This window comes from Pelmatolapia mariae, linkage group LG20, assembly GCF_036321145.2.
Source record: "Pelmatolapia mariae isolate MD_Pm_ZW linkage group LG20, Pm_UMD_F_2, whole genome shotgun sequence".
In the NCBI taxonomy this organism is placed as follows: domain Eukaryota; kingdom Metazoa; phylum Chordata; class Actinopteri; order Cichliformes; family Cichlidae; genus Pelmatolapia; species Pelmatolapia mariae.
Window position 1 is genome coordinate 32,931,726 of NC_086244.1, and position 576,716 is coordinate 33,508,441.

The window sequence follows — 576,716 nt, forward strand, 5'->3', positions numbered from 1 at the left end:
ATTTAAATGCAAGTCATTAAAATGAAAAATGGAATGCTTCAATTTTCATGTTTGCACGTGAGAGAAAATGGGCCTTATTCACTTATATTTGCATATAAATGTTCTCACTCTGCACGCAAAACACATATGCAAAATTCCCATTGGATTCATAAAATCTGCACAGTAGCCTGTTTAGTGCTTAACCACCATCCCATCATTTTCATTTCCTCTGAGATGCTCACTGTGACTCAAATTTATTTAAAAATATTAACGTTGAAAAAAAGACCCCAAATACTGGTAATGTTTTCCACGACAGAGCCAAAAAATTAACTTGTGTGGACATCCAGTAATAACAGTCACTTGGAATAATTTTTTTAAAGCCTTTTAATTTTGTTTTGTTTTCTTTATAGTACGTGCACTTTTTTTTTCATGATTTGTTTAAATCATGTATGGTGTCTTTCCCCATTGTAGCCTCTCAACATCTCCTGTGATTGGCTCCACGCACAGCTGAATCACAGTCTTACATGTGTAGGATGTCATGACTGCTGTTAGAAGCCCACTAGAGTTAATGCTGTACTTGTCAGCGCTCAAAAAGTAGTGAAAATAATCCCCAGTTAAACACGCCCACTAGGAAGAGTCATCTTGTCTCGTGCTGCAGGGAGCAAGGAAACATGCATGCGCAAAAATGTCATTTATATACTACTAACTTCTTTTTTTTAACCCTCTGACTTTCAAACAAAAGTACTTGTTTTGCAACCACGCAGGTTCTCCTTGCACAGGCATCTCGATATCATCTTTACTTTTGAGAAGGATGTTATATCCATCATTGATAGTAATACAGCTGGATCACACAGTCTTACATGAGTAGGTTGTCACAACTGCTGTTAGAAGCCCACTGCAGCTAACCTGCGGTTAAATATACACCCACTAGTAAGCATCATGTGCTGCAGGGGACAGGGAAATGCCCACACAAAAAAAAAGTGCTAGTTATATACCACTAAAATCGTGTTGTTTTTACCCACAGATTTTCAAACAAATATACTTCTATAGCCTCACAAAGGATCTCTTCTTGCAGGCCTTTAGAATGAACCCATATTTAAGGCATCTCAGATGACGGCATCTTTGATAGTTAAAAACTAGCAGTCAACACAGAATGAAAGCTTTCATCCATTAATTCTCCGGGGATGCTACAGGAGTGCAAAGTCAGTCCTTGCTCATGCACGTTGTTTCATTAGGATTTTATTAGTAGACATTTTCCCCATTCACAGAATCTAACAAGCTGTCCACAGTATGGATACAACCCCTTACAGACCCCTCCCCCCCTCCCGACTTCAAAATAAAACATCTGGTTGTCACCAAAAACCGTTTAAATACTATAAAAATAAAATCAATTGCACAAATATGCCATTTTGCTTGCGATTACTTCTGTGCAACACTTTTACACATATATTACATCGACAACCACATGACACAATCCAAGAGAAATAAAATTCAACAGAAAACATTTTCCTTAATAGAAAGAACCAACAATCAAAGCAACATAAAATCCTAGAATTAGTTAAATAACGTGTATTAGTTGTATAACTGGTAGAGCTTGATGAGCACTGATGAACGTGACGGTTACATGTGTTTAATAGTTTTCGCCAGTTAGTAGTTTACAGTAAAAAATTACCAAGAATATTGTGTCTGTTTGGATTCATGTACAGCTGCAGAATTTGGTGAGTGCTTGACTTTAGCCTTCTGTGATGGCGCACCGGGAGTAGTGTTTGTGCAAAAAGCTTTTTAATAACACAAAACAAAAAAGTGGGGTTTTATTTTTTAGGTTGTTTTTAAATGAATGTAAAGTTCTGGATTGTACTGGTGAATTTAACCCAACATGTCCTAAATATGTTACAGATACTGTACTGGCAAGTAAATCAGACAGATGTAACAGCCACAGTCAAAGGTTCAGTGTTCAGCTGGTGAATGTTTGCTTCAAACCCCGATTAGGCGCTCTGCTCCTTCCTAAGCAAAACACAGGCATTAAGAAACGATTTTGCTACACAAGAGAGAAAAAAAAAAATCAAGTCATTCATAAAACACCATAAATAACACACAAGTTAAAAATGGAAAACAGACAAGTTCAGGCACTAAGCATGACACGGTAATCCATTTAAAAAAAAAAAAAAAAAAAAAATACAAATAAAAGTCAAATTAAAGATGTGACAACACAGCTACCTGTAGTGACAAGTAGTACAAATAGGTTTTAGATTATCTGGAATGTATTAAACTAAGGCTGCAAAGTCAATATATAAAAAGGTACATCTCACTACTCAAAAGTGAAGGTGTGTGTGTGCGTGCGTTCAATGTGTCGCTGCGGGTGGGGGGGGGACGTTAAGCTGCGGTACAATAACAGACACGTGCAAAAGTTGCATAGGGTTGGTGCTGCAAGCTAAATATTCATGTGAAAATGTGATTTTAATACAGAAACAAAACGAAATGTGATTAAAAATTAGATGGGTGCCATAACGTACTGGGAAGGGTTCGACTTCAGCAGAACGCATCTGTCAAACAAAATTAGTACTAACTTAACGATGTTAAGTTAGTACGCATATGTGAGAGTTGTAACCTGTTTGTTCTACATTTCTCACTCGATCAAAACCGCAGGGTGACTTGAGCTATGCCTAAGTGTTTTAATCAAAAGTATTACAATGTTTAAAAACTTTAACCTTTTAATAAAACCTCAGCATAGCAACAGAAGCCTAAAAATTAAAAAAAAGAAAGATTGTGATTTCATCCCAGCATTCATTTACCAACATGTCTGTATCCTAGAATCTGAAGGGAAATGTGAGTCCTGCTCAGTGACAATGCATTGAAATGAATAATGAATGGATTAAATGTAGAGTCACACTGTTGTTGATCTCAACACAAATCAAAGGGAAACTGCACAACACAGTGGGCATCATCTCAAGTTACCAATTTCTGGGACCCTGTTGGGACACTACCAACAATCCAAAAAGTCTACAGTCTTTTTTTGTGTGCCAACATTCATTAGAGAAGTTCCGGCTTCCCCCCCCTCTTCACTTTAAGAAATAGTGTTTCTGCTCAGCACATAAGTGTAAGAAGCAGCCTGCACAGACACAAAAGACTACAATCATCACTGTATCGTTTCTGGTTGTTTTGTTGTCCTATTATATGAGTCGACGCCAAGTTAATCTGCGGTCCGTTAACTTATCTGTAGTCGCCATTTTTCTCCAGTTTTTCCCGTTCATGTCTGCTTATGTCACTTTGTCCATGAATCCATCCACCCAATCCTACCATAGAACACAATTATCTAGAGCTGCATTTGATACTCTGATTACACCGACAAGTTTCTTCTATGACGATAGTGAGATTTATAACAATCCAATTCCTTTAGGCTCATATTTTCTAATTCATATCCGCACAGAAAAAACACCCTCTCCTGTTAATATGGCTTTTAGGTGCTTGTACGCATTTATACACTGGTTCACACAATAGATGAGCACATACCATCCCTGTAATATTTACTTCTAGCCTTTTTGGACTCATCTTTAGTTCACTTGTTAAAAGAACGAAAAAACAAAAAACGACTGAACAACAGTTTCATTCACAAGCAGCTGCAGATCAACACCCTTATCCTCTAAAGTCACATGTTAAACTGGGAAAATGCAACCAATATGTACTGCTAAGCCGTCTTATAACCTGCCAGGGGTAAGTGCAAACTTCAAACGTCAGCATCTTAAAAACTTAAAAGCAAGATGCAGAAATCAGACGATGGAATACTTGCACCTGTGTGAAACCAAATCGCGCATCAGCCGGGTTATGCATGTTGCTAAAAGGTAAAAGCAGGGTATTCAGCTATTTCCATGAATATCTGAACTATTTGTTGCTTTTGTTTTCCTGATTCCAATTCTGTTTTTGTTGTCAGGGAAATGTATGCTTTATAGTAGTGATCTTTACTCATTTTAATATTTTTAATCAAACTTTACAAAATTATTGGAGACTATCAGCAGATATTAATCATTTTCAGGATAAGACACATGGACAGTAATGAAGTCTTAATAGCATTTGATTTGTTTTGACCAACATAATGATCACTCATAATTTGCTGCTCAAAGAGTAGTATAGAACTAATGTATTCTGAGTGTTTAAATCTTTAAAATTTTGCAGAATATTTAAAAAAAAAATAAAAGAAAAAGAGAGAGAAAAGAAAAAACAAAACATCCTCGAAGTCCATCTTCAATTCAAAGAGCATCAGTGTTCGTCTGCATCCATGTATCCATCGTTGTGATTGTAAGGTCTTGGTCATCATTTTTACTTTACTCATTTATGACACGTGAATGTTTTTAAAATGCTGCCATCAAGAGTCTTGGCGGGCAGATCCTCGGAGCACAGAGTTCAATAGCAAAGATGTTAAACATTCAGAACGGACCTGTGAGGTTTTTGAGTTGTTACCAACTCTCTGCCAGAGGGATTGGCCTGGAATTAAATGGCCATTGTGCTCTAAAGGGTGCTTCAGCAGGGAAACAGGAGATGTTTGTCGATGATGGAGAGTAAGACTTGGAGATAATATAACAACTTCTCTTAAGTGTGTGTGTGTGTGTGTGTGTGTAACCTACAAAACCCCAAAACAACCAGTTTTACTGAAGACTCGGCAGTCAACAACGTTCAGCTTCTTTGTATGCATTTCCAATCTGAGTTGGTGTGCCTTGATGATGATTTGTATCATTTTATCTCCAGTTAATGACAGGGGGGTAACTGTAGGTTACAGATATGGTGGAGGAGGAGGAGGAGGAGGAGGAGGAGGAGGAGGAGGAGGAGGAGGAAGGCAAGTAGGTTTTCAGTAGATATCGGGCAAGTCTTGGTAGTTCCTATTGAAGTATCCACCAGTGTAGATCCAATCCTGGGAGCCTGTGTATGGATTGGTGCCCATCTGGAACCACCTAAAAGATCAACACAGGTTACACTTCTGTAGGGATTTACTATGGCTTTGGTCTTAAGTGTGTTACCAGTTTCTTGATATAACTTTTACAATTAACCTCCAAGAATTCTGTGTATTATTTTCCACCTGCATTTCCCTGTCAATCTGTAATCTTAACAGCTGCCCTTCCTTTCTGCGTCTTCAGCCTGCAGCTCTTTTAATCCATTATTCAGTTCAAAACGTTCTTCATAAACTTCAGTTTTCATACGGTATAAACAAATAAATCTGATCAATGATTAGTGAGCTTTAAATATACAGACTTCGCTTCACTGTATCCGTTTCCAGCCTTTGTAATAAACTAAGCGGATGTTGGTAGCTTCAATTTTAATAAACAGAATGAGAGTGGAACTCTATCAGTCAAAAAAGGAAGTAAGTGCATTTGACAAAATGTCCATTATGTAAATAATATTTTCTTAACACTTGCAGTAAGCTACATTCCATGTTGTGGCCGTGGGCGAGGGTAGGAATGTAGATTAACCTTTATGTTAACAGATTCTCCTTTAGGGCTCAGCTCTACTCTTAACAACTAACCAGAACAGTTTCTGCACCACTGCAACAATCCCCCTGCTATTCTCATGTACACTGGACATCTAACAGCATCATGAAAACTTCATTACTTTTGGTATATTTTGAAGCTGTTGTAAAGGTTACCACAGAAAAATTTATTAAAGTGGATGCATGTGTTAGTGTGCGTGTCTCACCTAGTAGACCACTCCTCATCTCTCTTGGCTCTCTCTTTTCTGGCAGCTCTCTGTTTCTCCTCCAGTCTTTCCTTTTCTTTACTGGCCTCATCTTCACAAGAACAAAGAGTCAAACGGTTTCAGATTGTAATAAAACAAGTAAAAGACTTGTGCTTATTTACCCCTTTAATTTCATTTGTTTCCATTTTTCTTTAGGCACCTGTGGCACTCACTCACTTTGGATTGGCACAATACCATCAACATCCAGCAGGTGGAAGCATTGACTTATTATTGCCAATCCTTTGCTTTGAGCAGCAGAAGTAAAACATTTGTGGTTTCTTTTCTTTATTGGTTCTGTTTTGTTTTTTTGTTGTTGTTGTGTTTTGTTTTACTTTCAAAGAGTGATCATTCTAAATGTTGTCTTAAACATCCACATAGTGATAGCTTACTGGTTTTCTTTTTAAACAACAGTTCTGGGAAACAAGTTATTGAATGTCAGCCAGAGACACATTCAAATTTCAGATCAGATAAAAACTAATTACCCATGTTGCCGTTCTCCATTGCTCTGATGTCAGGCCTGAAGCGACAGTCTGTGTGGGGCAGGATGGCCTCCATGCCGGGCTCCAGCTCATTCAGACACATCGCAAAGTTTGTGAAGTTGTACATCTGGGAAACAGAGAAAGAATAAAAGATGTCAAGAATGTGTGTGTTTGCGTGTGTGCGTTCTGGGCCACCAATATGGATGTGTAACTTTATTTTTGATACCACAGAAGAGTGTGCTGGTCTAGAGTCTATCCTCCATAACAGAGTGCTTCCTGGTACAACAGACACAGTCTCTTGGACTTCGGGCATGTCATCTGCGTCATCGTTCTCAGCGCCCTCAAGTTCATCCTGTGAATGATACAACTCACTGTAACTACTGGACCAATTGATAGCATCAGCAGAGACTGAACGCTGCAGGCACAAACAGTTACCAGCGAGATCAAAGCTTCTGTCAGTATCTGTTTATTTCCAAACCTGCAGTTTGGAGCATTTGCACACAACTACAAATAAATGAGCAGACTAAAAGGGGGAGAGCTGAAAAACCTCTGCACTGATCTACACAAGCTTGTTGGTTTACCTAGATACGACCACACAGATTGCTGTGGACAATAACAGGAAATCAAGACAGAAGAAGAAAAGGAAATATGACTTAGATGAATTTAAAAAAAAAAGAAAGAAAGAAAGAAAGAAAGAAAGAAAGAAAGAAAGAAAGAAAGAAAGAAAGAAAGAAAAGCCCACAGACCGGCACTACACTGTTGTTTTTTTTATGATTTCTTATTGCAGATGTAAAATATTAGTTGCACAGGTTTCTTACATTTTTCTGCTTTTTGTTGTCTCCTTTCTTCTCAGACTTCTTGTGTGCTTCATAGGCCTGAGGGTCGACACTCCACATGCATTCAGTCCATTTCCCATAGATGACAGCAAGCTTCTTTTTACTGGATAGAAACGGAAGATGAAAACGACAGTAAGAAAATGTGGCGGGAAAAGGAGCAAAAGGGCAAGACACAAAAAGTTGGAGATGCAAGTGGAGAGAAGAAATTGTTAGAAAAGGCAAAAAAAAAAAAAAGGAATGTAAAAAAGAAAATGGTCAATAATAGGAGAAGAAAAGTACAATGGAAAATGAGATTGAAAAAAATGAAAATGCATTAGCATGTCTTTTTAAACGTTTGAAGACAGAAAGACTCACACTGTAGGTGACAAACCAGTTAGAGTAAACACAAACCTCTTGTCTTGGATGTATCCCTCCACTTTGTGTAGCTCTTTGCCAAACATCCCACAGGGCTTGAAATTCAACACACATTTGTCTCCAGTACTGCAGGAAAAATGAGACGAGCCAATTAACATCTCTTCACTGGCAGGGCTCATTATAGTGAATTAAACAGACAAAGCAACATTATTTGACAATGTTATAAAGTGGTGGATTTATCATGCAATTATACATTCATATAAATCACTTTGCATGACTATTTGTATAAAAGAGGTTCACGTTCAAACCCTGCTGTTTTGACAACAGTTAGTCAGTGCAAGTAAGGTTCACAGTTACTAGCATGAATCTGTTCAACTGTGTGAATAAGACACAGCACGCTTAGAAATAAGAACAATAAAAGCTTTGCACTGCTTTCCTGGAAAAATAAATGTTGAAGGAGACGTTGTTTGCCTGTGAAGCCACACAGAGCATAAGCAGGCTGGTGTCTAGTATTAGACTAAACAAGGAAGGTGCACGGCAGGAATGGAGAACTGTGGGTAAACATTTGTTAGCCTTACAGTGTTTCATCTGAACTTGACTGCAATCATTTCCTCACTCTAGTTATAGGGAAGCATTGTGATCAATACAGGTTAAACACTTCTTAATATCTAGTTCTATCATGCAAGCATCATTTAAATACCTGTGGTTGACTATTTCTACTGTGCCATACTGTTCTATCCACAGTTTTCCCAGTATGACATTGTGTACACAGCAGTTAGGGTTGCTCCATGTGTATGCCTCCCTGTGCCTGGATGAAAATTGCAGGGGGGAAAAAGGAAGAAGAAAGGGGAAAATAAGAATGAAGGACAAAGTTTTAAGAGGGAAAGGTGAAAAAAAAGACAACACAATGAGAAATCAGTTTTAGATTAAAATAAATGAATAAATAATTTAAACGAAAAGATTTTAAGTGACCAACTTGAGTAGCTCTAGTGTGATAGTCCCTTTAGGCTCTGCCTCAACGCTCTTGCCCCAGAATTTAAGTTTAGGGTAGATGGAGCCGTGGAACACGAAATCCCCAGCCAGGCTCTCTGCATGAAATGCACTCACTGGAGGATGATGGGATACCTGCTCAGACACTATTCGGAAACCCTGGTCCTCTCTGCAAGAAGCAGGGGTGAAAAGAGAGAGTGAAAGCTAACTGGTAAAACAAAGTGACCTCACAAAAAACGAGAAAGAAAAAAAGCAAGAAAAAAAAAAAAAAAGCAAGTGTACCTGATAAGTTCGTAGGTCTCTCCCAGCAAAGGATTAAAGGGCTTTCCAGTTCTGTCCCACTGCGACGCAACTGCTGACACAGCAAAAGCAGCTACTGCCTAAACAGAAACAATTACAGACCAAGTTAGCATGTGCGTATGTGTCCAAGTCATCTCTTCAGTATGTCTGTTAGTATGAGGAGAAGGAAAAAACAAAACACTATGTCCAGATTATTTGCATTTCATTTATGATATTCGATTAGATAATTTTTTTGGTGGCTCTACTACAACCATTCAAAGCAATGGACAAGAGAGGTGAAGACAGAGTGTCATTGTGTGGAGCTAGGGTGGAGTGGGTGGAGAAGAGTGTCAGGGGTGATAGCAGAGAAACATGGTAGATGACACAGGAAGTGTGTGTCCACGTCTCTCCCTACCCGCATGCGTTCTATGGAGTCGGACATTGAGGAGGTTCTGTTGATGAGGTAAGTGTGTTCCATATATTCCGTGATTCTCTGCAGGAAGCTCAGCGGCTCGTTGAAGGCAATGGGCATCGTTATCTTGGACAGTTCCTGTTTAACATTAAGATAAAAGCTGAATATACTCTATTATATCACAAAAACTGTAATTATTGTGCCACAGCAGCCAAAGCACTAAACACTAGTTAAACCACAGGTTAACTAGAATAACTCGTAAAATACAATATGACTAAACACAGTAGTGCATATAAAGGGGGGAAAAATGGGAAAAAAAAATACACTAAACTATAATGGAAAAAAGATAAATAGAAAAAAGCTCAATGTCTACCTAACATATACTACTGAACCTCTAAAACGTTTTTAAAATTGTGGTTTTAACAAGTAATTTTATGTAATACATTTTTCTTGTTTCAGTTTATCTGTGTGCAAATTAAAAACTGTAAATACTGCCCAATATGACTATGAAAACCTCTCTATGAAAGCCTTTCACGTACAGAAGAGAAGCTCTTAAATCGCGTCTGATAACCAGCGTGCCCTTACCAGCCCAATACATTTCTTCAGGATACTCCACACACTGATATTGTTTCTGGAAAACATGGGTGCAGGGAGAGATGTCCTGAAATGAAGAAGAAAAGAAATATCCAAGGTTGCAGATAAGAGATTGCGTGTTCAGGTTTGTTATCAGGGCAGAAGATAAAGAAATTCTGCACGGAGATAAGAACAAGTAAGTGCAAAGCCAATTCATCTCACCTCTGTTCACAGGAACTAAAGCCAGTCACCTAACTATCCTAAAATTCCTACTTGGTAATTTTCCACTGACATCTTAAAATTTATAAAAGGAAATTAACTCAAGTAAACACACCACACCTTCACATATAGGTCACTCAAGTCAGCCCCACACTGTGAACAACAACAACAACAAATCTCCCCCTTTTTTTTTCCCCTCGTTATTTTTAAGTTTAAAAATACGTCACCTTTAAACTGCTGCACCCAAAGAATTAGGACGCACCACCTTTTTTCAGAAATTGCAGCATTGTGTGCCTTTCTGTGTATGCGTTTTGTATGAAACTGAGCCATTACAAATTGTGACCCTGCCCAAAAATGTTCCACTTAACTCAATTGTTTTTGACCAAGAGCGTACTTATCCACAAATAAACAAGTACACACACAGCAGATGGAATGCGGGTGAGGAATGCAGGAGTACCTGTGTTTCTTGATGCCATTTTCTTGTGGGACTGATCCATTGTTCTTCTGGTTGCTGCTGTCAATCCCTTGTGCATCTTTGAAACTGGCCTCCGACAGCCCCTCGCACGACTCGTCCGATTCCAGGCCTGTGGGAGAAAAAGAAATGTGGCATTCAAAGCAAACCGACGTCACAGATATTCGCACCATATCGTCTTCTTTACACTTGTTGTAAACTAAGAAACCTGGGACAACAACAGTAAACTTGTTTGTGAGGTAATAACAATCCACGTCTCAATTCAAACTTTTCACATAAGGAAGCCTGGCCACGACAACATAGGGCCACATTTAACACAAATACCTTTCGGCATTATTGCTCAACATGCAGGAGAGCATATTATAAGGAGAGTCATATTCTCCATCATAATCTCAAAAAGGACAGATTGTGAATATCTTGCATCTCGTCAGTGGATTTAACAAAAAGGCAGACGTTCATGGCGTGGGAATGAGAATGGGCTGGAATAATCTGCAACGTAGTACTGTAGGGTGGAGTTGTGGGCAATTCAAGGTGGTGCATTAACAAAAGCTTAAAATACACTAATGACTATCATTACTCAGAAAACACACCTAATCAGGTGTCAGGTACAAAGGTGCATTGTTAGTATCGTCACATAAGTCACAATAAAATATTTTATTTTAGTATTGAGACGTCTCAGCATTTAAAAAAGATGGAAGGAGGAACAAAGTCTGTCTAAATTAAATGATCAGACACAAACCCAGCTAGCATGTTCTACGTTTCTGAAATCTGGTTAGTTTCAAGCATATTATTAGATTCCCCAATCAAAGACAGAGCCTGCAGCTTGTATTAGTAAATATTTGCAGACGTAATAATGGTGACAGGCAAGTTCCACGTCCTGAGAAACAAAATGTATTGCACAGTATGAAACTGACTCATTAAATACAGGATGTGCATCACAAAATTATTTGTCACACATTAGTGTTGACTCATAGCCAGGGTTGTGAAACTTTAAATATTCGATAATCTATTTTCATGTATTATATAAGCTGCACTTCAACCATGTCTTTCAAGCTTCTGTAGGTGCTATGAAGGTGTGCCTCGGGCAAATCATCAAGCACATTAGTAATATTTTTAAAAATTCATAGTTACAACAAAATATTTGAGGCTAAATTAAGAAGAGAAAAAGATGCTAAAGCCAAGCCAGATGATACCTGATGCTACCACATAAATAATAGATCAGCCCTGTTCTGCATCTGTCTCAAATTACTAAGATGATCATAACAATGACACAAAGACAGGTGCAGGCACACACACAGCCCTTTTATTTATACCTGAATGGAAATGACTTGCTAAAGTGACGACGGCCTTATAGCAATGGCTCTACGTCAACATGGGGTAATCAAACAACAAAACAGTGATTCTAATATTTATTAACAGAGAACACCACCCTGCCTGCCCTCTTATCATCCTTGCACAGAACGAGCTGTTAAATAAGTGGCTGCACTGCTAATTTATCTACAACAATAAAGTGTTTGCATGCTTTTGTTTCTCAGAGTTAATATTATAATCATATTTCAGCATTCAATGCTGAACCTACACATGCTGACTTCATTAATCCTGAGATTTTATATTGTTTTGATGTCTCCTAAACTTGAGGTAGATCTGCCTAGAGTAAACAGTTCAAAGTTCATCTCTCATGAGTTTCCAGGTATCCGCTTCCAAATACCCAGAATGCTTGCTCACAAACCCCAGGCGAGTCACCACGGCTGTACTTTGTAATTGTAAATGGGTATTGCTTGATATTAGACCCTCACCTGGACTGTAACATTAGGCTGCACAAAATCCTGAGAGTGCTGACTTCAAGGACTATTAACTGCTACTCACCAAAAAAATAACGTGAAAATACTTTTAAAAAGAGTTAAGTCTAGCTGGCTTCCTCAAATAGGTTATCAAATAAAAATGTTACATTGCTGATTTGGGGCAGTCATTACTATCCCACTGACACCAACTTTGGCAGTTTGTACCAGATGAAATTTCTTTGTGAATATAATACAGACACACAAGTATGAACCACACACCCTCCAGGCTGTTGTTGATATCACTAATCATAGCCGTAAGACAGCCAACCTCTGAATTATTCAACTAATCATCAGACTAAGGCAGGTTAAGTTCCACTGAACAGCATTGTGCTTCGACAACAAAAATGGACCATCTAATTAGGAGTGGCAGTCTCTTGCAGAAAAAAAACCATGTAGCAATTTCCAGAGGAAGACTAAGACCTAAGAAAAATAATGATTACATATATACATCAGGTCTAATAAATACCAAAATGCTTAATGAAATATTTCTCTTCCTCTAGAAAACCTTTTTAAGTTTTTAAACTACCAAACTACAAAATTACAATACAGTCCTGAAATACACAAAGCATGCATTTTTCCCCTTTCTTAATAAAAGATAAACTAGAGGGAAACACATCAATAAGTATGTACATTAAACACCCACCTGTGACGGCATCGAAGAACTCATCGTCATTGCTCATCTTCTAGAGTCAAAGCTGACCAGTTGCTTAGGACAGATGTTGAACTTCTAGCACATGTTCCTTTTGGTGGCTGCTCTGAAAAGTTCCTCTGGAGGGAGACCTGTCAATCTAGGTCTCGCTTGAGTGTCAAGACAACAACAGAGCAATGTTTGTCTGATATCGAGACAATGTCCCAAATACAGCTTCACACAGATTTTCAGCAGATGGTCTGTCCTCGGAGGAATGACACCAGCAGATGTCAATTTGAGCAAATCAGCTGCTTAGTTAGCAGACAAACAGCTGATGCACTTCCAGACTTCAATTTATGTGGCTCTTTTGACCAAGGCAAATTAATATTCTGTAGAGAGAAAAAAAAAAAAACAGAAGAAACAAATATATTACTAACGATCAATATAAAAAGGTTATAACTATTGTTTACTTGCTATGTTTGTTCCCTCTACTTTTTTAAGTCAAAAGTGGAAAAATAAAGTCAACACATTAAAGTTCAGACCTCCAAAAATGTGTTATTTTTTGTTTGTTTTTTCTTAAAATGGGTATAATCCTTTATTCTCATTTTAATTCATTGTAAATGCCTTTATACAACAAGCACCTTGCACAAAGCCCCCCAAAACAAAGTTGAAACATTTTTGAAACCAAATTACTTGCACAAATTTTATACAAATTTTATGTATAAAGGCCTTAAGGATGTAAACATACTGCTGGGATCATAATGTTCTTAGGTTGCAATAATCCTGCAATTTAAGGTAATTTATAACTGAAATTGCCGTAGCCTCCACTCCCTCCAAGGGATTTCTATTTTCTTTGGAGTTGAAACAATTTGGGAGAATATAAACCATCATATGCTTTGTCTTCAAACACATGCACACAAGCCCTAGAGCAACAATTCAATGGCAAATCAGAGACCTTTGTGAGCTACAGAACGCTGTGCACAATGTCATTGCATCCTTCATGCTCCGAGTACTAATGTACTAAGAATAATCAAAATTTTAACAAATTTTCTTCCATTTCTGGAACGATAACCTTCAAAAATAAAAACAACATGCAGAGAAGATTGCATTAAGTGGACTATCTTGATGCTCTTTACAGTAGATCTAACCATCTGTTCCATCCCCTCGAAGTCTGCTTGTTCTGTCACAGTCACAGTTTTGTCTATCATGGCTTGTTGCATGAAAACAGAGATGTTTCTAGTTCAGTAGTTACACAATTGGGACACCACTGTCACAGGCATTCTGGGTCTTTGTTACCCTCTGCTTGGTACATTAGCTTCACCCAGTTTAAAAGCAAGACCCAGAATAACCTGTAACTCCCCACGTCAAAATTACCAGCCCAGAGTTTTGAAACACATTTTAACATGGACTTCAACTTTCAAGGAAGTAAAAGGAGTTGTTTAATTAGTAACTTAACCTTTAAGAAATACAATTCGTAATAACCTGAAACTCCAGTTTATTCATCTCACAGAACACAAAAGTAATGCCAACGGGTCAATGAGTGTGTCAATTAGTTAGCAAAAACCCAACCTGCACTTAAAAAGGAATTTGTTCACTGTGCTGACCATATTTAAAAACCATTTAACATGTAAAAACTCACACAATATGTAAAAAGATTTTTGTTACCATTACACAGAATATTTTCATCTGGACACTTAAAAAAAAAAAAAAAAAAAAATATCAGCTTAGTTTTACAACAACTACCACCATGTGCCTGTTCTTACCATTATTATAAGATAACATACATCATTTTATTATGACACACCCGACATGTCAAATGTTGACTCACACACGCGTGCGCGCGCGCGCGCACACACACACACACGCACACACACACACACACACACACACACACACACACACACACACACACACAGAGTAGCTCAGGAATAGGTAAACAAGGGCCCATTTATCCATTTTATCTTATCACCAATGGCTCTAAACATTAGAACTAGAATACCAGACAGATATATGAAAATTAAATTGGCCCCTTTGATTTATAAGGATGATAGAAGAATGAGGCCATATGTGAAACGCATGTGTGTTAACAACAATATGACAGATGTAATCTAGATGGCACCCTCCATTAGCAGGGTTACACATATATGCTAATTTCCCTCGGGATTAATAAAGTATATTGATTGATTGATTGATTGATATTTACTTACAACTATTACTCAAATTATATGCAATCTTAATATTTACACACCCAAAGCTAGCCAAATACTAATAAATACCAATAAATACACCTAAACAGTAAAACTAAACTCTATTATAGCCACTACATGCTTATTGGGAATGTCGCACAATTAATATAGAATAGAATAGAATTCAACTTTATTGTCATTGCACATGTCACAAGTACAAGGCAACGAAATGCTCATATAATATTATTATATGAGCAAGACACACATCCTGAGGGAAGGGGAACAGGCAAGGGTGAATTTGTGTAAGACATACACATCTCATTCCACTGTATTCTGTGCGTTTTTTGTTTTTGTTTTTATTTAATCTATTTTCCAATAAATTACACTGACACTTTTATCTACTACTGCCACAGAAAAATAACTTTTGTAGATGCCTATTGTAGGACAAGCAGTCACATGCTAGAATAAATTTTTGACTAATGAAGGCATGGCCCCATCCATCTAATGGAAAACTCCCCAATTTTTCCATTATTACCATTCTTATGGTCATAACCCCACTGATCAAGTTTTATCAGTGTTCCACCATTTAACAGCTTTTAAAATTAGCAAAGTGCCATTTGCATTTACAATTTTCTGATTTATTTTAACAGCAGTATTTCCATCAGGAGTCAAACCAAATTACCAAATGTTATCCACTGTGTTTACAGCAGCCTTTGTGAAGCATAATAATAAAATTGTTTCAGATGAAGCTATTTTGGGATATGCAAAAAAGTTGATACCTGCAGGTTACACTTAAGAAAAAAAAGCATCTCTAAACACACAAAAAATGAATATTAATTACATTAACATAATTGTATATTAAACAGTAAACCTAAATTCCCTTCTACCCACTTGCTGCTTATTGGGATCCTCCTGCAAGTAATATTAGCATGAGAGCACAGATTAATGTCTAAATAATACAGTAATGCAGTGTGACAGACCTCATCTCCAGAATTATAAAATCTTTACATACCTGCAGTGTAAAGAAAATCCTAAAAGAAATATCCAGTCTCATACAGCTGACTGATTTAGAAGATAAAAATACCAAATTCAGTCTTGTTCCCACTCTTCTGTCCTTCTACACACTCTCCTGGCCTATTTCTACACTGTGGATGGGTTTTACCTTTGCCAGAGAAAGGAAACGCCTTCAGCGCACACATGAACTTTGGCCTCTGCGTCCACAATTGATAAGGTGGACAGAATGGATGATAAACTATTATTCAAATATTCTACCAGTTAACCCAGTGTCCAACTCAGCATTTTTCTAACTTGTGAAAGGCTGGTTTAAATAAGATCTAGATTTTTTTAAATTAATAAATAAAATGTCTCTCATTTTCCTATATTCAGTATTAGAAAGGATTTATACCAACATTTTTTTAAAAACAACAAACAAACAAAGAAAAAAAGAAAAAGAAATTCCACTATAAAAAGGGAGTTGACTGTATCAGCTGATCATATCAGTCAGGAGATCTACAGGACAAACGTGATATTTCCTGTGGCCTTGCAAATCACAAACTAGGGAACTCCCAAACCTTTAAATAGTTCTGCAGGACATTTTGGAATCCCAACCGGAGGAAATCTGACTAATGCACTTGTCTACCAGGGTTTGTATCGAAAATATGATGGAAGAAAACACCACTGTCTCTAACTCACTTTTTAAAGATTGAGTCATGGTATGATCATCCTTATCATTCATATTTCAGTGCATTCATAGTCAGTGGTCTGTGAAAGCTATGTGAACATAATGTTACAGCAAATATTACCTTAAACCACTTCTTAATTGAAAGTTCAACACGTTCTCTATATAACATTCAGAGTCTAGTGATAATTTTAATATGGAATTAAATGCAGAAATATTACTCCATATTAAAACTATAGAGTCATATCAGGTTACAGTTGAGGTTTTTTTTTTGTTTTTTTAAACATTTTGGAAAGCCAGCATTCACAGGTCATAACTAAAACTGCAGATTCTGAACAAAGCTGTCAGTTAAAAGGCATGTTGCACATTGTCGTCACATCACCAAATGAATTCCCCCCCCCCCCCAAATACCTGACCACTGAACCTTATATATAGCTATAGTATACAGCAACAGAATGACAGACAAAACACGTTTTCCCAACCTTAACATCCATGAACAGAGCAAATATGACTGAAAATAAAATTTGCATATGACATTAAATGTTTTGTGCAATAGACAGGCCACTTCACAGTTTGTAATTCAACAGTGCTACAATCTCTGTCACCAGAATCAATATCCTTCACTGAAAGCTTTCTAAAATAAGGTAATATCAGAAATGGGTATCCGTCACATTTTCCTAGCTCCACTAAGGCACACAGAGAAGACAGGAAGATGACGAGTGTGTGCTTTAGTGATGGTGGCTGCTTTAGTAACTGCATTACTGACTTGATGAAATAAGCTGACCTAGTTCTCACTCAGAAAAAAAAAAAAAAAGTGGACTTACAGGTCCTACAATCATTCTTTTGTTCAGGAAACCTCAAAAGTTAATTATGACATTCAACTTTGACAGTGCAGATCTTGCTTAACTCAAATGAAATTCATTACTACAACGTAGAGCTGGGCGATAGAACGATAGCGATATGTATTGCGAAATAACTTTTTCTCGATAGAAAAATTAAACTACTGCAATAGGCCTCATCTCTCTTGTCCTCTTTAAAAAAAAAAAAAAAAAAGAACAGCCAATCCAAATTAAGTAGCGCAGAGCCGAAGCAATCACAGCCGCAGCGTCACGTCACGTGACTTGTTACATACAGCACAAGTGCCAAGGCGCACATGTGTATTTGTTTTTGCAGCCGGGCTGCCCAGGTAATGAAGGAAATGAGTTTGCCGACTAGAGAAAAATCAACCGAGAGCGTGAGCGAAGGTTGCCGAAGAAAAAACCAATGATGGTTCCAATGCCAGAGAGCTTGTCGAACGGAAGGGCCATACAAGTTCCGTAGTGTGAAGGTATTTCGGCTATTTCAAGTCTGCATGCTCAATCTCTGACTGAAAGCGCTAATTCGTCATTCGGCTTTTGTCAGACTAAAGTAACTGTTAAAACTGTTTGAAAAGCTAAGCTTTACAACAAGGAGAGATTGAGAATTTCCTTTTAGTTCTCAGTTTATTTGATATTGACAAAAGTTAGTCAATTTTCTGTTGAACTTATTATGGGAAATAAATATTTTAATTAAAACAAGCTGCTAATTATTTCACATTTTACTTGTGAGCAACGGCACATTTAAATCTTACAAATATAGTTATTTGGCTTATATCGTGATATATATCGTTATCGCCTGAAATGAAAAAAACATATCGTGATATGAAAAAATCTTATATCGCCCAGCTCTACTACAACGAATCATTAACTTTGCAAGAATTTAGCCAGCATTTCCTGATATAGCAGGCTGTCTTGGTTCTATGGAGTATATAACTCTATAACTGTGTGGACCTTTTAGTTTTCAGCCGGCAATTGATCAAATTGTATTGAAGCCAGTTTAAACCTAATCTAATTACATAATGCTTCCAGCCCTGAGCCACAATCAAGTCTCAGTTGCAAGTCTCGCAACTAGACTACTCTTATTTTGTATTTAAAAGCAACAGGCGGTATCATGTTTCCAACAGTTTACAAAGTCCCTGCAGTCAAGACAACACTGACTCGAACTCTAAGCTCATTTCTCAAACTGCTCTTTGTTCACAACCCATTAAAAAGCAGACCCATTTTATAAGGTTGGTTAAACCTATTCAGATCATAAGAAAATTTATTTTGATAGAGATGCAGCACTTGAGAAAAAGTATGACTACTGCACTCAGGCTGTAGCTGGTCTTTGTAAGATGTCCAACTAACAAATGTTTCCTCAGGATTCCTTCTCAGCATCAGCAACAATAGATGAAAGTGAAAATAAATTCTTCAAAATCACTGACAAGCCACCGTTTTTATCTGTACACACTAAAACTTGAATTTCAGTTTAAATCCATGTTTAGAAGTTTTGTTTTGCTTTTTGATAGTCTTGCATTTTTAAAAGAGCTTAGTTTTCATTCCAGAATTGTGCAGATAAATTAAACAGATTCTCACACACACACACCCACAGACAGCGAGAGAAAAAGAGAGGTATCCCATTGGCTGCAGCAAGCTCTCAGATCATATCACTCGCTGTCTCACACGCCTGTGAGCCATTACGTAACCATGACAGACATGGCACCATATGAGCACCACAACCACTCTCCTCCGTACTTTGATAATAGCTCACCAAATGTAGCCACAAAATAAGTCAGCAGATGAAAAAAATATACACAGAACAGAGAGATAAAGCTTTGGAACAGAGATAACTTTACCCCATTCCTCATTCATGTAACTAATTTTAAATACAGACCCACAGACTAAGCTTTTTTCCAGAAATATCAGGAGAAAGTAAAATAAAACTGTTATGAAACTTTCTAAATCAATAATTAAATAAAGTTGGTTAATCACCTGCTGCTTACAAAATTAGATATAGCAGTCCCCCTATCAAAGCTTGAGCTAAACCTAAAATAAAACCTTATATCATGAACTAATCCATTTCTTTTTGGATAAAATGATTTATAAATACATAGTGACAGCACCAATAAGATCTTCTCTTTTGAAGACAAAGACAGACATTTTAAAATACTTCACAGGGAACGTGCACAGTTTATCCCTAGATTTTCTAATTTTAATAAAACATGAGACACTAAAGCAATTGTTACAAGACAAGTGATTGTGTCAGTGTCAAATCGCACTCCTAGTCCTTCATTAATTACAGATTGTAAAATTTGTCACCAAATGTTGTACAAACTTACTGATGCCAAAATTCCATTCATAAGCCAAGTAATGTCTGTCTCTGCTGTCCACCGCAGACAAAAACATCCAAAGCCAAAAGGCGCATAGAGAGAGTCAAGAGACTGGCAGAGGTAGAGCCAAGGTGAAAGAAATTAAAGGACAAGGTTGCCATGCAACATACTGATACAGCATACGCGCACCTCTATATTTCTCTTTACACACACCTACCTCAACAGGGGACACACCTCTACAGATTGAAACACATACCACATACCAAGTCAGTTTCACATACAAACACGCCACTGATGGCAGAAACTGTATAGCAGACAACCAAAAAAAGCTAACGTTAGAGAAAAGTGGCACCTGAGGTAGTGCTGTACTTCTGGTGATATGGCACAAGACTTTCTTTGCTGATTAAATAGAACTGGTAAGGTAAGCTGCCACCATTTCTGTCTAGTTGTTGAATCTGGGACTTTAAGAAAAACACAAATGGTTTTCAGATACAAATATCTACAAAGGTAGGCCTGAAAATATTTGTTGCCTAGCTCCCACATTAACGTTATCATTTTATTATTTGCAGATAGAGGTACTTTACACTGTTCCCTTACTTCCAAATGGGTTGCCACAGCACATGGAACCGCATGTTTGATTTGGTGCAAATTGCCCTTCCTAAGGTTACTCTGCCATTTATCCAGACTTGGGACCAGCACTTTAAGTACAGTAACTTTTGTTTCCCTGGGACTAGATTTCTGTCCATCGGATATCTGCTAATAGTTATGTGGCTAACATTCTCACTGGCCAGGAGCCCCCACCCCAATTTTTCCTCATAGTGATTTATGGTGTTAGGATAGCCCACAAGGACAGCAAGTCCACACTGAAACTAAGAAAGCTTCTGTGCTTTGGTTCTGTTTGTGCATATATAGAGACAAGACTTCACCGTGGCAACTGTTCTGTAACCCAAATGTGGCCCACTGTTAAGAGACCTGTTCTACCACAGCCAGAAGGGATATCTAATGCAGGACTGTGTGAACTAAATGTTAGCTATTGTTGTTAATATTAGTTCCTCACATATAAGAATGTTCAGTTCTGGACTTTTTCTTGTTACTAGTCTCTGTGACACAGAGGCTTATTTCTATGAACCTGCGGTCCAGGACAAAATTATACTCTGTGCTGATGTCATTTCATGTCACTTTGATAGTTCCCAGAACTTTTCGGTCAAATAATGCCAAATGCATATTATAAGGCCACACGGATAACCACTGCAATTCACTGTCATTCATCTGATACACTTTATATAGACATCTAAATACTCAAATGTCACACTACTATTTGTGTCATGTGATTAAGTTTTCCTAGCAAAGGTTCAAGGTTAAGATGAAGGAAATGGGTTTCATCTACCATTCTGAGAGAAGGAGAAAGGATGTGAATGTGGCCTGAGAGACAACAGTGGGAACAAGAATCACAGACAGGCCACTGTGTTAGAGGGAGTTCAACAGAGATCAGCATTTTGCTGTGTGTGCTGTCTGTGCACTAATGAGTGCAGAAAAGAGGGGGAGGTGGACAGAATCGCTATGGAGATCTGAGTGTTAATAGGCATTTGTGCTCTGTAGATGTAGTTGCAAGTAAACTAAAGCCAAAGCAGCAACACAAGGAACTGAACTCTGAAAGCACTCAGAAAGTAGTGCACTACTGAAAAACAGCAAGTTACTCGGGAGGAATGAACCTAACTCGGTCTTGTTGAACGTGGTGACCCCAACCACTCTGCCTGCTCATTCCTAACTTTCTCTTCATTGTTTTGTGCTGGAGGTAGGACACATCAAGTCCTATAGAACTCTACTGGAAAATGTTTCTTTTTTGCATCTAAACATTTTGCCATTGAGCTCATAGTCACTCATTTTGGGTCATACTGAATTTATATTTTGCTAGAAAATGGGTACAATGATTTATTGAAATAGGTGCAAATACATATGAACATATAGTGTAAGGCAAAAACAAAAAAAAAAAGTGTTTGCACTATTCTAACAAAGTTTATCAGCCTAAACTCTCGCACTGAAGCCTTCTTGTAATTTCTGTCAGTAGTCTCCAGGAACAGTTCTTTAGGCTTCTTGAAAAACATTCAAAGATCTTCTTTGGCAAACAATGGGTGGATCAACTCAAAGGCCAGATGCATTTCCCTGGTCCTGTATCAGGTCTCTGCACACCATGCAGAGATATGCCAAGTTTTCAGCCAATAGCTCTTTGAGAATTAACTTGTAAAATTATATTTTTGCACCAACATCTGTCAAACTGTCATCTTTGACATTTTTTGCACATTCAACTAAAGAAATGAGAGCAAATTATGTGTTTTTGCAACAAGCTGCTGGTAACAAAGCACCTAAAGATAGCAATGTATATGTGAATTGTAAGTTTTCTGCTATGTGTAGACACAACACAGAACAGGCAAGCATTTGGTTAATGGTGACTTTAAGATTTAATTTATCCAAACTCACCATTATGTGGGTGGTCACTATTTTTCCTCTGGTCCATATTGGTTAACAAGAAAATGCCATCTCATCAGGGATTCAAACCTCTCACACCCCAAGTTCGAAGCAGTAGTTTATGATGGTTCATGATGTTTTAGTTTCTTATCTTTTCAGAAACATGTCTGTATACAGGAAAGGCTGTTATGTGATTGTCTTAAGCCCAAGCATCTTACAAAACACAAATGTTTGTACTGTAAGCCAGTACTAGACTGATGTAGAGCAAAAGTTATTTGAGCAAGAGTCTAACTGGGTGAAATGACCAAAATTAGTTTATTTTGTGTTCCGTGCTTCCTGTTTTCATCACAACCTTCATCTGTAATAAGAAAGATAGATTCTTCCAAAGAGCTGGCAAATGGAAGTAGAGCACAAGACCAACAGACGGTCTAACTGACAATCATTCACAAATGACTTTTTATTATAGTATACTGCAACTATGAAATCAAATTCAGTCTACTTCAATCACAAGACTAAACTTACGGAGTACATCCACTGACTGGAGCACTTTAGAAAAACTAAGTGCTAACATTAAAACCATTAATCCATTTACAGAGAGGAAATTGCAATAAACCACACCCAACCAGCCTCAAACATACACTTTTACATCTGATGCAATAATAATTAAAATGTGTGACGAAAGCTAAACTCTCCTATGAGAATCAAGTACAAATATTTTTTCCATGTTGGTCAGATATTTTTTATCCTTTTGTATTTCTTCCTCTTTACTGTAATGTAAAACATGTTTACAGATTATTTAAATGATAGAGTGAAAAATCTTGCCCTATAATAACAAAAGCTCCCAGTGAAACATCTGAAATACACTGAGGACTCATGTAACCTCTAGATTGCATAAGTCATTCAGCCTTAGAAGTGAGGAAGTAGGGGATGAAAAAAAATGTCCCAAACAAGCACACAAAAACTGTGGAGTACATTTGAAAATTTAAAGAAATTAGCGTACATATACCAGGGATACAGAGATGTAATTTGGTGCTCTATGTATATGAGTTTATGTGACAACGCATTTAACATCATGTTACGCTGTAATGGAACAAGTTACTTAATGACCCATTAGAGAAAGTAATGCTGCATTATTTTTAAGAAAAGTAATGAATAATATGTAATGTATTATTTTATTTAATTTCTTTCCCCACTCTTTTTTTTCGAGTAACACCCCTAACACTGATGAGGTAAGTTTCTAAAGACTAAAGGTAGCTCCAAACAAATGTTTCATTGAATTTGTTGCACTTGAGAGCTAAGCTCAATCATATGTGTAGGACAGCGCTAGTCTATCCTGTCTGTCTTTCAAATATAAGGGAGGAGCTTGTTCTCTTTATTCTACTCCTGCTTGAAGTCAAGTAAACCCCACTGGGAATAAGACACTGTTTCATTCTGGGCAGGATGCTGAACGCATAGTTTCACACACACTCTCACACACACACCACCACTGAACAGTGTGAGTCAGCGCGAATCAGCGCATACCAGTGATACCTGCTAGGAAGAAGAACCTGCTAGGAGTTTTTACCTTCACAGTGTATACAGAAACAAAGCCTGCTCAGCATCTTGCCTGGAAACTCCCTTGAACTGTCCACCCATTAACACAAACAGTGGCACTCCTGAGTTTAGATAAAACATGTGCACAAAAGCATGTTTTGTGATCAGCACTGTTTGCACTCGAGTTGTTATTTGACAGGTTCAGTTGACCTTTCTCTGCGTTCTGGCATTTTGGTAAAAAGGTATGTGGAGCCACATTTCCAATGGATTTTAGAAACAACCAGTCAATTGCACATTACCAGAATACACTTTAATTGCATTTTATAGGGCACCTACAGTTATAAATTACCAAAGAAAAAATACACCAGTCTTGTTTTGCTTTAGAGAAACTTCTGAACCATCTTTAATTTACTATCACACTGCTTTTGTTGTTTTCTTCACTGTCAGTAAACAAATATGAGAAACATAAAAGAGAAAACAAGACGCAAACCTACACTGAAAGTCAAGTCTTTACCTCATAGCTCAAATAGTGTTGTTAAGGAAGACATTCTGTTTCAGCAACATCTGTCACTGAACATCACGGATTTACTATGAATCTTTTGAGGAAATCGTGCAGTTTCATGTACCTGATGAAACTGTACGAATGACAGAATATCACAATACAATGTGATACATAAACAACATCATCTATTTTTAACGTTCAATTAGAAATTTAAAGAAAGAGACACAAAGCTGCACTAAAAATTTTATGGGTCTTCACCCATGCTCCACTTAAATGCATTTATTCAAATTCAGCTTAGTAGCAGCAACTTAGTAGTTGCTAACAGACAGACAAATCACACTGAAAACATGCCTACACCAAGACTCCTCCCTGCTCTCCAAATATGACTACTGAATTTGCATTTGCTCACCGTCCCATTGCTGCAACATTCCTTTCAGCAGTGTTGAAACCTAACTTTTGGGACATGCTTTGCAACATCTTCTTCCTGTTCCCTTAAATTTAGCCACAGAACTCAACTACAAGAGCATTAGGCAGGCATAATCTCCACTAGAGCCATTGCCCTATTTTGCTCATTTAAAAAGATCCACCAAAATTCAATGGGTCTTTCCTCTGCCCACGCACAACTGCTCCATCAAGATTCACGAAGGTCAGGCTCATAATCGTTTGTGCAATCCTGCTGAAAGACAAATTGTACTCATACATACTTTTTCTAATGTGAGAGGCAGGAAAAAAATACAAAAGCAAAACATAAACAAAACACAGATATTCCACAACTGAACGCTCATAAGCATTTATTCCATGAACACCTTAACTAGGCAACTGCTGTCTCAACAAGGACAACTGCTCGTCTAGCTCTCAAGTGGAACTACATTACTCTAAGGTAGTTTACTAGCACAGTGTAAACCTCCCCTTCCAAATGGAGTCTATTGCCATGGACACCATAGTGGGGTTAATTAAGGTACCTTAGGGAGGAAAACCCATAACTAAATGACAACAACTGCAACTCCAGAGAGGACAGACTAGTATCTCATGTAAAGATAAAAACAAAATGTGTCTACCTTCAAACTCCTGTGGATAAAGCAACAATTTTTTTAAAAAGGGAAGTTCTCTTTAATCTGAACCATACAAAAGATGATTAGCCACAATAAAGTACAGAACACAGAGCATCCTTTCAGTGCAATGTTCTGCTGGGAAACTTTCCATCCCGGCTTTTATACTTTGACAAATAAATAATTAAACTGACTCCCATGGAGCAGCACTCACTCTCCAGGCAGGACAATGCATACTGTAACACCACAAAAACTGCCAAGGAATGGTTCAAGGTACATGTACCTTGAACCATTGAAAAGTGTTGGCTGGGCCTCCAAAGTCCCAAGATCAACATATAGCAGCTATGGGAGTCCAAAAAACATAATGCACAGGATCCAAAAGATCCACTCCCATTGTACCATCCATGCAAAAATAAAAACAAAAAAAAAAACAATAACAAAACAAACAAACAAAAACACAACACCACCAACAAAAACAAAACCTCTCATTTTTTTAATGAACTATTAAAAAGGGGAACTCATTGTTCATCATCTGCTTAGATGATGTTATTTTAGTTCAAAGTTTTCAGTTCAACTTTATCAAATTGTGGTAGTCAAAACATTTGTGAATTGCCTGACAGCTATTACTGACATATCTACAAAAGATCTATATCAAATGAACAAACAATGCTAAGCAGATTGACCGTCAGTAACACAGTATCACTTCCTTACATTAAGTTCCTTAGTGACAGTGGAAATATGCAGTAGTACTACTATGAATACCACTGAGCAATATGTCTGTCAGGGAGAGTAGACAAACAGATGACTGTGTCAGAGCAAACCTTGTGTCAATGACCTAAAGTACACCAGCTTTAAAAGACAAACCTTTGTTTAATCTCTTGCGAGTCAGATGCGGATGGAATCGGGAAGAAGTCAGCCTGGCGGGGAGATATTCCCAATGTTTGCTGAGGCAGTGAAACGTGATAGGAAATGACTTTAATCTGCACCTTTACATAAACTCTGCTGCTGCTGCAGGTGAAGAAAATGTGACGGTTTTGATCTGAATAGATGTTTTCCTCTGAAGGACTCCCTCACACTCAACCATCAAGAGCTTTTTACCAGCAGTCATAACACGGAACTTGATTGTTCTGCTTGCACTGACAATACATTAAAAATACTCAAATAATAATTATATTCTAAATCAATTAACAATTAAACCTTCACTGACAACTTAAAAAACACCCAGCTCTGACAACCCATCTAATAAATGCTACTGTAAACTCTATGCTTGCTAACATAATAGCATACACTTTAACTTGCCAAATTTAACATGTGACGAACTATACAATATTTCTAAATGAGAACAATGTTTTTAAATCATTGTTCCCACACAACAAACTGACAGTGCCGAGGCTGGCCGGAGCTTTTTGACAGCTAGCGTTTTACCATTAGCGGGCGGGCTAAAGAAAAATAAGGTGGCTAACTAGCATAGTTAGCCACCTTTTTGAATACAGAGGGCAAAGCAAAATTTAGGGCACTGAAAAGAAAACATAAGACCATAGAAAGACCAACGGAATATCCGTCATCCTACCTGAGTGGCGTGAGCAGGCTGAATATATCTGCAAGTCCAGAAAGATGAACAAGAATTTACTGTGTAGCCTCAGCTTGACACAGAAGCGGAAGTAGCTGGCAAATGGGGGCGTCGTTAGATAGACGACAGACACAGTCTGCAGCCAATGAGATGTAACTCAGGAAACGTTTAACCAATGACAATGCGCACTAAAAAGCAGATTTTTAAAACATATATGCCCCCTTTTCCTTTTTTTTTTTTTTTTTAAAAGCTGAGCATCTGCAGCTTATTCTCCATTATTATAAATTACAGAACATAGGTCTAAATCGAGAATATGTCTAAATCGACCAAACACACACACACACACACACACACACACATATATTCCGTTCCAAATAGTGTGTGTGTGTGTGTGTGTGTGTGTGTGTGTGTGTGTGTGTGTGTGTGTGTGTGTGTGTGTGTGTGCGCGCGTGTAAAAACCACACCTCAGAAGTCTGAGATATAAGAAATGCTGTCTAACATCTCTAGTATCATTACCAAGAATAACACATTGAGAATAGCTGGAATTAAAAGTCCCCTTCATGGTGGTTCGTGGATGTTTTGTGATAAGAGACAGTGTTGATGCTCAAAATGAGGACATATTCAACTTGTTGCATTCTGTTACCCTAATCAGCCAGTGATTTGTAATGTTTGATTATAATTCTATTTCTGAAAACATCTGAGGTTTCTCTACCAAAGGTCAGGTTTGCACAGCTGCTTACTAACACTGTGTTCCACAGCTACTTTAGCAGAACAGGGTTTTCAATATCTGATGTTCATTTCACGTCTATATGGCTTCAACTTAGTCAGAGATTGTATCATCTGTCATCAGTAATAGAGCTTATCTATTTGATATAGCAGGCAGCCTGCTTAGAGGAGAACTGGGCCATGAGCAACAACGAGGCACATGATAAAACATTCACAATTTAGTACCCGTGTTGGCTTGTATTTGATTGTCTGATAAAGCTTTTACAATATCCTCTCATAACATTTACTGAAGGCTCACAGGTCATAGGCCCACACTGTTTCACAGATGACACAAAACCAGGCCATTGCACTAATGATGCACTGTTGCATCAAGAGTATTTCTAAAAGAATCTGTAGTGCCATTATATCTTAATGTTGGATGGAGAAAAGTTTAATTGTCAGTAGTAATTTGTTCTTTCGGAACAAACAATCAGTGTGTTTCTTTTCCCAGAGTTGCATAATGATGGTGTGATGAGAAGAAAAGAGGGGGGGAGGGGGGCAGAGAATAGGATGAGAGACTGCAGGAGATGAGGAGGAGGGGAACAGGCAGAGAGAACAGTGGACTAGAAGGAGAAAATGGTTTCTATTCAGGCACACAGCGGGACAAAGAGTTCAGCTTGTGCACAACTGCACGCACACAAAGACACAATCATGTACTGCAGATACAGCTGCTCACCCCGCTATGTATAATTCACAAAACATTATCAAAGCATTATGTTGAACCTAAAGAAGCTACGTGACTGTTTAGCGAGTCTTAATTTTAATACTTAAAATATCTGAAAAGAACAAACCAGAAAAAGAAACATTCTCTGCTTTAATTTGCATCAGCAGCTGGTTTTAACATTTGACTTTATCTGCTCCACAACATTAATGATTTGAATAGTTTGCTTCCTGTTTGCTGCGATGAATTGCCTCTAAATTCACCTGTGGTCAAGCAAATGCTTTGATCTTTATCATACAATTATACAAACAGTTTTGTTTTTCTTCCTGGTGTACTCGCTAAGTTTCTCTACTCACCACTAGATGGAGGTAAAAGATAAAGTTTTTCCCTGAGTTGTTCACTCCTCAGTAGCCCACAGAAACCAAACCTTTGAAACTAATTGTACAGAGTACTGTGAAAAGGTCTTAAGCCCTTACTACATATTTTGCTTTCAAGAAGCCAGACTTTAGATTATTTTTTTCAAGTGGCCCTTAGCAGTCGTTCTCCAGGCTTTCTGAACGTCTCTCAAAGATTTTCTTTGGACATTGGCTGCTTTTTCACACATTTTCAGTCCAGTTCTTGTGCCTGATCCTTTTCAGATGATTTTTCTTTATTTTCACCCACTTAATACTGACCAATTCAGCAATAAAAAGCGCCTCCAAGGATGGATCAGCCTTGCGTCTATAGACAGCTTAGCAAAAAGCAAGTTTAAATTGTATCTTTCAGCACTTTGTTAATAGCAGCTAAAAATTACCAGTATGAAAGGCATAAAATGTAGTTGCTGTGGACAAAAGAAGGACAAAGAAAAAAGTTTAAAGCTTAAAGAAAACTATCTACAGCAGATGAGCAGTATCTACAAGTAATGTCCTCGAGAAACTGGGGGGGGGATCCGACAAAGACCTGAGACAATATTTGTGATATGCATATGGCCTTTCAGCTGATTTATCTATTATTTGCCAAACCCTCATCAGAAACTGTCTCAGTGCGAGAGCAGACATCAACATTGTTGAAGCACTGTGGGACTGACAGAGAATGGAACGACAGGCAGAACTTGGAACGCCCTTCAAGCCTGGAGAACTGTTCCTGAAGGCTGCTTCAGGAAATTATGAGAAAGCTTGTTCGAGAGAGAGAATTAAGGTGGTCGTACCAAATATAGACTGGTTAGAAATGCACAAACTCCTTTTGTTCGCATATATAGTGTTTTTCTGTGTATTTTTTATACCTATTTCAATCCTTTTCACAATATAAATAGAAAGAAATAGAAATAAAAAAGACATTTACTCAGTACTGTGTATGTTCTCCTTGTGCTGATTTGCAGAAAAATATCATTCATGAAATAACATCCCTGTCATAGTCCGTGGTCCTGGGTCTGTGGAATGCGTGCTGCTTGGGTAGCCACACCCCCGGACTGGGCCATCACCGACACACCTGCTCTCCATCGCGGTGATTACCTGCAGAGCTTCTTTACCTGGCGCTGACGGATGCTCCACGCCAGTCCGTAATCACCTCACAGTGGTAACTAGACTTCCGCGAAAGCGTTACATCAACATCTAGTTGGAGCTGTATTTAACCCGCCTGCCTGTGTCTAGGTTTCAATCCGGCGTTCGGCGTCTGCCACCTGCCTGTCCTCCTGCTCAACTGGCTCACCCAGTGCATCATCTGGCCCTTTCACCATCTCCACGGACTCCCTGCTCACGGGCTGCCGCACCTCCCTTCCGAGCTCCCACGGTCTCGCTCTATCGTAAGCCCACTACTCTAACGCAGTCTTAATGTGTTTTCCGCTTCCCGGCTTCCTAGTAATCCTCTCCCCTTTCTGTTGCAGCCTCCCGCGGTCCCGATTCCGGCTTCCTTGTGTCATTGTTTCCCCGGGTTATTAGTTCCTCGTTTTGCTCTCTAAGTTTCCCCCGGGTCGCCTTTCGTTAGTATAATAAAGTGTCTTTTCTGTTACCGCTGGGTCTGCGCCTGGATCCTTTTTGTGCACGCGCGCTGTGGCGCCTGACAGTACGGACTGGCCAGAATGGATCCAGCGGACCCAATACGTTCGGCTATTAATAAGCAGGGTGCCATGCTCGGCCGACACGATCAGTTACTCCAGTCGCTTCGGGATCAATATGAAGAGCTTAACGCGACACAGGGAGAGCTGCGCGCTAAACAACCCGACCCGGCATACCGTTGTGTTACGTCTCCGCCACCGGAACCCTTCCACGGCGAATTGGACCTGTGTGGGGGGTTCCTTTTTCAGTGCACCCTTTTCTTCAGCCGCTCGCCACTCTCCTTCCCCACAGACGCGGCCAAGATTTCCCACTTTGTGGGACTGCTGAGGGGAAGAGCGTTGGCGTGGGCTGAAGCCTATTTATCTACCAACCCGTTACAGAGTTGCGACTTCGATGACTTCCTCGGAGAATTTAAAGCAACTTTTTCTCCGCCGGTTTCCGAGGATGATGCCGCCCAGAAGCTACTGGCGCTCCGCCAGGGCCGGCGTAGTGTCGCGGAGTATTTAGTGGAATTTCGCACCGTGGCAGCCGCTGTCGGCTGGCCCGATTCGGCCCTAAGGGGAATCTTTCTACGTTCCCTGAACGATCAGATGAAAGATCAGCTCGCGTTTCACGAGGCAGCTGAATCATTCGAGGATCTGGTGTCGCTCGCCCGTAGAATAGATAAGCGTCTGCGGGAGAGAGAGGCCGAACGGCGGCCCAAGCCACCGAGACCCGTGTTGCACCCTGAGCTTCGTGTGTCACAACCCCTGTCCCCATTTCGTTCCCCAGCCGCGTGCGCTCGCTCACCGTCACCTCCTCCGCCGGAGCCGATGCAGATCGGGCGCTCTCGGCTCTCGCCAGAGGAGAGGGAACGCCGTTTTCGGGCCGGGGACTGCTTATACTGTGGGAAGCCGGGACACCGCATCGCCAGCTGCCCGTCCGCCCAAACGGACCAGCCCACCGGTAGGTTCGGGGATACGGGTGGGCAGCACATTAAATGCCATTAGACCCCGATTGGTTTTGTCCGTTTCCATAGTAACCACCAAAAGGACTGTTACATGCAGCGCATTAGTGGATTCTGGGGCGGAGCAGAATCTTATTGATGAGAAGCTGGCTAAGGAGCTGGAATTACCACTCACTCAGTTGGAACCTCCCCTTCCTGCGACAGCTCTGAATAAACAAGTGTTTGCTTATATCACCCATCAGACTGCACCTGTGAAATTAGTCACTTCCGGGAATCATAACGAGTCGCTGTCATTCCTTACCTTCCCGTCTCCCGACACCCCACTCGTGTTAGGTTTCCCGTGGCTGCAGAGACATAATCCCCACATTGATTGGGCAGGGAGCAAGATCGCCAGTTGGAGTTTGTTCTGCCTAGCTAATTGCCTGGGATCAGCGGTTCCCGCTCCACCTGCTAACCTGACCCCACCTGTTTCACAAGCACCTGACCTTTCTTCTATCCCACCCGAGTACCATGACCTACAGGAAGTGTTTAACAAAGACAAGGCTTGCTCTCTGCCCCCTCACCGCCCCTATGACTGCGCCATTGACCTGTTACCTGGAGCCCCGCTCCCCTCCAGCAGGTTATACAACCTGTCTCGCCCCGAGAGGGAGTCTATGGAGGACTATATCCAAAAGTCACTCGCGGCCGGTATTATTCGACCCTCTTCTTCCCCAGTAGCTGCAGGCTTCTTCTTTGTGGGGAAAAAGGACGGTTCGTTGCGGCCATGCATAGATTACCGGGGTTTAAATGACATCACGGTAAAGAACAAATACCCTCTTCCGCTGATTAACTCTGTTTTTGTATCTCTCCAGGAAGCCACCGTTTTCACAAAACTAGATCTACGTAACGCATACCATCTGGTCCGGATAAGGGAGGGGGACGAGTGGAAGACCGCTTTTAACACACCACTGGGCCACTTTGAGTATTTAGTTATGCCATTCGGCTTAACGAATGCCCCTGCGGTTTTTCAAACTCTGGTGAACGATGTGCTTCGAGACTTCCTGAACGTGTTTGTTTTTATATACTTGGATGACATCCTCATTTTTTCCAGGACCATGGAGGAGCATCGCGTTCATGTCCGGAGCGTCCTGCAACGGTTACTAGAGAACAGACTATTTGTCAAAGCTGAGAAATGCGAGTTCCATGCCTCATCGGTTTCCTTTCTGGGCTATATCTTAGCAGGGGGACAGGTGAAGACGGACCCAGCCAAGATTACAGCAGTTCTGGAGTGGCCAGCCCCGGATTCGCGGAAGGAGCTTCAACGCTTTCTTGGGTTCGCAAACTTCTACCGACGTTTTATCCGAAACTATAGTCAAGTCGCCGCGCCTCTCACTCGCCTCACTTCTTCTAAGTTACCCTTCACCTGGCCTCCGGAGGCCCACACAGCGTTCACTAAGTTAAAAGAACTGTTTACTACGGCACCCATTCTGCTCCACCCCGACACCACCAAACAGTTCATCGTTGAGGTGGACGCGTCCGACACTGGCGTCGGAGCTGTTCTCTCTCAGCGGTCTGGGCCTCAAGGTAAGCTCCAGCCGTGCGCCTACTTCTCTCGCCGGCTCACTCCTACTGAAAGAAATTATGACGTAGGCGATAGGGAGCTCTTGGCCATAAAACTGGCTTTGGAGGAGTGGCGCCACTGGCTGGAGGGAGCCGAGCAACCTTTTCTCATATGGACGGACCACAAAAATCTGATTTATCTCAAGACTGCTAAAAGATTAAACTCCCGACAAGCTCGCTGGTCTCTGTTTTTTACCCGCTTTAACTTCACTCTCTCGTATCGCCCAGGTTCACGGAATATCAAGCCAGATGCGCTCTCCCGTCAGTACTCCCCAGACACGGAAACATCGTCACCTACCACCATTCTCCCCCCCACCTGTGTGGTGGGCGCTCTCGCCTGGGATGTTGAGGAGGTTATCCGCCAGGCCCTCCCGGGAGACCCTGACCCAGGTACCGGACCGCCCGGACGGCGTTTCATCCCCGCTGCCGCCCGTGGAGCGGTAATTCATTGGATCCACACCGCACGCTTTTCATGTCACCCTGGCGTGAGTAGAACCATCGATCTTCTCAGACAGAATTTCTGGTGGAAAACTTTACGAAAAGACGTGAGGGAGTACGTGTCTGCCTGCCCCGTTTGCGCCCGCAATAAATTATCCACTAAACACCCAGCAGGCCTGCTCCACCCGCTCAGCACACCTCACCGGCCTTGGTCTCATATTTCCTTAGACTTCGTTACTGGTCTTCCTCGTTCCTCGGGAAAGAGCGTCATCCTCACCATCATAGACCGATTCTCTAAGGCCGCTCACTTCGTTCCGCTAGCAAAACTGCCTTCCGCTTCTGACACAGCCCAAGCCCTGATTGAGAACGTCTTCCGGCTCCATGGCATTCCCCTTGACATAGTCTCAGACAGAGGTCCACAGTTTACATCACAAGTGTGGAGAACCTTTTGTTCCATTCTGGGCGCGAAAGTTAGTCTAAGCTCGGGTTTCCATCCGCAGTCCAACGGCCAGACTGAGCGGCTTAACCAGGAGCTTGAGGCTGCACTACGATGCGTAGCATCCCACAACCCCACCTCCTGGGCCACTTACTTACCCTGGGTGGAATACGCACATAACTCACTCACCTCATCTGCCACTGGTTTGTCCCCGTTCGAAGCTTCCCTTGGTTATCAGCCTCCACTTTTCCCTGAAAATGAACTCGATCTCGCAGTCCCCTCCGCACAGCATCATCTCCGGCGCTGCCGGCGGGTCTGGCTCAGGGTCCGCCAAGCTCTCCTGCGGACTAAGGACCAGTACACCCGCCATGCCAACCGCCGCCGTACCTCCGCCCCCACATATCAGCCGGGGCAGATGGTCTGGCTGGCTGCCAAGAATGTTCCGCTGCGTGTGTCTTCCCGGAAACTGGCTCCCCGCTTCATCGGCCCGTATGAAGTTGAAGCTGTTGTTAACCCAGCGGCGGTTCGGCTCAAGCTCCCTGCTTCCTGGCGCGTCCATCCCACGTTCCACGTTTCCCAGGTCAAACCTGTCCGCCGCAGCCCGTTGTGCCCTCCGCCTGAGCCTCCTCCTCCCGCCCAGCTTATCGACGGTCACCCGGCCTATGCGGTCCGGCGGATCGTGGATGGGCGCCGGCGTGGGCGGGGGTGGCAGTACCTGGTGGACTGGGAGGGGTGCGGTCCTGAGGACCGCCTCTGGGTTCCTCGGTCCTTCATTCTGGATCCGTCCCTCGTTGCTGACTTCCACGCTTCTCTCCGCAGGCCGCAGTCCGATCGGTCACCAGGAGGTGACCCTTGAGGGGGGGGTGCTGTCATAGTCCGTGGTCCTGGGTCTGTGGAATGCGTGCTGCTTGGGTAGCCACACCCCCGGACTGGGCCATCACCGACACACCTGCTCTCCATCGCGGTGATTACCTGCAGAGCTTCTTTACCTGGCGCTGACGGATGCTCCACGCCAGTCCGTAATCACCTCACAGTGGTAACTAGACTTCCGCGAAAGCGTTACATCAACATCTAGTTGGAGCTGTATTTAACCCGCCTGCCTGTGTCTAGGTTTCAATCCGGCGTTCGGCGTCTGCCACCTGCCTGTCCTCCTGCTCAACTGGCTCACCCAGTGCATCATCTGGCCCTTTCACCATCTCCACGGACTCCCTGCTCACGGGCTGCCGCACCTCCCTTCCGAGCTCCCACGGTCTCGCTCTATCGTAAGCCCACTACTCTAACGCAGTCTTAATGTGTTTTCCGCTTCCCGGCTTCCTAGTAATCCTCTCCCCTTTCTGTTGCAGCCTCCCGCGGTCCCGATTCCGGCTTCCTTGTGTCATTGTTTCCCCGGGTTATTAGTTCCTCGTTTTGCTCTCTAAGTTTCCCCCGGGTCGCCTTTCGTTAGTATAATAAAGTGTCTTTTCTGTTACCGCTGGGTCTGCGCCTGGATCCTTTTTGTGCACGCGCGCTGTGGCGCCTGACAATCCCTTTATGATTATGGAAACTGAGTGTTTTGGACAAAGTGATTCCAGCAATAAGGGAATTTTGATCCTCCTTTAACGACAAGATAAATGGTCTTTGAATGAGGTCTGGAACCAAAACTGTTGAATACTAATTCAAGAAGGAGGCCTTTGGCTGTTGCTCTTCATATGGCTTTGAACAATGTACAGGACTATTTATGTGGCACACTTATGAGAAGCTTCAGGCAGATCCAGCAGTGTCAACAGAAGGTCTGGAAGTTGATATCGTCATATATAGGCCACCTACTGTACCCTGCAGGGAGGTAAGTTGAGCACAAACTTGTTATTCCAGCTAAAGCAGGTCACATGAGACTCATTTTACTTGCAGGAGACAAATTTCCACTACAATTTTCAAAGGGGGATTTACCACAATTGGTGAAGGCTGACAACGTCATTGCAGAAGCAGTAGCTTCTGTAAGGAAGGGAAAACCCAGGTTAGCTTGGTCCACTATGGCAGCACTGTGATAAAGCAAGTGTAACTGATTATAAAAACACAGTGATCACTACACAAAGAGTGCACCTACATTTAAAGCATGGAATAAAGAAATTCATGATATAAGAAAATCATGGTAGAGAATATCTGTCCTGTACTAATGTCAGCAGGCAGAATGTAGCAGTGACATTGCTGATGCAGCTCTAGTTCACACACACTCACTGCTTTCCAATTACTGAACTGAAGATAACGTGCAAGGACAGCAATTTTCTGCTGATGCCTTTTTTTTTGTCTCAGCAAAGCAGACCGGCACTCAGACTGGACGTCAGTGTGAGGCACATCGGGGTGTTTTTCACTCACAATTAGTAAAATATGCTCATTGTTAAGGAGCACTTGCTGGTTGGTCTGCGTGGGTTACCTCCCACCAGAATCACATAACGGATTGGATGGCAGAGGGGTGATGTGAAGTCTTGTGGCGCAAATGTCATGCCATTTACCTCATTTATGCTCTCCTTTCTAATGGCTGAAAGCTAATAATGAAGCAAAACTTAGATATCATTCCTAAAAAAAACATGTCTGGTGCAAACCTACATGTCATACATGAGAAAGAACTGAATATTAGCTCAACAATTAACACCAATGATGCTCTTGGATTCACACATATTCATGTGACGTTTAATTCTTGGCAATATCTAAGCATGATTGCAGGGAACTCTTAAAACATAGTAATATATTCCTTTATATTACTGCATTTTGATTTTATTATGCAAACTCAGCAGATTTGTAAAAGAATCTTGTACCCCACTGTGTTCTTCCTGAATGTAAATGTATTTGGCTAATGATGTAACATAACTGTCACCAATAAAGTTCTGTGTTCCCACAAAATGCTGTGGCCCAAGTAGCCCAGGAGCACAGTGAGTTGCTTTGACCTTGAAACCACACTCTGGGAGCACTGAAGAGTAAAAACTGTCACAAAGCTTGAAAAATCTGCCGGAGAAAAATCGCAATACTTCAACAAACTAAAGGCAGAAAAGACTTTAAACGGTGCAGCTTCAATTATTTGTCTTTATGCTATGTAAAAGACATCTCTGCAACATTCAAAGTGCTAATCACAAATTATTTTACTGGTAAGCAAATGACAGAGCAGCTTGTTGAAACTGCCGTATTGAACTGCTGTGAGTAAAAGGTGCAGTAAAATGAGGTATCGAAAACATTTGGGAAATAATGTGTCGAGATGTTCTTGTAACAAAGAGCCTGCTGAAAACAATAAAAGCCAATTGCATTATTACAGTGGGGTTTTAATACTGCAGAAATCTGCATTTCTCTTCATTATCTGGCTAAACACTGGTTATTAGAAGAAGGGGCCGAGGAATGGGGCGACTTGATGGGCACTGTGAGGGCCAACGTGGGTGCTGTTTGTGGTCTGCTTAATATTCAATGAACATGGTATACCACCAACAATGGATGGTCGGTTCATTAATGATTCAAAGAACCATTCAGCTGCTCCAAATTGCAATTTTGATGTTAAACCGGATCCTTAATAAGGGTATATAATTGCAATGCACGGAAAATAGCCTGGTATGAAATGGACTTCAATATTACATGTCACATATTTACATAATAAAATTCACGATGGCTAAATTTGGTTTAGCTGGCTCAGTTTAAGGGCTCTGGTAAAGAGCCATTCATAGCAAACCTTCTCACATGCCTGAACTAGAAAAGGATAGGTCTGGTAATGTGTGTGTGTGTAGACAGCAAACTAATTGACAGATGCATTGTGTCAGGCATACAGCGTTGTACTTGTATTGTATATGGAGATCATTGTGACACTAAATGAAAGATCGTCACATGTTTGTTGTAAAAAAAAAAATGCATCTAATCGAGAGAATGTTTTAAATAGGTTTCATATTGTTGTTATCTTGTTTCTTTCCTTTCTTTCCTTTAATGCTCTTGACTCCTCTCTTATCTTTTCTGTCAGCTTGACTCAGCAGAACACGCTGCTAACCATATTCTTATTCTTGCCTTATTATTGCCAGAACAAACAGGAAATAAACCAACATTGTTTCTACTGTTTTCCAGCTGATTATAGGCAAAATTTCTGCAATGAATGAGTGCTCTAAATGGATTAACTGGGAGTGTAAAATATTATTTAATATTTCTATTTCTGTGTTTTCCAAGGGAATACATTATTAGACCTTTAAAGCAGATATTTGGTGTTGTTGTGGTGTGAGGGAAGATAATAGAGTATATTAGGTTGTAATTCTGCGGCTGCCACTGCAGGATCATTAGCAATGAATGATTTAAAGACTGCATGATTTCAGATGCAGTCTGCTAGTAGCAGTATCTTCATACTGATTAAAGACCGCTGCCAGAGGATTTAACAAAGAAAGTGATAAACAAGCGAACATAGTAGAATGCTCAAGCAGAAAACTCGGATTGGATTTAGGATAGAGGTAGTGGATTGATCAGCTGAACCAAAAGTGATTTTTCTAGCACCTTTTACGCTACCCATCATATGTAAATGACAGTGCTTTCATTTAATTGGTTATATTATTTCATTCAGAGAGGTTTGGTGTGGTCTCACTCACTGGATGCTCCTTTAAGGTGTGAGGTTTCATTGCAATGTGTTTCAAACATCCTCTCGGGGTGCAAAAACAGTAAAAATGTTGCATGCATGTTTGTTTTGCACAGTGAGATTTTTAATTTATCTGGCTGAATCCAAATGCGTCAGAAATACAGATGTGTGTATCGTGATAGTTGTGATCGTTCACACATGACAGATCACACACAGAGTGAAACGTGGCAGCAGCTGCTTGTCATGGACTGAGAACGTAATTGCTCCATAATGTGTTTAAGTTTAGAAAGTCCTACAATAGTGCTATTTTTGTAGCCGCGTGTTTACATGAATTATACAGATGTAAACACAGCACAGCCCACTGCTTCAGCACATAGCAAACGGCCATTCACCAGCCCTGATCCCTGAGTGGGAAAATCTATTCTCATGGCTTCGATTCTGTGTTTGTTGTCCTCAAGTTTCTGCTCATAAAACATTCACAGAGTTTGAGTCTGACAGTATGGACTGAATCAATATGGTTTGTATTGTCTCTGTGATGAGACTTTAGTCAGATGACGGTCACAAGCACCCGCAGGACGGGCAAAAAAGGAGCCTTGGAGAATAAATGTTATTAGAAATGCTGCTAAATGTCATAATGTGCTCTAACTGTTTGGAAGAGTGTTTACACACATTTGTTGAGCCCACTGAGATTGCACCATGCGATGGTTATTACTGGAAATCTCCGACTGTGTGCATACAGGGCAGGAGATCTGGCACTGCTTTGCAGCTTTATTGAAACAAAAATGCAGTTTATGGCTGACGATGACACGGCCCTCCAGTCAGTTATCAAAAATAATGCACAAACACATTTAAAAAATCAACTTTATGGTTTCTACTTACACTGTATATGCTAATAAACATGCTGCACAAGCAAATACGGCTTATTAAAAAAAAGACATTTTGGTGTCCAGCTTTAGACCAAGATTTTGGTGGACTAATATCTAACACGTTACTTGAAAAACCTCCCACGGGTATCCAGTTTGGTTAAGATCTGATGATTGTGTGAGCTGTAGCACAGGCTCCACTCATTTCAAACTGTTTGGTGAGCCTCCTGATGACCTCTGAATGAGACCCTACCTATCAGGAAATGTTTCACTATGGGATAAATGTTATCACTTAATTTTCCGCCTATCTGTAAGTAGTTTATCTTGAATGGTGATGGGTCTCGTGGGTTTTTCGGCCATGCCTTAAAACCCATACAATCTCTTTAACACAACAAAACAGAGAATTGCCTGACTCAGCGCTCCGTAACATTTAACTGCATGTGCTAATTACAGGATATCAATAGCCGCTTAAGGTTTAATGATTAGTTGTGATAGAATAATGGTGGGACTGTGAAAAGGGATCTCCAAAGGTTACAAATTTAAAGCTGTCGGAGGCAATAAATAATGGGGAACAGTGGGACAGTATGCAGGATAATAACAGCCTACAGTCTGAGAAGTAAAAGATAAACAGGTGACAGAAAGGAGGGGAACAGAAGGGATACTATAAATTGCATGCTTTATTTAAAACAAAAGAAATATTGTTCTTTGACACTATTTTTCATGTGATGTTTGCAACAAACCTATCTACCTAAACTTTAAGAAGAAGAAGAAAGATTTGCTTGAGTGTGATGTCAGAGGAATCTTTTGTTTGTTTGTTTGCTTAGAAGGAGACAGATAATCTGAGCCCTACAGTGTACTCTACATTAATGCACACATCTGGGGTCAGGTGATGCTCTCACCTCCCACAATGCAGCTGTATGCTGTTGTGACCTTTCTTCTATGATTTGCGCACATGTTAAATATCTGTTACTTTGGAAGGAAAGGTTTCTGGTCTGGCTGCTACACACACACACATACACACACACGGCTGCTTTACTGACCTGTATGAAAATATTTTAAGCTGACTTAAGTGTGCATAAATGGGTCCTGTCCTCCGAGCCCTGGAGTCTCTACACAATATTTTATTTATTTATTTATTTATTTATTGCTGTGTCTTACTGTTTTTCTGATATCTTGCATTGGTGGCGGCAGAGAGCTGCAGAAACGAGACTATCTCTCTCCTCCAGAGCTACATCCCGTTATATGAGAGGAGAGAGAGAGAGGTGACCATAGGCACCGCACTGCCTCCTGTTCTCACCCACAATTCCTCTGAGCAGGAACCGGCTAATTTGTGTCATCGAGGCAGAGAGAGGGAGATCCCGAGGACAGGAGTGGAGGATCCAGCAGAACAAAGCGGAATAATTGGTGCATTTGCGGCACACAGAACTGGAAAACTGGATTGTATTTATCTTTTCTCGAGCTTTTAGACTCTACTTCCCGCTTCGTCCTGTTGCGTTGCAAGCCTCATTGTGGCCGGAGTGATCTCCTCCTTTTGTGTGGCTCTGCAGTTGTTTATTCGCACTCCCAACTTCTGCCTCCTGTTTCTGCAAATAGGAGGTTTCGTTTCTATTTTTTCTCGTATCAGCCTAAACGGAATGAATGACAAAAACAAAGGAGGTTGATGTCCACAACTCTCCGACTCACCTCGTCTTCGCCTCGCCCAAGGAACGAAGACTCCATCTCCGGCAGAAGATGGAAAGCGGAGGCGGGACGGAGTGCTCGGATAGCGGCCAGGCGCAGCACGCGGTGCCCGGTCAGCAGCCCGAGTCTGCGGACCTTTCTGCCGTGCTGTCCGCTCACACTCCAGGCGAGAAGAAGAAGATCAACCGGGCCCCATCTCCGGCGAGACCGAAGGATGTACCCGGGTGGTCGCTCACGAAGATCCGCGGAGGGATTGGGACCCCGACCCTGAGTGTCAAGCCGGGAGCCATTCATCTGGGTAGCCGCATATCCAGGCGCAGCCCCGTGGGAAGTCTTGCTGGGAAGGACGGCAAAGGGGAGAAGAGTGGTGGCGGAAAACCCGCCGGCAAATCCTCCCTCTCTGGTGGCTTGTCCTCCAAGGGCTCGGCGTCCAAGGCCATCAAAAGCACCGTAGCGCGGAGGAAGGTGTCGGACGCCAGCATAGGATCCGATGATTTATCCAAGGATTCTGGATGCGCCCCGGGGAAGCTCTCCCCAACCGACAGCAGCTCCGAGCTGTCGGACTGCGCCTCCGAGGAAAACAAGCTGTCCACGGACGCTGTGAGCAGCGACGCCGAGTCGAGGAGTAGCAGGGGCGGCGGGCCGGAGTTAGAGAAGCCGCTCAGGGATGGCGCGTTGGCGGACAGAACCAGCCAACAAGCTGCTGCTGCTGCTGCTAAGACCACCTGCTCCTCCGGAGAGAAGGACCGGCTCTCCGCCGGTATCGAGACGGGAGAAGGGAGCATATCCCCGGGCGAGGAGCGATCGGTCACCTCATTTGATAGCCGGGTGCCCGCCAGCACATCTCTGGCTTTCTCAGACCTCACAGAGGAGTTTATGGACAGCATGCACGAGGAGTTTGTCAGGGAAATAGAAGAGCTGAGATCTGAGAATGATTACCTCAAAGTAAGTTCAGCATATGTCAGCTGGTGTTTTTGAAGTTGCTTAACCTACATAGTGCTTCACAGGGTTTTAACCTTTTTTTCAAGCAGTGACACCAGATTTTGCATGGGTTCCCATGAAAAACACTCCTGACGTTGGTCACATGCATACACCTGGCCTATTTAGCAATTTGACGTCAATATCATTTTTTATTCCTTAAACAAATCATCTTCCTGTCATACTGTTTTATTCCAAAGTCTGCCTCTTAATGTCACTCTGACCTGCTTCTCACTGTGTAGAGATTCCTTTGGATGCCTCCCAAGAGTACTCACTACAAGGATGTTGATGTTATAGAGAGTCTGTCTGCACCCCTGGCCACGCATGAGCACAACATGCTGCTTCCTGGTCACAGAATAGGTTTCTGATAGAAAATCTGCAGTTGCAGAACTGCGAAATACTGTAAATGGTTAACAATGGTGTGCTGTGGATTGAGATTTTGCACTTGGTGTTCATCACTTGTGCTTTGCATGCTGGCACAGTGGAGGTAAGGTTCATTCTGCTGCTGTATTCTGCTTTGCTCCTAAAGGCATTGTTAATAGCATTGTATTAACACAGAGGTAGAGCGCTGTGTGATTGCCTAAAGATTCTCAACACCTAAAATGTGGAAGTAAATATGGAAATCCTGCAAGTTCTGAATTTTGAGTGGTGTTTTCCATAAAACTGCAAAGCTCATATATTAAAAAAGAGACAAAAATCCTCTACTGGCAGCATCGGTATCAAATTCCTGTTGTCTGTCAAACACTAAAGCATCACTCTTGAAAACAATAACTAAACAATTGTTGCATTATCCCAAAGTACCTCAGCTCACAGGAGGATTTGATTTCATCAGTGTTTTTGATAGAATAGGCATCTCACAGCTCCCACAGTACATCTGCAGGCAGTGAAATGTAATATATACATCGAGCTGCTGGTCAAGCCTGCCTCCAGAGTGATTGATTAAGGCAAGGATCAACTAGGGAGCATATCCCCTAGCACTACCTGGCAGTGACCAGACAAGCCAGTGATTGTCAGACATTGATTGCCTGTGGTAATTGATTAGCAGCGCTTGTCTCTAAGCAAAAAGCACCACCCCGTCTTTCCCCAGGAGTTTCTTTAACTGTTGGGGGTGTTTTGATCTTTGGTTTAGTTTCTGGTTGCCCACTCTTGGTCCCCAAAATACTCCTTTCTTTCGTCATTAACCCACGTCATCCTAGCTGGTGCATATTTGGTGCAGTGTGTGGCTGCTGACGGAATATGGGGCATCATATCACATTGGACCACGGCAAAGCCCCACGGGAGGGTTGGCAGTGAAGTAAGTCTGGCTGTGTGTGTTGTTGCAGCTGCGAGGAACACCTGGTTAGTGATCAGACGATCAAAACAACATGCTGCAGAAGCATCAGGCTCTCAGACTTATCATAAATCCTTCCTCTAATGCTCAGTCTCCAGTTCCTTCTCTTTGTTTTCCGCCGCTTCAAAATTCATCTTTTTTCCCCTCCTTCATGCTTTATATCTCCAGCCTGCCAGTCTTCCACTGCCATCCTATGAATATGCAGACTCTTTCTGGGTGCCAAGCTGTTTCCCGTTCAGTTGGTAATCACCGTAGGAGATCAAAACAGTTGGCAGCTGTTTGAATGTCATTAGTGGTGACTTTATACCTTACTGTTTGTGTTTCTGTTGAAGCTACAAAAGAATATCCGATTAGATGTTTCACGTACCGCGCACGCAGCATTACTGACACCTGTACTTACATTCCTGCTTTCCTACACCATGAACATACACCGCCAGGTTGTAGGTGCCATGCTGACAAACAGTTTGACAAATTGTTGAACGCAGTTTAGTCACCGCACGCCTTGTCAAAGGGGGAACTTACGCTCAGCATAGTTGAATCATCATTCAAGTCCACATGCTGTATTTCGACACAATAAACCAGGAGTAGGGACGTGCTGCTATTCATGTTACGCCTAACCTGACACGGTTTCACAAAGAAAGACGAGATTTTATGGATTTAATTTTTAGGAATGTCCGTCCTGTGACTGCAATTTAAGCAAACAGATGTGCATCTGTGCAGCTTGTGCAGATGGCTGTTTTCACTTACCGATTAGGAGTAATTTAAATTGTAAAAGACGACTTTGGTAGTAGAGTTAAATAGTTGAAAACATAGTGGTAATAAATGCAATGGTGCCTTCAATGAGTCATTTGATCATTTGTTATGATGCTGAAGGCTTAATCTGAAAATAATAATAACAATAAACATACAGGATCTATGTAAATATAGCAAATGTGATAGAAATGCACAAAATAACAGCTTGTATGCTTCTTGTTCTGCTACCTAATTGCCTAAATGAACATAAAAACCATGCAGATCCACTATGTTTATGTTTTGTGTTTATATTTAATTTAAGTTTAATTCCTCAGACACAAGGTGTTGTATAATCAGGCCCATCGTATCACCCCAAAAGAACACTTTGCTCTGAGACTGGTTCCTCTGGGATTTAAAAGTAGAATGGGAGGCAGAGCCTTTAGTTTTCATTCCCCTCTTCTGTGAAACCAGCTTCCAGTTTGGATTTGGGAGACAGATACTATTTCTACTTTGAAGGTTAATCTCAAAACTTCCCGTTTTGGTAAAGCTTATAGTTTTGGCTCTGTCAGGTGACCCTGAATCCTCCCTTTTTAAAGCTGCACTTGTCCTAGACTGCTGGAGACTTCCTGTTATTAACCAAGTGTTTCATCTTCACTCCTCTTTTTTCTTTTCACTCACTCTGTGTTTTTACACCGCTCCACATTTAATCATTAGTTATCATTTATTTCTGGCTCTCTTCCGCCGTGTTTCTTTTATCCTGTCTTCGCCCTCTTACCCCAGCTCTATGTGGCAGATGGCCGCCCCTCCCTGATCCCAGTTCTGGGAGGTTTCTTCCTGTTAAAAGGGAGTTTTCCCTCCCCACTGTTGCCAAGTGCTTTCTTATAAGACGTTGTTTGATTGTTTGGGTTTTCTCTGTATTATTGTAGGCTTCTTTATAGAATAGAATACACATATGAATGTAAGAATATGAGAGTCAGATGAAAACCTGGCAATGCCACTCTCACGTACAAATAAAGCTGTGACAAAATACTGAAAGCAATTAGCTAAATCACCTCGTTCAGTCACAGATGACAACGAAATATGGTGGGTTTCAGATTTGCAGAGCCAGGTAGGGAGGACTGTTATCACAGCAGATGTGTGCACACACTCATTTCTGACATTAACCACTCTGGCTCACTAACACGACAGCTGATTGGTTGATTTCTTCTCCTGACTCGCTCACATGACAGAGACCTTCTTCCCTGTTCTTCTTTAGTTAGCTGTGAAAAGCAGGTCAGTGGACCATCTCTCTCCCTCAGTCTCAGTCTCTCACCACATTAACTTATGATTCCCTGGTTTCGTGTCCTCACTTCCTCACTCTCTGCTGTCATGTTTTATCTCCCTCTCCATCTAGATAGTTTTCACGCTCTGTTTTTTTTTCCGTATCTGATTTTTCTTTTCCCGTTTCCCATTTACATTCCCTTTTATTGCTTTGCTGTCCTTTCATTCTTTTTCCTCTGTTTCAGAATTTGGGTTTTGTTCTTGTGTCTGCTCTTTCCCTTTGATTCTTTTTCACGTTATTAACTTTCATCCTCCTTTCTTTTTACTTCATTCCATTTCTCTCGTTCTCTCTGTTCTCTATCACAGATGTGTAGCAGTGGCCAGCGGTGTGCCACTCACAGAAACATTACTAAATCCATCCATTTTACTTTACCTGCTCACATGGTTATGATTCATACTTGTACAGTTTAGTGCGTACGTAGTGGAGACGCAGGCACACACTGCTCACTGTTCGTTTTGCTTTTCATGTTGTGCACATAGTAAACATACAGACACAAAAAAATACACATGCACACACACCCGCACAGCTTGTTGTTGCTGCACTTGGAGCTCTGCAGAAGCTGACCCACATTCTCTACTGTAGTAAGTCATGACAGCACTACTATTACTACAGCCGCTCATACTCATTTTGCTCATTATGCTAACACATCACCCACACAAACACGCTCATACTTACAGGCAGGGATTTTTGCCAGCACACGTTCATTTAACAGTTTTGTAAGCACATCGTCGTGCTTTGCCGTAAAACAGAGTGACCTAGACTTTTCTTTTTTTTATGGGGTGTGATACTTGATTTCATTGGAAACACACACAGAGCTGCACCTTAAATATGATTCAGAAGTGTGATGCAATTCATGCTGTCAGGCTGAAATTAATAATTCATCTGCATGTGACTAAAACGGGGGTAGATAAAAACACTGGTTTAAATGAAACATTTATACTGGTCTGTAGTATTTGTGAGTTGTATTTTAGTGCAGTCCCACACTATCCAAATACTCTGCTTAGATTTTGAATTTTCTCAATGCAAAGATGCCACATCCTGGAGTTTGCTCCAAGGTGTGCTAATAGCTATACCCCGACCTTTGGCCTCCTTAGCACTACCTTCTGGGTGAGGCAAAAAAAGAACAGTACAGTTCCATGTCATATTATGTTACTCGGTCCTTAACATGCAGTTCTCTATTTTGCATGGCCCCTTTTATCTGATGTAAGAAAATATTACACAGCAGCTCATTTTAAGAGGACACTGATTGTTATGCAATTATGAGGGTGATAAAGAAGAAGATGTAGTCATACATTCAATTCAATTTTTCAATTCAATTCAATTCAATTTTATTTATATAGCGCCAAATCACAACAAAAGTCACCTCAAGGCGCTTTATATTGTAGAGTAGATACAGAGAAAAGCCCAACAATCATATGACCCCCTATGAGCAAGCACTTTGGCGACAGTGGGAAGGAAAAACTCCCTTTTAACAGGAAGAAACCTCCGGCAGAACCAGGCTCAGGGAGGGGCGGCCATCTGCTGCGACCGGTTGGGGTGAGAGAAGGAAAACAGGATAAAGACACGCTGTGGAAGAGAGACAGAGATTAATAACAGATATGATTCAATGCAGAGAGGTCTATTAACACATAGTGAGTGAGAAAGGTGACTGGAAAGGAAAAACTCAATGCATTATGGGAATCCCCGGCAGCCTACGTCTATCGCAGCATAACTAAGGGAGGATTCAGGGTCACCTGGTCCAGCCCTAACTATATGCTTTAGCAAAAAGGAAAGTTTTAAGCCTAATCTTGAAAGTAGAGATAGTGTCTGTCTCCCGAATCCAAACTGGAAGCTGGTTCCACAGAAGAGGGGCCTGAAAACTGAAGGCTCTCCCTCCCATTCTACTTTTAAATACCCTAGGAACAACAAGTAGGCCTGCAGTGCGAGAGCGAAGTGCTCTAATAGGGTGATATGGTACTACAAGGTCATTAAGATAAGATGGGGCCTGATTATTTAAGACCTTGTAAGTGAGGAGCAGGATTTTGAATTCAATTCTGGATTTAACAGGAAGCCAATGAAGGAAAGCCAAAACAGGAGAAATATGCTGTGGCATATACATGGCAGCAAGAGGTGATTGATGGACTACATTACGATCTTGGAAAGTTTAATGGAGTGATTTTCTGATGACAATGATGATTGCCTTGCATTTATGACAAAAACCCTGTGTGTGCATATAATGCTGTCAGCTCTTTACAGCCACTTAGAGCCTGATGTTCAGTCAGAAGTCTTTACACCTTCTCCACAGGTTGACATTGGAGGAGTACTTAGCTATGTGTAAAAATAACAGACGCACTTATATACTCTCTCATTTTCACTGTCCCAAGGATGAGATGGAGGAATTGAGATCTGAGATGCTGGAGATGAGGGACATGTACATGGAGGAAGACGTTTACCAGTTGCAGGAACTGCGGCAACAGCTGGAGCAGGTATGTGGTTACAAAGACAGACTGGTTTAATGAGCCTGACTTATCGCAGATCTTGCAAAAATGACCTCGTGAAGAAAGAATTCCACTTATTTTACATCTGAAAAGCAACTTTGGGCTCCAAAAATAAATGCAACAAATGCCCTTTCCTGCCGTTTTATGTTTAATGCATTTCTTCTACATGCACATGACTGCTGCAAGGAACAGTGCAGTGAAGCAAAGTGCTAGACATGGATTAGACAGCTGATGCATAACATGATCTGCTGACATTGCCCCTGTTCCTCAGGCAAACAAGACCTGCCGCATCCTGCAGTACCGGCTGAGGAAGGCAGAACGACGCTCTATCCGCGTGGCCCAAACAGGACAAGTGGATGGAGAACTGATACGAACACTGGAGCAGGATGTAAAAGTAAGTGTTCTGAGCTGGAGGTTAAAAGATGTGCGGACTCAAATGAAGTTGGTCTCAAAATAGAGTCAAGTGGAACATCGTTAGCTGTCTTGTCTTTAATCCCAGCATCTACTCTAAGGTACTCAATAATAAAAACCCAGCTGTCAGGTTTAATTAGCTAACGAGTTAATTAAACTTCTTCTACCATCTTTGATCTTTAGAAGTAAAATATACAGAGGTTCAGGCATTACACGCTTGACCTCTGGGCAACCACTTTTAGTCAGTCTTGGAGAATCCAGCTTGCTGCGATTTGCCGTAGACTTGGCATCTTCAAAGAAATTGTTTCAAAGGCTACAAGATCATAAGTTCACTGCACATGGTTGCATAATTTTTGCTATGCAACGGTCTTCAATCACTGTTTTTGTGACATAAGAGAAGATAGGTTTGGATACAGTAATGCTTTCTGATGATGTGTCTGTATATGGAGGTTCCTTTGACCCAGTTTTTGGTCACACTCTGAAAGTCACAAAACTGCATCGAGTTGGAGCTTTTGTTTTTGAAGAATTTCCTTCCTTTTGCTATAAAAGGACTATTTGTAATAACCCACTTATACAGGCAATTCATTTGATCAGTCAGGAAACCCCCACCAATGATAAAATTGATACATTTTAGACACAATAAATGTGTCTATGTGCACAATCTGTTTTGGTAGGGCCTTGCAGTAGCTGTACAGGAACACGGTGAGTTTAGGGCAAAGCCTTTGTGTGTGTGTTTTGTCACACTGACCCTGGACTACCGTTACTCTGTGTGAAATTTATAGCATTCCTCCAACATTTTCCACGTGAAGGACGACACAATGAGGGCTTTTTATCCTCTAAGAGAGAGGGAGCGTGCGAGAGAGTGAGACCGTGGAATCACTCTCGAAGGGCTTCCCGCCCGCTGCTGCTGTCTGTCTCTTAGCTGCTGTCTCACCATCTGGTTGTTTTGGAAGGAAGGAGGGAAGTGAGGACGGACAGAGGGAGGGATGAGTGTACATCCTGTGACTAAAAGGGAAGAGGGTGATTGGTCAGTGTTTGAAAATTCAAATTGGCCAATGAGAAAACAACTCAAAGGCAGAAGGGAGTCCCTGTTTGAATTTAGTGGCCAGTTGTCATGTTTAGAAAATGAGAGGGGAGTGATGGCAGGGATGGTGCATGGAAAGACTAAAGCTTGAGGGAAAAAATGAGCTAAGTCTGCATCTGTTGATTGCATCAGCAAAGGGGAATCATTAACACAGAAAGCTGAAAAAAATCACACTGCTGGGAGACAAGTCTGCCCTCTCTGTGTCTCTCTCTCACAACACATGGCTGATTGTGCCTTGTTGCCGACAGGGCCAAGGACTCAGATGCCAGGTCAAGTTACAACATACTGTTCTGCATGTGTGTTCGTGTGTGTGTGTGTGTGTGAGTGTGTGTGTTTGCATGCATTAAGCCCTTGCTAAGCTTCTCTTTCTCTAGTGTGTATCAGCCACTCCTCTGTTTATTCTGGTAGCTTCATTATTCGTATTTTAAAAACACACACTCTACCTACTCCTATGACTCCACTGTGATTCAGCTGTACTGGGAAACTTTAATCTTCACTTTGCTTTAATAGGAGTTAAAAAAAATTGACGTTGTTTAAAGGTTTTCAGTGTTGCAGATTTAAAAGCTCTGAATTTCTGACTCAGAACATAAAAGTTTAATTATAGAAACAAGCGAAATTGTTTGGAGACTCTCCAACTTTGCCATTAACTAAGTCATAGAAACCAAAATCATCCAACTGTCTGTAATGTGCCATTTGTTGTACAACTAAATGTTAGCACTGTTGCATTTTTGTGCACATTTTAGTAACCCTAAAGTTATGACATCAGATGTGTGAAAATAATCAAAGGACATTTTTCAATAGGAAAATGTTCATAGGTTTGAGTGGAATATTGTCTCAAAAATAAATGCACAGTTAATTAAGCAGTAAGATGCACAAAACATCCCCCAGTATATACCCACAGTAAAAGTAAAAGTACGGCACAATGTACCGTTTTAAAATGAAGCAGTTTTCTGTATTAATTTTTTAAGGATTTTTTCCCATATTTTTTAACCACACTGAATTTGACCATTTACTCTGTTTAAAAATCAATAATTTACTGGCATAAAATTACTTGGATATTTTCCTTTTTTAAGTGAAATCTTTTTTAGTACCCTTATAATGGTTCATCATAAGGGGATGCATCATAAAGTTTTACACAAAGTCTACCAGTGTAGCAATGGTATGCTGGCGTCAGTGTTCTTATCCTTTAATAGGCATGAAGTCCAGAAGGCCAGACTCAAAAAAGCCCAGTGTTTTCATTTGTACACAGAAGTGCATTAAGTAGTAGCTCTATACTGCCCCTTTCATAGTGCAATGTAACATAAAGCTATCAGTTTAGATTGAGTGGCTGTTGCTCCATAAGATCAGCTAGTGATCCAAGTGGGTGGTAAGTCCGTGAGGCTTTGCAAGACGGTCATAAAATAACTATTAAACATTCACTGATTCACCTTTTTAAATTACTCAACTAAAATCAAACCATACAAGAAAAAAGGTCCACTTTGGTTTTCACTCCTTATATGTAAGTTTCGTTTTGACAGTGGGTTGAAAATACATGTTTCTTTGCATTTACAGTAGGCCTCACAAAAGCTTGGTGCAATGCCAAACAGATATCAAGCATGACAGTCATACTGATTATCTTAAACAAAAGTAAACATGAGTGAAAATCTCAGTGCTTCTTCTTCTTACTCCAGAGAAATGTGCAAACCTATTGTATAAAACGTTTTATTGAGCTACGGTTCTTGTGGTTGACGCGCCCCAGTGTTTTTGCACTTCATGGTCCAACTTGACCTTGATTTGCCGAGCAGCTCTGCCCTGAGCTGCTTTGCAAAAGTAATTGGCTTAACTACTGTTGATGCATTAGATTCGATGACTCACTCGCATGCAAGTGGAAACAAATCAGCAAAAGTACTCCTACAATTTTGGTCACACATTTGGATCCCTCCTCTCTGCCTTTCCTTACTCTGCCTCTTTCAGCCTATTCTCAAGGCCTTTAGTTGTCCTTTAGGGAGTGCACGTGGGCTGAAAGTCAGATGGAAAAAAGACAGAATGACAAGTGAAAGAAATGGTGAACTAGAAAGAGCGTGTCTTCACGCTTATGTGTTTGTCATGTGAATACTTTCTGACACAAACATGTCCTTATGTACATCATGTGCTCTAATTTGTGCCCATTTAGAAATCTTGCGGGTGTCTGCTTGCATGTGACTGCCTGTGTTTATATGTGTGTTTGTAAGGGTTCAGTGGGTCTACAGCCATCAGACTCTATGAGAATTCCTGACATCATTTCCTGTCCTACTCACTCACTACTCTCATTCCCACAGGCAACAGGCATCTGGACACACACAGAGGAAATAGTTGTTAGGATTCTCATGATGTTAGCTCATTGGTACTTCACATTTCCAGAAAAAAGTCAGTTATTCACTTGTCTTAAGGGTGTGACTGTATCTGACTGTATCTCAAGTAGATTGTTTTTAAGATGATTTCCACCTGAGAACAAGTAATATTTTAAAAGGATATAGTTTTAAAAGGTAAAACTTTTAAGGTGAACTTACCTTTTTCAGAAGATGAGTGGATTCCCTTTGTGAGAGAGATTTACAAGGTGTTTAGCATAGCTTAGCATTGGGCCTGGAAAGTGCGGACCTTGAACGCTTCATTTAAGTTGCCCAAATAAGGAGACACCCCTGCCCTCTGCAGCAGTGAGTGTAAATCCGGACAGCTTTACGGTGGTTTGTGCAATGGTACCTGTGTGCAGTCTGTGCTCCTGGTAATGTCAACACGATATATAAAGTAGACCATAATAATTTGACAAATATTTATGAATTCTTTTTCTCATTTTTCTCTGTTTTGTCATTTAGTTCAGTTCATTTTTTCCATTATAATACTTCCTTTTAACCATCTCTGTACCACACAGTAGATGTGTGTGTGTGTGCGTGTTAGGGGGAGGGTGCTTCCTGTAGATGTTCTAATATATGCTTTGTCACTTGGTCAAGAGTCATCCTGCCTCTCACTCATTCATGCATGAACATTATACAGACTTCCAGCTGAGAGGAACCATATTTTTCAAAAATATACTCAACTAACCACAAGCTATAACCTCAATGCATCTTGAAAAGTTAAGGATTAGACAAGATGTCGTCACTCTGAAAGCCTTACACTAGTTCTCACAAAAAAACAGCCATCCAAACACACACATGCTCACTATCATCAAAAGCAGCAGCGTACATTTATCTTATATCTTATGTGCACTGTGTGTGTGTGCTTGAGATAAAAATTTCTAAAGTGGGATTTGTTTGGTTTTTTTTAAACTTTTTTTTTACTGTTTAATAATACTGTGTGAGTTCCAGTAAAAATGTTCCTCTTGTGTTGCTCTCTCTCACATACACACGCACACAAACACACACTGTAGGAAGTTGCTGTTTCCATGCGTGTGTCACGCTTTACATTTCAGGAAGTGAACAGTAATATGCTTATGTAGAATTATTTCTGGATGTTACAGAGTCCAGCAGAAGTGCTTATAGCAACAGGCCGTGCCCTGTGAAGAACTACGGCAGCTTCAGTCCTACCCCTACTGAGCAGATACCTGTTTGTATGCTTGCATTAATGAAAACATGGTTAAAAATGATTGCTGGTGATACTGGAGGCGAGATCACACATTCCCAGCATGCCAGCGACTGTGAGAATTCACCACATTTCACCACCTCTCTCCCTCCTTGTGTGTGCCTCTCTCTCACCCTCTTTTCTAAGATAGATGGATCACAGCCTGCACAGCTGTCACAACACTGTCTGTTTCTCTTCTTCTTTCACACATAATGGTTTATATATAGACACGAAGCAGACTACTTGTGACGTAACACCCTCTAAGTGGGTACTGAAGGGCCAGAATGTTGGACGACTGTGGAAAAGGTCAGCATCGTTAACAGTAAACATCAAGACCAGGGCTACCTCTGTGTCACCCACCGTCTCCATCAAAATCAGGCAGTTCACTTGAGCAGACTTAAATAAAATGTGTTCTCCTCACCTTTACCTTGAATTATATTTGAAGTTTAATAAAAACAAATGATAGAGTCATATGGGATGTTTTCTTTCCTCCGTACTGTGATAAGTTATCATTATCATGGTTGTGTTTTGAGGGCTGTAAATGATGACAGGACTCATGCAAAATGATGCACTGATGCAACATTAGGCTTTTCGAAGCAATAGTGAAGATATCCACTTTGGATCACTGAAGGCCTAGAAATATAAATAACTCTGTCCTTTTAGATTGTTAGAGAACTGAAATAGTTTTTGTCTTCCGGTCTGTAATTCAATTCAAATTCATATTCAAATTTCAAATTAATGACCTCATATTATCTTTAAACACTGGGACTGACTGAAGACTGGTCATTCCCTAGACAGCATGCCATCATGTTTACATTTATTAATAGCCGCTGTTTCCTGTTCTCACAGGATCAAATGTATGTTTATCCAGCTATGTCAAAAAAGCCAGCAATTTCCATTGAATATACTGCAGTTATTTGCGTGGCTTTTTATTGTATCATATTATGTGTCAAATAAAAAATCCGACTGTTTAATTACTGCATGCAAACATTCAAAATGGGTTACCTGAAATGAAATTACAAGCAAGCAGCGGTGTTTTAGATAGCTTTTCAAAAACACTCCTTGTTTGTATGTGCTGCTACAAGCTTATTCAGCATTACTCTCCTCCAAGATAAACTGATGGGTTCAGCTTAACAGTAGGCAGTCAATAATTCTACATAGAACCACTCTTTGTAAGCATATTTCAGAGCTCATTAAAAAAAACAATGCGCTCAACGCCAAGGCTGAGTGTTACAGGATTTACAGTTTCACTAGAGTCATCGCTCCCCGACATGAATCCGCAGCGATTTCTAAATTGTTAAATGGAAGGCTGAACCGCTGCAGAGTGCTGATGTAAATAAAACTACAGACTGAACAATTGTTACTGTCATATTTTTACATTAGCAGAAATGGTTATGTTCCTATTTGATTTGACAGCAGAATGGCTATAGCGCTGCAGTGGAGGCAGACAAAGCAGAGTGAAGTGGCATTCAGAAATGGAACTGTGGATTCCACACGTGTTCAGCACTTAAAATTTCAATGTTGGAAAACAATGGACAAAGCCAAAGTGGTTTAGTAACTGTGAGTGATTTCAAAGACCATCAGGACTGACTGAACCTGTCGGTCGCTATCTGAACCACGATATTAGCACGAGTCTAATTTTAATTTCTGTATGCTGTGAGGTAGAACAGCTGTAGATCAGAGGTCAGTACTCAGTCATGTTTTCTTGGAAATTAGGTGGTGTAACACTTAAAGAATTCCTGAGCTACGTGTGCGGTGTAGCAGAGTACATTATCATCCATTCAGTTCAGGTGATTTCTTACTAGCTAGCATAAAATCAAGAATGAGCTTGCCTAGGGACCCTTTTCCGTTAAGCTCTGGAATTTTAGTTAGAGTAGGTTTCAAGAAAATGTTTGGTGATAGGCTCATTGTATAGCTTGTAGCAATGTTAGAAAAGTTTTCTTTCAGCTGTTGAGCAATTCAAATATAGCATGCCAACCTGCTAGCACGTAAACTAAGGATTTTAGTGGAAGAAACAGGTGAAGACATTTTGCTTAAGCTGTTATTTCTCATTGTCATTGCCAATAATGGCCTCTTTCACTTACATTAATGTCTTGTTCCAGTTCTGGTTAACAGATACCAAATGCAAGCGCACCACTTTAAACCAACTCCAGATCTTTTAGTTGTTTAATTGATCAGGTAAAAATTAAAGCACTTGCCAGACAAGTGCCCAGTTAATTTTGTACGTCTAAACCAGGGGACTGGACATAGAAATTGCTGTAATTCCTAAACAGTTAATGCAATGCTTTAGCTAAGTCCCTGAATTAAAGCTAAAAGACTGCATTTCAGTCACATCTTATTTGTTTGATTTAAACGCAGTGCTGGTGTACAGAGACAAAATTACAAAAAAGAAAACCTCACACAATAAGAGATATGCGGTAGAGCACAGCAGGAAGCAGGACCCAGGACAGGCATGGGCTGTGATGCATCAGATTATCATAACCTGCACAATTCTCAGATGAGTGAAAAGTGGTGCAACCACACACAACACACAAACTTTACATTACTGAGCTGGCATGTAAAAGATCCTTTTGTTATCTGCACTGGGCATTTGCATTATCTCAAGCAGTTCTGGGCTGCAGTGCATGAGTTAAAAAAAGAAACATATTGAGTAAAAGAGTTTGTTCATGAGTTGAGGTAAAGACATAAATTATATTTTCTTTATCTGTAAATATATTTTTACAAGATTTCTGTAAATTATTAACTGACATATAATTTGTCATAATACCTTTTCTCACCCTTAACCAACACAGATAAGTACAGTATGCACATGCTCAACTTCTGCCTTAACATAAACCCACAGTTAACCTGCGTATGTCTAAATTAGACTGATCTAATTTTTTTAAACCGCTCTTTCAAGAAATGAGTGCCAAATATTTTTTTTTGTATGCTTTGTACCTCAGGATAAGAACAAGTGCATGCAAATACACACACGGCCACGTAAACACACACAAGCGGCTGCACGTAAAACCCCTCTGATAAGATCTACAGGGATAGAGTCGTTGTTAAAGAGAGATGTCCGTTATGGAAAGAAAGCAGCTGTGTGTGTGTTTGTGGAGAAACAAGACTCCAGTTGTTAAGCGCAATCAAACGCAAATAATCGCACAGTGTGCATGAAAAAAAGAGTGATTGGGTGACTAACTGCCACTTGTAGAATGATGTGACTGTTTCCCCCCTGCGGCCTGATTTTCATCCTTTTCTGTAGGTTTAATGCTTTTCTTCCACACCTCCCTGTCACACACTCGCTCCTTCATTCTCTAACACATGCACACATGTATACACACACACACACACACACGCGCAGACACACATCTTCTCAGTCAGCTGACACCCTGACTGAATTCTAATTACATCCTATGGCTCTGTTGCTGGGTAAAGACCACAGCTTCAATGGTGTTAAATTCCTTCACGTTTCCCTTTAACATAGAAGAACAGTGCAGCATTTACTGGGAGTCAAAAGGCTGACGAAGGAGTGTTAATGAAGGGGACAATATAGAAGTGAGGGTAGGAGGAGGAGGAGGAACAAAGGAAGGGGGAGATGGATAAGCCATAAATCTGCATAGGGGGACAGCAAATAAAAGTTATGTTTTATTGATGAATTTCTTTTCCACATGTAACAAAATACTAGAGAACATTCATTCAACACATGCTAAGAACTCTTTTGTCCTGTAATACGTAATTTTCTGCCTGGGGGGGGAGCAACCACATGTCATTTGCAACCACATGTCATTTGCTTTGTATTAACCCTCAGAGCAAAATGCTTTTTTTCCCCCACCATACCTCTCAGAGCTTGTCTGCCATTCAGTCGTTGTGGGAGGGACTTTTTGCTAATTAGTTTAATTGAACTCCTGTTTATTTAGTTTGCTTCACCTTTGCGATGAACTCTTTCATGATTACATGAAACCTTTTTTTTTTCCAGTCATGTCTCAAAGGAATCCTAAAACAGCTTAAATCTAAAGAACTTTGTGGGGTGTGTGTGCATAGTGAAAAACTTTGGGGCTTTGTGTTTTTTAGGGCCCGAGCACCGAGAGTGCGAAGGCCCTATTGTATCTGCTCTGTTTCTTATTATTATTATTATTATTATTATTATTATTATTATTATTATTCAGGCAAAACAAGGGCCTTTTTGAGGGCCTAAACATGCTCAAAAACTCATGAAATTTTGCACACATGCCAGGTCTGGTGAAAAATTTTGTATTTTAATGGTTTTACATATGAGCACTGAGAAATGGCTCTAGAGCGCCACCTATGCCTTGTTAAATGCAGCCCTACGAACACATCGTAGGAGCTACATGTATGAAATTTGGCACACATGTGTATCATGCCAAGACGAACAAAAAAGTCAGTGGGACCATTGACGCAAACCCAACAGGAAGTCCGCCATTTGCAAGTGAAGGTGACATTTTGGCTCTAATTTTGCAATTTCCATGCCTCGAACTTTTTCGAACTCCTCCTTGGGATTTGGTCGTATAAGCTTCATATTTGGTCAGTGTCAACTACACACCTGGGCCATGTTAAATTGCGGAGCTTTTGAGTTTTTGCGATACTGTGAGGCCGTGGCGCCACGGCGAATTTCGATGACTCGCCATGAAAATCTTATTGTCTCTCATTCTGTCATACATGGTCCGACGTGGACCAAAGAGCACACATATGATAAGGCTCCACCCCTGAACATATTTCAACTGCCATATTTGACACCAGGGACAGCGCCACCTAGTGGGAACAGGAAATGTCATGTTTTACACTTTGGTGTACAGTATTGTGATGAGTGACATTTGCAGCCTCAAATTTCTCCAGGAAAGCCTTAAGGAGTTGGTCTTGGCTTACAGTGAAAACTGTGAGTTTTCGCGAAAGGGTGTGACCCCAGCAGCATGGCGAACATTGATGCCTCGCCATAAAGAAACAAATTAGTATAACTCAATGAAAACCAATCTGATCCGTACCAGACTTTACAGGCATGATGTCAGACCCCCCCTGAACAGATTGATGTGCCCATTGTCAGGAATACGAGGAGCGCCACCTAGTGGCAAAAGAAAATGTCATGGCTTTCATTTTGTTGCACTGATTTTCACAGGTTCATCGTGGCCACCTGAAAAGCGGTGAATATCACCATCAGTCCCTCGTGATGCTTCAGTGAGAAAATTGTGACTTTAAACTGAACGGCGCACCCTGGTGGTAACCCAGTTCACCATGACCATTGAAGTGGCTTTTGAGGGGCTTGGAAAGTGTGAAAAGTCTTAAAATTTGGGGCACACCTCCAATGTGATGAGGGCTTTGTTGTTTTGTGATCACTTTCCTTGAATAGTGCAAAATGGCTCCAGAGCGCCCCCTACAAAATTTCAAAACAACAGCCCCTGCTCTGTGTTTTATCTATGAGTCTGAAACCTGGTGAGCTTATGGTAGATGTCAAGATGTACAAAAAAGTCTCTTGGAGCAATATCCCAAATCCAACAGGAAGTCAGCCATTTTTAAATGAATGTGTAATTTTGGGGACATTTTCACCTCTTTTCAGGCACCGTTCTTTGACGAACTCCTCCAAGGGATTTCATCACATTGGCGCGATCTCCTATCTGTGGAATCTAAAGACCTTTGTGATGTTAAATTGCGAAGCTTTTTACGTTCAGGGAAACGGGGTGGTCATGGCGGCACGTGGAGTTTCAATCCCTCGCCAAAAAGCTGTATTCTGCTGTCACTCCAAAACAAAATGTCCAATCTCTCCCAAAGATGGCAGGTGTAATGAGACTCGAGCTCGGAAATGTTTATTATGCCATTTGTCAGTAATGGTTAGAGCGCCACCTAGTGGGATGACTATAATAATAGTTGAATGACATAAAATTTAAGCTGGTGGATAAATGCATGAATTCCATCAATGTGACATCAGATCTGAAGCGCTGGTTTTTAGATGTTGGGCTTGGCTCGACATGCTGGGGTGCGAGGGCCCTCATATCGCTGCTTGCAGCTTTAATTAGGGCCCGAGCACAAAAGTGCGAAGGCCCTATTGTATCTGCTCCGTTTCTTATTATTATTAGGGCCCGAGCACAAAAGTGCGAAGGCCCTATTGTATCTGCTCCGTTTCTTATTAGGGCCCGAGCACAAAAGTGCGAAGGCCCTATTGTATCTGCTCCGTTTCTTATTATTATTATTATTATTATTATTATTACGGCAAATGAATCGGCCTTTTGAGGGCCTAAACATGCTCAAAAACTCATGAAATTTTGCACACGCGTCAGGCCTGGTGAAAATTTACGTATTTCAATGTCCGTAGACATGTCCAGTGAAAATTGGCTCAGTAGCGCCACCTAGAAAAATGAAAAACGCGAGCCCCCGAGATGGGTATGACTTGCATGTATGAAAGTTGGCACACATATCTAAGGTCAGGAGACGCACAAAAAAGTCTATTATGGCCATGTCCTAAACCCAACAGGAAGTCCGCCATTTGGAAGTGAACGTGACATTTTGACCCTAATTTTGCCATTTCCATGCCTCGAACTTTTGCGAACTCCTCCTTGGGATTTGGTTGTATAAGCTTCATCTTTGGTCAGTGTCAACTACACACCTGGGCCATGTTAAATTGCGGAGCTTTTGAGTTTTCACGATACTGTGAGGCCGTGGCGCCACGGCGAATTTCGATGACTCGCCATGAAAATCTTATTGCCTCTCATTCTGTCATACATTGTCTGATCTGGACCAAAGAGCACACATATGATAAGGCTCCATCCCTGAACATATTTCAACTGCCATATTTGACACCAAGGAGAGCGCCACCTAGTGGGAACAGGAAATGTCATGTTTTACACTTTGGGGTACAGTATTGTGATGGGTGAGATTTGCAGCCTCAAATTTCTCCTAGAAAGCCTTAAGGAGTTGGTCTTGGGTTATGGTGAAAACTGTGACTTTTTGCGAAAGGGTGTGACCCCAGCAGCATGGCGAACTTTGATGTCTCGCCATGAAGAAACAAATTAGTATAACTCAATGAAATCCAGTCTGATCAGAACCAGACATTACAAGGATGATGTCAGACCCACCCTGAACAGATTGATGTGCCCATTGTCAGGACTACGTAGAGCGCCACCTAGTGGCAACAGGAAATGTCATGTCTTTCACTTTGTTGTACTGATTTTCACAGGCTCATCGTGGCCACTTCAAAAGCGGTGAATATCACCATCAGCCCCTCTTGATGCTTCAGCGAGAAAATTGTGACTTTAAACTGAACGGCGCACCCTGGTGGCAAAGCGGTTCACCATGAAAAATGAAGTGGCTTTTGAGGGGCTTGGAAAGTTTAAGAAGTCTTGAAATTTGGCACACACCTCCAATGTGATGAACCCTTTCTTGTTATTTTACCATTTTCATTGAATAGCGCAAAATGGCTCCACAGCGCCCCCTACAAAATTTCAAAACAACAGCCCCTGATCTGTGTTTTATGTATGAGTCTGAAACCTGGTAAGCTTATAGGAGATGTCAAGATGTACAAAAAAGTCTCTTGGAGCAATATCCCAAATCCAACAGGAAGTCAGCCATTTTAAAATTAATGTGTAATTTTGGCAACATTTTCCCCTCTTTTCAGGCCTCATTCTTTGACGAACTCCTCTAAGGAATTTCATCAGATTGACCCGATCTCAAGCACGTGTTATCTAAAGACCTTTGTGATGTTAAATTGCGAAGCTTTTTACGTTCAGGGAAACGGGGTGGTCATGGCGGCAGGTGGAGTTTCAATCACTCGCCAAAAAGCAGTAATCTGCTGTCACTCAAAAACACAATGTTCAATCTCTCCCAAAGGTCACAGGCGTGATGAGACTCGAGCTCGGAAATGTTTATTATGCCATTTGTCAGTAATAGTTAGAGCGCCACCTAGTGGGACGACTACAATAATGGTTGAATGAGATGAAATGTTAGCTGGTGGTTAAATGCATGAATTCCATCAATGTGACATCAGATCTGACGCACTGGTTTTAGGTGTTGGGCGTGGCTCGACACGATGGGGTGCGAGGGCCCTCGTATCGCTGCTTGCAGCTTTAATTATTAGGGCCCGAGCACTGAGAGTGCGAAGGCCCTATTGTATCTGCTCCGTTTCTTATTATTATTAGGGCCCGAGCACCGAGAGTGCGAAGGCCCTATTGTATCTGCTCTGTTTCTTATTATTATTATTATTATTATTATTATTATTACGGCAAATGAATCGGCCTTTTGAGGGCCTAAACATGCTCAAAAACTCATGAAATTTTGCACACGCGTCAGGTCTGGTGAAAATTTACGTATTTTAATGTCCTCAGAAATATCAAGGGAAAATTGGCTCAGTAGCGCCACCTAGAAAAATGAAAAACGCGAGCCCCTGATGTGGGTATGACCTACATGTATGAAACTCGGAACACATATCTAACGTTCGGAGACGCACAAAAAAGTCTGTTATGGCCATGTCCTAAACCCAACAGGAAGCCCGCCATTTCGATGTGAATGTGACATTTTGACCCTAATTTTGCCATTTCCATGCCTCGAACTTTTGCGAACTCCTCCTTGGGATTTGGTCGTATAAGCTTCATATTTGGTCAGTGTCAACTACACACCTGGGCCATGTTAAATTGCGGAGCTTTTGAGTTTTCGCGATACGGTGAGGCCGTGGCGCCATGGCGAATTTTGGTGACTCGCCATGAAAATCTTATTGCCTCTCATTCCGTCATACATGGTCTGACGTGGACCAAAGAGCACACATATGATAAGGCTCCACCCCTGAACATATTTCAACTGCCATATTTGACATCAGTGACAGTGCCACCTAGTGGGAACAGGAAATGTCATGTTTTACACTTTGGTGTACAGTATTGTAATGGGTGACAGTTGCAGCCTCAAATTTCTCCAGGAAAGCCTTAAGGAGATGGACTTGGGTTACAGTGAAAACTGAGTTTTCGCGAAAGGGTGTGACCCCAGCAGCATGGCGAACATTGATGTCTCGCCATGAAGAAACAAATTAGTATAACTCAATGAAATCCAATCTGATCCATACCAGACTTTACAGGCATGATGTCAGACCCGCCCTGAACAGATTGATGTGCCCATTGTCAGGAATACGCAGAGCGCCACCTAGAGGGAACAGGAAATGTCATGTCTTTCCTCTTGTTGTACTGATTTTCACAGGTACATCGTGGCCACCTCAAAAGTGGTGAATATCACAATCAGTCCCTCATGATGCTTCAGTGAGAAAATTGTGACTTTAAACTGAATGGCGCACCCTGGTGGCAACGCTGTTCACCATGACAATTGAAGTGGCTTTTGAGGGGCTTGGAAAGTTTGGAAAGTCTTCAAATTTGGCGCACACCTCCAATGTGATGAGGGCTATCATGTTATGTGATTAATTTCATTGAATAGAGCAAAATGGCTCCACAGCGCCCCCTACAAAATTTCAAAACAACAGCCCCTGCTCTGTGTTTCATCTATGAGTCTGAAATCTGGTGAGCTTATAGGAGATATCAAGATGTACAAAAAAGTCTCCTGGAGCAATATCCCAAATCCAACAGGAAGTCAGCCATTTTAAAATTAATGTGTAATTTTGGCGACATTTTCCCCTCTTTTCAGGCCTCATACTTTGACGAACTCCTCCAAGGGATTTCATCAGATTGGTTCAATCTCCAGTGGGTGGAATCTAAAGACCTTTGTGATGTTAAATTGCGAAGCTTTTTACGTTCAGGGAAACGGGGTGGTCATGGCGGCACGTGGCGTTTCAATCACTCGCCAAAAAGCAGTAATCTGCTGCCACTCAAAAATACAATGTCCAATCTCTCCCAAAGGTCACAGTTATGATGAGATTCGAGCACAAAAATATTTGTTATGCCATTTGTCAGTAATGGTTAGAGCGCCACCTAGTGGGATGACTATAATCATGACTGAATGAGATGAAATTTTAGCTGGTGGTTAAATGCATGAATTCCATCAATGTGACATGAGATCGGACGTGCTGGTTGTAGGTGTTGGGCGTGGCTCGACATGCCGGGGTGCGAGGGCCCTCATAACGCTGCTTGCAGCTTTAATTATATATTGTTTTTGCTCTAGCTCAGGGATGTCAAGTTCTGGTAGCTCATGGCTCAGACTGTCCTTTAAGTATTTTTCTTTCTTTCTTTTTTGTCTTTTTTTTTTTTTTTTTTTTACTGTGGGCTCATTTTACAAAACAGAGATTTCTGTGATAGACAAAACACATTTAATGTTTATCTATTACTTAATTACATTGACGAAGTATGAAGGGCCATGGGAGAGGTTTGCATGGGTAGGAAAAGTTGTAAAACTTCTGAAAATAAAGTTAAAAGTCCAAGATTTTTGCCCTCCTTCACATTTTCCAAAGAAAGGGCAATTCTGGTCCCAGGCCTTATGTTTGACACCCCTACTCTAACTAATCAACTAATCAACTCTAAGTCTAACGGTCAAAAGTTGCCTACCGCGGTATGGGTGTACAAATACAAGGACATGTTATATAGAAATATAGACATAGGCAATACTTTTGTTAACTCCCTTGAATTAAAGAGTTTGCATTTCAGTCACATCCTGATTGACTGTTGCAGCATTCATAATGATGATGTATGGAAGCAAAACTAGAAAAACTGTGTCAGTGTACAAATATTCCTGGATCCAGCTGTACAGTACATTACAGTTTACTAAATGTTCAATAGCTAACTTTTGTCTAAAATAAGTCTCTTCATATAATAATAAGATGAGAGATGCCTGAATAAAGTTCAGAAATAAACTTAAAATAAAGACTTAGAATGAGTTGAATACCACTGGAACTGTTAGAAACTACACACACACACACACACACACTAAAGCATGAATTGGAGCATGGTGGAGCTGCGAGAGCATTTGGATAGAGTGAGAGTGGGTAGTACAGAGGGGCATTGTGCATCCTGGCACCGATTCAAACTCATCCACAAAGACACAGACGTACAAAAACACACATTCAGACGTACAATTACAAACTGTGTTCAAGAGAGTTGTTTCAAACAAGCAGCGAGACGCACTGTACCAGTGATGCTCAAACAGACACCTGATACACACACACACACACACACACACACACACACACACACACACACACACACACACACTTACAAAGTGCACAAGCAGACAGTCCGTTACATGCAATTATAAACTCTAACAGGAGTATTGTTAAAATCACATAAATCCACTCTGACTAATAGTGGTTCCACTGGTGTTGCAGCTTCTATTCAGATATGCAGTATTTACACTACAAACAAAAAAACACCTCTATTTTTTAAAACTCACCTGCCTGTCTCACAGCTGAATATTAAATACAACGAGTTCATTGATAACAAATCATTGAAGCCTGCACCAGTTAACTGCTAAAATGAAAAGTGGTCAGTATAAACTGTTAAACCATTGGAGACAAAAACCCTCATCCCACTAGATTAAATCAGTATGGAGGTTAATGGGGTTTAAGTGCATTTTTGAACTACTGAGTGATGATTGAACAGATTTTTCCCCCGAAACACTAGATGAAGTCTTTTACTTAGTTCCCAATGGGAACCATTAAAGTTTAATTTGATCAAATGTAATGCAGCCTCTTAAAATAAAAGCCCTCATATTTAGCTTGAATTGAGCAAAAAGCAATCAGTTTGAAGGTGAAATTGATATTTATTAAAGCAAATGACCCCTTTTCTCTGCACAAGCTCATTTTTTCTGTGTTTGTCTTCTTTAATAACCAGCGATGACTGATTGAATGCGATACAGCGATCTGTCCAGTGGAATAGTTTTTGCTCTTTTGTCGGGGCTTCGGCTCATTAACCTCTGGTAATTTTCACTGCTAGACAATTGACAAACCTCTATACTGAAAGCCATAATTGGGATTTGACTACCTTTTATTTTTTGCAATTCTTCACAGTGTTTTGTGCGATATCATACTTTGTACAGACATTTTTTATGAAAAAATGCTAAAAAGTCTTGATTCGAGTGTTTGTGTGTTACTGCTGCTGACATATATCACTGGGCCCCTATGCAAACTCTTAGCTGGCTGTGTAAAGACTATGACGTAAATACTGAATACAGTGTTTCAGGATGATGTCGGTGTGTAATTTCGTGTATTGTTTCCCCAAAACACATTGAAGAACCAGTTTGACTTCATCGGTGTTGAAGATCAGGGCACTCTTTGTTGCAGCAAAACGCTGCTTAATTCAGCTTCATGCCATGCAGGTTCGCAAACTAGACAAATTTCCGTTTATTTAACTTGCCTCATTTTGGAAGTTGTTCTGATTTTTAATACTGTAACAGCATAATAGCTGTACTAAAACCGCAATGCAGTTGTCACATGGGATTTTAAATTTTTTTCCCCCAGCTGCTGGTGTCGACTTTGGTGTCACTCTCTGACATTAGAAACTTTTAATGAATAACTGCCCTCAGGGCTTTGGTGGTGGGGGAGGCGGTCCGGGGTGGGGGGCACAATCAGACTTTCATAAGATCATTTTATGTATAAAAGATCAGTCCCTGCTAGGCTGCTATTAATTATCTTTTCTGGTATTATTATTGAAAAAAAAGTCCCCTCATCATTGTCACCAAGTAGTGCCTGTATAAACTTCCCCCTGATGTACAATATACTCTTAAGTCTCAGCCTAAATAACAAGTATTTAACTGGTTCTTTTTTTTCTCTAGCACTATTTTAATAACATTTCTGATATTTGCATAGCCCAGATGTTCTATTTTACCTGAACAGAGATTAATAACATAAAAAGTAACCTCCCTCAACCTTGGTGAACTTACAATCTGAGATAACAACACTCTGGGCTTCCTTTTGGAGAAAAATATGCATTTACACACACATTGCTTGAAACTATACTCTTACCCTAGATGTCTGAATTAAATGGATATGACTAAGGTTTGCTACAGCTGAGAATATTTTAAGTACACACCACAGTATGGTTATGTCTGTAACTTTAGTTCCTTGTTAGGTGTTTCCTAGGATCATGGATCATGCCCTAATAACTTGAACAACACATTATTCATGTTATGTGGATATTGTCATTAAACTGAAATGATCCGATGAAGATGATAAGGTCTTGAAGGAGTCTACGAATGGGTCATTTTAGCATTTTAGCTAGGCAGCATAATGTTGTCATAATATCTGATAAAGCGAACAACCTGCAGGGTCCTAATATGTGTCTGTGTGCCCAAATACCTGATTGTGTAAAAAGAAAATCTGAGGCAAATGGACTTTCATGTATGATATTTAGGTATCATTGTGACGACTGATGCACTGAGCTAAACTTCCCAACCTCTACCCCTCCATCTTCACCCTCGCAGGTGGCAAAGGACGTGTCCATCCGTCTCCACTGCCAGCTGGACAGCGTGGAGAAGAAGAGGAGTCGTCTTGAGCAGGAGAATGAGGAGCTGAGGGTTCGCCTGCAGGATCTGGAGGTCGCTAAACAGGTCCTGCAGCAGGAGATTGACAAGGTAGGATCAAAACTTTGCATCTGAGTCAGGAGAGGCCAAGCTGGGTAGTTGGTCGACTGAACAGGGCTGTTAGATAGCATTAGTTTTGCACTACTACTACTAAACTGTCAGCATATCAATGTTACTACTAATTATAGCTTTGCTGGTATGTGTTTGTCTAGGCTGGAGCATTTCAAACAGTAATCACCATATAGCTCTTGTCTTTCCAGCAGAAGCCATGTACTGAGAAACCATTTAAAAAAGGTTTGCCTGTTGAAGTAGATTACAAGGCTACAAGTTAAGATGTGTGTTTGTTTAAGTTCAGACTTGACTAGAAATTTCATTTAAACACTGAGGTTCAGGCAGATCCCTATTTAGCCTGTCGTGGATTTTGGACCTTTGAAGAAAACTGTTTACTGTGCTCAGTTTGTCTTGAAGCCTCCAGAGAGTCTGTTCTTTTCTGCTGTTCACTTCCTTTCTGCCACTCGGCTGCAACTCAAGGGACTTTTTTGTTATACTAAGTGTAGCCAATAAAAACTGCAATGAAAAGGAAGAATAGAAACTGATGTCAGGACTCGGTGAAGTGAAAATAAACATAACAGAGTTGATGTTGCTGCCTTTTTTTTTAATGGGAAAAAAGTACGAGTAAGTGTATTTTGCACATAGATTTGGTCTGAGAGAAGCGTAATGTGAGTGAAAAGCAGAAAATGAGGCTACAGTTCTGCGTCCAATTCCTCCCTCTTTCTGCTTATTGTCTCTTTTGCCAATGTCTAATGGTCTGATGGTCACGGCCTTGGCTCAGGACCAGGTCCCTGATGTGGGTCGGGTTGGGATGGATGGCTGGGTTCCTGGCAGGGGATCTGGGTCTGTCTGCTCTGGTCTGGCTGGACTGTGTGTTCCCTTGGTACAATTGGCCGTTTGCTGTTTGTGGATTGAAGGAAGATGACTGGGTTTCATCACCCTTCACCTGGCTGTCTTTCAGATGAAGTGTACTGGTGCATCCACTACAGATGATATACACATACATACATTCTGAATAGCTGCTTCTTGTCTATTATATACATTTCCCCTTGTTTTTCTCAGCTCCTGGAGGTATCTTGTACTACTACTACAAGTTTGCAACATTGCACTATTTACCAGCCTCTATTGAACTACCATTAAATACTACTATTAAACTGAAATGTGTGTAGCACTATGAGATTTCATGCCACTGTACAGATGTCAAAAAAATCTTAGTTGAACTCCTCTAAAAAAAAAAAAAAAAAAAAGGTTCAGTGCAACTCTGCCAGGTGAGGCTTCCACAAGTGGGGGGTGTTTAAAAATAGATGAACAGTTCTCAGTGAATTTCAAATAGCTTGCTTGCCATCCCCATCCCTAACATCCACAGTGTTGGAGATGCAACACCTGAATGTCTCAGTGATTTGATTTATATTTCCAGCCCTCACCAATGGTTTGATTTAAAGACTGGGCTTCCTTTGCATGAGTCTGTGGAATTGATTTTTATATTGTAGCGGTTTTAATTGGTAAAACTATTATTGGTTTGTTTAAAATCCTGCAAATATGAGATTTTGTTTGGAATCTCATATTGCAGTTCGTGTTTTTCTTTACTGTAAATTTTGAAGGCTTCTCCTTCAAAACACAGCAGCTCTCGAGTCATCTGAATAATGTAATGAGTCACAATGAAAAAATTCACAACCCTTTGTTTTCAGTTGTCAAAATGTCAGTTTTCTACAAAGCTTAATTGTTGGCCATTAGAAATGGATACAACAGGATCCTAATCTTGCTGCTATGAAATGTCTTTTTAAAAAAACAAAACAAAAATAAACCTTCCCTAGGAGTTATAATTGCCATACTCTGCTTTCTTTTCTTATGCACAGGCTTTAATGTTTTACTTTTTACAATCAAAAGATCCTGATAGTTCCTGTTCTTTGGAAGAAAGCTTTCATCCATCTAAAGCAAAATAGCCCATTGGCTATTGTATTATGTCACCAAACATGCACTAAAGCAGAGCTACAAAGTCTCACCAAGTGGAAAGTACCATGGTTATTTCTCACCTAGCACAGCAGGCTGTTGACTGACTGGATGCCTGATGTGCTATGAACTAACATGGTTTCATAAGCTGTGTTTTGGGACTGCTGTGCAGAGTCATGCTAACCCTTCAGTGAAGGGAGTTCTTCACATAGCTGATGTGATTCAGAGAGCTGTATTTGTGTGCATGTTCATCCACAAAGGAATGTCTCACTATTCTGTGTTTCACCTTTGACTGCACAGTACAAACACAAGAATTCAAGTACATCCCAGAAAAGAGAGAGATAAGAGCGGCCGCCTTTCAGAGAGTGATAAAATATATATAGATATGCACAAAAAAAATAATACGGTAAAGATAAACACACTGGACCGAAAGGGATTTAACCACACAGACAGGAGTGCATGCAGTCAGTAAAGGCCTTGGTATTTCACAGCTGTAAATGAAGTTTGTGAATTATTGATTGTGTGGTGACTGCAGCCCACGGTCTGCACTGATATCGATATTCTTTAAAAAGAAGAGGTGTGCGGTGCACTGGCTAGACCTTTACTGTGCTGCTGCTGCTGCTGCTGCTGCTGCTGCAGGCCATCAATACCAAACTGGAAACTGGAGGATTAGTTTCTGTAGAGTAACAGTTTTAATGATTTAGCTACAAAAACAGAAGTAATGTCAATTAGAAACAGACAAACATGTAATCTGATTGTTACATCTCGTTTGAATTGTCAGTATTCTTTTTTAGTTTTTGCTTTATATGTATCATGTGTTGCTATAAATGGTAAAAACTATACATTAGAGGTTGGACTTATAGGTAGGTTTCTGTATGTGCATGTTTTTGTATTATATTAATATAATAAGAACACATTTTTAGCAATCATTGTCAATATGTTTATAGGCTGCTATCATTTTTTAGTTTGCCAGTTGCAGAGCGGAAAACGTAATGACAGAAAAAAGCACCGCTGTTGCATGTTAGCTTTATATTATCATTGCCAAATCTTCTCTTATATGCTACTCTTTGGCAGTTGTGTGTTAACCTTAGGTGCATTCACATTGTTTATTAGTTGCAGTATTTAACTTATATGTTTGTAACATATTAGTTTCACTGACTGCAAATGATGCCTCTTTTATGACATACTTAATACTTAATCACAGCAGGTTTGGACGGTGCACTAGTGTTATTATGTTAGCCTTCTCCATTTGGTCACTTGAAGGTCAAGATCTGCCATATTTTAGAAAACTATGTCAATTTTGATATAGGGAACGATGTCATTTATGCATTGATATAGACTTCATAATTTATTTTATTTATAAAGAGTGACAAATTTCTCAAACCCTTTGGTCCAAACCTCCAAATGTCAATTTGGGTTGAAAAGGCCACATCATAATATTTCCATCATTTTCATAATTACATACCGAAAAGCCTTGTCTTGATTCAATCTGTGCATTTTTGTGGACAAATTAAATCGTTCAGTTGATTTTTCTTGAATTTGTCTCCTATCTTATGTATTTTTAAAAAATGGTTCATGTAAAAGTTAAGTAAGAATTATAATAGTTGCTAGAGTCTGACCGATGTAGGAGTTTTAAGACTGATACTGATACCAATAGTTTGTGATTTAAAACTCTGATATTACATGAGCCAATATTTTTTTTTATCCAGATAAAACAAAAACATAAACAGATTTCCCCCAAATCTGTTACGCATAGTTTATTATTATTATTTATTTACTATGTTCTGCCCAAATTTGCTCAGCTCAGATGATTGTTGTGTTGGCGGCGTTCCCAATAGGGAAGTTTGCAGAGTGCTCTCTGGTGTAAAAATCAAGACTGAAATGAAACCTCACAGTATAAAGTGCCTTGAGACAACTGTTGTTATGATTTGGTGCCATATAAATAAACATGAAGTAAACCGAATTGAAAAAATCCTTTGAAGGGTCGGGTCCAGAAGGGCGTCCAGTGTAAAAACTGCATCCATTGCAAATATAGGAATAGCTGATAGTTAATTATCAGCTGTTATAAATATCAATACTAATAGATCGGAAAATAGATAATATATGTTGATATTATTTACCTGGCGATAAATCAGTTGCCTCTCTTGTACGGATATATACGCACTGTTAGACAAACACGCATAAAACACAATTTATTTAGTCAAACAAGCAGAAGGGCAATGTTTTCTCTCATTCATTTTCTCCACCCTTGTTTTCCTTTACCCTCATCCCTCTCTCACAGCCCAGCTCTCCCTTCCCCTCCTCCATTGCACCTCTGCTCTCCTCCTGCATCTCCCCATTTGTTATCACCTTCTATTCTTCCTGCCTCCCTCCCTCCCTCCTCTCCTGCTGCTCCCATAGAGACACAGAGGAATGCTGATGCGGGGATTTCTTTTTCCATCTCTCTCCTCTCTCCCTTAAAATCTCTCCTCTGTCCATCTCCTCCTGCTCCTCCTACTCAAGCCAGTCCGCCCCCTCTCCCTCCTTCATACCAAAGCCCTCACTCCCTCGCTCACTCATACCTCGCCATTTTTGTCTCGTTTCCTCCCCTCCTCTGCTGCTGCCATCTTCCCTTCCCTCTCCAAAACCCATCGATCCACTCCAGCTGCTTGACCTTTGACAGAGGCAAGGTCGGATCTGATGAAGGGAGGAGTGGGTTAGAGTTATCGGATATTAGAGAAAGATTGATTGAAGGAATGGAAGAAAGAAAAAAATCATGGTTAAGAAGACAATAAAGCTGAGGTTGCAAGAGACTCTGTCTTTTGAATACAGGCCAGCCTGTCATTCAACCAGAGACCTTTCATTTTACTTTCCTTCACGCTTTATTTACGTCTTCTTTGTAACAATCAACAGAACAAGCAGCTCTTGTTTCTGGTTAATACCACTTATGCTGTCTGGATGTTGTCGTTCAGTGAGCCGCTGTATTCACTGTAAATAGGTACTATCATTATAATAACACCATTTTACCGAATTTTAGTGAGTTTCTGTTTCGCTTAGTGAAGGGCAAAGGTGAGACGGATGAGAAGAAATAAAAGGACACTGACCTTGTAATGCCTTGTAATGCAGCAGATCAACTTCTGATACTGCCTGGAAGTATTTTGCAGTAACAGCATATCTGTCTGTTGGTTTAGGCCAAGGTATAAATCTAAAGTTTTGCCACCCTGGATAGTACTCAATTCTTTATTGGCTCTTTTTTTGTTAAGTAATGTATCCATGTTGAAGTGCTGCTGTGCTCCTAGCACCAATCCAGAGCTGTCTTTGTTCACAGAGTGCAATACAAGCTGACCAAAAAAACACAGAAGCTCTCTTTCCAGTCATGGCCACGCTGCCCCAAGCTGCTTAAACACAAAGGAGCAACATAAAGCTGAAGGTGAAAGATGAAGAGGTAGACAGACGGGAGGGAGGTGAAGCTGGGGGATACAAAGCAACATAGTTGGTTTGTTGGTTGGTTGGCTGAACCTGTATGTTGGAAGAAAAGAAGAAGACATAAAACAAAGAAATTATGGAAAGGAGGATAAAAAGAAGAAATTAGGGCAAAAAATACTGACAGAAAGAGGAAAAAGGAGATGATGAGGAGGGGGAATATACCGTGTGGGTGGGGTCTTGTAAGGAGGGCTGGCAGTGGAGGAGATAACAGCCTTAATTGGAAAAAAAATCCTCAGTGACTGGAGGGTGAAGAGAAAAATGTGGCATGTCATTTCTCTTTCTGGTGCTTGTTTTTATTCATTGTGCATTTCTCTCTCTCTTTCTTTCTCTAATTGTTTCTTCCTCAGATTTACCCGCACACACCATTACCTCTCTGCATGGGTTTAAATCCCACGTTTCCCTTGAAGGTCGTTCAGTAGGGATCATACTCCCTTTCTGTGAGAGTGTGTGTGTGTGTGTCTGCATATGTGCATATGAGGGTTCAGAACCTGTCAGTTGATGATGGTAAGGGGACTTCTGTGTATATGGGGACAACACATTTATATAGTTGATATGTTTTCTGTCTGGCTTTATTAAATATAACTAAATATAGTAACAGGTAAGAATGTAATTGAATTTTGAAGGAGAAGCAGAGTGGTAAGTACTTCTAATCACAGCCTGTTTGTCTCAGTCCTGTAGGGCTGTTTCCTTTTTGTTACTTTTAAATGCCCCTCTCCACTCACTCTCTCTAATTCCCCACTTACTGCTGAAGGAAACTGTTCCCTGTTATTCCTGTCTTTCAGGAAGTGCTGCCTATTGTTTACAGTGAGTTGAGGGATGTGGGGCAGGGGTAGCCAGAGACTTTGGAGTGTGCTTTTGTGCCTGTATGTGAGTCGGCATGTTACTGGGGATGTATTTGTGTCAATAGCAGCCTAATATCCTAAATTTTAGTTTTTTGCTTCAAGATAACCTGAAACACTTGTGGAAACAGTGAAGCACCCAGCAGCACTATATTAATAACACATGTTAGTCATTTTTTAAAATGTATTTATTTACTTTTCCATACCAAACAAGTCACGACACTCCATGTCAGGCCAACAATGAAAGCTGTGTGTTGTCTTCAGGGACACAAGTGTTGTTAAATGGGTCAGAGCATCAAAGTGGTCCACATTTGAACTTATCTGGGTCAGAGTGATTGATTAAGGTGAAGATGGGCTTAGTAGAACTGAGAGAGAAATCAGTCACATAACCCCACTTCACACCTGAAACAGGGTAGTGTGTGTGTGTATGTATGTGTGTGTACATGTTTAGACGTCATTGTGAAGACAGAAAACTGGCATACTCCTATATTTATGGGGACCAACAGTCACCTATGGAGACAAAGTGCCTGTCCCCATTAGTTTGAAGGCATTTTTGAGGCTCAAAATGTGGTTTTAGTGTCAGGTTTACAATTAGGTTATGGTTATGGTTAGGTTAAAGGTCAGGGTTAGGCATTCATTTTTGATGGTCAGGGTTAGGGTAAGCGGCTAGGGAAAGCATTATGTCAATGAGATGTCCTCACTAAGATATGAAGACAATGAGATGAAGAAAAGTTTTGGTGAACACTTTCAAAAAAGAGTAAAATGATAGGCGATGACAGTCTTTCTGTGAGTGAGGAAACCTGGTTACAGTGTGTCAGGATGCTGCACGGCGTAACTGAGTTAGAGCATAACACACGACTAGAGCGACATAAAGAAAAGCAGAGAGACTGAAAGTAAAAGGGAAGAGAGAGGAAGAGAATCAAAGTTCAGAGGAGTGACAGGTGAGAGAATGAGGAATGGAAAGAGATAAAGGGAACAAAAGAGGGAATGGATTTAGATTGTGAATGGCAGATAAGACTGCTGTTTAAAAATGCGAACAAAAGCGAGTGATATGTTGAGAGAAGAAGAGAGGAAAAGTGGGACAGGGGAGACAACATAAAACATATTAAAAAAACATATAAAAAACAGAATCACTGCAGTCCAGGCACACGGATTCAGGTGGTGTCAAACCCGTATATGAAATAATCTTCCACCATTCCAACTTTTCCTTGCACTTTCCATTATGGCAAGTGGTGCTAATGTACGGCAGTATTGCATAATTTTTATAACACTGGAATACTGTACTGGACAAAAATGTGCTTTGTGAGGGCGTAAAGACAGCTTTTGTGCCACATGTTAAGAAATATCCTCAAGATGTTGATGTGTATAAGATTGGGTTGGATGAAATTAACATCAGGCTGATGGATACTCAGAAAACACAACGCCTCTGGCCGTCACAGCTATTGGTGGGAAGAAGGCATAAAAAATGGATAAAAAGAGAAAGGAAGAGGAGACGAGGAAAGACAGGAGGGGGAATTTTGCCAGAAGGGTTTCTAGGTCGATGGGAACTTCACTGGTACCAGTGGGACAGACAGAAGTCACACGCACAAATACACACAAAAACACATACACAGAGAAAGAGAGTGATACATTTGTACTCATTCACATACACACACACATATACGTGTACTAGAATATAGAAAAATAGGAGAGCTGAATGTTCTCTGGGAACTCAAAGCCCTTATAGGCACACACACACACACACAGAGAGAGAGAGAGAGAGAGAGAAAGAACGAGAGAGCAGTACAAGGGCGAACAAAGAGTAATGGCCTGAATCACCGCTTCTCCCTGTATATCACACAGACAACTACAGCTGGGCACTGCATACTGACTGAGGGATGAACACTTACACTGTGTTGTTTAAAGTTACTGGCAGAATTATAGTAGTGCTAAAGGACTTCGCTAATTACATAGTGCAGATAGGGTTTTTGCTCAACTAGCAAGTATTATTATTATTATTATTATTAAAGCAACTTCTGTGTAAAACAGTGTGTTTCAGCATGCAGATTGCACTGTAAGTAAGAGACATACCCAGTAAACTGCAACCAAGTGCATATGTGTGTATTTGTTTATGCAAAAAGGTGTTACTCATGGTGGTGAATAATGTGACTGTAGGTCTCTTAAAAGAATTAGCTATCATAACCAGGAACCAGCACTTGCTTTGAAATGTTTGAAAAATCTCCCATTGTTTAAAATCCAAATGCTGCACGGCCTGTCATCATTCCCCCACCATCATCCAATCAATTTCAGATGAACTTTTTTGACAGTATCTCACTCGCTCGGGGGGAGATCAGAGCTAACATGACTTCTCTTCGCTTTGACGCTTTTATAAACCGATGATTAGCATTGTGTTCATCTCCGCCTGCGTGCTCCACCCCTTCTTTAGTGCCAATATTTGTGTTGCATTTTTCAACAGTGGAGCATCTTTTAGGGGCCCGTAGGGGGTGCAGAGGTAATTTCATGCCTCAGTAGATGTAACATGAGTCTGTCTGAAGATACCCCTGCGCACTGAAGGGCAGAGAGCTGGTCGAGTCACGGATTGAGACGCTGGGAGATGACTGGGGAGCAATAACACTGTAAACACTCAAGAGGGAAGGGGAAGAACAGAGGACTGGAGGGCAGAAAGAAGGAGGGAGAGAGGGTGGATAAATGTCAGGACAAAAGAGGGAGGGGATGAATTTGTAGCTCCCGTTCACTGAGAGAAACCCCACAGGGGGCTCAAGCTGGAGGAGAACACCACAAACAGGCCAGTAATGCTTAAATCGCATTTACATAGTTTTAGAATCCTAGATGATGTCTTCATAGTTCTCGTTTTGTTCAAAAATTTCACTTTGAGTCGGTTATTTAACTTAAATTAATAGATGGTCAGAGTAGTTGTCCAGATCGGCTGGCTCAGTGGAAGGATGTGCTGATAGCCTGGCAGCTGTTCTCCGCTCAGCAGTGAGAGAAGAAACAAAGAACGGGAAAAAGGAGTCAGGAAAAGGCTGTTTTCTGACCTGCATTTCAGGATCGGCTGAGTGCCTTTAAAAGCTGTTGTAAAATACCCGATAAGTGCTCACCTTTGACTTCAGGACACCTTTTTTCGAGTGCTAATGCATCACCAGAAAATGACCGCTGCATCACCTCATTCAGATGTATTCTGTACCTCTTCAAAATGTTACCAAAAGTTACAAAAGCAAAAAAAAAAAAGTTTTGCAAAATGATCAAACCTTTTGGAACCACAAAGACGAGCGAAATCGACATCCGTGAAAAATAACCAATATTGATGGTAGTATTTGACTCACGCTGCTGGTTTATAGTCAGTAAGGACACGAGCAACTACAGCTCAAATGTTAGAAAATGTCAAATATAATTATTATTACATTTTTCAGCAGAAGGTAAGTAGTTGAATGTTTCCCTGAGAGCAGCAGATGGTCACATTATTAAGAACAACAACTCTGTAAATATCAGAAGGTTAAATATCACTGTCACTAGCATAGAACAGCACTGTTCATCTACTCAAACATTGTCACAGTAGAACCTATATTATTATATATGCACATATTGATACTGGGCCTATGCTAACTGTGCTTTGCAAGTTCAAACAAATGCAGGAAACCCCAAAGTATCAAATGAAACACCTTTAAAGCCAATGTAGCTGTGCTGTCTCTCATGCTTGGATATCATTTATGTTCTGTGTCATTTAAATCTAGTTTTCTTTGCTTTTTCCTAACCCTCTAAAGTCTAAGCCATGTGTGCTAACCCTGAGCCTAATCCCACACCCACTTTGGGATAGCAGCACCAAATTGTGCTTTGCAATGTCAAACAAACAATACCCGAATCCCAAATATCGACTGAGAGGATCTAAAATATAACACTAAATGTGATCCTTGTCATAAAACACCTAAACAGCTTATGTGTTATTCGGAGTAAGATATATACACAAGACAGACAACATAAGCACGGATATTTTGCTGGATTTAGTCTGTTTTTGTAGTGTAGGACTGTCAATAAATCCATATAACTGCACTGTTAGGATTACAAACCGGAACATAGTTTGGAGTCTGCACTTTCGACACACAGTGAAGCCGAGACTCAGCAAGGCCGCGTCTTGCTGCTTTGTCGTCTTAAATTGGTCACGTAATTTGGACTCCAAAGGGTTAGATTATGTCCAACATTTGGATATTTTCAGAAAGAATTCATGTTTTTTTTACATATAAAAGTGGCCAAATTCCTGCTTAAATAGTAAGAAACAGTTCAGGAATTCACCTTACATTTGTCTGTATGACATGTGGTTTATTATTTGGCCCCTATAACTGAAGAACAGTATGTAATAGTTAATGCGCTCATCTGTATGTATACAAAGGAAAAGCCAAATGAAATGAGGTGGGAGGTGAGACTGGAAGAATGAATAGGAAATAGCCTGCAGACAGCACACCGTACACAGACAGGACAAAGAATAGAGCAGGTGGATGATGGAGGGGAGGAGGGATGCTGCCTGTCTCGAACCCATTAAAAGGTTTCAAGCTGCTAAAGGCTGACTGGAGTGCAGATTATCTCACCTGTAGGGACGAACTGGGGTTTGCTGAAGAGGCTCCGCTCTGGTCTCTGGGGAGGACCATTGTATCTGGAAATGCAACACATTCGCACCAACACACGCACACAAAGCAGGGTTTACTTGCTGTGTGTGCATTCTGTTGCGGTTATATTTGTGTAGTGTTAGTGTGATGATTTATTGATTGTCTCATATAGGGGCTATATAGATCCAACGTTTCCCCCTGTGATTTCATTGTGCACTCTACTTTCCCATAAGTGCGAGTGTTTCCAACCACCTTTTTTAAATTTATGTAGAAGTCTACTTTTGTGAGTGTTAGCCGTCTAAATGTGCGTCGCATTAGACTGATGCCGAGCAGCTCTCGGCTCATGAATTACACATAAATTATGTGTCCTGATGTCAGTGGTAATTTGCTCAGCAGTGCGTTATGCTGCTACCGAACGACGACTCTGCCATCTGAGTACAGTTATAGGATGACTAAAGAAGCTGAAGGCGTGTGTATGCATGAATCTATATCTGGTAGAGTTGTGAGTTTGGGATTTTGCTTCTAATTAAATGCCAAGTGTTGATTATTTTCACCTAACGGGACCGTTTTCACACATTTGGTGTGTAAGATGTGTTGACACGTTGCATGCGGAAAAGTACAGGTTGCTGAAGGCTCTTTAGCTTCCTATTGTGCACAATGATCGCTATCACACCATCATAGTTACTGGGAAACACAGGAAGGGACAAACAGTGTAATATAAAATGAGTGAAAGTGCACAGACAAGCTGTTCAAGGCCAACGTGATGCCACTCTCACAACCGCTGTCTAAACTGTCTTAGTTTAGCATATTGACAACCGGTGTACCATATACCCACCTCAGTGTGTAGATCTAATCTTTCACTGGCACAAAAGCAAAAATAGATAGTGGGATGTTTGCATGATTTACACCAATCCAGAATTTCTTTCCAAGGTTTTTCAGTCAGGAGTAAATCGGTTCACTTGGCAGGAAGTCAAAAGGTCTGGAGCTATAGGAGCAATATAAACTTTACCTGCTTTCGCTGGCAATGTGATTGCTTTTATTGATGCTTTGGGTTTTTTTGTGTGCATGTGAAAATGTTACAAAGTTGCCACATCCTAAAAGGCCGGATTATTTTTCACATTGCGTGTTTCTTCAATTTTTTTCTGTCAGGAAATGGATTAGACACAAAACCCGATTTCTCTGTGACATTTCAGAATTTTTCCAGCGTCACAGGAATAAAAACCTCTTTGAATGGCTGTTAATCTGCTCCACAGACTGTCCTGCAGCTTCAGCCTCTCTGTGGTTTTGCTGCTGGGATCTTAGTGTTCAGTAGATAAACTGGCTGGAGGTAGGCTAACTTGTGCGGAGCCGAATCGATAAAGGCATTTAAATTTTTAAAAGGATAGAGTGTCTTAAAATTTAATGGCATCGCCCTGTGCTAAGTGAAAGGCTGTGGTTTCTGATGAGCTCCTCTGTGGAAGAACAACCAAAACACCCGATACGCTAGATTTCTTGTTCGGTAGTGCTGCGGTATGATCATAGCTGAAGTCCAGTCGATATCCAGTCATAGTGAGGTTATTAATAATTACACTGTCTGACTCACAGAATGATTTTTAAAGCCCCTGTTTAAAAATAAATAAAAGCAGATTGTGGTGATTTGCAAATAACTCAAATACCTCATTTAATTCAAAATATTACAGACAACAGAATCTTAATATTAAAACTGAGGAGTGTGTAATACTGTATGGGATTACTTCATCACTTTGTAAGGATTTGATGACTGAGCAGACCAGTCGCTGTAGCTTTGAAACCCAAAAAACTCAATTAGGGCTGCCACGATTAGTCGACTACTCACGATTACGTCGACTATTAAAATCGTCGACGACTAATTTAATCCTCGACGCGTCGTTTGAAGCTTTGTAAGACCCCGAAAGATGCAGGAATAAGTAGTAGGATTTAAGAGTGTAATAATGGACTGAAACAGAAGATGGCAGCACTGCATGTCCAGGGATGCCAGCTGCCGTTAAACCCCAAAGAAGAAGAAGCAGTGTCGGGTTTCATAGCTGTGTCCAAATTTAGCGGACGCATCCTTCGGAGGCCGCATTTGTAGGCCAATTACGTTGCGATGCGGCGAAGCCTGTCCAAATTCGAAGACTCCCCCAAACGCGGCCGAAAAATGCGTCCTTCATTTCCCCAGATTTGGGGTGTATCCGTCGTGGCCCAACCTATCTCAGAATTCATAGCGCGGCCCTGCCAATTCCAGTTTTCAACAATGGCGGCAGCTACTTAGTTTTAATATTACTCTTATTATTCGTTCTGGGTCACAATATAAACATTTAACATATTTTCAGGCAAGAATGTAGCTCTGTAAACTTCAAATATCTGCTCGGTTTATCAAGACATCACATATTTGCAAAAGTGCTCCGACGTTTTCGGAGACGTCTGTTACCCACCAGCTCGATAGCTAGAAGGTTCAAGGCTCACTAGAGCCGGCGAGAACAGCGAACTCCGGGGACACATCATTTTCAACCCCCCCGGGGTCTTTCGCTACTCAGGTTAAACATGATATTTAAGTTACTCAGATAATTTAAAAATGTTGTTGTTTGGCTTTTTTCAATGTTTTTTTTGTTCCTCAGTAAACTGGTTTGGCTGAGATAAAAGTTTTTACACAGCTGAATAAACGTCAAAGAGAGAACTGATTAAACAGAAGTGTGAAATGGAAGAGAATTTACTCCAGTGTCCTGTTATATTTTACATAGAAAGAACAGGCGGCCGAGTTTATTAAACTCCACCGAAACAATCTGCAAATTTAATTAAAAGTTTAATAAACTATCATCTTGTCTTTATTTTTAGTTAGCACATACCTTAAACACTTCAAGCTGTAAGCTAATAATAGTTATATAAGAGCAGATGCATGCTGGTGCAATAAGCTGTACGTTTTACGTCCAATGGATGCATGATCTGATTAGTCGACTAATTGCAAAAATAATCGGTGAGTAGTCGACTATCAAAATAATCGTTTGTGGCAGCCCTACACTCAATACTGGATTTTTAAGGCTGATACAGATTTGAAAAAAAAAAAGAAAAGATGATTGCTGTTTATTGAAAAACGTAATGGGAAATTTTCCTAAATGCAACTGAGATCAAGAACAAGAAGTCAAGAAAATGTATATTTGTATTTACTTTTAGGGGGCATTTTTCACCTTTATCACAGTGGCAGTAGTTAAAAGTAGGAATGAAAAGAAGGGGGCTGCTGCTGTGTGCCATACGGTCGTCTGCTTGATCAGTGAACTAAACTGCCCATATATTTCACTTTTGTCATCCGTCTCTGCTGGTCTTTTAATGCACGGGTGACCTGTCCAGGGTATACCTCAGCGTTCACCCATTGCCAGCTGAAGACTGCAGCCACTCTAAGCTAGACAAGCAGCTTGGAAAATGGAGAAATTGAATGTTTTGTATTAGCAGATGGCCCTCCAAGGGCCATGAATGAACAAAGACGGAACAAAAGCTCCAGTTTAAACCTTTTCGGCAGAAATCCACAGGCTTCTCAGTCCTACCCCCAGCGTCTGATTGACAGCTGGGGAATGCGGCGCAGAAACAAATGACAGACACGCAATAACCAAAACAAACATGGATTATGTAAAAATGTAGTAAAATAAGTCTGAGGTTTTCTTAGCTGCAAGGACTTGGCTCAAGATACAGTGTTTAAAGTGTTTATTGCCTGGGGCTGAGAGGTCCGTATAGTATCTATTGGATGATGAATGTGGAGGTTTGGTGCTGATGCATATAAATGGGAGCTCTGCTGGGTATTGACGTCGTTCAGCCGTGGCTGCGCGAAACCACAGCGAGGAGATTAACATGGCTGCACACATGCAGGTAGGGTTACAAGGGTGTGCGTCTCTTTTGTTCCTAAGATCCATCCATTCCCCCCCAAAACCTCCTCTCTATGCCCTTTCTTTCTCCCTCTTCTTCTCTTGCTGTTGTTTCCCTCCCTCTTTCTCCTCCCTTTCTTTCCACGTCTCCCCCCTTCTCTACATCGCCCTCTTCCTGCTTCCCGGGTGACATCATCACGGCGCTGCCAGGCCTTGTTGTGATGTGGAAGTGGAGACGTGGAAAATGAATAGCTGGCACCTCCCGCTGATGATAGTCTGGCTGCACCGCGGTTACTATCGCGACATAGCCTGTGTCATGTGTGTTGCTATGGTTACCCTGCTACCGTGATGTCCCACAGCAGCTGTAAGCCTTGCAGGGATAGCTCTGTACTCGGATTTGTGATTGTTTGCCATCAGAAATGCAGGACGATTATAAGACCAGAATTTTCTTTAATATAAAATGATTAGTTAGAGAGAATAAAAGGTTTTTCCATTTAAATTGATGATGTTTGTTTAATGTGTTTTTAACGAAGTGGTTCGTTAAAAACAAATGGTCTTCCCACAGTCAATAGACTTATGTATTATTACTCAACTGCACAGTTCTGCAGAGCGAAGCATCCGTCTACTCATGACGCGAGGGCCTTGAAAGTGACATCCAGCAAGATGTAAACAGTTTTAGCATCTCCAAGTTAGTTAGCTTCATTTGACTGGTGGATGTAGATGGGAGAAAAAACATGTTCGTGAAATTTTCACATGAAGGTCACACGTTGTGCATTTTATCTATTTATTTATTTAATTTGTTTATTTATTTTGAGTCACCTGGTCATGATTTCTAGACTGAGGAATTGCTGAGTTTTCCTAAATATATTTCTGCCATGGAAAGTGAAGTTTGAAGTTCCCTGATTATATTCAGAGAAGGCAGACAATCAGTATCTCCAGTACTGCTTAATGCACACCAAAATCGTCTTTGATCCGACTTTGATCTTAGGTGATCTAGACCAGTGAAAGAAGTTTAACTACACCATTAAAATCCATGAGATATCTCAATATAAGAAAAAGAAGTGCAATTTCAACCATACACATCAGTTCTTTTTTTTAAATTTCGCTCAGTGTTTGACTCCCATAGTGAAACACCTCACTCTGTTATCAAAGAGCCAGGGATTATGTTAAGTAACCCAAAGTTTTTCTACAAGATAAAGAAGTAAAAGAAATATGTAAGCACGAATCTTTAGGCTTAAAATTACAGAAAGAGTTGTAATAGCTCATTCCATAGGCTGTCCTGTCAATAAAAAACGTTAATTCACTGAAAATGTTTTTAGTTTTTGGTTTTTTGTTTTTTCCTGTAGACCCATTGTAAAAAAAAAAAAAAAGAAAGAAAAAGAAAGAAAGAAAAAGAAAAAAAAGAAAGAAATGTGAAAATACAGTAAAAAGTCCAAAGCTGTCCATGGGCCAGGTTTTAGTCTTTTGCTGACCCAATCCTGGAACCCGGGCCTTATGTTTGACACTCCTGATCTAGATGAATTGACTTTGATTTTTTTTAAACAAGCAGACTTTTTAATATTTTCCATAAGAGCTGTTTTTTGTTAAATATTCGTGATCCATCAAAACTGTGGGATCACAGCTGTGGAGGAATATTCATGGGCTGTTTGACTTTTCCTTGAACTCTCTGATTGGTGATAACAGCTGTGGGATACAGTTAAAAACAACTCAAAGAAAATTGTTTTCAGTAGTAGTTAAAGAATCAAATAGTAGTTTTTCATTTTTTTGTTAACTTTGTGGTTAAAATGTTTTCTGTATATCTGTATTTCCAACATGTGTCATCAGGTTGTTGGAACATCACAGCATTTCTTCCCCAGTTCTCTGCTCATTATTGGCCGCTCCCTGCAGTGACATCTTGATAAAGAAACTTGAGCTGCCGCCTCGGGGCTGCTATAAAGCGATGAGTTACATGATCTAAAAAGGATCTTCTAACATGTCTCTTCGTAGTATCTCAGTGTCAGGATTTCATAGTAAGGCTGTGTTGCATAATTCACAGTCACACACACTTGCTCATTTAGATCAGTGCTGATGTCTCGTGTTTTGACGGTTGGTACGCTCCTCACTCACTCTCCTCTTTACTACTTTGTTTTTTAAACCTTCATTTCTACTCTTCTGCTTTTTCTCCTTCCTGACATTTCCACCTTTAAATTAAAAACATAAATAACTGGGGTTAAAGTTCAAAGTACTTGAGATCCATGGCGTGCATGGACTCAGTCTCACTTTGACCATAAGTAGAAAGCTCATGTAGTTTTTCTGCTGTCTGCATTGATTTGAGACGTCTTTACTACTTAGTTTTTCCAGCCACAAATTATGCGGTCTGTTCATATCATGAAGGTCCTCATGAGCAGAAACATTTTTATCTGTCAGCTTGCCAAGTTTGGCTTAAAAAGTGAGAATAAATCTGAACCTGCTGTGTTTGTTGGTGTGAGTGTGTCTTACCCGGGAGTGGATCGATGCTGATTATATTCAAAGACATTTATCACCATCTAAAACCTCCTTGAGTGCCTCACTGACTGCAGCAGGAGTAATTTGAATATTATAACCTCTTTCTCCAAACAGGCTGCAGCATAATATTGTTTCTTTGTGACAATTAAATCGCCTCCCAAGCAATTCCTCAAACCGCATATGAATTCTGAAATGAATGTTTGTAATATTTGCCTTCCTTAAAGCAGAAGCACACAGCTTTGCTTAATGCTGTTTTTGTCACAAGTGCATTTTGTTCTTGTGTGGTGTGTAAAGCCAGTAAAAGTCAAATAATATAGCATCCAAACAGAAAACTAGAGAAACTTAACATATTCATAGTTTTCACTTGACAGCTCCTTGGGGCAAAACAAGTCTTTCATGGCTGCCTGCGAATGATTTTTATCAGGTTTGTGTAGCTCAATAATAAAACCAATGTTTCAGATCAAAGAGACTTTATCAACAGATAGTTTGCTCACATATAACAGATATGGATCTGCTAATGCACAAGTCCATTAGCTGTTCAACTCAATCAGTTCCTGTTTGTTCCTATGTTAACCCATCTCCATAAGGATTAATAAAAGTTTTCGTCTAATTGAAGGCGCTTAAAAAAACCTAATATGTGAACAATGAGTTGAGACTAACAGTTTGCATTCTACCCTGTGCTTTTGTCATGCATTAAAAATAAGTAATGGCTTAATGTAAGAAAAAGATGAGGCAGTATTATTGTTCTGCAATACTATCTTTCTCATGTTTATTTCACTGTGAAAGGTTGTGACTAATTCACTTGTAGCATGGCGGAAAGCCTTACCCAATCACCCAAGTGCACAGACAATGTCTAATAGGGCAGAATGGAGCGGTGGGTATCTGGAGCTCGCCTGAGCAGAGAAGAGGAACTCTAATGTAATCACACACTGACTGACTGCCCGAAAGAGAAAGAGAAATAGAGGGATTATTATGTGATGACCCCACTGGTGGTATAGGGGCTGATTGTGCAACAGCAAGAAGGGAAAAGTGGCTCCAAGGGTTGCTGTGTTAAAAACTATGACAGAGATGGGAGGGGAGGGGAGAAAGAGGTGAGGAAAAAGAGGTCAATAAAAGGAAAAGATGAAAAGAAGAAAGAAATGACTGTAGCTGCATGACCTGACTTAGCAGAGCAGGCATACGTGGCTGTGTAAGCATGTATAAGCATCCAATATGTGCTGTGTGAGTAGCGTGCGTCAGATTTAATTTCCAGCAGCGATATTTCGTTCCTGCATTCTCACTGATTCTGTACACCAGACTTCACGTTACGTCTGTTAGCAAAGTGAAAGAGCCGGACTAAAGTATTACATGTACAAGCTTGTCACCCTGATATCGAATACATATCAGGAAATAGATTTTACCTTCTTTTCTTCTGTGCTTTCTTTCTTTCTTTCTTTTTTACAAAAAGGGCAGTCTGAAGCTTGTGTCTGCTCTGACATTCAGCACCAGCAAACGTTTGTGGGTTTCTTAAATGTTAGTGTGAAAGTGTGGGGGGAAAAAGAAAGAGTTCTTTGTGTGCACCGCCATGTGACATCCATGCTAGAAGCAGAACTATTAGAAGTGTTTGTTTTAGCGAGCGCAGATTTAGATCTAAACCAAGCGTTTTACCAAAAGATGCTCCTGGTGTCTTCAACCGTGAAAAAAATGACCGAGGCAAAGGTGATCCAGAGAATTGGTATTTGTAAGCAGCCATTGGACAGTTTTATTGCATTTTAGTTTCCAGGTTACCAGGTGGGAATGGAAAGTTTGAATAAGTTATTTGTGAAATGTTGCACAACACCAGCTGGTATGTGACAGAGGCTACGAGCTGTCATCAGAGTTTTAAAATAACAGTATATTAATGAAGCTATTAGCACCTTCTTAATTCCTTGCCAAAAATACTCAGTGATGATCTGTTGCTTTCTCAGAGTTAAGTTACTTTTGGCGGAGGGTGGGTGGGAGGGTTTCTCCAGGTTCAAATCCACCATCTGGCTGGGGGCCTTTCTGTGAGGAGTTTGCATGTTCTATCCAGGTACCGCAGCTTCCTCATACATTTGTGGGGTTGGGTTAATTGGAGATTCTAAGTTGGCGTCCATCTCTATGTGTTGGCCCTGCGATGGACAGGCTACCTGGTTAACCCTGCCTTTCACTCTTTGCCAGCTGTGATAGGCTGATGACTGGGAGTTACTTTTGTCATTTTTTGATCTGATTTGAAGCAAAATGAATGAGGATGTGGAAAGCACATAAAGTACTGCTAAAAAGACTTTGGCATGAATCTGGATGTCAACAGAGAAAATAAAGGAAAATTTTAAAATATGAAGACAAGGCGGGCATGAAATGAAGTCAGGAGGCGTGTGGGAACACAAATAGGTGGAGTTTGGAGAAGAAAGTCAAGAAAATAGAAATGTGGTGATGGAAATGTATATAAGGTGGTGTATAGGAAATAAGAGAGAGGTGTTTGAGGAGTGTAGGAGAGACATATTCAGTGGAGTAGGTGACTGTGTAATCCTACAGTAAAGGAGATTTATCTTCGTGCCTTTGTATGATGGCAGAGGACACCAGTGGACCATTAAAGAGTGCATGGTTTCATCAGGTGATCATGATCACATGACCACACTGTGGGTTTTAGCCTTCAGAGCACTTTAATAACAAGTAAGGAGGCTCTGATTTTTTATGTTAGAGCAGTTAATTACATGATTGCTGGTTTTTATCATCACGTCCATTAAAAAACAAAATGTACTTGCACAGAGTATTGTGTTTAGGACACTGTAGGTTATAAAATTGACACTTTCAAAGGCTGGCATGAATTTGGTCATTTATTTTGCAGCAAGAAAGCAGGGGAGCTTAATGTTTAGACTGTTATTAGATCAATAACCAGTACAGTATGCAATTAAAGGTTATCAAATGCAGAAAATGTAAACAGAAAGGCATAAACTGAATATGCTGACTGAGATAGTTATGTTAGGAGAAAAATACAGAATTTCTTTGAAACATAAGCAAAAAACCTGGACCAACATATCTAAATCCTTTCAACAAGGAATAAAGAAATAGTGCGACTCAGGTTTGCTCCCTGGCACTGTTCTCTAAGATTTGTGGGATTGACTTCAAAAACATTTCAGACGATCCCTCCTTGAAGCTGTGCAGGTTTGCCAGGAAGTGAAATTGTCTGACGTAGCTTTAAATATGAAAGGGATCCTTTGAAAGTGTCCTCTTGCCAAGGTCAGTTTACTGCAGGTTTGTCCTCTCCTACAGAACAGAGCATATGCCGTCCAGAATGGCTGGATTCAGCTGCGTTTCGCTGATTGTCTCATGTCATCGGGGTTAGCTATTAGCCCACATATTGCAGGGAATTATGAGATGCTGCAGTGCACAAGGCCAGACCATCACTGTTTAAATGGCTAATATTCACTCTGTTATGCCTCATTAACCTGAACCCTGAAGCTTGCTGCGGAGAATCACTTTCTGTCTCAAAGGCAGTCTTGTTATATGAGCGTCCAGGCTGAGGAGGCTGTTATTGTTAAAATGTGCGAAACTAACTAAAACCTGTTGAGGAGTCATCCGCTTATTTATTATTTCAGACTTATTATAAATGGTCTAATGGTCTGCTTCCAAATTAGGCTCTGGGTGCTCTCATAAATAGATTTCTTCATAATTAGTGGGGAAAAATTGCCCACAGCAAAACTACAAGCCTGGACTTAAACCCTGTGTGATTATAATTAGACAGAAAGTGGATTATTAAACTCCCACTGCTGAAGGTTTCTAACAGTGTAATGTTCATGTGAGGATGCTGCTGGGCACAACAGAGAGGAGACAAATCCGTGTTGCCACTGTGAGACACTTCCTGTGAAAGACCTGCAATCTGTGGGAGAATGAGGCAACACCAGAGATTGGGAGCTGACCTGCCCCTGACCCCGAAAGCCAATTTACAGCCGACCCAGGAAACAAGTCAGTCATGTAGCTGCTTTGATACAAGCACACCGTTTAGATTCAGCTGTGTAGAGGCGGGCATATCTAAGGGCTGTAGTTAAGACAAAACATAGGTGAGTGTACCAATTGTTTTTCCTGGCTTACTGTATATAATGTGAATCAGCATGACATTGCTTCAAATGCTTGTATGTTGAGAAGACTTGGACACATTGACTGTGTCAGTACTGTGGTTTGAGCCATTTGTAGCAGAAATATAACATGTGGGGAGAAAAGCCTGTAAAACCCTTTTCAGGGCTGAAGTAACCAAACTTCTCATTAATAATAAATTAATAAAGTCATTCATTAGGATAAAGACTTGTTCTTCTTGGCACCAAATAACAATCCAGGGGCATTACAAAGATGACTGTTGAGTGTCAAGACACAGAGTCTGAGACCTAAGGTGCTGTGCAATGCTAAATGTAAAATGCTGTAGGGTAAACAGTCCAGTATAGATGACAAACATACCCACACCATGCCATAAGATCTTAGGCCACTGGATTTCTATTTCATGCTCTTTTGTCTTTATTCTTTATTATAGACTGGTTCTCATACTGTGCTAGTCTACCTGAGCACTCCCAGCACTTTATTAACCTAATGAAAGTTGGATGCGGTTAATCAGCGACGCTGGTGTCAGGATTTCCAAGCATTTGCTAAAATGCTTGGAAACTCCTCGAGTTATCTTTGGGTACTTTGAACAATCCGGTGATTGCCTCTGTAGTTTGCAGGAGGTTCAGTAAGGCACGTTCGTGTTGTTCTGTCAAACAGAGGTCAAAAATGCCTTTCTTCCCAGCTGGTCTCCGTGTAGATTTGATCGAAGCGGTGAAGCAGAACTAAGTGGTTCAGTGCGGATGTGTATATGTGTGCATGCGCGTTTTCCTCTCCTGGGTGTGCATCTGCCAGAGGCTCCACCAGCTTAATTTATTACAGCCAGACAGAGAAAAGCACAGCGGCCCTTAAATGTAACATGTGGGTGGAAGACTTTGGTATTAGGAACCATCCATTTATATGAGATTGGATGGATTTTTGTGGTTCAGCGAAAGATTGAAAGATCCTTTTGTCTTCATCGGGTCATTACTGTTAAACTTTGGGATCAGAAATAGAAATATTGTTATCTGCCATCATTGCTAGAGATTTGTACTTTTGTGTAGCAATTCTTTTATTTTTTTTTTATTTATATTTGCTTGTTTTAACTGACTTAATTTTTCTTTTTGAATTCGGTCCAGGGGTGCAAGATGCAAAATGGCATAAACACTCAGCAGCTTTGTTTTTCCATAGGAATATAACCAGAATACAACCAGTTGGCAATCAGCTTTCAACAATCAACATTTAACCCCTGTGTGAAATAAAGAAGTATTCTGAAAGATATTTTTAAAATATTGTGATTGTAAGGTATAATGTAGTGTAGTGACGATCTGATAAACTCCAAGTCTGCCCTTTCTGTTCTCTCTGTCCTTCTCGTCGCCTTTCCCTGCCTTCATTTTCCTTTCTTCTCTGCCTCTCCTTGTAATTTATGACGCACTAAAGTTTATTGTCCCGTGGGCAAAATCTGCTTTGGAGACAGTAACAGCCACGCAATAAAAACATAACAGCTCCACATTGATGCCCTCTGTGTTCATTAGCGTTGCTCATCTCCTGTCGAGGGTGACCGTCGCATCCCAAGCCCTTGTAGCAGGTCATCAGGGTCGATAAACTGTGCTAAAAACTTGTTCTCTAACTCACAGCTAACGACTGAATGCCCGTGTTTGTTTGGGTGTGGTTGCGTGCATCTGTGCGAGTTACATTAGCCACAATAATCAGGCCACAGGAGCCGGTAACTGGGTTGAATAAGCTCACACTGTGCCATGTGGAGAAGATTTGTTTTTCCTATTAGCTGCTAATGTTTGTGATGTAATTATAAATGCCACATCAGTCATTGTTAATAATGCACACAGGAATAATTCAGGCTTTATTTCTGCGATTTGTATTACTCCTGAAAGACTGAAGAAGCTGAGTAAAGTGAGTGGGAAGAGTGAGAAGAGCCAGCCCTGCTCCCAGCATGTGAGTCTACATCCACTCCAGAACACTGGAAGGCTGGAAGATGTATGCAGTGGTAATAATGAGGAATTACATTTTTCCCCTAATGCACGAAAGCATGAAAGAAGAAGAAGATCTAACTTTAAAAGTAGCTTCCTGGATACCAAATATGCACGGTATGAACACATGCAGTTTTTTTTCCTCGCATAAGCAGTTATTACTGGTGGACAAGACAAGGTCACAACATTTCTTTCTCCTCAGAAAGTGAGGCTAAGGCTCCAATCAGCCTGTCATATCCTGTTTGATTTCCTGTCACAGCAACTGATTGCCTGGATTTGCGGGACCCTGATGGAAGGAGAGATAAGAAAAAAAGCTGAGGGGAGCGAACGGCGAGGCTAAGAGACGAGTGGTGTGTTTAATGTCTGTCGACAAACACAGGAAATCTCTGACAGTTAAGGGAAGATACGTTTCAGCTGGTATGAGAGCACGCCTCAAGTGTTTTGCAGCTTCATTATGCGTGAGCTCAGTTATCAGGATGTTAGTTAAATCTAATGAAATCAACAGTTTAACCCAGACAAACACCGGGGACAGGTTATTTAAGGCTTATGGTACAGATATCTTTTTGAATGTCAAATGAAATTATAACCGTAGGAGTGGTCAATGTTAGAAGGCATTAAATCCTAATTTGCTCTGCTCTGATCTGGTTTTGCACTTGTTTCCCGTTCTGTGCTGGAGTGCAGCTCACTGGCATTGAAATGAAAACAGAAGGTATTGCTCTATTTATTATTTATGAATAAAAGTCTTTGAATTTTGAATAGTCTTGATGAAATTAAACCAGGTATCTCGAAATCTGGACAGATTGAGTTTTTCCCTGTTTTACAATAACTCAGAAAGCCTGTGTATAATCTCAGCACTGTCCTCTTTTGGTAATCGCGCTGATACCACATTTATGCCTGCGGATGGTGCCTGTGTTTGGTCTTTGTCGTTGTGTTTGAACTGTCAGACACACCTAAAAGGTCACCAGAACCCCGACATGTCCATCAGAGTCAGGCTTTGTTCTGCTGTCAGTGAGATCAAACAGCCAGTTATTATTCAAAGCACAAAGGGCTTCACTTAGTCTGCTTTTATGAACCTCACAATGGCTTCCTATGGCCTTCTCCTATGGGACGGACACACTGTTAAATAGAATTATTTTTAATTTTTCTTTCATATGCATAATGCGTACACTTTGCGTGTTTAAAAATTCACATGACAGTTAAAATAGAAAAATCAACAGAGAGATGTGACGTTATTACTGCAATTTTCATTTAATACTTGCGCTCTCTTTTATCTTTACATCGAACATAAAGGGAGTATCGCTTCCACAGACTGATGGAGTTCATGCTGCCAATTACTGGACACACAGTCAGCCTGTCAGACACGCTTCACTTCACTCTGCACTCTTGCACATACACATGCAGTACACTCAGACCGTTAGCTAGCACACCCCGTGTGTCTGTGTGTGTGTGTGTGTGTGTCAGGTGTGAAACTGCAAATGACAAGATATACTGATTAATTAAACATGTGAAACCCACTTATCAGGAAGCTACTGACCATATGCATGAGTGCAAACCACTCATGAATGTGTGTCATATATATATTTGTAGTTAATTTATAGTTAATGCCCCTCCTTTAAATGTATTTGCTTAAAATGTTTGTGGAGATGCCCAAACCTTGTAGAGTAACAGTGTATATGTCTATGAAGAAATAGAAATGTCACCAATGCTGATGAATCTTATCTTATTTGCAGATGGGCTAATATCATTTGACAAGTCTATAGGGGCCTTTATAACAGAGCGTCTGTACTAGTAACACTGTGCTTGCTACTATTGATATCCCACTCAGCTTCCCAGGATCCTTTGTATCACCCTTGTGCCCAAAATACAAGTAGTGCAACATGTGTACTTCTAAACCAGAGCTCACAAATTGCAAGATAATCATCCTGCAGTAATGATCCTTTAACACTAGAAGTCCCAGGCTTTTCTAACCCTCTGTCAGCCAAGTGGAAGCTAACTTGGCTAGTCTGTTAGCATCAATTCATATGTAAATTGGGTTGTTACCTGAGAATTGTGGAGGGGAGTGGGGGTGTGTGAATGATTGCGGATTTCTAACTGCAAACTGCCTCTTTGTTTGTGTGTGGGGAGGGGGAACTGCTAAAAGCTGTGAACTTCATTTTGTGTTCGTCTTGATGCATTCTCAGTCATCCAGGAAAATAAATCTCCAAAAGATTTATTGATAAAAACAGTACAAAAAAACCAAAAAATATTTCTACAAAAACAACCATTTGTACACATATTTACAGATAATAATAAAAAGTGAGTGAGTACATTTCAATCACTCACAATCCTGGCACTGCCATGGTATCTGTAGTCTGCATTTACCACATGTGTATCTGTAGCAGTGAACACATCGCACAGTGGCATGATTGTTCTTGCATTTGTGTTTGACCTGACACGTGGCTCTTTTTCCAGGGCTAGGTGTGGAGGGTTGTGTCCGAAGCAACTGTTCTTTTCTTGCCTTCTTCCCAGCCATATGAGAGTTAGCCAACTCTTTTGCAAGCTGCACCAGGAAGTCCACCCATCTTTCCTGCGTCCCGGTGCATGCTTGATACAGCACATGTGCATTCAGTGCTGCCATGTCAATCATGTTATAGGACCGTGTACTCCCGCACCATCTGGTCCATCACATCCACGCCACACTTTGTGGTGTTGTAAAGGGTGACAGTGTTTGGCTTCCTTTTGGTGGTGTTATCAGTCTGAACCACGCTGTGCATGCTGCTAAGAATATAGACTGTCTTCTTCCGTTTGGCCGCATACGCCGTCAGCGTGGCAGCAGAGGTTGAAAACACCTAAGAAATAAGATAAATTGTTATTTCCATAGCACTTTTACACACAATGAAACACATAAACATAGAACCACAAAAGACCTGCAGCCTACCTGAGTGGTGAATTCATTGCGATTTGTGTATCTAGCGGATTGAGGAATTTCCTGGCGAATCTTGTTGACTGTGCCGAGGATGGTGGTTTTCCGTCTAAGAAGTTTTTGCGCAAGTGAAAGTGATGTGAAGAAATTGTCCGTGGTAACATTTCTGCCCTTGTCTAGGAATGGTTCCATCAGCCTCATCACTACATTTTCAGACAGTCTCTCCCCACTGGGACGATTGGGGTCCTTGCCAAGATATGTGAGGACATTGCAAATGTACTTGGATTTTAGGTCGCAGGCCACCCAAAACTTGATCCCAAACTTGTCAGGTTTACTTGCAATATACTGCAGGAAACAGCACCGAGTCTTTGATCTTGATCTTGATCAAAGATCTTGATCTTGCGGGGGGTTACTAGGGTTCCATCACTACGTGACTGCTGGTCAGCAAACCTGGGAAACCCACAGATCATTGGAACTATGCCGCGTAACCACTTCCAAGACATCATGCAACACCTACGCTTTGATGACAGGTCCACCCGCAGTGATCGAGCAAAGACTGATAAGTTCGCTGCAGTTTCCAGTGTGTGGGGATCATTTGTCACCAACTGCATCACGTGCTACCAGCCTGGTCTACATATCACCGTTGATGAACAGCTCTTCCCATCAAAGACTCGGTGCTGTTTCCTGCAGTATATTGCAAGTAAACCTGACAGGTTTGGGATCAAGTTTTGGGTGGCCTGCGACCTAAAATCCAAGTACATTTGCAATGTCCTCCTATATCTTGGCAAGGACCCCAATCGTCCCAGTGGGGAGAGACTGTCTGAAAATGTAGTGATGAGGCTGATGGAACCATTCCTAGACAAGGGCAGAAATGTTACCACGGACAATTTCTTCACATCGCTTTCACTTGCGCAAAAACTTCTTAGACGGAAAACCACCATCCTCGGCACAGTCAACAAGATTCGCCGGGAAATTCCTCAATCCGCTAGATACACAAATCGCAATGAATTCACCACTCAGGTAGGCTGCAGGTCTTTTGTGGTTCTATGTTTATGTGTTTCATTGTGTGTAAAAGTGCTATGGAAATAACAATTTATCTTATTTCTTAGGTATTTTCAGACACTGCTGCCACGCTGATGGCGTATGCGGCCAAACGGAAGAAGACAGTCTATATTCTTAGCAGCATGCACAGCGTGGTTCAGACTGATAACACCACCAAAAGGAAGCCAAACACTGTCACCCTTTACAACACCACAAAGTGTGGCATGGATGTGATGGACCAGATGGTGCGGGAGTACACGGTCCGCAGAGGAACACGGCGCTGGCCAGTTGCCGTGTTCTATAACATGATTGACATGGCAGCACTGAATGCACATGTGCTGTATCAAGCATGCAACGGGACGCAGGAAAGACGGGTGGACTTCCTGGTGGAGTTTGCAAGAGAGTTGGCTAACTCTCATATGGCTGGGAAGAAGGCAAGAAAAGAACAGTTGCTTCGGACACAACCCTCCACACCTAGCCCTGGAAAAAGAGCCACGTGTCAGGTCAAACACAAATGCAAGAATAATCATGCCACTGTGCGATGTGTTCACTGCTACAGATACACATGTGGTAAATGCAGACTACAGATACCATGGCAGTGCCAGGATTGTGAGTGATTGCTGAAAATGTTGAAATGTACTCACTCACTTTTTATTGTTATTTGTAAATATGTGTACAAATGGTTGTTTTTTTATTTTTGTTTTTTTGTACTGTTTTATCAGTAAATCTCAGCAACAAAGGAAATACACCCATGTGTGTTGATTTCTCCCTAAGGCAAACTGAAACACAAGTTTCCTTGTGGCTCAGGAAACTAACCACTCCAAGTGGTTCAGCATGGCCCCACCTTATTTACATAACAAAAGCAGCTGTTCACAGGTGATTAAGGATATTAGCTAAAAGCCTACCAGCCATTTGACTCGACGGTGGGTTTTATAGGTAGAAAAGCCAAATGGCTCTTCTCTGGGACTTCTAGTGTTAAAGATTCAGGACATTTACCCTTGAAAAACACACACAGTAATGTTTATCCCTGAGTTTCTTTCTTTGTTGCTTTCTTCCCACCGCAATCTGACTTTCTGTCTGATGCTAATCTCGGTGATAAGGTGCACGTGGTTAACTTTGGGCTTTTCCTCCATTCCCTGTCGAAAACATAAACTGTGAGGCAGAGGGCCTGGCTGCAGGAGAGCAGAGAGGTGTTAACTGTAGATGATGCTCTCTATTTATAGGCTCTAACTGGGTGCTGTTTTATGCTTTGCTGGGACATCCTCTGTCACGCACACCAGATGGAGACCCGGTATGTATGTGAAAGAGCTTGAGTGTGTATGTGTGTGTGTGTGTGTGTGTGTGTGTGTGTTTGTTTTCTCATTCACATATGGTTTCTCTCTGTGACTCTGAGGTAACACTTGCTGTCAGATCAGGTGCCTGCCACAGAGAAAAAGGGGGAGGAAAGATGATGTTTAATGCTTGTTTAACCAGACCAGATGGCAAACGAACACACAAGGACTGAAACCAACTGAAAGCCTGCGTTTACAACAACTTCCTCTTAGCTTAACACCTCCTAGGACAGCAACCTCCTTGTGACTTGCAACCACTGTTTTCCCTAGTGTGACTGTACCATAAAAGACAGGTGTTCAAGTTCAAGTAGCAAATAACAATTAAAACAGTTCCATCAGGACACGTCTTTTACGTTTTACACAAAGTATTGTTTTTTATAAAGCGTCGGGCATGATCAATAGCAGCCAAAGATGACTTATTAAAGAAAGAAAATGTTCCTGTGTAAATAAAACTGCAAAGACAACTTAAGAGCCACCTGCAATCACAGAGCGACTGCACAGCATGACTCTTAAAACATAAAAAAGCATCAAACTTGATGACTCATTTGCTTGCAATCATCTACTAAACATAAGAGTTACTAGGCAAGTCATCATTAAGAGTCACAAAACCCAGAATCATGTTTGCAGGCTGGATAATATGTTGCACCGAGTAGACTGGAAAAAGGTTTTTCCATGCTGCTCCCTGTGCTAAACAATAAATCAGGGTTATGACAGTTTCACATTGGCCTGCATTTGGACAGCCATTTTTAAAAATTATGTCCAAATATATGCAGAGAAATATTGTCGGTGGAGCTTTTTTCTCTGCAATGAGAACGCAAGGACAAATTGGAAGAGAAAAAATGATTGCGAGGAAAAAGAAGTGTGGCAGGGAAACACAGCCTGCAATGAGACACTCGTAATTTTGTCTTATTTCCTTTAATGCAATTATTATGACTGCAGAATTATAGTGTCATATTATTCTTATTATACCAGTAAATCTTTTCGTCGTTGCCTCTGCTTCTCTCTGTGCCACCGCTGACAGTCCGTCATCATGTCACGTTTTATATTCTTACATGACACACATAGGGAATGTGCTGTTAATGGTGTTTATGTAGATATATATGGTTTCTTTGTCTGCCCTTATTAGCGAAGAGCTTACTAAATGACAACAAATAAACAGGAGAATAAGAGGGGCAGTTGTAATTGGTCATCAGTCATGGTTTGCGTTTGAAGAGGTGAAGCTGTCAAAAGCCTTTTAAGTGTCTGGGCTTCCTGTACTTTATTGTTTCTGATTTGTTTTGAAACACCTTCTTTCCTTTCCTCCTCCTTCTTTCCTTCTTCTCTTCTTCGACCCGCTTATCATTCATCCTGCCCTCCGTCCCCTTCACCCCTCCCACATTTCCTTCTCCCGCTTCCGTCCTCCTCTTCGTCTCTCTGTCTTTTCACTAATGTGTTGCCAACAGGGTGCCTTAGCGACAGGCTGCAAAAGCCATCGCCAAGGCAACATATTATGGTCTGCGGTTGCTGAAGCGTTTGTCGGGAGGCGGGGGGATGTAAATGGATGCTGCATCCTTAGCTCCCTGGATTTGCTTCTCAGAGGAGAGGAGGTCAGACGATCAAATATTAAGAGTCTGATGTCTGTGATGCACCTGTCTGGATGTCTTACTTAATTCTGACATCACCATGGAGGGTTTCTACTAAAAGCACAAAATAAGCAGACACAAATACAATTCAGTATCAGTGGTATCAGTGCACTGGGGCAAACTGCTTATAGTGGGCACACACAAAACCTTATATTGTGTACAGGACTGTAGTGACGTTATATATTAAATAGTTATAAACTATCATTCTAGATTGCAGTGGCACATCAGCTGCCAGTTTTTACTACAATATATCAGGATAATCTGGACGTTTACACCGTGGCTGCTTTGTGTTCTTGTAGATGTAGCAGTGTCTTAAGATTTTGATTAAATATCATCCAGAAAATGTCAAAAAGGCAAAATAAGAGCACAATAGGAAATAGAAAACTAGTCCCTGAGGGGCATATTGATTGGCACACAGTTTAACTGAATAATATTGGTTGCATCGATTGATAATAAATGGAATAAGGAAACTTTTAAGGCGTTAGGACCCTGTGGACACATGAAGAGAAGGAAGGAAGGAGGTGAGAGAGGTATTTGGCATTAAGGGTTGATGTCTACTACACGCACGCACGCATACACACACACACATACACACACACACACACCAGTCCTCCTCTTAGGCTGTGCTTGCAGACGTTGCTTTGTTCAGCTTCCAGCTCTACCAGGCACACTCATAAAAACACACAGATCCCTTCACTCGCACACATAGTGGGCTGGACTTTATATTATGCACACCCATGTTGCAGCTTAACACACACACACGCACTGTCAAGGCACAATGTGCACACTGTACACATATGAATAATTCAGATCAATACCACTTGAAGGCTGTTCATTTGCGCAAGGTCACCTACTAACACACTGCCTTAATAAGCAGAGTGTCTGGAGACACACTCGTGCACGCACATCGGCAGATATACACTATCAGCTTTTCTGTAATGGAAGTGGCTGAAAGTCAGCAGTGGTTTTAGTAACAAAGACCTACAAATCCTCCTTGCTCTGCCCCTCCTTCTCCATCCTCATCTTCCTTAATTCTTGATCCTTTGTTTGCCTGTTTCAGAGTGTGTGCGTGTCTGTCTGTGAAGAGCCAAAGTAAACTGAAGAGAAGGAGGCTGGTTTTCTCTTCTGTACAGTCTGGTGTTGCAGAGTATCATATCCAAGCTCTATCTGTCTTGCAGCTCTTTGTTGCTCTGCTAATGCTATGCTAATGCAATGCTAATAGACCATTCACTCTATTGGCTTAAGCTTCAATGATACGCACAGGCGGATGTGAGCTGAATCACTCTTGTGTTACATCATGTCAGCCTTAATTTGCACAGCGAAACGCCACAACAGACACTGTGGGAACATTTTGAGACGCAACACAACTGCTTCTTTTAAGTAACAGTATTCAAAAGCAACAGCACATGAATGAACGAGACTCTCAGCTCTTGCAGCTGGGCAGCCTTCGCATGGTGCTCCAGCAGCTGGAGGAGAGTGTGTCAGCTCAGCTTCAGGTGATTTCCCAGAAAACACTGACTAATTCGCAGCAGGGTTTGGATCATTTTAATTGCACGGAGGAAAATTGCACAGAGGAAATTTCCATCAGACCTGCTGTAATTAATTAATGCTAATGTTTGACAAAACAATTCATCAGCAGAGGCGATGGAAAGGTGTGTGCATCCAGTTGTGGTTAAGCTATGTTGTGACATACTGAAAGATTAGGTCTTTTTTTCTGTGTATGTGTGTGTGTGTGTGTGAGTGAGGAGAAGATGTTAGGAATAAACTGTTTTCTACCAACACACACTAGTGTCGGTGCCAGTTCTGATGCCAAATCAGCTTCGGTCCCTTTTGAGAGCCAACCCACATTTCTTATTAGCAAGATTTGGGGTCATTTCTGTGGGAAGAAAAATTGTGGCTAGCAGAATGTGTTGGCTGAATCCACCAGGAATCTGAATTTTTTTCAGAAGCCATTCCCACAGCCGCTGATGGCCAGTTTCAGGTTTATCATGCTGGTGCCAGATTTATTTATTTTTTTGGGTGGAAATATATGGAACAGGTTCTTGATGGGGAACTGGCCCCACCGGTGGGAATGGCCACGTGCCCAAGCATTCACAGAACCCTTGTTTCACAGGAGAGGATTAAATCCAGGTAAACACATCTGTAAATACAGGTGCTCATATGTTTAGGCATTAAAAAAACAAACATGAGTGAGGATTTACAAGCAACCATGGATTCCCATTGTTTAACAGTACCCTGGAAATTTAAATTATATTCTGCCTTTGATCCTAGTTGTAGTATTTAGCAAAATTCCCTAATAAGAGGTTTAATGTGCTCATATAGATTAACATACACTGACCAGATACGTTATTAGCTACATAACACCGCGGTCAGAAGGAGCTTCGCTGTGATATCTAGCTTTTATTTTTCCACTGCATGTTTAGCAGACAACACACAGGGAGAAATACAAAAAAATGTTATTTGTACCATTTTGTCTCACTCAGTCTGCCCGGGTCACGACCCTATCACCCAGACATCCCAAAGCACCAGACAGAAACAGTTAGATTAATAGTTTTCAGTCAGCCTGTCTGTTCCTCCTCCACATCTCCCTGTATCTCTATGAAGATGATGCAGTCGTCTGCTTTGCCTTCTTCACCGTGATGGCACCAGGCTGTTCATTCACATACAGCCCTCATTCATCAGCTTCTCTTCTGTTCAGTTTTTTTTCTTCCTCTTGCCTTCCCTGCTGTACTTTGAAAGCAGGACATAACTGGGTGCGAGCAGAGATAGCATGCAGTGAGTATGTGTGCGTGCTAGAGAAAGGCACCTTTGTTTTACACTCCGCCATAAAGTCCACACTGACGTCAACTAATTGCTGGATTTCTGAACTGGAGCTGTTTGGTGTTTCAAACGTTCCTTAAGTGAGTTTTTCCCAGGAATCCTTTTCTGATTAAAGCCGAGTTGCTACGTCACGCAACAAAAATTACATTTCGAAAATGAACGACTTCGTTGTTTGCGTTAATTGGATCCTTGCGTTTCTGCTGTTCATGCGCCAGTCCGATAGTTTTGGAAAGTTCAGTCATCCCTAACCACACTGGCTTTCCACTTTTTCATTCCTCCTCTTCACTGTTGGTTTTTTTTTCCTGTGTGATTGTGTGAAATTTACCTCCCAGTTTAAGGCAGCGGAGGCTACATCACACTGTTTATATGAAAAATTGATGTTTTTTTATTCAACAGTTGCATTCATAAGAACTCAAACCAGTCATTTTTGCTATTTCAATACAGTCAGGAATGCGTCACCATTAGCTTTCAGCTGTTAAAAATGAATATTTCATTATAGCAAACATTACTAACAGAGTTTGTTGACTGCGCAGGGCTCTGCTGCATTTCATTTTACCATGCAAAGAGTAGAAGAGCAAGAAATGAAGCAAGAAATGAGCAAGTGTGACGAAATGAACGAACAAATGTGTTTGTTTTTCTTCACGCACTCCCATCGCTCTCTGATGTGTTGCCTAACCATGATGTTTCCAGCATCAAATTTAATGTGCCCAGATCTTGAAATTTCTACTCAAGGCCAGAGTCGCTCTGACAGGTTTTATCACTTCACTTACAAATCATCTTTACTTTGAAGCCGGATGCAGCATTTTCAAAACCCTGCATCTTTATTTTTCTTCCCGATTCAGGCTGCAGTTTTTGCCGCCCCCCAATTGCTCACTGGAGCTGTAAAATCTGTGTGCAGGATTTTTATGGTAGATCTTCCTATTTTAGAGAGGTGTGGAAAGGTCCCGCTCAATCGAGCCTTTACTGAACCCCACCGATTTGACGCTGAGGCTGACCTCAAGGTTTCTCAAGGCATCTTTTCTTTGCATCTGCTGAGGCCTCAAGGCCAGTCAGGCTTCTTTTATTTAATCTTGGCGATGATACGGGACCTCACTGTGTTCGCTTATCTAAAAGAAGAGTAAAGATGTAAAGGAGTGTTCAACAAACAAATCTCTGTTGGAGGATACATTTAGAGCTGCCTGTCGATACTTCTGGTCAAGAAGTCTGTTCATCTTCATTCTTTTCAGTACCAAGATATGTGACAGCAAATGTTCCTGAATTCTTTCTCTGGATCTTATTAAAATATTATCCCTATACTAGTGAAAACCACAAGAAAATTCATACCACTGTGTGTGGCATTTGTGTATGGACAGCAAAGGAAGAATTTCATTGAACAGAGAAATGCTATTTCTTCTGTACACATGACAATAAACACTTTGAATATTTGAATCTTGATTCTAAAAATATTGTCTGCACCGTTTACATCTTATTGAAAAAGTGAGAAAAATGGAAACTCAAACTAAAACCATCGAATTCCAATTGAATTGTTTATAATATCATATACTGTAAAACCACCAGTGTGATTGAAACGTATAAGCAAATTTAGAAAATGGAAATTTAGAAAAGTTGGCTTTATGCTTGAAGCGCTCACAGCAAATGGGCTTATTATTTCCTAATTCAGGACTAACAGGGTGTTGTAATGTTTTCATGAAATGTGTGTTAAGAGGGTGTGAGAGATACTGCAAAGTATGGAGAAACAGTGTGAGCGTGTAGTAATGAGCTGAGCGGGCTGGGGATTGGGAAAACGTTGGTGTTGCTTTCGTATTATCTGTTCTGCTCCGCTGTGCTCGGAGCGGCTTTGCTCTGTCTGCACGCAGTCGGGAAGAGCTGCTTAACGCTGCTTGTGCATCCTAGGAATTAAGCAAAGGGATTTTTCAACTATAAATATGATGTTGAGATGTGTTCACAACATCACAAGCACACAGTTGTGTTTTGATGTTGACATTGTTGGATTGTTTCAGTGGGTAAATAGCGAGATTTGAGCAAGATGTGTTAATTTAGCCTGTTTTAGAATGCAGGGCAGTTTATGTCCCCAAAACAGAGTGATAAAAAAACAAGATTAATTGCCTTTCAAACCTCATTAATGAACCAATTTAATGATTTGTAGCAGCAAGCGCTGATGATTTGTTGTGTTTTGTTAGCACTAGGAGGGATGGTGCTTTCTAATTATCTCCTCCTCTCCCACTTGTCACTCTTCCATTTCTCTGCACCACCATCCATTCTTATCTTGCACGCACACACAGACACACACCCGGGTTATGCAACTCGTTATGTGCTGTGTTGTGGCCAGTCTTTGTTCCGGGTGTGCGGTAGTGATGTCCTGTTCTTTAATGCAGAGACGGCTCCTCTGCCTGAAACAAAGAGAGAGAGAGAGTCTGGTGCTTCATCCACTTCAAATAAATCAATTTTCTTTCCAGAAACCTGCGCACTCCCCTTGGCACCCACAAACACACACTTTCACTCAATATTCGAGCAATCTGATCTAAGTTCTACCTTCAGAGTAAATTATTTGCTGCAGTGCATCAGTGACTGAAAGACTCTTCTTTTTCTTCAGACAACAATATTTTTAAAAGTGACATAAAAGTTTTGTGATTTAAAATCTGACTTTGCAGCGTTTTGGTGCAGACCTTCTTCAGAATTATGCATAATTATTTATATGTATGCTGTCCATGTCCAGGAAATCATTGCTTTGTTTGTGTATCCTGTATCATTATAATAATAACTAACATTGCAACTGACCAGGGATGTTATCTAAGCATTCAGTTAGCATTAAATGCTAACCATTTGTTCCAGGAGAGAGTTTTATATAAATAGAGGATTTATTTTTGAATTTTTTCTCCACACATTGCAAAGCTATCACATCACAGCCACGTGATTGGTCAGTGCAATGTTGATCCTGGACCAACGTTATTACGGTAATGCAGAAACAACACTACACAGGGATATTAGGCAAACCTTTGCTTTGCCGTGTCTACTCAAAAAACAAAATTAAAGGATACCCCTGCATCAAAACTGTTGTGAACTAATCTATGAAATCAGCAAATAGCTTGAAAATGTCACCGTTGAAAAATGTTGGACAGTTGAACGGTGAGTTTTTAGCCAAGGTTAAGAGTTTGATCCCCACAGATGCCGTGTGTGCAGCCAGCGTACACCTTTAAATCCGTCCATCCGTGTATAGAGGCAGAGAGTGGGACCAGCAAAAGGCCCTCAGTTTGTGGGTGTAAAGACAAAGCTAGACTCCCGTCCTTACACTCCATTTCTTTCTAGAAGTCCTTTCCTCTCTGCTGTGTCACGCCCAGGGTTTCATGCCCGGTTGGTTTAAGTGAGTCTGTACACTGAAAGCAAATCTGATTTCTTTGCAGTCTCCTCTCTCTCCCCCTCGTTCTCCAGGAGCAGTGTCATGTATTGTCAGTTAACCTGTGTGACGGGCCGTAACCTGACTCGCTGTTAAAACCATTTCCACTCAGAAAGCATGTCAGTTTCTTTCTCTCCAGTCTCTCAAGCTCTCAGCAACAGTAACATCACAATAAAGTAGATTTTATTTCATTCTTATTCGCTCACATTTTTACATTTTTTGCCCTTTACAGGTGTTGTAATTGCCACATCATGAATTGCAGCATTGCTTTGTTTAGGTTTTGCCGTTCCTCATTAGCTGCCAAACATTTTAAACATTTCTCATGGCCCTCTTCCAGACTTCCCAAACTTTCCTTCGGGTGTTTGTCTCACTGCGTTTGATCCCACCCTGCTCTGCAGTACCATACGCCATGGCTGGATGAGCTGTAGATGGGATTGGATTGGAAGGAGAAAAGTTTACACTGCTGTGACTCTTCATCCATGACAGAGGAATGACAACATTTCTCTCTTTCACGTTCCCTTTTTTCTTCCTCTGCCATTGTTGTTGCTTTCTGTCTCTTTGTCACTGGCCATCTCTTCCTCTTTCCCTCTCTGTCCTGATCTGTTCCCCTTCATCCTGAGGTTTACTCAGGCAATAGTGTTTGACTTTGAAAATCCATCTATTTGCTCCTCTTTCTGACACTCTTTGGATATGTCATCATTTCCCCCTCACATTTTTTTATCTGTCTCCATCGCCCCTTTCATCAGCATTTCTGCTGCAGAGGATCAACAGTGGGGTCACTGTAAAATAAATCCTGACACAACCTTTGCTGCTGCTGAAAAAGCAGAGCCAGCAGTCAGACGCTATTAAATATGTTATCAGATAATATGGAAGTTGACTTGTCACCGTATCTGCAGCGTAACCGTAGACCCACAGGCTGAGAAACATGAGAACCAGGCTCAGGCACAGAGTGTGTGCTTTTACATAAAATAATAATGAACATTTCAAAGCATGCTTATGTGAAAATGAGGGTGTGCACATCAAATACACCAGGGTGCCAGGAACAGGAATAGAAATATGTTAAGTTGTCTTTTATTTTGAAGGGTAAAGACTGATCATTATATTTGAGGTAGTTAATGTTAATGTCATTGCATAAATGATCAGCAGAAACATATATATTTACTATATTTAAAAGGACAGCTGCCGTCACCATCCTTTTATTCCAGCTTCAGACAGTGAAGTTCTCATTTTAGCTGTTAAACTGATAGTTTGGTCAGCTCTATGCCTGTTGATGCAAATTGCAGCGAGAAGAACTTCTGACATATCGGTTTATCAGTTTCTGCAATCCAGCCTGTCTGGGCAGTTGTCAGCTTTTACTGCTAGTTTGCTAGTTTTTTTGTTTTCCGTTGTGTAGAGAGTCAGAGGATCACACAGATGACTGACAGTCTGTTGGATTATTGCAAATGTGCAACAGTTTCCTAACATATCAGTTCGTATTCTTTAGAGCTTGTCGTGCTCCTGCCCAGCTCGCCAAAGAATCCACAGGTAAAGCAGGTTTAAACAAGTCAGGCACAGATATGCAGACAGGAAATGTACTCAAGTAAATAATAAAATATACCAGAATTCTCTCTCCTCGTATTGTACAGGCTGGCTGGCCTGCAGTTACTCTGTGACACTGTATCATATATATTAGGCTGTTCCACAAAGTCACTACCTAATGGGACAACTGAATGGACCAGATGTATTGCAATACAGCTATACTTTCCCTGCTGCTGTAATCAATGATGTGTCTCTAAAGGTCTCTAACATCAAAATGTCATTTTGCCTCCCATGTGGGGACAGCAGCCCCTTTTATTTGTCTGGTATAAGAGAAATCCATATCAGAACTCAGCTAGAAGCCAGCTTTAAGTGGCCGTTTACAGAACTGCACTTTTTGGCCCTTTTCCTCATTGGCCTCACTTTTTAACTCGGGAGATTGCTGCTCATCTTTCCTCAGAAAAGGTTTTAGGAACTATTCATTTACTGCATTTTCAACTCCAATGACAATTTGTCAGACAGAGCAGCGTTTGCTGTTGCTGGAAATTCGCAGAACGCAGTGATTGCTGCCCAGCTGAAAACCTGATCCATAAGTTCTGACATCTGTTCAACCTCCACCCAGAATCAATGGTTCCATTATCAGGCAGGCCTATCGATCAGTGAGTTCAGAGCTTTTAACCACTGTTTGCACTCGATAAACTGGTTATAAAATGGGTTGGGAAAGTAATAGGACATGGAAAGATGAAAAATTAAAAATCAGGAAATAGCCCAACGAATGATGAGTCGATCATTCGGAAGAAATGAAAGAGCAGAATGGATAAAAAAACAGAAAGAAGTGATGGATGGATAAGTCAGACAGATAGATAAATGTCCTTCAGTCTGATGCTTCGCTGCAATACACCTGGTTATAAGATGAAATATTTTGAAATTTCCTCTGTACTTGATAGTGTCCTCGGAGCATTTTAATAATTCACTTAAAGCCTGGTCATTTGGGGAAAATTAAAAACACATTGTAGATCTAAAAAATGACCCAAGCAGTAGCATTTGTTTATATATTTATGTCGTCCTTTATCACCTTTTTGTTCTATTCATCCCTCCGTTTCTTTCTTTTGTTGTCGGCAGTTCTCATTGCAGAGTAGCTTGTTTCCATGGAAACGGAGTGAGCCAGATGAGCTTGGCTGCTTGCACTGCAGCGTCTGTCCTGTGTGTGCATGTGTATGTGTGATGATTGGTATTGGCTGTAAAGAGAGGGAAGGATGATGATTTATGATAGTCTGATTCACTGGGAAGATACTTGGACGAACAGTGGATGATGTGTGTGTGTGTCTTTATTCTAGCACTTGTACCTCCACCTCACAGCTGTAATTCCACGCTCTTATCAGTGTTGATTCAAATCTCCACAGAAATGATACACATCACCACTGCAGTGACATCCAAAGCTTAGCCCAAGAGGGAGAGGAAGTGTGTCATATGAAAGAGTGTGTTTGGAATTTCATATTTCTGTGTGTGTGTGTGTGTGTGTGTGTGTGTGTGTGTGTGTGTGTGTGTGTGTGTGTGTGTGTGTGTGTGTGTGTGTGTGTGTGTGTGTGTGTGTGTGTGTGGCTTATAAGGCTCTGGAATGAGGTTCATACTTCTCTGATGTAGTTTCAGTGGCAGATTAAGGCTCAGATTTGCTCCTGTACATACAATATTGTATTGTTTTTACGAAATAAGATAACAAGAAAAGAGCAGCTCAAACAAAGATGGTCTGGATATTTTACCACTTACAGGTACACATCAAGCACAGACGGATAAGAAAAGCATTTAATGACTCTGGTGTGCCCAGTCATGATGAATTTTTAAAAATAGGTTTTGAGTATTTTAAATATATTTGCCTAATTCTAATTCTAATGCAGGTCTAAATCTGCCTAAAGAGCAGATTTGTATCCAATGTATCCAATGTCTCATCATCCATTACCTTCTGTACTTTTGAAGACACAACATCAATGTTTGCGCTGACACCACTTTTTTAAAAAACAGGAATGACTAATGTCCTTATCCGGTCCACACTGGAAGTCTGATTTTGCTCTTTATGTGTGTAAAAAGGGCTTTTTCTCTGTTGTTGCCTTTCACACTTTAAGTCCTTGACATTTATACATTGTGACTGCTCTTGTAGTAGTAGAGAAAACCCAATTTGTTCTACGCATGCGTCTTTTTGTGGCAGCAATCTCAGTCCTACCTTTAAGCCTCAATAAACGCTGAATGGGCTTTAAAAGAAAGGAAAAAAAATCATTTGAAAGGAAAACTACACTGCACTATGCTGTAAATGGAATTTTTAATGTCTCTAACTTTGATGTTTTGACATCTGAAGGGATTAATTTTGTACAACTTAAACAAACACAACAGAACATGGTAATTAGTGAACCTAAAAGATGCTCGCAGTCCAACGTGGTCACCTTTGGTCAAAGCCAGGGTAGCTGTTTTTCCGGTATTTATGTTTAATTTAAGGATTTAAGTCTCCAGACTGCGGCTTCATGCAGTTACACTGACTTAAATCTGTTATTTAGTGATATTAAAGTGCAAAAGGACCCAAAAATGATGTCCCATTTGCTGCACAAAACAATCCTAATCTGTTTTTGTCTTGATGCTGACAGTTGAGATTACCACTTTTTTGATGGCCCTAAGTCCCTGCTCTCTCCTCTTCATTTCAGACTGAATCCGTTCTTCATGTTATCGAAACAGTTCACAGTCGATATGGTGTCAAGACTTACTAATGAGGCTCTGTGTGTGTCTTTGTTTCAGAACTCCCAGAAGAAACGAGGAGCACGACCCAACAACAAACCTGACAAAAAGCTCGCCGCACAGGTAAGAACCAAGCACGCACGCACGCACGCACGCACACGTCTGTGTGTTCCTCCAGAAGGTTTAACAAATCAATAAGAGACACAATGTGTTGCAGCTTATAGCAGGAGAGCGAGTGGCATTGATATGAATGACGAACGTGAGAAGTTACGTCTGTAGGTTTCAGAGACGGAGGGAAACCTTTACAGAACTATATCACTCTGTGCGAACACAGAGTATAACTCCTCCAAAAGCATCTGCAAGGCTGTGATATAATACAGCTTTCTTTAATAGTTAAACATTCACTCAGGATATTCCTATTTCTTACAGCGAAGCTCCATTCCTGCCTGTCCAGACATCCACAGCTAACAATAACAGCTAAAGATATGAAATATAGATATTAAACTGTATCATATTGTGGTGTAGCTTTTAGTGTCAGCATCGCCGCATGCAACTGTCACCTCTCTGGGAATGTAATCACATGTGCTGCAGGTGGGCTATGACTGTTATTAGCCCTGGTCGAGCAGGAAAAACAGAACAGCGCTGATATAATTATGAAAAGCTGCCCTCCATGAACGTTCCCACACATAAATTATACCCTGCACTAGAGTATGATATTGTAAAGTGTAGCATGCATATGGAACATGCTATGAGGAATTGTTATGGTCTCATTTTTATGATGACTAATTTTTATGGCTGAAGTTTGTGGTTAATAATTGAAAACAGGCAAACAAATAAATTTGAATGCGGATATTTTAGTCACCACTAGAAAAACCCTAACACCTCCTCCGTATGTCTTATTATTTATTTCAGTCCAAACCTTCACTTGTGTTTTAAGCTTCAGAATAGACACTGAATGTGTCAAGTTAGGAAACTTCTCATCCTTTCTGTGTTTTGGCCTCACAACTCATGACTTTGTTGTTTGTGCGTCTCTGCTTATTTTGAGCGAGTTCCTCTGGGGATCACACTCTTAGCTATCCAAACGGGCTGCTTGCAGTTTGAAGCAGACAGATCAGCAGTTCCCTTCTTCCTTCTCATCTTTACTCTTCTCCATCTTGTCCTGCAGGTGTTTGTACTTCCTGTAATCCTTACCTACTCAGTTCTTGTTTGCTTGGGGAATACAGCTCAAGTCTCAAGATTACACTTTCAGTCTCTCCTTCCTTTTGATTCTGTAGCTTTTTCCTCCACTGTTTTTGAGTCGATCCCCTCATTAATCTTCTGAGTCATTAGAAGAGTTTAAACACCGCCCAAAGACTGTGAAAAAAGGGACTAAAGAAGTAAGCGGTGTAGGAGCTCAGGTTTTACACAAGAACAAAGTACACAGATGCAGAATAAAAACTCAGCAGGCTAACAAATCACCACAGAAGGTGTTTGCAGTGAAGGTAATTATCTACACCACCATCTCTCTGGCTGCTAACACAAGCCGGGCCCGGGCTCCCATTTCAAGCCACATACCATAAATGGCTGTAAATTCGCCGGCCCTCGTCGAGCTTAATGTGGTTGGAATCGCTCCACAGGCCGTAAAACAAATACAACCATGGAGCTGCGTCTGAGGAATGGCTGCACGGGGTCACCTCAGGTCGACAAGGCTTAGTACTGAGTTTAGGATAACAGCACAGAGAGATGTCTTTTGACTTTTTTTATTTCTAGGAAAATTGAATCAGGTTATTATACAGCACTTGTGGTTTTATATAGTTATTTTGAGAGACTATAAAGACCTTGAAAAAGGCACCATAATGTTTCACCGTTAGCCAGCATGGCCTTAATGTTGCACTGTTTTGTTTAGTTTTTTCTTTTTTACCAGCAAGCTGACAGAAATACAGAGCCCAAGGTATTAAACTTATGAACATCAGAATATAAATCAGTCCTCAGATGATTCACCTTAACCTCTAATGCCGTCCAGGTCTCAGTCTGGATGGATCTAAAGGTTGCACTCTGTTCATGAAGTGATCTGACCGGTTCTCTTGTTGTGTGTCTGAGTGTGTCTGCAGCTTTGACTTTGTGTGTGTCACTTCGTTCAGCTCTGTATAACCTCTGTCAAAGCTAGACTGTCTGTCATCGTTACTCACTGAACCTTATCTACTCTTTTTTTCTCTCGTTTACTTGTCTTCATTCACTTTTCCATTAAAATTTTTGCATAAATTATACTAATGGAGCATTATTTAATTATCTTTTTGTTATCATTTATTTATTGCAACACATATAACACAGCTTAATAACAGCTAATTATATTTTTCTGACTTTCTAATCATATGATGGACTGCCGTTGCATTTTTACAATTACACTGAAAGGCCTGAGGGGAACTCTCAATTATATCTTAGACCCAAGCAACTGGTGCTTTTATTGAATGTATGTGATTTAATTATTTTCATCATTTGGTCATATGCACTTTTGAATCTGAATTAATTTTTATCTTTAATGCAGATGATTCGATACTCAAATAACGACACAGCCCTCTGACATTTCCATAACGCGCTTGTGTGCATTTTGGTGTCTTTGTGATGCAGCACTTTTTATAGCATCGTCACCTTTGTGCTCTCTTTTCGTCTTGTCCCGTCGCTGCAGGAGGACAGTTCAGACCTGAAATGTCAACTCCACTTTGCCAAAGAGGAATCAGCCCTGATGTGCAAGAAGCTGACCAAACTGGTGAAGGACAGCGAGGCCATGAAGGAGGAGCTGGCCAAGTACAGGTCGCTCTACGGAGACATCAACGCCTCCCTCACTGTGGAGGAGGTGAGGAAACGATGGGGCTCCTGAAAATACTTGACAATTTGCTAAAGAGACATTTGAGCCAGTTTGCATTATCTAAAATGAAAGCATGAAGAATTAGGAGGTGAAATACTTTTCTCTGCTCATCTGTAAGGTTGCCGACTCCCCCCACACCCGTGAGGCAGAAATCAGAGTCCACCTAAAGCTGGTCGAGGAGGAGGCTAACCTACTGAGTCGACGCATTGTGGAGCTGGAGGTGGAAAACAGGGGGCTACGGGCTGAGATGGACGACATGAAGGGCCCGCAAGGTGGTTTGTCTCATCGTTTAATTATTCTGTGGTCCATTTTTCATCTGATCTTCCACCCGCTTGGAGGTGGAGATTATCTAAACTCAACAGGAAGCATTTTGCATTTAGAAATCTTACACAGGAAGTGGCTAGATTAGGAAAAAGACATATGCTGGTATGCTGGCTCCTTTCAGTAAATAATGACCTTATATATACTTGTGTCTGTCACGTATTGCATAACATTAGCTGAGGCATGCCAAGCCAGATCCATGAGCTGATGTTAGCTGATCTCAGTGCTGGCCCACTTCAGTTGTAAACTTTGTAGATATCCAAGCCTCTTTGCAACCCACCTGCACTTTAGCTGCTCCTTGTGAAGGTGTATCTGACCCAATCAACATCATGGGTTTTTTTTGCCTTTTACCTGCTCTGTTTTGTACTCTGGGCTCTCCGTGCTGCTCTCCCTGCCTCAGGCTTTTAATGTATGTGCACAGAAGGGCAGGAAGGTATGCTTTCCCTTAGGCTTTCAAGGGCAGACAGAGCCATACTGCTCATATAAAATACTGCAGATGGATATAACGTTTTCTTTGCTGAAGTTGAAAAACTGGATACTAAAGTGATTAAATTCCTGACTGAACTAAGGCAAATTTTTGTAAAAGCCAACCCAGTGATCTAAAAGCTCAGGCTTTACTGTATATTAGGTCCTTAACTTGTTTATTTTCATTTTTTCTTTTCGTTTTATATTGTTAAATTGCTTTTGAGACTGTTTTGTAAATTCACCGATTTTGCTGCTGGGATGATAAGATTGATATGTCCTTGTTAGCTGTGTAGTAAAGATGAGGCTAGAGTCAGTAGCCAGTTAGCATACAGTGCAAAGACTCAAGGAAGATACGAAAAGTATGTTCTTTTGTTTTAATTTTTACCCTTGTTTGTTTTAGCATCTAACTTTTTTTGCTTTTCCCCTTAGATGGTCCTCAAGAACTCAGTGGTGTTGGCGGCAGTCTTGGGGCAGGGCTCGGCCTCACAGGAGGGGCCATGGTGCTTGGTGGCGGGGCTTCATCTGAAAACGTCATGGAGCTCCAGAGACACCTGCAGTTTGTGGAGGAAGAGGCAGAGCTGCTGAGGAGGTCTCTCATTGAGATGGAGGAACAAAATAAACTTCTGATGAACGAGATAAACCGCTATAAATCTGAGCTCCCACCTCCTGCATCCGCGCTGTCGTCCAACTCATTAATGTCACTGACAGACGGGATGCTCAACGACAGTCCGGTGCACACGTTACAGGAAGGGTCGGTGCTTATCAGCACTGACACCCCGACTCAGGAGGAGGAGCTCCGACTGGCGACGCTTCAGATTGGAGAACTAAGCGGGAAGGTGAAGAAGCTTCAGTATGAGAATCGCGTGCTTCTGTCCAACCTACAGCGCTGTGATCTGGCTTCCTATCACTCTCCCGCCTCTTCATCCTCCTCCTCTTCATTAAGACTGGCCCTGGAGACGGATGCAGAGGCTGGAGACTCAGCTGAGTGCCTCCCCAGCAGGTAATTTCATATTTTCTCTTTTCCTGTTCGCTTTTCAACATTTTTGGGTGGAACTGAGTGGAATTCAAAAATGATCAAGAGAAAGTCACCATCAAAAACCAGATTTATCCTAATACAGCCATCAGACTGGGCCTCAGTCTGATAACAAGACTTAGGCCCAATCCCAGCCTCCACACTTACAGATTCACAGATTTTGAGTCACGTTTTCTTTCAATTGTGAGGGCTTAAGGGTGTCCCACTGTGAAAATAACATGCAAAAAAGCTCTAAAGTTAACATTTTGAGTCTTTTATTTAATTTCAGTAAATCTGCATTTCTGCAAATTTTACCTAAATGGAATTACACAAATTTCATAACACTGTGGCGAAACACGGGGTTCCTGATCGTAATTATAGACGAGCAGACATAATGATAAGGAAACCATCACAGGAGCAGCCATGTTGTTCAAGTAGAACTGGTCCATTAACTAAAGAATGTAAACGAAGAAAGTCTCACGCCTTCAATTATAAGAAACATGTTGTGGCGTTGTCAAGGTAACATCATTGCAATATGTCTCAAAATGCTCTATTAATACTATTTGCAGGCTCATGAACGCACACACTGTGGCACTGCTGCTGCACACACAGGCGACGTCATTCAAACCTGTGAGGGTTTCGTGTTTTGGGTGTTGGGTGAACATTGGAACTGGACTTAAGAGACTTTATGAGCCAGTGCTGCACAATGTTTTGAGTTAAATGGTAGCTGATCTGAGCATTTGGCAAACAGTGATAACACAAGCATGCTAATATTTAGCAGGTGTACCACGTTCTCCAATCCAGCTACAGTCATGTGAAAAAGAATGTTTTTCATATGAGTACATAGAGTCCAGTGAAAAACTATATAAGCTGCTATCATTCAGCAGCTTATACAAGCAGCTTTAATAGGAGTAACTTGAAGTCATCATTTTCTGTATGACTTCACCAGTCTCTCTTATCATTGTGGAGAAATTTTGGCCCACTCTTCTTTATGACGTTGCTTCAGTTCATTGGGGTTTGCAGGTTTATTGCGCAGCTCTCCTAAGCTTTTTAACCAGGTTCATGTCTCTACTTTGATTGGACCATTGCAACACTTTAATTTGCTGCTGTTTTGGGGATTCCTGTCTGGTTGCATGAGTCGGTTTGGGCTGGGCTTTAGCTGACAGACTGACGGCCTCATATTAAGGCCCAACAGCCAAATCAAAACAGTGTTAATAAAGGAATCAGAACAAAATTACAGGGATTGAAAGGGAAGCATTTATCCTGTGGGGAACATCAATATGTGTTGAAATATTTTGCAAAAACTGCTAAATATATGCACCACATGTCAGCTATTAACACCAAAATCTTTTTGTTTTTCCATCAGTCCACCCCAGCGCAAAGAGCCAGTAGGGGGTGAGAATGACGCCCTTGAGATTAAGGAACAGAAAAAGAAGATTGAGGACAATGCTGACGCCACAACATCGCTGCCTGTGTGCCTGGGGCAGAAGGACCATGATGCCTTGCTAGCCATGAGGGACCAGGCTCGCTTGGTTTCTACAGCTATACAGCTCCTGACCTCCCCCGAGTCTAACTGCCTCTCTTCATCCCCATCCATCTTTCACAAGGTCTGCAACAGTGAGGCAGCAGAGCCGTGTGATCTGGAGAAACCGCAGCCTCACAGCCAGGTACGTGTCCTCTGTTTTGTCTCTTGTTGTTCTTCAGATTAAAAGACACAGCTTCTCAATAACTTCATGAGCATTTTAAATAGTGGCAAAGTGGATCTTTTTGCATTTCTTTGGTTCAGATGAAAGGGTTACTGCAAGAGTGTGAAACACTAGCCTAGGAGACAAATGTCTGCTTCATTCTCTCTGGAATTTTTTTGCTACTGGTTGTGCAGCCACCTGCAGATTAAGCCCTGCAGCTTATCATTTATCAACTCTAGCCTGTCCCTCACACAGCCAGTAATGACTGTGGGATAAGTTCAGTTATTTCTGCGTCCTCAGATCTCAGGGCTGTCTGATCTGGCCGACCGTCCTCTCGTTGGTGCTCTGACCAGCAGGCTTCAGGCCCTGCACAGCCAGCTTCAGTCCTTTGTGGAGAAAGTAGACAGCCTGGGTAGGACCCCAGTGGGTGGCAGGGACCTTGAGTTGGAAGGGGAGTCACCCTGCACCTCCACCTCCTGCCCTGGAGATGGCCAGGATCCACAGAACAGGGCAGAGGAGAAGGTAAAAGAAAAGGAACACTCCCCTTTTCTCACTCATCGTCACGCTTTTCTTTTATTCCGTATGTTTTTGTTTTTTCAAGCTTTTCTGTCTTTTTTCTGTTCTAGTTTATTTCTCTGTTCTTTCAGTGCCTACTGTTAGTTTGGCTGACCAGCACTCCCAGTTCCATTTCAACATGCTGCTTTAGTTTCTCCTCACGGTGAAGAATGAGCTTTACACGGCACGCTCAAATCATCCCAAACGTTAAAATAAAATTTCATTTTTTCTCTCTTATCATTTTAAATTAACTTCAGTAATTCAAGCCCTACAGATAAGGGGAAAAACAAAGATGTCTTGACTTTGATGAAATCAGATTTGAGCTGCCAGTGTAAGCCTCTCCACGTGATGTTACCCGTGTCCTCTGCATGCCGTGGAGTCGTCTCCTAACCTGTATTTAGCTGCTGCTTTAGGCCTCAAATGGAGCCTGTTTGATGCATGCATATAGTGACATTATTAAGCTTATATAAAGTTCTGTTTAATCAATATATACCAAATACACAGAGAGAAGCCAGAAGCTGACTACAGAATAATCATCTCTTAACAGAAAATTTAAAAAACCCCAAAAATAGAATAATTGTGTGTGTTCTGTGTGTTTTAGTTGCTCTTCAGTTTATGACTTTATTTATATTAGTTTCTATTTACTGCACAGCGATCCATTTTTGTCGCAAACACAAAATGTGGAGAACGAAAAACTCTATTGAAATGATTAGGGACGATGTGAGAATCCAAGTTGTCCAAACTGATTTGTCGAAAGCAGCAGAAAGCCAAAGTGAAGCCGCTCTAAGAAGATTTCCAATCATGCTTCATTTGAAACGCTCCACTCGGAAGTTCTTGGCACACAGTCAATTGTCACACACTGAGGATTTACTCTCAGCACCAAATGTATTTTCAACTATCAGATGGCCCATAAAAAGTCCAATATGGGATCCACGATTTTTTTAAAAAGTGCCCTGGAATCAGTCGAGGCTTTGGCTTTACTCGGCTGACTTGTCCTTTCATAATGTGATGAGTCGTTTTTATTTTCCCGCCATCAACTGTTGGGAATACATTTTAAAATTACATAAAATCTGATGAGACTCAAACAGTAATGTTGGGGTGGGAGGGTGGGTCAGGGGTAAATTCTGCCACTGCATTACCATTTTTTTTCCCCATTTGTTTAAAATTCAAGTCTTTCGTAACTTATTAACAGACAAAATATGGAGACCTCTGGAATGTTTTGTTGTGCCTTCATGGAGAGAAATTTGTATCGACTCTGATCTGATCGAGGTGTTGCTTGGAAGCCGCTGTGATGAAATTCTACGTAGTTTTAAGTGAAACTAGTAAAAATGCAATGTTTAGACTCCATTAGAGGCCAATTCTGAGTTCCAACCCCCCTCCGATCTCCCTTTTCCTCCCTCTCTCCTCTCCCCTCTTTCTCTCTGCACGGGCACCATATCCGATCGATTTCTGCACTTGACCTCACCCTTCCCCACCTTTCCTCAAACCTTCTTTTTGCCACTGCTCCACACATCCTCACATAACTTCCTCACCCCTCCTCTTCCTCGCACCCCTCACATCCCTTTCTTCCAACTCCTCCTTTCACATCTTGCATCAAAACCCGTTTCTCCTCCTCCTCACCTTGTTGCCCCTCCGCTCTGACCTTTCATCCTAACTGCCTTACTCCTTCTCTTCTCCTCCCATTCGTCTTTTTCTCCCCTCTCTCCTTCTCCGTTTCCTGCTCTCCCTCCCATTGCTGTTTTTACCCCCCGTCTCTCCATCCTTCACGCTCTTCTGCGTCCCGTTACGTTCCCTCTGTCGTGCCCCCTCAGCCGTTCATTCTACCCTCCATCCTCCTCTTCTTTCTCTTCTCCACTCTTTCCTTCTCTTCTCTGACCAAGCTCTTTTTCCTCTACATCCTCTTCTTTGTCTTGTGAGGCCCATAAGTCATTATTTGTTCTGTTTTTTTGTTTAGTTTTTTATGTAATGTTGTCACATTGATAGGAGCCATTTTGGTTGTATTGTTTTTTCTTATTGTTGTATTTGTTTGTCCTGCTTTCTGTCATTTCCTCTGTTTTGCTTGTTTTTGTTTGTTTGTTTGTTTGTTTGTTTTTTTTGCCCCACAATTCCTCCTCCCCCATCTCTCCCCCCCCCCCTCTCTCTCTCTCTCCTCTATGATTCTTTTCTGTTTGTTTTCTTTTTCTTCATTAACTTGCCCATGCATGCATGCAGCAGCCTGATTTTAGGGACCAGTCGGAGCCAGAAGCGAATGATGAAACCGAGGAGAACAGCCAATCAGACAGCAATGAGTTGCAAAATCAGGAAACCAGCCAGCTGCAACATGAGGAGAAGGAGACAGATGGTGCAAAGGTGAGAGGCTCAAAAGCACAATCCGTGACATTGTGACATGCACAAAGATGCACACGAGGCCTGAAATTTCAGAGCTGGTCCATCTCGCGGCTGACAGCTAACACAGTTACTTAGAGCCTAGAACCAGTGCTTTAATATCAGATTTCTTACTCTCTTTTAACACTGAGTATTAATATTTATTTATCACTGAATATGTTTGATATGTGATTGGATTTTCCACATGCGTGGGTGTACGAGGACATACTGTAGCCTGAGGTTACTGGTGCCTTACATTTGTAGCAACCTCAGGCTAACAACACAGTGTTGTAAACAAACAGTGACTTCACTGTCAGCCGGGGTACTGACAGGAAGACCTTTGTCTGGTTGACTTTTTGGTGGTGTGTTTCCGTGGTAAGCAGGGCTGTGTGTGTCTGCCTCTTTATCTAAGGGGGGACTAAAATAGAATGACGGAAAAATATTGAATGCCAAATAGTAAAGACAGAGTGGAGCAGTGACAAAGCAAGGCGAGAAGCCAGCATTCAGCAGAATCATGCAGTACAGTGCAAAAGTCTCGAGCCACCCCATCGTTTCTTGAGGTCTTTTTTTGCTGCTTTCACAAAAAAAGTGTCTTATGGAGTGATTCATCCAAATGTAAACATTTTAGTTCAAACTGACATCAGTATCTATAAATGAGACGGAGAGATATTACACTGACTGTCTACAGCCATCTGTAAAACACAGTAGGGGCGCTGTCATGGTTTGGTGCAGCATTTTAATCAGTGGTGTTGTCATAAGATTGTCAACACGGAAAAGTACCACCAGATTTTATCCGCCACGCAATATCATCTGGAAAGTGGCTGATTAGCAAAAGCTTCATTTTTCCACATGACAATGACCCCAAACACACTGAGAATGAAGTAAAAGTATATCAGCAGGATACCTGATCATACAATAGACCTCAGTGTTATTGAAGCATGCAAGATCATTTTGACAGAGAACAAAAAGCAGCCAACATCCAAAGAAGAGCTTTAAGAACTACGCTGAAGAGAAAGGTGATCATACCAAATACTGGCTTTCAAGCTCATTAGAATTGCACAAATATATAATAAATTACAGCATATTTCCATGTCTGTCTGCACATGTTTCAGTAAATCACTGCTCCCATTTCCAAATATAAAATATAAAACATGACCGATGGTTCAGGACTTTTGTACTGTACTGCATGCTGTACAATAATAAATGGCACTGTTTATATTGTACAGGCAGTGGAGCTGGGTTTGTTGTCTTTATACTAAGCTAAGCTAACCAAAAATAGTTTCACTGTTTGTGCATAGCATAAAGATTAGACAGCTGGATGAAGCAGTAAGAATGGCTCTGACCAAAAAATATATTTAAAAAATCACCTATTAGCATTCAGGAATTAGCCTTTTTTTCACCTGAATACTCTGACTTTTAACTCAGTTACATTTATATAGCACCAGTTCACAACAAAAGTCACCTCAAGGCTGTTAATACTATGGGGGAAATACCCTACTGTATTAGAGAGAAAACCCCATCAATTAGATGGTCTCCTATGAGCAAGCACTTGGCAACAGTGGGAAGGAAGATTTACCTGGTTTATTGCCATCACACATGAGGTCACACCATCAGGGGACTTAAGTCAGTGTATAGGCACAGCTGCTGGTGATCAAGAATTGTAAAACCCTAATAACATGCTGCTTTTATATTATGGTTTTCAGCCGATTAAACAAGACACATCATCCAGTTATTATGAGAGTGGAACTGATCCCACAAATAAAGAGAGGCTCTTAAAAGGCTAATAAATACTTGGAAAACGCTTTTTAGCATTGCATTCCAATTAAAATCACCATATTTAAAAGAATAAAAGTGTGATGAGTTTCTGAAATTATTCCCAGACCTCGATACAAGATTTGCTCTGCTATTATCAGCCTCTGATGCTGTAGCGCATTTTCCGTGGGTAGCTGCCACCTTTTCAGAGTGAGTGAGTGAGTCACTGTTGGAACAGAGTTTCTGAGTAGTTTTTCTAGCTGAAGGTGAAGGCCGGGTGGTGCCCCTGATGGAGGGTGATGGAGGGCGGAAGCTGAGCCCAGTGGAGGGTGAAACAGGACATTAAGGGTACAGAGGCAGGTCGATGGATCGCACTCACTCAGCAGCCAAATGAGGCATGGGGAGAGCACGAGATCAAGCCTGTGTGTGTGTGTGTGTGTGTAGGCTTACAGCAGCTCGCCACAGTTGATGTGTGATTTAAAGGCTGCTGTATCACAAACCTACCGTAATATGGATGAGGATGCTCACTCTTGGCTGTTTCTTACTTTTTTCCATTTGCTTTCTTGACCACTTACCTCCCATTACGGTGTCCATTTATCTTATTCATCATCCTTCTCTTTGATTGCTTACTTTCATCTGTTATCCTACCAACATGTTTCCCTTTCAACTGTGATTGCCATTCCTTTGTTTGTTTGTTTTTCCCCTGCCTCCTTTAATGCCTTTAATGTCCCGTCTTCCATGCAGCTCAGTGATCTTCAGGTTCGGCTCTCAGAAGCGGAGGAGTCGGTTCGAGGAACTCAGGAGGATCTGGAAAAAGAGAGGCAGGGTCATAAAGAAATTGCTGTTAAACTCACACAGGTCAGTTTGCACCCTTGAATACAGTTGATTGTCTCAGTGATCTGTTCTGACTGGATCCAAAGATTTAACAAATTATATACTATATATTACTGTAGATAAGTAAACATCGTTTAGGTTTTGAGATAATGAATGGGCATTTGGTGACTGCTGGGGCTACTGTGTGTTTACTGTTGTTTCTCTTAGCTCCAGGAGGAGCATCAAAAAGCCATGCTCCGACGAGACTTCCAGCTGCAGAGTCTGGGTCTCCAGGCGCGGCTTCAGAAGAAGTTGTGGAGCCAGGAGAGGACTCTGCTGGTCCAGGAGTCGCAGCACCTCAAACAGGCCCTTTTACTGCTCAGCCTCAAACTACGCTGCTTCCTCAAACAGTGGAGGCTTGGCTGCAAGAAAGACACAGAGTGGAAGGACGTCCTGGAGGTACGAGGGAGTGAAAACTGCAATCTGTGGAAGCCGGTCCATAGTTCAGTTTGCCGTTGTTTTGAGCAGGAACATTGATTTATATGAAGCTTGTCTGTGTGTAACTTCTACTTTTTCTTTAAAATTTCCAAGCTTCAAGATTTAGCTTCAGGTTTCCTCTAAAATACTGGAATATGTGATCTCAGGTGCTGCTGTTCTGTGATTGGTTCTTTAGATAAACAGCCTGAAAGATCTCTACCTGCTACTGGAAGAGGAGAACCTGCCGAGCCCTACCCACCAGACTGACAAGAGAGCTCCTGCAGACGAACAGCCACTCAGCCCGACTATAAAGGTGGGACAAGTGAAACTCGTGCACACGCGCACACTCACACACGCTTACGTGGATTACTTGTGTTTCCCTTGCAGTCGAGCGCTGTGAGCAGCACTTTGGCAGACCTAAAGGTCGCGCTGCAGGACCTAAGCGGGGAGTTGCGACAAGAGAGACAAGGCTCACAGGAACTCACTCAACAGTTCGCAAAGGCCAAGGCATCATGGGAAGTGGAGAGGACCGAACTAAAGAGCCTCATAACACAGGTAAGGAGGAAGAAGTGCTGCTACTCTAAAGAAGTTTCCAAACTGATCATTTGGACACTAAACAAAAACGTGTTAATGAGGTCCAGTAATACAGAAAATGCATTGTAACGGTTCAATTTTCCTGTCCTGTAAACAGCTGGTTTAATTTCTACTGCTTGGAGTGCAAATTAGACAGATGTTTGAGTTTAACAGTCATGAGCTACTCATGCTCAGACTGTTGAGTAGAGCGAAAAGAATACTGAACAAGGAAAAAAGTAGTGGAAGTATTAGGTGTAGGTGAAATGCCCCCAGGTCAAAATGAACTACTTCTAAATCTGAGTGATTTCTGTCACAAGCATTTTGTATAACCATACAGTTATTGTACACCAGCTGGGCCACGCGTTGCTTTGAAGCGGCCGATAGTCTTTTTGACAAGTGGTTTTTAAAATTAATGGCATCCTAAGGGTTCAATTTCATCTTCTCCATCTGTCGCATGTTTTGTGTTTGTCCATTTGTGCTTTTTATCCCCCACTCCACCCCACTCCCCCCCTCCTGCGCCTTTCTGTCTTGTCTACAGGCAGTAAGTAATGGTTTTAATGTCTCCTCCCCCTTCTCCTCTCTCATTGTCTCTCCGTCTATCTCATAACAGCAGTCGAGGCGGTAATATTGTTAATTAACAGCCTCTGAGATAGAACGTTGGCTGTGTGTTACCGCCCAGTAATTGAGACGGAAAGAGAAGGAAGAGAGATAAATGAGAGGAGACGGAGAGGCCTCTTAATGTTAAGCAATTAAATGGTGAATGGTCCGTGCTTATATAGTGACTTTTAACCTTAGCTAGGTTCTACAAAGCACTTTACACACGGACACATCTGTCATGCTCTGGCCCACAGAGGACAATTATTATTATTTTGGTCCTGATCTAAGTTTGCAAAAACATATTTTCTATGTCCCGATGCATGTGGTAATTGCTACCCAGTTATAAGTTAAATTGTAAACAGTCATTAAGTTACAAATACAGTTTTGAAATAAAGTCCATCACACATGCAGTTTTCTGTTAGAACCTATAAAAGCACACGGTGATTTCAAAGGCATCTACAGAAAAGCACCAAACTCCACATTTGACCTGAAATGAGATTAAAATAATGCTTGATTTGGTCCCCGTCTATAAAGAAACAAAAGAATCCACACTAAGACCAATGGAGGCATCAATCATTGTCATGATGAGAGAGATTCAGGTCTCGCGCTGGTGTCCAAGTCCTCTGATTGGCAGCTGGAGATGAGAACACTGTGACGTGTTTGCAGGTTGCTTCCCAAGAACGAATTTACTGACACACGATTGCTGCCTTAATCAAAGATTGACTCCACCTGGCTGTGATTCATTACGGGTGAGGCAATTTTATTGCATTGCCCAAGTATGCGCACACTTAAGAGTCATTTATTGCATCTGAACATTTTCCACCTTATCACAAATGTTCTCAGAATGACAAACGAACATCTGTGCTACACATTTACACCCTTATTCCCCTTCCTGCCCTTTACAAACAAAGTATGTGTTACCCTGGCTGAGATGCCACAGCTGGAACCAATCTCTCCTCAGCCAGCAACGCACACTGTAAAGTATGCCATCAATTTGCCTTGCATGTGTGTGAGTGTGAGTGTGTGTGCGCACATTCAGCAACCAGTCGACCACATCAGTGCCAAGGCTTCCTGGCAACACGCAGTGAATCCTCCAGCTGTTGCTTCATTGGACGAGTCAAGTCAATTTCAAACTCCGTCCTATCTGTCAAACAGCTTGACTGCGAATTAGCTTCGCCATTCAGCGTCAATACACAAACACTGTCAGCGAGGTAGAAAGCATATGCAGAACCCCCAAAGCATGCAGGACAACGCCGTCTCGTTTTGTTTTTTTCTTAATCACTCATCCGTACTGACTGACTGTAGGGCACGTTATGAACGCCTGCGATCTCCGTGATGACAGAGTGCACAGCAGGAAGCTCTGATCGCTCGTTCATCAAATCTGTTGAGTTCCCTTGCTCTTGAAGCAAAGATGACAAACGACACTTTAATGTGCCACTCAAAAGCAGGTGCAACTCATAAGTAAAAGAAAAACTGTTTTGTTTTCTTAAAATAAGACATCCAGCCGTCCCCTTAGTTGATCTGTCTAAAACAAGTCAGTGTAGCTCCTCCTACTTTAAAGCCCCACCCCCAAGGCAGATTTCTTTTTTGCAGTCAGAAGGTTTGAAGAGCACATTCTCACAGACATCACGTAGAGCCAAGAAAAGAAAAAAACTGTCTGAAATATAACTGAGAGCAGTCTGAAGCCTGAGCTTTTGGCTTTTAGGCATTACTTATTCTTATTACAGAATCTGACATCAGTATATGTAATTACGGCCATATTTATATGAGCTTAGAATTCGGTAGAAAAGCATAATAGGTTCAAAGGTCTGGTTCGATTCAAGCAACAAGAGCTGTTTGGTGGAGAGGCTTCTTTGCTTTGTTTCCATGAGTGATGTCAAACAGTCCACAGAGACATCAGTTAGTTTAACAGCTGATGGATGGTACAGAATAAAGGTAATTATTAACAGATAACTTTGCTGTTTAGTAAATATGGAAATAGCACATATATATACAGTGAGGCCATTGTTGTATTTCTGAAAATATTTGTTTCTATGAGCAGTTACACATGTTCAGACTGAATATTAAGTGAAAAAAAAAACTGAATAAAACTGCTCAAAGGCCGCATGATGAATGTGTGAAATGTGAAGGTAAACAATCTTATACCAAAAACGATTCTTTACGCATGATCTGAAGTATTTTGGGGGGTTCTGGTTAATAAACCACGATGTAGTGATTTACACATTTGCCTACCAAGCAGAACATATGTGGTTTGATCCTGGGAGGAGGCACTGATCCCTCTGGGGTTGCATCTGGTCTAAAAAATAAATAAATGAAATCTTCTAAATCAAACATGCAGAGCTACCGGCTGTGTGGACCCCTCGTGAATAAAGGAGTGGCTGAGAGCAGCTCTCTCATTCTCTGATTATTAAACCAACTCTGCTCTTTCATTATTAAAGTTTTAGTTGAATAAATTGAATTTGCTAACTTGTGGTTAACGAGTCATGAACCAGATGGCTCTGATGCACCAGTAAATGCCAGTCATCCTGTAAAATAGCCTCCCCCTCACCGCCTCAGTAGTAAACCTCGTTAAGACGTGGGGCTCGTTAGGTTGTCTTCATCATTAACAAGAAATACTACTTTGCATTGGAGACATGGAGTTGGGCTTAGCATGTGCGATGGCCTGACAGTTCCATTAGCACCATAAACGGATGAATCGAAGGAGGATTGATAGGTCCGGAGATGTGTGGGTGGGTGCGTTTTGTGTGTGCGCCTGTATGTCAAACTGATGGGACCGGCAGTGTGGCTGTGTGGTGAGCTATGAGGCTCAGACAGAGAAAAAGAAGAAGCGGGAGTGCTCATAAAAATTTCAAGCTATCCCACCTACAGGCTCCGTGACAGAAGGCCAGATTTATGGAGAGTGAAAAAAGGGGTGGTAGAGCTCAAAATAGAGGGCGAGAAAGCTGTGGAGAGAGGGCGAAGAGGTGAGGCAGACGGGGAGTGGGGTGAGAAAGCTTTAGAGAGGAGGAGAGAATGAATAGCGGGGAGGAATTCTGACAGAAGCGATGGCAACGGAGAAATAGAGGTGGATTAAACATGGAGACACGCTGGAACTTCCCAATTGCAAATCTCAGTGTGGTCAAAATGAGTCACAGTTTGAATCTTGACAAAGACCATTAACTGTGTGTGTTACAAAGTTTGAACTCGGGGAAGCAGCAGACTATCATCATTTTCAGTGTTTGAAGCTTACTAGAACTAGCTTCTAAAAAAACAGTTACTTATTCTAATGGTCCACGAACCACAACTTTATCGATATATAACAAGAAGGTGTCAAAACTCATCGTTGGTGAATCACTGACAGGGTCACGGGTGCCCAGAGCTCACAGATGCATGTGGGGAGCAAAGGCTGGCCCATGTGGTCCCATCCAACAGTTGAGCCACTGTGGCTCAAATCGCCAAAAAAAAAGGTTTTGATAGAAAGCTGTCAAAATACACAGTGCATCACAGTTAGTTGTTTATGGGTCTGCATGACCACAGGCCAGTCAAGGTGACCTCTTTTTACCGCCGAAAGCACCAACAATGGGCGGAACCGGACCACGGCACCATGGAATAAGGCGATCTGGTCTGATCAAGCAAATTTTCTTTTACATCAAGTAGCTGCTTTGCAACACTTGCCTGGTGAACATCTGGCACCATGATGCACTATGGGAAGAAGGCAAGCTATCAGAAAATCCCAGTGTAGTTGAGATGGAGTGTTGAACGGATCTGGAGTGTATTGTTACTGAGAAAAGGAGTAGTCACCATTGCCATTTTACTATTTCCCTGAACTTTGAGGAAAATCAATATATTTTGGTGCTTACTATGTCTCCCTCTGACTTTCCAGCTCGAGACCAAAGCCAGCAAATCAGCAACAGCCATGTCCTCCACTGACGCACTGGACCCTCCAGACCTAAAGGTGGCACTGAAGAGGGAACGCGAAGAACATCAGCATCTGCTGGCTGAATCCTACGCAGCAGTGATGGACCTAACTAAACAGGTAATGCCTGAGAAAATTGTTGAGTGATGGTTCCGCAATAAAGGACTACAAGAAAAATAGTAGTTATTGGATGTAACCTCGGCTATATGACTATGATTAGCCTCCTGACAGACTTCATCATTGGCTCTGATTCAGTCCCTGATTGCTTTGGCTCAACCACTCCTTCTTTCACTTGTATCTCTTCCTTGCAGTGAGATTGAGAGATCCAGCCCTACGAAATGCAAACATTCTTATTTAGATAAATAAATATGGATAATTATTAGTAGTGTTATTACATCATTTAATTTTCCATTTAATATTCCTTTTTTTTTCTTTCTTACTAACTGGTGTACAGATCAGTGTTATTTGTTATTTCCTCTGAAATTTACTTAGTTGCTTTATTGCTTTATCTGCACAGTAATACACAAATGCACAGCACAGCTGCTGTGAATGTGTGCATGTTAAATATAATCTATACAACTACTTTCGTATGCAAAGTCGGTGATCAAGATAGGTTGCAAAGTAAAAGGCAAGATAATAATAATAGAAGGAGACTTTCACATAATTTCAACATCACATCCAGTTTGTTTCCTCATCCACCTCCTCTCGCCTTTCTCTTTTAACCTACCTGCGGACCAATCAGCTCCAGATCGGCGAGAGGAACTGGGGCAGAGAGAAGCTGGAGCTGCTGGAGAGATTCAGCCAGGAGAGAGCTCAGTGGGAGCAGCGACTGAGAGAGGCCACTGCGCAGCAGGGGAAGGTATGATGGGTGGGCTTGTGTTAGGGAGAGAAATGTCAAAGCTTATCTTGTGATGATAAAATCTAAAAGGACGAAGGTGCGTGTCAGAGATAAGGAGTACACTGATGAAGGTTTGATTATTGGCTATTTGTTATTCCGACTTCTCAAAGAACTTCAGTTTTTCTTGCAAGCTTTGCAGCAGCTTAAATGTCTTGTCAGCTCTATTTTTGGTCTCAATGTTTTAAAAAGATGTCTTTCGGAAACTAAGTCCACTCATTTATGCTAAGCAGGTCACGTTTACCGCCAAGGCTTAAAGTTTAGATGACTACATTTGCCATCTTTGGGGTTGTTATTTTTATCTCAGACAAGTTTGGTTGATTCCGACTTTAACCACACAGCTGGTAATGTCATGATGTGAGTAAGGAGAACCCTCGCTTGTGTGACTGCCTTGCTGTGGTTGAGCTGAGCTCACCGGGAAAACATAGTCAGTCATATCTGCTGATTATACACCAGCGCAGTCACTGCCAAGCTCCTGCAGCATGTCTGGGAAAGGATGATGAGGGATTGCATCAGTGGTCATTAAAGGTCTTTTCTTCAAACACACAGGCAGAAATTAAAATCCAGACACACAGACAGGAGCCTATCATCTGTGTTTAGCTTTTTTTGTTTTGCTTTTTTGTTTTTTAGATGTTTAGACTGGTGTGTCCACTCTTTCTTGCTCTCTTTGCTTTCTAACATCCTGGTATTCATTCCTCCTCTACAGCGAGTGATCCTATTTTATTTGAAACATGGCGTTTTGGAAAGGACACAACTTGTCTTTTTGTTATATTCACTCTGCTCCCTGCCTTTGTCTAAATCTCCTCAGTGTGTGTGCACATTTGTGTGTCTGTGTCTGTGTCGCACTCTGTCAAACGCAGACCTCACATGCTTGTGTTACAGTGTCAGAGCTTTCACAGATTTCTGACATTTGGTTTCAGTGCCCCCTTTAGGCCAGTTTCTGTAAAGATTACTAGGATTCTTTTTAACATTACATGAGAATTAAGTCCTCTTAGAATCACATATTATTTATATATTTAGAAATAATATTATTTTTTCACTGCCTTGCAGCTGAAAGTGAAAATCCACCGGTACATCTGTACAACACATCACCTGCAGAAGTCCTTTTTTCCTTCCTCCCACTGTCTCTCATTTTTATCTTACCCATGGTGAATTAGCTCCTGAGTGTGAGATCACTCCTCAAGTGTGAAACACACTGACTCAGCATTACCTTCTGTGTGTGTGTGTATGTGTGTTTGGATACAGTTTGCTACAGACATATTATACCAGACAAGGTCTCGGCTTTCTCCTGTCAGAATAACCTATTGATGTCTTTTGGGGTGTGAAAAAAAAACTATAAATAAAGAATGTTACAGGAATAATTTGTGTAGATGATGCAGGTTATTTAAATGCTAATAAGCTCTTAAAAAGCAGATCCAGCGAGTTCCTTTTCACTGACAGCCTGGATCTCCTTTCTTCTTAAAGTCGAAGCCACCGAGCGGTGAATCGTCTCCGGACTCAGTCGTTGCTAACGGAACAGGGTCACCAAGGTAACAATAATAGATCAATTTCAGCTAGATCATCAATTTTAGCCCATTACTCTAGTAATTAAAAAAATATATATCAGTGTGTTATCTTGATAGCTAAGCATAAGTTCTCTTTTCTCATCAGCTCATTGGTGAAAAGGATCAAGTCCACGTCAGAGCTGGAGTGCTCGGAGGTCAACGGAACAGCCAATCAGGGGGAGAAAATACAGCTTGCTGCCCCGCCTTTCATTCCCTCTGATCTGGGCGACAACACCAGAAAAAATTGGACCTGCCTAACCAATGAGGTTAACAGCTTATTTATACAGAGCTATGGAGCCATGGAGCTTATAGTATATTATTTATATTTACCTAATTAGCTGTATATATTGTAATGTTTTAGCCAAGTAAGTAGAAAGTTGTCTTATTATTCTCTTGTCTCTTGTTTCAGACCCCTAAGATCGTTGACACCTGTAAAACATGGGATGGTCCCAGCGGCTCCTGCAGTCGAGTAGGATCACAGCTGGACTTGGAGCCTGTGCAGAGGAGCTACACTGCTCCAGACCGCACCGGCATCCGGATCTACTACAGCCCTCCCGCCGTGAGACGCACTGATCACTGGAGAAGGAACCAGGAGGCCGAAGAGCCAGAGCACACTCAGAATGGGAGCTTCTTGCTGGAGGTGAATGGCTCAGATGCCGGCGTAGCTGCAGTGGAAACCCTGGACATTCAGCGTCAACCTGCATCCTCCTTTTCGTCCTCCTATGAGCAGTGGCTAAGCTCCCTGTCCAACCAGCACAGGGAGCTGTTGGAGAGCAGAAGCAGCTGTATTGCCAGATCGATGCCCAGCGTCATCAGTAACACGGTTAGCGGCTCGGCTAACAACGTGGTTGATGGGATGTCGCCCTCTTCTCCTTATCACACCCTGGAGATCGGAGAGATTTCAGCCAATTTAAGTGACGACATGAAGGAAATGACCAACTGTGTTCGACAGGCCATTCGCTCTTCATCTTTGGAGAGAAAATCTGGCAAGGAACCTGGGAGTCAGGTAATGCTTTTTATTAAGGTTCTCAGTTAGTTATTAAAAGGAAAACAAGTTTGTTTTTTGATCCCAATAGGGGTTCACTTTTTTGCTTGTTATCAATAAATATTTATTTTCTCCACACAGGCAGTCGCTGTGTCCACCAGGTCCACACAGACTGCAACCCAATACGTCAGCATTGGTCTTCAAACCGAGAACCTTCCCAGCAGCAGAGGCACCGGGTTACATTCCAAAGTCTGGTCTCCTCGTCCCTCTTCAGGAGCCACTTCCTCTTTGGCATCCGCAAGAACTCGGCAGATATCCACATCACTCGATAAAGTTCACAGCCGCATCGAGAGGCCGTGCTGCTCGCCCAAATACGGATCACCAAAACTACAACGCAGAGTGTCTTCTGGTAAATTTGTTTTATGATTATTAATGTCCATCCATCCATCCATCTTCTTATCCGGGTCGCAGGGGCAGCAGCCCAGACCTCCCTCTACCCAGCCACCTCCTCCAGCTTGTCCAGGGGAACACCAAGGCGTTCCCAGGCCAGCCGAGAGATATAATCTCTACAGCATGTCTTGGGTCTGCACTGGATCCTCCTCCCGGTGGGACATGCCCGGAACACCTCACCCAGGAGGCGCCCAGGAGGCATCCTTATCAGATGCCCGAACCATCTCAACTGGCTCCTTTGGATGTGAAGGAGCAGCGGCTCTACTCTGAGCCCCTCTCGAATGGCCGAACTTCCCACCCTATCTCTAAGGGAGACGCCAGCCACCCTTCGGAGGAAGCCCATTTCCGCTTCTTGTATCCACAATCTGATGATGATGATTATTTATGTATACTTTTCAAGTTTTGAGATGACTAACTAGGGGTGGGCGATATAAACGATATACGATAGAAACTATATAAATTTGGCCAACGATAGAGATTTTGACTATACCGCTCTATCGCGATAGCGCATGTTGATGATGTCATCAAGCTGCGCCTGTTTTGGTCGAAAGCATCGCAGCGGCTACAACCACTATCATCTGCAAATTATGCCGGGCAACAGTCATAGCAAAGAGATGAAGCACTTTTGAAATATGGGGAAAGCCAAACACTGCGCTTCCTCCACTTCCGTAACATTGATTCATTAATGTTGAATTCTCTCGCAGCCGCTCTATTCCCATATTGTTGCAGTATATTAATAACTAACCTTGTATTGTGGATGAATAATCTCAGTTGTTCTCCTGACTGAAGTTTGGCCCGTGTATAGTATCTTGTTATGCCATTGCATTTGTCCATACAGAATCCCTCACGTTAACTTTTATCGAGTGGAAAAAAAAGTTGGCGTTCATCCTCCAGCTTCACTGTGCTAATGTTGTGCTAACATAGCTGTGTCGCTAGCAATCACGTAGCACAACATTATATACCAGCTAGCCCAACTTCAGTAACCCTGCAAACGCCACTGCTGTTTAGTTTTCTGTCTTCATTTATGTTGGAAGTGGTAGCAGAGCTGTACGTTTTAAAATCTCTCAGTCAGAACATGGTATGTCATGTTTAGATGGAAACTAGCGAGCTAACTTCCTGTTAACTTGTAACTCCGTTAAATTTAATAAATTCTGTTTTCATGGATGCCTGTATGTTAAACTTAATTGTTACACTTGGTAAAGCAGCAACGCTGATGATTTTATTAAAGATGAAAGAATTTAGACCGTTTTTAACTCTCAGTATTCATTTGACTTTGGGACCTGAAAGGGACGGAGTTTTGGACCCGGATTACTCCAGGAAGCTCCTCACTACGGCAGCCGTAATGCTCTGACAATCCATCAAGCAGTGCGGCTTACCAAAGTTGTACTAAAACATTTTTAACAGATTTCTGCACGCCCAAATCGGTTCGAGGTCAGTAAGCACAACCAGAATTCATACATAAGGCACACTCTCGATTTTTGAGAAAATTAAAGGATTTTAAGTGTGCCTTATAGTGTGGAAAATACGTTATACAGAAGAAAAGAATATATCGCGATATATATCGTTACCGCACGTGCTTCAAATTATATCGCGATATGGATTTTAGGCCATATCGCCCAGCCCTATGACTAACATTGTTGCCTTGTTTTTAGGCTCTACCTCCAGACTGGATGGGGCTTCCTCCTCCAGAGACCGCAGCCTATGGAGCCTCCAGCAGAGATCCATTGGTGGTGGTGGTGGTGGAGGCTCAGCCTGGGCTCGCTCCACCACCACCCGGGACAGCCCCGTCCTGAGCGGCCTCACTGATGGCCTCTCCAGCCTATTCAGTGTCGTGGAACACACTGGGAGCACAGAGTCCCTGTGGAGGGGTGACGTAGGTAAGCGCTTAACAAACCTACACATACATCAACTCTGTGATGGTCAGAAGTATTAAGTGCCAATAAAAACTGTCACTTTTAAAAAAGGACACAGGGTTATGTAGTCTTGTTACCTTTTAGTTTTACTGTAAAACCAAATTAATACAGTTTTGTGAACAGATTGAGATGTCAGAGAAAGCAGGAGTACCAGCTGGTTGCTAAGCTGCATCAAAAGATATTTTATGTCTTTCACAGTAGAAAAAGCACAAATGAGAAATAGTAAGAGTAAACTCTGCTAACATGAGTGCAGTTTTTAATTTTTTTTTAAATTTTTTGCAGCTTTTCCTCTTCACTTGTTACTTCATACATTATCTCAGGGAAATTTACACGGAAAGACTTTACAACATAACAATAGAGAGAAAGGCTCCAGTTGCCATTAAGCAAATACTTGGCGACAGTGGCAAAGAAAAACTCCCTTTTAACAGGAAGAAGCTTCTCGCAGAACTAGGCTCAAGGAGGGGAGCCATATATTTTAAAAGGCTGATATTTGAATCATAAGTACGTAACACTCAGTCCATAAAAACATCTGTTAAGTTATAACTTAACTCCCTCAAAGCCGCTATTCAGAGAAGGCGTGTATTTGCTAACAGCAAATGTTTTAAAGAGCAGCTTCTTCCCAGAACTTTCCCAGCTAACATTTCCACACATAGCTAAAATAGACACACATATTTATGGCTTTATCTTATAGAATTCAAAGTGAGCACATGAGCACTCTGTAGCTTGTTAAAAAGTAACTCAGCAAACATCTACTGGAGGAAAGAGGCAAGATAGACAATAGTCACCTGTAATAATATTAAACAGAAATGTTAAAAAAAAAACAAAAAAAAAAACAGTATGCAAGGAAAACCTCAAGTGTGAAACATGAACCTTCTATGTCTAGGAAGAGATTTTAACATTTGCATAAATATATTACTAGAAAGGAAAAGGAGTGCACAAACTTTTGTTGTGAGTAGTAATTCCTGCTCATCACATCTTGAAAATGTTTTTAATATCAAGCACGCTTCTAGCTATCAGCTGATCCTGTTTAGTGCCATACTGATTGTTGATCTAACTTTGCAGCAGGACCAAGCCAGACTGCCAGCCCAGCTCGGCACCTTCCTGCCGCAGGAAAACCCTCGGGGGCGGTGGTGTGTGGATCAGACCCCAGTTCTCAGCGGTACGGTGGCGTGGTCCAGGAGTTCTTCAGGAATGTCTGCAGCAGCCGTGGCCCTGGAGGAGCCCCCCTGTCTGGGGAAAGCGCCCAAAGAGAATCTCTCGGCAACCTTGGAAGTTTGGGTGCCTTGGCGGGTTTCAGCAGCGTTGATGAGCCCAAGCCAGAGTGCGTGTCAATGGCTGTTGGGGGACTTGGCACGCTGGCTGGGTTGGGTGGAGGCAACGACAGCGTGACCAGAATCGTTAATAAGAGGTTTATGAGACAGACAGCTGGGGAGGAGATGATCAGCATCATGGGAGGAGGCAAGGAAACCATGAGCAACGCCGTTGCTGCTGGATCAGGGACAGAGGTGAAGTCCATGTAGGATACCTTGATGTTGCTTGATTTAGACCAATAATAAAAGCTCAAAGTTTCAATGCTGTTTTTTTCTTCTTCGTTTTAATTTCCAAACCCCAATATTTTTTTCGGAAACATGCAATCGACACAAGGCTAAATTTGCCTCGGTACAGTTTTAACACTTTAGCTTCATTAAAAACTGTGCACAGTATGCAATAGGAAAAACATTCATACCTCCATGTTTGGCGAAATAACACTTCCATTTCCAATCTTTCCATTTCCCAGGATGCACCCTGCGACTGCGCTGCCCAGTCTGCCTGCTTTGCCAGACCATCAAGAGCATCCACTCGTCACTGCAAGCACCGTCCACAAGAGCCTTTGCCTACAACAGAGGAGAAGGCGGACACCAACAACGAGTGACAACACTACTGCCACACGCATACGTACAGAAAGCAAACAACGATTCTTCACAGATGCTACTGCCATGAAAACACTCACTGTTGTCACATCACACACCCCTAAAACCTGCCATGTAGGCACACTGCCAAACGTAACACACACACTGATAGCACACTGCATAGACTGCTGAAAAAAACCTACTGCCACATGCGCATAAAAGAAATCACACAAACACACCGAGCAATGCATCAGTTGACTGTACCATTCTAATGCCAAGGACGGGGACTAAAACTCCTAATCAGATCTAAACAATACAAACTACCAGCAGAGCAGAAAAGACACATGCTTTCATACATAACAGAACTAACAATGACCTAAAGAGACGCTACAAAATAAAACAAAGATGTCAGGACTGGAACTACTAAACACCCCATCAGATTTGCACAATGACAGGTACTACAACAGAATGGAAGATCCAACTTGATGACATCAACCTGCCACCGTGCTGTTGAGCAAGCAGCCATTAAGATATAAAAACAATCAAGGTTAAGAAAATATGGAATGAAAGTGCGGATATTTCTGTAGGAGACATACAACCATAGACAAGATATTCTTCACAGAGATATTCTGCATAACTGAAACCATCAGTCTCCGAGATGCAATCTGGTTAAGAGCTGTGATTTCTCCAGAGATGGTACCTGCAGAGACAGTTACTCACCGAACCTTGTCATAAACACATGAAATTATCCCGCTTAGATTGATTAGCACAGTAACATTCCAGCGAGTGTCTCCAACATGGATCTAAAAAAAATTCTGCATCTGTTTTAAGTCGAGGACTCGTTTACAGCGTTTCATTCCTAAAGGAAGAACTTAAAGACTGTTGGGCTGCATATCTCAGCATGACCGCACTTATTGCTAAAAACATCTTGCTATAAGTGATCTCAGAGACGACCTCCTACTATTTTTTGTTTCTTAGCAAACCTAAGCAACAAAAATACTCTTAGGCTTGGTTTCCAAAAGAACTTTGGCCACAAATACGAAGAGATTTTCTGGCATTGTAGCCATAATTTAAACCTCATAGATTAGCGTAGGTTATTCTCCACAGTCCAGTTGGGAAATTATCATTTGGTTTGACTCTTTTTCCGCAGGCAAAAAAAGTGCCTGTTTCTTATTATCGAGATCTACCTTCACTGATGTCAAGATTCCTCCTTTAACCTTTCAGTGATGGTGTGATGAAGACATGGTGTCCAGTCCTACAGCACACTTTCCCAACACATTTCAGTTGGTTACACTAACTGGGGACCATTCCAAAGTCTAAGAGCATGGCATCAGATAGAAATACACCAATTACAATTGGTCTTTTTCCACCTGTATTCAGAGCTAAAAGCCACAGACGGAGGCAAAACCATCACATTAAATGCATTCCATTTTCTTAGCAAAACAAATCCAATCCATCCATATACTAACTGCTGGGTTTTGGAAGGAACCTTTCGATAAATCTTTAAAAACGTGATATTGAAGCAGCTTCAACAGCAGACTAAAGAATCAGTGAAACAGTGTAGCTGGGCTCAAACTGCTCACCGTCTTTTCTGCATTCCGTTTTTTTATTTGAGGTCATGCTAGATGTGTGTGGCTGTCATGTTTTCTGGTTTATTAGTTCATAAATCCATTTCTGGTGAAGGGCAGATGTTTTAAAATACCCTTAACCTCCTTTGCTCTCTCACACACGCCTGCATTGCATTGTAAGGCTGCACTGGTGACGCAGTGTAGAAACCTATACACGTTTTTTAAAAATGTAGCATAAATGCAGTTTTGTAAACAACAAACTATCAGCAGCACTGACATTTTTTACTCATCATGAAATAATTTCAAAGATTGGTTTTATTTATTTAGTATTAGATTTTTTAAATTTAAAGATATATTATTAATTTATACATATATCACCTTTTTCCCCCTAACTGACAGTTACAACAATGTAAAATATATTTCTGAAGGATGTATTCGCATCCTTCATTCGCAACAGAAATATCAAGGAGTGATACTTTTTAGTGGATTGAACATTAGAAAATAATGTAATTTAATCATAAACATATTTGGCAGGGTTTTGAATAACATTTTGGTTTTTTGGCTTTTATTTCTTTTTTCAATCAATAAACAGATATTCAAAGTGCCTGTCAGATCACTTATTAATAGTCAGCTCACACCAAAACTGGACTCTGTTAAAGAAAACTGCAAACCCAGCAGGCCTTTTTTTTTTTTTAATGAATAGGGTTGTTTTTATGCATGTAATTACAATGCATAAAGTACTTAAACAGATGTAAGAGCAGAACTTTTATGTCAAGGGTTATCTGCACTGTATGGAGAGTAAATTATTTTTGTTTAGTTATGTTTATTTTTATGGATGTTTTACTGAAATTTTGCCGGTTTCTAGTCTTTCTGTCATGGTGCTACTCAGTGTAAAGTCTGCTCTGGACTTGCTGCCCTTTGACAAGGCAGTCCACTCGGTTTTCTATCCATCTATTCTAACGCGTCTCTTTCACTTCATGTTTGAGCAGCAGACCAGCGTTTCTCGGCTTCTAATGACTCAGCAGTTTAAAATAGGGCATTACACAAACAGTGCGTGTATTTAAATAACACACCGAAGAAAACCCACAGTCTAAATGTTGCTGTCTCCTCTCCAACCCTCACAACTGGTACAAACCCAACTGCATGAAAGCAGGCGCTGCTTCAAAAGCTACGGACCCAATTACCACAAGGCTAGACTGATTTTTTTTTCCTTTTTAACCACAGCATTACACAACATGCAGTCCTACCCAAGCAGTCTGATTGGATAAACCACCGAAAACTAATAACCCCGTGCATCCAAGTGCACTGAAAAGTCAAGCCTTTTCGACATTCCGTGACATTTCCATAATTTAAGGCTTTGCAGGAAGGATGCACTGATAGTGGAAATGTGTGCCAACAGCAATTTTTAGCATAAACGTCTGGCCAACTGCCGATGCTGACTCTTCATTATAAAAGAATAACTGAAGTGCTGTAGACCTACTCTCCCTCACGCTGTCATTTTACGTCTATGAAGCACATACAGGAAATGAACTGAATCCTAAAACATATTCTTAATAAGAGAAAAGCAAAAGAAAGGGAGCAAGGCCTAAAAAGGAAAGATACTGGTGCTGTTGATCAGAAACATGACCAAGAATGATAAATGAATACTGGAAAGACTTGTGACATATTTAAAAAATAAATAAATAAAAAATAGATACCACAGGCTCCGAATGGCAAGAAAGTGAGGTTCGTGCAACTGTCTATCGAAATCCTGTGTTACATTTTTTTCCAGTCATGAGGTTAAATATGCTTAAAACTGGCTTTGACACATTTGTGACTAAGTTAGCAGTCAAGTGACTAGCTATTGTACCCGCTAACTACACTCATGACTGTGTAGACATATTAGTAATGATGAGCATTGATAAAACTGCTGCGCTTCTTTTCCATTCAGTGAGCTCCTCATACGAGAGGTCTGTGTATCCATTAAAAAGGCAGAAGCTCTTACACTGTGGAGAATCTAACAGGAGCAGACTAAGTCGGAAATTAATCTCCGTGGCATGTCTGAAACGGCCACAAACCAGTCATTAAGTCATCCCACAGTCTCCCCCACTAAACACTAGAATGAATAGGCTCAAACCACAAAGGAACTATTATCCTGCATTAATATGAGACTTTGCCACTATATCTTTTTTTAGACATACTCCACAGCTACAAAATCAATCACGGTCTTGGATCGGTTCTCAAAACCTTTTCCACTGAATTTCAGATTCCAGAACGTAAAAAGGTGAAAGTGCCATGGATGGCGTAAGCAGGCCGGAAGACTTTGTTCTTTACTGAAATAACGCTAAAGCTTTTATTTTGAAACTCCTGATGACACACGTGAAACAAAATTTCTAGATGGAAAGTTTACCGGGATCTGTTCTACCTCTGACACGTGTCATTAAACAGTTTGATTCGGGTTTCTTCAACATATTGATCATCATTGGACATTTTAGCCTTATAGTCTCATTGTCTTATACGCTCACTGTCCACAAGAAGGTAACTTTAGTGCCTTTCCTCTACAAAGATGTCTCGGTTCAATTAAGGCTTATTTTTCTGCAAATGTCTGGCTCCACCTAAGTACATTCTGTATGATGACGCCACACATAGTTACACCTGGACTTTAGGTTAATCGTCTTAATTTCTCATCTTGTGCATTCATGTCCGGCAGTTTCTAAATGACACACAGCCTTAGGAGGGGTTTTTGTGTGCAGACCTACAGCTGAATGATAATGTGGACCAATTTACATTTTAGTTCAATGTGGGGGTTTTTTCAAGGTAACATGACGGACAGGATGACGTCCTGGCACATCTTCAAAGCACGTGCATATAACTGCCACGTTGCTGCATTCGCCAAACAACAGGGAATACTGGAGTTTTATGTTTTTCACAAAAATGCAAACAAATTAATTGGTTTGTGTTAATTTAAACCATGATAATAACTTATTGTATTTTCATACTTTTGCTATTGTATTTGATTTTTATTAGAACAAATACAAGATGCAGGATGTCAGAGCTGGACATGAACATTAGATGACATTTACTACGAACTGGTTTTCTAGGAGCAGAACTGTTCACCGCAAAATGAAATGAATATATTTTACCTCTGGCCTGCCTAGATTATTTTATTGTAACTTATTGTAAGATTTGGAGAAATGTCTTCTGCCTTATGTTAAATATGATAACAATAAATTTTCTTCTCTTGTGGTGCTTAAAGAGACAAATTATGATTGGAAAAACTTGTCATAAATGCATAAATGTCTCTTTTTATTAATCATTCGTGGGATACTCAAATAAATAAATAACTTCCGGCAGGAACTACTTGGAGCTATTTCCTCTGGTTCCACTGGCCAGACATGAATTTCATTTTGAGGTCAACTGTCCCATGAAAAAATGAAACGTCTCCAGTTTCTCTGACTCTGACCTCCTCAGTCAGTTGTTTCTGCCTCTCCAGCCTTCTCACCTGTCAATCAGGTGTTCTTTATGCTCCACCCCCTCAGGTTATAAGCATAAGAGGCATTTCAGCCACTACAGAACAGATTTGCAGGTCACACATCACCAGCCATTGACAGATGACTTCTTACAGGTTGCATGATGCAAACTGCAAGTCTTATTGTTCCCTGTGTGTCTGTAAGCCTATCGAAGCGACGTGTTTGTTTTTTCCCCAGCTTTTTTAATCTGTTTCCATTTAATCTGTACCATCTGTTCTTATGATCATTACATGCTGGGAATCTATACGTGAATATTTAGCTGTTCATATTGTTGGCTAAACTATTACCTAGAGACTGCCTGTATATTCGCTTTATATAGTCTATACTCTTGTCTTTTTTTAATACTGCTTGATTCTTAAATAAAAGGGGAATGCTATGAAAGCAAAATAAAATGAGTACACAGTAAGAAAACACGTCCCTTGTATTGCAACTTGAAAAGAAAGGTCTGTACTCTGTCCTTGTCCTTACTTCTTTTTCTTTTCTTTTTTTTTGAGAAAAGCTGAATATCAACAGCTGATCTGAGCCAGGTCACTGTGGACGTATGTAGCTCTCTCCCTTTATAGGCCGCACTTGAGCATTTCTTCTGTACATAGAAGCATTTTCAAGCTGGTGGAGAATAAAATGTGGCGGCAAACATTAATAGGAAGATGAGAAAATTTGATCCAAGTTGATTTTTAAAGGGGTTGGTGATTTTTTTTTTTTTGTTTTATCCAACCAGTGTAGCTTGTAAAACATGACATTAAAACTGCCTCCTGTTTGTCACGGACTTCACAAATAAATGTTTGTTGAATTTTAAAGCACCTGTTCTCTTGTCCTGTGTACATATTTTTTTTTATACACATTTTGACTTCTGCAGAGTTTCACTGACACAGACTCAGTTGCCGGTAGTCAAGCGAGACAGAAGTAGTTTCATATCAAGTGGATCTTTCCATCTCAGTTTGTTTAAGTTTAGGCAAATTAAACCAAGTTAAGGTCAGATCATGCAATGAGGCACCAGTGTCAAAGACATCAAGATGCCTGCATTGCATCTTGCCTGCATCAAGACTTATAAGATGTCTTATAAATGCTCACTGCTGCAGCTTTTGTCAATTCTACACCAGGAAACTAATGTCTATAGGTAAGGTCCATTTATTTTAGTGGTTTGTTTTTAATGAACTGCGCTCCTGATTTACTTGAATCACTGAACCTGATATAAGAATTGTACTTGTTTATTGCAGTTCTAGGAGTAAGAATTCAAATTGAAAAATTAAAAAAATCTAATTAAAAGATTTTCAAAACAAATATTTTAAGAATTTACAGAAGCAGAAAGGGTAATGTGAAACTTTGAACCCCTCACAGTATCTTGAGTTTAGCACATAAATGACACTATATTGTTGTTATTGTGTATTTTTCCAAATAGCACAACACTGGCTTTGCCTCAATGTTATCAAGTGCTATTTCATCTGACCACACTGGCCATAAATGTCCAGATACATGCATACATATACATACACTCACTGGCCACTTCATTAGTTATATCTTGCTGGTACTGATTTGAACCCCTTCTGATTACTAAGGGGGAAAATCCTCCATACCATTACACCACCACCAACAAGCCAAATCATTGATACAAGGCTCATTCATACATTTTAATTCATTTTATGTTGTTTATCCCAAATTATGATCCTACTTATCCAAATGTTGCAGCAGAACTGGAGATCATGTTTTCCTGTCTTCCATTGTCCACTTTTTGGGGGATCCCATGCACACTGTAGCCTCAGTTTCTTGTTCTTAGCCGACAGAAGTAATGCCCAGTGTGGTCATTTGCTGCTGCAGCCCATCTGCTTCAATGTTCTTATCATGCCTTCAGAGCTTTTCTACATGCCTTGGTTGTAAGTGGTTGTTTGAGTTACTGTTGCGTTCTTCTCAACACTATCAGGAAGTCTGATCATTGTATGACACAAACTGGGCTTTTTTTACCCAGGTTATATAAACAAAACTGAATTGCAGAGGTGTACCTAATGAAGTGGCTGGTGAGTGTAGAAAAAATGTTGAAAAAATAAAATGATCTTACTGACATGCTTAAATTCATAAGTAACTATCATCTCTGGTAGGGAATGCAGAAGAGCTTTAGCAGTGCTCCATCTGATTAGGTGGACTGGACAGATGGTGTTTTGTTGAGACTCAGCTTTTGGAAAATGCACACAATAAGAAAGCTTGAATTATACAGGAAAATAATTAAGCAGCAGTTAACTTCCTGTTCCCTGTAAAAACAGCCAAAATTGCAGACTAAACAACATAGCATTTGATCTAGTTTTTTGTGAAGCTATAAGAGTTTTATTCCTTTGTCTTTAAACCCCCATGTGGCTCTGAATGACAATAACACTGTGTAGGTTGGAAGGAAATAAGAACGAATGAAATGTGAAAGTGATCAGAAGGATAGGAAGAAGAAAAGATCTCCAAGGAAAGGAAGAGAACAACAAAGAGTAAAAAGCTCCTCAACAATGTGTGAAACAATCTAATCCAACAGAGTCTTGTTTGTACGACTAAAGCAGAGGAAAGTGATCGAAGATGGACTCTCAGGCTGCCTGCAGCTTTGCAAAAGAAGATCGTGAGTGGGAGTAAGGAAGAAAGAGTGTTTCCTGTAGGATCTCTGTGAGGCTCTATATAGGAACAATTATGCTTTGAGTGCACTAATAACATCAGCGCACTTTCATGCTCACAAGAATAATGTTAACGTGCACATTTAGCAGGCAGGTGTTCCATGTATTACAGTTTAGCGTGGTGACACATCAAATCCCCTTTAGTTTGGTCACTTCTAGATTGCATTAACTGGAGGGAGACGGTGGTAGTGATGCTTGACTGTGATTGGGGGATTGGTAGTCTCTATCAGACCAGCACTGCATGTTCAGTCCACCACCAGCATTTTGGTTCTTCATCAGGTTTTCCTCAGACTCCCTCCCCAGGGGCAGTCGGGTGCACAGAGATATTTATGTAGTGGCCAAAAGGTGTTACTACAACTTCTGCCTTCACAACTTCGATCCACACTAGCTTATTTATACCAATGCACAATCACTGAAAAAAAGACTCATTTTATGCACATACTGACAAGATACCATGAATTATTATTATTATGATCAGCTTGCAGAAGAGCACATAAAACAGAGTGAGGGTTAAATGGCTATGTCAGCAAGAAAGAGATTCTCCCTCGCAGTTTCTCAGTGAAGGATTCAAACGTGGGCCCAAAAATGGAAAGTTGAACTTAAACCGCATCTTTATTGCTGGGAACACTCTTTAAAGAAATAAACATCACAAAACGAACCAAAATCACAAATACGAAACTAAACACTAAACTGGACACTGGAATTTAAAACTAGGAGACTCGAGGGAACAAAAGCAGGAACTAGGCACTAGAATATTACCAGGACACAAAGGGAGAAAAAGAGCATGGAGAGGATACAACAAGACACCGAGCATGAGAAGACTAAGACACTAAATATAAGAGGTGAACAGGGTAAAGAGGAAACAGCTGGGAGACATGACTGACACCAATTATGCAGACAAGACAGAGGAGAGCGAAACAGAATACACTGACATGAGACCTGGACCTTCAAAGTAAAACAGGAAATACAACTGGCACAGGGGCAAGAGTGATATGGGGAGCACAGAAACCAAAACACTAGTAGACATGAACCATGATGAAACCACAGATTATTATTATTAATAATAATAATAATAATAATAATAATAATAATAATAATAATAATAATAATAATGACAGAAGCAGATTCAGGGAGGGACAGCCATCTGGCGCGACCAGTTGGGGTTATAACTTATTGTTGGCCAAAGTGATAAATTATATTCTATTTTCCAAGATAACATTCTGATTTGGAATAGGAGCTGTGGGTCTTTGCTTCTTCCTCTTCTCTTCATACTTTTGAGATATCCCACCACTAGCTCACCCTCTCCTCTTGCTTTGTTTTTGGATTTGCACAGACTTTGTGCAATTTTGTATTTAGGGCCAAATTTCCACTTGGAGGAAATGTTTGATTGTCTCTTACCGTGCAAGAAGGATCACATTTGCAACATGTGAAATGTGCACAAATACATGAAATAACATATAATTACATACGAACACACTGTTATCAAAGTCTCTTTAAAAAGTACCCCTTATCGCACCACGAAAAGAAAAACTGGATTTCTGAGAATGTAAAATTTAAAACACTTAATAAAACCTAACATAAATAAAACCCTCTCTGCATCTTCATACACACACATGTAGTTTTTAATTTCCAGTTTATGTCATTTTTAATATGATAGGGCAAACGTTCCTTCCTTCTTCTGACACCATGCAGTCCTAGGACCATGTGTCAGAAAAGGTTGCCCCACCTTCAAATCATGCTTGATAGTGACTCAAACATCATATTGGACTGAAGTTTTACACTTTTCCAAACACCCTGATTGGTTGGCATCATTTCAGTTTACGTGTACTGGGCATGAGGGTTAAAAATAAACTTTCTGTTGCCTTGGGGCAACGCTGTGCTGTAGAGGGTTAATGCATAAATCCATATTGCACTTTATTACTTCTGTTCCTGTGTACCATCATTTAAGATCCTTGATCTGCCTTGGTGTACCTTTCAGTCTGATTTACTACCTCTTCCTCCATCTACACGTCCTCGAAGAGCAAAAACAAAGTAGAGAACAAGCACCAGCGGTCCTGGGGAAACAGGAAGTGACCTCTTTATAGCAAAGTTCAAGAACAAAGGAACAACTTCCTGTTTTGACCAAACATATGAAAGAAGGAATGGTAGTGTGGGGTAGTGATTTTTTTCAGTGGATAATTTATTTTTAGTTCCAATATCTAGATTACATTCTGTTTTCTTTCATTCAAACAAATTATTTAATTCTGTTAATGATTTAAACTGTAATGTTATGGTCTCTTTTTACTTTCTTTTCTTAACACAGACACTCTTATACACAGGATGTGCATGATATTATTAAAGGGAAATTCTTCTTAGGTTTGCATGCCAACTAATCGATATTAAGTTTTCTTCTGGTATAAAACATTATATAATGTTAGCAGGTTTTTTTGCCCTGGTTTGCAGGGTCCCTGATGATCCCTTGTATGTGGATGCTTCCAGCTTTCATTTGATGAGAATAACTCCAAACTGTCTATTATATGTTTGTATGAACACCAAGTACTTACAGACAGGTCTATTAAGATTGTTAATGTTTACTCCATACAGCCACAATTTAAAGGGAAGTAATAATCAAGACTAAAGTTTAGACTTCCAAGTGTTGTCTGCAAGTGTTGAATTCAATTTTATAGCTGCCCAAAAAGGTGTAAAAAAACAAAAGTCAAACTTATTAAGTTATAAAAAGGGCAACTGAGCATAATTTGTGAAGGTAAAAACACCCACAAACAAGCAGAAACTGAAATCCTGGTAGAGCATTAAACTAATCATTCAATGGTATCCATGGGTCCCACATTTCAGCCAGGCAAGAGTGCAAGAAATTTGCATCTGAGTATTAGAGACGTTTCCTCGGTCTCTCCAAACCTGAGTAAATGGAGTAATTGTGCAAAAGTTGCTGTAATTCTTGAACTGTTGATGCTTTATTTTGTTAATTACAGTCTGCGCAACAATCATGTCTCAACTGCTCTAAAATCTGCTGTGGTGTTGTTCAAAGACAAAATTCTAATACTGTTGTTATGCAATATTCATGGATCCAAATCTACATTTGAAGGTTGTCTGAACATGAGGGATCACTCTAAGAATACATTTCTAATTCTAAACCACAGCTACAATTTGTGAAACTGCAAAAATAATAGGGGATAAACCAATTAAATAATATTTCAGCAAGTATAGATTTACCCATTTCACAACTTAGTACATCAGTTGATTCTGTGGATTATCCTTAAAACGCAATTCAACTGAGCTCAAAATCCCCATGCAAGAGTCAAAATAAGGTTTAGCTTTAACTTCAGGGCTGTTTGATTTCTTGTTAATCAGACCAGCTCAGGCTGTGGGATTACAATAGGCCAAAACATCTAAGTTTGCCACATGTTTTTCTCTGACTTTGAAAAGTTAAACCTAGCAGTAGAGGGCTGGCTCAAACTAATGAACGGATTTAACGAACATTTGGGAGCACTGTAGAACCTGGATGTGCTGAGATTAATGATATAGATTCCTGTGTCTGTGTGTGTAAAACAAAATAGAAAAACAGAAAATAGGTCAGCGTTAGAGGAAGCCTATGAGTTATATATCTTATACAAGAGCAGTCACAGAGGGGATGCAATAATGCCAGCGTAATATAATAATATTTTTTTTATCCAAAACTGTAAGCTGTAAGTGCCTGTACTGTAAGTACAAATGCAAAATAAAGTTATAGAAACATGCAAACTCCTCTTATAAAGGCACCTACCAAATACTAGACCCAAACCCAGGACCATCATGCTGTGAGGCAACAGTGCTGACCACTGGACTGGACCACTGTGCTGTTTGATTTTACATTCACTTTCAGTTCCGTTCAAGACGGTGGATGCTTACACTTCTACATAATCTGCATTCACAAAAAGCTCAACGGAAGGTCAAACACAGGGAGACCCATGTCACCCATACCACATAGTTCACTTATTATGAATTAAACTTACATTAATTGTCTCTCACGCTGCATGATTAAAGCATGTGGAGGATGCAGGCATCAATTCCACTACTACTCCTGTGCTAAGCAAGAGGTACAGGGATTGAGTTAATCCCCCAACATGTTGTGACATTATAACACAATGATGATCTGAAGACAAGTAAACCCTAAATAATTTCAGTTCAAGTGTTAGCTCATAGGTCATAGCTCACTTATGATAAAATAAAGTTAAATTAATTGTCACTCAGCTGTCAGGTCCTGTCATTCTTGGCTGTGACAGCACCTGACAAGTCAGCCATTTTAACTGCTCAATGGAAGGTTGAGCATCAAAAGTGTCAACGTGCAACATGCCTGGGGCCCTGTTCTCGATTCATAGCCTTTGGTTATGGGCCACCCATCTGGAGCCACCCCACTTCTCCTGCTGGGATGGGTGCGCAGATGTGTGGGCTCAGGTCTTCGGTACTCTTGGGGACAGCCTGATCTTCCTGGTCCCAGTTAAGATACCACGGTTTATACAATTTTTATTTACTATAACATAATGATAGAGGACTATAACAGCAGAATGTTTTTGTTTCGCAAAGAACAATGCGCATGGAGGATGCGGGTATCGATCCCGCTACCTCTCGCATGCTAAGCGAGCGCTCTACCATTTGAGCTAATCCCCCTTCGCGCCAACGACACAGGTTACGTTCAAGTGTGTGTATGCACATAAGTAAAGCCATTACTTCAATCACAGGGAATCTGTTTGTAAAATTGCATATTTGAAAGTTAAAGAGTAGCCTTAGTCCTCTGGGATCCACAGCTGTTACAGATGACCTCAAAGATATTGCTGAATAACTTTTAAATGTTGCTCGGTATGATTACAAATTTATATAATTATTTAACCGGCCCACCATGCTGCACCATTATACCATTCACTTCCAACAGAGTGGGTGTACATGCTTACACTTCTGTATAATGTGCATTTACAACAAGATCAATAGATCATTGAATTTGCTGACATAGCCACTCCTAAAAAAATTGGCAGCTGTCTTGAATGTTTTCTGATGGATTTCATATTGTTTGTAAATGAACTTATGACACTCCTTAGACTGATGGACGGCAACAATTTCTTTTCTTTATTGCTGGCCGTTGCTGTTGTCTCTCCTTCGCAATTTGTTAACACACACCTGAATGCTGCAGACTAGCAAAGTACCAAAACTTCTGTGTTTGCAAAGGTGCTCACACTTGCTGGTGATCAGGTAGTCGAGTGTATTTTATTAACAGCACGTTGCTCCTACTTATCCTCTTAATTCCTATGGTAGCATTGAGAGTGAACTTAATTTTCCACACAGTGCTTCTGCATTTTGTTAAGTAAATAATGGCACAGTGCAATATGTCATGTGATTCTGTTCATCTGAGGTCATATTTACCTGATTTTAAGACCTGCTGAAGACCAGATAACATACTAGTAATTGTTTTATGTCCTGATATGTAAAACCATAGGATTGAAACGGGGTGCACCTTCTTTTTCACATGACTACATTTACAGTAAAAGAGCTACCTGTATTCCAAGCAGTGACCGTAGAAAACATTTTTTATACAATCATCGATTTCATTCAGTTAGCAAATTGTGCAGTCAAAGTCTAAATGTCAAGCCAACAAATCTAGCAGTACAATCAGTCGGTGCTGGTATCTCTGAGTCTCGAGAATAAGAATAAATTCATCCTTCAAAGCGTAGCTCATAACTTGATTTTTACCATTCATGTAACACGTTTGGTTTAGGGATGAGCTTTCACTTTCTGGTCCTATTGATGCCATATAAATGAAAACACATTAACACACACACAAACAGGAACAGATGCACAAACACAGGATACAGTCAACGAGTCTCCACTAATTAAAACTGAACATAGGCTCGTCACTTGCCCAAACGTACACACACACACACACACACACACACACACACCTACTCTAAGAGGAAGGGAGTGACTTCCCTTTGAGTCATTATTACTTTAAATAAAAATATAAACACATGACCTCATAAGAAATCCAGCTCAAGTGATCACCAACTTCTGCTTTAAAGAAAAGATAAGATAAAAAAGCGTACTAATAAGAGCAACGAGACACACAGTGTGATTCCACTTCCACTTACTCTATTGCATCAGCTCTTTTTTTGTGCCAGATAATCAAACCAGCATACAGGAAAATGTTGACGGGTGGCCTTAAAGCCTGTATTGATAGCATTAGCTCAATACAGAGGGCCAGAGAGCACAAGTAAGCAAGAGAGAGGAAGATCACAAGAGACATGCATGATCAGATGATAACCCTCGCCCTTAGTTACTGTTGCTATGCCTGCCAAGACTGTATTGTAGCACATAAACAGCACAGTGTTATGCACCTGTCTTGTTCAAAAAACACCAATGGATCAATAAGAAGACAAGAGACCATGTAGCACATGAAACTTCTTTGTATTAGATAAATATAAGATAACATAACCATAAGCAAACTGCAATTAATAAAACTCTATCAGGACAAAAACAAAACAATAAATACATAGTATGGGCTTTTCCTTCCTGTACCAGTAAAATATTCTGCCCCCCCCCACACACACACACACACTTTGCAATTACATTTTTTTTAATATAATCTTCACATCATTTACGTTTAACTTTATGTATCTTAGAGAATAGTTCTTCCAGTCTCTTGGTAACTGCGTACTGACAGGAAGTTGATTTGACTCGGTGTGTGGTGCCATCTTGTGACGGAAAATATGGCAGGCCGTCTGTGGATTTGTGCTAATTATATTCATGTATGAAATGAGAGAAAATTATACAAAGAATTAAATCACTGACTGTAAAAACAAAATAAACTGACAGAAGGAATTTCCACAAAACATGTACGACTGAATACAACCAAATGTTGCAAAGCCAAACATGAACACAGCATCAGACAGATGTGAGTGAGATGAAACAGCATTCATTTTTATGTTATTTGGACTTACCTTGCACTAGCACAGAAAAAAAAAACAAAAACAAAAAAAACTATTTTATTTTATATGCTGGAATGTGCAGAAAATAGGTTTAAATGTTAAACAAATTTCTTCCAGTCAGAGAATGTTGCATATAATTTAATGTTTGTTTCATGCGTAAAGTTAAAAGATTAAAACTAACAAAACTAGTTTCAAAAAGAGACTTTTTCATTTGATTACATTTTATATGATGGATTATGCAGAAAAAATAGAATTGGGCTGAAAGATCTATTGCTTTATTACCTATTCAGGTTGTAAATCATTTTTTTAAAAAGTAACTAAGTAACTAATTACTTTTGAAAATAAGTAATCAGTAAAGTAACGGGATTACTTTGGGGGAAGTAATCAGTAATTAGTTACTGATTACTTTTTTCAAGTAACTTGACCAACACTGTTCATAACAGAGGAGAAATCTGCTACAAACATTTCTCAACATTTTTCAGAAGCTTTCACAACTCCTGCCTCGTTTTACACAACACCACTTATCATTCATTAGTCTCTCTGTTATTACAAAACACAGCCAGATAGTCCAAAACACATTGCATGACATATTTGAAAACCTGGAATATTTTTCAGTCTAATGAAATACATTTGTAATTAGGTTTCCTGGATTGATTAGCTAATAAAAATTATTTTGTGTGTCAGTGTCCAGACTATTGTCAGGACAGCTGTGTCATAAACAAAACTCTTTAATAACTTTGAAGACAATATAAAATAGATCTTATCCCTTGTGTATAAACTTTGTTTTTAACTTTGCAACCACATTTGTAATTTTCCTTGTTTAAGCAATTTATCACGTTAGACAACTTTTATTAGTAAGGGATCGCGTGATCTGTGAGCTGAATATGTGCGCAGCTGATTAAAGAGCGAGTGTCTGCGTGTGTGTGGCATTCTTCTAAACTTCTAAAAAAAAATGTAAGCCATATGTAAGCCATGTTACATGATAAACAAATAGTATGCTACCTCAAAAATGTTATATGTGTAAAAACTAAATTACCGGCATTTAAACACTGAAATGGTTTCCTTCTGAAGTCCTTTTTTACACAAACGACATTTTCCTATTCATAACATGGCCCTGGTGGTTTCTTTGTTCTTCTTTTTTTTGGTCCTTTTATTATTTCTGTAAAACATAAACAAAACATGTCTGTCTTCAGCGGTAAATGGTAAACTGCTAATGGTAATGATAAACTATCATGCACTCATGTAATTGTAAAAAAGAAACATGTTTTCATAGGATATTTTTTCCAAGTACTGCCTTTCATTTGTAAGACTTTGTCTCTCAGCTGTCAGGTCCTGTCATTCTGGGCTGTGACAGCGTCTGTCTTATAAGTCAGTCATTTTAACTGCCATCATTTTAGCATGATAGCATCAAAGCTGTTAACATGTCAGGGGCCCTTCTCCTTCTGGGATGGACGCGCAGATGTGTGGCCTGAGGTCTTCTTAGGGACTGGGTGACCTACCTGGTCAAAGTTAAGATACCACCGTTTATACAAGATTTAATTACCATAACATAATGATAGCGGAGTAAGAGGACCGTGTCAGCGGAAAATCTTTGCTTTTATTTGTAAAGAATAAAGTGTGTGGAGGATGCGGGCATCGATCCCGCTACCTCTCGCATGCTAAGCGAGCGCTCTACCATTTGAGCTAATCCCCCTACGTGATGCTGCCGGTTGTGACGTTACAACCGGATGATGAACTGAACACTACAAAACCCTGATTCGTTTTAATTCCATTGTACGTATGCATATTATAAATAAAGCACAGCGGATCTGTCTGTAAAATGCGTATTTGAAACTGTTCAAATATGAGACGCGCCAAAAAGGCAGAACTGGCATTTTTGCTCTACACATGCGCATTAACTTAACAAGCGTTCCGCTTCTAATCAGTAGTTCCTGTGCTTGTATCATATTCTTCATTCTGACTGACATTGTCATGACACAGCGTCATCGATTCGCTGTTCGAAAGAAATGTGCACACAGTGTCCCTAATGTACCCTACTGCAGTGTGTGATGTTATTTAAAGGTTTAACATTGATGGTTAAGAGGCTTATTTAGACAACAAAGCAAACTAAAACACAATTAGATGTTACGTTTTTCCCATTTACTAACAACTCACATATTTTGTAGCATAAAGAGTTCTTATGGCACACTGTGACATATGCGAAGTGGTAATTATAGGGACTCGGGGAGTGCTGGCACAGCTGTTAGAGAGGACCTGAAAGCTATTGCTGAATAACTTTCAAATGTTGCTCGGTATGATTACAAAAGTGTATAATTAAAAGTTTAAAAGTGCATTAAACTGGTTAGGCATTCTGAATGCTTCAACCGCACCATGCAACAGAAATGCACTGTTTTTGTAACTTACTGAGGATATTATTTAAGGATTCGAGGATTCAGGGATTATTGATTACCACTTGATGTAGTGCCCAGGAAAAAAAGATGGGAAATGTGACTTTCCATGACCACACAAAAGCTGTAAGTATAACTAGCTTTACTCGAAAATTTTTGAATTGCTTTAAAACGCGTTGTCGGGTCACCCTTCATGTAAGATCCACCTCCAGTTCAAAGTCTTGCAAGACCTTTGGTCAGAAATGATCATTTGATGGAGCTGGGACTGCACACTTTATCAAATTTTAATCTGGATAAGCTCAATTAAATAGCCACAATTTTGACTATAGTCAAAAACGTCTTGGAGGATGCGGGCATCGATCCCGCTACCTCTCGCATGCTAAGCGAGCGCTCTACCATTTGAGCTAATCCCCCTGGTGTACGCAACACCGCAGCTCAGGGCAAACAAGGTTAAATGTCAGATAAGCTTTTAGAAAGTTGAAATAATGTATCTGGAAGTGTGTATTTTTGTATGAAACTGCATTAAAGCGTGTTTGAGAACTCTCCCATATGCTGTAAGTAAAGGATAGAAGTCTTAAGCCTGTATTCATTCTAATGGCAAGCAGAGTGAGACTTGTTAAGGTGCAAAAAGAAGGTATGTTACATAGAATTCATATCTACTAACTTTATTTCCTGGCATGCTCCCTGTTGAAATGAAGGCCAATGTTAGATATCCATATTCAGAACCACACCTGCTGACATGCAAAAACATCTGCTGGAAAGGGATTGGATGACCTCCACAGATCTGACAGATGGTTATTTTCGTATTCCAATACTACCTTGCCACATGAGATACCGCTGGCTCCTCCCTCTTGGCTGACTACTAGAGTGAGAAGTGTGTTTCTCTGTTTCTATGCATAGATTTACCTGAATGTAACAGGAGTGCTATGAGAGAGAGCAGAAACACTTCAACATGCCACGATCCACTGTGAAACAGTGCATACGCTGTTAATATTTTCCAGTTTCTTACACATATGCCTGTTGCTGTGTGCATGCATGTTTGTTGCTTATCTCAACCACTGTTCATTTGATAAATTTATAACATACTAAAGGGCTCCATTACTATGGCTGCCAGGCTGTGAAGGACTACACACACAAACACAGACATGCAGGAATTTCATCATTAGATTACAAACACCAGCTACATGGTGTTCCAGCTGTATTCTGCTCTGTTTATTCAAATGTCATTTAGGTTAAATACAGCAGGCAGGTTGGGAACCGCACCATGCAGTCTGGGCCTTGCGAACTGCTGTGAGGGTTAGCAAAGGGGATACACTTCACTGGCAGGCTGTGTTGAAGCGGGACTTGCAGCGGGAGTTGCAGTTGGAACTTTAGGTGATGTGCATGCTATAGTTCATGGGCAATTTGACCACTACAACACGCTGCAGCTTTGGTAGGGTGCAGTTTGAGAGGTGTAGAAATGGGAAAGGCTGTGTTATGTGGGAAATCTGGTTGTTAATACAGTAGCCCACATTAAGCCCAAGCTCCCTGTTGAAATGAAACAAATAATAATTTATAACCAAGTGATGCAACATGGAAACTATTATTATATTAATATTAGATTTACCTGATTTAAAAGCATTATGAAACTTTCCAGTTCAAACATGCACTTGGAAGTATGCCTTCAAAACCTTCTGCCAAACACACCCTCTGAGGTGTGTTTAAAATTGTAGAAAACCTGTTTTTTAACAAGACCATTATCTTTCATTTAGCCTAACCAAGCCTAAACACAGTCAATGAATACAAAACAGAAGAGAGCCTTTCTTCAGAATTTTATCTACTTTTCCCTCGCAGCAAGAAGGTCCAGGTTAAAATCCACCAAGCGCCCAGGGCCTTTCTGTGTGCAGCTTGCACACAGATACCTCAACTTCCTGCCATAGTCCAAAGACATTCAGTTAGTGGGGTCAGGTTACTTGGTGATTATAAGTTGCCCATAAGTATGAATGTCAGACCTGTGCAGGGTGTACCACACTTCTCGCCTGTGATAGGCTAGAAACAAATTTCACCAGTTTATGCGCACTATTAGCAAACAACTTGGGGTTTTTTGTTTTGTTTTGGGTTTTTTTTTTTGGGGGGGGGGGGGGGGGGGGGGGGGGTTGGTAGCTATTTAAATCATTCATAAATTTCATTGATTCTTACATTTGATAATCTAATCTATCTACTTCCCCCCAGCTACAGCAGAAGAAGCCCCTGGGGCAACTGTACTCCCAAACCATTAAACTGGAATATAAACTAATCTCTCAACACATTACAGTGAGTTTTAACCCATAAACATAATGCATTTAATTACTACTAACAAGAGGATAAATACAGTATTAAAGACCACCTGAAACATCTTATGACAGCTGACACTTTTTTACTTAATCAAAAACAAACAAGTAACTGTAGTCTCAGTAGTGTAAAACATTCACTGTATCTTTCAAACAAAGTCATTTTTAAAATACATGTCGTATAGATAACATGGTTATGTGCAATATTCACATCACTATGTACCAACAAAAGTATTGTAACAGTATTTTTTTTTTTACATTGAATGTGAACAAAACAAAATGTATAAACTCGGCAAGCATAACCTAAGTTCCACTTTCAGTTGGGTATGTAATTTAAGATGGCATGTTAGTCAGCCTCAGCCAGTTGAAAAACATTCAGAAGATGAAACGGAGAGCCTGTTTATCATGTTTGCTACATGAAGCTACTGGCTAAGATTTCTAAGTAGGCCAAGGTTGTTGAATAAATCTTCTGTGTATCAACAACCCCATAACAAAAAAGCGACAAGGAAAAAAAAGGAGCATGCCTCGAGGTCCAGGGTAAAAGGCATTGTCATGACATGTATATTGCACAGGAATAGTCAGCACGATGGAGATAATGTATAAACTTAGAGTGAGATGCATACAAAGGCAAAGATATTTAATGTGGGGTTGACGCATCTCTTTTCACAGTATTCATCAGTGAAAGTTTCAAACTCCTTCCCCCTGTTTGTCTAACTTTGCAGAAGTGAAATGTGACGCTGCAGTTGGGCAGCTGACATTGAGCAGCTGACATTGAGCTTCTCTCTAAAGCTTTCCTAATTTAATCTGTTACACTACTATTTGTGCCACATTTTAAGTGTACAACTGAGTCCAAGCCTATAGAAGTCCTGGAGCGTCTTGCGAACTATCTCTGACAGACTATAACCTGACTCTAAGGCTTCTATCGGCCTCGTTCATAGTGTGAGTAAATATGATTTATGGCCATGAAATCCAGATTGTAGACGTTACCACAGTGATTTTGTTTCCTCTTCACAAGGCTGAAGTAGCATTTGCCTGAATAAAAATATGACTAACAGCAGTTAAAAAAAAAATACAGCATGCAACGAGTACTAGAGGTACGCTAAAAGGCCTCCTCCACAGTAGTTAGACTAAAGCCAAGTTTATAATTTTGGCCCAACTTAGGAAAAATCTGTACTTAATATATATCTCAAGTGCAAAAAGAAAAAAAACTTCAGTAATGAATGAAACCATTTCAGTGTTACAGCAGATAAATACTAAGTCTTTCACCTGCCATCTATTTATTGGGGGTGATTTTGTCAAGTCCTGGCCAGGCTGGGATGTAGTAACGAGGCAAAGTGCCTTCCATCAGCCTTTCCATCCACAACCCCAGGTGGTCCAGTTTGTGGTGGATCTGCAGGGTGGATATGCTGCGAGCTCGGTTGGATTTACGTGGTGGGTGGTCATCGCGGGACCTGGACCTGGACCTCCCCCCAGAGGCGGCTCCTTCATCCTCGGACGACTTGCTGTCGAGGTCTTCCCCGGTGTAGACGGGCTTAAACAGACACAGGTACTTTTTATGACCGTTAAGTGCCAGCACGTAGCCGGTGTAGTCCATCTTGCGGTTTGCCCCTTCGTCGTCGTCGGCATCAATCTGCATTGCATCTTGGGTGTACTCCAGCAGTGTGTTCATCCACTCGCTGTGCTTGTCAAGATTCAGGAAGGAGAAATGTAGTGTCAGGCTCCTAGGAGAGTGCAAACAAGATTTAGAAATATGATAAACACACAAAAGAAACTCACACATACACTGGATTTAAGTAACTCCAGAGTGAATGTTTGTTTTACCCAGTGAAAGAATAGACCTCCTTGGCAAACTTGCTAAGGAGGATGTTCTTGGAGGCATCAGTGAGCACTAGCACTATGTTCATGTGTCCTGGCCTCAGCTTCACCAGGTTGCTCACGTAGGTGATATCTGTCAACTCAGTCACCTCCACAAAATTCTTCTTGGGAGGCCGACTAAAATCCACAGAAAAAACACAGAGCTGAAAAACATTTTTCGTGCATTACCTCTGTTGCTTGTGGGAGTGAAAAATTATAATCTTGCCTTGATGTACTACTGCTCCCTGATGACCCATTTTCTGCTTTTGTTCCATCTTTTGCCTTTGGTTTTGTCTGCTTATCATCACTCGAGTCACTGAAAAAACACGGAGAAAAATTCCAAAAGGCATGAACAGGAATAGCAGAGATTAACAGCATTGTTGCTTCACCCCCCACCCCTCCCTCCTGGTTTCTTTGTACAGTTGAAATTACAGAAACAAAAAATGTGTACAATAAATCAGCCAACCTGAAGGCCTGAATGACCACAGTCCCAAACAAGATGAACAAGGCAGAGAAGATGAGGGACAGAAGGGGCATCATCTCACGCCTGCACCAATGAGACACAGTGTATTTAAATCGCTAATGTGTACTCCTCCGTATCAGAAAGAGAAAGTACGGGGTGTACTGTTTGCAAATTAAATACTGCCGTAGTAGCAGTTCAAAACTTCAACAACTTCTGTTCATGAAAAATAAAGTTTGTTCTACTTACCAGTTGTTATGCAGAATATCATCAATGACTTCAGAGAGGTAATCGTAAGATGCATAGATCCATCGGATTATAAACATCTACAGAACGAAAGCATTAACAGGGCTTGGTAGGACTGGTGGTTGGTAAACACAGGAATCTTTGCAGATTGCAGGGTTCAGACTTTAAATTGTAAATGAAAGATGAACGTAGTCAAGGTAATGTCATCCATTCAATTAGAAATCTGTTTGCTACCTTCTGAAAACCTAGGAAATTACACTCTCATATCGTAGCCACGTGTGAAAATACATCCTGTTTCAACTTGTGCTTGTCACAGAATGTTTTTTACAAGACAAACATCACGCTTTTTAAAAAATGCTTGAAACTGAAAATCGAGACCACAAACTCATGAGGGAAGTATTTACTGATGTCATAAATTAAGTTAGAAGTAATGTTGTTTTCTCAAAGGCTTCCATATAATAAGACTTCCAATCAGTCGCCCCCTGCTGGTCATTAAAAAGGCTGCAGTTTTCAGGCATTTCTGCACTGGTTTCACTTTTCAAGCATAGAGGCTACATCCATCTTTAGATACAATCTATGATTGATACCCATGATTTCCACTCAAAGAGAACATACAGAGGCAAACTCATTGTTGAGTTCAGGCAGCATGGCGTCATGGATGAGAATGGATGGATCCTTCTGTAGTCGCTCCAGCTCCTCTTGAAGACACTGCTTGTCTTCCTCACTGCCGTTCCAGGCGGTAACTGGCTTGAAAAATGCTTTTCCTGCAGCATTACGTCGCTCAAGGATAACCACCTGAACACACACCCCAACACATCCAAAAGAAGATGGGGGATGGGAACCCAAGAAAAGAATTTATAAAAGGTATAGCTTTCAAGAGGACACTACACTCTCAATACAATATATGACACTCTACCTGTGGTTGCGACTGCACACTGTCCTTGTTTTGTGTGAGGATGTCACAAAGCGGTTGCTGTAGCCGTTGGTAGACATAGGCAAACCTCACAACTTCCCTGGTATTGGTAGAAGCAAATGAGAGAAACGCCTGATTCCCAAAGGAAAAGATCTCTTCATCACCCGTGATCAGCAGGACACAATATCTGAAAGGAGGAGAGACGTTACTGTGAATGACAAAAATATGATTTTACAACAAAACCAGTGAACTTGCTTAGAGTCATCAGGAGTAAACAGATGTTTTCCTACTTCCTGCGTCTATGAAACTGTTTGACAGGACAGAGCTCATCAAAGAGCTTCTGATTGACCAGCCGTGGTGCGAGGAGAAACTTGTTGTTTGTCATGAACTCGTCAATAATTTGCTTTTTCATTCCTTTTGCCTGTCAAGAAGAAAAAAAAACAAAGAGTGAAGAGACATTTTAATCAAGTTTTTTGCATGAAGTTCACAGTGGTTTAATAAATAAAGGAATTACTTTATTTTAGAGATGAGCGGATTGATCCTAAATGTTAATAGTATCAATACCAATACTGGCATTGGATGGATGCTAGCATAATATCCTCTAAATTCACTATATAGTGCACTGAATTTTGTTTTTTAGGTTAAAAGTACTGATATTGGTATTGGCTCCATAGCAAAAATCGCAGTATCACACAGCACTGCTTTATTTCAAGTATTGTTTTAATTTACCTGTATAATGTCAGCCGGCTTGTCAATGTTCTCTTTGAAGACGAGCATGGTCGGAGCATAAGTGTTAATATTAAACTGTTTTTGCAGATTAGCAGTCTCTGAAAGGCCCTGGTCCACATAGCCAAACTGCAAGTAGTCCTTATAAGCAAAAGCTGCCAACTGTGTAGACGCAAAGATAAATGATTGGTATGTTGATGCACTTCAGTTACATGTAGCATAAAAATGCGCAAACACTTACTTTATATAGCAGAGGAACAGCAGGCACTTGGTCGAACAGAAGCACGTGAGGCTTGTTGAGCTCGTGCCAGCTGTTCAAGAACTGCAGGTCATTCTTGTCAGTTACCTGTAGTTTAGAAAACAAATCCTTTTTAATAAATGTAGTCTAAAAATCCCTCACGATGCAATGCCGTTTTTTGTTTTGTTTTGAAAGAACTGCAGACATTTACCCGCTCCACAAGTCTCTGAGGAAGCAGATCTTCTACAAATTGCCTCAGGTGCTCCTTCGCAACAGCATAATGGAAAAATGTCACTTTGCCATTGATGACTCCGAGTATCGATGGAGTGCGGTGAGCACCGAGGTGATTGGCTAACCGTCTCTCATAGCCTACATCCACCACACCTACTCCAACACCTGCATAAACAGGATATCAAGAAAACACACATCATTACACACTCTATACATTTACACATCAGGAAGGGGATGCATGATAATTCTGGATGATTTATAGGTTCACTCCAAACCTAGGCTCTCCATCTCTTGCACCACCTCCTTCCAGACGGGCTCAATATGGATGCAGCTGAAGCACCAGTCAGAGGTGATCTTTATTAGGTACGGTCTCTTGTAGCTGTCGGGCACCACGTCATTAACGTACTGGTTAAAGTGTAATGTGTACTTGCTGTCAGCAAAGTCTCTGTGATTCTTGCTGTTAAAGGGAAAGTTGAAGAAGGACTCGTCGAAGTAAAAGCTATCGTGGCGATGGCCATAGTGAGCGTTGCCATATGGCTGAGTATCATCCATCTGCCCGTAACGGTCGTAATTGGCACGTTTTTCCTCATTGGACAGGATCTGGATTTGCGGTAGAACAAATATAAATACATTATTAGCTTTTACTGACTCACACCACCTAATACAGGCATCCAAGTTTTACTTCAATGCAGAAGAGGACAAAAATATTAGCACCCTGGATGAGAATTTTTCCAAACATTTCAGTTTGTATTTTGGATGCTTACAATATTTTACTTTACACACAGAAAGAGTAAATTGGATGATACGCCTCAGTTTTAACTTGATTTTACAAGCTTTGAGCATCACAAAGTTAAAGCGCATCATTGCACAGCAGTGGTTTGTGCTATGACTCAATAAAAAGGTTAGTTCTTCAGAAGGCTAATAATGTTGACCCTGGTAATCTTTGTTTGTTTGTTTTATGAAGTCATTCGAATCTTATGTGCATTAGGAAATAATTTATGTTTTCTTAACAAAACTAGTATTTTTAGAAATGCCATGCTGATAATCTCTTGCTTGGGAAAATGTTGACAAAACCTGGGAATCATTTTGTCCTCATCTGTATATGCAACACAACAATAATATTATTTATAAAACCAACTAACCTCATAAGATTTAGTAATCTTTATAAACATGTCCTCAGCACCCGGATCTTTGTTTTTGTCAGGATGCCTAGAGAAGACCAGTTCTATTAGCTCAGAGCACAATGAGGTTTAAAACCTGAAGCCTGAAGTGTCGTGAGGAAATACTTACCATTCTTTAGCAAGACGCTTGTAGAACTTCTTGATCTCTGCCTGGCTTGCCCTCTTCGTTACTCCCAATATTTTGTATGGGTCCATCTCGGGCTCAGCATAGACAAGTCCCGCCAGCAGCACATGGAGGACCACCACAATGGCCAGTGGCAGAGGCAGTTTTGACTGTGCCATCACAGTTACCTTCAACACATCAGAGGAGCGATCACCATTCATTTAAAGTGGGCAAAAAATGTTTAGGACCTATATTTTAAATGGCTTGCAAATCTGAGAAACCTTTCCCTCCATTAGCTTTCTGATGATGGGAAACGGTGAAGGCAGGCACGATATGCTAAAAACAGTATTACAGCATGCTACCTACAGCACCCAAGCAAGCTAGGCGATATACGGCAGCTGAAAATCAAATATAATTATGGTGTCATGTTACAGGGCCGTGACAGTAACGTTGTTCCTCGAGGATAAACCCTTAGTGTTAGTGGCGTTGCTACAGCGGTTGTCTCAACGCGACATCTCCACGTTTCTAGTCACCTGAAGCAGATGCAGTCAGCCGGTACAACGCCACATAGTGGGGGAAGGTTTTGCCCCCTTATTTGCCCCGACTCAACGCTGAGTCGAAGCGACAGCGAAATGTAAAGGGTGTGTTCAGCAGCATCCCACAAATCCTCCAGGGCAAGCCGATAACCTGCTGCTGCTGCTGTGAAGCTGGAGCGAGAGTAAAAAAAGGGGGTGGAGTCCGGTGACGAAAGTCATTTCGGGAAATTGAGTGTTTTGTCGACAGGTTACGTTTCTTTTTCGTTGTGCGTTTGGTTTAATGCTCGTCGTAACGCGATTTAAGCTTCAGCTGGCCATCGGTCGCTACCCGCGCGGAAGCGAACGCGGGGTAGATAAAATCTAACACACCCTCGCTTTTTTTCTTCATCCGCTGTAAGTGGACCAATCACAGGCAACGCTGATGTAAACAAGGAAATATCTTGTGAAACCGACAAAAAAATACGAACCGTAAACGACACTCCTACAACAAAGTACCCGTTTCACTTTTACGAAGAAGTAGGATCATTTTCCTGCTTTGACGACACAGAATTAACCCGTGATCGAAAACGAAATAACAAATTTTTAGTGACAGATTTTTTTCTCCTCTGTGTCTCCAGCGTTAGCATTAAATGGACAATGGATGAAACACACAAGAAGATTCTTCAGCGGAACAGGAGTAACCTGGTGAAAGACTTGGATCCATCAAAACTCTATGATGGCCTTCTGGAAAAAGGAATTTTCACCCAGGACATGATCGATGAGATACAGGTAGGTCGTGGCCCTGTGGTTTTCTTTTCCTTTTTTTTTTGGAGGGGGGGAGGTAATAAAAATATCATAATTGTACTCAATGAAGACTATGTCTCCTATTATCAGAGCGCTGGGACCAGACGAAACCAGGCCAGGCAGTTAGTCCGGGACTTGGAAACCCGTGGGAGTCGGGCTTTCCCCTTATTTCTGGAGTGCCTTCAGGAGACGGGTCAGGAAAGTTTGGCAGAGCTCCTACAGAATGGAGCTCCAGCTGTTACCCTGCAGCCCGCAACACCCACTCAAGTTGTCCGCCCTGTAATCCAGCGTCTTCCAATTAGTAAGTGTATTTCATTATGGAATATTTAATGTGAGAGTCTTTAGAGCCAAACACTTTCAGATGATAAGAATTTGACTCATCTGTGTGTTCTTTGTTTCTTTGACAGCCTCTCCAGTGGATGGTAACAATCCAAGTATAGATGTTGAAAAGCCAAGAATCCCTCCTAGTTCTCGTAAGCTATGCTATCCATTTAAATAACAGTCTTGTAAGTTTATTTGTGCTTAATGTGTATTAATGTGTGTGCCACAGCGCCTGGGGGGGGAAAGCTAAGACCAGGACCAGGCAGAGTAAGACGTGACAGCCTTCAAGTAAGCACCATTTCTGTGCCGCACACTTACATGTTTACGTGACAGCCCTTTCTCTGTTTCCTTTTTATTCTGCGCGTCTCTGTGCCTTAGAGCTATAAAATGGACGCGAGCCCGTGTGGTCACTGCCTCATCATAAACAACATGGAGTTTGAACCTCACAGCATGCTGAATAATCGCAAGGGCTCCAACATAGACTGTGAAAAGCTGGAGAGACGATTCAAGACACTCAACTTTGTCGTGGAAGTGAGGACGAACCTGAGACAAAAAGTAAGAATCAGGTCTTCTGCCTCTGTGTTTGTTTAAGGGTATTAAAGATTGCAGACCTAACGGTTAACTCCACATTTCAGCAAATCAAACATGAGCTGTTGACTTTGTCCAAGAAGGATCATTCCCAGTATGATTGCTGCGTGGTCATCATGTTGTCCCATGGCACTGAGGTAAGACATGCTGAGCTGATTGTGATGTTGTTTACAGTTCATTAAAAAAAACATTGCATCCCTTCAGAATAATCAGCTAGAATACTCTGGCAATACACAGGATTTAATATTTTTACAGTTAATATTTTAATGTTTAACTGGCAAATGTCATTATTCCAGCAAGACAATTTTCTGAGATCTACATCGGACTGGACTGACATGTAAGACAATTTTTGCTAATATTTCTGTCCTTAGGTGAATCACAACCGCTTCCCTGGTGCCGTGTACGGTGTGGACGGACAGTACGTACCAGTGCAGCACATCACAAACTACCTCAATGGCCAGCATTGCCCATCTTTGCAAGGCAAACCTAAACTGTTCTTCATCCAGGCCTGTGGAGGAGGTAGCTGTCACAGAACGCACGGTTTAAAAAATTAATAGCAACAAGTGAAGTGTAAAAATGAGCTTGTGTTTGTCCCCAAGATGAGAGAGACATGGGCTTCGAGGTGTCCCCCGATGAGGTCGAACCATCCTCTGGTGGAATGGATGACCAGACGGACGCTATTCCGATGTCATCCAGCAGCGACTCCCTGAGCATGTCCGATGAACCGGACGCCAGACCCACCCTGCCCACTCCGAGTGACATCCTGGTGTCCTACTCTACTTTCCCAGGTGCATGTTTTTTCTTTCAAACAAAAGCAGCCTTTCAGATCTATGTGTCCTTAATATCTTTTTGGCCATGTGACCAATACAGGTTATGTTTCTTGGCGAGAGACCCAGTCGGGCTCGTGGTACGTCCAGACACTGGACTGTATACTTGAGGAAAACGCTGCCACTGATGACTTAGTCACAATGTTGATGATGGTGAGCTTCTCTTAATAGAAAAAATAACTGAGGACTTTAAGAGATTTTGGCTTTAGACACAGTGATGTCTGATTATTGACTCTTCTTGTTTTAGGTTAACAACGAAGTCTCCCAAAACTCTGCAAAAGGGCTCTACAAACAAATGCCTGGTTCCTTTAACTTCCTCCGCAAACTCCTCTACTTTCAAACCCAAACGTAATGGAATAAGTGCAGTAGTCTCTTTCAGTTCCACATTTCACAGCACTGTAACTTCTTTTTTCGGCACAGTTACAGTGTGTGTGATTTCTGACTCTGCTGTGAATCTGCTTTAACTGAATGGATGACATCTTGTAATTGTAATACCTTTCTGTGTTTTCTGAGGGTTGATGGTTTCTAAATGAGCTTTTTAAAATACTGAACTATTACTATGAAAATGTTGTTCAGGTTATTTTTGTTTTAATTCACACATACAGCAGCAGCTGACAGAGGAAAGATGCACTCCATGCACTCTGTGAATAAATCTACTTATGTGCGTCAGCTCTTTCACAGAGCCAATAATGTTTAATTTATACTCTCCATTGTTTTTGCTCTTTCTCCTGTTCTGTCTGTTTGTGCACTGATCATGTATAAAATGCTGTTTTGTTCATGCTGGGATAACTTTCCGTGAACTAGATATGAGTCACACATCAGACTCAAATAAAAGGAGGAGTGAGATTCTTGTGTGTTCTTTTTTTCTCTCTGTAGTAAAAGTTTAAATTATTAATTATTGTAATAATTATAAAATTCATTATTAAATGAAATCTCCACTGAGAGTGGAAGCATTCACTGCTCTTTGTTTGGTCTGTTGTGCTTATGTAGGAATTAGACAGTGTTGACTTCAACAAATTTGAAGTACTGAATCCTCTTTTAAACGTTAAATAATAATTAAACATAAAAGTTTGCTTTTCTTTGCCTTTTTAAGTTTTTTATTGACAGATACAGTGAAGAAATGGCAGGAAAGCAGAGTGAGAGAGAGGGAGACATGCGGCAAAGGGCCGTGGGTCGGACTTGAACCCAGGCTGGCCACACTCAGCCGTAGAAATATCTAAAGTTGTAAATGCCTTTTAGAAAAAAAAAAGGATTTTGTTAAGTGGTATAAATCAACTATACATTTGTAAGTATTTGAACTGATTGGAAGTCTCATGATCCCACCTACTTTTATCACAAGTTCTGCAGGTAGCTCTTACAGCAGACTCAACATTTTTGACCAGATTTTGAGTGTGACAGTGTGTTGAGAGTGTATTAAAGAATAAAAAAACAGATTTAATAGAGAATGTGGCCACAGTAACTGCTGTGTTTGGGATAGAACAAATCCAACTTCTTCAAGATGGGAAATTAATAGCAACAGTAAAGTGTAAGACGTCCACCAAAAACGTCTCAAAAAGAAAAAATTGTTATATCTCAGTTTTGAATATCATTAAACTGTTTGCAGGGATTTGAAACAGACAATACATGCAAGAAAGTCGCACAAGACTCATCAAAACTCTCAGGAAGCCAGTGTCAGACACTCGGGGGCAATTTGGCTGTGTGAAACTGCAACCCAAGATTTTAAGTTCTTCACAATAGGGTAGCTTCGAAGGCTGAGGGGTTTCCTACAAAATGAAAGTATGATAGTCGCAGTAGTACGGTAACAATAAAAATAGTTAAGATTTGAAAGTGTACTGCTCAGAAAGGATGATCAGATGCTTGCACGTCCAAATTGTTTCCATGGGAAGTACCTTTCATGGCTTCACACAGCTGAAAAAGTAATTAAAGAACTCAAGACACCTTTCTCTTTTTTCCCCTTTTTTTGATAATATACTTTTGCTCTTGCGTGTGCAACATAAATTACAGTATGTAGGTCTGGTACTAATACAAGAATAAAATGTTTACTTATTAGTTTTTACTACAATATCCAGGACTTGGCGTTTGCATCTCAGCTTACCTTCTAAGAGATTTATTCCCTCCAAAGCCACCAGGGGTCTCCATACAATTAAAAAAGGAAAACTTTTCAAACTAATTGTCTGTAATTCAGTAAACAATAAATACGCCAAATAAAATCCCTTTGTAACATAATGTCATAATGTTAACTGCAATAATTTAAAGTGAGTTTCTTGTTGTTCGACATCTCAGCAGGTTATTGCGGATAAAATTCCTTCAGCACATCCACCAAAATTTAGCCTTTTGGGAAATTCTGTAATAATTGAGCTATTGTGTTCCCTCTCGTTTGCTGGCATCTTGAAGGTGAGCCAAATATCTTTTGCAGTAGAGTCAAAGTAGAGATCAAATTAAAATATATTTCTATTAGCTGCTCTTATTTGGTTCAGATATCCGGAGTATTCAAAAACGTGATTGTTTGCGACACACAGCTAACAGCTTTGGACAATATATGGTTTTTATTTAATATATAGGGCAGCGTGAAATGGCCTTAGAAACTGAACAGGTAAGCAGAAAAACGAAAACAGGACAGGAAAGAGCGCACTGTTTGCCAAAGGCCGGTTTCCAATTAAAGAGATGTATTTCCTTTCCAGATAAAATAGTTTTTGCCGAGCCTCTTGATAGACAGACATGCGCAGTAAGGGCCGAACTTCTGCTTAAGGAAAAGAAACACGAAAACCCGACCGTAAACGTTTGTACACAATATAGTAGGTATAGGGTTTGTTTTTTGTCATGCATCATCACTGAATTCATTAATTTCAACTAATAAATATGATTTTGTAGGATTGCTTAAGGACTCCTGTTGGAATGTGAAGGAGGGCAAAGTCTACTATACGTTTTGTTTTTTAAATATATAACTGCATTTTCAGTTGCAGTTCATTCAAAGTTTTATCAGCTTTTCCTGCCGATAAGGACAAACTCCCACAAAACTATAGAAAAAATGCATTTTGTGTGAATTAACAAAAGATACCACAGAATTTTATGTCATTCTCCACATTTATCATTCATGGTTGTTTTCATTTGCAACAGCAGCATTTCTTTATCGTGCAGAATAATATAAACGCAATACAAATTCTAGTAGTTACATGAAATCAAATATTTTAAATCAACAGCAAGTGCTGTGTTGCAAACAAGTAAAGTTAGCAAACATAATCTTTATTAATCCTGTCAGATTACAGTATGCTTCCTGGTACAGTTTCGCTGCAGTAATTCAAGATGTGCGGTAATTCTGGGTCTTTAGAAAGGCCGAGACAGGAATACAGTAACAGGTGTTACTGCAGGAAGTTCACTAAAAAAATAAACTGTAACCACTCAAAGAGCTATCTGAAATTATTATGACTACTTAATGTCAAAGATGCTTCATGAGCAAATGCTGTTTTAAGTTGCAAACAGAAACAGACAAATTTGTCCTGACACCTCCTCTTCTTTTCTCTTTTTTTAAAACTTTAAAAACGGGTTGTGTGTGAGACTTTAAATCAACAAAATATAAAATATACATTTAAATTGTTATTGATCCCTTTAACCCTAGTCCTAAAGTGTATATTTATTTTTTTACTCTTAAATATTTATTGTTCGTTTAAGTGCACTGCTGTAACTGGAGCCTCGTCGTCTTGTCTCTCTATATACTGGACTGTATGTAGCGGAGATGACAATAAAGTTTACTTTACTTCAGCAGCGAGCAGGCGCACCGAGGGCTCTCGCGCTCACTTTTCGCGTATAGAATTTTGAAAAAACATCGGTGCAAATTATAAGTCTGTATCAAAATGTCTGGTGTTTTCATGTTTGTTGGTTTGTTTTTGTTTTGCGAGTTGGTTATTAGACGCTGCTCCAGCCAGCCAGAGAATCCCCGCAGCCCCCTTCCTCTCCTCCCTTTGCCGCAAGCAGCAGGCGCACCTCACAAACGGAGGGCGCCCTTACTCCCAGTAAATGGGCGATAGAAAACTGATCGGTGCCTATGCCATTCCCAATATGCACTGCCATGATGTCGGGGCAGCATGAGTACGAGCAATTTTTTTTTTGCCGATGCCCGTGATGCCGCCCCCCACCACGATGCCGCCCCGGGCAACCGCCCGTGTCGCCCATATCTAAAACCGCTACTGCCTGACACATTCATCTGAGCAGGTATGATAAAATCAGAAAGTTTTCAAAGGCATAGATGAAAACGTGTAAATAGGAGTACTGGGACTAAAAACATACTGTATATTCTGTTTGATTTAAAATCCACTTTTGTAGTGTAGAGAGGCAAAATGTGTCAGACAAATTATGGACCTAATTACAAAGCGCTTTTCTACTCTGAGCACTCAAATTGCTTTTTACAACCCTCATTCACCTATTTACACATTTTATCCTATACTTTTAAACCCCTGAAGTTCCGGCTCATTTACCTTTTACAAATTTACACAGCCACCTCTTAAAAACCTAAACTCTTGTGTAAACATAGTACACAAAAAAGTGTGTCACCAAGCCATAACCCTGAAATCTAACCACACCTAAAGGGGAATGGATACTCCTTCCAGGAATCAACTGTAATAAATATGCTGGGAACAGATTAATTTTCAAGAATAATGAATGAGCCCATTGTTGGGCTTGAAAACAAAAACCACTTTGATTTTGTGACATTCTTACCATCATCATCATTACAGTCCAAAGACAACAAGTCATTGTCCATTGCCTTTGTTGACTTGAACAACAATGCGAGTTGGTCACATGTTCACGTTTTTCACCAGGAGGTAAGAGCCGGTAGTTGTGCAAGGTCAAACTCTTGTTCAATTCTTGACCCAGCGGGATAAATACCAGCGTAACCGTCCCAGCCACTATCAGTTCCACAAGCCTCTCGAGACTGGAGCTTCTACAGCCATGCTCTCCTTCAGACTCTGCACCACACTGCGTGAGTATACAAGTGATTCACTGCCAGTGTGACAATTATGTGGGTTCATATCCAAATTAGGATGCATTGGAGGTAAATTTATTTATTTTATGATTTTAGTCATTACAGAATAAACTACAGTGTTCGCTACCTATGGAGTAAAGAATGAGGGAAGAATTGATTGATTTGAAACTGTTGTTACCAGTGTACAAACTTTACTTAATAAAATCTGCAGAACCTAATATTGTTGTTAATATGTCCTATTTATTATCCAAAAATAATGTATGCTTCTCTGCAATAATAGAGAAATTTTTCAAACTTTAAAAAGTGTCATTTTTACTTTTATAATCAAAATTGACCCTGATGTTTTTTTCAGTGCTTGCAACAGCTTGTTTGCTCACATCATCAGGTAAATATCTGATAGTGCAGCATTTATTCTCTATATACAGTAGAAACCTTTAACTTAATCTTTCATATGTATTACTTTAGTTGTTTCCACGGAGACAGCAGTGACCTGTGATGATGGAATCAATGTCCAGCACTTAAGCTGTGGTATGTGTAAAATATCCAAGTCTGTGTGTCAGCATCCACAACAAACAGCACATCTAGATTTTTAAAGCATAAATATTTTTCATCAACCAGCATTGTAGTTTTGCACATTAAACATTAAACATCAACTTAAATAACCCTGAAAATGTTAATGTTATAACATGATAAAGATGTCAGGTCAAAAATACTGCCTTAGTAACATTTTTTCCAGAACTGTGTTAAAAACTCATAAAGCTGCGCTTTGCAGTTTTGGCTGAGCATATATTCTTTGCTTAAGGACAAAGTATACAGTATAGTTGTACTCTGGTGCAAAAGGACATTCCTTGGTGTTTAACAGATAATGGAGTGATCAGAGTGCAGGCAGCACTGTACGGACGTAAAGACCGTGAGACCTGCAGTGAGGGCAGGCCTCCGAATCAGCTTGACAATACACACTGCTCTCAAAGCGGCACCGTGGATATCCTTAAGACAAGGTATTATATTTTAGTGCTCACCTGCCAGTGAGTCTTCAGGCATTTTTCTATATATTTTATGTTATATACACTACATACATAACACTCATTGTTATTCCTAAAGGTGTGATGGCAGGAAGGTGTGCGAGATAAACACAAATGTCGTTCGTACCTCGGATCCCTGCTTCGGCATCTTCAAATACCTGGAGACCAACTACACCTGCTTCCCAGCAAGTCAGTCACATGTCTGCATGAGTCTGCTAAGCAATCTGTGTGATGTGATTGATGTTTATTTTTGTTGGGTTTTTTTTTTTGACAGTTCAAACTGTGACCTGTGAGGGTTCTTTGGCACATTTGTACTGTGGTAAGATTACGTTTTTTTGTATTTGTGTTGGAACAATGTGACGAACCTACAAATGAGCTACTTTTCATTCCGTGCCTCTTTCCTCTCCTTTGGCATAGATGTTGGGCAGGTAATATTTGTCTACGGAGCTTACTACGGACGTCTTGACAAGACCACCTGCTCTTACAGGCGGCCTGACTCTCAGATTCAAAATGTGTACTGCTCAAACCCCACTCCCAAAGTCGCTGAGAGGTCAGTGAGTGAAGCGTAAACAAGTTCCCTCATTCACTTTGGAAGGAAATAAGACAAAGAATGAACCACGAAGGTGGAGGTTTTAAAAAAAGAAAATAATTCTAGATGTTGCCCAGATTTAGTAATGTATTCCATGGGATCAGTGACTCAATGGCCCATTTCAGTCATGCCATTCTACGTTTACAGGTGTAACGGGAAAAACAGCTGTACTATCAGCGCCAGCAACTCAGTGTTTGGAGACCCCTGCGGTGGCACGTACAAGTACCTGGAGGTGTCTTACGTTTGTGATTGTAAGTACCTGTTTGGCTGTTTGCACTGACAAAGCTAATCCAGCCATACAGAGTTTTTGTGTCGGGGTGTGGAGAAATGCAAGATACACACAGAATATTCCAACAATCTTACCACACCTTTGTTTTCCACTCTTTTGCAGATCCTATCACCGTCACTCCATAAACGCCTCTGATATTAGTTTCATGTCACAAGCATTTACTTTACTTTCACAAATATAAGATTAAAATTTCTGCCTCATTCAAATTTTGAATAAGACACTTTGTTATGCTTGTGGTTTCTCACTGGGAAATATATATTAGTCAACTCTGTTTGTACAATCTGCATAACACAATAAACATGGCAAATTTGCATAATATAAAAGCTTTGAGTCTTGTTTTATGTTGTGCTGCTGCACAGGAAATGATGCGGTTTATTTTTCCTGTTTTGGTTGTATTCAGCATGAGCAACTGTAATCAAGAATGTCAATATCTACAGTCAGAAATAAAGTTTATTAAAACCTACTTAGAAATTACTTACTTGAAAAGCTGTTTTTTTAAAGGGATTCTGAAAACAGCCAATAAAATCTGCCACTAATAAAAAGTGACTACCCCGAGTTAAAAATCAACCACCATTTCCACATGAATGGCTATCTCCGTTTTAAAAATGATGCTACAGATGCACAGCATGATTGCTGAATTTGCAAATGGATTTATTAAAGTAATTACCTACATATGGTTCAAAAAGCTTTACATGAATCAGCAACATGTATTAACAACGTCAGAGTTTTTCAAAATAAACCATTGCTCGACATTGTTATTGTATGTTTGAAGCACGTTTAAGTCAAAGTCATAAACATGAGCCTCAATGCTCACACAGCCCCATCCTTTAAACTGTTAAAATAACTTCACGTAGCATGTGAATGAGTACAAACATGAGGTTCAATCCAATGCACTGTTACCAAATAATAGTCAAGTTGTTCATGTCGTTGGAGAGATCTGTCTTTGACGGGTACACCACCTTCAGGTTCCCGTCCTGGTCGACCGTTCGGACCTGCTGGATGATCAGCTGGCTGGAGGTCTCGCTGCTGTCAGCAGGCACTGGTGGGCCACCCCCTTCTCCATCTGACCCCGCCTCTTCCTGATGCTCTGCTGTGAACTTGTTCAACTCTGCCATTTTCTGCAGAGAAACATGAACTGCCTGTTAAATGTGTGTATGCAATTTTTTTGATTGTTATTTTACCAAGAAGTCCCACAGAGAGAGCTCAGATCACCTCAAAAGTCTACACAAAACACCCCATAATGTAAAAGTGAAAAAGGTTGGATTTAAATTCTTTATAAAAAATAAAAACACATTGGTATTCACAGCCTTTGCCATGACACTCAAAATTGAGCTCAGGTGCATCCTGTTCCCACTGAGCATCTGTCAGATGTTTTTACATCTGGAGTGAAGTCTACCTGTGGTTCAGCATGGTGGTGGCAGCACCAACGCTGTGGGGATTTTTTTTGGTAGCAGGAACTGAGAGACTAGTCATTGTTGAGGGAAAGATGAATGCAGGAATGTAAGTGACATCCTTGATGATAACATGCTACAGAGCACTCTGGACCTCAGACTGGATCAAAAGTTCATCTTCCAAAAGGACAACGACCAAGATAAAGTGATTCTGGGGCAAGTCTGAATGTCCTTGAGGGGCCGATTGAACATCTCATTGAACCCTGATGAAGCTTGAGAGGTTTCCCCAAAGAATAATGAGAAAAACTATAGGTATCCTAAACTTGTAGCATCATACTCAGAAAGACTTGAGGCTGTAATTTCTGCCAAAGGTGCTTCAACAAAGTATTGAGAAGAGGCTGTGAATTCTTTTATACACGTTATATTTTTGTTTGGTTTTTTTACTTTCAAAAGATTTGCAAGGACTTCAACCATTTTTTTTTCAATTTGCCATTTTTATATATTGTATGTAGAATTTTGATTAAAACGAATTTGTATATTGTGGAAAAAGGCTGTAACTTGATGCGCTGCATAACACTCACTGAAAATTTCTCATTTAATAATTTTTTTTTATAATGCCTTTACATTAAATAATCAGCCTAAGCATGGAAAATTTCAATCCTTCTGCGAGGTGTGTAGTAAGAAAACGCCAATTATAAGGTGCAAATACTGTGTAACACTACAAAACTGCTCCACAGACACACACACACATAGAAGTAAAGGTACTTCTTAATGTCACTGATCGTCTCTGTTTTCTTTGATTCATTCCACTCAAAAACCTCTGCTAGGAATTTAAAGCACTTCATGTCACAACACAGACTCCTTTTTTTATTTAAGCAGTTCTACAATTAAGAAAGTCTGGCTTTGTACACTGCTCACAGGTTGCAACACCTTTATGAGCTCTCTTCTTCAAGTTTCTTCATTTCCTCCAAACAGTCTATCAGCACCGCTCATGACAAGGTGTTAACGGCCTAGAAATACCACTCAGGAGAAAAAATTAGTGGACTTTGCAAACTGCAAAAAACACTGATTCTGTTAAACAGATTTCCTAAACCAGACGTGTGTACCATCAGTACTGATTCAATCCCCATTCCGGCCTTACCGGTAGCATTACCCTCGCAGTGTTTTTCCTTCAGGGTCTCTCTAACAAGTATTACAGTCAGAACTGTGCATCCTTGTCTCATGTTGTGATACAGAGATAAATTATCATTCACTAAAGAAAAGGCAGTGCACTTACTACAATCAGAGCATCCATAACATCTTTACAGGTCTGCAGGCTGGTCGCACTCGTGACCTCCACGAACAACTCTTTGGTCGTCTTCTTGATCTGTACAGTAAAGCTCATGTAATTATTTCTGTCAGATCACGAAAAGACACAAAAACAGCATAATGATGCACAGAACATCAGCTGATAAGCACCTCTGATGAGCTTTAATTCTGTCTTGTTAAATCAGGACAGAATGCAAGCTGACTTGTTATTTCTCTAAAAATCAAATCCATTGTATTCTGTAAAAGCAATGTAAATGACTAATATAAGATGGGGAGAATATCCACATGTACACACCTTGGTTTTCTCACTGTTGGTGATTGGTGGGAATGAAATCACGTCACCTTCTGCATCTACTAGACATGGATAGAGTGGCTTTCCTTGCAGAAGCTGGAGGTATCTTTAAAAACAACACAAAAAGAACAAAAAACAGTTTGGCCTGGTGACAGAGACAACAGAATAGGCGAGAGGTCTGTCTGCAATTAAAACCATTAACCTTGCAGAACTTAAAACTCATTTTTAGGTGTTCTGGTATTTATTTCTGAAACCTCAGCCGAAGTCTTGGCACTGCCCCTGACTTTGTTAAACGGAACAATACTTAGTGCTCAAGGCCAAAATACTCAAACCAATTCTGTGGTCTGACACACCTCTACTGCCCTCATGTGTTTAAACACCATCTCGCACACCTCTAATCCAAACAGTCCCTTGGATTTTTTTACATAAATTGTTTTTTGTACATAAAATTGGATCGGGTCTTGAACACAAAGGTTTTATGAGGCTGACTAATGAAGATCTTTGACCCAGTGTTAACAAAGATGGTGCTGTGTGGAAAGGTCACATGCAGTACTGACTTGTGGAGGCCTGTAACATTCTGCCTCTTCTTCTGCTTCCTCAGCTCTTCAGCCTCTAGATGAAGATGCCTTATAAGCTCGACGGCGGTCATCTCCTTCCGACCCAGCGCAACAATCTAATGGTGAATAAACATGTGAAATTAGGAATCTTTTTTAAAAAAAGAGTGTTTAACAAACAAGACTTCTCTGCCATTCGTACCTTGAGCTGGGTAGGTTGTTTGACATCATACATAAGGGGAATTTTGAGCTGCTGCACATCATGAGTTGCAATGGTTGCTATGGTCCTCTTACCACACAAGTCATCATGAAGTTTTGTCTGGAAAAACAAAAAGCTATTCTTTCTGGACTCTATACCACATATTTAGGTATGTCAGATGTGATGCCGAATTAATATCATAGTGAGGTTTTGGATCTTACCTGAGCCATCAGAAACCGTTTGAGAGCGTTCCCAGACTTTAGGTTCATACCTCTGACTATGCAGCACACCAGGTAGGGTCTCACATCTTTCACCTCTGCACTCACTTTGACTGTAAGTGCCGTGGGAGCATCTGAAACATGGAGAACCCTCACCACCATCTTGTTCAGCTCTTCCTCCTCATCCTGCTCATCTGATGCCTTCTCCTTCTTCTTCCTCTGCTGCTGCCTTTTTTTCTTGTCTGTGCTGCGTCCTCCATCAGCATCACCTTTATCTTCCCCTTGTCTGCCTCTTCCTTTTCCTCTCAGGTAGTCGAGGATTGACTTGGTCTGGCACCCGTTGACCATCTTCTCCAGGCGCTTGTCATTCAGCTTGTTGCCTTTGAAGCTGATTTCCTTCAGCTTGGGGCAGTCACTCAGATCGGAGGGAATCTCTCTCAGCTTATTATTGGAGAGATCCAGGACCTGCAAAGATGGGCAGGAGGAAGACAAAACCAAGGGCAGAGTGTCACAGAAGTCTCACACTCTAAAAAAGTACCCTGAAGTTTAAGTGTACATAATTTAAGCTTTTACATCAACCAAGCAGGCACACATACAGGATCTTCTATTTACAAAGCATGTTTAAAAAAGTGACAGTTTATCCAGCATATAATATTAGCAAAAACTGAAAGCCATCTTAAACCATATGTTAAGAGCTTTCCTGCCCTGGTGAACATGGCTCCTATTGTGGTGAGCCATGTGTCGAGCAAAATTAAATTAAGGCAGGTTTACGCTTGTTGATTGGTGGAAAACAACATTTTTGTGAATGGAGTTCACCTTCAGAGCAGCTAGTTTGTGAATCTCTCCACTCAGCTCTTCGATTAAGTTGTCAGAGGCCACCACAGTGCTGAGCAGGTCCAGTTTCTCAGAGTAAAAGTCAGCAGGAAACCCGGTGACGCGATTCTTGGAGATGTTGATGGAGGAGAGCTTGGTGCACTGAGAGAGTCCCTCAGGCAGGACCTCCAGGTTGTTACAGCTCACATTGAGCGTGTTCAGCTCCCTTAACTGGGTGACCCCCTCTGGTAAGACTGTAAGGTTGTTGACTGACAGGTCTAGGACCTTTAGAGACTTGAGGTTGCCGATGACATTAGGGATGGATGCGAGCTTGTTTCTGCACAGGATGAGACTCTGGAGGTTTGTCAGATGCCGGATATCCTCGTGGATCTCTGTCAGACTGGGGCACTGGCTAACTTCCAGATAATTCAGTAGTGTCAGAGAGTAGATGGAGGAGTCGAGTCCCCCGTTTGAGGAAATTCTCTTATCAACAGCGGGCCCCTGTAAAACCAACTCACGCCTCTTCTCTGTCGCTGCTTTTTCTACTTCTGGCCATTTCTTCGTGTCATCCATGCTGCTAGATTGATGCAAGTGTGCTAAAGCTCACAACTTCCGTTTAAAATTTTCAAACTAAATGAATATCTTTTTAAAAAAATACACGTATGGACATGTGTACGAAACTCTAGTAAATGTATCAAAATGTAGCTTTAAGAAATTAAGCGAAGAGTGAGTGTTTTAGTCTTTTTTGCATTTTATTGCCTTTGCTGTCGTCATGTTATTGCTAAGATATTTGAAAAACAAATCCTGAAGCTACTGCTACTTTATGCCTTTATTCTGAAGGTGAGATCAAACTTCCTTTATTATTGTTGCCGTATTATTGCTGTTCTGAAAACACAATACAAAACGTTTATGAATTTATTGAAATTCCTACCGTATCCAGATACGCACAAAAAACATACAAGAGAACGTGCAAAAGACGAATTAAAAGGATAAACGTCGCTAGCCAATGCTGCTAATAAAACTACACTGACCACAATACATTTAGACTGCGACGTTTACGACTGCGCATGTCTGCAGTGGTTGTTGTCAGCGGTGGTTATGGAGATGACATGGGGCTTCGGGCTGTCAACATTGCGGTGATGTTTGTGGTAAGATACCTTTAAGGTAAACGCAGGAAAATGCTGTTTACACCAAAAATGTAGAAAAATGTTGTAGGACGCAAAGAAACATAGTCACCAGGAAATTTATCAGATTTCAAAATCCCTTTAGAAAACATAGATGTTAGACTACCTTAGTTAGCTACGGTATGTGGGCTGATAGTTAACGGTTAGCTTGTACCCATAAAGGGTTGTACTACGAGGTGAGATTAAAAAGGCAGCGAACTACGTAGCGCTCAAAGTAAGAACATGGCGTTCTACCTATCTGCCTAAATCACCGTGGTAACTTATGCTGAAAACACAACCTCGTTAGGTCACTCTACCCCCCCCACCCTCTCTCTCGCTCGCTCTCTCACACACACACACACACACACACATATGCAACATGTTTAAGTTCGATATAGATGATTATTATTATTATTTTAGGAGAAGTTTTATATGTCGTGCCTTACTATTATGAATCAATCCCAGCTGTAAAGTTAACAGCAGTACAAACTGCGCTTCACATTGCTGCATTTATTCATTTGGTGATGCAGAAAATGTGCCGGTGTATTTATGCCCGATTCTAGTTTGCTGCTAACCACTCTGCCAACAAAATAAAGAATGTTTCAGAGCTTTATTGTGCAGCCGTCATGTTAGAAATAAACTCGGCATTAAATAATAAGTGTGAGTTAAAAAAAGCAAAAACATTTTGCCTTTCTGTGCACTCGATCGCCAGATAAACGATATACTGCAGCATTAGTGTGCATTTGCAACAGTGTTGCGTTTTACTGTCATATTTATATGCGCTTTATAGATTTTTATAACAATTTTATCATTTGTACATTTTTGCTTGTTCTGATTGGAGTAGGCAGCATTCATAGGGATCATTTTGTGCATTAAGGAGGGTCACATGATGTGTGAAACACCCCTTATTAAGTGAGTGTAACAGTTGTTTAGCAATATTTCAAAGATTCTAGTTACAAATGTGTCAAGTAAAAAATTTAAATTTAAAAAGATGTGTGTTTGGTTACCATTACCTTTCAACTATCTAAATCACCAGTAAGGTTTTTCTTAAATAATAATAAAAAAAAAATGAAATTGAAACATAATACAAAGTGTTGGCCAAAATAGCTACCAGCTTAACCTTCGCCTAACATGCCCACATGGTGAGCCACAAACATGACCTTATGAAGACGAAAATGTATTTACTGTCATTTTATATTGATAATCACTGAATGAATTCAAATAGATCACGGAGTATTGTAATGCTGAACAAATCCAGGACAATAAATGTTTCAGTAAATAGCAGTTAAATAACTCAGCTCCCACAAAGCTGCAAACTAACACGACACATAACAGGTTCCAACATGTTATCTGTTGATAAAGAGCTGTTTGCAGAGATACACAGCAGACAATGACTGGCACAGCAAAATACATTAAACAAACAATAACCAAAGGCACTCAATGGTACTCTAACGCCCAGTATGCTTGCACTTCAGCTGCATTTTAAAACACCAGTCAATTGCAAGTCCTCTAAACCCAACACTGCATGTATTTATATGCTGACACACCCGAAAGAATGAGACAGGACATCTGCTGACTAGATGATCATGTTATTTCCTGAAATAAAAAGCACTTCTTATCACAGCCTGCTGGGAAAGAAAAACAATGCCATCCTCGTTGCTTGGTAATCTTTTGGCATGTTTGGATTTTGAGACTGATACACTACTCATCGCAACAGCACCCACTGCTTCTTCCCTTAAATCACGTCTGTCAGTTTTAAATTGAATAAGTCAGGATACATGTAAGATCAACAAATGCTGCAGCTGATGATAACTGATGAAAGATGAAGAACATTTGTTTTTTTTAATACAATCTATTGAAGTGTGCTATAATACACTAAGTAAATAAATGTCTGTGTTAAGATGTGACATCACAAATGAACAAAGTCTTATTCTTTTGGCTGCCACCTTTAGGGGATCATCTGTCTCCATCTCATTCCTAGTATCCTCCTCTGTCACAAAAACCCTCTGCTTATCCTCCTTCACTACATCCGTTCATGGATGTAGTGAAGGAGTGATGTTGTTTTTCTCTTGTCCTCCTGCCTGACCACTCTGTCTTCAACATCCTTTGTCCAATTTACCCAGTATCTCTCCTCATATGTCCAAACCATCCCAGTCTTGCCTCTCTGACTGTCTCCAAATCCCTCAAGCCAAGGTGTCCCTCTGATGTACTCACTCCTAATCCTGTCCATTCTGCTCACTCCCAGTCAAAATGTTAGCGTCTTCAAATCTGAGCTGGCTCAGCTTTCTGTCTTTTTGTTAGTGCTGTCTTCAAATCGTACATCATAGCAGGTTCAACTACAATTTTGTTAATCCTCCCTTTCACTCAAGCTGCTGTCCCTCAGTCAGATATCATCCCTGACACTCCTCTCCACATCTCTGCTTGCACTCTCTTCTCTCCAGTACATACCTCCACATCTTCAGACTCTCTTCTACCTGCTCCCTATTTATACTGCAGATCAGTGTCTGCAAACATCATAGCCCACAGAAACTCCTGCCTGACCTCATCTGTCAATCCAGCTGACACCATGTCATAACTAACATCCAACCTGTGGGGCAAACATACTGACAACATTCGACATAACCCCTTTGATTTTCAGTTTCAAACTCACGATCCTAGCAGTTAACACAGGCATGTTTCTTAAATCGTCACAATCTCAACAGCCCGTATAGGAAGGAAGACACTAATTTATTAACAAAGGTGCCTTTCTGGGAATTATAAAATGGAAGTACACAGGTACGAATTTCAATTGCCTATGAAGATCATCAATTAACATTAACAGGTGTTAAACAGCTGACACGATGCATGCATATAATATGTACATGTTTTGATCAAGGTGATCGGTGGTGTCAAGGGATAAGTGTTCCCTTGTGATTTAAGTCACAAAAACAAATATATATGAGCCCAATCAGTGGGCTTTTTTATTTTAAATGTATTCAAATATTTTTTTAATTTGTATAATTTGTATTGTTTTCTGAAATTTGTGGTTGCAGCATCTGTAAAACGCAGAGTGGAGAGTGTAAACAAGCTCCACCAGCTAACATGAAAACCAGTTAACCCCTACCCAACCTAAACTTATTCCAGGCAGCATGAAGGGGTTTTCTGCGCCACTCACAAAGTATGTCCATGCTGCTTGCAGGATACTTTGGAGAGCTTGGAACCTATCCCAGTTGCACGGGCAAAAGGCAGGGCAGACACACCCAGGTGTAGGACATATATGTATATATAATAACACTTTCTTTTTTTGTTTGTTTTATCAGTGTCCAACAGAGGAATGCCCAGGAAGATAGGATTCACTGTGGTCAGCTCTTCCAGTCATGAGGACAACTTTAGTGCTAAGGAGCTCATGGTGCATGCACCAACAGTCAACGGCTGGAGATCCAGCAGGTACCATAAAAAATACCATAAAGGTTAAACTTTTTTCTGGCAAGTTTTTTAATCAGAATAAAGGCATAAGACACGTTTACTTCATCTGTAAGATGGAAAATTTCAACACTGGTCGTTACCAGAATGTAGTCAAACGGAAATTTCCTGTAAAACTGAAGGCCAGCATCTAGTACTCAAAGGCTGTACCCCTTGCCATTTTTCTTGTGACTTCTAAGTTTTTTTACTTTTCAACTTAAAGAAACATGTGTTGATCACTTTTACTGCAGGCTGTGCTCCTACCCTCAGCACATCACGCTCCAGCTGGTTGAAAGAAGTAGGGTAAGGAAGCTGCAGCTATTGGCTCATCAGTACATGATCCCAACCAAGGTTGAGTTCTATATTGGTGACACTCTTCCTGAAACGAGCTCTCCAGGGTTCTCCAGGCAGCTTCGCAGACTTGGGTGAGACTGCAGACTTGGCCAGGCTTAATTTCCACACCCTTTTGTTGGACGTTAGGTTGATATGAATCATTTCATTTGGGATCCATTTTTTTTATTAACCTAACATACCAGAAACAGGATAGATGCAGGCTTGCTCTGTGGTTCGGTCTTATTCTGCAGACTAGCTGTTCACTTCTGTTGAATATATAGAATTACCACACTGAGACATGCACTATCTAGATAGCATATAATCACGTCATGTCATTTACATCAATCAAATTCAAATCAAATCAAATTCAAATCAAATCAAATCAAATTCAAATTTTATTTGTCACATACACAGTCATACACAGTACGATATGCAGTGAAATGCTTATACAACTGCTCGTGACCTAAAGAAAAAAAGAAAAGGCTATGAATAAGATAGGAAATAAATATGAAAATTAAAAAGGGTAAATTTAACTAGGAAGGAATAAAATAAAATATATATATGAGTTTGTTGAAAATAAAAGAACTGTACAACACAAATTAGAATGAAGGGCAAATTTAACTGGGAAAGAATAAGATAAAATATATATGAATTAAAGTTTAAAATAAAATAACTGTACAGCAAAATACACAATACACAGTATAGAAATATATAAGAATGTATGAAGAAATATAATATATATACAATAACAGCAGCTGTACAAGTATTAAATGGAAATGAAGAAATATAATGTCCAGTGTTGTGCAAACCACATTGTAGGTGTCTTGTGCAGTGCAAATATGCTTAAAGTGATTAAGTGTAAACAAAGTCCAGACTGTCCAGTGTGTGTGTATCTTAGAAGGAATTTTGACCCAGACTAACAAAACTTTACTTTCACATAGGTATGTGTCTTTGTCGGACAATGAGAAGACAGGCTTCAAAGCTCGGGAACTGAAGTCAGTCCATGTAGATGCCGTTGGAACATATCTGAGAATAACCTTCCACAGAAACTATGGCAACCGTTACAATCACTATAATCAGGTACTCTGTTACATGATAACAATGCACTGTGGCCACTGAGTTATTTAAGGGTAGTCTGGTCTGAGAAGGTTAAGGCTTGCATTTTTTTCTTATTTATGCAGAGAATTAATTTGCTGTAATCATGTTGTCAATTATATTCTATACTTCACAAGCTTTATGTGCATTTACATTAGTGGAGAAGAGCCCGATTGAATCATTTTGTTTTCTTCTTATGCTATCCCCAAAGAAACCTGTTTTCTAAAAAAATCTATAGAATTTACATTATTATAATGATTTTATTTACCTTGAACTCCTACAGCTCTCCTTCGTTATTTATTGAACTTTGAACTGCTAGTGTCATTAAAAACAGGAAATATGGGGTGTTATATGTCGGGTACATTTTTCTTATGAGTGAAGACGAATAAACGCAAAGTTGTGAAAATTTATTATTAATCCTTCAAAGGTTCAAGTAATTTTACATGGCACCATGGATGTGTCCTTCAGCCATTGGACAAAGAAAAGGGTACCACTCCCACACACCAGAAATTATGGGCATGTTTTCTTCTAGGTTTGGGTCAGCCTTAACCCGACACCTTAAAGTTTCTGTGCCTTGCTGTGTCATCGCAGGACACATCCTATCAGAACCCCCACACATTCCTAACGGAGGGCGGGTCTTCTCTGTGCTTGGGTCCGTTGGTGTCTGTGTACCAGGCTAAATTCAATACCATAGATAATCTGTCAGAGGGCATTTTCTGGTTGCAGATTTTAAATTAGCCTATTTTTGGCCCTTTTAGTGTTATATGAACCCAGATATATTGGATTTTGTTTGCAGTTTCAATTATTTCCACAAACAGATAGAAATTAGTTTTTTAACAAACGTACCAAAGAGAGATGTGCATTTGCTCAGGCCTGTTTTCTCTAGCAGAAACATAAGCACTTGATGTATACCATTTTTTTTAAGTTGGTCTTGAGCCAACAGGCTTAAAATAAACATTAATTACAGTAAATAATAACTATCTGAAGTTTTGCACCTTTAACTGTAATTAGATGGGTCCTCTATTTGCTTCACGCTTACTTATCATTTATTATATTTATTTATTGTTTTTGTTTTGAATTATTTCCTTTACTTTTTGATTTACTTACTTTAGTTCGCTCACCATCATCATCTTCTTTTAATGATTTCAGGTTGGTTTGGTTGCCATTAATGTTCTGGGAGATACTTTGGATGGCAATGCTTTTAACACAATAGTAAGTGAGCACTCTCCTCACATATCACCCTTCACTTATGTTTATCCCCTCAGCAGTAGGTGGCAATGTTGTGCTGTGATTCAGTCACATTCAGTCACAGTCACTCAGAGAAGGATTCATTTCTTATCATGTGTCCACGTACGCTGAACCAACCACAGATATGAACATGTCTGTCAAACAGAACTTGTCAAGTATTCCTCACATGTTGTCTGCGTTCATTTATCATTCACAGAACATCATTAAACAATAAACTGGGTTTCAAAGCTTCAGTTTTCCCCTCTTTTTATTGTTTTAATCTGTGCAGACTTACTTATATTTACTTATTAATTTAATAAACATCAACTCAATATAATTGGATTGGAGTTGTTGAGTCACTTTATCTTCAAATGAAGTATTTTATGTTGTTACTGTGCTATGTGATTATATGTGGTGGATGCACCCGTGTTTACCTAAGTGGTGTGTGTGTGCGTGTGTGCGTGTGTGCGTAGGTTTGTATATATGTGTCAGGCATCTAGTAATGAGACACAAAGGGAGGGCAGTATGTAATCAAACAGGAGGCCTTTAGTTAGTCAGTGTAATCAGATAGTCCTGCAGATGGACAGCTCCTGGAGGAGTGAGAGCACCTTAAAACACACACACACACACACACGCACAAACACAGACATGGAAAAACATGGACACACTGTCGCACAGATTCCAGTGAACAAGCTTTGCATTGTTGGTCCACTAATCCGACTCTGAGCACTTCCATCACAGCAGTGATCTTGCCTAGAGGGTCGGCTAGATCTTGTTCTCCTATATCTGCCTTATGGGTGGAAGTTATGGAAGGGACACTGTGGTGTGAATACAGAGAAAAAGCTTAACTTTTGGCTGCTTTAAATTGTTAGCAATCCAAATTGTGAAAAGGAAAAAAAAATCACAGCAGCTCGTCAACTACAATGATCAGTTTAATGACAACTTCTTTAACTTTAACCTTTGAAACTCACCGTTGCCATTTTTCTGTTAGTTTTTTTTAGAATGTGCATTTTAAAAGACCTTTACCACATATTACTAATAATATTAACAATGGCTATGCTTTATGCAGTGGTCCCACTGCGCTATACAAGTGTATCAATGAGCGAACATTTACAATACAAAACCATATTTGTCTGTATGTCTTTTTTTGTTTCTTTTTTTTACCTGTGCTTTTGGTTGTGCAAAGTGTCATAAAAAATATCAAAATTCATTTGGTTTAACTTATTTTTTCCCAGTAGAAAATAAATGTTAGTAACTGATGTATGTTAGATGTAAATAAAAACTGAATGCAATGGTTGGCAAATCTCATAAAGCCATGTTTTATTCACAACGGTATATATAAAAGATTTAACTTTAAAAACAAACAAAAAAACCTACATCTTCAGTTTGATGGCTGCAGCACGTCTCAAAGTTGGAACGGGAGAAACAAAAGGTTTCTTTTAAGTGATACTTGCAAATTAAAGCTGTAAAAACATTTTGCAGCTAATTATGTTAACTGGTCATTAACATGATTGGGTAAAAAAAGAACATCAGAGAGCCACATTTTCACAAATCTGTAGAAAACTGTGTTTAGAAATTGTGGAATAATGTTCCTCAATGTTAAATTATGAAGACTTAATATCATCAGAAATTTTCAAGAATGCTGTGTAGAAGGGACGAGGCTTAAAAGCCGATGTGATGCTGTCGTGGAAATTGTTGCATGGGCTTAAATACACTTCCAGAAATCCCTGTCTGTGGACACAGCTCACGGAGAAATCCACAAGTGCAGGTTAAAGCTTTGTTATGCAAAGAAGGCGCCATACGTGAACATGATCTAGAAACGCTACCATTGTCTCAGGTTATAGAGCAGCGTATGCTCTGAATAAAATGGCATCTTTTTCTGGGAAGGCCTTGCGTATTTCAGCAAGACAATGATACAGAGACATACTGTTACAAGAGCATGTCTCTGCACTAAAAGAGTCTGGACCGGCCTACAATCCAAACAAAACATTTGGTGCCCCACGAAACCAAAAAATATGACCAAAAATAATCTCTATTCTAAACATAAATCATGCAAAGACTAAGAAAAATGTGTAATGACATATAAAAACACAAATGTGTGTCTTTTTCTCTTGCAGTATTTTTCTTATTGATAGCATAAGAGCAACATGGTATGACTGTTCTTACACATTACTGTGAAGGAACAATATTCTGTGAAAAAGTCTGTCTTCTTTACTATTAAGTTTGTGTGTGTTTGAGTGAGTTAATGTTCTTATCTTAATACCATTGTAAGATCCAGGTGGTTGCTGGTGCAGTACTTTTGTTTGATCAACACATTTTAAAGATGCAGAGGGATCATTAGTTTTAGGATAAGCCAGTGGGATTAAAAGTCATGTCTTCCTCAACACAGTACGCACGTGTGTATAATTTGTCCATCTGTTTACCCCCAGCCAAGCAGAGAGCAGCTGATCGAACACTACCTCAACAGTACCCAGCTGGAGGCTGCCTTGGAGTCGACCTTCATGGGGTGAGGCTAAGTCATTGAACCCTGGTTTCTTTTTCTTGTGACAATAACATTGTGTAACAAAGCCATTTAGTCTGGAAGACAACCAATCAGGAACTGAAGGTCACGTGCATTGGTAGATGATGCAGGTGGTGGCCAGTACAGGGAAAAAACACTTTTTGAAATATATGTTTTTTTAATATGTACCCCCAAGGGATGTTTCACCTAGAGGTGAAGCATCCCTTGGGGGCTGGTGAAGAATTGCACAATTAAGAGATAATACACTGCAATGATCTCGGCTTCAACAAGACAGGTGTGTCAAGCCATATAATTAATTTCTCCAATGTTTGTTGTCTGTCTGTCCTGTTTTCAACTCAGCAAATGTGAGTCCATTTCCCCCTTGGACGATCTGGCCTTTGATATGTACCAGGACCCCGAAGTTGCCCACATCATTCGTCTCCTGGACCAAAAGAAGCAAGAGATGGTCCGGCAAGAGAAATATGAGGAAGCCAAGAATTTAAAGCAGGCTATTGCTGACCTTCAAAAGGTACTGTAGCTGCTAGGAATTAGATCATGGTTCTAATAAATAGGTACTGTACAGTGAGCTATGGCATTCGAATAGTAGTGTAAATTTGGGCAATAAGTCTTTGTTGTAGCACACACATAGTATATGAAGAGACAGATGTAAAGATGGACAAGCAAATATATGTTAATGCCCCGCCTTACTTCATGCATCTATTTCCAACAACAGGCTTTCCCAGAAAATTCCAACAACTGTATTGCTGGAATTTAGTTTAATTGTGGACTCACTTGCACCACTTTTTTCACAGATATCTAGATTTATTTCACTACTGTTTGTAACAGGAGTTGTTAAACATTGTTCAGATTCCTGTTGCAGACCTCCTTTGTCTAAAACGTTACCATGCAGACCATGAATTCTTAATAAGCTCGACAGCTGCAGCGAGGGAGTGAGGGATAACTTGGATATTTTCTCTCCCACCTCCAACCGCAAGCCATTCTGTAACTGGATAACATACACACCCACTCAGACACCTTGTTAGCATGGCATAAAAGCATCATTGACAAAGTGGTTGCCAAGGTAGTCATCCTGTAAATCCCTTGTCATCACACCCTCAGGATGTCAGAGAATGGTTTATGATGTCACATAATATCTGACAAACGCAGGGACATACAAGACGAAGACAAGAGAAGGTTTTGGCTTGCTGTATTTCTTTCACGTTGGACAGTCAAATTATACACTGCTCAAAGAAATGCTGAGAAAACACATCAGATCTCTATGGGAAAACTCATGTGAGATGTCTAAACTGACATGGAGTGGGTAACGAGCTGGGGATGAATGGAGGCCACATTTTTTGATGGGAATGAAAATTATCTACCTACAGAGGACTGAATTCAAAGACACCCCTAAAATCAAAGTGAAAAAACATGTGGTGGGCTAGTTCAAATTTCATTGCAGCAGCTCAAAATGGTACTAAATAGGTTGTGTGGTCCCCACCTGCTTGCATGTAAACCTAACAACATCAGGGCATACTCCTAATGAGACAGCGCTTGCTGTCCTTGGAGAACTCCTCTCAGTCCCGACCAGGGCAACACTGAGCTTCTGGACAGCCTTCAGTGCAACTTGGTGGCAGCAGATGGACCAAAATATAATGTTCCAGAGGTGTTCTATTGAATTTAGGTCAAACAAGTCAATGCTATCAATTCCTTCATCCTACAGGAACTTCCTACATGATCTCACCACATGACACTAGGCATTGTTGTACTGCCATCTGTCAACAGACATCTTGGTACTTAATGGCAGTCAGGGTGCCGCTGTCTAGCCTGTAGAAGGTTGTGCGTCCCTCCATGGATATACCTCCACAGATGGTCACTGATCTACTACCAAACCCCTCATGTTGAACGATGTTACAGGCAGCATATTGTTCTCTAAGGCTTCTCTCATCATGCCTGTTTCTGATTGTTTAGTCAGCGACATTCACACCAGTGGCCTGCTGGAGGTTATTTGTATAGCTCTGGTAGTGCTCATCATGTTCCTTCTTGCACAAAGGAGCAGATATCAGTCATGCTGATGGGTGAAGGACCTTCTACAGTCCTGTACAGCTCTTTCTCCTGTAATCTCCAGACTGCTTCTGAGACCGTGCTGGGAGACACAGCAAACAAATGCCATGTGCTGCTGTGCCATCCTGGAGGAGCTGGACTACCTGTGCAACATAGGGACATCAAAAATAGGGTCCAAGTATTTCCTCATGCTACCACGAGTGGCACTGACCCTGGCCAAATGCAAATGTAGTGAAAAAATAGTCAGAAAAGATGAGGAGGAAAAAAATGTCGGTGGCTTTCACCTGTAAAACAATTCCTGTTCTGGGGGTTGTCTCATTGTTACCCCTCCACTGAACCTGTTGTTCATTTCAATAAGCCCAAAGCTGCTGCAACTGTTTAACAACCCCTTCTGCTACTTAACTGACCAGATCAATATAACAGATTTTAAGAGGCTTGATGCTGTAACTTGCTGATTAAAAAGTGTTTCTTTGACTTTCTCTTTTCTTTTGGATATTTAGCATTGAGTTTTATTAACTGAGAAATCAGAAGGAATAAAAGTGTGTTTAACCTGCTAACTCCATAATGTAAAGTGCTTATATTGTGTGTTACTTGTATGCATGAGAGAACAACACTGGTGATTTTTTTAGTGAATTCATCACGTCATGCTCTGTCCAGTTAGGTCCCTGCTTACTACTTTTGTGATTACAGTGGTCCTGTTCCAATAAAGAACATGTAAATTAAATAAACAAATAAATAAAGACCCATAGCCTCCTCAACACTAAATGCATATTCTTTTTAATAATGGGTTATGATTTGAAGTGTAGTAAATCTCTCACCAGTAGCGCAGCTTTACAAGATGGAAAATTATAATTTGAACTGTCAGGAGAGGTAGGAAAAGAAGAAAAAAACAGCACGCAGCAAACAGTACATAGACTTGCAGTCACTAAAGGTACAAATTGACATAAATCTTATCTCGTAAATTGTTCTCATCTGTTCAAGCTTGTAGTGTAGAGTCACAGTGTAGCTGCAGGGCTGCTTTTACCTCCATATTCTTGGCACTTCCAGGTCGGGGAGCGTTTGGCTAGATACGATGTGGAGAAGCGATGTGCGATTGAAAAGGAAGACTATGATCTGGCCAAAAAGAAGAAGGAGCTGATGGAGGAGTACAGGAAGAGTGTGTACCAGCAGCTGGAAGTACACAACCTGCTGGATATGACAATGGTATGTCAACAGCTACTGGTTTGGTAACAGCGAGGTGGGCTGTTATGGTTTTGTAAAAGATGGAGAAAATATGCGGGGGAAATCTTGCTTTATTCATGGCTCTTTTGATCTAAAATGATCTCTGTTATTCCATCTTTCCATGTCACCAGGTCACGAGGGCAGCAGAATCAACCCTGGCCCAGCACTCTCCTCCTGTTCTGTCTTCTCCAGGTCGTTCTTCAGTCTATACCAAGCCTCTTGTATCCACAGACACAATCAGCAAAGGGAAAAATCCAAACATTCATAAAAACCAACAATTAGCTAAAGAATCTACCACATCCAACCTGAGCAGCCAACCTGACACACCTTGTACGCCTGCTGCTGTACTCAAAATCGATGTAAGCATCTTCCTGTATCAAATGTGTTTAGATATTATAGAAATAATGCATGAAACGTGTCCATCTTCAACATACTTTATAATCAAAACAACAGTTTTTCTAAATAAGCAGTGCTTATTTAGACATGACTAGATAGACTCTTCACTGATTATAAACACAGAGATTTTTTTTATTGCTCCAGTTGTGCACATTGTTCTGAATTCCATCAACTCCTGTGTTATTATAAAAAAATAATAATAGGAAAGCACCTTAAGAAAAAGTCTCCTGTGTAGTGTTGAAACCCAGGGCACACAAGGAGATTATGACCAGTGGGGTCCTTTGTGCTTTACTCACCACCTACTAAGACTAGCCCTAGTGCAGGTTTAGGTTTCACTATTTAATTAAAAGTGTGCAACAGTTGGCTGACTGCAGCGGCTCCCAACCTGGCCTCAAGGCAGGGCTTTGAGCCTTGCACTAGGCAGCAGTGTGCCAGTTGGCCCAGGGGCACCGGAGACAGTACTCTGCTCGGCTGGCTGGAAGTTTGGCTTGAACAGAGAGGGTTCAATATTCATTGTCATCCTTATGTTGAATGATTGACCTTTTCACTAGTCGAATGTTAGTGAGAGTTAGTGAAAGAGCAGAGGTAATCAATTTTTCAAAAGTATTTCTCAGGAGGGAAAATGCAGATCAGTTTTCTCTAAACTTTCCATCTCTAAACTTTCTGTCTCTAATTTTGGATGCTGAGACATTAAACAGTATACCAAAATCAAACCGCCGTAGTAAGAAAATATGATATACATTATATTGCATGTGGTGTCAGTATTTTTTCAGTTTCTGCTTTTTTCTGGTGACAGGTTACCAGTGTGCCTTACGACGAGAGGCCGCTGCCAGCCCTTCAGAGGAAAGATCAGCCACTGGAGGCCACTCAGAGCCCTGCGGAGGAGCACTCCCCGATATCAGAAGTGCAAAGGACTCCACAGAGCACTGAAATGAGTGGAGAACCAGAACCCCTGACAGAGAAGGTGCTGAGAGAGGCTGGTCTTCCAATAGAGGTCTTTGGAGAAAGCCTGGTAAGAAAACATAAACATGTGTGAAACAAACGGCCAGCTAAGCCAACGATAGCTGTTAACTTTCCGCTGTGTTTATATTTCTACATGTCAGGATCTCAGTGGGCCTCTGGGAGTGATTACACTCATAAGCACAATTTCTCTTTGTGTAGCAAAGGCATTGACCTTTTTTTGACACAAATCAGTTGCTTCTGTTTTCAACAATATTGGCAACAAAAAAAAAGGATATTGTCCTTGGGTACATACCGAAATGAACAAAAGTAGTTTAAAAAAAGTAATTATTATTGTTATTGTGTTTTTTCCGGTTGTTTTTAAGCCAGTTCCAGGGTCATAGTGGGTGTATGAAGTCAGTTAAAGTCATAGTGTATTTCAAAAACTGAGAAGAAAAACGAACCCAGAGCGTTGTCTTATTTTATGTCACTGGAGTACTTTACTCTCTTACTGTCTGTGCAAAAATAAACCTGTCAGCTTTTAGTATTTAGTCAGTTTTGTAAGTAGCCCAGTCAGAGAGATTTCAATGTATATTTGAGAGAAAACTCAACTAACTGTTGGCTTATTTTTAACACTGGATAATGTAAGTACTCTTCGAGTTAAAAAAAAAAAAGTATTATAGGAGAAACAAATTTTGAACTCTTTTGAAAACACTTAAATAGCCTATTTTATACAGATGCTATTAGCACGCTAACTATAACTAGAAAGTGCATTTTCTGAAGAAACTGCAGTGTGAATGCTTGAATCTGAATGTATGCACTGAAATGAATTAATTGCTGAATTTAAGTTAAAAATTTTGAATGACATGAAAAATACAGAAATTGTCGCCTGAAAACAAAAGTGCTGAACTGCTAAAAGCTAAAATCCACAGAGAAGAAGTTGGAAAATAGCTGAAAGGTTTTTCAATAAAAATGAGAAAGGAAAATTCAGAGTCAAAAAACCTCTGAATGAATATTAAAAGTTCATATGCGTTGAATAACTGAATGACTAAAATGTGAACCCTCCACTTGGATCCACACAGTTTAAAAAGTTTGTATCTATGAGCTTTGAAAGACACGGTGTTGGAAAGAGAAGAACGATGGCGACGTTTTGAGGGTAAAATGATGGCTGTAGAGCAAACACTGTGGACACAGCAGCAGTTTAAAGAGAAGTGTTTAAGATGAATCTTGGCACAGTGAGAGACAGAGCTCGTTAGGCAGGCAGGTGTGAGCCTGGTTGCTATAGTGACTGCACCCAATGGCTCAGTACACACGCACACAGACATGCACCTCACTTTTGCTGCTTAAAATGAACAGAAAAGTCAGGTCGAAACAAATCGCTCCCAAATGAAAAGTACAGGTCCTATTGACAAAATTCTTTCACCGTGAGCGCCAGCAATGTCTAGTCTACCTAATTCTCAGTTTTCATGCTTGTGGAGTTTATTATATGGACGTGGTGACAGTGTAAAGACAGCCTGTACTTCTGGTTTTCAAACGAACCTTCTGAGCCATTTTAACATTAGAGTCTATGGAGGAGTTGGAGGGAGTAGGCTGTGCATTGGTGACATTTATGAAAGAACCATAACACCTACTACAATAGTAAACACATTGGATGAAAGAGGACAGCGATGGCTACGTTTTGAGGGTAAAATCATACCTGTAGACCAAACACCGTGGACACAGCAGCAGTTTTAAAAAATATTTTAAGATTAATTTTCGACCTGCTTCCACTCTAGCAGTTGAGCTGTCTCACTCTAGCGGCAACATTCCGTCCCATACACACCCATTATAAACTCTGAAACGGCTGAAAAAACATCATGAAACTTAATCTGGAACTGAAGAAAAAGTATAATAGATATTGAAAAGATAAATACAAGTTGAATAGTTGAATGTCTTGTCTTCGTTTTAAAGTTTGAATGGTGGCTCTATGTCAATGTATGTGGAAGTAGTAGGAGTTTAAAAATGAGTAAGTTGAATGAGGATTTGAAGGGTCTCCCCATTGAAATACATGGGAAATTTTTGTTGAAAAAAGTTAAATAAAATTAAAAATATAAATGTTAAAAATGAGAAAAATAGAAGCAGTCGTGTCCAAAAGAAGAGGAATCTAACGGTGTTTGAATGGTTTTTCTAAGTTGAACGGTTTTGAAGGAGTAGGACTACAAAAAACGTACGGAATCTATAATAACTAGAAAGTGCATTTTCTGAAGAAACTGCAGTGTGAATGCTTGAATCTGAATGTATGCACTGAAATGAATTAATTGCTGAATTTAAGTTAAAAATGTTGAATGAGAGAAAAAAAACCTGAATTTTTAACCTGAAAACAAAAGTGCTAAACTGCTAAAAGCTGAAGTGCACAAAGAAGAAGTTGGAAAATAGCTGAAAATGTTTTAAATGTAAATTAGAAAAACCTAAGAAATAAGAAAAGAAAATTTAGCGTCAGAAAACATCTGAATAAATATAAAAAGTTCATATTCTTTGAATAACTGAATGACTAAAATGTGATCCCTCCACTTGAATCCATACAGTTTTAAAAGTTTGTGACTATCAGCTTTGAAAGACACGGTGCTGGAAAGAGAACATCGAGGTCTTCGTTTTGAGGGTAAAATGATGGCTGTAGAGCAAACACTGTGGACACAGCAGCAGTTTAAAGAGAAGTGTTTAAGATGAATCTTGGCACAGTGAGAGAGAGAGAGCTGGTTAGACAGGCAGGTGTGAGCCTGGTTGCTATAGTGACTGCAGCCAATGGCTCCATACACACACACAGACATGCACCTCACTTTTGCTGCTTAAAATGAACAGAAAAGTCTGGCCGAAACAAATCGCTCCCAAATGAAAAGTACAAGTCCTATTGACAAATTTCTTTCACCGTGAGCGGCAGCAATGTCTAGTCTACCGAATTCTCGGTTTTCATGCCTGTGGAGCTTATTATATGGATGTGGTGACAGTGTAAAGACAGCCTGCACTTCTGATTTTCAAACAAACTTTCTGAGCCACTTTAACATTGGAGTCTATGGAGGAGTTGGAGGGAGGAGGCTGTGCATTGGTGACATTTATGAAAGAACCATAACACCTAGTACAATAATAAACACATTGGGTGAAAGAGGACAACGATGGCTACGTTTTGAGGGTAAAATCATACCTGTAGACCAAACGCTGCGGACACAGCAGCAGTTTTAATAAAATATTTTAAGATTAATTCCCCCCCTGCTCTCACTCTACCAGTTGAGCTGTCTCACTCTAGCGGCAACATTCCGTCCCATACACACCCATTATAAACTCTGAAATGGGTGAAAAAACATCATGAAACTTAAACTGGAACTATAGAAAAAGTATAATAGATATTGAAAAGATAAATACAAGTTGAATAGTTGAATGTCTTGGCTTCGTTTTAAAGTTTGAATGGTGGCTCTACGTCAATGTATGTGGAAGTAGTTAGAGTTCAAAGAGGAGTGATTTGAAGGCGAATTTGAAGGGTCTCCCCATTGAAATACATGGGAAATTTTTGTTGGAAAAAGTTGAATAAAATTAAAAATATAAATGTTAAAAATGAGAAAAGTAGAAGCAGTCATGTCCAAAAGAAGAGGAATCTAACGGTGTTTGAATGGTTTTTCTAAGTTGAACGGTTTTGAAGGAGTTAGATGCCAAAAAACGTACGGAATATGAAATAATAACTAGAAAGTGCATTTTCTGAAGAAACTGCAGTGTGAATGCTTGAATCTGAATGTATGCACTGAAATGAATTAATTGCTGAATGTTAAGTTAAAAATGTTGAATGAGATGAAAAATACAAGTATTTTAAACTGAAAACAAAAAAGCTGAACTGCTAAAAGCTAAAGGTTACACAGAAGAAGTTGGAAAAAAGCTGAAAATGTTTTAAATGTAAATTAGAAAAACCTAAGAAATGAGAAAGAAAATTCAAAGTCAGAAAACATCTGAATGAATATTAAAACTTCATGTTCTTTGAATCACTGAATGACTAAAATGTGATCCCTCCTCTTGGATCCACACAGTTTAAAAAATTTAAATGTCTGAGCTTTGAAAGACACGGTGTTGGAAAGAGAACAACGATGGTGACATTTTGAGGGTAAAATGATGGCTGTAGAGCAAACACTGTGGACACAGCAGCAGTTGAAAGTGTTTAAGATGAATCTTGGCACAGTGAGAGAGAGAGCTCGTTAAGCAGGCAGGTGTGAGCCTGGTTGCTATAGTGACTGCACCCAATGGCTCAGTACACACACACAGACATGCACCTCACTTTTGCTGCTTAAAATGAACAGAAAAGTCAGGCCGAAACATATCATTCCCAAATGAAAAGTACAAGTCCTATTGACAAAATTCTTTCACCGTGAGCGGCAGCAATGTCTAGTCTACCTAATTCTCGGTTTTCATGCATGTGGAGTTTATTATATGGACGTGGTGACAGTGGAAAGACACCATGCTCTTCTGATTTTCAAACGAACCTTCTGAGCCATTTTAACATTGGAGTCTATGGAGCAGTTGGAGGGAGTAGGCTGCGCATTGGTGACATTTATGAAAGAACCATAACACCTATTACAATAGTAAACACATTGAATGAAAGAGGACAGCGATGGCTACATTTTGAGGGTAAAATGATGGCTGTAGAGCGAATGCTGCGGACACAGCAGCAGTTTTAAAAAAGATTTTAAGATTAATTTTCGACCTGCTTCCACTCTGGCAGTTGAGCTGTCTCACTCTAGCGGCAACATTCCGTCCCATACACACCCATTATAAACTCTGAAACGGGTGAAAAAACAGCATGAAACTTAAACTGGAACTGAAGAAAAAGTATAAAAGATATTGAAAAGATAAATACAAGTTGAATAGTTGAATGTCTTGTCTTCGTTTTAAAGTTTGAATGGTGGCTCTATGTCAACGTATGTGGAAGTAGTAAGAGTTTAAAAATGAATAAGTTGAAGGAGAATTTGAAGGGTCTCCCCATTGAAATACATGGGAAATTTTTGTTGGAAAAAGTTGAATAAAATTAAAAATATAAATGTTAAAAATGAGAAAAGTAGAAGCAGTCATGTCCAAAAGAAGAGGAATCTAACGGTGTTTGAATGGTTTTTCTAAGTTGAACGGTTTTGAAGGAGTTAGATGCCAAAAAACGTACGGAATATGAAATAATAATAATAAAGATTACAACAACAATACTGTGAATGCTTTTACAAGCATTCACACTAATAACTAGAAAGTGCATTTTCTGAAGAAACTGCAGTGTGAATGCTTGAATCTGAATGTATGCACTGAAATGAATTAATTGCTGAATTTTAAGTTAAAAATATTGAATGAGATGAAAAATACAGAAATTATAACCTGAAAACAAAAGTGCTGAACTGCTAAAAGCTGACAATTACAGAGAAGAAGTTGGAAAATAGCTGAAAAGTTTTTAAATAAAAATTAGAAAAACCTAAGAAATAAGAAAAGAAAATTTAGAGTCAAAAAACATCTGAATGAATATCAAAACTTCATATTCTTTGAATAACTGAATGACTAAAATGTGATCCCTCCACTTGAATCCATACAGTTTTAAAAGTTTGTGACTATCAGCTTTGAAAGACACGGTGCTGGAAAGAGAACATCGAGGTCTTCGTTTTGAGGGTAAAATGATGGCTGTAGAGCAAACACTGTGGACACAGCAGCAGTTTAAAGAGAAGTGTTTAAGATGAATCTTGGCACAGTGAGAGAGAGAGAGCTGGTTAGGCAGGCAGGTGTGAGCCTGGTTGCTATAGTGACTGCAGCCAATGGCTCCATACACACACACAGACATGCACCTCACTTTTGCTGCTTAAAATGAACAGAAAAGTCTGGCCGAAACAAATCGCTCCCAAATGAAAAGTACACGTCCTATTGACAAATTTCTTTCACCGTGAGCGGCAGCAATGTCTAGTCTACCGAATTATCGGTTTTCATGCCTGTGGAGCTTATTATATGGATGTGGTGACAGTGTAAAGACAGCCTGCACTTCTGATTTTCAAACAAACTTTCTGAGCCACTTTAACATTGGAGTCTATGGAGGAGTTGGAGGGAGCAGGCTGTGCATTGGTGACATTTATGAAAGAACCATAACACCTAGTACAATAATAAACACATTGGGTGAAAGAGGACAACGATGGCTACGTTTTGAGGGTAAAATCATACCTGTAGACCAAACGCTGCGGACACAGCAGCAGTTTTAATAAAATATTTTAAGATTAATTCCCCCCCTGCTCTCACTCTACCAGTTGAGCTGTCTCACTCTAGCGGCAACATTCCGTCCCATACACACCCATTATAAACTCTGAAATGGGTGAAAAAACATCATGAAACTTAAACTGGAACTATAGAAAAAGTATAATAGATATTGAAAAGATAAATACAAGTTGAATAGTTGAATGTCTTGGCTTCGTTTTAAAGTTTGAATGGTGGCTCTACGTCAATGTATGTGGAAGTAGTTAGAGTTCAAAGAGGAGTGATTTGAAGGCGAATTTGAAGGGTCTCCCCATTGAAATACATGGGAAATTTTTGTTGGAAAAAGTTGAATAAAATTAAAAATATAAATGTTAAAAATGAGAAAAGTAGAAGCAGTCATGTCCAAAAGAAGAGGAATCTAACGGTGTTTGAATGGTTTTTCTAAGTTGAACGGTTTTGAAGGAGTTAGATGCCAAAAAACGTACGGAATATGAAATAATAATAATAAAGATTAGAAGAACAATACTGTGAATGCTTTTACAAGCATTCACACTAATAAAGATTAGAAGAACAATACTGTGAATGCTTTTACAAGCATTCACACTAATAATAATAAAATAGAACTAGAAAGTGCATTTTCTGAAGAAACTGCAGTGTGAATGCTTGAATCTGAATGTATGCACTGAAATGAATTAATTACTGAATATTAAGCTAAAAATGTTGAATGAGCTGGAAAATACAGAAATTTTCACCTGAAAACAAAAGTGCTGAACTGCTAAGAGCTGACAATCACACAGAAGAAGTTGGAAAAGAGCTGAAAAGTTTTTCAATAAAACTTAGAAACACCTAAGAAATGAGAAAAGAAAATTTAGAGTCAAAAAACCTCTGAATGAATTTTAAAAGTTCATATTCTTTGAATCACTGATGACTTTTTAAACCACACCGTTTAAAAAGTTTAAAAATCTGAGCTTTGAAAGACACAGAAGAAGTTAGAAAATAGCTGAAAAGTTTTTAAATTAAAATTAGAAAAACATAAGAAATAAGAAAAGGAAATTTAGAGTCAAAAAACCTCTTAATGAATATTAAAAGTTCATATTCTTTCAATAACTGAATGACTAAAATGTGATCCCTCCACTTGGATCCACACAGTTTAAAAGGTTTACATCTCTGAGCTTTGAAAGACACGGTGTTGGAAAGAGAAGAACGATGGCGACGTTTTGAGGGTAAAATGATATCTGTAGAGGAAACACTGTGGACACAGCAGCAGTTTAAAGAGAAGTGTTTAAGATGAATCATAGCACAGTGAGAGACAGAGCTCGTTAGGCAGGCTGGTGTGAGCCTGGTTGCTATAGTGACTGCACCCAATGGCTCCATACACACACACAGACATGCACCTCACTTTTGCTGCTTAAAATGAACAGAAAAGTCAGGCCGAAACAAATCTTTCCCAAATGAAAAGTACAAGTCGTATTGACAAAATTCTTTCACCGTGAGCAACAGCAATGTCTAGTCTACCTAATTCTCGGTTTTCATGCCTGTGGAGTTTATTATATGGACGTGGTGACAGTGTAAAGACACCATGCTCTTCTGATTTTCAAACGAACCTTCTGAGCCATTTTAACATTGGAGTCTATGGAGCAGTTGGAGGGAGGAGGCTGTGCATTGGTGACATTTATGAAAGAACCATAACACCTATTACAATAGTAAACACATTGGATGAAAGAGGACAGCGATGGCTACGTTTTGAGGGTAAAATCATACCTGTAGAGCGAACGCTGCGGACACAGCAGCAGTTTTAAAAAATATTTTAAGATTAATTTTCGACCTGCTTCCACTCTGGCAGTTGAGCTGTCTCACTCTAGCAGCAACATTCCATCCCATACACACCCATTATAAACTCTGAAACGACTGAAAAAACATCATGAAACTTAAACTGGAACTGAAGAAAAAGTATAAAAGATATTGAAAAGATAAATACAAGTTGAATAGTTGAATGTCTTGTCTTCGTTCTAAAGTTTGAATGGTGGCTCTATGTCAACGTATATGGAAGTAGTAAGAGTTTAAAAATGAATAAGTTGAAGGAGAATTTGAAGGGTCTCCCCATTGAAATACATGGCAAATTTTTGTTGGAAAAAGTTGAATAAAATTAAAAATATAAATGTTAAAAATGAGAAAAGTAGAAGCAGTCATGTCCAAAAGAAGAGGAATCTAACGGTGTTTGAATGGTTTTTCTAAGTTGAACGGTTTTGAAGGAGTTAGATGCCAAAAAACGTACGGAATATGAAATAATAATAATAAAGATTAGAAGAACAATACTGTGAATGCTTTTACAAGCATTCACACTAATAAAGATTACAACAACAATACTGTGAATGCTTTTACAAGCATTCACACTAATTATAGTTCATCACTGTTCGAATGACCATGCAACAAATAGCTGGCGTTTCCTTTTAAAAGGTTGTTTTAAATGAATAAGTGAATGTCTTTGGAGTATTTTCTGCATTTAAATCCCACAGCATATGCCACTCTCTTTTTCTACATGCTACATTACCAATGTAACTAATATGTATATTCTCATCCTCTTGGTAAATCTGCTGCCCTTCACTCCCAGGTGGCGGGGGCATATTCTAAAACCTGGTGCTACAGAGTGGACGCCCTGCTTTCTGTGTATAAGAAGCTTTTGGAGGTCTCTCCCACCACCCCCAAGGAAGAGCTGAGGAACATGATAAGAGCTGCTGTGTTCCTCGTCAAAAAAGCCCTCTTGGATAAAGTCACATCTGTGAGTCATTTACTCAAAAGAAATTAATCTTAACATAAAAATAAGCCCAATTAACACATACTAGATAGGTTTCAAGCAGTGCTAACATACGTGTTGTTAAAAATCAGCACCCGCTTATACAGCCACCCGCTGAACAATGTGCCATGTGCAGCCTCCCAGAGCTAGCTTCTTTAAACAAATAGTGTTGACAAGGATGGCTTTGTAATCCTTCTGCATGGAATGGTAAAAATGGATGAAAAGGGCTTGGCTGCAATAATTCTACGTGTTTATTTTCCTAGTCACTTTGATGCACAGAATACTCCATTAAGATGTTAACTGGTTAATATACTGCGTAGAAATGGGCTTGTTTAATTCACGCTTAACAACCTTGGTTTCTATTAAATATCATTATATCCTGGTTCTGAATCTAACCTTGGGTAGTTGTTGCAGAAATCTTGTAAGACCAGGTTTATTGATGTAGGGAGAACCTTTCATTTAAGCTAAAAGATGATACTCGAGTGCCATGTAAGCAATGCCATGAATTTTGCTGTCATTTATAGTGGCTTTACTTCCAACCTTGTCCTGGGCTTTCAGTTTTGTGTGTATCTGTGGGTGTGTATGAGTCCTTCGGCCCAACCAAACAGAGCAGTGATACAAGAAAAACACTAGCCAAAATTTGAGAACCCCCACTCTGATTAACATTTTTTGAGAAAAGTGAAGAACAGAAACACTTTCATAAATTTAAATTCATAAGTTTAATATAGACATACCATCACAATCTAAATTATTTGAGAGACACAGTAAGGCCAAGGAAATGGCTGTTTCAACAGAAGGGTAAGTTTTTTAATTAATTGCTAATAGCGATATTTAATAAAAAATGGTAAAAATGGCCTGTATTTGTATGGCGCTTTACTTAGTCCCTAAGGACCCCAAAGTGCTTTACACTACATTCAGTCATCCACCCATTCACACACACATTCACACACTGGTGATGGCAAGCTACATTGTAGCCACAGCTGCCCTGGGGCGCACTGACAGAGGCGAAAAAGCTAAATGTGGCACTGTTTCAGGGAAATGCCACAATTTTGTTGTACATGCACAATCACAGTAAAGGACTATTCTATTTTTTTCTGCTTTAAACAGGCTTATAAATAAATGGTATAAGATTTATTGCCAAGAAGGATTGTTACAACAAAGATAATTAACCAAACACACATTTGCATACTTTTTGTCCTAAACTTATACACGATTGTGGAATTGTATAAAATGTTTGTATATGCTCAATAGATGTTTGCACTCACAGTGCCCAGGCAATATTTATGCAAATTCTAAAAGATCTAATACAATGTTCTAATGTATTTAAATCCAGTTTGTTCAGCTGTGAATAAGGCGAATGGCTAATTTTAGAAACCTGACATTCAAATTAGGCAGATGTAAGCAAATCTTTGCAGAGCCTTTGGTAAATAAACATGCAATGCTGCTCTTTTCTCTTAGATATGGAGTACCATCACACTTTTTTATTACAATGCAGTGTCACCATAAACAAGTACAGACAAAACCTCTTACTGTATAGTGATTTTATAGAGAAGAGAACGAGCATTAAAAAAATCCAAAGTATTTCTGACGATGAAGGGTTGGAATATAAACCAAAGGCTCTTTACTTTTACCTAATCTTGTGAATAGATCACACTCAGTTTTAGCAGAGTTCAGATCCAGTTCAGCTCTCCCAGCTTATGATTGATTAGTTGTTTTTGGAAATGTATCAAAAGAAGACTTTAGTTTTGCAATAGTCAGTGGCATAATAATTTTTAAAAAAATCTCTATAAGCATGATAGTTTATTCATACTAGCTCTGCTGCTATAGGTAGCAGAGATAGTATATGGCATAAACAGAAGAGGTCTAAGACTGGATCCCTGTGGAACACCAATAGTAAGAAAAAATGGACTAACCTGAAAAATCTGAAGACTCCTTTGCTGAGTTCTATGAGAAAGACTGCCATAAAAACAATTAATGGACTTTTCATGTAAACTGACTGAGCATAACTTTTCAATCAGAATGCCATGATCTGCTGAATGAAATGTTAACTGTACGAAAAGTGTAGCACAATACTGATGATTATTAAGGTTTGTTGCACTGTGGCATGATTTAAATTCTGACTGTTCTGATGTTAAAATTTAATACGATTCCAGGTACAGTCACAGTTCAGCACTTATAAAGGAATCTAAGGGCTTTTGATAAGCAGGGCATTTTTGAGATGGGACGTCGATTATTTAGGGCATTAGGGTCAACTTTTTTGTGTAATGGGAGGACCTGTGTTGCGCTTCAGATTTTTTTTAATTTTAACTGTTGCAAGGGATAAATTACAAATGTATGAGCAGCGATTAGGTCTTTATCTTTGACCTGCCGAAGTACATACACTAGTGCAAAATGCATAACTTTTTATTACTTTTAAAATGTCAATCATACTGACTATTTATTAATTTAACATATACATCTGATCAAAATTTACTTTAAATTTAATTTAATCTTCCACTACCTTTACTCTGCCAGTTGACAAGCTTAATTTGGAATATTTTTTCTTTTACAGCCTTAATTTGTGGCTTTTCTTCTTCTTTATGAGGATTCTAGCATCAGTGTCTCTCTCAGACCTCTTTAACATATTTTTTAAAAAAGAACAAGAGAAAAGATATCAAACATAGATGTTAATAACCCGGTCCTCTCCTTAATTGGTGGGAGGCGATAGGTCCATACAGAGATATATGAGTACATATGGTGCTACCATTGAAGTAAGATTTTAGAAAAAGCAGTTTTAAGTTTCATTACAAAAGGATCTTGCTTTAGGTTCTCCATGCCTCGCTGAAGCTGCTGCGGCTAATGCTAAGCCAGCTGATCCCAGGTGTAGGGCTTGGCCGAGCTGAGGTGACCCACTGCTTGGAGCAGACCTTTCCTAATCTGCTGGCCAGGACCGGAGACTCCACTACTCGCGTTCGGGCCACAGTTTCTGCCTTCATACAGGTATTGTAACACACTGGTACAGTTAGACCCAACATTATTCATCAACCTTTTGGTCTTTTGTGTCACCCTGCTCTCTCCCATCTTCTGTTTATTGTGTGTTTGCTAAGTGAAAACCTTTATTTATGATATGTTAGAAAGACCAACTGACCTATGATTCATTCAAACAAAAAACGTCACCTAACTCACAGGATGAGCCGGTGAACTTGGGGAAAAAAGAATGCCAGCAGTAACAACCTTTGGCATGCATAGTTTTACACAGTTTTTACACCAGAGGAATGTCCTATTCTTGTCTGGTATGACATTGTAGCTGCTCAACAGTGAAGCTAGAAGTTACACAGAGATTTCTACAGATTCTCAGAATCTTTTGATGAGTCGTGTCACATTATTCCCATGCTTGTGTTGTTGGTAGGTTACTGGTAAATTCCAAGTTTTGCTTTGATATCCAACCAAACAACAATGGTAGAGTGAGCCAGCACTAAAATATTCTGCAGTAGGAGTAGCATGTGGGTGTGTTGAAACGTCACATCTTGAGTTAGGTCATGCTTTTTCCATTTATAATTACGGTACATAAAAAAAATATGTCAGTCTAATGTTATAACTGGGATTTGTTAAAGCTAAACAGCTTTCCCTATTAAGTACTAAATTTCCCACGCAATGACAATGACGCAGTGGTAACAATCTTTGCTTATTTCTCATTTAGGCAGCCACCATGAGTCTGCATTCAAAGTTATTTTCAAATTAGTATTAATAAATACTACACTATAATCAAAGACACCGAAGAGTTCCAACATGTGCAAAATTCAATCCAACTTTCCTCCCAGTGCTTCTCCAAAAAGTATTACTTTTGTGTGATGCCTCTGTATATCTGGATTGAGGCACCATTTTTAGCAGAATATGCTGCTTCATCTCCCTAAAACTGGATTGGTTGTTCCAAAGTATAATATTTTCTGTTCTTTGTGCATAAACATCCAAGGTCCTTATTCCAGTGTAAAAATGAATAAATTATGTTTTCTAAGAATGTCACTTTAAAGTTGGGGCTAAATCCTGGTAAATATATCAAAATGCTTCTTAAAATAATTATTAGTTATCCCCTTAAGTAGAAATACTATTAGGCGTATGGAAGAGGACTTCTATGAAACTTAAACTGAGGAGAAAAAAAGGAAGGGCAAAGTGGTAAAACATCATAGCAACACTTAGGTCCAGTTAGTCCAGTTAATTTTTCTAAGCATTGGAAACTCCAGCCATGACTAGTCTGTCCAATATTTCTAAAGGCATTCATAAAAAAAAGACAATGGACAAAGCAGTTTCATGTATATTTAATGTAAGGTGTGGTGACTGATTGTGGACTTGAAGCATGCACTATGTAGCACGCAGGACAACATTCCTTCTTACAGGTTCTTTGTAGCTCCTGGCTTGGCTTTGAGATGCAAGCTGTGCGTTTATTTATTGGTTTGTTTTTAATAAACCCGGTTGATGTAGACATGGATGGAGAGACCTGAACTATTCATGTAGTGATGATTTGACATTAACGTATAAACTTGCATCACGTAATATTAGTGGTCAGGAAATGAGTAGAAACTACTAAGCTCCGTGTGTACACATCAGCAGCGCTTAAACAAGGAGCACTACAAAAAGAAAGAAGACATACTCTTAAAATGCTAAATGGCATTGAGTTAGTGAAACGCTTCGGCTCTTACATGCTGTAACTTTAAGTGTTAAAGTGATTATTGCAAGACTAAGAAATGGAAACAGTGATGCAGTGATAAATCAGGTGTGTCTGATGGCAGCACTGTTCAAGGAAAGTATTGCAGTGTTTTCACAGGTTCATTGTTAAACTGATTAATTGCTAAATATACTTAGGGCACATGTACTGACATGTAAATCGACAACTGTTAAGATAGGTCTGCGTGCTCAAATGGAGGCTAAACGATGGCTTACAAGTTATATTTAAAAGAGATCTCCATGACAATAAATCACTCTTATAACTAGACCACATCTGAAGAGAGTAAATTCTTTGGTTAGCTCACGGTTAGCTTTTTCTAATTGTACTGTCATGAACATTTAAATTAGGCCTGTAAAGTCTGAATAATCTATCTCTTGTTTATTTATTTATTGCTTTTTTGTTCATTTTTTCTGAGCAGTGCATGGTCTGAGCTTGTGGTAACTTTGCTGGGAATATTGTGGCATTGTATTAACACACCTGAATGCTCCAGATCAACTAACCACCAAAATATCTGGCTTTATCAAGGTGCTCACACTTTCTGATGATGATGATGATGTTAATCAATTAGTCATTAAATGCCTTTGATTAGCAGCACCGGACACTTAGCTTCTTGCTATGGACGCAGCAAAAGTGTAATTTTCACAAGAGTGCATAGAGTCTTGTAAATCACCCACTGAATGAAAGCAAGTATTACTGGTTAAAGAAAACTTGCTTTCTTTTAGGTGCTAGAAAGAGTTACTTGCAAATGCAAAGCAATCTTTGGCAAATTTGAATCTGTGCAAAGCAGTCAATTATAAATAAATATAATTATGGGGAGTTTTGCATTTTAGATAGCTAGAAACAGAAGGCAAGTAAGGAAGTGTCTTGAGGTGTTGCAACAAACTGCACAACCTTCAGACAGGCCCCAGACACTGAAGTCACCACTTGTGTGATTTCATTACCAAAGTGGAGTGGTATAGGTAGGTATAATTTGTGCTCTGTACTGGTGCAAGATAACAAACAAGATAACAAAACAGAATGCAGCACAATAATCATTTGATGTCAGTTATTCTGTTTTAACTGTAATTCAACTATAAAATTCTTTTATTGCACAACCCCGCTTTCACTTTGACTTGGACAGATGACGTACACTGTATATTTGTGTATTTGGTTAGTCAGATTCGTTCCTGTGTGCTCATGGATGGGTGTGTGTTGAGTAAGAAAGGGTGGGTGCCCTTTCGCTCAGTAGCTCACAGACTTAAGCTCGCAGCCCCTCTATCTGCTGGATTGTGTTCAGAGCTTGACTCAGGGACTGATTGAATGCTTCTTTGTGTGTCGAGGGCCAGTTGCACACTTCTTTTCTGCGTGTCTTCCTATATTTCCGACATACATTCCACTCACCTGATGTGGTTAAAACAATGACAGGGTTTTCTAAGACCCTTCTTCAGTTTTACTCCGATTGTCAGCTTGTATTTTCTGTCATGACTTGTGCCTATGCCAGAGGCCAATGTTGAATGACAAATTACCATGTGCAGCATCACAAGCATACACCGTAATTTGTTTGAGGTACATAGCACTTGCATTACTTCATTTGCAGGTGCAAGTCTACAAATACATCGCATGATTTACACCCCCTTAAAACTTGCTGTCTATTTCTCTTGTCCTTCATGTAGGAAATTGCTGTTCTGAAGGATGTCAGGGCCCTGCAGATGATCCCTGGTGAGCTGGTGAAACCCTTCAAATCCAGCGTTCCCTCTCGCCTGGCTGAGAGTCGGGCTGAGCTACTCGAGAAACTGCTCATTGAACTTGGCACAGAAAACTCTGGCTTCACCCTGGAAAATGTCATGACGGTAAACAACCTGAACCATAATAAATATGTTTGGTGTGATATTTATGTCATTTATAAATATGAATGTACTAATGTGTTTTCTTTGGGTGTGCAATTAAATAAAGCCTACTAGGTCAAGTAGGACAAACTTTGTTTAAATGATTAAACATTTCAAAAGCTCAAATAAAAAGATACACATACACAGATAAATAATTAAACAATTGACTGCTGTTTTTCTTTAAGGCAGTGTTTCAATCCATAGTTAATTCCTTTCCGGAAAGAGCGACTACAGCATGATATGTACTATATAAACTATATAAAATATGGAAATCTGTGTCATTCCACTTCAAAGTAGAAAAGGATAAGGAAAGATCCTATAAGCTGACTTTCTGTTAGATTTGGGTCAGTAATTATGGTGTGACTTTACAGAAGAGCAGCAGTCCCACCCAGGCCTTCTGTGGCCATTCATTTACGTAAACAGGCCCTCAGTAATGTCCAGTCAGCTGAGTCAATGTTGTCACTGCTGGCACCCTCTTTAACGTCTCCTGCACTCCTTTGGTTTCCAGCAGTGACCTAATATCTATGTGCAAACTATCCAACTGTTAAACTGAAGCAGGCCAACAAACTGTCTCGTACTCCTCTCTGAAACCTTTTTGAGAACCAGTACATGTAATGCTGCTGGCTTTAGTCATTTGTTCAGACATGCGTCACTTTCAAATTAATGTTACTCTCAATTTTATTAACTTATTCTGGCAACAGTAAAAGAACAAGCCACAGTCTTGCAGTATTACAGTATGTGCTGTTCGGTAGATTGACAGTATGTCTAGGGACACATATAACATGAGGTCAGTTTTATTAATTTAGCTAAAGGATTTCTGTTGAGGAAAACTCAGAATATGAACAAGGTATTTAGTGATTTATTTTTTCTGTGTGCACCTCGTGGTAAAGGCTCACAAACTGTGTAAAAACTGCAGAATTTGTGATGTACGTGTACCACTGCCGGTGCTGAAATGTGAAAAATTCCTAATGTTCAGATGTATGTCAACTGTGCAGTTTAACATAGTCTTTTATCATATTGGACCAGCTTTGAGGCTGAGATTAGAGATTACATCAAGACACTTATAGCGGGTGTCTCATTCCAAAAGTTTTTTTTCTTTCCTCGTGTCATTATTATCATGTTTCTCCAAGACATCCTGGTCTTTTAAATTAGCTGAGCGAGTCAAGATACGAGAGAGAAAAGCATGCATTTGCAATCTGGTGCTTTTCCACACATTAACTTTAGAAGGTAACCAGTGTGTGAATTCAGATATGAAGTGTAAAACATAAGGTGCTCTTGGATTCATGGAAAGGATTTCATGAATCTGTTAAAAATGTGCGTAATTTTTAACCACTCCTACTTTACCCCCCCCCCCCCCCCCCCCCCCCCCCCCCCCCCCACCACACACACACACACACACACACACACACACTCCCAATTCAGCCCTAGTCTTGAGCAAATTGTTAGGTTTGTCCGCTGAGTTTCTCCGCCTATTGAAGCCAAAGCCACATAGGTGGAACTGCACAGACTGTGTTTGCATGCTTGGGCATGCTTGTATAGCTCCTGACCCTTTTTTGTATTGACTGCCACATGTGTTTGCTTGGAAAATATTTTCTGCCTGAATTGAGATGTAACAGGACCGCTGTGCTTCTTTCCTGACTGTCACACTTTCTGCTTTCATGTAAAACACGAGCAGACAGCATGTTTAAACTGAAAGTCAATGAGAAATTTATGAATTGCCAGTTATTTTTATTACTTAGTTGCCTTGTCCCCAAGGCTGGCTGCTTGAATTATCCCTGTTGCGCAAACACAGAACTGCTACACTCTTCCTGAGGGTACAAAAGCAATCATGACGAAGCACAAATGACAAAGCACAAAGCTGAGCCCGTATCATCATTGTGGTGACTGCGCATGTGAGCATTCCTTGCAGTACTGTACTTTCCCATGTTATCGTATTTCTGTCACACTTAGGGAGAAAGATCTGAATGATACTGCAAAACATACATAGCTTATCTATGTTCATTTGATTTGCTCTAGCAGCTAGGTAAATTACTGAATTGACTGAATCTGGCAGATGAAGCACCTAAAATGTTTTTTCCCTTTAAAAAGACACGAGCACAAGTGCTCAATTCACATAAAGGATAAACTGATGACAGTTGAATATCAAGGTCATTTTCAGTTGGAAAACCCCCAGATACTGATTATGACAGACTTTGAAGTGATAAGGTTTTACATGCAAAAGGTCAACTTCACTGTTGTAGTAGTTCAGAATACTTTTTAAGGCCACAGCTCAGGAGCAAAAAAACCCTCCATCCTCGTTCATGGAAGTTTTTCAGTTCTGTTATATCAGTACAGCGTAAAATGTGAGAATTAATGAAATCTGGTCAAATGAAATTTACTTGATTGGTATACATTCATATTTGAATAAATACATATTTGGCTGTATATATTTCAGTAGCATTTTACTCAGAATTTTATTTCATGTTTATTGAGCGTGAAGAATCATTTTTTGGAGTGTGAGTTTCACAAAACTTGCAAACATTTTTAATCCCCATATATTATTTCCATTCAAAGCCTTCAATACATGTTACTGTTAACCACACCTTCACGCGTTCACGGCCCTTAGATAGTAATTCTAGTTTATCATGTTGTTTGGCTCCTGTGACTGTCCCCCTCGACAGCTCAGCTACGGTTTAGCTAACATATTTCCTTTTTCTTCCACTGTTACTAGGGTGATCTACTCCGAGGTGGAAGCCAGAGTGAAAAAAGGGGGTGATTGAATTTCCTATAATTAAAATGAGAAATGGTTGAAAGATACAACAGAGAATAATGGCATGCTGTCCCTGAGCCGGTTGAGCAAGGGATGGGTGGCCTTTGTACACACTTTACTTCTCAATGTTAATGTCCTCCACTGGCAGGATGGCCTTTCTATCGTCCCTCTCTTCACAGCTATTATGCTGGATAATAAGTTCATTTTATATTATGAGTGTCACTGCTCTGAAAGGACTCTGTTGCAGATATCGATCGAACAAGTTCTCTTTAGTTTGTTAAAGGGGGTGGTTTTCCAAATCGGATGAGTTTTTCATTTATTAATTTTTTTGTAAATACATTTAGATATCATTGAGACATCATATTAGAAGTATGTGTTCCAGTATAAAGGTTTAATGGTAGAAGGAAAGGGGTAATGCACGAAGTCTTTTTGGTTCTTAGATGTAATATGTTCTCAAAGAAATCAGGTTTGAAACAGTTAACAAGGTAAGCTTGTAGAAGGTCAGTAATCAGATTTTAAATGATTTTCTCATAGCCCAGGTCTGTCTGTTCATCCATCCATCCACTGTCTTCCACACTTCCAAATATGCAAACACTGTCCTGTAGTGTTTTGCATGTAGACTGTATATAAAAGATGGATGTAGCCACTGTGACAACACACTGTTTTATGGACATTTTGATACCTCATTTTCACCACTTTCATATTTTTCTTTCTTTTTTAACCAAAAATGACCATATTCAGGTTACATTAGTAATTTAACAACTAATGATAGCAGGCTTTGTTTATTAAGCTGCATCCACTGACTGTATGTTCTAAGTAACAAGCAAATAAAATGCTATGATTTCACTCGTCTAAATGATAGCTCATTGGACTGGACGTACTAAACTGCACATTGGTGTTGCTGTGTGGTACTTTTAGTATTTCTGGAAATCTGGTATGTCTTTAAACAAAAACATTGACCACCCAAATGGATATTATATATGGTTCATTGTGCCAGTCTGTAAGCATGTTGATAGCTGACGTTAGCTATTTTAAATGGTATACAGTCTGGACTGTTTTGAGCACTTTGCTGTTGGCTTTTTGTTTTTAGCTTGGAAAAATGCAGCTTAAAGATTTTTCACATAGTTTTTCAAATCTGAATTGTAACTGTGACGTCAGCACATAAATGGACTGACGTGCGTCGCTCAAGTGATGATCCCTAATTATCCCTAAATATTTCAACCTCAGTGTATTATATAATTTTTTGACATATTTTGGATTAGAAATGGAATAATAATATAGACCTTTTCATGTTTGTGGAAACCCTGTTGTTCCCTGTTAGTTCTGTACAGCGGCATTGGCGCACAGCGCATCAACAGTTCGAGAGCTGGCACTGCGAATCATCTTATCTATGTACCAAAAGGAGAGAAGTGCCGTCCTAAGCTACCTTCCACCCAACGATGCTGCAGTACGAAAGAACGTCCTCTACAAAAACCTCTTTGATGGCTTTGCCAAGATTGATGGAAAGCTGGTAGAGACTCAGGCAAGTGTTTCTTTTCCCCATTGCTGGTATTTAATTTTTATCTTATACTTGGTATCTTCTCTTCTTAAAAAAAGAATATTAAAACTACCCCAGAATTTGAATGGCTATGTAAAATAGCACCTGAAGCCTCAGTCTGAAGAGCTTTAGGTGTGTGTAACCTTAATTCTAGACCTTAATAACAAGAGATGCCATAACTTAAGAAATGAAGGGTAATAATGTGTAAAAAACTAACAATTACAGAATGAAAATGAGTGGATAGAAGGTAAGCATGGTAGAGAACTGAATATGAAATGGACTAATGGCATGCCACCTTCTCCCAGACTTTAAAGAAAGGTGGGGGTCAGCCGGACGGACAGAAGGAGAAGGAGGAGATCCACTCTCTTCAGGAGCAGCTGGCTGCCTTAAAAGAGATCACAGTATGTTGTGCTGTCATCAGTCTGCAGTGATATCACATCTCATAACAACTGTTAATTTCTATTTATAACTCCAGACTGTCTTTTTACCTCGTAGGTGGTCACACACCAAGTAATTCACATGCTTATAATACTTAAACATTATAGCCTCACTTGCCCTGTCTCAATTAAAGGCAAATGATTGCATGTCTGTTTTTTTGGAACTTTGCTTTTTGACACTGACTGTTCTTATATATATATATATATATATATTTTGTCTGCTTGTAAAGGAGAGAGGCAATGAAAGCACCAAAGGACAAATAGCCAAACGAGAAGTTCACAAAGCTGAGAAAGATTCCCAGAAAGCTGGCAAAGGAAGTATGTACCTACATAAATCACACTTCAGTTCCTACTCACATCTGCAGGTCTGAGGCAACGCACAAAAGGGATATTTGTTTCTATGTGCTGACAAGGATGTGCCGATAAGCTCAGTGTTTTGAAATAGGCCCTGCTCATATGCAAACGGTAGTTGGAAAGGTGTTTTCAAGTCACAGTTACCCTTATGTTGAGCTGTAATTTACCTGACCCCCCCCGCCTCCAGCAATTTTGACGAAAGAACAATTTTGAGGACTTTGAGGGGATTGAAATTTGTAACACAGATTTCCATTTATGTGGTTTACTGTGTATCATAAGACTACAATAATCCGATCAATGGTCTTATAGATATGAGAGCTTAAAAATGAAAAGAAAAAGTGTTTATATTCAAGTTTATTGTTATATTTGAAAAAAAGACATCATATAACAACAGTATGCAGACGGCATCTACGACCTCAGAATTTATAATCTAATTGTTATACCACTGACAGATTTTGAGATAGAGACCTAAAGTGTGTCCCTCACACACTTGACTAAATTATGTATGACCTATTACCCCAGTACTTCAGCTGTGCCTTTAGCTACAGAAATAATGGTGCAAAAAATTGACATCAGCACGAGTGAGCATTACCTTTGCTTGAATAGCTTTAAAGTTTGACAGGTAGGGTTGGTTAAAGTGTGTAGAAACACAACCCTGTAAGACCCACCCCATCAAAAAATAGCCAGAAAATTAGGATTTTTTGCAACTGAGATGTTTATTAACCCTTATAACAAAATCCACAATTTTTTTTGCATATCATGTTGTGTATGATATATTTTTATTATATATTTATTATATATTTTTTGCATCGCATTTAATAGATTGGGCGTTTTTGTTAACTTTTTGTTAACAACAATGTTAATTTTAGACAAAAAAAATAGTTTTGTCCATAACATTTTGAAATTATGGCAAGTACTGATCATGTTGATGAGATAGAGGTCTCAGAAACTCATGTATCAATTACAATACAAAGGGCATTATAGGGTTAATAGAATAATACATCAGTCATGCAAAGTCTGAATTACAATATGGGTTTTGATTCAGTAGTGCTGGCTGTTACAGATAACTGTCTTATTAATTTCCAGCTGTCACAAAAGGGTCCCAGAACAAGAGGATGGAAAGTGGTGATGTCCAACAATCAATCAACTGTCTGGACAAGTATGTTACTTAAAATCCTGTAAGCTATATATATGACTCAAATGGCCTTTATTTTTGAGAGTTTTAGTTTTTAGTGTGTATTCACTGCTTTTTCCAGTCGAGGTATTCATTTATCTTTCATTTTGTGTTCAGTAATTGTCCTATGGTAAACTTTGGTACCATTTGATCCTCTAACTTTACACTCTGTTGTAGCTTGTGTATATTCTGCAGTAAAAAAGACGAGTCTTTCACAGAAGACGGATTGGACCTTCACTACTGGAAACATTGTCCGATGTTGCGGCGCTGCGACGAATGTCGACAGGTAGACTGCTAATTTTTTATTTATTTTTCTCACTAGGTTTTCACTTCTGTTATAGAGCTGAAGTCAAAGAGTTAGATCCAGCTGCTGAAAGTATCTGTACTGCATTACCAAGTTGATTGAGTGTAACTTTGCATTGTGTTCACAGGTAGTTGAAATAGCCAGCCTTACGGAGCACCTACTGGGTGAATGTGAAAACAGGTCCAAATTCAGCCAGTGCCCACTCTGCTCAGAGGCTGTGGCCAGCGAGGACCTGGCTCACCACGCTCAGGGTCCTGGCTGCAATCGTGAGTTCTCTCTGATTTTCCATGCAACAGGAAACTGACTATTTTTTTTATTTTTCTCTGTTCTCACTTTCATTATTAGGTGGCAGAATGGTAGGCAGGAATGATTGTGAGAGCTTGGTCTGTGCATGGTAGGCCTCACTTATATGAGTGTAACTGAGAAAAAAAACTGTACATGACAGCGAATGACAATTTCATAAAATCAAAACTGAACCAGTGAATATCCAATAATAGTAATAAGGCAGCACTTCCACAGTATATAATGCAGCTATTTTTTAATCTTTGGTAATTCAAGGTTGGAGCTATTTTGGTTTAACTACATGAAATAATAAACTGGGAAGAAAAAACACATTTCAAAGATTTGACCTGATAAAAACAAAAACAAAACATTTACATTCTAAAAACATGTCATTTTCCTAACCTTGTATATTACCCTGTATTTGTTAGTCAGGTGTTAGCCAGGCGACAGGAGGTGAGGCCTAATAATAATAATAACTAATACACACTAAAAGAAGATTTCTACTGAGCTGCATGCTCTCTGTAAATGTACTATTTATTTATTTATATCATTATTTACATTTTTAACTCTGTAATCCTGGAGCAAACTAGCATGCAAATAAAGCCTTGACTATTTGGCTGCATATCATTTGGAGTGAATGATCAGTCTGACTCGTAGGCCTGCAAATATCAGGTCTGCAAAGCAGCCAGCTCCACAGCTTCCTTGTTTTTTTGTTGGGTTTTTTTGCAGTTTTACAGTAACTTAGCTATTTAGTTATCCTTTAGTTACGTTTCTCTTAATCCATGTCTGTGTTGGGATTTTCCCTTCCTTATTTTACCGCAAAAATTTCCTCAGTCAGATTTCAGCATTTTATTAGTTTCAGAAGGCATACTTCCTGAAATAGTGATTAATTATTCCCCTATAGATAAACCTGCTTCCCCTCGTGTAATTTTCCTCCTGGTTTTAACTCGATTTTCTCTGGGTTTCTTCCACTGACTTTGGGTTTAGCACCCTGTGGTTGTACATTTCTTTGATTGTGTTTGGTTCAAATTATTGAACCGTTCTGTCTGAGAGTTTGTAACCTCTCTTTTCATAGTTGAGTACCGTTGCTGCATCGCATTTACACTTGTTCACAAAGCCAGCATCTTCAATATTCTGCAATAAAACACTGCAAGGCTTACACTACTTCTCCATCAGCAGCCATATGTTCCATGAGTAATTGACACCGGCAAGCCTTTTGTTTACAGTAGTTCCTGTTGGTTAGGCAGATAAACTAAACTTTCACTTGTGCATAAGCATACATTTGCCACAATAGACACAGTGCTCAAAGCTGTGTTTTGTTTGAAGCAGCTTTCTTTCAGTACTGTAAATTCATTTATGGGAACTTTTCTGTAATTCTGTAAGAGCTGACTTGAAGGTGTCGTCTTTGTGTTTCAGCCCCCATTTTGGGTAAATGCTTCAACCACTGTCCTCTGTGTCACAGCAACTTCACGCCCGGAGAGGAGGTGAGACTGCGTACTTGCACAAGTCAGCTAGTTAATTATAAATAATGGCAACAAGTTTCACCATTGATTTATTGGCATATGCAGAAGTCTTCTTTGTCAGAAGCAGAAGTAGAAATGCTTCACATATAATAAAATAGAGAAGCCTTTCACAAACAAGTGAGGCTTTAGCAGCAAACAGGTGTTGAAGTAAAGCACAGCTAATGTTGACCTTTAAGGACTTCAAAGAAAGCAAAGCCTTTGTTCTTAATGGGCTGTTTCATTGAGAAGATGAAGAAAGTACAATCACATTCCTCACATTCCTGCTAGTCTCAGAAGAACTAAAGACAAAAGATTCTGATTAGCTGCTCATAGATAAAACTTAACCGGATACAGATTATTCAGTTTAATTCATTTTATTTGCATACGACCAAATCACAACAACAGTCACTGCAAAGCTGCAAGTTATATTGTAAGGTAAACAATAATACAGAGAAACCCCAACACTCAGATGACTCCCTTTGAGCAAGTACTTGGCAACAGTGGGAAGAAAAAAACCTCCCTTTTCCCAGGAAGTAACCTCTGGCAGAACCAGGCTTAGGGAAGGGCGAGAGGAGGGATACAAAACAAAGATACCCTGTGGACGAGAACCAGAGATTAATAATAACTGCAGCGTGGATTAGAAACGCATTCACACATAGACAATGAACACATCTCATCTTCCTACAATTGCAAAATAGACTATTTTATTTGAAACAGCGGCAGTTTGGCTGCTGACGCAATTCACAGCTCGGTATTATGTAGGTGAAGTTTCATCCTGTTTGTTTCTATTCAAGATTTGACAGTCACTGCGTCAAATGGGAAATATAATCAAACCTTGAATACACATTTGAATAGAAGTTGTTGAATGTAATATAAACACAGGGATAATAGTTTTGTGTCATCTTTAACAAGCGGTGCTCGTATTTCAGTGCTTTTGGAGTCGCACAGCCATCATGCTTCTCTTTGGTGTGTCTGGGAAGCTGAAAGTGGATACGGAGCAAACAAGATTCTCTGTCTCACAAGGAGACGTAACGCTTGGTTCTCCGTTTCATTCATCCTTCGTTCTGGTTTGTGTCTTTGTGGGGCCTAATGAATCATGCAACTCATGTTTCAAAGAGACAATCTTCCTGCACATGTACTCGCCCCGCCTGCCTCAGTTAGCAGCAACATTGTTGAGACACTTAATAGACCAGAGCATAAAGACCTAAAGGTGTGACTGTTGGGGAAAGTTTGTGGATGTCATATATTACTTAATGTCCCTTGGCAGAATTTGTAGAGCAGATGTTTAATTTTTTCCGAGGAAAAAAAGGAAACGAGACTAAAGCAAAGTTGTAAACATAATGTAGTAATTGTCCTTTTTATATATGGATAAATGCAACAGTTTGACTCGATCGCCCTTTGTTTACAAATATCCTTTCCTTTCATTAATATTCTATGTAGAAAAGCACATTGCCAAAGAATGATGCTTTACTGCACACTACAGTGACTAACTTCCCTCCTCAGTACATACTGACAGTCTGAAGTCAAAGTAAAAAGAGAAAAGGTAGATCTCTAAATGAAACAGAATTACTAGAATGAGGAAAGATGTCTAAGAGGTTTCAGAGTTTTCACTAAATATTTTTTAACTGTAATAATATTAATGTGAGTGGTAACCACAAAAGTACAGCTTGCTTGTCAGGTGTATTAAATAATATCCATTTAGTCCTGTTGGTATGACAAAATATGGGTTAAGAACGATTCAAAAACAACAAAGAATCACAAGAATAATTATTGATTAAACTTCTTAATCCTTAAAAATCACTTGCAGCCTAAACAAAACATGAGATTTAGATTATACACATCATTTTTTCCAACTTTTTGGTGACACGTGCAAAGCATTATTGAGACTTTCCTGTGATGCGTTTGTGCTCTCATTAAAAGTTTGACTCACTGCATGCAGTTTCTCACTTCACGCTCTCACACAAGGGAGAAGAAACTCACAGAAAGTTGCACTCTCTTTGCTGGAGGAGAGGCTGTAAGCCCAATGAAAGACTGCAGTGTTAGTAGGTAGGGAGGGCAGCCATTCAGACCTTGACTGGGCCTACAGTAACCCCATGGTTGTCGCAGTCGTGAAAGTGCCTGGGAGAGGAGCAAACTCACTGAGCTACTTTGTCCCTGTTCCAGGCCTGGAAGGCTCACCTCATGGGCAGGGAGGGCTGTAAACAAAACTCACGCAGGACTGCGGCAATCCAAAGAACCCAGCCAGCACAAGGTAAAGCATTCATACAAATCCCGATTTTTTATTTTTTATTTTTTTTTTAGCCACTTTCCCAACGCTTACTGTGACAGGTACAGAAAGCACCCACACTCAGCAGTTTTCCACTGTGGTTTTGTCCCCCAGTTGATAAAAGGATGTATGTAAATTATAGTGAGAGATTAATTTGGAGTCTAGTGTAATGGGCTTTAGTGTATCATTTAGATTGATGTATGCTAGAACCCTCCTTTTTGGATGTGTGATTGATTGTTTTTGTTTTTTTTATATCATACCTGATTGTGTGGTGATGCTAAAACAGCCTGTATTACTGTTTACATTATTTGATGCCAGAGAACCTTTGGTCCACTGTACACTTTAGGGCCATGGATCATTTGAAGCTGTCCTGTGGAGCTTTTTTTGTTGACAGTGTACACCTACATTTTATTAATCTTTTGGCATGTTACTACCACCAAATGACCATCGTGAGAATAACTTGAAACGTATGAAACAGGGACCTGCTCTGAAAAATGTTGCTTCATAAGTCGACTGTTTTTTCCAGTTCATCTTAATGTTTTCATTCTCACTGGCCGTCTTTGAAATTCTTTCCAGCTCACATTTGGAAAAGTGGCGTATAGGTGCATCACTGGTTTATAGCACAAACAATAAGTGTTTGATCTAATCAGAATGACATCACCATGTTATGCTGACATCGCGAAACCTTTTTGTTTATACTGGCCTTTCTAGTATTGCAGGTTTCTTTGTTCAGTCTCCTGAACAATTTATTCTTGTCCTCTGTGGAGGGCACGACTCTGAGAACTTTTATGTAATCTACAACATCTTCTGCCAAGAGGAAACCCTGTGCTATCTGCTGACAACTCATTTGTTGGGGCTGGGCTAACAGGTTTTTACAGATGTTATGATTCCTAAATGATTACTAAAAATCAAATAGTTACTTTTATTCGGTGTCCTTTGTGGTGGAAGACAAGGTGAGACGGAAAGGATTTTACTCAAAATTGTGCAACGTAGCGCTGTCATGAGAGGAAGTGGAGGAGGGCCAGACAGAGTGTGAAGGTGAAAGCTCAAAGGAGGATACACCAGCTTTTGAAGAGCCTGGGCAATGATAAAATGATCACATTCACCTTACATTTACATAATACATATTATTTAATGTAGGGCTTTGAAGTTTTGTGGTATAATAATTCCTAGAATGTGTAATAAGAATACACACACACACACACACACATGCACACACAGATCAGATAAAAGTTTGATTTCTTCTTTGACCCTGTTGATCAGTATGATTAATAATATTTATCCTACAAGCGCGTTAAACTGTAGCTCCCCTGTTGTTATCAATTCAATATTTAAACAGTACTTACATTTTGCAGTATGTAGCATTAAACAGGAAAACAGGATGATGCTAACCATTATCACCAAGATAGCTGGTCCTCTGAATACATCAAACAGACAATAGTGAACCAGGTTTTAGAAAAAAATTAATATCAGATCACACAACTCAAAGGGAGTTGCTAATTTCTGATGGTAGCATTATAACGTAAAACATTATTCAGCATATTTGTGTTAATGACTCAGATAAGGTAGGATACAGTTTTACTGGTTCTTTCAAAGCCCTTTCTTACATAATACTTCTTACATAATATTTTCATTTTTCTGCTGCTTAGCCTCCTCAAATACTGGCATATCATCCTCTGAGCTTTCACCTTCTTGGTCTGTCTGTCTCTCCTCCACGTCATCTCCTGACAGCACAGTGTGACTCCCCTTCCACGATTCTGAATCCTGTCTGCCTTACTCACCACTTTGTTATACCTTCCATGATCATTCTTAGTGCCTTATAGATTTGAGTTAGTATTATGTATGCATTTAGAGAGTTAAACTATCTGGAATTATGCGTTAAAATGATCTCATAGTTTCTTATTTCAGGCCTGTAGAACAAGTGAACAAAATGCCTGGGTGTGCCTCATAAGTGATGAGGGTGATCTACTCCCTTTGCAGCTACACTTGGAAAACCCCGGAGACTATTCTGATGATCATCACACCACGTCTTTATGTGTAAATACTGATGTGTCAAAACCGGTCGCTAAGGGTAGAGAGGAGGTGGTCAGATGTTGTCTTTATGGGGGAAAGAGTTTATATTCATCAGAAGATAGAAGACAAAAGAAGAAAAAAATTTGCCACAGCACCTTCCTTTCAGCCAGGAAATTTAAATGATCTGGGAACTAAAATCAAAATATCGAAGTAATTTTTAGGCCAGGTCTTGGGAGGTTAATGACAAAGTGCATGCAAGAATATAAAGGCTCCCTGCTTTAATGTTCCTCTAGCAGTTTACTGTAAAGTATCATTTTGTTTGTGCATATGTGTTTTGGTGTTTCCAGGCAGAGCTTTCGGTGGAACCAAACTAAAGCAGGTCTGGTCATATGGAGCCCGAGCCAGAGCCAGGCCCATGGGCAGGGGCAGCCGAATCCCATCACTGGCTCCTTTAGCCAGAGAGTATCCACCAGGGAAGCGTTAAAGCTGGTCTGAAGAAGCCCAGAGACGTCCCCTCACACTTCAACAGGAGAAAGCCAACAGTACCAGACGACCCCACCCACTCCATTATTTCCACATTCGGGCACTTTTGAGACGTTTCAGATGTATTCACTGACATATGCAATATATTTAAAGCCATTATTACTTTATGATTGAAGCCATTAATATATTTAAAGTCTTATAAGATCACAGAATTACAACACGGTGTTTTACCCATTGTTGAGACGATGACGTAAATTCTAATCCTGTTATGTGCGACAAAGTTCACACAGAACAGAAAATGCTTTTCACTACACGTCAAGCCTCTAGCCTCTCACACACCTGTCAAGTAAACATAGGCACACAGAGTGCTGTTTGCTGAAATCCCCTTATAGGATTTGTTGGTTTTGAGGCTCTTTTTTTTCACTGCCATTTAGAGCATCATTACAGAGGAATTGTACAGCTTTAGCGGGTAGTCCCTCACTGTTGGACTGCACTTCCCAACTGTGACTTTGTGTGACTCACAAGATGGATTTTAAACAGAGTTTGTGTAAAGGTAAAGCAGCAGTGTACAGGGTGATAGGACTTTAGGCTTCAGGTTTAGGTTGTGTTTTAGAAGTTGACCCCTTATAATGCAACCAGTGTAGTGAGGTTTTATGATTAGTTTCTGAGTGGTTATCTGCAATTTATAATTTATACATCCTTAAACTGCAGTACAAGCTCTCGCTTATAAACATGCTATCGCAACGATTTTCTCACACCTAAAAAACAAACAAACAAGTGTAGCATGTAAACATTTATTTTATCCTAACCTTCAAATTGTAGAGTTTGAAGAGGCCAAACCTCTTGGAGTATGTAGAACTTCACTGCTTGTCTAACATGGCTTATTGCCTTCATCTGTGTAAATGTGCTAGTGCAAGTTTGGACCTTTTAAGATTTCATCCTCTGATCCATGCACCTTGCAGATAGCTAGCTGTCCCATGGAACTCCACCCACCTTCTAAACACTGTAAGGATTGGCAAGTTTATGCTGCAGAGCACAACTAAAATCAACAGTTTCTTGTGTAGAATCGGTCTACACCAGATGAATGGGTTGACAAACTTCTATGGGTAACCGTCGCAGTTTCAGTAAAAATATGTCTAATTGCTACATCCCTTCAGAAGACGATGACTCATACCTTCTTGCACACCCAGTAACAGGAGGAGGAACGAGGTCACAGTTTAGTTACAAGCAGAAGATGTTCTTTGCTTTGAGGGAAGCTTTGCTGTCGACTTCACACTTAGCCAACTGTTTACATATTTGCTTTCCTTTTATAATAATTCTATATAGAAATAGCACTTTGCCAAAGGATGATGTTTTACTGCTGAATTTCTAGCACACTGCCGTGACTTACTTCCCTCCACAATGCCTACTGATAGTATGAAGTAGAAGTAAAATGAGACAAAGTAGGTCTCTGAATGAAACAGCACTGCTAGAATGAGGAAAGGAGTGGACATGAATATGCTACATACTGTATGTACACCGCATTTTTTCCCTCCAGTGTTCAGAATCACATCACTGGCTTCAAACTGATAGAATCACAAGCTGAAAAGTTAAATCCTACATATAACATTTAGCCTGGTTTATAATTATCTCTTAAGTTGTGCTCATGTTGTGCTGCACAGTGTTATGATGACGACAAAGTGATTGTGATGTATCTGGAAACGGTAATAACATTAATGTGAGCGTATGTTTTATTAGTGGGGAAACAACTTGCTTTAGTCTGCTTCTGTACTGAGAGCTGCAGCAAAAGTAGATGTAAAAGTTGTGTTCATGCATTTGTAGTCAACAGCATTTTGACTTCTTTTTTCTGCAGATGTATTTGTTAAATAAAGCATTATTCAGGGACCATTGCACATGTGCTTCCATGTAATCAAAATTCCCCATTAGTGTTTCACCATAAATGTTACATGTTATACACGGCTCTATTTAAGAGCCCCCTGTGTATTAAAAAAATGGGCAGTGTCCAACTTCCAGGATTATTGTTGAGCAATATAAAACACATATCAATCAAGTTTTGCAACGTTATTCAGTGTTTACAAGAGAGCTCTGGTTTTATTGACACTAACACACATGAATTTACAGTGTTACACACACGTGGTTTCTTTGGTTTCAGGGCTGCCTCTGTAAATCTTACAAAACAAGGTAAAACAGAACCAATATATTATCTTAAAATACCCATAATTTGATTTTTACAATTTACAATTTCTATTCAATAAAATAATCATTCAAATATGAATGCAGCTGTGTGTTCTATGCTGTAAATCATGTAGTCGCATGTTGCACTTGAACGTTGCAATGAAATCCTGAAGTCGGAAAAGGAAGCTTAAGGGAAACACTTGGATGTAACAAGTCAGTCTTTTTCGCACCTGCACGAACACCCGTGGGTTTATTACATCTACGTCTCTAAATAAGTTTTTAAATTCAGATTAAGGCAGTACAGTCTGGAATGGCACAGAAACACGGGTGCTTTCATAATGCGAAAGCTGTGCTCTAGTGGTTTTTACAAAACGGAAAATCAACCCATACAGAAGTGGAGAGGAGAGCGCCAACCTGCCGAGTCAGCTGAAAACAAATCAACCCTTTTAATGTGACACACAGTATTAAATTCAGTTCCTCTTCCATGTCAGACCCCTGCGTAACGGTAAAGGAAAAATTAACGTGACTCCGCAGATTGCGTAAAGATCATCGAGTATGATCGGCCAAAGAAGACTTCCCGTGAGCTCAGATTTAGTGAATTTATTTACTTTCTGTCAATCATATCGAAGTTTTTTGTGCGCAGATCAGGTCTTGGCTGTGCACCACGCTCCACATCCTGAGCAGCTCCTGCGCGCTCAGTTTGTGGACCACGATCAGGTTTTTATAAAAGCAGGGCTCTGTGTTCATTGTGCTCGCCCTGCGTCTGGTGATGCCGAATGTCCTGAAGCCCGGATGCATCTCTGGGGATAAGTGAAGCCTCTGCAGACACATCCCCAAAAACACGTCGTCAATGGGGTACAACTCCACGCCCTCCGAGGTCACGAAGAGCCTACGGGCTAAATAGGCGGACATCAGAAACCCCCCACCTCCCACGTAGGGTGGATACGGCTTGTCGTACAGCTCCTTGGGGATGTAATATTTGCTCTGTCGGTTTCGGATGGGGATCGCCTTGGAGATGGTGTCCCCCATAAACAAGCGGGCCGCTTTGCGCTGCTCCACCTTGAAGTCGATGAGCTCCAGCAGGTTGAGCGTGTTCACAAACACATCATCGTCTCCCTTAAATATAAAATGCACGTTGGGGCAGTAGATGTAGAACCACTTGAGAAAATTGACCTCTTTCAGAGTCAGGTTGAAGAAGGTGTCCATGAAGTCCCACTGCAGGATGTCCCCAAAGATTTGGTCCTCATACTCGATCAGTTTCTGTAGGTTCTTGGCGTCTTTGCCAGTGTTTGGGCTTCCGAGTAAAAACAAAGTTTTAATTTTCTTCCCATTTACGGTTTGCTCCTTCCCCCAGGTTTTACGCACGGCCTCCCTCCGGTCGTGCTGCTCGATAACGGACTTGACCACCATGAGGAGGTGAACGTTTCCATCGGCGCACTTCTCCGGGTGATTGATGAGCATGGGGAAATACCTGCAGTGTCTGTGAAGCACAAACTGGTGAAATCTCTGGTCCAAGCGCCGGAACCAGTCCTGGGTCCTCACCGATGCGTCCGCGCTACAGTTGAGAACCTGCGCGTCCCAAGAAGCCCGAGTTACGTTCGGGACCCGCTGTGTCTCCAAATCCTTGACGGGCACGGGAGAATCTGAGGTCCCCGAACTGGTCACAGCTGTCTTCTTAAATGTAAAACACTCCGAGCCGCACCAGGCCGGATCCCTCACATGTTTAACCCCCACTGCGTCTTTCTCCGACAGTTTCAGCTTTTGGATCATGAGAAAAGACGCAAAGATCAGAGACAGACTTAACAGGGGTTTCAGAAAAGCGGGGATCCGCTTTCTACGAAAAAAGTGATCCATTGCTGTCACCGTGACACGCTGGGACCCTCAGATGCCTTCATAATGTTTCACAACTGTGCGCCCGAGTGGAGACCGCAGTCCCACCTCACGAAGACACGGGGTAAGAGCGCTCAGTCAAGTGTCTCCTTGGCCACTTCTTGACCATGACAGCGCAGAGTGAAGTCACACATTCGTCCCTCTTTGTTGTCTAGTTCGTCCCGGAGCTTCTTCTCAGGGTTTGGCTCCACACAGACTATCTGGAGACCTGATGGAGGATACCACTATCTCACCCCACCCCCCCAAATATCTCCTCCCCTTAATGAACTAAACTGATCTGGGACCGGCAGGTATCCCATTTCTCTCTCTCTCTCTCTGTCTAACACACACACACACACACACACACACACACACACACACACACACACACACACACACACACACACACACACGTGTTCACCAGGTTTTGCCGATCCACTAGCCACCACAACCTTATCTTATTCTTAATATTAAATATCAGTAGCTCCTTTAATCCGCTTTAATTTTCATGATTAGAAGTGATAGAAAACAGAACTAAAATACAACGAAATGATTCAGAAATAATTCAACAACCATCTTCGTGTGAGGAATAAAACAAACACCACAGCGTTTATAAAGGAACAGCGATGATGATTTTCTAAAGAAGTTTGACAGTCCAATTTTAATTCCAGTGCTAGGTGAGAAATACTGGACTACAGTCCTCCTCGAGCTGTCTCGGTGTTTCCTGTCTCCTAACGTCCGTGACGCTGAGATCCGTGGGGCCCCACCATCTGTTGCCGCGTGTTGTTGTCGGTTGCTCTGGAGGAGAGGGAGGCAATCAATAGCCTCCTGACTGGAACTGTGCGATGAATGACAGAACATGAAATGATTTCTAAATTATGTTTATTTATTGTTTTGTTACCGGACAGAGTCAACTGTATGTTCTAAATTATCACACAGCTGTTAAAACCGAAGCCAGTGTGACCTGTTGGCTGACTAAAAGAATTAGACGCTTCTTTAAAAACCTTATTGCGCCATCTTGTGGACATTGATTGGAACTGCATTCGACTTCCGGAATCTCCTCCTTCATACGTCACTGCTAAACAAAAGCCAAACTTTCAAACATGGCGTGAACTGGCATTTTCCGTATGATTGTCCAATCTCACAAAATAACACGGAGAAATACGGGCTTACTGTGGACCAGCGTGTCACGAGAACCCCTTTCATTAGCATAAGTTACGAGTGGGTGGAAACAACTCCCGCAGAATCACTGAGATGGCGTAAAAGTGGAGAAAGCCAAGTTTGTCAAAAAATAAAATATTAAAATAGTGGAAAAAAAAACCCTAAAAGAAAATAACATACATAGAAAAATAGATCTAGTAAAAAGCATTTACAACCCCCTCGAACTAAACCTCTTTTAATTACATATACATTTTGTAATAGAAATCTAATATTATATATATAAATATAAAATAACACGTGCATTTTAAGATATACTTCTTTTTTTCTCTATTGCTCTTTAGTACGGGGTGGCGTCGATGGCGGTGCAGTGTGGCGCAGAGGACGTCCTGATATTGAAACTGCAGACCTCTGAGTGAACCTCACCAGCAGGAAATACACCGGGCAGGCGGCGGGGAGCGCTCACATCGTAAAATTATCGCCGTTGTTTAGTCGCTAGTTGAAGCCAGCCGATTGGAAAGCCAGAAAACCCCAAGGTGGTGTAAACTTTCAATATCGTAGGTGCTGAAAAACCTAAATATCCACGCCGGCAAATGATACATAAGGTAAGTACGTGTTTAATTAAATGAGAAAACCGGCAGGCAGGTCAAATTAGTTATTTTTTTTCTCTCCTACTGTTAGCTCGTAGCTGGCCGCATTAGCTTGTTGCCGAGATGTCGAAATTAGGCGTTTTTGTTGTGTTTAGTGACGCCTAGCTTCGTCGTGACCTCCGTGTTGGTGTTATTGTACCGATACATTCTTCTAGCAACATAACTAGCGTGGTTCACATTATGATACCCGGGGCATTTTTGACCGGGGGTGGGTGGGTTATTTTCCGACGATATTGCTTTGATTTTTGTAGGCGAAAGCTAGCTGCTGTGCTGAGCAGGTGTTGTTGTTTTAGCAGTTCAACTATCAGCTGCCTTTTATGGACTTACATTCGGCGTAGCTCGGGCACGTCTACACGTGAAAAAGCAACGCCGGAGGGATTAGGCGTATTGACTGTACTGAAAGAACTGGGTCATAGTTGACGAGTAACGTGACTTTAATTTGCCAGTAAATTAGCAGGAGTTTAGCCGGCGGAGGATAGAGGGGCGCTGTTGGAGGGTTTAAGCAGCTCAGCGGGACTGCAGAGCCAGCTTTATAGCTATCCATTGATGTTGTCCACTATTTTAATTTTTTTTTTGTTAAGACAATGTTTAAAATGAAAAATGACAAATCTGTGTGCAAGCGAAAATTCTAAAACTGCCCCCGTTAAACAGCTGTCCGATAAATTTAGTTTCTTTTACTGAGTGGAGTGAAAACATTTGCTAATTTTCTGCTTAGCAGGAGCAAACGCTGGCATTATGACGGCTTCCTCTCAGCTGACTAAAACCATAGTTTGTTTTTTCCCACGATGTCATTGCATTTACAAAGTACTTTATATAAACAAACATCATGATGCTTTGCAGATGCCTGGTGAAGTTGATAATTTGAAGCCAAGAAAGAGGAAGAGCAGCTCTGAGACCAGAAACTCCAGAAAGGTTTGTTTTGTCTGTGTACATAATGCTGCAGATGTGTGATGAGTCAAAAAGAAAGGCAGGAGTTATAGTTATCTACAGCCCTACAGGACAGCTGTGAGTGGCTCCAAATTAACTGGATCTGATTACTGCAGTGGAGTCCCGCTGTGGTTACCCCAACATCATCCTAACTTTGTTCCTTAACTTTTGTATCATAGACATCTGCTGCAAGGAGGAGATGTGTGAAAAGTCCAAAGGCGAACTCGTCATCTGAGAGCAGCTCAGCAGTTGGGAACACTAAAGCAGCTGGTCCTCTGGAGAGAGACTCCTGCATCAGCTGTGAATGCCATCAGTCTTCTGGCAGGAGGAGGTGCTCAGCATCACCAGAGCATGAAGGACAGGAAGGCAAAGAGAACGCGCTGATGATGGGACAGGATTCAGACAGCTGTGTAATGAATAGCATCTGGGACAAATATGAGCCTGAGCATATGGATTATGAAGAAACGGGCAAAATCATGTTCCCAGATGATGACAGTAATCAGATCCTTCCTGTGGAGCAGTTCTTTGGAAACTTGGATGCTGTACAGGTGAGGCACGTTGGTTTTAATTCCTGGGGGAAATAGGGTTGTTTTTGTTTTTTTTTTTGTTTGGTAAAGAAAACGTCTGCTTACTGATGATCAGTTTAGAAGAATCATCATCCATATCTATTCATTTAAAGCTGCACTTCTAGGGTGTTTTGCAATAGACATGGGAGTTGAAAGATATGTTAGACTTGTTATACATTTGAACCTTAAAATTGGTGCATTATTGGATGTACCAAAAGGGTCTTCCTGCTAATAAAACACAAAAGATGGGCAATAATGTGCAGAGTAGAAGACCATGAGTTGTTACATAAAAGCCTCACTGTGCCAGGAGTCCCTAATGTATACATTATAAGTTCGCCTTGAGGTTTGGATTCTTTCTCTCAAATAAATATGATTGCAGAGTTTTTTTTCCTTCTCTTTTTCTGGTCTCACTCACAGTTAACATTAAATAAACTGACATTTCACCCTCTTATAAGCAGGGCTGGAGTAATAAGAGAGCAGTAACAACCCCTAGTTAGATTTGTTACTCACTGATAACTTTAATTTTATCCATACACATAGATTCCATCCCCCCACTCCCACCACATCTCTAGGCCCATCATTCCTGCAGTTATATCTTCAGCACAATTGGTGAAAATAATGTTGCATTAAATGAATTCTAAATACGGATTCATCCCACAGGATTTTCCTGAAAGATCATCCACGTCTTCTAGCCGCGCCCAAAGGAAGAACAGGAGGCGACATTACTACGCTCGAGAGGACAGCGATGAAGACGAGGTGGATTTCAGCGGCGTGCAGCGAGACGACGGGGTGGGCACTTAGTGAAGAGTTGCTGCTCTTATAACTGAGAAAGTTCTGCTCATGAAAAGACATTAAACCTCTCAGCACTTAGAAAACTACCTGCTCAAACATTGCATTCAATCAATAATTAGATTTTTAAAAAGTCATAACTGCAATAATAAAATGAAAATGGCCAATGTGAGTAAATGCAGTAATGTTTGTAAAATTATTGCTGAATGTATACTCACATAACACCTGGTGTAGCTATATCTGGTGTAACCATCACCGGTGTTTATAGCACTTTGTGTAGTAAATTGAAATCCTGAGTGCAGCTTCAGATTAGCCTCTGAGATACTAAAAAATGCTGGATTTAAGGTTGTTTTTCCATACAAATGAAAACTGATAAATTGCAAATGTTACATGCTGACAAGAGCAACAGAGTGACAATTTCAGTCCAAGTTAAGATTACATGTCTGTAACGAGGAGGGATGGAGCATGAACTTCTGTACTGAGAACTTTAATAGCACAAATTCATTGCTTAAGCTGAACATCATCAACAGTTTTCTGCATAAAAGTCATTATTCACCAAGTGTCTCTTCATCCTCAACTCGTGTGTGCTCACGTTTCTGGCAGCTTTAAAATATATAACACATCTGTATCGATACATATTCAATGTAATGAATTAATTTTCCCTGAGAGGGTTCTTCTAAAATTTGTAAAAGAGTGTTGTTTAAAAAAAACAAAAGGTTCCTCATACAAGACTGCAGTCTGAAAGACTGGATAATTTAAACCTGAGTGAAAATGTAATCTACCCAAGAGGTTAACAGTAATTGCACTAGATGTTGTCGCCTGTATTTTGTATATGACTGTTCTAAACCGTCCAAATATTTTATATATTTACTGCCTTATTTATATCAATTTGCTTTCCACATTCTATGCAGCATTCTCAGTAAGTGCATGATTCGTTATCATCTTTGTACTTAATTTGTGTACTTTACATCACAGTGCCAATACAGTGAACAAATAAATGAATTTCATGGTTTCTTAAGTGTGGTCGATCACTTCCAATATGAAATTAAAGCTCACTATGGTGGGTTTGGAACTCAAGCTGATGTCACGACTACGTCGAGAAGATTGCAAAGGCAAATTTACCTTTCCAGCTGATGTGATGGGTTCTTTTCAGAGTTAATTATTTACAAAGTTCATCAAACAAATCACAGTCCACTCATTTGTCACAGGACTTCAAGTCATGCGCCTTTTCTTTACTTTGGGCTTCTGTTTTGCTTTTAGATCCTTGGTGGCATTATTATAGATCTTCTTGGTGTCACACTGCAGGTTGTGAGCTCCTTTTTTGTGGCAGACGATGTGGACCAGCTTCAGGTTTTCCCTCGTGAACAGGAGTTGGTAGAAGTAGTTCAGGTTGATGTCAGTGCTCCTGTGATTCTGCAGAGCTTCCAGCAGAGCGGGAATAACTGTCCTCTTCTTTTCAATCCTGGAAACAAATTGAAGAATTGCATGAAAGGATGTAAAGCAAAAAAAAAAAAAACAAGAAAAAAACCCTCAAAATCTTGTAAATAAACTAAAGGTGGCGTGAACCTGTGGTCCAAATTCCAAGTGCTGAAGACAATCCTGCCCTCGCGGCTTCCATAGGGGTTGATAGAGTGAAGAGATTTGCACACTTTCTCATCAAATGATCCCTGAGGACGCAGTTTAGAGGAAGAGGAACTTAGTCTGAAGCACATCTGAACTTTTAATATTTTTGAGACATTTTAAATGTAATGACTGTTAAGCCGAGTTAAACACTACTTTTTATCTTTGCTCTGATGCTCACACCACAGCGCACTTTTGTCTTTGACTCTTCTGTTCACACACAACTAACCTCAGACAAGTCAGTTGGAGCAGATCCCAGGTACTCTGTACAGACTCAAGAGCCTTTCCCTCAGAGCTCAAAAGCCTGTCTGTGACAGTGTAAAACTCATGTTGCCTGCATTTGTTTCTCATGCCCATTTAACTCGGTTAGACCTCTTAATACCTCACAGCTTGTATTCTTGTAGTACCTGGCAGGTGAACCATCCCTCCTGAGTACAAAGGCGATCTGGTTGCTTTTCAGTCCTGTCAAAGTAGCAGCCATTACACTTGGCTGTTTTCAGCATTTCTGCGAGGCTCTGTGAGGTTTTCAAAAACTCTGCCCTCACTTTTGCTTTCTGTATGGATTTGGTGGCATCATCCAGCTGAGAAAAACAACAAAAAACACAACTGTTAGAACAGCTGACTGTAGAGCAATCCTGTAAAGACCTCAGGTGCAGAGTGTTACCTGGCTCCCAAGTTTACCTCTTTCAAGTAACCGCGTATCCTGCTTTCACAGTTGTACTTCATGTAGGCAGACTTTGTTTTAAATCGAGAATCAACACCTAAAGAGAAACACACATAACAAGATGCTCAACAGATTCATTTAGACTCGCATCAAGAGAAACATCTGTGAAAGAAGTGATCAATTAAACAGACATAGTCGCACTGCTCAAACATTTTCCAAATATAATGGTGTTGAGTCTTCACAATGCTTTTATACTGGAATAAAGACACAAGAGTGACTTAATCTATTCATGGTTTCCCAGTTCTCTAGTAACAGTAGCACATGTCTTATAGTGCTTTTTTAAAGGGATTTCTTTACATTGACACAATATTTGTAATACTGCCTGTGTACAGCACCATAATGGATTTTTAAAATCAATCAAAATGTGATTAAAGTGCAAATTTTCAGCTTTATTTCAAGGAGTTTGATCAAAGTGTTGCATTAACTGTTTGGGAATTCAAGTCATTTTTATACATAAGGCCCATTTTCAGAGGCTCAAGAGTTTGATTATTTATTTAAATCTATTTATTCATTAATTATTATAATTTATATAATTATTCACAGTACATGTGAAGAAGTAGCAAATTCCAGCAGAGAGGCGGGACAGCCTCCACCCTTCATGACCCGCATAGGTCAAGGCTCACCAAGCCTGTTAAATCCCTTGAATTAAAGCTGAAAGTCTGCACTCCAATCACATCTTGATTGTTTGCTTTAAAATCCACTGTGGTGGAACACAGAGACAAATTCACAAAACACTGTCAAAATTCCTACAGGCCTAACTGTACTTCTTTGAGCCTCGTGTAGACAGGCTGGGAGTTTGACCTCAAAAGAAGCCACGACAGGGAAAGTCACAGGAACTCTAAAACAAAACAAAGAGTGCTTCTCCAAGAGGATGAAGGCTGCTACCTTGGAACCAGTCTTCATCCTCCTCTCTGCTCTCCAGCTCCGACCTATCCTCCAGGTTCTGTAACAGGTCTGTCAGGATTTTACGCCTCTTTGAAGATTTCTCATCGGAGAGGAGCCCCTTCGCTGCTTCAATGAGGCTGTCGGCATGCCGGTCTGTGTTGAGTAGCTGACTGATGTCGCACACAACTAAAAATCAGATGCATAAAGATTAGGTAACATCACAATCATCCAGCAGTTTAGCTGACTGGGAGAATAAAAACACAAGTTTACAGTAGAAACCCTTGTCTGGTGTTGATCCTCCTACCTCCACTCCACGTCTGCCCTTTAGATAGAAGAACCAATTCGGTGTTATCCGCCAAAGTTGGGAAGAATTCCTCCGTCACTATTGTCCCGTCCTCATACAAGCAAACACGTGCACCAGAGAGTGGCACCTGGACTCGTGGAGAACATAACAGGTAAAAACACCAATGACAAATGTGTTGTGTGGACTAGAAGTAGAAGCTTTTTAGACCAGATAACTAATCTGTAAACTTGACATATTTCATAAGAGAGCCATATGTGAGAGTCTGCTCAGATTAAATGGATTTATTTATCCGATGTAAACTCTAATTAAACAAAATCCCTGTAGTACAGATTTCCACCAACAGATCATTTTCTCGTTGTTTCAGCGAGTTTATACAAAATGTGCCCGAGGCCATACTTAATAATGAACGAATTCTGCTCCCAGCCCATCATAAACAGAATTTAATCTAAATGGAGTAAAAAAAAAGCATCTTGAAATATGAACGTAGAGGCTACATGTCACTTTGACCTGAACGTGACATAACTGTTGCTTTTTCACTTATATCCTGTTTACCGAGTTCTCTAAAAATGATGCGAAAATTATTTTATGCCGTATCTTCTTCACAGTGGAGATGATCTTGGACCAAACCAATCACGTATCGAGTTACTACTAATTAGGAAAAATAAAAGCCTAATTTCTTTTGTTTACTAGCAGCGATGACGTTTATGTCACATCCTCTCAGATAAAAAAGCGGAACAGCCGTGTAAGGTGTTAAAAACTAACTAATTCCCATAAGACTCACCTGTAGCAAATTGCAGGCCTTCTTCAGTAGTTCCTTCACATCTTTTGCGGCAATTCCGTATTTCCTGTTTTCACTGTAACTCCTAATTTTGACAGGTTTAATTTTCCCGAACATTTCGCTGTTTTGTTTTCGGTTTGTACCTACCGCTTCCTTCTTCTTCCTCCTCTTGAGGCTCGGAGCAGCAGCGGAAGTGTGTGATTGCCCCCTGCTGGTGCTTTTCCTTACTTTCTTTGCTATTGTGGCGTGATTGGTGGTGGAAGTAACTTATATTTTTTTACATTACAATATTATCTTCATGGGAAAAACATTCCGCTTGTAGTAGACACACTGGATATCAATTACACGTTGTGAATATTAATGATTACAATAATAATGCAATTCAAATGGCTTTATTAGCGTTACAGTTTATATAGGCTATGCAACACTTGACAACAAGCCACACATCTGTCTTATTCCCTGTTGAAATCTTCTTTGGATTCCCAGCGTTCTGTTTTTGTCTTCCTATTTCAAACTACCAGCTTTTTTATCACTGGGCCAGTACTTGGTTAGGATTTTCTCTGCTATATATCTCTGAAAGTGGAGAACTATTTGGCCAGATCATAGTACATAGATTATTCTGACATTCTCTTTTCTTTTCAGTGCATAATTTGTTTTTCTGTCTTTTGTTTTTAGACAGCAGTGTTTTGAGAGAATGGGCAGCATGTGTCCTTCTGGGGGAACTGAGTCTAATCACCCCCCAAAATTAGCTCCTTATGTATTCGCCTTATTAGCTTAAGACTACAGCCACAGCTCCTCCTACAAATTATACTCTACTAATATATTACAGATAATTATTACATGTGTATATTTAAAAAGAAAATAACATTTATATTGCGAGTGTGGCAATAAACTAACTTTAAATTGGAGATGCTGACGTTCATACAAGACCTAAATGGAAAGATGAGTATTACCATAGCAACTGACGCAGCACTACGGGAAATACCAACTGAAAGGTATGAACGTTTAGAGACCGCCAATGCGAAGTTTTCTGTAGATTTTAAATTTCGGGAATAAAATGTAGACTTGCGTTAGAAAATACAATTCGTATATTAAGTATATTTTCAAATAATATTTCTCCCTCGTGAACGCTCCTGATGAAATAATTTATTACATATCCCCCCTTTGTTCTAAATGGTAGAATCTGATTTCAATATGGCGTCCACGGCTTAAACATCTGAACGGATGGAGAAGACTAAATTCAGAGTAAAACATTGGTTGCGTTCAACATTTCTGAGTATTTTTTGTTCAATGTCAGGCTAATGTTTATTTTAACTAAAGGACATGGTAAAAATAGAAGACATACCCAGGATGGCGGACGACTGGAAGCAAGTGTTTGAGAGGAACCGGGTGGTTCCCCCGCACAGCCAGACCGCAAGGCTGGCTGTAGAAAGCCGCTTCACCCAGTCCCACGGCTTCCAGCTCACCCTCAACCGTGTCACTGCAACTCACCTCCCACCCCAGGTGACTGTTTACAGTTAGCTTTCAGTGCTAATTAAAAACATAGAAACAACTCTGCTATAGCAATTCACTAGAGGTTTAGCAAACCTAAATTCAGTGTATTTTAATCTGTGAGCTTGACTTTGTATTGACTGTCAAAATAAAAGACACGATAAGGCCTATTCAGTATCCATCTCTGTGACACTGCGCCTGAAGAAATCTCGCAAAGCTTTGAAAAATGTTATATTTGAAGGCAACCATACATTTTTTTTAATCAAACACACAATCAATGTCATGGGATTATTAGTAAATTCGGTCTATATATAGAGCATCAAACAGTACCAAAGTGAATCTGACATCCACTACTTGCTGGCATTATCAGTTACAGGGATGCAAAACTGAGCATTCAGATATTGGGAATCTCATTCTGGGGTGTTTTTCATGAAGTTGGATAATAGTCATAAAGGAGGATTTAAGTTTAACTCTTCACTTGTTAACAGTGACTTTTCTAAGATGCATATGCTTCGTTTTTGCTCATAGGAGAAGGCAGTGGGAGAACAAAGTGTGACTTACCAACTACGGGCAACGCTGTTTGACAGAAATCATCAGCACTTTTTTGGGAACACATGGAAGAGCTCACCTCAGACAATAAAAAACAACAAGATCACTTTCAATGAGGTAACTCTTCTCTAACAGACATCCCACTGAAACAAGTTTACTCCAAACAGCACACAGCTGTTGCATATATATAGGCTCTTTTAAAAACCCCTCATGTTATTTTGGCAAACAGCAAGTAGATGATTATGTAGTAAAATCAATGTGTATTCATGCATAAATTCCATTCATTTAGGGCAGCCGTTATTTAATTAAAAGCAACTCAAAAGCTTTACCAATTAGCCGTCTTTAAATTAGCAGCATTGATTTCCCTGAGTTCTGCTATGCTCTTGAGGATCCTGTCAGCTAAAGCACAGCAAATTACAAACTGAAGTGATTGCCAATAAGTGATTCCAGTTGCATTTGATGACTTCGACTCTGTTTTCTCACCCTGCAAGTTGAAGAAGAGCTAATTTCCTTGTGACGTAAAAACTTAGTATTAGAGAGAACTTTGAGAAAAAGTTTCATAGAAAATATCATGATTGTATTACAGATGTGTGCCACTTTGTGGCAGTGATCAGTTAGTCCTGGAAACTCTAATAACTGAAAAAACACGTCATTCATTACATGGATAGAAAAATCACATATTATGTCCAGTATTGCTAGAAAGACCTTTTACTCATTGATTTACTAGTCTTTACTTATCTGACAGTGGTAATTGTATATAATGTTGTTAAGTGTAGTAAATAGCTTAGCCCCCCACCCCCCCAAAAAACCCCAAAACATTATACAAATTGAAAAATTAGAGTTTTTCAATTTTGTAATTTTTTTATTAAAAAATCCCCCTACTAGCCTGTTTTGATTTCGTTCACTTTGGATAGTGTAACCGGGTTAAAGTTGTGTGGAGTAGTATACAGTGTGTAGTTGTTCAGCTTAATGAACTAAGACAAACCGCACAGCTCATCCTGTAACAGCAGCGCCAAAACCAATAGGAGGATCAGACAGATGCATATCTCAGAAGTATGTGATCGCATCTCCCCATATCAGTGAGACTGATGTTTGCCTGCTGAAATTCATGTGTTATGGTGCCAAAAGTAGTAGTGCAACATCATCATGTTTCTCAATACTTTGTATTAGTTTTAGTGTCAGGTTCAGACAGAATGACCTCTGTGCAAAGTGAGGGAATTTTCAGCCGCCAGCAAATGTGTTTGAGCTAGTTTCATCTAGAAACGAATGACATGAGAGCTTTGCCCTTTCTGGGCCATTAGGTGAAGTCCAAACAGGCTGAAATAAGTGTGAGTGACCACATGAGACCGACAGCGGCAGGGCAAAAAAAAGAAAGATGTCCATTTGTAACTGTTCAGCAGTCCTGCTAAGCACCAGCTGGGGGGTTTTGAGTAAGCCATTGCCCTTGGAGATGCTGTGATTTGCTTTCTATGATTGTGTGACAACCAATCATGAAAAAAAAAAGCTGGCAGTGCAACATTGTGGAGACTCTGGTTTGTTGTGCTACTTTGGCTCAGCCTTCTCTGCTTCACACTCTCTCTGAACAGATGTGATTGAAAAATCAATCAACTCTTTTCACTCAAGACTGTGTACTAGCTACAGAAAACTTAACATCTAATAGTGCACATAGCAGGGTACCTCATTTAATGTGCTTGCAGTTGCAACTCATTAGTTATCTGTCCATGCACACAAGTGAACAAGAACAAACGTTTCTGCTACCTCACTGTAACTGTCATCATGGATTTAACTTGTGCAATCAACAAGTTCAGCAGTCCTGCTAAGAAATCAGCATGAGGTTGTTTGCAATTGATACACAAAACCTGCAAAAGACCCAGTGAACTATAAAATGGGCCAAGTAACTTGTGAGGAGTCTTTGGCCATGGTAGCATTTCTGCCTGGACTGAATTACAGTACAGCACACTGGAAGCCGGCTTCCCAACCAAAACTCTCTTTTTTGTTTACTCAAAAAAAAAATAAAAAAAAATAAAAATACAGTGGGCGTTTAGTGTTATCCTACTGTGTTGTGCTAGTGAGATATTGAGTCTCAGAAGATACCAGAGGCTTGTAGTACAAAGGAGGATTTTGTCTTATCCAGATAACTTCTTAATTAACCCTGAGTTTGCCCCCTGACCCTTCAATTCTCTGGAAAATAGAGACCCCATTGTTGGACGAGCCTTTGCCCACTGTACCCACATAGTAGGATGGGATAAAGTTTTTTTTTAAATAAAATCTCATATAGGAATTTCCCCCAGTAAGAATTCCCCCAGTAACTTCCAATTCTAGACTTTCACATTTATTCAGAGCGCCTTTGTATTTGTGGTTTTTGTATCAAATTTCCTACATTAGAAATCTGTTTTTTATTTTTATTCTTTGGTTGGTCTCAAACTCTTAAACACCACTGAGACTGCAGCTGAAAGAATAAAAGCTAAAACCTGTCTTTTAAAAATTAATTGAATTAAATACTCAACTAGAAAAATTTGCATTTCCTGCGAAAATGCTGTGTGGATGCCTTAACGCTGAAGCTGTCTGCTGAAAAGCTGAAAAAGATGACAAGTTGCAAAAAGTTGTATGGTGGTGGAAAAAAAATGTCAACCTGAGCAGGATTCGAACCTGGCCCTCCTGGGCTCAAGGCAGAGACTCATCTCACTGTGCCAAACTCACTCTCACAAGGAAAGAGATGGAGAGAATGACAATTATGGTGGAATGAGCAAAAGCTGCTGAGAATTGTGCTGATAAGAGGTAAAAAGGCTGATAATTTTGCAGAAAAGAGGTGAATCAGCAGAATTTCTGCAGAAAAGAGGCAATGAAGCAGAACTTTGAGCTGAAAAGAGGTGAATCTGCAGAATTTATGCTCAAAAGAGGTTTTTTCTGAAAACAGCTGAGATTTGTGATAATAACAGGTGAAAAGGCTGAAAATTTTGCAGAAGAGCTTAATAAGCAGAATTTGGGCTGAAAAGAGGTGAAAATTCTGCTAAAAAGAGTTCAATCAGCAGAATTTCTGCTGAAAAGAGTTCTGCAGAACTCTTTTCAGAATTCTGCTGAAAAGATGTTTTTGCTGAAAATAATTGAAAAAGCTGGGATTTGTGCTGAAAAGTGGTGAAAAAACTGAATATTTTGCTGAAAAGGGGTGAAAAAGCTGAAATTGAGTTAAAAAAGTTTAACTGTTAACTGAAAAAAATGTTGCCACAAGCGGGATTTGAACCCGGGCCTCCCAGTCTGAGAACGGCTGCTCAGCTCACTGAGCTAAAACACAGCTCAGCCCGGCAAGCAGAAATAAGTGACCACATTGATAATGTGTTCCATTCATTTCAATGGGCAAAAATATTGCATAAAAAATTCAATATCTCAAAAAGTATAGAAGTTATGAGCACCAAAAGTCATAGCACACATTAGCAGAAAGAGCAGAATTTTTTAAAGTTTGAACGGTGAAAATCGGCTGAAAACTGAGGGAGTAGTTAAACGGCAAAGAACGGAGCAACTAGAAGAATAAAGATAAAGAACTAGAAAAATTTGCATTTCCTGCGAAAATGCTGTGTGGATGCCTTAACGCTGAAGCTGCCTGCTGAAAAGCTGAAAACGATGAAAAGTTGCAAAAAGTTGTATGGTGGTGAAAAGAAAAGTCTGCCCTGAGCAGGATTCGAACCTGGCCCTCCTGGGCTAAAGGCAGCTACTCATCTCACTGACCCAAACTCATTCTCCAAAAAGAAGAGGTGGAGAGACGGACAATTCTGCTGAAATGAGAAGAAGCTGCTGAGAATTGTGCTGATAAGAGGAGAAAAGGCTGAAAATTTTGCAGAAAAGAGGTGAATCAGCAGAATTTTCTGCTGAAAAGAGGTAAAGAAGCAGAACGTTGCGCTGAAAAGAGATGAATCAGCAGAATTTCTGCTCAAAAGTGTATTTTCTGAAAGCAGCTGAGATTTGTGCTGATAAGAGGAGAAAAGGCTGAAAATTTTGCAGAAGAGGTGAATAAGCAGAATTTGGGCTGAAAAGAAGTGCAAATTCTGCTGAAAAGAGTTCAATCAGCAGAATTTCTGCTGAAAAGAGTTATGCAGAACTCTTTTCAGAATTCTGCTGAAAAGATGTTTTTGCTGAAAATAGTTGAAAAAGCTGGGATTTGTGCTGAAAAGGGGTGAAAAAGCTGAAATTGAGTTAAAAAAGTTTAACTGTTAACTGAAAAAAATGTTGCCACAAGCGGGATTTGAACCCGGGCCTCCCAGTCTGAGAACGGCTGCTCATCTCACTGAGCTAAAACACAGCTCAGCCTGGCGAGCAGAAATAAGTGACCACATTGATAATGTGTTCCATTCATTTCAATGGGCAAAAATATTGCATAAAAAATTCAATATCTCAAAAAGTATAGAAGTTATGAGCACCAAAAGTCATAGCACACATTAGCAGAAAGAGCAGAATTTTTTAAAGTTTGAACGGTGAAAATCGGCTGAAAACTGAGGGAGTAGTTAATCGGCAAAGAACGGAGCAACTAGAGGAATAATAAAGATAAAGAATAAAGAGAAACAGGAAAACAATAGTGTGGATGCCATGAGGCATCCACACAATAAAGAGAAACAGGAACTCAATAGTGTGGATGCCTTGAGGCATCCACACAATTATATTCCATCAGATTCTCCTGTGGCCTAATGATAGAGCTGTGATACTGATAAATCTGTTAAATTATACAATCAGTATTTTTGCCAGCTCTCTTCCCAGGCTTCAAATACGGTAGACTTTATTACTATAATAGATCTTGTCCAGTCTTATTGACTGCAAAGCACTTAAAGTGCTCACGTGTTTATATAGGACTTTTAGTATTAAACTGTTGTATAGTGCTTTCCCTCTCTCTCTCTCTCTCTCTCTCTCTCTCTCTCAGACACACACACACACACTCTGCTGCTTTTTCTGTAGCAGATGTGTTGCTTTCTGTCTGCATTGTGTGTTTAACAATCAGCTGATCTGCTACCAGTACACTTATCCATGCTTGTAATTGGTTAGCCAGTTGGTCTCCTGCACGGGAAACCCTGGGTTAACTTAGTGAGCTGATAACCAGGCTCGTGTGAGGGCTTATTCTGATTGGCGAATGTTAAAATCAGTCAATCCGGAAAACAGAGTTGCAGAGGGGTGCAACATAACTAAGATTGCCCTTTGGGACAGCTACAAGTACTTATGTAATGCTTGGTGCGATTTAGCACATGTATTAATATTTTTATGTTTATTGACTTGGGATTACAGTTGTATGCAGTTTCAGTCAAAGGTCAGATTTGTTGTGCTTTAGTCTTTACGATTCATTTTCTTTTTTTCCAAACACGGTTTCAGTCTGTTCAGAGTCTTTGAGTCTTTTCTTCTCTGTAATCAAGGGGAACAAAAACGGGGAACAAAAAAGTATTTTTGATGTCAAGCTGCATGGTGTACTCTGTGAAAGATCTGCTTTGATGATGAAATTTTCAATTTCTTATTGAAAATACCGAAGGGAATGTTGTGACAGCCAAAGACTTGAGATACAAAAGATAAAATATACCGCACTGATATTGAAGTGCACCGCAACTTGGATGATTTTCATCCGTTGGGTGGGTTTCCTACAAGAGAAATATACCAGGCCAAATCTTGATTGAGTGGCTGATGTCTGGAGTTAGTCCCCTAGGCGCTTCATGGTGTCGGCACGCTGCTCCAGATACTTAAGACAGGGACCAATTTTCGTATGTGGATCAATGAAAGAATCCATATATTCAAATGGAAAGATCTTTTCAGCCAGGAACCCACCAGCGACTTTCCTGTACTGTGAGTAAACTCATGATGGCAACAAGTAGCTGTTTTTTTGGTTAGGTGTGAGGATAGTTTGCCAGTGAAGCTCCCACTGATGCTTTAACATCTAATGCCCCTACCATGCAGTTTACTAGAGGTTCACTTTATATCAATGCTGGCAGCGTTGGAATTTTCCTTGTAATGTCAAGCCTTCTTTCTACTTTCAAACCAGAAGTAAGATCAGAGCTGAATCTGATAAATCCCCTCGATTTAAAAACAGTATTTTATTTCAAATGTAACTGTGCCGTCAATCCACACATCTACCCACCCACCTGCTTAAATCACTTTTTTAATGTAAGTGTGCATGCGGTGAAAAAGTTCAAGCTTTTATATTTCAGCCATTACTGAGATTTAAAAAGAGACGTCTTGTTAAATCACGACGTGCTGTTAGATTTGCTTGTAGATTAGTCCGCCAGTCAGCCATCTCATCTTAACAGCTACTTTAACACTGGATGTTAAATGATTTACAACTGAAGTGGCTGTAATGTGTCTTTTATGTATTACATGAATACATTATTTTAGTTTGCAAAGACTGCTACATGTGGTGATTGTGACTGGATGCCATATTGAAGTTCCACATTGCATGTTGCATTTTCATTTTAATTTATGCAAGTTTGCATTGTACCCCAAAATGGTGAGCTTCTGGTCCTGGCAAGCAGGGAGTTTGTTCTAAGGAGGTGCTTCAAGAGGACTGACAGCAGAGTCAACGTGTAAGTCTCAAAAGATTAGACAGAATTTTTGAGGTAATCTTTTTATTTGTGCTAAAAGCAAACAACTAACTGCAGATAAATTATGGGATACACAGTATTTTGCAACTGTTTTAGCCACTTTTTTTTTTTTTTGAATCCAAAGCTGCTATTGGTGAGGTGTCTCACAAATGAGACAGATGAGATGGCACATGACCCCAAAGTACTGCCAGAGCCATTCAGCAGATGGTATGACCCCTACAGAGCCCTGATGTCGTTACAAGAAAGTGCCATCTAAATCCAGAGATCTCTGGCAGCTTCTACAAGCTGCTGTAGAAGCACTGCTAAATTTTGGAAACAGGAATTATGTACCTCCCTCTAAATGAGAGAAAAGTCAGGTTTTTAATTTTGCATATATGACATCTTCTATAAGAGAATCTTGGGGATGCCACCTTCAGTTTGTGCAGTAACTAAAACCACTCTGATGCAGAATAGTCACCCTGCTGATGGTGGGGTTGTATTATCTTCTTGTCTGACGAGTGACTGCATTTACCTGCGAGAAGCTTTCTTTTGAAAAGCCCTTAAGTTGTGAACTACATAAGGTGCCCCTGTGTAGTCGCATTCCTTGAAAATGTTGTCTCCCTGCATCATATTTACTATCATTTACTGGGCATTTTGCTATGTTTGAGCAGATTTCTGGAGAACAGCTGGATGTGTGTGTTCTCTCTCTCAATCAAACATCTGAAGGTCTCTGCCTCCTGGTCGGAGGCCAGCGACCCACTGTTTTTATGATCGCATCAGAGCAATGCAAGCTCCTCGGTAGCTTCCAAATTTGGAGGTGCCTCATGAGTTTAGAGTGTTGTACATGGTGTTTTGAGAAACCCTTTTAATGGAAGGAGTACTGTGAACTGTGGCTGGCTGGTAAATGCAGAGTGTTGCATAAGTCTTTGTGCAGAGACACCAATGAGTCACAGCTATGGCACATTCATGATTTCCAGTTTTGTCACCATCTGTTTTCTCCCCTTTCCTCTGCGTGATGTTCTTTTGATCGAACAATATCTCACAGTGAATGGCCTTACTTTGATCCGCCGTAATAGTCATAGCCTGTATAAAAAAAAACTCCGCTTGGTGTCCCAATAAGCATCCAAATCCAATTATCCATCCAGGGTAATAATATAAACCACATCATATCCTATCATGATGATAAAGTGGGCCTGGCCCTCTCTGTGTCATGCCGCAAGAGCTCCACTAGCTTTTTTTTTTATTGGATTTGGCCCAATGCACTTGCATTTATGCTGGTGTTTATGAGTGGCAAATTGCTGTTTGATATCCAAATAACGTTGGGGGGGGGTTCTCTCCTATGTTACGGGAGCACAGGGAAAATTGCAAGGCACCCCCCTCCCCCCAGTCAGCCATGATGGATTGGTTTTAATATCTGGTGAAAACCTAAGATGCACGGTGATTAAAAAGAGAGCGCTTACTAGATCTTTTTCCCCCTCTCTTTGCATCTCTTTCTTTCCCGATAGAGGAATGACATCTTGTCAACTGTGCCAGCTCCTTCGTGGGTTGTTTTTAATTGTTAGGTCAGACTTATTAGGCTTTTATTTTGAAAGTAATGCCATTTTAATTGCCATGCCAAGCCTTCAGTGGGTCTGAAAAAGATTTATGCATGCAAAACAGAAACTACTGTGAAGTCCAGTCGTAGTTTCAGACCTTCTGAATCACAATGAACCTTGTTTTGTGATGTGTTTGACTTGTGTGTCAAATATGTCCCTTTTGAGAATTTTATTTTTTTTTGTAATCTTTTTGTTGTTGTACAACTCAATAAGTCCTGAATTATCAAACTTACACTTACTTCCCCGGTTGTTGGTTTTCTCAAATCATGACTCAGATTGTTTGGGAGGTATAGGGATATTTTAACTCTCCTTTGAACACATTGAGGCAAAGGGAACGCTGTGATCAGTAGAGGGCAATGTTGTGCTACAGATGCACAGCTGGAGGAGTCGAGAGAATGGTGGAGAGAGAAATGTGCATCTTTCTGCATTGTCTCTCACTGTGATCACTCCATTTGAACTCCCTGCCTTCACGGGGAGCCAGTGGTTTCTTCTCATATGTGCAACATTATCAGGCCGACAGATGGGCTTGAGAGAAAAGGCCAAGCTTTGTTCGTGTCCGTGCAACCTCTGTTTCTCTAGGTCTGCAAATGCTATTTGGCATTGCATGCTATAAACTAAGAGTAACATACACACACGCGTGCGCACACACACATGTTTATTCCTCACAATGTGACTAAAAACAGTACCCTTTATACCAGCATACGCCTCATCACACACACATTATTACATGACTTCAAAGAAGTAAAAAGCAGACAGTGCTTCACCGATGGGAAAATATTTAAACATCAGATGTGCAATTCCTCCACTTTTGTTTCTTGAAACGTTTTTCTCTTAAGAACAAACTACTTTCAAAGTGAAGAATCCCTTATGGTTCAAACTTGAGCTCTGAGTAATGAGTACAAGGCAGCAGACACACTCATCTGCAAAGTGTAAGTTTCTAAAACATACAATAGATTGCCAAATTTAAGCTGTCAGAGCTGTAACAAAGCCACAGTTAAAGCCTCAACCCTTCCTACTTTTCCTTGCTTTCTTAAAGCAGAGACATACTCCAGCAAGGCTTGCTCAGATGAGGGGGAAAAAAAACTTCTCTTTGAAGTCTGGTGTATTTGTTGTGTGCCATGCACAGTGTTTTGCAGTCTGCCACGTATGATTGCACACATGATTCCCAGCCACTCGACCGTGGACATCGAGCTGTCACATACGTCTTTTCGGAAAAATGTGACATGATCTAACTCTCATGTCCACTTTTCATGTCACTCCGTGAGAAGAGAAGAGCTTAACATAAATTATGTTCATCCCCGGAAATTTTAGCTGTTTTGGGTCGAATACAAGGAAACATCTGTAATGGTATTATTCCACTGATTCATTTCAGTTTAGCAGACTTTTTCTCTGATGATGGATTGCATGGCCTGTATGTTGGTAACCATACCAGTTTATGTATATTTTATTCATATAGCAAGAAATATATGCACTTAGCTGCCACTTAATTAGGTACACCTTGATAGTGCTGGGTTGTACCTCCTTTTGCCTTCATAACTGTCCAAATTCTTAGTGTCATGGACTTAACTAGGTGCTGGAAATATTTATCTGTGATATTGATCCATATTGACGTGACCTGTTCCACCACATCCCAGTGGTGCTCTGTTGGATTGGGAGCTGATGACTGTGGAGGCCATTTGACTACCAGCGAACTCACTATAATGTTAAAGTAGCCGGTTTTAAATGATTTAAGCTTTGTGACATGGTGTGTTAGCTGAGAGTAGTTGCACCTGGTGTGGTCTTCTGCTGCTCTAGACTCTCTGTTTCAAGGTTCAGTGTGTTTAGAGAAGCTCTTCTGCAAGCCTTGGTTGTAACAAGTGATTATTTCCTAACCTCCAGGTGAAAATCACATCAACAAGAGAGCTGCTGGTCACTTACTCCCTTTAAGCCTCTCTCTTCTCCATTCTGATGCTTGGTTTGAACTTCAGAAAGCCATTTCGACCATTTCTGCATGCCTAAAAGCACAGAGTTGCTACCATGTGATTGGCCGGTTAGATAATTGTTTGTTGCAGTTGAACGGGTTTACCTGATAAAGTGGCCAGTGAGTGTATATTTTTCAAATGCAATTCCATTAAAATAATATACCCTGACTGACTAAAAAAGAAAAACCCAAAACCGTCACACGGGGATAGGTATAATTGATGCTAGTATCTGTACTGGCTTTTATATTGAATTGATATTCATCCATAATTCTGTAAATAGAAGCCATTCTAAAAGGAGGCTATATCTATGCCACAGCAACTATTGCATTTACTGTGTTTTTCATTTACTTCGTTAAAGTTAGCCCACATGTTTTACCCTCTTTGCTCTAACTATAGTCCACAGATTGTAAACAAAGTTAGAGTGACTGGGAGAAAACATTAATTACACAGTAGGCAGTCTGAAAATGCCTAAAGTTAAAAGACTTAAATGACTCAGTGGTGTCCATATACTGATGAGAGGATGACAGCTCTGGAGCAGTATTTTAGCGCTAATATAATCATCAGTTGATAAGTCTATAAGTAAGTAAGTACATTTTATTTATATAGTGAATTTGAAATTGAAGTACAGTAAAAAATAAAAGGGTTCCTAAAAATTCATGGTACACACTATTTACATAAAGTAACACAACAACAACAATAACCTGTGCTTCAGCCACAGTTCCAAAGATTAGCATTTTCCAAAAGGTTGACAAAAAAGGTATATATTTAGTTTAGATCTGAAGAGAGTCAAAGCTGATTCTTATCGGAGGTCACATGGGAGGAGTACCAACTCCTTTTAAAATGAATTTCAGCAGCACTCAAGAGTGATTGGTAAGCAATCCTTAATGATTTTGAGGGAGAATATGGACATAGCATATGTATTGGGTATGCAGGTGCAAATAGTGCTTTACCGAATTCAGTACTTCATACTGGATTCTGTAATGCACAGGGAGCCAGTGCAAGGCTGCTAACACTGGAGCAATGTGATCTATATTTTGTGTCCCTGTCAGAAATCTTGCTGCTTCTGAGCTGGAAGAATCTTAACCACAGCATTGATTTGTTTGTCAAATTTTAAACTTGTGTGTCAAAGATTATTTCTTAATAATAAAAAAAAGAGAGTTAAAAGTGCCCAAGTTATTCATCAAGCTCTCAGTTAATAGTGGAGGAACAAACAATATGTCCTCTGTTTTGAACTTAGTTAACTGTATGAAACTGTAAGCCATCTATTTTTTAATATCCAAAATGTACTCATTGAGCTGCATGTGGAACAATGATTTTCAATATTTAAAGGTAAAAACAGATAAATGATATTGCAAAGAAAAAAGATTTTATGTTGGTAAATTAAAAAAAAAAAAACTGGTGGGAGGAACAAGAAAAAAGAAACAGACCCCAAGATTGATCCTTGCAGAACTTCAGATGTCATAACTCGTGATACAGAGGAATATTTTTTAGCGTTAACTGAGAGAGTTTTTTTTTTTTTTTTAGAGTGTTTGTGAGTTTTAGAACTTTAGACAAAAATGGCAGATTTGAGATAGGTGGACAATTACTCAGGACATCCACTTCCAAATGTAATTTCTGTAAGAAAGGCTGGACTACTGTGTGCTTAATACATACCATTTCAGTATATAGGACCATAAAAATATGATATTATATAACATAATAAAATTGTATCTGGTGTTAACGAACAGCAGATACAATTTTTAACTCACAGCATGAATCTTTTTAACAGATTTTATGCTTTTCACGTTTAATTTCATGGTGTTTTGTCCCTACTGTGTGGAGATGCCCTTAAATTGAAGCACTTAATTGAGAAAGTGCTTGCCTCATAAATGCAGAGTGAGCATTTTAATTTTAGGCCTGTCTTGATGGCAAATTGGTATTGATTGGTTTTTGTCCACTCAATTCATACATGAATCTGGCTACAAATTCATTTAATGTAAATTTGCAAAACAAAAACAGAACAAATAATGAATTGCTAAATTTATTTTGCAGCAATAACACTTAAAGTAAAAATAAACACCAATATATGCAATGAAAAGTAAGCCCATAAACCAAACAGAATCAAACATGCCACTATTTCTACCCCTGCAAATGTCCACAGATTGGTAAAACTTCTCACTAGATCACTCTATAATGAGTTATGGCAACATACTCATATTGACTACTACTGTCCTATGTTTAGAATAAAGCATTTTTTAGAAATAACACAATTATGGCTCCTAAGATTCATCTGGTGTATATCTAAAAATAGACCATAACTTGCACTAGTTTTAGATTTTATTAAACCAAAACAAGCTCTGCTGGGCCAAAGAAAAAATATCCATCTATACATAGCCATGGCTTTTTCCAGTATTGGTATTGCAGACAGGAAGCTGAAGCAGACATGTTAATTACAAGACAGCAGAGTGTAATTTACTCTTACTAATGGGCAGTAAAATGCATTGCTGGGAAAAAACTCACACTGGAAGAAGACTTTAAAATTCATATATTTAATAAATAACTTGCAAAATAACCTTGAAAAATCACTGAAATAAATGTGCAGCATACTCTGTTATGACAATTAGCAGTCAGTTATGTTTCATTCGCAGCTCAGTGGGCAAATGATAGAAGTTTAGCACAGTATAGTAGGAACCTAAATGCTTTCCTTGTTATTGTTTTTTCTTTCTTCTTTTTCAAACCCAAATTGTTTTGATCCTGAATTAAATTGTGGTACCAATAATTAAATTGGGAGGTTGCAAAATACTTTAACCGTTAGTGCTGTTGAAGGAGGTTCATAAGTTAAGAGGATCACTAAAGCATTGGCAAATTATCTTGAGGGGCACTTGAATGTCTTTATAGAATTTTATGTTGAGGTGTTCGATACCTATTAAGTATTTTCCACTTAAAACCAAAAATGTAAATCTCATAGTGGTTTTCAATTTGATCACTAAAGCCACCCTATCAGAATGGCTCCTAATGACTCTTAGTTGTTGATATTTTTCTGTGTGGGCCAAATAGCCTAACCTGAAGTTCAGACGGACACTGCCATTGCTCTTATGCTAATGGCACATACCTGACCATTTAGAAAACATTGTGGACACACTACTTGGTTTTTTGACCAGAGAGGTTTTATTGAGTTTAGAGGTCTGCTGCTGGCATGTAGATGGCCTAAAGAAGTAATGAAAAACTTTTTCCTTGATAGATATTTTGCTATTGCTTCAGTGGTTTTGAATATTTGGTCGACTACACATAGGTAATAAACTGAGAAGTTGGTTGCAAGACATTTATACATCACCTTTTGACTGCACCATTAAAGGCACTCAATCAGTTTATATTATAAACAGCTTTATTACTGTGTTATTGTATTTTTCATACTCACTGAACTTCTTTAATAATTTCTTTAGGACAGATACTGCCATTTTTCAAAGACAAGAAGCTGGCTGTTCTAGGAGTTCAGTGTTTCTCATTTCTGTCTTTAAAAAAAAAAAAGAATATCAGTAGATGCTTACAATGGTTAACACATTCACTTGGCAAGTGACAGGTTGCTGGTTCCATTCCAGCTGGAGACATGTATCCCATGTTGGGTTGCTTGAAGAAGGATGTCCGGAGCTACCTCCTGTGGTGACCCCTTGTGGCAAGAGAGTAGCTGAAAATAGCTCTACTATGCGCTATCTACAGTGCACAGGAATGTTTGGGGAAAATAGTATCACTTTGAATTGATTTTTAAAGCCAATTCTGCTTTTTTGGGTTGTTGTTTTTTTTTTTGTTTTGTTAATGATGTTCTTGAGAGCGACTATATTAAGTCAAAGTGTTGATGAGTTTAGTTGCATTCTTGGTTCTTTCTCTTTGTTGCTGGAAATATAACTACATCTGCTATATATTGAAATGAATTCCTTTTATGAATGTTTGCTTCCCCAGAATGACTCAAAAGAGAGCTCAGATAATGACTAGCTGTACAACACATATGTGGGTCTTGCTATGTCCTGTCTTCCCTTCTTTGTTTGCTTTTTATAGGGTATGGCACCTTCTCAAGTCAAAGTAGAAGGCTAATGAAAACCCTCTGTCTGAAAAGCTATATGATTGATGGATAAAGGAGCTGCCATGGCAGCATAGACAGGCCTTCAGCTTACCTCTGTGCTTAATTCCTTCTCCCGACTGGCATTCCACACTAAAAGATATACACTTCAATTATACATGGGGACGGTGGGGGCACAGGCTGCTCTGCCTTGCCTGAGAACTGATCAATATTTCAGCTCCAAGGGGACCAAACATCTAGCAGAGCAGCTGCTGCTTAACAGCTTTACACAGTAGAGTGGCACACCCAGTAATATGCAGCTATATACTGTGGGTGTGTGTATGTGTGGTCGTGGGATTTCAAGGGCCGCAAGAGCTACTGCCGAGGTGACAGTAGGGAGAGATGAGAGCCTTGAGGAGGTTTTAGGTGTGTGTGTGTGTGCGTGTGTGGCTGCTTTCTACTGTGTGTGGTGTGTATTGACTTGATTCTTACTTGACTGTTCTTTCTCCATCCCTATCTCATTTCTCTTTCTGTCACTCCCTCTTTTCCCTCCACAGACAAACACACATACACACAGAGCTCGTCCATATAATTCGGCTATCAGCTCTCCCCGGGGTCTGCACTGCCTCTGTGTGTGTGTTCAGACAGAAGAAAAGAAAGAGAATCTGTCTGTCTCATACTTTGTTGTTTCAGGCTTTGACATGTCAATTCAATCTTTACCTATTTGTATCTGAAGTCTGGCAGACTTCCTCTATTTTCTTTCATTGTTTTCTATTTCCTGCATTCCTTCTGTATTGTGATGCATCTCCAGGATTCAGACAGTGCCCACAGTTTGTTTGCGAGGCATTTCAGACAGGATTTACAAAATGTCAGGAGACCAAAACCTGGGTGACAAGCTAAGACTTAGAGCGAGTGCTGAGATCTGTTGCTGGCAAAGCTGGGATGTTGTAGAATTTTGTCGGAGTCTGAGACAAAGCTGCAAACAGATGCACACAAACTGAAATGGTGGAAGTCAGAAAATGATTGTGAATGTTGTGCTGATCATGAGGTTTTCATCGTGTGCTTTTATATATTATGGAACCTGAAGTCAGTGTGGATCCCAAAAGTTGTTGTGACTGTCACGGCAGCAATCCGAGTAATGGCATTGTTCTTAAATCTTGTTCTTAAAGGTGGGAGAACTTTCCTGAAGACTACTTAAAGAAATGACAAGAAAACTGGCCTAGGAGAGTTCAGGCTGTGTTCAAGAAGAAAGGTGGTCATACCAAATATTGCCATTCAAGCTTCACCATTTATGGTTGCACATTTCAATGAACTGCTGCAACTATTTCCCACTTTCTTAACAACAGAACTGAGGGGTGGTTTAAGACTTTTGCACAGTAGTGTAAGAAACATATCCAGAAAGGTTTTTGAAATTTGTTATCGATCAGGCCAAAACGTCAACATTTCTTGATGTTAGTCCTTTCACCATTTGAGCAATGTGATTGGTTACAGCTATGTGTATGTGATTTAGTGCTGCAAGATGGTAGACATAGACAACATAGCACAATAGACATTCTAGTACCAGAAGACTTAATGCACATTCAATATATTTTAATTTCACATTTTGTTCCTGTTGGATGTCATTTTGAAAGGATTTCATCACTTTAAATTTTATTAAATAAAACTAAAAATAAGAAACCTATCACCAGATACTTTTCTCAAACGTAAATGGTTTATTATTCTAGTATTCCTTATTGACAATTCCTGATAGTGAATTTATAATCAATAAATTCTGATTTAAATCAGAAGCTGTTTGAAGAAAACAATTAAATTCTACATTTTTGATCATCCCTACACATTCATATCAACAGAAGTATTTACATTTACTTTCAGTGGACGGAAAGTAAATGTAGTTCTTACGATAAAAATGTAAGTATACTTATATTTTAAGTGATTTCACTAGCTGTTAAAGTTTTCTGTAGTAAAATAGCCTAAGACTGGGCTTTTTGAACACTGAGAATTACTGCCCTGTGAAAGTTCTTGCTGGATAGAAATCGCATCACTGTCACCTCATTCCTCAGAGGGATTCCACATAATTGGGCTATTTCTCCAGTAATTGCTGCAGTCCTCTTTGCCTGATAGCTCGGCTTTTGCCTGTCCTTCACTTGTTTTTTTCCCCTCTCTTTTTTTGTCCTTATAACATATCAAACCTCTTTTTTAAAACAACTTCAGCCACATTACACATCTCCTGGGATGCAGCATTTATTACCACTGTGAATGCAATCCAAGCCCCCCCCCCCCTTCACTTAAACCCATCAGCAAAGTGATAGAAAAAAAAACACATTTTCTCATCAGCTCCAGTTTTTGTTCTTTTTTTCGACCAGCTTTAGGCTCTCACTTGCTGCATCATCTGTTTTCAGTGTTCCAAAAAGAACTTTTCTTTATAAAGTATAGAACATGACAAATTTATTAGGCCACCTGTTCAGAAAACAGTAAGACACAAATATTTAACAAAATCTGTCAAAACCTTGTTTAAAACTAAAAATTCATGGATAAAAAATATCATTTTGATTAAAGAGCTCGCACCTACTGTTGGATTAAACATTACAGACATAACAGACTCTGTCCATTTTCTTCTGCTTATCCTTTTCAGGGTTGTGGGGGGCCTGGAGCCTATCCTAGTTTCTTAGGGCAAGAGGCAGGGTATGCTCTGGACAGGTTGCCAGTCTGTCGCAGGGCTAACACATAGAGAAAGCAACCATTGGCACTCACATTCACACCTATGGGCAATTTAGAGTTACCAATTAACCTATCCCTACTAACTGCATGCCTTTAGAATGTGAGAGGAAGCTGGAGTACCTGGAGAAAACCCACTCAAACACAGGGAGAACATGCAAACTCCACACCTGATTTAGTTAATTACCAATATTGATATAAACCTTACATTGGGTGATGATTTAATAAACTTGTTAAGTTTTCAAAAGCTTATTTTGGCAAAGGTAAGAGTATAAGTGCTAGTCACTTATTCAATTCCACATTTATCCAGGAACAAAAACCACTGCAGCTGGATTCGGTGATCATTTTTCATAACATGATTAAGATCATTTCTGTGCTGGAGCCCAGTGTGCTTCACATAGATGATCGTTTTCTGACAACGAAGAATGACGGCTGACATATCTGTCCTGTTGATACTCAACAGACTTTGGACCTGTGAGGACCTCTTGTTTAAAGTGTTTTTTGTCTGTCATACATATACATACCAGTCTTACCAGCCCAGAAACGATCAGTGACATTACTGGCCATAAGGAAGCCCGAAGCTTCTAACACTGTCATTTTCTCTGCCTCTCTATCATCCGCACCACCATCTCTCATCTCTCCTATGCTAGTGACAGTTATAGAATTTCATACCAAGAGGATTTGTGATGCTGATACCCACTGGTTCTGTGCCTGTAAAATGATGTGCTGCGTTTCTCTTGCTTTTGCGCTCTCTTTCTCCCGCTCCCTCTCTTCCCTCTACCTCAAGGCGTTGGCTATGCTGCCAAAACTTGTATCAAAGCACTACAGCTAAGAATCTCCCTGAGCACATGTGCTTGCTTAACTTCATAAATCTTCATGAGCTGAGTTGTATGACTTTGAGTTCAACAGGGAAAGTCCAAGGGTAATAGCACATGGTATACAGCACATCTACTTGTACATCTAGAGTTTAGGGTTAAATGTATATGTGTGCTAGCTTACTGCATCGCCTAGTTGTGATTCATTGTACTTTGTTTTTATTGTGTTTTAGCTATAACAATGACTTTTAGTCAGCTTAGCTACCTACAGGTACATGCATTACATGCGAATAACACAGGCACGCAGACATAGGGAACTGGCTGGTTAGCTAAATCCCAGGTAGCTTACACTTTTGTTCCCAGGCTCCTAGCCAGTGTGTGGGCTAAATGGAAATGCCCTGTTTGCTTTTCTTTTGGGAAGCCTCCAATGGTTGAACAACAGGTCCATGTCAATTATACTCCAGTTGCTCTGGACCTCTGTTTGCAAAACCAATGCTCATTTGTAGCCTTTTTCTTTTGTGCATTGCCCGTGAAACTCCTCTTAGTGCTTGCCTCAGTAGAACAGTTGAATGACCACCTCGGGGGGGGGGGGGCAAGAAGAATTAGCTTTGGCTTTTATACTCTGACAATGCAAAGACAGGATCGTAAATGTGTCACTAGTGCGTATTCAGCTTCTTTAAATATAAACATATCCCATAATATAGCAATTCATGTTGCTTGTTCTGTGTTTTCTTCTATAGCTTTAAATCTCACATCATCAGTCTTTCATGGTTTCATTTGCCTCTTTTCTGTCACCCACGAAGAGGTCCCAGAAAACCTCCCCAGAAGCTGCAGACAAGCTTGTTGTTAGCAGTGACAGTGACTTCCAGCCACATGCCTCTGTGCTGATGATGTTTTAATGTCATCCCGTTTCTGTTCTTCCCTCTTTACTCAAGTTATGGGCATTGAATATTTACCCCTGTGAGAATCGATTACTGCTCTGTTGACGGTTGCCGCAGAGTATAACCTCTCATTAGAGCCGACATATGCTGCGCCTGGCGTTGCTGCCGATGCAAGCTGTTTTTTCAATGACATCTCCCAGTGTTCCAATGGCGTTGTGAGCAAGATCTTACAACACTGCCTTGAAGTGAAAGTTGTGGGGAAAGAACTGCTATTATGTTGGATGGCAGATAGTACAAACTTAGAGATGTGGCAGTGTAATTGCTGGTTGGAACATAATACATATATATATGTATCCATATATGGGGCTGAACATACAGAGTTCAAATTTGTCCTTTTTAAGTTTTGATAAAGTAAAGGCCGTAGCCTCCAGTACAACTGGCTGATTGGTTGCTCGGTATACTTGTCCAAGTTCTATTGGTATTTGCCACTGCTACCTTTGTAAGGAGCAAAGGAGCAAGTGTGGAAAAACAAGTCACTATTTGGCCCACCCTGACAGAGATGGCTGTGTTTTTATTCAAAGTGATGGACAGAAGGTTGCGTGTAAACGCTTTGTCGTATTTTTTGTTTCATATTGTGACACATTTTTTTTCTGCTGGCAAAGTGTCAAGACTGCACGAAGACCAGTTCAACCCCCAGACTGCTACTATAGCGGCGTGCTCATATAATAGATGCAGTGGTTATGTGGTTTAGCATTCTCTTGCTGAAATATACAACACTTTACTTGAAAAATATTTTGTCTGGATGGGAGCACATGTTGTATAAATCTCTCAGCATTGATGATACCTTTCCAGATATGCCCAAATGTGCTATTGATCTTGCCTGAGCTTGCCATTCAAAACAAGCTAATATTTTTCTTAAAATCATACATTTTCTCAGTTCAAACACTTGATATGTTTTCTATGTTCTACTGTAAATAAAATTTGGGTTTATAAGATTTTCAAGTCTTTGTCTTTTGTTTTTATATACATTTTATACAGTGTTTGAACTTTGGTTCTGTTCAGAAACAGTCCATCCAGCCATCACTATTATTATGCAATTCAGGGTTGCGGAGCTGTCTTGGGGCAGGAGGCAGGGTAAATTGTGGACAGTTTACCAATCTGTTGCTCGGCTAATGTACAGAGACCGATAACTATACAGTTTCACGGACCATTTAAAATGACCAGTTAACCTAACATGGATGTCTTTGGGCTGTGTGAGGAAGGCAGAGTATCTGGGGAGAACTTATTAGGAACTATTAGAACTATTAGGAGACAGTACTAACTATCACACCGTTATTGTATGAAGAGTAATTGTTATATTATTATTGATTATTGATGGTAAACGTATCTCCTGTAAGCAAGTGATAATAGAGGCAGGATCTTAACAACACCGACGAGCAAAGAACGCTCCACCTGTGAATTTGCACTAGAAAATGACCTAAATAAGACTCAGTATAGCTACAGCAGTATCAGTCAGAACACTTGTTACTATTTTATCTTTAGTTGAGCTTGTTAAAATGTTCAATGTTCAAATGTTCAATCAGTCACGGCTGTTCTTTTTAGCTCTGACTACATTTCGTCTGTAAATCTGAATAATTGCAAATTGAATATGGGAGGTATTTGCTCTATGGGGATATGAAGTGGGATTTTTTTTTTGGTTCCAGAGACTGGACTGAAATCAATTTGGAGTTGTATCAAAGCATTGGAGCGTATGAAAAAGGAATTCAAGCTTGAACTGGAAATTCATCATGAACAATGTCCATATTTGGATTGCTTTTAGACTGGGGACTGCGTCTTTAACCGCAATGCAGATTCTACAGTATCACGGTGGGAGGGAACTTGGGTGAACATGATAGAATATGCCCCCCCCCCCAAACCCAAAATGTCTTGTTATACAACTTGGGGATAGGTTCAAAAGAAGTTCATTCAAAGATGAGGCTTTGATTTGGGAGTTAAGGTTGGAAATAAATAAACTGAGTGAAAGTAAAGTTTTCAGTCCATGAATACTGAATGACATGCATCTAGGGATGTGGGATATTTTTACTTTCTCAGCTCAGCCAGTGTTTGTTGTTGCTAAAATATCTGTCTGAATTCCAGCTCAGCAAACAGAGTAAATGCTCAGTGAGGAAATGTGCACCATCATTACTGAGAATAAGGGAGGATTTGGATTAAAACAGATTGAGTATTTTAAAATTTCATACAAGTTTCTCTAAAATTCTTCATTGGAAGCTTGTTGATCAAAACGGTTTCCTCAACAGTTCTGAGCTTCTATGTTTAGGCTTTGAACAAAGGGAAATATGTCATTGTTGAATTTCTTCCAACAGGGAGTTTCTTTTTTAGCAGAGACACCAGTTTGTGAACCACACTATTCTGTAAGTGTCAGCTTCCTTGTTGATGAGGCAAAGACTAGTGGGTGTAGCTACAAGCAGACAAATAACTAAACCAAACCACAGATAGACGAGTACCTTCACTTCCCATGTTTTACATTTGTATTCACCAGTGTTTGTATTTGGAAAAGAAGTCATTTAAACTCACCGTGCATAGAGATAAAAGCGATGTGGCCGAAATAGGAATGCCTCAGAGGCTTTGAATTTGAATAAATGGCTCTGTGGTGGCTGATAGCTGGGTCTAAAGATGAACAGGGTCTGCCTCAGTAGGCTGGGAGAAATTGGTTCTATATTTCAAGATAGCTCATGTCTACTTATACCATTTTTTTTTTCTTTTGATGCCGTCATGTCCTTCTCTATGGTTTTGAAAAACAACAGGCTTTATTGTGCTCAGGGACGAATGGATCAGAGAGAATTTGTGGGCCTCTTTATCTTATTCAGGCCTTTGTGCATGTAAATCAGTGTGGCTCTGCTGTAGGTAGGCTGTTATTTCAAATTTGAATGACTGTCCCTTCTGAACTAGTTAAATAAAAATACCAAGGTCATCCTCACCTGCATAATCCTATAGAGTTTCTTTATCAGGGGACATTCCCTCCTCTTGAATGTTAGATTTGCCAATCAGGTATTCTGGTCAGGATGTTTGGCTCATTCTTTTTAGAGACTTGCAATATGGAGACTGACACAGATGTGCTTGGAGTGACCACAGAGAATCCGAAGATGGTAAATGGTAGAAATTTTGAAGTCTTTTTAAAATAAAGAAAAACATCTAACAAGATGTATGCTATCGTGATTGGAACGAAGGCAAGCAATCTGTTACAATTACAAAGCAATTAAATAAATCAAAGAAATAACTTGTGAGCAACCTGTACAGCTGTTACTGTTTTCCTGTCAATATTATTCAAGAATGAAACTTGATTGCATGTTGACGTATTTATTCTGTGTACCATGTGCAGGGCTTGCTGGCTTGTTTGTTTGTTTCTTTCTCTTTGTACTTATGTGTCTTTTATTTCTTGCCATATGAAGTGGCTATTAATAGCCATATTGATTTCATTCACAGTGATCTGAAGTGAATGCATACCAGGTGCACACTAAATATCTCTGTACTGTGTGTTTTATGTGGTATGGTATTTTTTTCACTGTTTTTTAAATGACTTAATGACCTGGGGAGAGGGAAGCCATGTGCCTTAAAAAAAATCCTAGTCAGAACAACTATGTGTAGAATTGCTGTGTAGTCATGGCAACTTTCAATTTGTTTTAATGGTGTACTTTTGTAAGGAAATCATATCAACCTGGTGGTAAATCAGTTTCTTGTTTTTAGCTGTTTATTCTCAGTGTTCCCTGGGATCCCGGTTTCATAGTCCAAATAGTAAATATGTATTTTGTTCCTAGTTTGATTATCCTTGTACTGCAGTAACTCAAATGACAGCAACATTTGATGCTTCAAGCTGAAGTAAGTACCAGGGGATTGTACACCATCTGTACTTGTTTATAGGTCATTTCCCTGAAATGATTTTCAACATACGCACACAGTTTAATGGCTATTATAACTACATATGTCATATAAACCATCTTGAGCTTAGTACTGTCTGCATTATGCTTTGACTTTGTGCTGAAAATGGAACATACATCTAAAAACATGTATTAAAGTTGCTTGCTTGCCCAGTTATTATTCTCATTGTTCTGTTACTTGTTACACTTATTACATTAATATTCATAACTTTTTGGAACAGTTATTATGTAAAATACATTTTAAAGCAAATGTTTATTAATATAGTGTTAATGTAAGCACTAATTTGCATACAGTATTTAGTGTAATTTACTTTAAAACCATGTGTTGAGTCATGAAGTATAAGGAGGACAAAAAATGTTGGGGTACCTTTCACCTGCAGATGCCACTGTTCATCAGCTAAGTGATTTGAAAGTTTTGTTGTCTTCTTTAAGCAGTACAGTTTAGATCGCAGATGTCTGTGATTGACAAGTTGCTGCCATTGTACCATGTTATATAGAAATTTACACCTTGGATGCCACACATAGGTTAAAAAAAACTATTAAACAAAGCAAGATGATGATGGCCAGCACTTTCCACAAATCATTGGCCCTGTTATTTTCATTTTGGCTTAATTTTGGATCTTTTTTTACTCCCTGTGTTTCTTTTTCTAGGTACTGTATGTCCATACGTCTTTGACTTTACCCAGCACACTGTTGGTTCTGGAGTTGGTGTCATTGTCACCCAGACCAGACTGCTCTCATCAGGCTCTGGGACGAGGCTTTACTGTCCTGGAGCTTTTCACCAACAGGCCAGACACCCCAGCTGCTGATGGGGAGAGAAGGTGATTAGTCCATTCTTAATTCCTCTGCCAAAGGATTAATGAACTTTCTCATGAAGAGAATATTAAAGAGCATGTGTATTTAGAGTGAAAGTGTTTCTGCCAGAATATTATCCAGGGACTTAGAGTTCACCTAGTTTGCTTGGTCTTTCAAATTTTTAGATCAGTATTCATGTGTAACATATAGATATGGCTTTTTACTCCATGTAGACCTACTATTGTGTGTAAGGTGTTTAAATCAACTAGGGTTTGCTATGTTGGTAAGTAGTAGAATTATATGTAGCCTGTGTGTTTTTGTTGTGTGGGGATCTATAGGAGTTTTCTTTACGTGTGAAGTCATGGGTGTTGGTGTTATTTTATGTCCTAGGCTGAATCTACATCACGGATCACCAAGAGCCTTGATTCACCCCCTAATAAAGGACACTGTTGACTGTAAGAATACTTTATTCATACTATCTATTTATCAGGTGTATTCACTTTAGGTATTTTTTGCTAGAATACTCTGGCATGAAAGCTGCTAGGACCACAGTGCATGTGGTCTTTAGCAGTATTTACTTCCAGGCCAGTGAATCTTCCTGTTTTTTGACGTAAAACTTTGACACCCACTTAATTTTTAGCTGGGGTTAGGGTTAGAGAAACGGCTGTCAACCAAATGTTTTGAGCTGAACAGTTTTGAACTTTGCTACATTACAAAAATGTGAGCTGTTCAAAAAGTGCATTCTGCCAGTGATTCATTTGCTGCTCATACTATCTGAAGGGATTATGTCATCAGGTGTAACCTTTGGAAAGTTGAATCCATTATGGTAGTGGTGACCTGTTCTGTCAGTTTTTTCTTTGTACAGAGTCAATCTGCATACATCTAACTCACAAAACTAAATGCTCTGTACTATGAGCTACAAAATTCAGGGAAGCAAAATAAAATAGTTGCAGTAGTTATTTTAGGTCAGCTAAAGTGACACTGTGATACTAAAACTTGACTGATGACTAAAGAAGTCTTTGGTGGGGAAAATCAAACAGTTGTTTGCAGTTGGTGCTAGAATAAAAGTTTACAGCTGATAAACAGTATAATAGAGAATGACAACCAAATGCGAAATAGAGATCAGAGATATAGTAATTATAGTGAGATGATGGGACATCAGGAAGCATTGTGTGGGCCCTCTGCCATGTAAAGTGACACAAAGATGTGTCATTTGTCAACTAGTATTTGAACTTTTTTTTTTTTAACCAGGTACCATCGCATAAAGAAAGCACTTTGGTCAGCTTACATGAAAGAGGGTGTTCAAGAGAGAAAAGGCAGTGACAGATAGCCACACGTCATACTGTAATGATGATAAAGATTTTTTATGGCCTCTCAGAGCTTGAATCTTGTTTAAAAATAGTGATCATGACGCAAACTTTCAAAAATATTTTCCATTTGGTCGATCACATCAAAGTGCCACAAAGGTGTGTGTGTAACAAACCAAGAACAAGGACTAGAAAGAGAGGAACACTTTACAGCAGAGGCAGTAGAGTTATAATAATTAAAAAAATATATACAGTTTTTTTTAAGCATGTCATTTTTGACAGATTACAACTCCGAGGTCCATCTACAGTAACATCGAGTAATTGACATGAATCATTTTCAAGGACAGTGCTCAAGCTGACAGTTGTTTTATTAACATAACATCAAGCATTACATGGTAGAATCCTCACTCAAAGACTTTAAGGACCATGGGTCACAGAAGGGTGCAGCTGCACCTTTGTGCAAAAGAAGGGCAAGCTCCAGGATTTCCTTCTGGTGAAGCCACTCCTGGCAGGCTTGGAAAGTCCTGTTTTAAGATGCTTTTGCCAACTTTTGATCCTTTCCCCTGGGAGAAATGTTTCCACTTCAAAACTGTTTTAGTGCTAATGGAAAAAGAGACAGATTAAATAAATTCTAGGTACATTATGACATATTGTTTTATAACCCTATCCTTTTTTAAATTGACAAAGAGAAAGTCTAACACAACCTGATTCCCAGAGTGGGCATTTCTTAGTGTAGACGATCTAGTCATCAATTTTGCAAACTTATATAGGCTGACAGAGGCATCCCCTACCTGATGTTAGAGAGGAGAGAGGTGTGATGTAAGGGGGTTTCTGACACCAGCAGTTGTACCGACCCTAAAGCCTGCTTAAGCCACACATTTGAAGCAGACAAGACCTTCATCACCTTGAAAATATTTTCCCAGGTAGCACTTGGTCAGTGGGTTATTGACTATATGACCTCGATGTTTTCTTTTAAGGCCATTTTTTCCCCTTTGAGACAAAGTGCAGGTTTTCGCTCCCTGGTAAAAGCTAACAGTTTTGGTTATCCGGTTTACCTTAGATTTAGAGTTGTTTTGGATAATTCTTGAGTTTTCTGCTAAAGCACTGGGTTGATCTAGAATTGTCTTTGATTGACTTAAAGCCAAGGCTATGAATTACAAAACAGACGTGCCTCACAGTATGAATAACACGGTGCCCAGTGAGAGCCAGAGTTCCTGTCTTGGCTATCATGTCACATGAATATTAGAAAACCTCCTCTCAAACGGACTGTTATGCTCTCTGAATTATTAAACATAAGCCTGTTGTTTAGTGGAAAGTTGCTTCTTTCTTTTAAGAGCCATGTTGCTGCTGCTTTTGCTGTAGTTCTTTTGTGTCCAAAGCCTTTTTTCTTAACTTTTAATAACTTTTAGTTTCATCCACTGTGACAGAGACCCACGGTCCCTATCTGCTGGGTGACATGGAATACTTAGGAGTGGTTTTATTATTTTATTTTATTTTTTAAAGAAGTGTCTAAAAAAAATTTGTGCAGAAGTGAATTAAGCACGTTCTTATAGTGGCCATTTATGTCTTATGGTGTGGAAGAATTATAATGAGAAATCATTCCCTAGAGGATGTTTCTTTTTACCCTTCATTCATTAGCAATTCCACATTATGTAATTTCCCTGACTTTGTTTTTGAAAATACTGTGGCTCTGGAGAGGGATAATATCTTTTTTTATGTCTTGATGTGTTGCAAATGAGTCTGGGGTTAAAAGTTGAATTGAATAAAAGTGAATGAATTTAAATAAAAAATGGCTGGATTTCCACACGTCTGCTATATTACAGAGATAGCAAGCATTATAAACCCTCTAATGCTTGCTTGATAGCAACCATTAGAGGGTGTTTCCTTAAAGTAATTATAAAAGCTGCTAGCTTAAGGGCTCACACATTTTAGTCCAGAAATGACCACACACAGCAAACGTATCACTTTCCCATCTCTATGCACTCTATGCAGTCTTGTGAAAAAATAATAGCACACTTACTGGTTCCATTAGGAATAAAAGGGTAAGTAGCAGGCAGGTGTTGCTATATAGATACACTTGATTAATTGATCTTCAGTAAGTGTGACCATCTGAATAAAATAAGTTCTGACAGCCTGCTGGTCTGGAGCGCAATGCTACAGTTTTCTCAGAAGTGGACATCCCAGCAAATTCACCCCAAGGTCAGTTTGTGCAATGCTCAGAAATTGCAAGAAAACCCAAGAGCTACCCCAGTTAGGATGTTAAATGTTAAAGTTCATGACAGTGCAATTAGGAAAAGACTGAACTGTAATAGCGTGTTTGGAAGGGCTGGAGGAGAACAGGAGAAATCCTGTTCTTTCTAAAAAAGAATCTGGCAGCAAAGTTGTATCTCAACAAAAGACTTTTGCAACAGTGCCACTTGGACAGATGAGACCAAAGTGGAGATGTTTGGCCATAATACACAGTACCATGTTTGGTGAAAGTGAAACACAGCATATCAGCACAAACACCTCATACCAGCTCTCAAGCATGGTGCTGAAGGGGTGATGCTTTTAGGCAGTGTGTGATTTTTGGGAAACCTTATCAAATACTTTTATCAAAATAAAAAGTATGTCGTACAGCTCTCTCCATGGCCTTTCATCATATATCATATAGTTAATTTGGTGTCTTTTATTTTTTTCCAAGGTCAACTTTGACCTTGGGAGCTAATGATCAAGGTCAAGGTCAAACACTTAAGCCAACAGAGGTACTCATGCCCCCAAGGCCTGGTATATTGTTTTGAAGTTTGAAGATGATCCATGAAAAATTGTGGATAGTATAAAGCTTTTCACATTTGGTGTGTGACCCTGACCCGATTTTCCCCAAAATTAAATCAGCTTTAGCTGTTATGGGTTTATACCATCACACAAAATTTGAGCATCATATCTTTCCTATCTGTCAGACAGATAGACGGAAAGACAAATGAACAAATGGAATTACGTAGTCTCTCCCTTTGGGGGAGAAAAAGAGATGAAAGGGCTAAAAGCTTAAAAAAATTACAATAAACAAAAAAATCTGTAGTATTTTTTCTCTTGTCTATTGATGTATTAAACCTTGTACTGCTTCCATTTATGTCTTTGTGATTGTGTGTACTGTGTAAATACTGTGTGAACCTGCCTTATTCAAAAACATCAAGAAAACTTTGATCCATCTATATACAATAGACTTAATTTTCTTTTTTGAGGCCACCACTTGTGCTTTATTTGTAGGCACACTCAGCCGGACAAGCATTCTTTCCACTGTTTGCGGGGCAAAATGCAGCCTTTATCAAAACAATCTACTGAGAATTGTCTGCTAAATCACAATATAAAGCCTTAAAATGAATCAGTAGCAACTTGTTTCCTTTTTGCAATTTTCATGGGAAAATGCAGTTATGTGGTTCTTCTCTACGTAAAAATAAAGAGAGTGAGTGAAGCGTACATTTGAAAATGGACCCAATCAATCTCAAATGTCAGCAAATTCAAGTTCATGTGCTTTTGGACAGGAGAAAAAGAAATGGGATTTAAGGTTGTGACAGATTTCTATAGCCACATTCAAATGACATTATGGTCACGCTACGCTTTTACTTGACCAACACACTATTACTTTGAGTTAATTAAAGAGGATTCATTTCTTTAATATACAGTGGCTTGCAAAAGTATTCGGCCCCCTTGAACTTTTCCACATTTTGTCACATTACAGCCACAAACATGAATCAATTTTATTGGAATTCCACGTGAAAGACCAACACAAAGTGGTGTACACGTGAGAAGTGGAACGAAAATCATACATGATTCCAAACATTTTTTACAAATAAATAACTGCAAAGTGGGGTGTGCGTAATTATTCAGCCCCCTGAGTCAATACTTTGTAGAACCACCTTTTGCTGCAATTACAGCTGCCAGTCTTTTAGGGTATGTCTCTCCCAGCTTTGCGGCGACTGAAATTCTTGCCCATTCTTCTTTGCAAAACAGCTCCAGCTCAGTCAGATTAGATGGACAGCGTTTGTGAACAGCAGTTTTCAGATCTTGCCACAGATTCTGGATTGGATTTAGATCTGGACTTTGACTGGGCCATTCTAACACATGGATATGTTTTGTTTTAAACCATTCCATTGTTGGCCTGGCTTTATGTTTAGGGTCGTTGTCCTGCTGGAGGGTGAACCTCCGCCCCAGTCTCAAGTCTTTTGCAGACTCCAAGAGGTTTTCTTCCAAGATTGCCCTGTATTTGGCTCCATCCATCTTCCCATCAACTCTGACCAGCTTCCCTGTCCCTGCTGAAGAGAAGCACCCCCAGAGCATGATGCTGCCACCACCATATTTGACAGTGGGGATGGTGTGTTCAGAGTGATGTGCAGTGTTAGTTTTCCGCCACACATAGCGTTTTGCATTTTGGCCAAAAAGTTCCATTTTGGTCTCATCTGACCAGAGCACCTTCTTCCACATGTTTGCTGTGTCCCCCACATGGCTTGTGGCAAACTGCAAATGGGACTTCTTATGGTTTTCTGTTAACAATGGCTTTCTTCTTGCCACTCTTCCATAAAGGCCAACTTTGTGCAGTGCAGGACTAATAGTTGTCCTATGGACAGATTCCCCCACCTGAGCTGTAGTTCTCTGCAGCTCGTCCAGAGTCACCATGGGCCTCTTGGCTGCATTTCTGATCAGCGCTCTCCTTGTTCGGCCTGTGAGTTTAGGTAGACGGCCTTGTCTTGGTAGGTTTACAGTTGTGCCATACTCTTCCATTTCTGAATGATCGCTTGAACAGTGCTCCGTGGGATGTTCAAGGCTTGGGAAATCTTTTTGTAGCCTGAGCCTGCTTTAAATTTCTCAATAACTTTATCCCTGACCTGTCTGGTGTCTAAATCCAATCGAGAATCTGTGGCAAGATCTGAAAACTGCTGTTCACAAACGCTGTCCATCTAATCTGACTGAGCTGGAGCTGTTTTGCAAAGAAGAATGGGCAAGAATTTCAGTCTCTAGATGTGCAAAGCTGGGAGAGACATACCCTAAAAGACTGGCAGCTGTAATTGCAGCAAAAGGTGGTTCTACAAAGTATTGACTCAGGGGGCTGAATAATTACGCACACCCCACTTTTCAGTTATTTATTTGTAAAAAATGTTTGGAATCATGTATGATTTTCTTTCCACTTCTCACGTGTACACCACTTTGTATTGGTCTTTCACGTGGAATTCCAATAAAATTGATTCATGTTTGTGGCTGTAATGTGACAAAATGTGGAAAAGTTCAAGGGGGCCGAATACTTTTGCAAGCCACTGTAACTTATTACGAGATTATGGCATACAAAGCAAGGGGGGAAATGCACTTAACATGTAATTTTTTGATGCTAGAAAACTTTAAGTTGGCATATTTACAGAGCTACCCATCCATTGATGTGAAGAATATCAGTTATTTGAAAACTGTCACCTAAAACCACTGAAACGTAAATGTGAGCTTTTACACCCCACACATACAGTAAATTGTGTTCTGTGTATGTTTATATAGAAAGTAAAGGTTAATGGATGTATTTAAAAGTTTCACAGTCTGTTATTGTCACGGTGAGTTGTGTGGCTGTCAGCGGCTGGACCCACGTGCAGGACTCGGAGACAGAACATTAACTTAAACGGCAGCTTTATTGCTCGTGAGACACGCTTGGCAATACATAAACAACAACTTAAACTAACTAGACTGCAAATGCATATGACTTTAACCTGAAGGTAGACGACCATGAATACACACACAACAAACGTGGAGGACGCAACAACAGGCAGGGAAAAACACATGGCTTAAATACATACTGAGGTAATTAGGGAATGTGAAACAGGAGGAGAGCACAGCTGGGACTCATCACAAGACAAGGGGAGGCGAAACTCAACACACTGACATAGAACACAGACTTTCAAAGTAAAACAGGAAACTGAACAGAAGTAACAGAACCACAACCTAAGAACTAGAACACAAGAAATGCCAAGGAACTAGGGATACTAGCGACAGAAATCAAAACACATCATGAAATCAAGGAAAACTAATACAAACAGAAAAACACTGAGTCCACAGACTCAGGACCGTAACAGTACCCCCCCTCTAAGGGCTGGCTCCAGACAGCCCAAACCCGAAAACCAGAAAAACCAAAAACAACCCTAACCAGGGCGGGCGGCGGGGGTCCAGGACGGAGGGACCAAGTCCAAAACAAAAAGGGCACAGGAGCACAGAACAGTCCCAAACAGAATAGGCGTCAAGACATCAAAACACCTAGATCCGGAGGCCGACAACACAAAAGCCCATCGCTCAACAGTTCAGGGGGCCGGCCATGCACACAGCAACAGCGACGATAGGCAAACACTTCTGGAGGCCGACCGTGCATCCGGCAACGGCGGCGGCGAAACGAATCAGGAGGCCGACCACTTGGAAGGTAGTGGCGGCCACTGAGCAGGTCCGGAGGTCGGCCGCGATGCCAGCGGCGGCGACGAACCCTGTCCGGAGGTCGTCCTCGACGGCCATGATGCAAACTCGGAGGTCGTCCTCGACGGCCATGATGCAAACTCAGAGGCCTGGAAAGCGGCCGGCAGAGGCGAGGCGGGACAGGACGAGCTGGGCCAGACGAAGGCGGAGCAGAAGCTGGGCCAGACGAAGGCGGAGCAGAAGCAGAGGCTGAAGCTGGGCCAGGCGAAGGCGGAGCAGAAGCAGAGGCTGAAGCTGGGCCAGGCGAAGGCGGAGCAGAAGCAGAGGCTGAAGCTGGGCCAGGCGAAGGCGGAGCACAAGCAGAGGCTGAAGCTGGGCCAGGCGAAGGCGGAGCACAAGCAGAGGCTGAAGCTGGGCCAGGCGAAGGCGGAGCACAAGCAGAGGCTGAAGCTGGGCCAGGCGAAGGCGGAGCACAAGCAGAGGCTGAAGCTGGGCCAGGCGGAGCACAAGCAGAGGCTGAAGCTGGGCCAGGCGGAGCACAAGCAGAGGCTGAAGCTGGGCCAGGCGGAGCACAAGCAGAGGCTGAAGCTGGGCCAGGCGGAGCACAAGCAGAGGCTGAAGCTGGGCCAGGCGTAGGCGGAGCGGCTGCGGAACCTGAGGGCGGCGGAGCGGCTGCGGAACCTGAGGGCGGCGGAGCGGCTGCGGAACCTGAGGGCGGCGGAGCGGCTGCGGAACCTGAGGGCGGCGGAGCGGCTGCGGAACCTGAGGGCGGCGGAGCGGCTGCGGAACCTGAGGGCGGCGGAGCGGCTGCGGAACCTGAGGGCGGCGGAGCGGCTGCAGGCGTGGATGATGATGTGGGTGACGGCTGAACAGCCCTCCCCGGACCGCCAGCCGACGGAAGGATGTGCTGTCTGGGTCTTCCAGGACCCTCAGCTAAAGAGGTGTGGTGCTGGGTGGGCTCCTCGGACCCACCAGCAAACGTGGCATAAGGCTGGACGGGCGACTCCGGCCCTCCAGCTGACGACACTTGAGGCTGGACGGGCGACTCCGGCCCTCCAGCTGACGACACTTGAGGCTGGACGGGCGACTCCGGCCCTCCAGCTGACGACACTTGAGGCTGGACGGGCGACTCCGGCCCTCCAGCTGACGACACTTGAGGCTGGACGGGCGACTCCGGCCCTCCAGCTGACGACACTTGAGGCTGGCTGGGTTCTCCTGAACCCCCAGCTGACGAGACATGAGGCTGGACGGGCTCCTCGGGCCCTCCAGCTGGAGCAGATACAGGACCAGTGGCCATTGGGACCCCTGGCTGCATAGGTAGCTGAATTGGTGCTTGCACTAATTGCTGAGTTACCGGCTGGGCGGTTGACTGAAACAGAAGTTGTAGTGGTGGTCGTGATGATGGTCGTGCTGGGTGTAGTGGTTGTTGAACTTGCAACAAAGCGGGTAACCGACTCTCAGCAACTCCTCTCCGGGGAACAGGGATGGGTACTGGGCCCGGCCGAACATCAGCCATCCCCACCTGAAGAACAGATACAGGTCCAGGGAAGAGCTGTGTTCTGGCTGCCTTACCCCTGGGGGCCGGTGTGGGTGCAGGAGCTAGCTGGACCGCCGCTGCTTCCACCCGAGGAGCTGAAACGGGTGCAGGAGTCAGCGGGGTCTCAGTTGCCCCCACCCAGGGAACCAGAACAGGCACAGGCAACGACCAGGCACCCGCCATCCCCACCCGAGGAGCAGATACGGGTGCAGGGATGAGCAGAGCCATAGTCTGCCTGGGAACTGGAAATTGATGCGGAGAGCAGAGCAAAGGAGCTGTAACAGTCACAGGGAAAACCAGGTTTATGGTACCAGACGTGGTTCTAGAAAACCGAGACTTATGGCAGGCTGACCGTGGTAAGACTGCTACTCCAAAGTCGTCCAGGTTAACGTTAGCAGTTTTAGAAAAGATAAGTTCAGGGGCAGTCACAGGTGCTGGAGAAATCATACAAGCGGTGTCTGAATAAACTGGGTGTGAAGCAACGTTAAACACAGTCTTACAAAACACAGCCTGGGAAGTTGCACACACAGTGTCCAGGGCTAGTGGCTGAAAAGCATGGCGCACAGAGTGATACAGACAAGATCGGGGAACGAAGACTTTAACTAAAGCAACCAACTCTGCAGTATTTAAACCAAGTTCTTTTGCCAGCTTGTTTATAGCAGACGACGCCTTGGTGCTCTTAGCCTGGACAGTCACAGAATGCACAGTTTTAAAGAGTTCACAGTGAGTTACACAAACAGACTTTGAATTCGCATTCTCTGGGCTAGTGATTTGTAACTCAGGAGAGGTTATGGAACCATGAGGTTTATCACAGGCAGCCTCAGAATGAACTGGCTGGTGAGCCGCGTAACACATGGGTGAAGCAACACCAACAACAGTCTCATGAGGTGTAGCCTGAACAGCATAGATGGAACTTGGCTGGGAAATGGAACTGTCCCTGTTTAGTTTAGCAGTAGGAGAAATTGTCTGTTGAACAGCATTTTTAATGTCCTGAGTAAGATTATGATTGTCCAAGTCAGAAACTTCCACAACAGATTCACGTACATAATCTACATCAGAAAGCTCACTATTAACCGATCCAAAAACAGGTGACTCAGAATCAACACAACTCGGCTGAGAAGTGAAAACAGAAACCCCAGTCTTTTCAGAATGAAACCCAGAAACACCACTCTCAGTTACAGGACACAAAACTTCTTTTAACTCTGAAATAAGGTCATCTGATTCCTGAATTTTCTCAAACTTAGAAGAAACAAAAGAAAAATCATTAGAATGTTCAGAGTCCTGAAAGGCAGCCTCAGAGTCAGCCATCTTAGGATCATCAGTTTCTATCTTTACAGACTCTGAGTTAACAGTCAAAAAGTTAACTGACTCTGAATTTACTGGCTCAGAGCTTAAGATTCCCCGCGTGGAAGAGGCCGGGTGAAAATTGTTCTGTTCACTCACCATGTCCAGCTGTTCAAAGCAGGAACTGGACTCAGGTTGCGGTGAGGTACGGCGACGACGAGAACGCTGCTTTCTCTTGGAAACGGGAGCGACAGAAAAAACGGAGGGTGTCGGAGCAACAGTGACTGGTCCCTCATCCTCCGACCACATTCCTGCCAAGCACGAGGCAGGTGAGGGGTGGTCGGAACCAGACGTGAGGGAGGAAGGAGTCCGATGCTGCGACCTCGGCTGCTGCAGTGGGGCTATAGAATGCTCCATCTGCTGCGGCGGCGTGAGAGGGCTTGCTCGCTGCGACTGAGGCGGTGTGGATGAGGAGATGAGGGTGAATTGGGCCAGCTCCCGGGCTTTTACTGCCTCCTTAGCCTGGGTCAGTGAACGGCTGAACTCCGAGGCAACAGACAGCTGGCGTAGTTGAGGATTTCTGTCAAATATGGTTTGTATTGCATTCAGCCCGACTGAAAATGTCTGCAAATCTGAGGCGTGGCTAATGCGAGTCATCAGTCCGAGGATGCGAGCAAGGTCCACCTCTCTCTCGAGGTGAGCTGAGTCCGCTGGGTCCATGTTATGGTTGCGTCCTTCTGTCACGGTGAGTTGTGTGGCTGTCAGCGGCTGGACCCACGTGCAGGACTCGGAGACAGAACATTAACTTAAACGGCAGCTTTATTGCTCGTGAGACACGCTTGGCAATACATAAACAACAACTTAAACTAACTAGACTGCAAATGCATATGACTTTAACCTGAAGGTAGACGACCATGAATACACACACAACAAACGTGGAGGACGCAACAACAGGCAGGGAAAAACACATGGCTTAAATACATACTGAGGTAATTAGGGAATGTGAAACAGGAGGAGAGCACAGCTGGGACTCATCACAAGACAAGGGGAGGCGAAACTCAACACACTGACATAGAACACAGACTTTCAAAGTAAAACAGGAAACTGAACAGAAGTAACAGAACCACAACCTAAGAACTAGAACACAAGAAATGCCAAGGAACTAGGGATACTAGCGACAGAAATCAAAACACATCATGAAATCAAGGAAAACTAATACAAACAGAAAAACACTGAGTCCACAGACTCAGGACCGTAACAGTTATAACAACATAATTTTATAAAGATAATGAATGCCTAGTATGGCAGGTCTTAGTGCCAATATAACCAGTGGCTGTCTGCCTCTGGTTGAGTAAAATGGATGGCAACACAGGCAGCTGTAGCGATAGTGTTCTGCTGGACTTCAGCTGAGCTAATTCTGGTCAGTGAACTTGTGTTCTCAACTATGTCTGTTGTGTCGGTCTTTTTATTATAACTGTCAAATAATGTAAATTGGTGTTTGGTTACTTTTGTAGTCCTTATAAAAAGTCTGTACTCCACTTTTGGTGAGTGAAATTCTTGTTTTTTAACTATATGTCTTATTAACAATTACCAGATATGTCTGGCGATGCACTTATACAGTCTATAGATGCATCTTACTAACCAGGATTTCTAGCATAACTACGTCCTCTACCGTATGATCTAAGTATTGTGACAGTGATGAGCTAAAATTCAGGTTTCAAAACTGAGATCACAAACCAATATGAGATGCCACATGGGGCTTTGTCCATCTTCTGTATACAGTCTGTGGGGATTGCAAAACTGGGTTATTTAAATGTGAAGCACCCTACAGTGTTCAGTGATAAAATGAGGGGAGAAATATTATTCTGAAATGCTGTAGACTTATTTGAAACTCGTGATACTGGGTAAGCAAGCATCTTTTTTTTTCTTTAAGTGTATGTGAATTGTCTTGACATTTAGATTTTTTTTTTACTAGACCTCATACGCTTAAATTGTTACTAATTTTAGGCGTAGGCTTGGTGACCTTTATATCAGAAAACCAGTGGAGCAAAGATGCAGACAAAGCAAAAGATTAATATGACAAAAGTATTTTCACACCAGCCCAAGCTAGTTTGGCTTTAACTTCAACTTCAACTTTCAGCGCCACCTGTGGGTGAAGTACCTCAGTCATAATGTGATGAAATGTAATTCTTTTTTAAGAATTGTTTTATTCATGTTCTTCTGTTTTTTGCTGAACAAACACTGGCAAAGTAAATAAAAGACACTTAATTCCTGTCATATAATTGAAATGAACGTCAGGGTAAATTATCTGATAAATAAGGTCAGATGTTGGGAAAAAAAGACTAGTGCAGCCTGGCCTTATTAAAAGAAGACAAACAAAAGTGTTTCATGACTCTAAAAACATGACACCTTAGATAAACATATTTCATCTTCCAGCAGAAGATAAAGTTTGCTTCAATGGTTAAACATTGCTCTAGTCTATAAAACACAGTTCATATAAAAGGCATACAATTGAGTTTTTAGTAGTTTGAGTTTCATTATACAATTTGAATTGGAGAGAGCTTAAGACAGGAGAAAATGGTGGCAGCAAAGAAGTCAAAAACCCCCCATTTTCCAGTGCTGGAGTCAGGGTCAAGAGGCAGGAAATGGGAAAAGGAGGAAAAATGAAAGGAAGGAAGTTGCCGTGGGGCTTTTGAAAGTCTTAAAGGATAAAAGCATGAAGGGAGGCAGTATGCTCATTGGCCTGATCTAAGCTTCTCCTCTCAACCAACTGGGAAAAAAGGGGAAGACGCAGAGAGAAGAAAAACTGAAATGAGGATCGAGAGCTGCTCTGGGGACCTGTTAATGTGATGAGAGGACACACAGATGGTACATTGTGTTCACATTAGCATAGCCTTATTTGAAGCCATGATGCATTAATTTATTGTGTATGTCTGAGCATAAGGGGATAGAAAGGTTGTGTCATGACAGATTTTGTCAATTACACACTTAGAAATCCTATCTGTGGCCAAAAAGGAGGTTTTTCAGTGCTTTCAGCAGAGTTATTGCTGTAAATGCTACAGAAGTGTTTGCTTTCGTCACTGCTATGTTTAGTTTGCAATTAAACGGTGCTTTTTATCAGATGCAACTCCTTGAGGCTCAAATTGAGCTAGGTTGAAGTCATCATCATGGTGAGGTTTTTCGGCTGTTATATCTCTTGGTAACTGATTAAACATAGCACTGGTCGCAGCTACATCAACTTCCTCTAGATAGGCTGGTGCCTATTTGCACCAACAAGGTTGGAGCCCATCTAAGCTACTATAGGGCAAGAGGCAGGGTACACCCTGGACAGGCTGCCAGTCTGTTGCAGGACCACAGAGAGACAGACAACCATTCACACTCACGTTCACATCTATGGACAATTTAGAATCACCAATAAACTAAACCCCTTTGGACTGTGGGAGTACCCAGACGCAGACACAGGGAGAGCATGCAAGCTCTACATAGAAACGCCCCGGGCAGATGTGGAGTTGCTGCGAGGCAACAGTGCTAACCACAGCGCCACCATGCTGCCACCTGACAGTAAAAAAATATGTTATTATGACGTCTTTTTAAAATAAAACGACAGTGCGCATAATACAGTAAAGGCAATACAGACATTTTTCTCCGATCCCACCAGAAACCAACTGGGTTTCTGGTGGGATCGGGTCGTGACAGTGACCACTGAGCCGTACATTGTTGTGTGGATTTAAATGAGGCAGCAAAGCAAAGAATTTGCATCAACAGTTTTTTGTAATCTGACTTACTTGATGAATCACTACAGGCCTATTAGAATTCATTTTAAGATAAAATAAATGTTTTAAATTTTTAAGTATAATGTGAGTGGACAAGTACTGGCAGCTAATAGAACCTTTGATGTGAGGCTTGAGAGAGAAATTTGGACTTGCCAGATGACTTGGATTTGAATCTACTTACTTAGTTAATAGTCTGGGAGCTCAAATTACCCCCCAAAATACTCAGAAATTCCCTGCTGAATAGCTCTGGCAAATAGTCCTGAGTAATTAGCTATATCACCAATGTCATTATGATTTAATGCACACACATTAGGAAACTGTTAGATCTTGATTTAGAGTATACTCTAAATTCTGATAAAAGAAAACAAATTAAAAAAGTCAAAATAAAAGGAATTGGTTTCGACAGGTAAACCAGTAGCTCTGTAGATTTTTATCCAGTGTATCGCCTCCCTGCAGCAGTCCAGATGATTCAGATGTGCTAATTATTTATATATGTGCTAGTTTCTGCTTTTAGTTGTTAAATATTAAAGATTACAGCGTTTATGATTTATGCGTCTTCACTTGTCTGTTGTATTAAGTACCCATCTGTTTTAAAGACATCCTAGTAATCCTAATAGTAAATCCTAATAATCATATTGGTAATGATTTAGTACCTTGTCTTGTAAATACAGCCAGAACATTGCACTTATTAAAGAGAATTAACAAGGTCCCAAAAGCGATTGAGCCTCTTCTCACTCATCCCTTTGTATCTCACAGGTGGTCTCTACACCCTTGTGTACAATATTTCCCTCTTCATCATGTCTCAGACGACAGTATCTTTCCCTCCCGCTGGTAGTTACCTTAATAGCTCACCTCACAGTTGAGTGATGTCATTCATTACGCGCCTACTTCACACTGCTGAGTATTATATCGCTGTCGCTGTCACACCGTGATCTCTGATTCACCCTGAACCTGAATGCAGTACAGTTAAGCCTGATTTGTAGACACAAGCTGCTGCGGTACCTATTTATCATTCAGTTTAAGCAAATGAGCATCTTAAAAAACAAAACGACTAAAGTTGATCTGATGTTTCTTACACTCTTCCAATCAAAATGACATAGTTCAACTTGTACTGAAAAACTCTGTAACCTAACATTATTAATTATGTATTTAATGTAGTAAGTTTGATTCACTGCAAAAAATGAATATAAAGCCAGCAAATGTTAAACTAACAAGTGCCCCTGTATGTGCTTGACTTTCAGTAATGCCTAAGCTCTCATCTTTATTACTTCTTCTACACAACCTTCTCCCAAAACCACTACCTCTGTTTGATGCCGAGCCATTTTTTTGTTATTTTTTCCCCCCCGCTCTCCAGTTTCTCGGTTTCACATCTCTTGCCAAGTTGCTGCTCAACTGACTCTGCGGTACCACACTCTGCTGTAAGGAAATTTTGGGGTAGTTTTCTAATCTATGCACAGCATCTGACTGAAACCCAAGCTTGATGCATAATGAATAACAAGAAATAAAAGATGAAAAAGTTGCAGACACCTGGGCACCATCTGTGTCAAGAAAGTTCTGTGTTTCTTTTCTCTCTTCCTTTCTCTGCCCATCCTACTTTTTCCCCCCTCCTGTGTGTTCATGGTAAGAAACACCCTTTCAGTGAGAGCTGCTGTTGCCACTAAAAACGTCTGTAGAACAGTTGACACAGTACGACAATCTTAGAATTTTCCCCAAACCCCTTTTCTTCTTCTTCTACTTCATCTTTTTTGTTGGCTTTTGACATAAGCACTTTTTTTGTACTGGTAGAGAGAGTTAAAGGGTTTGTGTGGGATGAGTCATGGACAGGGAGGGGAGGGGAACACAGTGATATACTCCATCATCTTCTTTCCTTCTCAATCCCCTTTCAATGACTTTAGCGATAAAGGTACTAGCTCTGCCCTGAAAATGGATGAAAAGCTGTCTACATCCGAAATGGACGTTCTGTCCATCCTTTTTGGGACTTGAACAGCTTTTCATAGAAATATTATTCTGTGCAGTTGGACGAGAAAAACTAACATTGTTTGTTTTGCTGATTTTTTTTTTTTTTTAATTATTTTTTTTTAGCTTAAATATACATGTTTGTGATAGATTTTTATATCAGTGAACTTCTAAATCAGAGTTTGTTTGTTCTTTTTATTTTCCAAACTCTGATGCATACAGGGGAAAAAAACAGCTTCTGTGTGGCTGAGATTCAGCAATTTTTCCAGACTACTGCATTTTGAGTAGTTTTTCTTATAACTGCAGTGCTGCCTCATCATATTTTGATGCCTGGTGCTTTGGTCTAAAGAAGAGAGTAGACTGGGTTTTTGCGGACATATTCACAGGCATTGTATTTGTATTAACATATACCATTAACAGTCTTTAATCTTTTGCACAACTCCTTTGCAAGGCGAAAAAGGAAATGTACAAATCTGATGAGAGTTTCAAACACAACATTGTGCCTTCCACAGAGCAGACAAAAGGGTATCCATAAATAGGATAGGAGGAGTTGCAGAGAATATTTTGGCAGGGCTCATACTGTGGAAGATCCGAAATGACACAAAGGTAATCCTATAAAACCCCAACTGCAGGGGGGTTACTTGTCGGAGTGAGTACTCGCAAGCATTAAAGATCTTTAACCATACTGCAGTGCTGTTAGGGCTGAGCTCATTTTTAACCTTGTATGCAGGAAACATACACTGTAGTGTAGTTTGGCCTTTTCTAACTGTATGAAGTTGTGATGAAATTACAAAATCAAAAAAAAAAAGAATGAAGATGGTAATTTTTTTTATTATCCTTTTTCAAGGCAAAGTGGTAGAATTTAACATCAATAGCAAACCACAAACTGTCTTCAGTTGGATCTGCCCATTTAATTTTAATCACATCTTGAACCCTGGATTCCCTGAGAGTTTGTAAAACACTGTAGCACTCTGTTATGGATCCAACTTCTGATGTAAAAATATCTTTTTCAATTTTATATTTTTCCTGAATAGTTTGAGGCTGAAGACATGGTGGGTGAAGAGTTAGCAACAACGTTATGATAATTAATTAAAACTAAATGAAAATAAAACTAGCCAGGAACAAAACATTTTGGTTACCTAAAATGAAAACTAAAATTAAGATTATGTAATTTTGGAAAACTAAATAACTAAATAAAAAAAATATATAAGGGTAATTTTTAGTATTTGTTAATTTGGTAAAATATGATTAAGTGTTTATTGACACTTTAGGGTTCTACAAGACTGTAAATCATCTGCTTTTCAAAACGTTTTGTGTTTGTATTCTAATACCCAGATCTTGCCCCTTTAAATATACTATATATTATATTTATATATCGGTCATATCCAGTCATGACCACTATCATTAAAACAAACAAACAAACAAAAAACATTATTTCCATTTGTAGACATATATATATACTTGCTGGTATAACTCTGTTCTGGATGTCACCACTCATACATGAAAGGTTAGATATGGGCATTAAAAACAGGACAAGGATCAGATGGGGTGGAACTGGGTTGATCAGTTGTTACTGCAGGTCACTGACCAGCCTCTAGGCCTGTGTGCCTGGAGCTTTAGCAATCGATTTCACAGCGATTTCCAGCAACCACTTCCAAAAATATGTATATTCTACTGCTTATGTGTTACCTTTAGGTTCCTCAATGCCATTGTCTTGAAACAAGCTACTGAAGTGAATGGAGCATCATGTATTGATTGTTACTGATGCTGTTGAAGGTGCAGTCATTAACCCTGTCAGAGAGAAAGATTGCAATGCTTTGCCAGGCTTGAAGGAAACCAACATACGCAGCGCATCAAACTCCACTTGACTCACCTTCCAAATGATCTGTGCTTTGTGTTGATGGCAGGAGTTGTGGGTCGTTGCTTGTCATTGGACGACCTCCTTGAATGATGACGATGTCTGCTTTATTGCTCATACCTTGTGTCTCATCTACGCTGCAGTGCCCCTCTGGACGAGCGTGTTTTCCAAGTTGAATTGTTGTCATTTCAGTTTCAGCCCTGGAAAATGATGCTTGGAGTGTAATGGAACATTGCACATAAGTCACGAACAGCAAAAATGGAATATTGAAAAATGAAAGCGTCTATGTGTGTTGGGTGTCAGGTGAATCCCTGCTTCTGGAGAAATATTAGATTCCATCGTGCCAAGGAGATGGCTAACATTTTTCTGGGGAGCTTGAGGATAATGACAGGGTAAAACAGCATATCTTCCTCATTTGGATTCAGAAGAAGAGTTTGCCTATTTGTCATGAAATGCGTGCAGAATATTCAAAGTAAATTTGCTGTATGTCTCCTTTTGCAGATCATAGTATCTTGAAGATTATTGAAGGAGCACATTTGGCCTGTGTCCTGAAAAAACATCCTGCACTGGATTCTGTCCTGCACCTCTTTCCAGAGAATGTCCTTGTATCCGGGGAAGAGAACATTCCTGGACTAGTAGCTTCCCCAACAGGTAAACTTTACATCACTGAGAAATTTTAGCATCTTAAGGCCCTTTTAAATAGGACATGCTGCGCCCTGAAACCCTTTCTTTTCCTTTGCTTGCACCACCACACAATAATTGTCACTCACCCAACTTTGACTGCTACATGCTGTGACATACCTTCATGCAACCAAAAGAAATGAAGCCTAGAGCTGTTCTAAATTCAACCACACAATGTACCAAAACTGAAGAAAGAAAAGTTGATTCTGTACCTATTTGAGTTCAATAAACTTTATGACATAAGTTTACCTTTACCTTAAGGACCTCGGGAGGAAAGCAGTGTGTTGTGGAAACGACACAGTTTTCACAAGTAGGGACAGCATGTAAGCTTTCTTTTTTATCGATGTGAGATACATGTTTTGAATGACTGGGAGCAGGCGCATCTAGTACATGGCAGGGAGTACTCGCGTGTACTTAGTTATGCACTCCTCGTCAGAGTTTGTGTTAATATGTCAGCCTGCAAGAGTACAAAGCAGCATGTCAGTTAAAATACGTATGAATATTCATTGTGTGAACTACTTTAGAAAAATATTGATATGTTTTGAGATCAGCGTAAGATGAAAGCTCCCTAATGAATTGAATATCTGTAAGTCTGAGTTTTGGTTTTTACAGCTGGGTGAATTCAAATCGTTTGCCTTCAGCTTATGTGGCTGGATTGTTATTCTCATTAAGATTATTTTAAACACATTAAATCCTAATGATTGTCATGAGGCCTGTGAGCAGGAGAAGTTACTTGTTAGTCATTGTCTTGACTAATCAGCGTACTTTTGCCTTTCACTCATTTATTCAATATATGCTTCTACAGACCCCCCCACCCACTCCCAATAAGGTTGGCTGTTAATGTGGTGTGCCTTTGCCCATCTTAAAGCGTCAATTCACTTGTGAAGTACAAGACCTTATAAAATTTCAGAGAGAAGGATAAAACCCCAAACACACCACAAGCCTAGAGAGTGTTTTAGGACCATCTGGCAACCACTGGTCACAAGAGAAAAATGTGTAATCCTCATTTGGCTGGCGAGTGGTTGTTGCAGGTTGCTTGGTATTGCTAGGTGAAGTTGGTTGCACAGAAGAATATGATGCTTCATGGAAAACTCCTTTCAATTGTTTTGCTCACTAGCAAATTGCTGTGGTCACTCCTTCTGCAAGAAGGATTCCAGCTTGTCTGCAAACACTTGCTAAATAGTTGCAGAACAGTAGTGAAAGTGAAAAGTGTTACACAAACCAAAAACAGAGACCGTTAACTTTCAGAAAAAATGTTACACCTTTTGAAACATGTTAGCTTTAGTGGGAAGTTACAGCAAACATTCTTTGTTTTCACTCAACCTTTTCAACTTTTGCAGTAGTTTACAAACAAGTTGGCCTCTTCCATGTAAATGAGTGGCTGCTGCAATTTTCTAGTATCCAAAGCAATCATGAGGTTTTTGTTGTAGCACCCTCTTTGTGACCGATTTCACCTAGTAACTGCAGTAAGATTGGGGGGTTAGGCCTGGGGGACTGAGGCCTTAATAGCTTGGTTCAGTGGGAAGTAAAGGGGGCAAAAGTGAGCCTAAAGAGCATAATTGTGCAGCTACTTACCAGTTAGTAAAGTATTGTGACAGATTGAGAATTTTATTGGCTGTACCTGCACTCATGTGTACTACAGATTGTGTGTACTTGTTGCACGTTTTGTCCCCGTTCAACACCCCAGTGAGTTTAGAGTTGGAGTGATGTCACCTGAGTAATATGACATGGCTCAGTCAAAAACATTTAACATGTCATGTTTGATCTTATATTATATAGATCAACCGCTTCTCACTTTTCTCCTTCAAGCTGTCACAATAACATACGGGACATTCATCATAGTTATTCCCTTTTTTACAAACTTAGTTCCATCAGAAGTTGAAATGTCTGCAGTACTTAGAAAGTGAGTTTCTAAGGGGGAATGTAATGAAGTCTGACAGTGCAGAGCTATAATCATTGGGAGTCAGTGGGAGGTATGGTAGCAGGCTAATCCTCTTCATGTTCTGGGGCTGTGAGCAGCAGAGACCTAAGCTGCCTTTTAAGACCACAGCCACTGGCTTGATATTCACACTGCATTCAGAACAGTCCAACTCTGCGCTCCTGAGACAAGGGCTGCAATGAAATGCTCAGTGGCTGCATTACTCTTGAAGAGATTACAATCACACTGGCTATTTACTCTTTGTTGTGTCTGAAAGGGGTGATTGTGGATTCAGACTTTCTTACCTCGTCTGTTTGCTGCAGTGCTTTCTTCATTCAGTTCGATTCAATTAACGCCAAGTATCCAAAAGGAAACTGTTTTGGTCGGGTTTTTCTGACAGAAGCTTTTCAGTCTTTCTCTGGTTTCAATATTCCAGTGACTGGGATTAGAAAGCTTTCCACAAAGTATTAAAGAAATGGATGTACTAAAAAAGGACTGAATTTCCTGATCCAGCTCATGGACACGCCTATGACAAAGAAGGGAATATGATAATCAATAATACAATCAAGTTTAGCAGTTCTGTTACATTACATAACATATCTGCATTCCCTATTCTTTCACTAACTACTACAAAACCTGAATGGGAATATATCTATCTATCTATCTATCTATCTATCTATCTATCTATCTATCTATCTATCTATCTATCTATCTAGCTAGCTAGCTAGCTTAATTATGACCTCTTATTTCAAGTCAGTTACAGACATGCAATACAGGGCTGAAGGAACATTGTGTTGATGTATACCAGGGATAGTGTGTTAGATGCCAAATATATTTCTATGTGATTTGAAAATTCTCAATATCTCAGAAAATGATGGCTATCCATCTTCCACAAGCAGCCAAAATCTGTCTGTTAAGATGTTAGCCAGCTTAGATTCAATTGTCTTAGACCGTGTAGAGGGGCGAGATATAGCAGCATGTCTTTGAGCTCTTTTTAATATGTCAAACCAGGACAGAAACCTTTCTGTTGCTGTCCTGGCAGTCACTATTTTCCTGACTGCTGAGCTACTGAAAAATTCCCTTGCTTGGAAGTGTGTTATATTACTTGCTGATAAGTACATATTTACCACTTTCATGCTTTTAAGTCCTCAGTTTGTTCTATATGATGTGTTTTAAGTCCTGTATATGCAGTTGTGGTCAGACATTTACAGACTCATCATGGACATGAATATCATGATAATTTTGTGTTTTTAAAAATGTCTTTTCCCACGATATAATAATTGTACAGCATGAATGAGTCTCATGAAAAACAAAAAATGGTTGCATGAGTTTGAATATATTTTGTATTTTCTATAATGCACACAGGGTTAAAATTATACATACAGACTCAAATACTTATATAGACTCCCCCTAATATTTGGTTAAGTGCCCTTTAGCATGTCGTGCCTCAAACAGACAGTTCAAAGAAATCATTCAAGGCCTCAAATACAAATGTCATTCATGCCCAGGATTAGTGTATGTAAACCTCTGACCATAACTGCAGTGTATAATGTAGATCCTTTAAATGTTCCATATTGTTTTTAAATGTAAGAAGAAATAATTCAGTACAGCAATTTTATGGGGTTAAATATCTTGCTCAAGGACATATTGGCATGTGGACTGAAGGAGCTGATAGAACTTTTGATTAGTGGACAGCTGGCTCTAAATTCTGAGCTGCAGCTGCACAACTGACCAACTGACTCACTCGCTGATTGTCGCTCTTTCCTGTCAGGCGCTTTGGTCGGAATCAATTTCTATGAAAGCTGGAATTTTCAGACTGTCTTTTTCAGCTCATCAATCTTGACAGCTGTAATTCTCAGCTGACATCAGGAGACACTGAACCTTCCAAATGTTATGAAATTCTTTTTCCTTGATGGCTGTAAGGTAGCTTACGTGATGCTTCAGAAACTACTGCAAATTAAACTGGACTACAAAGACACTTAGCACATATAGGCCCATATTTCTATCTGTAGTTTGTAGTTGTAGTTTACTTGGTTCTGTTATGGGACCTTCTTCAGTTTCCACATGCACACATGAGCCTAAAGGTGGGGATAACACATCTCTCTGGCTCTTCCTGTGCATACATTGAAAGCCAGAGGCAGCAAGACGGCAGGCACAGAACAGAGAATGTATCAAGAACAACAGATGTGGATTAGGTGCGATAAAGCATGAATACAGAAACTAGGGTGGAGGTGGATCGCAAAGCAGCTTGCAGATATCCTGATTTGGATTTTAGAAAGGTGTCAACAGAGTCATCAGCTGATGCGGCACTGAGATTGGCTGATCTGCCAGGATTGCAGATAATGTTTTGTCCTTAATTTATGTGAAGAGAATTTTAATAAATCTTTCATAAAACTGAAAAAATCCAGAATAAGCTTGTTGCACATATCATTCACTTTTATATATTAAACACAGAGTATACACACAGTGATTCTGCTTTTTTAAGCTGTGCATTTTCATTTGAAATCAGTCTTTCATGTTTCTCGAACTTCTACAATGCCATTTTCTGGGGATGATGGAAAATTAATTTTACAAATGGGTCATGAAGAAACTGTACTGAAATGTATTTCAGAACTTGTAGCTTGCATGTATTACACTAGATGGTGTTTTCTCCTCCACAGTAGTCCAAATGGAACAGACATTTTCTGAGCGGAAAACACATTTAACAGAGCAGGGAAGAAATCAATTTAGTCTAGGAAAGCACTCTAAATATGACTGAGGAAAATCGTGTAAATATTGAGGCGTGTGTGTCAGTTGATGTTATGTTCACGCTGTCATCAGGAGATGCTCTGCTGAAGCCTCAGACGCTCAAAACGCTGCCCTTCACCCTGAACAGACTTACCATCTCCCTTCAGCCGTCCCTGGAGAAGTTCGAGAGCCAGCTGCTGCAGCTGATCAATGCTGACTGCCAGAACACAGTAAGGCCAAGCTTTCATAACACACACACAGTCTTGATAGTTTATGCAGATGACACATCAGGGATGGTTACATGACTGTTTTTCATAAAATACACAGATCCGTGTCTCATCTTCTTTAAAGTCCATATTCTCATGCGGAGCTCTGCAGTTGGAAGCATTTAAATTGCTACTGCAGTCAAAAACGATATTCCATTGATGAAAACTCACTTCCAGATATACTGGCAAAGTGTCATTTCGAACTATATACACTCATAAAGCATGTCTTTTCCTCATCTTACATCCTATTTCCCTTAAATGCACAGTATATGCGGTGCTTACTTGGGAAAAGCAAATCGCCTTACGGTTCCCTTTTATGAAGATACATGTACGATGCATACGTACAGTCCTGATATCATTCTTGTGAGGTGGCCATTCACCAATCTCCTCAAATTAAAGATGACCAGGATGGCCTTGACATACCTCTGCCAAGATTATTTTCTCCGGCCTACTTTCCTTTATCTCACTTTCCGTTTCTTTAGTGTGCGAGCCAGAGCCCTTTTACAGCTGCCACTGCAATTTAAGCCACATCACCTCCCAAACTAAATGGAGCTTATCTATCCTCTTTCCTTTTTTTCTTGTCTGTGGAAACCCAGATGGTTAACCGTATTTGACAGGTGCAGCTTTGGACTAGCAATTATATGTACAATGGCTTCGCACAGGCCCTATCTGTTCACTTCAGCCTAAGTGAGATGTGTCTCCAGTAAGGATGGGAATTGATATGACAACACTGTCACTCCATATCTCTCTCCGCCTGCTCTTTGATACTGCTGGGCTTAATCCCCAAACTCAAACACAGGGGCCTAAAGGAGTGTAGATTTGATTAAGTGGAGCAAATAGTAGGAGCTGTTGTAAGTGTGTCTGTGATGGAATAACCAAAATTCTTCAAGAAGGCAGATCTTGTCAATCGTAGCCATCTTGAAAACACTATGGGTTTTTATCTAGGGAGTTATTTTCTATCTTTTTTAAGAATTCAGTCGTGTGTAAAACTGCATGTATAGAACAAGGTTAGGGTAGTCAACAGAACTGAAAAACTCAGTGTTGGTAAAATCTATGGACACAAACAGGACAAATGTTTGGTCTATTGTATTTCTTGTACTGTTATTGACTTTCTAAATCTTAAAAGCTGACAAGTGCCATCAATAGCCAAAATTAAAACTAAAATCAAAACAAAACCAATCTGAAAACTAAAAGAAACTAAACTGAATTTTAAACCAAAAACAAATGAAAATAACAGTACTTATCAATCAAATCTGATTAGAAATGGCCTAAAACATTTGCTGACTTTTTCCAGTGCAGGGAAGTTGTACTTTTAATCCAGAGTTGCATTATAATGTTAATGTTAAATAATCAGTATCTTATTCATTCCATGTAATAGCCTAACTAAGATGAAAAAATCTCTTTTCATAAGTTACCTGGCCAAGAGGACAGCAGATTATTAGCAAAAGAAATCGCACAAATGCAACTCTCACACAGCACAAACAAATAAACACAACATCCACATCATATGCAGTAATATGTCATAAAAAAGTAAAAATTCAAGAGCAATCTCACTGAAAAAGGGAACAATATAAACTTTTTGCAAATCCTCCCGCAGTAATGTGTTACGACAAGTTCAGGTCCCCGTGTAGATTACTCCAGAAACAATGGGACAGCATAATTTAAAAGACATTTTGCACAATTTCTGTTCTGACACTGGGGACCAACATCTGTATAACAGCGTGAAAACAAAGGTCCAAACTCATTATGGTTTTTACACATGCGTGTACTGTGACAAGGACAAGCCAACACAAACAAAATTTTTTATAAACAACCGGTGGAAAAATGTTCAGACATACAGACATGGCCACTTAACAGCAGCATAGGAAGAACAGTGAAGCATATAAATTTCACAACACGTTCTCATCCCATCGTGTAAAATACCGACGATTGTGACAAATCGTTGCTATGTTACGCATTGTTAATGATAATGCTCCTTTAGGTGCTGGTCTGGTGCATTCATAGCAGGACACTGTAATTCAATAATGACAAAAAATATGGCAGAAATCAAGTGTTTTTCTCATTTTGAGTGAGAACTAGATGTTTATTTTTTATACCATAAAAAGGTGGTTTATAGTTGTTAGATACCAGCACAGAGTTGACAGCAAGTATAAATATTGGTCTATTTTTTTACGTAGAAGTTGTATTCCTTTTGGATAGAACTGTGTAGAATCTCGATAATAAAAAAGTAAACCTGATGTGAGCATGCAAAAGAGCCACAGAAGAATAAATATTTTATTTATTCATTTATTTTTTGGACTGCCTTATAATTTGATGGTGGTTCTTATCCTCAGTAGTCTTGTTGTAAACTTGACCAAAGGTACAAGGTACAAAACCTACTGCCAGCACAACAGTCAGCATGTGATGATGGAAGATTGAAGAGAATGCTAGTGGAGCTAAGGACCTGTAATTTCACAAGGTTTTACATACACTTGTATATGCAGGTCATGCAGCCCTAAACCTCCCTTTAGAAAATTATTGATTGATCTGTACAGTCAAACAGTCAGTTAGGATTTTGTCTCCACTACTTTTGCATTAATGATTTCAGTAAAAACTGAAAAAAAGACTAACCCAGTTTTTTTTTTCTTCCAAATAGGCCTATTCCCTTTGGCACTTCAATCATTAAGCATTTACAGGCAGCTCTGTCCTTTTTATGTTTTGTCCCCTTTCTCGTTTCCAAGGATATTTCTTGTATTTCAATCCAGTTTTTGTTGCATGCACACAGTTTGAAATTATTTCTGTATATTTTATTTCCGTACCTAAGTGTAAATATGGGAAAGTAGACTACAACTTTTACTCTGTGAGCAAAGTGTCATGCTAGCATGAATAATTTTCTCATATTGGCGTTCACACTTTTTTTTCCCTCCTTGGTGAGATGTTCTTTGCAGGTCCTCATAACCAGCCTATGTTGCGTAGATGAGTTAAATGTTCCAGACTTTTATAACTTCAGCGATATGACGACATTCTCACGTCTGCGAGAGGTGTTAATACATGCAGAAGTCAGCTTGATTGCAGGTTTTAATTAAAGCGTGTGTGCATGTGTGTGTGTGTGTGACAGAGAGAGAGTGAGTGAGAAAGACAGACAGACAAAGAGAAAGGGTGTGTGTGTGATCTGTGTGTGACCTTTAAAGTGTGACTCCAGCTGGATTGTCATCAAGCTGTCTCTGAAGTGATGCTGACACCTCACACGCCAACTCAGTTTTACCGTTGTGTCTGTGTGTGTGTGAGAGAGTGAATGTGTGTGACTCCATGCTAGCGTGCTTAAATGATACTGAGGCAGGAATGGAATAGCAAAAATGAAGAGGAATGGGGAAGCAGATGAATGTACAGTAGAGCATGAGACAAAATCCTTATACTGGCTGCTTGTCTAACATATCGTCTTCACTTAATCTCCCCATAAGTATTGCTATTTTTAGCTCAATAAACTATCCCAGTGTTGCTTCTTTCTACAGTCCACTTTTCCATATATTATACAGCCTGTGCCCTAGTTGATGTGCTTTTTCATGTGGACTAGTGTAGCTACTTTACTTTTATATAACAGTTTAATGAGCACAAGATTAATTTAAATTGCAGTCTTGGACCTGTTCAAACACACCCTGACCCCCTGTTTAAAAAAAAAAGAGAGAGAGAAAAAAAATTAACACTACTCTTCAGAGATGCTTGAATTTGTCTACATTCCCCAAAGCCAAAGCCAAAGGCTTACACCTCCAATGACCTGTAGCACCCGCTCACCTATATCTTCAATAAAACCTATTGCGCTTGATGAAAGGGCCTGAGATCTTGTCAGAATGTATGTAACATTTTAGCTTGTGATCAAAAGAGCAGAGAGAACAGAAGATGATGAAGAGGAGGAGAAGAGCAGGGGAGGACCAATGACGCGCCGCAAGCAGAACAAAACGCCTTAGGCTGATCTAATGAACGGAGAAAGACTGTGGCAACAAAGCTCGGGGAAGTTTTCATTTGTCCTAAAAGAAGAAAATTCACTCAAAGTAGGACTGCCCCTGTGGACGCGGTAGTATTTAAAAAAAAAAAAGAAAAAAAGAAGAAGCATTTTTTGTTTGAACATTTCTGAACAAGAGCAGCGTTTTTGCACATTGTTCTCCAAGGAAACCCAGTTTGACTGCAGGCCACTTACCCATGTAACTGATGCAGTGCAAAAGAACAGGATTTAATGTAGTTGGTGAGCATTAAATATTCATGGGATCCAGGTCTTCGTAGTGATTGACGATCCAATCATTAGAGGAGATAGACTGCAACTGATTATAGACACTGTAAGTCAGACAAGACAAGAAATGCACAGCTGTTGAATCAGGAAAGAGATAAACTTTAAACATCATCAAGACATTATTATTTAATTGATTTTCAACTGATTTTTTTCTCTCTGTCATGAATTATTTTGTAAAATCCCTTTTGAGTGTCTTTGAACACTGTTTCAGATGACATGCAATACCATACAATACAATAAAGCGCTCCTGAAAAACAAAAATTCTGCAAAAAGACTGATTTCACTCTTTCACCTGCATTTAAAAGGTCTGTAAACATGCAAGGAAAATCATTCTAATATATATATATATATATATATATATATATATATATATATATATATATATATATATATATATATATATATATATATATATGTGTGTATTTTTTTTTACAAAACAATGTATTGCATTTTAATTTTTTAAGTATTAGTTTTATAGAATTTGAATAGCCAGTATGGAAATGTAAAATAAACTGAGTCCAGATAGAGAAATTAAAGTGTTACATTCTGTGGTCATTTATTGATTACATGCTGCCAAGCCTCCAGTAAGGACTGTAAATGGGACTATGTAAATTCCAGAAAATCCATTTTAGTGAGCACAGATGTCACTTAAAGATAGTTGACCAGTGTGAGTCAGATATGTGTCAAAACTGCTGACTGTGACACTGTAAGATAAACTATTCAGAAATTGGAATACGAGAATCAAATGTCATTTATCGATGACATGCCACTAAGCCTGCTTTATGCACTGTCACTGCAGAGCTGTTGTTGCAGGAAGAGTTGCTACTGCTGATTATCATTTCAATAGGGATTATCATTTCACTCACCTCATGCTGGCTGTTTCATGACTGTAATGCTGAAGAAACATTTTTAATTTTTATTAAAACGGCGATTATGTGAAATTACGTTTTTTTGTTTTGTTTTGTTTTTTAGCAACCTTATAATTTTTTAATTCTAGAAATCACCTTACATTTTAGGAAGTATAGAAGTAACCTGATGGTTCAGATCCATTTTGATACAGCTATCTAAATATCATTTAGCCCTTGTGTCTCATTATTGCTCATCACCTTAAGCCTCAGTTACACAGGCCTACAGACTGGCTGGTGACCCCCTGGTGGCTAGGCAGAAATTTATATTCTCTGACTGGCTGGTGAGTGGTTGCTGGATGTGACCGGTAGCAAAGAGAACAAACACATCCTCACTACAGATATGGTTGTCTGTATTGTGTATAGAAGATGTGAACTTGTCTGCAAACGCTCACTGACTATCTCCTGAGCTGTAGTGAAACCAGAAAAAGTGCGACACAAACCCGGAATGTGTATATATATGTATGTATAAATGTCAAAGTGCAACTTGTCTTACCCATTAAAGCAACATTTTCCAAAAGGCACAACTTTTACTTTAACCTCCAAAGACTTGCTGTCCACATATGGGGACATCACATTTTGGGCTGTCCACAATACTAAGTTTTACTGTTTCAATGAGCCATATTGCTCAAAGGGACACAATCGGCACTGAAGGAACAATGGGCTGGGAGGTCCATTGTTCCTTCAGTGTGCTGATTTCAGTCATTATGCAAATGTACTGTTTATAGGATATAAGAAACCTGCAGTCAGCTGACACTGAAGAAGTCACTTGGATGAGTGACGAAACGTTTCTCCCACTGAAAACGCTACGTCCAGATGAACAGAATCAACCTTTGGAGATTTACTTACCTGGATGATTGAGAATGCATCAAGACACATGAGGGTTATCGTTGCAGCACCACATACCTCTACCTGAGTCTTTTTTTTTATCTAGCAAGAGCCAGCAACCGTCTGCAACAACTCGCAACCTGGTTGCGGAATACGCATTTTCCCCTAGTGATGGATGGTTACCATGGGGTGTCACTGACTGGTCTCTAAGGCTGTGTGACTGGGGCTTAGGAATTAACGAGAGTAATGGGCAGCAGCCTCAGCAATTACTCAAATGTTTAGGGAATATTCGTTTTTACCGAGCAGTTGCCATGTGACCCACCAGTCTTTTTAGGCCTGTGTGACTGGGGTCTAAGTGGTGTTAAAAGGGTTCCGCATAATCTTCTAACAGCTAGGGCCTTATGTGAGCTATAAATCACAGACAAATAACACACAGACATTTCATAACCAAAACAAATTTCCTTTTTGTGTTTGTCACCAAATCAACTAAAAATGCCAAAACTCACAATGTATTAATTCTTCTGTGTTGCATGAGCAGCCAAATCCTCGTTTTTAATTTTGTAAAATGAAGCTCTATGGTGCGACACTACTTAAGCACATATATTGAACACACAGTTACACAGATGTTCCTTTGGTACTGTTAATACTGAGGTTAAAATTGTCCCTAACAAATTTCAAAGAAAATTCAGAATTGTGACTCATTTAAAAAAACAAAAACCCAGTTGTCTACAATATAAATAATTAGGCTTGGATCTGAGTACTACAGAGAGATTAGGGTTGAAAAATAACATGAAATGGACTTTTTCTTCCTGGCGTGTGTTGTCAGTGAGAAACAGCCTTATCCTTTAAAGTTATGATATGATATCACATATTTGTGTGCTGTTGGTGCTCATAGTTGGACCCAGCATTAAGGGGTTCCTTCCAAGTGGGACCAACTGTGAGACAACATAATGTGATCATGATGGTGTAGAACTCCATGTGCTGTGGTTGAAAGTGTTACGCTACGCTTAGGGACAAATGGAATGAAATGGGGAGGGGAACGGAAAGGGAGCAGTATGAGTGTGTGTTTGACTCAATATTTTTGGTTGGTGAATTATGGAAGTGTTTCAGCGGTCGGGCAACAGTGATTTATCGGTGGAAGCTCTGTGCCAGTTAAAATTTGTTAAGGAGTAGGGGAGTGGGAGGATGAGAGCAGCATGCTAATGATGCTGCTACTGTTTCTTGCCACGAATGACTCACCCTCAATATGGGGGAGCTAACATCCACTGCGTGGGTAGGAGCACATACTCACTCGCTCACTCACTCACTTGCTCACTCACTCACTCACTCACTGTCTTGATATGGGTGAAAATGAACACAGGTCATGAATGCATTTGACTTAAAGGTGTGTGAAGCTTGATCTGCCTATATTACATGACTCTTTCAAAAAACAAAACAAAGGTTTCTATTGTAGGTGTGTGCCCTGATTGCACAGATCAAACAGGTTAAAACATGAAAAAAAAAAAGATAAATTACCAGCTCGCATCTTCTCCCTGGCTATGTGAGAAGTGTATGATCATAAAAGCTCAGAAGCGTTTCCCTTTGTTTGCCGGTTTTCAAAGGTAAGAGAAATATGCTGGAGTTGTATAACTGACTTGGTAATTGGCTTATACAAAACTCTTGTGGGACATAATTTCAACTGCTTTTTTTCTCTCACACTCTCTTGCCATTTCTCTTTCACACACTCACACACGCCCCTTGAGATGACAGTTGCCATCTGTAGAGTTATTATTACCTGTTACAACAGCCTACACATTGATTTCACAAAGTACTGACATGAAAACTTACTGATTAATAGCTGACAGCTTTTAATGGTGCCTTGCAGAAAAAAAAAAACCTCAGAAGCATCAGGGAAAAAAATCTGCAAAAGCTATAAAGGTGGTTTTGCTTTTAATTATTTTGTCCTGAAACCAGTAAAGAACCATTTTCCTGTTATTTTTCTGTATTCATGAGGAATATATATATAGATGGAGGAAAATATCAAATAACAAACAATCGCAATATTCTTGGCCAATCTGAAACCTGCTAATTACAGTATTTGTCACGTAATATATTTTTCTTAAACTTTTCTTTAATCGAAATTTAAAGTTGTAGTAATAATGAAACATAGACCATTAATTATCTTTTATATTTTATCTAAATCGGTACCAGGTTACATTTCAATAAAAAGTGCTCCTAGTTTCTGGACAGAACTGTTATATACAAATAAAAATCAGTTAATTGCATTATACTTGATTGAAAATATTCCAAGTCTCCTTTTTGCAAAACCCAACAAGCATTTCTTACATTTGTGGTCATCTGTCCTCAGTTAAAAAACAAAACAACACACATCTTTTCTTAAGCATGTAATCGTAGAGTAACCATTACAGAAACATTGAGGCCTACAGTTAATAAGTTTTGTTCTTTTGTTGTGTTTTATTTAGTTAAGTTTTGTTCTGTTTTTGCTACCTTAAGGCACTGTAAACCTACACCTTTTTAATGTTTCTTCATTTTCTGTGTTAAGCTGATTGAGTTTTATGTAATGAAATCTGCTTTATAAAAACAATTGTCATTATCATAAAACTATTAAAAAAAATTATAGGACTATAGTCTGAAAGGCAAATGATGGTCGTTCCTGCACTTTTGACAGGTTTTTAAATTCTCCCATTTTATCAAAGTTCTGGGAGGTATCCTTTTGTACAGGCATGATGCAAGAGTTTCATTACAGTACTGAGATGGGTCAAGTATGAATGCGTTAGGAGTTAGATGTAAAGTATAATTTTTCAATGTGCAGAGTACATTTATTGAAAAGCTATTTGTTAACCCAAACTACAATATTGTCCCTTTACCTAACCAAATAGATTTTAGTGCCTAAACCTTAAAAACAAGATAAAGTGACTAAAACAAAGCCCCAAATGGAATAAGAACCAAACTGGCTTCTGGCAAACATAAGGGGTGTTCACATAGGAAGTGAGTACGCATGCAACAATTGCTGATGGCTGGCCGGTAGTGGACTTTCCAGGCTCCGGTTGCCTATATGGCCCTCTAATGTGCTCACCATTCGGCCATGTCAATGAATGGTATCCTTCGGTCAGAGTAGTAGTCACTTTGATTGGTCGCAACATTTTGAAAAGTTTAATTTCGCATCGCCAGCTGTTACTTCACGTGTAGTTCTCTGAAGTCACCAAATGTTATTGACTTTCTGAATGCCACACGTTCCAACACCCAAATAATTCCTCTGAATTTGTTGTGTGAAGTGGATTAGTTCACCGCCTCCTAACAGTAACCTTCTGAATACCATTGTGATGCTGATAGCATCTGAGCTAAAAGTCAGTATTTCACATTTTGGGATGAGAATGCGTTGGCTGGTCCCCCCAAATAATCATTCAGTTTAGGTTTTGCCTATTTGCTACACTTTCAGTTGAGTAAACTGAGTAATTAAACCTCCCCATACTTTAAGTTCCCATTTGTTTGTTTTTTTCACTAACACACAAACAAGCAGCTGCATTTACTTCAGATAGTCAGTGTAAGATAAAGTGGATGATTGGGAATGAGGAGGACTATTATTAATTGTATTGTCAAGATAAGTAAGAAAAGATGTAATTAGTGTTTGAGTCATAGAGTCATTAAAAATATTTTCCCAGTTATATATTTCAGCTGGCCTCTGCTTTGGCACCTCAGTCACATGAAAATGAAGGCATTTGCCTCTAAGTGAGACGATGATTATATTTAATGGCTTTATTATTAAAGTTCAGCCCAGGAAAGTGCCAGGAAAAAGACTTTCTGAAACCACATTCTTGTTCACTCATTACTAGTTGCACAATTAACATTAACTTTATATTATTAGAAAATAGAGGTGCTGGAGACATTGATTTTGGGAATGCTGATGATGATAACAAGCTGAGTGAATGGCGTTGTGGCATTATTTTTTTTTTTAAAGCTAAAAGTACACTGCACACTAGGCTGCTCATCTGTACTGTTGTTTGGATTTTTGAGCATTTGCATAAATATCAATGTATGAGTGAGAAACTTGATCAAAATATGTAAATACGGCATAGAAGAAGTGACTTTCAGCTGCACTCTTATTCGCAAGAGGTCACTACAGCAGGTAGCTCCAACAGGGAATGTTATTGCCCCCAGCCTTAAAGTGTTAGTAAACTATACCAGAGTTGCTTGTCAAATGGATGAACAGTCTGAAACTTCCTCCACTCATTACTGGCATCATAATGTGTGTAACTTTCTACACTGAACATTCACACCCACATCCTACAGTTACTGGCCAGGTGTGTGGAGCTGAGAAAGTGCCATCTGCTTCTCTCCAGGTTTCATTTTCGCTCTTTACATAGCTCTTTCTGACACTTTCACTGTCATAACTAATGATGGCTTCCAAAGACTGTCACAAAATGTGTGCTGTTAGCTTCAAATGATTATCACTGTGCACCTCTGTAATGACAGCAGGTTTTGAGTGATATAACATGGTTGGATAATAAGTAATGTGAACTTGAATACCTTTACCTTTAGGTTTGTTTGGTAGTAGATTTTCAGACTCATGCCAGGAATGTCTATTAGGCTTCATCTTAATATAGTTTGCATAACTGACTTGTATTGATGTGGTTTTCAGTCAGTTTAAGGTTTAATGCACTATGTTGCTGAAAGTAATCACTTTGCTTTGCTATATGCTGTCACACGCATTTCACACAAACTTGAGTGACATCCCATTGTTAATCCATGGAGTTTGACATGATGTTGGGCTATGATGGCTTCAGTTATTCTAGGAAGGTTAAGGGTGGTTTATGGGATTTTTTTGACCTTTCTTTCAGAAGCACATTTGTGAGGTCACACACTGATGTTGGACAAGAAAGTCGCAGTCTGTATGCTAATTCATCATAAAGGTGTTACGTCAGGTTGAGGTTAGGACTCTGTGCAGGCCAGTCAGCTTCTTCCACACCACACTCGCTCACTGTCTTTATGGACCTTGCTTTCTGCACTTTTGTACAGTCATGTTATAACAGGAAGGGGCCATCCCCAAACTGTTACCACAAAGTTGGAAGGATAAAATTATCCATTATGTCTTGGTATGCTGAAGCATTCAGCATTCCTTACACTGGAACTTAAGGGCCGAGCCCGACTTTTAAAAAACAACCTCACGTCATAATCCCCACTCCACCAAACTTTACAATTGGCACAATACATTCAGACAAGTACCCTTCCCCTGGCAACTGCCAAACCCAGACTCATCCATCAGATTGCAAGACGGAGAAGCGTGACTCGTCACTCCAGAAAACACATCTCAACTACTCTAGAATCCAGTGACGGCGTGCTTTACACTACTGGCGGCACAAAAGGCTTGGATGCAGCTTGGATTGCACTTAAATGCAGCTGCTTGGCCATGAAAACCCATTCCACGAAACTTTCTATGTGCTGTTCTTGAGCTAATCTGGAGCCACATGAAATTTGGAGATCTGTAGTGACTGACTCTGCAGAAAGTTGGCAACATCTGCGCATTATGCACTTCAGCATTCAGTGACTCAGTTTTGTGATTTTACATAGCCATTTCATGGCTGAGTTGCTGTTATTCCCAATCACTTCCACTTTGTTATAACCCCACTAACAGTTGACTGTTGACCAGACTTCATGCACATGTGGCATCCTATTGCGGTACCACCCTGGAATTCACTGAGCACTTGAAAGCAACTCATTTTTTCCACAAATGTTTTTGGAAGCAATCTGCATGCCTAGGTGCTTGATTTGATACACCTGTGACTGTGGAAATGAGTGGAACACCTGAATTCAGTGATTTAGATGGGGAACTTTTGACCATAAAAGTTATCACAAGCTTGCGTTTTTTATAGAAGCCATTAAAAAAGAAGCTATGCAGGACCGCAGCCCTCAAATACTATAACCTCTGTCTTTGTTCAAAGGGTTTTTTTTGTCTTTTGACTTGGATGTTACCCAGTATTGCTATACTGGCAGCAGTCAAGAGGGTTCAGAACAACTGTCACGACCTTTAACAAAGTTCCTATCCCATTATTACTGGGGTCAGACCCATTTTCTATATTGGGTTTCATATGTCTTAGTGTTAGCCACCGAGGAGAGCTTGCTCCTACCTTTTAAGCGCAAAGAAATAACCTTCAGAAACTAATTTAGGCTTCTCTGAAAATCTACACTCATTTCCCTTAAAATCGAACAATAAGGCAGCTGCTTCCTGCTTTCCATTTCTTTTTTGACTGCTATTATTTCTAAATTTGTTCTAAATGACTTTCTTTTTCAGCACCTCCATTTTATTCAAATTACAATGTCCCCAACTAAATCAGTTTTGCTTACTAATATTTCATCCTCACCCCTGTGTCTCCTCTGCCTCACTCTGGAGTCGGGCCGTTAAATTGAATCTAAGAAAATCTTTGTTGTTAATATGTGACAATGTTAATGCTGTTTCCAGGTGTTAATACTCAAAATCTTCCACTTCTTCACTTCAGAGGCTTTTTTTTTCCATTTTATTTTGGATTCAGATACAGATGAGAGAGGGAAATACTGATAAAAAAACACTCTGGAAAATAAGAAAGGCAAAAATGTGTCAAGTACACACTCATGCGGACTACAAACCCTTGTCAGCCATCATTGTTCACTACAGTGCATAGAAATATATGGCCTTTGTTTTCTGACTTGGTTTTCTTTCCAAGATAAGATGTGTTTTCCACCAGAGTTATCTTTGACTTTCTGCTGAGCGCTTTATCCCCAACCCAGATTTCAAGGCAATATGATTATTTTTCCTCAAGACTGCAGACACATTAGAAATGCGAGTTTTGCAGTTTAAAAAATATTTCTGTTGAGCCCTAAAGGCTTTATTGGTATGAAGTCACTTTTGGCTTACTCTTGATGGACGTCTGACTAACAGCCATGAGACCAACCATCACAGATAATAGTGGTGCACTGGCACCAGTGCATTTTCAACCCTTTGTATTTTTCCAATGCAAAATGGATGGATAAGCAGAATGCTTAGTTTCCACTTACAACTCCCACATTAGGGCGACTCGTCTAATTAGAAGACAACAAAAATACAACCACAACCATTCCCTTACAACACACTGCTTTTGTTTGTGCTGTTAACAAAGCTCTAAAACAAACTGCATCCAAAAGCATGCAAATTAGTCTTGTTCTGCCTCCCCCCTTTCTCTTTATGCAACAAACACAAAACAGCATTTAGGCATGTTATCAGAAATGAATTCCACTTTTTTTAAACACAGATGTCGAGTGTACATTATGACAGCTGAAGGGACCGTGCTGATTGGTTACAGTGCACCTGTCTGGTTCAGCAATCTAAAGGCAAGCTCTGGGGAGGGGGAATATCAAATATGACACTAAAGTAGGAGACAACAAGCTTATATGTGTGTGAAAAAGAGAAAGAAACACCCACATAGCACCGGTGTGCTCATCACTCAGAAAAGTCCCTCTTCTGTGACTCTGGAAATGGAGTATAATTTAACTTGGGGGCCATTTCATTGTTCCCTTTAAGCTTCTTAGCTTTAAAATATTCATATTTCAGACGAGGGAGGAAGAAATCTGTGACGGCAGCAGACAGAGGCAAGAGGGAGAAGAAAGAGGATAGCGAGCAAGATAGGTAGAGAGAGAGAGAGAGAAACTGATGGTGTGAGGAAAAAGAACAATGAAATGAAAGAGAAACTTGGAGGAGGGGTGTGAGGAGATGGATAGGGAGAACAGAAAGCAGCACTTTAACTGATGTTCTCTTATAAACAACTTTCTCTCTGTCTTTCTTTTATTTTCTCTCTGAAACACTTCATGGTAGACCTGTCCAACAAAAGACAAAGCCATTTCGCTGTCATCTTCCCCGCCACTGGTTTCCGTGAAGAAAAGAGGCGAGAGCAGACAGACTGTGTAGGAAAAGACAATCATAATTATAATCTGGATGTCACAGAAAGCAATTATTTACAGATATCCTGTCACACTTGTGCTGATAACTGCCAGGAAAGCCAAATGCATGATTTTGTTAGATAGGGTAATGTAAAGACAATTCGGTGTTTATAGTAGAAAATTGTAATGGTAAGCTGTACTGAGACAGAAGGATACTTCTGTTCCCAAGACGATATAACCACACAGTAACTTTAGCTATACTATGTATAATAAATACAGTAATAGTCAAAATGTGAATGGGTGAAGTTTTGCCTATGACTGTGCAGTTTACCCATATGGGAGAAAGACCCTTGCGCAATACCAATGCCAAGTGGCTGGTGGATTTCAGCCTACAGCAGCTTCCCAGAACAAGAACCAGTCAACATCACGATGCACACATCCAACCACTGGTCTCAGACACGAAGAGCTGGATAAAATCAAAATCTGGCCCAATCCACTCAAACCTTCTGAACAAGGTAACAAAATACTTCCATTGATCAATCTGTAACATACTTCTTTGCAACCCAGATGCTCCTTGCAAGCAACATAGCGTCTGTGCTGAGTAGACACACAAATCTACAAACAAGCATGGGTCAAAACAGCATTTTAAACAACATCAAAAGGTCAAAGAACAAGATACAGATTGGCTGGACTGACTACAACAAAGCTTCTCATCCCAGATCCATAGATGCAAGAGTCTACCATAGAGGGGATCCAAGTTTCAGCTTGTCAAGAGATGTCGGAGCCGTTCACCTAATATCAGGGTTTAGGATGCACATGCATGTGGCTGAAATACCATACAGGAACATATGTGCCAAAAATGGCTTAAAAGTCCCCAAGACTCAAAAGTGGTTGAAAATGGCTGAGCTAACATCTTGTGGGACTTCAGGTTCTAAAGTAATAAGCAGGTGCAGTGCTGGCTTAGCAACCATACACAGCTTGACAATAAGAATAAGAGAGAAATTATGATAGATGTAGCAGTTCCAGGTGACAGCAACATATGAGTGAGACCAGGCAATACTAGGAGGTGAAGGATGAACTGGAACAGATGTGAATGGTAAATTCTAAACCAGCAGGTTTGAACCCAGAGGTCTCTTGTCGTGAGGTGATAGTCCTAGCCATTGCTGCACTGTGCTTTCCAAAAAAAACAAAGAGAAACTCTTCAGGACAAGGTAATTAGTGTTTATTTAATCAGGACTTTTTTGTTAGAATTGAGACAAATGTAGTTTACTGTGTTTTTTTTCTTTCACTTGCACCACTGTATACAGGAATTTAGTCTTCCATAATTTTGTTTGGTAATTATTAATTGTTTTGCTTGTCACTGTGCATGCATGGTGCACGAGGTTGACTTCCATGTGATGTTGACTGCTCTGTGTGAGTACATCTTAGTCTTGGCACTCAAAAACAGCAAACAGTAATTGATTAGAGACTTAGCCTATGTGATCCAGCTGGAGGACAGTTATGCAACACTCCTAAAGCCAAATAAGAGCTGAGCCGGTTGAAAACAGACTATACATGCAGTGTTGCCTTAGTGAGCCACCAAATCTTAAAATAATACAAAAGAAATCTTATTAAAACGTACTGTAGACACTAGGTCCACAAGCTGATTATTCATCATGAAAACTAGGCACATTAATTCATTTTTACCTGCATCTTCTGTGCTTTTTAGTTGCCCGTATATGTGTAACAGCAAGGCTTTCTCTCGTCACAAAATAGAGCACTTGAGATGAGCGGATAGTTTTTTGTTTGTTTCTTTTGTTAGAGGATAGTGAGAAATAAAGGAGTCACTTGAGGTTATGAAAAGAGCTTTAATCTTCCATCCCCATCACCAAAAGAAAAATATGGTATAGAGCTGTGCACATATTGGATAATGTAAGTGAGCGAATGAGCAACGATAACAAGAGGAGCGTAGATAGTAAACATGAAGACAGAGACAGAGATGGACTCAGCAGGCGCAGAGATGTAACACAAGGAGAAGAACAGCAGCGAGCGGTGATGTATGTGGGCCGTACAGTTATCCAAGCGGGCTGGGCTGTTACTCCTGCTCCTGTTTCTGCTGTTGCTGTTTTAAAAGAAAAAACCCAAAGCTGAATTGATATGCTAATTTGATTGAGAAGGTGTGGGTGGATATGGAGAAGGCTTTAAGCAGCGAGGGGGACAGAAAGAGAAAATGACAACGAAAAGAGAAGGGAAAAAAGGGAGAGTGGGAGTAGCAGATGTGATGGAGAGAGAGAGAAAAGATTGAACTGGAAAGAAAAAATGGGAAAGAGTGGGAGGAGAGGAAGGTTCAGCGTCGCGTTGCACTTCGGGGTTACAGAGTTTACAGTCAGTCACTGAACAGCTGTCAGTCAGCTGCGCATTAACTGCAGCTGATACAGGGTGGCAAAGCCATATCTGCCAGCACTTGTTTGTTAAACAAAAGGAAACTACATAATTGAAAAAATAAGAATACTATACACTATTATTTGAATGATGTCTTTCACATATTTTTGTTAATGATAAAATACTTAATTAGAGCTAGCAAATTATTGGTTAATAGGATAAGTAAACAAGGCTGCTGATGTAAACTTTCATGTTATAAATCAATTTCAACTAAGAAACAAAATCCCTAACACTGTTACATAGACATAAAATATAATGTAAAAAATAAAATACTAATATTTATTGATTATAAGTGTAATATATGTTTACTTTTTTTTCTTCACCGATTCTCAGATACATCCAGGATCAGATGGTGCAATAAAGACAGCTGTCATTCAGGAAAGGAGGCTTCATGTTGGAGTCCACAATGGCTGGTGCTTCCTTGAGAAGCCACAAGTGGTAGTACTGGAGGCCTTTCCCTCAGGAGTCAGAGGACGAGCAGGCAGCCCTTCCAAACAGAGCGCTCTGAGTAAGGACAGGTGAGCAGGGGGAACTCTTTATGTCTACAGTAAAGCTTTAATTCTACACCATAAAAGAGCAGAGATGAGCAAAAACCTTTCCAGGAGTGATAATGTTTATGGTATTTCCTCAGCCTCTCCAGATGCCTTTCCTTTTGCTGATGGGCAAGTGATTCGAAGTTTATCTTGCCATGTCAGCACAAGCTGTATTTTTGAAAAAGCTTGGCTGGTATGAATATTATTTGTCTGTATTACTGGTTCAGAGATGCCTAGAAAAAGTTCAACATGCAGACTTTCTTCCTTCCTGGTGTTTCATAAGATATGCAGTATATATAATGTATTTGGTGTGTGTTAATGTTATTATACACTGTGCCCTATTTTCAGTGGCTCAAGTGTAATTTTGAGCTGTTCTATGGACAGAGGTAGCCCGTGTATTCATTATTTCTTCATCAGCTAAGAAACCAAAAAAGGTCATCCACAGCCTTCAAAAGTAAACAGATCCAGATAGTGGAAAATTTAGAGATGGCTAAGTTAATGCATGCATTATATAAATAAAATTACGCTGAATTGAATTGAATGCACTGATAAGCACGGCAACATCACAAGGCCTCGATGCCCAATGGAAGATGACAGTGGTGGCTGATTGCAGGGTCTTCTGTAGCAAAGAAAAAACCCTTCAGAACAGCCAGCCAAGAGAAGAATCAACACACATTAGGAGGTAGGTGTGCAAATGAGGACAGATTTATTAGCCCCTCTATTAAAATTTCATTCTTTTAAAAGTATTTCCAAAGTGCTGTTAAACAGAGCAAGGAATTTGTAACCCAGCCTTTCTAAACAACCTTGTTTGAATTTGGATGCTTAGATTATTTTACTTTGCACACAGAAATAAAATAGATGGTCTTCCAGATCTTGGTCTTAAACTAATCCCACAGATTTTCTGTGGTATTCAAGTCAGCCTTTGTGCAGGCCAGTCAGTAACATTCACTTAGATTTTCTGGAGGTAGTTCTTCACCAGGAGCAACGCATGTTTTGAGTTGTGCAGGAAGAAAAAGTGACTGCCAAACCCAGTTTTGCTGCTGACTGCATGAGGTATCTTCCACCTTGATGAGATCCGCAATTCCAAACAGACTGAAGCATCCCCACAGCATAATACCCCCACCACTGTGTTTCAATGTGGGGATGGCGTTCTTTGGGTTGTACGCCTCTCACGCATTTCTCGAAACATAAGCAGCACCTCTGTGGCCAAAGTGCTCTAGTTTAGTCTCATCTCACCAAAGGGTGTACCTCCAGTATACATAATCATTCTGAGGTTGGCGTGCTAAAGTCTGGCTTGGAGGTGTCTCTTCTGCAGAAGTTTTTCTTGGTCTACAACCTCACAGTCCATTCCTGTGCAGGGTTCTAGTGATCGTCTTCTTTGAGAGGACAATCTCGACTTGGGAAAGTCATTCACGTGTCTCTGCAGTTGTTCTGGGGTCTGTAGAAACATCTCTGACTAGTTTTCTTTCCAGAGTCTTTGAAATCATTCCCTTTCTATCTCTGCCAGGCTTGTTCTGAGCTGTGTGGCTCTCTTTGAATTTCTTGATGTTAGTTCTCACTCCAGTTCTTGACACTTTGTGAACATCAACAATTCTTTTTCTTAAGTCTAAAGTGATTTCTTTAGTTTTTGAAATGATGCTTGTGACGGCTCAAACCCTCACTGAAGTTTTTATACTGTGTTTAAATTGGAATATAACCCTCAGTTTTAACTTGATTTTACAAGGTCTGAGCATTGCATAGTTGGTGGTATGACTCAATAAAAAAAGGTCACTTTTTCAGGGAGCTAAGAATATTTACCCTGGTAGTTTTTGTTTTTTTTCTGTAGTGAAAATCCCTATCTCTGTTAAAAAGCATTTGAGAGGTTTTTGACAAAAACTTTAAATTTCAAGGGGAGGAATGATCCTCATCTGTATATAATCCAAGAGTTAAATACAGTAAACAGAAGAAAAGAAGAGAAAATAAAGACTGTCCTATCTAGAGCTGTATTTTCTGCTAAGATTCACTCAAATGCATCAGTGTTCACTGCAAGACACTTCATTTTACAGATGGACAACTCAAAACATACTCCGAATGGCTGTAATTCCACAGTTGTTAATCCATTACTTTGTAAAATCTTTGCTGAAAGTCAGCACTTCAGCTGCATTTTGATCTTGGTTTTCCAAATGTATTGCAGTGCCAAACTGAGCCAAAAATGATGAAAATTATATCCTTTCCAAAAATATCTGTACCGAACTGTAATGTCACACTCCTGCTTGCCTGCTTGCTGGATAAACAAGAACTTTTAAGACTGTGAAAAAAAGAAGTGCACATTAAATCAACACAATAGTCATAATGTGGAATGGTCATGTCTCGATGTACATTATGTTTAAAACTTTCTGTGTGGCTTTGTAAAATATTTGCTGACCTTGCCCATAACAAATTCTCTTTTTCATAACGGCTCCCATTTGCTAACCCAAGCTTAGACCCATAATTTACACACCGTACCAAAGCATACAAGATTCATTCCTCATAAAACAGTCATAAAGTACATTTGAGTGTACTACATAACCAATCACAGAGAGCTGTTTTTGCCCTTGGGTTTTATTAAGACACCATGAGATTCGGTGTTAAAGTGGTTAAGCCAGGTCACGAGCACCTGGCTTAAATCATGAAAATAAAACAGGAGAGAGAAAACTCCCAAGTGAATTTCACCACTACAATACAGATAAATTGCAATCAAAATCATATTATGCAGACAGATGGATTTATTTATGTATCTACAATAGGAGTGTCAAACATAACACCCAGAGACAAGAACTGGCCTGGTAAAGAATCCAATTCAGCTCACTGGACAATTCTGTAGATTTCTGTAAATTAACAAAAACTTTATATTTTGAACTACCAGAACTTTTTCTCCAGTTTTAGTTTTATTGGCCTGTATGTAGCCCACGATGTAAAATGAGTTTGACATCCTTGATCTACAATGTCCAGTCCTTAGAACCGCTATTCACAATTGTTGTGTGATGATTGAAATTGAATAAAAACAAAAAAATAAATTAATAATAAAGATATTTTGTGGGTTTTTTTTAAACCAATGAATGTAATTAACTAATTAATTAAAAAAATATGAATAATTTTTGAGGTAGTTTACAATAGGTACACCAGCTGCCAGATTTGACTGTTCTGGCAGCTGTGACAAAAATACTAACAACTGAATATCAGTCATACAACAGAATAAAAATAATGAAACTGAGTATGGTGACGTATTACCTATTTTGATATTGTAAAGTTTATGTCGTATGTGGAGTTTTATTTTTATGCTCTAGCTTTGTCCCTTCTGTGAAGGGAGTGAAGAAGTATGTTTGTGTTAACAATACTTTCTGGAAATAACACATTCTCTCGGTGGACAGTGATGGCAGAAGCTACTGCTTACACTTTCACGACGGTTTTCCACACCTCTCTGTCAGCGTGTGCACTTTCATTGAAGATGAGCTTGTCGGGATGATTAGGAGAAATATTTTTCTACGGTTTCATGAAATAATGATAAACAGGACTTTTGAGCTAAGGATCAAATAAGTCTGTCAAATGTGAGAAGGAAATTAAAGCAAATATGCCAAAATATGCTGTAAAGCTCAACTGATAACACGCATACACACACACACATAAAAGAAGTGAAAAATGTTCCCCTTCTCACTGGGCATTTCAATAAAAAATGTGTTTGCTACTTCACATTCAAGAGTAGCTGATGTTGATGATGATTTGGATGATTATATGAGTGGGTTATTAGTATGAAAAGTAATAACATACTAACCAGCGATCTGTCCTTAATTATGGTTTAAATATGAATAACAATAATCAGTATCCAAAAATTAAAATCTTTTGCACTTTCCTGAATAAAGTTCTTGTAAATGCAGTGATTTAAGACTACAGCACCAATGTAGGGAATAATTACTTTGTTTGAATTGTTTTGGTGCTGCCAGGAAAAGCTGGCAGTCTGTCTTGGTTATGTTATGCCTGATAGTTTCAGACAGCAGAGAGAGAGGGAAAAAAAGGACTCTAGAGAGTCCATGAAGCGAAAAAGGAAAAGGCTCTCGGCCCCACCTCGTGACACGCTAGCGCTCCACAGTATGCTCCCGCCTATGGTGTATGCAAACTGTGAATGACGAATACCAAGAGTGCTGTTCCATTTCTCACACAAGAGGCCGGTGCTTGCCAAGGAACATTTAGCAAATCCTCACAGACATTGATTTTGAATCATTTTAATAGAAAATGCAGCTTTATTAACAGAAATAATGGGACCTGTGCATTTCAGTGACATTTAGTCACTGCTTTGCTAACAGCTTTGCATCGTTTGCACTTTACTGCATGTGTGTGTCTTTGTTTCTTCTTCAGCTCAACATCTTCCCTGCCTCAGATCCTGAGCCTTCGCAGCAGCCTAGAGCTTAGACTGACCAATCATCAGGCTCTGGCAATCATCTTTCAGCTAGAGTATGTCTTCTCTACTCCAATAGGCCGAGAGACTATGGTAAGAGAAATGCAAAAGCACATGGATTTTGTTAATCAGCATTCTAGCCTAAAATTAACTCAGGAGCAATCAGAAACACTCAAACAAGTCCTCACAACATTGTCTCAGCTCCACTCTGTCTTTGTTGTTTCACCATCGCTTTTGTGTTCTTTGAGTGTCACACCTTTTCCCCATCGTCTCCCAGAGGAAATCACTGAAAGCAATGTGGCCTGTGTGAAAGAAGTATGGATGGTCAGATTATAGTGTGAACTGATGTAAGTTTCCAAAGACATGCAGGCTTGTAGGTTGTATCATAAAGATTTGACCAGATCCAACTATACATAAAATGTTGGTGTTTCATTAGAACAATCCCATCAACTCCCGTCTTTTTTCAAATTTTATTACAGCTTCTATTTAAGTTTGATAAATCAATTTAATGGAAAAGATAGCAACATGCTGAACATGTTTCTTTAAACATGCATTAATGTGTAGTTTTCTGTTTTATTTTTCAGCTTAGACAAGTGTGCACTCCTTTCCTGCTAAAATGCACACAAAGCCGAGGTTGAAACGTAGAGCTGTCAGATCTTGAAAAGAATCCCATTGCTCTTGGCTGGTTTGGTGGTATAAGTCATTTTATTATTAACTAAGATAAGTTATCAATTGCATCACTGAAATTCAGTCCACCTAAGGAAAATTTTGGGGGGTTGTTCAAAGGCTCTTTGAGAAATCCAGCAAGTTCCAGATTATTGTATTTTTTACCATTACAGTGTGGTGTACTTTTTATTAGGATTCTGTACTTTTATAAATACTTTGTTTCTTTTCATTAATATGTTTTTATAGTCACTATGGTGTGCCAAATTGAGACAAATACATTAATAAATAAATATTGGTCGAGCTACTCTCTCTGTTAAGTCAATTAATGTCTCAAAAAATCTCAACTCCTCACATCCGTGGTAGCCCAAAATATCCAGCAGCATAAATACCTCATCAGAAGTGTGCCTGGATATTTTTCCTTCCAGTCGATTCTCCAAGATAATGACACTGTGCAGACTATAAAAACAGAATTCAGTGATTTGCAAATATAAGTTTAGTATAACATTCCTCAATGCAAAACTGTTAAATGGAAAAGTGTAGTTAAAAATGGGAATGTCATTGTCTTATTGTTTTATGTTTTGCTTTAAACTTCTGCACAATCTGCTTTTTCAACTTTTCAACTCAACAAAAATTATTATGTTTTCTTTTACATAAATATGTCAATCAAAGGTTTTTGAAGGGGCTCATTGATTGTTGTTGCCTAAAATGACGTAACATTAACAAAGCAAAGTCTTGACTGGTGTTGTAGCTACATTTTAGGTAGTTCTACAAAAAATGAAGTTCAAAATGCAGGTCTGCTTAGAGAATTCCTTTTAATTCTCTCTGTTTCAAATATATTATCTTAGATATTACTTATCGCAACTAGAGCCTGGCCAATTAATTATCAACCAATTAAGTATCTGCCTGACATTTTACCAGATGATCAAAGTTAGTTAGTAAAAGTTATATGCATTAGGAAGCCCAATCCAAATATACACTGACGCATCTTAATATATAAACTTTATGTGCTGATGGGGTTTTTTTTGTTAATTTTGACTGCTTATGTGCTGATGGTTTTTTTTTTTGTTAATTTTGACTGCTTAAAAATAAAAGTAATAACAGCAATTTCATTAATGTTGTCAGTTAATTGAATACAATATCTAAAGTCCTGTCAGTGTTACATCTGTTTATATTGGCAGCAGGTACCTCTTGCAAAGCTACAGAGTCGACATGTCCCCAAGGGAAGTAAATTTCAAATTCAAACCACTTAACAACCTCACATGGCATGAAAAAATCACAAAAGGACTGTGGTAATTATGTGCGTGGGAGAGCCTTCAACACTTAATGCATGCCAAGGCTGGGCTCTTACTGTGTTACTGCGCGTTGTCCCTTATACAAGCATGGGTCACCAGATCACCAATTAAAAACAGCAGGAAAAACAACCAGCCATGGCTGGCACGTAGCACATTTGCGTTTATGTATTAATTCACCCAGTCTTACCTTTGCATCCACTTGACAGTGTATTGTAAATTGACAGATTCTCCCTTTTCTTTTTTTTTTTCTTTTTTACCGTGGACAAGAGTGATAATTTCCTGTTGAGACATAATGGTTGTTGGGTTGTGGAAAGGCAACTGTTTATATGGAATAGTTTTCTAGCACATTAAAGCATTATTATAACACTAGTATCTCATAGGTGACTTTTAGAATTTAAAAAAAGAGATTCTGACAAAATGATACAGAGAGCCGTCCTAGTGACTCTGAGCAGTTTAACAGCATGAAATTCTAACGATTACCATTCTCTTTAAACAAACTGTTGGGCTAATTGAAACTTTGACATAGTGATGGTGCTAGATATAAGCCAGTGCATGAGCAGAGCCATTCTTGTTTATACTTAGAAGGGCGCTTATGTCTGTATTAAACTTTATTATAGCCTATCAACAGTGTGGAATATCTCACTTAAATTGACAACTGGCTGTTAGCAGTGGATTAAATGTCACCAAAGTGCAACTGACCTATAGCTAGAGTGGCTAACAGTTACACAATTGCATGTGCATTTAGGTGAGAAAGTAGAAATAGAATTTTCAGCACGCTCTACCCATTGTTGCATCTCTTTTTAAGTTTAGTCTTTGTGTAGAGCAGATATGGCCACAGCTGTAGGCTTGTTGACTTTAAAAAGTCAAGACTTTTCATTTTGTTTCATAAAAAATACAGTCAAAAGTGAAATGATATCATATTTAAATAATTGCACCCTTTACTTATTACTAGATTAAACACGTCTGGCAGGATTGAGTTTCACAGCTCATGACGTTACATGTGTCGCACACCTTTCTTTTCTTAGGTTTCTTCCTTTCATCATAACAGATTTGAAAGGAAGCATTTGTGCAAATTGTGATATAGCCTTAAAATGATATCATGATACTTCAATTAAATTTGTAGTAGTGATATTTATGATTATATAGAAAAACAAACACTGAAAAATGTTTTATTGATACTTGCAGGTGGCTTTAAGTAAATGAGGTAAATTTCTTTTTCCATCCTTATTTTGAAATGAGCTACTGTTATTTGATGACACAATACCTAATTTGAGGTGTGAATCTATTGAAACAAGGTGCCAGCAGCTGTATTATGCATGTAACATGCTTTGACACTTGAGTTTAACAATAACTAAAGTTAAAGTAACCTAGAGTAACCTTTCCACCATGTAACCGCCTCTCATATGGAGTGCAGCTAGCAATGCTCAGTTGAGTCATTTGTTTACATTTGGTTTGCACATCACCAGCTGCTAGCATTTCCTCCTTCGTAGCCCGGTTGTACTTGGATCAGTTTGACACAACAGGTAATGTTTACTCTCTGTACAAGTTTGTGAAGCACGGTTGAGTCACAGATGTGAACATGAAGGTGGTCATAATTGGACTCTGGTAGGAAGCAATGAAGTCAAATAAACGTGAAATTAAAATCATTTTTTGTTTTTTGGAGTTGGAGTAACTGAACTTTTTCCCACTGTCAGGGTTACATTTATGTTATAAATTTACTGAAGTGGTTCATGGTCCCAGTAATATGATGTGTGTGTTTTTGAAGTCCCCATTCCTAATGTGCCACAATTTGCTTTGAGCACATTTGTGCTCACTAAAGTATGCACTGTATAAATTTGTAAATATGTTTCACGAGGGTTGCCATTAAATCTGCCAGCCTTTGTTCAAAACATCAGACTTACACAACATTTCTTACTCTGATAGACATATTGCCATTAAACATTTCAAACTTTCAAGCTCCTAGTGGAATTTGTGCCTATATTAAAAAAAAACCAAACTTCACCCAAGTTTAGAAATTCTAATAAACTTGATAGAACCATCAAATTGTCATCTACATCCCCCCAGAATAGCAAGGGAGGGTGACAAAAACTACCTTCTGCCACACTCTGCTTCACCACCTTCACCTTCTTTGGCATAACTGTTTGAATGTTTGATGAGGTGAGAGATATTTAGTGGGTGGAGGGTAATTTTTGTCTCTGTGTGTGGGAGAGGAGTGCGTGTCTGTGTATCTGCGTCCTGATGTGTGCATATGTTATTTGTGAATGTTAATGCACAGGCTGCTCCTTCTTGGGTGTTGACTGATAAGGATTTGATGCGTGCTGCCTCCTGAAGAAATCTCACCCAGCCGCCCACTGCATCTTGCACAGTCCTGCCATACTATCAGCTGACTGCTACGCCCTCATACTCTATATCTCTGGCTACCAAGAACAGTGTGATGGGACACTATACAGGTCCCTGGACTGTCGCAACTGTCAATAATGTGGTGCTTTCGAGGTGTTATAGCTGTATTGAGCCAGGGTGTATCTTCAATGCTGACAGCTTTTCACTGCCAACAAGACTTCACACTACTTGACACCACTTGAGAACAACAAATGTGAGGGTTCATGTGTGATTGCCGCCACAACCTCTTGTAAGATTTTTCAAGCACTAGTATAACTCTGGTGGTGTTTTTGAAAATCAGTGGCTTCTGTTAGTGTGTGTGTACTCACACATAAGGACACACTGCAGGCCGTGTTGAGAGATGCCGGGCTTTTGGCTAATGGTTCTTAGGGAATCACCTTGTTGGTCAAAGAATGCTATTTTATGCCTTGTAAAACTCTGTTATCATTGGGATTTTTTCATACTTTTTCTAACAAAGCCCTTAAGTTCAAAATTGTTCTTTGCTGAGGTGTCTGTTACGTGTAGACAAAAGACTGGATCATCCCTTGAATTAGGTGCCTTTTCTATGCTTGAGTGATTCATAGGTCAGTGGTAAGTGGCTTAATAAGCAAACACAAAAAAGCAATAACCTCTCAAAATGGTCAGGTACAGGCACTGGATTGAAAATGGGTGTTAAAGCAGCTAAAAAATGACAAGAAAGTTTGTTTCCTTCAAATCAAAATATAAAGACAGGTTTTTTCACCACACTGTAGATAAATTGAGATGCTAAATTTAAGTATACATATTATTTATACAATATATTAGATGGTATATAATATGCATTAGAATAAAATGAAAGTCCATCTGTTTAATAGAATTACAGGATAACTGAGTACTGTAGGAAAGATGTAGAAACTGACATAAACTTGTTAATAAACTGAAATATGTTGCAGTGTTTTTGCAGAATAACGCTCATCGATTCAGCAATAACAGTAATACAGTAGCTTTGTTGTAAAGTTTGGGGGTAGTGGGTGTTACATTCCTGAAGCGCTCTGTTTGTTGCATGTGTGGATTTGTCTTTTGAGTTATGTGTGGACATCCTGCTACTTCCTTTGAATCCCATCTTTTAATGCCTATGCTGACACTAGATGGTGCTGTGTAGTGCAGCTTGAAAGAGTTTCATCCGCCACAGAGCTGTGCTTGCATGGCAGCAACATGCCAGTCTGCCTTACTGTTTTTTCCCTTTGATTAAATAAAATTATATCTTTTGATGTATTCTGAGGGGGATGAGGTGGGTGAAAACTGTAAAACAATTTTGTTGAAATCCCTTCTCTTGCAAAACATTACCGCTGCAATACAGAGGCAATCACCTGGTGCTCTGAGACTGCCTACATGTCTCATCCTTGCTGTGTTGAAAGCCAGTCTGCTTCTCACAGTAAGACAAAGAACAAGGATGGCCTCCTTTTTTACAAAAATTGCATTGCCCTTATCGCCTTTGGTTATGAAGAAAGAACATCATGCAGTGTCGTCACTTATCCTCTTTGGTATTTTTGATTTTGGCTATGATCGGGCTCCTTTTTTCTCTCTCTCTCTATTTTTTGCCTGCTCTCCCACTGCCATGCACTCTCTCTCTCTCTCTCTCTGAGAGCCTTTGAGCACCCTTTTTTATGCTCCTTAGCAGTCAGAGGGATGGAGATAACGATTTAAATGAAGGAGGCTGGGGAAAGGAGAGGAACTGGGAATTTGTCTGATAGGCTGTTCTCAGAGGATATCTGGGGTCAATGAACTTCAAATAATCAACTTTTCTTTGCCACCACACACACACCGTGCCCACAGTCCTTTTGCCTTCTTGCTCTGTGTTTTTCTATTTCATTCTCTCTTATCCTTTTAACACCATTGTACTGTACTGCCCAACACACCGCACTGCGCCTGTACTTTGATTGGGTGAACACAGGGGAACTGTGTCCTTCTATGTCAATTTTAACACACTTCTCCATATTGCTTCGCTTAATGTGGAAGAAACTCGAGGGGGGGGGGGGGGGGGGGTGAGAAAGAAAAAGACAGCAGTGCTTAAGAGTTGCAGTTAGTTGTTCTGCTCACTGCCTTGCTCAGTAATTATGATGCTACAAAATATTAAGATGAAGGTAACCTTATTTTCCTCCATCTCTTGCTATGTTTTTACTTTAATTGCATGTCATTGATTTCTTGGAGGAAATGTGGCATTTTTAGCATAAACTAATACCTACTCCAATGATATGAGAGATAATGAGAGATTTAAGAGGGTTTCAAGGTAAAAGCTGCCACTTGACACTTCTTCAACTTTTGTAGAATGTTGAAAAATTCCTCTCCTACCTTTTGCAGTGTCCGTGCTGATAATTGTTGGCTTAATTTGTTTCAGTTGCTGCCCTCTGATGTTTCTGCTTTCATCACAGTGTGATACAGTGTTTTTGCTGTTTGGTGCTCTTAATGTGGGGTTTGATCACAAAATATTTAGAGGATTTACTTTTCTCTGGCACAGACTTTTTTTTTACATATTAAATGGTTTGAAATAAAATGCATAGTTTTCTGTCAGTTCCCACGACCCCATTATGAAGCATTTCAGACTTACTTATACGTCTAAACCCAGCAGTCAGTAACAAAGGAAAGGTAAAGACTATTCACAGCCAGTGCCAGAAACTATCCTTGAACATCATTAGAGGTTACACTTTTATCCCACTTACATGACATATAAAATCAATACTGTATTGGTGTCAAGAACTTTTGTTTTTATGGTAAAATGAGAAGGCCACTTACTATAGAAGGTGAGTAAAGTAAGTTTATGCCAACACAAACAAATACACGCAGTTTCATGCCAGCCTTGTAAAATATTTCAACCCTTCTCAGCTCCTTCACATGCTCTATATAAGAAGTGGAAAAAACTCTATTCATGATGTACTATTCAACATAGCACATCATGCTTTTAGTTATGCACTTAAAAGTTTAAGTGAATGCCTTCCATAGGCTGCGGTTTGCTCACTGTGCGAATACTCGGGTCACTGACAACTGATGCGAGGCAATGACGCCTCTCCTAATTGTTTTCTGTCAGCACCAATTTAGCCCCGCCGTAACTTCATCTGAGACATCTCTGCCCCTGCTCCTGCTTGCTGATTGCTGCCTCTCCTCAGCTACCGTTAGCGCAGCAGTACTCATCTATTGAGCCATGTAATACAGTTACATAAAGCTTAATGCAAGACGATGGGGCTTATTGTTGTCCGCCTTCTTCTGCTGACAAGCACTAGCTCATCGCTAATGGGTGTGGGGGTGTAGGTTGGGGGTGGGGTGGGTAGTCCGGAGGAAATCAGTGAAGAAGGCTCTGCTGGCCCTCGTGGCTTTGTCCTTTTGCCAGGAAACAATTTGTCGGGGAATTTGACAGCTGCAGCCATCCAAAACACTGACACAGGGAATGAGCGACTGCTCGTAGGTCACAGCCTAAAGAAAGATGGAAAGCAAAATGGATAGATAGACAGAAGGGAAGGGAGGGACATTTTAAGAGAGCTACTTGGTTTCATCCTCTCACTAACCACTGTTATGCTTCTGAGAGAGTGTCAAAAGTGAATCACATCCTCGGAACAGTAATTGGCGACTCTCCCAAGCTGTTTCGCAGCAGCAAACTTGTGTTGCTGAAAAAGGGTTTTGACAGTTTTGCTATGTGTCATGTACTGAAATGGGATCTCAGCTCGAGTAACTGGGCCTGCTTGCAACCAGTGATAAAAGTGTCACCTGCATCACATTTTCAGGTTGTGCCACCTTTGACCCTGACTGCATTCAGTGAGTGGCACAGTTGATTACTGAGCGTGGGAGGTGAAGTGTGACCATTAATGCATGACCTTTAAATGTACTCACTGTTTTGCCCTTTCCTGAGCTCTCACGCAGATGTATGCAGACGCAGGTCTGAATTTGGCAGCGTTCCCATGTCTTACATGCTATTTAAAGCAACATTCCAATTTAAAGAAAACATGGTCATGTGAAAGAAACAGAGTTGGGGTCAGGTGGCGTTTGTGAATGTTGCATTGTTTGCTGTCTGTGGTTTAATTTAAAACTACAATCCTAATACATCTGTTAGCTGTCAGAGAAGTGACAGAGAACAATTTCCAAATAAATGAGACTGATGACTACAGTGGATACAGAGCTCATGGAGAAATTAGCAATTTCCTGTATCCTGAACTGTACAGAGAGATCTGCGCAGGGAGTTGTCAGAACATCCTGCTATAGAGAGAGTCTGCAATAAACCGCATGTACACTAATGCAGTATACTAGTATTATACTGAAATGAAGCAAATCATTTAGAATTGTGCTGAAGATTGTTAATTCAATTCAATTTTGCGCATATGGGACCAAATCACAACAGTCATCACAGCGAAAACCCCACCAATCAGCTGACCTCCTATGAGCAAGCACTTGGTCACAGTGGGAAGGAAAAACTCTGTTTAAACAGGAAGAAAGCTCAGGGAGTGGTGGATATTTGCTGTGAGCATTCGGAGGAAGACAGGAAAAAAGATAATCTGTAACTAATGATTAAATGCAGAGTGAGTAAAAAGAGGTGATTGAAGAAGAAACACTCAGTGCATTATGGGAGCCCTTGCTAAACAGTAGAGTTGAAACTTAACAAAGCAAAATTGTGAGTAATATGTGACGCTGCTCATGTCTTGGTAAATTAGTGCTGTGGAAATATATGTCATGGTCACTTTATTTTTTTCATTTTTCTTTAACAAAACTGAAAATCCCAGCCCTTCTGGAGGTGTTTTGGCAGCCCATTATTGTTCATCCCAGGAACATTTTGTTCTGTTTTTACTCAAGCATTGCCGTGTTCCCACAATTGACTGCTCACTAAGCTCTCCTTTAGCAACCGTTTCAGACAGTGGTGAGGAAATCATCTCCCTTCTTGCCAGAAGCTATTACATTGTTTTGCCTGAAATGACAACTGTTGCTAGTGGGTTATATTTGCTGTGTTCAGCTTGTAAATTAATCTAATGTTAGTTTCATGGGTTGGTTGACCCTCTCTATTTTTCATCTGCCGTTTTAAAAGGAGAACCCTGTTGAGTGGTGTTATGCACTTGATGTCTGCGGGGAAGTAGATGTGTTGCTTGTGAGCCAGACTTTTCCTTTGAAAATAACATGTAAACCCACAAAATGAAGCAGCCCTTTGCTTGTAAGAAGTGTTGATTACTACTGTATGTAGTATACAAGTTGGTTGGTTGGAAAATGGGGGTTAACAAGTTCTTTGCTCTTTCCTCTTCTTGCTTTTTCCACTGATATGTGGAGTATCACTTTCACCATAACCCCACGCAGACTGATTCAGCATGTGGAGCAATCCGAGGCTTGACAGGCCTGCTGTGTTGTCACAGGTGCAGTTCCGCCTTGTCTCTGTGCCTCGACAAGAGCTGAAGTCGCTCTGTTTATTGTGCTAATTAGAACATCAACATAAGGAAATACTAAGCCGCTCCTCCGGCAGCATATTAAAAACTCTACTGTTAATATATTGAATGAGCCAATACACACTGATGACTCTTGACTGATGGCTTAGTAATTGTGGTTCAGAGTCTTACGCGGGCATGTGTCGCGTTTGGTATTTGACAATCCTTCCATTAGCTGAGCTATAATAAATATCACTCTCTTAATGATCTTTTTATTCTTCTCTCTGTCTCGGTTGTCACTGCCAAGGGATGGAGGATAAACAGTATGTGGAGCAGAAAGCAGTGACATAGGTTGTGGCTGGGTTTATTAAACGTGATGGTGTAGAACTTCTCCTCTGTGCCACAGAGGATCTTATTTGGGTTTTAATTGGCTCACCGACAGGTATTTCCCTTAAGTAGCTGTTTGTGTGCTTTGTGCAGCTTTTGAGTGTGTGTGTGTGTGTTGAGTGGTTTTTGTGGGCCCCTGCAGGCTTTAATGATGTTTGCTGAATGAAAAGTATCTTGCGAAGCTCTTCCCAATCAAATGCTCATCAGAACATCTTCTTTACTGTAACACCGCTCTGTGAACTCACGAGCCCCTCCCTTGGTCGCAGTTCTTCCTGTCTGCTGGCATTACATAACGGGAGGGTGGAGACCTCCCTCTTGGTGTGGCCCGCTCCCTCAATGAAACCGGTTATATATTTGTTTGCTACTGATCTGAAATGTCATACAAATGTTAATTAAATGTTAATCAAACATCTTAAGCAAAGTAATGTCATCAGGATTTAAAAGTGATATATTTAGCTCATCGGTGGCCTATTCTGAGGGCATTGCTCCCCGGGCCCCCGCCCCCTTCCTTCCAAATGTGAAGCTGAGGCTGAGGCAAGTAAGGCTGCGTGCCGCAGAGACAATATTTCGCCCGCCTAATTAAAATGAATGTCAGTTCTCCCCCCAGTGAGAAGTGCATCAATCTCCCCCTGCGATTGGCCCAGAGTGAGTCTTACCCTGTCAGTGCCTGCCAGCAGTGCCATCCTTCTCCAGACGGATGCAGGGCCCTGGCAGCCAGAGAGGCATTGGTGATGATGTTTGCTCATCTAATGGTTTTCTTGTGAATGGCCTCCTCAGACTGGGGCTGTGTTATTTTTTTATTTTTTTTTTTGGGAGGGATTTTTTTTTTTAAACGTAGATGAGATTCAGTCCAGACTTGATTTTCATTTAAAATAGCAGTTGCATAAAGAGGTCAGTGGCATTTCAGAGACATTTGAAGCCCAAGCAGCTGTAGAAAAGTCTAATTTAGCTTTTCCTCTCCACTGTTCCATACAGCTCATCACAACTAGGGCAGATTAGACAAATCTGAGTCTGCAGTATATCAGTGTATCAGTGCACTGGAGACGAAAAATATTACACGATTAATTTTGAGATATCATGTCGACAGGTTTGTTTTGGAAAAGGTATTTGCTTGGCGTAAACTCTCACGCGCATGCGGTGTCATTAACTTTCAGCGAGTGATTATATAAGCTTATCGTATTACGATTATCTCTTGGTGATTTGAATTTTCATGCAAAGAGGTACGAGTGATCTGATGCTTTGATGAGGGATTGATAATCATCTGAAGCACTTCATATTGTCGCTGTCAGTTAAATGTGTCTGTATTATTTTAAATGAGAAAACTACTGATTATGTTTCCACTCGCCAGAATTTAATAAGGCATATGTCATGAGTTGAGTTTGTCTTATAGAAGTTTTTGCACCCCCTCACTCTGAAAAAAAAAAACAAAACTCAAATGGTCCATCACTTAATGAGGCTGGTCCAAAGCAGTGGACCAGCCAAGTGATGTTAACGTCTGTAAAACTGCTAGAGCGAGGATAAAAACCTCCATCCTGAGCATTTGGTCTGTGCCTAAACTATAATTTTCCTAAAAGCCAGCAAAATATCTGCTAATGGGTTTAAACGTTTCACTATGCTTCTTTTCAAAAAAACATTCCAGAATAAAATTGAGCGAGTCAAACGCTTAACCGTCAGAGCTATGTCCATTTCCTGTCTATCGGTGTGTACTGTCGAACATCAAAGCTCGAATAAAAGACGTGCACGTCCACGGCAAATTGGCCTGAGCCTGAGTGACTATCATGAACACCTCCTTGAAGTTGTGCCTGTCAACAGCGAGAGCTGAAAAGGAACACAATTCCTTCCCAAGCTTGATTTGGCCTTGGTGAGCTGAATGGAACACAGAAGCCTGCTGGGTTCATTTGGACTACTTGTACAGATGGATGAAAATGTGAGTGGTTTAGTGCTCTTAAGTTAATGATCTCTGTGCATGTTCTCTCACTTCCTTCAGGGCTTCTCATTGTAGAGAATAAGTAGCGGGAGCTGTGGGCCGGTGCCTGTCACAGGGTCTTGGCTGAAATAATGACTCGAACAGTCCAACAGACTGCGGTAATGGTAATAACTGTCAGACTTTGTCTCTCATCAATGCTCACATCCCCCTAATTTAGGATTAATTCCTGCCATTCTCTAGAAAGCCCCGAGTCGATGAGTGTCTTGCCATTTTTCTTTGAGCTTTTCCAAAAATATGTTTCTGCATACTGCTTTATCTCGGCGTATCGCAAACTTGGCTCCTTCATATTAGGGCACATTAAGAAAACTTAAATAGGCATAGCAGGAGCCAGTCTGACTTGGTGGTTGTTCCTTAAATTAGCAGCGGCTTTCCCCAGCCCCTTTTTATATGTTCTTACTTTTTCTGAGTTAATAAGTAGTAGTAAATTGCACTGGTAAGTGTCTGTTCCTCCAGTTCTTCTTGTCTGCTGGGATATGCGTTTTCAGCTCTCTTTGATGTGCAAAACTCGCCTTCTGTCACCTTTATAATAATTTCCTTCTTCCTGTCTTCTCCTCGGTGTCCCCCAAAAGTTTGATGATTACTTTTCTTGCTCCAGGTTACAGACGTGAGATCTTTGTTTCCACTCTGTATTATGTTTGAGAACAGACACACTTATTTGTCTAGAAATGCTGCAGCGTTATGTTTTACACTTCTAAACAAGGTTGATGGATTCTTCCCTTAGAAAACACTTTACCAGTTGGAGCAATTATGTGTGCGGTGACATCGCTGTTATTGTTTTTGTTTTTTTTTCCTCAGTGCAACTTTATGAAAAAGTTTGCCGCTTCTCTGCTTTTGCCTCAGGCTTTTGTTTCTATTTTTTTCCCCCCTCCCCGGTGCACTATTGAAACAAGTGCAGGGTTGCTCTCTGAGTGAAAGTTAATGGCTCTTATTTTAAATGTAGCCTTTAACGCTCAAATCAACGGTGTAATCACACTTTGGGGAAATTGGCTATTGATCATTCTGCCTTGTCTGACATAGTGACCGGCACAACAGCAAACACGTGGAAAAACAACTTTCAATTCAAATGACAAATTCTTTTGATTAATTCAAATGTTTCCTCCCCAAAACAGCGCGAGTGCAAAGAGTCATACTTTACTGCCAGTGAAATATAATGCAATTGATTTGATGTCTCTCTGCTGTCACCAGCAGGCTTTGCGATTGATTAAGTCTCACTGACACACTGTGGTGCTCAGAATAAGTCGATTCGTCTGACCCTCTCGCCAACTTTCTTCTCACCAGAGGCCCTTAACACAAATGCGTCAGCTGACTGCCTCCTACGGTGCTGTGCTCTTACCACGACGCCGTTAAAGCCCTTACACCTGCATGTAGATGTACCATTGATCTCGGCTGTCGTGTAATCACGGAAATGAATATTGTAGCGCTTAAGCTCAAGCCTTTTGAATTCTGATGACTGTCTCTGTAGAAGGATTACATGCATAATGTGAATTTTTCTGCCTGGCTTTGAATGAAACTATTATCCTGTTTGTTTACTCAAACCTCAAGAGTCCCTTTGAGATCCCCTCAGTCCTATTGTTTGCCACCCCACGCTTTTGGTGCTTTATTATTTTATTTTTTTTTGCAGTTCATATGTAGATCGCGCTGTCCTGAAGCATTTTAAAACCGCTGTACTGAAACCGTGACAGTGATTCACACTTTGCGTCTCAAAGAGAATTATTTCTTGGTGTGATATCTTTCGTTGCCATTGTTGCAATCGCAGAATTCTGTTTTTGTAAACCTGCCAAAAGAAGAAAAGGCAAAAAAAAAACCCAAACGCCTCCACTTTGACCTTTAATAACTTCATATTTGTAACTTTGATGGGTGTTTAGCTCACTTCTCATTCCTTTTGATTTCCATTCAGCTACTTGGTGCAATTTTGAACATGGGCTCAGTTTCCTATGATTGGAAGACTGAAAGTGTGATAAGCATTGAGTTTTGGACAGATAAAAGCTTCTTCTTTTTTTTATTTTTCCAAGGCTGTAGGCGTCCCTATAGAAAAGGCCCCCTGATTGGTCTTTTGTCTCTCTCATTCTCTCAGAGCTCGGCCAGCGTTTTTGCTCCCGAATCACTCCTGCGATATATTCACTGAATAATACAAGAAGTGAGCGTTGGGTCATGTGCGAGACACTCATTTTGTTCTTTCCTTCATGTTCTGCGCGGAGCACAGAGACGTTACAGACACAAAGTGCGAAAAAAAAGAAAAAAAAAGAGACACATTAGATAAATTGCCTCACAATTTTTACTGGCTACTCCCTGTGCCATAAAATGATCTTTCTCTAGTCTAGTCATTTGAACAAAATCATCGCTTTGAAAATAGACTTGTTTGATTTAACATTTCATATAAAGCATCCTATTAATTCAACCCCCATGAAATAGAAAAACAGGCAATGCCTGAATGGGGAATACACTGCTATCTGTTTTATGTCTGCCATATAGTTCTGAAGTTAAAAAAATTGTTGTTAATGTCTGTGCTACTAGAGGGTAAAATTATAGTCTGAAACTGGCTCCCTCTCAAGAAGAATGGAGTATTGATCAGCAACTTTGGCCACTTGAGATATGTGAGGCTTTAAAGAGTTTCTTAGATGGGAATAACAGACCTTTAATGGCAGGACTGGGTACTCTCCTGCTTAATTCCCTCTAAAGTGTCACACAAGCGACAACCATAGTGTTTACATGAGTGTGAAATTGGCAGGTATCTCGGCCCAAACACGAAAGCCAAACACAAAGTCCGAAGGTTGGTTTGTCAATATAAAAGGAAGGAAGCGGCACTCGAAGAACTTAATAAACACTGCAGGTTTAGGTGTTCGTTTATTGTATATTATAAAAAGCGAATATTCAAATTTGCTGTCAAGCAGGGAGCTGACATGAATTTAACCTTTACACCTTTACCACACGTAGTCCCTGCTGCAGTGCACTTTCACTTGTAGTATTCAAAATGTCAGCTCCATTAAGCTATCTGAACACTTCACTTTGGGCTTTGTTAACTGGGCAGCGAAATTACTTTGCATAATTCATAGTAAACTGACATTTTGAAGCAGCCCTCAACAGAAAAACAAAGAGTGCGCTGGTTATTTTTCACAGCAATAGAACAAAATGATCTAAGTTTAAGCTTACATGACAAGGACCTCTTTTGCAAAGGTCAGTGCACCGCGGTGCTATAAGAAAAATCTCTCAAGGAGGGACACCGTGGTAGATGGCTTGGTCAACAAAAGATACTACAATAACCATGACCACACGGATCACAATTTTTTTTTAAGAAAGCAGGGCACATACATGCACCAGGCTTGCTTTTCATTCACCTTAGATGGTGTTTCATCATGCCATATTGGATTTGTAGGTCTATTAATTGTGGTGGAAACTGGCAGCTAATTAAATAGCATGCAGTCATTGCTGTGACAGTCACCCCTAAACCCTCAGATTTAACACACCACACCTAACAGCCTAAGAGACACTGCAACTTCTTTTATGTTGCTTACTTGCAGTGTCCAACTTTATAAAAACTCTAGACTGACTCGTCTATATGAGGATTTTGCACAAGCTTTCATGTTTGAGGCTTAAGGTTCTGGCCGGGTATGTATCAGAATTGGCATATTTTAATATGGTTGCTTCAATAATCAGTTTGTTTTTTTTTTTTTATATGGCACACGTTCCCGGCCACAGCGTCTCTAGCTCCAGTGTCTCTCACTCAGCAGGTATGCAGACCAGGCCTATTTCATTTAAATAGAAATGTGATATCGCACTGAAAAGTCTTCGTTCGTTCTTCTTCTGAATCTTTCGTTGATATTATGAAAGTAGAATTTTATGAATGTGGGCATTCGTTTGTTGTTATCTTTTCAGTGAAAAATGTCTGATAAAAATTATGTTTTAGTTCAGTGAAATCGAGAAGGATGTCACAACACATATATACTCATCTTCTCCCACTATACATTTCATCTAAAATGTCTTAACTGATTTAGAGATGTGCTTGTCGATTACACAACATCCCTATTTTTCAAAGCACTGGGATTAATTCCTGTGTTTGCGTGCTCTACCCTAGGCGTGTTTGAAATTGATGAACTTCCAACCAGTGTTTATCTGTATCACATCCTATTTAGGGAGAAAGTGTCCACTTACTGTTAATGCCAGTGTCCAATCTGGCTGCAATCCCACTAGAGAGTCCTGCATGATTTTGAGTGGATTGAGTGACTAAAATAATTATTTATTTACAGACAATCTGAGTTTTTGACAATATTACTGATTACACAGTGTCCTGATTGGTAAGTTCAAGATTTATAAGTGATTGCAACACCCACTCTTGAGACTAAAAGATAACTACAGCAATTGTTAGGAGTTGAATCTCAACAGAAACTGTATCCGAAATTGTATACTCCAGCTGATTGTGGTGACCGTTATCAGGTAGCTCCTGCTGCTGTTGTTAGTTTAGTATGTTAAACAGCAAATGCCATAACATGGTTTGTGGTGCATAATGTTATTTATGCTTAAAGAAAAGGGTTTTACTACAAATAGAAAGCCTGGAGAGCCTATCAAGAACATAATCAGAATGGCCCTGCATTTATTTGGGCCTTTTGCCTTTATTAGACAGTGGAGAGCGAACAGGAAAGCAGGGAGAAAGGTGGGCAGCAGATACCCAGCAGAGGGGGTTCGGGTTGGACTCCAACCCAGGTTGCTGGATTTCAGCCTTGCAGCACCTGGTCACCTGCTCACCCCATCAGCCCAACTGGTGCCCATCCTGCTTTTATTTTTAACCCTGGGAAAGTTCCATGAGGCCTACAAGGCCATACGATAACATGATGTGTAATTGGGGACTCTGCTGAAAGATGGTACTGGATTGTGGATGAACATCTTGAACTCTGGTGGCAAACAGGAAACAGAAACACAATTACACAAATGCTGCTCCCATCTGGAATAGCCTCAGTGGTACTTAGTAAGATATGTTCTGTCTAGTGAATTTTTGACTGGATCTATCATGGTGAAGACTCTTTTAACCTTTTGGCTGCTGTCCTTTAATATACTGAAGTAAAAAGTGACTTTATGGAAAAGCAGTTCTGCTTTGGTCTCCTACCTTTCCAGACGATGGGATGTAACTTTTTATATAGAATGAAGAAAGAACTGAAACGATCACACTCTGAATATCATGACTTTTTTTTTAGTTGACCCTTGTAAGAGTGATTTTAGATTAGTTTGTAGATCATATGGCACAAAATTAGCTAAATTCTCCTCAACACATTGCATGGATAATTGTGTTCTATTGTACCACTAACAAGTACTCTATGACATTTAGAATAAAGACACTACTTTTATGACTGATTTTCTATAGTGCCAGATTATGGTGTTACATTAAAGAACTATTCTCAGTGGAATTTGAAGCATTCAGCAAACTATTACATGGCCGGCTTTGTCTTGGAGCAGTGTGGGGCTAGCAGGCTTGTTGTGTATTCTGTACTGTCCTACCTATGATTGATTACAATCGTCTGAGGCTGACCAGCTTATTAATCGATTCAGCAAAACCACTGAGTCTCTCTGTGGATGATTTAAAGCAGAATGTTTTTTTACTTTTCCTGGGACGGCTGAAGTAGAGCCTCAGCGGCACTGATTGTAAATCATGTTCAAACACAGCAAAGCTGCTTCCAAACCGTGTGTGCGATGTGGGATTTAGAGAATGCTCAGTGCTAATGACAAGCACCACCATGCCACACAGTTTTAAGGCCTCTTGCAGCTCATTTTTGTGATTAGAGATAAGGATTTACAAGTTGGCAAATTAAATTATGTTTTTGTTCTTTGGTTGTACTTGGAGACTGTTAATGCTTTGCTTTATGAATTAAATAACGTTATCAATTGATCACAGTTAAACACTGTAAAAGATTGTAATTATTCAGTTGGATGAAAGAGAAAAGACTACATTCAGTTTAGTTTTTACAACAGTTAATCACCAGTTTCTTTTTGCGAGATCATCATATCAATGTCTGAATTCCCTATTCTTCTGTCGTTTTCCATCACACAGCTATCTGCTACCTCTACATCCCGTGCTGCTTTCTTGCATAGCCTTCGTTGGGGGATTTGGCGTCCCTTCCAGGAGCCAGCTGAGTGGAAGGGGGAAGAGATACAGCTTGTATTGCAAGGAGGTGCAAAGCCAAACCCTCATGGAGCCATGGTCTACAGCACAGAGGTGTCTGCCAAAGCTCAGAGCCCTGCACCAATCTCAGCTCCAGGCACAGCTCAGGTAATACAATGGCACAGAAGAATGCTTTTGTCGAAAGACTAAAATGTGAAGAATCCACTGAAAGGTGTTTAGACGAGGTTTTTCAGCAGCCTTCAGTACTCACGACAGTGCTTCCCTGAATTCAAAAGCTTTCACATCATCTATATTCGCACTTGGGTTTCATGCTAGGCCCCCATACAGTACCGTTCAAGGTCAGGTTCTATCATCCCTGAAGGCTCTGCTCTGAAAATCTGCATGATATTTTATAGCATGGATGTAGGCAGCTGTCTGCAAGTGACATTGTTTTGGTGACGGTATCAAAAATTTCAAAGGGTGCCCAAGTCGTCCTAATATGACTTAACTTTTCACACCTTGCAGAGGATTGCAACACTGCTTGGGTGTTTGGAAATAACTGCATGTCACTATCACGTCTTCTTTCTTCTGTCAGCTTTTTCATTTGTTTCCCTGCAGAATCTGAACTCTTCATTCTGTTTTTTGTTTTGTTTTGTTTTTTTTGTTGAAATGTCTGAAACTTCCTTCTCTCAAGGAGGTCTCAGAAGCAAAGGATATGATCAAATTTTGGCTGTCATCCAGCCTGGAAAGGAAGGCATCCAGCCCAAAGCCATCCCTGAGGACAAAACAGGAGGACGTGCCTCGCCAGAGAAGATCACCTTCATCACCTTCACAGGGTAAATATCATTATGTAATTCATAATGGCTTTTTAAGCACACATTCATTGGAAAGCTCATACAAAGACTTTTCCTCCACAAAAAGACATAAAAGGCTATTCACTGCTTACATCTATAATTTTTTAAAATGGAAAGCGTGTAGTCTGATTTCTGTGCATGCGTGTGTTTTTAGGTTGGGTGCACTTCAATAGTGCAACAGCACCTGTTTGCAATCAGCCAAACTTTGAAGCAACAGGCATCGAACTAGCCTGTCTTGTGCACATGTTATCTCAATAGGGCCACCTGCTCTACGTGATCAATACACTTTATGATTGGAGTCTGGGGGGAATAAAGGATACACCTCAAGGGATAAATGAAGATGTTGGCTGTCCATTAGGGCCTCTTTGATATTAAACCTGCATTACTTTGCAAAATCATCTTACATCTGCTCTCAGAGTGGAAATTCCATGTCCTTTGATTTTTGTTTTGTTTGTTTGTTTCTCTCTTCACCATATGAGTTTTTTTAATTGATCTTAGTCTAGCCGCTCACCCAGGACCAGTTTGTTTTGGGAGGCCCTACAAGGAATCCATTGCCCCAGACTACGTAGCTCATAAGATCATGTGGACAAACAAAGCCCTTCACAAAAATAAGGTGGCAGTTCACGGACTGGGAAATTAAATTTAATAAATATAGTGACTCAAAATAACTGCTCAAATAAGCGCCCAGAGGCATTTCAGGATGATTGCTTCTACAAGAACTTATATTGCATATTACCAAAATATTGTTGGTGGTTTGTAATATTGTTAAAGCTGCTGAATGTGGTGAAACTGTTTAATGTTTAAACTGGAATTATTCTTTAATATTTTGCAGTAGGACACATTTCACAGTTCAAAAACAAGCTCCACAACTATCAAGTGAAAACATATGACTGATGATTGATTTTAATGAAAGCCTGTGTTTTGACAGTGCACACTGTCTTTGTGCTTTTTCAGCAACTCAATTTCTGCAGACATTCAAAAAGTAGATGTGATGGATATCGGGGTAAAGAATATCAAAGTGGGGCTAAAAAACATATTCATGATTCATAATAAGCAATAAGTACTCTTACTGTGGGACTCTCTTTGTTGAGGTTCTTGTGGTAAAGCTTTGAAAAACATTTTTCCAGCAATAACATATCAGCCATGCATATTGGCTCCTTCTTTGCTTTCTGTAAGCATTACGATGAAGAGTGTAAAATTAAGGCTGAACCGTGCCCCTTATTTGTCACATTGGTAGGGGGTTATCAGTGGATGCTGTTGGATTTCTCCAGCAGAAGCTTCTTCTTCTTTTTTTTTAATCTTTCCCAATTAAGCACGGATGTTCTACGATACTCTAAAAATAACTGCTGAACCCTGAGCTGTGGAGGCCTCCCACTGAAACAAAGTTCTGATTAAATATTCCACATCCTGCATGCAGCCAAAGATAAATGATGTGCCACCGCCTGCATCTCTTATCGAAACGCAAACTGCTGATTTGCTCTGTGTCTGCCAGTGAATTGATTAAAAAAGTGTAGTAAACACTGCATACAGCCACTCAATCCCGGTGACAGCAGAAAAAACTTGAGTGGACCCAGGCTGTATGCTCGATGATTTACCTTCCTAATGATGCTGTTAACTTTTGAGACTAGAATGCGGTTGATCAGGGGTCTACTTCATCGGTGTGTAGAGAAAGCTTCTGGCAGCGCGCATTGTCAGTAATGACATTTTAATCAGTGTTCACGCGTCTTCAGAGGGTTGCCCAAGAAGCTTGAATGATTTGGGCTGGTGTTCAGAGGAGAATGAGACCATGAATCACTGCCATTCTTTGATTTAGGCAACTTGATCATCCTCAACTTTGTTTTTTTTCCAAGACTGCATTTGCATGGATTTAAACACATGCCAGAAAGGATGCTTTAAACTGCAGATAGCTTATTTAAATGCACGCTCCATCTGAAATTCGCTGTTATGATCATTGATGCATTCATCTCAGAAAGAACCCGATCTCAGAATGCTTCTTTAACTCATACGGTACATGCTGACTTTGCATTACAATGTTGGAAATTCTGAAGTCCGTACGCTTTTATTAATCTATAATTTAGTCGCTGAATCCCTTGTTGATACTGATGAGCTAAGAAGAAGATCAGGGAGCATATCTGGCTGGTTAGACGCAGATGTTCTTAAATTAATTTTAATGGACCGTCGTCCTTACGTAGCTGTATAACTTTACTGCTCGTAAAGGTGTCTGAATTCACCAGCCGCACATGTGGTAGTTCACTCATCTGTCAAGAAGGCCTCTGAGGGATCACAAATAAATGGCTAATTACACATTAGTCCAGCTAATGAGGTGATACACACTCTCCGTGGGCTCGAGAAGTAAAAACAGTGAGAAAGCCCTAAAAACAAAATGGCTGCCGGGGGGGTGGGTGGTGGGGGGGCATGCCAGAGCACATTTGTGAAAGAGAGCCAGCCAGTGCAGCACCATGTCCACTCTATGTGCACGTAGTCCGAACAGATGGGAGCTACACTAAGACACCCCAGGCAAACCAAAGCAATTTCCAAAAGGCCAGTCAAGCCCAGCACGGAGAGCGAGACAGAGTGAGAGAGAGGGAGGACAAAGGGATGCTAGAGAACCTTTCATTTCAGTATTACCATGGCTACGAACCAAAATCTCAGGAAGCATTGTCAGACTTTAAAGTCAGTGTGAAATTTAAATCCAACTCACCTCCTTATCTGTGTGAAATTGGATAGATTTGTTAGGTCTGTAAATAGTTAGGTATTCCAGTGCTCTGCGCGGTTATATACTCCACTGTGCGCTGCACTGAGTAAACATTATCACAGTGTATTTTTTTATACCTCAAGATGTCAGCTCACCGCAAATCCAATCATCAGGAAAGCAATTACAAAGGTGGCATTTTGCAGTCAACTTCTATTCCCTCTCACAAGCTAATATTCCACTGAATGTCTAACCAAACTATAAAATGAACTGTGCTACCAGGTGCAGAAAGCATGTGGAAGATATTACAATGTTGTTAATTAAGCTTGTTAAACAATGAACTGGAGCTGTTAGCACATTTCCAGATGAATACATACAAATGAAGACTTCAGCATGAATACGTCGCAGAAGTTGAAGGCTTTTACAGATGTGTACGTTTCTAGGTCGAATGCCTTTATCTTCTTTCTTGTGCGTTTGTTTTTTCTGTTTTTTAGGTCGGAAACGCATTCCCACTTCTCCTCCAGAATCTCCTCAAGGCCCCGGGGTAAGACACCTTCTCACCTATTGAATTTTACAGGTGACCTATAACACCGGCCAGCCAAGAAAGCTTCTCTCTAAAGTTCCAAGTTAATACTTAAAACAAGTAAACCCTTTTTAAAGCTGTCTTTTATACTCATACTTATTTCAAAAGGAACCTGTGTCAGTAGGTCCACACAGACTCTTTTACACAAACAACTAGTCAAAAGGTCAGTCCATTACCTGGTCCAGTCATCTGTCATTTATTTACCTGCACTAATGTTTGCAGGAACTTTGCTCTGTCTCAACTCTTTACTGAGAAAAATATCTCACCCTTTAGCTGTTAACTGTACAAATTCCTCCAGCAGGAACATTTCAATTCTTTGGAAGCAGTCCTCTTGAAATGATATATTTAGAATAGCTTTAGCAGGGTCATGTGGGTTCTATGATAAAAGTGCAATTTTTCATGTTGTATTCTATTATGGTGCACTGTTGAATGCTTGGAAATATTACAGCAGCAGAGGGGAGGGCACACAGGCTGTGTGGTTTACACAAACAATGGGGTTTTCTTCCTGTGACCCTGGCAATAAAACTTTTGTGTTTTATTCTGCTGTTACCTGAGTGAAGCAAGAAAAAATCAAACGCAGTGTCTGCACTTTTTGAAAGGAAATGTTATGAATGCATTTTGGTTAAAAGCTGACCTGGATAGATTCCCGCCTGGATCAGAAAGCTCCTCTAGCTGCCCCTTGTACATGGACACAGCTCCCCTTACATGCTCTTTAGACAGGGATCATTAATCTTGAGAGACCCACACTTAGGTTTTGTCTGGTTTGTCGACACAGATTGCAGGTCAGGTCTATAAATTTAAAAAGAAAAAAAGAAAGTCAAGACAAATTCATTATCTGACCCAGATCTCTCAACAACAGTGGAACTGGGAGACATAATTAAAGAAAGGCACGGGGCCTCTCGCAAACACCCCCCTCTCAATTCCCATCCTGTCACAGAGTGACACTTTGTTTGTAGTCGCACTCACAGCACCCTTCATTAATGTGGAAGGTATGAATACAGTGGCAGCGTTGCCTTCTTTTCTCTAAGAAGAACATCACAACATGGCTTAGGTGTGCAAAGTGACGTCTGGACAAACCAAAAAATTTCTAGAGAAATGCCCTTTGGACACACAAGGCCAAAATGGAGATATTTGGCTATAGTGCACAGTGCCACATTTGGTGAAAACCAAAATTGTAATGCTAACTGTCAAGCTTGGTGGCAGAGGGGTGATGATTTGGGCAGTCCAGAGAGCTGTGCATAAACGAATACCTCCAAACCTCAATGAAAAGAAGTTCATAATAATGTGAGAGAGTCATACATAGAACGATTGCTTCAAAATAGAACAGAAAGTAACAGGACACTTAAGTCAAAAATTTGAAGATGTAGAGAGTGCCCAGTCAGAATGGTACCAATCACTAGTGAATATGGTTTGTTTAAGGGTAAAATGTAAGCCATCCTCAGCATGAAAACAGCAAATACAAAGACGAGGTGAGGTTCAAACATCAATGAACAAAGAGGACTTATATATAAATATTAAATAATGCTAAAAAATGATAGAGTTATACTGTATGTCCTCAAGAACAATTAAAATGTTAATATGCTGGAGAAAAATTAATAATAAATGTAATTATAAGCAGCGATCAATACAATGTTATTGATTATACTGTGTTATTATGACAAATGTAGTTTAGCTTAGAGCTCAAATGAATACGTTTTACCCTTTAATAAGCATTAAGAAGTATACTCAATCGTGAGTGCCGGCATTCTGTTTGTAGCATCATCCCTCAGCCTAAGTGAGAAGTGTCAGTGGAGACTGGGAGTTGTGATGGATGGTGCTCTCTCTCAGGATGAGGCCAGTGACACAGAGCGGAGGAAGAGGAGGAGGAGAGACATCAGCTCTGTTTCAGTGTTGGCTCTCTGGGCCAAAATGAGTCTGTATTGTCGACTCATTTTAAATTGAACCAGCTGGGAGCTGTGGGATCATCGCAGCCTTGAACTCTAGAAATCGACCCTCATTTTGATTAAACAGCAAGGGCGGTGGAAACCTACAGAGGGCAGCTCCCAGAGGTTGGGAAGAGACAATTCTGGTCATACTGGGCAGTTCTTTGGGGACGACATTAAAAGGAGGTTGTGCTTAAATTAATCTACCATTTTATATATAGCTCATGAGTCTTATCAAATCAAATTCCCAAAACATTCGGCCCCGAATTATTCTGAAAAAATAAAAATAAAAAATTTGCTGACATTTCTGCATATTTCCACTGCAAATTAGGACACTCTCATATCCTATTTTTCAAGGATTAAGGGTTAAAGTTCAACTGCATTTTCCCAAAAGGAGCAATTAACTTTGCTTCAGAGGAGGAACGCAAATCATAAGACAGAAAAACACAGCCCAATTTTAATAAGCTGCTGATGTAAATTTTGGAGAAAAACAATCTGTGACCACAAGTGGCCATTACAGCACACTGAATTAATGGACAAACCTCATTCTAGGTTTAAAAAGATGATTTTTCATTTTTAAATGCCTTTCAATGAGTTAAAACAAAAACACTCCAAAAACAACAAGAGCAACGGCAAACATATGTCTTTAGGCTAGACAGATAACCTAAATGCAGAACTGTGAAAACAGGTAGGGTGTGGAAACAAGGAATCATCTATTTACAAGCTTAATAAGAATTCAGATTGTTTACCGAGTGTCTTTATAACAGAGGAAACCAAGAGAGCCAGGGGGAAAGGTTCAAAGTGGCAGCTTGTGGATTGACCAGAGGAGACGAGTTTAGTGAAGCCAGGAAGATTAATCTGTGGAACCAGGAGATCAGTGCAGCTCCAGAGCAGAGGTGGATAAGTGGCTGGAGTTTGGCAGTAACTGGAAATTTTTGTCTGTGGACAAAAATGAAAGTGGGTAAGAAGTTTAGCAAACAGATCGGTGCACAGGAATGGCTTGACCTTGAATAACTGGGTAGAGGAGTCTAGGATCTGGTGATGTGGTGAAATGAGAACTGAGACAGTGTTTACGGTGTTATTTAAGTGACCTCCTGGCTGGGAGGTAGTCAAAAGTAGAGGGTATAACAGTTTGACAAAGCTAACTAGAGGCTTAAGTGTCAGATATTTTGAGATGGTGTCGACCAAAACAAATGCAAATGTATTTTTTAAATATTATTCTGATATTTTATAGTATCACGCCACATAAATGAGCCTCACTCCTGATTATGTAGATAGGCAATTATTTGCCACCATATCAACCATCGTTGTGTTTTTTTTTTTTTTGTTCTTTCACCTCTGAGTGGTCAAAAAGCATAAACCAAGGCAGCTTTAAGTAAATGGTAAATATTTAGCACATTCACATATACTCCTCGGCGAACAATGGTGAAAGGCAGCAGTCATTAGTGCCTTAGATGCTCAGTAGATATCTGGTGGCCATCCAGGATCTTTCTGAAAAAAGAAGAAACAGAAAACAGCGTGTGAATCAGTGCCACTGCTGTTGGCAGCCACCCTACATTTCATCAAAACTCTGTTAGCTGATGCAAAATTCACAAATACAGTCTATCATTCTCCCTGTCTGTTTTCCTCACTTTCTTTTAAACATGTATGGAAAAAAGTGCTTGTTCAGTCTTATGATGATATTTTTCCCTGTTCAACAAAATTTTCCTTTTCTCTTCAACATGGCTGTCAGGTGCTGATTAATCAGTGGCATCCTTCTCTGAGATGGCTCTGTAAACAAGCTGCATGCTTTAGCTCTGTGCGCCGGCATTGTGGGATCTGACAACTTTCTCTTGCTTGCATAAATTATTGATCTTTGATGCTCTCTCTTTGCCGCGGTGCAGAATGCTAAAGATCCTGTGGTATTTATAGCCAGCATTTGGAAGAGCAGCTGAGTTTGTTTGCCTCTGTTGATGATTTCTCTCATCAGGCTGCGGCCGTGTTTCAGGGTCGTGCTTGTGTTCTGTTGACCCAGGTGGTCTTGTAGTCTGGGGGCCAAAGGTGAGACCGTGTTTCAGTTTGTTGCTGGCAGTGGGCTTGTTCGACAGCAGGCACTTGCTCAGTCGGACCTAACTTTTGCAGCCCTCCTTTGCAAAGTGTTGTTTGTGTCTCGTTCTTATATCAATTAAAACAATACTCAGGGTTTCTCTGCTACATTTTATTGTATGACTTTTGAAAATCTAATTATTATTGTGTACTTGAAACTCAATTTCATGCTTTGATGGAAGTCACAAGTATACAGCTACTTTGTAGGTATGCCTGAACTTCAAATTGAACATCAGAAAGGGGAAGAAAGGTGATTTAATTGGCTTTGACTTTGGCATGGTTGTTGGTGCCAGACAGGTTGGCCCTAGTATTTCAGGAGCTGCTGATATACTGGGATTTCCCCACACAACCACCTTAGGGTTTTTCAGAGAATGGTCCAAAAAGAGCAACTGTCCAGCAACCAGTAGCTTTCTGGGTGAAAATGTCTTGTTGATGTCAGAGGTCAGAGGAAAACGACCAAATGGCTTCAATAAAGGAAGGCAACAATAGTAATAATAATAATAATAATAACTTTATTTATAAAGCGCTTTCAAACAAAGTGCTGTACAACTATTTGAAACTAAAGAGATAAATAAAATAATAAAAGCGATACATAGCAATACAAGTAAAAAACAGTAAAAATTTAAAAACTAAAAGCCATAGAATTAAGACATGTAAGATAGGGTGAACAAATGTCTCTTCAACTTTTGTTGTTCAAGTTTTGAAAACCTCCACAGAGCATGCCTGCCTAATATCTTGAGGGAGGTTGTTCCACAGAAACGGGGCATGAAAAGAAAAAGCATGCTCTCCAATTGTCTTTTTTCTGGCTCTAGGAACCTTTAGAAGGCCAGAGTCCTGAGATCGTAGAGCACGGGATGGAACATAAAGGTGTAAAAGGTCGGAGAGGTGTGAAGGTGCCAATCCGTTTAAAGCCTTGTTGGTGAGCAGCAGGACCTTAAAATCTTCTCGAACCTGACAAGGTAGCCAATGAAGAGATCTCAGTACAGGGGTAATGTGCTCAAATTTCCCAGTTCTTGTTAAAATGCGAGCAGCTGCATTTTGCACCATCTGTAAACCTCTAAAACTATTCTTTGGTAGCCCAGATAGAAGAGCATTACAATAATCAATACGTGAAGACACAAATGCATGGACAAGAACCTCTGCAGTGTCGCTTGACAAAACTTGTCTGGTTCTGGCTTTGTTCCTCAAATGATAAAAGGCGGTCTTTGTTATCTCTTTTACATGAGACTCGAAGGAGAGCACCATGTCGAACCACACGCCCCAGTTTTTTACCTTGTCCCTGCAATTTATGACACTATCATCAATTTTCAAGATGAAATTTTGGGACAAGTGCTGAAATTTTTGTGGCTCAAAACAACCATTCGTAACAAACAAGGTATACAAACGAGCATCTCTGAAGGCACAACACATCGCACCTTGAAGCAGACAGGCTAAATCAGCAGAAAACTCCACTGGGTGCCACTCCTGTCAGTTAAGAACTCAGAACCGAGGCCTAAGTTTGCACAAACTCACCAAATTTGGACGATAGAAGACTGGAAAAACTCTGCCTGGTTTGAGGAGTCTGAATTTCTGCTGCAACATTCAAGTGATCTGGCATGAAAACATGAAAGTGGAGGATATTTTCTTGCACACTTTGGGCCATTTAGTGCAAAAGCAGCACTGTTCAAACACCACAACCTACCTGTGGTGGACATCCTTTTATTCGTGCAGCCAACCAATCTGTAGTAACTGTGTGATGCTATCGTGTCAGTATGGACCAAACTCTGAGGAATGTTTCCAGCACCTTGTTGAACCTGTGCCATGAAGAACCTGGTACTAGGAAGATGTATCTAATGCAGTGTCCGGTGATTGTACATTATTGATTTAAGCTTAACTTGTTTTCTAATAAATTACAATTGATTTCTGTTGGTGCTGGTGTTGTACACTATCTACAATATGCAGGTTATAGCTTACTACTTTTCTTTAGGGGATCATGTGTACTTCATTATTCAGCATAAGTCTTTATTTCTTTTTTTGAAATAATCTTTAAGTTTAAATCTCAGATAATTGTGTTATTGCACATGTATGTCACACATATGGCATGACGATGTGGAAAATCTGACTGGGAAATATAGAGTTGCATTTAGGGGATGGCACATTATTTGGAGCTCCTTAAAGAAGGAGCCTGAAGATTTTCCTGCTTTGAGGCTTTGAATTTGTGGGACTGGCAAGAACTGTAGCAAATACTGCGTGGGATCAGTATTTGTTAACAGTTAATATTATCTTGGAGAAGTGTGTCATGTTTGGTCTAGTTAAAACAGCAGAAGACGTGTTTTTAAGCCAACTAATATATATATAAAATCCTGCTTTGGTGGTATTGAGCTGAAGCCCCAAGAATGACAGCCAGTAAGAGAGCATAAGTCTGTACAAACCAAATGCTCGTGGCACCAGAATGCTTAAAATAATATAATCCATAACAACATTAAAATTCTGCACTGTGTGCTGTGCCTTTCCAGACAAGATAAGTGTAGTATACAGATTGACTGTTAAAGGGGCAGTTCACCCAAAAATCTAATTCACATATGTTTTTCCTCTGTGGCCTGTAATGCTGTTTCATGCATTCATCTAGTTTTTTTGTTTGAGCTACCCAAAGCTCAGAATCTCTTTTGGATTTAAAAAACTCAACTCGGCAACAATGTCTTTTTTCCAGAAATCATGACCCAGTTACTCCAGAAAATCCACAAACCTTTTATGTAGCAACTATTTTCATTCTCCAGTCAGAATCTTGCAAACAAAAGAAGCACCCAGATAGCTGAGGGACTCCATTAAGAGTTACTTCTTGTACATGTCATGAGCATGTCATGGCTACATGGGTTTTTGTTTTTTCTTGTGTCATGTACACAACCCCCATCCGTTTTCCTTTTATCCAATTCAGGGTCACAGGGGGACCCTGGCAGTCATAGGGTGAGATGTGACAGCCTGTCTATGATGGGGCCCAACACACACACACAGAGAATATTGAATCACCAGTTAGCTGGTACCCGGAGAGAGCCCTGCCTGGGTGAACATGCAAGCTCCACGCACCCTGTGAATTCGAACCCACGACTTCCTGGCTGTGAGGGAGCAGTTCTAAACTCTGCACTGTCCTCCCACCCACACCCATTTTTTTTAAATTTCACACCAAAATAATTTACTGTAGATGGAAGATGAAGATATGTGAATCTAATTATGAGATGTTCTGTCCATTTGAGCTCTAAATGAGACTGAATTTTGTATATATTTGGCAGCTATTTTTCTAATCATATTTAACATTCTTAACACAGTCTTAACAAGCTGGCAGTTTACATGCTCTCTGCACGCCAGTTTATTTGACTATTTTTACTTGTTCAGCCTAGATAAAAATAGCAAAGATTGTTGGTACAAATCTGGACCACAAGTTTAGACCCATATGTATACAGTCCCAGTATTGATCCTAAATATAATAGCCCAAAATATAATAGTCCTCAAACTGTTATGATGATCTACCCAACATAACAACACAGATACAATTAAATTCCCACACATTACGTTTAAGTTATTTCTGCTGTAAAAGAGGAATATTTTAGGAATATTTTCACAATTTTGGTATTACTACTTATATATACAGTTGTATTTAATTCAGTGGTTGTCACTATATACTATAACTTGTGTTTCTCTACTGTTACACATTAGAGATCACTTGTCTCCCAGCCACATACATTCTTACTGAACTAGTACTAGTACTAATGTTCACATTGTGACTTGCTTAGATGGTTATATGTGTGGTGCATCAGTAATATTTTCCACCTTCAGCTTTCTTGACTTCTCTGCCTGTTGTTCTCAACATTTCATCCCAGTAATCCCTGCAACATTTTCACTGGATCTCATTCTAAATCCTCCTCCCTTTAAAGCGACGCCTGACTATTATTTCCTTCCTGTGAGTCACATGGTGAGCTTGATCCCACGTCAAGGCCTCTCTCTCTGTCTCTCTCTCTCCTTTATGTGCGCGTTCTGACACTAAGAGAGCGGGCAGATAAACATTCATGAAGCTTCTTGAAGGAATGATGCTGGTTTAGCATATACAGTGGATACGTGCAAAGTTAGGTCCTTGACTCTAATGGAAATATAATCGTGACAAATGGTTGAAGAGCACACAACAAATTCTGAGCTCAACAGTCTGCAGGCCAACATTTGAGATTACAAACAGTTATAGTGTCAAAATATCTCCTTGTGTCACCGGTACACACTTTCTTTCTTTTCCTGCGAGTCCTGCAGTGACTACCATTTTCCCTGCTTCCCATCTTATTGGACCTTCTCCACCCACTTTACACACATGCTAATTCTGCCAGTAAACCTGCCACTACTGATAAAGGCTCAGTTTTTCTCCTTGCGAGTCTGTTGGAGTTTCTTTTGTCATTGTGTGCCAACTGCTACCCGTGTCTATTCCCACCTGAATTCCACCTGAATCTGCCTACCCGTACTTACTGTATCTTGCATTATTCGTCATTAAATTACTTGACTTTTTCCTTCCTGCCAGGCACATTGATTTGTAAGAGCAGAATTGGAGATTCTGTGTGTGTGAGGGAGGACAGAATCGTGAGCATCACAGATGATTTGAATATGCTGTAGGAATGATATAACTGCATTTGAGCAGGCACTAAGGAGGCTAAAGCTCAATATGAGTAAAGATTAGGTTTTGGTAGCCTATTCACCCTGTTACAGTACCCCTTGCCCTAACTGTCAAAATAAAAGCTTCGACAATAGACTGTAGTGTTATACTACCAGACAGAGATGTAAACAGACCAAACAGTGTTTGTTGTGTTGTATTAAAATTAACCATTCACTGATCTGATCTCAAATATATATGCAGGCGAAGCCTTTATAACGGAGTCATTTTGGGATTAAAGGTTATTGCAAAATAGAAAGTAGCTCCATATAACGATGGCTGTGTCAGCTTCCTGATTATTGCTGTTTCTAGGGTGATTTTATTCACCCAAGGTAGGGTGTCCTATTTATTCTATTGTCATGAATAATTATAATTATTCGCATGAATAATAAATAAAATGTTTAAATGATTTAAACCATTAAACATGAACATACATAGCTGGTGCTCATTGTAGCTTCCAAGCACAATCCCGTACTCAGAAATCTAATAAGCCTGATATGGGGTGTGTGGATTTACTGTTGTCTAATCCCACTCCATGGGGGATTAAGAAAACTAATATTGTAACAAAAACAATTTTCATAATAGACACGCTGCAAATCTGAGGATCAGTCGCATCTCAAGAATTTGGCTGTCCATCCTTCCACAGTGCCAGTCCACACTTCTATTATAACTCAGTTTCCTCACGAAAAGCAGACTGAAGCAGCACTCTGAATTTGTTTCGTGCTCAGATCTTTCGTCAGCAGCACGTATTTCCACAAGACACATATGCACGCATTCACACATACTCACATGCAGGTCCCATGAAGCTAGAATTTGAACAGATGACACACTTGGCTGTCAGGACAGACAGGCTGAGGTTAGAACATTGGCAGCCGCAGTTATGCCACGTCTAATTGCCTCTCTCCGTGTATTCTCCTGTTGTATGTGCGTGTGTGTGTGAGATCCTCTCATGCAGAGTCGTCTACGTAGTGTCTTTCACGCCTTCTGTGTGCAGACGTGATGACTCAATGTGAGATCGCATGCATGTGTGGATATGTGATAGTCCACTGGTCTTAACATTTAAGGACATTTTGACTTGATCCCAACAACCAACTGCTCATATTTTGGTTTACGCCCACACCTAATATAGTCTTTAGAAGCGAGGAAACTATGAGACTTTGCACAATTCAAAATGTGTCAAACCACTTTGTTTGAAAATCTTCCATTTTTGCTCTGTTTAGGTGTCATTTCAGTTGATTCCAATTAAACTATGTCCCATATGTTCCATCAGTGCCACTTTCCTAGACAGATGGCAGTATTTAAAACTTAAAAAAAAAAACCCAACATATATCTGGTTCTATATGCCAGCTCTTTTTTAATTAACAACAAAAATATTTCAACCCTGATTAATTTGATGGCAGTCTTAGTTACTGCGGTGGCAAAAAGTGTGGTTTAATGCCTCCCTTGGCAGCAGTCGGTCCTCGAGAAGCTCTGTCGTCAGAAATACACAAAAGAGCAACTGGTGTTTAGTCCTCAATCAAACAAACACACACTGTTTCAATAAACAAATCTGCCTTTTCCCATCATGGCGTGAGAAATTGATTTCTTTTGATTTCACGCCGCACTCAGCAAGCACATAACAGGGTACATTAAAGTTGGTTATCTTGCTGAGAAGTTGGAGGTGTGCAGCCTGTCACCTGCAGCTCTTTATCAACAGCACAGTTGTTGTTTGTTCTTGTTCCATTACTTTTACAGTGGTGACAAATATCTTGTTTCCTATGGCATCTTCACAGAAGACGTCTAAGCTGTGGTTGTTTTTTCATATCTTTGATATGTTGAGGAGAACACATGGTAAGCTAACTGGAATCTAGCGCACCCAGGTTTTTCCAAATACAGGCTTTTCAAATTCCTGTGAAACCTAGTGTGTCTGAAAGCAGGAGCTTCTTGTGAGCAAAATAAGTTTTGCGTAGCAACAGGTTTCAAATAAGTGTTGCGATTTAACTAGGACACCAACACATTTTCAAGGGAGAAACAGGATCAGGTATTCTTAGTGTGATTTTTTTTAATTTTTTTTGTGGTTTTCTATCTATCTAGTCTGTCTTTTAAAAAGTGGATACTTTTCATGCAGAAGTGGGAGAAAGCTCTGTCTCTTCAGCATCAGGTCATCTGTCAAACATTGTTCAAACCGGCAGACCTTGATTTCTAAATGTGATCTTCCGAGAGAGATCAGACACTCTATTTCAGAATTGATATTGAGGAAATCTGATTTATGGGGGGGGCATCTATTTTTCCAACTAAAATAGTTCTGTCTTTGGTTTGTTCACTCAGTATTATGCTCAAGATCACATTGCTTCATTGAATGTATGGAAACATGTAATGAGTTTGATTAGCTGCGTGATTATGGCTAAAAATGATCTTTTAATTGTAACGTTGCACATAAATTTTCTAAATTAATCCATTTTAATTAATCTTTGCAGAAAAATAAGGCCTTTATTTACCTGGCCTAAATCTTTTAGAAACTAAATTAAAAAAAAACCCCATTTGACTCCATTCATTGTACCTGCCTGTTGGAAGTAAATATAACTCACCAGCTGTGAGATCCCTCTCTATTTCCCCTGTTACATTTTGCATACAGCGCAGATTTTGCCACTTTAGAAAGATAATTGCTCGAGGGGATAACATATCTTTTGTGGAGTATGTTGACCATTTTCCTGACACCTTTGTTACTCACTGTGTTTATTGGTCTCATGTGTGGCCACATGGAATGTGATTGGTTGGTGTTTGTGAGGTGGATGGATATACTGATGTGCTGCACGGACTCGCTTTCATGGATGTCTGAGTCTGCCTTGGTGCATTTATTACACTACAGTTTGTGATGTTTTTTAGGTGGTTTAATCAGTTAGTTGTGTTGCTTTGCAGGCACAGACACACAACTTTACAGCACTTTTTGTATATGGTTTGTTCTTTTATTAACATCACTTGCCCTAAATCTGAAGTTTTTCCAAACAGTGAATCCGCTTCGAGGGACAAGCTCTTAGTCTTCTGCTGTGCCAGGCATTTACATTTTGTTGTATCTCCGTCTTTTAATGTTTAATGTTTTACTCGTCCAGACTAGTCCAGGATACTTCCGGCTGTGATGGGCGCTGATGTTAGGAGTGCTTGATTTGCTTTTGCCTTTTTCTGCTGGTGGAGCAGAAACTCTCATGTTTGTTTAATTGTACCAAGCCAAAATCATGATCAAGATCAAGATTTGATTAGTTGTGCAGGGTGAAGTGTAATGTTTTTCCAACATTAAAGCTACTTTATATCATTTTAATAGATTTTTGCCTTTATGGGTTTTTTTTGTATTTCTCTATTTAGCCAATATGTGGACATTCAATAAAATTGTGTGGTTGCATCTGTTCACTTATATACTTGTTGCTTGGACACATAGCTAGAATTCTGGGCTGTGTCTCTGTGTATCTTCAGCACGCAGCTACAGTGTAGCCACACATCTATGAAGTGAATACTAGCTATAACCAGCAGTTTGTGAAGAAGTACCCTGTGTCACAGAGGCATATCAGAACTTGCTATGTGATGTCTTCCTTGTTTTTTTTTCTTGTTGAGGATAAGATTTGAAGAGAGCAGGGATGTCTGTTGTAGTTTATTTTAAGCCCCATTTGCAGTGTACTTAGAAAAATACCAAAGTGTGTTAGGCCAACAAAGCTGTGGGTGAGTTAGCAATTCTTCTTTTATTGCTCAGTAAAGTTCATTGCAGTATCTTTATTGCCATCTAGAGAGCCATTTGTTTTGAGTGTAGCAGATTCAGTAGGGGTCACAAGTGAACTGAAAGGCCCATTATTAAGGAATACTGGCAGCATAAGCAGTTCATTGACAGATTGTTTTTACCATTATAGCCTTTTCTCTCTTACTTATCAAGATGACTTCCAAAGCTGAAAAAATATTCTGTAAAGCTCTGTCGAAGATTGAGCGAATAAGCAACGCAGCACTGATCCTACTAATCTTGGCTGGCAGAGTTATTACACTTGTATATTTTCTAACTAGTTTTTATTTTTATTTCGTTTTGACCTTTTGTTTTTTTAATACAGTTTAGTTTGAGTTAGTTCCCAGAGTGGATTTTCTTATTTAAGTTTACTTTTTTATTATTTGGAAATGTTTAGTTTTAGTTTAGTTTTTATTAGTTTCACTGTTAGTTTTTGTCTTCTTATTTATTATTGTATGGAGGATGTGACAGAGGCAATAGTTACGAAAATTAGTGCATATTTTACAATAACAACACATAACTTTATGAAAGCAGTTGACGGATCCAGAGTGTCAATAAACATGTGTATCTATCATATAGTTTATTTAGTATATAGTAATAAATTTATTTAAGTTCTAAAACAACTAAACTAAAACAAAATAATTTCACTAAGTTTTAATTTCTCGAATGCTTTCACATAATAACCTATGATAACCTTGACATGCAGGATTCAGTGTGCTAAGTGTCTCCAGTTTGGTTGTGGTAATCACGAGCCTGGTAGTAAGTTATTTACTAATTTCACTAAGTTTTAATTTCTCGAATGCTTTCACATAATAACCTATGATAACCTTGACATGCAGGATTCAGTGTGCTAAGTGTCTCCAGTTTGGTTGTGGTAATCACGAGCCTGGTAGTAAGTTATTTACGCCACTGGCTTAAATCACAAATTCAACACACTATAAATTATTTAAAGGAGCAATAACATCACTTTTGGAAACTGGTTTCCCCAAATGTTTGATATAAATTTCTAATTTAAACTGGATCTGATATTTTTTTTAACTTTGAAATGTTCTTTACCTGTATTAGGAAAAAAGTTAACATTAATTGTCTAACTTTCAAAAAACAAAAATATCCAAAGCAGGCATCAGGCATAACATCTTTAGATATTTCCTTATATATTACGACCTGGTCTTTGCCTTTTTATTGATCTGAAGAAAGAGGAGGCGTAATCATAAGAATGATAAAGTGGTGTTTTCTCAGAGAGAACTTTTACTTTAATGACTCATCCAAACATTACACAGTTTACAAAAACTGTATGAAATAGATTCATAGTTTATTTACACACGTTGTCACTGTCTCAGACAAACAGAGAAACCACTTAATACTCTATAAAAGCAAACAATGGTTAAAATCTATAATCTTTTTAAAATTTCATGTATATAGCTGACATTCACTAGTACAGCCCTCAACACGGAACACAATTAGAAACATTTATTGATTATTGATAGAGTACAATGACTGCATGGTAAGCAGTGATCGAAGCCTGAGACTAAGTTTTGTGGAAGGACTCAGTGAGGACTGCTGTTTGCTCCAGAGCTGGGCAGATCTGAGGGGGGACTGAGAAAGATGAAGGAAGGGTAGGGCACATAATCAAGTACAAGCAGGCATGTACACAGGGCATTTAGTGTATAGACGTACAGTCTGAAGGGGGGTGTATGAGGTCCCTTTTAACCCGTTAACCTGGTAACTGCTTCTGAAGTCAAGATAAGTTATGTCCAACTGGATAACCGTACGTTATTATTCACACTTTAGCGCCATAACCTCTTTAAAAACTTTGTGACAAGTTGTATTGTTGGCTTAAGCAAGAGCGTCCATTAGAGGAGAGCGCTACATTAAATTTTGTTTTGCAACTTTTGGATAAAACAGTTTGTTTTGTTTTTTTAGTTACTGGGAATGTGGAAATCTTAAAGCATCGGAGAGTGCAGTACATTTTAAATTTAATTTGAAAATGTTGCTCAGGTTTGCAGTCAATGAGCTGTGGGAGAATGAATGTGGCAGCACAGAATTTTCATACACTGATGAAATGTTTTCTCTCCTTCTGGGGTTGCTGATTGTGTGTTCTCGAGTTAGAAACTACTATTGTTTCATTTCTTTTGAGGGTATTTCATTGTGTACACGCTTTTATTTGTCAGGTTTTGATTTACTATCTTTTGTTGTTATCTGCATGTCATTAGGAGCCTATGCACAGGGACTATGCATGAGAATGAGCTTTTAGCTATATTTGGTATAATGCATGTATTCTGCATTTTCCCTGCTAAATAAATAAATAAAGCATTGCCTTTTTCTCAAAGACAATAGAGGATTTGGATAAGTTTTAGTAATCATTTCACAGTAGCAAACAAAAAGACTTTTACCCAAAAGGTAGATAAACAAACTTGGATAAAATATCTCTTCACAATCCGATGCAATAACCTGTCACCGGTCTAGGGCACAATGGTGCAGATTTGAATGTGACGGTAATTTGGGGGCCATTTAATTAGATGTATTCATTCTGATCAGAGTGTATTATTATGAAAAGACTAAAATAAGACAAAGGGTCAACATAACTGGGCAGAAAGAAACATTTTTTTTAGAAGGAGCTCAGAGAATAACAGCTTCTCTTTTGCTTAGAGATATAAACAGTATCATTTGGCCATCTGATCAAGATGCTACCTGAGTGTCTCCCTGTGGAGGCCCATCTCTGAGGAAACCTTTAGGCAGACTTAGTCGCTGCAGTATAAAATATCCCGTGGAGCGTGGGAATGCCTCGGGATACCCCAGGATTAGCTGTGGGGAAAACCGAAGATTAGAGCAATTCACATGTGAAATGTATTTCATACTTAATATTATGGTGATTGGGCAGACACGTCTACAGCTCTGAAGTGTCCATATAAGTGCAATTCTACAGCACTTATTCCATCATTGTTAAATAACAAAGTTGTGTTATACACGCCACTCCCCTGCGTTTGAATTTTACTCCTTCGTTGACATTCCTCACTGGTGTTCAGGTGATATCAGTAATACACTGATATCAAAAGAACAATTTAAAAATAAAAGTACTTTTACATTAAGGGCAGTTAATTCCAGTGGGAAAGAGATTTCAAAGCATAAATAAATATGACAAATTTCTTAGAAAGCAAGTAAAGGTGAGGAGAGTTTTATTATTTTGACTCTGCATTTACAACAGCTTCAAACAGAAATTAAAATGGGAAAATATAAGAAAGAAAATGCTATTATAACAGAGAAAATTCAGAATAAACACTTTATATTTGTGTATTGATGGATGTCCGAAATGTACACCATCCAGTGTATGTACCACTGAACTTAAGTCTTTGGAGGCATTTTGAATTACATTTCAAGTCCATTATGAGTAATGATTGATATTTCTACATGCCACTTTTTGCACAATACTTAAGGTAATCATAAAGAACGATGGAAACGATCTCACAAGTCAGTTAAAGTTGACCTGCGGGAGGATGACAGCGTGCAAAAAGCAGTAGTTTTGGAGGCAGGTAGAGTGACGAGGGTTTATAAGTGCCAAAGCATTGTAATGGGCTGTTGCCATCTGAGACAGCACATGTGTCTCTCTGGTGTAAAGTATATTTCTGAGCCCTGTTGTTCATAATCATAATAATAACAGCGAATCATTTGCATTGTTTCTCCGCAGCTCTCACTGTCTCAGCTGGCAGCTACTTCACGCTACCCGACCATCAGCCACTCCAGCTCGGCGTTGCCGTGGCAACAGTCATTTCCTTCTCTGCTCCATCCTTCCCCATTGGCATCGGCCCACCAGCTGTCACATGTCGTAAGATTTCCACCCCCGTTCGCTCACACGCACACCCACAGAAACGCACACATCCTTCACACACACACACACACACGCTGCAGAAAATACACAAACACTAGGTGAAAGTAAGTCATAGATACATTTACGAGGTGTACATTCAATCATAGCGAAGACGCACAATGTCGTACATTGTCCGCTTCTTCACTGGAGTACAAAGCCACACTCACCTTTACAGCACTCAGCTACCAGCTTATACCCATGTACCCATGGAGACACAAACACACACACATCCTCTAACCTGAACTCCAGCCCTGCACACTCTTAGTCTTTGGAGATGCTGGAGGTGCCGAATCGGATTCTTTTCATCTTTAGAATCAAAAGAAACATTATTTTTTCACTTGGATTTTCAATTATTCTACAAAGACTGCTTTTTTTTAATAAGGTATTCACTGTTCTACGTCAAACTCATGTTTTGACTAATTAGGAAAAAATATGTTTAACCTACCCTGTCCAGTACTTCTTTTATTGGTGATTTTAACAATTAGCTGTTTTCATGTCTAAATCAACCCTCAATTTGAAATACAAATTCTGGCAATAAAAAGTTTTTTTTTTAATGAATGCTGTTTTATCAAACTCTCTTTGATTTAATCCCTATACTTTCCAGTGAACTAGCACGGAGATAATAATGAAAATTACATCAGAGAAAAAAACATATCCGACTGGCTCTAAATGCTAACAAGCTTTATGCATCTGAACGCAAGCCCTATCATTGCAGCCAGAGGATTCACTGCAGCGTAAATGAGGAAGCAAGCTATACTGTTCTGATTTTATTAACTCTGCTGAATAATTTCTTGAAATGATGCAGGGCTAACCTGTTCCCTGCAGTTGTAGGTGTTTGCTGCTGCGAATTGCCTGCCAGACTCATTTTGCCTTTGAAAGCTGCCTTGTCTTTGCTAAATTAGACTACGTTCACCCACAAATATGCATATATTTCGAAATATGCACATTAGAAGCATTGGAAGAATCTCATAGAATGGCGAGGAAATCATAATGCTGTAATCCTGGGATTAACCGTGAATCTTTTTCAGCTTATCGAAATCAGTTTTCACATCCTTATATATGCATATTTGCTCTTTGATGTAGAAAAAAACCCCACATAGCATATTGCCCTTGTTTGAGAAGTATAGGGATTTGTTTGGCTGCTTGTAAACAGTTTCAGTTTAGTCACATCCTGCAGCTGGGGATGGACTGTTTTCTCGAAATGCAGGAGGCACAGGGCATGTTTATTTCTACTTTTATGTTATTAGTGATAATCAACTTAAGCCTGTCACAAGTAGTCACAATATAAGCTTTGTTAATTGCAACTGGAGTGTTGTAGGTTATATCTGCTGTGAAGTTTCCAAAGTCAAGTCTGCAATGCCACTGGGCTATAAGGGGACGAAATGCACACACTAATCGTTGCCATGGTTATAGCTCACACAGAGATCTTGACCCTGCCATCTTGATGACCCTGTTTTTTAAATCTTGTTTTGTTTTTCTTTCTAGAAAGGAATTCACATCGGCAACTATGGTGCCTAACTGCAAGGACATTTGAATATCATTAGTTATGTAATATTTTGTATTCTTTTTAACTTAACCCCATGTCTCCTGTCTTTCATATGAGAACAGAACTGGTGGCTAATGTAATATCTAGTCCTCTGATGTACAGGTGACAGTAAAGCACTGTGGAAACACACCATTGCAGATTTGTTCAAATTTAAGCGTACACACCAGCAAATGTGTTTGCTTGCCTCCCCTTTATTATCACATTAGATTGTAGGGGCTCTTTCAGTGCTGCCCTGGACTGTATACCTGCTTTCAGGTATGCCGCTTTCAGCGTAGCTGAGAAGTCCTGCGATATTATAACTAGTCAACTACAGCTTTAATGGATTTCCCTCATATTTCATGCTCAAAATCTATATATCTTAAACCATGAATCATTCTGCAGAAATAAGCCAGGAACTAGGAATCAGACTTACTGGAAGGATAAAATATAATAAGGAAGACAACATGGCAGGAGGACACAATACAATTTCATTTTGAAAGACAGACTAGGTCGTGCTGTGAAATTGTCAGAATAACTTTATCCACTTTTCTATCTATCGAAAAGTAGGAACATCTTGTACTTACTGGGCTAAATTCCAAGAAATAAGCTTCATTTATACCCATGTTCTCTCATTCACACAAGTTGTAATGCTTTTTATTTCTTTCCATATATATATCAAATCTAATGTCTGTTTCTGGCAACACAGCAGCATTTCCTTTTTTTAGTAATAGGTTAGTTTGGCACCTACAGTAGCACATTTTGGCTTCCAACTGCATCAGAGAATGTTTTACATTAAAGGAAAACTGAATGAATGTTAAATTATTTCCGTTACTATGTGTGCATCAATCCCACAACAATAGATGTAATAATTATTTATTATGTGTGCCTATGCCAAGAGGCACACATATTACTATTCGTCGGATTTATTATTATTATGTGTGCCTATGCCAAGAGGCACACATATTACTATTCTTCTTCAGTTTCCGCCTGAAATTTTGCAGCGAATCTCGCCTCGCAGTTTTGAGACAAGCTTCATATATGTTACCTCATTTTGTGCGGCTGGATCAGGAATGGTGTGCTATGACTTTTGGTGTTTATGACTATTATAGTTTTTTAAATATTAATATTTTAGTGAAAATTTTCCCGCGCTTCTCTGCCAAACAGTTTTGACAATAGGGTTACATATGTTAGATCATTTTGTGCGGCTGGAGCTGGACTAGTATGGTATACACTTTTGGTGTTTATGACTTTTATAGTTTTTTAAATATTAATATTTTAGTGCAAATTTAGAAAGATTCTTCTTTTGGCGCCATAGAAACAGACTTCATTTGTGGTGTGTTGGCTCCATCTTTTGGTCCCACTGATACAAATTTCAAACTTCATTTGTGGTGTGTTGGCTCTCTCTAGTGGTATGCCGGGAGTAGTACGGCCTGTCTACCCTTATTTGGATTACCGTAATGATGACAATATCAACGGTGCGCACAGCGTCGCTGCTTTCAGGAGCCATTGGAATTTTTAAGGTTGCGCAAATCATTCAATAGTTACGGTAATGCTTGGTGGAAAACTCAATATCCCACAATTCATAGCACGCCTCTGCCGAGTCAAACAATGGCGGCCATCACTTAGTTTTTATTTTCCTCTTAATACTGTTTCTAGGTCACAAAATAAACTTTTAAGATATTTTCAGGCGAGAATATAGGTGTGTAAACTTCAAATATCTGCTCATTTTGTCAAAACATCCCATATTAGCGACAATGTTCTGACGATGTCGTTTCTGCTTGAGGCTAGCTGGCTAGTGTGGCTAGCGCGGCTTTGCTAACAAGCTACAGCCGGCCTGGATGACAGTGAGAGCGGCTTACTCTGGTTTCACACCCGGTCCTTCGTAAAGTCTCGTGGTCACAGCTGGACTTATTTTAAATAAATAAATGATTTATTTATTTATTCATTTTAGTAACGGTATAAACAGTGAAAGGTGGTGGATTGGCCAGATGTAAACTTCAAATATGTGCTCGTGTTACCAAGACATCCCATATTAGCTCTGATGGTTTCGGTGCCTGCAAAGAGCTAGACAGCTAGCTAGCTAACTGGCTGTCTTTTTGACTCAGGGTCATAGCTGGACTTATTTTTCGTTTTTATGAGCCGATGAGGGGTTTTTTTTAGTAACGGTACAAACAGTGAAAGGCGGTGGATTGTCCAGATGCTGGTCGATGTGGAAAAAATAACTGAGTTGTTTGGTGGTCGCTGACACGGAGCTACAACCGAGGGCAGCTATCCACCGGTGTGTGTCAGACAGAGCATGCAGGGAACGAGGCGGCGAGGCGACCGCCGATCAACCGGTGGTAGATCGTGGATCAGGGAAACCGAAGGCAGGAGAAGCAGGCGGCTGCCGGTCAGAGCGTGAGGTGAACTGAATTTCAGGTAAGAAGTTATGAACTGCACTCTATTTGGGTCAGATATAAACCGAGTTTAGGTGTAGTTTGGTGGAAACCAGGAGATGACCTTACCGAATCATCAGAGCTGAACTGGTGATGGAGAAACAGGTTTACCTTTTTTTTTAGGTGACATGAATGAGTTGAAGGGAAGTTATGAACTGTTTCTGAGAGAAATAAACACCAAGCTCCTTTTTTATTTAGCTGACAGCTGGTAACTGTGCAGGGGCGGATCTAGCAAAGCTTTTGCCAGGGGGCCAGGTAGGGCATCTTACAACCAAAGTTTGTATAATAATACACAAGATTGGCTGTAGACCATTGTTAATCATTCAGAACACTGTGTAAAAATAACAAAAAACAAAAAGTGAATGCAAAAGTGCATAAATATTTATTTTACGTGATTGATGTGTGTGGCGGGGCGTGGTCTGCAGTGCCGCTGCAGGGGAGGTGGACCCACCTGAGCGGCATCTGCAATCACGCCTCTCTGGCGTAGTCTGTGCTCTCTCGGCTGTTTTTTGGGTGTGTGTCAGGCTGTGTGTTGAAAAGCTACAGCCGGCTGTGTGGGTACACCAACCATGTGTGAAAAGTGGTCCATAACGTAATGCTTCAAAGCGTGTTCATGCAAACATTGTCGGGTCTGCCGTGGTACAATGGGACTTCTGCTCATGAAACTATGTGCACAGCGTCTGCAAATTGGGGCTGTACAAAGTCACTTCATCTTTACCCAAAATTGTAAGCTGTCATCTGTGAGGTGCGAGCGGTGTTTGTTTTTACCATAGTTCATGGTGGAGAATGGCTGCTCTGCTGAGTTTTGCTCTCTGTAGCTGTATGAATGGCAAACTACACTGTTTACCAGCGGCATAGGCACACTTAAAATTTCTTCTGAAATTTTCGCTTTCTAGTTATAATTATTGTTCTACAGTGTAGAAGAGTAGCACATACAGAGAGTGAGAAGCTTTATTACTATGAATTTTACTATGTTACGTTTTTACATAAGACATGCTGTATTATGTTCTTACATAGTGTATATAACCTTTCTTTGAAGGTCACATTCTGATAGCAGTTTGAAAATATTACCTTAAATGCAGGCGACTTGTTAAAGTGCCTGACTTTGGTTGCTTGGTTCTTACTTTCTAAATGTCAATACTGTAGAATCCACTGCTGGATTTCATATAGGGCAGAAAACACTGTCAACATTACATGCACGTGTTCATGTGTACTGTGTATTTCCTTGGTCTCCGCGCTGGCATTTCATTCTGTTCTGATACTGTAAGCGAGTTTCTGACACTCCTTTTGCGTATATTGAGTAATTAAACTAGATTGCAGCGTTTATTGTTTAAACCTCCATTTGTCCTTGTAACCTTACACCCTGAACTCACCAGCCTATAAAAAGTGCTCTTATGTCATCACACTCCGTAGGTTTTATGGTAGCAAGTTGAGATAAAGTATAACTCAATTACTCTGAGCCTTTTAAATGTGTTAAGACTTCTACATTATGCATTGAAATTCTCTTAGGTTATTATATTGCAGGTTGTTTGATCAGAGAATAACGGTGCATGTGTAGGGTATGTTGAATATACGTATATATAGTAGCATGACTTTGGTCGAGGTTATTACCAGCACGTTTGATGGAAAGCCCAATAATGCTCAGCCTCGCATGGTGTCTAATAGGCCAACTGAACCATGCACATGTATCAAAGACCAGGGGAAAAAAACAACTGCAAAATGACACCATTAGCACTTCTTAGCTAATTATCTTCGCTAATACCCCTCCAGCTGTGTGCCTGTCAATGACAATGAAGTGGGGATTAATGTTTGCCACAAAAAATGTAGAAATGTTGAACTGATCCACAGGCAATTAACTGTGCTGTTTCTTTTCATAAATATATTGTAAAGTCGAATACTGTAAAGCAGCACAATGCAAACGTTGGTGATTAAAATGCAAAATACGCTCTTAAAGCAAAATAATTTAACTGGTTATAGGCTGATTAAGTCATATGTGCTTTTTCCTGAACTTACTGTCATTGGCCCTTCCAATGCTTCGGCAGCCTTAGCTTGACTATAACGCTGCCTATTGTGCATTAGCATTGACATATTTATCATTTTAAAAGCTTTTTATTTGCCCTATACTGTTTTCCTCTTGTATTTTTTATGGAAAAATGTGAATTTGGGTGCCATCTTGACTGAATTTTTTTTTTTCTTGAAAAACACCAAAAATCACAATGAATTGACCCTGACTGCATTGTGCATTTATCCAGATTTTAATTTAGCGTATTCATCTGGACAATTAGCAGCCAGTGTCGTTCAGTGATGCCCCAAACTATGACAATCAATAATCTACTAAATTAAAATGATGTTTCTTTATTACGGTGACTGTGAGCATTTTGACTCAGGACCACATAACCTGTCCTGTTCTATTAGAGCAAAACATTTTTGAAAAGTTCCCCTGAGAAATGCACAATTTACTCCTGTTTAAATAACATTTGCTAAAGCCCGCAGCGTCCAGCTGTCTTTGTTTCTGACACACTTTGAAAGAGTTGTGTGTCTGCGGTGTATATTGATGGACAAGGCTATTTATAGTCTTGTGACTCATAGATAAGCTTTGAGGATCAATGCAGACATCCAGTAAACCTAACCAGAGTAAGCTCTTTACGTCCTCCGTGACATATGGCTGCTGTTTTTTAAAGATATGCATTTCCACTGTAAGTGTGCGGTTGGAACTGCTTTTCAGAGTATTAGGCAATTTCCTGAATCAGTTTTAGCTAATCCACCACAAGCTTTCATCCTATTGCCTTGTAAATATAATCCAAGTCTCCATAATGCAGTATACATGCTTTCCATACATCATGGTGACAATTATGTTTCGCAAAGCAAGTCCTCTTTTGATTCCTTTCTGCCCATAATCGTAATACAGTTCAGTCAATTCACGTTGCTGCACATGGCTTCACTGACATGTATGTGTAATGTTGTAATTAGGTAAAGGAACTGGCTGTGTGCCCTTCTGTATAATACGCCTGAGTAAGTTATCGTGGTAAAAACAATAGCGTTGACGTAAAATCCTCATGTACTGCAGCCAGTGGTAATCTCATTTATTGGATTATGCATTAATCATTCCTTGCTTTGTTATTAATGGTTTTTATTTCAGGCCTGCTCAGCTGTCAGCAACTTTGCTCACCTGGAGATGGACCTTCAGCGAGGAGGAGATGATTCAGCTTCACTTCATGATGAAGGAGACCAACTTCAGGAGCTGCCCTTCACCCCTGTCCATGCCCCTGTCATTACTCTGGGGATGAATGTGCCTAGGTGAGTCCAGTCTGTTGTCTGCCTCAGACACGAGCAATGATGTGACCCAGAAAGAAAAAACTGTTTTTTAAAAATAGTTATTGGACATCAACAATAACTTTTATAAAAGTTTGAAGATCCCAAATCTCTGCAACGTTCAGTTCAGTTTGCCCAAGGTCATTTTAAGGTAAAGATCTCATAATGTTATTGAGAGAAAACTCAAGATTAATTGTCAAGAACTTAGCAACACTGAGGAGAAAAAAAACTCCTTTATAGGAGGAAACCTGTGAAACAAACTGCAATCGGAAAGGCAGCCATGTATCATGACCACTTAGGGGAAGGGGGACAGTGGAGAGAGCAAGAGAACCCAGAGAAATAAGAAATACTGACATCAGATCAGTGTATGAGCTTAGATCATGATACTAAAGGTTGATAGAGAGAAATACCAATGTAGAGAGGGTTTCTACTGCTAGGATCCTAATTGCTGATGGTTCTAGCTCCCATTTTACTTTTGACAACTCTAGAAAACACACGTAAGCCAGCACCCTAAGAGTTTCTCTATTTGGATAATCTACTACTGTACTGTGAGCTCTGTAAGATATGACTTGTTCATTAAGAGCTTGTGTGTGAGGAGAAGGATTTGAATTTACACATCAAAAGACGCTTAAAACAAATGAAATGCCAAATGGCCATAAAATATTACCAGTGTCTTTTTTTTTTAATGTGTTTTATTAGCTTATGTTGATTTTAATCCAAGAGTAACAGAGGATAGCCTTCCTAAAACATGATGGATATTCTCTTAAAAATGTAATATTGTGGCATATTTTTTCATGCTCTCTCCACTGTGCATCTGAATCATCATTACTCATGTTATTGTTAGTCATTTACACCGGTCTTTAATCCAGCATGTGGGACCACTCTGCTCTCTGCAACCCAAAGCTATCTGTGATCCTCTGTAAGGAGGATATGGAGGCTTTGTTGTTGGCGTCAGCTGTGCACCACAAATTGCAATAAAGGCCAGTTTTTATTTGTAAAACATTAAACAATGATAGATGCCTTTGAACTGCAGCACTGAAAAATGCATTAGCTGAAAACTAACTGGAATCGGGTGGCCACGATTAGTGTGTAAAAAGATGTTTTTAGTGGATTCCTGATTTGTCAAACAACCGTGTTTTCGGCTAACTGAAAAACACAATTTTCTCCCTTTCTTCTAGTTGTACTTTCAGTGATTTCCACCTCGCTACAGCTTCTGATTTGGCTAACCTCTCCATGTCAGCATGGGAGGGTGACTCATGTTTGACAGGAAACATTACTAAAGAAAAGCACTTCAAATATCCTTTCAACATGCTACTGTTTTATGAAGCCTGGTATCCTGCGTGAACTCTAGTACGGTCCTTTATTACCACAAAAGTTTGCTATCTTGCTATCTACAGAGGGATATTGATTGGCTCACTAATTGGCAACATGTTTGCACTGGGTAGGATAACACTTCTGCCAGTAAGTAGGAGAATTCAGGTCAGAGCCAATTTAAAGAAAAATGTTTTGTCAGCTTTTACATCCCACTTTGGGTAATGGTTTCAGCACTGTTTGTTAGTGTGAAATTCATTATTAAATCCAGCTGTAAGGGAGAGGTTTTGACTTTGATTTAGTTGAGCAGAATGCAATGAACTCAGCTGGCAATTTACAATCATAATGTCAGTGGAAATATAGCCAGGTCTTAGACAGGAAACCGAATGAGAGAGTGCATTCTGCAAATAATGGGCACACTAACTCCGAAACAAGGCATTGTATTAGTACAGAGAGTCAGTAAATAAGCAGCTGGCTCTGAAACTGTTTTCCGATCCCAGAGTTTGGATCCAGACACGATGCTGTTCAGTTCAGTGGGCTGAAACATCTCTGCCTTTTCACTCGGATCCAAAACATCTTTTTGACTGTTTTCAGTGTGGAATGACCCAGTTCTTTTGAGAAGAACAATGAAGTCTAAAGAAGTTTAATTGAAGTTGCCGTGCATATCTGATTGAGCCTCTTTTGAAATAAAAATGATGGCTTGAATATTAACTGGGGCTAAATTAAGATACAACTCTGAGCGATGGGGGAGAGAAGGAAAGCATGAAATTGACACAGCTGCAGAGGAAAAGCCCAGTCGACTGTCTTCTTCACTGATGTTACCTTAATTAGTTTGATCAGGACTTCGTTCTTTCACAAATGTGACACTGTGGGCTCAACATGGACACAGGCAGCATTACTGTTATGAGAAGCCCAAATATTATTGTTCATTTTTCTATGCCGGCACTTTAGCCAGCCATCTGTGCACGGTGTTATCAGACCCAGAATGTTTGGTGTCAGCACTGAGAGTATAAGTTATGAATGTTACCGTAGTTGTGGGAAAACAGGTGGCCACTATGATTAGAGATAACTGCCAATTATGCAAGAAAATCCTTTGGGAGTGCTTTGGCACCCGTTCTCGCTCCCCTGTTAGTATTGTTGTGGTACCGCTGCTTGACGGATATTGCTGACATCCTTATGCTGCCTAATCATCATTTCCCCACATTTTTCTTAAGTCCAGCCGGATATTGAAATTCAGGTTCAGTTTAATAGGATAAAGTCACTAAATTGAAGTTATTGCCCAAAAGATAAACATCTTGAGTCGAGATGGAACTGATCCAAGGCAAACAAAGCTAGGTCGAAAAATGATAAAAACAGCATTGTATTCCGCTCCACAGATCCAGACATTTTTTTCCCCGCCTCATTTACAACCGCAAATCACCCAAGTGAAGCCAGTGCAGTGGGGACTAAACGCATTACCTCCTGCTGCTCGTAAAGCATCAAGAACGCATTCGCTGAAGTCTTTTCTGCTTGGCGAATGATTGATGTGTGCTGAATTTTTCCTCTAATTTAACTCTAGTTCCTGCTCAGTCAGCTCCAGAAGCTCATTGGCCCACCTCTTCTCTGCTGGTTTCCCTGACATCGTGGACTCTAGTGGACAGGTGGCTGAAGTCCTGGATCCCACAGAACCCCTACCCTTTGATCCCAATCGAGAAGAGAATGACCTGCAGGGAAACTTGCTGGTGTTCCAGTTTCTGGCATTTACCAGGTGAGGCCTGCAGTACTGTGTCACATGTGGTTGAGGTGTTACTACTGTACAGCATAGCTTAATTGCTGTTGTCTTTGTTGTTGTTAAAGATTTGGCTTTAACACCATGACAGATTGCAAATTAATTACTTTTTTGCTTCCAGAAATGGCAGATTTGTTGTATTCTAAGTGAAACAGAGCAGCCATTGATTCGACAACCTTGCCAATATCTTTCTGTACACTGAGCCACTATCTGTGTAGAGATTTGGAGACTTTGATTGACGGCCAAGGGCGGCTCCTCCCCGCCTCAAGGGTTATCTATTTTTCTGTCTTGAACAGCAGCCAAGATTTCAATGCGTTTAAACCAGGCGTAAGGTCCTGCCACCCTCTACATACATGTCGAGCACATACCCCTACACAGTATGCACACATACACTCATCCTTGCAGAAAAGCACATTTCCTGTCAGCACAGGCTGAATAGTACCCCTGTCAGCGTCCCATCACGAAGACCCTGGAGCTGGCATCAACTCTGACAGGGGCTGACAGTGGAGCGGGGCTGGGAGGGGGGTGGGGAATGACGACTGCCGAACGATAGGTACAAAACACACCGATTTTTGTGTCTCTCTATCTTGTCATCAGCGCTGTTGGCATTTCTTACATTTGTCTTGTTCATCATGGACTCACCATCATGGTGCCATGACCACCCATGCATCAACCTTTACACTCTCTAACCTCTTGCTGTTTTGAGATGCATAATCAGCGCTTTGTGTGTGACTAGATTAAAAGACTCTGCTTTTGATTATAATTAATTACACTGTCTGAAAGTGCACCGTCTTTGCCTGTCACAGCTGCATGTCTGCTCAGTTTTAACAAATGATAGCAAAATCCTACCAATGGTGCGACACTATATTTTACATTGTGCACGAATCAGTGGAGTCGTGTAACATAGTCCCTGGAAACTCTCAACCATTTTTAAAAACATTAAGAAGGTTTTTATGCAAAATCTGGCACCTTTTGATCCTTTTTGGATCAATATTGGAAAATCCGATATGAAATCTGCCTGCGTGTGGGTCTAAAGTGTCCTTGATAAATCATTAAGTAACACGATTCTTTGTGATGGCAAAGAGGAGGAAAGAAGTGGCAGGAAAAAGGGTAAAGAGCGACAAGCACTTGAAATCTTGTTACCAAAGAGGTATTGAAAAATTTAATAGGGCTGCAATCTTCTACTTTTTGCCTCTTCTTCGTTTAATTTTATCAGTAACTTTATTAGTATTTAAAATTTCAGAAAAACATGTCTCTGAGGCGAAGTCTGCAGATTTTTTAAGGAAATGACAGTGTGTGCTTTGTAAAAAATAAGTCTCTATAGAGTAACTTTTCTATGAAAATTGCTGCTACAGTAAAAATAAAGGAAAATATATTCCAGAGTAAATTAAGAAAAGATGAAAAAATATATACAAGTTTATTTAGAGGAAAAAAAATTTGTTTAGGCAGGAGGTTAATACTTAAACCTTCATCACAGTACCTGATATACTTAAAACCATGACAGATGTCATTGTGAGTTTTTATCAAATAAATCAGGTGCTGATTTCCAGAGTTGAACTTGTATTTGGTAGCACTTCACTTTTCAAAGGTTCAAAGAGATACTGAAACAAGTCTAGGAGGCATCATTAGGCTGAAAAACCAAAAATGCATCAGAGAGACAGCAGTAATGTCAGGAGTGGCCAAATTAAAAGTCTGGTACATTTGTAAAGGGAGGAATGCATTGGCCAACTCAGCAACAGTAAAAAGACTGGAAGACCGTGGAAAATGGTCAAAGTGAAAGATGACAGAAGTTGTTATGAAAAACCTTTCACAATATCTAGCCAAGCCAGCAACACTTTTGAGGATGCAAGTGTATCGCTGTCAAGCTCAAGAGACACCATCATGAATGGAAATACAGAGTGTTAACAACAACATGCAAACCACTGGTTACACACAAGACCAAGAAGGCCAAATTACCTGTACCAGAATGATGGGAAGAGAAACGTATGGAGAAAGAAAGGAACAACTCATGATCTGAAGCCTACCACATCATCTGTCAAACATGGTGGAGGCAATGTTCTGACAAGGCCATGTATTGCTGTCAGTGGAACTGGTTCACTAGTGTTTGATGATGTGAATGCTGATAGAAGTAGCAGGTTGAATTGTGAAGTGTACAGGACTATACTCTCTGCTCACATTCTGTCAAACGCTGCAGAACGGATAGGGCAGCTCTACACACCGTGTACAGATAATGACCAAATCATACTGTAAAAGCAACCCAAGAGTTTCTGAAGGGACAAAAGTTGGATATTCTTCAGTGGCCAAGATAGTCACCTGGTCTCAACCCAACAGAGAATCCAAAAGAGACACAGAGACTGACAAACCAGTAGCAACTGAAGGTGACTGCAGTAAATGCATCACAGAGCACCTAAAAAGAGGAAATACAGCATCTGGTGATGTCCACGGGTTCTAGACATCAGGGAGTCATTGACTGCAAATTATTTTCATAAAGTATTAAAATCAGTCCTTGCATTTAAAACGATTTTAGTTTATTCAAACACTTTTGAGCCTCTGAAAGTGGGAAGCTGTATAAAAATGAATGTAATAAAGCTGAAGCTCCGCACTTAAATCACATCTTGATTGTTTTATCTAAAGTCCTCTGTGGTCATGTACAGAGGCAAAACTACAAATACTCGTGGACCTAAATGTAAAAGCAGACAGATAAATCACTCTTTGTGCTAGCAATTGGGAAGGAAGGTTATAGTCAGCCCTTGTTTTATTGCAAATTATACAGCATGGGTGGAAGCGGAAACACTATCACATTATCAGTTGGATAGTACAAGAAAACATATAAATGTCTGAGTGTATAAGTTTACTTAAGTGTTTATGTTGTGATGCTATGAAAGCCTATTCAGTCCCTCTGGATCTTTTTCATCACCATCTTAGGGCAGCCTGAAGTGGAAACTAAAGCCTCAAACTGGAGCATAAATTGTGAATCTCTGTTGGTCGTTGTAGAGTGAGGTAAGGCTGAGTTACCTCAAAATTATGACAAACAGGTATGGCAGACTGGGCTTCCGCCAGCGGCAGCAGTACCATTTAGGCAGGCAGGGAGTCTGTGAATAGGCAGTGTAATTTCCACCTCTCACCCGGGCGCCATAATTATCAATCTTGTCTGTTTACTGAATGAATATTAATGCCGGCTCCTCTTTGAAGATGGAGCATGGCATCGTCTTTAACAGTGGAACACCAGAGCTTGTGATTGACTGTGAGGTCATACGCCGCTCTTATTAGTTTTCACTTTGAAATCTACGGCTTCGGCAGTCTGTGGTCATGAGGGGGCCCTCACAGCACTCCCTGCTTGTTTTTAAAATGCTTTTTCTTTTTCCTCAATACTCATTGACTGGTTGATAATCTATTCATCATATGGAAGCGAGAAGCTCATCCTGAAACTTGCTCTGTTTTAAATGTGCTTGGCGCTGAAATCGGGTGCTTGCAGGCTCACAGGGACTTTATGTGGGCTAACTGCAGTTTCAAGTGTGGGATTAGAAATGCGTATGTGTGCCTGAAATCACACTCAGAGGGTGGCGTTTGTGTGAAAAGCAGTACACAGCACACAAGGAGGAGGTTCTCATAGCCCCAAAGATTACTTTTTCTAAACAGGAGTCCCAGTAAACAAACACAAAAAAAGTATTCTATTTGTGGCAATAGATAACCTAGATATTTATATATATTTATACACTTTTTCTCTCGTCCACAGATCTCATAACACATTCTCTTGCTGCGTTTCATTTTTTAAAAATGAATTGTGAATTTGTACCCACTTAGTCAGCAGTCCAGTTTTCTTAGCAACTTTAAGCTCTTATCCTCTTTTTGGTTTTGAAGTTTTCACTTTTAAGCAGCTACAAAGTTAAATGACTCCTATAAGATGTGCAGAATATTCATTTTTTAAACATTTGAAAAGATTCTGTGGAAAAAATTTATTTTCTAAATATAACAGATTTTGATTTACAGGTTCTTTGTATGCTAATTTATTTACACTGTGTTCTTATACGGTCATTATCATTGTAATCATTATTTTTACATAATAACAATCATCTCCCGCTGTCTTTTCACAGAATAGCAGCACCGGGTGTTGGTCCCGATTGGCCTGAAAACATCTACTTCACCTTCCAGTTCTATCGCTTTCCACCAGTCACATCACAGCGGCTCAAGTTGCTGACTGGTGACAAGGTTCAGCACAAAGCTAGCGATCCACTTCCCTGTGTCCTCGCCTCCATTAACAAAGATGGCACAGTTAACACTGGTAAGAATTCGCAGCTTAAAAAAAATATTGTTCGTTCCATTTTTTTTTAAAAAAAATTATATAATGGTTATGTGTTGCCTTTGTGTCCCCTAAGCGATAGATTTATCAGAAGATAACTGCATATTGCATGCTTTAGAAAATCGCCACACTTGTGTGTGAGACTCTGCCGTTGATTATAAAAAGTGTACGAGGCGTATATCTGTTCCAGATTCAGAGTTTATGCCAGGCTGAGATTCATTGTACTGCTCTCCAGGTTAACATTGTACAATCACTTCCTACAAACTGCAAGCTCATTCCATGATGCTCCATGATGTTCTCTGATGCTGAGGCACTTCTCTTTCAATCAGCCAAGCGGGCGCTGATTGATGTCAAGTCTATTCATGTAGCAACTAATGAAATGGAAGAGATATTACAGCTTCTGACAGAGCGTGATATTGAGCGCACAAACAACACCCCCCCCCACCCCATTCCTACGCCCACCCGTATTCTCTATTCCCCAGACACACACTTCAGTCTAACTCTGTCAATATTTCTCCGTCTGTCTCTGCATCTCTCTCAGCCTATAGCATCCGGAATGCACTTCCACAAAGCCGTGCTACATCAAGACAAATCCTTCCAGATATTGTATTGCTGGGAGCCTTTTCACCTATTTCCAGACAGCTGCTGAACTACTAAAGCTTTCCTTTCTTATTTGAAGAATAAAACGCTTAGCTTATCACCACCGGCGGTTAGTCCATTCACAGCTTGTTTCCACAAATGTCAAAATCTGCCTCATGTGTCTGCATGCTTTACTTGCAGAACCACAAAAACTGTTTATGTAGAATTAAAAGTTTTCCCTTTCTGTGATGATGTCATTTCAGTTGGCTAGCTCAAATAGCAGATTATAATTTAGGGTATCATTAGCTAAAAGACTAACACAAGCTGAGCACACAATGACCCAAATGAACTGGATATTTTTTTTTGTATTGGGTTAAATTGGTGATTCTGTTCAATATTAATGGAATTTTGAACATATTTAATGTCACTGCAAGAGAATTTGTGTATCAAAAGTAATATAAGCTAAACAGAGAGTGCGAGGGAGGTGAATCTGAATGGAAAACTTGGTTACAAGTTTGATTTACTAAACCCTGGGGTTTTGTTGCTATAGCCTTACTTAGTCTGCTTTGTTACTGCTGCCATCAAGTGAACCTAACTAGAGGGTATTTTTCTTTCCTCTTTGTGGATTCATTCCACTTGATTTCATCCCGTGCATCTTATGATCCAACTGATTTAAAGCAATCTTTTTTTAAGAAACATTTGATATGCTGCTCATTTCACTGCCAAAGGATATAGAAGTACTGTTTTATTCCTAAAAATGAATCTAATGACTAAGGTGTAAGACATAGTTTTCACCGGAGCTTCACAGGATAGTTGGTGGTAAAGGTAAAATGAGAGTGGAATGTTGCTTTCTATCTGCTGGGTGAATGATTACTTGGTGGGAGACACAATCTCCATAAATTTGTTTTACTGTGTCAGTCTTATATTTCCGGCTTGTTTTGTGCTGCCACAGTAATAATTCTGTAGTAATTTTCTCCAGTCTAGGTGATACTGTAACATTTAAAGATTGAGCTTTTGTAAGGAATCTCAGTTTACTGCAGTAATGAATAGTTGCAGACCTTCAGCAGCGTAACTACTCTGTCTCCTTCAAAAGCATTGATACAGTGGGTCAGTGACATCTTGTTGCATAAGAATGGTTCAACTTAATTCAGTGTACTTCAGTAGATCTATTATTATTGAAACTCTTCTGTAAAGCATGATTGAGTCGATTGAAAAAAAGTTCCTATTTTATTCTCATTCTTTGAACCTTCATTTCCTGAGGAAATATCTTTATTTCAAATATCATAATTTCTTGCTTCAGTCGTTCACTGCTTAGGTGGCTGTTCAGTGTGGCCGTGTCAAATATAAAATTCACAGTCATGTTTTGTTTGTTTGTTTTATGATGTCCTCTGCACTCTATTCAGCATGATTGCAAAGCACTACAGTGCACACATTGTACTTTAACGCTCTCTGACACTTACTTTGAAAAGTTGATGGGTTTTTTGCCCTGCTGTCAAAATGTATATCTTTAAGGTGTCCATACCTCAATATCATCATGTTGGCAGGATTTGATTGTGATCAGAAAAAGTCATTGCATATATACAGACACACACAGAATGTTTTCTTGCTTTTATCCTGATAGCTAAATACACCTCAACTTGTGCTAGAACCGTCTCTCCTGGTATAATAAAAACATTTAGTGAGGAAGCAGCTACTGTATGAGGCACCACCTTCCCACCTTTTGGCCTTAATGTGTGTGATGGAAGGTCAGGGGATGGTGGAGGCCACCTGGCCACAGTTCAGTGTAGTACAACATAGATGAAAAGCTGTTTGTCAGTCTCTCTTTCACTACGGCAAAGAGAGAGCCTGGCAGAGAATGGATGGATAGTTTCTCTGGGGGAGTGTCTGCGTTATGTGTTTTATGGTATGGACTTTTCTTTGACCTGTAACAAGTTGTAAAACGTTATTATTTACATTTGAAGTGGCATTTGCTTAGTTTACTGCATTGCATCATTGGATAGAAATTACTATTGCTATTGCAGTTCAGTGACAGAGGGAGTGCTATATATATTTTACTACTACAGATTAAAGAAGACAGTTTAATCACTGTTTTTCAATAATGTTTTTAATTTCTAGCTATACTGCACAAATTAGTCCAAATGTAAAATCTTGAAAGCACTATTTATTTCCTGCAGTTTAAGTGATTTATAAAGATGTGAACTCGTCCAAGTATTGTACGAGATCAATGATTTAGCATCTGCTCTCTGGTTTGAGCTTCCTGTGTGCGTGTGTGTGCAAGAAACAGTAAGAGTCAGAGATGGGAGTTTTAGAGAGAATATGGAAACTGACTTTGAGCTTCAAAGCTGCTATGGTTATTCAGCTTTGTGATTCTGTGTCCTACTGGGTGGAAGTTTCCCAAGAGCCGAATGAATTCCTAAACCCTGCTTAAGCAGTCGCTTAATGAAATCATTAGGTCTCGCAAAGTTTCTTCCAATCCTGCTGTAAAATTAGCTTGAAGAGGACACCTGATCAGGTTGAGTGTAAATCTTCACATGCTGTAAACCACTTAAACCAGTGTGGCTGTAACAATATGATACATACCTCATGTGATTGTGTTTTAGAATACATTTTGGTATTGGACTTATCTTTCTGCCATGTGATTAGCTTTCTACATGGGAAGTGATGAATACGAAGCCTGGGAGCAAAATTCAAAACCACACACCCAGATTTCTTTGTGTAGAGAGTCAGTGCACAGAGAAATCTATGTGTCTTCCACGCATTTTATGATATACAGACCAAGTGATTGTGGTGCAACTGAACACTCAAAGACTGAGAGGGAAATGAGGCACAGTTGGGTGTCTTGATGTTTACCTTATGGAAGATAACTGAAGCAGAAACTACAGTGTTCTGCCTCAACGGCTGATTTCTCTTATTTATTGTTTTTTTTTTTTTTTTTCAGTTTGCAAGTAATTGAAATGGTTAACGTGTAGCTGTTACAAATTAAAGTACTGGCACAAAGAGCAAATGAAATTGCAATCATCTGTGTTTGTGTTAATTAGTAATTTGAGGCTTCAAAAAGAGACAATATTAAAGTCAGCAGTGGGACACAGCGGTGGAGAATCTGAGCAGATAGTAGCAGCAACAAATCAATATGCGAAGTGTGTTATTTTTTTTTTTTTCTTAGCAAATATCTACCAGGGATAATCCCAGATCCCCACACAGCCAGAGTCCACCCACACTGCTGTTTTTATTTGCTTCCTGATTAGAACTCTTCTCAGGAGTGCGTGTTTGATTGACGTGTCTGAGGTTTTTTTCTTCTTTTTTTTCCTTCTCTTTTGCACATGTATTGCTCATTAAGATTAAACCAAAAAAACAACACACAGCACCAATAGAAAGGGCACTGCATGCACTGATCATGTTTATGTATAGTGTTTATGTGTTGAAGCCCTTCTAAACAACACATCGTTTTCTCATCAGATACAGCGTTACACGGTTTGAATGTGCATATCAAAAGTGATGGAGGGGTTTAGTTCGTTCTAGAGAGAAACGTCCTTTAGAAAAGTCCATTATTCTGTTGCATGTTTCTGTTCTCTGCCGACCCCGGGCTGTGAAACATCATCACTTTACACCCACACTGACTCCCAACAGACAAGAGTCAGAGTTCCTTGTCCACTGTGTCACATTTGCATTAATATATAGTTAGACATTTGCTGAAAATGACTGTTATCTCAGCATGTGGGCTGCTTTCCATACAAATGTATTGATCTAAAAATGGTGTGGATTACTAATCAAGTACATAATAATCCAGACATTGCAATAAGAAGCCCTTAGTGGCCAGTGTGATCTTTTTTTCTTTTCTTTCTTTCTTTCTTTCTTTTTCTTTCTTTCTTTCTTTCTTTCTTTCTTTCTTTCTTTTCTTTTTAACAAAAAGGCAGACATATTGGTAATTGTTGATCTACGGTTCTCATCAGTCCTTTCCACATCTATCAGTACACTCTGTGCTTTCTCTTTGTTTTCTTTGCCTGCAGCCCTCACAGTGTTTTTGTGAGTTGTTGATCCCTCCCTGGATGTTCAGGCTGCCCAGCCTGCTGTAAACATACCAAGTGCCCGCCCGTCCAGGTTAGGGGGAGGTATGTTGGGTGCTGCCCCTTGTCTGCAGGTCGAGCCGCACATACACGCAACCCCGTACAACCCTTGGGCCAGATCTGTCAGTTCCTCCCCACTTGTGAGCACAAACACACAGCACATTCTGTCTCCTTCTCTCGCTCTCCTTCTGTGCTCTCATTGCCACCCGTCCACAGCACACAACCCTAGAGCATGCTGGGAGAATTAATGGTCCAAGTGGAGTTGGCGGGTGGTTGGGGAGATGGAGGGAGGAGGGATTGATGAAGGAGGAGGAGGTGTAGGTTAAAGGAGAAAGAGTTCTGAAAAGACACGGAAATATCACGAGTGCCGTGGTCTTTCTCTTCCCTCTCTCTTCGCCTGTTTCTTTTGTATACAGACAAGCCTGTGATGCCCTCTTAGTAAAAATCTAAAGTTGTAACTGTCATCTAAGTTACGTGAATTGGAGATTTTTCTATAATCTACAGTGTGTGCATCAAAGTCATGGCCCACAGGAAAAAGTTGGCCTTTCACAAATGTTAATCCAGCCTGCATATCGCTTTAGGTTCTTAAATAAATTTCAATTTGACCTACTCGGTTGTAGAAGTCATCTGTAATGCAGTGTGCACCTCACACACGTGCTAAAACTGGATGCAACAAACAGGAAAGTTAGTTCTGAAGGCAGACCATTTCAGCTGTGGTGGGAGACTGAATAAACTATGCCTTCACCGAGTGTAAAGAGACAATTTCTGTTTTCAAAGAACTTAATTTGTTGTCTGAATCCACATACCAGTAAAGGTATGGAGTCATAGGCAAGGAACAAAGGCTTTGGAAAGTCCCTGAACAAAAAACAAGCTGTGCAACTATGTGTTCCTTCAAGGCCAAACTCAAAGTGATTGAGATGTAACGGTGTCGGTTTTGTATCGGCAGCCAGCTTCATGGCAGAAGCTCGGCTGTACAGGTAACGTCCACGGTAAAAGCAGTTTTCCTTGCCTTATGTTTTTAATGAGACAGTTACTGAGCTCTGATGTTCAGGCCTGCAAAACAGCCTATATGAAACTTGTTAAACAAAAATATTTGCCATTGTTCTAAGCTTTTACATCAACTGTAAATACAGGCTTGTAAGGCAATTTGTTATAATTCGTTTGAATTGTAATCAGAATGCAATATTTTTTCTTGATAAAATGATGTCATGGTTAAGAAACTTTTGTTTTCTGGCTTAATCCTCTATGCCAGGCACATCAAACTCATTTTACATTGTGGGCCAATTACATAGGGCCCACTTTCATCTTATGTGGGCTGGACCACTAAGACTCAACTTTCTGTCAATGTAACACATTTTAACTACACATTTAATCAATGACATGTCTTTATATAAGACAAAATAACACAATTTTAACAGTATGTCTGAGAAATGTTGCTATATTAAATGAAGGAAATCTGTCAGCATGACTCTTTGGGCTTAATTTTAAGAAGTAAATGTGTGAAATAACAGAATTCTATAATTTAATTACTGTGGTGTTTTTTTGGGGGGTTGAGTAGGAAGGAGTAGGAAAAGCTGTAAAATTTGTAAAAAATATAGTTAAAAGTGCAAAATTTAAGTCCTCCTCCACATTTTCCTTTCCATGGGCCAGATCAGAGTCTTCACTGGGCCAGCTCTGGCACCTGCGCCTTATGTTATACACTCCTGCTTTATACAAACCAAACTGTACACAAATAGGCTACAAGATGCATAATTTCCCAATTAAATTAAATCATGTTAATAAACTATATATGTCTGACCCTTGGTGTGACCCTTACCTTAGCGAAAGTGAATTTGACACCCGTGTCCTACTTGGTACTTGTTTTTCTTTTTAATTTTGAAATCTCCTTTTAGAGATCTGAGCAGAAGTCTGTAAGTAAGACATTCACTGTAATCTTTCTCAACCTATTTACAGGAGGTACAAGTCACCTAGCTGAATTTTATTTTCTTTCATTAGGGAGATTTACTGTCTTATTATGATCTAAATATAAACTCATGGCTTTTCCATTTTGATAAGCATATGGTATAATAATAAGTTAAACATTGTTATTTTCAAATCCAGAATTTAATTCTCAGATTCTTCCAAACTTTCTTCTAAATCCCAAAAGGTTGATTCTGTTAATCTGGCTGTAGTGTTTTCAGCTACAAAAACGTTTCGTCACTCATCCAAGTGACTTCTTCAGTCTTAGCTGACTGCAGGTTTCCCTAACCTTATAAACAGTACATTTGCATAATGACTGAAACTAACCCCATCAGCAACACGACCACTCTGTCGCTAGCTTAAACCCACCTGTTTAAGCTAGCCTTCCAAACAAATTAGATTTTAACTTTTCCCCGGTTCGCGCTTGTGCCACGCCACCATCTGTAATGATAACTGTATTTTCTTTGCTACTTTATTGTTGTAACCCCGCAAATGCAGCTCGTCTGTTAAGCACTTTGATGTACCTGGGTCTTTTAAATGTGCTATAGAAGTAAAATTGAAACTTAAACTGAACTGAACTGAAACTCTCAGCACTGACCAACTGTGTTTGCTCTTGGAACTGTTTCACATACAAGGGTCAGTACTACAGGCAGAAACATGGCTGTGCCATGGGTTCCCCACTTTGTTGACCAATGGTCATGACAACTTGCATATTAATAATCAAGAAGCTGACCTCATAGCCCATTGTTTGACAGTGGTGCTAGTTTCAGTAATTATGCAAATGTACTGAACCCACTGAAAATGCTACATTCAGATGAACAGAATTTCCTTACCTGAAAGATTGAGCCTGCATCAGGACACTTTCTTCCGTATAATCCTCACTTACATTACACTGTTCCTTGGTGCAGCCTCAGTTCATTCACTTACTGTTAGCTCCCATTAAGCCCACTTTCTTTTATTGGCTGCCCCTCGCAAGCAAGATTTAAACAGTCGGTGGGGCTTCTGCTGTCCCAGGATGGCCGTACTGACGATATCCCTTTCTCTGACGTCATACAGAGTAGAACAAAACTCACTCTTCAGATCAGTGAGAAACCTCAGGTTTTTATGTCAGTGAAATTACTTAAACATATGCTAGCCTCATTATCTGAAATTTTGGCCACTTATAATTTGAGGATCACCATTAAAAGAGTATTCATATGATATGAAAAATAGGTTCCATTTAATTTTGAGCATTGAAATAATGAATGTAATAAAAACATTTTGCTCAAATGTCCACTTATTTCTTTTTTCTCACTCATCTCATATGAGCAGACAACAACAGCTGTCAGTAAACAACAGTCCAAAACCAGTTACAGGAGAGAGATCAGTGACTCCAGATTTCCGTTTACTACTTATGCCCATGATGCTGATGAAAATTAACAATGGGTTTTAGACTAGTTTTTTTGTTTTGTTACGTAGGGACAAAGTTTCATACATTAATAAGATGATATCTTTGTTTCCAACACCCAGGACAATTTCTTGTAAATTAGATCCCTTGATGTGAATGAAAGCTTGTGAAAGGAAAAAAAATATTAAAAGATAAAGTGGGTCACTGTTTCTTTTATTTTGGAGGTCATCAGATTGTAAAAATCTAAATCACCCGAGTAGCTGATTCAAAAAGAACTGGATTTAATTGCCTCTTTGAGCTTAGATCCAGCTATCTTGGAGGCCAACATGTAATTACAGGTATTTGTCTTAAATAAACCAGTCTTTTTGGTACCTTTAAGAACCCTGTCTGTTAGCCTCACAAAAGGCTATTTCTGCATGCATGCTTCATGGGAATACTGACACTAAAGAAGTGTGTGTGTATGTGTGTGTGTGTGTGTGTGTGTCTGTGTGTGTGTGAGAGAGAGAAATAAGGAAAAAAGAAAGAAAATGTGCAAAGAAAAAAAGTTTTCCCTTCATTTCATGTGTGGAAAGATTCAGAGGGGCATGCTGGTCTCTTAGACACAGCGGGGCTGTCACCAAAGGTCCTCATTACTCCACTTCTATCCAGCCGGCTGATTCTCTGCACATTCAACTTATGGGAATAAAGACAGCGTGGGGCTTTGATACAGACTTAGAGAGATTCCATGGAAGAGAATTCTGGGAATAAGGTTGGCACACAGACCCCATACTCACACATTTTAACACACCGGTGTAGGGATGATTTGGACGTAGAGGAAGATTCACTTTTCAGCAGGGTGTATCACACAAAGTATTCAGTTTACGTCCTCAGACTGGATCTTGACTTTTACCATAAACCGATTTAATCGAAAATAATTTCTTATGCGTGCGTCCCTGCATGTGGTCTAAACTGCTGTTTAATATGCAATATTTAGTGATGTTTAAGGGCTTGCTGTAGTTCTCAAAACAGCGTCTGTCATCTTACTGTGTGTTCAGTATTTTGTCTAAAGTGGAAAACCTTTTGCTTGAGTGATTAGTCCTTTTAAAGGTTGGAAAGTGACGATTGTGAATGTGCTGATTAAGCCATGACTTTATCCCACTGTTCATAAAATTACTCTTGAGGTTTTTTTGGCAGTTAGGCACCATTATCGTCTTGAATTATGGGAACCCTGGAGAGCTTCTGATTTTGTGAAATAGCTTTATACTCCCTGGGCATTTCACTCTGATTCTGTGCAGTCATCAGACCTAATGACTCCCAGTAGATGGCTAGTGCACCAGTTTAGAAATGCCCACAAGGTTGGCAGCTGATTCCAGATATTATGGCTCTTCTCTATATTCAAAGCCATCTGGATAGAAGGAACGGCTAACATAATCAGATTGGTGACTTTTTCCTCAGACTGACTTGACAAAAGTCAGATTTGATGTAACCGACAAAGCTATCTAGACCTTGACACCCAAGTATGGGTCAAGCCCCCAAAGAACCGGATTTTATGAGTTTTTAACAGCTGTCTGGACATCCTACTGTTTATGTTGCTGCAAACTATTTCAGTCAGTGAGGGGTGAATCATTCCTACTGACATGATTTTCTTTTGATACAGTAGGTGCAGAAACAGTAAGCTAGAGCAGTTACCTACAGGAGTTTTTCTGAAAAATTGAAAATCATTCTTATTATTATTATTAAATAGCTGCCATAATCTCATCTAAGGTGGTATGATGTCTCCTGCCTCAATACAGCTCTGAGTGGTTGATTGTTTCTTCAGAAGTTAAATTTTTTAACCAGTCCTAAATCAACTGGGATTTGTGATCATTAGCTGAGCTATTTGGCAATGTTTTAATCAGTCAGTCTCTGTTTTCTCTGTATCTTACAGTAAAACGTGGCAAAGTAATAACACAGGTTAGTGCTATGCTTCATACCTTTACTGATGGCAGTTACACAACTGTAATTACAGCACTATAAGGAGAGACACAGAATAACAAGTCTTATGCTACCATTCTTTCTTCATCTTTCCCAAGGGAAATGGGTAATAGGTGCAGCCATGTATTGAAACGTGTGCCAACAGACATGAAAATACAGTAAATAAGGGCAAAAAAAGAGTATAATACAAACTTGAAAATCATAATTTGATATGACCACCTTTATTCTTTAGCACAGTCTGAACCGTCTTAGGCAGCTTTTTGTAATGTCTTCAAGTATTTTCAGGAATAGTTCTCCAGGCTTCTTGAAAGACATTCAAAGCTCTCCTTTGGATCTTGGCTGCCTTTTGTTCTGTTCTCTGTCAAGATGATCCCACACTGCTTCAAAAATGTTTACATCTGGGCTCTGTGGAGCCCAATCCATGGCTGATAGTGTTACACTCTGTGATTTTCTATACAGGTATGCTTTTAGTGCACTGGCAGTGTGTTCGGATAATTGTTATGCTTAAAAATGAAGCTGTTGCCATTCAGATGCTTTCCTGATGGTATTGCATGGAAAACCAAAATCTGGTGGTATTTTTCTGTGTTCATAAATCCATTAATTTTGACAAGACCTCCAAACACCACTGGCTACAATGCAGCCCCAAACTATGACAGAGCCTCCACCATGTTTTACAGATGGCTGTAGTAGGCTGTTGTATCTTAATCCTGACCTACTCTCTACATACTGAAAACGATTTGAACCAGAAGTTTCAGATTGGGATTCATCACTCCAGAAGAGCAGTAGATGATGAGTGATCAGTCTTAGACACAATATTAGTTCATCCCTTGAGTTAGGTGCATTATTTATGCACAAATGATTGTTAGCCACTCTTTAGTGACTTAACAAACAAATCAGTTGACTGAATACTTTTGCACAGTAGTGTATTGAATCCAGTACATCACCTGAACATGTGTGATTGTTGCAGTAGTTTGTTTACTCCATGGGATACATTCAGTAATGTCAGGCTTTTGTTTCTTGACTGTGTTAAAAATAAACTGGTGTCCAGTTATATTTGGGCAGTGATATTTGTTGTCATTTTGTCTTTTCTGTAATTCCGAAGTTCACATCTATGTTAGGTTAACATTATTGCTTTCTTTTATTTGAAGTCCTCTCTCTCCTTCTTCAGGCTCTCCAGGTCTGCAGCTGCAGTTCAGAGTAGATGATAGTTTCCTGAAGCCAGGGGAGAAGCGCTGGTTTCTTCGCTACCTGGCCCTCCACGCCATGCATATTGACATCTGGGACAGTGACTCCTTGCTCCTGATAGGTTCTACTGCAATCGAACTCAAGGTAAAAGCCTGTGAGGTCAAACCTGTCAAATCAAATCAAATTTAAATTTTATTTGTCACACACACACAACCATACACAGTATGACATAGGGGTGAAATGCTTGTAGCTGTACAATGCCCGACCATTAAATGACAGAAAAAGTTTTACAGTATTTACAATTTACAAGTTACTAAAAAATTTACAAATTAACTTAGAAATTTACAGTCAAAAAAATGTGCAAATAGCAGAAAGAGATTATAAAGATTATAAATTATAGGAAATGTGTGGTGGTGCGTGTGTTAATGTGATGTGTGTGAGAGTCCAGTCTTATAGTGATGTGATGTGTGTGGGAGAGTCCAGTCCTACACCTGGTTCAGGGCCCGAATAGCCTGGGGGAAGAAGCTCCTCCTCATTCTCTCTGTTTTGGCCTTAAGGGAGCGGAAGCGCTTCCCAGACCTCAACAGTGAGAAGAGTCCATTGTTGGGATGGGAGAGGTCCATCATAATCTTCCTAGCTTTGGACTTGCACCGCTTGGTGTAGATGGACAGCAGGTCAGGGAGCTCTGATTGAATGATGCGTTCGGCCGAGCACACCACTCTCTGCAGATCTCGTCTGTCCTGCTTGGTGCTGTTCCCAAACCAGGTGCAGATGTTTCCCGTCAGGATGCTCTCGATGGTGCAGGAGTAAAAGTTCTTGAGCACCTTCAGTGGCAGATGGAAGTCTCTAAGTCTTCTGAGGAAGAAGAGACGCTGACGGGCTTTCTTAACCAGGGTATTGATGTGACAGGACCATGACAGGTCCTGAGTGATGTGGACACCCAGGTATTGGAAACTGTCCACTCTCTCCACTGGCGTGCCACTGATGATGAGGGGTTTGTAATTCCTCGCCTGCTTTGTAGTGAAGTCCACGATCAGCTCCTTAGTCTTGCTGACGTTTAGGAGGAGGTTATTCTCCTGGCACCAGTTCTCCAGGTTCCTAATCTCCTCCAGGTAGGCCGTCTCGATGTTGTCGGAGATCAGGCCTACAACAACAGTGTCGTCAGCAAACTTGACAATGGAGGTGGTGTCTGATGTGGCTACACAGTCATAAGTGTACAGTGAGTACAGCAGGGGGCTTATAATGTGATCATAATGTGACCATTATGGTTTAGAACCACAACACTGGACTTCAGCTCACCTGATATTTTCCAAAAACCCCTGGAGTTAATGAGAAATACAAGAAAGACAGCAAGTTCAGACCACACCATATGCCCCCCTGTCAACTGAGAACAGGAAACAAAGGCTTCTGCATTGGTATTGTCACTGATTATTTCCACAACAGTTATGATAAGTGAGTATCATAATTGTTATATGTACAAATAAGCATCTAAAGTCTTTGTTAATACTTATGTTACACTTTCTAAAAGTCACCATGACTCATTAAGAGATCATAAATAATTGGTTTGCACTTAATGCAATACTTTATAAGTAATGGGAATCCATTAGTTATAACGTTTGGAAATATTGTCATTAAACATGTTTTATCAACTTATTAATCCAGAAATAATCATTTAGAGCAGTTAGGAGTAATTTTTTCTAAATGATGAATGAGTACCTTACTAATATTTAATAGTGTAGTAATTGTAAGGTGTTACCAATGCTTCTCATGTTGTGTTTTTTTTAATCCCTAGTACATGTTGCGTCAGTGTAAATCGGCAGTACAGGCGCTTCACGAGGTGGAGGTACTGACCACTGACTACGTGGGAGAGGATACCTTACTGACAAACCCAGACCTGGGTCGACACTCTGCCTCCAGCCCCATGACGGTTCACACCATCGTCAGAGGCCGGCTCCACCTACGCACAGGCAACATTGGCAAGTACAGAAAGACTCAGTTGCAACTCTATTGCTCAATTGTAACTTTCCTGCTTTGGCATAACAATACCAACGTCGCGAAAAAAGCAACAATTCTCTTGAGTATTTTTAATGAATTGTGGCTCAGCTGTAGCTGTGGCAACGTTTTTCAACTGTAACAAGGCCAACTGAGAGAGATTAACAAAATAATATCCTTAGGTGTGACAGCACGATCACTATTCAAGGTCTTCTTTCAGTGCCTTTAATTGAAGAACCATCTCATGACTCTGCAAAAACCTTAGGCTCTTGTGCATAATCACTGATCTGTATTCCTTGGCTGCGATGACCATAATTCCCCGCTGTCATGATTTTTAATAGATATACTGTATGCAAGAGATTTTTGATACTGTCGTTTATCTTCATGTTCTACTGGGGACACATGGAAGAAGCTCTACGCTTAAAGCACTGGAAAGAATTCATTGGACCTGCCACTTAGTTGGTCGCAAGTTTTATTGCCGTTAGCAGACACTCTTCTAAAGGCTAAACCCTCGTGCGGCTTCCACTGGGACACGGAGGAGTGAGTGTGTGTGTGATTAAGTGCAAATGGTTCGGCGGTTGCGCTCTGATAATGTGAAGGTAAATGTAAGCAAAACCTGGAAAACACAGAGTTACATTTGTTTGAGCTTTTATGGGAAAATCCACTTTCGGTATCACCCAAATCCCCCTCTACATCTGAAATATTTATGAGTGTTTTATATTCAGGTCATATTCCATTGGAGCCTTATGAAGTAATGTTGTCTATTTATTCTTGCTGATGTGTAGAGTTGAGAAATGGCAGTGGATCCCCAGGACTGCTGTTGCTGTTCAGAGTTCCCATTTCCAACACCGGCAAACAGAGGTGTGCAGGCTTGCAAAGCGAACGCCGTGCCAAAGCAAAAATATCTTGATGTGATAGTTCCGCTTCGTCTAGCAATTGAACACCTTGCTTCTTCCTTTGCGCTCATCCAATTTGTGCCCGGCGTGCCCCTGCGGCGCGATGGCAGCTGACGATAGCTTCCCTGCCATTAATCAACTGTTGAAACGATACTCCCTCTCATAAACAATGCATCCTTCTCCAGGCCTCCAAAACTCTTCGGTGTGCCATTGTTAGGGCTAAATATGCCAGCACTTTCTCATTGGGCTTATCACTCAAAGCAGGTTGAGAGCGCAGCGGGTTATTAGGTGTTCTGGGGATGCGAGGAGGAGGGTTGTGTCTGGCATGTAAATTCCAATCAAGGCTCAGATATCCATCAGGCGCCCTGGCCGACAGTCAGAATCAATTTGGGGAGGGAGTACTCGCAAGCACTTTTCTTTGTTTCAGCTTCCATCTGTCGCTGCCTTTCTCACATTCTCCCTCCTCTCTTCACTCTTTATCACTGTCTTCCTGTTTTCTCTTATTCATCCATTTACCTCTTACCCTTCTATCACACGCTCGCTTCCACCTTCTATCTGGCTGTTTGTTTTACCGCTCCCACCTCTCCAATATCCACCGCGTCTCTCTTTCCCTCTCAGCATCTGTCATCAAGCCATAATGAATCAGCACTCTTATTTGGTGGGTGGTGAAGGATGTGAAGCCAGCATTTGATGGAAAGGACACACACACACACACACACACGCGCATGCACTCACACACACACACACACACACACACACACACACACACACACACACACACACATGTCTGGTTTGCTATCCTCGTGGGGACATCCCATTGACATAATGCTTTCCCTAGCCCCTTACCCTAACCCTAACCATTAAAAATGAATGCCTAACCCTAACCCTTACCATAAACCTAACCATAACCTAATTGTAACCCTGACAGTAAAACCGCATTTTGAGTGTGAAAATTGCTTTCAACCCCGAGGGGACCTGGATTTTGGTCCCCACGGTGCAGAAAGTCCCCACCAGGATAGTAAAAGTCAGATTTTGGTCCCCACCAGGATAGTACGAACCCGTACACACACACACACACACACACACACACACACACACACACAAGCACAGATGCATATCAAGCCATTCATACATGCCTGAAAGGTAGGCACTCTTGTACTCACAGACATATAGACAGACAGGTGTAACGGAGCGTGGGCAGGTTGTGTGATGAGCCAGGATGGCAAAAATGAGAGGAGGACAGGTAGAGTATATCACTGATATAATATGAGAACCCTGGAACTACAATTTCTCTGATTTTTAAGTTCAGTGGAAGGATTACAAGGCTCCTATATGGATTGAGCATTTTCCTTCTCCCTGGCTTTAAATCCCCACTGCACAGGCTCAACAAAGGACCACCGGCCAAGCTGAGAGACAGGCTGTGTACTTGTGGTGATACTGTGCAGATACAGCGCCTGGATTTCAGCTTGAGAGGTGAAGGAAAGTTGCTTGAAAATGTCAGTGATGGAGGCGTGCGTGGCAGCAGCAGCAGAAATTTTTCAGTGAAGCGTTATTATAGAATGATGTTCAGCAGCCTGAGGTAGTCTGATCTGGTAAATTCTTAAATGTTGGTCACTTTCTATGCCATGTTTTGTAGCAATCCTCTCTTTTATCATCTTTTATTTGGTTCTGATGAAAACTGCATTTATCAAAAACAATAAGAGGAAGTGTCTAGTTCACACCAATAGTCGTCTAATACTCTGCACTGTGATGCTTCTCTTGCAGAAATGCTCATTCAGTTGTGTTCATTCAATAATTCCAGTTGATTTACTTCATAGTGAAGTTTCCATTTATAAAATGGTACTGCTCTTAAGGTATAATCAGTGACACTCAGCATTTCCTTCACAAATGTTTCACATTAAAAGCCAGACACTGACTTGCATGGCATAATACTGCCCCCTGTTGCTGCTTGGAATTTATTTTGATACATATACAGGAAGTGGTCGTCTTAATCCAACTAAATTTACAGAAAAGGACAGAAAAAGCCTTAACCTATCCAATACGGTCCGGGCTCTGGGGAGACCAATCCATGACTGATAGCTTTCCAATGTGTGTTTTTCTATCCAGGTATGCTTTTACTGCACTAGGAGTGTGTTTTGGGATTACTGGCATGCTAAAACATGAAGCTGTAGCCAATCAAATGCTTTCCACATGACCCTGTTTATGTGTTTATGATTTTGAAAACAAGACTCTCACTGTTGCACTTCTCTCATGACCTCCTTTGTACATATTGCACAGAATATGAACCAGAAATTTCCAATTTAAATTCATCACTTCGTAAGATCTGTTACCACTGATTTGGAGTCCAGCTCTGGCATAATTTGGCATGCCTCAGCCTTTTCTGTCTTTTTCCCTTGCTTAAGAATGGTTTCTTGACAGCCACCCTTCCACTGTCACCGTTTCAAATGAGGTTTCAGCCAACAGTAGATGGATCAACTGAAGATGCCGAGACATACGCAACTTTCCAACTAATACCTCTTAAGGAATCACCTTGTTGGTGCAAAAATACTATTTTATGTCTGTCACGCCGTGTTATCTTTGGCATTTCTCATATGTTGAAAGTAATTGGAATAAAATTTATGTTTTTGCAGCAGGCTGCAAATTGTCTAAAGATAGACTTTAGACACTTTGTCAAATGAACACAAGGGTGGGAATCATACGACTCTTGTAGTACTGATAAAATTAGTACTGTGTTCAATTATTTCTGCATTTTCAGTGAACCCTGATGTCACTGTGGAAAGAATATGATTTATATTATAAATAATATATGATATACATGTGTCATTATATTATCATCCCCCAAGCTTTTTATAATTCACAAGCAACACAGACCTGACTACCTACTGCTCAGCCCCTTTTGTAATTTTATGTGTCTCAGTCATGCATGCTATTAATCATGTCTTTACTTCTGTCCTTTGGGAATTCATCAGAATTAGGCTTTATTGAAAAAAATGAGTGGCATACTGTCATTTCCAAATGAAAAAGAGTGAAACACCGAATGATATCCTTTTTAATTATCACAAGGTGGGATTGACAAGTAATTAATTAAATGGTAATGATATACGCTGTCAGGCCTATTCAATCATTCTATAAAGTAGCTTTTATTAATAGCGTCGTAAAGGACAAAAGGAAGTGGCTTAGTTGAATAATAGCGAGTTGTGAAATCAAGGGTTTGCTTTTTGCTGCAGTATATTAGGAAGAATGACAGTGCTCCCACATAGAGCACTATAGGAGCAGATGAGGAGTCTTTAAACCATGACGACCGCCTGCACGTCCCATGAAACAGATTGACTGGTGTGTCAGGAGGAAAACTCTGATGCTTTATTGATTTCTTCTGGTAAACCCACAATAAACTCTGTGGGGTGGGGAGGGGAGTGGGGGATGAGATGGAAACAGAGGGAAAGATACATTAAAGGGAGGTGCTAATCAAAGCATTACGATCAGTGACCAACTTCAACCCCAAGACGGAGAAGAGACAAAAACTGAATAAGCTTTCTAGTCCATTGTGTCATTATGATAGAGCTTTTCCATAGATGGATACTGTGCACTGACTGATGGCTTTGTAATGTATGTATTGTCTCTCTAAAAGAAGAAGGGAAGGAAAAGCAAATAGATAGAAGTCAGATGGGTACAGATAAAGGCTGAATGAAGTAATAAATAAACAATGGAAGAAGTGAACAAGACATTGTTTTTCATAAATTTTAAGCTTTAAAGCCTGAGGACGCCTTAAGAAACCACAACAGGGGTGTGTACTGAACTCAAACAGTGGCTCCTTCAGTGGGACTGTGAACATTCACAGCTGCCCTGAAAATCCTTTCCTTACATGTGCTGCAGATTTCCCCAGATGTTTTTGTCACTGCAGTAGGACCTAAGGATAACAATATTATCTCTGCATTTTTAGTAAACCCTGGTGCTATTGAAACAATATGATATATATATATAAAAATCACATATGATTTACTTTCGTCATTGTATGTGTATAATATATCACGTACACTGTTTTTTACAGTTGTTTTATAGTAAGTGCCAGGATGCCAACTGATTTTAGTTAAAAACATTAGATGTTTACTTAGTGCCAGCACAGGGTTACATCAGGTTAGATTATCTCTTTCACCGTCAAAATAAGACGATTACCATGAAATTAATAGTTCAACTATTTATTCTCGACAGTTTTATTCAGACAAACAGAGTATCTGACCCCCTGATTGTCTCTCCTTTAATCTCTCCCTACATTAGTGTTGGTCTTCACCAAATTCTGTTGCAGGGGGTCCTCCTATGCTCAGACTCAGATTAGGCAAGCAGCCTGCAGAGGGCCTGTGAGACCTCAATACCTGGAAACTGTTGCCTACGTCTGCTGGAACCAAGGTTAATGAGAGTAGAGAGTGAGAGTCAAACAACCAGCACCAGCATCAGGTTCATCACCCGGTGACCCCTTTCACTTAAAAGGTGATTTAGAGGTTTTTACTTAAAGCTGATCTGTTGTTTTGTTATTTAAAAGTTGTCATTAGTTCAGATTTCACACAGATTTGTTTCTGTGCCCGATCCCAAATGTGTGTGTTTATTTAGCATCTTCTCCAATTCTACCTTATTTGACTCATAAAAAAGGTAAAACTGCTTACATTGCCAAAGAAAAAGTAGAAATAGAAGGTGCTTTTTTAATCCACTCTGAAATGACAGTAATATTTGCCAACACTAAAACAGCCCATATGTGACAGAAAGGAAAGCCTTTTGATGAAAACTAGTTTTGCTGACTGTGTCGTGGCTAGATCCTTTCTCTCCAACTCGTGCTTTCTGTTGGCGTCCCTTTAAGTAGTCCTCATATACACACATCTCTCCCAACACACCATACACAAACCGACAGCATGTATCTGCTTCAGCACAGTAGAGAAGACAGATTAGAACCTTCTCCAGACCACAGTGCTCCTCATCTGCACCCACCTGATAAGCCCTGGAGAGACCGATTGCTACAGCAGGAACAAGTCGAGAGATTTCTGCCCGAAGCTGGCACAAGTGAAACAAAATATCCGGGAAATTTACCTAACAATTAGTTTAGCTATAGGTGACTTCCCTCGGGGGTGCACAAACAGTATATCTGCTGATTAAAGGCTCTTGTAGTCGGCTGACTTCATATGCCTTGCTTTTAGCCTTGAGGTTAGAGAATATCTGCTTATTCTGAAAGGTCAGTGGCCTGGAACGGGGAGGCAGAAGAAATCGAATATTGCAGGCTACTTTGAAACCCCCTTGGTGCTTGCTCCCATTTGTTCTGGGGCCCAGTAAATCAGTGGTTTGTTGTGGCCTTAACCTCGAGAACTGCCAGCAGAGCAATGAGGGCGGGCAGGTGGGTTACTGCAGAGAAGGGTTATTGTCATGCAACAGCGAGAGGCAGTCAATAAATTTGATAGAGTTCAGCCCCCTGGCACTTTGTTCACAATTACTCTCCTCCATACAGACAACGTGAAGCAGCAGACGCTGTGCTGACTTTCTGTCTGCAGCACAAACCTGGAGTATCACATTGTAATTAAGTACTGAGGACCGTGAGCTCTGTCTTAACAATCTGCCACTGTGATTCAGCAGGTAGGAAAAAAAGATAATACGACACCCACGTCAACCAGAAGACGCACTTAAGTAGGTATTATCTGTTGGGCTTAATGATGGTTGTAGCGATAGCCAATTAATTAAAATGACTGAATGATTAAATCAGAGGATCATAATTGGGTTCATCATCAGTCCATTTGTTTTATTATAGACATGTAGCACTCGGTGTTCATCTTATCACTTTCTTGACGGTTTATTGTGTAATTCTGTCGATCAGCAAAGCCATTCTTGACACAAACAAAAGGTCCATAATGAAGGTTTTGGGAAGGAGCTCTCCACAGCTGCGTAACTGATCGCAGATGATGATGTGATGGTGATGATGATGACGTCTTTACTGTAATATTTGGGGAACACAGCTGAAAACAAATACATTTGGCTAAGTCGTGTGGCCAGGGAAAGGTGATGGATGATGAGAGGAATGCATTGGGACGGCAGACACCTCACCCATTAATCTGCAGAGCTACGCTGTCTGTGTCTGTTTGCATGGCAATACCAGCTCCCCATTACTCATTTAGCTGCCGCCTATTATCAGATTGTTGATGAAGAAGTTGGCCTCTAAAAGAGTTGGAGGGTACTTCTGGCACACCCTTGTAAAACTCTTATAAGCTAACAGAGGTGTCAGTTCTGGGCAGTAAAGCCACTTAATTGCTGCACTCACCATATTTCATATGAAAGCATCCTGGATTATGTATCCCGCAGCCTCTCAGAAAATACTACAACTTCTTATGATACAATTAAGCAGCTCAAAGCCTGGAAACTGAGGGGAGTGATGGGAGCGCATGTGTCAAAGTGCACTGTAATTTAAGTAGTTGCAAACTTTTAATTTGACTTGCTTCTTCAGTCAAGTGTTGTAAATTGTAGCGAACTGTTTCCAAGTGGAGGCCTGTACCTGTAAAAGACTATTTGACCTGTGGTATTTAAAAATGCTCTTAGGAAGGTGGGTCGTTGGTTTTGGTTGGGACTCTGTGCAATTACCCGTCACTTCCCTTAGTGGGCATTTTGTGTGTGAAGCACCATTCAAAAGTGTAAACAAGCCTTTCCCGTGGCTGCTGTACTGCAGGGGCTCTGCACAAGATGAATTAATGTTTGGAGAAACTGTAATATTGACCATCATTCACTGTCCTGCTACAAGCGCACCATGAAGCACTTACTTATCCACTTGCCTGTTAAAAAGAGGGAAAAGTTATGTTTTTGCCATCCTGGAAACAAAGAGGGGACACAATTACAGCAAGTTGAATACTCCCGGGACTGTTTTTTTCAAACTGTCAACTGAGCTATTCAAACTATCCTGAACATAGAGCGGATGTGATGACAAGACTAATACAGTGAGAGATCTTTTTTTTCTGTGTCTAAGAATTCTTTAGAATAAGGTTGTAAAAATCTGTGGCCAGTCCCCATTCCAGAAATACTGGCAGATAGTTCCAGGTGATATTTAACTGCTCTGTGTTCAAGTGTCTTACTTCATCACTGACACCCAGCACTCAGCCAAACCAGACAGAGGCCAACAAAACCCATCCATCAGCATGACTCATCGTGTTGCCAGCTTTTTGTGTCCAGACCTTTCTGGCAATTTCAGGCCACTAATTACCACTGTAGGCTTGTCTCCATGTATTGATCTTCCCTCAACTGTCACTGGAATGTTTTCACTTTGGCAGCGCCGGCAGTGAAAAATGTGTTGTTTTGCATGTGACTTTAAAGAGAACTTTGGCCTAAATCTGTTCGTCGTTGTTTTATCGTAAACATAGAGGATATGTCCTCAGACCTTTCTTTTTAGCTTCCAGAGAAACAATAAGAGATGACTGTGCTTGCATGCCTTTGCTGTGCTCCTGATACAGTTCTAAGCAGATAACATGTGATTAACTAAAAGCAAAGAAAAAAAATCTTCAAAATTGTTATTGTAGCATTAAAAAAAAACTTGACTGAACAAATATTGACTTCATAAAGTGTGCAGTACATCTTGAAAGTTGGAGAAAACTTGCAGTAGCCTTGTCTGCAAGTCACTGTTATTGTAGGTTTTGTGAGATATCTCGAGTAAGTTTCCTTATTGGCACAGTTTTTTGTGCCGTGAACGAAGGTTATTCACAAGGAGGACCGTTATTTTATTTACTATATCCCAGCCCTTGGCGAGATGGGACAAACACGACAACTTTTAAAGGGTGGAGATGCATTTTACATTGAATTTGTTGCGCAAAGGACAAGAATGTGAGTGTAAACACAATGCTAATCTCTTCTATACACAGCCTGTTGTATGCATACCCCAACCAGCCAAAGCTTGCTTTTCAGCAGGACAGAGATGAACTATGCTTGCTTGCAGCAATAAACATAATGGTGGAAATGTTGCCTGCTGTTCCTGTGACATTTTATGTAATACTAAAAAATAAAGCACAATATAAAAATGATGCAATTATAAAGAAAAAAAGAATGCCACAACTAGCTCAAATAAATGCTAAATGAAAAGTGACGGTCATGAAATGTAACACGCTGTCTGACAAAATACTTCGTAGAGGGTGTTAATGAGTATACCCTGATGCTGCAGCACTAATGACATTTCATTTTATACACAGTAGTAAATCGCCAGGTTGAATCATAGAGAGTTTGCAAAAGATGGAGAGTATGGGTGCGTTGCACAGACACAGATACCTGCTGATTAGTGCTAAGTAACACCACATATGTTATCAGGGGGTTCAGTTCAGTGTGTCAAATTAGTGGAGGTGACAGCTAGCAGGCAGCTAATGGCCTGTGTCAGCATCCACCTGTCATTCAAACAGACCATACCACCAATAAGGCACAACTTTAGCTTTAATACCTTAATTAAACACCACCCTTACAGTTGTTTTGAAGAGGTGATTAAGAGACAAACAGTTTGCTTTATAAACTTGGGCATTTTAACATCATTGTCTGCGACTGGGATCTGGGATCGACTCGGCCACTCCAAAAACATCTACATCATTTGACTGGACAGAGTAGCGTATCTCAAAATATTCAGAGCTCCATCTCTTGGAAAGTATCATGCAGTCTTTGTGTATTTCAGAGCCAGATGACTTTTGAGCAAAAATCTCCCTTTATGAGCTTTGGCTAAGGATGACATAACTGCAGCTTTCTGCACAGCTGCCAGACTGTGGAGGATCCTGCCTTGAGAGGTTCTCAGCAATCCAGAGACACTACAGCAGTCTCATACAACCGTTTGCTGCTAAATAGTGACTTGTTCTGTACTCCTTTAATTCCTATCATTCTGATTTATTTGAGCTTTATTTAATAAGCCTTAATCTCACCAGTGTTGCCAAATTCATCTGGAGATTTTCAAAGGTTGATAATATCTCGTCAGCTTTTGCAAAATATTGATGTTATACTTTCATGCCTCTTGCAAGACATTGCACTATATACTCTATGTTACTATGTTTCAGATGTTCAAAAAGGTATTTCTGGGTTCCTATGTTACATAAGAACTGAGATATCAGTTGAAATATGTTTTTTTTAAACCTAAAACTTTCATTGAAACAGTTGTTATGTATAGTTGTTTCACTGTTGCATAATAAATTGAAAAACAGTGTATGTACACAATGCCATGTGAATGCCATGACAGTAGATAAAGCAAGTATTAAAAATGTAAGAGATAATAGTGAAGGTGAAGGTCAGCACATATGGAGCTGGTCTCACAATAACTGTACAGCCCTCCTTTTTTAGTTAATAACTGGGTTGCTAGTTAGAGTTAATGAATCAAAGTTCTTTCAAAGGTGTTTCGTGTGTCAGTATATAGAACTAAAAGCTGCCGTTTGTCCTACAGGGTGCCCTGCAGACTCTGGCAGAAAGAGGCCAGCAGACGTGATGCAGTCCCTCTTGCATATCATCACACCTCGTGAAGTCACCAGCGGTTTCAGAGGAGGAAGTCTGTCCAGCAGGAACATCCTCCAGCTCAATGGCAAGCATCCACAACACACTGCATTTTGCTGTTTTTTTTAATCTTCCTGTTTTTCTCTGTTTAGAGTTCTGTGCATGTCTAAGCACATGTAAGTTACTGAGTATTTTATGCCACAGAGTAATTAGTGTCTTTTATTTTGGCAGTGACCATGTTTGTGCCTTGATCAGCTCAACCAGATCTATTTCACATTCTCTCTTGGCTGCACCACAGAACCACTCAATTTTCAAACTAATTGAGCTTACAGAAGCATCTCTGGTGGCTAGCCACAGTCCTGTTTGTGTTTTATGTGTGCATTCTGTGTGTGTGTGTGTGTGTGTGTGTGTGTGTGTGTGTGTGTGCATGTGTATGCACAGTCCAAGTAAAGGCACAAACACACTGGGGAAACCAATTTTTTCCTCAATTACACAAACCATCACGAGTCAACTGGTATGTGATTCCTAAATTTGTCCTCAAATGTGAATGACTGGCACACACACGCGTGCACACACACACACACACACACACACACACGGATAAAAAACAGATTAAAAGCAAGCTGCAAAGCAGCCAGTTGCTTAGAATAGTATAAAGAATTCCATCACACTTCTTAAAACATTTGCTTCGTGCACACCACATACTGATACACAAAGACACTATAATGCGTTTGGAGGTAGCAGCAAACATGTTGTGTATATAAAATATGTTTCATAATTAATTCATGAACAGGTTCGCCTAACATGTATTCCACAAACTGTTGCAATCATGTATTCACAGCTCTTGTTACTGTGCAAACACAGTCTGTTCACTGCTTGCTCACAGTCTTACCTATATCGCACCTCTCTAACTACCGCAACCTCTCCGACTCCTCTTGTCTCTCCTAAATTGAACTCTCTCCTCTTCTCCACCTTCTTGTGCCATTTAAACGCTTTCAGTGCACTAATTGCTTTCACTGGAGTCCAGTCAGCCAGTTAACAGTAAGCACCTGTGAACAGAGCAGCTGCACTGTGCTGTGTGTGTGTGTGTGTGTGTGTGTGTGTGTGTGTGTGTGTGTATCTCACCATCCCTGTCCCACTTCTGCCTGCCCGTGGCTGTGAAGGAACCAGTATAGCTGGACACTATCAGGTTAGGTGACTGTCAGACCAGTGCCTCTTTGATAATGATACTGGTTCAGAGAAGAACAGTGATAGTGGGAGTAGAAAACAGAAAGGGAGTCAGATATCCCATCAGGCTGTTATTTATCAAAGTGACACAGCAAATACAAGTAATTTCAGAGGCACTATGACCAGTGGGGTGATGTATATCTAACAACAAATGCAATGCAAAAACCAAAGCATTACAAGGAGTACAAAATAAAGCAGAAGAATAGTTTTCAGAGGATCCTGAAAACCATCTGATGAATGCTTAAGGAATTAATCCAAGTCTAATGTCTGATGCATTCCAATTACCATAGGTAATATTCTTGAAGAGCTTAAATAAATTACTTTACATAAGCCTCATGTCTTCTTTCTGTCATTCTCTCTTTTCCCCCCCTCGGTCTCCCCATCTCTCACCCTCACTTCCTGATGTACTACTTGCTTTTTTTCTCTGCACTGAAAACAGCCCATTTCTGTTTAAGATTTGTGGCCAATTTCAGTCTGTCTGGGTTTATCTTCCCATTGCTGCGATGCGAGCTCCATCACTTGGCTCCAAACCGAATGTTGGAAGAGTAAAGCTGTTCTAGATAACAAAAATATGGTTTAAGCAGCTCTCACTTAAAGTTTGTTAATGTCTGAGTGTTATTCAAAGTGCAGGATTAGGCAAATTCTCGTGTAAACAGTCGGGTAATTTGCATGATCCAGTCCAAATGAGGATGGATTATTTGGTGACTGGTAGATGAATTTGATATTTTAATTAGGTGTTTTAGTCCTTGAAGAGTACACATGACTGTGGAGGTGAAAGATAATTTGGGAGGAGAGAGTGAGTTTGTTTTCCCAGCAGCAGGGCTTTGGCCCAGTTGTAGCGGTGCCAGTTGTTTGACTGGACTGTTTTCTGTAAACAAGCTGTTCTTTCTTGTGTTCCAACAATACTTTAATTTGTCAGCGCTTCTCTCTCGTGGACATTTGGAGGGTTTTTAGAACATATGGTCAAAATGGCTAAGAGATTAGGCTCCACTCTGTTCAGTAAATATATTCATGATTGCAGCTTGTTTCTACTTCACAGCGAGGAACACTGCACAAGCAGACAGACTGCCGATAAATGAGGATCGGGTGCCATTGTTCCGACGCGGGATCAGAACTGACGGCGTCGTGCCCAAGGAGAACAGCCTAAACAAACCCGATGACAGTGACCGAAAGCTGAAGTGCATGGCTTCAGTGCGCGAGCGGGAGGCCAGCGAAGATGCTAAAACGGCAAAGGTTGCGGTGAGGTCAAACATTGCACTTTAAGTCCACAGTGAGCCAAAAATAGCTCCTATCTAAAGCTGAGCTACAATAATCTGTCCCTATGAGTCTTCTTCACTGATATCTGAGAAAGACAACGGAGGCACAGCAACAGCCTGCTTTCTTGCTCCGAAACATGTCAAGCGGGAGCCTCTCAGAGTTCTCCTCACAGTCACAAAAGCACAGGAGGTTAAAGGGCACACTGTCAGGATAGGTTGTAACACATACACAAGACTGATACGACATTTGTCATGAGCATAGTCTTAAGGGATGGTTGGAACTGTTAAGTCATCTTTAATGCAGCTTTAACATCCTAGGTCCATAATGAAGACATTTAACATCATGATGTCTTTGTTAGAAGAACTTGACTTTAACTAACTGTTCATGACAACTTGCATTTTTTCACCCATGGGTGCAGGCTTTTTCTTCTTGTGGTAAGACCTTGTGATCTGCTTGTTTCACAGCTTTGTAACAGCTATTACAATTTGGAATATAACTCAGTCCTGTTCGCGTCACTGGAACCATATTTTTAGAGTTTTTTCTTCAAATTCAATTTGGATTTAACTTTCTTTCTGGGCTCAACCGTCATTTGACCAGGTTGATGCTGGGGATCATTTTAGAGGACTAAACCCGTGGAAAATTTCAATATTGTGTTTTGGCACGCACTTAGCTTTGTCACCATGACTTTGAAGCTGAAGTTCAGGTCTTTAATTTATTTTTTTGGACCAATTTACTAACGGGCATTATGAGCTTTATAAAAGTGTTTACATTAAATTTATAATGGCATATTTGTCAGGGATGAAAAAAACACATCTTTTCCATCAGCTTTGGAATTTTTTTTTTTTTACCAGTTTAATGTTTGAGAATAAACACCAATTACAAAGATCAGTTCTCAGTGTTATAGCACTGATGAAAAGTCTGGATCTATCTCATTTCGCTTAAGAAAATATAAACTGATTTTGAAAAGGTCATTGGCTCCAAAGGAATGTTTGCCTGCTCTGAAAGCATTCTTTAAAGCTTGTACACATCTATGACATGTAATCATAGGCTATTCAGTCGAGCGTTTTTTTCTTTCTTATCAGAAATGTCATGTTTAAAAACTCTGTTTTACTGCAACCTGGGGATCATTTTCTAAATGTCATCAGTTATGGTAACATTGGACTCAAAATGACTGCTGTGATCTGGGAAAATGCAAAAGTCAGTGTAAACATTTGGGAGACTTTAAACTGCTGTGCAAAAGTTTAGGTAAAGTGAGTGAGTACACCTTATGTTGGTTAGGATATTTCTTTGTAACATAAATGGTGTGTATGCAAACTTCAGCAAGCAAGGCAGATCAAAAATGAAGTCCCTCTGTGAACTGCGTTGGTAATAATTATGGTAGTTTGCAGCCGAGTGCTGAATTGTTTTTTAGCCTTTTGCTATTTTTCTTTGGTAACAGGCTCAGTCTAAAAAAGCCCAGCTGGCCAATCCCAGTGAAGCCAAGAGCAAAGCAGAGAGCATCGCCAACATGCTGAGCCAGGCCATCACCACCCAGCACCTGCTTTATGCTAGCCTGGGTTCTGCAGAGTACATGGAGTTTGTCCTTAAGAATCCATTTAATGTACCACAGACGGTCACCATTCACAGCGATGACCCTGAGCTAAGGTGAGATCCTGTAAACTGTGAGCTGTCTGTGAGGTGGTGTCAGACTAACGTCCCATTTCTAACCCTTTATTTGCTGCCATAATTATATTTCCCACTCGCACAGACCAAAAAGCTCGTGTTTCAATCTTTAAAATTAAATGGATTTAAGTTTATAGGTTTGCCCCTGTTCTAGCACACCAACTGTGAACATGTGTTTTCTATACTGTATGTGTTTTCGATTATCAAACTATAACGAGCCTTGCTCCACCGTGAAACTGTGTTCACACTTTCTGAATGTGTTTCCGTAGGTGACGCTAAAGCTCTGGAGATTATGTTGTTGGAACCTATTTTCATGCTGCTTTAGGAAATGATGCTTTGTGTTCACACTTGACACTCCTCACTGTGAAACACATCCCATCCAAAAGGGTACACACATTTAGGCTATCCACCTATCCCTTAAACATTTACATCATCAGCATTAGCATCAGATACTGCCTTTATTACCATGTGGTGACAGCAGAGTATCAGAGGGCAGAAAAATTTGAGATATGAGCCATCATTAACAAAGAGGAAGAAAGAAGATGGCCTTCTACACCCTTGTTAAAAATCTTAATTGATGGCTTCAAGTCTGTTGTGTATAAAAGGTAACAAGTGGTGTGCTGAATCCTTATTCCTTCATATTATCATCATTAGGGCGTAATTAATTGCAAATGCCATCCCTACACTCTTTTCATAGACTTGTGATTGTCTTTGTCTTGGTAATATTTTTCAACTATCAGTGTGGTTCAAATTATTATTTTTAATTTATTTTTTCAGCACACATTTTTACTTGCCATGGTATGAAAAGCACAGCTGACACTCATAGCATTAATGATGACTTGAGTTATTTAAGTGTTGCAGTAAAACCATGCATATTGAACAAGCATGCACAAAACCGTGACAGTTCAATAAAAAATATGCTTTTTGCTTTTTGATTTTTTTAAATTGAAACTTTTTTCCCTCAAACACAGGCTTTAATCTGTGTCTACAAATTATACCTATCCGGCATAAAATGATGACCACCTGCTCAATATTGCATTGGTCCTTCTACTGTGCCAAAACAGCCTTCATCTGTCGATGCATCTCCACTGGCACCTGAAGGTGTCCTGTGGTATCTGGCACCAAGATGTTAGCAACAGATCCTTTTAGTTGAGAGGTGGGAACTCCATGGATCAGACTTATTTGTCCAGCACATCCCACAGATGCTCGACTGGATTGAGATCCTGTGAATTTGGAGACCAAGTCAACACCTCAATCTCATTTTGCTTCTCAAACCATTCCTTTACTTTGTGGCAGGGAACATTATCCTGCTGAAAGATGCCACGGACATAAGAGAATACTGTTTCCATGAAAGGGTGTGCATTCTCTCTGATAATGCTTAGGTAGGTGGTGTGTGTCAAAGTAACATCCACATGGACGGCAAGACCCAAGGTTTGCCAGCAGAACACTGCCCAAAGTATCACACTGCCTCCAATGGCTTGCCTTATTCCCATACTGCACAAACTTGGCCATCCACATGATGCAAAAGAAAACATGATTCGTCAGACCAGACCACCTTCTTCCATTGCTCTGTGGTCCAGTTTTGATGGTCATGTGCCCATTGTTGGTGCTTGTGCTGTTGGACAGGCATCAGCATGGGCACCCTGACTGGAACAGACCTTTATTGTTGTGTACTTCTGCAACGAAATAGGTGCTCCATGCTCCGTGCAAAAGTAAAATAGAAATAGTAAGACAGCAGGAATAAGTAGCAAACAAAAGAAATATATACAATTAAGAAGAATATATACAAAACAAGAGAAAGACACACATTGGAGAACAAAGTGCTTGGAAGCAGTGCAACAGGACATGTCTGAGTGTAGGGTCTCTGTGTTAGTGGCCTGAGTGATTAGAGTTATTTAGAACACAGTTCAGAGTGCTGAGGTGGGTGAGAATAAACTGTGATTCACTGTGAATTCTGGCATCTTTCTGACAACCAACATTAACTTTTTTGGCAATTTGAGCAACAGTAGCTAGTCTGCTGGATCGGACCACACAGGCCAGCCTTTGCTCCTCAAACTCGCTCAAATTCTTATACTCGTCCATTTCTCTTGCTTCTAACACATCAGACAAAATGAGGACTTTAGATTTTGCAAACATTAATCAAATCTTGCATGGTTTCGGATACCTTACAGTGCTTGTAATGTGCCAAAATACCACTTGATCGTTTTGAGGTGAGAGCAAATTTCATAAGTGTTGTGATTTTTTTTGCAGTAGATACTGCCAAAGATAGTTTAGTTACAATGAAACCAGAGCACAACACAAGGAGCAGGATGTAAAAGTGGGAGGAAAAAGCAAGCTTTACTTCAAAAATAACAAGGTCCTAAAAGCAGGTAAGGCATGAGGTGCAAAAAAGTTTTCTGGAAAGCAACGGCAAAGAGCACAAAAGCAATCTGGCAGAGTAGCAGTGGAGAGCTTAGGGTATATATCCTGCAGGGTTGATTAGTGAAGTGGCTCCTGGTGATCAGAGGCCAGGGAAGATCAGGTGATGCAGGCAGGAAAGCAGGGCAGGTGAGAGTGGCGAGTCTGAAGAGGGAGAAGATGGTTTCGTAGGAAGATGAAAACCAGACTGAATGAATGACTACATGAAAGAAATAAAGGCAGAAAAGAAAAACTATGACAGCTGCTGGCTGCCATGTTTCTGATTTGACTGTGTTTATCAAGATCATCTGTTAATGTACGGAACAAAACATGATTGCATGCTTAGCCTCTTTATATATGTTTCGTAAAAGCTCGTGTTGCTTATGAAGCATTTTAATACATTTATTTCTTATGTAGTTGGGAGAAACAAACCTCATTAAAAATACATGAACCTAAACCTGAAAATGGTTTCCTGTGGAGAAATTTAAAGCTACCAAATTGTGATGCAACTCGAAATGTTTTAAGAATGATTAAGAATGTCATCATCCAAAAGCAGTTGTTAATTAGGTATATACACAGTTATATGTGTAAATATGCTTCTAAAAGGGTGATACGTCAACAATGGGAAGATTATGTGATAAATTCATGAAGAGGTTTGATTGTGTGACTGTGTATTTTTTGCAGGTCTGAGTCACATATTGCTCACTGATTTGAAATGATGCATGTACGTGTAGGTGTGTGCTGGTGTGCGGGTTTTCATCTATTACATTTTTAGGACTTGAAATTGGGTTTATTACATCAGTGGGCATTCTCTGTACATGGATTATCATTTTAGCCTGATCCAGTTGGTTCCGGTTTGGGGTGAAGTTTGCAGCAGTTGTTGCATTGTTGGCCACGGTAATATATCAGTAAGGTTAGCTGGATTATTCATTATAAGCAAGATTAAATAATGGGCAGTCTTTTGCACAAGACATGGGATGTGATTATTGCATTGATAATAAGATGAGCATTGCATGATTATAAAGACTTTTTAGCTTGACTCTTTACTTTCAGAGGTACTGCAGGTACTTTAGTCTGAGGAAGTTATTTTTTCCCTTTTGCCCATATTAACAGTGTTTGCTGTACTGTACTAAAATGTATTAAAGATAATTAATTTCATTATTAATAAGATGCTTATGTGTTTAATTTGCTGGGCACTTTTTGCCACCCCTCCTTTCTGCTTTTTGCAATTTCAACCCTATTGTGTGAATCTCACGCAGGTGCTCTGTTTTACATAACTTAACATCGACCAGGTCTCCACATTACTACATTTGCTAATTATACATAATGCCAGTGTCTGTGTTCTGCCGGAGAAAAGAACCCATTTTTCCGACCACATTTCAGTTGTTTTATCAAAAAAGTTAAAAATCTAAAGTTTTCAGTGTAGTGCATAACATTATGTTTTAACATTTCACAGTTTTTCATGTATGTAAGCACCTTTCAACCTCTCCTTTCCAAAACTCTGACAGTATTTGAATGTGTTGACTTCATGTCTAATTACACACCCTAATCACCCAAATCTCAACAGGTTCTCCTGAGTTACATTCAGCACAGCACAAGTCTGACCTACAGTACGTGCAGTCACTTCAACAGATCTACAGTATTATGATGCACTGACATAGTTATATATACTGCAGTGGATAACCTGTAACTTGTAATTCTTGGAGGATGGGGAATGAGAGAATAATCTCTCACACTGACGATCATCTGCTTTGTTGCAGTAAGAAAACAGTGACATCATTCACACCTCATTTCATATGCACATTGGTTTCTATGGTAAATGTTTGATAGATGTTGAGATCATTTCTAAATATAGGTGTGAAAAACATTAACATAAGATAAGATCTTAACATTAATCAGCACTTTACTATTACAGGAGTCCTGTTTTTAGTCTCGAATGCATCCACTTTGCACTGCAGTTATGGTTACACCTGACTGAGGAATATCATGTCTAGGGTTAAAAGGACAGGAATTTTACTACTAATTGTTGCATTGGTGGCATTTTTACATTGCCATGATGCTGTTGAGAATGACACCTTCATTTGGTCTTAAAAATCCAATCTCGGTCAATCTCTAATTAAGGGGACTGGCTTTGACTTTAGTGTATGTCTAGACCACAGAACACCACCATATTTCTCGATGTAACAAACAATGTTGCGTAATTTCATGTCTGAAGAGGCCATGAAAAAAGAATATTTTTATTCCTTCCACAGCACAATCACTTGTCCTTGACACAGAGGCACACATTATGTTCGAGAGATGCTAAATACCCTCTTTAATCTGCCCATAGCAGCCATTATGGCTGATGTTTCCTGAATCACCCATTCTGGTGTTTGTTTCCTTCAGTTAGCATCATAGTTAATCCCCTCTCTTTGAGTCTTTTGTTAGTGATTCTGCTCATGCCTGAGCTTGGATTAGGATATATCACGTTGATCAACAAATGCTGCAGTGCGCTCTGGATGACTCATTATGGCATTAGCCCGGCCACCGGGCCTACCAGGTCTAATTGAGAGTCATCAATCCCTGCATCTGTCCTCTTGCTGGCTTAGCACCCTGTTAGTTTATTCATTTCTTGATGAGGCGGTGTGACACTTTACACCAAACCGTCTGTCACCTCTACCAAGAGCCCTGAAATGTGTAAATTAACAAGCAAGCGCCAGCATTGGATGCGCTTTTCCTGCAGCCTCTTTTTATGAAAAAAATGCATAGTGCACTAAGTAAGGCACTGCTAATGACACATTTTCATTTGATAAAACTGGTATTTAATCATAGATAAGCAGCGCTGTGATATGGATTATTGCAATGTACATGTGAATGCTGTTTCCACAGAAGAGATAAGGACACACACAAGAGGGAAATTTTATATAAAATCAATATTAACTGGGTTCATTTCAGTCTTTTGTGTTCTTTAACATGTTGCAGGAAATACTGGACTGTCACATAGTTTTGTTGCAAGTTCTGTCCTTAATGTTATTTGGAAACGGAAATCTGATTGATAAATTTGTTTTCTTTGACAGATCTTAAACTCTTTGTTCATACAAAAAAAAAACACCTTTCCTGCAAGCTGCTCTTTTAGCATGACGGTTCTTAGAAAGTAAGCTGTATAGTTAGTATTGCTGCATTCATTGTGTTAGTATGATTTGTCTTCAGTACAAACAACAGCCTGTCATAGGCTAACACAAATGTATACACTGTCATGAAAGGAATTGGGACATAAAAAGCAAGACACATTAATATAAGGTGAACCAGCTGGTGGAAGTAATCACAAGACCACTACAATGAATGGAAGCACAACAAAGAATTGGTGCCCTCATCTTTTATCCATATACTGTTTAATGTATATAACAGCAGATACAGTTTTTCTTAACTGTGAGATTAAATATTGCTCACAGTAATCCTCTTTAGTGTCTTTAAAGGGACGGAAGGTGTACAAAAACAACAAAACTGGCCTGAATGCCTGTGTTTTCCCGCACTCTATGAATTGCAGTTTGGCCATTGCACTGGAGTTACTCTGCACCTAGTTCCTTGTCTATATTTTGGCCAAATAATTGACAAAGAGCTTTCTTGAAAATGTAAACCGGTCCCCGGGTCAGCTCTTTGTTCTACAGGAGCAAACAAGAAAAAAACAAGTTTAACCTTTCACCGAAATTCAAGCGTCAGACTTTGAAAGGAGAGTACTTAGTGGCAGGCTAGGCTAGCTGTGGCTTTGATGTTTGCAGTGGTTTCAAGCCCAGAGGCTCCTCTTGACATGGAGGAAAGGTTTGCTACCTGTTGCCATCCATTTTCATGGCTACTTTTCACACTTGGCCTCACAGAGCCCAGCGTGAGCCAAGACTGGTGGCTAACAGAGACAGAAAGAATTCTGCTTCATCCAACTGCTTTCTATCTCATTACTTTTCACGCTCTCATTATCCATGTTCCTCTCTGCTTTCTCGACCCTTCTCTCCTGCTGTCCTTTTAATTATCGTCTTCGTTTTATTCCTTCTCCCTTTTTACTCTCAACCTGTTTTTCCTCATTACCTCATTCCATTTTTCTATTTTCTTTAAAGGCGTTATCAGCCTGTGGTCTTTGTTTGAGGCTCAGGTGAAAGATGGACAAACACTGCCGGGATGAGCCGAAGGCAAAATCTTTTATTTCAAGTGCACAGGTGGGAATAGCCAAATAATTTTCATAGAATAGCCTGTTGCATCTCTCCCTAATGTTAGCGAGGTGGGGCCCTGAAAAATTCATAAATTCACTCTCCTATTGAGAGACATTTCCCTCTCCATGCCCGTGGCTTGAAACCTTTGAAGTTTAAACCAGCACTCCTCTTTATGCATTTGTGTGTGAAATTTTTGCATTCAAGGGAAGAGGAAAGCGTAGAGGCAGACCTCCCTCGGTTGGAATGTGTTATCTGCTCCTGACTTTTCTCCCTGGAAATCCATTTGTTGAGGAGTAGAAGGGAGACTTTCACTGACCCCTGTACACCTTTCCCCCTGTCTACTGTTGATAATTAAAAGCAACCAATTGTGTGCAAGTGGTGTAACTCTTGGCCGTGAAATTTTGGTCACTTGCACTGCAGTGAAATTTACATTGCGAGATTCAGGTTGTAAGTGTGAGAGGTCAGTATTATTTTTTCTGTTTAGTTCAGACAGTGAAGGGGGGGTGAACTTTTAGTGCTCTGTGGGATTTATATGCAAATAGGTGTCTTAATGGTGTAGTCAGTATGTAAAGGATCTTTGGTTCTTCTCTCTCTTTTTTACTTTTGCCTTGAAACGAGTCTCAGATCATTATGCTAGCATATATGCATGCACGCTCTGTTCCCCAAAGTTTTCGTACTTATCTAAGCACTCTGTTTGAGGCAGTTTTTTTTTTTTAATTATTATTATTTCTATCTCTGTAATATGTCACTGAGAGCAGATATGCCTAATATGGTCATCTCAGGCACACGGCTCTTGAACCAACCGCCTGCTGTTTGGACCTTCTGTTTGCAAGGGGCAGCCAATCAGAACAAATCTGGCTTAAAGGGAGTGTGGTCTTAATGGTAAAGCTAAATTGTCGTTAAAATGAAGGACTGCCCCAGGGCCTGGCTTTAGATAAATTTAGATTTTCTGGGGGACACTATGAATCATGCAAAGCTATTCTTGTTCAATCCAAGACTAAAATTATGGAGCTGGAAATGAGCATATTAGTTCCACTATAAATATACTTCCCCTGTCACATAAAATTGTCAGAGTGGAGTATTATTGGAGGCTTGAAGTCAGTTTTTTTAAGGATTGAAAAATTTGTATTCTTGGTCAGTCACTGTTGTGACCTCGATCTTCCGATCTCTATGAACTGGATATTGCTTTCACTTGTGTGCTGTGGGATTTGTGGGTGGTTGTTACAATGCTCTCCAATCTCTTGGTCTGGCCACTCTTGAAAAAGACGGCTTTATCTAGATTAGACATTTACTTCAGTAATTAAAAAATACAATAATTACAATAGTTTAAAAAGTGATGGCGGTTGACTCTAAATATACAATCAAATGACAACTTAATGCTTCTTCTCTACATTCATTTTTTTTACCTGATTTTAGTTGAATCTTCAGCACAGGGTTTATTCTTCTATATTCCTCTCGGCACAATCTCGTCATAGCTTGTAATAAACGCTGTAGTATTCTGCAATGAGGGATCTTGTCCACGTAACAAGTCCAGCTCTGATCCCCTGATGGATCCCTTTAAAAATATGTAAGAGCCTCCTTTCATCTCAATTGTGGCCTTTAATCTTTTCATCCAGTGTCATCACAAACACTGAGGAGTGGCGTTACTTCAAAGCGCTAACCAGAACTCCTACCCCGCTGGAGGAGAACATGTTCCACTCGGAGCAGGGTGCTCCAGGTCCTAGGGTTTACCTCCGGCCCAAAGAGAGCCTCCACGTGCCCCTGAAATACCAAAGCTTCATCTGCGACCACACCATGGCCCTTCAGGTACGGTGCAGAATAAAGGTGCACTCTCACAGCATGTTTTAAAAAGTGTGAACTTGCTCTGTAAGGAAAAACCACATTCTTGGATTGGTAACTATTTCTGGCTGCAGGATGTTAGACAAAATTAGATATATTTTTTTTAATCAGTTGTTTTTCTTGAGTCCTTAAAATGTTTAGATTTGTCTTACAGTAAGAAGCAGTCACCACATTTTCCATCACTACAGATGAACGATCAAAGTAACTTGTGTGAACCTATAAAAAAATCTTCTTTCATATACTGATCTCATGTCATTTAAAAAAAATGGGAGTAAGAGGTGGAGCATGATGAAAGTTTATCTAACAGTCGTATAAATGTCAGTACACCTCAAGGTTTCTGTAACCAAAGCCGACCTATTTCAAGGGCACGTTTTACACACATAAAACCAACCCAGTCTTTGTAGTTAATTTGATGCCAGAAGTACAGTTCAAAATAAATGTCATTTAGATTGGCTGCGCTCTTATCTTCTTCTAGATGAAGGTAGTTTTTAAACCCTTTGGTTATATTCTGCTTATCGTGATTGTATACAGTTTTCTTACTGAATGTGCAAATGGAATTTTTCTTTGTGCTCTGTTGCTACGTTTTTTTGGGGGTAGATGTTCATTTTTGATAACAAATGTGGGCTTCTTATCAAATCCTCACAGGGACCAAGCCTGAAGACTACAGCCAGAGGTTCCCAGGTGGCCAAGAAGAATCTGTCCAATATTATTGCTGCCAAAACTATCAAGGTACAGAATGTGTTACTTATGCTTTAAACCATTTTTATATTGATCTGAAGTCTTTTGCCTCTCAGTCCCTGATTTGTTTTTCTTCAGGCTGGATTTAAAGTGCAGAGTGCATCTGCTCTTCACTTTGCGTGTAATGTAAATGTTTCTCTGCCGTAACGCGAGCTTTTGAACTGAGATCTACACTTTTTCCCATATTTGGCTATATAAACTGATCATTTGATTCAGGTGAGCTGAGAAAGATGAAAGCGCCTTAAACTCAACATATATTATAAAGCTTGTGATTGCAGTTTAGTTGGGTTAGCCTCCTGCTAGATCCCAAAGTCTAACAACATCCACTGTACCCTCACTCCCAGACAACTCTCTGAGGAGTGGCAGTGCACCGCCTCCTCCCTCCTCTCCTCTCCTATCCTCTCCTGCACAGTCACAGCACAGACACAAAGAACACTTTGAAGTGTCGACTATTAAAAAAGTTACGCTAGCCAGACAAGATTGTCAAGCAAAATTATATGCTGAAAATCACTTTTATCTTACTGAACATTGTTTATCTTCTCCAACTGGCAAATGTCAGGGTGGAGAATTAAACTATCCCAGGCTAGACGACAGCTTGACACGTCTGGTTAATCTACTTTAAATGAACCATGCATATACAGTATTACTCTGAAGTTATTTGACAGTATTAAGCACTTATTCAGCTGTTTATAATATGTAAGACGGTTAGAGGAGGGAGAAACACTGTGAACAGGCTTGTTAGGGTGTACTATAGATAAGTGCTCCATATCACCACGTGAAAGAATATTCTTTGTGCTGCAGTTGTCACTAAAATTAAATGCTGTTTCTTATGGAATTCATTAAAAACGAAACTTAAGGCTTCTTGTTAAATACTGGAGCTTAAATCTCACGTTATTGGAATGTAGCCTGAATGTGCTGAAAAACAAGATATTCATCACCTCTCGCTAACCTGCAGGACCTTACAATAATCCTGTTGTTGGTGTAGAGTACAGTACCCCGAAGCTCTCGCATTGCACAGGCTGATGAAATATTTGCCAATCTGCCAAGCGTGTGTGTGTGTGTGTCTGCCTGCAGTTTGTGCGTATTGTGTGCCGGTGTCAGCACTGCTGCTCTGAGCAAAAATCCTGTCAGGAGGTCAAAGAGGTCGGGTCTGGATCAAATCTGTGTCCCGCTAAAACTGACAAGTCCCAACAGCAGCGCTGTCAGGATGCCAGCTTTGGCACGGCTGTCAGTCAGCACACATCACCAGAGCCAGATATGGGCCGCTCTTGTAGGTCAGCATTAGCCTGCAAATCTGACGCATCAACGATTTGGACAGCTGCTGTGTGTTTAATGACCAGATTGTGGGAAGTTAACTTCAGAGTGTAGGGCATTCCTTGTGGCTGAAATTTGAGTCTGTTTTAATCAGTTGCTGTAGTGTTCCCAGCTTTATTTATTTATTTATTTTGTAATCTTTTTTTAATTCTAGCACAGCAGGTGGGAATGCAAGAGGTGGGACAGAAACCATTTTTTAAAAGTTTTTAGTTGTTACCTGGACTTGTCAGTGTCAGGGGTGATGCATTAAATTTAACACATTATTGTGACTGAATTCAGTAATCACTTCACAGTTATTGATCAAAATATTTGGCTTGTGTTATTCAAGTTCTTTCAATCACCCGACCTTATTTTGTGGTAGAGGTTGGCTAAAAATATCAGGGTGGTTTATAACCTTTCAGAAATGGAAATCTTTGCAACAAAGTCGACAAATCTATCACTCTATCAGTCTGGGAAGGGTTAAAAAGGGTAACCCTTCCCAGACTGATAGATGTCGATGACTAACATTATGGGACTCCGGTGATCCACGGTGAGAGCCATTAGCCACAGATAGAGATAACTCAGAACAGTGGTGAATCTTCCTTTACAACAAGAGCTCATCTACAGCTGATCCAGGAGGTCACAAAATAACCAAGAACAACATCTAAAGAGCTGTAGACCTCACTTTTCTCAGTTAAGATAGAGTTCATGATTCAACAATAAGAAAGAGACTGGGCAAAAATGGCATCCGTGGAAGAGTTAAAGGTGAAAACTGCTGACCGAAAAGAAAATCTTGATGATCCCCAAGACTTTTGGGAACTAATAGAGTAATCAGACAAAAGCTGAACTTTTGGAAGGTTTGCACATCATTGCATCTGGCAAAAAACTAACACAGAATTTCATAAAAAGAGCATAAAAGAAATGCCATACCAACAGTCAAACATGGTGGTGGTAGTGTGATGGCCTGGACCGGCTTTGCTGCCTCAGGACGCCTTGTTGTAAACGATGGAACCATGAATTTTGCTCTCTGCTAAAAAAATCCTGAAGCAGAATGTCAGCCATCAGTTCATACCCTGCAGCTCAAGTATACAAGTCCACCTCTGATTGGCCCCAAAAAACTAAAATGAAGGTTTTTAAGTGGCGTAGTCATAGTCCTGATTAAAATCAGATTGAAGTGTTTTTGAATGTTCTTAAACAGGCTGTTCATGCTTGAAAATCCTCCAACGTGGCTGAATTAAAACAATTCTGCAAAGAAGAGTTGGGCCAAAATTCCTCCACAGAGATGTGAAAGACTCATTACTGGTTATCACAAATGTTCGATTGCAGTTCTTCCTGCCAAGAACCACTTATTAGGTTTATGGGCAATTACCTTTTCACAAAGGGCCAGGTAGGGTTGGATAACTTTTTTTCCCTTAATAAATGACATCATCCTTTAAAAACTGAATTTTGCATTTATTCAGGTTATCTTTGTCTGATATTGTTTGGTGATATGAAACACTTAAGTGTGACAAATACAAAGACTGTACCCTCCTCTTGTCATATGACTCCACTGTCTCTGAATTGGATAAGTGGTTAAGAGAATGGATGGTTGGATTACCAGACCTACAGTTTGTGGTCCGGCAGCTGTAGCAGAAACTGTCTCCGACATTTACTCAGTGAAGTCACACCAGCACACACTAGTTTTCTTAAAATATGACGCTTTGCGAGCAGGAATGAGCAATTCCAGTGTGTTTGCATATACCGCTCTGATGTATATGCCAGTTATCATATATAACCGTGCAGAATGAGTACATATGTATGAACACATTTGTGTTGATTCAAACAACTCCTGGGGGCTATGTTAATGCAGCAATCTTCAAAGCACATTCAGTCAGTCTGTGGGGGTTTCAGCAGTCAGATTGCAAGCAACTTTTATATTCTAGTGTACAGCTTTCTCCATCATCATAATACTCTCTGGTGAATTTTAAAATAAAGTTTCCCCAAGGCTGTTTTTAAAAAGCCTGTATATGTTGTTTAGAAATGGGCTGCTTCAGGAAGAAAACATGGCACACAGAGAGAAATCAGAAGGAAAAAGCCCTGTTGAACTAATTAAACCAGTTTGTGCTGTTACTACCTAGTATACATGACCTGGCTATTAATTCCAGTAAGAAATCTGGCAGCGCAGGAGGTTTTAAATCAGTCTATTTAACTAATCTTGTTTGGAAGAGAAAATGATTATGTTGAAAGTATTTGCTGTAGCCTGGTTAACTTTGACTTACACAACTACTAGTGAACTTTCCAAAACTTCAGTTGTTTACTTTTAGATGTACCTCTAAACACTAGAACGAGATAGATGAAAGATATGTATTCCTGCTACACAGATTTGTTTTACCAAAGTTTTTCTACATGTAGTTTTTTTGTTTCCAGTACTGGATACCTTCTTTAAATTTCTAGAAACCCCTCTGGTCAAACTGCACAACTTACCGTGCATGTAATGTATTTGCAATGCAAGGTAGTAACTTGAAGCTTCTAATGGATCTTAAACTACCTCATGATGCAAAACCTGTTTTAATGCACAGAATATCAGACTATCAGGTGAGGAAGTGACATGCTGCTAATAATGCTGAATTTTCACTTTTTCTCCACAGGTTACTTTCAAAGCAGAAGATGGAAAGCCAATGGCCATCTGCCAAGTGAATGTGGAGCCAACGCCCCATGTCATTGACCAGACTTTCCGACTTTACCACCCCGAGCTCTGTTTCCTTAAAAAGGCCATCCGCCTGCCAGTCTGGCATGACCCTGCAGGTTGTACAGATTACCCTGGCTATCCCCCATGAGCCAAGTATTCCTCGTCCTTCATCTCATATTTCTTGCTTTCTGAACTGTGCTTAAATTAGTCGTTTGCATATATTCCAGTTTTAATAAATATATCAAATGAAGATTTAAATATACCTTCAGTTCTCATGCTGACTTACTCTCCAGTGTGAGCATAAATGTGAATCACATGTTCACACACACAAGGCGAAAACAATTTTGACAGCTTATGTGGGAAATGGGAATGAGTAATGTATTCTGCCTTCACTTTATTATGTTTTTACTAAATATCAACAGAAACAACTTTTCAATATCAGTGCAGTTTCTGTCAACAAAAAGGGTAATACGAAGAGAGAAGTATCTGGATGCAGAGCAGGAAATGAAAAGCAAGAAATAAAAGTTTAAAATTAAGAAAATGTTTGATTGGCTTTTATGACTGGCTTGATGTTCTGAACTATAATAAAAACAATTTATAGTAAATTGGTCTTATATCTGTTTTTTCCTGCCTCTTGTTGGGAAAACCAGCTGGCAACTCAGATGCCTGGGCTCATGTTTCTGTACGCTGCAGTGACCCTAACATCATCTGCCAAACAAGGATGCTGGTGAGTGAATGACATTGAATTTAATTCCTTCTGCAATTAACATACAAATATTAACAGGGTTAATTACTGAACTGATAACTGTTTGGAAGGGAAAGCACTTTATTCTAGCTGCACTGGTCTCTTTGTGTGTTGCCCTCCCTGAGTGTGAACGTAGATAAACAGCCAGCCAAACTTCTTTTCAAGAGCCATTAAAGTGAGCGTGCTTGCTCCTTTAATGGCTTCATTCACAGCAATCACATCAAACTGACATCACTGAATTGGAGTGAAACCATAAAGACACACACACACACACAAAAAAACCCCAATAACCTCTTATTAGGTTGTCATGTAATCCTCAGGTAAATATAGTTAAGTGCTAACACAGGATGCTACAAGGTAAGTATCCTATAGGTATACAATCTGATATTTACACATTGGAAAATAAGCAGGTCAAAGGCAAACATATGTCTGCATCATTATCTCAGAGGCTACAACAAATCAAGCTACTGCATACCGTCAGTGTGAGGAAAAATGTCACAAAACCATCATCAGCCAGTTCTGTTTGAAGGATTGGATTCAACATAAACTGTAATTCTTTGAGCTTCCTTCTGACATGTAGCAGTAAGTTCACTGACAGTTTGTCTCTTTTTTACAAAACGTAATCAGGACAGAACTCTAGCTCCTTTTTGATAGATTACAAGCTCTTTTGATAGAAGAAAAGGCTTGCCCTTGTGTCGTGCCTTTACACTATTGTAGTGCCAATGTGGGGTCTTTTTTATTTTTGCTTCTTTTTCCCCTCTACTCTTCCACCTTTTATCTGTTTCTGTCTGTAGGCACCAGGAGAGCCTCAAGATGTGTACTTGAAAGTGCCAGGGAGTCCCAGTCCACACATAAAAATGTTCTTTGTAATGGTTTTCACGTATGTATTATTTACTGACCAGACACACACACACACACACACACACACACACACACACACACAGAGCTTAGCCTGAAGAAGCATTCATCTTTGCACTAATTAAATTGTTCACGCAGGCTTGAATCAATTAACTAATCAGACTGAGGTTTCATGCTCTGGCTGCCTGCAGTTCCACAGTCCATCGTCCAGTTTGCCTAATCTCCATCAGGATTATGCACACCTTGTTTTTAATGTGTTATACAAATACTTGTTTTCTATTAATTATCAGAGAGCTGTTGTTTAACTCTGAGGACATGAATATAAAAGCATTTTTGACTCGTTTCACATGATTTCATTGTTTTCCTTATTTTCCTCTGTCACTTAGTGGAAATGATGGATATGCTCATTCACATGCACTCTTTCATACAACACACAATCCTAACCACAGATATGTGCATAGCACTACTAATGGTACTAATGGTTATGTTTAGAACAGGAGTGTCAAACATAAGGACCAGGGGCCAGAATTGGCTCAGCAAAGACTCCAATCTGATCCGCTGGACAGCTTTGGAAAATTTTTCCAGCTGATAAAGACAACCCTTTCAGCCATGCATAAAGTAATATACAGTATAAACAATTAAATGACAGAAATGAAACATTATATTTTTGGTTCATTGAGCAAACATTAGCTACCAGAACCTGCACTTTGTTGTCTTATGATAAGATATCTTGGGGATTAAATGTGTAGTTAAACGTCTTTTTGCTGACACAAAGGCTCATTCGTCCGGCCCACTTAAGATCAAAGTAGGCCGCGTGTGGCCCTCGATGTAAGTTAAGTTTGACATCTGTGGTTTAGAATCTTTATATTACAACGTGCCTCCATCAAGAAGAGCACATACTGTATAGCTAATTTATTTTACTAATAAAATATATTGCAGAAGACACATTGCTTCTTCATTTCATGTCTAATACTGTCCTCTAATACTGGAGTATAAACCTGTCCCAAGTGCTGTAACACAGTCACTTGGCCCCTTGCATTAGTGGTTGAGCATTCTTTAATTTTTCACCCAAGTGTCGAGCAATCAACCCGATTACCAGCAAATTACACACAAATACATTTGTGAATTTGATCTGGATTTGATTTCTAACATTTAAAAAAAATATCTGAAAATATCACTGTGAAAATATCTCAGCTTCAACCCTCCAGATGACGTGTTTGCCCTCAAAAACCCATATCACTTGAATCCTATTCCAAATAACCCCAAACGCTTTATGAGAGCTGTTGTCTCAGAGCAGACCTGAGTAGGTGACTGCATCGCCTCCCACTCTGAGTCAGCTAGGGCCACTGAGACTGAATTCCTTTCATCTCAGCAGTGTGAGGATGATGTTGATGGCTCTGCTTATTAAAATGCTAGCACAGCCGTAGATCAGCCCTCCTCATCTCTTACCCCGTGCTGCACTGGCTGCATCTCCAGGGGGCCTTAGTTTAATTGTTCTTGATCATGTTTTTCCTCTGTAGTGATAAGTGGATGGCAGCGCCCTCCCAGATCTGGCAGATTTACGTGCACTTCCTGGAGCGCGTGGACGTCAGCTGTGTGACTGGCCAGCGGAGCTGTCAGTCACTCGTTCTGAGGGGAACGCAGGCTATCCGTAAGGTCAAGTGTTTCTCATCACACCCCGGCGAGATTGAGGTATGATTGTCACTAAACGCACTATTTTGAAATTGTAAACAATGTGCACATGTTCTCTGCAGCGTGGGATTCAGGCCTCTATCAAGATTTAAAGATTCATCAAAACTAAAATCAACTCATGGTGTCGATCACATGTCTTCTAGTGAAGTCACTATTTTATTAACCTGAGATTAAAAAAAAAAGTGAAGAAAAATGTTTTAAAATTGGCTTTTTATGCTCATTTCACACTGCATATTTTTATTCTTGGATTCTACAAAAGCACCTTTGAATGATTCACTCCTCAAAAGACTTTGTATTTACTCTATACCTGGCCTTGATGCAACCCCTGTGTTCATTTTCTCTCTGAAACAAGCTGTTTTAGCTCCCATCCCCTTTAGTTTAAGTCGCCTTTCTTCTGATTGGCTATCCGTTACAAAAAAAATAATGTAGTAACAACACTTTTTTTTTTTAAAAAGCAGGTCGGTAAAGCTGCTTTGTGCCACTTGGATCCACTTGTCTAATAGACATAGCCAAACTGACCCCCTTCTGTAGCTCAGATCTTGTGTGCGTCACAACCATTGCAGTAGAAAATTGTTGCTTTGTGGCAGATGTGTGAAGTGAAAGAAAATTAACATGTATTTCTGCTTTTTTGGATGACAGCTGCCCTTTAAGTGCTGGAGCATCGTGCTCCTGCTGATGTTGTTCTGTCTCTCTGTTAGTCAACTGGATTTTGGATGAGGTCTTACTTCCCTTAGGCTTTATGTGGGTCCCTTTAGGATCCCGTTGCACTTCATGTTTAGTTCCATCGGTCCGGTTTTGGTTTTATACCCGCGAAGACCTCTAGTGGAGAGCTCCGTTCAATTCTTTATGAGTCCCAGTGACAGTAAAAATCTAGTTATTTCATCCAGGGTTCATAGCACTTCAGCTGAATATATAATTCTTGTTTTGAGTCAAGTTGAAAAGAGATCAAGAGCATGCAACCAGCAGTAGTAGTCTGAGGTGATGAACTATGCGTTACACCCTCTCTACCACCCGTACACATTCCCTGTCCTGTCACTCTCTGTTTCCCCCGCCACTTAACATTAGCTTGTGGTTCAGAGACTGGAGCAGCATCTTAGTCATCAAGGGTGCTTGGGTCTGGATGCATTTTTTATATGTGAAAGTTGCATGTTCGAACTAAAATTAGGCTTTTACTGTATTGTGTTCTTTTTCAATTGGACAAAATCCGACTGAGGCAGATGACACTCAACATGCAGGACAAAAAAATGCATAAATCTCACTTATCTAAAAAAAAAAGATGTTGAGGGATTTATTCTTGACAAATTATCTTTTTATCGTGAGCAATTTTGAAGTTGCTCATCTAAAGTGATTTAATGCAAATTGTTCTCTTAGCAGCAAAAGGGAAAAAAATGGAAGCAATCCCTTCCCTTATGATACCTCGAGTTTAAGATTTGAATCATTGTCAAGAACATGCAAATGCAGATTGACAGCATAATAGGTCTTTTCATGGGGTTTCATTTCATTTTATTAGGTTCCCTCGTTACTTCCTGTCTTTATGCCAGATCATGTCGGGACCCAGTTTGATACAATTTGAAAAAAATTAGCAGTGGCTTTTATGCACTCTGAACATGTGAAAATATGCTCCAGGAGTGTCACATTGCCCTCTATTTTTAATAGATTGTTTCTTATTCATAACTGAGTGCAAGAGTAGAGGGAGCATGACAATACTTCTTCCTCAGAGTTGGAATAAAAGGGCATTTTATAGCATTCATGCAGAAAAAAAGAGAAGTGATAGACTGTCACAACCACCATGGGTGCATACAGTATGACCCAAACATGTTTTACCTTTAGAAATAGGGTACTGGCTGAAAAAGCGACAGATGTATTTTTTAAAGATTTCGGCGTACGCATGAGCAGCTGCTTTGATCTGACTCGCGGCAGGTTAGCTCACAGTGGAATGCATTGGAGGAGTTCTATAAAGCAGGATAAAGCTCAGCGTCAGTGAATAGCTTTGCTTTTCTCAACAGATTGAAAAGGAGCTGCACAGTAAATCTCATTCCCACATCCTTATTTCTGTCACTTTCCTGCCTCTACTTCTCTCATTTCATTGTCTGCCTCCCCCTTTTTTTATTGAACCTCATTCACCCTTTCTCTCACCCACTCTCCATTAATCTGCGCACTTCCTTTACCTTCCTCTGACTCTGTTAAGCATCTTTTCCCATTAATTCTGTCCCTCTTCCATTTCTTATTAAATGTATCTCTTCTCTTTGAACACTGTCACATTCTTTTTGTCACTTGGTCGACACATCTCCCCCTTTTTTGTCACCCCCCTTCATATTTCTAATTCTCACAGCCCAGTCAGTTGACATCTCTCAGTCCACTTGCCAAACCCAATAAACTTTAATGGCCTTCGCCTTCTTTTTAGGTGGACCCGGTGGGTGTGTTTGTTTTGCCTCCTGCAGCAGTGCAGGAGCTCCAGCTGAAGGTGCAGCCATGGCAGGCTGGCAGCCGCTTTCTGTATGTGAACGCGGTAGATGTGGAGCAGCAGCGGCTGGTCACCGCGTGGCTGCTCTGTCTCAATGTTCACCGTCCTGTGCTGTCCAAGGTAGGACCCTAAAAAAATCTTGTGTTTTTATCATTCCCTCATATGGGTATCGGCTCTTGTGTTGCCCTTCTGACAGAGTGGCCATCATTATCCAGCGGGGCACATTTGGCAACCCAGGTTTTTACCTTTTTCTTCACTGTGTCAGCAGCAGCAGCAGCAGCAGAACAGTGTGTTAAATACAGTTCCGGGTGTCTGTTTGAAAGCCAAACACTACAGCACGAAAGCGTCAGATTTGCAGACCTGCTCATCACACCACTCTGCTGCAAATGTGGTTGATGTGTTAATAAAAGGTCTCCCTTGAACTTGAGCGCCCCCACCCTCCCAGTCATTAAAGGACAATGTTTTAATCATTTTCGCACTGCTGTTGGTTAAATAACAAAATGCATTTCCCTGAAAAAAGCACTAGCTAGAGCTAGAAGCTTGATTCTGCTTAAAGGTAACACGCTAACCCTTCCCAGGCACCTACAGGAGCTTCGTCTTTTTCAAAAAACTGGACAGTGTCTACCAAGCAGCTAGCTGCCTAGCTTGGTAACTTGTAGGGCAATTATCTACCACAATATCAATACAATAAAAGTGTTTGTGCCACCTAGTTTTGTCTCACCAGTGTTGTAAAGTATATTTCATTATCTCAGAGTGATTTGGGATTTTCCAACTCTTTGGACTCTCCTGCTCTGTACTCCTAACATTAGCATTGTAAGCATTGTGTGCATTTAGTATGACCTAAATTTGCCTTTCAAATGTGTTCCTTATGCAACAGTGTTGTGTTAATAAACTGCATTACCTCTCATTTTGTCATCACTTTGTAAAGCTCTAGTGATTTAAAAGGGAACCCCCAATTTTACATAACACTGGGAGTAATACTGCCTGTGCGGAAAGAAGATTACCAGCTATTATCTGCAGCTTTCCAGCAGGGGTAACCATTACTAACCTAACACACCATAATCTACCAGCAAACTGGCTTTGGCTCTGAAGTATTCTGGACATGCGTTTTAAGGATATCAGTGTATGAAATAAAAAAATATTTAAGGGGAAGACAGAAGATTTGACATCATGATTTCATTTTTATAGTACTTGTACTTGTAACAGATTCAATACTTGAATCATCCGGGTAGTTCCCAAGGCCAGCTCAACATTCCCAATCCCTTTATAAAGAGCAGCAGATCCCAGACCAGTGCTTAGATCCAATCGTCTTTAATAATGCTCTTCTCTGCCTTTGCTTATGCATTATAGGTAAAGTACTAAATTCTTCTTTTGCCTGTTGTGTACAGAACATATTTCTTATGCACTGCACAGCAGAAATATACATTTAATCAAATGAAATCAATTTAAGTTGATCAAATATCCACTTCTCCTTAAATGCTGAACAATCAAGTGATTGACAACAATCACATTTTCTCTGACAACAAAACAGAGAAAATGTAATGCTTAAAGGGTATTGCAGTGGTTATTTATCATCTCACATTACATAAAGTTATCTTGCTTTAAGTCAGCGATTACCAAACATTACTTTAAAACCATGAAATAAGCATCTGAAGCCAGTCTTGGCCATAGGATGGTTGTATGTCTTCCCTGTGTGGTGACCTATCTAGGTTGGATGGGTTGCAGCTTCCCGATTTTGGATTCCCAGCTGTCAAAGATTGAGAGGCAGGGCACAACCTGGACTGGTTGCCAGTCTATTGCAGGGCTAACACAGAGAGACAGACTCACATTTACACTTATAGCCAATTTAGAATTGACAGTTAAGCTAATGAGCATGACCTGTGGGTGGAAGCTGGGATACATGGAGAGGACCCATGTAGGCACGGATAGAACATGAAAATTCGGCATAGAAAGCCACCAGACAGTTGTTGAATTCAAATCCAGGATCTTCTTGCTGTGAGGTGTATGCCAACCACTGTGCTGGCTTTTGTGCTAGTTTGACTATCTAAGTGGGTCTTTGAATTTTGTCTTATTCCATTGATCTAAAGTATTTCCTACAATGGACATCCCTTTACAGATGCTCATTAGTGGTAGTGGTAGTGTAGTGGTTAACACATTTGCATTAAATGCAAAAGATCCCTGGTTTGAGATTGGCAGGAACACAAACCCAGCCTCAAGGGGATCATAGGCTAGCGTACTCTTAGTGCCAGTACCAAGACTGGATAAAAGTGAAGGAAGTACTAGGTGTAAAATCTGTGCCAAATGAAACATGCGGATCCATCCACTGTGGCAAAAGGAGGGAGCAGCCAAAAGAACCGCTGTACAAATGCTCATTACACCAGTTCACAGGCAGCCAGCTTATCCTGCCAGCTTTGTACCATTACTTTGAAGTATCAAATCACATTCAGATCACACTTACAAACTGTTCAAGTTTATTTACTCTTGCAGTTTTACTGTAGGCAGCCATGGGCTTCCTTTTGTAGGATACTTCATCAAATCATCTGGTGCGCTTGGATGAATCCTGCAGTTTTCTCAGCTCTTGTTTTCAGACATTTCAATCCCTCCCTCATTCCTCTGTGCCCAAGAAGGTTTGATGCTATAACACACACATCTGTTTTTGTGTGTGTGTGTTTGTGTATTTGCAGGCTTTTGAAGTATGTGTTCCAGTTGGCGGTGGACGTGGCAGTTCCAGAAAAATCACCTACACAAATCCGTACACCAGCAGTCGTACATTCCTGCTTCGCTCTGACCATCCAGATCTGCTCCAGTTCAAAGAGGATAAATTCCAGGTAAAATGAGACTGGAGGCCGTCCAGTTCTCTTACCCCCATTAAGAGTAAAATCAATACTTTAATTAGCGACTAGACTGAAAGAACCCTCCTCCTTGACAAAAGCTGCTCAGATGGTTTTGTTTCACGGAGTAATGGTACATATGTTGCTAAGATGGTGTAACTGTTGTCAATAACATTAGCTTTAACCAGCAGTGCTACTGACCACGCATAATCTGACACACTTTTGACTAAAACGAAACTCTTTTTGACAGATTTTAGAAAAAAAATAGGCTAAAGTGCTTCCTGTGTGTCTAAGCAGTTAAGTCTTCTGACATTCAGATGGAGATTTCATCTACAGCCGATATGATGGAGCTGCCGTGTAGGAAGCGAGCGGTTAGATATTATTGTACTGGATTTTTTTCCCCAAGTTTCTTCTGGAGATTTTAGCCTGGTATCAGGCCCTGTCATAAGCTTTCATGCCCTCCCAGTCAAAATCATAAATTGGTTATGGCATAACAACGCTACTGTTTTGACCAAAAGGCTTATTGTAGAAAATATGAGTGTATGAGTCGTGTGTATACGAAGCAATACTGTTGACTTTCTTGTCATCCTGACAGGTGAGTACAAGACATCAATAATTTCTAGTCTTTTATGTTGACTGCTCATTCCTCCGTAAATGGCTTCCTTGTCGGCTTTCAGAACTGAATGCAAGGAATATTACAAAGTCATTAGTGCTGCTGTTTTATTATTGCGCGGTCAGCCTCAGTGTCTCTAAAAGCTGATTTGCTCACATTCAGACACGAAACACTGGAGTCACTGCTGTCATTGCCTTTAATTTAGTGAGGTGTGATAAAATGCTAAAACAAATGAGAAACTATCATTTTAAATTAAGAAATAAATGAATGAGAGGCGAGGGGAGCCTGTTTTCACATAAACTATTAAAGAGTCTCATTGTTGTTGGCCAGAAGACACTGCATCAATTAGACAGGGGGTGAGCCAAGTGAAAAACAGCCCATTGTTTTTTCCATCTTGTCAGTGAAGCTCCAGGTGTCTTATAAAGAATTTACCATGCCTGTGGCATTAGGCAAATGTGGAGACACTTTTCTCTTTTTTGACATAACTACCTCACCATGATAAAACCAGCTGTCAGGAGGAAAGGCAAACCAGAGATCAATACTGCCATGCTTGTGGGAAAGATTACAGCATAAATCCCCTAAATTGACCCATATTTCTGTTGTTGGCTATTACAGAGAGTAGAAGGAAATATTTCTGGTCAAACTACAGTAGTGAGAAAGTAACAAAAAACAAAAACACCTGTTAAAGATCTACCTCACTGTGATGCCTGAACAGCAAAAAAATCACAACATACAAATAAAAAACTCTAATACTAGACTTTCCACAGAGGCGGTCAGGAGGTTAGAACAACTGGTGCTTCCTCATTTAATAATTGTTGTGTTTTAGACATGCCTGAAAAGGAGATGCCCACAGCGATGATACGCATTAAAACAGTGTGGATAACCATTTGCTCCGTATATAGGTCACGTTTGTCCTGAGAAATGTTTTCATTTTTGAGTCAGATTAATAAAATTCCTTGAAATCTAACTGAAATACACTCTGTTTATTGTTTAATTACTGCATGGAAGAAGGAAACTAATTGGATACTGAAATGAGGTCACTGGAGTCACAAAACATGCGATTAAACACTTAGATGCGTATTTCCATGTGAAAGAACCAGAGCTCACTATTTTTGCATGGCAATTGTATTTAATTTGTAAAGTAGGTTCTCTGTAAATGTTAGGAGGTGAGGGAAAAATCAATACAGAACAGTATCACAGTATTGTGCATTGCGACATTGTATTGATACACGGATACCAAATAAATTGTATTAAAGAAGTTAAAACATAAAAAACAACTGAACAACTTCTGGTGTCTAAATGTTGCCTAGAGCCTAAGATTAATCACAAGGCGATACCTGGGTCACCTGATAGGAGGTGACCTTTCTGCAACCAGTCCCAGTCTGACCTGGGCTGGCTGCAGTCACTCTCAGAGAGATTGTTGAAGGTTTGCAAATAATTGCTGTCTCATTTATAAATGCTCAGGTTTCCAAACATGTTGCCATCATTCTGAATTGAGGGGATTCATTTCAACTGGCTGCCAGCTGGTAATAATCTGGTTATATTCATACAGAACAGGAAGATTGCTGACGTAATAATTAAATAGAATTATGTTAAATGTGAATTTCTGTCTATGTAGACAGCAACAGATATGTGATTTTCAACAATTTATTACAACTATTTGTTGTACTATCAGTAACTCACAATATATATTATGGCAGTATATTGCAATAATATCGTATTGTGAGTGAAGTATTGTGATAACATTGTATTGTGAGGTGTCACCTTTGGTATATATTGGTTTCAGTTTTTTAAATGTGTTGTAGGATATGTATTTTTTCACTCTGATGCATTGTCTTCATCTCAGAAGAATGAGTGGGGGTTTTCATTCAGAAGTCTGGCTCTGTTACCGTGGCTACATGAGCACAGTGAAGTATATATGGTTAATCTAGTGTAAATGATCTAGTCTAGAAAAAGGGAGTCACATCTATAACTGGTGTACAGCTCTAATAATGTTAACAGATAACATCAGACAGTGTTATTGATCCCTGTCAGGAAAGTCATTCTCTGCATTTAACCCATCCTAAGCATTAGGAGCAGCAGGCGGCCACAGCGTAGCACCTGGGGACCAGCGCCTAGTTAAACCCAGAGCCATGGTCCAGGGCACACTGATGGAATTAACAGCATGTTTTTGATCGTGGGAGAAACCAGAGCAAGCACAGGAAGCCATGTCAGTTGCTGTGAGGCAACAGTGCTAACCACTGAGACACCGTGCTGCCAAACCGGTCTCAGTGACTGCCATTTATTCAGGGTTTTTATCTTGGGGCAGATCTTTGTGAACAATGCAGTTCAAAACAAAAATGATGGATTTATTATTAAACGTGTGAATGGGCAGACAGGTCAGCTTTACTGATGGATCACATAGTTTGATTTATTGAATATGTTAAAAAAAAAAGAAAAAAAGAAAAAGATCTAAATAAAATTATGTATTATTTTTACTATGTTCAGATTAGAGGGGGAGAGAGTTACACCATCGGACTACGGTTTGCCACGAGCCAGAGTCCCGGATCAGTGGACATCCTGGTCTACGTGAACAACCTGGAGGAGAAGACGGAGGAGACGTTCTGTGTGAAAGTAAACTATTCATGAAGTGAAAGTTGTTTGAAAAAACAAGTAGAAGCTTCAGTGGAAATGTTGACTGTGCTGTACTGTGTAATATACTTTAAGAGTGTGAAAGAAACTAACTTTCCTATCTCTTTTGTCATTTTGTATTAGATTATTCTTCAAGAAAATAAAACTTTGTAACACTGACTTTTTATTCTGGACTGCATGACCAAGAAGTCTGAATGAAATGTGTTACGATAAAATGAGGTCACGTTGCAGGAATCAAACATGTTGAATAGAATCGCCAGCTTCCTTTCTAAACAAAACAAAACAAAACTGACTAGAAAAGTTTTATTTGCTAAATTATGCACTAAACTTAAAAGTACTGGGAGCTATAAACTGGGTGCAAAGCAGTCTGAAAAGTAGTAAATGATGTTGTAAATTTGCTTTGTTTCATAATCAGCAAAGTAATGCATGCAATCTGCAATTAAGGTGTCAAGGTTGATTCCCACTAGTGAGCTGTCCTCATCCAAAAAGCCTGGCAAATGCCTGTCAGTTCAACCCTAGCCATCCGAAGGTGGGCCGAGGGTGAAAGCAATAACATTTTATCGACTTTAATTACCCAGCAAACCCACTTGAATGCCACTTGATGGCCGAGTTTTAATCTAAGACAAGCCGGGGGTCTGCGCTCCTCGTCCCCTCACCTCCCAAACAACTTCTCCTCATCACTGGCATTATTAGAAACAGCGCCGTAATGAAGTATGATTTTCCAGCGAGGCGCACATCTCTTCACATCGCCCTCATTAACACCAGCACCCTTTTAAACCCTTCATGCTCTCCCTCCTGCTTGTTCTGCCATGTCTCTCTCTATTGGAGGTGCTGAGAGGGAGAAAGAGAGAGAGAGGAGGACCGGAGACGGAGAGAAGGCCGTGCATATTGTGTTATGTAACAGAGTTACACAATCCCTCCACCCTCTGCACCCCCCTCCATACTTCCTTCATCCTTGCTTTCTCTCTCATTAGAATGCAGGCTGCAAAGTAAGCCTCACCAGCGCGGCAAAGCCTAATAAAACGAAGATAGCAGCCAAGCCTAGTGCACTTCATCTTTACCTTCTCAAAGCAAAAAAACAAAACAGAAAAACATCCTTGGTGTATTATGCATTTCATGTTAATATGGTCACAGCTTACAAATATACACATTTAAGGCTGTGTAACCTCCGACATGGATGGGTTCCTATATTTAATTAAAGTTTTCCTTAATACAAAAGCTAAATGCCATACGGACGAGGTGCTGGCTGGTGCACACGTTCCTCCTGTTTCATGCTGAAGTTTTGAGAGACTAGAAATTGAGTCCATTCTGTGTCAATGCATTCAAAAGTTCATCTGAGGCTAATGTGCGACCGGCCGTCTGATCTGCCCCATAAATAAACCACTGACTTAATCAGAAATTATTTAATCTGATTTTATTCAACATAACATCTGATTTTTCCTCAAAAAGAAAAAAAAAAGTGCCAATTTTGTTTTGTTTTGCTCTAACCAATCAGTGGATTCCTTCCACATGCACAGCTGCACACCATCCCGTGTAGAGGCTTTAAAACCCAACCCTATCCCTTAAATGGCGAGGCAACTGACTTCAGTTTTCCATTCACTGCCCTCACAGCGGGTGTCTGTTGGTGAGCTGTCCCACGTGTCTCTGCCTGTGCGTGGCAAAGATTTCCTCCTCCCATCCATCCTAATCTGGCACAAAATAGTGCATAGCATCTCTGATAGGAATGGGGTGGTGTTTTCTGTTTGTGTGAAAGTGTGGAAAAGAATAAAACAAAACCCTTCCCTCTGTTGGTTTTAATACCTGGATCCTGCTTGGTGCAGCAGGCCCTTCGGTGTGAGCTGCATGGCTGTTCTCTGAGCGTGGGGCAGAGCTGCACTGACACCTTATTAGTGGTGCCAGTCCAGTTGTTGTCAGTTCCTCCTGAAGGAGCACAGACACCCGCCACAACAGCTCACACTGTCTGCTCACCTTGTTAGTGTGGTTAGACGGGTCCTGTCTTGCTGCCCGAAGTCAATGCTGCCTTGATAGTTTGCTGGGTGGAAGCGTGCCCATTGTTGCCCTGATTTAGGAAAAAAGGGTGGGGAGAAAAAAAGCAGGCCTACCTGCTGGTGCATGTCTCTGTGTTAGTGTGGTCTTTTGTGAATGTGTGCGTGTGTAGGTGCCTGGCCTGAGCCAAGTGAGTGGGTGCATGTCTGTGAAAGCATACAGCGACGCAGGTATCAAAGAGCTTTGTAACTGAAGGAATATGCAACCTAGCAACAAGCCCTCCTCCTCATGTACACCGCTGGTTTGGATCGGCACTCGTGCAGCGGCGAGAAGAGTTTGTTATTATTACTGCGGTTCACTTGAAACGGAAAACACACACATTACAGCAAAGGAGCTAATGACAGTTTTTCCCTACTGGGGGAAAAAAAGAAATACTGAAATAAAGAAAATTCAAAGATTCACTTCTTCCCACACCCGGATGAACGATGCCACGGCTGTTTTTTGTTTTTTTGTGGCTGTGAAAGGCAAAACATCTGCTGTGGCATCACTGATTGGGGTGTGGCTCGAACTGCACGAATTTTGAAGCTTTCAAGCAGCAGGCTTGAAGTGCTTTTGACATGGGGATTTATGTAAACAGTCGAGGTTCTTTAATAAACATGAAATTGTGACATGAGGTGCAAGAAGGAGCTCTTAATGAACTGAAATTCAATTACCTCATTACTCGTCTCAGCAGGACCCTCCCTCAGCCATGACTGCTGAGCACAGAGGGAACGTGATTTTCTGAGGGAGCAGACGCTGTTCCTGCCACTGCAAACCTGCATCTGTCCAAATTCAAGACAGTTCTCAGTAGATGGCAGCCTTACACATACAGCTCAGTTGTTTTGCCATTCTTCCTTTCCTCTGAGGCTTTAGTGAATTCAAGAGCTTGTATAAGACTCCCCCCATTCTGATATCATGAAACACAAATAAACCAGCATGTATAACCTTTTAGTTATTTTTTTTTTAATAAATAGATCAATCACATTTATTCTCTTTACTTATCTGTGTGAAACCTTTACAGTCAGTCCATCGAATTTCATGTAGAGATAGGTCGGAATTGACTTACCAGAGAGTTAATCAATAGGGGAGAACTTCCTTGCAATGGGTGCCATTAACCTGATAGTCCAGAATGAATATGGACTTTAATGGGTTTCATAAAAGGTCATTTTCCTCATGTTTTTAGTAGAATGGGTTACAACAGTGGATAAAGTTCTATAAGTACTAGATAAACAAGCAGAAAGTGTTTAGCATTAGCCACCTAATACCCGTCACCCACCAGCACCCCAGTCATTTTGATTATATAGCTTTTAATACACATATGGTTTTCTCTGATTTAGCTCTCAATGTTTATTATAATTAACTGGTGCCATTATGAGTCTTTAATTTACCAAACACCATAGCAAAATGCTAGCACTTTGTGAAGAAAATTAGCTTCATTATACTAAATAAAAAAGGAAATGGGATTATTTTTGTAGCTTTTATATTTCAATTCTGATATTCTGAAATATTTTTTTCAAAACTAAAATAAAACAGTAGTGTGAAAATGAAAAATGAGTACACCTCATGATTCAGTATCTTGTAAAACCATATGTATGACTGTTTGACTTTCTCAGACACAAGGTTGTGGCCCACTCATCTTTACTGCAGGCATTCGTTCATGCACAGCTCTTTTAAGATACTGCGGCAGGATTTCTAATCAGGTTGAGGTCTGGACTTGGACTGGGCTATTGCAACATCTTGATTCTTTTCTTTTTTTTAGTCATTTTGCTGTAGATTTTCTTCTGTGCTTTGGATCCTTGTCCTGGTGCGTAACCCAGCTTCAGCCAAGCTTCAGCTGTCGCAAAGCTGGCCTCTTAAACAAGCCCAAATCATGACTGCTGTCCACCGTGTTCGACAGTTGGTATCAAGCATGTGTGTTTGGTTTTTGCCAAAAGTGGAGCTGTGGATAATAGCCCAACATCTTCTTGTGTGTTCAAAGCATATTGTTGCAGAGGTCTTGTGGTTTGTTGAGATGTAAGTTTGCAAACCTAAGCTGCATTGCCAATTTCTTTTTAGAGAAGAGGCTTCTGAACAGGTGCTCACTTATTAGTGATCAGTTAATCAAGTGTATTTGATTAGTAGCACCTGTGCGCTACTTAAACTCATTCCTATGGAAACGGTACAAGGGTGTACTTCTGTGAAATGGCTTTTATAATAAGTGAACAGATTTGCATAAATTCTACTCTGTAAATAAAATGGGGACTTACACAAAGTTTCTCTCCTTCCTCTCCTCCTCCTCTCTGTGGACTTGATGTGATGCTGCTCTGATGTGTAAGTGGATCAGCTGTGACTTATATATTGTATTAGCCTGGCTCCATTTTCAAATGTGTTGACCACCAAAAATAGGACTGGTCTTGTTTCTATAATTAGTAGTTATAAGTGGGACTAAAAATGTTACATTTGATAAATAGGACAGCTTTAAGCTACTTTCTGTGCCCTGGGAACATAACTATGCTTAAAAGAAGTCAAGAGAAATGATCAGAAATCTCTGGAAGAAACAAGAACAAACTACAAAGTAATATCCAAAAGGTTTGTGGAATGATAACTTTGCACTTCCTTCTTAAACTTTTATCGCGACGAGTTTTATTTTATGCATTTAATCTTTGAGATTAAAAATGCAATTATGTACAGTAATAAGTTGCATAAATTAGTAGCACACACAGACATCAGTTAAGTAAAGTCAATAAAAATAAAACGGAAACAACTCAAATATATACACTTCACTGTAGACAAAACAAAAGAAATACCTTGATAAAGGGTAACTTAAGTTATAAGTGGAGGTTTTCTGAATGAAATATTCACCTGTGTGTTACATTTCAACTGGTGGTTCACACCTGTTGCTGTATATAGTCTTTGTGATTTTGCTGTTCATGCATGGATGCATCATTTTTGACAATTAGTGCAGAATAAGAGCAGAATTTCTCCTATCAAATGAGGTAAAGGCTTTAACAAACACCCGCCTATGTCAGGCTCTACCTGTGACTCAAAGTGGCCACGCCCCTATCTTTAGCTCCAAAGATTCAAGATTCAAGGTTGAGTTTCAAACATATGTAACACACACAGATTCTAGGTCTGACCAACTGTCTCAGCCGTGGGCAAAAGTTGACCAATGAACCGATGAAATTCTAAAGGATAATTTATTAGTACAATAATAAAAAAAATAAATAAAAAAATGAAAGGATAAAATAGTCCCATGTCCCACTTGCAAAAGGGATAAAACACACAGTTCAAGGCCAGAGCCAGCAATGCTACAAGTCAGATGCACTTTACATGTTGACCACTTTAACAGGGATCAGCAGCTGTCCTCCAAGACCCACCACCCTGTAAGTAGAAGGCAAGTAATCAGCGTCAGCAACCCAACTCTGCCTTTAGGCTGCAGCATATAGTAGGGCCTGGCCTGCACAGAGAGACAAAATATCACCATGTCTTCATTATACAATTAACAGAGCAGCAAACTATCCATCATTAACATATTTAAATCAAGTCATCTTAGATCTGGCCATATAACTTGCACAGAGTGACAAAATATCACAGCAGGGTTTGTAGTATGGGCTAGTAAGTAGACTAGAGTATCAGCGCAATCAAATACACCTGCCTTCAATTAATCCAACCCCATCGCAGCCATTGCCTCACAGCAAATGTAACACACAAAACCACTCCCAAACCAGTGCCAACTTCCCACAACAACTTCCCTGTAACAATTCATCTCCATGAATTGTTACAGGCAACATTAGTCTGCAATGTTACACATGTTCTGCCCTCATGATTGTTGTGAAGGGGTAAACATGCTTGTGTCTATTGGGGATTTTCACACACGGATCTACTGCAGTTGACTTGTTTTCTTAACCAGCCAAGAGTGGCCACCTCAGTGCAGTGCAGCTGTTGATGTAGCTGCTTGCTCTCTTGTTGGTACCCGAGCAGTTTTGTGACTATTTCACGACCTGACCAAATTTGAACTCGGCTGTAACTGTCACAGTTTTATTAGCACACAAATAAAGCACATTTGATTTAAATCATCCCTCAGTCATTCTTCCAGCACCACTCTCGGAGCAAACTTATCAGATTGTTGTTTGTTTCATCCACCGCTAGTGTTGACCTGTCCCTCAAGCAACCCCTTTCACTAATTTTATCTGATAATATAAAAAGACAAACATTTTCTTTTCCTCAGCTGCCGGGTCGATGTTTTAACCAACACTGACTGTTCACCGAGGAAGATGGGGGCAAGGGTATTTTAAGGCCATTTAAGTGTGAGGAGATATGTTGATGGGCGTGTTGCTACAGGGTGGAGATAAAAGAGAAAACACAAAACAGTGAGCAAGAGTTTATTAAATGTCAAGAAACCACAGAGTGGTTCATAGTTTTATTTTGATGCCTGATGCTTCACCATCAATCATTCATGTCAGCCCTGGCAAGGTAAGAAGCATTTATGCAAAAGAGGCCGGTAGCCTACTTGGTATGAATATTTGCTTGGATTTTTATTAGTAACCATGGCACTGCATTTTGCTACAGCTCAAGTTTTTTTGACCTGCACCCTCTGCTGCAGGACCTCCTGCTGTGGTAATTCAGAGGTGTCGTAGAGGGGAATGAGAAATTAAGTTTTTTTTGCTACATAGCTTCTTTTGGTGGCACTTGACAGGACACACCAGTAGGAAAAAAATACATGAAACACATTTTGCATTAGAAATCATACAGCACCATTTCAAACACAGGTCTATCATGGTGTTGTATATTTCTATGGCTCTTTATACAGTAAGTGTGTACTGCAGGTAGCACTAATGATAAGTGGCTAAACGAATGAAATGATGTACAGTATTGTGCAAAAATGTTGAGCCGCCCCTCATTTCTTTATATGATGCTCTTGATCAATAGGTCTCCAGGCTTTCTGAAGGTCTTTCAGGGTTTTTTTTTTTCTTAAAACTGATGTTTGAATCACTCAAGAGTTGAACCAATGACAGCTTAGCAAAGAGCCAATTTTAAACTGTATCTTTTTTATTTGCAGTCTGTCACTAAAACATAATTTGTTCCACTTTATTTAGTTGAACCTACAAATAATAATAAAATACCACAGTATCTGAAAGTCACACACTTAAAAATAGTAAAATATCCAGATCTGACTCCATTTATCCATTTATTGTTCACTGAAGCCTCATCAGAAATAGCTGAGTAGAAGGGAAACAGGGAGAGAAATCTGAGGTATGCCACATTACACAAGAACTGGACTGAAAGTCAGTGTCATCAGGTCTTATTGAGTGATCAGTCAGCATTTGATCAAATAAGAGTTCAGACTTTGTTGAAGAATACAGCTGGTGGAACCAAATACTCGCTAAAAAACAACCTAAACAGCTCAGTTTTTACTTTATTCATTGCTACTTTGTTTGACTTTGTTTCCACATGTGTTTGTACATATTTCACCTATTTTCCTTGCAAAATGTATCTGAAGAGCTTGAGCGGGTCGTCCTTGAATCAGAAGGCTGGTGGTTTGATTCCTGTAGTTTTTGGGCAAGAGAAAAAAGTGCTTGTATGTATCTGTGTGTGGTTGGGCGAATGAGAATTGTAGTAGAAAAGAGCTTTGAGTGCGCAAATTGAGTAGATAAGCAGGACACAAGTACCAGTCCACGTATCAAATAGGGATGACTGGAGACTTTTGCACAGTACTATACTTATAAGGAGACATATCCTCTATTAACTGGGTCAGTGGTTCGTTAATGGTAGTAGTCACCTCTACAGTAAGTCTCCTTGAACACTTTGTCAACCGTATCTGCTCCTGTGCTGTTGATTACTTTGAGCTGGATCGTCAGCTAAAAACCAAAATTGAGGCTGTAAATTAGCTCAAGTAAAGAAAAAAGCAGAGCTACACCGACTGCTGTTGAGGAGTGGGAGGAAAAGTAGATTGAAAGCTGTGCTAAATGCATTGATTTTTTTTTTTCTTAGTCCTTCTGGCTTAAGAGAAGAGAACATTTTCCATTCCCAGCTGTCTGCCTTGGATGTTGGCTAACAATAATTCCTGTAGACCATTAAAGTAAGTTTCCTGTGGGTTTATCGGATAATAAACCATAGATGTATTGTGGGCCAGTGCCCCCTTAAAGATTTTATGACAGAAGCAGTTACATAAAGTGAATGACGATGCGAAATTGAGGACTGGGCGATGGGACTTTCAAGTGTCCTCGCGTATCCTGTCCGCGGGGATTCAAATATGTATATTTTTCTGCAGTGGTCTAGGAATGAGACCACCGCAGTTTGATGGACTGCCGCAGCGTGGGACATTCTTACTGCAGCACATCAGAAAAGGTAGAAAGGGAATTGCAAGAATCTGCAGATAGAGATATGCTCCTTGGGATGCTACATTTTGGGCCTTGTTAAATCAAAGGTAACACTGAAATTTTAACATATTTCCCTTTCATAGCTGCACAGCCACCAGCAGTAAATGAGAGATCTGATCCAAATGAGTGGATGTCTTTCTGCATGGCACTAAAATTTTGCAGTGTTAAGGGAATGTAGTTTCCCCACCTGCTCTGTTATAAACCAGAAGGTGCCGTCTGAAACTCTGTGTTGAAATCAAAGAGCAGTGATCCACTATAGAAGCAGAGGGATGATCTCTGCATGCTACAGGCTTCTTCGATTTTATTCTGAGGCCGGCCCCGGTATGGGTGCCTGAGCCAGTGTGTTTGATCATAAAAGACTCATCGCAGGTCATATTACTGTCTTTGATTTGTTGCGAAGAGAAGTCTTGATGGAAATGTTTTTGCAGTAGCAGTTCAGTAATGATTACTACAAATCTGTAGTAATACTGATAGGAGCATAAAGTTGCGGTTGCAGCGAACCCCTGCTGTGGCTAACTCTGTGTTCGGATGTTTTTGAAGAGAAAAGAAGGAGAAAGAGGCGCAACCTCTACAGCGGACGCACATCAAAAAGGGATCTGTCTTCAAATATGAATTATTGCTTTTGTTTTCTGGATGTTCTTATGCGATTCTCTTTAAAATGTTGGATTAAACATCAAAAAATATGGGCACCCTGCAAAGTCACTGCTTATTAATCCCGTTTTGTTTTTTTTTTGTCAGATATCTCAGCTTGCAAACATTTTTTTTTTTTTTTTTTGTAGATACCTCAAGGCTTTGACTTTGGAGGTTTTTCACCAATTCATTCTTGCAGATCTCTTCACGTTTTAAAATGTTTCCCAACTTTTCTCAGGCTTGCACAAAAAAGCAAATATCTGCTTACATATTTTAAAAGATTTTCGAGTGAGGGGTGCACTTGCTTCCTGATAAACTTTTTCTATTTGCACCCAGAAGTTTGTTGATATCCTGTGGAAGGATTTCTTCTTTCCATCTGTCCACTAGCTGTCACACAACCCCAAAGCAGAGCATTGCTACCCCTCGCTTAGTAGTAGGAACAGTGTTCTTTCTCCAAGCTTGTGGTGACAGGGGCCAAAGTGCCTAATATCAGCTTCAGCAGACAGATGGCACTTTGAACAGTGTAGATGTTGACTTTAATGCCTCTTTTAGTTAAAGCTGGAAGCACTTTGATATCTTTTTATATTCCTTTCCTGCTTTGTGGGTGTCTATAAGTTTCTTTTTCACATCACCAGTTAGTTGTTAGAAGTCCACGGATGATTACAGAGTTATTTAGGAGTTATTTTAAGTGAGTCGTTTTTATTTTTCACCCCAACTATTCCACTGCACTGATTCCAGGTCTAAATCACAATTTAACCCACGGCTGTTTTTGCTTATTTCTATCATTTTCACAATGACACGCTTTTCCAAGTTTCCTCAGCACGATCCCTCCTCCAACACTTATTTTAGTTGTTCTCCTGTTGGATAGCGAGTTGCTACACCTACTGGCTCTGCAGCCTACAGTTTGCTATTTAGCTTTGCCTTCATTTCTGGATACCAAAAAAAGCAAAAAAGCTTAGCCTCATCAAAATTCACCAAGAATTCTAAGCTGAAGAAGACCCACAGTGGAGCGCTGATGATCACCAACAACAGCCACCTCTGCAGTGACTGTTCTACACTGTAAGTTTTAGAAACTTTCACTGGAGACAAATGAGATTGGAGGATAAGCCCCTGTTACTGGTGAACGGGCTGAGCCCACTCACCTCCTCTGTGGACTTCATGCTTTCTTCCAGGTGACATCTGGTGCACTGCTGTGGATACTGTTTTACGGTCTGCATCAGTATTACTATGACAAGAAATTACTGCTTGTATGTTAGATTTTTTAAAATTTTAGTTAAGGTTAGTTGCTGGAATCCAAAACAAAGGGGATTTTCTTTCTTCATCTTGTGTTAAAGGTTAACAAAACTGATCACACCAAAGAAACAACCACAAAGTTAAGAAAATATTTACCATCGACAGTGGAGGTTAAAATCCACTCTTCTGATGTACAGAAGTAAATATTTAAAAAAGCTCCTGGCGTTTCAGAGCTTTCACTTTCTCATCATTTTGAAAGCTAATTTATGCATTTTGAAACATTTTGGTTTTTGATATTTTGGCTGCTTTTTTTTTTTTTAGCAATTTTAAAAAATGTTGCTACATAAACCAAGAACACAGTTATTTGTGCTTTGAACCGGCTTGGACTGTTTCATAACCAATGTAGAATTCACAATTTCCCTTTCACCAGACAACATTGTATCTGTGAGGTCACAGACAATGTCACATTGCCTTAACTGATGTTGCCTGGCAACAAGAAGAAGACCCCCTTCAAAAACTGAGACCGCTGTTCATTCGAACTTCAACCTTCTGCGGCACTGGACTTCCTTGAGTTTCAGACAACACAACCCGGCAATTCTGAAGGAGATGGGATGAAAGGTTGTGATGATGCGAAGCCGACCGAGATTCCCTGATTTATACGACACAATATGCGCAGTTTTATTCACTGAGAGGCATATTTGAAAGGGTTAGCAAAACCAGGTTTTCACCACTAATACTCAGAAAAGTCATTACTCATATAACCGCCTTTTTCAATTAGAGCACCCTGGAAGGTCAAGCAAATTGAATTACAAGCAGCAGGGCATTTCAGAAGCTTGTATTTTCATTGCCAAGCCTTTTAGAGAAAACACACAAGGGTCCTCTGACTGAGTTTTCCTGCAATCAAATTGAAATGAAATGGATTGATGCAGTTAAGGTGAAATTATTCAATCTGATGCAGATACAAACTGCTCAAACGGTAGAGGGGATTTAAATTACTTAAGTGTTAGCCTGTTATGAATTTTAAATGGGAAATCATGTCCCATTTCCTGGGTTTAATCAAGGCTCTTTGAAAATCAGCCACCGGATTTCTGGTTTAATGTACTAACGGTAAAAAAGGAGAGAGAGAGAGGGGAAATGAAATATGGAGTCCTGATTGGGTGTCACGGTGCACTTTCCGTCTGTCAGCAGAATGGCCTGGCATAATTAAGAAAGGCAGCACAATGGAGGTTGGGAGTACTGTGTTCAAAGCCAAGAATTTTATCCTTTCTTTTTTTTTTTCTTCCTTCGGCTTATTGGAGGAATATCCGCCTTGCTTTTAACCACTGCACATCAGAGTGCGCTGCCACTTAGTAAGCCTGGGATGTACAGAAGCATTATCAGTGACATCAGAGACACTACAAAGTGGCCTCCCGCCTCTGCCTTGTCCTTTCACATTTACACTTTGCATTTACAGTACATTTAAAACTGTGTATCAGAAACGCTGGAAGATTATCTTGGGGCTGACTGTCTGCACACTTTTATATGCAGATTTCCTCTGACTGACTACATGCAGAAAATTCATTTTAAGCCAATCAGACAAGGCTATGAGACAAAAATGAAATTGATGTTATTAACCTATTGCTTCAACACTGATTACAAAGTGCAGTCCTGTTGACCTAAGTGCACTGCTTTAGAAATATGGTAAATATTCATGAGTGGGCACCAGGTCCCCTGGAGATAAATTGGGCCTTCGACTGTGTGTCCACCTTATCAGGCTAGGGGTCAGAGCTCAGGTAGTTTTTTTTTTTTTTTTTTTTTAACTTTTCTTTTTCTTTAAAGGCAGAGAGTAAAGGCAGTTCAGGACATTTCCATAAAATCCAATCTGGAATGAAAACTTCTCAGCTGGCATCATTCTGCATTTACTGCTGTCAGCAAAGCCTCGTTACAGGAAAAAAATTAGGCCCCGTCAAGCCTGGTCTCTGATGCAGCGGTGCAGGACCTTCACCTGTCAATAAAAGTGTGCTGTCAATATGCCTGCTACTAGTGCTGCAAAAGTTTGGTATAGATTTGACACAGAGTAAACACAGGGCTGATACCAATATTGATACTGATACTTTTAACCTATAAAAATAGCTTATTAAGGGGAGAGCAGTGTGTCATGATTAATGACGTGAATCATCATCAGTTTTTCAGTGATTTTTTTTACTTTCCACAGTAATATGTTAGCACAGCAAAGGACAATACAAAGCATGTATTTTGAAACTGTGTTTTTCGGAGGCCTGGAATGTAAATGTGCCTGTCATTGTGTCAGCCTCTGCTGTTTAAATGTGCTGTAGGATATAAATAAAATAGACGTGGCAGTCAACACAAAAAGGTTCAGACATTTTTCATAGAGCGTGTTTGAAGTATAGTTTTTCATTTCCAAAATAACGAATTTATTTGATACAATTCAGTGGCCTACATGCTCATCTTGGCGGATAGAAGCAAAATATCGATCTTACTGTGTTAGTATCGATCCAATAACAATACCAGCAGTGGTATCGATACTATTGATATTTTGATTGATCTGCCCTAAACAAGCAACTTTTGCTTCTGCTACACCTTTCTTACTTTGTACTTACTTTGTACTTTTTTGTAGCACTGTCCCTCTTCTTTGTGTTCCTCTCAGCTCATTCTTTACTTTTACAACCTGCAGCTTTTGGTTCAGTCAATGCTTTCATTAACTTTTTAACCAGCAGAACAAGAGTAATCACCATATGATAATATTGTTTCTAATGGTACCCCCCCCCCCCCCCCCCACACACACACACACACACACACATGGTTTCATTAATTTCACTAGAGAAGTTGATCTCACTAGACTGTTTGTGACATCTAAGAGCCTAACATGAATTACGTGAACATAGTTGAGTTGTCTCTTGCCTATTGTTTTCAGCTTTCCCCCTGCCTGTGGATGAACTGCCATTTCTTCCAAGCCCCGCACCCTTGTCTGACCTCACAGTCTTACTTCTACCTCTCTCACTTGCCAGCACCTGGTACATTTATGACACTGATCTTGCACTTTACTGTCCTGTGGCACGGCAGGCTTTAATACTACTCTGTGTTCCTTGTGGTCAGCCCCATGCCTTTGCCCCAAGTCTACAGAGACTCCATGTCCCGGCTCAGGGCAAAGGGCTGAGTATCACCATCCAGAGCCAGCAATCCACCAGTCAGCCTCTAGAGACGAGGGTCAGCAAAGGTTCATCTACCCTTCAGAAAGAAAGTGATCTGATGTGAGTGGACAAGCTCACAGTTCATATAACAGCAGGCGTCTCCACCCTGAAATCAAAGATGTCCTCATTATTAGACGGGACTGATTCAGTTTTATGGACAAACGTGCTTTTTGTTTCAGTGAAGCCAAGAAAAAAGGGCGGTCTCATGTACCGTGTCACATGTTGCCTTTTTATTGCCACATATTTATTTTAGCATTAGCCACTTAACTAAAATGCTTTGATAAATTTTCACAAGATAGCATGAAGTTGTTCAGTAGTGGTGTTACTTGGGTTTAATGGAGAGGTATAATGTTACATTATCTAAATGCAAATTCAGGGGCTTTTTTTCCCAACTGATGGAAAAACTCAGGGGGACACTTAAAAGCACCGTTTAAATGGGCTCTCCAATGATCTAATGTTGTACTTCCATAAAGTTGGAGGACTCACAAGAGAACGATTAAAACAGAATGGTCAAAATCAAAGCAGCAGCAGATGGGATGTGCTGGCTTTTAGTCCTTCATATAGATCAGTGGATCCTACAGTACGGTTCCTATTAACTTATAAAACTCCATAACACAGTTTGAAACACAGACTTCCTGGTAAAGGGTGGTAGTGTAAAAGCTCAGGCTGAGATAACACCGGTGAGCAAAACACTTTAACTTTATTAAAACTTGTATGTAGCAGTCTGTAGGATTTGGATAAATGTGGGGTTATTACATATACGGGTAAGAATGGACAGGTTGTTTTGGATGAGTGTAGTAATTTATCCCTTTTTCTACTTGATTTTACAAAAATGCAGAAGTTTCTGATGTTTTTGTACTTTTACTGTGTACTTGTTTGACTTTATGCAATAAACACACACTTCCACACACTTCTTCCACTTTCCTGTCCTACTGTAGTGATTCTGCAGGCTTGATTACAGGTTGGGAGTGACTGATGCTTTCAGGCCTATTGCAGCGGTGCTGTCCGTGGTGCTGAAATTCCTCCTCACTCAGGGCAGTGAAACCTCTGTAGAAACACAGCATGTACATGCTTTTGCTTATGTGCTGACTGCATATAAAATGAGCAGAGCGTAAAAAACAAACTAAAAACATTAACTTCTACATGCAGGCTTTAATAAAAAAAAAAATGAAATGCCAGTAATCAGCTTTTCTATCTGTTTTCATATCTTGAATTACAATAATTTTAAGGTCCTAGCTGCTCATATATGGAGAAAATGACCTATTCTTGTCTTGGCCTGGGTCTGATGCTGTTCTACATGAAAATCATGTGAAAACAATTGCAGGTGCTCTATCTCACAGCCTCTCCAGGCCTCCCTGAACATGAAATTTCACTTCTCTCCTTTATACCAGGCACTTGAGTCTCTCCTTGGCTATAAATAACATCAGGGTCAGAGAGAAGAGAGAGGGCACAGTACCATACAGATTATAATGAGCGGTGTTAGAAGTCTTTAAAGATTTTTGTGTAATTGAGGGAGCATATGGTAAGACACCTGCTTCAGAGAGATGGTGTTGTAACGGGCCTCTTATTATAAGATTTTATACACTTAACTATTTGATGAGAAATCAGTGTTAATTTAATCTGAATAAAAATGTTACTGTTAATCGTGTAAGCTGCTGAGTACAGAGTACCTGCTATTTAATTGGCTAATATATTTACACCAGCCTTCAATGGCTTAACACAGCAAATTACATTATTTTTTACACTAGCACACACAACTGCATTGCACATCACAATAAAATGACACTCTGCGATCAATTAGCCAAATTGTGTCATTGTCTTTGTACCTAATGGCAACGTTACCCCGAGCCACAGAATGTTGATGTCAGTGGCTTTTCTGAAAAGTACTCACAACATAGTGTGTGGAGAGCAGAAGCCCAATCTAAACACTTCATATTTAAACTCTTTAATACGTCAGTATTTGTGAATGAGCTCACACTGAAACACTGCTGACCGCAAATATGGAGGTCACGTTGAAAACAAAGCATTAACTGGGTAACTGCCAGTTTTGATCCCTCCAGTCGATGCACTCTCTCGTCATTATAAATTATAAAGTGTGTGGCTCAGATCCCAGAATACTCAACGTAGCAATTATAAAGCCGACTTATCTGACACTGAATTAATTAATGCTAACATACTGAGAAAAGAGGAGGCAGGACTTGGGAGGGAAGGCATGCAGTTGAACGTGACTTCTGACTTTTTGTTTCCTGCCTGACTACTGCAGAGCTTTATGTGAGCTGCAGAGCTATACTGGAAACACTGGTGTAACTCACTGGGTTGAGCAGGTAACCCATATACCATCAGGCTGCTGCACCAAAGACAGTTACTGCAACTCTCTCTCCCCCAGCTTTCCTGTCTTCTCTCCACCTCCTGTCTCATTAAAGACTAAAAAGCCACAAAAGCAATTAGAAAAAAACCCTTCATAAGTCTCTGCTGCACATGTTATGTTATATATGTAAGCAAAACTGGCAACTAAAGAGTGGTGTTACTACTAATCTTAAAAAACCCTCGGCCACTTTTGCCTTTTCCTCTGACATTCAGAAATAGGCTGTGATGTTAAAAATGGACTGTAGAAATGTAATTTTCATTCTGACATGACAATATGAAATGTTACTTTAAAATGTTTGTTGACCAAAATCTAGGTCAAGCTTACACACTATGCTCAGAACTGCATTTGGGAGAGGTAGCAGATCTTGATAAAAATAGGAGCAAATCTCTCCAGAGGCCAAAATGCAAAAATGTTTTCCAAACTAATACTAAATGATGTGGGATTTAAATGATTAGCACCAACTAGAGTTCACAGAACAACAACAAAAGAACCATTTGTGTCCCCTTGGCTCCAGTTTATCATTTCCCTCAATATTCAAGAGTACAAACAAAGCAAACTCAGACCTACAGTAGATGGGAGTGGGGGTGGGGGTGTTCAGGTTCATTATTTTTTCTGCTCCACAATTAATTACTCTAAAATCTGGTGAAAACATCTATCTGGCAACCTTTGTAATGGACAGCGAAACACAATGTAGCGAATGATGAGTAATACTTTCAGGAGAACAAACTTGCTTTCACAGAAACTGGCATGCTTCCACTCCTTGGGTAGTAATTGGTTTCTTGTAAGAACTAGATCTTCACATTCTGAGAAATGAAGGGCAATTTGAAATTTGAAATTTCTCCTTGTGATTAGTCAGCATTGTATAAGCAGGATAATGCACAGTGTACAATGACTTTCTGAAACAACAGAGCTAGAACTGAAAAAACACATTAAGACATTGATGTGTGACATACAGAGGGATCAGTTCTCATAAAACATTCAATGTGAATTAATAAAAATTGCAGTTAAGAAAAAAGAGAAACAAAAGAGCAGGTGCACGAAAGTCTTTGTTTTCTGTGGAACAATGTCATTATGAGTTTATTGCTTATATATTTTCAATTTTAAACCAGAGATCATTTATTTTGAATAAAACAGATTACTCTGCTTTTTCAGATGTAATTATTTCTGGGTTAGGTGTTTAGCACATGCAGTCCTGATCAAAAGTTTAAGACCACATGCCTTTAAAAGGCCAAATCTGTGCAAAAATGTGGATTCATTGTCATTTTCTGTCAGGTAGTCACACTGTCATGACATTCTGATGGCAAAGGCAACAAACCGTTCCCTTTTTGAACGTGGTCAGGGTGTTGAACTGCATAAGCAGGGTCTCTCGCAATGCGCCATCGCTGCTGAGGTGGGATGCAGTAAGACGGTCATTTGGAAAATTTCTTTCTTAAATGATCCTGAGGGTCATGAAACAAAAGTCAAGTGGAAGACCCCAAAAAAAATTTCACCAGCACTGAACCAGAGGATCCCATTGGCTGTCCGTCAAGACACTGGACGACCCTTGACCCAAATTATGACCGGGATCATGCTCTTTGTTAATTTTTTGACTATTTTTGTACAGGTAAATTTGTCCCTAAGGTGAGATCAGCAGTTCTACTACTAAGGCGTGTGGGGGAAGAACCCTGTTCCTTAAAAATTAATTGAAGGCGTTGCTGTTTTGACAGTTTTAAAAAGTTGCAGACAATGTTGACAGCAGCGCACTGCTGCACAAGGAAACCGCCTTTGAGAGGAGGGCAGCTGAATTTCAGTCAATCATGTTTGGTTTTTTTGCTTACTACAGGAGCAATCACTTAACTTTTTGATTCCACGTTTCACCATATGCCAACAGTACCTAGTTTGTAAGGACAACTGCAGCACGCAGTGAGAGTAAAAAGAGAAAACGTGGCTTAGAGCTGAAAATTGCTCATTAAGAAAAAAAAAATCTGTGTTCACCTGATCATGTCAGCTGTGGTTTTGTGGAATTAGGTGCTCACCATTTCTTCTAATTGCTTTAAATCATTTGTCTGTGGAAGCTTTATGTCCTCCAGTCTCAATATGACCCAAGATAGAGGTAACTCCAACCTGCCAAACCTGACAGACACTCAGTTAAGTGCATTGGTCTAGTGAGTAGTAGCACAGTTAACTTTGAACCTTTGTTAGCATTTGTCGTTTCTGTATCACTGCATTACACTGCTTAGGTTCAACCCAGTCTAGCTTCACACACCTGACTTTGAAACTGTACAGTTGTTATTGTACAACATTAAATAATTAACTGTGTTAATTTTTAATTACAAAATTAAATTACATTAATTACAAAAATAAACAATTAAATATCAAGTCATTTCATATTTTTTTATTTTAGAAATGATGCATTTCTTTACTTAGTTCCAATTTTAATCCATTAATGACACTTAAATAATTATTTAATGTATTTATTTAATTCATTTTGGCACTCGTTATCCTCCATACATCTTACCCAGAACTGTAATACAGCGAGAGAGCAGCAGAATAGCTTTAGGGTTAATTCTAAGTTTTTAAGCTTATTTAGGTTCACCTGTTACCCGAAGTTACATCACCGTGGTAACTAATACTGGAGACCTCACATGCTCTGGAGCAGATTATGTTAGAAGTAAGAGAAACGTGCAACACCACCCACTACTTACTGAAGAGTTCTATGATGTCACCATTTCTGGAAGATCGCTCACACCTCAGCTCACATCTTGTTTTTAAAGAGTGTGTAAAACCTGCTGTCTTTCTGTCATGGTCGCTCAGTCCTCCTGTGCTGGCTCACCATTTTCTCTCTGTCTTTCTCCTCTCCTCTGTCTGTGTTTGTTTGGGAGTTAAATTCGTGCTTGTTTTTCAGAGTTGGGACACATCTTCGGTTCCTGCCCTTTGGCTCCACGCACCTGGAAGTAATGAGCTCACCTGCTCCTCATCGTCTCATTTCATGTGTGGTGGTTTGCCTTCAGTCTTTGCAGGATTGTTGAACTAACAAGAGTTAGTGAAGCTGGCTCCCTTGCTTGTTGTTTTTGCTATGTTTTTTCTCTGTGAAAGTTATTTACCTTGTTGTCTTCTGTCTGGAGACCGGAGAGCTGGGACTTGTGCTTGGTGACAGAGATTCTGAGGAGAGAAGGAACTATGGATTTGTCTGTTTGTCTGGAACCTCGGACTTCACTAACACAGACCTTTTGCCTGAACTATTGCCATCCTTGTGTGCTTGTGAATAAACTTTTAGTATAGAGTTCTGCATTTGAGTCCAATCCACTTAAGTGGTTATGACAGCGCCATGCGGTGCCTTTACAGAAAGGCAAGCAGAGATGATACCCCCACCCCACCTCCACCCCAACAAAAACCTTCTTCCTCCAAGATTTACCAGTTTAACAAGATAAAAAAGGATCAGCTGACTGTCTGCGCTCTACATGGACATCTTCACATTTCTACAGTCCTTCCTTTGGCAGAAGAATTGTAAAATATTATTACTGCTATAGTTAAAAATCTACTATATTACCAAAATTATGTTTTATTAGCTGTAAATGACAAGTGGTGGGACGTTTTTAAAAAATGTGAAAAGTAAGAATGCAGAAAATGTTCCCCATCAGTGTTAGATTAAATGATATTACTGCTGCATACATTTAAGGTTGAGCTCATTTTAAATAATTTCTGTTGAATGTCCAGCATCATATTCTTTGTAGTGGCTGTCCTACAGATCTGTGAAAAAACAGATGTTCATTAGCTCACAGGCCTACATCTAGAATTTCTTAAAGTCTTTTTAAATATATTAATAATGATAAAAACCAGCTGAATTAAAAGACTTGAGCAGTGGAGGAAGAACTCAATCTGGGTGTCTATTGTTTTGTGTAGTCTGAGAGATGAGTGGATGATGGGGTGGGTGCAGTTTTCTCTGCGGTGGGGTCGGGTGGGCTGCCCCGGACTCTGTGGGGCTGGGCGGTGCTGCTGCTGTGGGCCCCGGTCCGGATGGGCCTGGGGCCCCACTTGCCCCGGTGGATTCCAGGGTGTGCGGGTGCCTACTGGGGTCAGTGGGGGAGCTGGCCCAAGTAAGGGGCCACTTGCCCCTCCCTTTTTTCCCTCCCCATCCTCAGCTGCCTCCCTCTTCCCGCTCCACCACAGCCACCCACACATGCAGGGCTTGGGGTGCAGGTGTGTCACCAGGGTACAGGGGAGGCACTCCCCCTCTGTCCCCTTCTGGCCGCCTGTGCCTCAATTTTATTCCGCGACCTAGACATCCACATTACTCATACTCTCATAACACATATATATAGGGCCTTGAGGGTGGGCACGTTATACAGCGTCCAGAGGATGGTCTGTGTATTCAAACCCACCTCTGGCGCTGGTGCCCAACCCTCAATTTTAAAATACATATAGATACTGAGGGTTTTCGGGAGGAGCCGTGCTGCTCTCTGGCAGGAAGCACCATGCCCTCCTGTGTTTTAAATGCACTTTAGTACAACACACAGCAACACTACATATGAGAGGGCGGAGGGAGGTTTGGGGTCTTCACTCACCCCCGTTCTCTGTTAACCGTCGGGGTTGGGGGGCTGGGAGGAGGTGCTGGCCATCAGATTGGGGTCTGAGATGCGGGGCCTCCCTGCTACTGAAGATAAGGTGGCGGTCTGCTTGCCTCCACCCCAGGGAAAAGGGTTACATCTCCTGGGTCTAGGTATGGTTTGCCCCTCTGGGGGCAAGGGTACCTGAACCTGGGATATAGAGTATGTTTGGGGAGCATGATTGTGTGTACAGTGTCTTTTACTGTCTGTCTCCACGTCGGGTGAGTGCCGAATATTTGCTTATGTGTATATGGGGGTGGGAATACACGTTTGTGTCTGTGTGCGCCTGTTCGTCTGTGTCTATGGTTGTGTCCAAATTCGTGGGCTGCATCCTCCTGAGGCCGCATTTGTAGACCGATTACGTCACAGCGACGCGCCGAAGGCTGTCCAAATTCGTAGACTCCTCCGAATGCAGCTGACAAATGCGTCCTCCTTTTCCCCGAATTTGAAGGATGGGTCGGGTGTGTCCTTCGTGGCCTACCATATCCCAGAATTCATAGCGCGGCCCAGCCAAACTCCAGTTTCCAACAATGGCGGCTACTACTAAGTTTTAAAATTACTCTTACTAATCTTTCTGGGTCACAAAAGAAACTTTTCACATATTTCCAGGTGAGAAAGTAGCTGTGTAAACATCAAATATCTGCTCGGTTTATCAAGATATCGCATATTTGCAAAAGTGCTTCGGCGTTTTCGGAGACGTCTGCTACCCACAGGCTCGATAGCTAGCCGGGAGCTCGAGGGTCACTGAAGCCGCCGAGAACGGCACAACTCCCGGCACATCATTTTCAGATCACCGCGGACTTTCGCTACTCTGGTTAAACGTAATATATAAGTCACGTAGACAACCTAAAATGTTATTGTTGGGCTTTTTTCAGTGTTTTATTTGTTCGTCAGTAAATCGGTTTGGCTGAGATTAAAGTTATTAGATTAGATTAGATAAAATAAAACTTTATTAATCCCCCGGGTGGGTTCCTCCTTGGTTTTTACACAGCTGACTAAACGTCAAACAGAAAACCGATTAAACAGAAGTGTGAGACGGTTGAGAATTTATGCCAGTGTCCTGTTATATTTTAGATAGCAAGGAGCAGACGGCCGAGTTTATTAAACTCCACCGAGACAGCGGTGACACTAATCAAAAGGCTAGACCTTCCAATTTCCCCAGCTGTTTACTTCCGGCCTACCTGACCTTCTAAGGACCCGGCCCACGTAGACCACAAAGGCTGGGTCCTCAGGAGGATGCAGCCCATGAATTTGCACACGACCTATATGTCAGGTCGGGTCTTAGACTCCACCTCTCTGGGAACATCTCAGGCTCTCTGAGGTATGGAGGCCTATCTCCCCTCACCACACTCCCTGCTGGTGGCTGATGCCCTCAGACGTCGGTGCGTTGGTTCTCGGTGTCTGTGGCTGGGAGCTCATGTATGTACCGGCTCACTCCTGGTGGCCGAGTGAGCCGGCCTCTGGGCCTGGGGCCCTCAGGCCTCTGGGCCTGGGGCTTGGTCCTCTAGGGCACAGCTGGCTGCCGGCCGGCATAGCCCACGTGCACGTCACTGCAACCCCCTCTGGCCTCTGCTCTGTGGCTGCTGGGTGACCCCTTGTCTGGGGCTCTCCTCAGCTCTTCCCAGGAGGGTGGCATGGTTGCCCCTGTGGTGGTCCTCCTTGGGTCCTCGTACTCTGGGCCCTCTGGATGTCTGAGGCCTGGATCTCCTCCATACCTGCTTCATGCCCTGGGGGACGGGGCTATGGCTCCCCACACTCCCTAGCAGATTGTTGCATGGAGAAACCTTTTGAATACAAGCGTGCTGATCCACACAGTTGTGCATACAGGTGTACACACGGGTGATCACAGACACAAACTACACCTTTCTTGGCTGCTACCTCAAAGCACATTGTGCGCTGTCAATCTTGCGTGCTGCACAATAACATTTAATATTTATCTACTGTTATCTACTGTTAGCTAGTTTATTTTGATGGTGTTGTATTTATTATGTTGCTCTTTTTTTTGTTTGTTTTCTCTTCTGTTTTTTTTCTTCTTCTCTTGACAGGTGATCCCTGTGTTTTTTTTCTTGTTTGTTTGTTTGTTTGTTTGCTTTTCTTTTTTCTCTCTCCCCTCTATTTTGTCTTTCTCTCCCTCTCTTTCTTTCATTCTTTCTTTCTCCTTGTCCTATCCCCCAGTCATGTCTGTCCCGTCTGTAACAACTGAAAATAAAATAAAATAAATACACAATACACAATCAAATGGACCAATATGGCAAGTCCATGATGATCCACTTGGTAAAGTAAATCCGCTAGGCATCTTTTTTGGCCTTCAGACAGCAATTCTGATGGCTAAAGATCCAAACAGGACAGGCTTAAAAAAAAAAAAGACTTGAGCAGTGTGATATGGTTAACAGTCAATATCTACAGACACAATTAAAATATGAATGAAAAATGAAGGTGGAGTGTTGGCAAAACAGCTGGTTAGATATATTATATTTAGACATTCTCATAGATGCTGATCTAAACATGCTGCTGAGCCTGCACCTGCTCAGCTCACCAGATTTATTAGACCAGACATGGTCAGAGCTGCTGCGCCCTCTCCATCATGGTTGCAGCTTTGTATGCTGATGTACTAAAGAAGTTATTAACGTTTCCAAACTCCATCTTCTCTACGTCACATACGTTGGCCAGTGTGGTTATCAAGAAGGTAAATCATTGAAGCTCGTTTACTTGATAATGTTGGCTGTGATATTTACAAAGGATACAACATTAAATCCTTGCACTTGTTGATCTTGCATGAAATTTGCAAGTCAACCTACATAATCAGTTTGAATTCATTTTTTAAAAAGTTGCCTTTAACCTGGTCTCAGTCTGTATAACAGTCTAAATAAACCCATCTTTCGCACGTCCATTCAACCTCTCTGCTGTTTGGGCTGCAGTGACTGTGTTCCTCCATAGTGTATATAACATGTGTTTCACATCTTAGCATTTTTATAATAGCCACGATTTCTTTATTTTTACAAACAAGCCACTTCACTGTGAGTAGTCAATGTTTGTGATTGCTCACATGCTGCAAGCATAACCCTGTGTTGACTTTACTTTAACTCCATAGTGTTATTTTATTTTAATGATTTAGTGTCAAATGTTACTCATTTAGACAGTACAAGGGGAAGGCAAAAAGTTTAATCAAATTCTTGAAAAATGAATCAATGGAGAACTTGGTGATGAAGTGCTGGATCAAACAAATATATTTAAAGGTCTGCAAAGAATTTATCATATGTGGCAAATACACCACCTTGACAAAAATCCATTAAAGCTGAAACAAAGTTCTGATTTTCACATCTCGAAAAAGATCCTTACAACATCTTACAACAAGTATCATCTGCCAGTAAAGACCCAGATACATCATCTCCAATCTACCACAAATGCTGTGGTGGGAAGCATGTTGTAGTGAGTGGCAACACTACACAGCATGCTACATGAAATGACAAGACACTGGTGGGTAGCAGGTTTTTTTAAACACACTTACAGTAACATGTCAGAGTTCCAGAAAGCTGTGTGCTGCTTTAATGTCTGAACACCGTGAAGATGAGCTGGCACAAAGACTGAGCGTGAGCATACAGAACAAGGATGAAAGCATATGTAATTGTGCTATCTGTGGTTTCCCCCCACTCAGCACAGAAAACCCCCACAATACCTCACTCATGTTGTTGGGTGGAGATGAAACAACATCCAGCCTGCATAATAGAGTCCAAATGACATCCTGTCCAAGAAGTCGTCCCATCATACCTGAGAGGAATCACCCCCACTGGCTGATGAACAAAGACAAACTCAGTTAACACATCAACCCACAAACAGTGACCAGCACCCTGTGATAAACAGTAATATCCAGTTCCTTTGAACAGAGTCCAGAGAGATTCTGAATCCCTGGAGTGACAGTGCCCTTGCACAACAGCTGAGGATACCATTAGCTTTCACCTTGTTTGTACAACAAAGAGAGGACACGGAGACCTGATGAAATATTAGATCTTTCTTATCAACCCACTGACCCATTCTACAGAAACCTTAATTGTTCCCTTTGCCTAAGCTGAATGTGGTGGAAGAACATGTAGTAAATCCCGATCTTTCACGTTCTGCTTCCAAATTGTCAGAGCTCAGGATACAGAAAGCTGTAAAGTTCTAGATTATTTGTGAATCTGCAAGAAAACCCAAAAGCAAAAGAGTATGATAGACACAAAAATGTTGCATACCCTGTCCCAGTAACCAAGGAAATACCAGATAGTGTCTTTGATGCTTCTCCATTGACCTTACTGGATTGAAATAATGTGTAGTGGCAGGCGCTGACCTCAGGAGATCACACAAAACTGCAAAGTGTGAAATTCTCCAGTCCCCACCAACCTAAACATTTACTGGACAGCTGTTTTGGGATTTGGTTTGCTGGTATCATCAGTTTAAACTTCCACTTTAGCAGTGTGTAGAGAAATATACAAAACTGAAATGTGTCATTTAGTGTGTACAAACCTGAAAACAAGAAACCAGTTTGAAATATTTCTAACAAGGCGTGGTTCTTCATGAAGCTGCTGCAGAAGGATAGTCTGTGCTTCTTTTATTATTCCAAGACAACCAACATTTGACCCAACGTGACTGTTTCCTTTGGATGTTTTTTGGTCTGCTCTTTGTCATGATGATCCTACAGTACTGCAGTATTGTTGAAGTACGAGCTCTGGTGAGGCCAGTCCATGATAGTGTTCCATTGTGCGTTTTTCCATGCGGGTATACTTTTACTGCAATGGCAGGGTGAAAATAAGTGAAAAAGCAGCCAATGTCCAAAGAATATCCTTTAAAAAAGTGAAGTTCCTTGGAAGCAAAATATCAAGATATAAGTGGTGAGGTCAGAGGGTAGCATCAAGTCCACAGTGATTTATGTCACTGATCAAAAAAGTGCCTTGAGGAAGAAATGGTGCATGATATTCCAGGCTGAAAGAAAACTATAAAAACAATAGATTTAAAAACAATACCAAAACCCATAAAACAATTCAGGGACCTTTTTAAAATGGACTGACTCTGTATTGATTTCTTAAAGGCTTTTGTTTATGGCGTCTTTAAATTAGTGTGTGGACACAGCATTAAAATGTCAGTTTTAACTGAGTATTAGTAAATAGCTTTCATGTATCGTAATTCTTGTTCATCCATGTGATGGAATATTAGAAAATTCAAGCTTTATTGAATTGCAGCATAATAAAAAGTAACATTTATTCAAAGCTTCTGGGCATATATTAAAGGTGAGGTCGATGCTGCTTTTCAATTTCAAAAGCTTGCTGAAATGATTTTTACTGTTTTTACCCCTTTTGTTAAAAACAAAGCATTTTTTATTGATCAAAATAAAGAAAGAACACGAAATAAATGTGAAATGTATTGCAGTCTTGCAGGTACAGATTCAGAAATAAAGGCGATCAGGGCAGAAAGGTGGAATCACACAGAGAATAAGCCGGATATCTGAGTATATTAAAGAATATGAACTTTAAAAAGTGAACTTTGGATATAACGAGTGTAGGCCCACATTTCACTGTTGTGCATGTTTATGTTTATGTCTTTGGGAGAAAGAATTCATCTTCATGGATATTGATTGTTCTGTCCTAGACAGTAAAAATGAATTAGAAAATGGATTGGTGAATCAAATATAATTCACTATGAATGATGCCATTAAAACTGCTGACACATTCCAAGAAAAGCAGCAACTTCAATCTATGAAATGCATTTTTTTTTCTGCAGCTCAAAGTCACTTTGTGAGCCATAACACGGATAACTATAATTTATCTATAAATGGAAGATTGTGTTGCCAGCCAGCTAGTTTTCCACATACAGTATGACAAAGCGACACTGTTAGTGAAACTGAACAGTTTCCTTTTTTCTGGTGTGGCATTAATCACAGTTCCTCCTGAATAATGCATGAGAGAAAGCAGGTGTGGTAAAAAAAAAGAAAAAAAGATCAAATATATAATACAATCCAAACAACATAGATACCTAAAGAAGGCTGAGTATCCTAATACTCAGCCTTAAAGAAGACTAGAAGAAAACTTTTTTTGTGGAAAGTTTGCAAATGCTTCCTTGTTACCTTGATTCCAACACTGATCACTCACAAAAGGTTGTTGTGGTGTTGGTGGTTGTGTTGTTTTCCAAGACGAATACAGTCTGACTAAAACCACAAGCAGTTTTTTTGTCATGTTTTCATGAAACATACTGATTAATCAGTCACCGTCTGCATAGGAGAAAAACGTACAGGAACACTTATGTTTATAACTCGTACAGCTTCTCTTTGGCAAAATCCTCCATCGCACTTTTTCTGTAACTGCCTATGAGGTTTGATTTCAGAGAAGGATTAGTTTAACTTACTCCTTCTAACCAGGGCTGAATGATTGCTAAATATGTTCCTGCAGCTGTATAGCATTTTAACACTCATTTTGAGGCATCGGTGTGATGACATCAGACAAATGATTTTGTGTAGAAGTCTCTTTACTGCTTTCCCAGTTGGGGCTTTAATGGAGACAAATTTCTGGATAGCTGTGATGGGAAAGATGAGCAAGCGCTTCTAAGAAAGAACGTCAGGTAAATGCAAAATGATCAGAAACATTCACAGTGCTGGGGAAATTCTCGATTTTAAAGTTTCTTTGCTTATTTATTTATTTATTTATTTTAAAGAAAATGCTGTTTTTAAATGATGATTTCATTTCCAATAAATCTACCTGTCTCTGTGTGAAAAAGTCATTACCTCCTAAACCTGATAACCCCCTTTTTTTGTGCCATCCTTGGAAGGAGAAACTGTAATCACTGTAATCAATTCCCATCTCCGTGTAGGAACTTTAGGCCACTCTTCTTTACAGCATTGTTTTAATTCAGCCACACTGGAGGGTTTTCAAGCAGGTCATGGCAAACATGTCAATTAAAATTAAGTCCAGACTTTGACTAGGCCAGTCAAAAAACCTTCATGTTGGATTTTTTTTAGCCATTCATTTCCTGATTTTGGTTGGCCAGCCACTCCCGGGAAGGTTCACTACTGTTCCAAGTTTTCTCTGTTTAGGGATAATGGTGCTCACCGTGGTTTGATGGAGTCACAAAGCTTGCAGCCCTTTCCAGACTGATGGATGTTGATGACTTTGTTTCTGAGTTTCTTAAGATTGTAGCATGATGTGCTTCACTTTGTCAGACAGGTTGTATTAAAGTGCTTTCTCGATCCAACAGGTCTGGCAGTGGCTAGTGAAACTGAACTCAGCTTTCCATAAAATGTAGTTCATCACAATTAATTCAGGATTTAAGAGTTGAAGGGTTTCAATTTCCACATAGAGCCAAATGGTTTTGGATAGTTTTTTTTCCCATTAACAAATCCTCATTTAAAACTGCATTTTGTATTTATGCAGGATATTGTTGACTATTATTTAAATTTGTTTGATGATCTGAAACATTGAAGTGTGACAAATGTGCAAAAGAAAAAAAAAAGGGCAGAGAGCATACGCTGAAATTTAAATGAGAAAAACAATGAACCCCAAATTTCTTCTGATAGCCATATCTGCCCCTAGCATGTCAGAAGGTTATGTTTATGTTAGTCATGAAGTCTGTAATAGTTTAATCTGGATTGCAGTTTGTTAGCTTCACCAACAACTCAAATTCTCTTCCCGACATAACCAGTCAAGCTCAAGTGTGATCTTGTTTATTTTGTTCATGCCTTTCTCTCAGGGTGAAATACAGAGACTCTGCAGGGTTGTTTGAGGACAGAGCAAAAGTCTTTGCCTGGTCTTGGTCAAAATTTGAGTCAGGTAGGTTAATCTTTTCTTCAAGTTCTTGAAGTTCCTCACAAGTCAGCAGGGTTATCTTTTATTAAGACCCCACTTACTGTAATCTGTTTATCTGCCCACAGGGGAAGGGATTTAAGTTCAAGGCCAGGTGTGACAAAGTCATAATTCTGGGACAAAGGTGTAAGACAATAACCTCAAACTACTGTGCCCAACCTTTTGAGTTTGTGGTATTTTGAAAATACTATTATTATGGACTGAGATTTTTTTAAGGTATGTGACAATATTCTTATTATTCAAGAGAAATGTTTATTTTTGTATTTTAATTATAATTCTAATTTTAAAATGTGGGTTAAGCAAGAGAAGAGATTTTTATTTAAGTATCTTCCTGACTGTGACAATGCATTTTCTTCCCCTTATCCTTTTCAGGGTCATGGGGCACCTATCCCAGATACCATAGGGAGAGAGGTGGGATACAACCTGGACAGGTCGTCAGTCTGATGCAGGGCTAACAAAGAGAGACAGACACCCCTGAGGGCAATTTAGGGTCACAAATTAACTTTACCCCACTTTTATACTACATTTAAAAAAGATTCAGTACTTTTAAGTGCTTTCTATATATATGATATAATATATAGAAAGGGGTTCGCTTGCACCAAGGGGTACAGGGCAACTGGGGGTTTAGCCCACTTTTCCTCCTGGGAGAAATCCAAAAAGGGGCAAAGTATCTAAGATGCAGTTTTTGCAGTGTTTGGGACATACAGCTTTAACACATCTATCAAGTGTTCTTTTCCTTTGTCCTGAGTTCTCGGTCAAATCTCACCTTGACCTCATTACAGACATTGTCCAGCAGAGTCAAGTAATTTTCATTAAGAAAAGAAACAGGAGGGGTGTTTGACTGGCTCCAGAGCCGACTGTGTAACATTACATTAAGTAGTAAAAGTCGGGGAAGTATGCATGGTCTGGTGCTAATGCTTTTGGCATTAGCATTTGGTGGAAATGTGTGCAACTGGTTCCACAGTGGGCACTGGTGCACAGGAAAGCATAAAGGACTGAACATTGATTGTAAATCATTGCAGATCTGCAGTGAAAGCGTGACTGAAGCTAATCTTTCTGCTCAATTAAATGTGAACACAGAAAAGTGAAGCTGTTCAAGCAAACAGCACAAACATTTTGCCCACACATAGTCATAGTAGTCATAATGTTGCCACACACACAGATACCCACACACAAAGTTTTCTTTGTAAATTTTTCTACTGATTTTTTTCTTTTTCCAGTAATCATGGCAGTCAGGAACAAATTGGCTCCAAAGCTGACTTGCAGTAACAGTAAATATCTTAAAGCATTCACTAACAACAGATATTGCTTCTTCCAGTACCACCGTAGTAAACACAGCGTCAGTGACACAAATGTAGGTTTCAAATTATCGTGTAGAATAGTTTGGGGGTTCTGGAAAGGTCTACAGATTGGTGCATAAATAAAGTTTGGGCTTGCAAACACAACCCAACGCAACTGTGTATTATTCTTAAATGTATATTTTGCTTTTGTACTTTGCAGCATGACAGAAATGGGATGCAGACTCCTGCTGTGCTCACATTTCATCTTGGAAAGTCTGCAAGTTCTTCTGCAGACAGTAAAGAATGGTGATGTCGGTCTATACAGTAATGAATAGCTAGTCACTTCCATGGAAGAAAGTTAGGGGCTAACCCCGGGCTTTTCTGGATATGCGAGTGCATATTTGCATAATAATCAGTTCTAACTTATAGCTGAGATCAGAGTGACTCGTCACTGTCTTCAGGCAGGAGGCACAATGTACACCAGGGCCTCTTCTGATATAGTTGTAACAACGGATGTGATTCACAATATCACTGTTTTTCAGCTTGTGATTAAGCCTTCCACCAATACCCAGCAGGTATGTCAACGGATGTGTCACCCACCTGCTGGCTTTGGCCCACAGGCTAAAAAGGCTGAATTGTTCCCCAGGTGAAAACACATCTGAGGCACATACAGAATATTTCACCCCCATTCACCCGTGAATTTGTGCTGTGAAAGACTAATGCCCACAGTAATAAGCCTGCTCCCTGCTACAACACAGGGTTGGCTTCTTTGTCTGTTTGAGCTCAGTCCCTTAGCTGCCATTAGGGCCCTGTCCAGCCTCATAGCAGCAAGTGTGAAAGGAGCCGAGAGACGAGCTGGATGCGCAGACTCTATTGGCTTCATTACTCCCTTTTTGCATGGGTGGACATTTTCCCATTTATTGTGAGTTTGCTGCCAATAAATTCTTCCTGTACATTCAACATTTTAATAAGGGCTCCTTCAATTATAACGATGGAAAATGAGCAGTTGGAAAGCAAGCCTGTGCCTCTTGTTTGTGCAGAGCGGATCTTATTGGAATGATGACAGAAAGAAATTGGTTAGAACTCAGTTTTGCTGGGGAAATGTCAGCTTTGCACTATGATAGTGACTTCATAAACAAACTGTCACATTTTTGGTTCTTCGGTTCATAAAGGCTTTGGGACAAAATAAGGGTTTGATAGTTAATGGTGATGACAAATGACTAATTTAGGTTACATTTTATAACACATAAATATTAGAGATGATGCTACGGTGATTAAAGTCATTTAAGCAGTTGCCCAGTCAAATTTATTCTGCAGTGTCTCGGCTTCGCTCACCATTCGAAATTGTAAAAAGCTAAAGACTACAGACAGCAACAGCTGAACCACATTGAAATAGCTCCGAACAATGGCTATTAGTGTAATCACAAAGAGCGACTGATAAATGACCTATTACCTAGTACTATTTTGCACTTCCTGAATTATTTGTAAGGTACAGTGGGAACTCTTAGTACATTACGTCTAGGAGGCAAATATTTAAATCGAGAATAGAAGTGAGTAATTCATAAGCAAATTTAATTATTCCTCAGTCGTAGCTGCCAGGGTGAATACAGATGACTTCAGATGTAGAACCAAAGATGGGCCAACAATTTACTTAAGACTCAGACTGACTCATGTGATTTAATGTGTAGGGAAATGAAGCCCAATTAAATTTAAAAAAATACATTACAAAATAGATTTACACTGACAATTGAAACAGTTATAAGAAATAGGAATCAGACCTTACAATTATGGACCAGACTCTAGACTTTGGAAGTTGCCTTTGTTAGATAATGATAGCTTACATATCTAATGATGTGTTTACTTCACAGCACTAAAGTTTCTAACATTAGTCACATTGGTGAGAGAAATGTAGGAGAGTGATAATTTGTTTGGAAGTTAGCTTAGAGCAGAAAAGCAATTTGCTTTTTCATTTATTGAAAATTCAGGCAGCTCCTACAGGTGCCAGAACCAGGAGCTGCTGACGCTGGTAACTAAAGTAGCTGTGGGCATCAAACGAACCCCACCAGCTATCAGTCACACACGTCTCACAATGAACTTGTGTCACAAATGGAGCTTGAGTCATATGTACAGGAATAGAGACAATGGTTTTGTGTAGATGAAGGACTGAAGTCTCTTGTTGTCATCTTCATAAAATATACCAGGAGTTAAATTGGGATTTGGCAGGTTGGGGAAAAGAATTACTCTTTATTTTTCTTTGTGTAAGGCTGTGATCAGCTGACCTGTGCCATTTTGCCAGTTGATTTCAACAAGATAGAAGCAGATGTTACAGCAGCTGCATGGCTAATTTTCCATTGCTAGAGATAAAGCTGCTATAAAAGATACAATTCAGTACATGTATCAAGTAAGCATTGTCGCCTTAAATAAAAATTCATGTTTTTTTCTCCTGATGTAGCCTTAATAACAGAAGATGATCGTAAACTAGCCAGTTTAGCTAGAATGAGTATACTTCAGTTTTTTTTTACAAGATGTTTCACAAAATCATGATTCAGCAAAACATCATGTGCAGACTAAATATCTGATTACAAGCTCCAAAATGAATAAGGAGATTACATGTAAGATTTTAAAGTCCAGGTTATCAAATGTCACCTTTCAAAGGTATCTTGTATCGTCCTCTCCCTTTCCTTTTGTTTTTCTCCATCTCTTAGTGTGGCACATTAACATTATACCAAAATGCACAGAATCAGTTTGAATCTGGTGATATTTCATTTTGAAAAGGTGGATTTTATTTGTTTATTCTTGGTCCCTTCTGTAGCTGGCTACATGCTGCAATCTTAACTTTATGTCTGGATGAACGCAATGAAGAGATAAAAAGGAAAAAAGGATGTGTTGAAGGTGTAAATGCACAGTGGGATGTAAATTATCTTCTTATTACTAAAAAAGTCATTCCATACAGTCACTGGAAGCAACACCGGGCTGCAGCACATGAAAAATGAACTCATTCAGTAGTAATATGCACTAATCTACCTATCAGATTTTATTACTCAATAACTCTCAATTTAACACCTGAATCTAACTCTGTTCATTACTTTGTGAGTAAAAGCTGACATAATATAAACTTTTTTAAAGCATTATAAATAATAGAAATGATTAAGCACAAACTTAAGAATTAAAAAAAGTTTAGCTGAGCCATAAGTTTTCATATTGAGAACTGCTTGTGATGTCGCCTGAAAATAGTATTTTCTTTTACCTTGGACTACTTTTAGAGGTAGGAAACTTTCACAACGGGAGAAGAAGAATGATGAATTAGATCTGGACAGGAGTGCATAAAGTGGCTTTAAAATGATTAATTCTGCAGTAGATTTTTAAAAATATATGTATTTTCTCAGTATTATGCAGTTTTAATAGTTTTAAGAAACAGCAGCATGTAAGAGTTGACCGTGTAATTCCTGACTGAAAAGCTGAAAACCATTTCCTCTGAAAACAAAAGAAAACAAATCATCAGAAGAAAAAGTAACAAATCACGGGAAATTCACTGCTCTACCTTTTCAGCTACTGAGGATCAGAGCCTTCATTGGTTGCTCTTTCCTGAGAAAAACATGCATTTCACATTGCCGGCATATTAAGGCAGTTGATATAACCAGTCTAACAGTGCAGGCTGAGTATAGGCCAAGCACCGTTTTCACACTCAAGAGATTGAATTCCTGCTGTGAATAATATGTATCATAGGGGATCGTGTTTGTCAGTATCATAAAAGTAAGCTCTTGGTGCAAGTAAACAAGCACAGGGACCAGTTATTGATCTTTGTCATGCTCTCTGTCTCCGTTCCTCTTATGACAAAATAGGAAATTCCAAATGGAAGTGCCAATCACCATCGCTGAGCCGCAACTGTGTTTTAATATTCATGTAGCTTCTTGTGAAAAGCTAGTAGAGTCAAATGTCAGTATTTCACAGCACAGCCACAATCCCACCTGTGATAAGCATCTAAATCAAAGAACACAAGCTAAAATGAAAAAGGATGTTTGTTATGTATGATTTCCACGGGCAGCTTATACCGGCACCCGGAGGAGAAGAGCTTGTGGCTGGAGAGACACAATAACCAGCGGCAGCAGGGAATTGGGTGAGACTTCAAAAAATGGTTGTTATCATATCAAACTAGTGTGACAGGAAATTCTGCCGCAGATGTTGTAGAGAAATACTGTCTGTTAGCCACTGTATCAAATTATAGTACAACAGTATCTGTGAGCCTGTTTCAAACTGTGGTGATGCTGTATGAAGTGTAAATAAAATACAGTGCTTAGAATAAAAAACCTAAAAAAAAAAAAACTATGAAGAAAACATCAAACAATTAAAAGTTGTTTTTAAAATACATTTTATGTATTTATTTTGTGTTTAATGCCAGGAACAAATGCCAAAAAGAAACAATGATCCAAATGATTGGAAGAGGTGAAACATACATTAAGTTTATTGGTAACATGATCTAAAGTAAAAAAGAAACAAGTGGGGAAAGAGTGAGTGTGCAAACTGCAACAAAACAGAAGATTGTAAAGAATTTGGCAATTTCATCATATATGGTACACAGTATCATTTTAAAAAAATAAATATAAACAATGCATTTGTTGTATGTGCTCAGCAAGACTGCTGCATCCTCAAAAACGGTAAAACTTCTGCATGCAAAGAAAAATGCACATATAAGGTACAAAAGCTAAATGCAAGCTTTCTCCTGTCGTAAACTCATTTAAGATGGATGGAGGTCAAGTGGAAAACTCTTGTGGGCTGACAAATCAAAAATTTAAATCCTTTCTAGAAATCTTCACAAACTGCATCCTCCTGGCTAAAGAGGAGGGGAACCGTCAGACTTGGTTATTTACAAGAAAACCACATTCTGCATCTATTGCAAACCCACTGCTCTGCACGAAAGTCCACAGTGGTCCAGACCTGTCACCCTTTGATGGACAAAGGAAGATCGTAAGATGAAAAAATATGACAAACAAGGCCCCAAACTTCTAGTAGCTCATTTGAAACATTAGGAAAACATTTCACTTTTAAAACTCTAGTGGCAGCCTCCTCAGTTCTCAAACACAGACTGTTGTTCGAAAAGGTGATGCAACAATGTGGTAAACATTCCCTGTGTCCCAACTTTTTGAAATGTGTTTCTGGCATCACAATAAGCCGACATTTTTACAAAAAAACGCACAATACTCAGTTTCGATATTTTAAATGTTGTCTGTGTAGTCACTTCAAATATTCATAATATTCATAATATTTTTAAATATAGAATATAAATCATTACAGTAGGAAATCATTGTTTGTTTGTTTGTGTTTTAGTTTAGTATAGTTTGCTTTGTTTTAAACTCAGATTCCCAAATTTGGAAATAAACCTGCATCTGCCAAAGAACTGTATCCTTGAGCTCCCTCTTTTATTCTCAAGTTATTTATTTCAGTCAGGTCTTATATTGAGTTACACAAACAAATAGAAAGTTCTTTTCTGTTACTTATAGACAGGAAAATGCTTAAGAGAGCTTCTGGAGCTCCATCACATCTGGGAGAACAGGTGGCGAGAAGACGCCCTGGGGAAACTCCACTGGAGCAGACCTGGCCCGTAGGCAGCCTCAGGTACCACGTCTGTCTCGCCAAAATGACAGGAATGAAGCAATTTTACTTTCCCTGTGATCATTTCATATGTGGGTTGAGTCCAATTTTTCTTTTTCTTCAGATGTGTCCTTCAACTAAAACTCTAAAAATAGACTATTAGAATTTTAGTATTGTCATTATCCATATCTATCTATCTATCTATCTATCTATAAATAAATAAATAAATAAATAAATAAATAAATAAAGGAACAAATTTAATCAGTATAGCAGCATATAGCCAGTTAACCCTCTGGGATATTGATCTGGTCAGTTAAGTATCAGAGGGGGTTGTTAATCAGTTTCAGCTGCTTTCATGTTAATTAAATTAACCGCAGGTGCACAACAATGAGACAACCCTCAAACAGGAATGGTTTTACAGCTGGAACCCACTGACATTTTTTTTACCTCCTCATCAGTTTTCACTCGTTTTGCATTTGGTCAGGGTCAGTGATACTACCGGTAGCAGGAGGCGATACCCGGACCCTACAGAGGTTGTACAGCTAGTCTTCTAGTGGGCCCTGTGCTCACTGCACCATGGAGCCCAGATGGCATTTGCCACAGAATACCAGAATTGGCAGGTCCAGTGGAAAAGTATGCTTTTCATAGATGCAATCAGGTTCATCCTGAGCCTTGTGACAGACATGAGAGGGTGTGGGGAAGAAGCTTATGCTACTTGTAACATCATTCATTATGTGTTGGACACTCAGGCACGAACATCATGCCCAAACTGATCCCACAAATGTTCACCGGGGGTTGAGGTCAGGACTGAAGGCCATTCCATCCTCTCCTGTCCTCCTCTCTAAATTTTGGAGATGATCTCCGATAAACCCTGCTCTGTGGGAGCGAGTGTTGTCATTTTGGAGGATAGAGTTCGCTCCCAGACTGTGGGGATATGGGATTAGGTGCTAAGTGCTGATAGGGTGAGGAAATGATCTTTTTCCAGTGTCATCTTGTATGGAACTTGGCCTTCAATTTGGACACGATACTAGGGCTCAGTTCAAATAATGCTGGGGTTCCAGCTTTAGGCACTTTGTTACTAGCAACCTCTACTAAAACATATAATTTTCTTCCATTTCTTTATTCGAATTTACAAAAAAGGATAAAGATAACACATTTTGACAGACATAGAAGAGTACTTTTGCAACAAAGAGATTCCCAAAGAGCTATTAGCTGAAAACTAATATAACTCAGCATGGTGTGCAGTGTGTCGTTAGAAAAAAATTACTGGACAAGCGGGGAACAAAAGAAAAGAAGGACAGGCCTAAAAACTATCCTCAGCAAATGAACAGTCCACTGCAAGACTAAACCTATTCTGGCTAGTTTGGTGCGTCACATCTAATTTGTGTCACCACTAATACATTGTTTTTTTATGCAAAGTAATTTTTAGGGTACAAACTGATTTATTTTATCACAGCATGAACAAATAAAAAGCGATGGCTTCCTCAATGTTACGGAGGAATATTTAATTCACTTTGGGTTACTGTATAAAAGTTGGAATCAAAGTTACTTTAAAGTTTTGGTATTGTTACAGTCAAGTGCCATTTCTCAGAACATTTCTCTTTCAATATAATAATAAAAATATTCCAGTAAAGATGCTCTCTAATTTAACTTGTAAGAAAATGTTAGTTTATCAGTAAAAGTTAATTATTTGAATAACAGAGAAAATGCCACCTGCTTCTATAGCATTACTTAAGGCTGCCCGTACCAGTACTTACTCCCACTTCTTTTACGCATGGTTACATTTGAGTCAACGAACTTAAAAATTACAACTCCAGCACATCTTAGCTTTGTGAGGGCTCATGTTTCACTGACAGTTCCCTCAGCTACTTTACACCCAGATAAAGCCAAGAACAGGTTGTATTCCAGCACTTTTCACTGCTCTGACTGCAGCCTTGACAGTAATTGTGTAGTCTGTTGGAAAGGGTGTAAAACTGGGTCCCCGCTTCGACATGGAAGTAATTTTATCCCTGCAAAGATAAAATGATAAAACTTCTGGGCAACTGCTATTTTTTGTCTTGAAACTGGCCAGCCTGGAAGAGAATAAATTATACCTCGTGTGCATCCTGCATCAGACCTCAAACTCTAATCAGCACTTAAGAATATCTGCAGCTCCACCTCTCACTGATTTATGGAGTGTCATGTACACACAGAAAACAAAAATGCTGCTTCTCTTGTAAACTGAATTTCATGTTTGGGTTTTGTAAAATACAGTGTTTATAGTTTTGTTGTAGTATTGCTACAAAACTGAAAGAAAATTACAACGTAGGTAGACTATTTCTCTGAACTGAGTAGTAATTTTGTGTACCAGGAGTTCAATGGTGGCAATCAAAGACTGTTGCTCTCCCTTTACTGTAATCATATTTCTCTGGGAGCATTCAGTCTGTTGTGAACTGTTTCACAATGCCTTATTGCAGTTTCCAGTGACCCATTTTGGTGGTGTGCCGCTTGCTTGAGTCCAACCAGCAGACTGAAGTTTCCATCAAACATTAGGTGTCAGTATCTGGACTACGACCCCTCTTGGAAGTAGATAATGCAGTTCAGTGTTTAGAGTGTAGCTAGAGTTGAACATATTATATGATGGCCAAAATCATCCATCCATCCATTGATCCATCCATCCATCCATCCTTCCATCCTCTGCCGTTTATCTGCAAAGATGCCAAAACCTCAGCTGCTTTATTGCCCGAGGAAGTTAACAGAACCACATCATCCACCAAAAAACAATGAAATTCTGCACCCCTTGGCTGTGCCTAGTAATCAAATAACTGTGACAAAGGGCTACCCTGGTGGAGTCCCACACCAGGCTCTGGCAACCGTTGTACACCTTAGACCAGGGGTGTCGAACTCCAGGCCTTGAGGGCCGGTGTCCTGCAGGTTTTAGATATCACCCTGTTTCAACTCACCTGAATCAAATGATTAGTTCATTACCAGGCTTCTGGAGAACTTCAACACATGTTGAGGAGGTCATTTAGCCATTTAAATCAGCTGTGCTGGATCAAGGACACATCTAAAACCTGCAGGACACCGGCCCTCGAGGCCTGGACTTCGACACCTGTGCCTTATACTGTTAGAGAGGGAATGATGAGAAGCGTGATCCCTTTAAAATTGGAACAAACTCTCAGGTCCCCCTTCTTTAAAAGGGGTACCACCACCCCAGTCTGCCAATCCAGGGGCACTGTCCCTGTCTTTCACAAAATCTTGTAGAGGCACGTCATCTACAACAACCGCAACATCCAGGGCCTTGAGAAACTCAGAGTGAATCTTCCCCTCCAGGAGCCTTGCCACTCAGGTTCTGATTAATTTGATATCCTAATCTTGATGATCTCCACCAGTGATGGGCAAATCACCCCTTCATGTCTGGACTTTGTGTGAGTGAGATTTAGAAGCTCATTAAAGTATTCCTTTCACAACTAGTTGAAGACAACAGAATCCCTCAGACCTCACTATATACATTGTGAGAAGGACACTGCTTCCCCCTCCTGGGTTGTGTGATGGTTTGCCAACTGAAAGGGTTGCTTCATGACTTCACTTATCTCCTCTACTTAGGATTTTTCCTTGGCTACTGCAAGAGCAGTGCCTGCCTGCTGGTACCTCTTTGCCACATCTGGAGTCTCGCAAACTAACCATGCTCAATAGAACTCCTTTCAGCTTGATGGGTCCCTTCACCTCTGGTGTTCACCATCTGGTTGGGGGGTTACCACCACAACCCACACCAACCACCATGTTTCCAGCACTTTACACAGCCACCTCAGCAATGGAGGCAAAGAACATGGTCAACTTGGACTTCCCCATTATGGCTTCTGCAAGAAATTCCCAGGACCTACTCACTGTCCGTTTGGGTTCACCAAGCCTATCCAGCATTCTCCCCCACCACCTAATCTAACTTACTAGAAGGTGGTGATCAGCTAATATCTCTGCTTCCCTCTTCACTTGAGTGTCCAGAACATACCACTGCAGATCTCAGGATACTATTAGAAAATCAATCATTGAAAAAAAGAAAAGGAAAAAAAAAGAAAAAGAAAATCAATCATTGACCTTTGGCCTATGGTGCCCCATGCAGAAATCTTTCTAACCCAACAAAGTGTTAGTGATGCACACACTGTGGATAACACAGAAGTCAGACAACAAAACACCATTCAGGTTCAAGCTGGGCAGACCATTCCTCCCAAGGGCCAAGCAGCTCCTGTAGGTAGACTTATATTATATTATATATTATATCTTATATTAAACAGGTCTGTACAAATACAGGACTTCCAGACAATTAAAATCATTTTGATTCTATGCTAAACTGCAGTTGAATAACATTAAACTGGAATTGAATTCTGTTTGTAGTAGGCTGTGGATCATTTATGTGCATACTATACATATTAAATCTTCTGAAAAGGATAGATAACAGTTTCCCAAAAATACACAGATGATTAGCTTACAGAGCAGATGATAAAACAGTTCCATAAAAACGAGTCTCCTTTTGCTGACCTCATTTTGTATTGATTTTTATCTTCATTAAAACAAAAGTGGGAAAACAAACATTGTGCGCAGATTAGAAGGGTGGCTGCATCTAGAGCTCCCAGACTGGCACAGTGCTTATCATGTGAACACACGGTCGGAGATGAGATCTGCACTTAACATCAAAGCTGATCAGATATTATAACTTCATGTCAGGCATTTTACTGCTATTGTACTTAGAATTATTATTACCTACTGTGCCTTTGAGGGTTGCCTGTAGTATTTAGTCTTTTATACAATATGTTCTGTCTCTCACATGCTGTAAAGTGAAGTAAACCTCAGAGTGAAATATTAACCTTTTTTCCCTCTTGTGTTTTTCTAGCTCGGGGTACATTTTTGTATTAGAGACAAATACAGTGAAATTCATCATCTGTTCACAATAAAAGCCCTCTTCTCAAAACATTCATCTCAAAATAAGTAAGAAAATGGATTGTCACATGAATTATAGACTTTAGGTGCAATAAAACATAATTTCCTTTTACACCCACCTTGTCATAATCAACTACAAGACATCAAGTTCTGGTGTCAGAAACGATGATTATAATCTCAAAATAATCATCTTTCTTTGTCATCAGGACAATACAATGTGTTTCCAGCAGTGTAAAGAGAATGTTATTTGAGGTTAGGATTAGAGACACGCGATTAAGCTTGTCATGCTACATGCTGCTGGGATCTTGTATATGATCATTTTTGCTCCTGTTGATGCTTTCATTTTGCAGTGGCACTACCATTACCGGCATAATTGCATCTCCAAACCGCCCAGAGATGCGTCCTTGTTGCAAAATCCATTAGCACACCACAACACTCTGCCCCTGGGACGAGGGCTGGGGTTTCCAGCAAGGCCTGATATCACTCTGTGAGAGTGAATAAAACATGGACACTTTCCTCCTCTTAGCCTGCTCTTCATTGATTGTCTTGGCGAGATGACGAAAAGAATGGAAGAGTAAACTGAAAATCGTCAACACCTTGTGTGTCTTTGAATGCAAAAACTTTTGCAAACACATTAAGCAACTCCATTAGTGTACAGTTTTTGACATATATTTGCCAAAGAAGTTACTGGAAAGAGTTTGATATAAGAGCAACAACCTCGCGATGCTCCTCTTTATGAAAAAATAATGTTTCCATTCTTTACTGCATATTTTTTCTTTCAATTATGTGAAAATCAAACAACCTATTTCAATGCAACGTGAAGAGCATTTCTCTATTTTCTTATGTGGGTCCCTGGAGAAAGCCACTGCCTGCTTTCTTGCCTCAAGTATTTTCCTAGCTTCATCCCACACTGCCCTATATTGTGTGTTATGTAATACTTACACACCACCTGAGGGCATCGGTTCTTCCAGTGGCAGGGGAAATCTCATAAACAACCACTCTCATTTTTGTTTTGAATTAGGCTTGATATTAACTTCTTTACACATGGTCTCAAACTTGAGACATAAGAGTCAAAACTTTATAAAATGAGAAATGAGCTCTGGAATATTGCAAGTGCATAATATATGAATCTCCAATAAGACAATGTATAATTCACAAAGCACGTCATAAACCTTGCAGGAAATTAAAGTGGCCCTTTCTTGCAATTACTGCACACTGAGGCAATTAAAGAGTTTAAAGTCCTCTGTGTAGGCTCAGTCATTACAAAGTTTACACTGAATTTAACATCTCAAAGAAAACCAGCAGCAGACTGTAAGCAAGCTAGGCCAGCTGCAAAACACTCCGAAGAATTTTGCAAGAAGTATTCACTGCATAAAAAGTGGGCTTTCTGTTAGTAAGTTGCACTGCTGTGGGAGTGCTGGTTCACAACTGTTAACTAGAATTTATAATGGAAATGGAATATGTGGCAACTGACAAGCTTGGGGATTAACTTCCCCGCCTGTAAGCCTAGAGCTGATATTCACAAGTAAATGAAAATGCTGTGAGCTATACACTTCGAGATAGTAGGGGGCGCCACTGCTCTAAGTTTCTTAAAGAGGACGCTTAGACGTGAAGCAAATGTATGTTTCTTGTAACACTTATGCTTATTGTGCTTATTGTACACATAATATTTAACATGAATGTTAATATCATTATTATTAGTAGTATTATTGTTAAGATCTCATTTCATAGCACGAGGAAGGCAGAGGAGTTGCATGGTGAAAGAAGAACTTGTAGGCAACCAATCTAAAGTTCAATCATGAAAGTTTTTGTTTGCCCATTCAAGGTGTAAAAAAATAAATAAATCCATAAACACAGACAACCACCCATACTCACACTCATACCTACAGTCATTTTACTTAACTAAGCCCCATGCATGTCTCTGGACTGTGGGAAGATGCTGGAGATTATGCACTCTGCACAGGAAGGTCCCAGACTGGATTTGAACCCACTGTGAGGCAACAGTGCTAATCACCATGCCACCCTATGCACTACTGATATGATCACATACTGTGTGATAATTGCTGCATGAGTGACCAGGGGAGGAGTAGAGTTTAGATGTGTAAACTCCAGGGAAAATAGATAGCACTAGAACATAAGATGAGCACAGGAGCAGAGTTGTAATATTGCGTTAAACGTTCAGCTTGATTTCAAAGAAATCTGAAGAAGAATGCAAAGATAATTAATAGCATAATACAACACGTTGCATGTTGGAATTTAAAGTTTGAACATGTGAACCTGACTCTGGCAGTGTGATTTTGCACTGGTGGGCATCTGTGATGATTCAAGTATCAGCAATTAGGCTGCTATTATGCACCCATCTTCACCACTCGTCTGGCAAATGTAATTAACTTAGTTTCCTCTTGCCCACTTACACTTGCTGCATCAAGGAAAAAATGCTCCTTGTTGGGATTTTGCTGTTTGCAACATGACACATCATTTACAGCTACAACTGTGCACAATGAATTTAGAGTGTCGCGAAGCAACATGCATCAATATACTGAAATGCATTTACAATTCTTAGCTCCCTGTGGTCCACCACACTCTCACATTCATACAGAATTTGACATACAAGCAATTTACTCTTGGTGCTGTAATTTGTCTTTTTTTAAATGAGGGTTTGGTGGATGACAAAAAGCGGCAGCTACTACAAGAGCTTAAGGGGGCAGAGTTTGAAATTTTCCATGGGCAGTTCAATTCACACAGATGACTGCTAAATATTAAAAAAAAACCACACAGTTTTCACTAAAAGCCTTCCAATATTACCTAAAAATGTCTTGCATGTTGTTACATTTCACTACAGAGATGACACAGTGACAATGGCACAGCGAGACAATGCAATTAGCTGAACTTGTTACAGGATTTGCTAATGACAGCAAAAGCCCAGCTCTTCCTAGAATAAATAAACAATTCTAAGAGTGTCCATATGGCCTCTTGGCTGCTAAGTTACCGAACAGACACACACTCAGACGTGCACACACGCTGTAGCACTGGTAGCTCCGTCTGCCTTGCTGGGAGTACTCACCACTCCAGTAACAGCTGTTCAATGGCGTCCCTTGTGGCTCTCTGCCAAACAAAATGTGCGTGGCAAGCCACAACCGCACAATGCTACCTTGCACAGTGAGGCGTGTTTGGCACAAATGAGTAAATAAATGAAATGAAGAAGTGTATTCAACACTTAATTTGCCTCCCAAGAGCATGGCAACTACTGGCTCTTAAAACATTAAATGAAAACATGTTGAAAGACAAAAGGAACAAGAAAAAGAATACTGAAAGCAGCTTTTGGTTGAAAAGATGGAAGTCTTACTGTAAACAGGGTTAAAAAACCCCAAAGGATTAGAAGAAAATGAGTTGCTTGCATGATGGCATAAATCAGTGGGAGGCATTCTAATGGAAAGTTGGGCCCTCTACTGAGAGCCTTATCAATCACAGAGATAGAGCTGCCACCGTATTGACTATGCACCAAACAAACAATATCTAGGATGAGTTCTAAGTGCTATTCCCAAAACAGGCCACACTGTAGATCATTCCTCTGTCAACGTCTCTTGGGAGCATGTTGAATTACTGAGAAAGTGTATGTGTGTGAGTGCAGAGCATGGTTACTTTGAAAGGAACCAAGATCATCGTTCCTTTGCTGCAAACATCACCACAGGCTGCATTTATTGTAAAATATCAGACTGCAACAATCTCTTAAGAGAGGCTAGTTTTACAAAACTATGCAAACTGTGTGGGAGTCTGATGCTAATGACATTTGTATAATGCAAAAGTGTTCCTATTATGACTACTGGCTCAGGCTCAGACCTTAGCAAAATGTATGAAATGAATGTGACTGTGTTGTGTTAGTGAGTCATACATTTGGCTCCCTAGTATTTCTATGATATATATTCCTGTGACTGATTTATATAACCCAATTCATTAAGTTGTAATGCCTCTCCATGCAAATACTGTTTATTTATAATTTGAAAAGAGGTGAAAGATAGGAAAGGAAAACGTAGAACAGGTTTATAAAAATGACATTTTTACATTTAAATTTCTCACCCACTAAGACTTTTCTACTTAGTCTGCTTTATCGTTCTTCCATACTGAGTGTCAAGGTTTTGAGTGCGGGACTCAATCGCAGGACTCACCCTGGGTAGAAGTCAAAAGGTGGTTTATTTACAATGGTGACACTGGGTGGAATATACTGTATACAGTGCAGGGAGAGAAACAGGGGTCTAGGGCAGCCATTGAAAGATCCGTGTAGGGAAGGTCCAAACTCCTCTTCTCACAGCCAGTGACTCACAACAACTCACAACTTTTGCAGGGTACAGGGAGGAGGTTGAGATTTGATAGGGTGTTCTTGTCCAATATTTTCATGTGTGTGCGGGTGCACGGGTATGTTGGTATGGGTATATATATCTGTAGGTTGTGTATCCTTTGAGGTGTTACTGTGGTTATTGAAAATGTGTATATGTGTGTATGTGTATATACGTATGTATGGATAGATAGAAATATATATATGTAAAAATAAATAAATAAATAAATAAAATAAAAATACACGTAACATATAATGTAATTGCAAGGAGGTATTTCTGTAGTCTATTGATTACTAGATAGTGGAAAAGGGGTGGATTAAATAAGTTTATGCTTCTTCCTGCTCCTTTGTGAACATGAAAGTTATTTGTAGTTGTGGTTGCTCATTTTCCTTTTGTTTTGCTTTGTTTATTTGTCTCTTTTTATTTCTATGTTGTTGTACCTTTTCAACATGTTCAAAATAAAGATTCAATCAATCAAACAATCCACAATCCAATTCTGTCCAAGCTCACTCACGCTCATCCACTCGGGGTCCATGTGGAAGGGAAACGTGAGGGTCCAGGGAAGTCTGCATACAGATGAGCAGTTAATGTTAGCAACGAGCACTAAGAAAACAGGAGGAAATCACTAGGCTAGCTGGGTTACACTGACGAAGGTTAGTACATCATGAAGTGAAAAATCAGACTACACTGGGGCCTTACGTTGCGCCGGAGTAATCCTCAGCGATGAATGGCAGGTGAGTAGATCTTCACAGGTGAGTACTGAGGTGGGGCCCAGAGCCAGACTCCCCCCTGGCGGTGAGGAGTGAAGGAAAACAACAACAACAACAAAACAACCCAGAAAAAACTTGGGACCATGACACTGAGACTCTAAACTATGTTTAACAAACCACATTCTTTTGAAGTTAAACACCCCATGTCAGCTATATAACAAGATTTTCTATATAACTTCTATATGCATCTTTGTACTGCTCTGTTTGTGCGGCCCCATCATTGATTTGATGACTTTCCTTCCCTGTTTGCCTTTCCAGCCCAATTATAACCTAATGACCAAAGCTAAGGTTTTAGTCATCTATGTCATGGTCCTTGTTTGATCCTTGCTTTCTAGTTTGAAGTTAGTTCTTAGTTTATATATTCTAGTCTGAGTTTCTGTTAAGATTTTCAGTTTTAGATTCCTGTTTTGTTTTCTTTATAATCAACTGTTTTTGATTCCTTGTAACATCACAGAGTCCAAGTTCTGTTTACTATATGCCTGTTCTAGAGATGAGTTTTATTTTTCTGTGTTTTACTGGTATTTTGCTTCATTTCTAGTACCGGTAGTAGTAATAGCCTCCCCAGTGTTTCTCTTCATGTCTCCCTTTGTCTCATACTGTGAGACAGAGGGAGGCAGTGGTGCCTTTCATTTCCTTCTCTTTTTAGTGATGAAGCTTATGCGTACGTTCAATAAGGAAGATCTGTAATCACTCATCTGTCTGCTTTCCCAGGTGTTTGGCTGCTAGTCTATTCATTACATCACTTCCACTTTCTCACGCTGTAAAACTCAATGTCAGCGTCATAGCTGTAGTCCAATCATCTTTCTGCGTGCCCTCTTCAAACCAATAAGATACCCCCTCAGTCTTGTGTGATATTACACCTCATCCTTGTTGAGTTTGTGAATGCGTCCTCACGCTACCCCCTCTTTTGGTTATATTATCTGACTCCTTGAGGCAACACTGTGATCTCTAGTTAGAGCAGAGAGCAGGTAGCAGGTAGAAGAGAGCCTGGAGAGGCGGTCCATTTAAACTTGGACCGAAATGTTGGAGCCCAAAGGAAACACAGGCACGAGCAGTAACACAGAGAGTGACTAAACTGTGAGAAGCATGGGAAGCATGATGTGGACTAAAAAACAGGTCATCCAGAAAGATGCCCTGCTTTTGGAGATGAAGCCATTTGCCCCACAAAGCACAACACTGCTTAATTTAGTGATTGCAGTCCAGTGGAAGATGAAGAATTGTGATCAAATTCTGGTTAATTATCCTAAAAATAGCTAATTTCAACTTACCTATATGCAGTTATATAACAGGACTTGTTTGGGGCTTGTGTTCTCCATCTTTGTGCATTGTAATTTCTCTGTTTTCATGAAGTACAATGCAAACATAGCATGATATGTGTCAACTTATCATGCTATGTTTTCCTATCAGAATTAAGAGTTTTAATTCCTATCAGAATTAAAACTCTTTTCCCGACAGGGTCAAATGATAAGGTAATAATGCAGTATGCATGAGAGCCGCCCTTCTGATCTGGGCTCAAGTGACAGTCAGGTACACCACCCTCAGACACCATGACATTGTTCTCCTTCAGAGCTGTCTGATATCCAACTTGTGATCCTGTAGCTGAATTGTTGTGTTTTACATTTTTCGTGTACCCATTTCCTCTCAGCCTCCATTGTCAACTTTTGCCACAGTTAGCAGTTTCTTGTATTTCCCAGAATTGCTTTTAACAGCTTTCAACAAAAGGGTTCCCTGTGCTGTAAACATGTAGGTGGAGAGAGTGATAGCAGTACTGCAGCAAGTCAGAGAAAAACAGAGAGAGAGCGATGCAAAAAGAGAACAATGGCATGAAATTGTACTGCTGTTCAATAGTAGCACACAAGTGTGCGTCTAAAATAAAACCTTTCCTGCTGGGCTCAGGCTAGTAGGGTCAAAGGAAACCCAGACCTGACATCCAAACAGACAAAGCTTCTGTCTCCATATGCTTTTGTCCATTAATTGTATTCTCTGATGATGGGATCACCTTTGTTACAAGGTCCACATCCTTAAAGAAATTATCATCTTTATGGCTCAGGTTAAATTGGATCAAACCATTTGACTTTTGACAGTGGCAAAAACAACTAGATGTGCTTTTCTTTTAGCTGAAGATCAGACAATTCACCCAAAATACAGAAAGTGAAAAAAAATCCCAGATTTTGCTCCTAACGGTGATTCATTACAGCTGTTTCAATTTTGATCCATATTGTATCTATTAAAATGGATTTTACATCCACCAGTGGGGGTCAGAATGGTCGTAGGCAATCTTAAAACTGTGTATTTTGTAGCTGAGCAGCAGTGACAGAGTTCAAAGGGGATTTTGACACTTGTATGAGATCTGCCTGGGTTCCCACCACATATGGCCATGTTCCCAGTGAGACAGACGTGTTGGTCTTTGAAGTGTCATGGGTAAATCTCCAAAAGACAGAGTAAAACAGTGTGTGGTTCTAATTGCAGTAATCATTGTCTCTAGAGATGCATTTAAACTACATGGATAAAAGTAACTCTGCCTTTTGCCTCGCTCTAGGTTTGCTACACCACCATCTGTGCTACGATGTTTAGCTGAAGAGCCGTCAGGGAAATTCTGATGACCCTCGGCTCCTTACCTTGGAACATGTCCCAGTGGAGCGGCAGTGAAAGTGGATGTGTTCCTGCTACCCTGTGCATCTGACCTCCTCATGCTATCACTTGTTGACTCATGCTTTTACTAATTTATTTATTATTTATTATTAATTTATGTTAGGTTTTAATACATAAAAACAAATGTTTTTTTCTGCTCAAGTGGGTGGTATAACAACAAAAACCCATTTATTAAGGATTTATTAAGATAAGCTAATTTCACATTTGACATATTTAAAGTTTGGTACAAAAAAATACTTGTGGAGATTCTTGAGATTAAAACAGAAAGTGTTTATTCAAGTGTTAGAAATGCTTTAACTGCTTTGTTGACAGCGTGAAAACATGTAAAATATCATGGAAACACAAAAGACCTGCGAGCAAAAATGTAATTGTTTCAGTGATGGATGCCAGCGAGAGCCCTATACCCAGCTGCAGCCAATCAGTGCATCTCACACACTTTGCTGGATACTGTCAGCGGGTCATGAGGTTAATGATTTTGTGCTTTGTCAAATCAGATTTATTATCGGAGCATGGATTAATTTGTCAGTATTGTGCGGTCCATTAAGACACCACCAAGCAAAGCCTTAATTAGAGAAACGTAATTGCAGTGATTACCACCCTCCTCTTGAGGCATTGCAAATGGGTGGAGGAAAAGAAATCGCCACCAATTTTTTGGGAGTGACACAAATTAAGCATGGCGCTAGGAGAAGTCGTACACTGCGACTGCATGTTGAGCCTTGCACTCTTCGTGCTTCCTCCAAGATGTGATTTCCTTAATCTCTTTGGACAGCCTGAACAAAATTACTGAGTGATTGCTCAAGTGTTGTTCACACAGATAATGTTCTGTGTGGGAAAATCGCAACAAATTAAATTATTCCTACTGAGGGAGTATTGTTTTAGAGGGCTGGAAGTGCACGAAGTCGCAATCTCATGGAAGAGACACAAAAACAACCCCAAAACAAAGTTAGCTCTGTAGGCAGCACAAGTGCTTGTTTGTCTGTGACACTGATATGCATATGCAATCAGATGAAAGACTGGAAGGCTGCTTTTGGACTGGAGGGCAGAACTGAGATAGAGCAGCCAGAAGCACATTACCTTATCTCAACCTCTGCTCAGTGTTTTCTTTCTATGTGCTGTTCCCCAATGGTAATGTTTCCCTGCACCACCATTCTGCAGGTGAAGCTGAAAACACAAGCTGTTGTGTGGCTGTTAGGCTGGTTTACACCGTCTCAGTCTGCATTAAAATACTTTTGTATTTATATAGCTGCAGTCAAACTGAATTTGAATCCTAAAGCCAGAGAGGTTTATGCTTCAGCAGGTAGTCTATTAAGTTGAATTACATCCTGTCTCAGTGGTAGTTGATGCACCTTAATCAGAACTGGATCTCTGAAGCTGGAGAGGATTTAATGATGTATGAATGGATATATTTGCAATTTTTTCCTAAATCTAACGTCATATAAATACTTGCTATGCGTGCTATATATGTGGCCTCATCTGATAGTTGCTGTAATGTTTTGAGCACCAAAAATCTTGTATCAAATTAAAGCTCAGCGTTAATGGGCTCCTCAGTTCATAAATGCTAGCAGAGTGTTGCAAAAGAAGCAATGGTGCAACACACCAGTAAACACAATGATGTCCAAAAAAAAGCAAGGAAAAGGTGTTACAGATACAAATTTTAAATTTAATATGTTTTTTTTAAAAATCATTTTGATGTATTTTATTTGTGCATTTTTCAATTAAATGATAAAAAAATCCTTTCATATCCATAATTGCATTGTTTTGTACACACCCACCTTTTTGCATGTGAACTAATAACCACAAAATCTAAGAAGTGGTTTCCAAAAACAAATAGTACATTTTGTAAAAACACATTTCATGTTGACATAAATTGCAAAGGTTTAAATAATGTAAATAAAACAAAATTTGCATCTTAAAATGTGCAGAAATCTTGGGTTTAGCAGCCCACTTTCACTGATGGTTTTGTCTGCGTCTGTGTGTGTTTGTGTGTTCTTAACAAGTCATATTTGTTACAATTTATCATATGAGATCAAACTAATTTATTGCGATTATTATATATAATATGGACTATAATTTATGAATCCGTGTGAAAGCAACATTTAGCTGTAATTAAACAGGCTTATTTGTAGATGGCAGGCCAGTGTGCTTGGCATCCCATGAGATAACTGGAGATGGATGTGTGTGGGTGGTGCAGGGTAGATGAAGCACAGAGAGGTCAGGTTTATCTTCACTGAAAACATGTCAGTTACATTTAATTGACAGGGTGCGTGTTAGAGTGCAGACTTACTGTTGCTTTCCCTCCAGATTCGCTGTCTATTTGTGTTTTTACTTGTTTGCTTCCTATCACTGTGAAAAATAATTTTAGTTTTTGAACTTTGGTGTGATGACATGAGGTCACTTGGAGATTCTCAACAGCTTTAAATGGCTAAGGTCTACGACTAGTGATTCCTTTTAGTGCTTTCTATCCACTGTGTAGTTCTGCAGAGATAAAAGATTAAAAAAAAAATAGATATTTTTTTATATCTTTTATCTTAAAAGATTAAAAAAAAAAATAGATATTTTTTTATATCTTTTATCTTGTGTTCCACTAGAACAGACACCAACAGCATAAAAGTAATGGAAATTTTACTACATTGCTGCAGGGATCAGTTTATCATATTGACAGCTGGTGTCAGTCAAGTGTGTGACATTGTAAGAGACTGAAAAAATAACAGAAGAAGACTAAACATCATTAAGTGAACAACAGAAGTTTAACACAGTATAAACATGGTTGCACATTTATCAGAGGGATATTAAGCCTTACATACTGCTCCTTCATGATGTGGCTCAATTTGACCTGGATAATTTATATGTTTATAGGTTTTACAACAATTTTTTTCCAGAGAAAACATCTATTTTCAGACAATATCATGTCTTGTTTTGCCTGGTTGGTGAATTGGTGGGATTCCATGTATATAACAATGTGTAACCATTAGATACTGTCCTTGCTATATCGTAAAAAAAATAAAATAATCAAAGCAACTACAATTTATATTTATAGAAGTAATTATTAATAATAATAATATAAGGGTTCCAGAATTACAGTAATCATCTGACGGAAACGGTTCACGCCCATATGATGAATCGAGGTTTTGGGTTTCACAGACTCTAAAGAGCAAAATATTTTAGCTCCTTATCTGGTAAGTGCTCCACTTTGTTGCTTAGTTTCACCATTTAGTGCTGAGTAAGTACTCTTCAGAGTTTTCCTGCCCTTTTCTGCTGAAAATATTTGTAACTACAGCACAGCGAACTACTGCTAAAGTACACTGTCAGACTGTTAAACCAAAAGAAACTATTGAAAGAGAGCTACAGTGTGAGATAGAAAGTGTGTGTTTCCAAACTGCACCATGCCTGAGTAACTTTCTTGCTTTGTGTCTAAGTAGTTCATAGATGGCTTGGAGAAATCACTGTGGTTTTGGTTTGAATGGCAGAGCACACAAGATCAAAACTGTTTGTTGTCTGTTACTGATGATTAGCTGCTGCCAGCCCTAATTGTAATACAGAAATTTGTCCTTGTCAAAGTACATATTTATCATCATGAAATCTTCTTTGGACACTGTCAAAGCTAGATGCCCTTGATATCACGTCCACATAATTGTTTAAACACAAAACCTTCACAGGTATCTCTTCAACACAAATTGTCTCATTAATTGCTTGTTAATTGCTTTAACAGATTTATGCTTTAAAATGAAGAACACTTTAAACAACCTTATAAAAACATATAGTATGGATGCCACACTTATAAATCAAGGAAAAATACAAAATCATAATCTAACATTTTATTGCAACATGTCTGATTGTATGCATATATCACCTCTTATTGTTACAAAAATAAAAATGCAGCTTTGATAAAATTATTTACTAAAGACCATTCGGGGCCACGGCTCTGCAGCTTTGCTGAACTAACACTATGATCAATTTCTGGTTTATTAATAAAAAACATAAATTTCTTACGTAGCGATTTTATGCACAGAAGACTCGTGAGAGTAAGACAACTGAAAAAAGAGAAATGAGTTAAGAACAATCATACACAAGAAGAAGAAGTAAATGCTTTATAATGTTTGGTGAATAATTACTATACCAAGTAGGGCTGTAAAAGAATTTAAACCTGTGTTTAAAATATATTGATTTTGCATGATTTTTTAGATATAAGATTTCAGAACCAGCCTACGAAGAAGAATATTACATCAAAGTTTTGATGTTTCTTTCTGCTGTGCATTGACCCTGAGTCACAGGCCCAGCAAACATCTGACACAACCTTTGTTTTGACTTCTGCTGTTTCTTTCAGCTAACACGGAGAGATACCCTGATGTGTGTTCTGTCAGCTTGTGCTCGTGTCCGCCTGGGAAAGACCAAACGGTAATCTACAAAAGCACTGTGGTGAACTGTCAGGGTTGAAGCTTGTCCTGTTATCCTCCCCTCTGTATCAAAAAACCGTGCTTTTCTCTTTGATGTACTGGCACCTCAGTGCTGCTGGGTATGATGCCCCCAGCTTTTCTTTGCATTCATCCCCTGTCAGTCCAACTGACATCAGTCAAGAGTCTGCATAAATGAATCCTCTCCAGTCTGCATGAAACGGTTTTGTCACTCAGGACGAACACTCAGCACTACAAACATAACGCTGAAAAACAGAGGTCAGATGTTGATGTTGGTGTTTTGGACATATGTATACAGGATGACAAGAGAAGCTCAAGGTGTTTTTATGGTTTGTAGAGTGCTAGGACAACTTTTCATCCAGCTTGAACTTGCGTTTCTTATTCCCAGAATATATCAATTTCTTGCTCATCGAGTTTACTGCTGAGGTTGAAGGTGGGATCAGTGTTGTTTGATAAGAAAGAAGTACATTGGAAAGGTTAGGTTTTTAAAGGTTATACCCTGATGACATCATTTTTTCTTAAGACTTAAATAACTTGGCTTGTTATGAAGAGCACCATTAAACACATTTTTATATCTAAGTAAAGTGAATGTTTTAGCAAGAATGCAACATTTAATATCAGAAAACGGATTTGTAACTGGAAGGTAGATTTTTGTAAGGAGAGTAAAAAACATTAGGACTAAGCAGCGTTCTGATATGGCCCTCTGTCTTTGTCACAGAGAAGGCTGTACTGTTGAATGTCCCCACCTTTTCACTGTGTTGAAAAGGTTTATAGTTGGAAAAACACTTCAAAAAATTGGCTCATCTTATTTATAGAAAACAAAGAGCAGCAAGCTTTGACAACCATATTTCGCAGCCAATTATTATTAATTGGGGACTGTGTGTTGGTAAATGTGTCTTCTTAAAAGTGGGTGAGTGGGTTGTTGGTTTGCACTACAACCCTCCATATTCTGACATTTTCTCTAACGCTATCACAGCAAGAATGACATCAATGATATATGTATTATAGTATTATTGTCCAGCAGAGTCTGTTTGTGTGCTTTTCTTTCTATGATCAACAGAAAGCTTGTATTCTATCACTCAGTTGCCTACTAGTAATGCTTCTTATCAGATCTAGGTTAAAGTCAACAGATGACACGAGTATATCAACATAAAAATGGCCGTTCTTTCATTGAGATTGAGCAAAAATGAGAAGATAAAGATCAACTTGCAGTAAACAAAATGCTATCATAAGTGGCACGTGTGAGGAATTCTATTTATCTTACTATTATTAGCTGAGGACATACATCTCAATACCAGACCGTCTGTGAGGCAACCTCAATTTGATGCGGATGCTTGGAGTGCAGCAGGTGGGTGATCTGGTCTCCCAGGGTGGGTGTGGAGCTGCAGAGGCAAAGGCACCCGTGGTGTGATTGATGTGTTTGGAGAGGAGCCGCAGCACCTGTTTGAAAGACATGATCTGAGCCAGGATCAAGCGGCATTTTCTGGTAATGATCTCCAAAAGACACTTCGATTTTTATTCACGTACAAATGCAGTGAAATAGAAATGAACATTCCCCTTGAATGTAGCTCTAAATGTAATTTTTTCTAGTATAGGACGACTTTTAATATTGCTGTTCTGTATAATTACAAGATGTAATGAAAGGCCTGAATCGTTGCAAAGAAGCAATATTTGACGATGTCCATATTATTAACTGGTTTGATCAAGCTAATTTGCAAAAAGTGAAAATTATTATGTCAAAATTTAATTTCTTCAAGTTAAAAGAGTAGAGCCCTAATTGATATGGCAAACAAATTGGACTGGATAAAATAACATGATCTAATAACTTGTTTGTCTGGTCATACGACTTTAACCTTAAGAAAACTGGACTAAAAGACTAAAAACTATGACTGCAAAATTAGAACTTGGCCTTGGACATAGTATGAATTGGAATCCCCTTTGATAACTAGCTAAATATACTAAGAGTTATGAAATGTAAACAAAGTTAACAAGGTTAAATATCAACATATGAATATTTATCATATAAATTCTATGTAAAAATCAGATTTTGCTCTGAAAACAGTGTTATCAGGCTGATCAGGTAATGTAATACAGATTATTTGATCTTTGAAAGTGTGTGAAATAAATTAGCCATGGAATTGTGCAAAGCAAAGGTCTCAACTCACACTCAATGTGAAGAAAAATCCAAATTTCACATTGTTTCCATTTAGAAACACTTAAGATTTTAGTTAATAAATAATCCAGCAGAAAAAGAATTAAATAAAAATGTTAGTATGATAGATAAGGGATCAACGGCACATGAATGTAACAAATATTTTATGAAGCTTAGTAAGGAAGCTCTATAATCACTCATCTGCCTGCTTTCCTGTGAGTTAGGCTGTTTTCCCATGCTGTCAATCTCAATACTGACCTCATTACTCTAGTCCAATTATCTTCTCGCCCGCCTTCTTTGAGCCAATCAGCCTCCGCTTTGCGTGGTTTAAATCTCTGCTCTCTGTCCTTTCAGAATCTCTTTTGCACAGCGCACCTCCTCATCTCTGCCTCACTCACCTCAGCCAAGCCTCAGTCTGCAGCTTCACCATCATCAGCGCCTCGACTCTGGAGGGTCCATCCCTAAATTGTATCACTTCTGGGATTCTGTTCTGCTCTTCCATGTACAATATTTTCTTTATCTCAAAAAAAATCATGTTCATTTCTTCCAAGTGGTCTCTCCTTATTGAAATACAGTCAGTAGAAGAATTAGCACAACATTTAAATTTTTCAGCTATAACCATAACTAACAACATAACAGCTATGGAACCACCAGATTCAGATTTGTATTCAAGGGGTGAATGAAGGCAATAGTTACTCCAATTCTTAAAAGAGGGGAGCATGGCCAATTTCAATACTTCCTGTCCTATCAAAGGTACTTGAGGAAGTTGTGGCAGCACAGTTAATTGACCATCTTGAGACCAATTAACTCCTGTACCCAAAACAGTTTGGCTTTAAACCAAAATACTGCACAGAAACAAGCTCTGAAAATATCAAGTACCTTTTGGATGGCGGATCAAGGAGCAGTGGTCCGAGGATCAGTCCTTGGTCCACTGCTGTTAATTTAATTTATCAATTACCTGCCCGCCTCTTGTCTAGAGTCCAGCTGCTAGCTTTATGCAGATGACACAGTCATATATTGACCAGCTAAGTCATCATCACACATAAGCGGCAATTTGTGGTTTAGTATCATGTCCAATTATAATTTGACATGATAAGTCAGGAAGCAGGAGATTAAACCTCTGACTTTTGGATAAACATATAGAGTCCTTTCCTCCTGAACAAGTCACTCAGTGGACTACTACAAAAATTAGTGTTAGTTCTCAACTAGAAGGCTGTGGCTTTTTGAGTGTTTCTTTGGTTAGATGCTATTTTCACTTTTTGTTCTGTTCCCCACTTGTGAATGTTGAAGCTTCTGCATTAGACATTTGCTAACAAAGCAAGACTGCAGAATTTACTGAGGAGATTAAAAGTCCTCATGCTGAGCACAGAGCTTAGTGTTGGCTGATGTTTTAAATGACATACATCCAGCAGATTCTCTGACTATGATGTCAGCAGCATCTTTTTTCCTTTTTTCCAGTGTCTTAAAACATTATAAATACAAGAAAATTGTCTAAAACACAGGATGGGGTTGATTCATGTTATCAAAATGTTTTCATGCTCACATATCTTCTGCATACATGCAATTTAATGACAGCTTTAAGCCCCCCTGTGGGTCAGGCAATGCTGACATGGAAATTCTGCTCTCAGATAAACAAAGAGGAAATAATGCTATACAAGTAACTCGTTATCGTGAAGAACAGAGGTTTGTTAGTACAAGATAGCTAAACAATTAAACTGTTATCAGAAGAAATGAAGCTTTGTTATCCAGAGATAATTTTTTTCAAGCGATAGCAGCAATAAAAAATGATTGTGGTGGCCAGTCACACTGGGATAACTACAGAAATTTGTCTGCACACTGTAATCCAGGCTAAAACAACCATACGTGTTATTCATGTCATAAAAACCTATTTCTTATACACAAACAAATACTGAGGAAAATCAGAAACAATAGCGTAAAAGATCCAGGATTAAAAGACAGGATTTAGTCCTTGTGTTTTAAAATTGTAAAAAAATAAAATAAAAAATGAATATTTTGATTGATTTTTATGGTTCATGTACTTTTATTGATTTTATATAGGGCTGTTTTTATTATTCACATAAAATATTATTCAGTATTATTTTTGGCCTGGCCTTATGAACTCTGTCTAATAACAGTATCCAATATAATTCCAGCACAACAAGATGCTAACCATCCAAATCTCCATTAAGTGTAATATTTTTAATTATTTTTCAGAAATATGTCTTATGTAAGAATGGATGATTAACAGGTTTAGAAAAAGTAGAAGATAAAAATGGTGCTGTACTCGGTGGAATCAAAATCTAAGTGAAAAGATAAATACATCTGGTGTCTTTTTAAAAATGAAATCTTAATAAATAAGGTAAAGACAGCACGAAACATAAAGTGTCTTAAAAATGTAATCTCTGGTATTTAGACAAGCAGTGCAGGACTTGTCCCTTTTCTTCGGTGGATAAAGGAAAGGTGGCCAGAAACTTATGACCTTTTTGTGAATGATGCAGATCTTCATTTTGCTTGGCAGCTGTAACAGAGTCAGTCATGCATAGGAGCAGAAGATTGACAGATATGACTTTCTTTTGGCGTGAACATTTGAAAATTTGTTAGTTAGTCCAATGCTTTGTGAGGGTGTCGTTGACAGAGATTCTGAAACCCTGGACTGGTAAACGAAAAATAAGCAGTTAGTGATCCATGCAGAGTAGCAAAATAAATACATAACTAAAAAATACACAGCAAGTGCAAAGAGATGATCTGAGCCTGTACTACGAGGCAGAATTTTTTCTCATCCAGGTAGCTTCAGGATTAATCTTGGGTTTTCTTTACTGTGATGGTGGTTCACTTCCTATTGGGCTACATCGCCAGGTATGAAATCACTGCCTACTGATCAGATCAGATCTCCAGAAAATAGCATCATGATTTGTGGAAGACCTCCTCAGATCTGTGTGTACAGAGTAGGTAGATTTTTTTTATAGGTCTAGTGCCTTTGTGTTTCCCTGGTGAGCATCAGCCATAAGCAGGTCAATAGGTTCTTATATGTAACTTTATTCCTTGATTTTTTTTAAAATTTTGTTTTATTTTACTGAGAACAGCAATCAGGTTCTATATGCCTTAATATGTGATCCCAGAACAGAATACCTATTTATACTTTTATTTTATATTTGATTTATTTTGCACAGTGCCTTTCTGTGCAAAATTCATGTCACTAGATAAAACATTACCTTTGAGTTTGCAGTTTACGTTTAGATTGTATCATCTGATTTTATCCCCTCCGGGTGCTGACTTATTTGTTACTGAATATTAAAGCACAATTGTGCACTTAAAAATAACCCAAGCCTTGTATATCAATGCCAGATGATATAATTTTAATCAGGAACATTTTTTAACAAAAAGTTTCATTTTAATTCTTGTCTTTATTTTCTATGGCGTACTCAAGCTGTTTGCCTATATCTTCTTGTTCTGTTATCTCCACAGGCAAGTTATAAAGGCTCATATTTGCAGCAAATGAAAACCATCTGTAGCATCTTCTATTCAGCACAATTCACATTTTAACATAGACCTGGAACACAGGATGTGTTATTATTGTGGGCCGAACATGCTTTATATTTCTTACGCATGTACAAAATAAGGTGCGACAATGTACAAATCAATCTATAAACTAGTATTTTTATGTTTTGCTTATGTACTCTGTCATTGTTGTTACCAGTGTGTAGACCCTGTTGTATACTTAGCATCTCCAGCTGTTGTTGTTACTAACCTGTGCATGCCCAAGACTCATAAAAACACTATTATTATAGCTTCTATAAAGAAGGCTCTTTGAGGAAAAAGGTCTGGCTGGCTTGTTTGGATACTAGAATTTCACAGTAATGTCGGGTAAAAAGTTATTTGGGGGAATTCGAGCACCAACAGAAGGGCACAAGAAGGGAAAATAAGGTATTTCAAGCCCACGGTCAAACATGATGATGGAAATATTCATTTCTGGAGACGGTTTGCCTGGTTTGGCAAAGAGAAGTAACAGATCCTTCAGAGACATGGCTACACTCTGGGGTATGAATCTGTGTGGAGTAGGATTCACACTGCAGCTGGATAATGATCCCAAACAAACTTACAATTCTGAAGAAGCGTTTAAGAAGGCCAAAGAAGACCAAGAGAGCTGTTTTCCAGAGATTTCCCCCACTCAAAATTGTAAGCACAATTTTTAAAACAAGGGGAGGGGGGGGGGGCTGCATGGAAGAAGACTTTTCAGTGCCTCTTTTTATTTCTCTAAATGCATTGTTCTTGTGTTTCCTGCCATTCTGTTCATTCAGCCTATTTGTAGCACGCTTCTGCCTTCTACTCCTACTGTGCTTTGTCCTTATGGGCTGCTGCACACAACAGAGGGGAAAACCTACTGTTCACACAATATCTGGTGGAGGGGGCAAATGTCTTGCACCTGGTCCTTTTTGGTCTTATAATATTTACTTGTGACACAGGCATCACATCCAACCAGATGCTCCCACTGAAACCGAAATGAGGTCTGTCTAGCTCACCTTGTGTTACCATCAAGAAGGCCTCTATTTGTCTGACAGGAGCAAATGATTGTTTCAAGATAAAAATAAATAGCCTTGTTTGTCTTTCTAAACCCCTTGCTTGATAATTGCCACAAGGTCAGGAGGGTTGCCCTGCATAGGTCAACCTTACAAAACTAAAGACAAATAGCCATGCACATAGGAGTGGAATCTTTAAATTAAGTTACAAAAGGATTCCAGGTCTGGAAGATGAATTAGCAGATTATCTGCACTTCAGTGGAATTAGGAGAAAATGGCTTGTTTCACAAGTCAGTGACATACATGGCCATACAGAACTAGAAAGGTCAATAGTATGTTTACATGGAAGCTGAAGGAAATGGCTGCTATGTATCAACATCAGTTATTAGCCTAGCTGCCCACCTAATTAGGTGGTGAGCACCATAATCAATCACAGGCCAAATTGGATTTGGATTGGATTTCTGTGGTCTTTGCAGTGAGCAGGGGATTGTCCAAACCTGAAGGCTTGACTTTGACTACGACATTCCAAGTCAGCTCAAGCAGAAATGAGTCACATGCTGTGGAAAAATGGTGACATAAGTAGCAGTGGTGTAATGAAACAGTGTGGAAGGCTTTTCAGCTGTAGTAAATCGAAGCGTCTGTTGAAAATTTATTGGAAAAAGAAAAACTGCATATTTTGCCAGCTGAAATAACTTTCACTTGATCAGATTTCTGTGATTTTTCAACCATACACATACCAAGCCGAGACAAACAGCAATACGGCTCCAAAGCTTTTAACAGTTCTATAACTTCAGGCTACATTGATTTGAACTCTCTTTTCTAATGAGAGTTGGAAACATTTTAACGATGAGAAAAGCATTATGCTTTATGGAAAAAAAGGCTAAATTAAATGGATGGGATAACTGGTGCAGTGACAAAAACTGCACCAGTTGCAGTTAACTGCAATTAGATGTTTCTTTAACAAATGAAGCACAAGCCAGTGCACAGTGAAAACAAGGCGTAAGCTTCTCCTTTCGTTACAGCTGCCAAAACTCAGACTAATCTATAAAGTATGCTGTTAATTTGCCAAAAATATACAAATTCATGCGCTAGAACCATATGATATTTTTATTCTTAGCATTATTTTTTCTCAGTTGTGAAAATCAGACACCTACATATCCACTATGCCACTTGAAAACTAGTTTTCTAGGTTATGGATTCAAGTGTGTCTAGCTAATTGCAGTTAAAGCCTTGAGTTGTGATATCAAGCCATGATAAGGAGCTGACGGTGGATGTCAGTTCTTTCTAACTCCAAACCCCCAGAAACTCAAAACTCTTTGCTGTCTAAAATACTAGGACTTTATATTCAAGGTTAGAGAACCAATCACAGTCACTGAACAAGAGCCTGTTGCTACTGGGGTGCCTTTTTCTCTTGCTGGGGCAATCTCTCTGTGTACCACTTACTTTAACTTACATTTGCTTTGTTAGAAAACCTTTTGTAAATGTCTAATGAGCCAGTCACATGGCAGCAAGTCAGGTATGTACTTAGGTATGTAGAGATGGTCGAGACAACCCACTGACGTTCAAGCTAAACATCAGGATGAGGAGGAAAGGTGATTTAAATCATGAATGTTTCCTGGTTGTTGGTGTCAGACAGACTGGTCTGAGTATTTCAGAAATTTCTAATCTACTGGGATTTTCACAAATAACCACAGAAAATAGTCCTAAAAAGAAAAAGAAAAAAACCAGTGAGCAGCAGTTCTCTGGGTGAAAAAGCCTTATTGATGCCAGAGGTGAGAGAAGAATGGCCAGACTGCTTTGAGACAATAGGAAAGCAACAGTAATTTAAATAACCTCTCGTTACAATGAGGGGTTATTTAAGTTATTTAAGATGGTAGAGTCTGAATTTGGCATAAGCAATATGAAAGCATGGATCCAGCCTACCTTGTATCACTAGCTGAGGTGGTGCTGGTATCAAGGTGTGGAGATATTTTCTTCCGCCTCTTAGTACCAATTAAGCATTGTTTCAATGCCTTGACCAACCTGAGCGTTGTCGCTATTTTTAAAAAAAAAAAAATCTCTTTATCACCACAGTGTGCCAGTCTTTTGCCAGCTGCTTTCAGCAGGACAACACACCATGTCACAAAACTCAGATTATCTTATACTGGTTTCTTGAACATGACAATGAATTCACCATACCCAAAAAGCTTCCATAGTCACCTGACCTCAGTCCAATCGAGGAGCTTTGTGATGTATTGGAATGAAAGATTTGCACCTTGGATGTCCAGCCGACAAGTCTGCAGCACCTTGTTATGTGTTGCAAAGAATTAATCCAGTTCTGAAGGCAAAAGTTTAACGTAATGCCAGCAAGATGTACCTAAGTCTTGTGGAATCAGCCACATTCAAATTCAGCTCTTTACTTCATCATGTAAATCATGACTCATTTTTCATGGAATTGAAGCGCTGATTGAGTCCCTAAGGGGGTTGTTTGCTACAAAATACTGTGGACAATGCAAATACAAACACAACCTCTTCAGTTTGCTTGGGACTGAAATTCAAATATTAAACACAACAAAACTGTGTGGTTGAGTGAGGCTAAAAATGGTGATCACATTTTTTCCATCCGCTGTATTTGTTTGGCAAAGATAAAATCTGATGAACTGAAGAGCAGAGACTCAGTCTGAACTGAAAAGTCAGCATTTGAATCCCACATGGAATCAGTAACCTCTTAGCACATATAGAAAACATAAACACACGGCTATTTTGAATACTGTTGAATTTACAGCTCATTTACAGCTGCTGAATGAATATCAGCTTGTGTGGTGTGTCAGTCTTCCTGGAGTGCCTAGTTTGTGTGCACTTGTCACTGAGCTGGAATCCCCCCCTCAGATTTTGATCCATATCTGTGACAGGTGTCAGTCAGTACTTCTCAGCACTCCCCAAGAATTTTCTTTTCTCTTGATTTTTGGTCACGTTTTTCTGTCTCCACTAATGCTAACTAAGAATACAAGAACTTTGTCTACATAAATAGAGCCAATAGGCATATTATAATATTCTTAAAACAGATAGCACCCTTATGTTTTCTATAAAACTATACACTCCCAGTTTATATAACTGATAAGCATGTTGAGTTAAGCTCAAATTATTCCCAACACTTTCTGCAGAAATTCATGTCATGGAAAATGGGTGACACAGACAATTGCCGATAGCACAAAAAATGAGTGAGGTGCCTTTATATATATATATATATATATATATATATATATATATATATATATATATATATATATATATATATAATTGATGGTTACAGTAATAACACTGCATTTTTTCACAATAATAAAAATGCTGTGGGCCTTAACTGTCAGTCACAAGTTGACGCCACGAGAGATTAAAAACTCACTGCTATCATGACACGCTTCCTGTGTAGTTTATGCTTGCTACTATTATCTGGGAATGAGGACACATGTAAGCAAATCTCAGGGCAATAAGAAGAAGCCTCAAAGCCCTTCCTTTTGAAAAAAAAGTTATACATTAAAGAGGCCTCTGCACATTAAAAAACAGGATCAGGATTTTTCAGATCTGAGTACCACCGCTGGCCTCCACAAACATCCCAAAAGTCCAAAAGACCACAGCAACGAAACGCATGAATAGTTCATATAAGGCCTACTGCCTCACTGGTTTCACAAAAACCTGTGCAAAGACCCATATTTTCATACTAAAATCTATCAATCAGAAAAAGAAAAATACAAACAAAGAGTCGTGATCAGTTATGCATGCATAGCCAGAGCACTGGCAGCCATCTAGGCTAGCTGGTGGTGGGCTTTAGCTTCATATACATACAAACATGAACAGTATCAATATTCCCATCAAGGTTTTGGCAAAAGTGAGATAAAGCATATTTCCCAAAGTTTGTTTGGGAGCCACATCACTAAAGCAGATAAACAAAAATGTCTAAGAGTAACTGCTTGCAGACATGCAGCACCGTGCTTCCGTGATATCTGATTTCTGTTGGGGGGAGGATTTAATTTGCCCCAATGATCAACTACAGATCATCACAAGTGTTTTCTGTGACACTGTTTTGCATCCACACTGCTGCACTGCATGCCAACATATTACATTTGCTGGATTTTAAGGATGAAGTAAAAAAACAACTACAAATGAGAATAAACTCATTCACTGTTGTTGTTGTTGCTCCTCCTCCTTGACTGCAGCACACAGCTGCACAAATGTACAAATTTGTACTTTATGAACAATGTGGTCGTATTTCACCTTCAAAGAAAAGTAGCCTCAGAGTCTTCTTCAGTGTATTCAATAAAGACATGAGTAAAATGTGATCACATAACTTGGTAAGATAAATCTGTTGTTTCAGGTTAAAGTTCCCAAAAGTAAATTTTGCAATATTTTAAATTTTAACTTAGAAGCTAAATAACTTAAAAGTAAAACAGCATGAAAGCAACGCACTCTGTGGCACTGAGTAAACAGGGAGGTGACCTAGTCTATTTTACCATCCCAGAATTCAAAAGCCCAAACTAATACAAAGTATTTGTCCTTCCATTTGTTTAAGGCTCTTCTTCCATGTTGTAATGAAAAAGTAACCTTCAGAGGCTATGACTCATCAGTATGTGGTTTTCAGTGCAGCAGCGGTGGCTCAGTATGTACACAATTTGACTTTTCAAACAAGCACGTTTCTGTGTTTCAAGGTTACATTGACAACTATGTGTGCAGCTGGGCGTTCTTTTTATCCCAGCATGCTTTAAAATGAGGAAACATCAGACAAACATTTTGGGAAGTAACAAAATGCATAAACATTTACTCTAGCTGTACTGATGAGTGTGACCTACAGTAATAATACATGGATGTACAATAGGAATGCACATTTGTGAGCTGAAATTCCACTGGCTCTCACGAGTTTCCCCTTTCCCCCTTTCGATATATGCGATGTAGCTGCCTGTTGTTTGGCCTTATTAATTTTATTAAACTGCACCACTAACTAACCCATTTACCATCACAAATGTTCTTGATCAAAGAACGTGTTTGTTGTTTCATATTGCTCACACAATGCACTTTTAGTATTGTATTTGAAGGAAATGCCACTGTTGAAAAAGTTCGATAAAACAGATTTGCAGTAGATAAATGAGACTAAGCAGGGGATTAAGAACAGTGTGATTACCCCCTAAATTACACAGATTTTAAGAGCCAAGCAAAGTTTGAGATATAAGAAAAAGGAGTTCAGTGAGAGACTGTATGGATCTTAGAAAATGGAGAAAGAATAAAATTCTTCTTCATTAAAAAATATCACTGAATGTCAATTTCTTTCACTTGTGGTTTATGACTCAGTGTGACTTATTAGCTGATTAACATTGCGATGACTCTGCCCTTGTAATGTAGTATCTAATTTCACATTTACAAGGCATACATTACAGTAATCTATAAGAAAACATTCATGACAAGGTGACAAACATTTTTCACCTCCACTGTTCTCAGTATTTTATTCAGCATTGCTACTCAGGACTGCAGACTATGATTCGAAGTATCCTTCTGATCTAATGCTCTTTTCAGCATCACCAAAGACCACCAAGGATAAAATGTTTGATTTTAAAATGTTGTCTTTAATGTTTCTAGGGGAAAAAGTAGGCAGTGTGACAGTAGGGACACAGGAATGTTTACAGAACACTTGGTAAAACACAAAATTAATAGAACCTGGCAGCATGATTACTATATAACTCTGCTCACCCGATTCAATTCCCAAACTGGAGATAACAGGATAATGGATAGATGTGCCTTCTGTGCAGTGTCCATGGGCTGATGCTGCTTTTATTTTCTATGCACACGGCAGATATGCGGCCGTATTCAGGCCTGTTATTTTTGCTGTCAGATGTGAGTGAGGATGAGGGGAGATGAAAAAAGGCCGATACACAGCAGGGAGACTGAAAAAAGGGAATACTCTTACCAAGATAGATAAAAGAAAGAGATCATTCACTGAAGTAAACTTTACTATCTTGTGTTACGTGGGTGTTTTTCTTCTTTTGGCCAATGAAATCAACAGATGTCAGTGTTTTGTTTTGCTTTTTTTTATTGGATTTTTTTGATTTTTTTGTTTATCCTGGAGGATGTTTATGCTGCCGCCAGTGAGTAGCAATGGCAAGGCTTTAGGTGATGGAACTAAGTCTTAGTAAAACAGACAACACTTTAGAGGCTTGTGTTGTTTCAGGCTGCCTCTTGCCTCAATCTGCATAGGCAACGGGGTTAATTAGGAAACCCACTTTACTGATGTGTTTCAAAGGATGAAATTAAAAATTAACTGACAGCCCTTTCACGCCAGCGGGAAACCATGGTGGATAAACAAGGAGAACACCCTGCCCTGGTTAGAAGCTCTCAGTGAAAGTATTCTGGCTGTTCCCATGACATAACAAGGAACAGAAGTACTACAGCACAGATGTTATGATCAAAGTGGATTGTGTTCCCCCTCTGACGTATGTATGCCTTAAAAACGTTCTGCTCAAAACTTTTTTAAAGTTTTCTCTTTGATGACTGAGAAAGGTCCGGTGTAAATTCAAAACCAGAAAAAGTAAGAAAAGAATGAACCAGTGTTTGTCTGAGTAGATACATTTAAAGGTAAAATAAATCTTCTTTGTTTATTTAAGCATTTTTACAAGATGTGTAACGCCACAGTCAGTGCTCGTCTGAAATGTCTTGACGACTTCCGGATACGAGCCTTTCCTTGGTACAAAATGTTTGTTCGGGATTCACAGTGAGCAAGAAGGGAAGATGCAAAGATAGAAGATATTACAAAGATATTACAAAACACAAGTGCAGAAGCACTGAGATGTTGTTAAACGTATTAGAGATGGTGAAATGCAAATTGAAATGTAGATTGCGGACGGCAGATCTTCAGGAAAGATTGCTTAATTTTATGGAGGGATATTGTTGCACTGTTTATCTAATAAACTCAGTGTGATTGCCGCTAATTGAAGGGGAATGGCGTTATTGATTTTATGGACATAATCTGGAGGGTTTTATAATGGAAAGGGTGATTTGGAATTCTAATAGCTTTGGATTACTTTGTGATTATATGGTCATTTGGAATTCTCTAGCTGAAAGCGTGAAAATAATATCAAACTAGGAAATGAAAGTCATGCCTTACAAAGATCCAGTATTCAGGCACGGTTCTCTATGTTAAGGATTCAATGTGCAAGGCCATCCTAATAAACATATGTCAAATTACAGCATGTTTATGTTTTTTTTAAGCCTGCTTTGGTTTCTTTTTGTAAAAAATATCTGAGTCTTCACATGATAAATGATGTCTGAGTTGATAGATTTGCCACTGTGAATTCAGCAGCATTCTTCAATGAAAACAGGTAGTAGGCTTTATGATGCTGATGTCTTGTAATATGACCTACAATATGTTGTAAAATACTGGACATTTTTGCAGACATTTAAAAGCAGGATCAAAGGTATTCTGAAATGATCCTAATTTGCAGATATCAAAAGTACCAGAAACGGGGTACTGATACCAGAAATCTATATCTACCAGTTTATTAATTTATAAAAATAAGATGCTTCCATTTCAAAATTAGCCAACATACCAAGAGCTGCACAGTGTAAAGGGTTTTTTTTAATGTATGTGTGTCTATCTGGAAACGGCATGGCAAATCAGAACAGTGCGGGACAGCTGAAGCAGGATCGATATGTTTTTGATGTAAGGGCGAACTCTTGTGTTAAAAATTGCTAGGAACTGTGTGGGATCTTGTAGGTTGAGGCAGATGTTCTCTGGATAAATCTGGAGGTCTGCACTATTACAAACTGTTCCAGTATATAAACCCTTAAGTCTGTGTACGACAGCTGACCTGTAAGAAGTCGTTCTTCCCGTGTCCTGTCCTGAAAGTGTGTGCAGTGTACAGAGGTGCTGCTAAAAAATCAAATAATTAGCACTGGTGTAATTTAGTTAACTGTGACGCTTATGTTCAAATGATTCATTCCCACCCTCCAAGATGCTGCTGTTTGTGTGATACCTCACATGTATACTATATTTGCTTGTAAAGGTGTTGAGTTATTGGTAGATTTAAAGTTAATTCACAGTAAAATAATAAAATCTTGTGGAAAAAAACAGATGCCTTGACTTTGATTATGCTGTCATAAGAACTTTATGTTTCTAGTGCTTCCTTATCTGACTCTGATACTGCTCTTTTCTTCCCCCCCGGAGAGGTTTTTTTCTGGTGTCATATACGTCCTCTGTTTTCTGCTCTCTTCCCTTCTCTGCTGTCCTGGTTATAAAAAAAGGACAGAATAAGCATATGCCAAGAAAAACTAGCCAGATGTTTCACATTTGGATGTGATGATTAAATTACAAGCATGTTAATTATCCACTTATCCATTATTTGAACACAGCTACGAATATAAAATCATAAAAATCTTCTTGGGGATTAGCCAGGTGTGCCTTGGAATTAGTCGTGTTAAAATGATTGAAATAGCTATGATGACATGTGAAGGTGTATTTCAAAAAGTTTTCATAAATGGTGTGCCTTCTGACAGGAAAGTTTTAAAAAATGATTGAGCTGGCTAACTAGCTAACGAGCCACATTCTTTACCTACCTGAGTTTGTAAGAGCCGATCGTTTGCATGAAGGCGTCCTTTGCTCATTCATCCTTTGCATGAAGGAGCGTTTCTGCAGGTCCTTCTTCCTGCAGCTGCCAGACTGCACAATCAAAACTGCTCCCAACAAACACAGATGTTTACATCAGCGCTGTAATTTGCACTAATCAACCGAACAACTACTACTGTTATAACTTGCACATTACTTTTCTCAGTTTATATATACTAACTTCTTGGAAGTTACATGTCTATTTTTAATGCACAGGTATGATACACAATCTGTACTTTTCAAGTTATTCTAAATATTCTTACTATTTAAACATCTTTCAGTATCCTGCTCTGTTTGCACACTACAACCTGGGTTTGCCACTTATCTGTACTTCAATTTTAATAACTGTACAGTACTGTTTTGGTAACTCTTGTCCATGATGTATATATGTAAAAAAAATTGTGTGCTTCTGTTCTGTGTCCTGTGTCCTGTTCTGTTTGTATATGCGTCTTTTTGCTGCTGTTACAACCAAATTTCCCCTTGTGGGACAATTAAAGGATTATTCTATTCTATTCTATTCTATTCTATTCTGTTCTATTCTATTGTAGTGAATCAGAAGACCAAACTCTTATCGAGTGAGAGCCGTCTCCCCACTTTTTTTTTTAAACGAGGTTTGTTGTGTTGCCACAATATTTAACTGTCTTCCCACATACATCGCACACAGCATAATTTCTATGCTGAACGTAAACGCAGTTATGATCTGTGACCTAAGTCAAGATTGCGTGTTTTGTGGTCTAATGTTTTTGTGTCTCAGGTTTCTCTCTGGCTCACACTGTTGTGGAGCCATAGCACGCACATGAATGAGAGGCAGAAGGTGATTGTAGTTGCTATTAACAGGGTATTGCCGACTATCGCGGCAGTTGCTGAGTTTACTTATGACTACTTACGATTAAAAACAAATTTAATCAAATTAAATATTAATATTTCCATATGGGAATTGATCCTGCAACATGAAACGCTGGTATTGGAAGTATCGATATTTCAGGATCGCTCCGCACATCACTACCCCTCAGGAGGAGAGTGCAAGTGAGTCGCAAAAGCACATAAATATGACTGACACCCGTAAACGAAGCCGCATCTGGCAGCAGTTTAAAGAAGAAGCAGAAACCGCATCATCCAGGCTGAGGAATTTGATTTTTCTGAATGTCAACCTGCACTGAGGACAGACTGTTTGGCTACTGAGTTTGGTTCTGTTTCTGTTCTGTGGATTTGTTTGCAGTGTTTTGTTTTAGTGTTGAATTAAAATTAAAAGTTTGATTAAAATATTAAACAAAAGTAAGAATGCCTGCTTTTGTAACAGAACAAATACACAAAATTAGACAATTATAAGGCTTCCCATGAAAACAGTAAATGGAAAAGGGTTTATCAACACACAAAGCATTCATATTTGCCATGTGGGAGCCAGCTCTTCTTTTGGAGCCGTGCCACAAGAGCCGGCTCTCTGAAAAGAGCCGAACTTCCCATCACTAACTGGCAGACTTGTACTCATTCACTACTACAGCAACGGAATAACACTCCACCTCCTTTAGCCTCACCTGTACCACTCTGCCTCCATCTTCCTTTTTCTTTCTCAGTAGTATCTAAAACTATCTGTAAAACAGAATTTTCAAGTATCTTCACTTTACTTGAGTATTTGTTTTTCTGGTAACTTTTGGCTTTTACTCTGTACCTTTAAAAACAAACATCTCCAGATTCTCCTCACATTTCCAAAACAGGTTCATTACTTTCTTTATAAGACATTTGAGAGGGAGTTATAATTTCCTTTCTCTGCAAACCTTTAAAAACATCAAACTGATTTGAACCTAAATGGAGCGAATACTAATTTAAGATAGTCAAAGTTGGTGTATCCATTAACAGTCCTAAATGGACATGATGGGAATAAATAGTCAAAAACATATTTGATTCTAATGTACTATCCTCAGGAGTAAAATGACCCAAAAGTTGTTTTTGTCGTTAAGTTGTGGTCTCAGTACTTTAGAACCTATCTAGCGCTGCAGAAAAGGATCAAGCATATATAAAGTATGTGAAAAGGTTTGAAAATGGCAGGTAATTTCAAATGCAACTGCAGTTTAGTGCTCGATAAACTGATTAGTTCTAAGTACTGTGGTGAGGTTTATAATATTGCACTGGTTTTGGACTGCTACAGAGTAACTATGGAGTTCATGGTCAGTGCTAGTTTATATCAGGAGAAGCAGACATCAATTTGAACTTAATGATGGTGCTGATAGATTCACTTACAGAAGTCTGCTTTTATCCAGCTTTCAGTACTTCAACTTTTACCTAAGTATTTATTGATACAAGTATCTGCACTTTTACTTAAGTGATGGATTTGTTTACTTTTGCCATTTCTGAATCTTGCTGGAAACTTCCAGATGACAAATGTGACAACCAGTGATCACTGCCTCTCTGCTTCCTCTTTTTCTCTCTTGTGGCATTGTCACATAAAATGTTTGTGCACCAAGTATAGTCAAAAACATTTTCTTCTAGAATTACCCAGCCAGAAAGGACCCAAAATACATCCATATTTATTGAAGGTGAACGTGCTGTATCGTAATCATATTGTTAGATATCCTTCCACATTTTTATTTGGGTATACAGAAATCCTACTGCTTTCATACTAAGTATTCAGCATATTCCTGTGTGCCACATAGACCACACCACCTGTGATTACAGTAATCTTTTTATTAAATAATTTAATTACACTCTATATACACATACTCAAATATGTCACACATTTTTTTTCTGAGGGAAGGAAAACCACTTTTACTTTCTGCAGTTAACTAGATTATTTATTACTGTATTGTAGTCTGCTATGCATTAGCATAAAGACTTCTTAGGGCTTCCCTACGTATGTCAAGAACTGGAGGGTTGTGTGAGGTTTGGACCCAAAAGAAGACTCAATACACGTGTTGAACTATGTAAAAGGTTATTTACAAAAAGCGAACTCAAAACTCAAAAGTATGACTTGACACTGAAAACATTAACAGGGGACCTAGAGCTGAGGAAGGTCATAGACGGAGAATGTTTGGACACAAGGAGAGCGACGCAACGGGGAGCTCTGTAACAGAGGAGAGGAAGGTTGCTATGCAGGTAGGTGAGAGAATGGCTAGAGGTGAGTAGGCACTGCAGTGGGGTGTGCAGGTCGGGACTGAGTAGTCCTGGAGGGGATGTCTGTGAGAGTGTCATGTGGGGAGGCGAGCACTGGTTCCAGGGGGTCCAGAGGGGGGTCTAAGAGAGTCACGACAGGCAGGAGGGCAGGCAGGTGAGCGGGCTGACTATGGAACCTTTGCATTGTAGACTGTAGTAGTGCACGGCACGGCAGCAGGAGAAACTAATGTAAAATCTAGAGGTTAGGAGCAGGTGAGGTGCCGGAAACTCCACCCTGGAACTTCTCTCACACAAACAGGAAAACCCCCAGACACTCCCACGGCACATGGCAATGTGTAGCCCTGGTCCACTTCATTTTTAAGAAACTGCCTGGCTTTATCTAGCCCACTTGTGGAGGTTGTTGAGGAAAAGTGGTCGTGTTGTCACCAGTGCTAGTGGAACAGTCACCCTAGGTGCTGATGACTGTTTCTCAGAAACACTGTTGAGAAAAGATAACAAGGAAATGTTAACAGGTTGTGTGAAGACTCCAGCGACACTTGAAGAAACAACTTTATTAGCGGACCAGCTCGTTTTGGCTTGTGACCTTCATCAGGGTCGTCTTCATTACAGAAATGTTAAGATAAATGTGCCCCTCCTGTTGACTTGTAAAGACACTTGAGGCTTTTGGGTGTTGTTATAATCCCCAAGGGCCACTGACAGTTCTCAGAAAAGGTACATCAAATGCCAAGGATCAATATGTCTTTTAAAGCCAAGTGTCAATTTCAAAATGGACTTAAAGTGATTTAGTCCTTATGTTATTATTATATTGCAATGCCCTACTGTGATTTAACCTTTTGACACTGTGTTCTTTTAATTTTCTGTTTCAGAAAAAAATAAAAATAAAAATATTAAATCAATATGTCACTTTTTAAAAATTCTGAATCAATATCTTTCACTTCAGAGAAGAGTGCGGAGGTCATCCAACTTGTTAGCTTCATGAGTTTTTTCTGAAGGGCTAAATACGGGTGGTTAAATAATTAACCATATGCCCGTTTAGCTCTGGGTGCAGTTCACTTGAGACTTGTCTCCTAAATTATTCAGCTTGTTAAGCCTTTTATTAAAATCTCCATCAAATATTTATCTTTTGCTGGGACCTATTGCAAACTTCGTTCTTTTATGTTCACCGCTATGGGCAGGTATGCTAACTGACTGCTATTATCCTCCTGTATAATCAGGTGCTAGCAAGCCCATTATGTCAGCTATTTGCACTTAACACTGAGTAAGAATGACATCGTATACCAGACCAAATATGTACTTTGAGGAGGGAATAAGACATATAATACTGTCCTTCAAAAATCATTTGAATTATGCACACATATGTGAAATGAATTTAAGAACAATAATAGAAGAGTAATGTGACCTGTAAATATACTTCCAAGAATAAATCAGAAAGAGCAGTGGGCTTTAGAGGTGCGGATGCAGCAAAACAAACAGCATAAGGTAATGCTGCTCTCCGGGGGATTGTCTGTCACAACGGCAGACATTTCACTTACCATTAATGCTAAGTCGACCATTAGAGTTTGTGTAGCCTCTCTAGGGAAATGGCCTAAATGAGATCACTTGTACTCACACTGGCGTGGAGGAGGTACCCAACGGGCCACTTTGTTGGCTCTTAAAAGAAATCTGAGTATAAGGTAACTGCTCTAAGTGAACATGGATGACTGTATATGAAAGTGAGGACATTTCTTTCAGTAAATTGCATGATTTTTAAACATGTGAAAAAAGATCATAAATAATAATGTGCACAGACAGTAATTTAATAAAATCCAATCTGTGCACAGAACTTAGATGAAGTATATTACACATGGGCTACATTTAATTTCTTTTAATGCAGGTCATACATGCAAGCAAAGCATCTTGGAGAGAGTTGCAATGTAAATAAATGCATTGGTTCTGTTTAAGAAGTAACAATACGTCCTTAAAAATTAGATTGACATGTGTAATAACAGAAGCTATTAAAAATTCATCTTTCAACATGACCTTGGCTAGACAGAAAACAACTTAATAAAAAACAATATTGTTGTTTATGCAATATTTATAGTTTCAGGAGCCCAGCAAACACCTTTCCCCACAAGTAGCAGGTCACAGGTTAAATGTCACCAACCTGACAGATGGATATGAGAATGAGCAAGGAGAGTAAAAGGTGAGTCTCCGAGGGTGGGTGGGAATCACAGGCAAAAATATGTCAAGTAGACGCACCCTGTATTTTTTCCAATTTGAATTTGGTTATTTTGAAATTAGAGAATACTTCAAATTAATCTATCTGTTGCTATTTTGAAACTACTCTAAATTCGAGGTGTATAAGTCAGATGAGTGAGTGTATAAAATCCTGTGTACATCTTTCCCTACATCAAACTGGTATTTAAAAAGGAAGAATAGTATTTGCTTCCTTTATATGCTCTATATATGCTTAAAAGTTATTAAGTATTATTGTTTTGTTTTCCTTTGTTTGTTTGTCTCTTTTTTCTCTGTTGTTTTCATTATACTATTTTAACATGTTTAAAATAAAGATACTATACAATACAGAATAATAAATATTACAGGGCTTGAATTTCTTATTCATTTGCCAACATTCTTAATCTATGTTAATTTGCACCGTTTGTCATTTAGAAATTTCATTCAAAATCATTTAGTGTGTACTAAATCTTATTGAGTCTCTTGTTGTTGTTGTTATTTGATAATTGTGGGTGTTATTGCAGCACCGTGAGAAATGATCTGCTTTCTCAGTGTGAACCAATGAGGTTTTATTTATTTCTTTTCTTCTTAGTTTTAAGTCATTTTTAATCTGTTTGTTATTCTAGCTCCTTAATCACCAGATTTTCTTTCTCTTCATATCTACTTGTCTCACTGTCAGATTTTAGTAACTAATAGTGAATTAACATCAATTACAGATGCAAATGGTGAAACAAAGGGAGTGTCCGCTTCCATTTAAGTCAAAAGATGGGAGTTGAAATACTGGCTTATGTGCATTTATGCAGTTTTATGATGGTTGAGATTTATGAGCAACAACCTTTTACTTGTAAACCCAGCCAAAATACTGTGTGAGGACATTTCTTTGTCAGTCTACACCACATGTGTCAAAGTCAAGGCCCGCGGGCCACATCCGGCCCGGCGTACATTTATATCCGGCCCGCGAGATCATTTTATATAGATGTACTATTATTGTTATGCATGGCCCGGCGATATGAGGCGCTAATAATATACAAACTACAGATCCCATAATGCAGCGCTGCAGCCTCCTTGCTGAACGCTAGGCTAGCTGGGAACATTCCCGCCTCAATCAAGTCAAACTTCTGTTATTGCGAAGCTAGCCGCTCACAATGGTGGAGAGAAAAGTTGATTCTGAAAGCAGAGCCTTTCAGCGGCAGTGGGTGACTGAATATATGTTTACAGACATTGCTGGTAAACCCGTGTGTCTTATTAGTGGAGCTAATGTGGCTGTAATTAAGGGATTTAATTTAAGACGGCACTACGAGACAAAACGTCAGGATAAGCTGAAAAACCTAAATGCAGAGCAGAAACTACAGAAAGTAGAAGAGCTAAAGAAGAATCTGACATTTCAGCAGACTTTTTTCACCAGAGCAAAATCACAAAGTGAAGCTGTTGTGAATGCAAGTTTTATTGTAGCAGAGGAGCCACATCAGCCCGGTACCACTCTGAAGAGCTGCATGATGAAGCTGTGCGACGTCTTGTGTCCAGACAAAACGCAGATTTTGGCAAATGTGAGCCTGAGGAGAAATACGATTGCTGATCGGGTTTGTGAGATGGCCACTGATTTAAGAACACAGTTGTGTGAAAGAAGCAAAAACTTTATTGCATTCTCTCTGTGGATGAAAGTATAGACATGATGGACATTGCACAGCTGGCCATCTTCATCCGTGGAGAGGAAATATTGAACATTAAATCGATGCACGGGACAACGACAGGAAAAGACATTTTTTAAAACGTATGTCAAAGTGTAACCGACATGAAACTGTAACTGAAAGTGTAACTGACAAACTTGTTGGACTTACAACAGATGGAGCGCCGGTGTTGTGCGGTGAAAAAAGCAGACTAGTCAGCAGGATGCGAGTAAAGATGCAGGAGGAGAACTGTACCGGTGAGTTAACAGCATATCACTGCATCATACACCAGGAAAGGCTGTGTGGTAAAATCCTAAAAATGGAGCATGTAATGATCACCGTAATGCAAACCGTAAATTTTATCTGAGCTAAAAGTTTAAATCACCGTCAATTTCAGTCTTTTATGTGGGAAATAGATTCAGAGTTTGCCAACATTCCATATCATACAGAGGTCCGTTGGCTGAGTTGGGATAAAAATTCTCAATAGAGTTTTTGAGCTCAGCAAGGAAATCCGTCAGTTCATGGACATGACATGTATGATGCGGTGAAGGCATTTCAAGTGAAGCTGTCACAAATGCACCAGTGCAACCTGCCTCACTTTCCCTGTTGCCAAGTAATGTTGAACCAAGTCAGCGGACTTTGCTGAACTGCACCTGTGCAGATTCAGATGGAGCTGCAGTGTAATGATACACTCAAGGGAAAGTACGACACTGAATGGCCCGCACAGTTTATTAGTTCCTTTCCTGAAGCAATGCCCAGCTCCATCTACATGCGGCTCCAACCTTGTGTATGCTTTCATTTATTTCTTTCTGGGGGTTTTGGCAGCATGTTCATATTTCTAACTTGCATAATTTTGACAGGATATATTTTTATGAAGAGCAAAATATTTAAAGTTAAAGTTGATTTTTTTAAGTTTATTTAATCTGGAATAATATTCCTGTCTGTTTTTATTCATATTTATGTTTAAAAAACATTGTTTTAGTGTGTTCAATAAATGTTTATCTTGTTTGGCCCGCGACCTAAAGTGTGCCTTGAGTTTTGGCCCCCTGTGCAATTGAATTTGACACCCCTGGTCTACACAGAGGTCTATGCTTTTTATGCTGTTTTTCACTTTTAGACAAACTGTTGAATTAAAACACTTTATCTCCTCCCACAATTCAACATTTCTACCTTTGATGCTTTTTTATAATGAATTTCTCAGATGTTCCCTCAAAGTAGTCCTTTCATTGAAGAAGAAAGGGCTTGAATTCCAGTATCTTTTTTTTACGGTGATACTTTCTTTTCAGAAATTAATATGAGAGAACTTGCATTACTCTGGAATGTCACGTATCTCACTTGATTACAGAGTCTGTTGGGTGCCATTAGATTGTGGTATACATGACAGAACAATCAATTTCCTCTTGAAGTGTGTTGAAGGAGAAAAAAATTTGATTGAGACGACTCCATGTTGTGAGGAACAGGAACTGCAGCGATGGTCAGACGTTTACACAATATACACGCATCATGGGGATGAATGTCATGGTAATTTTGGGCTTTTAATTATTTTTCTTTGAACTACATATATCTTTGATGAATTTAAAACACAGGAATTGGGTCCACAATTTTTTGATCTATTTTGGATTTTCTCTAATCCACAGAGGGTCAAAAGTATACCAGCGAAACTCTCTACATGTCATTAAAATCCCCAAATGACAATGACATTTATATTTATGATGAGTGAATGCAAAGGTCTGAAAACCAGGAGTGCAGAGGAAAATCCAAAATGCATTTAGAAAAAAAATCCAAACAACCATTTTCTGTGATGTAGCTCCATCATTTGAATCCACAGAACAAACCTGTGAGCCATAGTGATACAAAACATTAATTCCCCCATGAATGCTCTTCTTTTGATAGACCTTGTAAACAAACAAAGTAAAATGTTGTATCTACACTACCTCCATAACATTTTTACTCATTAGACTAGGGCAATCAGTTGGATTTTTCAGCAGAGCTTTGTGTGCACTATGTGCCAGCCACAGAATATATTAGACTTGGTACTAGCACACCGGCCTCCCCACTGTTTCCAGAGTGACCCTGATCTCTGACAATTATTCTCTTCTGACGCTTAGTGCATTGCAAATGCATACAACCACTGAGTGGAACACAACGTGCAGCATCATGTTGGGAAACATAAGCTAGGACAATTATCTCTGTGTGGTTTCCATTGCAAACATAACAATTACCAGAACAACCACCTGCACACAAATGAATTCCTCCAGGACTGGAGCACTCCTACACATCTCATATAGAAAAGTGCACATGCCGGTAGACTCAGGCTTAAATTTACAATATATCCTACTGTTTTCCATTAATTAACTTTTTTGGGGTTAGATTTCTGCAACAATATTAAGACTTTAATATGAAACAACAGAAATGTTCTAATTAAATTAATACTGTAGATAGTTTAGAAACTGTTCAAGGAATTTCCCCCTGACTAAATCAATATTATTGCAGACAGTATTGACTAGCTAAGCATATTTCATCACTAACATGTCACCACTTAGTAATCTGATGTATAAGTTAGAAACATTGGAAACTCAGCCTCTTTTATCTCCCATCATCAGCTGGTTTCCTGGAAGTTTAGATCTGACCCTCATGCACCACACTAACGCAGCAACTGGACCCCCTCAGTGCTGCATAGGTTTTCTGAGCACACCAGCATCCCACCTGGGAGCAGCTGTGTAGGGGGGAGGTACGGAAGAAATATTGATTGTAATAAGCCTGGTAAATGACCTCTGGAGTATTTTTAGACTGGAGCCATATGACTGGGGAGGAAGCGGACCATTTCCATGAATGAGGAATGAGTTGGTCGTTTCTCTCACACGGACAGCCTCCAACGTATGAGTATGCAAATCCCTCGCCTAAAGCTCTGTTAATTATTCAACCCCCCACTACTCCATGCACCCCCTCATCTTTGCTCCTTATCCCCTGTGCCCTCTACAAGAAAGCACCATTGAGTGATTGAATTGTTTGCTGATGGAACAATCGCGCCATCTTTAACCTAAAAGCCACTCACCATAAATCAAAGCAAATATTTCTGCTTCCTGAATGATTAATGCAATTTAATATCCTTATGAAAATGCTTGTTTCTGGTGCACCACAGGCTCACGTAGAAGTGACATGTTAAAACAAGGACAGAGTAGAGGATGGATTATTTAAAGGTACAGTAAGTAATTTTTTTTCACAACTTTAAGTTATTTAATAGAAAAAAAAGTACTTTTCCACTCATTGGTATGATTGGCGTGTAATTACATCTCCCAATAAACTATTAGATACTTATATATAATTAATCAACTAAAAATTACATGGGAGAGGGCGGCAGTTTGTATGTTGCCCCACTATTTTGAATACAGTGGCTAAGATGGGCATTGCAATTCAATCTACTTGCATTTTATCTATGTGGCTAGAGAATGGCCACATATGTAGTAGACCTTATAACTTACTTTTAATTTAAAAATCACAAATAGCTCTATATGCTGGCTTTGGGAGGTCAAAAGCACTCCAGCTTAAAAAGAAATGCTGCAAAAGCACGCAAAACACAAATGAAGTTGAATACAAACACAAAGGAAATAGTTTTTTTTTGTGGGCTTTTGTCCACAAATGTACGGAGAAAAAAAAAACATAACGGGACTGTTTCTGGGAACAATAACGTAACAGAACAGCTGCGGAAGTGAAAAGCTAACAGATAACAGCTAATAGCAGACATGCAGTCATTGCATTACATGAATTTTATGACCCTTCCATTTTTTTCTTGATTATTTTTTTTGCAGGGTTTTCTATTTGCTTGTGTTTTCTGAAGTTACAGTCTGTTTGACCACTCAGGGCCACAATGCTTTTAAAAGCTATATTATACAGTTTAACAGTTACACATGTATATTTTAATCATCACTTTCTCATTATGTCTTTTCCTCCTTCATCACTCCCCTCTCTTCTCTCATTTCTATCTCATCTCTTCCTCCTCACCTTGAGGACCATCACAGATCTCTAACACTACACAAAATGCATAAACATGCTTATTTATTTCTGATATTGGTACAATTGCAACAATATATAACACTATATAAGCTAAACCCCAAAAGGTTGATTCTGTTCATCTGGACGTAGCGTTTTCAGTGGGAGAAACTTTTCATCACTCATCCAAGTGACTTCTTTAGTCTCAGCTAACTGCATGTTTCCTCAACCTTATAAACAGTATATTTGCATAATGACTGAAACACTGAATGAACAATGGGCTGTGAAGTCAGTTCCTTGATCATTAATATGCAAAGTGTCATGACCATTGATCAACAACCACTGATCAAAGACCATTGATCAATGGCCATCAGTACCATTCACAGAGAGTTGGGGAATGGCTGCAATCACAGCACTGCAAGATGGTAAAAGACGTACCCTTAGGCCCCCTCCTCAATTCAGATATGGTCTTTCCCTTTTTATGTAAATGGCCTCCTTGACTCACCGCTCATACCAGCGTTCCTCCCTGTCCAGGATGTGTACATCCTCATCATTGAAAGAGAGTTAGCGCTTCTGTATTGGTCCATTCGCTTAGCCAGAGGTTGTTTGGTTTCCCCGATGTATAACTCCTGGCAATCCTCCTGGCACTTAATAGCATACACTAAATTACTCTGTTTGCACCACGGGACCTGATCCTTGGGGTGGACTAAGTTTTGGTGCAGCGTGTTTTGGGGTTTAAAAGCCACGGAGAAAATTAGAGATAATGTGTCTCAGCTGTTCCAATACTCCTGACACATGCGGGATCACTAAGGGTTTGACTTAGACAGCAGTTGTTCTTTCTTCTTCTCTCCTGGGTCCCCTGGAGCACGACAAATGTCCACCTGGGATACCCACATTTACTCAATCATCCAGATGAATAAAATCAACTTTTTGGGATTTCTTTACCTCGATGATTGAGCATGCATCAAGACATATATCAGCTAAAGTTAGGCTTGAGTGTCTTAACAGTGTCCTCACACTGAGAGTTTACTCGGGTTTATTTGGGTCTGACTCTGAACTTCAACGATAGTTTCACTAATCCTGGCTACAGCTAACAGTGGAAAAAGAAGCATCCCTTATTGACAAAAAATGTCAGGATATTCTCAACAACTCACCTCAGTATTAGGGCTGTTCAATATAACGATATATATGGGATGACGATATAAAAACGTCTATCGTTTCATTTTACGCTATCGTTTGTTTCGTGTGTCGCAAAATAAACTGTTTACCGCAATATTTTTTCATCGTTTTGATGGTCACTGTAGTGGCTATATTAATTTCTTAAAGTTCTCTCTTTCTCTTATATTTAATGTAACCACACTACTGACGGACAAGCGCCTGTGTTTATGCGTTGCCGTTAGCAACAACGACGGTAAAACCATCGTGTCCGCTTGTTTAACCTTGTTGTTAAACCTTTCACCATAAAGCTCAAGATCCTGTTGAGACTTTTCAAAATAAACGGAATCACGTGAAAGAGTATGCAGAGTATTTTACAGATGAGAAGTGAAAAAGAGCCGTCAGGTGTTAAAAAATAAACCTTAGACTCAAACGTTAGAACAGACTTTTCCCCGCACCACGATGTGTAATAAATACTCACAAAGAAAACGGCGGCCGTTACAACTTATGTCTAAAAATGTATTGTTTCATGCATTGTTAAAACACTCGACTCCAGGCACACGAAACCCAGCTGGAAACACTTCACGGAAGTTGAGCTGCCCGAGATTCACAGAATTTACAGAAAATGTTAAATTTTTGTAATTTATGTCGTTATCGGACGATAGATGTCTTATATCGGGATATGAGATTTTGGTCATATCGCACAGCCCTACTCAGTATCACTGTCATCGGATAGAAGTGAACTTCACTGACACATCAACTTGTATTGGACTCCTTTCACAAAGTTTAACGGCCTCCTCCAGAGTAAATAGACATGGACATCCAGCATATTGACAGTTGAGGTAAACAGCAAACTGGCACCACACTAACCACAAATAAAGAATAGCCAGAGTTGTTTGTCCTACTGGATAAACTGTAGCTAGGATTGTGCACTTGACTTGGGTGGGCTGAGGAAACAGAATTCTGCTCACTGCAATCTACTATCATCTAGCAATGAGATTTTACACACTGCACCTTTAAAAACCAATCATGGCTTCATGTATTTGTCAGTCTGGTCACATTCGATATGGTTCCATTACTGCAGTGTAATTTGCTTGATGAATTGGCTCGATGATTTGGACTCCTCTGTTGTTTAACTGACATTTGAAGATAATCACCTTTTTAACTGGGTAAAATGGATTTCCAGTGGGGGCTTTACATGAAAAACATGCTTGTTAAGGTATCAGTCTTTGTACATGAGAGAAAAGGTCTGAAAGCACCTCCACAAAGACAGTATTCTGATGGAGATAATTATTAATAAAACTTCAAAAGTAATCACTTTTCATGACAAAATCATATAGTAGAGCTCTTTTCCCTCATTTGACTTCATTTGATTTCATTTTCCCTGACATGTGACAGCATCATTCACACATTCACACAGCTCTGCATCTTCACAGCTCAGAATAGGTCTGCGTGTCCCCCCTCAGGGCTCATGCACCCCTCCAATCAAGACATAAGACAAGTGTATAAGCATTTAATTTTAGGATCCATTGTGCTACAAGTTGAGGATTAATCTTTAAACTTTGATCTTCCAGGTCTCAGAATGAGTTTTCCATGAGTGTAACAAGGAGTTTGGACATATGTGATGCAATGTTAGGGTTGATGTTTGAAATGGGAAAAACATAGCTTTGTACTACAGTGCTGCTTTTTTTAAATTTCATTTGTACAAACCCAATTGTGAAAAAGGTAGGACCTTGTGTCAATATAAATAAAATAGAATTAAATTATTTTCAAATTATAAGTCAGTATTTTATTCAGATTAGAATACAAAAAAATATCAAATCTTAGGACTGAGAAAATTTACTAATTTTAGAAGAATATTAGCTTATTTTGACTTTGATCACAGAAATATATCCCCAAAAGTTGTGTTCTGGGCATCAAAAGTCTGAAAGAGTAAGTGGTACTAAAAAGAAACAGTTGATGTAATATCATTATGGAGAAATCTGTATGCAAAGGTCAAAGCCAAAAAGATTGTTGGGCCCTCGGGCAGCACTGAATTAGAAACAGACATGATTCTGTCATGGAAATCACTACATTGGCTCATGAACACAAAAGCCATCCACAAAAGCAGGTTAAAGCTCTATCATCCGAAGAAAAAGCTATGTGTGAACATGATCTAAAAACACTGCTATCTTCTCTGGGCCAAAGTTCATTTCAAAAGGAGCGAGGGAAAGTTGAAAACCATCAGAAAAACTGAAATTTGAAATTCTTTTTGAAAAACACAGCAGACTAAAGACGAGAGGGTTCTTTCAGCTTGTTATCAGCGCAAAGTTCAAAAGCATACATCTCTCCTGGTATACAGATGCAGTGTTTGTGTAACTGTAGCTGGGAATGCTAAAAGATTTATACAGGTTTTAGAGCAACATATGTTTCCATTCAGATTACATGTTTATCAGGGAAGGGCTTGCATTGCATGTTTCAGCAAGACAATGCTGCACTCCACTGCTTCTGTTATAGCAGCATGGCTTTATTCAAGATGAGTCTGGGTGCTGAAGTGACCTGCCTGCAGTTAAGACCTGTCACCAGTTGGAAACATTTGGTACATCTCACGAAATGAAAAGAACCAGGACTGTTGAACAGCTAGAATTCTATATCAGCCAGGAACAACATTCCTCTCCCAATGGTCCAAGAACTGTCTTCTCTTTTTCCTGATTCCCTGAGTCTGTAAAGACTGTTGGCCAAAAAAGAGAGAGTGTTATCCCGTGGTAAACATTCCTCTGTCCCAACTCTGTTGAGACTTGTTGCTGGCATCAAATTTGATTTGCATTTACACAGCATCCATTTTTCCCTACATTACTTTTATAAACATCAGTGTCTCCCAAACCAATATTACAGGATAGTTATCATGTTGAGGACTAATACTGAATATGTAGTCATGCATATGCAGAGGACTCTGTGCAGTGCTGTGACAAACTCAATACAACCCATGATTGTATCGTACAAACCACTTTCAGCAGTGGTAACTTGAAGTAAATGTTTTTTCGGTATCAGTCTCTCACATCATTGTGGAGGAAGCTTCAGTTCATTGACGTTTTGGGGCATTTCTTTATGTACATAATACTTTTTTAAGGTCTCACCGCAGCATTCCACTTGGACTGAGGTTTGACTTAGCAATTACAACACCTTGATTCTTTTCTCTTTCAGCCATTCTGTTGTAGATTTGCTGTGTTCTTGGAAGCATTGTCCTTTTGTTCAATTACATCTCCAGAGGATCAGCCAAGCTTTACAGTAGCTGCCAGACAGATGGCCTCACATTTGACTCTAGTAATGTTTGGTGTGAAGAGGACTTCATGTCCACTCAGGTGGCCAGGCCCTGTGGCTGCAAAACAAGCCCAAATCATTACAACTGACATCAGGTGTTTATGCTGATATATATCTATCTATGTCTATTCAAAGAACACAAGTTTAGTTCAGATGTAACTTTACAAAGCTAAGCCATGCTGCCATGTTCTTTTGATGGAGAAGAAGATTTTGCCCCAGTAAGCCTTCCATACAAGCCGTTATTGTTTTAAAGTTATTAATTTGCACAGTTTTAATTAAAAATAATAATTAAAAAGATATTTTACACAAACCAAAATCGGTTTCTTAACTTGAATCAAGGTTATGAAAGCATGCTCATTGTGCAGATCTGACAGACCACTTCTGAGTGTCAGCAAAGCAAAAGTCAAGCCGGTATATCTGTGATTACATCCTCCTTACCTCATGTATGTTGGTGGTTTAATAGATGTATTTACATCTTAACTGGCTTCTGTTTGTTGTGAGTTTGTCAGTTCCTTACCTCTTGCAATTTGCGTTCACGCAATCACTGCCAGAAGTGATTAGTCATGAATAATGCATTTCATTTTTTAAATTCAACACTCAGGGTTTGATTTGCACAGTTATATTTTTTCCTCATCTCCCTTCATTTATCCCTGATAGTCCGCCTCCACCCACAAACACCAGTAATTCCACATTTGTGTTAAATAATTCAAATGGCACGATAATCAAATGGAATGGATCCCACAGTCTGTGTATTTACTTCGTTTTAACTACTGTCCCGTTTTGCCTGTGAATGATATCTGGGAGGCAACCTCCTCGCAGCTTTTTTTCCCCCCTTTTGTAGCAGCCGGTAGGATGTGAGGCTGGCAGGCCAACAAGAGCGGAGAACTGTGGAACAAACCAATTGCTCCTAGCAATCCCTGGCACAGCGATGCGGGAAATACTTTTTTTTTTTGGTCTCTTATCAATCCACATATGCTGAGGACGCAAATGGGGGAGTGTGTTGGTTGAGGGGCTGTGAAGGAGGGGGACTCTGATGGGATTTTCCCCTCCATGACACTGCTGCGTTCAGTGCTTGCGTCAATAAAGCCAGCTTAACATGCTTAATTATATTATGTAAGCTGCAAGATCAAGGAACATACAGAAAGCCAAGTGCAATGCAGTGTGTGTCTGTGTGTGTGTGTACTTGTACTTGTCTCAGGGACACATCTTCAGAAATCTTTCCTTCTGCATTCAAAATGAAATCAACCTCGATATATTCTGATGACGTCCGGGATTAAAAGAGCGTCTTTTGTCTAAATTCCGCATTTCTGAATGCTACATTTCAAATGAACCCCACAAAAACAGAGTGTTCCTTATATCTTTGTAACATAAAGTGACGCTAAATGAGTGCCTGCTTTTGCAGGACCTGAATTTTGCAGTTTTGGATGGTTCCATTTTGCATACTTTATTAATAAAACATGTACTGGAGCTGTTAGGTGGCACAGTTCACATTCTTATCAGCATAATGCAATGCCCAGAATTCCTCAAGTGTGCTGTAGCCTCCATAGGGAGAAAAAAGATTTGATATTATAGATGTTTGTTTGCATGACGTCAGAGTGCCCACTGGAGGTAAGGCCTCAGTGATGGAAGATTTGAAGGTTTGCCATGTCTCTTGCAAATTTCCCATAAAGCAGGTGAGACTTCAATATGCACAAGGAGTGTTTCTTTAATTTATAAAAAAGGGATTACATATCATAGGAGGGAAAAATGGTTTGCCTTGAATACTCTCTTGTAATGCATGTGAAACCCACTGGCTGACAACATACAAAAATGCACACAAATCTGCACATTTATTGCACTCTTTAGCAATAGTTAAATTTTTGCTCTTAGTTTTGAAGCAGAATGAAGCATAGTTTTAATAGTCGGAATAGCAGCAGCGAGACTAGACCATGGTTTCCTTTATATTTACTCTGCTAAATAGTCAGTTTCCACTGCCATATGGCTTACAGAATTATGAAACTCAATACTGAATCAATGAGCCATGCAAAGGCACAAATTATCTGGGAAGTCATTTCTGTATTGACTATAGTGTCATTAAAGAGACTGTGTCAACACTGCACTCATTGTCTGAAAAATGAAAGCTGAAACCTTGTGCATTGCATTTGATTGCTTACTGGTCAATACTTCTGCCCTTGTTCAATATTCTACGTTATATTCCAAGGCATAATGTAACCCTTTGGGTGTCACAGCCCAGGCCTGTCTAAGAGAAAATCATCAAATGCCCCCAAAACCTTTCATTGTCTTTTTCTCCTGTTTGTGAGAGCACATGATACACTTTAGCAAAGGAAACCTGCAAAACTGTGAATTTTTGATGTGAGATGTTAAAAATAACAGCCAAGAATAGTCGATAAGGGAGATACATTCCCCGGGACTATGGGTCTTACAAGTTGACTGCACAGTAATTACATCTCCGGAGGATCCAGGAGAGGAAAGTTTTCAAAAATGTGGGGGAGCTGGCGAGGCAAAAGAACTTCATGCTCTGCAGGCGTCACCGTACTCTCCTCCCTCTTGAAACAAAATAGGAATGCTAATGTCTCATCAGAAAACAGGTAAGGAATTCTAGTCAGTTTGTGCCAGATCAGTCATCCCTTCTCACTTATGCTGCTTTTGTTCTTTCTTTCTAAACACAAAATAAAATGTTTTGCTCATTTGGTATATGTCAGTTTAAAAAGAGATGAATCCATGCTTCACGTTAGACAAATAAAAACGAGACACTAGAATACATTTTCTAACAAACAGTGGTAAGTTACTTAAGTCTGCAAAAGTTTACATTTACAGTTTCTTATGTCTGTCACTGGTGGCTTGGATTTAACACAGCGGACCCGTGTTTTGTTGGAGCAGCCCAGGGAAAAACAATATAAATATGTGACTGAAAATTCTTATTTAAAGACTGAAATTATGTTGGTAAATAAAAAGTGTGACAAAATTAACATGATTAACAGTTCTAAATCTTTAATTTTATTTAATCAAATACAGTTGACCTTATCAAGTATTTATCACTTCTCTAACTCATCTCATTTATGCAGTTACACAGCATGTTCCTCTCTATCTTTGGAGGAAAACCATTGCTACTTTTAATACAGACTTAATTCTAAGTCCCAGTGGTTTTTGTTGTTGTTGTTTTTATTTTTTCCTCCATTTCATGTTTTTTTTTTTTTAAAAAAATGTATCTGTCTTTGGATGTTAACTTATAGTAGTGTAATCATTTAATTTCCCATGTGCATGGGCTTCTGTCATAGGTCCACTAAGATCTGATTAATATTGCAATCTTAAATTTTAATCCAAACAATGAAATAGTTTTGTTTTCTTAAATTTGTATATCATTGTCTTGATATAAGATGATCATTAAGAAATTCAAAGCACCTTACTTTTTTTTAGATTCTCTGTGTAAAGTATTTGTGGTTATTCCACGCTGGACCCTGGTGTAATATAAAGTACTGCTGCTTGTGTTATTTATTTTACAATATTTGTATTATTTAATAGAAGAGTCATAAATGTTTAACACATATGGAATGGACCAATCCAAAAATCAGAGCCAGTTTATGCAGTGTATAGCCTAGTGGCATAAAAAGAAAAATGTTGCTTTTTTAAAAATTGTTCGCACATTTCATGTACATTTTTGTTTGGATGATAGAGCGCAAACAAAAAATCTTTTTCTCTCTCTGCTCATCACTTCTCAGTCTTGCGCTGTGTGCATTTCTGTGTTTTTTTTTTTACCTGTGTTTATGAACTCCTTCAGGCTACTTAAAGCTAGATTCCCGGAACTCCTCCGTCACCACTGCTAAGACCAGCTCTCCCACCCAGCTACCTGCAAAAGTCATAACAGTAACAATACAATTCCCATTCAGTTCAGTTGAATGTTAGTTGCATGATTCCACTTCACAAAAACAAACAACCCAAGGTATGTTGCTGTCCGGTGAAGACCCTCTGATGTTAGAGCAAAAGTCATTGGTGCTCAATGAGGAAGCGCTTGGCAAAAGTGAAAAGGAAGAACAAAGCTAATGACCACAAAGAGAGAGAGAGAGAGAGAGAGAGAGAGAGAGCATCTAAGTGCATCATGGGGGGTCTCCCAGCAGTATACAGCACCATAGCTAAAGGCTGTGTAAGCAAGAATTCATTGTGTTTACCTCTCATTCTCCTGTGTGGTTTAGATTCCCCATGTGCCTGCCACTCGTCTACCCTGCTGAGTATTCGGATCCCTATCTTTCAAGAAACTTACCTATCTGCTTGCTTTTCACTGGCCTGTGTCTCACCACCCACACACCACCTCATCCTCATTACTTCTGAAAAGTAACTTTGCAAATTCAACTTTGAAAATAAATCCTTGAAATCTCTTTTGGTGTCCTGAATTCTGCAATTTTTTATTTGACCAGATTATAAAGATGGATGTGGATGAATGTCAGGACCTCAAATTTAACAACCATACCATTTTATTGATCCTCTGTTGTGGCTGACTGGTGTGTCATATGTCGCACTGTGCCCTCTACATCTTAAGGTATTTGTTGCTGCAAACCCTGACCAACAACCCGAGTAGGAGCACAAACAGTTCTCCTTCTTTTATATATGAAATATTTAATTACAGTAATTGCTTTGACCAGAGGCTCTTTGCCTGTGAGAATCCTGATTTCTAATTTGCATTTAAATAGAAAAACACTGACCAAAATATTTTGCCAGTGGATGGGATGACTTTCTTTCAGTTGGGGTGATTTGCTATGATTTAGTGCTTTTGAAATGTTTGAATTGCGTCTGTAATGATCACTGCCCCTCTAGTGTCTTGTTATGATTGATTGTTTGATTGCATGAGGAGCCCTTGTTTGCCAGGTAGGCGAACTTACATTTGCAGTGTAGATTTTTTTCTCTCTAAATGGACAAGTCTCAATTTTTATACTCCTGGGCTACTGAAGCTGAACATTCATTTCATCAGCTGAATTGGCAGTCATTTCAGGAAATCAAGTTCTTAAATTGTTTTGATTTAGACTAAAGGCCTCTCTTGCCTCCACGTTATTGTAGCCATTTTCATTGGCTTTGAAATGGTAATTATGTCTTGTTAATGAATATTTACAGTTGTGATTGATGTGGAATGCACACAGTAATTACATCCAGGACAGCTATATGCTGACTTTTTTCAACATGCTGATTTCATTGATGTGGCCATACTTGAAAGCTAATTTGAACTTTTGAGCTTCTCAGCAATGAGCGTGACACTGTAACATGTAAATGATGTGCAGTAATGTGTTATTTGTTAGTAGGGCAAGAAGGTGCCAACATATATACAATTTAAAGAGTTGGATATTTTAGGGATAACTGAGATTAACTGTTGGCTATCTGGGGGTGTGACTGTGTTCTATCGTGTATATTATAGGTTGCATTTAAAAGCTGAAATATTGGTCACACAAATCTAATAAAAGAAAAGACACAAAACAACAAAACCTAAACTAAACTAAGGAAAAAAGGCAAAAGTCAAAGGCAAAATGAGAGCTTCAGCTAATTTTTTTGATATGAGAACAATGTCATAAATAAACAGATTAAACAAATCTGCAATGATTAAAATGAGCTTAATTGCTCCTTTTTCGACATGTCCCATGTGACCTTTTGTGATTTGTCTTGTTACTTTCACCTGTATTCGGTAAATTGTTTACTTGTCTGTATGTTAGTAGTCATGTCTTCTCCTTGTTGTTTGTCGGTGTATTGGATTGTTCCCTATTTTTGTGCTTTTTATTTTTGTTTTTTTGTTGTCATTTTATAGAAACTGACCTTTTTCTCACTCCATAATCATAATACTGCTTGCTTGTCTGTCTGAATTACACAAATTGTAATGACTGCTATTCAAAAATAAAGGACTTCAATGCATGAGACAAAGTAAAAGTTCAGTACAAAGAAATAATTTCTTGGAGGAAGAAAAGATTTGATAGATGATCAGTCGATCAAAACAAACATAACCAAAGGGAGCAGGCAGACAAAAAAAGAGGAGAACACAGGAACGCACACAGGAAAACGTGTGTGAAGAAATGCTGGAAAAGCTCAATAAATAATACAATGACAATCAGAAAGAAGTGAATGCAAGGACTAAATATACACATGGAGGACAATTAGGCACACGTGTGACACTTTAGGGCCGGGCATAGAGTTACACAGGAGGGCAGAGAGTGAAGACATGACAGAAGGAAAATATAAAATAAAACAAGACTGAAATAATGCAGAAAGAACAAAAACAATTTTTTGGAGAAGGTTAAAATTCAACTTTTGCTCTTTTAGGTCACCAGTATTTCTGATGGAGTTTTGAACTGAATTTTAAAGCACAACACTACAGTATTGGTATGGATCAGTGTCATTCTGTAAAGGCAAGCACTTACAGAATGACACTGAAATCTAAAAATAGACAATTAAAACATATTAAAGTGAGCGGGGCTGCTCATCATCCCTTATTTGATTGGGCACAGACCAGAAGCACTTCTTTTACTGGAAATGAGCCATGTTTTTTCACTGGCTCCTGCTGAAGTTGAGTTTTTGTTAAACTCCCCAGCACCCATTTTTTTAATTTTATTTTTTTGGTTTGTTGTTGTTTTATTTTGTCTGTTTTGGAGACGTTTTTGCATTGAGGCAGTGCTCATTGTCTTCCTGGGTGAGACTGCTGTCCCTGGGGAAGGCCATTGTCATGGGGCTTTGCTTGGTCTGTGACAATGGTTACCATACACAAAAATACAAGGAGCCAAGTGTTCCGACTGAACACTGGGTTACAAAGAAATGACAAGCATTATTCACGTCACTTGTCTGTTTAGCCTGATCACGTAAATGACAAAATAATAAGAAAACAAATGAGATGTCTCTCCTTCAGCAAACATAATTTTATATATGCTGATACCGTTAAACAGTGTCAAGCTAAGTGTGTTGCTACTCAGGTCCATTCAGTGATGAAATGAAAACTCGTTTATAGCCAGATTTCTCTCCAGAGTGAGTAATCACCAGCAGTGACTGGTCAAAAACACAGTTTAATCCATCTTATAGCTTCATTGTGAATACACTTAAGAGCCCTAGCTGGTGGACATGCGAGCTGTCCTTCCATTCCAGGATGTCAGTATTTTAACAGCATCTGTTATATTCACACTCCTTTGATCCACCTGTAATCTGAGTGGTATATATACCTTGCTATCATAGTTGGATTTAAACATGACGCTCACTGAATGGATTGTCTGCTTGTTTCATCAAAGATAAAAAGAAACCTATCAGCTCTGCTTACATATTCATACAGTAACTATCATCTTCTTTGAAGGATGATAATGGAATATGTAATTTACCTGCCACACAGAATATGAATACATATGGTATGTGTTAAGGCAAAGTATATTAATCTGACAGAGGTATTTCTACCCATGATTATAGAACATGTCAGGCTAATCTGCAGACAAGATTTAGGATTTGCAGAGAAGACATAATAAGACTATTAATATTTTCAAAATCCAATTCATGTCCATTATTCAAAGTAAAGAGCTTTTGAATTTCTACCTCTTTTTCATATATATGTATCAACCCTGTTCATTAAGATTTTGGTTAAAAAAAAAAAGAAACTGCAAGTAGAGAAAAAGTTCTAGAACGTGGATAAAAAATGATCAATTTAAAACTGTAGAACAAAAATGTTTGCTGGTAATTAGAGAAGTAAATACAACTTAGAGATAAGGAAAACTCTTAACAATACATAGTTATTATACAGCTTTACCACTTTATGTACATCAGTGGAAAAGCAGATCATTGTATAATTGCTACAAGTAATTGTGTGTAGAGTTTAAGACAGGAAATGCACCTGCAATCTTGATTTCATTGGCTGATGACCTGTAACTAGAATGTGAATCAATTAATATCACACTCATTATTAATGTTTACCCATGAAACTTTAAACTACACGTTTCCTGACTTTTCTGAGGATGGGACTATAACGTGAGCACTGTCGCTGTTGGAAACTTAATGGAAAATTCTACAAAAATCTTTGGTTTGAAGTTCCTGAGCTTTCAGCCACTTGAAAGCCCCAGAGATTCAAAATCGTCATCAACATTTTTTTCAGCTCACATTTACATTTCTGTGTCTTCATGATCATTCCAAAAGAAATGTTGGCCCAGATTTTAGTTATCTAAGATGAAACTTTAAAAACTGTAATCTCAAAAATTCTTAAAAAGACAACAACAAAAAAACCCACATCGAATGCATTCTTAACAGTCAGTGCATTCACAGTTTAAGTGAGATGAAACTGGGGATACTGGTTGATAAACCCAGTGTAGCCACACTTTCATTGTTTGATAAATGGTAAATAGACTCGTGTTAGCACAATAGAAACTATGTGCGCTGTTATCCTTATTCCAAAAGATGTTGAGAACTTGTCCTTTTGAATTAAAGCGTAAAGCCTCAGAAGAGCCCCTGAGAATAAAGGTTAGTGGAAAATACACCTGATTCTATTTCTTTTGATGCTCACCATTGTTCACCTTCCTTTTCATTTATCTTGACGTAACTGTGCTTTATACTGTGTGTGTGTCCTTTGAAATGAAAGAATTTGCTCTAGAGCAAGTTTTGAGGCATTTTAGAAATTTTGCAAGGCATTTCTCACATCGTTTTGCTGTGAATGCATGCTGCATAGTACAACACAAGCAGTAGCTGCAAATGAGCTGTGTGCCGCCCTCTCTGTCAGAGTAGCGTTTCAGCTTGACCCTGACAGCAGCTGAGAATGCAAAAAAGACCAGTTTTGTGAGTAATCACAAAGACATAAAAGGAGAGAGATGTGGAAGAGCAAGCGATCTCTGAACTACTTTGTCAGCCGAACTGACTTTTCTTGGCATGGGTAAGGTGGTCGAAAGCTCTGACTGCCACGTGTACTACACCAGCCTATAATGGAAAGCAGAGTCATTATTATCTAATTAGGCAGACTAATGACGTGCCACAGAAAGCCATAAGGCTGAGACAGTCTCCTTCGTGCCGTCTGTTTTTCACTGAAGGCTGCTCTCAGAGGGACTGATACACCCTGAAAATTATTTTCCTCTAGGGTGTAAAAAGTGCCAAAATATTGCTCGAGTCAGGATATCATTTGCCCGATTTACCTCATTTGCATTTTAGCTATCTGAAAATCAAATTATTTTGCCACAAATCCAGAGTAAAAAGTAGAAAATCTGAAAAAAATTTTAAAATTATTTTGAAAGGGACATCTCACTATATTATGTATATATCTCACTATATTATGTATATATATATATATATATATATATATATATATATATATATATATATATATATATATATATATATATATATATATATATCCAAGTCAGGGAGATAATCTGGTTAATGAGGAAGGCAAGCAGTGGTCAATGGAGTCTACTGATCATTTATACAGGCTTCTTTATAGAGGGCTCCAAGTGTTTCAGAATGGAAACATAGGTGCCACCAAAGAAAACACAGCTGGCAAGGATCTCAGCCAGAGGGAGCACCGACTACAGCAAGTGGACCTTGTAGGGCAGTTGGTTATCAAAGCTCACACCAGGTTTTTGCCTGTGTTTATGTGCCACTTTGATTTCACCAGTAAAAAGGATTGACTATATCAAAGAAGCACTGTGGACACAACACTTAAGAGGAACACTTAGTTGAAAGCTAGTGTGCAATCACTGAAAAAGTTTTATAAAGTATAGGAGGACAGTGACCTAACAGCAATCTAAAGAGCTGACATTTAATGTGAGAAAAGACTGTTTTACATCAGAGGGACGTCACTGTGATTACAGCTAAGTTTTCTGCTGGAAAAAAGCAGTTTCATTTGTTCATTGGGAAAAAAAGACTTGAAGTTATATGATAATACATACAATCTTTCACTTTGCTCATTAACCTTCCCGATGTTCACCGGCCGTTCCTAATAATCAGTCCTCGCTCTTGCTTTTTGCATTGAATATTCCAGTGTCCTTGAATTCCTTCCAGCTTCAGGGTGCCATTCTGTGCTGGAGTCTGACCTCAGACTTTTTTTTTTAACAGCTGAATAAATTTTTAACATTGTTCTTCTACTACTGACAGAGGGCATAATAATTGATACAGTAATTGCCATTCAATGAGGGTGCTGGTGACAAGATAAATAAATTAAAGCTCTGTTGTGTCCATTATGATACTAAGTAGCACCAGAATAACTACTGAATGTCAGTTAGCATTTCTTGTTGAAAAAGAGCTGACACTTGGGAATTCAATTAAGACGTTGTTACTGTGGAATATTCAAATTAGTACTGTAGGACCTGATACTTACACTGGGTCCTGCTGCCTGTCAGTTCAGGTGGACATGGAATTTGACAATTTCAAATAAAAATTATGAGATTTACACCTATTTTTTTTGGTTCTAAATGTAATTTTTTGAAAGGTACTGCAAAATTCAAAAGGAAAATACAAATAATACAAAGTAGCATCTCCTATCATTTTACTTGCTCTGTAAATAGTCCACTTAACAAATAATAATAATTTTATAGCAACCTATGTGGAAATAATGGTAGGAATTAGGCAAAGACTTTGATACATACAGTAAAAAATACCAGTTAAATTAAAGTTCGAAAGATAGACTACCCCTCTAGTACCTAACAGTAGTTTGCTCAACTGCCTACCATTCATTAATGCCTTTACTTTGTGAATTATTAAAAAAACATGTTGGAAATTCTGATACTGATAATTTCCTTCCACTCAGTGAAATAAAACATATTTTTTTGTAACCAGACTCTATTTTAAAAGCTTTATATCCTGTATTATTAGTACTGTTCACTTTGTAACTATCCAGTTCTAGTTCTTCTTCCTGTCTCCCCTCTTATTTTCCTGATTTTCTTCAACTGTGCTCAAAAACTTTCATTTGTGCCTCTTTCCCCACGTCCCTCCTCTGCAGTGTTGGGGTTGTTAATCGAAAAAGTAATGTATTTCATATTAAGTGTTGTTTTTCTAAAAAGTAATGCAGTATGTTATTTAAGTACTTTGCAGCAAAAGTGATTTGTTGGACTACTCATTACATTACTTTCAAGTTACTCGTCATTATATCAGAATCAGAATTACTTGTACTGCCAAGTGTGTAAATGAGGATTTGTTGCAGTGTCATGGTGGAGGCAAACAGCGGTCCCACACATCACTGAAAATCACTATTGCAGTGGGGACAGACACACACCCTTTCTTTTACTGTTTATGCATGAGTACAAAGCTACAAAGCAAAGTTGAAAACCAGCCTAAAGAAATTCCAAAGTGATCACCTCTGTGATTTAAGAAATGGAGGCTACAAAGCAACAAGCTTGACTGCTCATCACTGCTTTTGTTACCTGCTGAAGTGCAGGTTCGGAGTGGGCATATACTCAGCTTTAGCATTACTTTGGGTTCTTCACTAGCTTTATGTTAGCATGTGTATGCAAAGAGACAGGATTATCTTAACAGTATTACCTTTAACCTCACACACTTCTCCTTTTGTGCAATAAAAATATAAAAACTCCTCAAATGTTATAGATCCCTCCACCTCCTCCCTACACATGAAAACAACTGATTGTAGCACAACTGCACTGGAAGCAACAGATACGATTTGCATTTTTCTTTCTTCCTATTTGCTTGGCATGCAGATAACTGAAGAAGCTTTGTAATGAAGTAATAACATAATTATATCTCTAGTTCTGAATTTATTATAATGGCTCATATGGCTCATATTTGGATTACTGAATTTAGCACAGGAACTTGGGAGTCACACTACATTATATTTTTCAGCATCACAGACAAATGCAAAAGAGGAGAAAAATGGGTACCACAGGAAAAGAGGGAATACAAAAATGGAATTCTTCAAAATCTGGAAAGCATTGAAAGAGAAGGAAAAAGTAAAAAAGGACGCAAAAAATGAAATTGAACATCGTCTTTTTTGCAAAGATGGAAGCTGAAATTGCAAATACGGAATCGTTGGAAGTCCAGAAACCACAGCGAAAGGAGATGATAGAAGCGATAGGAATAAAAACAGAAATGGTACACAATAAACACAAAAGTGTAACAAAGCACTCAAACAGCTGACAAGGCAAGAAAAAGAAGCAAAGAAAATGTTTGTTTTTTTTAAAGTAAAAGTAAAAGCAGCAAAGAAGCAGCTGAAAAGAAGATAAAACAGTTCGAGAAGGTGCAAGAACAGGAGAAGAAAACCAAGAAAAAGAGTGGCGTCTTGAGCTGGTTCCAAAAGAAAAAATGTCCCAGTGACACAAAGGTTGAGGAGAATGATGGCTCGTGTCAGGTTAGGTTGAGTAATGGTCCCCCCCTTCATCTTCCCTACTCTCATCCCTCCACCTTTAATCCTTCCCTCCTTTGATCCTTCCTTCTCTTTCCTCCCTCCACCCCCTTCTCTTCCCCATCCCTCCACTCCTCCTTCTTCTCTTTCCCCCTCCCCTTCTCTCAAACTTTCCTCCATTAACTCTCTACCTTTTACTTCATCTCCTCCAGCCTCACTGCCTTACCGCCACCCTACCTCCATTCCCCTTCTATCTCTCCTTCAATCACCTTTCCTGTGAAATAAAGATTATGTTCTTCATCATCATAAATCCATCAATATTTCTTCATGTTTCTGCATCTGTGATGCTCCACACTGTCGTTGTTGACTGCTGTGTAAACACTTATGGTCATGACTTAAAAAGGACTAAAGTTTATTATTAGTGTATTTCCAAGAGTGTTATTATGTGATAAAAGTTTTCTAAGCTTTTTAATCTAATTTTAAATCTAATTTAACCATTAAATTATGTCCATGAGGTGAATAATTTTAATCATCCTCAGTCTACGGAGATCTAAAAAATACTGCAATTTCTTCTAATTGTGTAAACCAAAAAAAAAACAAACAGTTTATTTGCATAAATTGAGGTATTTTTCTCAATTTAATATGCTTTAATAAAAAAATCAAAAATTCTATTTCTGTCTTTCATGCATACAGTATCATGAAACAAGCAGACTCAAACTAAACAAGCAGTTTAGTTCATAAGAGGCTTTTTAATTTGCACGACATTCATGTGTCTTCATTTAACTTTCACTTTCTCTGTCCAAGCATTATTTGTAACTCAGCTGTTTGAGACCTAAGTGGTGACCCATTTTAAAATTAAAAATCTTCTCTCATCCAATCACAGTTGTGATTATAACATAAGCCCAAGATAAAGTGTTTCATAGATGCTGAGGCTGATTCTCCATTAACACCTTTGCTTCCTGCACTTGACAAGATATAGCATATTAGAGCTCAGGATTCAAAACAGGTCAGAAAATGTAATATGCTGCATAGGTAAACCCAGTAGAAACACATATTTTTCATGTTTATATAAAACACATGAATTAAAACTTACATTATTTGGTTAAACTATGTATTATGTAACTTCATTTTGAAAGGTTTTCAACTGGGATCTGATTGGAGGGACGAAACTTGACCCGCCCTATCCCAGAATGCATGGTCAGCAGGAGCAGAGGCTACACACCCAACATGAGAAAGCTGAGAATTAAGTTTTCAAAAAGAAGCGAAGTTAAAACAAAGCTTTTTGCATCTCTAAATGTGTTTACAAGTACAAGCAGAAGTGAGTGAGGCAACAGACAACCAGCTTGATAAAGTTGAACTTATTGAGTTAGAGTTTTGCTAAGCTAATATAGCTAACTGTAATGTTGGGACGACCGATCCTGAATGGTGTGTCACTAAAGTGTGTATTTGTTTGTGTGCCTAGTGTAAATTGAACACGCCAAATACTACTGTGATGGAGATTATGTGCACTCACATGCCATATAAGAAATTTGTGAAGGAAATTTATATTGGACTATAGTACATGATTTAATATGCTAAATATGTTAGGTAATCAAAATTCCTGGTTAAAAGAAAACTGTTTAAAGAAATGTTAATTTCTCAGTTTAAAATGTGTCTTAGCTAAGGGTAGAAAGACTAAAAACAATTCCACTGATCATTGTCATTTCATGATTGTATAATATAAGGTTGGTTTTTTTGGGGATGTGCATGACTAATGGCTGCAGTTGTCACCTGTGGTACCGGACTTACTAATCATTTAATGTAATTGGTAACATTTTAATTGATGTCCACTGCCTGCCACCAGATGGCACATCGTTTTTGAGAAAAGCTATTAATCTGATAGTCTCGTCCTGATTGCTTTGTTAACACTTAGCAGCTGATGGAGGAGTTAAGTCATTATATAGGGGTTTAGAGGATGTTACCAGTGTTGGGCAAGTTACTAGGAAAAAGTAATTAATTATAATTACTAGTTACCTCTTCAAAAAAGTAACTGAGTTACAAGATTCTAAAAGTAATTAATTACTTGAAAAGTAACTATTGCGTTACTTTAAAAAAACGTTTAACCCTCTGGGGTCCAGGGTATAACTGGCCATTTTTGACTACTTTTGATTTTCCATCTACATTTCACTTTTGAAAACTATTTACTTTGCCTTGTTTGGTATCATCCTTTTCAGCACAACCTCACTTGTCTGAATTTACAGTTATGTTTTCATTTTGACGTACTGTATTAACACAATTGATCTAAAATCAGACAAAAAACATAAAATCTGATTAAAAAAAGTAATATTTTTTACTGTAACAACTACAAACATGTTTATTGAATCATATTTCATAACTTTAAATGCAAATATAAATTGTCAGTTTTAAAATCCTATGCACAAGTTTTGCAAACAACAGTTATTTGCAGCCATTTACTTTTTACCCTTTTTTAAATAACCATTTCAAACTATTTACAGAACAATCAGCTGTTCTGCATTCAAAAAGATAACACACAAATTATTTGTGCCACTCCAAAAAAAATAATTTCTGTCCACTATAAAGGAGAACATCACAGCCTGATACCTGCAGGTCTGACAGCAGCAGGTATATCACTCCTGTTTCTACCTGGAGACAGCAGTCGCCTCATTGTTCTGACACACAACACAAAACTATCCACAACACTACACACTAACTACACAAGACAACACATTAACTACACACTCCAAACACGCTAAACATCACAAATCTCTCACATCTCAAAACTTGCTCTCTTTTTCTGCTGTCTTTCTTTCTTTCTCTCTGTCTGTCTCTCTCGCTGTCACTCCTAAAACTTCCCCCTCTTCCTAAACATCCAAATGTCATGTTGCCATATCATTTTTTGATTAGTTGACATGGTAAATTTTTCCACCAACAGAAACGGGCTGTTTTTTGTTTCGTTTTTTTTATTTTTTGGTCATAAGCAGAGAGTGCTTGCTAGTGCTGTCCTTAGACAGTAAACGTGATGAAACTATTGAGGAAAAAACGCTGCGTATATATTGTTTATCATGACTCTGGTTTGAAAGTGATCGTCTGTCCGCAGGAGCGCATGCAGCTGCTTAAAGCTGTAGCGTCCAGATTACTTACAGCTACTTCCGTGCAACTGATATAAGATGCGGTAAGCTGAACACAGCTTCAACCGTCTGTTTGATGAAAAATAGTAACGCGAGCGCATTTTCTTGTTAGTAACGGTAACAGCGTTGTAACGATAGGAATAGTAATTAGTTAGATTACTCGTTACTGAAAAAAGTAACGCAGTTAGTAATGCCGTTACTTGTAACTTATTTATTATTATTATTATTATTATTATTATTATTATTCCCATCACTGGACGTTACCATTGGTTAGGTATAATTTTTTAATCCCAGGATTTAAAAAAACGTTTTTATAGTTGATTCTTCAAAATAATGTCACAGCACACCAGGCGGCATTTAAAACAAATGCCTAGCAAAAGTTGCTAGGCATGCAAACAAATATAATAATGGGTGGGTGTTTTTCCTTTGTGTCTTTGCCTTTTGGGAGGAGACCCACGTTAACACCACTAACTGGGTGTAAATGTGTGAACTAGAGCCAAAAATAAAGTGTGAGAGATTGAGCAGTTGCTTAATACAAACTACATATTAGCTGATCTGATGGGCTGAAGAAGCCTCTTCCAAAGTTTAGGCCCTTTAAAATTGTGGTTTCCTGTAAATTTAAAATATTAGCATGTGAAAGTTAAAAGGCCCGATGATCAGAGAGGGCAACAGCTGGAATAAGGTCTCAGCAGGTTTGCCATACAGCATCTGTAAGAATCATGTGAACAGTAAAATATATAGGAGAGAAAAAAGAGACAACCAAGGCCTTATTTTACATACATTTACAATTAAGTAAGTATGCGAGATTAATGTGAAAGGTTCTCACCCACGGCAAAGCCTCATTGCTTAAGATTTTTAATAACATTAAGCATATAAATTGGAGACTTAAGAGTGCAGGTCACCTTTTTCCTGCCAAATCAACACTGTTTCTAAAAAACTGAGTCATACACACATTTCCCCAAAACCTCACATATGTCTGCCAGAATTACATTGTGCCACCATCCTCTATTGCTCATATGTTTGTTTTGAAGAACACTTCAAAGCTTGAGTCTGCTACTGGCTAGCTTGAATTCAGTCCTTGCACCATCTGCTGCTGGTATTACTGAAAACATACAGTCTCTGTGCTATGAAAATGGTGCAGCAGATTTTGCCTCTATTTGCCAGTCCAAGTGTGTAAAAGCTGTCAGAAAAATATGAAAAGAAAAATATGCATTCCTGGTAATTATCATGATGTCTTAAATTAATGTGCTAGTGTTAACCTTCAAGTAATGTGCAATCATTTCTTGGAAGACTTTCTTAAACTTGTATTTTGTGATTGTTTTTCTGTGCAGAAAAAACAAAAAACAGCTTAATAATTCATTCAGAATACATTTGGCAGCCAGCACAACAAACTACTCTACTTTAGTCATCCTAAAAGCATCTCTTGATGCACACTGGAATAAGTAAAGCAGCATAAATTTGCACGGGATGCTGTTTAGAGGTGTGCGTTGTTTATTTTGATGACAGAAACAACCGAAATTGTAAAGTTAAAGGTCACAAATAATTAGTTTGAATTATAAAGAGGTCAGCACAAAGCTAATGGTGTGTTTGGGTTAATGTCAAACTCCATTAAACATTGAACAAATTACAAAAAATTGGAACATCATTCCAATTTGTTCTTGTACTGTAATCAAGCTAATCAGTGGAGGTATTGAATCTGTTATGTGCTATTCTGGCGCTTGCAAATGATTTTTACCTGAATTATACATTTCTCTAATATTTTACATGATTATTTACAATTATTTATTCTGTCATGCAAGGCAATGCTTAATTTCATCTTTGAAAGCACTGTGGGTTGGATGTATGGGTAAAAAAAAAGGCCTTTTCCCACATGAAATTTGTTTTTTAGAATTGACAAATATACAGACTTTTTCATAAAAACACACTCACTTGTATTTCTTCTCAACATTTTAGATTGTGTTTTTCACACACAAAATGCGCTATTTACCATTCACAAATACTGTATCAGAGAGAGTTGATAGCCTCTATTTTGTAACTTTTGTCCTCTTTGTGTTTCCAGACCTGAAACAACCAAATAGCACCTATTTTCATTTTTCCACTTCTCCAGTGAGTTTTTCCCTTGAAATTTTGCTTCCTTATTGGTGTTCCGTTCACTGTCAAAAACCTGTAGTGCAAATAGCAGCATTATATGCAACAGATGAAATGACTAAACATGGAAGTGGAAATAAACCCCTGCATGTGCATACACATCATGTGTAGCTTTGTAAACGTGATGAATAGAACACATTTGCACATTTTTTGTGTTTGTGTGCCTTCAAGTTAGTACTGGTGTTTTTTTTTTTTTTTAACTGAATTGACCCCCATATGTGTTATGAGTAGTGGGCTCTAATAATACTGCATCCTTTGCAAGGATAGAATTACGAAAACTAAACTTTTCTCACAGGTACCAACAGAGTCATCACTGCAAAATTTAAACGAGATTCCTCCTTGTGTTGTTTCTATGGTAACCATATGACAAAAATGAAGCAAAGCACAAAGAAGAGTACCAATGAACATTTGAATATAGATCAGTGTAAGCCTGATTGACAGGTACAAAGTCATCATGCCACTTCCTGAGGTATAATTTTTTAAAACCATGACATTTTGCATTCTCTCCCCTGACAGTTCGAGGGAGGAAATGAGACAATTTGAAAGTACCACATGCATACAAGCCAGCAAAATTGACTTGTACAAAATTCAGGACAGTTGCTCGGAATGCAAACAGACAAGCGAGTCACCATCAAAGTGATTTGTCAAGGAGGAGATCAGAAACGTGTGTGCCTAAAGTTCCGGCTTCACAGGGGGCACAGATTTTCTGAAGTGTGAAAAAACCTCCACATACACTGTAAACTCTGTAAACGTTTGAATACACTGGGTGGAAGTTATGTAATGTAGTCACTGTCCCAATGCTCTTGCATCAAAGGCAAAGGCCTGAATTAGTTAAGTATACTCATAAAACACACGATTCATTCATAAATCATCAAAGTTATACTGCATTGTTAAAAATATGGGCAGCATTTCCTAAATCAACAGTTGATTTAGGAAATGAGGTAATGTGCTTTGAGAATTGCTCTAATACTGCTATGTGCTTACCAAATTAGTAGTCAGAGTGAGTTATTTAACCTGATGATGACATTAGATAAAACATTAAGAGACTCCCAAAATTATTATAACTAATTTCTAGAAGGAAATGAATGCCTGAACTAAATTAAAACCAAATCCACCCAGTAGTTTTTGAGGGGTATTTAATTATATATAGTGTAATTTAATCTTGTCAGAATGATGGTGTTGTGACACTAAAACAATATTATAAAAAACGTTAAATATTTACTGAACTAAAGGACTAACAGAGAAATTTTGGGGTGAGGTTGACTCTCCCAGTTTCTCTGTGCATATCCAAACAAATATAATTATTGCAATAAAACATTTGCTTGTTGTATTAAGACATATTTGTATACTTGCAGTCTGTTGTACTTTGAAGTAGAACACTTGAAATAGAAGTGTTGTAGCCATCTTTTCCTTGTAAATTGGCCAGAGTTATGTACTCTATAAGATGCTGAGGCCCAAAAAAGCAATGGTAACTAAATAATATTTAAAAAGTGCAATAACATAAAGCAAATGCAGATAAGCCATCTGGTTAGTAAATCAAAAGAAGTGATACTTGACAAAGAAGAAAGTCATGGTTGTCACAACTGGTTTGCCATTTTTTTCCTCATATAATACATCTAAAAATTGTGAAGTCACCTGTTTCATGCGAGATGAAGTACAATAAATTATATCCGAAGTGGTCCCCAACATTCACGGGTAAACTGCAACCACTGCACTGTTCCCTCAGTTTACCTTACCATGGGAATCTGCAAAAGAGGGATTAGTGGATGAACAGGCTGGGCAGAGAATACCATAGAGAAACTGAATATGCTGTTTTAAACCTCCCTGGGCTCATTACAACAAAGTCTCAGACAGGCACTCAGTACAGAGGCCAGTGTTCAGAAACTACTACTTTGTACACCAGAGGTTTTAAGAGCCACCAGTACTGACCACATACTAGGGCTAAACATAAGCTAAGAAATTTCGTTTTCTTTGTTTCTTTTTTTAAGCATATTGTTACACCTGGGATCCCAATAAAAATATTTGTATTTGTTTGAATATAAATGAATATTACTTCTAACATTGGTAATAATATACAGAATCCATGTTATGAATGTGTGGAAGGATTGCATTTAGAACACTTTCATTTTGAGAGCTTCCAATAGAAAGTGAACTAAAACAAATGGCAACATATTCATAAGAAGATAGCAGCCAGACACTGGCTGCTATCTCACTTTAAATCAAAGTTTAATTTTGGTGTAACTCAGAAAGCTAATATTGCAGTCTAACGGCAGCCCACTGAGCTTGACAATTCACAGAACATATTAAAGTGTGGGGCACAATATTATAAACAGGGCTACCTGTATATTTAGGGACAGCATTGCTGTTTTTTAGCTTATTATTCAGCATAACAAGTAGTGTCAGATATCTCTGGAACTGGCTCGCATGCACAATGCTGCTTAATTGCCTGGTAATAAGCGTGTAATGAGTTTCTGATGTACAGACTGTATGTCTTGGGATCTTGAAATATCACTCCACAGGAATTTAAGTGTGACAAATGAAGTGATTGTTTTTGCGTTTCAGGGCATCGTCAACCTCTGTGAGTTTGCCTGCCAATTTAAACTCCATTTTAGGGCTAGTCGGCACAGCACAAACAATAGATAATACAATTTTACGACTGTTTAGAAATCTATTATACTCGATCCACTTTTTAGCTCTGAGCAGCCATTTGTTCTGCAATATTAATAAAAAAGAAAGAAAATACATAGGATTTAATTTAAGGCCTGGGAAAAAAAACAACAATCTTTGTAGATTCACAATAAAGCAGAAATAATTACATGTAAGCCATTTTTGGTAATTAAACGCCATGTTATTGTACCACATTAATTTACTTAAAGGTCCAGATTATGATGAATAAATACCCATACTCGGTGGAATTGCTAAAGAGACTTAGTAGCAATAAATCTCTTTAACATTCCCAATTGATTTAATTAGATTAAAAAAGAAATTACAGCTGGCATGCAATCAGCTGACGACGGGGCCTATCAAGATCCAATCGGCAGCTCGATGAGACTCAATTAGGATTGAAGCGAAGAAGAAAATCGGCTTACACCGTCAAAGTCTTTGTTTAGTACAAGCTGATGTAATTGAAAAGGTTAAAACACATTAACTGACCACGACTCGACAAGTCTGAAACGCTTGGGTTTGCACACAGTGACATGCCTGCTGAAAGTCACTGGAAACATGTAGCAGATACCAGAAGTCAGCACCTCAGGAAAGGTAGTTTTCTTTTAACTAAATTTTAGAGTGTTGTATTTACTCAGTTTAATCGAAGAAAGAAAGCATGTCACTTCTAGCTTCTGGCTTTAGCATTTCTAGTTGGAAAGCAGTTGCTCATTTATCAAAATAGGTTGAAGGCAGTTGAGGTATCTCAAGAGTCGCTCATCAGTCAGACTCTCCTGTGCCTTTCAGGGCTCATATCGCCTAAGTTCATCATTCTTATGCTCTCATTCTGCTTTGAAGTAATCTGACAAATGAATGGTACAAAAATGAATTCCTCATCATCAGGAAGCGTCAGGTACATCTTCATTTGTTGAGCTGTCTTCATCCAAACCCTCCGTCTATCTAGCCCAACTCAAAACCTATCTATCAAATAAAACACTGCTCTGCACTAATGAGACTGTGCCATTATGTTAATGTGCTGGGAAGCTAATGTAATCAAACTTCCTCATTACTATGTCTGTATTTATTCACAGTAACTGCGAGACAACAATGCCATCATGAGGTTTCCTGACAAGAAAAAGAAATCGGTGCTTATTATTTATTATTTATACATTTACCTTTTTATTTTCTGAATAACTAGGCGTACAGTACTTACTCTTATTGCCCTATTGTAAAAATGTGAAAAAATGTCTACTCACTCAGTCATCAATAAATTATCTGGTGAAGTTGCCTGATTATCAGTACACAAATGTGATATCCTCATATATTGTTAATAAATGAGATATATGTATATCACACCCATTGCTAGCATTGTCATTAATATTACTACTATGTTGTTTATTGGCAGCAGTACCATACTGTAACCATTGTACTGGCATGGTTCTGAAACTCCATTTAACTTTAAAATATTTCTTCATGTATAATACCTATTATACCCAAATTTGCTCTCTATATGTGTATACATGTGTAAATATGCATGTATGTGCATTTACATGAATGTTTATGTGTATGTGTATTTGTATATACTTGCAGATACTCACTTACATCTGTATGTGTGTATAATTATTATGTATGATTATCGTTTTTTTACCCTTTAAGCTAATGGAGACCCCGTTGTAAGGGGCAGTGAGTCCTCCCTTTTCTGAATGAAGTACTTATCAGATGCTTTTGAACAAGTTTTAATTCCCTCAGCAGATGTGAGCTCTTAACAAGTGAGGATGAGCGTGTCTGTTGGTCTCCATAAAATTCTGAAAGATGAGGTTGTATTCCTTTTTCTACAAAAATCTTGCCTCGTGCACCTTTAAGGTTTTTTTCACATGATTTTAGGGTGCTATTACGAGGTATTTTGATAGAAGTCTAGCTCACATTTCTTTCTCTGACCCTGCAGTAATAAAAGAGACAAAATAGTTTAGTTTTTAGTCTGTCTTTATGCAGCATTACTGTTAACACTCAAAACTCCAGATCTAGGTATGGTGTAAAACTTATCCTTTGATTTATCTCACACAATTCTCAATTAAGTCAGTGTCACAGAGGGATTCAGAGTGGACACTATTTTGTCAAATGACAGCAGGGTTTCCTTTGTGGTAGTTCATTAAAAAAACAATCCTGCTGTCCCATCTGACAACAAATCATATCTGTATGGTGGACTTTGACTTTTTTGGGGGTCGGATGTGTTAATTTACATAACATCTGTCATCTTTCTGATTTGATAGCTCATCCATCACCGAGGCTAGAGGGTGTCACAAATATCCAGTGCGAGGTGATTATTATTCTAATCATGCATTGCTCTTTGAATTTCAGCCAAGCAGTTGCCTGCAAGGTAGACAGACATTTTCAGCTGAAATGTACTTGTGACATCTGGGAATGTATTAAGGAGGGGTTTTTTTCTTTCATCTTGAGTGAAAGCAAAACAAGTGGCTGGAGAGAGAACAGTAGATGTATCTTAGCGACCAGTGCTTGGGAATAGCCACGTGCAGCCAAAGTTGTCATCCCATCTTCCTTTTGGAGGAGATGGAGAAAAAAAATCGGCACTTTGCTTGACAGAGCAGTAACTGACATGTCTGTGGATTATATTGCAAAAACTGGGCCTTAGAAATGTGAATGACCTATCAATACACTGTGTTTATAGAGAAATCTGCACACTGCAAAGTTTTTGTTTTTTAGAAATAATATCAAGTTGTGCAGCATTCTACTTTTGTTTTCTTTGGGCAGAAGTATTATTAGGCTATTTTGTATTCACAGTGGATCTGAAAACCCATCAAGAGAACTGACTATGATGTCATGAAGACAGATGGGTTACTAATTGGACAGTTTTGTCACTTTTCATCACCGATGCTACACAGATCCACAGGACTGGTGGGGGGTAGGGAGTGGGGAGGGGTATATGATATGGATACAATGACACATGCCCTTCACTGCTGGTGCCCAACTGGCTTGGTGCATACTGGTGGAATGAGGTAGGAGAATGCGGTTTGAGGGTGGGTCACAAAAGTGCCCCCCCCCCCCCCCCCTCCACACACACACACACACACACACACACACACACACACACACACACACACCTACACACACACACACACACACTTGATAAAATCATAGAAATATATCACGTACTGGAAGTATCCAAACTGACATTTTTTTAATGGCAATAGTGGATGACAGCTGTCAGTTTTGGTGACCGACCTCCCTTGACTCACAATTCCTGGGCGACTGGACCTTTACTGTAGATGACATTGCTATTTTATTTTTAACTGCAGGAATTGGAGTTTTTGGCTCATGCAAAAGGTGTTCAGTAGTCACTAATCAATAATTTTTCAACAGAGGTTTTCATGTAATAATTTTGGGGCATTTTTGCCTTTATTGGATAGTGCAACAGTGGAGATTAGACAGGTATGTGGGCATGAGCATGAGGAAGCAAAGCAAAGCGCCACAGGCCATTTAATCTTTTTAATTGCATTACTGTGTACTTAAAAGACACTCTAAACTAAAATGTTATAACTAGATTTATAATGTAATATGGGTCTAACATTATATGGGATTTGTCCATTTATTTCCAATTTCATTTAAATTTATATTTTTAAATGCCAAAAAATAATTTATGTAGTTAAGTTTAACTTAAGTGTATAAATTAGGCAACTGTTTTTGGCCAGAAAACAGTTAATACATGGTGAAAACGGGGGTTCTGCAGCAACGTCTTGAGATTCTCACTTGGATTAGCTTCCATCTCTCCTCCCCTGTTGTTTGACATCTGCCCCGTGGAATCTGCCTTTGTTTTTTTTCTTCTTCGTCTCCACAGCTCTTTACAAGTTGGCTCTTTTTTGTATTCAGATTCATCAACTTCTGAAAGATTCGCCTGACATTTGTTATACAGCTCGTTAGACGAATGCAGTTTTTTTTCCCATTTGTATCCAGACATGCTAGGTGAGATCTACAGTGCTGGGAAAAATATTTGCATGCTTCCTGTTTTTTAATTTGTTGTATATTTGTCACACTTACATGTATCAGATCATCAAACAAATTATACATATGCACAAACTAATAGTAATAAATGTTAAAAATATTAGAGAAACCTGAGTAAATATAAAAATTCACAAAAAAGCATCTTGATGATCCCACTTTTGGGAAAATAGTCATTGGACTGATGAGGTTGAACTTTTGAAAGGTTTGAGTCCCGTTACATCTCAAGTTTTAATGATTTGTTGGTTGAGACAAACTGAGTTAATGTTTTTCTTTAAATGATACATTTTCCCAGTTTAAACATTTAATATGTTCTTTATATTCTACTGAGAATACACTGTGGGTTTATAAGACTGTAAAGTCACAGCGTTCTGTTTATATTTGTATTTTAGACAGCTTCCTGACGTTCTTTGAATTTGCGTTATAAATGTACCGTCATGGACTTGAACATTTTCATGCTACATTAGCCCTGTAGAGTCTGTGATGGGGCTGGGTTGTTTGCAGTTTCTCTAAGGATTGCATAATGTAGTCTGACCTTGGGATGAAGTTGCTGGAATGTCCACACCTGGGAAAATTGTGGCACACCCGACTGATTCTTCCAAAATGTCCAAAACCTGTGCGTTTATAGAGGTGATTGCGCTTGCAATCAGTTAATCAACTTTATTTAAGTACCTGGCTGCTACTTAGCCTGTTAATTCCCATGGAAGGAGTAAGTATATACTTAGTTTGCAAATCTGATTTGAATATAAAACAGTCAGACACTAGCTGGCAAACTGTATATGCAATTTGTTCTACAAAACTTACACCTGCTTCTCAGAATAAACATCAGGAATATAGTGCACCACATATGCTTCACAAACAGCTGCACCTGCACACACCATCCTACTCCAGCAGACAACTACTCCCTGCATTCTGGGCTGGTGGTCTTGGTTAAAGGATGTGGTTGAGCTGTCTCAGAGCCTCAATATCAGCCTTACCCTGTCTTTCTCCTAATCTGCCTTATTTAGGCAATGTATGCTTACACTTCTCATAATATTTGCAATTTTTAAATTATTATTTTTTAAAACTTAAAAGCATTATCTGTGGCCAATAAAACCACATTACTTAAGTGAAAACAAATTATCAATAAATAGCTGGCTCAATCTTTTGACAAAGTAAGCAAACCTTGACTGAACAATCTGATACGATTCAGTGTAGTCTCCTTTCCTGCAGTTCCTCAAAGGCAGTTTCCTCTTTACGCCACCTTATTTACATTTACACCAAAAACTACAAAACTAGACTGAAACTATGGTAATGTGCTACAGCATTCTCTCTTCATGGCTACAGTAGTTCTTGGCTTCATAGTCTGCCAAGATTAGTGCCCTTTTTTGCCCAAGTCTTAAATTTCTCAATGAATCTTCAGCTGTTATCTTTGCTGCAGTTAATCATCTCTGGAGTGGCTTGAAAATGTGTGTTTATCACTATGATGTCTTTGTGGCAGATTTTGACGTACTGTATGCCTGAGCCTGCTTTAAGATAAATGTTGTTTTGAAACTAGTGCAAGGCCAGAGACTGAGCAATATATCAGTGGATCTAAACTTTTTCAAAAGCTTGTCTGACACTTACCTCTCCTAGGTCTGATGTATTTGTTGTCTGAGGTTCTGTCTCCCTTCAGGCATCACACTGCATGTGCCAAAATCTATTACAGCAATCTAATACAGTATTTCAGAACTTCACATTGGCCTAAAACATCTGAAAAAGAACAAAAAATGATACCTTTGTGACTTTTATAGCTGAATCTGCAACATGTGAATTGCTTTTTTGATCAGTTTTAAACATTAAATTATGCAAGCTTTGGCTGTGTTTTCATTAATGTTAGCTACGAATGTGTGTGTGTGTGTGTGTGTGTGTGTGTGTGTGTGTGTGTGTGTGTGTGTGTGTGTGTGTGTGTGTGTGTGTGTGTGAAAATATAAAACTGCCAAGAAAAAGTGAACTGAACCACATGTGAGAAAGTGACCTAAGATGTTTATTTCAGCACAACTGTGCAATGGTAAAACAAGATATCAGTAATAATTGCATTGCAGAAGGATAATATATGATTCTGCCTGGGTAACTGCTTATAAAGTTAAAGGTTGGAGGGAAAGCCGAGGACTGGAATGTTATAAGAAAGCGAGCAGGGTTAGCCTAATAATTCCAAATATATTAAACACAGTGACCAGTGTAAATCCCAATGGGAAGAGATGTAAAGACTGAAGAAGGAGAGCAACATACAAGAGGTACAGAAAGGGAAGAAAAATCATTATGTACTGCATAGACCATGCCATTCTCATTGCCTCTGGGACAACAAATCAGAACAGGAGGAAAAGAAGCAGGACAGAGGGTCGCAATACATAGGTGGGATCTGAAAACATAGGACAGCAGCTGGTTTGGTGCATATATTAGGACAAGCTGCTCAAAGTGGTTACAATCCATCCACAGAGCACAAAAACACTTGAGAGCCTTCTAGCTACTTATCCTAGCCCTGGGCACCTCTTCCTGAATTGTGAAAGTGAAGTATGGGCCCTGTGGAACACCATATGGCCTCAGCCAGCCTGAAGTAGATCACTTACTCTAGATACTGTATACAATATTTATCCTCCAGCATCAAGTAGCTATTCGGTATCTTTTGTGAGCAAAAGGATTAGTAGCTTTATCTTTGCCACTGGGAAACATCTTCACATCCCTATTGCAACTTGCTAGCTGAGTGCTTCTGATACTGGAGGTGATCTGAGATGGATTTAAGAGGGAAAGGGGTAGGCAGTCCAATAAAGCTCTTGCCAGGCGATGCCATTTTTGGGATCATATCTGGTATTTCTGCATGATGACCGTATGACCATATGAACCAAAAATATCTCGCCACAGGTCCTTGAAGCCGACATCTGTTTTTTCAGGGGGGGGGGGACTCGGTAAAAGAGCAAGTCAAATTGGAAATTTGATAGGTTAGAAGTGCGAGAGGCCTGCAGCTTTCTCTTTGTTTTGTCTGTGCTGCTGTGATCTTTCATCCTAGTTCTCCCAACCTGCTGCAAACTGCTGGAGCTGCTCTCTTTGATGTCAAGTTGTTGCCCGTGTTTCCTCTTTGACATGCAGCACAACCTTTATTACCAGGCATTATCTTCAACAGTGATACACACATACTGATGGCTGGCCAAATGCAAGATTTCAGTTTCAGCCACTGTGCTTTTGAAGCAGGTAAATAATTTGAGATTCAGAATAAAATAGTTGTGCTGAAAGTCAACACAGGAGCCATTCCCTTTGACACTTTCAGCACGCATACCAATGAGTATATCAGACAAACACGACATAAAAGCTCATTTTCTTTCCACGTGCTATTAACACGGGGGATTTTCTGTGATTACCTCCTGCTTACATTGCCTTTGGGATATTTATTCTTCCTGGATTATGTCATGATCCTGATATAATTGATAAGAGTAACACAGTGCCATGGAGACTGTCCAAAGTTTAGAGATATGGAAACCTGCGTGCCCACTTGCTGCTCCACTTGTCATGGTGTGCCTGCCGTTATACAAGATCCCCGTGTCACCACTGCTCTCCGTTCACCTCTTCTTTCCCCATTTTATACAGTCTCATAAAAAATGTATTTAAGCACTTGTGCAATGCTAGATGCTCTGTTGCCCTGGCAACCAAATTCACCCACCAGTATTAAGTGCCTGAGGCCTGGCACTGGTATGATATTGCTTCACTTCTTTTCTCTCCGACGCTTTTTTCATTTAGTGATATTGTTTCTTTGTATATGTACTACAAGTGAGATCCAGTGATGTCACAGTGGTGGTATATGCTGGTTTATTTATTTTTTATTTATAAACAATGTTTACAAACAAAGTTTATTGGGATGTGGTATAACTATGATGAGGAAATATCAGTAAGTTATTAAATATATAGATAGTGTGCTATACATCCTGCGTGATAGGAAGCCTGTAGGAGTCACTGCTGCAACTCTAAGGTCACAGTTATTAGCCATCAGCCCTGCTGTATACTGTAGGCACACTTTAGCCTAATAGCTATCACAGATGTGTTTGTGAGGCACTTACCTCACTGGCTGCCAATTACAAGTAAGACTTCTTACCAGGAAGCGTTTAGGTGCAAATATTCAGAGCTGCATGAATGTGAAACAGGGTGTTAAAGAAAAAAAAAAACACTCTGGAGAAGCCTACCTTGTGTTGCCTGTCCTTTTGGAAACATTGACCTAGCATGCTCAGATGCCTTAATTAGGGACAGTATGTGGTGGTCCTCAGAGACGGCAAAACGGGAAGTAAGCAACAACACCCTCATTGCGGCCACACACAGCTCAAGCCATTGGTAGAAGATTCAGTCTGTGAAATTTTTCACAGCAATAAAAGTGCATTAAAAAGTGAAAACAAACTGTAGCTTAAGATGTTTTTTGGTTCTGACTTTTACAAGGTTGCATGGGCAGTAATTTTGCCCCTGGAAACACGTAAAACAAGAAAGTGGACATACAATACCAACATAGTGTTGCCTTGATGGACTCCTTTCACTGTGCATGCCTTTGCACAAACTCTTATAAGGGAACTGAAATTGCCTTATAGTGTAAAAAGAAGATGACCAACGTTAAATCTTATTAGGTTTTTTGTTTAGTTATATTTGTTAGATTATTGCACGGAACAGTGTCATTATGAGCTTGTTTAAATAGCTTTTGCTCAAGTTAAAAATAATACAAAAGATTTTAATTTTCAAAAACACTTTTTTTAAAATTTCCCAACCAAAAGGAAAGTAATTCAATAACTACTGCAATATTGTGATCAGTCAACAAACAGAAATAATAAAAAAAAGCAAGGCATTTCAGTTAAATAGAAACATAATATTAATAATGCTTACTTAGTAAAATGTCTTGTTGTTGTTTTTGATCAAATATTTTTCATGATAAATCCCATTCAGTGACAGAAACACAGAAAATCAGCTACAGCTGCTAATGTGACATAGTCAGAGAAACACAAAGTCAGATGAAGCAATTAAATTAAATTACCTTACATTTTATTTATATAGCACCAGCAGTCACCTCAAAGCATTTTATGTTGTAAGGTAAAGACCCCATAATAATAGAAAGATACCCAACAATCAAACAACCTCTTTGAGCAAGCACTTGGCAACAGTGGGAAGGAAAAACTCCCTTTCAGCAGGAAAAAACATCCTTCATAACCAGGCTCAAGGAGGGGCAGCCATCTGCTGTGACTGGCTGGGGTGAGGAGGGTAAGAGGACAAAAGGCAAGAGAAGTGATCACGGTGAGTAAGCTACATATTCATGGACAAAGGAGCATCGGGGTTTCCTCACAATCATTCTGAGCCCTCCTTTTTCACACTTTCTGTAACCTCACATTTCTCCAAAAAAGAAAAAAACAAACAAACAGCAAATGAACAACTGTTGAAGGGAGCTCAATGTTAAAGGAAGAAATATATTGACATCAAATAAGGAGAAGGCAAGTAAATATTATATTGAGCACAGAGTTTACTTATTAATTAACCAGTTATTTTTGACAAAAACAGCCTCACTCTTTGCAAAGCAGGATTCTGACAATACTCATTGCAGGCAGCTGGTCCAGTTGGTTATCATGTGATGTCACTTAAGTCTGTTAGAGATTAGTAGGTCTTAGGCTAGAGTTTAAGTGTCAATGCCAGTAGCAAACCAAATATGTATTTTAAATATGCTAACAATAACTGCTACAGTAGAAGATTAATGTGTGTGGTGTGTGTTGTGGGTACATTCTTTCTGGGTACATAATATACCCAGAAAGTTTGTAGTTATATTATTTTAGGGGCTTCTAGATTAAGACAGTTCCTCTGATGGTTAGTAAATGCCCTTAATTGTGTTATCCATTGATGTGTAACATTTTGAAGCCACAGTTGTCATCAACACAGAATGATCATCTGCAGTGAGGAGATCTAGATTAAAGCCCTGTGCTGCGCATGTAGCAGAGTTTCCCCATGTTTAAGATGCTGAAAAGATTAATATCGCCTCCTTTCAAGTATTCTGTCTAAAGTGACCAAGCCTGACACTGGCAGAATGAGTTCTGCTTGGACTTCGTCCTCTCCTAGAAAATGAACAAATAAGGAATTTGTGCAAGTTGTTACTAAGTTAATTGGCCTCTAGTGTCCATATGAACAAGTCTAAAATGTTATTTTGACTTCTTAAAAGGGTGTTCTTTTTTAAGCCAGACCATGATCTCTTTCATAACCTTTAAGCACGACGGAGCAAACTCCTAGTACAGACTTTGTTTTGCTTTTGTAAAGTTGAAACACTCATATCATTTCAGGCATTCTTATATGGGTCATTTCATGAAGAAACAACTGATATGATTTTAGTTGGAGGACTTGTTTGTCTGAGTGAAATGCATCCCTGCCATTACCTATTCATGGCATAAAATCAAAAACCCCCTTCTGTGCTGTGTGTGCTGCTCCTGGGTCTAAGGGATTATTTTCAAGTGCTGTTTTTTATGTTTAGACACAGACGGTTACAGACTCAAGGAAAGAAAAACAGATAGGAAAGAAGTCCTAGAAAAAGTCTCTGTTTGTTGTTTATCCAGTTGTATCTGAAACACATAGTTTTATTTATTCTGACAGAGTAAAATTCAATGCACTTCACCCACAGTGAAGTACTTCAAATAATACAGTGAAGCTGACAATGCAAACAGCAAATAGATGGCTTATTTTCGACAGAAGAGTTACCCCAAAATGCTGATTGATTCATTCCTTCCAGTAAGTAATGCAGCCACACAGCACGCAAAATTCAAAACTGAGTGAGGAAAGCTGAGGCCCTCTGAGGTGAAAGAGTCAGGTTGAGGTGTGTGTTGTGTTGAATTTCTACTCACACTGTTTATTTTTTAACCTCGAGATTCTTGGTCAGGAGTTTCAGCGTGAGGAAGGAGATATCAATCTGGGTTCAAAGAATGAAAATCTATCCTCTGACTTTTAGAGGAGCTTTATGAGGCCTTGTGGAGTCAGTCTGCGTTCCTAAAGGCAAGCACACACTTTCAAGATCATAAGGAATTTTTTCATAAGGAATCTTTCAGGATGCTAAGCATGCACTGTCATCACCACATGTTTAATGTAAGACACTGTTAAAGGGTGACACCAGTGCTGGACATATAGCCACATTGGCAGCATTGCTATGCATGGTTCAGATGACATGATAATGACCCAACCTTTTTTGGTCAGTAACAAACAGGTGATTGTTTTATCTATGTCCTATGATATAAGCCAATGTTGCACTGGGTAGAAGTCTAGATATGTAGAAATTCTGGTTCTACATAGCTGGTTCTACAGTGGTTCTCTCACCTGATGACATTTTTCTAACTCAGCTGTGTACAGCTGTAAAAATACAGCACTTTGATTTTCATCATCTGTTTACATTTTTTTTTCCTTAGAATTGCTTAATGATGTCATACATAGTGTATCTGGGATTTATCTGACTCACAGGTGACTTTTGTGATGATAAACTTTAAAAAATATTGTGGAGTCTAGACTCACAAGTCATCAGTTTGTTCATGACTTCAGTCAAAAACTGTATCAATTTTGATCTGTAATATTGTGACCCTGGTGCTTTATTTTACTACCTCTAGTTGGGTTTATTTCTGTAAAACTAGTGACAGATCTAGTTAGACATTTGAAAAAGTTGCACATTCCCAATATATTAATTTGTGGTGTAAAAAAAAAAAAAAAGACAAAAAACAAAGTCATGTTAATAGCCCAAAGGTAAAAAGGTAGCACTAGCAATATGTTTTCTTTTTCTTTCCCAAGCCAGGTTGACTAAGTTGTGTCCCAAATCCGGAAATCTTTGACATGAGCAACTGAATGAACTCAAATATAGGGAAACCCCAAAATGCTAGATAAAGCACGTTATACATTAGTTTAAAAGAACCAATACAGATGAGCAGAATAAAGGAAAAACAATACAATAAAATAAAGAAATGATTAAAAACATAATCTGCAAAAATTAGAGATGGAAGGCACATTAGATGAGAAAAAGGCTAAGGGCACAAAAAATCAAGAAGAAGCAAAAAGGAAATAGATGAAAAAAAAACTACTGTTTCTGTCTGGAAAAACTAAGCTAAGGCAGTACAAATAATCTCTAAATGAAGTCGGGTGAAGCTAGATTATGAAGTCTATACTTCACATATGAGACATTTGCCAATGTGATGGAAGTCTTTAAGAATTTAAACTTCTCAGTATTTTGTTATTCTGTTCTTATGGGTAGATGGAAAGGCTTCACAGTTTTATGATTTGCCTTTGTATAATCCTTCATTTTAAGCTAACCCTGTCTGAATAAGTTGTACATTTAGACTTTTCTATGACCATGGCCAGTAGATAACGTGCTCCTTTAAATGATACTGTGGTTATCATTCTCTGTCAAATACTACGCAGACTACTGCTGTACTCTGTATTGTTTTTTGACCCTTTTGCAACGGGAAATTAAAATCTCACCAAGACAGCTTATTTCTGTAGATTGTTTTTTTTTTTATTTCAGATTTACATAACACCAATCAAAGACAATAAATCAGCGATAGGAGCATGAAAGCAGGAAGAACAACAAAACTGAAAAAAAGGAAAAAACATGAAGCATCTCAAAAATATTTCTTTTGGGCTCTGCCAGCTAGTAATGACTCAGGATTTGTGCTAAAACAAAAAATGGGAATGCAGTTTAAGGATCCAAACACAGACTCCAAAGGTAGGCAAACTTTAACACAAAACACACTTTGAACAGAGGTTGTTGATGAAGTCCACAAGGCAAAAGAAAAAAATAAGGCAGGCTATTTAAACAAAAAACAGGGTAATGACGGTTTGTGAACACAGCTGGGAAAAATGAGGCACAGATGAAAACAATCAGGGAAAAAGACAAGACAGGAAACAAAACTTGATACACAGCACAACACATTAATAAAGCAAAACAAGACACACAGAGGAAAGTGAGGCTAATCAATACTGGAGAAGGCTTGGGAAATATCTCAAAATAACAAATCATATGGAACTTATAAGTTGTATGGTTTTAATGTTTGGGAATAGAATGGTACGTATGTGTGAGTTTGGTGATGGAGTTCTTATTATGTATGAATTATGAACTTTTTTATGAATTATTTGTCCATTTTTAATACGTTTTTTGGACAACAGATGGAAATGAGCCTTTGGCTATAATCTGGTATGTTTACATTCATGTCATTTCTTTTTTAACATGTATGTTCATTAACATGCACTTTTCCAAATAAATTACATTAAATTAAATTAACTTTTAAAGATGTTTTATATTAAATTCAGATGATGTTTCTACATATGTGATAATCCTTGTAAAGATTTTGAAAGATGTATTATGTGTGCCAGGCCTTGGGTTCTACTTAGACATCATCCAAGCTGTGTCATGTAGCAACCCCTTCAAAAATATCCTCGGTTATTCCTTATTCGGTGTATTGGTGAATGGATAAGTGCCATTAAGATTATTAGTGATGCATGTTGTTTTGTAATGATGAAAAACTGTGCTTGTTGATGACGCCAAATTATTCTGCTAAATACCTCGCAGATATAATTGTTACAGACCTTTTTCTTCAGTTTTGGAATCAACTTGGTAATGCTTGGTTTCTGCTGCTTCATAAAACTATCTCTCGGTAATATTTTGTTCATCAACCAACCACAGACAATTTGATATTTTTTCCCAGTTTTTTCAAAAGGCATTAGAGAAACAACAGTGCTGTTTAATCTAAATAAATTAGCCCCAGTTGGAGGCAGTAATAATGGAACACAATAAGCAATAAGCTGCTGTCTCGAAACAAAATGAAAGCAGTAAATATCCTGTCTGCTCTGAGCTCCACTCCTTTTGCGTAGGGAGAAACAGAGTTTTTTATGTCTTGCACTGAAAGCATTAAACCTAATTTAAAGCTAATAATATGAGTTTGAAAGGAAAATACCATCGGAGGACCACTGATTTCTTATCCAAGTGCCTTTACTATTTCTATGCAACCTAATTTCACACAGGGCTTTGTTTTGTCAGATAACAAGCTTAATGGCATCCCTTTGTCCCCACGTGGCATAAAAGCATGTCAGCCACTACAGGAGATGACATCTTGTTATCTCCGAACAATTCCAAGTCTTCTGCTGTCTTCTGCAATAATATATGCTACAATGCACGGAGAACCGTGCCTTTCCACATATCAGATGCTACTGAAAAGACAACTGGCACACTGCAGTCTTGGATGGAGTACCAGATCTAGAAACATTTCGATAACTTTTTCAATGCTGTTTTAGGCTGACTTGAATAACATCACATTAATGGAAAGGCTACAGCAGTCCAAAGATAGATAAAAGCATCTGCACAACTTGTTCTGCCCTCTTAGGATCACTGTAACAGATGTATCACACCCCCTCTCATACAGGTGCCAAAGGACTGCAGCTAGCATTATCTCTATCTCTAATGGTCATATCATCTTTTATTAGATCCTTTCTGGAACATGTACTTAACATGCTATATCATCAGCAAGATCCAGTAGATGAAGTCAGGGTTAGGGGCAATGTTCCCTCTAAACTGCACGCGTGCGCAATTGCGCACTGCTGGCACGGTCTCTGCGCACAGAAAATCTGCGTTGCGCACAAAAAAAAAATCTAACCCGAATTGAAATTAAAATTAATACTTTAACAATTCTGTTTTGCAGTGTTAGTCAGTAAGTGACTGGCTGCTCCCGTATGGGATTAGAACGATGCCACCTTATCCCATAGTCCAGCCAATAATGCGATTCACATTCATATATACGCAGCTAATCGTTGACAGGCTATGACAGCGTCCTTATGTGCCGATACAGGTGTTTTAGCTAGCAAAGCGACGTGTACAACCATTGGAGATGTGAGCAGGACAGACGGAACAATTGATGGAAAAAGTGTGGACTTTATACCAGTTTTTAAATTGTGTTGATAGGCCACGTAAAACCAGAGTTGTGATAAAAATATATGCAATGTTTGGTTTTCTTCCTGAATACTATTGTTATTTATATTTATATAAACGGTAAAAACTGCGTTTTATAAGGAAAACGCTTGAAAGCACTCTCCACCTGTGAGCAAAAACAAAACCAAAAAACCCCCCACCCTTTCCTATTGGTCAAAAAATGTACCATGTCGACCAATCAAAAAAATGATATGGCAACATGGCATTTAGTTGTTTAGGAAGAGGGAAGTTTTAGGAGTGACAGCGGTGTTTTGAGATGTGAGAGATTTGCGACGTTTAGCGCAAATCGTGTGTAGTTAGTGTGTAGTGTAGTCAATAGTTTTGTTGCGTGTGTCAGAACAATGAGGCGACTGCTGAATGTTACAGGTGTTACAAGAGTGATACATCTCCTGTTGTCAGGCCTGCAGGTATCAGGCTGTTGTTCTCCTTTATCTCATAGTGGACAGAAATTATTTTTTGGAGTGGCACAAATAATTTGTGTGGCATCAAATTTGATGCAGAACACCTGATTGTTCTGTAAATAGTTTGAAATGTTTATTTAAAAAACCAGCTTGGCTGCATTTTTAGGTAAACAGCTGCAAAAAAAAACTTTGTTGTTTGCAAAACTCAGTTACTTTTTTGAAGAAGTAACTATATAATTAATTGCCCAACATTGGTCACTATATACTGTATTTTGCAGACAGAGAGTTACAGGACTCTCTCCCAGACCACAGACTCATACTCATAATACAAGTCAGAGCTTTATAAAAAAAAAGAAAAAAAGAAAGTTGTCAGCTAGTGGGTAACAGGCATCTCCGAATTACATTAGAGCACTTCTGAAAATATGTGATGTCTTGATAAATCGAGCAGATATTTGAAGTTTACACAGCACCATTCTTGCATGAAAATATCTTAAAAGTTTATTTTGTGACCCAGAAAGAGTAATATTTCAAACTCAGCCACTCTGTGTTCCTCCGCCACTGCCTCGTTTGAGTTTTGGACGAAATGGATTCTGGGATATTGCATTTCGTCATTTCGAGCTGATTGGAGACCAAAACAGCCAATCAGATTTTTTTGCATCCAAGTCTGTGATTGGTTGGTTTTGTGGCACAAATATAACGGTGTACAGAAAGAGTTGAACGCGCACGGGCAGAAATGTTGAGAGCGCAAGCAACACATTGCGAGCAAGCGCAAATGCAAAAACTGAGTGAGAGGGGCTGCTATTGTGTGTGTGTGTATGGATAATAGCAAACACTGAAATACATTTTTTGCACGCAGCAATGAATTTTGTTCACTCAAATTGAGCTTTTCTTCGCTCAATATAAATTTCTCCTCAAAATGCAACACTTGCACCTGCAAATTTTTTTTACGTGCGCTCAGAATAGTGCCACAAAAATAGTGCCATACTAAAGCAGTTAGTTGAAACTGAGATGCATAAAGAACCATGGTTATTCTAATGAATGTCAGGTATGGTTGGTTACCAGATTGCAGGTTTTTCCCTGTCTTTCAGTGCTCATTTCACTCATTCTTACTACACACTTCATCAAAGTCTCTCTTGTACCCTGATTCCCCCCCCCCCTTTTTTCCAGACTAGGCTTTGTTGTCTTTTGCTAGGTTAAGTTTTATTTATATAGCATAACAACAGTCACCTGAAGGTGTTTCATATTGAAATGTAAAGACCCTACAATAATACAGAAAAAACCCTGGCAATCAGATGAGCAAGAACTTGGCAACAGTGTAAAAGAAAAACTCACTTTTAACAGGAAGAAACCTCTGGCAAAACCAGGCTCAGGGATGAGCGACCATCTGCCACAACCAGTTAGGGGTGAACAGAGGAAGACAGGACAAAAGTTTGTTATGGCATCATCGTGACATCGTAGGTGTGTTGTACAACTCTCTCTGTGCCCTTTATATTATACTACTCAATATGGTTTCTTGAAATTTTTTTTCAAGATGAACTTTGACCTTGGGTGCTAACAATGAAGATCAAGGTCAGTTGCTTCACCAACCGGAGATGGACAAGAAAACTACCTTACAAGGGAAATCGTCTCAATTTTAACCAGTTTCCTTTATTGGATGTTTTGGCTAGATTCCTAGAACTTCATATATAGACCTGAGGATTTTTTTTTCCGTATAGGGCTGTAAAAATATTTTTAGCTGAAATGCTGAAAGGCTTTTTTTTAAATGTGATTTTATCAAGATAGACGTTTGGAGCCAGCCTCAGGTAGTCATTCAATGGAGCTCAGTTTTTGGCACTTTCAGTATTGCCTTCATTTTTCAGCTCAGAAGATTGCTGCTTGGCTTTTCTCGCAGCTGGTTAAAACAGCTGCTTGAAAGGCAAAAATGAGCTATACAGGAAGCTAATAAAGGACAAGCGAGCCAGGTAATAATTTTTGGTGGATTTAACACTATGTGTGACCTCTGTCCCGCTGCACACGGTAATTTCATGCAGTGTTAATATAAAATATTAATTCATTCAGGTCAACTATCCAGTTGGTTGAAAGGTCATTAATGAAATCCTCACTGTGCTTAACACAACAAAAACAGGTTTTCATAATGCATGCCGTAATGTTTCTAAAACACAGCAGCAGTGTTTGCAGAAATGTTTAGCTGTGATGAAAAGTACTTTGTAATACTGTATAATCCTGTTATCACATTGTTTGCGTGCAATACATCATTGTCACTTAATAGTTTAGAACACTAAATATTTTCCCAAAAACACTCACAGTGTAGTTGTTGTCTAATTGAACATATGCTTCTGTCCTGTCTGTCTGTAAGCCAGCAAGCGCCAAGATTAAATCCTCTGACAGAGTCTTTGTGTATAAAATTTAAACAGACCCTCAACTTACGTGTAAGGTGGTTGTCTGTTTGAGAGGCCAAACATGCATTGAGTCAGTACATCAACATGGACTCTCTCCTGGGGCACTGACAGTTCTATAAAGTTGAACATGTCTGTTTAGCTGTTCTGCTGTTACAAACGACATGACTAGGGTTTGCTGCAGCTCAGAGGTGTGATGTTGCTCTGCTGGACTCATTATAAATGTTTTGCTCTCCTGGCAGGCTTCACGCAGTGCAAACACAATTATTCAGCAATGCTCAGTGGAGGGTTATTTAGCTTGGATGGTTACAAAGTGAGAAATGTTTAGACAAGGCTGGTCTGCGGGGTTTTTCGTGCTCTGTGTTCTCAGGGCAGCTCCATGCTTCTGTTAAAACATGGATTTGGTGAATGCTCTTTCACCTAGTCACATGTCACCAGTTGATACACAATGAGCCTTGTAGGCCATGCTGCTCCCCTTCACGCTCCTGCACACATAAACAAACAGGCAAACACAAGTTTGCCTATGGACATCACACTTAACCACATAAATAAATTTACACTTTGTGTGAAATGAAGGTCAACTTTTGTAAGAAACACAGAGTATTTTGCAATTATGTGTTTTTGAAAAATCCTTATGTTATGGTTGCAGACTAACATTTATTGCATAGTGAAGCAGTGAAGGTACACCAGAAAGTGGGAAGAGAGAGAGAGGGATGACATGCAGCAGAGGGGCACAGGTCAGACTCGAACCCTGGCCGCTGCTTTTCGGCCTGTGGTCATTGTTCACCCACTGAGCTGAAGTGGTGCTGAGGATGATGAGTTTTAGAAGAAAAGATGTAAAGATGGGTATGAGTTTGTAATCCTGTGAAAGACTGCGCAGGCAAACATTTCAACAATTTAATAATAGTAGTAATAGTAATATTTCTAAATTTCAAACTGCATTGGGGATTCAAACATTCAGAGTATCCACAGAAATCCCTGTAAAGGCTGCAATCCAATACTGCAGAATGACTCTATCATGGAAATCATGGGTTATGTACTTCTGAAAATTGTTATAGTCATAAATGCAAGTTAAGAGATTACATGTCACGCCAGAAAAAACAAGCACATGAACAAACCATAAAAAAGGTACGCACTGTAAAACATTGTTAGTAGAGTATATGTGTTGAAGCACAGGAGAAGCATGAAGAAAAATAATCAGTCATATTACCTCTTGGCAGAACTAAGGAAAAAATATTTCTTTAAGTTTTAAAATCATATTATTTTATTGTAGTTCCACTGAAGACTATTACTGCTCAGTGGTTTAACGTCACCCTCAGTAACCCAGCACATCAGTGAAGATTTGCAGAACATTGGCAGAATCTTAATGCCCCCATTTGCTCACTGCATCCCTGTTGTAGCACTGCCAATATTGCTCATCTGCCAAGAAAGTTAGAAATTTCAGAGCTTTTTTTTTTTTTTTGGCCGTAGTGAGGTCTTTTGCGACTGTTAAGTTATTTTATTCAATGGAGTACAGATAATCCCTCTTCTAACAACTCTATTCACAACATAACCGATTAAAATAGTTCTGAAGGAAGATTTCAGGATTTTATGAAACTCTGGTTTCAAACTGCTGTTGACTGTTGGAGCATTTTAGAAGATGGAGCTTTAAGTGTGATGCCAGCTTTTTGTGGTGGAGGTGAGGTGGTGGCTGCTATCGATCGGCTGGCTTTCTGAGACAATAATCAGGGAGGCTGATGTCAGGCAAACAGTGGATCTACCTCGAAGGAATTGATTGCTTTAAGCTGACGGTCATTGGTATTCTTGTGCTGGTGGACAATGGTAGACAGACAAAACAGGGCACTCTGTCTTTGAGGGTCAGTGGCAAGGAGGAGAGAAGACAGAGGCAATGGGATTGGGTAATGAAGAAACGCAAGAAGCGAAAAAGACAAAGGGAAGAAGGATGGAAAAAAGAAGCAAGAAGGGAATATGCCTGGCAGTGCTGTCATCTTCACATGTGACTCAAGACAGCAAATCTCAAAAGACAAAATATTTCATTGGATGAGTGGACATATTTTGCTATGCACTCTGAATAGTCAAGTCTTTGAGGTTGCAGCAATATCTTTTAAAAAAAAGAAGTTATAGTTTAAGCGGGCTGTGACATATTTATGTTTTAGAGGGCTGGCTTGACAGATCCATAGGGCAGCCCAAGTTTGCACTACCACTACCAAACTTTTGCTCATCTCTTACTGCCAGCTAGTCACTATGCAGGAGTCAGTTTGAAATGATGTCAAAAAATAGCGCTCTTGCTAACTAATGTAAATGTTCTATTTGTGTGATTGTTTTAATTGATTGTTGATTGATTGATTGATCTCTGCTGACCTGTGGAGCAACGGCCCTTTTAGACAAGGATTCTGGACTTTTTGTGGAGACAACTATTTAAAACTAAAAGCCAACCATCCAACATTTGACAGTTAATACTGTTAGGAGCCACCTGTTTAGGGGACACAGGAGCTGGGTACTTGTCTCTAAAGCCCTTAATGCCATCTATATGCAGGGAGCCATGATTTTTTTTTATTGTAATGTAACTCAGGCACTCCGGGATGCTTATGTTACCCAAGAAACCGCATTACACAAACTGACAGTAGAAGCACTGTGATAAGTTTCCTACTTGTATCAGTAAACATCCCCACTTCAGTATCCTAAATAATATCCTGAGATATTTTTGTTTTCTGCCAACATTTTGTAGCAGTGCTTTTGTGAATTATTGTCACATGATATAATTTGCTCCAGTCATTGTGAAACAAATACAAACAACAGCTCCCCGACCCTCATTCACAACTCCACCCTTAAGTTTTATTGCAGAATTCAGCCTTAAGGCAAGGCTCTGGTGACAAGAGACCAAGCCGCATGACTCATTTGTTTATAAAAAGATGGCGGCTGTCTGCCACAGACCTGTCAGAGTTTGTGATCAAAGCGGAAGCAGGCTAATGTTGAGGAATGAGAAGTTTACATATGCTTGGAATGCCGTTGGCAGTAGAACTGGTGTGCATTGCCATTAAGCATATGATGACGAGACTGTGACAAAACGCTAGTTTGTGGATGACTAAATAAGCAAATAAATTAGTGTATTATCTGAAGATATTTCATTGACTACTGTATTGTCATTTTCCCTCCAGCTTAATTTCCTGCCAGTTTGTATACTGCCAAGAGACTTTTTTTTTTTTTTTTTAGCTATGAAGAGTTCTTTCACTTGTTCTTACTAAGAAGGTAACAGGTTCCTCTGTGTAATTTGTCTTGTAAAAACGAAAGATTTTTATAACTACACAGTGATTGCTTCTCCTAATACTGTGAGCTGTCTGAGCGGCTGATGCTTTTCCTTTTTCTTTTGGGTTAAATACTGTAGGTTTACTAAAGGGATTCTTGATACAGATGATCACAGCTTGGCTCCAGTACATGTCTCATCCCCTTGCAATTTTATCAATCTTTTATCCAACTTTTGAGGCTTTACTGAACTATTTTAGAAACTTTTCTTCCCGCTGGTTGGATATTGTCTCCCCTTCCTAATTTAGATTCCTTTTGTGGAATCTAACCTTATATATGGGGGGTCTGTTTAACTTTATGTGGATAAAACTGCCTTACAAATACTGACCTACAGTAGTCCATATTTCCCCACAGTGCCAAATGTAATTTTGCTTTTATTCTAGAGTTAAAGCAAGACTGGAGTCCAGTGAAAAAGTGCTGGAACTATTTCCCATGGAATGGGATGCCACTTTTTGACATCCCATGTGCATCACCACAGTGGTTTTAAACCAGACAATCAACATGGCATTGAAGAGCAGACTTTCAGGTTTAATTCATGGGGTTTAACAAAAGTATTGTATTAACTATCAAGGAATTTCAACTATTTTTATACATAGTCAACCATTTTCAGATGCTCAGAAGTAATTGGTCAAAAACTAGAACTCACTGACATCACCAGTGTTGTTTCCTCCCTTAAGATATGAAAAAAAGGCAGAACAGGTTAAGAAAAGAGATTATTTTTAAAGATAAGGACTCCTCAGTGAGATTTGATAGAGTGGACGTTTAAAACTATCCCTGAAGCTCTCAGTGATGAACTATGTTGGACTGGTACAGAGTGGCTATGATGTTCATGGTCAGTGTTAAGCTTTATCAAACATAGCAGACATCTGTTTACATTTAAGCCGATGATGCTGATTACATTCACTCAGTTGGAAATGAGTTATGATAGCACATGTAATATTGGGTTATGTTTTGTTGAATTTAGTTTTGTAAATCTATTAACAGCAGATCTGATCTGTATATACAAGCTACTGAAGCTCAGAATAGGAATTACTGTAACTTGTTCCTAATTTATACCCTTCTCCATGTAACTGATATTAAGTTTCCCTCTTTATATTCATTTTTTAGAGTAACACCAAGTTATCCAGCTACAATGTAGGCAACAGCAAACAGAGTCAGGTTTTCAAAAATTCCCTTTGTTCTTCTCACCTTACATTCTAAAAAACAGATGTTCATAGTATGTGAATTCATTAGAAATAGAATTTAAGTTGAAATAACATTTGTAGTAAGAATTCACTGACAGCAATACACCGTGACCGTTGATGTGGTATGTTTTCCACCCCTTTTATAGATGAACTAATTTACTAAGGATCTACTGAAGTTCTTGTTGTCTCTCTGTTAATGTCATGACCACAGTTCAGGGAGGACTGAAATGGGAGACTTTGGGGAAAACTTTAACAAGTTTATTTACAACAAGAAGATTCACAGGAGCTTGGGGAAAAGGTTTCTGGTTAAAGTCCAGGGTCCAAATAGACAGGCAGTTTCACACTTCCTTGCATCATAGAATTTCTCTCTCAGACAATTTCTCTCTTACTCCAATCTCTAGGGTTTCTGCACAGAGGAAACAACGAGGTAAGAAACTCACAGGGGGAAAGCAGAGAAAACTTTCAAGCAAGGCAGCCAACTTTACTAACACTTGTTAGCTCAATGATCCAGCAATGACTGACTGGGTTCCATAACCTTAAGTGGTGACAGCAGATAAGAAGAGTTTGCAGGTGAGTTTATTACCTCCAAGTATGCAGAGGTGAAGGGCAGAACCCAGGAAAAGTCCTGCCCCCGAAAAACACAAGGGGGAGATTAAATCACAAAACATACTCACACACTCACAAAGACAGAGGAGTGTGAGAGAAAGAGCAACAAGAGAAAAAGAGAGACAGTTTGAAAATGGCTAGGAAGCACAGGAGGACTGGGAGACCATGACAGTTAAAAAGTGTTTGTTTGGGTTTTTTTTTTTTAGGTTTTAAGCCTAATGATGGGCTTCTTCACTTGCATCATCATCTTGTTGGATCTGTTATTGACTTCCAATAAACAGCTAACAAATGCACCTTTGTTCAACATTTGGAACTGGCCTCTCTTGGCATTGAAACTCCTTGTCAGTCAATTGTCCAATTACTTTAAAACGTGTGAGAATGGGGGAATATCTGTAAAGATTACTGCAAGTCTGGAATAGTTTTGTTAAACACTTTAAATTAAAGCTGAAAGTCTCCCAATCACATTTTGATTATTTGGTTTTAAATCCACTCTGGTGGTGTAGAGGCAAAAATGACTACAAATGTTTCTAACTGTGTAGCATATACCAGTTTTAATTTGTTGGAAATGTTGTTATTGACAACATACTTTAGATAGGTAGCTCTTCAGATAATAATGATGCCTAATTATAATTAGTGTTACCAATACATTTGCTTCATGCCACTCCTTTTAAAAACAGACATTTTAGAGTTATTTTGATTTCAATAACATATAACCTGTTTCTTTCATTTTCCAGCTTTCATATATTTTTTTGTCCTATGTTTGATCCTACAGACTATAGATCATTTTAAAAATGTATTTTAAAAAGATGGTAAACCAATGTTAATATTCTTTTTGATTTTTTTTTCTTCAAAGTACAGAGTGTCTATTAGAGGAATAACAACTTTTACAGACCTGTAAATCATCCAGCTGACTGGGCTGGGACATCTTCCTGCTCAGATTTTAATGAAGTTAAGTGCCACAAATTTTGCACTGCTGCACTTTCTGCAATGTCATCCTTGAAAGGAAACAAAGAGAACTGAATAAAACTTGTAGAGGCCCCGACTCCAAGAGCCAATCTTTTTAGTTTCCCATCCACTGGATTTGATATTGACTTCACATCTGTATATTTTCAGAATATGTGCAAAAGGTATCGGTTTTACAGCAAGATGGGTCACAAATACCTACTAGGATATATTTTTCATTACCTGTTAAACTGTTTCAAAGTGTACTTGAGGTACTCTTTAAATTTGATCATGACACAGGCTTCTCACACAGTTATATTAAGCACAGCAGTGAGAGGGGGAAAAAAGCCTATTATGACTTGGTATTTGCAAAAATAAATTGCCTTGCTGTTAGATCCTGACCTTTACCTTCAGCTAATGGTGAAGAAGTGCTGCCTCACAATCTGATGCATTGCCCTAAACCACAATGTCACCGTAAACTCAGATTACAAAGTAGATTTTCACTCAACCTTATCTTTGCTTTAAGCACTGTTCAGCCATCTGGCATGTTAGGGTTACACCAGCCAGTTCTTCTTCTGTTTCAGCATGTATATGACAGATCCTATGATATAATCTCAGCTGCATCACTGGCTAGGAAACAAGAAAAGGACTGATGACCAAAATAAAGCTTTGCTGTTTAAATCTGCGTTAAAGGAAAACTCAATTTATTTTTCAGTCTTTTTTTTAAATTTTATTTTACAATCCACAGATGGAAAAAGATCTGAATTTCTAGAACTTGAATAGATTTTAAATTCTTCAAGTTTATTCTTCACTAGATAAAGGTTTGATGTGCCCCATTTGCACATATGTGCTTATTATATGTTCTCAGCTGCTTTTGAATAAAGCACCAAATCCACACTTTTAAGCTTAAATTTTAAAACTTACATTTTAACTACTGATTTTATCTACTGTCCTGATTTTATCTACTGTTTTGATTTTTGATTTTATATACTGTTTTGTTTGTTTGTTTGTGTTTGTTTGCTTGTTTGCTTGTCTTAATCAATTTCAAATCATGCTTTTTATTTGTTTTTGTTTTTAATGTCTCTGTAAAGCACTTTGAATCACCTTGTTGTTGAATTGTGCTATATAAATAAACTTGCCTTGCCTTATTATTAGCTGTGGCAGTAAAACCTGAAAAAGTCCAAAGTAGAGCATCGACAGTGAAAGTTCACCTGCAAAGTGAAAGCTGTCTCACTGTTGCAGCGAACCTGTTTTAAAATGCACAACTTTTACTTTGAACACAAACTGTCTCTGTTTCTGTTTTGTGTTGCCATTGTTACAATTTTCTCTATCACTCGACAACTAGTTAGAAAGTTTTTGCAGACAAGTCGCTGTCCTCCATTTAAGTGCCAAACAACTGCTGTAATCTGCCAGCAGTTTCACACAGACTGCCGACAACTTCCAGCAATCATTTGACAATGATGCGAGGAATTCAAATAAAACCAGTGGTCTCTAGTTCTGTGTGACGGCTATCTCTAAGGAATCCACATTATTAAGAAAAAAAGTCTTTATATTGCTAGAAATTATTTATTGTCCAAGCTGTATTTTTTTGCATTTGTTTAATTAGTAAAGCAGGTACTGTGTTTAAAAAAAAAAAAAAAAAGGGAACTTTTGCTTCAATTCAAAAAGTAATACTTGTAGGTTTAATGTTTAATGTAAATTATATTTTATTGGTTAATTCAATCACTAAACAATAGAGTATTTAAGTTACTTATTTTGAAAATGTGAAATGCCAAATTGAAGAATAATATAACTTAGGTATATTCCATTTTTCTATTCAGTCATATGATCTATGATTCAGTATGATATACAACAGAAAAATATAAAATAAAGAAATATTTCATGAAATATAAAACAAATAGTATAAAAAAGTAACATCAGAGACTACAGGCCTGTTTGTTAAAGCAGGTAAAGTCTGATATTGATTCAGAAGATCAAGCAAAGTAGGCCCAACCATTCGATTAGTTGTCAAGCCTCACAGCTTTATTTCCAGGACCCTCAATCTAAATTGCCACTGAAACATTCACATCAGCTGTCTGCCTTGTGGTAGGATTGTGCTAGTCACCTGGATCAGTACCAGTTCAAACACATGTACTTAAAGAGTGCACTCTGACTTGCCCAGCAGTGACAGATCAGAGAGCATAGTGGTAAACTTAAGTATGTCTCAAGCAGAAAATCCCAAATGCCTATTACAACCTTATTTTGACAAGAAAATGATACCCTCAAAAGAATTACCGTCCATTAAATGTCCCCGAGTCAAACTAGTTCCAAGAGAGGAGCCAGATGAAGAGCGATTCAAAAAAATCTAAATGGCTCAGACAAATAGAAGCTATAGTAACTCACAGCGAAGCGGATAACCTGGACCCCCTTCTCGATGGTCTTGGCCTTGAGCCAGCTGCTTGGCTGGGAACACCCTGAGTTAATAACATGGTTCCATTGCTCTGTGGGCCCACCTCCCTTAGTGACAGGTATTTCAGCTGAGTGCTGTGCCAAAAAGTATGGGCCTGGGTGCTGCCAACCTCGTGCATCTCAAACTGGTTTTTGGAAGATGGAATATCGCCTTTCTGGTAGGGAAGAAAGCAGAGCTTGTGTGGAAGGTTTAGTGGTACCAGCTAGACACAGTTGGACTCATCTCACTGATTAGCAAAGGTTCTGGAACCATATCCTGCAGAGGTGCTGAAGTCCTTTTGTAGTGCATCCCATCATGAGAGCTACTAGACATGCTTGACACAAAGCCCTGGCTGAGCAACTGTGCTTTTGAAGTTTTAATGATGCACAGACTCCAGCGACACTTAAAGTATTAGGGAACAACTTTATTAGGTGACCAACGTGTTATGGCTTGTGGCCTTCATCAGGGTCATTTTGAAGTTTTCCCTAGAGTGAAAGGGTCACCTTTGTGTAACTCGAAGAAGCTAAGGCTGTGACAGCTGTGACCACTATCTGTGCTTATGCATAGAGTTACTGCAGAAAATACCAAACCTTCTTTATGGTGGAATGTTTGAAATGATGTCGCTTGAGAATTCCATAGTTCTTCTTAGAGACTTAAAGGCTCATGTGGGGAATAAAGTAGTTGTTGATTGGGAGGAACTGCCCACTTCAACTGAGCCAGAGCTGTGATTTTGTCATTGCACATTTTGTCATTGCACATGGACATGCTGGTCATAGATTGTCCATAGCGATGTCTGAGCAGACATCGATAAGTGCATTTGGTACCAGAGCCCCTTAGGCAAAAGGTCAATGATCAACTGCAGTTGTATGTCTTGGATACCCAGTGGAAGAGAGGAGGTGAGCTGCCAATTGACCACCACATAGTCTGATCTGATATGAGCCCACTCTACCATAACTGGCTGAAAAAACAAATCCTTTTCCTTTGGGGTTTTTAAGCCATTGTGTTTATAGTGAATTATATTTTTGTTGCAATTAAAGGTGCAGTTTATAGTGTTGTGGCTGCTGAACTCTACCTAGCTCCTTCCTGTAATAGTGAGGTGTGCTATATAGGACCTCCAAGACTACTGGAAGAACGCTGTGTGAAAACAGTGAGTGAATGCAGTAGACCATTATATTATGTCATTTCAGCAATGTGGGATTATTTGTGAAATTCATTTTTTGATTTACCACAAATGAATAATCTCACTGAAAGCAAACTCTTTCATGTAAATTATGTGTTAATGATGACCCCTGTTTTAAAGAGCTGAATTTGTTATTTTTTTGGTCTTTGCTTTAATAACAGTTGTAATCTTTTAGTTACATTTGTGTCTATTTTTTTTCTCATAACAAAGTTAGATTGTTTGCAAAGGAAAGCTTTATATGTCTTATTGAAATCTGATGTTTCACTGTTTTAACTCTTTTTCTTTTACTTCAACTGGTAGACCATTAAAAAATATATGATCATGAACATTTTTTTATTTTCTGTTGCAAATGTATTTACATATTCATTTATGGATTGACCCCAAACGAGTCAGTCTGCCCTCTAGAATTTTTATTGCGCCTCCAAATAATTAAAAGGATGTTTTCTTTCAAGAGAAATGGGATCTATTAGCACACAAAAACAGAATGTGAATTCATCAGTTCACTTGCTTTGAAAACTCCAGCCAAAAGCTGTGTTTGTCAACACAATGCTTTTGTGTAAGTGGTAAAACTATTTAGTTATACATAATTTCTATAAGGCAATTCTATCAGCAAAGTCATTTATCCATATATATGTAAAGAATTGCACCAATAGCCAAACAGTCTAAATAGTTTCACTCCAAACTTGGCGATCTAACTTGCAGACAGCATCAGATAGTGCTAATTCAGACACATAAACTGTCCCCATTTATTGGAGAAGAATGACCTATGTTGACACTAGAACGCCGACACATTAATGGGAGAAGATGGATAGCATAAGGGCATGGTAAAAGGTCACAGTAAGCAACTCCTGACTTTACAGAAAACAAACACCCTGGATGACACTACAGACTCTCCTTAGTAATGTTATACTCATATTAGAGCCTTACAAGTGGAATTGTGAGAAATGGCCCAACAGTGAGATGTCTTTTGTAAAGTTTAGACAGGAGTTTTGTAAAGTTTAGACAAGTTTCTAAGAAAGTTGGACATGAGGTGGATCATCTTGGCATTTCTGTGCTACATGTACAGATAAATAAGGAATAAGTCCTACTATAATACAGATTTCAAGCTGCAACTTGGATAACTTGCATGCAGGAAAGAGAGGTACTGCATTTCCTGTATACATGTTGGAAAGGTCACTTTGTGGGTGGAAAGAGAAAATCATCTATATGCATATGCCATCAGACCAATGAATCCGGAATCTCGCCAGTTGGCTAGTCAGTCTCGATCAGCAGAAAGCAAATGAAAATGGGAAGCGAGAGAGAAATTTACTCAGTGACTCTGACAAAAACAAAGAACCTAAGATGCATAATTAGGCTGCAGTCCAGGCTGTGAGCAGGAATATGCCAGTTGGCAAACTAGGCACTTAGGCTCCTGCTGGGATGTCTAGCAGGGAAGCTGGGTCTGCAAAGACCAGAAACAACAGGCACTGTGGTGACATTTCCTGAAAACGCTGCACTATAACCTGATTTGTAGATATAACTTCATAACTTCACCTCACCTCCAAGTACCCACAAAAGCTTCCCAGCAAATATTTTGAAAGTAAACAGATGTTGATTCAGCAGTGTACCCCCACTGCTGAGCACTGCTGTAAATACAGCAATATAATAAAGGCTTAAAGACATCTGTCAGCCTGAGCAGCTGTACCGGTCATTCTGTTTTTAATGGAAATCGGGAACATCTTTTACAGCTTGTTTCTGAAGCTATTACTGTGTTTATTTCTGCTCAAAGCACATTATTATTATGTCAACATAAGAGAAAAGCTCAGCAGACTATTATTTATACATGAAACCAGGTTAAATCAGTTCTGCATTGTTACATATGAAAGAATGTAAGTGCACTACACTACACGCCACAAAACGTGGCTATCGAAAGAATAACAGCAAAGATCAAAATATCTGGATTGATCAATGAAATAAAATTTAATAAAAATCTTTATTAACACAGTGTGACCTGACCAGTAGAAAGACTGCTTTATTCTGATTACTTGAGAGGATCAGTAGTTCACTCACATATGCTGGAGCTAAGCTGGGTTAGGCTTTAAAAGTAATTATAAAGAAATCATTTGGGAATTTGATGTTAAGCACATGTTGAAAAGCTGGTACCAGGATAAAAGGCGTTTGACTTTCACAGGCAGATTGCCACAGGTTAAGAAGAAAGGATACAAAATGAATTATCTGTTCCATCTGTTGCTGTAGTTTACCAGTGTGGCATTACTAAATAAATGACTTTACATATCTGTTGTGATCAATCCAGTTTCAAAAAAACCCTTGAGTTCCATCATCAAGTGCTAATTTATCAATAATGAGACAAAAATGAGATTTAATAAAAACATACAAAAGTAAGTCTTTCACAAATGGTCACAAATGCTACATTTTCTGAAATACAATTGCAGTGTTGCCCCACATGACCTAGCTTTTGCTGTTTATGCCACATAATGACAAAACTATCTTGGTATTTATATGCTGCTATGAGTTGAATTTCACATCACACCTACATAGGCCTTTAGGACAATCTGAGCTACCCAGTGTGGTCGAAAGATGATGGAAGTAAAAAGTTATCCAAAGTCCTTGGTACTTTAGACTAAATGGGGCAGTACAGGCACGGTGCTAAATGCACAAGGCAATGGAGCTGCCTAAAGTGCTCAACACATTGTTAGCCCGTTCATATTTGAACTGCAAAACTGTAAGTGCTGTTCACATTTGTAGAATTATACAGGAAGTCATAAACATTTTCATTTGGTGCCACACACATAGAAATAAGGAGTTCAAAAGTACCCCAAAGTGGTACTTAGATAGACAATAACATTAAATGGTCTCAGTTCAGTAGGGATTTTGACTGCTACTTTAAAAACCATATACTTAAAAGTAATGATCAGAGTCACAGCCTCATGAAACTCTCACATGGCCAAATTCAGGCCAAGCTAGTTCATTCCAGATTGGAATCATTACTACAACCTGTTTTGAATAATATCTGACTAATGCACAAATGGTGCAGTTTGTGTCGATGGCAGGGTATGGTACAAAGAGAGAGCAAGTATTGCTTTAGGGGTGAGCGGAAACTGGGAAATGAATGCATCCATCAAAATGTTGGGATTGGTTATGAGTCCCAAAGGACAAATGAAACCCACAATGGGAAGTTAGAACAAGAAGGCACACAACCACACAATAACACTACAGTGTACAGCAAATGATCAGATACCTTTGATAAAGATGGCAATCTCCAAAGACTCCTCAGGCCATGACAAAGAGTTCTTGTTCAATACAGGAAAACAGAAATCAGGGAAGGAAGGAAGTGAGGGAGGTAATAGAACAATAAACCTTGTCGGCAAAGAAGAACAACTAAGCAATAAAGCAACTTTTAGAAAGTAGTAAATGCTAATGACATGATTTAACATCCTCCAAAATTCCCAAGGCTCTGCATATAGCAATTTGCATTTAAGCCTTGATTTACGTGAGAAAATCGTGATGTGGGTTGTTATTGCTATAGTTAACCTGTACAATATATTTTTTGGTTTTGCTGTACAATCTGGGGCTATCTCTCATATGTTGTAGGTCTCGAAGGAACTTTTATGATTCTCTTGGAGATTATGTATCGGAATTTCAGGAGCGGGACCACGCCTCCAAACACTCTCCTTCCGGCTCTCATCTCTATAGGTTCTCCCAGTTCTGCAAGCTGTCATTCTCGTTTACCTGCCCCTCCCTCCCCTTTTCGATTCTTTAACTTCTTCACTTCTATTTAGTACATAGGGACCTGCCAGGCCCGGGAACCATCGGCAGTCCCCTTCGAGGCCTTCCCCAAACCGCAGCTAAATTCATGTCCAAGCATTCATCTTTACCTACTAAAACGCTGTCAAACATAACATGAGAACACGGGCCCAGCTAGTGAATTTAAAGTTCTGAATTTTTGTTCGACGGTTGTGTCAGGAACTTTGGACATTCTACTTTTGAGTTTGGATATATGTGGTCTTAATTTAAATTTCAGATTATAAATTAAATGAGTGACTATACATTGTGGACATTTACATTGCTTGCAACACAAAGAAGACCATTCACAGTTACTTTAAAGCTGATATTCACATTTAGTTATTTATGCACACAGAATGTGGGTGTGGGTGTTGGTGGTGATGATTGTGAATGGGTGCAGTATCAGCTTCCACAGCACCCTTGCTCTAATGAGTTGAAGTGTAACATATAAACATTCAAGAATAGTGCATCCATTCTCCAGTACTTTCATGGCTCTAGATTTCATTGCAACCTATTGAAAGTAAAGTAAACATCCTTACTTAATCCTGTCCCAACTTAACTATTCTGGACAGTTGGAGCATCTGAATAGATTGGCATAAGATCCATCAGGGACTATATTTACACACACACACACACACACACACACACACACACACACACACACACACACACACACACACACACACACACACACACACACACACACAAAGGCATCAGAGGACACCACATATTCTCTTTGACTTTGCTATTTCTTGCTGGTAGTTGTGGGAGGGAGAGAGGGAGGGGTGACAGGTTCTCTGACCAGCCGAGCTTTGCCTGCTATAATTGGAGTTCAGGAGGTAGTGGAGGCTGCTGGGTATAATTGGACGGCAGCCAGGAACTTGTGTGGATGGCTGTCTAAGCTTCACTCTCCTTTTCACAGGCTATCTCAATTACTCCCTTGGTACAAGGCTCTTCACCACAGGGGCACTGACACACCAACCTCAATTTCTTTCCAAAATGTGTGTGTTTGTTGTGTGTAGGGGGCACTTGTGGGGAGGGGTTTAATGAGCCACAGTTATCATTGGGAGCATGGGGAATGTGCTGGGAGGACAGCTAGTTTGACTGAATCATATGCAAGGAGATGGACAATTCAGTCATTGGGGCAGAAGAATCTTAGCTTTTTAAAAGCATGTAGCGCTTGGATACACAGGTTCCCCAATGCAACACTCTCCTGCAATGCTTTTGTTGAAAGAGTTCATAACAGTGACTCAAGTGAAGAGACACACAGTGTATATGCAAGACATATACAATGTGCACTTCACATTTGTTGAATGTACCATCTCACAACAATCATCAACATATCAGGATATTATTTATTTAACAAGAAATAAGTTGAAATGCAGAAGCAGGGTGCGAAAAGTAAGTACACCCTTACTGCTTCCACAGAAATTAAAAGGTTAATTAGCAGCCAGGTAATGCTAACACCTTAATGCAATGTAGAAAAGCCATCAGCAATGATCTTAGAGAAGTAATTGTTGTTGCGCAGGCCTCAGCTTGCACATTAAAGATCATGCCAGTGTAATTAGAAAAAGACTGAACAAGTATAGCTTGTTTGGAAACATCGCCACGAGAAAGCCTATTCTCTCTAAACAGAACATGGCAGCATGCCTTAGCCTCTGTAAAATTGCCTCTGTGCTTTGGACAGATGAAACCAAAGTGGCAATATCTGGACTAATACACAGTGCCATGTTTGGTGAAAAGCAAACACAGCATATCAACAAAAACACCACACACTGTATCAACTGTGAAGGAGGGGTGATGATTTGGGTGGTTTTGCAGCCACAGGACCCCGGCAGCTTGCAGTCATTGAGTTGACTGCCTCTGTATATCAAAGGGTTCTAGTGTCAAATGAAAGGTCATCTATGCAACAGTTTAAGCTTGTCCAAAAGTGGATCATGCTACAGTGCAATGATCTCAAGCACAGCAGCAAATCTACAACAGAAAGCCTGAAAAGAAAAAGAATCAAGTTGGGACAATGGCCCAGTAATAGTCCACACCTCATCCCAACAAAATGCTGTGGTTGGATCCTAACAGAAACAGTTACAAACCCAATGAAATCAAGCAATATTGTAAAGAAGAGTCAGCCAAAATTCCCCAGTGATGTGCGAGACTAATGTCATAAAGAAAGTTGTTAATTCTAATTATTGATGCCAAAGGAAGTTCTACAGAAACCAAGCTATTAAATCATGAGGTGCACTAAGTTTTCCACATACTGTTTCTGTTTCCATCAGATGTTGTTCATATCAAGTTGGATTTACTATTTATTCACTATTTTTTTCACTGTCTGAATAAGTAAACGTTAGAACTGACAAATGATGTGCTTTTCTTTTCCAGGACTCATGCTGTTTTTTAATACAACAGTCTCATTCTAGTACAACCTGTGAACCTTTATCTATTTTCGTTATTTGTGATTACTTGTGATTTCAACCTTGTGCAAATCTGAAAAAAAAAATTCTATTGCTAATCAACATCAAAACCACAGTGTGTGTTTTTTTGCCATTCTTTTTGTTTTCTACGCACCTTTGTTCTTCTTTTTATTGAGAATTATGAAGGCTCAAAGGGCAAGCTCATTTTCTTCAAATGAGTGAAAATTGGATTACATGCATAGCTTAATAGTTCTTGTGTGGCAGCCTTTAAATAACAGTGGGTCAACAGGTAGCAATCAGAAACTTTCAAATCAATATTAGCCATCATATCTACAAATATTATAACAAGTAATACAAATCCCTTAGAAATGGAAGCAATGACTGCATTTGTAACAGTAGTGATAATTATGTGAAAAGCTTTCAGATCAATCAGGACTGATGATCTTGTAGTTTAATTAGCTGCTTTAGTCAAAAGTATTACTATAATCCTAAATCTTTTCAATGAATATGCTTTTTTTTTTTTCAAAACCCACGCAGTAGCTTTTCCTCACTTATCTCTATCTGAGCCTCTTTTGCAGCTCTCTCTGTTTGCCTTGAAAACCTTTACCATGAATACCCGAATTCCAAAAGTTAAGTCTTGTTTCAGCCTCTTAGAATTTAGGTTATGTTCTGGTAAAATTACTGTCAGGTTCATTAGAAATTAGGTGAGATTGCCTTGCATGTTCTTCAGTCTAATTTCACTCATTTCATTTCAAATTCATTGTTAGAACAGCAATGAACTGAACGCAATGAAAGTTTGTACCTTATCCCTCTCCCATTCCAAAATTAAGCAAAGGAATCTAATTGAAAATCATCTCTAACAACAAGAAAACATGCGCAAACATGCGTGTTTTCTCAAAACATTGTCACAATTAATCATTGTCAGCAGATTAGATGTGTGACCCTCACATTAGACATCTGACAACGAGGTGGCTAAATAACTGAAGCTTGTTATGAGCTAACATTATGTCAGCTAATGTTGGGTTTGATCGTCTTAAAAATTATACTTTCCCTCATTTTGATTACATTTTCACATCATACAAGACTTTTTTCTTAAGTGTCTAAATCAACACAATATTAGATCCATATATCCAAAGACAGTTTCACTAGCAATCGCTCACAGAGGCTAAAAGTGTCTAACAACAGCTAAAAGTGACAAAAACAGGTGAGCTTACCAAGAGAAAGGTTCAGGATCACCCCAGACACTGGGGTGAATTGTTGCTATTTTTCATTGCAGGGTACAATGTAAAATTTAGGTTAATAAGTTAAAATGACCAAGCTCAGTGCTGTAGTTTCTATAATTTGATGAGAGGAATTGTCTAGGGTCAGAACAATTATCATTATATTATATATTGTATGGTTAAAGTGGGTTAAGTTGGCCTTGTATGTCTGTGTCACTCCCAACTGACCGAAAAAAATATGGGGGGGGGGCTATTAAGCAGAGACCATGTGGCTCAGCCTGGGGGAGGCGGGAGTTACTGTGATATTACTGTTTCACTCCAGTCCTCTTTTTCCCCACTTTCTGCTCTATTTATGCTTAGGTCAAAAAGGCTAACAGGCTCAAATGTTGGCTCTTTATTATACATGAAAAAAGATTTAAAGGGTTTTCACTGTGCTGGTTTATGCACAATTTCAAGTATATGAATGTGTATGGAACATCTTTAGAAGCGATCGGGATATTTTGTATAATTCCTTACTGAAAAGATGATAAATTATTTCTTTAAAGTGTAATGTATAGGATTGATTTTTTTTTAAATGATGAATGATGATCTAAATTCAAATTATAGAACACAAAAGATTTATTGATGTGCAAATACAAGAGTCTTTGGTTCAATAAACACACTCTGATTACACCATAAGACTTGTGCCATGCTGATGATATGTTAATTCAGCTAAGTTTCCTTTTACTAATGAAATAGTTTCTCTGAATATTAATAGGAGTTTAAATTAACAATAACATTCACTTTTCAATGCTATTTTAACTAACTAATCAGTTAAAGACAACCTTTGATTAAGGGTTATTGGGAAATGTACTCAGCTGATCATGTAATGGGCAAACATTGTTAATGAACAATTGGCCTTACAGCAAAATGATCAGGATACAGTTACATAGGAAATGCAGCTTTAACTGAAATATGCTTAATTTTGTGAAAAACACACTAAGAATAGTGTCTTTCTTCTAGTTCACAGGATTAACTCAACTACAGAATGCTAACCACATGTTAGGCTAGACAAATGTGCTGTGCTAGCATTATTGCTAGCTTACACAATCTCTACTCAAAATATAGAAAATACATGAGAAATCTAAAAACTGTCTCTCAGTTCTGTTCACAGCATCAAGCAAATTCTTGGGCCCAGATGAACTATGTGCCAATGAGACCAAAAACTATTCCTTCATTTGGAAGATACCTTTTCACCCTCCCCCCCTTCCCTTCTTCTGACAGAGTATCTTTTTTTCAATACCACTTGCAACTTTCACAATAAAATGTCAGACTAAACAAGACTGCAATCTACTGATATCTAGAGATTACAGCTTTACATGCTGCAACTTTAAATGTTCAGTTTATCAGATTTCACATTCACACTGTCCTTACTTTTGAAAATAATCTTTCATCCCCCTGTACTGACCTGTCTTTCTTACATCTTTCCCCATATCTATTAGTGTTACATATCACACTTTCTTCTTTCTCCCAGGGAAATACAGCATTGAGTTTGGCTAGCAGACACATTTTGTGAGAAACTCATGAGAAACAGTTTGAGTGTTTGGTGATATTTTGAGGCACTTGAAAATTTGCATTTGAAAATTATCTGCTGATAAAACTTTGTCATTTATTCTTGCTTTTCTTCTGTGGTGCTAGCAAGATGCTGAAGTACTGCAACCAGCTTTATTTATATCTGCACCATGAACACATAACATGGATGAGAAGAAAAAGACAGTGCAGGTCAGCCACTAACCAGAAGGTCGGTGGTTCGATCCCAGGCTGCTCCAGGTTGCATGCCAAATATCCTTGGGCAAGATACTAACCCCATGTTCGCCCGGTGGCGCCAGTGTCCGGCAGCCTCGCCTCTGTCAGTGTGCCCCAGGGCAGCTGTGGCTACAATGTAGCTTACCATCACCAGTGTGTGAATGTGTGTGTGAATGGGTGAATGACTGAATGTAGTGTGAAGCGCTTTGGGGTCCTTAGGGACTAAGTAAAGCGCTATACAAATGCAGGCCATTTATTTTCGTTGTTTTCTTATAATGACATAAGTAACTCCAAGCCCTCAAAAACAGATTCATTTATCAATTAGGGGCATTACTTTACCTTCATCCATCCATCCCTTTTCTTCTGCTTACCCACTTCAGGCTCATGGGGGAACTGGAGCTTATCCCACAGTGAGCTTCTCCAGTGCCTTGAAAAGCTCCACATAGGAATCACTAATTCCCGAAAATGTGGTCTTCTTAATTAAGGCTTCTTATTTCTTAGGTTATATTTATAATGACCAGGCTTACCACAGCAAATACAATATCTAGCCATGATCTTGCACTGCTATTTCTCCAGTATAAAAATTCACCAAGAAGAGCTGCATCAGCTCCTCCAGATGTTCAGGTGGGGAGCTCAAAGTTCCAGTGCTGGAACCGGAAGGTGGGAAAGAAAGAGTGGCCAAGACCAGAAATAAACTTTACTTGGGGGAAGGCTTTAAAGGATTTTAAGTTTTTCTCACAGACTTATTCTTTGAGCAGGTTGCTTATTCTAACAGCTAGGGCCACTAACTCTTCAAAAGATGCTGGCTCATCAATTGAGGTTAGTTCATTTTTAAGTTAGTTAATTAAAGAATCATAGAAAGTCCATCTTATCACTTTTGAAGCCTCTCAACTGCAAAGATGCAAAACTCAATTGAGATTTCGGACTCAGATTTATTGCCTTGACAAACAGTCATCTACTTTTTATCTTTGCAAAGAGGTGTCAAATACTCTCGTCAGTTCTTCCACAAACTTTTCATATGTGGACAACTCTCTAGCATTAGTAACTAGAAATAAACGGGATTAAATAGTGTTTTTCCCTCTGAAGTGCCCGATGCTTAAGCAACCCTACAACATGGGAGATTTTGGAGTAGTCATTACATTAAACATGAAGTGAACCACTAAAAAATAGTGATCACTATAAAAGGAAACTTCCACACCAACTCAGCTCACCTCCAAAAGACTCAGTTGTGGAGAAGTTTTTTTTACCATGCATTGAAGATAGTGGCAAAGCAGCTATGCCAGGTTCAGGGGGCTGAACTCATGATTCAGTAGCAGAAGTTTGAGGCAACTTGGATTGATAACTTGGATCGCACTGTTCATTTATTTTAGTCGGCAATGTGTGACTTGTAACTGTTCAACAAGAGAACAGAGAACTTGATGACCTTGGTCAGTACATGATGACCAATCAGCACTTCTTGATTGGGAAACAGCTGGTTGAACACCAACTGACTCTGCTGAGTCCAGATGTTGGCCAAATCATTCTGTCATGTTTAACCATGAGTTGTACTCAAAGAGCAGATTCCAGTAACTAACAGCAGTTTTACAGAAATTAATGTAAACAAGGAATGAGTACTGATAAAACACATTAGTGGCACAAAAATTTTCACTACTGGAGCAAGGCTAGAGATTCTGCCAGACAGGAGGTGGAAGTTGGAAGCAACCAAGGTGGTTTGTTAATATTTTGTAACAATTGTAATCAGTCCAAGTCCTTTGTAGGAGATTCAAAGGTGCTATTAGTAGGCAGGCAAGGATCCCGATGAAGTGAAAAATGGGCAGTCAGGTGTGTTTTAGGTAAGACTTTTTCTTGTTGATGTAGGAAGTAGCTGTAGGGTTCAGGTAAGGAACAGAAGAAGTATCCTTTAAATTCCTCAAGGCAGTGGGAATATGAGAACACATGTAAATCGCACAGATTTGGGTAGGTGATGGAAAGCAAACAAGCAGGGCTATAGTACGAAAAACACAAGAATCAGGACATGGGAGGCCTAATTACCACCATAATAACCACAATGATCTGGCAAAGAGCAGAAGGCCTGAGAACGAGACACTCCATCCACAGGCGGGCCAACGAGGAAAGGTTTGCATGATGGTTTGCAAATGACTGCAAATGACTGAGAAATGACTGAGAACCTTCACAGACATGATGACTTTACTTTATGACAACGAAATTCGACTGCAGATAATGTGGCACTATATTTAGCATCTGACACGATGAATGAGTCATAGATTTTCGCCCAGTGTGTGTGTGTGTGTGTGTTTATTTTACATGGCACACAAAACACACTACCTTGAATTGTTGGAACTATTTAACGGGGATGACCTCCCTGGCTTTTCTGGAGGTAAGATATTAGTTATCAATGCATTGCAAATACTTTAAACTGTGCAAGCCTGCAGTATCCCCTGCTACTCATGAATGAATGGATTTTCTGGGAGTCCTCATGACAGCCAATTAGTGAGCCGGATGATAACTTTGCATATGTTTTTTTTTTTTTTTTTAAAGGGGGGCTTTCAACTTCTAAAACACCACACACTGATATGTTTGAACTATGTGGTGTAAAAAAAAGGGACGACAAGTAAAGACTTAGAAATGGATGCAAATTATTTCATTGGGAAATAGAGAACACTTTCCTCTCAGTTCATGGGCCCAAATGACATAGAACAAAAACAGCCTTTGTGTCATTTAGGAGCTCACTTCATGTACTGCAAATCTTTTAATTTAAACTTTTAAGTTGGTTTGCAGTTGGTGCTTCTAAGAGAACAGAAGGGGTTATTTATCCTTTTTACTAAAGCCTTTCTCCCTTCTCTTGACACATAAACATCAGAACTGAATACCATACTCTTTTTGCAGCTACCTTCACAAATTAGGTGATCACAGAGTGTGTAAGCACTAGCCTGATGATGGAAACTATAATCAATCCTTTAAGTACAGAGGCTGCTGTTTGAAAAAAAAACCCCCTTGGCTTTCACTATGCTATCTATTTACCACCCATCGGCTCAAATCCCCCCCCCCCAAACCTTTAGGAGAAAAAAGGTTTTGTTGTGGAAAAAAGAAGTTAACTGCTGCAGTTTCTTTAATTTGGAGATGAGAGGAATTGTCTAGGGTCAGAACGATTATCCCCAGTGAAAATACTCACTGGTTAACCCGTGTTAAGTTGGCCTTGTATATCTGTGTCACTCCCAGCTGACCGAAAAAAATATGGTGGGCTATTAAAAAGGAGACCATGTGGCTCTGTTAAGGGCAGCCTTGAGGAGCTGAGCGGTCTTGGGGGAGGTGGGAGTTACTGTGATATTACTGTTCTGCTCCAGTCCTGTTTTTTTTCACACTGTCTGCTCTATTTATGCTTAGGTCAAAAAGGCAAACAGGCTCAAATGTTGGCTCTTCATTCTACATGAAAAAAGACTCAAAGGGTTTTCACTGTGCTGTGAAAAAATGGATTTAAAAGTGTACACACAATTTCAAGTATATGAATGTGTATGGAACATCTTCAGAAATGATCAGGAGATTTTGTATAATTCCTTATTGCAAAGATGATACATTATTACTTTAAATTGTAATGTAAATGATTGTTTTTTTTAACATGGTAAGTCCAGCACAGAAGATTGCATAGTAATTAAGAGATGGTCATAAAGGCATTATTGTTATTTCACTAAGAGGAATTGCAGCACAGTTTGGTAATAAAGTGGTAATAGTATGTTATTATACTTAATTACCAAACTATCAAATCAAATAATTATTTTGTATCAAGTGTGATAGGTGAGTAATATCAAGTTTGAATGTATGTAACTATTACAGTACCTGGAAACACCTGTGGTAATTTATGTGTAACATGAATCCTGGCTACAACTTACAAAACCACACATTCTTACGTTTCATACTAATATTTCTTACAGTTGAAAACCAAGAAGAACCCTGAAAACATGTTTGTATTTGCTAAATGTAAATGTTATAATCATAATATAAATGTAGATGTTTTATATTTTATATTACACTATAACATAAACAATTTATATATAACCATACAGGGTGAACGATGATCAAAATTCAAATTATAGAACACAAAAGATTTATTGATGCGCAAATACTAGTCTGTGGCTCAGTAAACACACTCTGATTACACCATAAGACCTGTGCCATCCTGATGATATGTTAATTCAACTAAGTTGCCTTTTACTAATGAAATAGTTTCTCTGAATATTAATAGGAGTTTACATTAACAACAACATTCACTTTTCAATGCTATTTTAATTAACTAATCAATTAAAGACAACCTTTGATTAAGGGTTATTGGGAAATTTACTCAACTGGTCATGTAATAGGGCAGAGCTTCCCAAAGTGTGGGGCCTGCCCCCTGGGGGGGGGGGGGGTGCAGAGCCATTGCAGGGGGGGCGCAGTATGAAAAGGAAAAAAAACAAAAACGCTTGGACACTGCTAGCACGGGGCACCCACACAAACGCAAAGCAGGAGATGAAGCATAGCTGAATATGTTTCCAAACCAACTTCATTCTAAGCCAAAGACTAGAAAATATGGTGAAGCATATCTTCCCTTTGGCTTCACCTGCACAAGTGCCAAGTTAGGTCTCCCCTGCAGAATTGGTTTTCCCTTCGTCGGGAGCACACCCTGGGCTCTCCAAATCACGGACAAACAGGATCCCACATTCTTGATTTTTAGTTCACAAACACTTCTTGTAATAACTAACTACTCCTGACATTTTGGAGATGTTAGCTCTTTATACAGTAAAGTTACAGCGAGATACAAATAATATCAGGCTGATCCTGCCACGATTTGTCCCCCGGTTCAAATCACGGACAAACAGTATCCCACAGCTGTTTATGTTTTTAAACCCATTTTGCACAGAGAAGCATTTTTTGAAAAATGTATTGTTAGCAATGTTGAATATTATTACACAGGAAAAGAACAACTACACATAAAATAATTACGCCGTGACGCCTCTGCCTTTCTAAATGGAGGGACAGTAACCGCGTGTGTGTATGTAAGCGTGTAAAACCTGAAGATAGTCAGATTAACATTAACAGTATTTTGTCTCTATCTGCCATTCTGCAATTCATCTCATGTAAACAATAACGTGCGCATAGCATGACGTGAAAAAGAGCACATACCTTTGACGTTGCGTGACGAACTCCATGTATTCCTCGTCCACACATAAAAGCAAAACAGGAGCTTTAAAAAAATATCAATTTTCGGTGATTCGAAACGCTGTTCACGTGTGGACGAAACAGCTGCGAACATTTTTCTTGTAAAACAAAGGGGGGCCTAGCAAAAAAAGTTTAGGAACCACTGTAATAGGGCAAACATTGTTAATGAACGATTGGCCTTAAAGCAAAATGATCAGGACACAGTTACATAGAAAATATAGCTTTAATTGATTGAATTTAAGTACGTTTGAACTTAAATATGCTTATTTTTATGAAAAACACTCAACTACAGAATGCTAACCACATGTTAGGCTAGATAAACGTGCTGTGCTAGCATTTTTGCTAGCTTACACGGTCTCACTTAAAAAATCTAGAAAATCCATGAGAAATCTTAAAACTGTTACTTAGTATTGTTCACAACATCAAACACATTCTTGGGCCCAGATGAACTGTGAGCTAGTAAGAGCAAAACCATCTAATTTTCCTTTATTTGGAAGATGTTTTAAATATATTTTTGTTCTTTCCTTCTTCTAACAGAGACCTTTTTTTTCTACACCACTTCCTCCTTTCACAATAAAAACATCAGTCTTATGCAATACAACAAACATATCTCTTCTGAAAAATGGAAATTGTATTTTTGTTGTTGTTGTTGTAATTTTCCCTCTTGAGTAGAGGCACAGTAAGGAACAAATGTAATGAAATAAGACTAAGGGTGGTTTCAGATGGGAACACCACCATACAATTACTTCTCTGTCAGACCCATTTGTCCACAGTCATGAAAGTGATCTTTAAGCATCTTTAAGCCATGCTGGAATATCACAAGGGCATCTTTTCAATGACTAATTGTTCCCTCTCCTTTTATGAAAGCAGTCTAAAATATAGTTAATGTGATTTTAATCCAACCACACACCACAACATGGTATTAACAGCATTACAGAGATGGGCTTGCATTATGCCAGCATCTAATAATCACAACTGCAATAAATATGCAACAATTATACAATCCAAATCCAACACACAGCTTCATGTCCAGAGGTGGCCAACACTGACCGGAAAGTATGCTTTTCTTTAATTAAAGGCTAATGTTTGTACCACAGACGGTTCATACAAATTATTATCATATATCTTCCTGAACAAATCCCTTTTTTCTAACTAGATGGAAAAATACTGCCTGTTGTCTAGGAAGCACAAGCCTCAGTGGCTACAGGGAGTGATCTGCTTACGAGTGACAGAGACAGCCAGCTTCTTCTGGCTTATAACCAGACCTTTTTATCACTCTGACATCCTGGTGCCACATCGCTGATGAGACATGTTGAGAAAATGTTGCTCAGGAAGACAGAGTGAAAGGAGATGGATTCAAAGCATGGACAGGCACTATTGTTGTCTCCAGGCTGTGACCTCTTTGGCGCTCTACATCACTAGCAACCCCATCAGGAATCTGGACGTTTGAGCTCTTTCATCTACATTACAGATGTCTTTGTGCAGCTTGGCTCTCCTCTATCTCTTCCAAGTAAATTCTGAAGTTAAGTTCAAGCTTGTAACAGAAGCCAAGGCTTGTGGCTTGGGGAGTACAAATTGAGGGCTTATCTGGTGCTGCCATCCGGCAGTAATGCTGGCAAGCGGCTAAAGGCCAGCAAAGGGTGTGTGGGTCTTCCTGAAGTTGGACATTCATTTAAATGTGTTTTAAAAATTATTTTAAAAGTTATTTTATCCAGGATTATAAAGCTAGACAGGGCATAGAAGTTGTTACATCTGTGATAAATTGTTCAAATATAAAAAGTTACTTAATTTTTCCCTCAAGCTGGCTCTGCTCCACTTTCCAAAATCCACTATCTGTTCTCTTCACATAGTTACACCACACACTCTGGTGGAGGACCAACGGTGTCCTCAATGAAGAATGGCTCTCCTGAATTTCTTACCGGAGCCAGGCACTTTCAGTTTTCACAGATTTTAGATGAAGAAACTTTATCTTTATTATATCTTCATCTTTGTTATTTATATATTTTCTTTACAACAAGCAGAGACTGTACAGCGTATACTAAGGTTAAAATGCTCAGTGAAGCAGTTCTAACATAAATTATGTCCTCCTGTATCAGTTCACATTACCTGTGTATTTAATGGAGGGTTGTCTCCATGGTTACTGCAGATACAGTACAGACAGACCCTTACATGTATCAGTATGCGCCCAAGCAATGTTTTCAATTATTGTTCAGTAAGTCCAGTAAAGTTTTGCTTTAAAGGTAGTCGTCTTGCAAAAAAACAGCTGTGCTATTGCCTGCACACTGTCATTGGTGAATAATATGATCCTGACATGAATCTTAAACAGCTCTGGGAAGAAAAATATGTTTTTCCTTCAAATAAAACCAAAACAAAATGATTTCCTGGAAATGGTCTAAGGCTTCAATCTGCTACCTTATCCATGGAAACCACAGTTCAATATATGTATCACAAACAAGTTGACTTATAGATATATATATCTTCAACCTCTGTGTCCATATAACAGAGAAATCCAATTCTACAGAGAGGACTGGCCATTTCGGGTGAGTCAAAATGTTAAATTATAGCTCAGGACCAGAGCCATAGAAGTCAAACATACCCAAACACCAAATGAGGTGAGGATTCCACCTATTCCTCTCAGCGCTGTCTCACTTCCTTCCCTTCTCATTCTACCATTTAATTTTAGGTCCGACCAGCCACCAGCACCACTCTAAGAGAGGTCAGTCAGCACCTCAACATACAACTTTATCACATGACATTATTATATTGATCACACCTAATTTGGAACAGTTTTAGTTCAACAATAAATATTTGTTATATCTCTTCAAATTAGTCCTGCAGAAGTCCTTAAAGCTCCTTCTTTAAGGAAAAATCAAATACATTAAACTTCATGCACACAGGACAAAGTCTGAACATCAGACTTTTTCAGGACAAACACAAGTCCATGAACTGAGAGGGCAAAGCTTTGTTTTACAATCTATTCACTTCTCTTTACAACTTCACAGGTATTACAAATAGTGTCTATAAAACACATTTTACAGCAAAGAATTTACAACACTGAAGAAGAGTCTCTACCAAGATTAACAACTAATGAAAAAATTCAGGCAACAAACTGAAATTAGTTTTCTCCTCCAGGTATTTCTAGAGTCTGTCCTTTTAACTTTATTACATACCTGCAGCATGAGACAGCAGCTCAATTCATGTACAAGAAGGGAGAGAGTTGAGTATACAGCAGTAACCTCATTAATTACTTATGATAAATTACCCCAGACATGGAGAAAGGATCAATCAGAACCTAACAGCAAATTACATTATGCACTTCCCTTAGGACAGGTGAACTGTTGCTCACATATTACATTATATGTAACGAGTACTGTGGCTCATTCCATCAAAGCTGAATGAAGTTGTGAGGAGCATAAAATATAAAAGTGACACTTCAACAGATTGATGAGGCCTGCAATCCCATGGAAAGGGCTCTAGATTCTTATGAACTCAAACTCTCTTTTCACACTGCGTTTTATCCTCACTTGTTTAGCAGCTGCATCACAGCTGCATCAAGTTGCCGTTAATTCTGAGTGAACATCTGGCTCCCACTGCTTAAAAGTATTCCATTAGCAAAACATGAATATATTTTTACATTTACTGCTAACTGTGATCAGTTATCAAAGGAAACGGGCCAGTCAGCTGCCACAGTGTGGTGTTAGATTACTTCTCAACCAGTTTGAGCGATTTTGTTTGGCTGTGTTGTAAAGAAAGAAAATGTAAATTCCTATGATCTCATGTTGCCCTCTGCAGTGTTGTCAGAGACCCGAGGACATTCTTGTCCACTTTGGGAACCGTCTAACTTGCAATACTAGAAGTCAAAGAAAATCCCCATCCTGCTCGACCTGAACCCAGCCCTCCTGACTGCTGAACGATTTTTCTTTGAATGTTTTATACAGACAGGCCACTTCATTATTTACTCTGTATAAATTAAGGTCAAATAAAATTGATTAACCTCCACCTCCAGCTCACAGTGCAGACCTTTAGATGTGTATCTGCTTGGGACTAAGAGATATTGACATTGCAAGTCTCTGCTTGCTGACAAGCATGTGGCAGAAGGTAAAGTAGCTGCCATTCAGCCTAAGCAGAAAATAAACTGTTGACAGGTAGCGGAGGGGACAAAGTCAAATACCCTGCCGCTGCTGGACAGTGAGGGTGATTAAACCAGAATCTTCTGCTGCTAACAGGACAAGAGCGTGATGATGCTAGGATACATTTTTAAATTTATTGTTAAATTATATTATATATTTAAATATATATTTTAAAGCTTTACTTATATGATAAATTACCTAACATACAGCTGATATTACTTTACAAACTTTAGTGCTAAAGTCATAATTTTTTGTTTGCTTTTTGTTTTTTTTTAAATAAATATTGTCAAAGACTAAAAACAGATCTTATGGATAACTCCAAAATAAGCTCCTCAACGTTTATAGTGGAGAATTTGGAACAATACACTTGGCTGCTTTTCTATTATTTGGGAAGTAATACACAATATTAACAAATACACTGGCATGCTCAGAAACAAAAGACTGCTCAGAAATTTACACGATACTGTATTACCACTGATGAGAATTTATTTTGTGATTAATTGTCAGAGCAACAGAATCACGAGATAAAGAGAGACTGGAATCCATCGGTTCTTATTAAATGGCTTTACAGAACCTCAAGATTTAATCCTACTTACAGATGAGACTCCACATTAAGACACATTCAGAGCAGAGGTGATCAGAGGAAGAGATGTATTGCCAAAGGTACTGGAGAACAGTTTGGGTTTAGTTCAGGAACAAGAATATAATATTTTGAGTGCTGTGACTTACACAGACAAATATATCTTGAATAAGCTAAGTCTACTAAAAAATTAAAAGAAGTTCATTTGCTGTACCACAGATATTTTCCTTAGGGTAAATACATTTTTTTCTCACTCAAAAAAGTGAGATTTATTAACTAGAAATGCTATTTAGTGGTTCTTTCTTTTTTTCGTCTATTGTCATTACCACAATGCCTATATAATACTTACCAACTAGCAGAGGTCACTTACCTAGCTCAAACATCTATTTTAATGTCTGAATTTCCCGTTTTAATTCTTGTTCTGGTTTATTCTCAGCTTTTTAATGTGGAAATATTTTACAGTATGGATTCACAACATCACAGCAATGCTCAAATATATCTACATTTCAAGTCAAAATCTAAATGTATCTGTTGAAATCATGTCTGTGATTTCATATTGACATCCTCTATACCAGGGGTAGGCAACCTTTCTGATGACGAGTGCCATTTAAAATTTCCTCAGAAGTCAGTGTGCCATATGATTGCATTAGCAATAAATTTAATAACGCTTCTATATAGTTACACACTATATAGAACTCCTTTATAGAATTATATTTGTTCGCAGATGTTGGCAGCTATTAGCGAATAGTTATCAGCTATATTGAAACAAAAAAAAGACACTTTTTATCCATAACAAGAACTCCATAACAGCAAATGAACTGTACAACAGAAAATACAAATGCTATTTATGGTCTCCTCACAACAATGATAAGAAAAATAAACTGGGCCAATATGGCATGTTTGTTAATACAGAGACACACATGTTAATGTGATCTCTGGTCTCCCACTCAGAGACACGGGTCTCCGAGTGTCCAGCATTCAGACGGCTACCTGAGGACACTCATGTGAGTGAAAAATTGCTCACACAGATATGTAGAGCCAAATACTGTCAATAAGGCCTCTGCAATGTTCTGAGGACAGTTAAACTTGTCAGGTAGTGATGTCCAGCAGGTGAAAATGCAAGCTCCATGAACACGCACAGCTGTGGATTCCAGCTGCTTCGATGTTATATGTATGATTTCTATTCATTTTACGTCAGATAAAAACTTTGGTTGTAAGCTTCAGATAATTATTTAATAATAGCCAGACATTTTAAATGAGAATAAGAAAGTATTTCTTTGTGCCCCGCTTTCCCTGTTAATGCCCTACCTGGCCCCCCTGGTAAAACTTTGCTAGACCCACCCCTGCACAGTTACCAGCTGTCAGCTACTTAGAAAAGGATCCTGGTGTTATTTGTCTCTCAGAAACAGTTCATAACTTCCCTTCAACTCATTCATGTCACCTAAAAGGTAAACCTGTTTCTCCATCACCTGTTCAGCTCTGATGATTCAATAAGGACATCTCCTGGTTTCATCTTCATGTTTCCCTCTCACCAGATATACAAACCACCATCATGACCAGCAGCTTTTACAGCTGTGGCTCCAGCAAACATCAGCTGATACTAGAAATTAATATTAAATAAATTCTAACAACAGCTGATCAAGCTTAAACGTGCTGCTGTTGTTTAGCGCGACATCTGGCGGTTTCCTCTTTCTGGCGCAAAGTGGGCGATAAACAAACAAGAGAGAAAAGCCGATCAGCTGATCATTGATCAGTTTCATGATTGAAGTAGCAACAGGAGAGAGAGGGGGAGAGAATGAGAGAAGAAGAGGCAGCTGCAGCGTAAAGACAGAATAACTCCAGCTTTGTGTCTTTTTTCATCCTAGCTGACATACGGGACAAACTGTTCCTTTTCAGCTCAACACGAAACGCGTAATATTTTCTCTGAATGCGGGACGATTCCGTCTTTTTACAGGACGGTTGGCAACTCTACTAACTAACCTTATGAATTAAATAAAGTTCATTACCAGTAACATCATAGCACCCACCCAGCTGTATAGAAACTCCGTCATGCTAGCTAGTACGCAGTACGAGTTGTTGTAACTGACTGTAAAAAGTCAGCACAACGAAAATAAACTCCACCTAAACTTGGTTTATATCTGACCCAGATAGACTGCAGGTCACAACTTCTTACCTGAAGTTCAGTTCACCTGACACTCGGACCGGCGGCTGCCTCGGGTATCTCCTCCTCCTGCCTCCCCTTCCCTCATCCACCTGCTGGCCTCTGTGGAAGCTCCGCCTTAGCCACCACCAAACAACTGAGTTATTTTTACACACCGACCAGCATCTGGCCAATCCAACACCTTTCATTGTTTATACCGTTACAAAGAAGAAGAAAATAAAAAGTCACCGGGCCACCGAGCAAATGCCCGGTATGCCTGATGGCCAGTCCAGCTATGGTCGTGCCATCAGTTAACCCTTCTGCCTAGGGTTGCCGACCCCTGCTCTATACTGTAGGCATACATTATACAAGTGTTGTGTTTTAAGGTTCCCCAAGTCACAAACGTGATTTTACAGATTTTAAAGACTCTCAAACACTAAATGCGTATTAGTAGCCAAACAGTCCTTAGTGATTTGTTTGAAATATGCAGGGCTGAAACCGAAACCATGAGAAAGTGAAAGAATAAGAAGTCTCAACGCTGCAGTTACTTAAGTGGCAACTTAAAACCAAAATGCTTAAACAAGCAATTTTGAATAGTTCAGCATTCAATAAACGACACATTATAATTGGCTGTTGTTTTGTAAGTGACTTTTTTTAAACATTTTTTTTCCACATACATAGATCCTCATTTAATATTACAGTGAATTACCATCGCACCTCACTAATCACTAAACACTATCTTTGATGATAGAAGAAAGAAAAATTTGTCATAGCTAACCAACAAAACTTAATAATACATCATGATGGCTGTGGCCATCTTTAATATACAGTCTGTGACTGAAAACATTATTCTATCTTATATTTATATCTTGTTAACTAATCCAGCCAACAGGCCTTTTTAGGTGTTTCATGAAGTTTTGAATATTTTTTTATTTATGTATTTATTTATTTTGTACATTTTCTGAACATAACGTCACATGTCCAAGGGCTTGGGGTTGTTTTTGATTTTGAATTCTTAATCAGGTTTGGGGTCCTGTTTAAGTTATCCTAGTAACTGAAATTTAGATTTTTGAATTTTTTTATTTTTGTATTATCATGGGGTCTTTACCTTTCAATATAAAGTTGTGGTGATTTGGCGCTCAACAAATATATAATTTATAGTGCTATTCTGGTAGAATATGAGTTTTACCTTTCTGATGTTGTCAAAGAGCCTTTGTTTGGATTTTTTATTTTGTCTCCGTGTTTGGTTTGCAGACTTGTACTGTATATATAGCCCTGCTTTTGTCAGAGCATCTGTTATTCCTCCTCAGTGTGCTTCCTTGTTTTCTTCTTAGTTTTGCCTGATTCTTGGTTCTTGTTTTTGTGTGTGTGTTATATTTAATTTCTTTTATCGCCCAATATCGAGTTCCTTAAATGACAACATTTAATCATGTTAATCTGCGTCCTTCATTTCTGTCCATCCCTGTGCACGCCATAGACTCACAATAAAGTTTGCATTTACTGTCATGAAAGCAGAGCTCTTACTATAATTTTACATTTTGTAACATATTATTTTTTTAACTTTACATATAGCATGCCTATATTTCCTAGTCTTCCTAATATAACCATTAAAACATATGCTCTAAAGTTCATGTTATTTTTAGCAGAGGCAGCTGGAACAGAAAATAAAGAACCACATTGAGCAATGTTTTCCTTCCTGTTCAGGTAGTAGCTTCTTTTCTGTCATTGTGGGTTACATTACAGAAAGTCTGCCTCTTGCTTTGAAGTCATATTCATTGCTCTTCATGTCTCTTATTGTCACAGTCTGTTATTCCTCTGCTACCAACAAGCTCGAGGGCACACACTCCCAGTTTCTACCCCCGAGTAGCAGCTGTTGGCCATCTTTACTAATGTTGTCTTCTATACATGACATGAGAGACAAGACAGAGATGCGATGATTAAAATGTCTCTGTTCATTGGTGTTAGGGGCATTTCACTTTGACCGCCCGTGGATTTGTATTTCAAAGCTGAGACATGTTGTTTTTCCCCTTTCCCTTTGAAGCCAGTCATAATGATGTCCCCTACCTGTCAGCCTGAGGATGCCTGAATAGCTCAGGAATCCACTGCCACATTTATAATAAATAAGAGACATCTTGATGTATTTTGAAAGAATGTAGGAATGTGAGACCCATGCATGACTCATCTACTTAATACTGAAATAGACTTGAGTTCACTGGACTTTCCCACCCATAGCCTGTAAATGCACCAATAAGCCCTCTACAGTCACATTTTTTCTCATATCATAGCAAAAATCTAATAACCAAACTGAACCTAAAGTCCATCTTTTGTAGATTCCTCTGAGCATCTGATCTGTTTGATAAACTAGGAAATCAACAATAATCAGTTGTGATTTAATGTAGGATCATGGGCATTGTTTATATGTTCATGGACTAGGGTTTGTGTTCTTTGAGGTTTAGCACCAAGTAAAGTTAGCTAAAATACTTTTAAGGGCAGACCATGAGATGAGGCGAGTCCTCATTCGTCCATGGTAGATGAATTCAAACATGCTGTAACCGTGAGTGACATCTGTGGAAAAAAACATAAAACCATCTGCACCAAATCATCATACTAAAACTACCTTAATGAATTCATTACACATTGTTATAATGTTATGTCTACCTTTGCCTGAGTAAAATGGATCTGACACCATTGATGGTGTTGAACTAAAATGAAAATAGACTGTTGGACTGAATATTACACATTACTCTGGTTTTTAACAGTGCTGTATTTTTTTAAATAAACAAGCCAACAAAATATACAACATTAATCAATGTTAAAAATTTACATACAGTATTACAGCATTATGGCAGCTGGGATTGGCTTCAGGCCTCCCAGGACCCTGAATTGGATAAGTGGAAGAAGATTGATAGACTATTACCTTTAACTAGACACTGATGGAGAATATAAAGTTAAAATTCTCTGTTAAAAATTTGTTTTATAAAACCCTGATTTAATGCTATTATTACCTATTTTTCCTAAATGACCATTCAGTGCATTTACTCCCCAAAATCACGTCTTGGATAGTCTGTCATTTCTGGAAAAAAAAAAAAAAACAGAAAAGAAAAGAAAAAAGGAAAAAGAAAATCTACACCAGAAGTAATGAAGTACAAATCATTCATTACTTCACTTGAGTACAATTTACAGATATCTGTACTTTACTTGAATATTTATCTTTCTGATGAATTTTCCCTACATTTGAACAAAAATATCCACACTTTCTATCCCTACAGAGACTCGTTTTTCAGGTTTAACATATTTGAGTTATTGTTTCACATCACTGTGCACCTTCCGCGCTTCAAACAAATTTCAGCCTTACTGGAGGGAACAATAACAGAGACAGTCCAATTGGTGTATCCATCACTGGTGTGCATCTCACACGACAAGATGAAATGGACAATCTGCAGTGTTCATGGTCAATGTTAGGCTATAACAAGGGTTGCAGACATCTATTTAAATTTAACCCAATGATGCTGATTAGATTCACTTACTGAAATACACCTATAAATCATCTGTGATAGCTCATGTGATATCAGTCTGACTATAACTTGTCAAATTCAGTTATTTGAATCCAACAAGAAAAGTAAACCTCAGAGCAGAAAGCATAGCTCAAAAGCAACTTCAGTTCAATTCAGTTTTATTTATACAGCTCCAAATGACAACAACAGTCACCTCAAGGCACTGTTGGAGCTCACAATAGAAATTATCATAATTTGTTCCTAAGTGATAATTTTCCCCATGCTGCACCACTAAAACTAATCTTAGGTTCACTATATTCATTTTCTCTTTAGGTGTAAAGGTAAAGCCACCCATCTGCAAACAGCAAAGAGAGCTAGTATTTTGTTTAATTCCCTCTGTTTCTCTCTTATAGTCTAAATAAGAGATGTTCCAACTGTGTGTGAACGTGTTAGTGTTAAAGTTGAAATAAAGTTGTAGGCCTTATTATATTAATATGGCAGGTGGAGGCTCAGTTAGCTTTCCACAAAAACAGCTTATAGAAAAAGTGCTTTTTAATTTAATACTCTGAGTACATTTCAAAGTCTATACTTTCTCAGTTTTACTTGAGTAAAATTTTTGAAGAGTACTTCAAGCTTTACCACAGGAATCATTAACACAAGCATCTATTACTACTTATATGACTTAAATGCCTGTACATTTGCCACACAGAACAAATCTCACACCACTTAAGCGCTAGTCACATCAGCCCAGTAATCAATGATAATGTCTATACCTCAACCAGGCCCGTGTGACTGGGTGCTACATAAATGTGAAAGTTGAAATAAACACTAAATTTTAATTGTAAAACAGAAAACAGCTCGGTTTGTGCCAACCATTACAGACCAAAACAGTCATTTTATTCATCATTTGTCTGCAAAAGCTGCACACAGTTCTTAAGTATAATTTTGTTAACTTGCAGATAACTGCTGGTGCATGAGTGTTGCTACTTACAGCTCCCAAGTCATTAGGCAGACTATTACTGGGTGAAACTGACTAATGACAAAGGTTTTCTTAAATTCCTTTTATTTTCCTATTTTTCCAGTTCGTCATATCATGTCATCCATCATGAGCGCTCTGTAAATGTGCATTCCAAGAGGACATCACATTAAATTTCGGAAAAAAAAATTAATAAAAAAATATAATGATTTTATAAATAACATTGATACTCTATATATGCCGGAAGAACACATGAGATGGAGAGAGGTTGAGTGATATGTGGCATCATCAAAACAAGACCTGAAAGACGTTTTTAAATTCTGACAATTTTTTTGCCAAATTGTGGGTCATTGCAAAATTAGACTGACGGAAAAATTGTGAGAGCACCCAGAAGACTGACATAACTTTCTAAGAAATATGTTAGACTTTATGTTTGAACGGACTGAAAGCAGTAACTCTGTCACTCATAACAGTTGGCTGTGTTAGAGCTTATTGGAGATTATGTATCGGAATTTCAGGAGCAAGACCACGCCTCCAAACACTCTCCTTCCGGTTGTCATCTATATAGGTTCCCCCAGTTCTGCAAGCTGTTCATTCTCGTTTACTTGCCCCACGCTCCCCCCCTCTTTGTTCTAAATTCTTTAACTTCTGCATTTCTATTTAGTGCATGGGGACTGCCAGGCCCGGGAGCCATCGCCAGTCCCCTTCGAGGCCAAACCGCAGCTCAATTCATGTCAAAGCATTCACTTTTCCCTACTAAAACGCTGTCAAACCTAAAATGAGGACGTGGGCCCAGCTAGTGAATTAAAAAGTGAAAGCAAGAAATATGTAAGTAGTCTGTTACACTGTTTCTACTGATAGTTTAGTGGTTACATTTATTAAGCTGCCACTATCTACCGCAAAAGCTGTTAGATTGTGTTATCGGAACTATTTTATTTTGCATGCAAGAAAGTCATTCAGATATGAGTATGCTCTGGTATCAGAAAATCAAATTGCAGTTGAAAAAACAAAGTATTTTCCCTGCTGTACAATAACATATCTGTAGTACATTTGTCACTAGTTGCTACAAGGGAGGTTTAAATAAAGTCTCGAAGTTTACAGCAGTGTTTTTACGCCGCCTAGTTCAAGGATTTTATTGGAAAAGCAAGGACATACTGCAAAGTAGTTTTTGAGGCGGGATGCTTGGGGATTCGGGTGAAATGTGATCTTAATTTTGAGAAACATAATGCTACGCCTAACACATTTTAATCCGTGTGTGGGTGGACTCAATGGGTGCTTTGGTGAGCCGTTTCACAAATGCAAGCCTTTGTGAAAGCAGGAGCCACCAAACTGGAGTTAAGCTCTCCAAAACCTATTGTACCTGCAGCATCACTATGAATATGAACTTTTAGTGAATAAAGTTTTTTCTTTTTCTTCTGTAGTTTGAGATTCAGGCTGATGTGCTAATGCACGTGCTTCCAGAGCATCTGGTCACTTAACTAGCTGACGTATTTTCTAGATTTGAGAATCACACTATATTTAGAGTATAAAACAGACACGTTTCAAGCTCTGCTAGTACATAGTGGTAGTACATAGTGCACCTGTCTTCTCGGTGCTTTGTGTCTGTTGATGGATCAGAGCTACTGCCTGTGTTATTGTAATGAGGACATTATACTGACGCTTGACATGGCCTGCGGTCCTCAGTTCAAGGCGAACAGTGTCATTATGACTGGGACATGCTCCATGACAGACGTTATGACATTTAGCCTTTGACTCCTGTGCCATATTACGGCACTGTTCAGAATAAATTTTGTCAGAAATTGATTTTTTTTTTTAATCTTAGAGAGCAGAGGGCGTAGGAGGTAGAGCTAATTTATTGAGAATTGACAATCAGAGCTATTTTTTTCACAGATTTTGGATAAAAAGTGTTTTTTTTTTTTTGTATCTATAAACCACAGAGAAACATGTAATATTGGATTGTACTTTTTATATCCAATAAATTTGTATAGAAATGTTAAATCTCTATACTCGACTGTCTTCAGACAGAAAATCTTTGTCTGAGCATTCTTGGCCTTTAAATCACTGATTATTACTTAGTTCAAAGTAATTTAGGTGGTTTAGCATTTCTTCAAGTTGCACTCCTTTGAGAAAGTCCTTTCTCAAACCAGATCAATACAATATTGTACATGTACTGTAGAACCCTGAACTTAATAAAGTAAGACTGCCTTCTGAGAAATCTTTCTGTAGAGGGCACTGCAGCCTGCAGTCGCTTTTCATGATGGCCATGAAGCAGTTGGTGGGAGGCCTTGTCATCCTATGATTTAAACAAGCCAAAAAAGATCCCCACTTGATGTTCACTTGATTTTGCCAGGATCAACTGTTTTCTGTTTTATCCTATCAAAACCATCAGCAGTGATGTGGAGAAGATAGATGAAAGGGTTAACAGACAGCATACATAAAGAGGGCCTAAGGAACTAGTGATAGACATGGATTTACTGCAATCTGTCATCCTGATCATTAGTTACACTGTTGATAAATGGAGATGCACTGTAAATTGAATGATAAATATATCTTATCTTATCAGTGGATTTGCTCACCAATGCATAGCGATTGCAATCCAGCAGTGTTACGTGAATGTCAGTAAGTGTATGTGAAAGTAATTGACAGTACTAACCAGCTGCAGATCCTAATTAGGTGTCCGATGGGGGATCTAAGCTGGGACGAACCTCATTAATGATGAGAAACAATGTTTGATGAAATTTACTTCTGCAGTTTTAGAGATACCTGCCATAATCACACACGCACACCGTCTCTCCCTGTGTCTCAAGCCCACCGTCTCCTCATCCCGCGCTCCCAGCGAACCCGTCTTCCCTCAAAGACTGCAAAGGACCAGAGCTGAAGCAAACACGTCAAAACACTTACAAGCAGTCGCCTCCTTTGTGCAAGCATCCTCAAACACTGAGTTAGTTTGAAGCTTGACTGACCCCAGTTACTGTACTTAGCAGGGGGAGAACACAAAAAAGACATACAGCTTTTTAAAGGCTCGCCCTGAGGGCCCGAGAGGCAGATGGGGCTCTGAAGAGTGAAAATGAATAGAATCTGATAGAGTGGAAAAAGTCTAAAAAGACACTTAAAAGAGTCAGAGATGCAAAGGCGGCATCACGGGGGCGGGATGTGAGTTGAAAACACCATGAAAACGCTACATTAGCTCCCTCTCTACTGCTGGTGGAGGCAGTAACCATAATCATTTGCTAGTCTAATGGCAGTAAGGCGGTGATGAGAGCTAATGCACACTGTCACAGGAAATTAAAGCGAGGGAAGCCATTTTGGAGCATAATTCCTTCAGTCCCCACCCCCTTTTTTCATGGTTCCTCTTGATTGATAGTCCTCTAAATGTTGCTCTACATTTAGATGTAATCAGGACAGTCTTACCAGAAAAGATGAAAGACCTCTCTATTCTGGGGTTCATTCCATTTATACTCCTGCAAATGACACAGCCACTTAATTTATCAGTGCAGTATCTCAGCCCCGCCACAATGTGAAAGTGCCATAATCCACATTGCCAAAACTGGCGGTAAGAATGGGGTCCATATGGTTGAGAATTATAACATTTATGAATAATTCAACGGGGGGGACAGAATGTGTCAGCGATCCAAACGTAGTGCCGCAGCTCTAATTACATTTCAACCGATTTTGACATATGTTCCTCAGATGGACTGTGTTGCTTTCACACCCTCGCTTGATCAAATGTTTCATTTTGCAGGCGTTAGATCAAATTCAGCCACGTGATGAGTGTTAACAACACGACTTAAAACAGAGAATGATACAGTGGAGTTAAAGCAATCTAGACAGCCATTATGATATTGTAGATAACAACTAAAAGTGAAGATTTAGATTATCTCTTAAATGTATGGGTCATTTTTCACAACCTCTGGCTCACTGTAACAGTTCAATATTAGCAAAAAAAACCCCACAAAACGCACTAAAAAAATCATTTATTTTATTGATATTCATTTATTGATATCTAATTTATTTTGGGGGTATGTTATTGGTGTATTTTGCAGTGTAGGCGCACTGTTTAGTTGTTGGGGCAAATGAACAAATGTTTCATTGCCATTACTTCTGATGTCATTTTGCACAAATTAAACACTTTTAAATTACCCATCATCTCTTGGACATTGTAACATCTCTTTCCTTTTTGCTATGCTATAGTGGTTGAACACCAGGCTCTTAGCCTTGAAAACTAAGTGTAACTATTTATAGCAGCAGGTTTCAATTTTATCCACACTGCTGACCCTTTTTTTTGAATATCACCTAAAATGAAAATAAAGTTATAAACAGGGGTGCACATAAGTGGTCCGCAGGTGCGCATGTGCTGTCAAAATAAAAGACGCGCACCAGATAAGAAGTTGCAACGCGCGTTTGCGTACATAAGATTTTCTAGAGGAGGACAGACATTTGTTTAGAACTCTTAAAGATGTCGAAGAAGCAAGCTCCTTTAAGCAATTACTTCGGTGTTCCTCCACCTCCAAAGAAATGTCAGAAGGAGTCCGAACCGCAAAAGAAGCGCGTATTCTCGGGAAAGTGGTTGCAGGAGGTGAGCTGGCTTCAAACAAATGATGAACGCACAGAGATGTGGTGCAGAATATGCCGTGAAAATCCCACTCTAGTGGACAAAAACAGTGCCTTTTATATGTACGCAAACGTGCATTGCAACTTCTTATCTGGTGCGTGTCTTTTATTTTGACAGCGCGTGCGCACCTGCGGACCACTTATGTGCACCCCTGGTTATAAGTAACCTCATTATAGAAGAATAATACCTGCATCCATGATAGTGGTATAAAACAAAGATGTCACCTGTTGACTAAAGACAAAAACAAACCGATGTAAACAATCAAACAACGAGAATTAAACTTAAAAAGAATGACACAGTAGTGTGCAAAAGTCTTGAGCCATCCCTCATTTCTTTATCCTTTGCTAAGAAAATGGGCAATAGGTTCAATTAAACTTGTGCAAACATACATGAAGAAGTAGCTCCATGACTGTTAGCGTTCCATTGTGTGTTTTTCTATCTAGGTATGCTCTTCCTACACTGGCAGTGTGTTAGGATTAGAGATGGCACGATACCACTTTTTTATGTCCGATACCGATATCATAAATTTGGATATCTGCCGATACCGATATGAATCCGATATAGTGTGTTTTTTAATCAATAAAACTGTTTTTTAATATATTGCTTATTGCTTATCAAGCTTAAACGTGCTGCTGTTGTTCAGCCGCTGGTTTCCTCTTTCTGGTGCAAAGTGGGCCAAAAACAAACAAGAGAGACAGACTCGCGACAGAAAAGCCGATCAGCTGATCATTAAGCAGTTTCACGAAGTAGCGGCAGGAGAGGGAGAGAGAGAGAGAGGCAGTCGCTAAATATATCGGTTGTTAAGCTTAACGTGGGAATGCTTTACGAACATTCAGAGATGAACTTACACACTTGCTTTAATTCTCTCTGGGATAACTTCCTCGGAGATGAAATGCTGGTTTGCTAGCGAGGCTACAAATACACACAGCCGCTCAATCACGTGAGCACACTGCTCCTACGTGCTACGGTTATGAGCCGAGTTACGCCATGTCGCAAGTTTTGTGAGGTGTTTCTTGATATTTAATGGATCGGATTACATTTTTTATTTCTCGCCGATATCCGATCCAGTAATTTAGGTCAGTATCAGACTGATACCAATACGTAATATCGGATCGGTCCATCTCTAAGTTAGGATCATTGTCATGATGAAACATTAAGTCTTTGCCAATCAGATTCTTTACAGACTGTTCATAATTCCATTGGTTGGGACAAAATCTCCAACACAGCTGGCTGAAATGCATTCCCAAACCATGACAAAGCCTCCAATGTATTTTACAGAAGGCTGTAGACACTTACGGTTGTACCTGTACATCAAGGGCGTAGATTTGGTTCTGGCATTGGTGGGGACGGATGATTCAACCACGTTCAACCACGATTCAAACAAACGTTATGTTTGTTTTTGCTTCTTAATAAAAAAGAGGAGAAATATACTTGCCTACATATGCAATTCTACATGCTTTTAAACCATTTAAAAATCACAATTCATAGTTTTATATGTTAATTATATAATGTTAAATTACTATTAAACAAATGACTAAGTATTTTAGGCTTTAGTTTACTTCAGCTATATTCCATATAAATCAGGTATCATACAAACATAAAAATAGCTTCAAATACAGTCATGACAATAAAAGAATATGACTTTAAGGACTTAACAACATTACTTCAGTTATAGTACACCAACATCTCTTATACATTAGCACTAAGGCACATGTGTCAAAGTCAAGGCACGCGGGCCACATCCGGCCCGGCGTACATTTATATCTGGCCCGCGAGATCATTTTATATAGATGTACTATTATTGTTATGCATGGCCCGGCGAGGTGAGGCGCTAATAATATACAAACTACAGATCCCATAATGCAGCGCTGCAGCCTCCTTGCTGAACACTAGGCTAACTGGGAACATTCCCGCATCAATCAAGTCAAACTTTTGTTATTGCGAAGCTAGTCGCTCACAATGGTGGAGAGAAAAGTTGATTCTGAAAACAGAGCCTTTCAGCGCCAGTGGGTGACTCAATATATGTTTACAGACATTGCCGGTAAACCCGTGTGTCTTATTAGTGGAGCTAATGTGGCTGTAATTAAGGATTTTAATTCAAGACGGCACTACGAGACAAAACCTAAGCTGAAATACCTAAATGCAGAGCAGAAACTACAGAAAATAGAAGAGCTAAAGAAGAATCTGACATTTCAGCAGATGTGTTTCACCAGAGCAAAAATCACAAAGTGAAGCTGTCGTGAAAGCAAATTTTATTTTAGCAGAGGAGATGGCCAAATCAGCCCGGTACCACTCTGAAGAGCTGCTTGATGAAGCTGTGCGACGTCTTGTGTCCAGACAAAACGCAGATTTTGGCAAATGTGAGCCTGAGGAGAAATACGATTGCTGATCGGGTTTGTGAGGTGGCCACTGATTTAAGAACACAGTTGTGTGAAAGAAGCAAAAACTTTATTGCATGCTCTCTTGCTGTGGATGAAAGTATAGACATGATGGACATTGCACAACTGGCCATCTTCATCCTTGGAGTGGAAATATTGAACATTAAATCGATGCACGGGACAACGACAGGAAAAGACATTTTTTAAAACGTATGTCAAAGTGTAACCGACATGAAACTGTAACTGAAAGTGTAACTGACAAACTTGTTGGACTTACAACAGATGGAGCGCCGGTGAAAAAAAGTGGACTAGTCAGCAGGATGCGAGTAAAGATGCAGGAGGAGAACTGTACCGGTGAGTTATCAGCATATCACTGCATCATACACCAGGAAAGGCTGTGTGGTAAAATCCTAAAAATGGAGCATGTAATGATCACCGTAACGCAAACCGTAAATTTTATCTGAGCTAAAAGTTTAAATCACCGTCAATTTCAGACTTTTATGTGGGAAATAGATTCAGAGTTTGCCGACATTCCTTATCATACAGAGGTCCATTGGCTGAGTTGGGGTAAAAATTCTCAATAGAGTTTTTGAGCTCAGCAAGGAAATCTGTCAGTTCATGGACATGGCATGTATGATGCGGTGAAGGCATTTCAAGTGAAGCTGTCACAAATGCACCAGTGTAACCTGCCTCACTTTCCCTGTTACCAAGTAATGTTGAATCAAGTCAGCGGACTTTGCTGAACTGCACCTGTGCAGATTCAGATGGAGCTGCAGTGTAATGATACACTCAGGGCAAAGTACGACACTGAATGGCCCGCACAGTTTATTAGTTCCATTCCTGAAGCAATGCCCAGCTCCGTCTACATGCGGCTCCAACCTTGTGCATGCTTTCATTTATTTTTTTCTGGGTTTTTTGGCAGCATGTTCATATTTCTAACTTACATAATTTTGACAGGATATAGTTTTATAAAGAACAAAATATTTAAAGTTAAAGTTTTTTTTTTTTTTTACGTTTATTTAATCTGGAATAATATTCCTGTCTGTTTTTATTCATATTTATGTTTAAAAACATTGTTTTAGTGTGTTCAATAAATGTTTATCTTGTTTGGCCCGCGACCTAAAGTGTGCCTTGAGTTTTGGCCCCCTGTGCAATTGAGTTTGACACCCCTGCACTAAGGGAACACTGAATGACCTCGTGGTTTTTGTCCATAAAACTACTCATCTAAGATTACCACAAAGTAAAAGATCTCTCAGCAAAATCATGCAACAGTTTAGGCACACTGTTGCCCCGATCAAATCAGTGAGCTGGGATTTTTTATTCTAAACATGAACTACTGTTACAGCAACAGACATGGACTACTGGTGCCCCACACAACAACTCAATGTCCAGTATGTGAAGGAGCCAAACGCATGCCTTCTCCTCTTGTTAACTGAGATAAACTGCTGGCATATTTGTTTTACATCTATACTGTCCAGTCTCTCCTGGTGGACATGGCATACAGCAGCATTGTTTAATCTCATTTGAGTCACTGTTAACCTTAGCCATGTTTTTAGTCTTCTGAGACACTGAAGCTTCTTTCAGCCTCAGTACATGCGTTTTATCCTCAGATTAAAATTATTATTATGTGCTTGATGTGCCTCACCTCTGGCCCTGGCTCTTCCCCTCTGACTGCACTAGAACATATTGCCACCTGATAAAATAACACATTGATTCGTGCCATATAAAAAGTGAGACATGTCAATTCACATTCTTTGTCAAATATACACTAATGAATCAATTTACATCAGCAGCCTAACAACTGTCATGATAATAAATACTAGTTAATCTATAGCACCAAAACATCAGTCAGTCACCTGTGACCTCGCCTCTTCACCTCTGTCTGAGCTACAACATGGCAGAGCTGCCTCTGTCACCTGATAAATAACAGTGAGACACTCCACATACATGCAGTCACACATGTGCTTCAAATACAGTCATGAACCATCAAGTCATCATCCAATTCCAACTGTGATCTTGTATCACCGTTACTCTCTGAGCTTTGTGTTAGTTCTTCTGTCATCTGACAAATAGGACATACATGACAATAAGAATGAAATGTGTAGCTGCTTCAGTGTTTCTGTCAATTTGTGCAGATCTTGACTCATCAGTAAGGTTTGTAGGGTGAGTGCATTTTTAAAACAATTTGTGCAAACTGCACTACAAGTTGAAATATTTGCAAAATCACGACTACCTCATGATATTTTGTCTCAAAAATGAACCCTATGAATATGTCAACACTATTAGGATGAAATTATTGTGTCACCAACATTTTAACGTTAAACATATAATTTTAACGGCCTCTGTAAACTTATATCCTGGCTTGCTCGAGGCGCCGTTTTCTCTGACAGTTTCAATCAAAATTAGAAATGCTGCTCTGAGACTGAGATAACTAATAGTGCTGCCTGTTGTGCTGTTAGTTTCCAAAACACGTTATTTATGGTTACATACAATTTTAGACTGATGTGGGCCAAAGCCTAGCATAGCCTGTAACGTTATTATGACGGACACATTTTATGAGTGAACTTGACTTTAAGTGACTTACAGGTTTCTTTGAAAAATACTTTCGTATATCGAGGTTCTTCCTTTTTGCTGCCATCCTCCTCTCCTCCTTGCAGGTCCAGCGCAGGCTTGCCGCTGCTAAAACTAAACAGAGCTCCCTGAAAGGCACAGCCAATCACATTGGCCATATTTGTCACATGAGGTAGAGAACGTAATTTAACTCTTTCTGCACCGCTGGGTGAATGAGACGTTGACAGATCGGGGTTTTTTTTTCTTTCTATCGGGTTTGTTTTTCTTTACTCGAAGAGATCAAATTATTGGTGGGGACAATTCAGTAATCGCTGGATATTGGTGGGGACATGTCCCTTCCGTCCATGCCAAATCGACGCCCTTGCTGTACATGCTGATGAATCTCCCAAATCCTGTCAGGATTTTGTTTCAGTTTCTTAAGGACACTGCTTTAAAACCCTTTTCATCTGCTGTAGGTCTGTTTTTGTTCTTCACATGCGTACAACATGTAAACATATGCATCCCTCTTTCAAAAAAATGCTCCTTTGAAGCAAAATATAAAGAAGGGATGGCTCAAGACTTTTGCGCAGACTTTTTAAGCTGATAGAGCAAATCAATTGATACTAACGTGAAATAAAAATCCCTTTGTCCCATCTTGCTAAAACATTTTTTTTTACAAACATCAAAGTAAAAGGTCAACACAGCGAGTATCTAATGGTGAGGTCATCTTGGTTGTGCAAAACATTTCCACAGTCAATTTATCGCATGGTAGGGGTCGCTTCCACCACCAGCAGACACTCTGACTCCTGTGTTGAGCAATGCTGTTCAAAGGTCCTGGGCACTAAATGTCATCTGTTGATGTGTCGCTAAATAAAATCAAAATCAAATCAATATTCAGTTTAATGACCATTTGCCTTTAAAATATGACCTGCAGTTACACCTGTGCAGATTTTCAAGCTACCTCGCAGATGCAGTAGTTTATCTTGAGCGTACTCACACTAAGCATGGTTATCTTGCACCATGTCTGCACGATTGTCCCCGCTTTTCGCTGGTCTTCACTCACACTGCCCTTAATGATCTGGGCTAGAGTACACTTCAGTTTATCTTCATATGTCTACTCCTCTATCGTGCTCGCGCTTCACGCCCACACATGCTCTTAAAATGTGCTCTTGCGGAGCACGAGGTTCACAGTTTTATGTATTTTGTGTCTTAATTAGGTAAGCGGTGATACACTCTCCTGTCACACATTTGTTAATTACTCTAAGTGGAGTTCTGTGTTACGGGGGTGGATAGTGATCACACAGCATGTGTGCTGTGCCCGAGTCCAGCTAAACCTTCCCCGAGCCCACTGGAAAGGTTCCAAGGAAGGGTTTGCATAAGCATGCTCGAGTACGGTACCCAGCAATCATACTGGTGAGATGAACTCTACTTTCAAGGACAAATGAACTTACCAATTTCTGTGCATATAAGGTGCTCAATATTTTTTTCAGTGTCTAGGGTCACAAACCACAGGGGAGGCTGTGTGCGACACAAAAACAACTGCTTTCTAAACCTAAAACCCTTAACCTGAGACAAAGACACACACATACTGATGTCCTTCATTACCATAGAAGGACATCAGAGGCAAAACAAAAAGAAAAACAGATGTAGGTACTGTATACAGTCATTTTATCTGTCTAATGAAATTGGCAAACATATTCTCAAAACTGAATAAGAACTAATCTAATAAGAGATATCTTTTCTCACCGAAAACCCCAGAACACATCTCAAGGCAACAAACAGAGTAGCAATGTTCTCAATAGTAATTAATCTTTACTATCAAGAGGATTTACTTGGCAGTTTTTGTTCTGTCAGTGAAAACAGTCTAATCAGCAACAATTTGCAAACTTCTCTGGCAGCCAATGAAGCAGTTCAGATAGCTAAAATGGCAGCAAAGCTTCCCAAATTGAAATAGTGTTATCTGATGAAGAAAAATAGATCCTGCTTTTTCTGCTATTCCCCACACGCTATGCCCCAGAGTGTGGGAAAAGGTAAATAGACGGATAGAGGCAAGTAAAATCGAAGAGCCGGATCTGTAATCATCTAACTGATAAATTACTTTGCGCGTCTCTGTAGGTAGGTCGTTGCTCATAAACTTATGTCCTCTAGCATGAAAAGAACATTGTGCATGTTTGAGCTGGGATAAGAAAGACCTACAGGATGCTGAAAAAAATAAACAAAGCTTTCATGGTGTTTTCATCTTGGTATTTATTTCCAAATGATGCTTACAGTACACGTTACACTCAGAGCTACATTCAGACAGCTCTCCCTTCACAAATGTCAAGGCCTAGCAACGTCAGCATAGGCTGATTCAGATCAGGAAAAATGCATATTTACAAGGCTCAGTCATACTCACTTTCTTTCTCTATGCTTTATTAGGCCTTGGTGAAGTATTGATGCATACAATTATACTACTGAATGTGTCATGATTTTCTCTAAGTGACGGAGTTAATCAACCAGATCTGAGATTACTCAGTGGCTGTTCTGATCATGCCTCTAACCACCAGACTGCATTTTACATTGGCTCTATTTATTTTGATGGATGCAGCACGTAGATTTATTGTGACATGCTGTGCAAAAAAAAAAAAAAAAAAACCCCACCATGAATGAACATCTTGCTCCACACTGTTACACATGATCTACCCACGACAGCATACATTATAGCATTAAACGTTATAGCTGAAAGTAAGCCAATTAGGCAACTCCACTCCACTGCTACCAACATGACATGCTAAATAATGCTGGTACAAAACATCCAAGAACACCAGCACTACATCAAGCTCGTCTAGTTGAAGTGGCGTATGTAGCGGCAGCTTGAAATTGTCCATTAATCCCAGAGCTTTCACTGTTTCATTACAGCTCTCCAGTCACAAATTGGAAGGGACAAATGATTGGATTACACTTGGTATAACTGAAAAAGAAATAATTTCGCCTAGTGATTTATCTTACCCCTGCAAATGAATAGTACTGACAATTAGACTAACTGAGGATTCTAATACAGAGCAAGTAACCCAACTTCATCCCCAGGGTTTCCTCCACGTCTACTCTCTACCACACTTTAACCGGAATTCTGGCTGGAAGAAATTAAAAAGAATAAAGACATCTCAAATTTTAGCACTGAGTAAAACTATAAGTCTGCCAAAGGTGGACTCCCACCAAATCCTTCAAACATTATTAAAATTGTGTTCTGAAAACAAATAGGCTCTGTTTTTTAATTGTATAAAATGTCATTAATAAGTCCAATAAGTGGAATTAGACACTGCTCAGTGACTGTCAAATTGTTGTGCACAAGTGTTGTCATCATAAAACCTAACATGGCAACATTGTAAAGATATAAAAATAGGACACCACTGGCCACAGGGTGCAGTAGTTAGCACTGTTACCTTAAAGCAGCTAGGTCAAGGGTTTGAGTCCAAAGACATCGATATTAGGTTAACTGGTCATTCTGAATTGACCACAGGTATGAGGTCTTTCTGTGCTATGGGACCATTATTCTTGACTTCATGATGACATCACATCTGTCATCCAAGTCGCACTTCGGTGGACCTCTTGGTTTTTGCAACCTCACTCATTTTGTTGCTGCCACAAAAGCACCATATGGGAAGGATACATAAATAGATTTCGCTATGTGGCAGCAATGTCACCACTGGCCTGTGATCCTGCCTTTTGTTGTTACAGCTGGGAAATGCTCCGGCTGTCTAGAATTGGTAGAAGTGTAAGAAAATGGTTGGGAAAAAAAGATGAAAGTCATTGTGGTTGGCTGAGTATCAGTCGTGCAATTTCAACCATTTAAAATCTGATCAATACAAAATATAAAAACACTGAGGGACCCTGAATATTTTCTGATTCCACACTACTCTCACTACACTGACTCAGAGTTCATATACAGTGTGGCAGTGACCGTGTCACTGGCCAGTATTTTACACATTATTGAGTTTTAAATTTTCAGTACGGCAGTGCAGGCAGATTCCATGGTGGTTTCGACATGGTGAATAAAATCTATAAAATGGACTTGAGTGTTCTGCTGCACTGCTCTGATCTAGTCCTTCATACTTGATGATTTGTCTCCTTTATAAAAAGAAATGGAGTTAGTTCCTTTTACTCTATAACAACTTTGGGTTAATGAATTTTAATTTGCCTGGAATCAGATTTTTTTGTTGCAGTCAAGAGGTCCATACAGAAACATTTTTTTCCGCCATCAGCAAAGCATTGGGTTGTTAGCAGCATCCCTCATAAATACATTCTTATTGCCATACACTCGGTGATAAACTTGGAGATATATTGCTCATAAAACTGTGATCTATTGGTTGCCAGTCATTCAGCAGCATTAAAAACTGTCATTAAATCATAATTAATTCTACACGAAGAAACAAAAGACCTGGTTATTTTAATCATATATATTTATAATTCTCAACTTGGAGAAACAGTGAGATAAATAGACACTGGAGAGATAATTGCCTGGGAAAAAATGTAGCTGCTGCTGAACACAGACTCACACAAACAATACTACATAATAATTAGAGGGAACATGTCGCCACTGTAGTGATAAACAACTCTGAGATTGTATATCTGGTTAAAATGAAATCTAATTAGCTTAAAGGGATCCAGTTTGTAGCTGTGGCTGTCACACTAAAGACGTTTTCTGGCCAAACCTACTATCCACGTATAGGTGGCATTTTTGTTTTACTGTCAGGTCACTTTGAGAGCTGGCAGCTGCAGAATGATGATCTCTCACTGATTGGCTTGCCACTAACAGATTTAAGAGCTTCACACGAAGTCTTTAGGGATCGAAAATGGCCTCAGAGCAGCTCTGAAATGATCCATGGGCTATTGGGTTATTAATGTCAGAGTGCTGACAATCATAGACATTCTGTAAAGGCCTGACTCAACTGAGCTTAGCATGGTTAACACCCTGTGACTCACAGGTTTCCAAAGCAGATAGCTGAAGTTATGTAAATAGAGGCTATTTCTGCAGTGCTTCTTACGTCAAATCCTTTTAAATGATGCGGTTTTCTCATGTACCAAAACAACAATAGACACATCACTTTTTTTACATCAGTAATAATAGTAGAAAAAGGCGATCACTAAACTGTAGAAGTCATTCTCTGCTGATGATCTACCAAGACTGTGGCACTTGAGATATTTCAGTCTGAACCAAAGTCACCACAGACAAAAATGACTTCTAAACACCACCATCTCTTGTACTTTTACAGTTCCATCCCATAATAGCAATGCACAGTCCCAGACTTGCAGTCTTTTGGCAGCACCTTGAAAACTCAGCACCCAACATACATTTTGCATGTACATTTTTTCTTAAATATTGTATGACTACTTAATCATAGGCTGCAGTACGATTCATCAGCGGGTCTCAATCTTATTATCATGCTTTTTTTTTTTTTTGCAGAGGTCCATACATAATAACCTCCTAAAAGCTTCCAGCCCTAACAGTGTTTGCTGGAGCAGGTGGTCAAGCAATATACATCACAGTTAGGAAATTACTGCAACTGTAAGCTGTTCCCTTTAACCATATTTAAAAATTAACCCACCTTAATTGTCAGTTTAACGTTTAAATGGAGTTTTCAGGTTTTGCAAGGAATTAAAATGCATTTAAGATTTATAAGTAAATATAAGTGTTTAAATTTTAAATAACATTTACTTATGCTTCAGTCACACAAGCCTAAAGACCGGTTGGCAACCCCCAGGAAACCCTTCAGTTACTAGGGGGGAAAAAAGCGTATTCCCCGATTGGTTGGTGAGTGATTTCTGGCTGTTGCTGGGTGAAATCGGTCGAGCAGAGTGTAAGTGTTTCCAGAGACTACAGCATTGTCCATTCAACCTGCAAGCGGCCAAAACAATTACACAGAGTTTCTTAGTTTAGTGTGCTTCTGCATTTTTTTTTTTTTTATACTTGCAACTGGCAGTTGGCAGTTCACTAACCAGTTTCTAGGGCTGTGTGACTGGGGCTTTAGCAACTGATTTCACAGGGGGAATCAGAGAATGTACATTTTCATCTATGGTTGCCAGATTGTCAACACAATTAAAAGATTAAAAAACTTAGTTAATCTTCAAGTGAGTGACTGAAAATGTTTGATCAGTCTCCTAACTTGGGTCATGGGGTGGCCTGCAGTATCAACATCTGAAACAGAAAGCCAAAACTGAGTATTAACTATTCAGACATTTCCTTTAAATATGCACCATATTGATGCGAGAATATGACGCAGTATGCTGGACTAGAAGGTTATAAATCTTTTTAGTTGCTAAAAGGGGTCAATAATCGGAACAGGTCAATAAACTTCATGGATTAAGTAATGCCCCTTTTACAGGCACTGTGGCATTCGAGACTGTGAGACTTCCAAGCAACAAAGTAAACTTTTATCATTACAGCCTCCTCTAGATTTGTTATTGAGCATTTCACAAGCCATGCAATCATCTGCTAATGGCAAGTCTATGTGGAAAGCACATTGCTGAGCTCTTATGGGACTGGGCTGATTTTCCCACCCCTGGTCCCTAGTTACATCTACAGGTTATTGACTGCAGTCACAGACAACCTACGATCAATACATGAGAGCATTAAAGCCATTGCCACGGCTGTTGCAATTTCATTGATCCCGTATCGTGTTCCACAAAAGGTTACAGAAATGGAGTCTTGGGCAACTGGCAGGGCAGCCGTGCACAGGCAATTTCAATGAGCAGGAAAGGGTTCTCTGTGAGTGCTTGATACTCTGCTATTTTCACATTTCTCCAGGAGTCTTTTTTACTGAAAAACAAGCAATTGCACTGCAGATTTTCTCTCTATACGAAGAGTATTCTATTTGAAAGATAATCACCTGATGTTGAGGTAATTTATGCTTAATATCTTTGTTCCTTTGTTATGAATGTAGGGTCTGTTTTCTTTTGCTAACAGAATACAGCACTATGGCATAAACACATAGTAATACAGACCAAATTCCAACGTTGTCCAGGTCATAGGTCAAGTACGACACAATGCCTTTCTCAGCTTTGGTAATGTCATTGTGTTCCTCAACAGCATAAGGAGCATGTTAACCACTGTAAACCACACAGCTGGAAACCTGCCTGTGACGTGAACTGCGGTACTTGTCACTGGGTATAACAGAACGGTCCACTCATTGGAAACAACCAAGATACAGATGCTGCATCCACACAGTACACAGCATCCTCTGCCTAATGCATTTTCACTACGTGCGGAAAGTCAAGTAGCTCTAATGCAGGCTGGCACATTAGTCCAGCAATAAAGGGAACATGTACATACAGTTCTGTCACGGCGTAAAAGCATTTTGCTGTACCTGTGAGGGAAGATGTGTATTTATGTAATCTGCCATAATGGCTGCTACGTTTTGGTGACCATCACT

At 39.6% G+C, this 576,716-nt stretch overlaps 11 protein-coding genes and 3 non-coding genes across 20 annotated transcripts; 6 read left to right on the forward strand and 8 right to left on the reverse strand.

The window, feature by feature from the left end:
* Nucleotides 1–1,304: 1,304 nt before the first annotated feature.
* Nucleotides 1,305–27,040, reverse strand: LOC134618681 (oxysterol-binding protein-related protein 2-like). 2 transcript variants are annotated; one of them, XM_063464183.1, is made up of 14 exons: nucleotides 26,934–27,040; nucleotides 12,799–13,172; nucleotides 10,300–10,426; nucleotides 9,636–9,711; nucleotides 9,054–9,188; nucleotides 8,642–8,739; nucleotides 8,346–8,528; nucleotides 8,070–8,177; nucleotides 7,406–7,495; nucleotides 6,998–7,118; nucleotides 6,406–6,531; nucleotides 6,183–6,306; nucleotides 5,662–5,752; nucleotides 1,305–4,922 (listed from the first exon to the last, which is right to left on the reverse strand). In XM_063464183.1, exons 2-14 carry the CDS (start codon nucleotides 12,833–12,835, stop codon nucleotides 4,820–4,822), a joined length of 1,419 nt encoding a protein of 472 aa, XP_063320253.1. In that variant the 5' UTR covers nucleotides 12,836–13,172; nucleotides 26,934–27,040; the 3' UTR covers nucleotides 1,305–4,819. The 2 variants fall into 2 exon arrangements, with proteins under 2 accessions (XP_063320253.1, XP_063320254.1); XM_063464184.1 differs by lacking the exon at nucleotides 26,934–27,040 and adding an exon at nucleotides 26,228–26,289.
* Nucleotides 27,041–40,505: 13,465 nt separating this feature from the next.
* mtcl2 (microtubule crosslinking factor 2) lies at nucleotides 40,506–137,802 on the forward strand. Of its 2 annotated transcripts, none has more exons than XM_063465099.1 (24): nucleotides 40,506–41,866; nucleotides 47,646–47,747; nucleotides 48,031–48,153; nucleotides 66,157–66,306; nucleotides 106,956–107,018; nucleotides 109,561–109,728; nucleotides 109,859–110,012; nucleotides 110,956–111,526; nucleotides 112,905–113,205; nucleotides 113,524–113,745; nucleotides 115,990–116,127; nucleotides 118,639–118,752; nucleotides 118,936–119,166; nucleotides 119,381–119,497; nucleotides 119,572–119,739; nucleotides 124,217–124,369; nucleotides 124,992–125,108; nucleotides 126,609–126,673; nucleotides 126,795–126,954; nucleotides 127,098–127,694; nucleotides 127,815–128,082; nucleotides 129,776–130,000; nucleotides 131,099–131,541; nucleotides 131,814–137,802. In XM_063465099.1, the coding sequence occupies exons 1-24, from the start codon at nucleotides 40,880–40,882 to the stop codon at nucleotides 131,946–131,948; spliced, it is 5,772 nt and encodes a 1,923-aa protein (XP_063321169.1). In that variant the 5' UTR covers nucleotides 40,506–40,879; the 3' UTR covers nucleotides 131,949–137,802. The 2 variants fall into 2 exon arrangements, with proteins under 2 accessions (XP_063321169.1, XP_063321171.1); XM_063465101.1 differs by having other exon boundaries at nucleotides 115,993–116,127.
* A 6,413-nt stretch (nucleotides 137,803–144,215) lies between these two features.
* trnaa-agc (transfer RNA alanine (anticodon AGC)) lies at nucleotides 144,216–144,288 on the reverse strand. Its single transcript has one exon. It is a non-coding gene; the product is annotated as a tRNA-Ala (tRNA).
* A 3,926-nt stretch (nucleotides 144,289–148,214) lies between these two features.
* trnaa-agc (transfer RNA alanine (anticodon AGC)) lies at nucleotides 148,215–148,287 on the reverse strand. The gene has a single exon. It is a non-coding gene; the product is annotated as a tRNA-Ala (tRNA).
* A 1,035-nt stretch (nucleotides 148,288–149,322) lies between these two features.
* Nucleotides 149,323–149,395, reverse strand: trnaa-agc (transfer RNA alanine (anticodon AGC)). The gene has a single exon. It is a non-coding gene; the product is annotated as a tRNA-Ala (tRNA).
* Nucleotides 149,396–151,386: 1,991 nt separating this feature from the next.
* On the reverse strand, nucleotides 151,387–157,991 carry LOC134618370 (dnaJ homolog subfamily C member 16-like). The gene is made up of 15 exons (XM_063463735.1): nucleotides 157,776–157,991; nucleotides 157,249–157,430; nucleotides 157,101–157,167; nucleotides 156,234–156,558; nucleotides 155,939–156,123; nucleotides 155,731–155,835; nucleotides 155,493–155,651; nucleotides 155,054–155,184; nucleotides 154,767–154,950; nucleotides 154,466–154,645; nucleotides 153,854–153,930; nucleotides 153,611–153,691; nucleotides 153,371–153,460; nucleotides 153,112–153,282; nucleotides 151,387–153,011 (listed from the first exon to the last, which is right to left on the reverse strand). The coding sequence occupies exons 2-15, from the start codon at nucleotides 157,419–157,421 to the stop codon at nucleotides 152,564–152,566; spliced, it is 2,376 nt and encodes a 791-aa protein (XP_063319805.1). The 5' UTR covers nucleotides 157,422–157,430; nucleotides 157,776–157,991; the 3' UTR covers nucleotides 151,387–152,563.
* Nucleotides 157,992–158,165: 174 nt separating this feature from the next.
* On the forward strand, nucleotides 158,166–161,164 carry casp9 (caspase 9, apoptosis-related cysteine peptidase). 3 transcript variants are annotated; one of them, XM_063463737.1, is made up of 11 exons: nucleotides 158,166–158,294; nucleotides 158,396–158,546; nucleotides 158,652–158,862; nucleotides 158,969–159,034; nucleotides 159,112–159,170; nucleotides 159,261–159,437; nucleotides 159,518–159,607; nucleotides 159,842–159,989; nucleotides 160,070–160,258; nucleotides 160,341–160,450; nucleotides 160,545–161,164. In XM_063463737.1, the coding sequence occupies exons 2-11, from the start codon at nucleotides 158,415–158,417 to the stop codon at nucleotides 160,647–160,649; spliced, it is 1,287 nt and encodes a 428-aa protein (XP_063319807.1). In that variant the 5' UTR covers nucleotides 158,166–158,294; nucleotides 158,396–158,414; the 3' UTR covers nucleotides 160,650–161,164. The 3 variants fall into 3 exon arrangements, with proteins under 3 accessions (XP_063319807.1, XP_063319808.1, XP_063319806.1); XM_063463738.1 differs by having other exon boundaries at nucleotides 158,173–158,546; nucleotides 159,112–159,149; XM_063463736.1 differs by having other exon boundaries at nucleotides 158,176–158,546.
* Nucleotides 161,165–165,221: 4,057 nt separating this feature from the next.
* On the forward strand, nucleotides 165,222–167,324 carry LOC134619094 (L-rhamnose-binding lectin SML-like). The gene is made up of 9 exons (XM_063464831.1): nucleotides 165,222–165,272; nucleotides 165,628–165,660; nucleotides 165,741–165,803; nucleotides 166,138–166,273; nucleotides 166,377–166,486; nucleotides 166,572–166,616; nucleotides 166,715–166,847; nucleotides 167,034–167,137; nucleotides 167,278–167,324. Exons 1-9 carry the CDS (start codon nucleotides 165,242–165,244, stop codon nucleotides 167,298–167,300), a joined length of 678 nt encoding a protein of 225 aa, XP_063320901.1. The 5' UTR covers nucleotides 165,222–165,241; the 3' UTR covers nucleotides 167,301–167,324.
* A 503-nt stretch (nucleotides 167,325–167,827) lies between these two features.
* Nucleotides 167,828–172,551, reverse strand: lrrc47 (leucine rich repeat containing 47). Its single transcript, XM_063463618.1, has 7 exons — nucleotides 171,954–172,551; nucleotides 171,141–171,602; nucleotides 170,923–171,039; nucleotides 170,724–170,839; nucleotides 170,170–170,272; nucleotides 169,843–169,932; nucleotides 167,828–168,293 (listed from the first exon to the last, which is right to left on the reverse strand). Exons 1-7 carry the CDS (start codon nucleotides 172,521–172,523, stop codon nucleotides 168,072–168,074), a joined length of 1,680 nt encoding a protein of 559 aa, XP_063319688.1. The 5' UTR covers nucleotides 172,524–172,551; the 3' UTR covers nucleotides 167,828–168,071.
* Nucleotides 172,552–173,002: 451 nt separating this feature from the next.
* On the forward strand, nucleotides 173,003–217,291 carry cep104 (centrosomal protein 104). 2 transcript variants are annotated; one of them, XM_063463616.1, is made up of 22 exons: nucleotides 173,003–173,098; nucleotides 176,413–176,539; nucleotides 176,806–176,979; nucleotides 177,829–177,967; nucleotides 179,132–179,194; nucleotides 181,639–181,715; nucleotides 182,070–182,238; nucleotides 184,818–184,973; nucleotides 185,123–185,350; nucleotides 186,184–186,399; nucleotides 195,166–195,333; nucleotides 198,154–198,327; nucleotides 201,703–201,879; nucleotides 205,986–206,186; nucleotides 206,507–206,602; nucleotides 206,869–206,956; nucleotides 208,079–208,151; nucleotides 208,344–208,452; nucleotides 208,598–208,736; nucleotides 210,169–210,236; nucleotides 212,418–212,505; nucleotides 214,881–217,291. In XM_063463616.1, exons 2-22 carry the CDS (start codon nucleotides 176,427–176,429, stop codon nucleotides 215,015–215,017), a joined length of 2,853 nt encoding a protein of 950 aa, XP_063319686.1. In that variant the 5' UTR covers nucleotides 173,003–173,098; nucleotides 176,413–176,426; the 3' UTR covers nucleotides 215,018–217,291. The 2 variants fall into 2 exon arrangements, with proteins under 2 accessions (XP_063319686.1, XP_063319687.1); XM_063463617.1 differs by lacking the exon at nucleotides 195,166–195,333.
* Nucleotides 217,292–217,686: 395 nt separating this feature from the next.
* b3gnt7l (UDP-GlcNAc:betaGal beta-1,3-N-acetylglucosaminyltransferase 7, like) lies at nucleotides 217,687–219,048 on the reverse strand. The gene has a single exon (XM_063465282.1). It carries the CDS (start codon nucleotides 219,043–219,045, stop codon nucleotides 217,810–217,812), a length of 1,236 nt encoding a protein of 411 aa, XP_063321352.1. The 5' UTR covers nucleotides 219,046–219,048; the 3' UTR covers nucleotides 217,687–217,809.
* Nucleotides 219,049–220,578: 1,530 nt separating this feature from the next.
* Nucleotides 220,579–224,285, forward strand: lg20h1orf174 (linkage group 20 C1orf174 homolog). The gene is made up of 4 exons (XM_063463097.1): nucleotides 220,579–220,823; nucleotides 221,709–221,780; nucleotides 221,975–222,343; nucleotides 223,022–224,285. Exons 1-4 carry the CDS (start codon nucleotides 220,812–220,814, stop codon nucleotides 223,160–223,162), a joined length of 594 nt encoding a protein of 197 aa, XP_063319167.1. The 5' UTR covers nucleotides 220,579–220,811; the 3' UTR covers nucleotides 223,163–224,285.
* A 77-nt stretch (nucleotides 224,286–224,362) lies between these two features.
* dffb (DNA fragmentation factor, beta polypeptide (caspase-activated DNase)) lies at nucleotides 224,363–228,235 on the reverse strand. Its single transcript, XM_063463096.1, has 7 exons — nucleotides 227,465–228,235; nucleotides 226,684–226,810; nucleotides 226,380–226,565; nucleotides 225,452–225,531; nucleotides 225,178–225,351; nucleotides 224,717–224,817; nucleotides 224,363–224,612 (listed from the first exon to the last, which is right to left on the reverse strand). Exons 1-7 carry the CDS (start codon nucleotides 227,576–227,578, stop codon nucleotides 224,363–224,365), a joined length of 1,032 nt encoding a protein of 343 aa, XP_063319166.1. The 5' UTR covers nucleotides 227,579–228,235.
* Nucleotides 228,236–228,491: 256 nt separating this feature from the next.
* LOC134617980 (nephrocystin-4-like) lies at nucleotides 228,492–407,053 on the forward strand. Of its 2 annotated transcripts, none has more exons than XM_063463095.1 (29): nucleotides 228,492–228,964; nucleotides 229,481–229,618; nucleotides 252,630–252,799; nucleotides 253,164–253,228; nucleotides 271,404–271,553; nucleotides 276,322–276,458; nucleotides 293,133–293,317; nucleotides 297,704–297,836; nucleotides 315,864–316,082; nucleotides 316,612–316,750; nucleotides 319,955–320,004; nucleotides 336,141–336,278; nucleotides 343,420–343,577; nucleotides 346,462–346,650; nucleotides 350,766–350,953; nucleotides 362,082–362,242; nucleotides 363,891–364,074; nucleotides 374,405–374,539; nucleotides 376,718–376,917; nucleotides 378,374–378,579; nucleotides 386,792–386,981; nucleotides 387,660–387,743; nucleotides 391,673–391,829; nucleotides 392,364–392,440; nucleotides 393,253–393,338; nucleotides 394,837–395,008; nucleotides 397,413–397,592; nucleotides 400,157–400,300; nucleotides 403,404–407,053. In XM_063463095.1, the coding sequence occupies exons 1-29, from the start codon at nucleotides 228,785–228,787 to the stop codon at nucleotides 403,542–403,544; spliced, it is 4,356 nt and encodes a 1,451-aa protein (XP_063319165.1). In that variant the 5' UTR covers nucleotides 228,492–228,784; the 3' UTR covers nucleotides 403,545–407,053. The 2 variants fall into 2 exon arrangements, with proteins under 2 accessions (XP_063319165.1, XP_063319164.1); XM_063463094.1 differs by having other exon boundaries at nucleotides 228,493–228,964; nucleotides 316,609–316,750.
* Nucleotides 407,054–576,716: the final 169,663 nt, after the last annotated feature.

Excerpts from the sequence above, each read along its gene's own strand:
- lg20h1orf174 (XM_063463097.1), top strand. Across the intron at positions 221,781-221,974 it reads AGACCAGAAACTCCAGAAAG|ACATCTGCTGCAAGGAGGAG; the intron begins GTTTGTTTTGTC and ends TTTGTATCATAG. Across the intron at positions 222,344-223,021 it reads GAAACTTGGATGCTGTACAG|GATTTTCCTGAAAGATCATC; the intron begins GTGAGGCACGTT and ends TTCATCCCACAG.
- lrrc47 (XM_063463618.1), bottom strand. The coding sequence starts at position 172,523 with ATGGATGACACGAAGAAATGGCCAGAAGTAGAAAAAGCAGCGACAGAG. Across the intron at positions 171,603-171,953 it reads ACAAACTAGCTGCTCTGAAG|GTCCTGGATCTCTCCAATAA; the intron begins GTGAACTCCATT and ends CCATCTTTGCAG. Across the intron at positions 169,933-170,169 it reads CCAACAGTGAGAAAACCAAG|ATCAAGAAGACGACCAAAGA; the intron begins GTGTGTACATGT and ends TTTACTGTACAG.
- LOC134617980 (XM_063463094.1), top strand. The coding sequence starts at position 228,785 with ATGGTAAAAATAGAAGACATACCCAGGATGGCGGACGACTGGAAGCAA. Across the intron at positions 252,800-253,163 it reads GCTGCTGATGGGGAGAGAAG|GCTGAATCTACATCACGGAT; the intron begins GTGATTAGTCCA and ends TTTATGTCCTAG. Across the intron at positions 376,918-378,373 it reads CTAAAACGGCAAAGGTTGCG|GCTCAGTCTAAAAAAGCCCA; the intron begins GTGAGGTCAAAC and ends CTTTGGTAACAG.
- mtcl2 (XM_063465099.1), top strand. The coding sequence starts at position 40,880 with ATGACAAAAACAAAGGAGGTTGATGTCCACAACTCTCCGACTCACCTC. Across the intron at positions 48,154-66,156 it reads CACTGGAGCAGGATGTAAAA|GTGGCAAAGGACGTGTCCAT; the intron begins GTAAGTGTTCTG and ends TCACCCTCGCAG. Across the intron at positions 119,498-119,571 it reads CACTCAGCCCGACTATAAAG|TCGAGCGCTGTGAGCAGCAC; the intron begins GTGGGACAAGTG and ends TTTCCCTTGCAG.
- cep104 (XM_063463616.1), top strand. The coding sequence starts at position 176,427 with ATGCCCAGGAAGATAGGATTCACTGTGGTCAGCTCTTCCAGTCATGAG. Across the intron at positions 185,351-186,183 it reads CTGCTGTACTCAAAATCGAT|GTTACCAGTGTGCCTTACGA; the intron begins GTAAGCATCTTC and ends TTCTGGTGACAG. Across the intron at positions 201,880-205,985 it reads CCCTGGAAAATGTCATGACG|TTCTGTACAGCGGCATTGGC; the intron begins GTAAACAACCTG and ends GTTCCCTGTTAG.
- b3gnt7l (XM_063465282.1), bottom strand. The coding sequence starts at position 219,045 with ATGGATCACTTTTTTCGTAGAAAGCGGATCCCCGCTTTTCTGAAACCC.
- dffb (XM_063463096.1), bottom strand. The coding sequence starts at position 227,578 with ATGTTCGGGAAAATTAAACCTGTCAAAATTAGGAGTTACAGTGAAAAC. Across the intron at positions 226,811-227,464 it reads AGGCCTGCAATTTGCTACAG|GTGCCACTCTCTGGTGCACG; the intron begins GTGAGTCTTATG and ends CCACGAGTCCAG. Across the intron at positions 226,566-226,683 it reads AGGGCAGACGTGGAGTGGAG|TTGTGTGCGACATCAGTCAG; the intron begins GTAGGAGGATCA and ends TCTGATTTTTAG.
- LOC134619094 (XM_063464831.1), top strand. The coding sequence starts at position 165,242 with ATGCTCTCCTTCAGACTCTGCACCACACTGC. Across the intron at positions 165,661-165,740 it reads TTGTTTGCTCACATCATCAG|TTGTTTCCACGGAGACAGCA; the intron begins GTAAATATCTGA and ends GTATTACTTTAG. Across the intron at positions 165,804-166,137 it reads TGTCCAGCACTTAAGCTGTG|ATAATGGAGTGATCAGAGTG; the intron begins GTATGTGTAAAA and ends GGTGTTTAACAG.
- LOC134618370 (XM_063463735.1), bottom strand. The coding sequence starts at position 157,421 with ATGGCACAGTCAAAACTGCCTCTGCCACTGGCCATTGTGGTGGTCCTC. Across the intron at positions 154,951-155,053 it reads CAGTTTCATAGACGCAGGAA|ATATTGTGTCCTGCTGATCA; the intron begins GTAGGAAAACAT and ends TCCTCCTTTCAG. Across the intron at positions 153,283-153,370 it reads GGGAGCAGTAGTACATCAAG|TCGGCCTCCCAAGAAGAATT; the intron begins GCAAGATTATAA and ends TGTGGATTTTAG.
- casp9 (XM_063463737.1), top strand. The coding sequence starts at position 158,415 with ATGGATGAAACACACAAGAAGATTCTTCAGCGGAACAGGAGTAACCTG. Across the intron at positions 159,171-159,260 it reads TAAGACGTGACAGCCTTCAA|AGCTATAAAATGGACGCGAG; the intron begins GTAAGCACCATT and ends TCTGTGCCTTAG. Across the intron at positions 160,259-160,340 it reads GTCCTACTCTACTTTCCCAG|GTTATGTTTCTTGGCGAGAG; the intron begins GTGCATGTTTTT and ends TGACCAATACAG.
- LOC134618681 (XM_063464183.1), bottom strand. The coding sequence starts at position 12,835 with ATGAGCAATGACGATGAGTTCTTCGATGCCGTCACAG. Across the intron at positions 7,496-8,069 it reads GTAGAAATAGTCAACCACAG|TACTGGAGACAAATGTGTGT; the intron begins GTATTTAAATGA and ends TTTTTCCTGCAG. Across the intron at positions 5,753-6,182 it reads AATGGAGAACGGCAACATGG|ATGAGGCCAGTAAAGAAAAG; the intron begins GTAATTAGTTTT and ends GTTCTTGTGAAG.